The sequence below is a fragment of the Lampris incognitus genome, chromosome 16 (genome assembly GCF_029633865.1).
Source record: "Lampris incognitus isolate fLamInc1 chromosome 16, fLamInc1.hap2, whole genome shotgun sequence".
NCBI classification, from domain to species: domain Eukaryota; kingdom Metazoa; phylum Chordata; class Actinopteri; order Lampriformes; family Lampridae; genus Lampris; species Lampris incognitus.
The window spans coordinates 19737550-20272606 of NC_079226.1; the positions used below are offsets into that span (position 1 = coordinate 19737550).

General features: G+C 43.4%; 32 protein-coding genes and 1 pseudogene across 44 annotated transcripts; 16 read left to right on the plus strand and 17 right to left on the minus strand.

The window, feature by feature from the left end:
* Positions 1–30418: 30418 nt before the first annotated feature.
* Positions 30419–54506, minus strand: LOC130126537 (G patch domain-containing protein 2-like). The gene is made up of 10 exons (XM_056296104.1): positions 54464–54506; positions 52950–53633; positions 48034–48095; positions 46713–46871; positions 46291–46370; positions 46098–46162; positions 45911–45947; positions 44687–44778; positions 38387–38472; positions 30419–30769 (listed from the first exon to the last, which is right to left on the minus strand). Exons 2-10 carry the CDS (start codon positions 53627–53629, stop codon positions 30720–30722), a joined length of 1311 nt encoding a protein of 436 aa, XP_056152079.1. The 5' UTR covers positions 53630–53633; positions 54464–54506; the 3' UTR covers positions 30419–30719.
* A 26342-nt stretch (positions 54507–80848) lies between these two features.
* LOC130126650 (intraflagellar transport protein 43 homolog A) lies at positions 80849–96304 on the minus strand. Its single transcript, XM_056296257.1, has 10 exons — positions 96108–96304; positions 95799–95992; positions 93562–93660; positions 90682–90752; positions 88261–88296; positions 87312–87358; positions 82924–82996; positions 81923–81998; positions 81722–81784; positions 80849–81439 (listed from the first exon to the last, which is right to left on the minus strand). Exons 1-10 carry the CDS (start codon positions 96181–96183, stop codon positions 81329–81331), a joined length of 846 nt encoding a protein of 281 aa, XP_056152232.1. The 5' UTR covers positions 96184–96304; the 3' UTR covers positions 80849–81328.
* Positions 96305–96724: 420 nt separating this feature from the next.
* On the plus strand, positions 96725–107581 carry tgfb3 (transforming growth factor, beta 3). Its single transcript, XM_056296176.1, has 7 exons — positions 96725–97507; positions 102605–102768; positions 104198–104327; positions 104491–104595; positions 105407–105578; positions 106189–106342; positions 106444–107581. Exons 1-7 carry the CDS (start codon positions 97162–97164, stop codon positions 106600–106602), a joined length of 1230 nt encoding a protein of 409 aa, XP_056152151.1. The 5' UTR covers positions 96725–97161; the 3' UTR covers positions 106603–107581.
* Positions 107582–107708: 127 nt separating this feature from the next.
* Positions 107709–157416, minus strand: ttll5 (tubulin tyrosine ligase-like family, member 5). Its single transcript, XM_056296181.1, has 32 exons — positions 157210–157416; positions 155133–155239; positions 154916–154998; positions 153964–154070; positions 153526–153656; positions 152161–152243; positions 151260–151329; positions 151035–151119; positions 150147–150248; positions 149830–149921; positions 149493–149600; positions 143383–143464; positions 142800–142861; positions 140031–140122; positions 139359–139400; positions 138234–138341; positions 138008–138099; positions 137305–137367; positions 136417–136565; positions 135883–136138; positions 134606–134723; positions 133985–134131; positions 133665–133759; positions 133367–133515; positions 132576–133148; positions 131902–132089; positions 129077–129216; positions 122380–122578; positions 118390–118592; positions 114518–114600; positions 111009–111120; positions 107709–108069 (listed from the first exon to the last, which is right to left on the minus strand). The coding sequence occupies exons 1-31, from the start codon at positions 157266–157268 to the stop codon at positions 111068–111070; spliced, it is 3921 nt and encodes a 1306-aa protein (XP_056152156.1). The 5' UTR covers positions 157269–157416; the 3' UTR covers positions 107709–108069; positions 111009–111067.
* Positions 157417–158399: 983 nt separating this feature from the next.
* On the plus strand, positions 158400–160380 carry erg28 (ergosterol biosynthesis 28 homolog). 2 transcript variants are annotated; one of them, XM_056296180.1, is made up of 5 exons: positions 158400–158452; positions 158863–159019; positions 159180–159270; positions 159403–159521; positions 159675–160380. In XM_056296180.1, exons 2-5 carry the CDS (start codon positions 158887–158889, stop codon positions 159761–159763), a joined length of 432 nt encoding a protein of 143 aa, XP_056152155.1. In that variant the 5' UTR covers positions 158400–158452; positions 158863–158886; the 3' UTR covers positions 159764–160380. The 2 variants fall into 2 exon arrangements, with proteins under 2 accessions (XP_056152155.1, XP_056152154.1); XM_056296179.1 differs by having other exon boundaries at positions 158430–158522; positions 159675–160377.
* A 368-nt stretch (positions 160381–160748) lies between these two features.
* flvcr2a (FLVCR heme transporter 2a) lies at positions 160749–189846 on the minus strand. 3 transcript variants are annotated; one of them, XM_056296173.1, is made up of 12 exons: positions 187153–187186; positions 181700–182384; positions 177724–177865; positions 173289–173429; positions 171961–172028; positions 171461–171564; positions 166610–166720; positions 165735–165840; positions 165464–165575; positions 164978–165042; positions 163564–163683; positions 160749–162452 (listed from the first exon to the last, which is right to left on the minus strand). In XM_056296173.1, the coding sequence occupies exons 2-11, from the start codon at positions 182375–182377 to the stop codon at positions 163609–163611; spliced, it is 1602 nt and encodes a 533-aa protein (XP_056152148.1). In that variant the 5' UTR covers positions 182378–182384; positions 187153–187186; the 3' UTR covers positions 160749–162452; positions 163564–163608. The 3 variants fall into 3 exon arrangements, with proteins under 3 accessions (XP_056152148.1, XP_056152147.1, XP_056152149.1); XM_056296172.1 differs by lacking the exon at positions 163564–163683 and adding an exon at positions 181530–181559; XM_056296174.1 differs by lacking the exons at positions 181700–182384; positions 187153–187186 and adding an exon at positions 189210–189846.
* Positions 189847–190905: 1059 nt separating this feature from the next.
* jdp2a (Jun dimerization protein 2a) lies at positions 190906–196078 on the minus strand. Of its 2 annotated transcripts, none has more exons than XM_056296177.1 (4): positions 195695–196078; positions 193498–193715; positions 191905–192009; positions 190906–191739 (listed from the first exon to the last, which is right to left on the minus strand). In XM_056296177.1, the coding sequence occupies exons 1-4, from the start codon at positions 195780–195782 to the stop codon at positions 191554–191556; spliced, it is 597 nt and encodes a 198-aa protein (XP_056152152.1). In that variant the 5' UTR covers positions 195783–196078; the 3' UTR covers positions 190906–191553. The 2 variants fall into 2 exon arrangements, with proteins under 2 accessions (XP_056152152.1, XP_056152153.1); XM_056296178.1 differs by lacking the exon at positions 195695–196078 and adding an exon at positions 194367–194466.
* Positions 196079–196428: 350 nt separating this feature from the next.
* fosaa (v-fos FBJ murine osteosarcoma viral oncogene homolog Aa) lies at positions 196429–199206 on the minus strand. The gene is made up of 4 exons (XM_056295841.1): positions 198979–199206; positions 198155–198382; positions 197661–197768; positions 196429–197552 (listed from the first exon to the last, which is right to left on the minus strand). The coding sequence occupies exons 1-4, from the start codon at positions 199120–199122 to the stop codon at positions 196884–196886; spliced, it is 1149 nt and encodes a 382-aa protein (XP_056151816.1). The 5' UTR covers positions 199123–199206; the 3' UTR covers positions 196429–196883.
* An 805-nt stretch (positions 199207–200011) lies between these two features.
* On the plus strand, positions 200012–201806 carry LOC130126362 (transmembrane emp24 domain-containing protein 10-like). Its single transcript, XM_056295842.1, has 5 exons — positions 200012–200241; positions 200329–200449; positions 200614–200687; positions 200940–201066; positions 201186–201806. The coding sequence occupies exons 1-5, from the start codon at positions 200041–200043 to the stop codon at positions 201305–201307; spliced, it is 645 nt and encodes a 214-aa protein (XP_056151817.1). The 5' UTR covers positions 200012–200040; the 3' UTR covers positions 201308–201806.
* A 16-nt stretch (positions 201807–201822) lies between these two features.
* Positions 201823–209032, minus strand: mlh3 (mutL homolog 3 (E. coli)). 3 transcript variants are annotated; one of them, XM_056295840.1, is made up of 11 exons: positions 206440–209032; positions 205914–205993; positions 205640–205744; positions 205407–205491; positions 205205–205273; positions 204997–205105; positions 202661–202820; positions 202528–202551; positions 202343–202421; positions 202092–202197; positions 201823–201955 (listed from the first exon to the last, which is right to left on the minus strand). In XM_056295840.1, the coding sequence occupies exons 1-10, from the start codon at positions 209030–209032 to the stop codon at positions 202121–202123; spliced, it is 3381 nt and encodes a 1126-aa protein (XP_056151815.1). In that variant the 3' UTR covers positions 201823–201955; positions 202092–202120. The 3 variants fall into 3 exon arrangements, with proteins under 3 accessions (XP_056151815.1, XP_056151814.1, XP_056151813.1); XM_056295839.1 differs by having other exon boundaries at positions 202092–202243; XM_056295838.1 differs by having other exon boundaries at positions 201867–202243.
* Positions 209033–210974: 1942 nt separating this feature from the next.
* acyp1 (acylphosphatase 1, erythrocyte (common) type) lies at positions 210975–211949 on the minus strand. Its single transcript, XM_056296370.1, has 3 exons — positions 211865–211949; positions 211591–211678; positions 210975–211335 (listed from the first exon to the last, which is right to left on the minus strand). The coding sequence occupies exons 2-3, from the start codon at positions 211669–211671 to the stop codon at positions 211117–211119; spliced, it is 300 nt and encodes a 99-aa protein (XP_056152345.1). The 5' UTR covers positions 211672–211678; positions 211865–211949; the 3' UTR covers positions 210975–211116.
* A 9010-nt stretch (positions 211950–220959) lies between these two features.
* Positions 220960–230514, minus strand: LOC130126210 (serine/threonine-protein kinase Nek9). Its single transcript, XM_056295619.1, has 23 exons — positions 229858–230514; positions 228478–228655; positions 228328–228383; positions 228173–228243; positions 227875–227980; positions 227169–227300; positions 226973–227083; positions 226773–226837; positions 226600–226650; positions 226296–226488; positions 226070–226214; positions 225756–225956; positions 225473–225519; positions 225178–225339; positions 224945–225053; positions 224689–224850; positions 224302–224469; positions 224148–224201; positions 223823–224010; positions 223554–223715; positions 223102–223206; positions 222943–222996; positions 220960–222843 (listed from the first exon to the last, which is right to left on the minus strand). The coding sequence occupies exons 1-23, from the start codon at positions 230041–230043 to the stop codon at positions 222664–222666; spliced, it is 2886 nt and encodes a 961-aa protein (XP_056151594.1). The 5' UTR covers positions 230044–230514; the 3' UTR covers positions 220960–222663.
* Positions 230515–231007: 493 nt separating this feature from the next.
* On the plus strand, positions 231008–252098 carry LOC130125995 (uncharacterized). Its single transcript, XM_056295370.1, has 20 exons — positions 231008–231140; positions 231245–231355; positions 231643–231906; positions 232027–232190; positions 232652–232797; positions 234193–234347; positions 236691–236792; positions 238818–239084; positions 239830–239946; positions 243236–243427; positions 243568–243816; positions 245283–245446; positions 245989–246119; positions 246247–246344; positions 249183–249335; positions 249701–249811; positions 250269–250529; positions 250649–250812; positions 250960–251096; positions 251945–252098. The coding sequence occupies exons 1-20, from the start codon at positions 231008–231010 to the stop codon at positions 252096–252098; spliced, it is 3273 nt and encodes a 1090-aa protein (XP_056151345.1).
* On the plus strand, positions 236164–240195 carry LOC130126189 (CD209 antigen-like). The gene is made up of 6 exons (XM_056295586.1): positions 236164–236277; positions 236691–236792; positions 238818–239084; positions 239212–239375; positions 239502–239638; positions 239830–240195. The coding sequence occupies exons 1-6, from the start codon at positions 236169–236171 to the stop codon at positions 239978–239980; spliced, it is 930 nt and encodes a 309-aa protein (XP_056151561.1). The 5' UTR covers positions 236164–236168; the 3' UTR covers positions 239981–240195.
* Positions 242937–246892, plus strand: LOC130126190 (CD209 antigen-like). 2 transcript variants are annotated; one of them, XM_056295587.1, is made up of 6 exons: positions 242937–243083; positions 243311–243427; positions 243568–243816; positions 245283–245446; positions 245989–246119; positions 246247–246892. In XM_056295587.1, the coding sequence occupies exons 1-6, from the start codon at positions 242999–243001 to the stop codon at positions 246398–246400; spliced, it is 900 nt and encodes a 299-aa protein (XP_056151562.1). In that variant the 5' UTR covers positions 242937–242998; the 3' UTR covers positions 246401–246892. The 2 variants fall into 2 exon arrangements, with proteins under 2 accessions (XP_056151562.1, XP_056151563.1); XM_056295588.1 differs by having other exon boundaries at positions 246022–246119.
* A 614-nt stretch (positions 252099–252712) lies between the features above and the next one.
* Positions 252713–259897, minus strand: ttc8 (tetratricopeptide repeat domain 8). Of its 2 annotated transcripts, XM_056295584.1 has the most exons (14): positions 259784–259897; positions 259091–259211; positions 258713–258776; positions 256588–256747; positions 255522–255611; positions 255377–255421; positions 254618–254703; positions 254400–254487; positions 254132–254242; positions 253841–253980; positions 253565–253739; positions 253267–253389; positions 252986–253069; positions 252718–252841 (listed from the first exon to the last, which is right to left on the minus strand). In XM_056295584.1, exons 1-14 carry the CDS (start codon positions 259895–259897, stop codon positions 252725–252727), a joined length of 1518 nt encoding a protein of 505 aa, XP_056151559.1. In that variant the 3' UTR covers positions 252718–252724. The 2 variants fall into 2 exon arrangements, with proteins under 2 accessions (XP_056151558.1, XP_056151559.1); XM_056295583.1 differs by having other exon boundaries at positions 252713–253069.
* Positions 259898–261883: 1986 nt separating this feature from the next.
* eml5 (EMAP like 5) lies at positions 261884–307659 on the plus strand. Its single transcript, XM_056295474.1, has 42 exons — positions 261884–262080; positions 274318–274477; positions 276808–276906; positions 277427–277495; positions 282422–282607; positions 283931–284066; positions 284776–284977; positions 285336–285473; positions 285631–285887; positions 286990–287202; positions 287306–287473; positions 288082–288188; positions 288286–288404; positions 288787–288973; positions 289223–289328; positions 290016–290109; positions 292320–292420; positions 292566–292759; positions 293019–293130; positions 293329–293456; positions 294366–294507; positions 294710–294862; positions 295529–295660; positions 295847–295935; positions 296389–296565; positions 296755–296956; positions 297056–297182; positions 300909–300987; positions 301288–301417; positions 301632–301730; positions 302236–302256; positions 302780–302953; positions 303237–303445; positions 303819–303976; positions 304158–304272; positions 304398–304586; positions 304792–304964; positions 305080–305242; positions 305367–305470; positions 305616–305769; positions 306127–306227; positions 306321–307659. The coding sequence occupies exons 1-42, from the start codon at positions 261884–261886 to the stop codon at positions 306355–306357; spliced, it is 5901 nt and encodes a 1966-aa protein (XP_056151449.1). The 3' UTR covers positions 306358–307659.
* A 410-nt stretch (positions 307660–308069) lies between these two features.
* Positions 308070–311833, minus strand: isca2 (iron-sulfur cluster assembly 2). The gene is made up of 4 exons (XM_056296024.1): positions 311755–311833; positions 311164–311344; positions 310336–310451; positions 308070–310211 (listed from the first exon to the last, which is right to left on the minus strand). The coding sequence occupies exons 1-4, from the start codon at positions 311814–311816 to the stop codon at positions 310037–310039; spliced, it is 534 nt and encodes a 177-aa protein (XP_056151999.1). The 5' UTR covers positions 311817–311833; the 3' UTR covers positions 308070–310036.
* A 234-nt stretch (positions 311834–312067) lies between these two features.
* Positions 312068–316127, plus strand: LOC130126437 (NPC intracellular cholesterol transporter 2-like). Of its 2 annotated transcripts, none has more exons than XM_056295955.1 (5): positions 312068–312208; positions 312440–312564; positions 313414–313521; positions 313695–313867; positions 315573–316126. In XM_056295955.1, the coding sequence occupies exons 2-5, from the start codon at positions 312483–312485 to the stop codon at positions 315657–315659; spliced, it is 450 nt and encodes a 149-aa protein (XP_056151930.1). In that variant the 5' UTR covers positions 312068–312208; positions 312440–312482; the 3' UTR covers positions 315660–316126. The 2 variants fall into 2 exon arrangements, with proteins under 2 accessions (XP_056151930.1, XP_056151932.1); XM_056295957.1 differs by having other exon boundaries at positions 312204–312315; positions 315573–316127.
* Positions 316128–316300: 173 nt separating this feature from the next.
* Positions 316301–320240, minus strand: gskip (gsk3b interacting protein). Of its 3 annotated transcripts, none has more exons than XM_056295669.1 (3): positions 319983–320240; positions 318148–318393; positions 316301–318043 (listed from the first exon to the last, which is right to left on the minus strand). In XM_056295669.1, exons 1-3 carry the CDS (start codon positions 320223–320225, stop codon positions 317885–317887), a joined length of 648 nt encoding a protein of 215 aa, XP_056151644.1. In that variant the 5' UTR covers positions 320226–320240; the 3' UTR covers positions 316301–317884. The 3 variants fall into 3 exon arrangements, with proteins under 3 accessions (XP_056151644.1, XP_056151647.1, XP_056151646.1); XM_056295672.1 differs by having other exon boundaries at positions 319937–320123; XM_056295671.1 differs by having other exon boundaries at positions 319844–320123.
* Positions 320241–320282: 42 nt separating this feature from the next.
* atg2b (autophagy related 2B) lies at positions 320283–355354 on the plus strand. Its single transcript, XM_056295673.1, has 43 exons — positions 320283–320321; positions 320985–321389; positions 321492–321654; positions 321858–322010; positions 322106–322208; positions 322343–322505; positions 322926–323105; positions 323278–323374; positions 323490–323654; positions 323780–323931; positions 324248–324359; positions 324530–324758; positions 324883–325045; positions 325172–325264; positions 325365–325553; positions 325923–326196; positions 326298–326406; positions 326516–326717; positions 327274–327416; positions 327508–327665; positions 331233–331408; positions 331863–332013; positions 339051–339253; positions 339331–339411; positions 340032–340138; positions 340246–340338; positions 340442–340512; positions 340613–340689; positions 341646–341816; positions 341926–342058; positions 343971–344170; positions 344282–344511; positions 345098–345215; positions 345304–345495; positions 345818–345919; positions 350151–350229; positions 350682–350892; positions 350979–351048; positions 351150–351232; positions 351362–351483; positions 353681–353835; positions 353923–354072; positions 354186–355354. The coding sequence occupies exons 2-43, from the start codon at positions 321228–321230 to the stop codon at positions 354414–354416; spliced, it is 6216 nt and encodes a 2071-aa protein (XP_056151648.1). The 5' UTR covers positions 320283–320321; positions 320985–321227; the 3' UTR covers positions 354417–355354.
* Positions 355355–366721: 11367 nt separating this feature from the next.
* noxred1 (NADP-dependent oxidoreductase domain containing 1) lies at positions 366722–369167 on the plus strand. Its single transcript, XM_056295371.1, is given in 8 exon segments — positions 366722–366835; positions 366870–366968; positions 366970–367054; positions 367619–367799; positions 367910–368064; positions 368486–368643; positions 368645–368688; positions 369047–369167. Coding segments are annotated over 8 exon segments (957 nt in total).
* A 7786-nt stretch (positions 369168–376953) lies between these two features.
* Positions 376954–380029, plus strand: tmed8 (transmembrane p24 trafficking protein 8). Its single transcript, XM_056296168.1, has 6 exons — positions 376954–377095; positions 377450–377561; positions 377672–377771; positions 377876–377966; positions 378178–378471; positions 378689–380029. The coding sequence occupies exons 2-6, from the start codon at positions 377452–377454 to the stop codon at positions 378904–378906; spliced, it is 813 nt and encodes a 270-aa protein (XP_056152143.1). The 5' UTR covers positions 376954–377095; positions 377450–377451; the 3' UTR covers positions 378907–380029.
* Positions 380030–390863: 10834 nt separating this feature from the next.
* zgc:163014 (uncharacterized protein LOC100038766 homolog) lies at positions 390864–395552 on the plus strand. Its single transcript, XM_056295372.1, has 11 exons — positions 390864–390925; positions 391001–391171; positions 391919–392032; positions 392082–392290; positions 392382–392504; positions 393760–393947; positions 394187–394383; positions 394492–394583; positions 394680–394734; positions 395017–395114; positions 395329–395552. Exons 1-11 carry the CDS (start codon positions 390864–390866, stop codon positions 395550–395552), a joined length of 1533 nt encoding a protein of 510 aa, XP_056151347.1.
* Positions 395553–397672: 2120 nt separating this feature from the next.
* Positions 397673–401109, minus strand: gstz1 (glutathione S-transferase zeta 1). Of its 2 annotated transcripts, none has more exons than XM_056296086.1 (9): positions 400859–401109; positions 400472–400523; positions 400316–400383; positions 400008–400088; positions 398908–399033; positions 398448–398523; positions 398283–398335; positions 398156–398205; positions 397673–397862 (listed from the first exon to the last, which is right to left on the minus strand). In XM_056296086.1, the coding sequence occupies exons 1-9, from the start codon at positions 400886–400888 to the stop codon at positions 397736–397738; spliced, it is 663 nt and encodes a 220-aa protein (XP_056152061.1). In that variant the 5' UTR covers positions 400889–401109; the 3' UTR covers positions 397673–397735. The 2 variants fall into 2 exon arrangements, with proteins under 2 accessions (XP_056152061.1, XP_056152062.1); XM_056296087.1 differs by lacking the exon at positions 400859–401109 and adding an exon at positions 400611–400785.
* Positions 401110–401327: 218 nt separating this feature from the next.
* On the plus strand, positions 401328–409454 carry aldh6a1 (aldehyde dehydrogenase 6 family, member A1). The gene is made up of 12 exons (XM_056295476.1): positions 401328–401469; positions 401989–402030; positions 402152–402226; positions 402609–402770; positions 403121–403199; positions 405465–405767; positions 405923–406044; positions 406430–406619; positions 407116–407297; positions 407446–407625; positions 408454–408552; positions 408649–409454. Exons 1-12 carry the CDS (start codon positions 401431–401433, stop codon positions 408751–408753), a joined length of 1578 nt encoding a protein of 525 aa, XP_056151451.1. The 5' UTR covers positions 401328–401430; the 3' UTR covers positions 408754–409454.
* A 70-nt stretch (positions 409455–409524) lies between these two features.
* LOC130126116 (basal body-orientation factor 1-like) lies at positions 409525–419511 on the minus strand. The gene is given in 11 exon segments (XM_056295477.1): positions 409525–409624; positions 409816–409875; positions 410667–410783; positions 411192–411685; positions 414534–414678; positions 415531–415601; positions 415933–416013; positions 416109–416252; positions 417911–417976; positions 418072–418324; positions 419468–419511. Coding segments are annotated over 11 exon segments (1575 nt in total).
* Positions 419512–423560: 4049 nt separating this feature from the next.
* On the plus strand, positions 423561–429690 carry entpd5a (ectonucleoside triphosphate diphosphohydrolase 5a). The gene is made up of 13 exons (XM_056295478.1): positions 423561–424002; positions 424445–424524; positions 424879–425022; positions 425433–425508; positions 426106–426141; positions 426596–426684; positions 426781–426860; positions 427013–427074; positions 427196–427297; positions 428006–428149; positions 428270–428326; positions 429287–429402; positions 429607–429690. Exons 1-13 carry the CDS (start codon positions 423561–423563, stop codon positions 429688–429690), a joined length of 1512 nt encoding a protein of 503 aa, XP_056151453.1.
* A 1355-nt stretch (positions 429691–431045) lies between these two features.
* coq6 (coenzyme Q6 monooxygenase) lies at positions 431046–442775 on the minus strand. Its single transcript, XM_056296153.1, has 12 exons — positions 442424–442775; positions 441923–442057; positions 440699–440757; positions 438069–438195; positions 436762–436892; positions 436526–436633; positions 436074–436136; positions 435824–435931; positions 434109–434311; positions 433672–433787; positions 433142–433308; positions 431046–431634 (listed from the first exon to the last, which is right to left on the minus strand). The coding sequence occupies exons 1-12, from the start codon at positions 442623–442625 to the stop codon at positions 431605–431607; spliced, it is 1449 nt and encodes a 482-aa protein (XP_056152128.1). The 5' UTR covers positions 442626–442775; the 3' UTR covers positions 431046–431604.
* A 436-nt stretch (positions 442776–443211) lies between these two features.
* fam161b (FAM161 centrosomal protein B) lies at positions 443212–449505 on the plus strand. Its single transcript, XM_056295373.1, has 9 exons — positions 443212–443245; positions 443413–443674; positions 443778–444328; positions 444604–444941; positions 445573–445694; positions 445808–445975; positions 446094–446193; positions 446285–446460; positions 449433–449505. Exons 1-9 carry the CDS (start codon positions 443212–443214, stop codon positions 449503–449505), a joined length of 1824 nt encoding a protein of 607 aa, XP_056151348.1.
* Positions 449506–450033: 528 nt separating this feature from the next.
* Positions 450034–451342, plus strand: ngb (neuroglobin). Its single transcript, XM_056296416.1, has 4 exons — positions 450034–450131; positions 450614–450722; positions 450868–450987; positions 451190–451342. The coding sequence occupies exons 1-4, from the start codon at positions 450034–450036 to the stop codon at positions 451340–451342; spliced, it is 480 nt and encodes a 159-aa protein (XP_056152391.1).
* A 37615-nt stretch (positions 451343–488957) lies between these two features.
* Positions 488958–490130, minus strand: LOC130126785 (eukaryotic translation initiation factor 5-like; annotated as a pseudogene).
* A 14674-nt stretch (positions 490131–504804) lies between these two features.
* tmem63c (transmembrane protein 63C) lies at positions 504805–520160 on the minus strand. The gene is given in 22 exon segments (XM_056296182.1): positions 504805–505035; positions 505214–505288; positions 505608–505732; positions 505852–506019; positions 506536–506641; positions 506777–506939; positions 507063–507128; positions 507532–507618; positions 508460–508566; positions 508718–508871; positions 509901–510023; positions 510825–510958; positions 511176–511296; positions 511393–511473; positions 511676–511749; positions 511898–512006; positions 512098–512149; positions 513428–513570; positions 515222–515259; positions 515735–515822; positions 517206–517285; positions 519951–520160. Coding segments are annotated over 22 exon segments (2535 nt in total).
* Between the last annotated feature and the right edge of the window lie 14897 nt (positions 520161–535057).

Consider the following 535057-nt stretch of genomic DNA (forward strand, 5'->3'; position numbering starts at 1 on the left):
GTTAACCTGTAGGAGAAGAAGATAAAAAAAATTTAAAAAAATCAACCAGTGACATCCTCTTAATTTAATTTATAAAGATCATAATTAACGACCTGCAGGCTGCAGGAGACCCCATTTCAGACTGGCGACAGAGAGGGCCCTAGCCATAAGAATAAAAATGAAGTTTTCATTGAATTCTGAATTAAATCTCAAATATCAGTAATTTAAAACAAAAGGTCAACTCTAATGGAGTCCGTCCCTGCTTTTTAATATCTCGTAATTCTCTTTAAGGAGTCTATGTGGCGTGACATGGGGCACTAATTGTGGCCGATTAATTAATGAAACCGTCAGGTGTTTGCAAAAGCAAACAAAGAGCCAGGCTCTCCTAAATCATCAGTGCCCTTCGACACGGTTATTATCTGGCGGCAGGTGAACCCCGGGCTTGACGCGTGACAGATTAGATCTTCTCAGAGGATGGGCCATCCATTTATCTGCCTGATAAACTCAAGCCTCTCTCCATTTTCAATCATCAGAAAGGAAATGAGATTAACAATCTGAGGATTCGTGCACACACACACACACACACACACACACACTCGTACACGCACACAACCACGTGCACACACACATACACACACATACATAGAACAATACCCTTAAGCAGCTGTCCATTTATCGCAATTTTGATTATGAGCAGCAAAAAAAAAAAAATTTCATTGATGCATGGTCAAAATACTATATAGATGAGAAACTGGGAAGCTTTTTTTTTATGCAGGAATCCCATTCTCTTCATCTCTATTCTCCCTGCTCCACTGTGTCCCTGTTAAATCACACAGCGCAGCCCAGGTTCACGCTGTTCTGGAAAGGCCCAGGCCTGTCATCTGGCAGCTCCCGTACACCCGCCACCACCTAAATTTACAGTACAGGGCTTGTGTGCCCCGCTACACTCCTCCAATGGGTCAGCCCCTCCCCTGCTGTCCCTGACACGCATAGCAAGCATCCCAGCCCTCGTAAAGCTGACATCTTCACTAAACTATGCTAACAAGGCCATAGTGATTTGTATATGCATAGCCTTGCGGCACGTGGTGCTGGTAGGGAGGGTGTCGTAAGAGGAAATGCAAGGAGGGGTTGCAAGGGGGGGGGGGTTGAATCAACTTGTGTGCTGCTGGGTGGAGGTGGTGGTGGGGGCAACTAATCAAAGCAAGGCGACGAAGGGTTCAAGCGCACGCAAAGCACGCCTAGGCACATACATGCATGCATACACACATCAAATATACATCCCAGGGTGTGTCACATAGAGGGACGGGACAGGCAACCCTCGGGGTCTGCCTGGGCAGGCTGTGGAACATTCCAGCTCCCTGACCCCCCCTCCTCTCACAACAGTGGGATTTATAGACTTCAAGCTGAATGGTTGGTGCAGGTGCAGAGCACAGACAACTGCCCTGCTCTGCTCTGCTGATGCAATATATTACTGGGCAACAAACATCAGCCAGAGTGTCAGCACAAACAACGCTCTTATTATTTATAGCCGTCTCCTTTAAGGGTGATGAGATTGAATGGCTGGGATGGTGAAATCAAGTTGACTTGAGGCGCGAATGTTTTGTGTATTGTTTACGAGAACCGAAGGTTGGATGAATTGATTTCATTTGCTTTATGCACCTCATACGGATCAAGATTAACTGGAAAGTGAACGATTTATACACCATTCAGAAACACCGTTATTATTTACTATTACTGGCATCATCATTATGACACTGTCTAGAGTACATCTAAATTGCAAATCTGAATACAAGAGACCTGCATTGCTAAACCATATCAGCCAATCAGAATAAGGATAAATTACATATGTCTCAGCCTCGTCTCTATTAACAATGGTCGTGGGGTGGGGGACAGGGACCTGTCAACTGCTCGCTTTACTGGTGATTGAGGGCCCCGCATGCTCTTTTACTGCCCGACAGGTGAGGCTTATTTGAGGGCATCGATGAGAGCAGCACCCCTGTCATGACCCAGCCGCTGCTAATTTGAGAGACTCACAGTTAAAATTATATTACACTTCATTAAAACACACTCCTTTTTTATATTCCCAGGAATGGCATTCAAGAGGGGCTTGGTTAATAAGATCATTCTACAGGAAGATCCTCAACTTTGAAGTGAAGGGTATGTATGGTATTAGTGGCAAGCCTAAGCAAAAACCTCAAAATTGCTTCAAGAAATTTTGAACAGAACAAAGTCACTATGTAAGATTTTGAAATTTGAAATCTAATTCACACTATAGCTATGGGAACCACTCGGTAATCTGTTATTAATTTTCATTTCAAGAGCTTAACCAGGCAAATGCATTCATTTATATGTTGAGAATGCATCACATTCGCAATACAGGGCGGGGGAGAAGTTGTAGTACTGTAGAAAGTTGTAGTAGTGAAAGATGTAAATTTGCATGCATAATGTCACAAGGCAAAACTGCTGACTATTGCCAACTTAGGTTGAAAGGAAAAAAGACACTAGACATCATGCATCATGAAAGAGGATGCAAGATCTCTGCAAGCATCTACTTCTTCCATCCATCCATTATCTTAACTGCTATCCTGCTCTCAGGGTCACGGGGATACTGGAGCCTATCCCAGCAGTCATTGGGCAGCAGGCGGGGACACACCCTGGACAGGCCGCCAGACACACACACACATTCACACTTAGGGACAATTTAGTACAGCCAATTCACCTGACTTACATGTCTTTGGACTGTGGGAGGAAACCGGAGCCCCCGGAGGAAACCCACGCAGACACGGCGAGAACATGCAAACTCCACACAGAGGATGACCCGGGATGACCCACCAAGGTTTGACTACCCCGGGGCTCGAACCCAAGGTCTTCTTGCTGTGAGGCGACCATGCTAACCACTGCGCCACCATGCCGCCCTAGTATCTACTTCTTCTTCAGACAAATTAATGCGCCTCAGTCAAGGGCCTGAAGAAGTCACTTGAAGGTATAGAGGACAACTTTTTTACTTCCACGTCCCAGATATTCCGCGTTGCCTTAGACATTGCATTGGCGACTCTCTGGTCACTGGGTCACTGTTATGAATAATAACAGCGTTCCCCAATCAGCTTTTAGAAGAGGAGAAAGGGTTGGCAACAGTTTTGAGGAGCATCCTAATAACAAGAATTCCAATGGAAGATGAAGAGATCTAGAGAATGGAGATGAAGAGATATGCAGAATACCTCCCATCACCCTCCACAGCTCATTCCTAACCTTTATAATCACACTTGCCATCTCATTCGTAAACCAGGTCATGACTCCATCACTTATTAAATAAGTTGAATCATCTGACCACTAATAAGAAACATAATGTGCCACAGCTGATCCTCTGTGCTGTGAATACATTAAGGTAACGTAGGATATGGGTTCAATAGCTGGACCTGATTGTGTCATGGCCAGAAAAAACAGGCACCAGCCACGTTAAAAAAAAAGAAGCATATCAAGGAAGTTAAAGGGAAACAATCAGGAATATCAGCATTATCTTTCTGTATATGTTGTAGGGATAATGCTCCATTAGCAGCCATGATACAATGCAGTCTTCTGTTTGCCTCTGAATTCCCACTGAAATTGTGTCCAAAATGTGAAATTGTACTCAATGGTTTGTCAATGTTTTGTCATTGTTGTCATTGTATCAGAAAATGTGAATAATGGGGTACCTGGGTGGCATGGCGGTCTATTCTGGTGCCTATCAACACAGGGATTACCAGTTCGAATTCCCATGTTAGCTCCGGCTTGATCATGCATCCCTACAGACACAATTGGCTGTGTCTGTGGGTGGGAAGCCGGATGTGGGTATGTGTCCTGGTCGCTGCACTAGCGCCTCCTCTGGTCAGTTGGGGCACCTGTTCGGGGGGGGGGACTGGGGGGAATAGCGTGACCCTCCCATGTGCTACGTCCCCCTGGCGAAACTTGTCACTGTCAGGTGAAGAGAAGCAGCTGGCAACTCCACATGTGGGACATAGTAGTGAACCATGGGGTCTGGCAGTGGGCCTTCAATGGTGCAATGATACTGTAATCAGCCAAAATTTGGGGGTATTTTTTAATATATGAACAGCTCCAACACACAGCTGTAACACACACACACACACACACACACACACACACACACACACACACACACACACACCACACACACACACACGCACGCAAAGTGCACCCATCGCAGCACCACAGATGAAAACCTCCGACACACACACACACACTGCCACTAACTCAGTGTCTCAAGATCCACCAAAATCAAATCCACTGGATATCAAATAGCCTTTGTCTCTCTCCATACTTGGAAAACAATGAAAAGTCACATGATATGGCCTCCGCTTCTGGCCTACAACATCACCATGGACAGCGCTAGCATGCCGCATCATAAAACCTCTTCTTCACAAACTGACCAAACCAAGTCATGAGCAAAGAATAGAAATAATGATAAAATCAACCTTCAGATGCAGAATGTGCCATGAGCAAAGTCGCAATACAATCATATGCAAAATATGCCAAACCATACGGCATAATATTGAGTATAGTAGGCCTAGCGTTACATGAGCAAAGTGTGGTATTACCCAGCTATGGAGTGCCATCACAATATGTAAAATGAAAACGACAGCTTTGATTTGGAGTAAGATCAAATTAGACAGCTGACCTTATTAGGCTACTTGAATATAAAGTCCATCCATCAGTCCTTCTTTGTGAAGTGGGCAATGGCAGCATCATGCAGTTTGTCCTTGGATTTAAGTTTCATCAGAAGACCTTTTTCTATGGACATCAGTGCCAAAGCTCCCAGTCGTTCCTGTCCCATTGTGTTTCTGGTGTGTGTCTTGATGTGCTTCAGGGCCGAGAAAGACCGCTCAACTGAATAGGCGGATACGGGGATGGTCAACACCAGACAGGTGAGGTGATGAAGCATAGGTGAGACAAGAGCGGGAGTTGGCCTTCCATTTCCAATCACTCGTTGCTTTTCCCCGAAAGCACGTCTTGAGGATGGTAATGCTAACAAGCTAGCTACAACGTCGCTCTCGTCTCCTCCTGTAGCCATGTTTCATCTTTAACTTTTTTCTCTAACTAAACTAAACTTCATCGCACTTGTCTGAGACACAGACTAACATTAGTGATGCGTGGTTCGATTGGTTTAGGTGAACCAGTAGATTTGGATCGCCAATGTGAAAGAGTCGGTCAATCACAAGTATAGACTCCTCAGCAACTGCACATCATTCTTTTATATGAGTGAGCCCGCATCTGGACAGGTCTGGACTTCTAGAAGTCCTAGGGTGATATTTTTTTGTCCCAGCCACTACAAAAGCAAAATATGATTGGCTGATTCACCTGTCACTTTCTAAATAAACACACAAGCACATTACTTCTAGCAGTCCTAACCAATGGGGGAGCCAGCCAGCTAACCCTTTCTCAGCCAAGAGACAACAACAACAAAATCTGATTGGATAACTCGATTTTCATGGTTTCAGGACAGTAACCCTTCCAATACTGAAGCAAACTTGATAGAAACTAGGGCTAAAATTAGAATTAAAAGACAGAATTATTATTAAATGAAAGATTTTAAATATGGCATTTAAAATGCTGATATGTTGGGCCTTCTCTGAAGTCCTAGAAGTCCCTAAGGGTTCCCCCCTGTTGGGACGGCTACGAAGACTGGGGTAATTGGCCAAGTACAATTGGGGAGCAAAGTGGGGGAAACTCAAAAAAAAAGTGAATAACAACGCTACCTACAGGCAGCTGTATAATGTAGAGTTGTTATTTGCATCTTTTTATACACTGCAGCTGCTTGGCAAACCTAGAAGTTAAGTTTCCGCATTCATGGATTGTGCACCAGTGACATTGATAGCGGGCACTATTCCACATAATTTCAGCTGTGTTTCAGAGACACACAGAAGACCAGTCAGTATCATGGCTGTTAGTGGAGTGTTATCCGTACCACCAGGGACGTGCACAGACATTTTGAGGGGCTGTTGCTCTAACCTGAAAAAAGGGTAACCCCCCATCCCCCAAAGTGATTTTAGGTGTCACCCATCAGCATGTACCTGAAGGGTGTAAAATATGGTCATTTAACTAACCACAACTCAATTTTACATTTGTTAATTGTTTTAAATCTTAAAGATTAATGAAATGAAAAAAAAAACTGCACACTGTTAGTGTAAGTTGACATTATTATTTATATATGAGATATGATTTTACTCATATTTCATATCTCCATAAATGAATACCATGGGATGTCTGGATTGCAATAATAAACATTTGTGTCAATGAAATTTACAGAGAAAATAACATAAAGACAGGGTGCCACTTTTCAATAAGACTACCCTTATAAAGGGTTTATGATTGGTTTAAAGTTAGTGTATTAATTAGGTTGTGAACACTTTAAAAATAATGAATAAGCTGTTATAACACATTAGATAATAAGGACAATGGTTACCAGTGGCTTGCCCACATTCATCTGTACTGTTAAGCCTCAGCTCTCATTGGTTACTTAGCTGGCAACTAATAAGATCTGAGATTTACAGAACAGATGGATAAAAAGTGCAATACAATAGGCATGGGCGCAAGTCCATGACAACACTGTACCTGTGCCCCCATCCATAGGGTTAGTTGTTGTGAAAGGAAGGGCATCCAATGTAAAATTTTGCCAAATCAGTTTGCAGATTGACAAGACCATACTGGATCGGTCAAGGCCTGGGTTAACAACGGCCACTATGGGTGCTGTGCCCTCACATCGTACCGATGGAAACTATAAAATCTGCCATGGTGACCCCTGAAAAACAGGGGAAAAGCTGAAAGAAGAAGATAGATAAAAAGTGCAGTAGCAACTTGATCTTGCCAAACAGTGAGCCCACACTGATGTATGACAACTTGTGTTATTTAACTTGCTTATAAGTGTTTACTAAGATTTATAACGTGTTTACAACTTAATTAATAACATAATTATAAACCATTTACAAATCCTTTATAAGGTTGGTCTTACTGAAAAGTTGTACCAGTGTTTGTCACAAAGACATTTTACAGACATTCATACAATTTAGAGAACAAGAACTGAAGACATCTGTTGAAATTTGGGGGTATCAAGACATTAGCCCCAACAAGAGCAAGGCTATAACAACAAGGCCTATTCATGTGACTTGTGTATGATGAATTATGTGGAGTTTTTGTGTGTGCTTTCCTACCATCTCCAAGTATTCCAGCCTGCAAACCCTCTCCCAGACTCACACAACTATAAACCATTACATATTTCAAGTGACTACACATCCTCCACAAAGTTTCACAACTGAAATCAGCCTCATAAAAATCATCCGTTTCTTCTATGTGAACAAGAGCATAACTCAGAATTTTGCAAGAATAATTGCAACTTTAGGGGATAGCAGCCAAGAAGTTATCCTTCAGGAACATATTGCTATTTGAACAACACATACATCAAGTTCACTTTGTGGAAAATAATACAATGTAAATGCTTACAATAGGTTGGTCTGGTTGGATAGGTTGATTCGTACATGACATGTAACTTCATATTGACTGTAAACAATATCTAATCTAGCATGATTCAACAGTCAGAAACACCAGATCTCCATATCTCTACAGAATGCACACAATGTAATGGTCAGAACCGAGCAGTTATCTTGCATGTAGCCTGCTGCTGTTAGCCAGTTAGCTAGCTAGCTAAGATTGGTTCATGTGATAAGATAATATACGGCAATATTGCACAATGTGATGCAAACTTAACAAGTTGTGCACTGTTCAGAAGCATATGTGGAGATTTTTATTCACAGGGAATCCCATTGGTTATACCATTCCTCGTTAATCATTTCCACAACCTCAAAAGGGCCGCAGCCCTCACACAATGTCAACAATACTAAGTTTGGCTGCTACAGTTTGACATGAAAGGAAGAAAGCTTTTTTTTCTCTTTCTTTTATGGCTCTGGGCCACCCCATGTCCCACAGAGGCATACTTATGAAAAACTAATAAAAGTTTGGATGATTTGGTGATTTAATTTGGTCCAACTTTAGCAATTATGGGCTAGTCAATATTTATGCAGCCACAACAGCAAAAATAAAACTTTTTTTTTTTTTCCTCCACAGGGGCAGCTCAGCCAAAAAGGGCAAATGGGCTGTTGCTCGGGCAACTTTAGCGGGGCATTTTGCATGTCCTTGCTTACCACACATAACCTCTGTCTCATAACCTTATCATAAGCCCCACCCCTCATTTCAGAGTGTTCTCAATTGGGTAGTGGCCCTTCAGAATGAAACTACAAAATGGGATGTCACTCGTTTACATCATCAGTAGCCAACAATGGAATCTACAATAAAGACTTACAATGAGCAGAGGCAAAACTACCATATATGCAGGTAATGCAGCTGCATTGGGGCCGGCAACAGTTTATGGCCCCCAAGCACACTTCACTGGAGTTTTGTCCGTGATTATTCCAGAATCGTCAGGCCTCTCAATGACCCCTTGAAAGGAGAGTTTGCTCCCAGACACAAAAGCCAGAACCACTGGAAAAGAACAGTCTTTTTTTTTTCCAGCCGCTCTGCCTTTATTGTGGTGTTCTCTCACTCAGTTCAAAAGAACAGAGAGCTAAGACAATGAGCGATACATGCAGCTGCTCATCAGTTGCGAGACAGCAGCAAAAGAGCGCCTTCTGGCACAGCGTCGAGCACCACCCAGCGAAGATGCCCCGACCACCACGAAGCACCACAGATTGAAGGGGGCCTCGCGAGACGGGCCGTGGCTATTCAGCGGTGGAGAAAGGCGGGTGACTGCTCCCCCAGCCGTGGTACAAACCCTGCCTGATAGACCCAGGTGTCCAGGGCTGCTTCTACAGCCGTCCCTCTTTCTTTTTCTCTCTCTCTCCCCAGTTGTGTCTGGCTAATCACCCCACTCTTCCGAGCCATCCTGGTCGCTGCTCCACCCCCTCTGCCAATGCGGAGAGGGCTGCAGACTACCACATGCCTCCCGACACATGTGGAGTCACCAGCCACTTCTTTTCACTTGATAGTGAGGCATTTTGCCGGGGGGACATAGCACGTGGGAGGATCACGCTATTCCCCCCAGTTCCCCCTTCCCCCTGAACAGGCACCCTGACCGACCAGAGGAGGCGCTAGTGCAGCAACCAGGACACATACTCATATCCAGCTTTCTACCTGCAGACATGGCCAACTGTGTTTGTAGGGACGCCCAACCAAGCCGGAGGTAACATGGGGATTTGAACTGGTGATCCTCGTGTTGGTAGGCAAGGGAATAGATCGCTACGCTACCCCGACGCCCTCAGCTGTCGCTCTTTGAAAGCCCCCCTGTACTCCAGCTAAAATTTGGGCTGGTAGAGGGCCACATGCCCACTGCGACACCCTTAGGCTAGCTGGCAGTGATTCGGGGAGCACTTGGTGGTGAGCACCAGATCGCTGTGCGAGTAGATGGAGCACACCTCCCTAAGGCAGCTGCTCTGGACAGGCAGGCAGTCGTCTAGCTCTGTGCAGTGCTGGTCAAAAGCCAGGAAGCTTACTCCATTGCCATAGGGCGAGCAGATCAAATAGCCATCAGGGCTGAAGCACAACTCCATGTATTCCTCCCAAATGTTGGCCTCCTCAATGTAGTGGGTGAGGCGGAGGGAGCAATGCGGGGAGATGTGGGGCTATGTGGGGGTGCCTTCCTGGAACTCATACACGCATGTCCACTCCTGGTCATCCATGGTGTAGGAGCGTATGGCCCAGCCTTTGGGGTGGAGCTGCAGGAAGGTGATGTGGATGAACCCGTACCTCTCTCTGGGGACCTCTAGGGTCAGCACCTCGAGACTGTATCTTGGAGAAGGACCTTCTCTGTGAGGGTGGATTTTGAGGCTGTGGATACTCTGTGTATGTGTCATGGTGTTACAAGTCCTTACCATCTTAGGGTCATGCAGAAGATCAATCAATCAATCAATCAATCAATCAATTAATCAATCAATCAATCAATCAAGTTGCATTTTATGTAGCACTTTTCTAGCTGCAACAGCCACTCAAAGCGCGTTAATTTCTGGTCAAATCTCAGACACCTTTCAGACACCTTTCAGACACCTTAAAATCAGTTTTGTGATGAGTATGAGATACCTGCCATTGAAATTCTCTTATGTAGCAAGGGTGCTGCCCATGAGAACCTGGAGGAACCACTCCAATGGCTAGGCCAGCCAACACCCACAGGAATGTCTACAAGCAACTGGCAGCAGTTACAGAGAGAAGACGAAAATCTGGTCCGTGTTAAAGATATCTTAACCAGTGATCTAGACAGTGACACAATAGATAAGCAGCTCGAACAGCCAGAAGTGGTGCTACTCCTGCACGAGAAATCTAAACTAACCTTAGTTGATAGGGTGTTGTACCACGAAATTCTTAATCGGAGAGGTGAAGCCTTCCATCAACTTGTCATGCCTAGTGGTCTCAGAGAATGAGCTTATCAAGGTATCCATGATGAGACAGGGCACATGGGAATTGAGAGAACCTTGGAACCAGCTAGAGCTAGGTTTTACTGGCCAAAGATGGCTCAGTACAGTGAGGAAAAGTGTAAAGCCTGTGAGAGGTGTGTGAGGAGAAAGGCCAGAGCACAAAGGGCAGCCAAACTAGTCAATATCAAAGTTAGTGGCCCCCTTGAACTCATTTGTATGGATTTCCTGACCTTAGAACCTGACTCCAGGGATACTCGAAACATACTGGTCATAGCCGACCACTTTACAAAGTATGCCCAAGCCTACCCAACAAAAGATCAGACAGCTAATACTGTTGCCATAGAGCTGTGGGAAAATGTCATTAGTCATTATGGTTTTCCTCGCCGAATAAACAGTGATCAAGGCGCCTGTTTTGAGTCAGAGGTAGTGACGGAGCTGTGTAAAATTTCTGAGATGAAGTCTCGCACCACTCCGTACCACCCGAGAGGTAATCCTGAGAGATTTAACAGGACCCTGTTGACCTCTTAGGAACTCTGGAAGACAAGAGAGAGGAGTGGAGGAATTATGTCCGGTGCTTAGTGCATGTGTATAATTGTACTTGAAATGATTCAACAGGAGAAGCACTTTTCCTTTTAATGTTTGGAAGACAGCCCCGCCTTCTGATTGACCTTTGTTTTGGCATTAGTCCACAGGGCCGCAATCCCACAACACATTCACATTACATGTGGGAGCTCAAAAAGAGACTCAGACATGCATACCAACTAGCTTCTATAAATGCAGAGAGAAGACAGTTAATGAACAAAAGATGTTGGATGCCAAAGTGACCGCTCTGCCCCTGGAAGTGGGTGACAAGGTCCTTGTAAGAAACCTGAGCCTGAGAAAGAAGCACAAAATTTCTGACAGATGGGAAACTGTTGTTCAGATTGTGGTCAAACAGCCTAATGAGAATATTCCAGTCTATGTGGTAAGGCCTGAGGATGGAGAGGGCAGAGAAAGAGTTCTGCATTGTGACATGCTGCTTCCTTATGGATTCTTGCCTGCAAATTTGGAAATACAAAGTGAGGATGCTGTTCATAGTGTACCTAGTCAGGTTTCCAGGACAACTGATGAGGAGCAGGAAGTCCAAGAATCCCCATTTATCAGGGATGTGGAGGTAGGAGAAAACGAAGACCTTTCAACCCTGAGGGAAGAAGAGGACTGAGAAGCTGATTATATGCCATCTGAAGCCCCTGAGATTGAGATGTTAGAGACATAAAGTGAATCTCAGTCACAAAGTTCCTTGAATCCTGATGCCCCTGAGTTCAGTTCAAACATCTCAGAGTTGTCGGAATCTGAAAATAGTCCATCCCAAACACAGAGAAGGCCACAGAGGTGAGCTCCCCCAGCTTATCTCAGTGACTACCAGCTTGGTTCCAGGTTTACTTGTAGGCAGCACAGTGTCAGTCCACCCGGTTGTGAAACACTGCTGTATAGTTTATATATATAACACGTAAGTGTTGCCAGCCTCTAGCATTTCTTACTGTCAAATCACTGCTCTCTACCATGTGTTCCTGTTAAGTGAGCACATGTATTGTACCTGTATTTGTTTTGTGAAAAGAGGTTATTTTCTTGTGTATGAGTAAATGGTCCTTTTACAAAGTCACAAGACTAATCGCTAGCTAATTGCTAATTCATGGCTAATAGCTGATCAGCCAGCACTCAAAGCAAGTAGCCCATGTTTGAAGGGTAGTAGCTAGCGACCTCATAAAAATTTAAATGCATCCACTCAGTTGTAATTGAGTTACGGGAATTATTTAGAGTTGTTTGTGTGTTTCATATTCTAATATACTCTACCCATTTTATACGGAGTTCTAAATTACTACACTTGACTAAATGGTAGAGAAGAGAGAAGACTTAGCCAAGTGTTGCCAGCCTCTAGCCTTTCTTACTGTCAAATCACCGCTCTCTACCAGGTTTTCCTGCTAGCTGATGGATGGGATGGGAGCTGAATAGATACATCATTCTCCTTGGACACTGAAGACGAGTTGGCCACCATCACCTACTTCTGCTCTTGGATCACTTGAGTATTGGAGAACATATTTCTTTGATATTTAGCGCTATAATGTTTTTTGGGTTTTTTTGTTTCAACTGTTTATTGGGAGTGTTTATTGGGAGTGTTTTAGAATCTAGGTTAAGAGGAGAGATGACGATTAGCGAGCAGCAGTATGGTTTCATGCCGCTAAAGAGCACTACAGATGCGATGTTTGCTTTGAGAATGTTGATTGAGAAGTATAGAGAAGGCCAGAAGGAGTTACATTGTGTCTTTGTAGATTTAGAGAAAGCATACGACAGGGTGCCGAGAGAGGAGGTGTGGTATTGTATAAGGAAGTCAGGAGTTGCAGAGAAGTATGTAGGAGTTGTGCAGCATATGTATGAGGGAAGTGTGACAATGGTGAGGTGTGCGGCTCTGAGCCCTTTCTTGTTTGCAATGGTGATGGACAGGTTGACGGACGAGATCATGCTGTAGTCTCCGTGGACTATGATGTTTGTGGATGACATTGTGATCTGTAGCGAGAGTAGGGTGCAGGTTGAGGAGAGCCTGGAGAGGTGGAGGTATGCACTGGAGAGAAGAGAAATGAAAGTCAGTAGGAGCAAGACAGAATACCTATGCATGAATGAGAGGGAGGACAGTGGAATGGTGATGATGCAAGGAGTAGAGTTGACAAAGGCATATGAGTTTAAATACTTGAGGTCAACTGTCCAAAGTAACGGGGAGTGCAGAAGAGAGGTGAAGAAGAGAGTGCAGGCAGAGTGGAGTGATTTGAGGAGAGTGTCAGGAGGGATTTGCGAAAGAAGGGTACCAGCAAGAGTTAAAGGGAAGGTTTACAAGATGGTTGTGAGACCAGCTATGTTATATGGTTTGGAGACAGTGGCACTGATGAAAAAGACAGGAGGCTGAGGTGGAGGTGGCAGAGTTGAAGATGCTAAGATTTTTATTGGGAGTGACAAAGAAGGACGGGATTAGGGACAATACCAGAGGGACCGCTCAGGTTGGGCAGTTTGGAGACAAAGCAAGAGAGGCAAGATTGAGATGGTTTGGACATGTGTGGAGGAGAGATGCTGGGTATATTGGGAGAAGGATGCTGAATATGGAGCTGCCGAGGAAGAGGAAAAGAGGAAGGCCAAAGAGGAGGTTTATGGATGTGGTGAGGGAGGACATGCAGGTGGTAGAGGAAGATGTAGAGGACAGGAAGAAATGGAAATGGATGATCCGCTGTGACGACCCCTAATGGGTGCAGCCAAAAGTAGTAGTAGTAGGTTATTGGGAGTGTTTTCACACGGAATCGGAGAGTATCAAGTCGAGGATAAAAACATTCCTTTCTGGGAAGTTTAACTGTTCATTTTTCTACAAAAGTAATAATTTCACGTTTGATTAAGACTGAAAGAAAAAATAAGACATTGAACAAGAGTTTGAGTTTTTTTATTTTCGTAATATCTAAACTATATCTTGTCATTCATGTTAGTTATATTGACATTCATTCATGTTATTCATTCTCTTTCATTTATAAGTTATAAATTACATCAGAAGACAATTTATTTAATTTTTATATTTTTTTGTGCGTTTACTTAAAACAAAAGGGACAAATATCTGTCTGAAAAGGTTGACATTTATTTGAAGGAAGATACATTCCAGTCCATTAGTTGATTATTTTGACTTAGGTCGCATACTACTACCAGACCCAGAATAAATTTCCTGTTACAGGAAAATCTCGTCTCATCTTGATTTATTTCTGTTTAAAGAGGGGCAAATAGATATTTGGTTGCAAAAGCAAGGCATAAACTGTGCAGTGCATTTCAGTGTTGCTGGTCGTTTTCAAGCTGTGTGCTTTCACGTTTTCATTTGCTACTGACATGAGGTTATGTTACGTCTGATTGTGATGGGAAGGCCGGGGCCCACTTTGACCTTCTTCCATCGGGGCCCGGCGCTGACTCGTTACGCCTGCGATGACGAGGCTGTAGTTTTTCAGCTCCTGTTCCAAAATGCTGATGCCTGATATGGGTCAATCAATATCCTTGCCTATATTTCGATTAACCGGCAAAATCTGGCAAGAACATGACTTTGACACCTGATAGGCTTATAACCAAACTACTGCAGCTAGATACTACTGGTTGAAAAATCAATTATGTAATCCATCATATATGCTTGAAACTGAGACAAGTCAGACTGAGTTTACCTTTTTTGCATTATTATTTGTGAAGAAATATTTACATCTGTACACGTCTTTACCGGCACTTGTAGCAATTATCAAACTACTTCAGCTATAGTACACAATGCATTGTGGGAAATTTATTCAATCACTCGTTTTCACACCTGTATCTGGAAATGCTCTATTCGGAGAGTCATCTCTAGAGGGCAAAGTGAACGCTACCTCTCGATCTCCAAAAAATGGGGCACCCTACACTGCATGGGAGCGTGAAAAACAGAGGAGTAGGGCCGAGTGGTAGGGCTATGGGGGCATATTGGGATGTGACCGAACTGGGATTGTTTCCCATTATCATGCTACAGCACTCAGAGCAACCAATTCACTCCCCAAAATTTGATATCATAATGTATTTTGATCACTGCTATCTTATCTGATCTCTCTTTGCTTACTTACCTCTCTCTCTCTCCCTCCCTCTCTCTCTCTCTCTCTCCCTCTCCCTCTCCCTCTCTCTCTCTCTCTCTCTCTCTCTCTCTCTCTCTCTCTCTCTCTCTCTCTCTCTCTCTCTCTCTCTCTCTCTCTCTCTCTCTCTCTCTCTGTGGGTGCGGGCAGGTAGTGAAGAAGTAGAAGTGAGTGAGAGAAACCTTGATCCCTGCAGTGGGCCATGCGGAGTTGTTGTCTGAGGGTGTCAGGTTTCTATCACCCACACTGTGGCCCTCTGTCCTGCTCGTGGCCAGATCTCAATGGGCCCTTTGAGGGGCCATCCTGGGCTTTTCATCACGCACCTTGAGGGGGTGGGGGGGGGTGATTCGTGCAGTACAACACCTGGCAGGTACACAAAACCACGTGCCGGGCAAAAACAAAAGCTACTCTGTCATGACGTTTATTGTAATTTAATTTCCTCTCCCTCATCTTTTCGTATTTATAAAATGTGGGACGGTAAAGAGGAGATACAGGACACCGCTCAAACGTGAACCGTTACAGGAAGTTTACAACCAGCAGCTCATTTAGGAAATCCTCAAATTTGCTTTGTCAGGGCCAATATTCTCTGCTCAGTAAACCTGTTTTCATCAGACTCGGCCCTTTTCGAAGCTTCTCATATATGGACTTTTTTTTAATTATTATTATTTCATTATACTGTGCCAAATACAACGTACAATAGAACAGCAGAAAAGAAATTGCGGTAGACATATCAGAATTTAGAGCTGTTAAAGTTTAAGATGTTTCAATTGTTTTTTTCTGTGTTGATAATGTAATTTATTCTGCACACGTGGAACTTCATACCTTTACAAAAACGTAACAAACTTAATCATATTAAAATAAAAAAAATATCCAAATTGAATTAAACAGGCATTCAACACGACGGCATAGATAGCTTCATCCGTTGTATTGTTATAATAAACCACAAGACAAGTATAATGAACATGATTCATCCACTCCATCTGTCCTGGGTCTTATCTGACTCGACCCTTTGGGAGCTCCCATTGCTGTGCACCTGTCCACTGCTTCCCTGCCTGTGCTCCCCTTGCACTCCTCTGCTCCCTGCCCTAAACACAGGCCCCATCCCAGGGATCATCCTCTTCCTCTCTTATCTGCAGTTCAAAGCTTGTTGACTGAATTATCTCCGGACGGTAACAGAGAAAGGAAGCGACTGTCGGCAGCCCTCGTCTGCCGGGGAGAGACTCTCCTCGATAACTGGTTGGTTAACTGCACTTTGCCTCCTAATCCGGAGGTGAAGAGACGGGTCAAAGAGAGCCAAAGAAACAGAGAGACAGACAGAGAGACGCAGACAAAAAGATGAGAGACAGAAAAACAGAGAGACAAAAAGATGAGAGAGAAAATAGACAGAGAGAGACACAAACAAAAAGACAAACGAGGGACAGACAGACAGACAGACAGACAGAAAGAGAGAGCGAGACAGAAAGACAGACAGAGACAAAAAGACAAAAGACAGAAAAACAGACAGAGAGAGACAGACAAACAAAAAGACAAGAGACAGACAGACAGAAAGAGACAGAGAGAGGGACAGACAGAGTGGTAGAAAAAGCAGTCAGACCTTCTATTTGAGTAAAAATGCAAATACCCCAACACAAAGTTACTCTAGTAAAAGTGAAAGTACCACATTGGCATTTCTATTTTAATAAAAGTATATAAGCACTTGCTCTTAAAGGTACTTGAAAAATTAAAAGTAAAAATATGCCATATTCATTGCCTTGATGTAAAACAACCAATAATGCAGCTTAAAGTATGCCTGTACTGTATCTCCTTCTTCTGCAGATGGGTGCCAGTGCATACCCCGATTATCAGTCTGCAAGAAAATAGTGACAAGGGACGTCATAACTATTTAGTAATTTACAAGGATATGGACCTATACATGGTTAATGGGCAATCCTAAATCAGTTGTCCTTTTAGATGTTTGGTAAATCCAAGACATTTCAATGAACTATCTGATTTATGCAATGAATTGGATCCTTTTGCATTTTATATATACGTGTGTGTGTGTGTGTGTGTGTGTGTGTGTGTGTTGGGAAATGTAGAGTAAAAAGTAAAGATATGCGCTTAGAAATGTAACGGAGTAAAATTCGAAACTAAGCACAGGTACTTGAAACTGTACTTGGTGGACGGAAGCAAAGTACTTCGTTACCGTGCAACGCAGGGGAAAAGGAGAGTGTGGAAGAGAGAGAGAGAGAGAGAGAGAGAGAGAGAGAGAGAGAGAGAGAGAGAGAGAGAGAGAGAGAGAGAGAGAGAGAGAGAGAGAGAGAGAGAGAGAGAGAGAGAGAGAGAGAGAGAGAGAGAGGGAGAGGGAGACAGGCACAGAGGGAAGATGCACTGTGTGAGGACACATAAGCGCCTGTACAGGGAGCCCTCCACAGACAAATGGGCTCTCTATTTCCCCTCAGAGGGAGCGGTGTCACTGGATATAGTGGATGTGAGCAGCAGGAGCGGAAGCTCGGGTCTCGGGTTTGAGTGGCCACAGAGAGCGCTTGACGGAGGTGTTGAGAGGGGAGGTGTGGCGGCCGAGCCCAGGAGAGGACAGAGCTTAAATGTACCTCGGTGCTCCGAGGGGAGGAAGAAAGAGCAACCGGCGCAGCACAGAGCGAGTGGAGAACCACTGAACCCGCAGCACCTGCACCCTCTGATGACAGGTTCAACTCCGTTTGAGCGGTTGCAGCCATTTTGTCTTCATCGTCACAGATTGGACATGGAGGGGACCCTATAAACTCACCCTGACTCTGCAGTTATACCTAACAGCAGGCTTTAAAAGCATTCCCATATGCATTTTAAACCCTTAAAAGAAAGGTTTTCTTTTTCTTTTCTTTTTTTAACCCAGAACTCATTAAAACGTTGTCGTGCATCATTGAAAATTGTAGAGACCAAAACATCATCAGTCGCTTCAGTATTGAGACACTTCACAACAATCCAATGGGGGCAGTTATCTAAAGCTAAAATTGTGGATTTTTTTTTCATGCATAAGTAGTGATTTAATCCATCCAGACCAGGTTGCACAACACCAACTGGCACCTTTACCATGATTGGAGACAATCTCCATATACCACTTATACTGCACCATTTTTGACCTACCCTGTCGGAAATTGGTGCAGCAACAAATACATTACTAGTCAAATAGGAAAAAGGATTCAAGCATAAGGGTGATGCTTTAATTGGACAGGTCATCTACCAGTTCTACAATCAGTAGTACAGTACAACAGTGTGCCCATGTGTTTGTAATACATCAGATTGACAGTATTCATTTTGATCCAAAGAAACTATTTTACAAGGGTGGGAACTGTTTACTGCTGAGCTGACGGCACACAAGCCACAATGGCTGCTGCACCTAGTTTGTAGTTCTCACTGCCAGAACAAGGAACAGCATCAGAGTTCAGCTTCAGATCTTCAAAAACCATGATATAGTATCTCCTTTTTAAACATGAGAATCTCATGGTAAGTCATCAGTATGTATGCATAATATTTTAAATACAAGAAAATTCTGAATTTTTTTTGTGCAGTTGTTGCTGTGCATCCCAACCACCTGTATACATTGGCACTTGTGGGAGATGGACATCCTGCAGCCTGGCAGTCTCGCAGTGTTAGCTACAGCCGTGTACTACCAGATTAAACACGCCTGTAGTCTGACAATAAGGGTGGATGTAGCAAGAAAAATGTATTTGCAGAAGTGCAGAATAAAGTAATATTAACTTGACAGAAAGCCTGATTTGCAACCATTTCTTCCCCGGCACACATTAAGACCTAATATGTGGCAGCATTGTGAGCATCCCTCTTTCCAAAAAGGAGATATGTCACCGCTTTACTATTGCCCCATCGCACAGTAAGGACGTCAGCCCAGCTAGTCAACAGAAACTTATCGGTCCCAGTATCGCTCAGTCTTGGACTACTCTGTGGGAATGTAGATGCAGTTGATTCGAAAAATGCTGAAGTCCTCCACACCGACATAGACCCCCCCCTCCCTCGATGTCCCACACCGGCCCCCTCTCATCTGTCTTGGCTTTCTGGCACACAATGTCATCCTCTAGCCAGTCACGGCACTCCAATTAAGGCAACTGATGGACACAGCTAATTGGCAGGATTTATAACCCCCTTTTATTATGCTTTATGAGGAAGGCAAGTGGAGGGCATTACCATTTATAGGCTTCGGGCTCACTGTCTGGATCACTGTCATCTGCTCCTGTCCAGCCTGACTACTGAAAACCACGACGGGCTGGGAAGATACAGCGGGGTATCAGTTGGGAAGAGGCTCAATTTCCCATCATCCTTCCCTTTTTTCAGTTTTTGTTATAATGAGCGTATACAGGAAAGAAAAATGAGATGCTGCCTCACGGTGTGAAAGTGATACACGGCGGGAAGAAGACAGCGATAACTGAAGAGATAGGAGGAGAAAAACAGAGAGGGGAGGGTGAGACGGTCTGGATGGGGGGAAAAGAGAGGGGAAGGTAGAGGTGAGACGCCCAAGGAAGGCTTCACAGGGGCGGGTAGACAGAGCAAGCGGCAAACAGGGCCCCCATAATGAGTGTGTGGTTATTGATTGTATTGTCAGGGTGGCTGACCAGGGTCCCGTTCGCTATAGGCCCCAGTCCATCTGTGGACAATGCAGTCAGTTACAGCTCACTGCTTCGTCTAATAAAGAACAGGCAGATTGATGTCACCAGTATGGCTGAACTCTGCCTAACACTCACCAGCAACCTTCTACACACACACGCACATGCACGCACACACATACACATGCACGCACGCATGCACGTACACATACATGCACAAATTCATGCACGCACACACACGCACAGTGGGGTAGTCAGGGAGGGGTGAAGAAGGTAAAATCATTTTATTTTCTACTCTTAGCGAGCCCTTATTATGGATCGTTGGAGCTAAGGATCCCGTTGAGAATATGAATCACAAATATTCAACTAAAATTACCTGGGAAAAATACAGTTCACTGTGTACCTCTATTCTTTTTTTTGTTGTTGCCGAGCCCCGAAATGATTATTACTTCCAATTCTGCACATCTCCGTCCGCGTTCTTTCTCCATCACGCGTTATACTTTTTCGTAATAGCGTAATACGGACGGAGCATTTGCAATAAACTGTAGGACAGGAAACGGTATCCAGAGAATCCAGACACACGCAAATGCTCACACGCTCGCAAACATGAACACGCGCGCGCACCCGCACACACGCACGCGGACTCAAATGGCATGCAACCTGTTTGTATTAAACAGAGCAGGAGAAAGCAGTCTGTCTGAGATCTCTGCACGCGTCCCCCCGGGGGGAACTTTCCCACACTGTCAGTCAAGCACACACACACAATGAGCCCGCCTTTGCCGCCTCACAGCCAGACAACACGTGTCTACCAGGGAACATCTCCCGCCGCGACTCACTGCGCTGCATCGTCGCCCCGCTTGACAGCGCAGCGAGTCAGCGCCGTCGTTAAAAATGGCGGAACGAGCGCGGTCGTAATGACGCCTTCATGTTCTGCTGGTTAATGTCGTCTCCTTTAGGAGGAAGCTGGCCGGACCACCTGAACGTTTGGCTGCTACCCCGGCCCCAATGGCCTCCGTGGCAGCAAGCACGAGCGATTACTCCTGCGCAGCCAGCCAAAACACAAAAATCAATAAACAATCTCAACGTTTCTGAGGGCCTTTCGTCTGACCTAATAAATGTCTCAATTCACTGTTATGACTTCATTTCACTTTAACGTCTTCTTCATGTGCATCTTTTGCCGATCAATTAGAGAATGGAGTGACCCCGCCTGTCACGACACCTGCCCCGCTACCACACACACACACACACACACACACACACACACACACACAAACACATACACACACACACACACACACAAACACATACACACACACATACACACACACACACGCACACACACACGCACACACACGCACACACACACACACACACCATGCCCAAGCACAAAGCGAAGGGCTATTTTTATCCTTGAAATTAGATACTGTTTGAAAGCACTCTCCAAAATGGCACCAGAGAGGCCACTGTACTTGACAGGCAGAAATCCATATATTCAACTTACTCTACTACAAATTCTCCTGTTCTTTTTTTTTTCTTCCATTTTTTTTCTTCCCAACTCATCCCTGTTTAAGTGAAGGTGATTTTTCACATCAGTACGCACCAGATGCTAGAGCAAGGAACTGTCTTATATGCTGTTCTCATACAAATACCGAAAAGAAGTGTGTGAGCTTGAGGAGCCAATTGGGTAAACAAATATACATATGTGGAGTAGACTTGTAGTCAAGTCCAGACCGAGTCCCAAGGCGGCGAGTCGGAGTCGAATCCGAAACTGAAGTTTACTTAATTGAAGTCTTCTACTCGACCAGACAAGCTGGAGTCATTATGCTGGGAAGTCCGAGACGAGACCGAGACCTTCAAAATGCGGACTCGATGCCAAATCTGTACCTGTGTACCACAACCCTAGTGTGTACTGTGAGGTGCCGGTCACACCAGAAATAGGCAGGGTGAGATTCCTTCACAAGTCCTTGCGAAGTGGGAAATTGGATGGTGTGACACTGCTAAAATGACAGCTTCCTCTATTTTGGACCCTCTGGTGCAACTGACCCGTCACAGGTCAACATGGTCAAATCGGTTTCACTATTGGTCCATTAGTACTGTCGCGAATTCACGTGTCAAAGTTCACCGACTCTACGTGAAGGCATCGAGCAAATTTTACTTCACTACCAACATCGAATCCACTGATTGTGACGATTCCAGTAGGAATTAATTGATTATGGTATGAAATATCGCTGTCCTAAATGCTTGTGGTGAGAGGCTCCGTTTCCGGGCTGTTGGCAGGAATGATGACCGCAGTGTCTTTCTCTCCGGGCCTTCATCCCGGCGCTGCAGAGATGACAGGTGGGTGGTGGAGGAGCGCCCTGGTCTGTGACTGGAAGCTCGGGGAGCATCTAACACACACGCGCGCCCCCTCTCTTGTCTCCCATTGATTCTGCCAGTTCCCATTATTGTCAATCAGAGCGGCAGTCTCTCCACGGGAGGAGCTGTGTGGCAGGCAACAGCCAGGGCAGCGGGGTGAGGAGGAGGAGGAGGAGAGGGTAACGGCACGCTGCATGCCTTCCAGGCACCGCACACGCACCATGCATGGGGCCACCTGGGGTCTCCCTCAGAGCCCAACCTGGGCAGGCTGCCATCGCTGAAACAGGACTTTTTTTGGAGGGGGGGGGGCGTTTGTTTTGGGTGGGTTTTTTTTTCTTTCTTGCTCTCCCAACACACATGGCTGAGAGGTAGGAAGGGGTGAAACCTCTGTAGCAGGAGTTGTCCTTTGCATCAGCAACAGGAGCAGCTGAGGGCCTCGGCGCAAACATAGTTTCACGGGGCTGTCAACGGGAAAGCATTACTGCTCTCTCGGACGTGACTTGCCTCGTTAGAAAAATGACATAATAACAATGACAGGAGTAATGGAACAGAAGTGAGGCGCTGTTCCGCAGGATGAGGTGGGGTGGTGGGAAGGTGGCGGCTCTCTGGGGCCGGGATCCATCAGAGAGCCCGAGGAAGGGTCCCCACGCAGGCCCCGTTCCCCCTTGTGGACTCCTGACCCTGAATGGGGCTGCCGGCGTGGTGCTGTTGCGGGCGTTCTGGTTGGGTAATGCGACCATGCGGCGGCAATAAGCCCAGGAGATTGATGGGAGCTGTGCCCTCCCTCCCCACGCTGTAAAAGATTATCCGCTCACCCGCTGGAAACAAAGCTGTGATGGAAATTCGTCTCGCATCATCAGCAACAAAATATCCACACGGCAAAGCAGGAGTCTCTCATTTTTCATGGGCTATATATTAAATAAAAAAGGGCATTAAAGAAAAAGGAAGGGGGGGAGGGGCGCTGACCTGAGTGATAGCGCTAGTTAGTATTTTTTTTAAATGGGCCGCTTCAATCGGGGAGATTATAAGGTTTTTATTGGCTGTCAGGAAACACAACTTCCTGCGTACTTCACCCGCTGAAGCTCGTAACACTCTGATTAGAATGCCAGCCGAAATGAAAAGGGATGGTGCTGGTGTGAGACACCACAGGAGCATGCGGGACAAGCACAGATGCCCTGAAATCTGCTTTCTCGCTCCCTTCCTCTCAAATACACAACGCGCACGAGCACCCAACACGCACGGACACGAAGCACGGCATGAATGAAGAGGCCGGTCACCATCCTCAGACGTGGGATTTATACACGCCGAGGCTCACTCTCAGCTCTGGTGACAAGATTAGGCTACGCTAAGGGAGGACCAAGCCACACTTATTCTAAACCGGATACATGAGATACATCAGCTGGGGCGTTATCTCTCCCTAAGTGAATATTGTATTCAGCTGATGTGTTATTTGAATTTCCCATTAAGGAAGGGTGTCTGTGTGTGTGTGTGTGTGTGTGTGTGTGCGTGAAAAAGCTCATAGAGGCTTGTTCGTTTCGCACCATCCCAACCCTGTCAACAGGAAATATCTTCATAGTTGTGGTGGCATAGCAGTGATAAGGGTGGATCGATGTGGGCAAACTCCTCAGTGGGCGACTAGCGGGGAATCTGACGACAGAACCTATCTACCATTTACGAAGAACCCCCAGCAACCTTTAACCCCAATCACTCTGATCATTTCCGGAGGCCCGCTCCTTGCTCCTCGTGCTACCGCTTGCACTATATAGCAGAGGTGGGACCAAGCCATTGTTTTCCAAGTCACAAGTAAGTTTCAAGTCTTGGCACTCAAGTCCCAAGTCAAAACAGGCGAGTCCCAAGTCAAAACAGGCAAGTCCCAAGTTAAGACCGAGAAGTCCCAAATCAAGTCCAAGGTCCTAAACATTGCATTCTAAGTCCTGAACAAGTCATTATGGTCTCTTCATCAAATCTAATGCAATTTGAAAATGTTATCAACAGAGTAATAGTAAATGTTCTAAATCTATGCAAATCATGAATGCATTTTAAAATCTTTATTTATTACGGGTTGATTCAAGTTGGATATGGTAATGAAGAGTTGATTGGCTGTTGATTGGTGTTAAAAGTACAAGTCGAGTTGCACGTCTTTTTCAGTTTGCCGAGTCTAAAGTAATCAAATTTGTGACTTTGAGTTCAAGTCATGTGACTTGAGTCCACACCTCTGCTATATAAGTACCACCAATGCTGATCACAGACCATAAAAAGAGTAAATAGAATACCAAAATGGGTTATTGCATGGAATTGAGAAACTCCAGTCTGTTTGGATGTGTCAGTTTGTTCAAATTCTACCTATAATTTACTTTGATTGGAAAAAAAAAAGAGAGAGAGAGAAAAAGCTGGTAAGAGCAGGGAACATCAAACTCCTACACATGATAGAGTTGGCTCCTTCTGACAAGAGGAAGCCATTGATTTTCCCTCCATTTCACCATCAATCTGTCAGAGAAGAGGTGGAGAACAGGTGGCTGTGGGTGCTCAGACAGCTGATGATGTGATTTGTAACTGGACCACTGGTGAGCGGAGAGAATCCCTCCAATTCTCAACACGTGGCAAAGGGACTACAGACTTCTTCAGCATCCTGCCACAAGATTAACAGCGGGGGATCTATTGATAATCTCCACAGGCTGAGGGAGTGTTCCCGCTGTCACATACAGCCTCTCTGCAGCCACAACACCATTTACATTCACCAGAGCCACTGTCAAGTCTTGTGGGGATGCACACTCTCATTCTGCTGTGAATTTTGTTGGTCTTATAGGCGCACTACATGGATTTTCATTAAACAAATGTTAAATATAAACAGGAAGAGAAAAAACCCCTACTGACACGTTCATATCCATGCACAGATGCTTACAGATGCTGACCCATACGCAGTTTTAAGATGTGTTTACGAATTGAATGATCTGTAATCTCACCTCAGTTTTAAAGGACAATTAATGTTCAGTCATCATGAACACCAGAACTAGTTTATTAGACACAACAGAATAGATAGAATAAATAGATTATTGAAAGGCATGCTGTAGGCATTGCGGCAAATGCTTATCACACAAACGAATGAGGCCTATATAATAGGTGCTATATATGTATATATATGTGTGTGTATATATATGTGTGTATATATATGTATATATATATACACACACACACACACACATACACACACACAAACGCAGATACTATATACATATATTTATACACACACACACACACACACACACACACACACACACACACACACACACACACACACACACACACACACACACAGACCTGTTATGGGCAAAACATTACATCATCTATTTCCCATTCAAATAACAAGGAAAATTAACAAATGTCAAAAATGGTCAGATCAAGTTGCTATCCACAATATAGTCTTGCACACTTTCCCCTAAAGAGTTTACAAAAGAACAGTAAGAAACCAGGTTACCCAACTGATTGAAAATGGCTCATTCTGATGGTGCCTTGTCTATTAATCATGGAAAACAGAGCGACTGCATAAACAGGGCACTGCAGGTTCGACTGAATTCAAACATGGTTTTGTCTGTCTAAAATCTCATGACACCGTGTACTGCTGGCTTTCTGAAGAGGAAGTAATCCTCCTAACGTCATTTGCAAAGCAATTAGGCATGCTTCCGCTGCTATTTAATATAAAGATAACGGCGTATGAGATAAGATGCTATTTGTGCTACATATCAAACTGGATAGCTGCCTAAGTGCCAAGATATGGAGGGAATAGTTTTAAATCCTTGTAATGAAATTAAAAAATATGATAGCAAAGAGTTCGAGATATATCTACTGTACTATAAGCTATCACGAAGATGAATTTATCAATTTAATATTCTCAGACATAAAGCTTTCACTGCTTAACATTACGCATCACATCACAAGTTCATGAATTCTATACACTGGATTTCAATAAAGTGCAATGATTACACGTTTGTTTTCATGGGTACTATTACCATGCTGACATTTCATTGAACAAGGAAAATGTATAAATACTCAAAGCTGCCAAGTAAACTGGACAGATTATGTACAGTATATTGATCCCAACAAGTAACTACTGCAGTTGCCACATATTGACAGTCACAGGAAACCCAGAAACCACAAAAAGCTTGTTTGCACAGGTACAGAGAGGTTGCACGAGGGGGGATGACTATGGGAATTTGATGTGAGCAGGAATGTTATGACTTGTAACATGCATTTGTCAACAGGAACCAAAGAGAACCAGCCATCTGCCTGTGTTTCTATTATCACTCAATGCACAGCAGAACAAATGCAACTGACAAGTAAAGAACCCCAAAAAAACACAGGTTCCCCAATGACCTGTGACCCCCGGGGACAGAGGAGTCTGCCCTGCTTGCATACAGAAGAGGTTCAAACAGAGTTTATGACTACATTATTTCTTCCTCTCCTCATCTTCCCTCCACCCATCAGTGGACACTGGAAGCCCCCCGGGATGGAGGAGACAGACCAGGCATCACTCATTCACTTGCCTCCTAGGTGCCTTTGTCAGGTGATTGCTGGCGGAAAAAGGAAAACAGATCAATACATCTCCCATGGGCCTGACAGGTAATCTTTACCTGGGATGAAATATGAGTGGTACCAGACCGCTGGATTCCTTAACTGTAACAGGGCAATTGACTGGCTGCATGGAGAATGAAAATGAATTTCCAATGGTCCACTTCCTGGCCATTGGAAATTCATTTTGGGGCATAAGGTGTGGCTGAGACATCACAACGGAGGCTGCTAATTATCCCGCAGGAAGGCGAGACGTTTACGCTGCTGCGGACGATCCTCCAGCTGAGAAGGTCTGATCTGGATTCTTCCCTGTCAGATAGCCTGGCACCAAAACACAGACTGACGGCTAAAGCAAGTGAGAAGCTCTCCTTTTAAAACACTACACAGTCAATACTTTTCAGCTTTTCTACAGCAGGACCTTGCAGTAGCCCTCAAGGACTTTATCAAAAGCATCTTTTGTTCCTAATGATGGACATCAGTCTCTGCTATTCATATATAATCTAGTCTCACCGGGGTCTGGTTGAACCTATCACCAAACTCGGATAAAGAGGCGGGGTTGTTCTGAAGAAACCAGTCGCTACTCTGGTGGGCAGGATCTCAACCAACTGGGGTCCTCCAAAATAGTGCGGAATTGCAAATTCACCTGCTAACTCCATACAGACAAAGGACCACAGTTGAAAAACTAGTCTTTTACCACAGCCACTTGGCAACAAGCAAAGACATCATGGTCTAAAATTAAGTATTAAAGAATTTTTTTTTTTTTGCAAATCTGTGATATTGCTGATTCAGTGAGTGAAGAGAGCGTAGTCAAATTCTTTGTCATAGTTATCCATGTTGAAACGCAACCATTTCTAGAGTTTTGGAGGATCTGTAACACGGGCTCTTAAGGAAAAGGGCGAGATATGTCTGACCGAATTTGGTCAACACTGATCAGAGCAACTGCATATGTTTTTCACATCCATTTACACTGGACTACAAATAAGCTTATTAAGGTTATGTTCCCTAAATGTGGCTACACCGGAAGGGTCCCCAATACTGCAGGGTGCAGGGAAGACTGGCCAGGCAGCAGCGGCAATAGCTGAGGGGTGGGGTGGTCTCTGCCTGAACACTTTGACTGATTCCTATGGCAAGATGTCTAGTGCAAGGCATCCATTTAGATGAGTGTGCGCACACAGCATTTATAAATGTCATCCCGTGCCAACATGATCACATAAAGGCTTGTCAGAGGGATGATTGCAGAACTATAACTCACGATAATATACAAATCCGATACTTCTCTACATGAATCTTATCTGTTGAATATGGCTTAGACATATCTAAAAAATACATGCAATAAACAGCTGGTAATGATGCTATTCATTTCACTCTAAATGAATCACTGATATGGGTGCAGGTAAAGCCGAATGTCCATCACTTGCTTGCTCTGTAGAAAATGCAATATTTACAACATATAATATTCTCTGTAGCTGCAAAAGGTTAGTGTGGAGGGAAGCCACTGTAATTATTTTACTGCATCTTTTTCTGCGGATGCCTGGCCACTGTTTAGCACAGGCATAAGTGAGATTACTATGTGTGTGTGTGTGTGTGTGTGTGTGTGTGTGTGTGTGTGTGTGAGTGAGTATACTCTCTAACAGCATCTTCCAACTCCTCTCAGCAGGCTTTCATCCACTCTCTGCTCAGTCACAAAAACAACTAATCCACCACTGCTGAAAAACAGGCTGTTCAAACAGATTTGCAGCTGGCCTTGAACTTAAATACGTTGGGGGGAAATTTGAATATGGAAGGTAAGCTGGAGAGAACAGAGGCAGCCCTCGGAGGACCGCGACCACGCACTCTCTATGTTGTGCTAATGAGCACCTTTGTAGCGAGTGTCACTTTTCAAATCCATGCTAATAGGAATCCTGTACTTTGTGTGACTCTCTACCGGTGGTCGCCTCTGTGAACCCTGTAGCAGCATGTGGTAGCGACAAATTCTGATGCTCTCCTACCACCAAGCTAGTGACGTGCTGCTACACAGCCTGGTTGGTCGCAACTCTGGCAGACTCAAAGTAGAACAGACCTCCCAGCCACTCAACCTCTGACCATCGTTGCAGGGTCCCCACTGACATACGCCAGGCTACCAAAGGGGACATAATTGTTGGACCCGTGTGGAGGCAGGTCGCCTGGAGACGGTGTGTAAAGATGGAAGGAGGTGCCTGTCGCAGAGTCTTAAAGGGTGATTCCGGTATTTTTAAACCGGGGCCCTATTTTTCCATCACTTGGGGTCTAAATGACCAATAGGAACAAACAGTTTAGGAATTGGTACAGTATTGAGCGAGAACGCTTCAGCCAGCAGCCACGAAACCGACTGCAATGTAATCGTTGGGGGCAATTGCACCCTTCAAAGTCCATCCACTAAAAGCGTTTGTTTTTGCCACTGACAGGCTCAGATTGTTATTATAAGTGTCTGGCAACCTTATGGAAAGGATCCCAACAGTGATAGACCTTTTTCGTTACATTTCACTTCTTCCGGTCTCTTGTAACATCCCCTTTATTGCTTCTATTATTTGTGCAAGGGGCCGTGGTTTGTTTCCAAAAGAAGAAGTCACGGTGAATCTTATTAGAGCTGACCATTCATTTGAGGCAGCACAGCCTGAGACACAGAGGAACTGCAAGCAATAATTTCTTTCTAAAGTCATGGCTGAGTATTTAGCTGATTTCAACAATGTGGATGAGGAGTTTGAAGTTGATGGCCGCCCATATATTTTGGAGCCAGAGTATATGGATGAAGAGCCCTTAGACATTGAAGAGAGGATGAGAGAGCGAGAGAGAGAGAGAGAAGGGGCAACAAGCAGAGGAGGGTGAACCAGCTTCTTTGGCTGGCAGTAGTCATCCTGGTCAAAATGGTCACTACAGACCCGATATCCCCGGAAGTTGAACCAGTTCATCTGGAGACAAAGTTTAGTGGAAGAAATGTTTCATCACTCATCTAAGTGACTTCATCAGTCTCAGCTGACTGAAGGTATCCCCACCCTTATAAACAATACAGTGACATAACGACTGAAACTGGTGATCGGTTTCATGTGCATATAACACCAGCGAACGGCTTATGAAACTGACGATCGGTTTCATAGTCACATGAAACCAATTGTTGGTTTCAGTCGTTATGCAGCTGTGCTGAAACCAGCGATAGCTGATCGTATATGAAACCAGCAATCAGTTTCATATCACCGGTTTCGGTCGTTATGCAACTGTGGATCCAAATGCCTTATCCACATTGTCGAAATCAGCTAAATATTCAGCCATGAATTTGGAAATGAATTATTGCTTGCAGTTCCTCTATCTCTCAGTTGATGCTACCTCAAATGAATGGTCAGCTCTGATAAGATTAGATGTGACTTCTTCTGTAAACAAACCACGCCCCTGTGTGCAAACAGTAGCAGCAGTAAAAGGGATGTTACAACAGAGACCGAAAGAAGTGAAACGCAAAGACAAAGGTCTATCTCTGTAGGGATCCTTTCCATAATGTTGTCAGACACACAATAACAATTTGAGCCTGTCAGTGGCAAACACAAGCACTTTTAGTGGACGTACTTTGGCGGGCACAATTGCCCCCAACAATTACACTGCAGTCGGTTTTGTGGCTTCTGGCTGAAGCGTTCTCGCTCAATACTAGACCAATTCCAAAAATTGTTGTTTCTACAAGTAATTTAGAGCCCAAATGATGGAAAAAATAGGGCCCCAGGTTTAAAAATACCGGAATTAACCTTTAAGTCACAAACGAGGAGCCTCTTGATGCTGCCTTCCTCCTTGAGGACATGGCTGTCTGACGAGTGCTTAACCAGTCTTGATTGCATTTACATTTCCCATTCTTTAAAAAAATGACTGAAAAGACTTGATGTAACAGCAAAATAGTGATTTAGAGGCTAACAATTTCTTCCGTATTGTAATTTTATTTTATGCTATTATGTCTGTGAAGCAAAAAGAGTTTCATCTTTCTAACTTTCGAGCAACAGCTTTCCTGTTGCTGCATCTTCTTCCAAACTATGGCATGCTTGTTCTCAACACCTTCAGCTCTCCACTTGGTTCCCCTGTATGGTCAGAAGGAGACGGGCCCTCTCCACTTTGGGTCCCTGAAGCCTCCACAGTCTCTCATGTTATGGTGTCTCTGCCTCTTCTCTCTGGTCATCCCTTAAGGGTATGCTTTCTGCAGGGGGAAAGGGAAACCACACATCATACCTTTGACATACAGCACCCAGTTCATAACATGATGAATCATATTTCATAGAATTTCACATTTTCCTAGATTGTTTCCATGGACAGCTTCTCCAATAAAAACAGAATTTAGCTTACAACTCCCTGTTTCAGCGAAGTAAACCTTTGGAGTAATCCTGTAATTGCCAAAGTATTAATGAGGTTTTGGTTAAGTGAGCCCAATCCAATTTGGACCCATATGACTTGTGGTTATGGTTATTAAAAGGCCAATCTGTGCTGTTCCCATGACTTCACCTCCCCCCTCCAGATAAGCTGTGTGTTCTGTGACTCTATACATCACATGTTCACACCTCGATGAATAAGCTGCCTTTTAAAGGAATAGCTTCCTCATTCTCTTGATGGCGCCCACCTTTAAAACTTTCTGTCTCAGGGGGACCGGGGGGAAATATCTGAAACAGAACTTGGGCCAATTTGAGTGGAAGTTGGAGGAAGTCTTAAACAATTGCGCTCCCTAACATGTTTTGTGCTTTCCTGCTCCACGCTGATGAATTAATCTCTCCCGGTCTTCCGAAAAGTTGGCGGCGGTCACACAAGACATTTGCGAGGCGGTCCCCGACCAGAGGACAAGGCATCTAGAAGTGACATTGTGGCTCTGGGCTGTCTCAAAGGATTAGGCATTACAGCATTCACTGGCATGTGCTTTGGCTTGTTCCCATTATATCTGCTTGTGCCTCTTTCCAGATGACTTCTTCTCCAAACTGATCCGGCGGGCAAGATAATTGATTAATATTTCTTGAGGGAATGATGACTAACCGTTGCTGAGGTTCAACACAAACACTTGGGTCTTGGGTGAAACATGGTCAAAGCCTTGAATCTAAATTCAAAAGGTTTCCATATTTGACAGATACGCGGGGATGACTGCCAACTTTTACTCCTTGAGCGTGTAGACGCCTACGTACCTTACCGAACACCGACTCATATCATAGACCAAGGTTTCATTTAGGGCAAGCTGACTGCGAGCGTCTCCATATCCTGCCCAGGATTATCCTTCTGTACCATAAGCATTTTACAAAAATCGAGATTACATTACAAATACAATAACACGGCGTCTGAAATATGTCCACAGCATAAGTAACAGAACTGGAGGTGGCCCTCTTGGTGGAAAACCGACCATTTACTGGGAGGAGAACACTCATTGTCCTGTTACTGTTTGTACGTCCCAGCTATTAATTTCGGGTTTCTCATAAAAGAGATATGAGCTGAGAGTAAGCAGCATATGGCATCTTCATGCACTAACTCCCACCTTGAGAAAATAACGTGCAGTTAAATACTGTCGTTAAACACACAAGAATTTAGACATCTACAAATGTAAATAACCTTTTGCATTAACCTTTTTTTATCTGAACATGGGACTTCTCCAAGTGCCAAGGATTCCTACACCTGTTTAATTGGTTTAAAATCGAGGTTGATGAAGACGTTAAAACGCAGAGATTTTCCGGTAATGAAAACCCTACTGTAGATGCATTTATGGGGGGTGATAATGGGCGGCTGCATGGAACCATCTCACCATCTTAATAAGCTCTCATGTGATGCTCTCTAAAAACAATCATTGCAGGCCTTCCTGGAGCACTCCCCTTCCCCTTGTTTATTAATCAGCTAATTACACATTGACAGTAATGGGCCTGCTGATTCCCACACTTAAATGAACAGGGCTGAATAACTCTTTAATGATTAGCCTTTGTGTTTCTCTCTCTCTCTCTCTTGCTCTCTCACTCTCCCTCTCTTTACACCCCCCCCCCCCCGCATGGTATGTAAGCATGCACCCCCTTTATTTCAAAACTTGAAAAAGTAGGACATTCAAATCAAACCCCTTTTTGAGAAGATTTGAACAGTAGGTAGTCAGGAGTAAACCTTGACTATTGAGCTGGTCATACTAGTACAGAGCCTGCAAGATAAAGTGGGAAAAAAGTGTTTATATATATATATATAGCGGCATGGTGGCGCAGTGGTTAGCGCGGTCGCCTCACAGCAAGAAGGTCCTGGGTTTGATCTATGGGGTAGTCCAACCTTGGGGGTCATCCCAGGTCATCCTCTGTGTGGAGTTTGCATGTTCTCCCCCTGTCTGCGTGGGTTTCCTCCCACAGTCCAAAGACATGTAGGTCAGGTGAATCGGCCGTACTAAATTGCCTGTAGGTATGAATGTGTGTGTGTGTGTGTGTGTGTGTGTGTGTGTATGTATGTCGGCCCTGTGTGATGGCCTAGCGGCCTGTCCAGGGTGTCTCCCCGCCTGCCGCCCAATGACTGCTGGGATAGGTTCCAGCATCCCTGCGACCCTGAGAGCAAGATAAGCGGTTTGGATAATGGATATATATATATATATATATATATATATATATATGTGTGTGTGTGTGTGTGTGTGTGTGTGTGTGTGTGTGTATGTATGTATGTATGTGTGTTTGTATATATATATATATGTGTGTGTGTGTGTGTATATGTATATGTATGTATGTATGTATGTATATATATAAAACTTTTTTAAAAGAAACACTCAATGGTAGGGAAAGTGCTCAACAAATAAGGAGCAAAATAGTCCAGTGAGTAAAGTAAATTCTTTATGAGACAGTACAAGCCTGTTTATATATAGAGCGGTTTTTTTTCGGAAACCGTCAATGGTGTTGATGAACGCGCCCAACAAATGAGGAGCGGAATATTAACACAGATGTAGGGAAAAAAATAATTCATAGCAGTACAAGCCTGTTTCGTGCATCGCGCACTCATCAGCTGCCAAGTGTGCGACGCACGAAACAGGCTTGTACTGCTATGAATTAATTTTTTTCCGACATCTATCTTTATATATATATATATATATATATATATATCTACTCATATATTTTCGTAATGTGTGTGTGTGTGGTCTTAGTGTGTGTGTGTGTTAGTTAGTGTAGATAGCGGGACCGAAAACTAAAGCACTTATGATCCTAATTCTTTTTGGAGGTGGTAGGTATTGTCTCAGAGAGTAAGGGAAAAATCCCAGAAAATTAAAATTATGCATAATTATGCAAAATATGCATTTTTCTAAAAATGGCTTAAAACAACTTTTCTCGGCATTTCAAATGATTCTGAGCATCTTTGATTTTTTTCACCTATATAAAAAAAATGTTTTGGGACTAAGCAATGTTTTGGCATTATGCAAAATATATGCATTTTTGCTAAAATGCACTTATGATCCTAATTTTTTTTTTGGAGGTGGTAGGTATTGTTCCAGAGAGGACCAGAAAAATAGCAGAAAATTAAAACATAATTATAATAATTATGCATAATTATGCAAAATATGCATTTTCTAAAAATGGCTAAAAACCATTTTTTTGGCATTTCAGATGATTCTGAGCATTTGGGGGGGGTTGGAGTGGGGGGGGGGGGTAAACCACTTTTCTCGGCATTTCAGATGATTCTGAGTATTTGGGGGGAGGGAGTTGGAGTGGGGGGGGTTTAGGGGCAGGGGGAAGGCGGTTAGCTGGCAGGATGAAGAGGAGGGAGATTTAGACGGGTGGATAACCAAACCGCTACATTGTAGCGGGGTTCTTCTAGTATATATATATATGATTCAAGAAAATTCTTTATGAGACAGTACAAGCCTGTTTCATGCCGTAACTGATGATTGCTTATGGCATAAAACAGGCTTGTACTGTCTCATAAAGAATTTACTTGAATCACTGGATTATTTTGCTCCTTATTTGCTGAGCACTTTTCCTATCGTTGAGTGTTTCTTTGAACAAAGTTATATATATAGCATTTTTTTTCCGAAACCATGTTGTTATAAGTGCTCAACTAATGAGGAGTGGATATATATACGTATACACACACACACACACACACACACACACACACACACACACACACACATATATATATATATATATATATATATATATATATATATATATATATATATATATATATATATATGAAAGTGGAAGTCTTCTATGTTTTAAAATAAGACAGTGGATATGTGGATGTAAAATGGGAAGACGGGGCATCTCGGTGGATCAGCTGCTGCGGACTTATGCGTTAATGCCTCCAGCCTCCAGCAACAGCACTGCCACCCCTCGAAAGTTTGGTGGAGCCACTGAGGAAAGGGGCAGATGGAGAAGGAGGAGGTGGGTTTTTGAAGGACGCGAGAGGGGCGAGGAGTGGAGCCAGAGAGGGCGAAATAGTGCGGTGGGCTGCATTTCTGTCAGCAGAAGTGATGGCTGAGTGGTGGCGTTATTTGTCTTGTGCTGCCATACGGCCCTTGCACCAGCCTGGGCATTAATGAGAGGGGGCCGGACCGCCGGGCAGGAACACGCGGGCCTCCGACGCAGGTGATCTGTCACACAGCCGTCTCGCTCAGGCAAGAGGACACATCGGAGACAGGGAGAGAGAGTGAGAGAGAGAGAGAGAGAGAGAGAGAGAGAGAGAGAGAGAGAGAGAGAGAGAGAGAGAGAGAGAGAGAGAGAGAGAGAGAGAGAGAGAGAGAGAGAGAGAGAGAGAGAGAGAGAGAGAGAGAGAGAGAGAGAGAGAGAGAGAGAGAGAGAGAGAGAGAGAGAGAGAGAGAGAGAGAGAGAGAGAGAGCAGGACACTGACAGACTGAGGAGCTGGACCAAGGGTGGGCACCTGGTTGCGGTACATTGTAAGATATAAAGATAACATCCAGTAAGCACTTCGGCTATATACATTTTAATTGAACTGGCCTGGAGTTATTCTGTTTCACCCTGTTTACTCAACACCAAAGTATGAGTAACTTGCCCAAGGTAGCATATTGAAGGGGCATGAGTTGAAGCGTAATGCCATCATCTCTTTATAACAATACAGACGAAGGGCACCACAGGAGACAGCATGGGAGGAGTAAATTTTCAGCAATTAATTAGTCTGCATGTGAAACGAGCCAAGGCTATTAAAATCCATCAGGGTCTTCATACTTAGTGATTCTCCTCTGCCTTACAAATAGTTCCCTCCCAAATTTGTAGTGTGTGGAAAGCATTCCTTCTTATCCTCCATCCTTGTGTTACATTATGATGAAGTCTCGCATCACCAAGTCATCCACTTAATGTAAAATATTAATAAATCAGTTTTCTTAGAAATTGACCCAAAGTATGGACAAAGTTCTAATAAATCCTGCACAAGAAGCAAAACTCATAAATAACTTCAGTACTTATTTTAATAATGCTTGAAGACGTATCGCCTCCCATGCGTTGTTCTAAATCTAGCGAGGAGTTGTTGTCCATTTCAATGTTGGATTAGCTGGATTGATGGTGGTGAGAAAAACGAAAAATGGTCAATTTAAGGTTGAGAAGTGGAATGGTCATCTAATCCAAATGGATACCTGGCTTGATAAGTTGTTGTTTTTCTTTTCTTTTATTTTCTTTTTTTATCCACAGCCAGCTTCAACACTGCTCGGGAAGTGCTAAAAGGGTAAAGAAGGAAGACAAAGCAACAGCTGGGTACCGCCTCAACAATTCCCCATTGAGCCCTGGGAGACACCTCTGGCCAAAGACCATTTTCACTCCTGATTACAAGAGTTTCAAATCAACCCCTAACACATACAACAAACTCACTCCCTCCAGCCAACTAAAACAAAGTGTAGGCTGTCTTTTTTACCAAGAAGCAACACAAAGGAGCCACGCTACTCGTGTATATGCGGGAGAAAATACGCCTTTTCAAGACGTGTGTTGAAAAAAAAACAGAAAAAAAGAAAAGCAATGCAGTTACTTAAACTCAGAGGTGTTTGTGTCTCTACAAATTCACGGCTACGACGCTGAAGGCAATGGCAGCGAGCAGATTCAGAACGCATAACCTGAAAAAAGTGAATGAACGTGCATATCCTCGCAGAGGTGAGTTCACTGAGAGGAAGCAGGGCACTGCAGGGCACCGAAGCAAAGATTTATACAGAACAGTTGCAGACCCAGAAAGTGACATTGGATGACATGGGGTGCATGATAAATCATGGTGGACAGGGGGCACTAGACTCAAGAACTAGGAAAACGCTTGATGAGCGAGGCCGCAGGGAGATGCACAGAACTATGACAGTTCCTTTAATGAGATTTCAGAAAGAGACCATGTTTCAGGCATCCGGGTGGCATGGCGGTCTATTCCATTGCCTACCGACACGGGGATCGCCGGTTTGAATACCCGTGTTACCTCCGGCTTGGTCGGGCGTCCCTACAGACACAATTGGTTGTGTCTGCGGGTGGGAAGCCGGATGTGGATATGTGTCCTGGTTGCTAAACTAGTGCCTCCTCTGGTCGGTCGGGGCACCTGTTCGGGGGGGGGGGGGGGGACTGAGGGGAACAGCGTGATCCTCCCATGTGTTACGTCCCCCTGGTGAAACTCCTCACTGTCAGGTGAAAAGAAGCAGCTGGTGACTCCACATGTATCAGAGGGAGCATGTGGTAGTCTGCAGCCCTCCCCGGATCGGCAGTGGAGGTGGAGCAGTGACCAGGACGGCTTGGAAAAGTCAGGTAATTGGCCAAGTACAATTGGGGAGAAAAAGGGAGAAAAAAAATCCAAAAACAAAGAGACCATGTTTCAATCAGCTCAACAACCCCAAATATTTTCACTTTAACTGGTTTCTTTCCTTTAAATAATATAAACTTTTTTCATACTGTTTGCATTTCAAGCAACAGTATACAATTGCAACTGTATACAGATTTTTGTTTTACGTAGAATTTGCGACTAATTCATTTCTATCTATAGTATTTCTATCTAAGGAGAAATAAATCAGTATTCTCGTTTCAAACGAATTTCAAACTTTGGTATTTTTTTTTCCCTAGTCGCTGTTTGGCAAGAGGAGAAATTGAGGGATACCCCGTTTACAATACCATATGTTGAATATGAGGGGTCTTTAAAGGGCAGGGGTGAACCTTTTTTTAGTTTTATGGGAAGTGGTTCAGCGCTCAGGAGGTGAAGGACAGAGATGCTGGCCGTTCCATCACTCAGTGCAATAAATGGATGCAATCTGTATCCCAGTAAAGCACTGGCTGTTTTTAAATTCCACCTCTTTTATCCAAATGAATGATGGACCCCAGTTCAGTGCAGTGTGCGGCAATATTAATATACATCAGAAGCCTGCACCCCTCACTAAATCAGAGAGCCACAAGCATTTGTTATTTAAATGACAAACAGCGGCTGCAGGAGCCAGGCACGGTGAGGGAACTTAGGAGAGAAGGTGGACAAACCAATTCAAATTTCAATCGGGCAAAGACAGTAGGCCCCTAGCCATCAGTCTAATGAAAAAAGGCAGCTCAACCAGCCCAAACGGATGAAACAGCCGCTGCTCTGTGCCACCTCCAATAGGGTCCACTCCCCATCACATTTCTCTTTACGTTTCCAGACATGGGCGGGATCGCTCTCCATATACCGCACTCCCAGTGTAACAAGACAAACAAGTCTGACTGCACACTTCCATGTTGGCTGCCTATCGGAAACAACAGACTTAAAATACTTTGCATATGATGGTGCTGGTTAATTAAACAGTGAGAGAGAAGATGCATGGATGTCTGATGAGCCATCAGCTCCATGCAGGTTTGTAGCAAGTGAGAGGGGATGCAGAGGGATGTGTGGAGATTGGTACCTGAAGATTTGATGGGCACGATAGTGGTCTTCCTCCTCCTCTTTATGTCTCCCGTGCACAACAGTCCAAGATGAATATTAGTCTGCCTGGAAAAGACACAGACACACAAAGGAAATGTTGGCCACACAGATAATAATGCAAACAATCCTGCCACAACACACACACATGCTAGAATGTAAAATCTAAAAAAATCTACATGTGTAACTGGAAGCATCCCTGACACTGCAATTTATACACTTAGCCTCAGGAAGATAAAATGTGTTTGGACATTTTCATTATTTCAGTATTCTGAGCTACTCTAGGTTTATGTTTTTTGTTGCAGAACACTCCCCCTTAAAGAAACAATAATATTTTTACACACAATAATAGAAATATTAGCTGAAGCATATAAGATGTGCTGGGGTGTCGTGTGGAGGAGTCACTGCCGAGTCCACATAAACAAATTACACCTGCTCTATAGCTCCTGTGTCATATGTCAGGAGCCCTGAAATAGGAAGACCCCCCCTCCCCCACATACACAGTCCCACCCCCCACGGTCTCTCATAGCCCTGACTACTGAGATGTAAAGTTAAGGTCAAGGTCCCTTCCATCAATGGGTGGGTAGAAGCAGGCAACGTGATAGGTTGACTTTGTTTTGTCTGATAATGTGTGTGTGTGTGTGTGTGTGTGTGTGTGTGTGTGTGTGTGTGTGTGTGTGTGTGTGTGTGTGTGTGTTACCAAGTAAAATGTAAAAAAAAAAAAAACAGCAATAAACCGCAAGCATCGAGCCTAACTACCCCGTGTGTTGCCTTTTGTATACAGCTAGCCTGCATCGGAGTGACACTTTGAAGAACGACATGCAGCGCTGGTTGAAAATGCCAGTAAAGCGAACCAGTAAACAGGGAATTCCTGACACACTGCACAGCTACAGAGCACCATTACACGAGAGCGCCTCGTTAACACTCGGCGGCTCATCTAGGACTGCAGGCTACATAAACCTCACACCCCTAACTGGCACGTGCTAAGATAGCGCCCTGTCGGAGCAGCCTTTTAACAGGCTGCGTGTTCCATGACCTCAAAACCCATAAATCACATGACGGGTGTGCAGGCGCAGGGTGTTAGGTGCTGCTCAGGCCATGCTTTGAGCATAGTCTCTATGTTGTATAATCAATAGATATAAAAATAAATGGCCTGACCGTTATTCTCTCCCTGCTACCCCCCCACCCCCCTAATAAAAATCCCAGTAATGCATATTTCATTTACTTTTATACTTATTGATTACCTGTACTCCAGTTAGTAAATCACGCGCCTATCGATCCCTCGATCGTACCTCTGTCGGACAGCACATAACCAGCCATTTGCGCCCCTGATAAAGAGCTCAGACATTGAACTCCTCACAGTAAATCTTTGCAAACTAACTTTTTAATTCCAAAATCGATCCACGTTTAAACGTTGCATTATTTTACAAGGCACGCCCGCGGTATTAAAAGTAATACCCTGATGCATTTGGTCTTAATGCGTGGAGGTCCATCCCTACATCTCTTCTCTCATTACACTGGGAGCAAAGGCACTCCGGGGCCCCTTCAGCCTGGAGGGAGAGTTGCTGCGTAGGTGTGGGCCCTCCTCTGCGGCTGAGTGCTGAGAGCCGGGACCCAGACGGAGGCCCGGATCCCGCTTAGGGGCCACTGGGAGCCCGCTGAGACACTTGGTACCATGCTAATCAAACACTAGAATACCATCAGCTGGCTCATTAACCAGCACAAAACACCACCATTCATCTCGGTTAGGACCCAAAGGATTTTATTAGCATGTTAGTTGGACCAGCTTAACTCTAAAAGGACTAGTAAAAATGTATTACATTATCAGCATTATTTAACACATGGCACTTCATAATCTTGTACTGCACCACAGGCACTGGGCAGTCGAGTTTTTTCAATCAAGATCTTTAATCGGAAGAGAAAGAAAAATGTTTCACCAGAGACCAACAAGGCAGCATTTTGCAATGAAAGACCACAATGTGTCCCGCTAAAAGATGGCCAACAACAACCAAATTCTATAAAAGACACGGAGACGTTGAGGAAAATGTCTGCAAGATGGGATTTTTTTCAGGTCATATGAGACACTTTTAAATGCAGCCTGCTCCCTCCGGGTGCAGAGCAAAGCAACTCTGACACAGGGTCAATTGTAATTCAGGCAACCACATTCAAACGTAGATATATCAATTAAAAATAATAAATCAAAAAAGGAGCGAGGTGCTGCAGTTACAAAATGGCCATCTATTTTCATTAAGGTACATGGCGCTTCAGGTGTGAGCAGGATCTCAAGATTAATAGAGGTATTCAAATGAATCAGAAAGGATTAGGGTCTCCAGAGAACATGATCAATAGCTGCAAATCAATAATCAATAGGCCACTCACACCAATATACTAACTGCTGACACCAAGATCTCACAATTAAAATGAAAACTGGGGAGGGAGTGGCCTAAGACTATGATTTATCTCACAGTGCAAATGTCATTTAGAAATAAATAAGTCAATAGATAAAAGCTGTTGGTGGCTGGCTCAGGTGGGAGGCAGTTATGCATTTTAACATGGGCACCAGCCCCAAGCATTACAACCAAATCCCACAAAGCATTGGCGCCTATTCACATGCCAATACGAGGATAAATAGCCCGCACCCCCATAGAGCCTTTATCACTTAACATCAAATCTCTGATTGTTGTCGTCAACTCCAACCAAACAGGAGATGACAGCTTTTATTAATACAGTATCATTTCAACCTGGCCGCAATACAAGATTAATGCCTACACTTTGCCCACAGAGAAAACACTTTTCTCTCAAGGGTGTTTGAAAATAAAGAAAAGTCAAGCGTGAGGGAGCTCAGTGTTAAAAATCAATCATGCGGATAAGTTTTTCAAAAGAAATGAATATATAGTGAAGTCAATAGTGGCCAAGTTTGCTGCCAGCTCCTGCAAAAACAATTACACAACTGTATCTCTTAGTTTTATCCAGGTCACACTGGCATACATCATGTTGGCTGTGAACTGTATCATTTTTAGTGTTATACGTGTAGGGGCATTATGCATAAGCATTTTTACAATGGCGTGTGCACATGTTTGTGTGTTTGCATGCGTGTGTGCATACGTACATGTGTGCATGTCTCGGAGTTGATCCAGGGACAGGTTGGGAGTAAATGGGGGCAGTCTGTGCAGAGCTGGGTCGTGAGGACAGAGAAACCATCTCACAAGAGAGTGGATTTCAGCAGCTTGGGGAGACGGATTCAGCTCGTGCCATCCAACGGGACACATCAGAAGCCCCTCTCGTCAACCACCCACCCCCTCCTCTCCCTCATTCATTTGGGAGTATGATTTATACTTTTTGAAGTGAAGGGTCTTGAATCCTGCTATAAAGGAATTAAGAGGCCTCCCCTGAGTCCGCCATTCAAATGAGAGCATGGCAGGGATATGAGGGCTTTTTAATAGAGAGAAATTAGTATTCACAATGCCTCAAACTGGAATCTGAAGGAACCTTTCAGGTGGAGAAGAAAGGGCCAGTTTAGAAAAAGAAAGCTCTAAGAAGTTGGGGGCTTTTCATAGCAGTCGTGTTTTTGCCCCTCATCAAGGAATTGTGGAGCACTCTGTGAAATAACCCGGGAGATAAAGAGAGTGCTTGAAACAAAATTGGGGGTGCACCATAAATAGGAAAAGGGGAAACAATACAATGAGGAGTCCCACAGTCTTGAGGCCAAGGGGGTGCTCGGCTCTTCAACAGTCCCCCATGCAGATTCAATAATTCTGGGGTTGACTTGGAGCAATATGGTGCTTTGACAAACATCTTAAAGATAAACTTTTCTAAAAAATGTTTTCTGCAATTCCACAAATACTAGTACTATATAAATCTGCATTACAACTATGTCAACACTGAATATAATCCCTATTTGAGAAAGCTGACCTTGAAAACTACTAAATTCAAGTGTTATAGCCAACTGCACCTCTCTTTATTCAGAGTGCCAGCTAGGTTTAATATGGATGCATGTGTATGTTTACAGTATGAGTGTGCCATATACTTCGCAGGACAGGACCATATTGCAAGCACACAGAAGTTAGAAATTCCCCTCCAGTGATTTCCATCATCAATACTTGGATTATTTTCTCAGCATAGTTATTGAAATCCAATCTTAAAAAGCAAAGTGGGGAAAGAGGCGTCTGGGTAGCGTAGTGGTCTATTCCATTGCCAACCAACATGGGGATCGCCAGTTCGAATCCCTGTGTTACCTCCAGCTTGGTCAGGCATTCCTACAGACACAATTGGTTGTGTCTGCAGGTGGGAAACTGGATGTGGGTACGTGTCCTGGCCGCTGCACTAGCGCCTCCTCTGGTCGGTCGGGGCACCTGTTCAGGGGGGAGGGGGAACTGGAGGGAATAGCGTGATCCTACCACATGCCACATCCCCCTGGTGAAACTCCGCACTGTCAGGTGAAAAGAAGCGGCTGGCGACTACTCCACGTGTATCAGAGGAGGCATGTGGTAGTCTGTCGCCCCCCCGGATCGGCAGAGGGGATGCAGTAGCGACCGTGATGGCTCAGAAGAGTGGGGTAATTGGGCGGGTACAATTGGGTAGAAAAAAAGGGGGGGCAAAATGGGGGAAACACATGATTTCTATCAAGTGAAAGAGGCACTTGGCTGTATGAGGGTGTGCCTTCTCCCCAATTCCCTGTGGCATTTGGAGATAATCAGAGATGAGTTTTTCAAATGACTCACTTTCAAGAACAGCTTAAAAGTATGAAAGGATGGGATGAATGATGCGGTTGTTTTCATTGGGCTTCAAAGGACTTTCCACATTACATGTAAAAGGAATATGTGTGTCTGGGACATCTTTAACATTAACACCAGTCGTATGGAAAAAGAGCTAACAGAGGAATCACAATCCACCTTGTGTACTGGCACGCACACACACACACACACACACACACACACACACACACACACACACACACACACACACACACACACACACACACACACACACATACACACACACACACAGAATAGGTAAAACATACTCATCCACATTAGTTCTTAGGACCGGCGCACCTCAGGGCTGCTGTCTCAGTCCCCTATTGTAGTCTGTTTACACACGACTATGTTGCCAAATATACTGGACTAATAAGTGACAGTGATGAGAGGGCCTATAGGAGGGAAGTGGAAGATTTAACCATATGGTGCCATGATAACAACCTCTCTCTAAATGTCAATAAGACAAAAGAAATCATTGTTGAGTTCAGAAAGATCAGAGAAAATCACATTCCTATTTCCATCAATGGGTCATCTGTAGAAACTGTGGACAGTTTTAGATTTCTGGGTTTACACATCACAGACACTCTCACGTGGTCTCTTAACACCAATTGCATCCTCAAGAAGGCACAGCAGATCCTGTATTTTATGAGGCGTCTCAAGAGTTTTGGAATGAGTACCACAACTCTTATGAACTTTTATCTCAGTACCATGCAGTGACTTGACAGGCTGTCTCACAGTGTGGTTTGGCAACCTGACAGTTCAAGTCTGCAGACTGCTGCAAAGGACAGGAAAGACAGCAGCAAAAATCCTTCGCATGGATCTACCACAACTTCATAGTATTTACACTATTTGCTGAAAAAGGAAAGCCCAAAACATTATTATAGACACCAGCCACCCCGCTCATGTTCTGGTCTCACTCTTTCCATCTAAAAATGCTACCAGAGCATCAAACCACACACCACCCGTCTCAGTAATAGTTTCTTTCCACAGGCAGTAAGGTTGCTGAACAGCTGACACACCCATATGCACCTTACATTGTTGTGTTATCGTGCACTGTATATTATGTGTAATGTATGAATTCTCTGCGTACATCAGTATATGTTTTTTGTGTGTGTGTGTGTGGGGGGGGGGTCTTTGTGCTCATCCTTGTGTCCCTTGTGTTAAGGCAGAGAGGGCCAGAGCACAAGAATTTCATTGTATTCTAAATAAAGTTGAACTTGAACACACACTCTCTCTCTGTCTCTCTCTGTCTCTCTCTCTGTCTCTCTCTCTGTCTCTCTCTCTGTCTCTGTCTCTCTGTCTGTCTCTCTCTCTCTCTCTCTCTCTCTCTCTCTCTCTCTCTCTCTCTCTCTCTCTCTCTCTCTCTCTCTCTCTCTCTCTCTCTCTCTCTCTCTCTCTATCTGATTCGTATAAGTGAGTTGACCAAGGATTAATCCATCAATATATTGAGCTTCGATGGAATAGACCCAGTCATGTCTTCAATACGCCCTCAAGAAGTTCTGTTTTTTCACACGTCCCCGTCCTACCTGTTTTTGCAGACTGAGGAGGAACATCTGCGATAGGAGCTCTCTGGCACTGCGTCAATAGGATACACTGGCAATGGGCACAAAGGGTTGCACTGAAAAAAAAATGTGGCAAGAATGTTTTGATTTTGGGACACACTATTTTTGAAGAAGAAGCTGGCTTAGATGGTTTAAAAATATAATATCAATTATTAAAGGTATCCGGTGGAGCTTTTGACCTCTACTGGTGCTATACAACACAGTAAGAAAAGTCGATCCCCACATTGTTTGTATCATGTGTTTTTCCAGCATGGGCATGAGGACACACATGCATGCCACCAGCAAAGGGGGGGACATAGATCCATTACACATTCCTGCAAACATAAAATACGAAGAAGAGGGGAAAAACAAAACATGTTGACCAGTAGAAACATGAACCTTGCCTAAAACTAGAATGAGGAAAAACCAAAAGACAAAGAAATTGTGTAAATATTGGTAAGGCAATTCTACATTTGGTGGCGTTAATGAGCCATATCCACCAGTAAATAGAGAAGAAGAACAGGCCAATGTAAACAACACAGATTTTTTTTTTGTGGCTTTCCCCCCTTTTTCCTCCCCAATTGTGCCCGCCCAATTACCCCATTCTTCCGAGCCATCCCGGTCGCTGCTCCACCCCCTCTGCCGATCCGGGGAGGGCTGCAGACTACCACATGCCTCCTCCAATACATGTGGAGTCGCCAACCGCTTCTTTTCACCTGACAGTGAGGAGTTTCACCAGGGGGACATACCACGTGGGAGGATCATGCTACCCCCCCCCAAGTTACCCCTCCCCCCTGAACAGGCACCCCAACCAACCAGAGGTGCTAATGCAGTGACCAGGATACATACCCAAATCCGGCTTCCCACCCGCAGAGACTGCCAATTGTGTCTGTAGGGACGCTCAACCACACTGGAGGTAACACGGGGATTCGAACCGGTGATCCCCATGTTGGTAGGCAACGGAATACACCGCTATGCCACCCGCACGCACCCAACAACGCAGATTTTAAAAGATTCTGAAAAAAGGCTTTGTAAGTGTTTTATGAGGCCCAAAATGCATTCGGTGTGTTTGCTAGGCCTCAGTGACACATGCAATGTGTTTTAGGGAGACATTTTGAATGTAAACTAAACAGTGTTGTTTTACAAGGAAAACTCCATTGGATACCTTTAAGTGGGAACAATGAAACAAAGCAGAATATTGAATCGTACCTGGCTTTGGTCACGTTTCCCAGAAGGAAGCCAAAAACTACAGGGGACAATTAAACTTGAATTACTAACCAAAAAATAACAACGACAGATGGGCAAGTGTGAATATCCCCATTTAATGCCTCAAGAGTGGGTGTATTTTTCTTTTTAAACAATACATTAACCAACGAATTAAATAAAAATGTCTTACTTTCTGTGGTAAGGACCTTGAGGAAAGTGCTTAAGTCGCTCAACAAACATCGGTGAGCCGTTGTCCTGGTGGAAGACAAATCACTGTCATACAACATGAGACTTTTCCACGATACAAATCCAAATGCTATTTTGATGAAAAAGTCCATTGGCAGAACATGTAGGATATGTACAAATATTAGTTTGCAATAAACCTTGCAGGGAAGCCTCCTCCTACCCCTCCTGATGCAGCGGGCGGCCATACCAGGTAGACGGTTTAGTCTGGCATGGTAGCCTGCAACAGTGACAACCCATGAGATTTACCTTTTGGTTTCATACAGATAAGAAAAGAGGATCATCTTTAACCCTACGTTATGTTCCCTAATTAGCAATGGATGCACTGTTCGCCTGTCACATTGACCCAGGCTACCTATGCATTTTAGAGCAATACAAATGTAAAATCCATCTAAGAATACACAACTTATCTCATCTTCACCTCAGTTATTAATACTATTAACAACTGTTAGTTGTTACTGGTTGTTATTTAATTTTGACATGAACAGAGCTCAAGGGTTAAGTAAGAGCTTGAAACAAGAGTGAAAGTTTGCAGAAGAACTACTTAAGCCTCCCACGTTACCTCTTTGAGCAGGCCGTGCAGGCTGCAGGAAAGTGGTCGAGGGGCGTTTACTGTCCAGGCCAAGCTGGCTGTCTGCTTCCCAACTGGACGTAAGGCTGGAAACACCCTTCCCCGCTCCACAGTCTCCCTCGAAGAACCAGTCACTCTGCTCATCATCACCTTCACCCATGGGAGAGAGACAGAGATCGTACAGCTTTCATGTCACTTAGCACTTCATCAACACGGACTTCACTGCAAGTCCTGTTTCAATCCACCGCAGCAAAGCTGCACACTACCAGACAGAACAGTCCAGCCTCATCCCCAGACAGCGACCTCTCTTCAGACCTGTCAGTCAGAGGAGCGCATGCAGGAACCATGCCTCTCACACTCAAGGTGTAGTGACAACTGTTAAATCAGAGGCTGCCTGGCCCCACCACGGCTAATGAGATTAGCAAAGGCTTCAGTGCTCATTAACACGACATGACAACGTCTTATTAGAGTCGCCTGGGTGCCCAGCAACCAGCCTATTGTGTCCAAAACCCGTCTCCCTTATCCCAGCGATTCCTTCAAATTACAGGTGTACATTGTACAGTTTTAAGGGCCCGTTGTTTTCCATCCATCAAGACAACTCTGTCTTTAAACGGGAGATAATCACGATTTTCAACTTTCTCTCTCTCTCTCTCTCTCTCTCTCTCTCTCTCTCTCTCTCTCTCTCTCTCTCTCTCTCTCTCTCTCTCTCTCTCTCTCTCTCTATACATATACATATATACATATAGATATATAGATATATAGCTATATATAAATATATATATATATTGTAGCAACCTGTGTGTCTCTGAAACACTGCCGAAATTGTGTCCACCGCTCACTCCATGAATGTGAAAACTTCCTTCCTGGTTTTCCAATAAGCAGCAATTAGTTACATGCAGTTAGTTACATGCAGCTGTATAATGCAACAATTGTGTTTGCATTTCCTTATGCAGCCTAATGGCGAACCAGGAAGCAAGTTTTCACATTCATGGACTGTCATATCTGACATTCATGTCTGCCAGTGATGTTACTGGCGGACATTTTTAGTGACATTTCAAAGAAGAAGCACATAAGACCGCTCAGTAGTATAGCAGCTAATGGAGTCTCACCCCTATAGCATATATACAGAGGGAGATAATGTTGAATATCATAATTGTGTCCATTTGAGGCTAAATAACTCCTCGGTAAGATCATAGAAAAACAAAATCAATCAGCTGTGTTGAACTTTTTTTAAGCAGAATAAATCACAATTTTTCACAGACATGGGAGAAACTTAACAGTTCTGTATAAATCTAAAGAACGTTTTTTGTACCTTGTCTTCCCTCATCATTGGTGAAAAGGCCCGGATCACTGCTGCATATGCTGCTAGTTTCACTGCAAAGGAATAAGACAAAAAATACAATAAAATAATAATTTCATTTCTCTAATAACCGATCATCATGGTATATGTAGGTTGTTCATGCTGCTCGAGCATGAAGAACTTTGTTTTGATCGAGAAATTCCAAATCTGTGGATTCTTGGGTCAGACAATGTTATAGCATTTGAAAAGCGAACAATGTGAATCAAAAATTTACAGGCCCTGGTGATGTCTACATTTAACATGTAACATTCAATAAGAAAATAATGAATAAGACCGGAGGTAGAGGTCGACATAAATGGAAATGACACAAAAAGACAGAAGCACGCTCGGTCCTCCTTTGCCGCGATAGCAAACACAAAGGCATGGGGAAGGACTCTGATCGAAACCACTGAGTGACATGCACAATCTAATTGAATATCCTCCGCTGTCAGCTCCAATCTAATCTGGCCAGCGTTGTGGAGGATGACAGGACAGCGAAACACATTCCCCTGCCAGCCCCTCCCTCTGGGTGTGCCCCACACAGAGAGAAACCCACAGACGTGCTCCCACACAACAACTGGCCAACATCTGCTGCACGGGCTTCATCTGCCACTGCCTCCTCTGCCCCCATTCCTGCCCCTCTCCACACCCCGGGGCCAGCCCTCATAACCCTCCCGCCACGCTCTGTGTGCCCCCACTGCTCCCCCAGACAGCCCCGGGTTTCTCTCTGCCTCTGTCACACCTCAGCAACATCGGTCTGTGACCTCCAGACACTCCAAGGTCATTTAGGAGGAGGATTGAGATGATGGGATGCTTTTTTTAATCTCAAAAGGCTATTCCTCTCTTTTAGACAAAATATCAAATTGTGCAATTGTTTACATTGCCTTTGCTAACGTATGAGGGATTTAATATATGCCTGTATCCACAACACTGTTCCCGTTTACATCAAATTTCAAATACATCTTGAGACTTTAACTTTGTCATATTGAGAGAACTGCATATTTCCTAAATCCTCTCACAGAATGCTGGCTATCTAAATCATGCTAATTGGTATTCCACCAAGTCCTTTAGGAGTATTTTCTCCAATGGGATTTAAGGAGCCTGGTGCTGTTGATTGCTTTCCATTCTGCTTGGTGGTGATCAGCGCTGACCTTGGTTACAGTACAGTGAGGCTGGCAGGGTCAGATATGCGCTGATATGGTGCTTTGCCATATTGCAGAGGCGTGCCTGTGATGACGGCAGCAGACGAGCAGCCGTCCAGTGACACGTTTTTCTTGCCAGATGGTCCTGCATCACCTCCCTTTACATACACAAGAAGCAGATGTGAGAAGGGCCGGACCTCTCCGGGGAATCTGGAAGACGTCTAGTCTGGCTGAGCAGTCCAGGTCCATCCCTCCCCCTAATCCCCTCGCTGCAAACTCTGAATCCCCAGGCCTCTGCTCAGCTGTCCTGCACCTCTGGACACACGGCTCAGCATCTGGAGCACACAGCTCCCTGCGCAACATCAGCAGAGGGCACGGCCACAAGCTCTGGAATAAACACCACAAAAACCCCCTCCTGGATTTCAACCGAGTCCCACAACGTTTTCATTCTCATTCACAAAGATTCAAGAGTGAGTGTGGTACCATGGTTGTAAAAAGCAAACCATGCACTCAGTGCCATTTCTCAGTGACTTTTGAAAAATGAGACCAAAAAAAAAACCAACAGTGCCATGATGATTGACGCTTGGCAGAAAGAGGGCATCGTCCTCTATTCGCGCTATAGAAAAATGTTTTTGCTTCCGACAGCAGGGATTTTCTACAAAGTCTGAAAAGGAATCGCAGGTATAAGCAACTAATTAGAGACACCTATTAAGTATTTATCCGTATTAAAGGTGTAATGTGATGTCGCTGGGAGCAGCCCAGAGCTGATGTGAGACCGTTTCCATTAAGTACCGTCTAATTAATGCCATGAATAATTGAGGCACACATTTTTCAGGAGACCAAAAGAAACACCTCTCCTCTTTCTTCAACAGTGACCTTAGCCAAAAAGAGTTGACAGATATTTTGGTCAAATTTGGTTTCTGTTTCACGTTGAACCAAAAACAAAAGGGCATCATTACCGTGTTTGTTCGCACCTAATCAAGAGGTACGCCAGGAGCCCAGATGGGAACAACACTGTCCTCTGACAACAAAAGACTTATTTAGCATCAGGTACCATAACAACACATAAAGTCTTAATTAGCTAATATTCCATACGCCCACGGTAAAACACAGACAAGGACAGCAGCAAGAACTGCATTCCCCTGTTTTAGGGCTGAACTAATCGATTCCCCACATGGCCCCATTGTCTCTGTACACGCCAGAGAGGTGAAGCAAAACACAGTATCCAGATGAGCACTAATCATTAGGATATAATCCTCAGCTCCTGGGAGAGGCAGACCAGTTTGCACAGAGATTACGGGCCAGCCGCCATTTATTGAGCCTGGGCTCATTCTGCAGAGGAATAAAGAAGAGGCAGGGACGGAGGGGGGCAAAGCGCTGATAACAATGGATCTGTGGGCTCTTCAAACAAGCCGCCCCAACCCAAATCCATGCCCTCTTCCATGGGCGTCTGATTATAAGGTTATCCCACCCTCCCTGAGCTGCAGTAATTGGATTAGTCTCAGAGATTTATGAAAATGAACTTCGGCAAATGGCGCACAGCTTTGCCGAAAACTCTTCATAGAGTTTTCAAAACACAAACTACTGGGCGATGAAGCTCTGTATGAGAAAAGCAAGCACAATGAGGTGCTTGCTTTTTTTGGGGGGGGGGGGGCTTGCTGGTGGCAAGGTCGTCTTCTGGTGAATGCATCACCACCAGGACTATCATGCAGAAAGAGAGAAGTTGAGTTTGGGACAGCGTCCACCCACAGGTGAGGCCTGCATACTGGGCCAGCCTTGGTGCCAGGTGGCCTCCATGCCAGCAGGCCAGGGCAGCTCTAATCAAGGATGTGGAGCCCAGCTGGAGCTGCCAGCATCTGCTCCCCATGCACTTGGGTGGCTAAAGGCAGAGCTCTGCTCACTGTGCACATATGAGGAGTGACCTTGAGGGGAGGGACGTTTTAAAAGATCAGACACATCATACAAATAGGTTAACACAATAAATGGGTACCAAAGAAATCTGGGTGGTCAAAGGACATTTCAACAATTGCAGCTGTGTTTGACATCAAATGCACTGTAGGCTCCCAGGGACTAAATATGGCTGTTGTATATCTGTCAACCCCCTCATCATTGCTACCATTTTTCCATATCCTTTGGCTCCACCAAGGCTTAACCATAGATTGTTCAGCCCTCACTACACTGTGGCAGTCTACTGAGCGGCAATCAAGAGTGTTGGTGTTGTGTAAGTGAAAAATGATTGACAGCGTGCCATGGTGTTCCCATTTATTTCTTCTCTGGAGCTGTTTTCTGTCAGAGCGACTATTGATTTTTCCATAAAGTAAGAAAACAAGCACTGTTAAGGGGCCAAGGAGGTCAGCACAAATTAAAGAAGAAGATGTAAGGCCCTCTGTCCCCCATTACCGATTACCACACATCTTCTTCTCCCACTTATTTATACAGGCCAGCAGATAATGAGATCATCAAGGGAAATGCCCAGTGGACAAGTCCAGGAGAAGGAGGAACGTCGGGGAAAGGGTGCAGCCAATTTCACACAGCTAAGATCTGGAGGCCTTCCTGAATAGTCCTGGTTTATATAAACCCCAATACACAACTGTCCAGCCTCACATCACATCTCCTAACATGTGTTTCTGTATCAGAAAATGACTCGTGAGCCATTTGAGGAAATCTTTTCCAAAGCCATGTATAAATATATTTACCATTTATATATTGATTTTTAAAAATCTAACTGCTGCATGGAATTTGTTACTCAACATTTCAAACAATTTGCGCACAAGTGTCACTATTTTGCAACCAAAGCGCTTTAGTTGGCTGATGATTCAACAGTAGCCAGTTAAAAGGTATACTCTACAAGAGATGCTGACAGCTTCCTCATTTGGCTGATATCTTATTATGGAATGAAACTTTTCATTAAGGCCACTTAGTCTTGTTTGGATCCAAACTCGATTTTAATATTTGTTGACACCACAATAAAATAATAACACTATCAGCAGACAGGGCAATATTTACTGTTGCTAAATAAAATACACACAAGAGGGTGTACTCTGGGATGCTCGGACAGGCACAGCTTTAATCACCCAGCCCGAGACAGGAATTCACTTCAAGACTAATCAATACCACGCCAAGTCACTTATTTATTTGTGACAATATTTCTCGAAAGGAAATAATGAGCTGGGTGATGCCCTCAGGCATGAGTACCAAAGATTCCTCCCTGGTATTCATCTCAGCAATGGGAGATGAAGATGAAGGGACTATATCATTCATTTTTAATGCCAACTCAATACTTTAAAGTGGAGTGGCATGATTGTGATACCTTTTTAGGTTTAGATGAGGACACTGAATATTGACAACTACCTAGATGAATTCAGGCAGCATAGATCATCTTAAATGTCGCCTTGTTTAATTGCCTCTGTCTGATAGTAGATATGCCCATGACTTTTATATTATGGGTTCAACTGCCTTACTTACTTCCCTATTAAAGACTAAAAAGGGATTTTGGATTTCGAACGTAACTTCCAGTGTGACATTAATTCTGCCTGTTTAAACAATGTCAGAGTTAACATTTGTTTTGTTGCAAAATTGTAAATTGAAAATAATCGTTCAAAAATTGAAAATGAATATTTCTCAAAGAAAATGGGCATTGTTTAATTGCTCTGCATAAAGTAGATGGTAAGTGGCTCTTAATTTCAAAGATTAACTGTGTAATTACACTGTGTGAATAAAAGGTTGACTTTGCCTTTAACACATTACCCTTCAGACATGTTCTCATCCGAGGCATCTCTTTGTCCCTTGGGCTCCTGTGTGATCTTATCCTTCCAACACTCCTTTGCCAGAAGAGCTGCGCCGTCAGCCTGTCTGTCAACTCCCACCCAGCCACAAGACCCCTTCTTCATTTGTGACAGTCGTTGCTTCTTAGATGACCTGTGGCTGCCATCCTGCTTTCCATCCACAACGGAAACCTTCAGCTTCTGCTGCAAGCTGACTGTTATTTCTGAAGTCATGCGTTTGACCTTCCTCCGCCTCCGGAGTGGCCTTCCTGGGGTGTTGTTTTCAGTAAAGGAGTCAGACTCTGGCCAGGAATGCTGCCTGGTCTTGACGGAGCTGTCGCTGAAGGGGTGCCACTGGTTGGTCACAATCATATCGTCAGAGTCGCTGCAGTTGGCGGCAGACGCAGTAGTGGTTGAGGGGAGTAGTCTGCAGTATTTGGCCGCCTCTTCCAAGCTAGACTCTGAGGCTTCGCTCAGGCAGCGACTGCAATCCAGTGGATGCAGGGAGGAGTCGCAGCGGCGCTTACGGCCTCTTCGCCGGCGGATCTGCCTGGGCTGTTGCAGTGGACCGAGAACCATCTCCTCCCACAGCTCCCCCAGCTTGGCCTGCTCTGAGGTCTGATCAAGGGCAGACACCAGGTCCTGCACTAACTCATCCATCATGTGGCTGAGGATATGCAGGAGACAAGAGGCAAAAGATTCTGCAGTCATCATGATTATCTGAACAACTTTGTTACAATTGTATCAAATTTAAATTGCAGTAAATGGTAAAATGGTAAGTGGACTGCATTCTATATAGTGCTTTTCTAGTCTACCGACCACTCAATGTGCTTTTTTACAGTGTATGCCTCACATTCACCCACTGAGCACAGTAATTCAAGTAGTACGTTGCGCTCGGCATAGGACAACAATGACAAGATCAGAAGTCAATTTTAAATGCAACATAAAATGTGTGCCATTTGTGGAGATGCGACTGAACCATCGGATTTGACATTAAGCATAGGATAACATGATTTTTAGGGTATCCCAATTCCACATTAAACGTAACACCTAAAGCTGCTTTTGTTTGGACCTCCATTGAAGTCAATAAGGGGAGAATTGTCTGCGATGTATGCCCCTTAGTGGCGTTTACAGGGGTGTTTTGAAGGTCCATAGCAGAACGAAACACTTAAAACAACCGTGAATATAGGCATCAACTTGTCTAGCCATATGAAAGGCATCAAGTAAATAGAAATCAAATCGACAGCAGAGTGAGCTACCTCTGCTCTCCGCATCCTCTGTGCAGACCGTGTTACATAACACAACCGACCACGTGATCTTAACACGGGGACAGACCTTAACACAGCCTGCCGGACACACACTCCGCATACAATGAACATATCCAGCGGATATTTATCCTCAACAAAATCCTAGCATCGAAACCGTGTCGGCTACAGAGTCCTGTACGTTATTTTAGCGCGACGGTAACGACATTTGTTGATAAACGACAGCACTCACTGTGACACAGCACTCGCCAGCCGCCGCTCCTGCTTTGTTTTGTTTTCACAGCTGTGACTGCACGATGCACTTCCGCCCCGCTGTCAAAGCAATGACGACATATCCGCCCGGCGGTCTATCGGAGCACACGACGCTGCGGAGTGGGGGGTAATTTACCAGTCTATAGATAGACTTCTTTGATATTAGGCTGTCGTAGTAAAACGTTATATAAATGATTGGGTTTGCGTGGGCATGCTAATGCTGTTTGGAAAAACTGGCATTTAGCCAAGCGTTTGTTACTGCGCATACCGTTGCATTTTTCCCTGTTTCTTCGTACATTAATTGTGGCTCATTAATTCTTTCAAACCTTTTGAAACAATAGAGGACTAATAAACGTTTTATGATACGTGACAACACCCAATAACGAAGGGTAGCTATAGTCTCAAAGCCAGTGTGTGGCTGAATGAAGTAAAAAAAAAAAAAGAAGTCATTTACCGCTTCTTTCATCCCTCAGATGAAGGCAGCCCAAATAATAAAAAAGAAAAGTGTGTGAAAATGAGTACAAAAGCCATTTAATCTCTCTCATCTTCCTCTTAATAACTGCAAATTTCCCCTTGGGCCCATGGGAGAGGGCCTCTCTGTGCCGCTGCCACCTTATCTGTCGCCTCCATATTTCAGCATGCTGAGCGGCTCCCTCAGTAGCCAGCCCCCGGCCTCCTCTCGCCCGGGCCTGTGGGAGAGCTGGGCTCCTGGGCCTGCCATTGTTCTGGCCTGGGAGGCGGCCCAGGGAGAGCGCTGAAAGAGGGAGAGGGGAATAAAAAAAAAAACTTCAGCCACTGCTTCATTAAGTGGCAGCCTTTCACAAGCAAACATATCAGAAACAGCCCCCTTTCAGCGGCAGTAATTAGCAATTTGGAAACCTTGCCCCCTCAGGATATACAGTTTCAATTTAGTCAGCAGCTTTAGATTCTTAGGCACTTAATATTCATTGTTTCGCCATCTTCCCAATTTCTCGATGTACATTGTCTAGTCTTTCACTGGTGATAAAGTGTTTTATCTGTCGTGTAATTCTCCTTTTCAATGAGCCCTCTGCAAGAGAAGTTAATTTTTATAAATAATTTTCAAAGGGATTTGCAAAGAATGTGTTGGATATGATAGCAAAGGACTCTTCAAGAAGCACCAAGCTGAATATCCTATGAATATCCTAATATCCTTGATTGATTAAGTAAGGCAGTGAATAGTGTGCAAGGAAAGTTCCTGCAACTTACCAGGAAGTTGTATTGCAGAGCCTCCACAGCTCAGCACACAGATCTAAACAGTAAAAGATGATGGTCACACCTCAGCGTTCAGTGCACTGACAACCAAACATAGCAGGCCGGAGGCCTCATGATGCCTGATGACACTCCAGGGTTTCAGGGGGATCACAGCTCAACACATACTGCAATACTGTGTTTATTTACTACAATGAATACCAATTATTTACTCATAAGGTACAGAAGCTGTGTACTTGCTTCCTTTGTATGGATGGCAGGGAAATTGTTTGCGAACTGCTTGAAAAGCCAAACCACATATCCTACCTCACGGGGAAAGAATAACACTTATCTTTGCCGCCATGAAGCCTTTGTTTCAAAATGCGGCCATTTCCATTCATTTGCAATCACCTTTGTCTAATAGAAATAATTGATTTTTGCCTCTTCCCCATGAATGAAAAGGGACTGTGATTGAGCATTTTGTCGTGAAATCTAAATTCCAAGATTCCCATCAACACGCAGAAAAATAGGCAACTCATTAAAGCGAAATGAACTAGCGAAGATGTGAAAAGAGGGGCAGGGAATGAAATAATGAATGGAGTCCGGGAGAGCTATCTTTCCCAGGCAGAGCGCCACTAGGGATGCAAACTCTCAGCCACCAGAAATGAGCTACCTATCTGTGAAAAGAGTGACTGCTCCATCCTATTTGATTTGGCTCCCCTATCATCTCTTAAGAAGATGTCAGCCTCGCGTCGTCTATTGCTCTGAGCCTTTATCAACCCTGAGACGATTTCCCCAAGAAAAAAAACGGGAGGGGGGGTGGAGACGCATTTCTGTGCCTTTCTGGGAGCAACACTAAAGAATAAGTGTTATGCGATAAAAAGGGGGGTTGTTAAATAGATCTGTCTATTTGTATGGTAATAATGATCGCTTAAAGACCCGGGGCTCCGTGACTTGTAGAACAAGGAAACAAATCTGTATTCGGGCATTGTGTTAACGTGACTCTCCAAACGACCTTGCGAAACTTTCATACAGTAAAAAATGAGTTGGATTCTCAAGCATTTTCTTTTTCATTTTTTTTTTTTACATTGTATGCATCGTCCCTTTTCCATGTCTCCCTGGGGTATAAGCAGTACCGTGCAGCCGAAACTATAGTCTGTAATGTTTTCAAAGGGAAAAAAAATCTTTACTTTCATTATTTTCAAGTTTCATCAATGCAGCTGGGAAAAGAACGATGACGGTATTGTGTTGTGAATTGATGATTCATCGTTAACATGTCCTGGTTAGGCTTTCTTGGTTGCGTGTCATGTTTTGTCGCTTGCGTTGCTTTTTAACTCGATTGACCTTTGACACTTATCACATCAACTGTTTTTGCATCTATCCATCCATCCATCCATTATCCAAACCACTTATCCTGCTGTCAAGGCCACGAGGATGCTGGAGCCTATCACAGCAGTCATTGGACAGCAGGTGGGGCTACATCCTGGACAGGCCGCCAGGCCATCACAGGGCTCACACACACAGACACTCACACACACACACACACACACACACACACACACACACACACACACACACACACACACACACACACACACACACACACACACACACACACACACAACACACACACCTAGGGACAATTTAGTACGGCCAGTTCACCTGACCTTCATGTCTTCAGACTGTGGGAGGAAACCGAAGCACCCGGCGGAAACCCATGCAGACATGAGGAGAACATGCAAACTCCACACAGAGGATGACCCCCAAGGTTGGACTACCCCAGGGCTTGAACCCAGGACCTCTTTGCTGTGAGGCGACAGTGCTAACCACTGCGCCATCCGTTTTTGCATCTAAATCACTCAAAAACAAACTGTTCTGAGTCACTAAAAGTTGAACCAGTTCATCCGGATACAACGTTTATTGGCAGATATGCTTCATCACTCATCTAAGTGACCTCTTCAGTCTCAACTGACTGCAGGTATCCCCACTCTTATAAACAATACAATGGCACAACAACCGAAAACAAAATTCAGTTTCATATGCGAATTGCCGTGACCATTAAGTCAAGTCAAGTCAATTTTATTTGTATAGCCCAGTATCACAAATTACAAATTTGCCTCAGGGGGCTTTACAGCAACAAAACATCCTGTCCTTAGACCCTCACATCAGATAAGGAACAACTCCCTAAAAAAAAAAAATAGGAAGAAACCTCACGGAGAGCAACAGAGGAGGGATCTCTCTCCCAAGATGGATGGACATGCAATGGATGTTGTGTGTACACAATTTAGAGAATACAACAACGAAAGAGGATAACAGAATTATAATGGAATTGTAAAATATATGAAGAATATGATGAGGAGGATGCCAAGCAGTGTCCAAACGCCACCACAACGGCCCAGGACCCGAGCCACGCGACCAGCATCACCATGTAGACCAAAAAATAAATAAATAAATAAATAAATAAATAAATAAGCCAGTGAGAAGAGTTAACATTAAAACCAGATAGCAAAATTATATGGATTTATAAGATATATACAAAGAAAATGTGATGAGGGAGATGCCAAGCAGTGTCCAGGTGGCGACCACCAATGGAGACCTGGGAGGACAGACTGCACGTGCACACAAGGGAGACTCACATCACACCATTCACATACACAGAAGAAGAGAAAGGAGAAGACATCATTCAGGGAGAGATAAAAGACACATGAGAGAACAGAGTAGTTTGCAATAGTCAATAATCTATACACTATAATCTCGTCGGCAGAACAGTGCTTTGTAAATTGATTGAGACAGAAATTGACCTGCCAGATTGTGAAGCACTCAACTTAAAGGCAACTACATAAAGGTTAAGGCAAAAAGATGAGATTTAAGTTTGGATTTAAAGGACTCAACAGACTGATTGTCTGAGTGCAGCAGGCAGGTTATTCCACAAGTACGGGGCCCGAAAGGAAAAGGCCCTGCCACCAGCTGACTTCTTTTTAACTTTGGGCACATACAGGAGTCCTGTATTTTGAGAGTGAAGAGCTCAAGATGGAGTGTACGGTTTAAGGAGATCAGACAGGTAAGATGGGGCAAGCTCATATAGGATTTTATAAGTGAACAGAAGCACCATGAGGTCTGATCTAACATGGATAGGAAGCCAATGAAGGGAGGCAAGAATTGGTGTAATATGGTCAAATTTTCTAGTTTTAGTTAGGATTCTAGCAGCAGTATTCTGAACCATCTGAAGAGTTTTAATACTAGCATGTGACAGACCTGAAAACAGAACATTACAGTAATCAAGTCTGGATGAAACAAATGCATGTATTAGAGTCTCTGCATCAGCCATGGAGAGGAAAGACCGGATTTTAACTATGTTACATAAGCGAAAAAAGGCAGTCTTGGTGATTTCTTTAATCAAAGGAAATGCTGGGATCAAACTAAAAACCAAGATTTTTGGCTGCCACACTAGGGTTCCAACGGTCGTGTGTACAACTCACAGAGGATTGAGGAATATTTGCAATCACAGCATTGTAAGATGGTGACAGATGTACTCTTACCCCCACCCCCCACCCTTGGTTCAGGGATGGTCGTCCCCTCTTAACTTAGATGGCATCTTTGACTCCCCATGCAAACCAGTATTCCTGCCTATCAAGGATGTGCGCATCCTCATCCTTGAAAGAGTGGCCACTGGCCTGTAGATGGGTGTAGACTGCAGAGTCCTGGCCTGACGAGGTAGCTCTCCTGTTTGTTGTTGAGGGGGACTAAGAGTACATCTGTAGCAATGCTGTGATTGCAGCTATTCCCCAATCCTCTGTGAATCGTACACATGGCCATTGTAACTCTAGTTAATGGTCACGGCAATTTGCATATGAAACCAATCGTTGTTTTCGGTTGTTATGCCGCTGTATTGTTTATAAGGGTGGGGGTACCTGCAGCCAGTTTAGACTGAAGAGGTCACTCTTTTGACTCCGACACCTCTACTACTACTTTCGGCCGCTCCCGTTAGGGGTCGCCACAGTGGATCATCCGTTTCCATCTCTTCCTGTCCTCTGCATCTTCCTCTGTCATGCCAGCCACCTGCATGTCCTCCTTCACCACATCTCTAAACCTCGTCTTTGGCCTTCCGCCTTTCCTCTTCCCTGGCAGCTCCATGTTCAGCATCCTTCTCCCAATATACCCAGCATCTCTCCTCCACATCTGACATCAAAAAGAACAGGCAGAAGAATAAAGAAGAAGCTGCAGTTGGTGAGGATGGTCTACACTGCCTTTTCAGACCAGGGGGGGGGGTGTCTATGGATGGATGGATGAAGCTTGATTGATTTGGCTGATTATCGAGTTCACCAAACTTGATATGAGCACAGATTATGGATGATTATTTTCTCCGATGAAATAATCTCAAAATTGCATTGATGGGTGAAAATATTTCCTTTTACTTTCTGATTCTGATGACAAAACACAGCCTATAAGTCCACTGTCATTCACTTTCACACGCTGAGTCCATAGGATGATTGATAAATCTTCTTCATCATCCAAAGCTCTTCTACCCTGCACTTGAACCACAACCACAAAGCTGCTGCTTCTGCAGGCCAAAGCCATCCAATATATAATGAAAACCTGTGATTATAAAAGCAGCATTCAACATTTGGTGTCAACATCTTTACTTTGTATTAGCACATGCATGGGCGTTCCAACAACCATAATAAGTCAAACACACATAATAGAAAGATTGTTTCACATTTTTAATATATATTTTGTTTTAAAGATATCAACAAAAAAAATAGAGAAATAAGATGTCTGATGTGAAAGGCCATACCCACGTACAGCCCGGATCTGCTAAAGGGACAATGAGAGAATTTCTCAGCTCATGAAGGTTTGTGTAACATTTCACTGTCGAAAGAGCTTCATGTGTTTGCAGTGCAACCACTTCTGAACCACGAAATAAGCTCCTATAACACTAAAGATCTTCCCAGTCACCCTCTCCATGTTCCAAATGAGATCCACAGAGACAGAAATTGATGTGACATCATGGACCAGAAGATGAGACAATTCCCCCTCTTACCAGTGGCCAACGCCAACTAGTGGTCAACCAGTGGTCAATCAGTGGCCAACCAGTGGTCAATCAGTGGCCAAACAGTGGCCTGTGGAATGACTGTTGTGAAGGTTCATTAAAGCAGAGCAAATGTATATATATATATTTTTTCTTTTTAATATTCCCCCCTTTTTTCCCCAATTGCACCCGGCCAATTACCCCTCTCTTCCAAGCCGTCCCAATCACTGCTCCACCCCCTCTACCGAGATGGGGAGGGCTGCAGACTGCCATATGCCTCCTCTGATACATGTGGAGTCGCCAGCCGCTTCTTTTCACCTGACAGTGAGGAGTTTTGCCTGGGGGATATAGCACGTGGGAGGATCACACTATTCCCCCCAGTTCCCCCTCCCCCCGAACAGGCGCCCTGACCGACCAGAGGAGGCGCTAGTGCAGCCACCAGAACACATACCCACATCCGGTTTCCCACCCGCAGACACAGCCAATTGTGTCTGTAGGGATGCCCAACCAAGCTGGAGGTAACACAGAGATTTGACCCGGCGATCCCCATTTTGGTAGGCAACAGAATAGACCGCTGCGCCACCTGGATGCCAAACTATCAGATATTTTAACAATGTTTCTTATAGATGTCCCCTTTTAAGATGAGGTTGCATGTGTTATTCTCTGTTTTACTTTTGAGTTTGCTCGAAGGGTTTATTTTGTGAGAAGAATGGCATGGTGGAGGGTATTGTTGGTGATAGAGCTCGCATCTCTGTGGCCCGCCCTCAGTTAACCCTTCAGCGTTGACCACCTCCGGCGTTATTGTCCAGATCTGCACCCATACTTGGCTCCCAAATGGCCTTCCACAACCCGGTCACCCGTTTCCATTTATCTGCTGGGATAACTATAAAAATCTGTCAGGAGGCAGGGTGGCTTTCCTCGCTCTGCTCCAGCCCAGCTGGCAGATTGAGAGCCCCGTGTAATGCACAAGTCTGTTTTTATTATTCTTGCTGGGAGAACACTATTTCATCAAGCACATGATTCCCCAGAAGAGAGGAGATAGCCCCAGTCCGGCTATATTTCTTCCAATCAAACATTCCAAGGGGAAAAAATGAGTGGCTGCCATCAAATCCCAGAATAATGCTGCCAGATTTTATGTAAAAAGAAGGACTGATGGACAAATACAGGAAGGCAAGACAAGTTTAATGACGTGTGTTCAGGAGCTGAGATTGGAAAACTGACAGAGAAAAGCAGCCTCTTTGCCGGAATATAAATTGTTGTGCGCTGTAAAAAGGCTTTTATCTGGAGTGAATATGGGACGTAATACACAGGTCAGGGTTAAGTCATTTTCTCCGGCAAGTTAAGCGAATAATGAAGGCGAGGCCTGCGCAGAGAGGAGCACTGCTACCGCCAGTTTGTCTTCATTTATTATGCCAAATCTCATGATTTTGGCGTTTGCGCGGTGAGTGCTCTGGCGCGCACCGGTGGACGACATATCGCTTAATTTACACAAGGTAATGAAAGCAGGGAATGGGAGGACAAAACAATTTACCTGCTGACACGAGAAGAAGTGATTTGCGAACACGGGGGCGAGCGAAAGAGCCGGCAGGGGGCCAGGGCCGAGGGGTGAAAGAGGAAGAGAGATAGGGATAGGGTGAGGAGGACAGAGGGGACTATAGAGGGATGAAAAGGGAGGGAGGCGGTGGAAGAAAAAAAATTAAACGAAAGATACGTGCGAGAATTAAGAGACAGAGAGAGGGAGAGAGGGAAAAAGAGAGGGAGAAAGCCGCTTTCGACCTTTGACCTCTGCTATGACAATGGCTCCAAAGGGCCACCATTCTCTCTCTCTTTCTCTCTCTCTCTCTCTCTCTCTCTCTCTCTCTCTCTCTCTCTCTCTCTCTCTCTCTCTCTCTCTCTCTCTCTCTCTCTCTCTCTCTCTCTCTCTCTCTCTCTCTCTCTCTCTCTCTCTCTCTCCCACCACCACCAAGATACACACTACACACAAAAACATGCAATCACTGGGGCGAAATTGACCTCAAATCTGATGGAGAGCCTGTGCTGACAAGGCCCTTGTTTCGCTCCACCATTCTCCCCCAATTGTAATCACTTATCACAGAGCCACTTGTCGGCCGTGGCGGTGGTGGTGGTGTGGGGGGGTTCTGCAGTAATCACGCTGGTCTCGCAACAGGTATGTTTACCCAAAGACCAAAATGTCTCACTGCTTTCTAAAACTGATCTTGCCCCTCTGTCTGTCTGTCTGTCTGGGGGGGGGGGGACTCATTTGATTGTATTTGAGTACAGCAATTCAATCAGTACAGGATTAATTTTTCTTTCCTTAAAATATCTTTGGAAAACACTGAGTACAGTAGAAACTGTAAACTATTAAATTTAGCAAATTAAGGCTGGCACGTAATTTGCCTGTTAAAGATTTTGGCTTGCATCGCTGATAATGCTGACTCGTTTATTTTTTACTTTATTTTATTTTGTTTTGTTGTTTTTTGGGGGGGTGGGGAGCCATTGACTTTGTATTCACATGTAATCACACAGTCATAGAAATAACGCCAATTGGGGTTAACAGGTAAATGATGATCCAGCCCCAAATTGGATATGACGACCGCCAATCACTCCAGAGTATTGATGGATGTGACTCGAAAGTGTACGACCGGCCATTCAGCTGATGGCCTTTTCACCCAAGCAGCCCGGCTGAGTCTCTGTGACAATGCTGCGAGAACAGGACTGTAATTTTCCAATCACTAGCCCTTCAGGCCAGGCCACTCCTTGGGGCAGTGGGACCAGATGAGCTCTGGCATTTTCTTTTGTAAGAGGCCAAACTCTATTTGTCTGCTCTCAGGAACAAAAACAATTGAGGAAACAGAACGAGAGAGACCGAGAGAGAGAGAAGGAGAGAGAGAGAGACGGGCTTTTTTAGTCTCTCTGTAGAGTGGGGACAGGGGGAGAGGACGGAGCAGCAGGAGGAGGAGGAGGCTAGGAGGAGGGGATGGGAGGGAGAAGGAGAGCGGGGTAACAACAGAGACACCCCCCTCCAGCCCCACCCCCACCCGCGGTGGGTGGTTGGATCTGGTGATGATAAACGGAGTCACGGCTTGCCGCGGGACGAGACAGAGAAAGGAAGTGTCACTCTCGGCAGGCCTGCTGGGCCAACCTGGAGTCTGCTGAGCCCTGCTGCTTGGGTCTTCACAACAAATCAAACACCATAACACCTCCCCCCTCCCCCGGAACCAGTCACGAACACACACACACACACACACACACACACACACACACACACACACACACACACACACACACACACACACACACACACACACAGCTGGGAGGGTGTAGTGGAGGGCTCCACTGTCTAGAAGAATGTGTGAGCAAACACACACATCGGTCATCAGGAATGAACTGAGAAAAAAAAGGCCACAATCAGGCGAGCTGTGTCTAACTATTTGCTTGCGGAGATACAATCATGTGTCCGGCCCGTATGTCCAGGTTTACAGCATAGGTGGGCGCTTCGTTTATTTTATTTTTTCCGATGAAAGTAACTCGTCTTCGGGTTGTGGTTGCATGTACGGGGGCTCCCCTGCAGCCACTCGTCAGCCCTCCACCCTTGCCTGGCCGCGGCTCTCTCCACAGGCTTATTTCCCCTCACAATGAGAGGTGACAGTGAACAGTGTAACTCGTCAGTGTGAATAACACGCAGTCACGCTTGGCGAGACCCTCTCTGGTGGAGCGCGCTCACACACACACACACACACACACACACACACACACACACACACACACACACACACACACATGCAGGTGTCACAGAGGCTCGAGGGCCCAGCAGTAGGCACGCTGTCATCCACGGTGAAACCCCCCCTCCCCCTATTACAACTTAACCAGGGACAAATCGAGCAATTTGACGTGTTACACTTGATGTGTCTGTCAGACTGACTTGTGTTCATGTTTTCTGATAGTATAAGATAACCTGCAAGAGTCATTATCGACTGAGGACAACGAGTGAGCCGCGAGAGGTTCTGGCGGACGCCGTCCATAGAAAAGCATGCTCCCATATTTACACCAAGGTCGGCCGGACCTTTTTTTTTTCTTTTTCGCAATCACAATCCCGGGAAAGCTCGAATTCCTGTAAAATCGGGGTTTGTGGTTGTTGCGTGTTACTCACCGATGTATGTAATGTTCTGCTCCCTCTTGCAATGTCCTTCAGTGGCGGTTTATGAAAGTGCTCCATAACATGACTAGTGGTCAGGCTTAATTTACCCACTTTCTCTGTCCACTGCCCCATCAGCATATAGTATCACGTAACTGCTAATGGGCTAATGGAGGAAGAGGGGGGGGGGAGCGAGGACGACAGTGATAGTTAGGGAAATGGAGCTCGGGTTCATCCAAACATTTAATAACTTATCCAATCTGGAGCGTTCACCTCTTACTGGGCTAATTATATCATTTAACTGGCCTGGATGAGGGGCCAGTGTGGCCGCTCTGTCTTACACTGTCATCATATAATTATGACTTATGCCAGCGCGGCCTGGCAAGCTGGATGAAGTCAGCTCGCCATAAATTTTAATGATTACTTAGACGACGCGGACGTTCACACGGCTTCTACCGCAACACTGGGGGAATTCATTCATCTACCGCATTTCACCTTGTCTGTATTCCTATCTCTCTTTTTTTCTGCTCTGTTTTATTCTATTTTATCTCTTTCACAGTGCTTTTTTTCCTTCTTAAAACCTTTATTTGCCCAGGGGTGGTACGCATGTGTGCTCTTTTCCCAGCAACGCCCCGCTACACATTCACACCGTTCCCCACATTCACACCTGGGAGCTGCCCGGTACAACCAGTCTACACTGGTCTTCACCGAGCAGCTCCACCGGAGCAGTTGGTTGGGGGGGGGGGGGGGTTAAGTGCCTTGCTCAAGGGCACATCGGCTGTGGGTATTGAGGGAGGGGAGAGCACCGTTCACTCACCCACCCACCCAGCCACATTTTCCTGCCGGTATGGGGATCGAATCAGCGACCTTCCAGACACAAGCCCGTTCAGGCCACCGCTGCACCATTTCATCACAAGCGACCGCTGCGCTGCGGCGGTATTGCACATCTAACAAATTGGTTTTAATTTGATCTGGTTTGGAGAATACTGACACCATTGCGGTGAAAGTGACAGGTAAGAAGAGAGGGGGGACCGCACAGCAGGAAGGGGAATGGAAGAGGGAGGGGCGTGACGACGTTTTGAGACAGACGAGCGTATGTGGGGCAGATGCATCCTCTTGCGTCCGTGGGGTCGTTTTACTGTGGCCGGCGTCAGGGCTGTCAGAGGCCTTAACACTGGGCGGGCATCCGGGTAGTGTAGCGGGTTATTCCATTACCTACCAACATGGGGATCACCGGTTCGAATCCCCGTGTTACCTCCAGCTAGGTCGGGCATCCTTACAGACACAATTGGGTGGGAAGCCGGATGTGTCCTGGTCGCTGCACTAGCACCTCCCTTCTGGTCGGTCGGGGCGCCTGTACAGGGGGGAGGGAGGGGGGACTGGGGGGAATAGTGTGATCCTCCCACACGCTACATCCCCCTGGCGAATCTCCTCACTGTCAGGTGAAAAGAAGCAGCTGGTGACTCCACCTGTATCGGAGGAGGCATGTGGTAGTCTGCGGCCCTCCCCGGATCGGCAGAGGGGGTGAAGCAGAGATCGGGACGGCTCGGAAGAGTGGGGTAGTTTTCTCCCCACAATTTGGGAGAAAAAGGGGGGAACATTTTTTTAAAAACTGCACTGGTCTATTTCAGTGGTGAAAACTCCAGCTGCTGACCTCATCCTCAGGATGAAGAGTGGAGTCAAACGGGCGGGGATTTGGTTGTCGTACTCTCGCCTCTGAGCACCACAAGTTTCCAATAACTTTCAAAGGTTGCGAGGGAGAGCGGGCCCATAATGGTGTGGAAATAGATGGGGGGTATAATGGAAAAAGGTTGAGTGTCTTTCTTAATAGCTGTAAAATGGCTAATTAGTCCTCGATGATTGATCAGTGTGGGAGGGAGCGTTGGGAGGTCTGAGGCCGTTTTCTGGTAAAATAATTTTACATTTCTCATGTAATTAAGAAATGTTCTACGCCCTATTTGACCTTTCAGCCGCATTGTGTGGCTCTAGTATGACAAGTCGAAGAAACACCTTTTTCACTGCAACAGATGTGATGGAGCATGCACCAAGAGGGTTGTTTTATTTATTTTTATACTCGCTGATGAGTACTTAATTGCCATTCATAAAAAAATGTATTTGAAAGCGACAACAAAAACGGACATGGCTCAAAACAGGTCATTAGGGAAACAGTATTTCATAAATGCTGGGGGGGCTCCACAGGAGCAGATGTCCCGTCCGGATACATAGGCGTCATTTATGCAAAAGGAAAAGGAGGAGAGTTGAGGAGATGTGCACTTTTTGCATGAAAAAGTGGAGCTCCTTGGTGCTTAATATTAACGCCTGCTGTGTGGCTATCGTGTTGCAGGAGGAGCCAGCCAGCCTCTGCATGGACCGAGTACACGACACAGACTGTTTTGCCTGCTTGGAAAGCCCCGTGACACAGCTGATTGATAATGCATGGTTTTTTTTCTCTTACTTGAGGAACCCGATTCACTGAACTGAAGTGGACTGAGGGAGAATTTATTGGTCATCTAGACCTTGACTTCAAATCTACAAAGGTGTCTCGCGCCATAAGCCCAGAGTCGTCCCATTCAGTGGATGGAGTCCGAAAGAGAAAGGAAAGGGGGTGCAGGTACGGGTACGGGTGCAGGTGGTGTGTGTGTGTGTGTTTGGGGGGGGGGGTTGTAACATGAAAACATAATCTCACACCAGAATTCCCTTTCCTTTCCTCAGCATTAGATTAGATTGGAAGTTGCCTGCACACTTTCCTTGGGCTGTCAAATGAGCTGTCAGTCATGTGTCAGAGCTGGGGCCCATGCTCATCTGCTCTAATACATCACAGCCTTTTATATGGATCACAGCTATGAGGCTTGCTTTCTGCACCAACCCTAGCAGCCTCTCCACGGGGACTCGGGGTGATTGATAACATCTTCCCAGCTCTTCACACTCGTGCCCACTTGCGTAGCCGGCTGGAGGAGAGCCGCCGGTGTCCATTCGCATGACATCAGCCAACAGGCCGCTGTCGATACATGCGAGGAAGGAAGTGGAGGGTGTTTCCATTCATGAAGCGGGACGCGTCTGCTGCTGATAGATCACCTTTGGCAGACGCTGATCCAGTGTCCTTTCTTAGAAGATTATGATGAAGTCTGGCAACACGAGACGTTCTCTAGGAAATCAAATCAGCAAATAGAAAGTTTCACTGGAGAGCATGTTCTTTGTCATCGGGGATTTTCATCAACTATTCATGATTGCGTTTTATTTATGCACGCTGCTAAGAAAGGGATCACTTGTTAGTTTGGCAACACAGATTTAATGCTTTGGAAATGCACAGACGGCCCCCTCGCCTGTAGTTTCGGCGTTGAGATCACGGAGGGAAATCCTGCGCCTGTTTTGTGTATAGTCATATTGGCAGGTGGTCGCTTTGCCAAGCTAATGGCCACTTGGCACATAGACAGCTATCCATCCCGATCTCAGTTTCAGTAATCCAATTGAGGCGACCTGCTTGGCATGAGAGAGACTCATCTGTCTTTACTGTTCATTAACAGGGCTCCTCGTGGAGCTTAGTACCCATTCACATTCCTTCAGATCAGCCAGGAAGCAAAGCCATCACTGAAACGGTAATATTGTACCGAGGATTCAATGGCGGGGGAATAAATATTCCTCACGAGTGGACGGATTTAGAGAACATGAACCCTCTCTCCAGGGTGAGCCGTATACTTATACAAAGAGCATAAAGAGACATACCAATTTACCATACGCTCCTACATGATCCCGTCAACACGCGTGCTGGTCTCACTTCAATATCATGATGTCTCCGGCATGTCTCCCCTCAATCGACCCACCCCGGGATTTAACCTCCACACACCCCTGTTTGTCTGTTAATGTGTTTGTTTTTGTTTGGTTTCATTTATCTGCTTTCATCCGTGGCAGGTCTTAAAGTCGAGGAGTGGAGCAATAATAATAATGATAATATTTCTAATCTCGTTACATTGCATACAGAATATGCTGCCCATGTTAATGACGGGCCGGCCCCCTCCCCGCTTCACCACGATGCTTGCTTTCAATTTGTGTACTGTCATCTCTCCGCCACACCACTGAAATTGATGCACCCTCCTTTAATTAAATCAAAAACAGTCAGAGGGCCGAGCAGGTGGGGGACCTGCACCCAGTACAGCCGTCGAAAAGGCCTGGCTGAGCACCATCCATTCCTGCCCCCCCCCCACGTGTGCAACTGTGGACGGACGCTCAACACGGACGGTGATGCAGAAACACAGTTGTTTTTTTTACATCTGCAAGAGGTGTTTAGCCTTAATTTCTCCCCCAGTTTTAATGCATTGCTTGTGTTAAGGAAAAACGAAACAGCTGGTATGGTCGGATATAGTTGAGGGATGGTGTCTATGGCCTCTTGAGACACATTACCCCCCCACCCCCACCCCACCCGGTCTTTAGGTCAATCCTTTTGGATATTTATTGTGCATTTCCCTCGAAGCTTACAGAATGTGTCAATAAACTATAAAAACATCTATCTATCTATCTATCTATCTATCTATCTATCTATCTATCTATCTATCTATCTATCTATCTATCTATCTATCTATCTATCTATCTATCTATCTATCTATCTATCTATCTATCTATCTATCATCTATCTATCTATCTATCTATCTATCTATCTATCTATCTATCTATCTATCTATCTATCTATCTATCTATCTATCTATCTATCTATCTATCTATCTATCTATCTATCTATCTATCTATCTATCTATCTATCTATCTATCTATCTATCTATCTATCTATCCATCCATCCATCCATCTACACACAAGGGAATGATGATTGCTTGCCCATTTAAACCAGTCAATGACCAAAAATCCATACAGACAGATTGATAGATTGACAGACAGACAGACAGACAGACAGACAGACAGACAGACAGATAGATAGATAGATAGATAGATAGATAGATAGATAGATAGATAGATAGATAGATAGATAGATAGATAGATAGATAGATAGATAGATAGATAGATAGATAGATAGATAGATAGATAGATAGATAGATAGATAGATAGATAGATAGATAGATAGATAGATAGATAGATAGATAGATAGATAGATAGATAGATAGATAGATAGATAGATAGATAGATAGATAGATAGATAGATAGATAGATAGATAGATAGATAGATAGATAGATAGATAGAAACATTGTTAGCTCTCAGAATTGGACCCAAAGTCCGAGAAATGAGGGCATAAAATTCCCACACATTAGTAAGCAGATAATTGGATTTCGTGTGTCCTGTACAGTGGGCGGTGGGCGGTGGGCTCCTACAGCTGTGACATTATCAAGGTAACATAACCTGAAGGCTGTGGAGCCGCCGCGCAGGCCCGCGAGGCCTGTCCTCCTGTTCCACATCACTGCCTGCTTGGCTATTCATGCTGTGGACCCTGCAAATGAAATTATGGGAGGAAGAGCAAAGGACATTCTTTGGGAATTAATCCCATTTATGCCTAAACCCACTTCAGATTTTTATAGTGAGGCCCTTTTTAGACGTAAGGCGCATTTACAATTAGACAAGGCCTTAGGAATATTAGAAGGAATGCTACATTGCATATTGGGTTTTCCAACATGCAACTTCAGGATGAAGACAGGAAATAGGTGCATTTACAGGGGAGTGACAATCCATTGAATGTTATTTTTCTTAAAAAAGAAAACAATCAGCTGTTACTGGGTCATGTCCGGACCGGATCGAGGCATTCTTACGCTATATGTGTTATATTACAGAATGCAGGGCAACAGGCGACAGACGTCCAAATTCAGTGCCATAAACAATTGTAAAACTTTTTCTTATATGACTGAGAATCTGAAACAATTCCTTGTATTGTGGGGATTACATTACAGAAGCCAAGCATTAAGTTCACATCCTTTAACTATTAAAACTATCTCGAATGGCTCTGTGCATGGACACTGATTACAGTTATTACAGTTGATTACAGTTAGTTCTGTGTGCATTGTGGTCAGCATTATTATTCAAATCATTATAACATCTTTGTTATTATTATTATTATTTTGATCCAAACAACAGTAACACAGGATTCAGTGCTCTAAACGATGGTGTCAAAATACAAAATGTGTGGGGGAAGCAGTTAGAGGAAAAATAATTTAACAAATAAACAGTAGAAGATGTTCTTGTATGGGTTGCAACGTTTTTTGTTTTGTTTTGTACAGAGGCAGAGACCTGGGCCTTATTTGTGAGTGAGAGGTAATTAGCAGTGCTCTGCATGGCGTTCTACTGTCTTTCCAGACTGAAGCATGTTCCCCTTTATCCGGTTCGCGGTTAAAGACGTAGTTTAACAGGAAGTCCCCGCCAGGTGAGCGCCGTGACGCAGCCCGCACATTCGGCAGGACGTTGTACTAAAACAATTAAACCGGAAGAAGAAAAAGAAGAAGGAGAAAAAACACTCTCATATCAGAAGAAACATCCCCCCCCTTTCTCTTTTCTATTGTAGGTGGTCTAATTGTTTTGCATATCGTACTCCGAAAAGTCTGTACACACGGGGGTCCGTCGGCGTATCTCACTTCCGTGCGCCTCGCGCGTTTGTCGCCGCGGTGCAGGGCAGATAAACACTGCCCCCTAGCGACCGGAAATAGAACACCACGACTCCTCAGCCCAACACTCCCTGAGGCCGGCACAGCTCCTCAAACCCTACATTTTAAAGTCAGATTTTGCCACACTTGTTATACATTTTATTCCATTAATACGACACGACTTCCCTTAAAACTCCTCCTGGACCCTGGGACTCAATTTACAATTTTAAAATTCCTGTCGGATGAAACTGTCACTTGGAATTTCACATTCTGTTCCGCTAAAACTTTTTTTTGTTGCATCTATTTAATCGTAGGCACAACTGGTTATTCTTCATTTGTTCGCACATTATTTAAAATTGCCCAGGGATTCAATTGTGGTGCAAATATTTCAGCATAACACTCCGTGATGTGTATCATTTTGAATTTCTTGACACTCACATGCGTTGCTTGCTCCCTCGTCGGCTCTACTACTATCCTTTTTTTACCTTTTAAGCCTTGGAACAAGGATTAAATAAATTAGTGACTAAGATAGTTCGAGAGAAAACATCCCCCATCTTAACGGTTGCTGAGGGCAACACATGCAAGTGTGCACTCACACATGCATACACCATGCACACACACATACAAACCAGAGCTTTAGTCCTAAGACCGGCCTGATTACAGGTCCTTCACTGTCCTCATCAAGACCAGCAATGACTACATTCAGAGATGACAACTACACACACACACACACACACACACACACACACACACACACATACACACACACACTCTCTCTCTCTTTCTCTCTCTCAAAGCACACATTATCCAACTCTTTATAATACACACACAAATACACTAACACACATACACACAAAAACATACATACACACTCTTTTTCTCTCTGTCTCTCTCTCTCACACACACACACACACACACACACACACACACACACACACACACACACACACACACACACACACACACACAAATACAAACACAAACACCCCGATAGGCAGACTACTTTGTCATCGGGAGAGCTCAGACGGGTCCCTGCCATTATCCCCTCCTCAACCCTAAACACGCAGTTTTAATTTCAAAGCTCTGATTAGCTGATGATTGCATGACAGCCGCCGACCGGGTTCCCTTTTCGCCCGGCTCCCAGACTGCAACTCAATCACGCCCAATTAGTGGGTCCCCAAACACTCTCCCTTATTAGAGGACTCATAATCGACTCATTGTGTCCTGATTTGGCAAATAAATCACTCTGGAGGCTGCTCACCCACCCCACCCCCTCACCCCCTCACCCCTACCTCACCCACCCCGCCATGCTCCCTCACTCTGTCTTTCACTGCCCCCTTCTTTTCCTTGTCCAGGGGTTCAGTGACAACGTTTTCAGCTACGCTTTTCATTGGAGTTGACAGTTTGAGCAACGCCGGACTCCTTTTTTTTTTTTTCCTTCTGTTCCCCCAGAAGAATGAAGAATAATTTAGCGGCTAAGGCAAGGCAAGGCGGCATGCGGGTGTCCTTGTCCTACAAGGTTAAGAATCCATTCCGTCTGAGCAAGAAAGGAGTGAATTAAAATAAATGATGGCCAGATATTTATTGCGAGTTTGTAGATGAAGCTAAGTCACTCCAGTGGACCAGCGGGGCCCGGGCTGCCAATGGCTCAGTGTGGCTGAGTGACCTCCCTACTTCTGCCCGCCCAGCAGGGGAATAACACTCAATGTCACATTACTTCTCTGCTACGTTTGATATATTTATTTATATCCCCATATATATTTATATCTATAAATGCATGTGTTGGGGACGCTGGGGCGAAATGTCCAATGAGATAGCGGGACATATGAAATTATCTTGCCAGGGATGCTAAAAATATTAGTGACTTAATTGAATGAGGGGGGGAACCTGGAGAAAAGTGAGCTTTGAAGATGGTGCTGGTTGCTGACAGGGACAAGGAGATCCTGAATGAAAAGGGACAGGACAACGGAAGTTACCCTGATGTCCTTGAGTCTGGAGACACCAAACTCGGGGGCTGCCGTGATGGAATTGTCTGATTTAGACTGAATGGTTCGCGGAGGGCCAAGGAGACTCAGGTAGGGTAAAGATGAGGCCCAAGGAGAATGCTCATTTCATTTTGCATCCTGACTGCTGAATCCAATATGGAATAGCTTTCTCAACCATACATTAGGGGGGCGGTTAATAATAATGACAGAGACGCCACCTTCGCGGGGAATCCGACAGGAGAGCTTCATAGACTCAGTGGGTGGACTGGCTTGAGCCAGGGGGCTTGAGAAGCACGAGGGGGGTGGGGTCTGTGATGTTGTAGACACCCGGGGTCCCTGTGATGTGGCGGACTCAGAACCAGAGTCAACGAGTGGCTTTAGCAGTTTACCCACTGCGACTGTGAGCTCGCTCAGCAGGTCGGAAACCCCTCTCTCCCACAGGCGCCTCTGAAGCCACACCTGCACGGCCCTGCTCTGTGTAACACAGCAATGTTATTACTGTAATCACTGTCTACCTATGCATTCATACCCACATAGTTTGTTTAAAGCATAATTCCCTCTTGTTTTGCAACCTGGGTCTTAATTTTCACAGTTTTTGCCATCGTGCAATATTTGGTTATGAAAGCATTCTGCTCAACAGCTTCGTTGTGCAGGTTTTGGACACGGCACACAGCTTTGCAATGGGCATCTTATGGGGCAACTGAACACAACTGTTAGACAGCTTTCAACAAGTCCAATTTAACCAAGTCATCTAAACCAAGTATGTTGAAGTGGAAGCAAAAGTGCAAATTAAAAGAGATTACCTGAACTGTCCAATATCAGCAATGGTCAGTCACATCCTGAGCTGCTTCCTGATTCAACTTGCAGGAAATACTAACCATAGGCAGTAGTATGACGATGATGATGATGATGAAGAAGAAGAAGAAGAAGGAGGAGGAGGAGGAGAAGGAGAAGGAGAAGGAGGGGGAGTCCAGGTAGCATAGCAGTCTATTCCGTTGTCTACCAACACAGGATCTCCGGTCCAAATCCTGCAGACACAGTTGGCCGTGTCTGTAGGTGGGAAGCCGGATGTGGGTAAGAGTGGGATAATTGGCTATGTACAATTGGGGAGGGGGGGAAAAAAGAAGAAGAAGAAGATGAAGAAAGCAAATTTATTTTGTCATTGTACAGGTTACAATGAAATGTGTCCTCTGCATTTAACCCATCCTATTGTATAGGAGCAGTGGGCAGCTGCAGCGCCCGGGGACCAACTCCAGCTCTTTCCATTGCCTTGCTCAGGGGCACAGACAGGAGTATTAACCCTAACATGCATGTCTTTTTGATGGTGAGAGGAAACCAGAGCACCCAGAGGAAACCCACACAGACATGGGGAAAACATGCAAACTCCCCACAGAAAGGACCTGGGACGGCCTAGGGGTTCGAACCCAGGACCTTCTTGTTGTGAGAAACCACTGAGCCACTCTGCATCGACTAACTATCCAGCCAGCCCAACAGAGAAATCAGACAATGGGAAATCATGTACACAGCCTAACTGAGGCACTAGGTTTTTTTTTTGTTTTTCTTGGCTGTTGTTGTTGCTGTTGTTGTTGTTGATAGGACAGATTTGAGGCCTGTGTTCATTTACGCTGTAAGATGCCATTGTAAAAAGCATTGTCCAGCAGTGGTCCACTGTCCAAAATCTCCAAAAATGAAGCCGATGAGTAAAAGGATATTATAAAGGGTCTGCACAATGGCAAAAAACGACAAAAATAAAACCCAGGTTGTAAAAAAACAGAATGAACCTTTAAATGCAAACCAACCACTGGTACCTGACTGTATCTAATCTTCTACTTCCCCCTCCTCCATCGTAAATGAAGCTTTGTGTGCATGCACGTGTGTGTGTGTGTGTGTGTGTGTGTGTGTGTGTGTGTGTGTGTGTGTGTGTGTGTGTGTGTGTGTGTGTGTGTGTGAGAGAGAGAGAGAGAGCAAGAGCGAGAGCTAGAGAGAGCGAGAGAGAGAGAGAGAGAGAGAGAAGTGGTCATTAGTCTCTGTTTACACTGGCGCGAGCTCGGCCAGCTGGCATGTGAAGTGTGATGCGGTGCACCGTGGTCATACCACTGTGAGACCCCCACGGCGGAGTCACGGAGGCCCAGCACCCCCCCTCCTCCCCCAGGCGGGCCGTCGAGACCACCGTGAGCCCTCGGCAGATGGAGCCTCCAGCTCTTACTTCTCTTCCACAGGCAAAGAGGAGGTGGAGCAGGGAGCCGAATGAGGGACTGGCCTAGCCCCGATCACAGATGCCAGAAGAAGCCTGAGAGTCGGCGCGGAGCCCCGCTGGGCAGGGTGCTGGGCTGAAACAGGTGTGATCTCAGCCCCTCGGTCCCCTCTGTCAGCACCTCAGTGGTGGAGCGCACTCTCTCTTCCTGTCCACACTCCTTCTCATTCACACACTCTCGAGGTGGAACAGGAATACATCCAGCCAGCCACACACACACACACACACACACACACACACACACACACACACACACACACACACACACACACACACACACACACACACACACACACATCCATCCATTTTTATACAGCCACCCATTTCATGACCAACTCCAACAACATATGGCTGAGAGTATACTGATGGATGTGTTCTTGCCACCTTGTGTCGTCCCCTTGTAAGCAACACAAAATATAAAGTAGCCAAGTTTAAAGCAGAAATCTGTGACTACCCCGACCCGTCCCTCCCTCCCTCTGGCAGCGAGAACTACAAACAAGGCGTAGCAGCCGTTGTCAGCTCAGCAGCAAACAGTTCCCACCCTTGTAAAAATGGCGTCCTCACACAGGCGATCTGAAGTACCACAAACGACTTGGAACAGTGTGGGGACACTGTTGTACCGTTATACTGACTGTAGACCTGGTACATTACCTGTCCAACGGGAGCGCGGTCACATCGTCATCATGTTTACATCCGTTTCTGGTTTTTTTTTTTTTTTTTTTTTGCTTCTGCACCGGTGTTCGTCCTAACCAGTCAAACATTTCGACAACAATACATGGAGAGAGTCTCCAACCATGATAAAGATGCCACTTCGTGTTATGTAACCTGTGTCCGTACTCCGGATGGACAGAATAACCCTTTATTAAGCGGGGGAAGCCCGCGAGTTCAGCTTTAATGTACAGTGGTACAAATGTATATTTCTGTCTCTCAGAGGGCAAACGGTGAGGTTTCTGTTGACTCGGGAGTACTCCTCGGCTGGCCGTGATAAACTCTCCGGCTGACCTCGCCACCTCCAGGGAGGGCCCACACAACCACTCTCCCATCATCCTTTGCTTTATCGCCGGCGGCTGGAAGAGAGAGAGAGAGGTGCTGCCTTGCACACGGCTGCAGCCGACCCTCCTGTATGATGGAAAGAGTTTATGAGGGTGAAATAGGGTGGGGGGGGTGGCCCAAACAGCCCACCTTGACCTGTCCCTGCTCAGAGGGGCCTTGGTGAACCTTGGACCCCCCCCCCACCGCCACCAGCCTCTTCAGCACCCTGGCCACTCCAACCGCCACTGAGTTATTATCATAATTTCCCAGAGAGGCATTGCAGGGCGTCCACAACGAGAGAGTCGGCCATGTTTTACAGAATGTTTTGTGTTTTATTGCCTTTAAGTCACTAGTAGGCCAGCGGAGAGGGCCCGCAATGATAAGAAAACCAGTCATGTGAAAAATGAAGGGCCTTGCGCACAGGACTGAGAGGTGAAGAGAGGAAATAATAAAATACATGACAAATGTGGCGCCCGGCTGTATTTCATGTTCAAAGTCCCGTCTCTCCTTCCAACCTAGCCCCCCACCCCCCTGCTGCACTTAAAGCATGTGAGGGGGGAAGGAGGGGAAAGATAATAATGAATTCAGCCAATCTCACTGCTACAAAAAGAACAGAGGGTTTTTTTTCCCCCTCCACTCACCGTTTGTACTTGGGGGGGGAAAAACAACACACACACACACACACACACACACACACACACACACACACACACACACACACACACACACACACACACACACACACACACACCTATGAATCCAACATAGCCTGCTCACTCCACCTCCCGGGTCCTTTGACAAGATGACGGCCGGAAGAGGCCCAGGGGCATTCCAAGCTGCCACCGCCCCAGCCATTTAATGTCCAAGCCCACCTGGGGTGAACAAGAACGGTAACGAAAGAAGAGAGGGGGAAACGAGCACCGACAAACTGAAAACGCTTTTTTCAACTCATCAAACTTTAGATCTTAAATGTACCGTTTTCATTGTTGCTAATGTGAAGTCAGGTTGCCCACCTAACACACACACACACACACACACACACACACACACACACACACACACACACACACACACACACCACCTCCTGTGGCCCTTTAAAGTTTCAGTGTATCTATTGAAAAATAAAACATCTGTTTAATCTAGATGTTTCAAAGGCAAATCCCCTTTTGATCAAAAAAATAATATTGATCGGCCTGACTTAGTTCTGCGGTGAGGATTTCTCCTTTAAACTTTGAATATCATGGAGTCTTTGTGACGAATCAATACTCGGGCTAAAACCGCTCAGCTTTTTAACATCCTTTTTTTTTTTCAAAGGGCGTCAGAATCTATTTGAATATGATTGCATTTGTTTTTTTGTTACTTTTTATTGCTACAATCGGGATTCAAACGGGCGTGCATGCATTTCTGAAATAACATCACGTGTGACACGACTGCACGAGAGGGCTTTGTTATATCGATGTATTTCATCTGCACGTTTCCAGCCGATGATTTCTGCAAAAAAGTTTTTCATTGCTATTCTACTTATTTACTGTTTCCTTCCTTTGGTGTTACCTCAGTGATATCCCTGCACTTTCATTTAACAGGAAGTGCATTGCACTGCATTTTAATGCATTAACCATGCTTGTTTGAATAGCATTTGACTGACTATTGATGATCACCCTGCCGTGAGAGATGCAGGATCCAGCCTCTGCTGGGTGCATGGCACCTGACTGATGCCCCTGCCGGTGAGGTCAGTGACAGGGAGCCGGTGATCGGCGCGTGGCCCCTGGTGGAATGAGCCGGTCCTATTATCCTGTGTGCTGTGGCGTGTCTGTCCTCACCCCTCACTCTGTGTCTAAGGGGCCCCGGCATCAGGCCCCAGCTATCGCTACATCTCCCCATTTTCTTAACGCTTTAATTACACATCAGCATATTGCTTTTGAGCCATATGGAAGGGAGATATTGAGACCAGATAAAACGTATAAACCTCTGTCAACACCACAGCATATTAGGTGGAGCTGGGAGCATATTATCTCTGTTCTATCCTTCCAATTAGCGCCCTGTATCGAAATACATTAGGTGGGCCGGGAGGAGGAAAAAAAATTTTTTTTTTCTGAGTAGGCCAGAGTCTGTTTTTATTAAAACTGTATTACTTCCCCCGTTTGTTTTCTTTGCCACAAAATGAAAAGTCATTTCCACTCAGGGGATCCAATAAAAACACGGATAAAGGAGCCATTTAAACTCGATGGCCTGAAAACTCCTGGTGCTCAGCTGGTCCACGTCGGCTCGCAAGTTTTACAGTCCTACTTCAATATAGAAACGCTGCTTTCAAAACAGCCAGTGCAGGTTCCCACAAGAACTTATCTTTTCCCCAAATAAATAAAGCTCAGAGATGAAAACAGCCACTCAGGCATGCGGCGGTGCTGCAACACGTCCGATCAAATCAAAAGGTTTTGAACAGCTTGCCATGGTTATGGCACTTTGAACTGAAATATTGCATTCTGCAAGAATGCAGAGTAGCAATATAGGTTTTCCAGTGCTAATGGCCCCATTATATTAATAGAAAAATGTCACGGGAAAACAAACGACACGTAAAACCCCCGGTGAGGCCCGTGTCCTCTGATCTGATAAACACGTTAGAGTCAATGTGGCCTCAGACTCGGGCCTCGGTTGACCTCTCGGTGACACCGTGTTCATCGGAAACCTCACGCTCCAGCTACAAAAGATATCCAGGAACAAGACTGTCTCTCTCACTGGAAATCACAGATACGTTGCAGTCGCTTTGACGTGATTAAATTCACCGCGCCCGGCAACTGAGAGGTCATTCTGAGGCTTGCTGCGGCATCAGGATATATACTGACAGAGATGGGTGGGGGGTGGAGATGGAGGAGAGGGAGGGGAGGTAGGGGGAAAGAGAGAGAGAGAGAGAGAGAGAGAGAGAGAGAGAGAGAGAGAGAGAGAGAGAGAGGGGGGATGAAGGAGAAGAGAGAGGTCACTTTGAGAAGCTGGATGCAGGCACATACCAAACAGCGTCTCTGGATCTCTTTTCCTCTAATCCTCTCTGTGATCCATCGCTGCTCCGGCCAATCATCTGAGGCCGGCCACAACCCGTGATCATTCGGCCCTAATCTGAGTCCTCGGCCCGCGAGCTGTCCACCTCAGACGGCACCGGCCCAGTGCCAGCAGAGGAGTGGCAGGCTCGGCCTTCTCCAGAGAGACAGCTAGAGGTTGTCTCTACATGGATGGGCACTTCGCAGCTCGGCGGGGGAGGGAGGAAGGGGTAACGTGGCAGCTGCTCAGGGCATATGGGCAGAATTCATTAAGGCTGGCTAAATAAGCCAATTGTGGAGACTGTAAAAAGTGTGTGTTTGTATGTGTGATAGAGACAAACAGAGATCACTCACGTCGCTTTGGCTCTGAGCTCGAATATTCTGCAACACACAAATATTTGGAGCACAGGTATCCCGGCTGATAGCTCTGTCCTGAGACATTACACTTAATGAAGTTGATTCAAGCCTTGAATGAAAGAAAAAAAATGTGGCTCTATTTGTGATGGGCAGTAATTGAGCTGTTAGATTCATAGATTGCTTGTCCTCGAGGACTTCGGCATGCATTCCCAAATGTCATGAGACTACTCTTTTGCCTCAGAAATAAACTTAATCACAATCTGTAAATGTTACACCTGTTTCCCTGATAACCCCTGCCCGGCTTCAGAAGTCTGCATTTATATTCACACACATGAACCAAAGACAATACTGAATGCTGATACATGGTACCAGCACGTGTTGAAGGCACAGTAGACAAGACATTTTATACAGTGTGTGTGTGTGTGTGTGTGTGTGTGTGTGTGTGTGTCACAGAAACAGGCAGAATCAATCTCAATTCTTAATTAAATCCACATCCGAGTCCTGAGGCCTATGTCACCTATCATTGCTCTTCAACTCTGAAGAGCACACACCTGACACTGGTGGCCATCTTGGCCCAGACATGGAGCCATGCACCCTTATCCAGTAAAAAAAAAAAGAAGATATAATGTATGCTAATCCCTCAGGTGTCAATAGGAACTCTGTTCAATGCATTTGAGATAGTAGTGAAGAAGGGGTTGTTCCTATCGAAGAGCTGGAAGATAAAGTCAATGGCACAGTCAATAACAATAAGGTTGTAGGCTTTAATGAGGAATGTTAATTTGAACACAATCAACTGGATTTCAGCTTAGCTGATTATCAACCTTGGACTTGTATGAGGGGGCTGATAATGCCAGCGGTACAGGGAGGGCATTTTTATCTGAGCCAGCTAATTTCAGAGGGGCCTTTACAAGCAGAAGTCAGTTTGCCTTTTGGCAGTTTAGGTTAAACAAAAACCATGTAAAAATGAATGAAGGGAAACCACTGCAATGACTGAAATAGAGACAGAGAGGACTGTGGGAAGTGATGAAGGCAAGACAGGCTGATACATAGTGCAACTATTTGTAAAATTTATTTAGAAAACAATAACAACAAAAATGCAATAAATATATTTTACAAAATATAAAATTCTGGATACAGAATAATAATATGAAGCTACTGCAACCGAAATCAATGGTCCCTGTGTGGGCCGTGGACAAGCCCTCCCGATCCCAGAGAAGCTGTCTGAGGTCCTGGCCTACACCTCCTCATGTTACAGGCAGCGTGGCCTGCTCCTCATTCTCTCCTTGATCCCATTCCGTCAGTAGCTCGGAGGACACCTCTGTAAACAGATGATCCCAGTCCCAACCCACATCCTCCTAGAGAGAGAGCGAGAGAGGGAGAGAGCAAACAAGAATCAGAGTAGAGATCAGAGTATATGTGTGTGTGTGTGTGCGTGCGAGAGAGAGAGAGTGGGGGGGAGTCAAAGAGAGCAGAGAGAGAAGAGAGTGAGGGAAGGAGAGCAGAGGGTGTTAATGTACACATCATAAATCTTGATTACCTGGGAGGCCGGGTGGCAACCTCCCCTCATGCTCCAGAAACAGCTGGACAGGCCCTCTCTCAGGGTGCTCACAGGCTAATTTTACAGAGAACTCACTCACCTCTCTCACCTCCTGCTCTGCTGCTAAAACCTTGGTGAGGAGCTTCAAGTCAATCTCCCCGTCCTAAAGGCAGAGTGCAAAAGAAGCTGGTTAACTTTAATATAAAGAGGAAAGCCCAAACTGGGCTGTGTCTGATGATTCTGCACCCTAAAAGTGAACCACCTTGGTGAAGGGGAAAGGTGAGAGGTTTGTTTGACTCACTAAGGTCTGAAAGGCAGAGTAGTGCTTCAGGTCATTGTCCAGATCTCTGTAGGTCATTACCCGGTTGACCTGAATGCTAAAAGGGGCAAGAGGACATAAAGACAACACTCAAGATGACACAGACACAGGCCAACAAGACAACAGAAGTCTGAATCTAAGTAGCAAGTTTCCTCAATAATCACAACACGCTTCAGTAAAAAAAACAAAAACACTAAAGAACAGAATAGCTAAACGAACCCTGTGCTTTCACGGGGTTAGTCTGTCTGTGTTAGTTTACCAGTCTGTGTTAGTTTACCTGTCTGTTACGACTGTGAGAGATGGTTTTACAGAAGTCTGAAGTAGGCACACAGAGAGGCACCAAGACACCATCAAAGACAGCACAGAAGGGGAGATGGGTGCCAAGCAGTAACCGCCTAAAATTGAAACCCAGCTGCTTATCTGTGGGTAGGAATTAAAAGGGGGGGGCTCTCAAAGTGGCCGGGGCCTAGCAGTGCATGCCAGTCCTACTTACGGCACATTACACGCTACATTGCCCCTGCAATGAGTTCAATGTGGATATTATCTCGCACAGAGAGCAAGCCCCAGCCTAATAACCTCCACCGCTGTCATAGCCTTGCTACATAGCCGACACATGTCTGCGTGTCTCTCACTGCCCTGTAAATCAAAGGGCCTCGTTTGCAAGGGCCCCACTAACAGAGTCGCATAAATCATAGCCTACTGTTATTTCTACATAACGACCCAATATGCCGAGATACTCTCAATGATGACGGTCTGGGGCTAGGTAACAGTTTGTGTCGCCAGTGCGCTCTACTGTACTTGCGTCTGATGAACACCTTATCTTAGGTCATTGGTCAGGTTTTGCGCAATGGTTTAGGTATTAAGGAATTTGTGTGTGTGTGTGTATGTGTGTGTGTTTGTGTGTACGTGTGTGTGTGTGTGTGTGTGTGTGTGTGTGTGTGTGCCCGCACACAACCAGGGTGAGAGGTTGACATTGCCAGTACCTTGGTGGAGCAGCGACTTGCATGGCAAGGTCTTCCTCCTGGACCTCATCAAGGTCTGGAATCACTGGAATATCTGACAGTCAATACCAGAATAAAACCATGTTTAGCATTTCATAAAGGGCCACTGACTTTTATTCTGTTTAAAAAGTGTCAAAGTTTCATGATTTATAGGCAAACAGCAGGATGACACACATAAAATGTAAAGTGAATCTGCTGTGTATGCCTGTGAGAGGATGTGTGTTTGTACAAGTATGTGTGTCTAAGACTGTGTAAGCTGGCACCTGATTCCTCCCCTCCCTTTCTGTAGCTACATCCTCATAAGAGCTGCCCTGTCACAATAGCCATGCGGCCATGAATATTCAGGAGGCAAGGCGGCAGCTCTACCTGCTGTGAGAGGGGCGCTAGCCAGGGGCTCCCCAGAAAGCACCCCCCGCTACCCTAGCATTTGGGCCCTGTCAGCGCCGCCCACCCCCAGGACCCACGGTGGCCGGCAGGCCGACCTCCGTGTCCACTCTGCCACTCCGACTGGGGCGGCATCCAGCCATGTGCAAGAGTATTTGCTTGCGGGCCCATCTGTGTGGGGTCGGAAGTCACAGTGCGGCCTGGCAGGGGCTGCGGTGCCAGGAGCCGCCAGCCCGCTGCTCAAACAGTGGGAACCCGCTTTAATTGGCAAAACGCAACAGGATAGAGGATGGCTCCACTCCCAAGAAGGACAGGGCAAACTTTCAGAGCATATTTCAGATGGACTTTTGCTGGAGCAGGGAAATGAGAGGGAGATGTTAGGGGATATGGAAATACTGGTTTGAAATAAGCTTGATGGTGAATAATGAATGAGAGATCTTGACTTAAAGGAATTCAAAGACTTTGCAAAGATGTTAAGTGTATAACTACCTCACTGCATTTGTTGTAAGTTAGTTACTCTATCAATAATAATGGACAGTAATGCAGTAAGCAATTATCAAAGCGACGGATGAATAAATGATGACTTTATTCAACTAAAATAATTAGTCTATGCACCCAAAATATTAGCTGCTCTGGAATTCTCTTTAAGTCGCCAAAAACCAAACCAAGTGACATCACAGGTGCCCTGTTAAAATGTTAAACTGTATTAACTTCAGGTGTTTTATACTTTTCCTAAATACAGAAGAGTGGTGACAATAAGAGAATGTGGAGAGAAGGAAGTACATGCAAGAGAGAGAGAGAGGGAGAGAGAGAGAGAGAGAGAGAGAGAGAGAGAGAGAGAGAGAGAGAGAGAGAGAGAGAGAGAGAGAGAGAGAGAGAGAGAGAGAGAGAGAGAGAGAGAGAGAGAGAGAGAGAGAGAGAGAGAGAGAGAGAGCGAGCTGGGTTGCAGGAGGGTTGTCAGTAATCTCTAAACACAGTCCTGCACCCTGAGGGGAAAGTCAATAGAGGAGTTAAATGGGGGTGAGGAGATGGGAGTCTGCATCTGATGTGAGGAAATATCTTGGCATCTGTGTCACTACTCCTTCAAAAATACCACTGCTGAAAATAAACTGGAGTTGAAGAAACACCGCCTTGATGGCCTTCCAAATACCTGGGTACTTGTTAAAACCTAGGACTCTGTTGTGACAAGAGATAATGTTTAAATTCTGCACACGTGACGGACGGATGGATGGTTCTGAAGAAAACCTGGTCAAAAACTATCAACCAAAATCCATCGGATAACAAAACCTCTTCCTCTGTTGATAACTTACTCCTTTCTCTTTTTTAATTAAACAAAATTAGAAATGCCATGCTCGTTTAGCTGCCGACAAGATTCATCTGTGTTTCTGATATCCAAATAAATGCGGGAGCTGGTATTTCATATTCATGAGGCCCCAGTGACACTTTGTCCTCTCATTTACAAAGCACAGCGTTCAGCAGAATCTGTCCCCCCTGGACCCCCAATCAAATTTAATGGTCTTAGTGCAATGACATCAAAAAGCCTCACCATCCGGCTCTTTGCAAATAGCTTCCTGGGTTGTCCCCCCACCCCACCCCATTTCAGCCAATAATGCACTATCAACACAATTCCATGAGAGTTCAATGTGAGGCAGCGAGGCACACGTTCCGTGTATGCAAACTCTATTATTAAGTGGGAGGGGAAAAAAAAAGAAAAAGGAACAACACTTTTAAATGAGCTTCAAATTCAATCTATTACTGGAGGTCAAGGAGGGCTAAATAGCGGCTGCAAACAAGCCTGTGTTTCTTCTGACGCAAAGGGCAACTCCATCAGAAGGAGCTGTCTCTCGTCAGCACGGCTGGCGCACATTACCTACTACACCGACTTCCCTCCCTAGCCCGGACATCTATCAAGGTTGCTTTGTCTGGCAGCAAGCGGGCCAAGCATATCCTTATTACACGGTCCCGCCCAGTTTCCTCACTGAAGCATGTAAATATCAAAAGGGGATAATTTGCTGGGAATGTAGACATACTCCCGGCAGGCACACGGCGGTCAGCGACTTTGGAGACCAGAGACACTTCTCCACACTGCTGGGGTTCCTATAATCTAAGCGGGGGTGCAGTCAAATGATTACCTAGGCAAAGAATCCATTTGAAAGGCTTATGGGACCGAATTCAACAGATCACCAGCTAAGAGAAAGAGAGAGAGTGAGAGAGAGAGAGAGACATGAAAACAGACGAGTGTTTGTGATAGTCGTGCTATTTTAAGTGACAGGCAGGAGGCTGAGGGGGCAGCCGATGGAGAGATGGGAGCAGGGGATTGGGCTAGCCCTCTTTCTCTCTCTCTCTCTTTCTCTCTCTCTCTGCTTGTAGCCAGTGGACATAAGGGATAAGGGTAGGGGACATAATCAAGATCGCAGGGGCTATCTCACTAACCCTCAGCACTGTAATTTCCAATGCCCCTGCCTCTGGCTCTGTATTAAGAGGTTTCCCTCCACAGAGTAATAATCTTTCTGGCGGCATTTTCTAGGACAGGACCATACCACTGGGCTCCTTATTCAACTGGCCCTTTTAGAGACTGTATGATAGATGGTGTGTAGTTGAGAATGTTTAAATATAAACACTCTGTATAGGTTTACACTTTATGATATTACCACCGGGGGCCACAATAATATTCAAGCAGAGTAAGTATTATCGAAAACTGCTACTCCTACTGAGCAAAACGTCTAAGCATCTACTAACACCTTCTTAAGTACTGGAAAAGATTCAGCGAGTCCACTTTCACAAGAAGAAGCAAAGAGATTATCATTAGTATTGGCTTTTTTTTTTTTGCCTAAGTTTTGCGATTAAACTGCAATACTTTAATAGATTTCAATTCATCATATTTTTTTCAACTGATCACATTCTTAATCGACCACTTCATAGAGCTAAAATAGAACTGTTCTGGGCAATAAAATGTCGTTATTAATTCCATGAATGCCCTCAGTCCTTCAAACACTTCTTTTTTTTCACTTTTCGATAATCTCACTTTCAAGAAAATCACTGTGATCTTTCCATAAGGGCAATGCAATGAGAAAAAAATTATAACAAAAGGGGTATCAATCTATCAATACACTGTGCCGTAGAAACTATTTTGACAGTTTATATCTAACAAAGACTTCTACCCAGCTCTAAACAAGCCAGATGCTGTAGACAAAACGGTGACGGATATGTGCGCCGAACTAAATGCAAATACCCACTTTTGATATGTTCATAAGTGGTATTACACAATGCTAACAGAAGCACAGCTAATGGTATGCATGCAGGCCCTTCAATATCGTAAACTGAACAGCGTGTGCAATTGTCGTATCTTTGCTAAGGCAATTTCACCCTTATTTCCCCTGCTGGTTTGCTCAGAAAAATAGAACAATTATCCTTGGTAGTGCTTTGTTGAAATTTGTGAAGGAGAGAGCTGGGCCCTGAGGTGACACAGTCAAAAGCAGCAATGTTCCTGTTACAGCCATGCTCCATGACACCTGGCACAGTGTGTGTGTGTGTGTGTGTGTGTGTGTGTGTGTGGGGTGGGGGGTGGGGGGCTGTTATGCTGTTGGTCCGGGGGGACCACGTAAACCTTGCCATGTTTCAACCAATGGATGAGATAGGGGATTTAATGAATATATGAGGTTTGTCATGACTTCGCGTGACTCGAAAGTGTGATTACCAATGATCCCCGCAGCCATGGTTCTAACCTTATCAAATGAACATTCCCACGTGTCACTTTCATCTAGTGGGCCTGCGTGTCATGCTCAGAGTAGAGGTTCTCACACTAGGATGTCTAAGGGAGAGTTCTCACATGTGATTGTGCACTTGAACCAAACACACTAAAACGCTCTCATTGACTGCTTATCTGTTCTACTTCCAGAGGATGGATGTGCTGGGGGAGGCAATGGAGGGCTCCACTTTGCCCGTGGGAAGAGTCAAGGAACCGGGCACTGCGAGGGTGCTCTCACCTCCTTCATCATCCGAGCCCTGGGGAGTTTGGGGTTGCAGGCGACGGCTGTAGAAACAGGAAGTGTGAGAGTATGAATTATTAAACGCTGTCCAATGGAGAGGTCATCACAGGGGGCCAGGCTTCAACCAGGCCCCTTTGCTTTGATGATCTGCCTGTGTTTTTTGTCTCTCTTTCTATGTTGATCGCTCTCTCGCTCTCTCTCTCTCTCTCTCTCTCTCTCTCTCTCTCTCTCTCTCTCTCTCTAGGAGGCTTGCTGTGTGTGTGAGAGGCTGACTGGAACTTCGCCGTGGAAGTGTCTGCCAAAAGGCTCCGTGGCCTCTATGGGACACCGTTGCAGTGTCTGGGTGACTAGCCTGGCAGCCTGTAGACAAGATTACCTCTGGGAATGATTAAAAAAAACAGACCCAGCTGGAGCAAGAGTCTGAAGAAGTGTTGGTGAGATGAGACAGTTGTGACAGAGGCATTATTTAAAGGGACTTTTCTGAAGGGCACCAGCCTGAGTTTCACACACAGTCTACGTCCAAGCACTGCTATTTAGGCTTTGGGCTCCAATGGCGATTATGAGTATAATAACATAGACCACTATGCCCTCTACCTGTTTCTCCCCATGATGATGTCTATTCTAGTCCTAGAATTATGGCAGGGAGGATAAGGAAGAAAAGAAAAAAAACTAGGGAAAACTTGGCTCCCAACAACAATAGAAGTGATGACAACTCAGTCACGCTGGTTTTTAATCATGTTAAGTGATTGTTCTTGTAAGTCGAGGATTTGTTGCAACCAAGGACAATCCAAAAGTGCAGCCCTGATTCTGCGCCACAGCAAAGAAAACAAATGTATAAACTCAACCATTTTCATTCTAACATATAAAAGGCTGAAATTGTCTTGTAATTCAATCAAAACACGGTGGGAAGTTAATGAGACAAGGGTGGTTGGCTGAACAAACTTACTCTTCCAGGTCTTCAGCAGCACGTCTTCTTGAAGATCTGTTCACCGACAGAAAAGCATTAGATCGTTACATGAAGCAAACCAAAAAGAAAAACAAAGGAACTGTGACAACTTTTTCCCCTACCTTAGAGTAACAGAAAAACCTATTAAATATAGTATACCTGAATGTACAAATTCCTTTGTTCCTTCAAGATTTCACACAGACATTCTGATAGACAGTCTCGCATTCGCATCTATTTAATTTCAGTAATAGTGTCGATTAAGGCTCAGTGGGATCTGCAGTAAGTTATGTGTTCTCTCTCAGCCTCGTGTCCTGCTGGACCACAGCACCATTTTTCAATGCACAGTTCATATTGAACAGGACACGCACCAGGCCAAATCACTGTATTTTACAACTTCTGCATCTTAACACAGCATTATAGCAATACCGATGTAATAGTATTATATATAGCAAATATTTTGATTCAGAAAAGGCAGACATGACTAACTAAGAAAAAAAAAACTATAACTAAAATCAGGGTTGTCACCAAAAGTGGCACACATCTATTCAAACATTAAGAAATTAAAACCTTGGACATTTTGATGGTCTGGTTCTCTAAATCAAAATAAAGAGTTTATTTTGTTGCAGGTTTTACTTTTTTCCAACATTGAAAACTGATCTCGCTTGCTCTCTTGGTTGAGTAGTGCCCCCTACTGGTTATAAATCTGTATAAAAACAGTCTAACGCACCTACCAAAACAGCTCTACCATGTATCAAGACAGGAGCTCATTTGGCTCCATCTTATTGGGGTGTTGGGTCTATGTCAGGCTTAATGCTAAGTAGCAGTGGAATTAAAACATGCCACACACATTCCTGTGGAGTAGGACAAATTTGGGTGAACAGATAAACCTACCTACCTATCCCTATTGTGTCACGCGGGAATACAGAAAAAAAAAATCACACCTACCCCCCCCCCCCCATTCAGACATGTTAAACCCCAACCTTAAAATATCATAGAAACAATTAAACTGGTATTTGACCTATAGTTTATTCATAATATTTGTATGCTTAAACTATAGGTCCTCATTGAATTTTCAGGGCAAATCATCGAGAATCAGACTAAATATCAAACTAGCAAATTTGGAGTCAGCCACCTCTGCGGCCTATTTTCCTTCTCTTCTCCATGACTATCTGTGCCTCAGATAACAGCAGTGAATGTAGTGGAGTTCAATCAGACCCAGCAGAGAGGGGCTGTGGGAGTCTACCTGGCTGCCCTTGGACTGTGTCCTGTCTAAGGGCGGGGGGTGGCGACACTTAAGACACATTACAGGCCCCTTGATTAAGACTCATGTAAGGCAAAGCGATAGACATGGTAAAACTGTCTGGAAAAAGTTGTTAGGGATAAAATATATTGTGACAACCCGGCTTCAAAGGTTCATCAATAAACTGACAGATCATTTAGTGTCAATTAGGAGTGATAGATCGACAAATCCTGGGATTTCTGCGCTGGGATTAGTGGGAGGAGGGCGCCGGTGATTGAGCATGAGGGGTGACATTGAAGGGAGAAGTCCTTGCCAGCTCCAGGGGGGACCATTACTTACTTTGTTTCAGAGAGGATCAATGCACGTGCAAAACCCTTTTACACCTCCTGTATTTCAATCTCTCTGAGACTGGGACTCAAGTTGGGTTACGCAAACGCAAGGAAGCGACGCACTGACCTTCCGTGAGAGAAGAGAAAGAGCTACCGAGTACACTCTTCTCCCTGCTTGCAGTAAGAGTGCAGAAAACCACACAAGTAAGGCCAATTGACTCGGCTTGCTCGCTTCAATTCATGACTGTTTGAATGTACCAGACCTCCACTGAGATGAGCAAAAAGGGGCAAAGTAGTGAATAAAAGAACACAAACATTTTTAGTTTTTTTATCAGTCTAATGAAGGCTACACTCCCAATGACACCATGCGAGAGTGAGTAATGTCCACTGTTAAAATTCTGCAATGCAAGCTGAGGAGAAAAAAACTTACATCAAATATACTCATTCTGATTGAAACACTCAGTGAATTCTACGTGTTGTGCTTCTTCCCTTGTAACGAACAGACAGCAGTGGTAAGGGGTGATTAAGTAGCTTGAACCACTGTGATGAAGTGGCTAGCTGACTAACAGTGCCCTCCTGTGGCTGATACATTAACCATGTCAATTACCGCCTTGCACACAGATGAAGATGAATGGAGAGTTGCCTTCTCAGACAGGCACCCTCTAACCTTGTTGATTCACAACCCAAGTGGCAAATATGCACTGATAAATAAGCTCATTCAACAGCATGAGAATTCATTAATAACACATAACCCAGCACCACAGCTCCCAGTTGCAACCCTGTGTGTCTGAGACGTCCATATGAACCATAGTGTAGCCATGGTAGAACACAGGGAAACAGGCAGATACTTACTTGGCAGAGCCAGATCCAGAGCTTTCCTCTGCCCAGCCTCCCTGCCTTCGGGCCGGTTTAGGGGGGGGGCCCTGGAAGGAAAGAGAGCTTTAATAGCAAACTCTGTCATTATGATGGTGTGTTCAGCCAGATACAGGATAAATGCCTACATTTCCTAAGATCATAAAGCATGATTGGGTTTTTATCTCAGAGCGAAACGCATATAACAAAATGAAATTTTATGTGGAGTGTTCTTTTCATCATAACTGTAGCCATTATACACTACATTATTAACAACAGTCTACGTGTGCTTTATAAGTCAATGAACAAAAAGAAAATATTGAAGCTAGGCCACTGCTTAGCTTTTTAAAGCAGCAGGTTGGCAAGTCAATAGGGGGCACTCTCATCTATAATAACAAACTCAGCTCCAGCAGATGTCAGCTTCAAGACCCTGCTAAAGGTGAAGAGGCTAATTTAGCCATTGTTCTTTCATAAAAGACCTAATCTTAAACTTCAGTATTTAACTGGACCAAGACACATTGTTGCAAGCAAACAATGAGTAACATAGCTCACGTAAACATGAGTGACTGGTATGTGAAGCTCAGAGACGTCTATATGCAGACCATTGTTTTGTTTATTATGGTTTTCAATGCTGCCCAATCTCAGAGGCTGAACATATGGAGCAGAGTGTGGGAACTGCCACACAGAAAACTGCCGGGGGCTTCAAGTCTGACCTAAAATAGCTTCACAGGAAAAAAATGACCCTCTCCCTCTCATTCTTTAATTCTGAAAATAGCACTGAAAATAGTCAATTGAGTGTGGATGCTGAGCCTGAGATCGGGACCCTGAGACCCGCACTTGAATGAATGAATTCCTCAGAGCACACGAGGGTGGGCACGAGACAAATGAATTAGAAACGAGCACAACATCCCTCATTACCAAATTGGGTCTGCAGAGGACAAAGTGCTCAGGAAGAATTTCTTTCGTTCACCATGAAAGAGGAAATAATTTTTCACAGCTGGCTACCTCACCAAACCTATTTATAAATCTGAATGCCAGTATTAGGCAGGGTTGGAGGAGGCGGGGGCTACACAGCTCCATTGTAGCTTGCTATTAGCCAGGAGTTAAGGCTGAATAAATCTTCTGATTTTATGCTTTCAGAGTGTGTCTTTAACTGAATCAGTGACATTCAGTGCTTTTTAAGAAATATCACTAAAATTCTTTAAAAGCTGTTTAAAATCTATTATTGTAGATTTGATGCATAGTATTTTTATTGTTGAAAATAAACAGTATGAAAAACAAAAATAAGCAAAGTAGGTTAACAGAGTTTTCTTTATTGTAATGACTCATCTATTTAGTCAAAGTCTTTTCTTTGAACAAAAATGGAGAGGATCCAAAATCAGCAGCAAAACAATTATGCATTTAAAATACTCTATGACCATATATGAACCTTGCAGATGTACAGAAATGGTCATGGAAAACAAGCCAATTAGTTTTGTTTACTAATTCAAGACTTCTCTGGGGGTATGCTTGTGATAGTCAAACCGTAGGACGCAATTTAGTCTTTGTTTAAAAGGATGTCAAGAATGTGACCAATCACAGCGATATTTTAGGAGGATGAGGCCAGGGTTGATAAACGGAGATTACAAATAAACACACCCAGTTGCACGACAGCCTGGAAAAATGCATTGCATGCACACAGCAGGTCAGAAAGGGCGCGAGAATACCGATTTTACATTAAGGAAGTTGGCCTAATTTGGGAAGATCAGCCTAGAGCAAAAGCGTTGCCGGAATTCTTCCTTTGGGAATGTTGGCTGGTGTACAGTTTGCCAATCCAGGGGATGTGACTGATTCCATGAATGCCAATACTAGTGAAGTAGTTTGTTGTCTTTCAACTGTCATCTCTAATTAGACTTCAATTGCAAATATTAGTCTTATATTTACTCCACATTTGGGACCATTTAGTCTGACATGTCTTAACAGGGAGAACGCCCTTAGCAAACCTTAAGCAGAGCACATATGACATTTGAGGGAGTCAAAGGAACACTAGAGACACATTCTACTTGTTCTAAGGTACTTTGAAAACTACTCATTTTGCATTAAAATGCACTTGTGAAAGTGTACAGTGTAGTGGCTGAATGTACACAGTGCTTTTTTTAAGTTTGCCATGCAAACTAATTTGATACAATAGAAAGATTCCCAAATGCTGATCCAGAACAGTATCCATTTGAAATGTTTGAGCATGCTTAACAACAAGGTTAATTAGTCCACAAAAGCAAGACATTGATCACTCATACAACACTGCACTGAGTATATGAGCACCCCTTTATAACTTTATACCATCAGTCGTCTCTGTAACTGTTAATATAAAGACCATAGGTATGCGTTCACAACAGTAAGCTTCATCTATGACAGACCTACAAGTTGGGATTCTATCACACATTAGGCTATTAGCCTATTGCGTAGTCTTTGAACCGTAACATAGTATAATCAGACTATAATCAAGCAGTAATGAAGGCATTTCTTTTTAGAGATTAGGCATGAAAGCTACTGTGCTTATCTTTGAGAGCTGGTGAATTTTACAAGAGTGTCTGGCCGCAAAATCCAACCCTACCAGCTGAAATTGAGTCACATAGTTAAGGTAACCAAAGTTAAGCTTCCAGTATTAAAGTTAAGCTTCCAGTGTTTATAAACCTAAGACTACTGCAAATAGTATAAAGTTATTATCTGGAGCTTTTTCAAGACAAGCCCCACCAGGGCACTATTTTAGTCATATTACCTACCTCTTCTTCATCCTTGGATTCATGCATAAGACAAAATCAAAATGTATATTGAGGAAGCCCATTTCAAGGTTAAATTATGATCATGCAACCATTTGTTAACAGCAAGGTGACCTCATACCTCTCCCGTAGAAGTAGAGGAAGATTTCCTGACATGACGGGTCTCCTCAAAGGAAGACTGATCTGCAGCAAGGCGAGCCCTTCGCCCTGTCTTTGCAACCTGTTAAAATGTTCATAATCTTAAACTGGAAATGTGTGCTGTTTTGGAAAACAAACCCTTATCAAACTTCATTAACTGTGACACAACTCCGTGTGATTTAGCATAGTTTTAGCAGTGCAATCTTGATGAAGGACCATCCAAAATATACTGCACAGAAATAAAGCCTGCAAAAGGTCATGTAATTCTAATTGCATAAATTCTGTTATTTCTGCAGTATTTCCCTGACTATCTTTCTCTGAGCCAACTCACAGTTTTTCATAGAAAGTACACATTCTGCATAGTGCCACAGTGCATTTGTGGTCATATAGTACAGTTCTTTCTGAATGTGAAAGTAGTATTCTAAGTAGTGTAAAAATTTGTAGCTTAGATGTGAAGACAGTAAAAGTAAACTTTAGATAGTAAGTAATTTTTCACAGTAACATGAATGTTCCTTCCATTTATTAGCTACTTTTCAATATAGAGAAAAAATTATTTGTTGATAATTATTTTCTCAAGGACTACATCTATGTTTTTTTAGTGAACCTAAGATTGCAACTGTGATTTAGGGCCATACAAATACACTTGACCAGTTTGTGTCAATTTGAAAATAGATGGGTAGAGAGGAAGGAAGGTTTCATCTTCTCTGACATAGTATTAAGCTGAATTCACCTCTTGACCTGTGTTGTTGTGAGAGGGTATAGTAAAAAACACTGGTATTTTTCCATACTGATCTGGGACCATCTAACTGCACAACATTAAATTATCAATGGGTAGAACATGGGAGTAGGTTAGGTTGGAAAGTTGGTGGAAATAGTCTAACTGTTTACATCACATGGTCATATCCCATGGGTGCACACGTGTATAACGTCACATTTACTTTTTTTATTTTTTTCCCCAATAGGTTAATGTTTTGCACAATTGTATAAAAAATAGGTTATTTTCTATTGTTTGTCATATATAGAATTTTACAGTGTTCATTGTACATCTCACCTTTTTTCTCTCTTTCTAAGACATTTTAACAATATTCACAGTGCATGCTTCTTTCATTTTTGTAAGCAATGTATTTCCACAATATAAAAAATAACATATCCTTTTAGTTGATAAGAAATAGACTAGCTGATCAATCTCGTTCACCTGGCAAGATGAAAACTACTCAGATTGTCCACTCCATCCTATTCTGAAAGTTGTACACATTGAAAGAGGCCAAACTTTATAATGGATCTATTTTATTTGAGGGTTGCTATTCATTCATCAATCCAAAATATGGTTAAAACTGTAAAATCACAATATTGGCTGTAGGCTTAATGCAGACACACTAATAATAAGGAACTAATAACAAAGACTTTTTTGGAAATTAAAAATCTTTAGTAGGGATATCATAACAAACTATAAAACCTCTCCACCTAAGTATATGCCTACTGTATGGCTCATTAAAAGGGATGGGGAAACGGATCTACTCACTCACAAAGACGGCTGTGTACAATAACTTGGATAAATAGTAAACTAGGAAGGAGCACATCGGGTGCTCGAGCTTAAGGGGCCAGTGGTTTCATTGAGGTTAGTGGAATGGCTTCCTGTTTAATCTGAATATCTAAAAAACAGAGTACAGAATAGAGCTGATTTTATAATAATCTTCGCCTGTGGTTTGATTATGGGCATTAAAACAGGCGAATATATCTTCCGAAATGAGCGTTGTCAACGTGTAAATCTGACCACAAAAAAAGGCGATTGGGGGCAATGACTGAACTCAACATCCTAACAACCTGGGGTTAGCTTGAGTATTAACTGGACTCAACGTACAGTCAAACGCTCCCGCAAACTGCAATGGCTAAGCTAACACTAATAACAACCCCAACTAACTATGGAGATGGGAAAATTCGGTCAGTAAAATTAATCAACACACTGAGATCGCATAGCTAGCGTCTCTCTAGGTATACAGTAGCAGCAAATGTTGTTGTTTTGCACATCTACTGCGTTATCTTCCTTGATAGCTTAGCCTAAATAGCTAAATTGTAAGCTAGCAGCAAATTCGCAAGAGTAAACATCATGTCATTTCAGGAAGTTGCGTGAGGTATAAATATAGTTTTCCTGAACTCCTGTAGCAACTAACGTCAACTGTGCAAACACTATCCAAGGCAGAAAAGAAAGAAAATACTCACGTTTTTCACAACTCCGGTACCTTCGAGTTGGAAGCTGTCCTCCATTTCTGCCCTAGCTAACTCAAGCCCTTCCTGGGGATCAACAAGCGTCACATAGCAACCGTCTCCAAGGTTACACCGATCAAGAGGAGAGGCCCCGCGGCGGTCCGCTGATATGAAGACGTCATCAAACCGTGAGGAGTGCACCCTGTTCACTGAGCATGAGTTTATCAAATCAGTCATCTAAATGTGTCGCCAAACAAGCCACCGTATATGTAATAAAAACAATTCGTTTGAAATAAACGTTCATTTTAACGTTGATTGCGATACCTGTGTCAAACTGTTGCGGCAGATGGATGCGTTCAGTGACGCCAGATGAAAGAGGAACGCCGCACAGCAGCAGCATAGCTAATTGTCCCCAGTTCTCTTCCCTTACTGTACACGTTTCAAGCAAAACCTGGCTGGTGTTCCCTTATTCACTTCCTGAGATCCGCTAGATGCTGCTATTGTGCATGCTTTATGTTATGTGTAGCTACTAATGGACAGAGACGACATCATCGGTCACGGCTCTGGCTCGGTGCACCCACAGATACGATAGCGCACTCTGACGTACCGGATTCCTGTCGTGTTTCACGTCGCACAGTATTTTTTAAGTGTGTCGTGCTTTGCTTTGCTCACGGATGATATGGCGTCAAGACTTCAGTGGAAATAGCGCAGTCCTCTTCCCCACGCTTTTTCAAAAGGATCAATAATTGCCTCAACGTCGAGGGTACCGTGCTTTGATTCGAAATAATGCTCTAACAGAAGTTTTGTTCAGCCCAAGTCTTAAAAGAGGCGTTGAGGAACAAGGCAGACTTTATTGTCCCAGTAGGCTAATTTGCAGTCCCGCCCTCCAAAACGTCACAGCCACTTCTGACTATAAAGCATCAGTGAGCGTAGAAAGTGCATCCGTTAAGTGTGTTAGAGGCCAGGCTGCTGCTGCCGGACCTGGAAGACGTGTTTACACCCGCACAAGTGGATGGCAAGAGCTAATGCAATGGAGAAAAAACTGTGGTGCAGCGATTGATACTTTATAAATTAAAGAAGCAGGAAAAAACATGTTTGAGGGAGACAAAGGGAATGAAGGATAGGACAGACCGTTTTGATGAAGAATCGCGCTCGTTTCTCCGAAAATGTCATGGATTACTGCTCTCTCGCAAATGCCCGTTTTGCACAGATGACACAACACTTGACAACATGGGATTCCTCGAAGAGCTGAACTCACTCACGACTTGAATGAAACGAAATAAGGGATTCTGTTCAAATCGGAATTTAGTTTGTCTTTTTTTTTACCTTGACAAATCTCATATGTGAGTAAAAACGCAGAGAGAGAGAGAAAAAAAACATGAATTTGGGTAAGGCACTTCTGTTTTTCCTCCTCTCAAACTGTGTGACCATGACTCTGTCACTGTCCACTTGCACCACCGTGGACATTGATCACATCAAGAAAAAGAGAGTAGAGGCGATCCGAGGGCAGATTCTCAGCAAACTCCGGCTGACCAGTCCGCCACAGACAATCGGTCCAAATCAAGTCCCGTTTCAGGTGTTGGCGCTTTACAATAGCACGAAGGAGCTCATTGAGGAGTTGGGAAGAGACAGGCAGCAAAGTTGTGGTCAGGATAACACGGAGACTGAATATTACGCCAAGGAGATTTACAAATTCAACATGATCAATGGTCCGCCGGAAAACAGTAAGTTGCATTTTCTTACATGGGCTATTCATAATCACCACCACCACCACCACCACCTCACTTTCTGTTCAAATTCCAAGTGTCTGCTATTCGCACTGACGACATTCTGAGTGCAATCTGACCCACCCTGTATTAATTACCATGGTCCATCTCGCGCAAAGTTTGCGCGTGAGATTTGACGAGGACGATCTGAAACAACAAGTATGTAACCCGTGTATAACGTAATTTTATAAAGAGCGTGGACAATGTTCTTAATAAAGAAAAAAATATCTAGTTTATTGGAGGTATACTTACCCTGTATCCACCTGACGGGGGGGGGGGGGGAACGGATCGGCGCTACTTTTACGCACAGCGCAACGGAGAGAGGGCAAAGTAAACGCTGTAATTGGAATGAGCGCCATTCCTCATACATACCTCACACCAAAGCCATGGGAACTCCAGTCCACCACACCAAAGTCTGACACATTCCGATGGAGGAAAATTCTCAGGCAGTTAAGTCTAGCATTTATTGCCAACTCCAATACGTCATTTCCAATTTCGGCCTTGAGATTTGCAATATTTTTCATCCACGTGGCTGTTTTTTTTTTAAACTTATTATTCCTTACTCTTATTTTTTTTGTGTGGAGGGGAACATTATGGTCAAATTTCCTTGCTCATGCATGTTGGCATTTCCTGTATAAACTGTGCTCCATTGATTGTTCCAGTGCTAACCAAGAGCTTATTGGACAATTCTCCCTCTCTCCCGTTGCAACAGACCTCCAGAGAAAGGAAATTTTAAGTGGAGGGGCTGGATCCCTGCCTTCTCAAAGTCAGAAATTGATCTGTCCATGATGTTACCACTTTGAAATCAACAGGTGTTTATGTCGTGCTGTGACACCGAACAGAGCTTCCTCTGGCTTCGGCCTCAGCCCCTTATTCAAATCTGTTTCACAGGCTCCACAAAGTGCTTCTGACACTCAAAATACACAGCACTACAAGTGGGTTTATCCAATGGTCAGAGGCAGCCCGAGCTCCCAAAACAAACAGAGGCCTAAGGAGTGGGATCAGTGATGGCCAGGTGCCCAGGACACATCACCCTGCCATGGTCTCATACTGTAGGCTTCCATGGCGATAATACGTTACATGAACTTTACTTACTATTGGCAAGGCACGTTGTCCTAAAACAGCTTATCCAAGGAGGGTGTTACCCTCATTAACACGAGCTGCCAGCGTGGATGAATAATCAATTTTCTCTCTTCTTTGACTTTCCATTATGTAATTTCATAGGAAGCGGGACCTGTTTCGGTACCTTGGCACCTAGTGCCTGTCACCACGGTAACACCGTAGTGTGCATTTCATTCCTGTTTAATCTAATGGGTTTTACACTCACTGTTTTTGGAAGGCAGGAATGTCTTGGAGTCTGGTCCGATTTGACCTTTCATGCTCATATACTAGCCTAATCAGAAAGTGACACAGACACATTTTCATTTAACTGAGCCTCTTTACTTGGTCAAAATATTTTTCTTTTATATTTTTCACCTCTGCCAGGCAAGACATTTAGTGTTAGCAAAAAGCATAACTCCAGGGTTAACAGCATCGTATACGTTTCTCTTTGTGGCACATCATAAAGCCAATATAGTGTACTACACCACCAATGTGGCATCCTAAGTATCTCGGTGAACTAACCACATTTGAAGACCAAATGTCTTTGTTTATCCACATGCTCTCTGTGTGGATGTGGGTCAGTTTCAGGGCAAAGAAAGACACTGGACTGGATGTGAGGACAGCAGTGTTTCTGATATATGGGATAGTAGAAAGGTGACGTCATCCCAGTGAACAGAGAAGAGTTCTCCGGCCTATTCCGAAAGGCAGCCTCCTTCACTCCTACCCCCACCCCCCGCCCCCACCTCCTTGCCATTTTTCCCTCTTCATCCTTGATCAAGTGGAAAAAAGCTGTCTTACTTCAGCAGAGAGCTCCATCACATTATCTCATCTGTAGCAGCCTGCCACAGCCAGTGTCTATGTGGAGCCATCGTCTTACTAAGCATACACGTGCAGAGAAACGAGACCTGGTTTCCTGGCCATTTACATCTCAAGCTGCACATGACTTCTAGATTTAGGAACTATCTGTGTTCCTAGGGAAAGATTTTGGCTGGATACTATAATGGACTATTGCTGATGTAATGTCTCTGAGTTCATTTTCCGGGTCATAGGTTAGTGAAATTGAGGATGATTCATAGTGGCTTATGGGGCAGTAAACGAATTAGTAATTTGTAATTTCAGATTCTGGAATCCAGAGTATTAGTTCAGTGTCCAACATGGGCACATTTAAACAGTCATGTCTGCTGTCCCCTGTTGGCATGTTTCACTGGTCTTTGAGGTCTAGACACCTTAGCAGCTGGCTTGCACCTGCCTCCCCATGCTTCCCATTTCCTTTGTTTACCTCCACATAGCTTTGGAGAGACTGACATCACAGACGTCCCTCTGGGCAATGGGGTAAGGAGAGGAGACTGCTCAGAGTATTTAGCAAGGAGCTTCTTTGCAATGTCACCTGCAAAGGAGGAGGAGAAGGGAGGTGCAGGCTGTGTGTATGGGGGGGGGGTCATATAGACAGGAAGTAGAGGGCTGAGGATGTGCTGGAACTGAAGGTGTGAAGGATGAGTGTCTGGCCGAGACCTTTTATAGGAGGTTTTCGAGCTGAGATATTCAAAAACAGTCCCTAGGCCTTCCTGTGCAGCATTACCATTAAATTCCTCACTTGCTGCCCATCTACATTCCAATTAATTGAGTGATAATATGAAAATGAGATCGACTGGGCATCGTTTTGCGAACCAAGCTATTAAAATAGCCATAAATTCACTGCTGGAAAGGTGTTAATGAGAATGTCCAGCTATAAAACTTGGCTCTTCTAATTAAAATCTGATCAGGGAACAGTATTTTTCTGCTGGTAAGGTGGTGGCTGTAGCAGTATATCTTAATTGTAACAACTATCATATTGAAACTATAGCATAAAAACCTCCTATTCATAGTTCTAACACACACACACACACACACACTCAGATTTGTGTTGAAGATGTGCCACTTGTTTGATCTCTGGAGTCCAGAGGCAGAGGCCGAGTGGGTCACCCGTTTAATTTGGGGTTATTCGTTTAGTGGAAATGTGATCACTCACAGCTGTGAAAAAGTCAGCACCGCAGGGAATCTTAACAACATAATCTATATCGCTTCAAAGAATATATTACATCTGATGTTTGCAAATCCCACTGCTGGCCTTGGGACCGAATCTGAAAATGGAAGGAGTCAGCCGATTAACAAAAAACATTTAGCGCTAATTATACAAGCAACCCCCTCCATTCATCAACATGGAACAAATTACATTCAGACCCTTGGCAAAAATAAGCCGTAATGTGAAATCCACCTAAAACCCTTGCAATGGGAAAAATGAGGTCACCCAAAAGGAAACCAAAGAGTTGATTAGAATTTCAAATCCCCCCCAAAGTGGGGCTTTCCACCTACTGTGTGTATATATATGTATGTGTGTGTGTGTGGTGGTGGTGTGTGTGTGTGTGTGTGTGTGTGTGGTGGGGGGGGGGCACAGACAAAGACGAAGATATGAGGGGCAGTCTGGGGGAGGAAAGGGCTGCTGAGTTTGCTTCCTTATAGATTATGTGGAAAGCCTGTATGAATGTCTGGCTTGCAGTGAATGCTGAAAGGTCACCTATAAACGGGGAAAATTGAAAAAATAACTCGGTGGAAATATCAGCTAATGAGTGGGAGGACACGGTGAAAAGGGATCCTGGGTCAAATGAAGTACAGATACTTAAAGATGTGCAAGTACCTTTGTGCAGGACACACACACAACCCCCCACCTGAGTTTCCGTTGTCCCAAAACAGCTCAAGGTGCAGTGCCCATGCTAACCACCAGCAAATCCTGGGGTCGGTTATAAAGCTTTAGCTCTGGGTAATAAATTAGCGATGGCTTGGCTGTAAATGAGTGTTTCCACTTGGCTCATAAAAAGCTTGCTGTGTGCTTGTTTTGCTCAAAGCTGCATGTGCTCGGTCTGTTAAAATAATAAACGATTCAATGGTATTAGAGTAGAAAAAAGAAAGGAGTCCAACAGGAGGCGTTTTAGAGGGAGGCCGTGGCGCAGCTGTTACCATAGCTGTTGCTACTACTACTACACACACACACACATACACATACACACACATACACACACAAGCACACGTGCAGGTATGAACACAAAAGAACAGACCTGAATGAATTTACTTTTGGATTTGAGATAATATAATTTGGAGAAAGAACTAAGAACAAGCACCCGAGTGTGGCTCACTCGCTCGGTTCACACACACACACACACACACACACACACACACACACACACACACACACACACACACACGTGCACAGACACACCACCATGTACAGTGTTGCTTGTCACTCGTTAATCCGGTAATCCTCTGTCATGAAGGAGTCACTTTTCCGCTAACTTACATTAGAGCAACAGCTCATTGGCACAGGTATTTTTCTGTTCCGGCAGGCGATTCCACATGTTCCTAGCTAAGTTGCTTGGTTCCAGGGAATGCTTGGCTGCCATCCTAGCCCTCATAGCACCTGTTGGGCTGCAGCGCCGATGGGAGGAGCACGCTGCCATCTCACTCCAGCCTGTTCCACCACCACATGGGACATTTGGTTTTCATTTCATGACTTCAACTTGTTGCTAACTCGGACCGCACAAAGCATAAGCAGATGGTCCAATGGCAACAGCCTGATTCTTCTCCCTGAGATTGGGTTGAAATAGTTAAAATGGCTGTGTCATTTGCAAAGCATCTTAGCTTGTGGAGTTGAATCCTCAGCAGAAAGTACAAGCATATTAATATTCAGAATGTAAACATGTCCGCCCTTGTGCAAAGACAATGGCTGGAAAATAGGCTTTAATAACATGTTCACAATGAGGTAACAGTTTAGAGGGATCTGATAAAATAGAAAAAATAAAAAACAACTGCGGTTCCAGTCAGATTAAAACAGCCAGATATTAATTTCTTTTTATGAGGGGGAAAGTTTCAATTGAATTTTTCAAAGCCACTGTTGATTCAACATTTCCATGTGTGTTGCAGATGACCTCCCCTACTGCCCCAAGGGGATCACCTCCAAGGTGTTCCGCTTCAATGTTTCCACTATGGAGAAGAACGCCACCAACCTGTTTCGGGCCGAGTTCAGAGCCCTGCGGATCCCCAACTCCAGTGCCAAGAGGAATGAGCAGAGGATTGAGCTCTACCAGGTGTGTGTGAGCTTACCAATCATTTCCAGTTAGCTCATAGTGGGGGGTAATGTGCTGGAGTTTTTTTCCCCAGGAGTCTCATTGCTGTGGGGTTGTGTAGGTCAACGAAAAAGATGAAAACATTTATATCTCGGCTCCTAACTCCCTCTCTCCTCTTCTCAAGGTCTGATCATTATTCCGTGTGTTGAGTCAAATGGATTCTGCATTAGAACAAATTTAAGAGCTTGCTAGAGCTGTCTTTTAAGAAACTCTAGATTACCATTCTGTAATTTCTTCTTACTCAGCTGTCAGTCTTGAAGCAATTGTCCATCATTGTTATTTCAACTGAGGCATTATGCTTTCAACAGGGGATTTGCACATCTGCACCTGCATCTGTGTATTTATATGGACCGAGCAGTTTTTCTATGGTATATGTGTGCAGAAGTGTAAGTCTTTTGGACGTCTGTTTGTGGGGTGGCGGGGATGGATTTTTGCAAAGTTTCCTCATTAATCTCCCGTGAGAGACTGGGAGCAATGATCAGGTTCCAACATTTCCTGCCAGGGAGACAAGCGTCTCCGGACTGCATACCGCCTCTGAGGCGGGCTCTGGCCAGGGCTGAGCGCAGTCTGTCAGGCCCCAAGATTGTTTCCAGGGGCCCAGGAGGAGATAGAGGTAGGGTCAGCCACTGGGGGAGTTAACAGAGCTCCTCGCCCCCACACTTTAGTTGGGAGCTGATTGGCAGGGGCTTGCGTTGGCAGCCCCAGGCCCCCCCCCCTCCCTCTTCCCCTGTTCCCACAGGAAGCCAGATTAGATGCTGTCAATGTTCAGGAACCTGGTTATCCCGACACTGCTGTGGGGCTAAACACTTAGCACCCCACTTCACTTAAATCTCCCTACAGATAAACCTTTTGTTCTAACAAGTGCCTAGTACTGGAGGAAGTGGTGATCCCTGCGGACGCTGCTGTAATCCTACCATATCATCTCCACAGTCAATTAAGCACATTTGGTTTCAAATAGTCGAAATGTAGACATGATTACACATTTAGGACATAAACGGTTCTAGAAACATTTGCAGCCCTGTTCTCTGAATAGCATGTTACAGTATCAATCGAAAATGCTGGAAGATCAGCTAAAGTCAAAGTTTGAACTTCTGATGGGAGGGACGGCCAGGTTCTTGTTGGCAATATGGTAACACACAGGCATTAACTTGCAAAATGGGGATATCAACACAGGGAGTCACTTTTTCCATGAAGAGAAGACATTTGGCCCAGGGCATTCTGGAGAGTCTGGCTCAGACAGCTCTGGCTGGATTGCCGTCTGGTTTTGTGTGTGTGTGTGTGTGTGTGTGTGTGTGTGTGTGTGTGTGTGCACGTGCGTATGCATGCATGCATATGTGCGTGTGTGTGTGTGTGTCCAAGAGAAGTCTGTCATACTTTTATCTCTGCACAGACCCTCCAGAAAGATGACCACATAGCCAAACAGCGCTACATCGGGGGCAAGAATGTCTTGACCAAGGGCACGCCTGAGTGGGTATCCTTTGATGTCACGGAGACGGTTCGAGAGTGGCTTATGTACCGACGTGAGTGGGACTCCTGAAACTTTCCATACATCGGACCCAACTGCTAACATTTCAATGCCTGTGCCAATGGTCATTAATGAGTTTTAAATTCATCGGCATTAAGGAAAATGGCCTGAGGGATAATACCTCCCTTATTTTCCTCTACTCTTTTTTTTCTCCCTAGAGACCAACCTGGGCCTGGAGGTCAGTGTACATTGTCCCTGCCACACCTTCGGTCCCAACGGTGACATTCTTAATGTCAATGAGGTGCTCGAGGTCAAGTTCAAAGGTGAGGTAGCACGATATACCTCAGTGACATGAAAACGCTCACACGGCTCAGGTCCCTCTCAGAGATCAACTATCTCAAGTTCCCCTCACTCTTTTTCTGAAAGCTCATCATCAGCCTTACTTTGAATATTATGAGCCCAGTCTTGAGCAAAAGTCCCTGTGAAGTCTCGTCCAGTGAACATGTGCCTGAAGCGTTGATACTCATTTGAGGCATTTTTGGGGGGCAGATAATGGGTTTCCTCTCTAAGAAGGAGCAAGAGGCACAGAGCATGGGAATACAATTGGTCTGGTATCTCACTTAGTATTGGGGCCCCCGGGTCCTTGGTCCTGGGAACACTCCCCTGACTGACTGGCTTGGCCACAAGGAATGTGCTGCCACGGTGCTCAGACATTTGGCCCTGAATTAAAGAGGGGCGTCCATATCCACCGGCGGCGGCTCTCCTGAGATCTCCGCTGCTTTAGCTATCAGGGATAGATTGGATGAGCAGACATGAGCCCAGGGGGAGTACAGAAGAGAGAATGAAGTGAGGGTCCAGTTTTGACTGGTGCTAGTGAAGGAGCAAGAGTGGGCCAGAGATGAGCAAAGCCCAGCCTCTCACTGCCAGAGATGATCATTTTTACTTTGAATGTTATATAATCTACCACAACTAAAGCTTGGGAAGGGTTCATTTCTTCTAAGTCATGGTTTCACCGTGCTCCTCTACTTGGAGCCTTTTAGTTAGTCCAAATACAACGCATGTGTTTTTGTTTACCAACCCGTTGTGTTGATCAAGCTGCCTGTTGGCATGTTTACCGGACTCTCTCTCTCGCAGGTATGGAGGGGGACTATGAGGAGCAGAGTAGATTGGACATGAGTCGCCTCAAGAAACAGAAGGAGCAACTCTACCCCCACCTCATCCTCATGATGCTTCCTCCCCATAGGCTAGATGCTCAGTCCTCCTCCCGCAGGCGCAAGCGAGCACTCGACACCAACTATTGTTTCTCGTAAGAAACCTTTCTGTGCTCTGGAAAATGTAATAAATCACTCAAACTATTGTTTACTGTCCTTCCTAAAATAATACCCTGTACTATCCATTCCTGGAGATGCTGCACGTGTTGGAAAACTGGTATTACCGAGTTCAAAAATTACCCTGGAAAATAACGGCTGCTATCACTGCCTTTTAGGCAGATGGCTATATTTTGTCATGCAATAAAGCATCCACTTAAAAGAAAGCATACCCACTTATTTCTAACTGAAATTGCAGTGCTGAATTGGGCATACATAGAATAAGCATGTTAATCAGCTTGCCCAGTATGGCAGAGAAATTAGAAACCTGATACAAGTTGAGATCTGTCTCAGTACTAGGAGACGCTACCTCCTCTTCTACGCCGTCTCGTCAGCCTTGGATTCCCTGTCAAGCTGACAGGCAGGACCAAGACACCTGGTCTTATTCCAAGAGGGAAAATAAGGGCGCACCTAACAGTGGAATTTCTGAGATTTTCCCATACCTGGTTATGAGGCCATAAGAAGGAAGATTTATACTACTAAAGGTGTGTTTTCTCTACTGAATGAGGGATAATATTGTCTCTCCATCTCTCCCATGCTTGCCTATAGTAACTATGAGGAGAACTGCTGTGTGCGGCCGCTATATATCGACTTCCGCCAGCACTTGGGCTGGCGGTGGATCCATGAGCCTAAAGGGTACTATGCCAACTTCTGCTCTGGCCCCTGTCCTTACCTACGCAGTGCTGACACCACCCACAGCTCGGTGAGAAACAGCAAAATAAAGACACAAATTTGTGAATTTCATTAATGCTCAACTGTAAACTCGTTTGCTCACCCGTGTCTCCATATTATTTTTTCCTTCAGCTGCTAAGCCTCTACAACACCTTGAACCCCGAGGCATCGGCCTCGCCCTGCTGTGTTCCACAGGACCTGGAGCCCCTAACTATCCTGTACTATGTGGGTCGCACCCCAAAGGTAGAGCAGCTCTCCAACATGATTGTCAAGTCCTGCAAATGCAGTTAAATGTCTTGAGGGCCCAGTGAGAGACCTGCAAGCTGACAGAGCCCAGCACTACTCAGGAGGGGGAACGGTGTGGAAAGGGTGGTGTGCTGCCCCCTTTACGAGTACCTCTGTCCACCTTCACACCCTTCCCCCCGCCTCAGCCATAACCGAGCCCTCTCGCATACACAGAGACCCTGCAGACAAGACGCAGCCTATCAATCTACAAACAACAACTTTGTGGCAGCATGCACCCAGAGTATCTCAATCACTACTTCGTTATCGACACTCAAAAATCATCTGAACTCCTTTTTTTTTCTTAAACCTATGGCAGTGGACTTTTTGCTTCATTGTTTTTCCGTTTTTTTTTCCTCGATGATCCAGCATTCTGAACTGCCTGTGCCTTTGTGCCAGTTGACATGGGTATTCAAGGACAGTTTTAAATGAAAAGAGGACCAGAACTATGACATGTTCTTGCTTTGACCACTGCATACTCGAGGACATGAAAGTAACAGCAGTCAAAATGGAAAAAATAAAAAAAGGAAAAAAACTGAGAATGCAGACTGAACTCGGTGATATGAATTGGGGGTAAAGCCAACACAATTGTTTGCTAACAGCAAACACATCCCTCAGCCAACAATGCATGGCCTTGATGCACAGGACAGGATTGTCCACGCTGGAAACTAGTGCTGTGCATGCCACAGCTCCCTACACTGTTAATCTAGGATGAAATGCTGATGGATAAAATTTATCTTAGGAAAAAAAAGATTCGACATGCTGGAAAACAACCTTTAATCAAAAATAGTATTTTCATTGTAATGTTTACCTCTGTATTGCAACAGGAATGCATTTCCTGGGAGGGCTTTCTTCTGAAAAGAAGCCTCTCTGTTGTACGAGACCATATGCGTCACTAAGTGAACACTTCTCTTGACCACAAACTGTAAATGTTTGTCTTATTACTCTTGGAAACACTTTTTTTTATTAAAATATGGACAGTCTTGGAGAGAGTTGTTCCATTTCTCATTGTTTGATGGTTTATTTGAAAGCACACTTGAGTAAATTTAAATAACACAAATTATTATTCCCAGACAGGGCAGCACGGTGGCGCAGTGGTTAGCGCAGTCGCCTCACAGCAAGAAGGTCCTGAGTTCGAGCCCCGCGGTAGTCTAACCTTGGGGGTTGTCCTCTGTGTGGAGTTTGCATGTTCTCTCCATGTCTGCCTGGGTTTCCTCCGGGTGCTCCGGTTTCCTCCTAAAGACCTGTGGGTCAGGTGAATCGGCCGTACTAAATTGCCCCTAGGAGTGAATGTGTCGGCCCTGTGATGGACTGGTGACCTGTCCAGGGTGTCTCCCCACCCGATGACTGCTGGGTTAGGCTCCTGCATCCCGTGACCCTGTTCAGGATAAGTGGTTTGGATAATGGATGGATGGATGGATTATTCCCAGACAGGAAGCAGTCTGAATTGACCGTTTTTTTAACATTCCAGGTACTCTGATGACAGATACACATAACGACATGATCAGTATGTTTTCTTGGATGCTTAGCAAGGTGTGGAATCCTTTCAATATTTCTTGCTATGTTTTTTATTTACCTAAACATCGAAAAATGGCCCTAAATTACCCTGCTTGTGTACTGCTGACAAAGGGCAACAAGAGAGCTTAAAATGTGTGACTGAAAACAACTTTGTATCATCACACAAGAATTGACCCTACTAATAAATAACACATTTGGATTCTAGGAATCTCGCAGTTCAGCATGCTTTAACAATAACAGTCAGTTCACAACATAAATATTAATATTTCAACATTTACAAATATAGTAAAAACTCCAGCATCATCCAAGTCTAACAAACCCAACGTTTCAACAAAATTACAATCAAGTTCTAAAAACACTCTACATTACATATTGTTATTATTATTGTTATTATTATTATTATGATGGGGGGAAGAGAAAATGCATATTATGCATACAATTCAAGTATTTCTCACAATCAACAAAATCTTACTATATGACAGCATAGATATTTTATGTTATACCAAACCCTGAGTATGTTCACTAGATTGAATGTCGTCAAAGATACCAGTCTGGAAGAGTTGTTAAGTGCAGCATAGGCCTTCCTTGTGTGCAAGGGTGTGCCTGAGCATCAAGCCTCTCAATAGGTAGGACCACTTTTTTTTTAGTTTTTTTTTTTAAACAAGACCTCATTTAAACCTTGCAGGCAATCATTTAGAATTGGACGGAAAAAAATTCACTGATTGCTTCAGTATTGAAAAACATTACCGCTTTGCTAAGATCTTTTGAATCTTTAAAAATACATTTCCTGTTCGAAAACATTAAGCCCACAGTACAGTCTTAATAAACTACATTAAGAAGAAAGCTGTTTTATTTGTCATGGTATTCTTACAAATGATTTGTTCTGTGCATTTAACCCATCCTTACTGCATAGGAGCAGTACGCAGCTGCATGCCCGGGGACCAACTCCAGTTCTTCTTTCCATTGCCTTGCTCAGGGGCACAGACAGGAGTGTTAACCCTAACGTGCATGTCTTTTTGAACAAGAAAAAAAGTCACAAACCATGCAACGTCATTTTAAGATGACTATTTTTTTCACCTCTGCAAATATGCTCTCTTTGCAACATCCTAGCTGCAGCTGTAGCTAACGTTGCATGTTATAGCAGTACAGGACTTCCTGCTTGCTCAGTGCAGAAGATTATAAATAGTTGGTATATACTGCACCAATTGCAAAAAAGTATTTCCAAATCAAATCTGATTTTTCACCTATTCAAAACATATTCTGAATAAAAAAATAAATAAAATGGAGATATGTGTGACTACTGTGAGCTTCCCATTTTCAAAAAGAAGAAACATCATGGTTTTTTAAGGCTTAAACTGTCCCACTGGACCATTCAAGAAGCCCATCAAGAGTAGGGGTGTAAGAAAATATCGATACACTCGAGTATCGCGATAGTATCAGTTGTGATATTGTATCAATTCTCAAAACCACTATATCGATTTTTAATTGTTTACGTGTAAAGGTTCGTGACAAACATTTTTTGTTGTGTGTAACCCCACAACTGCTAGATAGCAGTGTTGTAATCTATCTTCGGCCATTTGACTCTTCCACTCCAACGCAACAATGTAAACTGAGACAGGAAGTAGCATGAGCACAAAGAACACAGGCCTATGAAATCGCAATATATCGCCTTTCTTACAGTATCGCAATATATCGCGATATATCGAATCACAGCCCCTGTATCATGATACGTATCGTATCACCAGATCCTCGCCAATACACAGCCCTAATCAAGAGGGCTCTGCAAAGGGATGAAGTTTCTCAACACTGAGGTGATCAGTGATGATGTTTCCTCTACAACTCTGAATGATGCCCAGTGACGTTGCAATGAGGTCTGGGTTCAAAAAAGGTGAACATATCCTTTAAATTATGTCTATAGGATGGACAAATTTGGGTGTCCCATGTGAGGGACATTCTCAGTGAAGCTTATGCAGCAACACAATTTACTTGTAAAGCTAATTTGTAAGTTTGGTCCATCTCAGCGGTCTTTAGCTGTGTCGACACTGTACAGGAATAGAAATAAGATGGCTGTTTTCGTCATAGAAAATGTTTGCCAGATAATAGGGAAACATTTCTCATTGTGAGCTAAAAAGACAACGAGCAATCTCATTTTTAATTCAAGGATTAGAGTTTCCTTTTAGAGTAACGCAACAAGCAAAGGATGCTGAACTTTCAACACATCCTCTGGAAATGACCAAGGTAAATTGGCAACTGTTTGGGCTTCGAGAGAAGGCAGCCGCACATGAAAGGAACTCCTCTGCTTGCTCACTGCTTGTAGCGGCAAGATGAGAAGTCACTGAGGCATTCTCTTGAACACTGGCCAATTCACAATAACACATCATAACTCTCATTAACAAAATCACCACCTGAAATGTGTTTGTATCCCTTTTTAAAGGGCTGACGACAGACAAGTCTTTATAATGCTACATCACCGGATAGGGAACACATTCCAGTGCTTGGACAGAGAATGAAAATGTTTTATCCTCATGTCATGGTGCCTGCGAGGCTTGGAGAACCATCTGCTGCAGGCTATCTGTCAGTAAAATCTTTTCATGGCATCAGTAGCATGGGGAGAATGAGGGAGGACAACTGTTGAGATATGGAGGTTGAGGGCTGCTTTGGGGGGGGGTGCGCAAAAACGCCGCCTGATCTTGAAGCTATGCCACAGATTCCCGACCTGCGTCAAAGACAGGCATTCCTGATCTGGCAGGCAATCCTCCTGCATGTCTGAGGCTGCATCATGAGGAAATTAATAGGCCCCTGTTTTTGATGCCTGGCACAGGTTCATTAGCTGCTGTTGTCCTATCCCAGAATACACCTGCGTTTGCGTGTGTGTGTTGATACGGATGTGTAGTTACATGCAAAGACATTTGTTGGGCCAGCAGAGCGGTGGCATGTGGTTCTTGTCCCTGTGATGTCATCTATGTTTGGGTGCCTGGCCCTGGAGCAGCTTGCTGTACACAGACAGACCTGGAAAGCAACAAACAGTCTCAGAATTAACCTGGGTCCTGAGCAGGGTAACACCTGAGCAGACTTTGGTCATGGTGCCTGTGTGTGCTTAGCACAACTCTTTAAAAGCAAACAAAGTCAATATTACACACATTAATGAGTCACATAGCTATTGGCAATCTACTAGATAGAAATCATGAAAACAAACTCCTACAATATTCTCGGAAACCTAATCTTAGGCACTCATGAGGGGAAGACATGAGAAGTATACTGGCAAGAGCACTGTGTTCTTGGTGAATCTATTCACACCTTAGTGGTCAAAGGGAGTACCATTAGATCTGCCCCATCAGCCAGTAGTCAGCCTTCATCCAGCCATCCCTTCACTCCCTATAGCCTATCACCTGGCTGTGTGCCAGGCATCCTGTAAAAAGGAATTCCTAGTACAGATGGAACTGCTGTGTTTGTGCTCCCAAACAGTATTCCCTTTCATTCCCACTTGGCAGACTCTGTTTATTTTGGTGCTCTTTTACACTGCGGGGCCTGAAGGAGCTGAAAAACGAAAAACATCTCCCTGATTTCCAACCCGATGACATGACCACCAGGAGCAGCTTCTTCAAGCTCAGCAAAAGGAAGCAAAAGGGCCAACCCCCCTGTTACCTTCCCCGCCACACACGACACACTAGAAACCCTGAACCCTAAACTAATAAAACAAACAATCAAAAGAATAAAAATATGAGAGGGGAAAATCTGGGTGGGAGAAATAGAGCACAAAATGCCAGTTTTTATACAGGGGTACATTTAACCCACTATGTAAATGAGAAATTATCAAAGTCTGACAAACCACATTGCCACATCTATTCTTATGTGTACATTAGTGAAGCTGAAATGCTTTGCAATCAAAATTCATGAGGCATCTTTGGAGTTCACTGTACATGCTGAAATATGCACAACCCCATAGGATACAGACCTATGCTATGCAGTTGCACGTAAGCCACTTCTGCACTGCTAACAAAACAAAAACACCAATACTAAATATAAGGTTGATATGGGCGGGTTGCAGAGTAACCTACCCACTCTCCCTCTAAGGAAACGATCAACCTTCTTATTAGCTAGTTAGAAGGAAACAGCCAATAGGATGCTACTCTGCAGCTGTACTGCATGTGACCTTTACTTTGGTAAGGAAAGGCCTAAAGCTATCAGTCTTGACATGACCAGGATCTCATTAAAATGGCACAAGTGTAGCATTTATTTCCTTCTCAAACAGAATGCAATAAATCTCTCTCAGTTGCTGTCTGTGGAGCCCTGAGAACTTCAAGAGGAGGATTTTAAAAAACACATGGCCACTCGATATAATCTAGTTTCATAAGCACTGATGGGTCCTCATCAAAATCCTCTTCCCCCATCCAACATGTATAAATGATTGTGTGTGTATGTGTGTGTGTGGTTGGGGTCGGGGGGGGGGGGTGGTAAAGAGGTAAAGATGTTGAAGATGTGCAATGAGAAATGGGGAGAGAAAGAAAAAGTAATGGTGGTGGTAGGCATATATGAGACAGACAGACAGGCAGAGAATGAACAGAAGGCAAGTAAACGAGAACATTCTCAAAGTATGGAGAGAGAGAGAGGGTGAGTTAGCTGAGCACAGAAGTGCAGAGAGATCACAAAAAAGAGAGAGAGAGGTAAACAGAGTGTGACTAATGATGGGTGACAGCTGATCATAGAGAATGCTGTCCATTTGGACCCACTCCAACTCCCTGTCAGAATCGATCACAGCAGCCCAGTCATCTCACTACAAAAGGTACACTGGGCAGGCTGGAAACCCTGACTTGCCCCCTCTGCACCACAAACCCCCACCCCTCACACACACACACACACACACACACACACACACACACACACACACACACACACACACACACACACACACACACACACACACACACACACACACAAAGTCCCAGCTCAACTCAGTCCCATTCTCAATGCATGGCAACACCTGGCTTGCTGAGGTTTTTTTTTTTTGGTGTTGAACTAATTCTTTCTCTCGCTCAGACTTTTTTCTTTTCTTTTGCTTTGAACGTTGAGGGTGAAGCGACTACCCCAACCCCTTGAGCCCCAAACGATGGAAAAAATGCATTCATGAAATTCAGAAGCTGCTCCCAATGGATCCAGTTACAGTTATTGATGAGTTTATAAGATGTTTGTTAACTTACGCCAACCTTCATACTTGAGGGGAAAGAAGGAAGAATGAACGGGGTGGGTGTGGGGAGCAGTGGGATGGGGGGGTGGTGGTTGGTTGGTTGGTTAGTTGGTGCATAGCTACTGTCTTTTTCCAGCAGCTCAAGTTTGGACAAACGCAGGCAGATCTCGCCTTCTCTGGGCTTGCTCAAGTGTAACACTCACATGATGAATTGTGTGACTTGCTAATGCTAATGTATAGGAGGACTATAGGAAAAAAAATCCCTGATCAGACAAACAGATGTGCATCAGCAAAAACTGCTTAATATCACTGTTACTGCAATAAACTCAACACTTTCCTCTGGTCCTCTGCTCAAGATCCAGGATGGAAAGAGTTGTGCAACTATTTCAAGATGAGAGGATTTGCATGTGAGTGCATACATGCACAATTGCATATAAGACCACAATATACCAAGAAAAGACTAAGCTATATATTTTTCATTTTTTTGATGTGATTTCTGGAGCACAACTGACCAGGGAATTAGGTGGCTGGGCAGCAATTAGGACTGGAAAAGAATGGCCTACAGATGGAAAATTACCCAAACCATTCCCATCACTGGATCTCATTACAAAAGAGAAATGCCATCAGAGTAATGCCTCTTTATCCTCTAGCAGTAATCTGACCTCTAGACTTGGACACATGGAGGCTATATGATCAAACAGCAGATTACTGCACTGGAAAGTTAATTATGTGTTTATGCCCACTCATTTATGGCTGCTTAAATTCTATTTGGCCTAAACTCTAAAGAGAGCAATGGCACACGTCATTATGTTATAATAACCGATAAAACCTTCACCTTGGGTATTTTCACTTGTACATTTCAACCAAGGTAGCAATAAAAGTCTCAACTGTATTTTCAATGCTCTGATAATGCAGTAATTTTTTACAACATGGGGCTTGAAAAGTTACTAGTATGAAAGAGCCCTTTAAGTGTTATAAACTTAGACATCCTGTATGTGACCGGGCAAGCAGATTCGAGATAAAAATATCCAGTGGTGTTTATCAGTTCTCAATGGAGGAATGGCCACTATGCCTGGCTGTAATCACTGACACCAGTGTAGGGAAGAAATGGCGCACCATCTGTGTGAGGACTACAGTAACAGTGCACATGGGTGGTGGTGGGGAAGTTAAGGCACACCATCAGTGTGAGGATTACAGCAATGATGCACGTGCACAACCCACCTGTTTTCCCCTGGACGGCCTCGAAGACCACATGCTGGCCACTGGATGGGGTTGAATGAGCAAGGCTCTCTGAGGATGTCTGCCTGTTGGTTAGACACAAGAGTGAGAGTGAGGACTGGACATGACCCATTCCTAAAGGATTATGAAGTGGGTGGAGACCACCCACTTATTTCTGCTATGGTGGTACCAGCTACAAGAACTGACATGAGGCTTTACAAATAACTCGGTATTTCTTCCTACATCACTCTCTAGTTGAACTAAATTTGAGTAACTAAAAAGGGATGGAAAACAACTGTGTTGGTGTATGTGCGTATGTTTCCATGTTTGCATTTATAAGACGTGAGGGATGTCCTAGTAGGAGAAAAATGGGGTTGATTTAAAATGCCCTCTCTGTGTGTCCAGTCCACGGTGGACTGATGGGGGTTTCTTGACATTCGGCAAAGGTATAGAGGTTAAGTATTTACTGAGTGCTTCTCTGGAGCTACTGTGATGGTGAGGGGACACATTCCTGCTCCTTGGTAGCTGCACTGGGTGACGTATTTTTCACACTGCTGAGACGATTGCAGTGATAACTGAGTATATGAAACTTGCAGCAGATCAGTTGCTGTGTGTAAGAAAATTATGGTATGAAATCAAGGATAATGTAAAAAAAAAAAAGACCTTCTATATTCATCTCGGAGAGCTTCATGGCTCTGGAGCTCACGGACAACAACACATCCTAAAGCCTCACAGGATCAAACTATAGGTGGAATGTCTGGGCAAATGCAACATTTTCACAAAGTAAGCCATTATAATTGGTGGTAAGGCAAAGAGCGAGAGCAAACAAGTCTGTAACCTTATACATTAAATCTGTTAAGCATTTTTTAGAGGGAACAATAAATAAAGCTTAGCTGGCATTAACCTCTCGCCCCGTAACAGCAGCTTGCCAAAGCAGCATTAATAAGGTAATGAGGGCACACACTACCTCCTTGTAAGGGGCTGCACAGTTGTTCTTTCATACCATTACACAACCACAAATAGAACTGGCCCACTTTAAGTGTGGCATAACTCGACAGGAAGCAACCCCTTTCATATATGTAGCTGGAGAAGAAAAAAAAAAGCTTGACCTTTGGTCTCTTCACATCACTTTCTTTGTCAACAGTCTCTTGCTCTGTCACTGGCAGGTCAGTACCAATGTAGGAAAGAAATAAAATTCTGAAACCCGCAGTTGAAAATATCTCCAAACAAGATGGGTGAGGTACATTTGTCAACAGCGTCGAGGTGCAGCCCTATCCTTTGTGCACGCTGGTAGCAAGCATGTCTTAATGTTACTCAGATTGACCAAGGGGATAAAGTTAAACCATAAACACACTTTTGGCAGCTCCTGTGTGTATACAGTATCCCGTGAAACTAACGGTTGCTGCAGCTGACTAATAGGGGCTGAAGGCAGCAGCGAGGCTGACATTAATGGTGCTGCTGTAATTGTCACCCTATTAGTAATGCCACACGACAGCCTGGGTTTCCGTAGTTACAGCAGCAAAACTAGCCAAGCCTCACAAACAAAATACTAAACACACTCATTTATTTGTATTACAAATTGCTCCTTTCAAACCCTTCACTGGAGTCATAGCAGTTAGAGACCTTGCAGCTCCTGGCAGGCAGCATGCGCTGATAGACTGGAGAACTCTGCCCTGCTAAATATGTTGCAACAGCAAATATATTTTGTCTAGGGTGAAGCTAATAAAAATGAGAAGGGACAAATGCCAAGGCAGGTATTACTGTGAAGGAATGTCAAAATTTAACTCAGCTTCCGCTAGTTATCACATCAATTAAAACTTTACATGTAGTGGAGAAGAAAAAAAACAAAAAAAAAACAAAAAAAACAAACAAAAAAACCCCAAAACAAAACAAAAACAAAAACCCAATTTGTCTAGTCAGTCAGTTCAATTCAATCCAATTCAATTCAATTCAATTCAATTCAATTCAATTCAAGTCAAGTCAAGTCAAGTCAAGTCAAGTCAAGTCAAGTCAAGTCAAGTCAATTTATTGTCATTAAAAACAATGTGCAGGCACATGTTAAAAATCAATGCAACAGACTGGGTCGGTATTACCCGACAATGCTGTACACTTACTGGTCGGCCTCCTGGTGCAAGGAGAGGATGAATGGAGGGTTTTCTTGGGATTTCTTAAGACACTGAGTTTCTTGTGCAGGCCTTCAGATAGAGGAGACAATTTGTCTCTATCAACAGAAAACTCTGCCCCATTCCTTTTCTTTTTCTTGATATTGATATTTTTTCATCTGTTTGTGAGCCCAAACAAGGGTAACACTAAGTGTCATTTTAAAAATAGTTTCAAATTAAACATGGTGCAACTGTCACAAGTCCAGTCTTTTGCCCAGTAGAGAAAGAGATGAGGGCAATTCTCATAGACTGGTGTCAAATAAAAATTGGGCTTGTTCACCAGCTGGCTACTAGGAGGGTGTTTGGAGAGTTGACTGACCTTGAACTGTTCTAATACGCCAAGCACAGAGATTCTATTATAAGGTGGAGGAGCTTAGCCTACACTGGGATAGGTTTCAGATGTGCCATAATAACCAAGGTATTGAATTGCCTTCTCAACGAGAGCTGGGAATAAAGGGAAGCAACTCATTATCCAGCCGTTTTCTGTGAACAATCATCTCCTCTTCTGGACAGTTTACTTTCTCCCTTGTCATTCTGTCTTTTCCCCTTTCTTTATTCTTTCTTTTGGTGTTTCCATCAGTGCATTTTTGGTCTTAAAGCTTCCGTTTTTCCCACACTCTCCCCTGTCACACTGGTCAACCACAAAAATGCAGGACAGTGGAGTGTGTGATGGGGGCTCTGGAATTCCACACGCAGAGGGTAAACACAGCAACTGGCAGGAAGATGAAGACACACATACGCACACACACACACACACACACACACACATATACACAGAAGCAAACACCACACCTATTCGGCTGCCCTAACCTACTCTACAATCTCTACCCACACCCCTTGCCTCCTTAACAATTGGCTTGCCTGCCCTCTTATGGTGCAGTAAGTTAAGCAGAATGAAGGCAAAAGTTAGCTTGACAGTCCCACGATAAGGTTTCTGAAGCACTGCCCTGTGTTCTCTACTGCTCTCTGGTCTCACCAACACAAACCACAGTCAAATCGGCCACATACATACTCAGGCAGGTGGGAGATTCCCACAATGCATAAACTCGCACGAAGAAGCCCTCCGCCTCACCACCCAAAAAGAAACACAGGTCCTGTCCTCTCCTCACAGTGAAGGAAAACTCAGAATCCTCTGACCAACACTGCAGCCATGTGCTGTAAACAAACAAGCTGCCTCCATCACCAGGGTTTGCTATTGTTGTGTAATTTGGCCAGATGTTGGCTAATAAAGTTATGCCGTGGGAAACAGCTGGCAGTTCAGCCTCCTTCACTTCTTTTTACTCCTCTCTTTTCTTTTTCTCCCCGAACTCTGCTCTTCAGCTTATCTCCAAACCAAACAGGGTTTAAATAGTGCTCAGGGCCTGGGCCCTGCCATTGAACCACATTCTGTTTACGGTTCAGGCAGAAATCAGGCCTGTGATGGGGTTGTTTACTGAACAGGCAGATACAGCCTGCAGCCAAGAGACTGTGAGCGCTCCATTCCACACGTATTCTCATTAGCCTTGGCCATTTCCTCTTGAACTCACTGTTGCTGTGGACCCCGTTTCACCCCACAAGCAGGGTCCAGTCAATGCCACCCAACAAGAACTGCTTAACATGGCACGACCTACATGATAAACTAGTTGAACACTTAGCTGCACCAAATTCAAGTAACATGGAAACAGAATTTGTCGGGTTCCAGTGGAGCCAAAACAACTACAGTCTTGGTCTTACTTATTGAGGCGCTGAGTTGCTGTCTTCCTGACCAGGCCCTCCCGGGAACTGCAGGGTGGCTTTGGAGTGAAAATGGGCCCAACTCCGGATTGGATGTGGCTGTGATTGTAACTGGGACAGACAGGGTGACTCGCTGGAGGGCAGCTGGATGAGGCAGTTGAAGCTTGGGACCGTGGATCATTTGTCTGGTTTGGCAACAGGGCCTAGAATCAAGAGGGACAAATGGTTTACAAAACAAAAGAAAAGTCAAGTGAATACACCTGTTTTAGGTCAAATGAGTTCTTTGAGCAACTAACTTTTGTTAGAGGGCTTGTGGCCGTTCACCTCTTGTGTATTTAGTATTTATCTAGTTAGCCACAGCACAAGTTAACATCTTCACACATTTGGCACTTTCTGTATATGTCGTGGACATTGTAAGCATCCGGGTAGCGTAGCAGTCTATTCGATTGCCTATCAACAAGGGAATCGCTGGTTCGAATCCCCATGTTACCTCTGACTTGGTCGGGTGTCCCTACAGACACAATTGGCCGTGTCTGTGGGTGGGAAGCCGGATGTGGGTATGTGTCCTGGTCGCTGCACTAGCGCCCCCTCTGGTCGGTCGGGGCGCCTGTTCGGGGGGGGGCTGGGGGGGAATAGCGGGATCCTCCCCTGTGCTATGACCTCCTGGCGAAACTCCTCACTGTCAGGTGAAAAGAAGCGGCTGGCGACTCCACATGTATCGGAGGAGGCATGTGGTAGCCCTCCCCAGATCGGTAGAGTGGGTGGCACAGTGACCGGCACGACTCGGGAGAGCGAGGTAATTGGCCGGATACAATTGGGGAATGGACATTATCACATAAGGCACCTCACCATATACACAGTGTAAAATGCAAAACAGAGGTTAAGCTGGCTACTGGGAGGTTTGTACAAATAATCAATTGTGAATGTAGTACATTATTTAACTGTGAAATTAAAAGTTAAACAGATTATTCACAAGTGATATGGTGCACTTCTTAACTGGAAAGGCATGCGCATATACACAAACCCACACTATCACTTAAATATTATAGGTATTCATTGCCTGCACAACTGTAACAACAAAAATCAATTAATGAGTTGTTAAGAATTTGTTATAATTCATACTCTACACCCATACCAAAAGAGGAAAACGGAAGTGTCATCAATTAGGAATGGGTTAGACTACTCATCGCAAAGAAATGCTCTCTCAGGACATTAAGGTGAAATATCAAAGGCCTTGACATGAATTAGAGAGGAAATTAATGAAATGCCATCCCTTATCAAAACAGGCTCAACATTTTTTAAAACTGGCAGCACAGAAGAAGCAAATACTTCACATTATTTACTTGTTTAGACAAGATTGTTCTTCAAAGGCTCAGGAAGGAAGAAAATAGCATTCCCTTCTTGACATAATATTTAAGAGCAACAATTCACTGGGTCCTTGCGATGCTGGGGAATGCTTAGCACACATTCCTTCCACATCTCATGTCAATGCCATTTTCTCTGCCACTTTATACATCTATGTACCTAACAAGCTAATGGTTTTCCAGCTTCCCAGTGCAGACATTCAAAAGGCCGGCAGCGTGACAAGGAATATCTGATGTAATTTCTGTGTTGATAAATGAGAGGCTAGGTTTCCAGGTTGCAGGGTCCATAGTCATGCTGCAGTTTGAGCGGGGCCAGGAAGGGCACCTTTCTTTGGCTGCCAGGTGGCCCAGGGCCAAGCCTGTGGAGGAGCCGAGCAGTCTGCACCCAGAAACTGGAACACGGACTAGAGCGCCGGAACAGTCCTCTCACTGGCCTTCTCACTCACATGCACGCACGCACACATGCATGCACGTGTGCGTACACATGCATACACACACACACACACACACACACAAGCATGCACACACACACACACTAGTACTCCAATATGCACACAACCCTTTTCTGTATTCAGTAGAGCTAAACACTTCAATAAAATTTCCCATAAGACCAAGAAAACAGGGGAGGTGATTGCAGGGATGTGGAGTGAGTTAGTATCAACAAGACCAAAGCCCATCTATGGTTTCTCTTGTGCTGTTACAGAATAGGGTCAAGCCATTGAATTATCTTCTCTAACCAATGGAGGAGGGTTTTCTGTGGAGGAGGATTTACTGGGACATTCTACTCAGAGCCAAAGAGAATGGGTCTTGATGGAGTGCATAAAAAAGCTGCAGGATTGGAGACCTCTGTCTCAGTGAAGATTCTCAATGTCATGGCGGTCAGACAGAGTGATCCATAAGGGTGGACCAGAAAAGTGGAAGGAGAGATTTCAGGGCGAATGCCCTGATTGGATGGTGACTCAAACAAGTGAAGATTCAGCCCTCCTATGACCTCAGTAAATGTTTGCAAGGGTTAAATGACAGGCTCAATCCTTCTCCACCCAGGGGCCTACATGGCACATAGCAGATGACACACAAATCAAATCACCAATTAATGCTGCAAATGATTTGCTCTTGGTAGAGATGTTCCTCCCTGCAACTCCCAAGACTACAATAACAGGTATTGATATAAAAGGGAGAGCCTGGCAATAGGTGATGCTTCGAGAGGAAGTGATCTATGCTTACTCCGAATGCTGACTGAGGGAGGGGATGGGATGAGGAAGCAAGTAAGGGGGTATCACTTTCACAAAGCGCCTTACGTAAGGCAGTTGGACCAAGCCAAGAAAAATATCACCTCAATTGCATTAATTAGGGTCTGAACCAAGCTGATGAAAAAACAATGACGCGAGAGCAACTACATTACTCAAGACGTATCTTAAAAATGAGTGCATCTAATCACTCAACCCTGTCAGCTCTCCCATGGCACTCTCCCGTCTCAATTTCTCTTCATCCATGGAACGACTCCACAACAAGTGTCAGGAGATGAATAAACACACTCTTCCTGATGAGATCCTCTTTCAAAAGCAAATCTTCAGAAAGACAGAGAGCCTCTCTTTTTTTCTGAAGGTAACAAATAATAGTGTCAAATGACAAGAGGCTCTCAGCCTTTCTAACCTTCCTCAACAATTGTCACAACCAGTCAAGCATGACTAAAACATTTTTTTCGTCGCTTCACTAGTGCAGTTGAGGAAAGTAATTTCTCAGAATTTTGTTTGTGTTGAAATGAGAACACAAGTGGAGCTCACATCCGACAGGAATGTTATAGTAAAACTTAAGATTCCATCAGTGAATTCATCCTGGGGCCCCACCAGTGCCCTTACTGGCAGCATGCCATGATTACTCACCTTCCAATAAAAGTCCAGCCAAGCCACTCAGCAGAACAAAGAGCCCTGCTGGTGTGAGGAGTCATGTTTGCTCTCCATGAATGGGCTGCTGGTGAGGATGTTCCCAACGAACACCATTTTATTGAGTGGTTTGGCCAGAGATTTGCAGAAAAGCTTTTCAAATGCTACCATGATGGCTTTCCTGTTTGATGTGGGAGTATTTCCGTGCCATTTTGAATAGTGCTGTGCTAAAGGAAGATTTTGTACAGACACCAATATGAGTTTTCCTGAGTTATGAATCAACAGCTCTAACAAGGCCTGGCTCGGGGTTTTCATCAGTGTTTAGAGCACTGGAATAGGAGTAAGACATCAAGAGAGACAGATGGAGAAATTAGAATGATTCAGTTTCTCTGAACCCTAAATAAACAGAACACAATGACCCATAAATTCCTCAAGAAATAAGCCATTAAAAAGGCAAATCGCAGCTGCTACACATCCCAAAAACAAATTACTCTAGCCCTACTTCAAAATACCCAGGCCAGTGCACCCTGGGCAGCAGGGTGGGGTAATGAGAAGGGGGTCTTTCCACCCGCTGAATGGAATGAGCTCAAACAATTGTATCGTCAGCTACTTGTGATGTCAACTCCCTGTGCAGCCAGTACATGAGGAGAAATGCGGTCTGTGTAAGTCATCATTAAATGATGTAATATAGACACAACGTTACACTTTCTCTACCAACAACAAGCTATTGTCCTCTTGGGTACCTGGAGTCGGCAGCGACTCTGGTCCAGGAGTTGTCTGGACTGGAGCCTTTGCTGCTGTAGCTGCTGGATGGCAAACTGGAGTTGGTAGCTGCCTTGGGTGGGCTGGTAGTGTGGCTGAGGGCTCACCCCTGTCACCTGGCCGTAGGTACTCTGCATTTCCTCATCCCACAGACCCTCCTCATCCTTCAATAGCTTGTGGCTTGGAAACAAAATTTAAGAAAGCATGCACAAGTCAATGTATGTGACATAATTCAATTGATGAACAAATAAAAAAAGATAACTATAACCCCTTCATCTGTATAATAACAGGACATGCTACAACGCTTATGCATTATGAAGGCATGAATATCAGTGGAACATTTGGTCATTTTAATTTTATTAAGAGAGAAGTCCAATCATAATTACTTTTTTCTTTTTTAATTCAGGTGATAGAGAAAATATTCAAGATTTGTCTTGTAGTCTCGATAGCATGTGAAACCGGAAAACTCATTTTGGGTCATAGAGCAATTACTCAACAAACATGTGAAAGATAGCCATTGAAATTGTACACAGGAACGATGGGGACATCTTCCAAGTTACAGGTAAAAAAAACAACAACAACAAAAAAAAACATCATTAGTGAGTATTAAACGGTTTAATTGTTGACCAAACCAACCAGTGTGAAACACATGGCAGTTATCCCGCTATACCTGTCATTAGCATTAGTTTTTAAAAACAAAATAATATTATAGGGATAACACTGTAAGGTTCTGTAAGGTTAAAATCATGCCATTCCCAAAGACTTAAAGACATGCTTTGTTACATTTGAGCTACAGTTTAATATGTCTGTTGAGAAGCCTAACTCACCCTTATCTCTTGTAACTTGGGTGTAGAGACCAAAGAGAGAGACTAGACTGCAGTCTGGGTTGCAGACATGATAGAATAGTACTACAGTAGTAGCAACATACAATAGTAGCTACAGTAGTATAGTAGGTCTATGTTTAAAAAAATATATCTAAACGTTTGTTTAATAGAATAGAATACTCTTTATTAGTCATTTTGTACATACATACAAATGAAATTTACTCTCTGCATTTAACCCATCCTAGCTGTGTAGCTAGGAGCAGTGGGCCGCCGCCGTGCAGCACCCGGGGATCAACTCCAGTTCTCCTTTCCACTGTCTCGGTCCAGGGCACAGACAGGAGTATTAACCCTAACATCCATGTCTTTTTTGATGGTGGGAGGAAACCAGAGTGCCCGGAGGAAACCCACACAGACACGGGAAGAACATGCAAACTCCACACAGAAATTGACCTGGGATGGCCTGGGATTCAAACCCATGAGCTTCTTGCAGTGAGACAACAGCGCTAACCACTTGGCCACCATGCCGCCCAATAATAAGGACTGTTCCTTTGTCGAAGGGAGTTTCATTTACTCTCAATGACAGTAAAAAAACAAAACAAAAACTGACCTATGTTTTCAGCTACTTACATTTCCCCTTTCACACCCAGATGAAGCATTTTTCAATGTAAGAGCACAAAAGGATGATCAAATAACAGTTGCTGTCATAGTGTATCATGTTTAGAATATTGCAGGTCCAAGCCTCAGTGGCTCAGAGTGTTTGCGACCATCTTGCCCTCATCAGTTGTCTTACATCCCAGGCAGGGATGTGGTTTTAGTTAATTAACTGCCCCATTTCCCACCACATGTTGGGTTGCACCATCACAGGGAAGAAGTAGAAGAGACAAGATAGCACTCTGCATCCTGGCCACTGAGTCTACAAGAGCCTCAAGCTCAGGTTTGTGAATCAGTGTCAAAGCAGAGGGCAGATCTGTGGCAAAAACAGGCTCAGCTGGAAACCTCTGCTCTCTCCCTGCTCGCTCTCAAGAGCATCACGTTCCATCCACATCACAAAGCCACAACCTGGAAAGCAAACCTTTTGACTGACTCCACACGTTTGTAACTGGATTATCTGTCATTAGGACTAAGCCTATTTCAGCCTTTTGCCTCTTTGGCCCCTGCTAAAGGAATGAGGCGTCCGGGCTCCCCGTCAGCCCAGGTTCATTAGAGACTGTGAGGAGTCTGGTGTGCTGCTGTGCGCCACCTCAGCCAACAATAATGGCAGTTAGTAGCTGTGTGGGGAGCTGTAGGGGAAAATATGAAAAAAAAGAAAAAAGGATCAGATAAAGGGAAAGATAAAGAAATGGGTCCCGAGGGGGTCCTAATGACATAAAAAAAAAGTTGTTAGAAATTCCTCCCTTTACATATATTAACATTTGTCCACCATAAGGGTTTAAGAAAATATTATCGGACTTGAAATATCACAATGGCTGCAACATTTTTACAACCCAAACTGAAATGACGCCTAAAATTAGAATTAAATTAATCTTAAATAATAATGCATGCTGCAAAAAATAACTCAGCGCTGTTTAGAGTCTGCATGAAACATATTCCTGTCCTGTGCAGCCAATCAAAGACACAAGGGACCAGAAACCCATGTGAACATGCTATCCACCCATGCATTTCTCAGTTCATGTAATGGCACGTATATTACAAAAACAACTGGTGTGACCCTGGACCCATTCAAAAAAAATTTCTGCCTTTGCAAACAAAGGCTTGCCTGTGAACCTTGTAAGGCCAGAGATTCTATGATGCCAGGAGACAAAACAAAACCTCATTCTCTTGTTTATATTATTTTGCAATTTCCTTTCACTTGGCTGCTGTTTGCATATAGCAAAGGTCCATTTAGAAAGTGGCTGTCTTTAATATTTGAAATCCCAATGCAAGAGCAGAGATCCGCAGGTTCCACATCAGAAGTAACCTATGCTCCTGACCATTCAGTTCCATGGCAAAAATGAATAAATAGGGAAAATAAAGGGGAGTCTAAAAAACAGTGCCACATCTGAGTTTCCCATCACTACCACAGCACATATGTGAGGCCTAAGCTATCTGGGATTTCCCTGTCTGCCAGTCGAACTGCTGCATATGGGTGTCAGTCCACTCCCTGCTGTGCTTGCCGTACTGTAATATGCTGATATGACTTAAAATAACACAGCAGTGCAAGCTGAGCACATGTGCAGCATCAATCTAACTCAGCGCTGAATGTGGGAAAATGGCCTGTCTGAGATGACATCATAGTACTGCTCACTATACCTCAAAGCCCTGGAGTAAAGGGTACTACCAAAAATTTTTTTTTTAATTTTGCTTGTCCAGTGTGAAAGTAAGAAAAGTCATTAAAATGTGCCTTGGGGGTTAGTTCTGGGAGTAGCCAATATGGGGATATTGTTGAATCGAGATAGTGCATCTGTGAGGCATGTGAGTGACATATGTAATAAGTTTCAATGCTCAGGGGTATGGTTCTGCTTCAAAAGGGTCTATGTCCATTCATTAACATGGCTGCCTAATCCCTTGCGTGGAATTTCACAATTTTACTCACTCTCACCTCAGGGGGACTCCTCAGCTCAGTAACCACATCTGGCTCCAATCGTGGTAAATAAAATACCTTTTATAACAAAAAACAAAAAAACAAACAAAAAAAGAAAGAAAAAAGGACGACACCAGAACAATTTTGTGGAACTTTTATACCACCACCAATTCATTATTGAATTTTCTTCTGATTTTTTTTGGCTGGATTTTTGGCTCAGCAAATGGACAGTCACAAAATGTGCTAAAATAAAATGTTCTGACAAAATCAGACCAAGAAAAAACAGCCTGGTTAAATACATACTAAAAAGATGCAGTCTAAGTACAGTGGTGGTCCATGATCAGATTGGTTCCCAGAATGAACAGGATATAGCAGAGATGGCAGCTTTGTGGTTACTTGTACAAGTAACCTTCTTTGCTTGTACTCTTCATACTTCTACAAGAAGGAAATTGAGTTAAATGTGTTGTGGCTGGTGTGCTAAGCTGGATATGATAGTGAGTGTTCAACTGGCTGAGAGGAGTAAAGTGGAGCAAGCATGATGTATTCCAAACCTTTAATACAAGACAATCATGGAGCTCAGAAATTCAGAAATTCAAACCGCAACTGCTATTAGCAGACCAAAGTGGTGCCCAAAACTTACTGGAAATTAACTTTTACCTGAGCCAAGAAATGAATTGATTCCTGGACCGAGGTAGAATTACCAAAATATTTCAAAGGCTGAAGACAATCAAGCTTTCTGAGAATTGCAGAAGGAAACCTAACCAGATAAAGCTATTCCCTCACCCTTCTTAAAGTCGTCACCCTGAGTGTAGCTTGAATATCTGAACATCAACATCACATTTCAAAATGCTTATATCAAACATCATTCTGATTCCACATGTGCCCAGAATGGGAGAACGAGTCATAAATGCATCATGAATTCTTAGATTGGTTATGACAGCAAAGCCAAGTGTGGGTGGATGTGGACATGGTGGATGACATGGGTTTGAGAGTAGCCAGCTTTCTGGTTGGGGGGACCGGAGTGGGGAAGCGGCTCTCAGACTGCTGAGCAAGCATACCTGGCAGATACTGGCAGAGGCACTTCAAAGGGCCCCGCTATGCTTTGAAACCCATCATACTTCACCCCTGTGGTTGCTTAAAGAGCCAGTGCACTTAACAGTTTCAGTATGTTTGGCACAAACCATCAACCCCAGCATGGGGGGCGAGGGGGCTCAGGAAATCCTATGTTAAAAGAAACAGTGTTGAGGCCAAATCAAGGTAATTTATCCTTAAATCTCATCAAAGATGTTACACCGCTTTAAAAATATGCCAAACCTAGGGCTGGGGGTAAAAGAGAGGGCTTTGTGTTCCTGCTTAGAAGCAAATGGAAAGTTACAGGGAGCCACGTATTATCAGGAGAACTCTAGACTACAGAGCTTTCTAACCAAAACTATCCTGCGATTAAGTGAAGGATTCAATATTATTCTTGCTTCTTCAAAAGCTCAACCTTGGCCAAAGATGAAATGTGAAGCTGTATTTAAAATGATTCCCTGATGAATTGAGTACCAAAACAAACTACGGAAGGGGAAAAATAAATTAATGTTACAAAATGCCTGCTGTAACGACTCAAAGAGGTGAGTACAACAGAACAAAAGTGTGAGCACATCAGAATAGTTTCAATCCATTAAGGCGGTGGAAGTCAAATTTGAAATGTGAGATCAAAAGGAGACTCCAGTTTCCTTTAGTGTCATGTGCAAAATCTAAGCTGGGCAATCATTAAAATCATAAAATCTATCAAACCTGTCTTCCTTGGTTTGTGGAAATAAAAACATTTTAAAAAGGGAAAAAACAGACATTCCAGGAATTCTCTGACAGTTCCATACATAAGGAGGGTCTGGACTGGAAAAACGGAGCGTAAAATCAGGGCTAAACTGTCTGAGACATTGCAACTCACAAATCACTGAAAAAATAAGAAGGGAACAACCATGGATGATTAACCCTTCATCAGTCATGCCATCAATTGCGGTCGATCTGCCTGGCATGGCAGGTTGGACTCACCTAACCAAAATCTGGACCATGACAATGGAGATCACATTATCTCCTCACCTCTTCCTCCTACTCTGTCCTTCATCACCCTCTCCGTACTGAAGCAATGTGAGGAGGAGCTCATGGTTGTGGAGGAGATGGCTTGGAGCAGACAGACTATGTGGGTGACTTATTGTTGACTTGGGCCCCCTCTTATTCCAGGCAATGTATTAAGCTGCCAGCATGCTTCACACACTCCAGCCAGCCAGCAGCAATTCCACTGCTTGCTAGCCTCAAAGAGCACAATTAAAAAGGGAACAAAATGCCAATTTCCATGCATACACTGAACTAGCCTGCCCAGACGGGTGCTAGAGCTTGAAAATACTTTTCCAAAGACTAACAGCCTTCAATCTAAAGATTCGTCAGAGACCATTAAAAAAGCCTTCAGGTTTTATTGACTGTGACCAAATAGGCAACCACAATTCAGGCGCCAACAGTATAGAGTTGTCTAAAGTTGATCACACAGAAAATCCTCAGGACATTAATTTGGTCACGGTGAATTATACTTGAGTCCTAAGCAGTTCTTGTGAATCTCTCACTTGAAACTTGCAGACTTTGTATGTCAACAAGAATAAAACAAAGACAAAACGAAATTATTGAAATAAAATTTACACACTCATCTATTTATAATCCCTGCTGTGAATATGTCAACTTAATTGGGCAACAAGTTCTAAACCTTTCTACACCTCTCCCATATGACAGAATATGAAAGGAGAAGGGAAGTTAAGGACGCCACTTGACTTGACTTAGTGTTCAATGTAACCTGCTCTATGTGTGTTTGCATGTATGTGTTTCCGTGTGTGTGTGTGTGTGTGTGTGTGTGTGTCCATATGTACAACAGGCCACCACCTTAAACTCCAGGTTCCTAGAGGAGAGAAATGGCTGTTTACCGTAGTGATAAACCCTCCTGCTGAGACTGTAGTGCACCATTCCCTTCCAACTGCCTTTAGTGGGGGTGAATAGTGCACCTGAGCAGAGTTGTCAAATTTTGCCTAAAGCAGCATCAGTGGCCTTCTGAGGGAGCGGCGGTAGGGTGTGAGCCAAATGAGGAGGTGTGGTAACAGGAAGGGGAAGGTGTAAGAGCTGATGTGTAAGGGCTTATTAGAATGCCACAAGAGAAACAGATTTTATGATAGAGAGTCTACTGCTATGTCCTCAGCACTTTTCATGACAGGATTTCTGAAAAAGTGAGCCAAGTGTACCAAATGTAGTCTGTTTGTTTGGACTCACCCAGTGTTGCTGGTAAGACCCCTGTCAGAGTGGACAGCCCTCATTGGCCCCTGAGATAAAGCAGTAGTGTGGCGCTCTTTAGGGTTGACGGGGAAGCCCCTTCTGTTCGGCATCCCATTTGCCAGGTTCAGGTCGGTCAGCTGTGGGCAAAGAACCAATGTGGAGTCAAGTCCATCAAGTTTGCAAAGTTAAATGCACTGTTGGTATCGTTAATGCGATCAATAAAAAATAAGTGCAGAGACATAAGGCATAAATCTATACTACAGAGCAGGACTATTAAGCCTGATGAAATGTGGTGCGCTCCCCTGCCTTGAACCCCTGTGTCAAATTCTCTCCCACCAGCCTTGTAGCCATCCTGCATACACCACTGCAGCCTCATTCACCTAGAACTATGTGAAATGTACACAGCACATATCAGAGCTAGCCTCCACTCAAGCACCAAACCCCCCCCCCCCGTTCCCTACCTGAGCCCCTGACAGCTTCATTACTTGCCAAGCTTTATCTGTTTACAGCCATATCAGCACAAGCATGGGACCATATATGTATGGTCTACACATATCACACATTATTCATACATTATATATCATATTACATGTATGGTAAGTTAATAAAATGGGCCACTAACTGCTGTGATGTTCGCTGTATTTCCTTCACTGTGTCCAAACTGAACTATGTGAACGGTTGGTTTGGAGAGCGCAGAGGATGTCACATGTGAAATAGTGTATATAAATCAGTCCCTCTGTTAGTCCAGATCAGATTGATAGCACTCTTTTTAGTTTCAGAGAAATAGTGTATGCCGTTGACAAAGTTTCCTTTTCCCAGCACTCCCCTTAGAAAGTGACATGGTTGTTTATTTTCCCAAAGTTTTAAACTGAGTTCTGGGCAGGTGAACAAACTGTTTTGGCTGGTGATTATGCCAGGAAAAAGGAAATGTCATACATTCCTTTGAGACAGGTGTTTGAATTAAGGCTGGAGCTGACAGAACAGCAGCCAGGACGAAAGGCTCCTCAAAACCCAGATACAGGGTTCACTTTTCACTCCCTCAAGCTGCAGAATTCCCAATACAATGTAAACAAATTGTAATCGCTGTAGACCTTCAGAATTGCCCAATAAATTTTACTGTTTTTAGTCAAGTATAATATCAACTCTCTAGCTCTGGCACTCTACTAATGGTAGCACAAAGATTTGGCAATGCTGCTGTCAACAAACTTGTTAGCTATTTAACTACAAGAGGAAGCTCATTACACAGGTATGATTTTCTTATCTGAATGGACCAACCCTAACTGAGCAAAATATTGGCTAGCTCTGTTCCAAACTGTGAGGACTTCTCTGCTTCTCTGCCAACTAGCCTTGCACTTGTTGCGAGCCTACTGCGACTCCTCTGGATGTGACTGTCCATTGCTTAGTGTGGAAGTCTGAGGAAATGAGAACACACACTGAAGTGTGAATAAGTACTAGCTTATGGGTGAAATGTCAGGACATATCAAAAGCTGCATGTTATCCTGTTTCACCTCTTATGGCACTGGCACCTGTCTCTAATGTATTTAACTAATATACTGCTTCGTCATGATAGATCATGTTTGGGTGCCCAGCTCACACACAGCCTTGTCTGATGCAGGTAATACACACAAACACAGGCATGCACAAACTCATATACACATGCATATGGTCTTACATCCAGATTCACACTAATGGCTATATCTCAATGCAAAACGCTAATCAATATTCTCCTTATGGGAAAGTGACTGAATATGTATAATGAGGCTTGGTTTGTTCAGTTATAGCTGCTTTTATTAAATGTTGCTTTTCATGCAAAAGAGTGAATGCCGAACCCCCAGTGGTTAACTAGATCAACAGAGTGTTACACACATTTACAGAGCTCTTCATTGAGTCAAATAAGTGATTTAATGACTGGTAATCTGAGCCTGAAGACAGACCAAATGTACTCCAATCCCTTAAGTGCAAACACTGAGCTATTTTACTTTACAAAATAAGCCACCACCATGCCCAGGATTAACTATTCATAGGAATTACAGCAAACACCTCTCAGAGAGACAGAGTGATGTAGAGCCAAAAGGAAGCCATAAACACGACAGTCTGTGTGGTCTGGTACCATCAGAAAAAAAAGAAAGAAAATCCAGCGAGGCAAGGAGGAGGCAGGCAGGAGAGCTGCAGGGGCTACTAAGGCCTAACAGCAAACTTTTGGGAAAGAAAGATGAAGAGGGTGGTGGAGCCAATGGAACTGCTGCTCCCCTGCTTGGTGCCAATTTGCCACATTCTTCTATTTATAAGCATCAATTACCACAAAAAAGTGTCTGCCTGTTAAGTATCAACAGAAAGCACTCCCCCGTGGTGCATCTGATAATGAGACCTCACACAGAGCCTGGGCTCAGTGTGGCTCACCACTGCTTAGACCAGCCAGCTCCAGTCCTGGTTCCAGCCCCCCCCCCCCGCTCCTCCAACCCCCACAGGCTAGAGGCAAGCTCCAGGCAAGAAGACGAAGGTGCACAGTGTGGAGCAGCAGACCCACAGGCTCCAACAGCTCTGCTGAATGAATGAGCAGCTAGGTGCCGTCAATCAGCATGGGGTCAAAGTCAGGTTTATGCATCAGCAAAGAGCAATATCAGAGACCTCACAGTGAGATTACTGAGGAGGGCCAGATCCATCTTCTCTCCTTGAGGCATTACAGAGATCGGCTTACAATTGCATGACAAGTTAAACACAGTTTCTTATTCGAACATAGTAAAACTTGCAGCTCCTGGAGACATTAGCCATTAGCTTTGTGAGTTGTGAGTTGGGCAGGTGAAAAAATGTAGCAGACTTACATGTTGTGTCAGCAAGTTGATATGACTGGAGCTTGTGTAGTGGCGGGCAGCCTGCTTGTCAGCCAGTTTCTGTAGGGCTGAGACGATGGCCTGCTGGTTGAACTGGGCCTGGGCAGACAGACAGTTCAATTCCTTGAAGACTCCCACCGAGTCTAACCTTGGCTTACCATAGCTGCTCCTCCTGATCACTAAGCAAGCAGAAAACAGAAAGAAAAAAGCATGAATGTATGGATGAATTAAATAAAGAATGGATCAGCATGGGGTGGCATGGTGGCACAGTGGTTGGCGCTGTCCCCTCACAAAAAGAAGGACAGCCAGGGTCCTTTATGTGTGGAGTTTACATGCTTTCCCCGTGTCTTCATAGAAGCTCCGGTTTCCTCGCACAGTCCAAAGATATGTAAGTCAGGTGAATCAGAGATATTAAATTACTCCTAGTTGTGAATGTGTGAATGAATGTGTCTATCTGTCTGTGTGTCTGCCCTGCGATGGACACCTGTTTAAGGTGTTTCCCTGCCTTCTGCTCAATGATCGCTGGGATAGGCTCCAGCCCCCCGGAACCCTAATTAGAATATGTGGCTTGGAAAATGAATGAATGAATGAATGAACAGATCAGCATGACCAAAATGGTTACTAAGTGCACACAATTCCAGGTGAAACCCCAACTACAAGTATACCTTGGTTTGCAGAGGTGGGCCTACAGAGCCTCTGGCTGTAGATGTGCGCAGCACTTGGCATGGACGAGGCTGCTGCAGCGTTGGAACGGGAGGAGGTAGAGGTGAATGACTGAATCCTCCTCAGCACCTTGGGTGGCTGTGGGGCAGTGCTCGGGCCTGGGGAAAAAGGCATCCAGCCCACACTCGGGGGCTGGGGCACCACGGAGGTGGAGGTGTTTGCTTGAGCTTGAGGTGGGTGTTGAAGCTTAGTCTTGGCTGTGGACTGTGCATAGGATGGGGGCTGTGGAGGAGGTGGTGGTGGCGGACAGTGGAGAGGCAGGGACTCTGGGGAAGGACAGCAGTGCTGCAGGTGGATACGGGTGAAGTCTAACGTGGAGGGGAAGCTGGACGAGTGCTGAGAAGCCTGAACCTTTGGCTGGGATTTGCTGCTTCTCAGTACTGCTTGCAGGTCTGCAGGTAATGTCGGAACAGAAGGCTGACCTCCAGTGGCTCTAGGGTCTGGGTCTGTGCCAACTTTGCCTGTGGAGAGTGAGGACTCTGAGGCACTGGAACTCTCTCTGGCCACCGGCAGAACTGTTAGGAGGGGGAGAAAAGCCAGAGCTCCTTTATTGCCAGTTAGTCATTCCATGACTCTGACACATATTTGTTTTCCCCAGATGATGGCTAATCTTTTGAAGATGACCTTTTGTTGACTCCTTATGACTCAGTGAGTTTCTCCCTTTACTTCATGCTGCTCAAAAGGCAAAAAAAATAACACTAACCAGAAGGCAAGAAATATGGATGTAACTCACTTTTAGTGTTTTCACATTTAACCAGCTCAGCTGAGGCATTTTTCTCCCAAATTTCTTTCTTGTTGCTACTAATGTTTGGCCCTAGGAAGACACTGGCTGATTTGTTTCTGTGTGTGTAAAATGTCAGAACTTCCTCCAAATCATTTTCACTGCAAAAAAAAAAAGAAAAAAAAAAGGACAAGAGATAAACATGTATAAAGCACATTGAGATCACTGCTCAGTCACAGTAGCATATGTAATCGAAACAGTGAGGAGCCAAGCCTTGAACAATAGGAGTAGTGGTTGCCAACTCACTAACCTTGCTTCAGTGATGTACTCCTGAAATACCCTGGGGTTGATATAACGCTTCTCCTCTTTGCAATTCTCCTGTTTCTTCACCATGTACTCAGTCTCCTGTGTTGATAAGAATAAGTAGGGCACCAAGTATGTTCTGATGTTTGCACGGGAGAAAGAAGCATTTCCCCAACATGTACCACTCGGTGCTCATCTTAACAAAAACATTTGCTATTTGATAGTCACATAACATCACTAGATCATATCAACAGGTGTACTGTATCTGATAGTGAATGAGAAGGGGTGGCAAAACAATTTCTTCTATTGGCGTATATGAATGGGTACCTTGTTGTAACAGTGGATGAACTCCCCTAGCTGGTGAGAAAGGAGGCGTCTGCGGTCTTGGAGTGGTAGCTGACAACTTGGCAGAACCATCTTCATGTCTTGTTGAAGGTTGCTGGCTGCCCTCTTCAGGAAGCGAATCACCAGCTCCTGGACATGACAAAAAATAAAAAATAAAAATAACATACAAGAGAGATGTTCTGCTGTTACTGCCCTGAAACATCAATATATCTACAGTCAAAGTGACTGTCTGTTTGCTGTATTCTCTATGTTTGATGTCACTTGAAACCTTAAAACCTTTGAATTCACTTACCCAGAGAATGACATGTGCTCACTTTCATTTTTCCCAAATGTTTGAGGCCAACAATGATGTTGACGATGACAGTGTTTGCTGTTCCAATGCATGGACAAGACTTTCTAATCCGCGTAACTTTGATTCTGACTGAATTTTATTTTCCATGCAGCCGCAAATTATGTGCACATGTTAACACTTAATACTATGCTATTTGTCAGTTACATTTAACTGAATCAAATGAAAAGTCATGCATAGATAAACACAGAACAACACACAAGGGTATCCTACACCGTTAGAGAAATTCCTACAACAGATGGTTATCATGATACCATTTGGTCGTTGTCTTTCTCTGGCAAAGCTGGAGTGATGTTTGCACTGCTCTCTGCCAAGAGCCTGTGCTGGACCCGCCGCAGGTAGGAGGAAAAGGCCATCCGGGCCTGTACTTTACTGGACAACAGAAATGGGTGGCGAGATGGGTGAAATGAATGACTGAGGTTATCAGGAGATCACCAGAGAGAATATTTTAAGAGGAAAGAAATTGCAAAGGTATACCAATGGATAACATCGATTGAGAACACATACCGCCCCCCCCCCACATACACACACTCCATCTTTTTTCTTTTTTTAATTCTCCGACAGTTGTTAATAAATAATCTCAGCTGGGGCACCAGCCAGTTCCCTTGGAACCGACATTGAATGTTGTTTTTAGCCTTTTGGAATCTCTAATACGTGTGTTACAATAGGGAGCACAAGCAATGACACACATTCCATTTGCTGACTTGGAAAACAAAAACAGGTATGCATCACTACCAGCCAAAAGTTGTTGGAGCACAGTGTGACTTGTCCTGTGCCAGCATCACAATGATGAACTGTTTTCATGGCCTGAGTGAACCTGATAAGGGTACTGTCAGTACACTGAGGTGGAAAAAAAGTGTTTTGGAAAAAGCTGTCAAACATAAACAATGATATACTGTACTATAATTGCCCAGCTCCTTGCACAGTCCTGGCAAGCACTAAGGAATTTCTACAAACTCAGACTTGCTATTGTAATTCCTTCTCAAATTATAATTTTCAGGACCACTATTAAAATTAATGAGAGGCTAGAGTGTTTGATGCAAGTTAGAAGTATGTAGCATTTCATAAACAGCATTTTGAAAGTACAAAACAATGATAGCTGAAGTAACATATTGCATAATAGAACATAGTGGGTAGCTTTTAAACTCCTCCAAGTACAAAAAAAAAAGACAATCTGACTTCAGCAATTTGCAAGCCGATCACAGGCAGTTTGTCAAACAGCAGTCTACATGGAATTCAAACCTTGGACAAGGTATGGTGGTCGTGGGAACCCTGATCTTCCACAATGAGAGCTAGATAGACTCAGAAGAGTCATGCTCAAAACAGACCAATCAAAAATGCCTTAGCCTATGAGAAGCTGTAAGGAGTCTAAATTTTCTTCCCAGCTCTTCTGGCTGGTGCCTAAGTACACCTCATATTTCTCCTGTTGAAAGAGGATGGGAGGAGGGAAACTGGGAAAAGGGGATGGTGTAAGGGAGCTAGGGGAGGAGAAGGCTGCCAATGGAAGCAGCAGTCCTGGGTGCAGACTGACCTGAGGTCCCAGCCCTGCTGGAGGATGTCGAGCAGGCTGAATTTGGGATTGGTGCTGCACACGGCTGTCTCTGGGGCATCACTACGAATGCACTCCTGTGGGGTGACCGCTGGTTCATTCTGCACCACTATCTGAGCCTTATGTAAGACAGGGTCCTGAGCTTGCCTTTGATCCTTTCTTTCCTCCTGGACACACTTCTCTTCCTCTTTGACATCTTCACCACTGCTCTCAGTAGGGGAGGCCTTGCATTCCCTCTCTGATGTATATTGCACCATGGGGAAAGACAAATGTCACTTACAGCTGTGTGTCTTGTTGGACATAATACACATACAGGAAAAATGGCTCTTATTGGTCCTGCAATGAAATGCACTCAGTCAGAATCATGTTTAGCCAATCTCATCCCACCAAAGGGGAGCTCTTTACTGGAACTAAGGGAGTGCGAGGGCCTGAATTCATCCAGCTGAGCTACAATGGGCTTGGTCTTGAGAATTTATGCAAAGTATGTTGAGATGAGCCAGAATGCGTTGGGCTTACCAGATTTCCTCTTGCCCACGGCAGAGTGCCGAGCTGAGTGGTACTGTCTCCTCTTACGTGCCTCCAAAGACAGCAACTTCCTCTCGTACTGGAACACGTGACAGGAATGAAACATGTCCGCCTGCAGCTGCATGTCACCATTGATGTTCCTGAGACAGAGACAGATCGGGTCAAAAGAATGGTGCCGGTGTGCTGGCACAAGCACCGGCTTCCCACACCAACAGACATTTGAAGAGCCGAGATTAAGGCTAACAGCTCTCAACTGGTTGAGAGATGACGTACTGAAGCCCATTCTGAGAGTAAGTAATGTGTTTAAAAGTATTTTCTCTCTCTAGAGTTGCTGAGGGAAGAGAGGTTGGTCAACCAAAGTGTGTGTATGTATGTGAGTATAGGGTTTGTGTGGGTTGAGTGTGAGTGTGTGTGGGTTGTGAGTGTGTGTCTGGTGGGGTGTCCGTGATACCAATTGTGGTCTTGCGGAAAGAGACAGTCTCTCTCTGGTTATCAAAGTACTAATACAAAAAAAATAAAAATAATAATGATTGCGTCCCCAGATAAAATTGGTCAGTGGTGAAACTGGTGGCTGAAGTTTGAAAGTCCACACTGATTGTAAATTACATAAGTGTATGGTTTATTTGATTACACATAGTTTGGTATGATAAAATGTACAGGTCAACCCTCTTTTCCTTTCTGCCCCCCAAAAAGCATTCACATGGCCACAAACTGGAAAACCTGACTGTGTGATATTGGTGTCCAAATTTTTTTTTTTTTTTACTGTTCCTCTCACCTATCCAGTCAAAAGACCAAACAAACACCACGTCAGAATCCAACCATTCCCACAAAGTGATGGAGAGGCTGTTCCCCAATCCCGACCACAATGGAAATGCTTACCTTCCATGGAAAAGTCTGCTCGCCAGCATAGAATTCATCGATGTTTTGAACTCTATATATCCACTGAGAGAAAGAGATAATAACCAAATTACAATGATCATAACTACAGGAGCCTGATTGAGCGTTGACAGCCCTATTTGAAGGAGATGTGTTAAATGGGAATTCTGTAATACAGCCACTCTGAAAGCAGTCACTGTTAAATGTCCTAAAATGTTCCCAGACCACTCAATAACATGCTTTTAAAAAACCACTAAATCCCCACTACTAACAGTCCCATAAAGCTAATCAAGCAGCAAATCCCCCATATAGGAATATGGACTGTAAGCAAAAAAAAAAAAAAAAAAAAAAAGGATTTCCTCTCAAACAGGGCCTTAAATGCCATTTAAACCTGGGATGTGAACCATACTTGGGGGGGGGGGCATATCATATAGAGCTACAAAGTCCATAAATACCTCCTGACAAGTAACGTATAGTAAACCTGAGCATATGCTTTGGTCTGGTGGTTGCTGCAGAAACATTCTGGAAGAGGGACTATTGTTTGGCATCGACTGTTGATTGTGCTCAGTTAGCCTAAATATCCCAAATCAAATTTGTTCATAAGCGGAAAATGGATAGAGGGATAAGAGTAATGAGCCAAATTATGGAAAATAGTCTGAAAGGAATCACTGGGGGTCACAGTTTGTCCTCTCTTGGCTGTGCTTACCCGTAAAGCCCCCAGGTCTCTGGTGTAGGAAAGATTCTGATGAAACCTCCTCGTCTCTCATTCTCCTCCTTTATCCTCCTCAGTACTTTGATCTGACAATTAGGACAGAGAAGATGGGAGAAGCTCTCAAGAAGACACTATTGTTTCAAAGAGTCAAAACACACTCCTTAGTCTGACAGCATGCACTGAGGGTGTCGGAGATCCATCACTGATAGTATGTGGTTACCTCCTCAGCAGTCAGGCCAAGAGTGCTGTCTCCCTGACCTGGTTTGCATCCCAGCTTTTCCTCAACTCCCTCGGCCTCTTGGTTAGTGGCTGACACTGGTCTCTGCCGCTGAAGGAAAGGGGGGATTAAAGTATATTGATAAAGCTTGTGTGCTGCTTATCCACTTTCCAACATAAAATCTAATCAAATATGCAAAGATTTGAGTGCTTTATTATCAGAATCAGGATAATGTTTATTGGCCATGTAGGTTTGCACAAACATTGAAACTGACTCTGGTTTCGTGGCTCTCTCTTATCTGTATGTATTCAACAACAGGTTTCATTCCTAAGATCATGCATAAGTAATCCCCTTCTACTGATAAAACTGAAGCAAAAATCATGAAATTTAAATATAAACAGTTTTAAAAATGGAAAATGCAACTACTATCCCACCCAGTTACAAAAAAGACACTTTTTTTTTGTTATTCGCTGGTATTCCTGGCAGCCTCTCCTGCTGCATGCACTACCGGGGCGTGATTGACGACTTTGGCATGCAGGTTTGTGCTGGGGCCAGACAGCAGGGCATAACCCCACAGGATCACATAGAGAATTTGTCATCTAAATAGTGGGGGGATTACATTTAATTTGTCTGATACGGCTGGGGGGATACAATTGCAGCCAAAGAGTGACAGGGCTTAATCCCCTCGGAAAAAAACTCAACTGTTGCCTCTGAAAAGAGTGGAGGGAGAAGACAGGTTCTCCAGAAATCCCCATGGTTCTTAAAATGTGATGGTTTAGAAGTGGGCTTGTTTTATCCATGTCTGGAGACAGTGGCTAAGAACAAAGACACTGCACAGAGGAAATCCTGGGATTCTGAGTCAAGTGCTGCACTGCAGCATTTAAACCACAGGCTTGCCAAGGCCACTTCGCTAATGTAATGAGCATTCTATTAGAAACAGCATTAGAAATCAATAAAAGCCATCTGTCTGCCACTATGACAAATAGCAGTGCCATAGATAATCAAATTAGTGGAAGAAAGACAGAGAGACATAGTGGTATCCTTACCAATAATGTAACAGGCATCAGAGAGTGACAAAAGGGAGAAGGCAAAACAGAATTAATATGGATGAATTTGAAGTGAATTTACCACTCTGGTGTACACAGCGGCTGTGTGTACTGAGAAAGGCCGCTAAGAGGCAATGGGCAAGAGCAGTGAGTTGGGGGTGAACATCAGCCTCTATTCCAACATATCTCAGCATACACGAATGCACCAGCAGTCTCACAACCCCCAAACATGCACATTGAAACACTGAAGTGTTGTTTGTGTATGTCTAAACAGGCCTTTTAAACAATATAAAAGGTGGGGTAGAAAACTGTCTGATTTGGTAATCTCCCTCCAGTAGAGCTTGAGCCAAAGCTGGGTGCAGTATTTGACTAAAGGGAGCCAAGTGCATTAGTGTTTTGTGGCATCATTAGGCAATAGGGCCTAGTGAGAGCATTACTCACTTGATTAGAAATGATAAAACAATCAGCCAAAGAGTGTAGCACTCAGAAAGTGATGTCACTCAAAAGACTAACTGCATTAACAGTTGTTTTTCATTACAGTGAATTTTCCATGAGGGTAAGAGAGCAGCTCAGTGGCATTGACTAGAATGTATGCTATCATACGGGGAGACAAAGCAGGATAGGGAAAGTTTTTATGACAAATCATTTGAGTAAATTAGCCATTTGAATTTATCACCTGTGTGTATAATGAGTACATACGTGCATTGCTAAGTGTGCATGTAAGTGCCTATGCAAGTGGCTGTGTGTCTATTACCTGAGTTCTTTGGGCTGGATGTTTGAGGCTGGATTCAAGGCTGAACCGGTCAGAGCGTGGCTGTCTCAGAAGGGGGTTCTGACACACAATGCCTGTGGAGATGACAAGCAGAAAAAAAGTAAAAGCTATAAGGTTATACCGGTGAAATTGGACTCAACGAAAATTTATTCATTCCAATTCTCTGAGACCACTTCGGGCAGCATCAGTGAATATCAGTCACAATGATAAGAAAGACGAGTTTACATCTAATTTGTGCTGTCATGGTGTAAAAAAACAAAAAACAAAAACAAATTGTTTTTTGAGATTTTCAGGTTCATTTTCTTTTTCTGAGCTCATAAAGCAACTGTAATAGGAAATCCATTAGGACAGAAAATTTGAGATGATTATGAGCTAACAAGGCCAGTCTCCAACCCATTGTTTATGGATCAGCTCCAGGCTGTCCAGCATTATGCACTGGAAAGCATCACAGATAAAAATCTCAATATTCTGGTTTTCTGAATTGTTTAAGTCTTGTTTATGTTCACAAATGAATTAAAAGACCAAAAAATATGTTTGAAAACAAAAACACACAGAAAAACAAATACCATGATTTCTAGTGTAAAGTGAGTGTCATGAAACAAAGCATTTAAATGAAACCTAATTTCTTTGTTCAAGACAGTGCAAGCAACCGAAGTAGGATGTGAAGAGCATTGAAGCAACGAATTATGTTGATCCCACAATAAATATGTCTGTGAAACTTTGTCTCAGGACATGAATTTCAAGAGGCAGCATCATTAATATCTCCCACACGCCCATTACATAGCTGCTCCCTCTGTACAATGGTAACTGACAGCAAAAATATAAGTTAGTGAACCATGTTAACATCTTATCTTTCTTTCACATTCGAAGTGAATTAATTGACAGCTTTGACCCCGAGGCTATTTGTACTAACTCATCAAAGCCATCAGGTAAGAATCAAGCCCCTGCCACGTTCTTGCCTAAACGCTGCAATTATTACAAACATGGCTGACACATAACTGACAGCTACACACCGGGGGAAAATGAATGCTAATGGCATGCTGTCATTATTTACAGGGCTGGGATGCAGCCAAAGTGTTATCAGCACCGGGGGTTTGTTTGGTGAATAATAGATGGGCTATGTTTTACATGCCACTGCTCATTTTCCCCAGGCCCACACTAATGCCTCAGTCCAAAGATAACTGGCAATTTATGATTCTCCTCTCTCATTTAATGAGCGGGAGGGGAGGGGTTTCAAGCCACAGCCTGGCCCAAACTCACACACATGCACACATGCGCGCACGCGCACACGCACGCGCACACACACACACATATACACACACACACACACACACACACACACACACAAATGCATGCAAACATACACTTAAGCCACTCCCTCTGTGTCGTTAAATATTAGTCCACAAACAGATTCAAAATGGCTTAGCGTCAGCCCTAGACAGAGGCCTGCTGGCCAATGGGCTCTCTGGATACCATGGATGGCAAGGAGCAGAAAACAGAAGATCAAGTCTCGGTGAAGACTCATGATATGTATAAATCTAAAGCTGAGATCATATCTGTCAGTCTTGTACTACATATGTACTTGTCAAGTCCAATCTATCACTAAAAGATCCGATTGTCAGATCACGGTCTATGAGACTGTCCTTGTGCATGCAAATGTTGGTGGGGAAGACATGAGATTCTTCTCAGGTGAAAACTTGTATTTAATCAAAATATTTCTAAGAGCTCGCCACTACATTAGAATGCAATAATTTTGCAGGGAGGAAGGTGCAACAAAGACATATCTCACTTTCTGCTGCACATACTGTTGTATAAACAGTGTTGATCTCCGCCTTCGGCTAAGCATTTTTATGTCTGCATGACGAGGATTGCTTTAGCTTGACAAAGCAAGATCTAGTTTCTCAACAGAGCTTAACGACTCCAAAACAACCAAGTCCTCTGTTGACAATTTCCCCCGCAAGTCATTTAATGTCAATTAATAATGGCTGTGGTTTTTGCACAATTCTGAAGCCCCATTATGGAGCCATCCAGCTATTTTCTAATGCAGTTTGTGCAGTTAACTGGTGGAATGTGGGACGGATATTTAAGTGTAAAACAATAGCTGACTGTCTCCACAGGCTGGAAACCTCTCCTTGGTTAATAGAAAAGCCAATTATCTTCTGTGCCTTTAGAACGAGGCTGCACTGAGGAGCGCTAATAACTTGGAGACACTGGGCTAAGAAACGAGCACAGTGGAACCTGCTGCAGGCTAAATCCTGGAGAGTGAAGGAACCTCTGCCAAGAGGCTTTCCTTCCACATTGGTGTTCCAAGAGTGAACTAGGCCCTAACTCAAGAGCAGGTAAAGGCCAAGTTCACGGGAAACACAATGGAGAGCAGCACGTGAATAGCAGTACCACAGATAACATGATGCACCTGATGGTTTATACGTGGTTAGAAGGGTAGGATGACTCTCTGGTTACAGACCTTCATGTATCCAGAATATGAGAAGTTTGGTCCCCACTATAAACTCAGTTCCATATTTTCTTTAATTAGATTACTGATACACCTACCTGGTCTCTCAGAATAACTTGTTTAGGGAAAAGCGTGTGAGCCAAATAGCAACAAAATATTTTAAAGACCAAAATGAAAAAAACAAAAAACAAAAACAAAAGGAACTTAGAAGATTTTAGTATGATGAAGTGGAGACACCAGAAGAAACCTGTTGGATTCTCCCCAAGTACTATTTAGACACTGAATCAGCATGAACTCACCAACGAGAGAAAACATGTCCGATATCATGCTGGCCTTTATCTTCAGATCCAGAGGTGCATCACTGAAAATAAAATAATAATCATTTCAATCAGGATATCCAACACAAGTATAAACACACATGCGAGCACAGAGATACACTACCCCACACGCAAAAACACACTTAAGTTAAATGGAAAACTTTGTTTTACAGCGAACAGTTGTTGTAAGAAGAAATGGATGTACTGGACTGGTCGACCCTGAAGACAATGACTAGTGACATTTCTAGAGAAGGAATTAGACAAGACAGACAGGCTCTTACTTACAAACTGTAGATAAGTGCAGGCCTAAGAACTATTTCTTTATGTACACTAGCAACTACATTACTAAGGCTTATTTTTTCCACAACGCTAACTAGAGTATGGTAATGCATGTCTGGGAAGAGCACAAGAAAGTTACATATTCCAAGAAAAACACTTGTTTGAATTGGTGGGTGAAAGATGTTTTCAGCAAGCGGTTCTCCTGTAACAACAGTTGAGAGGATCAAATGATTTAACCGTCCTGGCATTCCTTTCTACGGTGAGCTGATAGGATGGCATCACTCACCAGGCCAGGGAGGGAGAGAGGTTCACCTCCAGCAGCCAGGGCTTGAGGTTGGAGTCAATGAGCACGTCAAAGCCATACAGCTCTGCAGAGGTGTGTGTGTGTGGGGGGGGGGGGGGGGAGAGATGAATCATTAGATTATCACCACACTCTGGGAGATCGAGAGGCAAAGTAAGAGGCCTCCCTCTGGGGCCTTCACACTGTAGTATATGAATGATAAAACATTGAGATACAAACATCACAAGGGTACACAGTATTTCCAGTCTTATCATAGCCCCCACTATGCAGCATTTGGCAACATGGCCTGTGTCTTTCTGCTACTGATTACATGCATATTACATATCCAATCACTCAAGAGAGAGGGGGGAAAAAAACACACATCAAAGCCGGCTACTGAGGGATGGGCTGAATTACATTAGCTAAGTACATACATACACATTTCATCTCTACTGGAGCTGCTTCCATAAGGCCGTAGATCAAAAACAAATTGTGGCTGTGAAAATGTTCACGCATGTCGTCGATAATTCTTTCATTATTTGGAGGTTGTAGTCGACAATACTGTCATTACACATCAACAAGAAGGATTGGGGGGGGGGGGGGAGAGCGCTCTATTGTTCTGACAAAAAAAAACAACATTCGACATCATAAAGTGAGTCTTATTCAACTGAGGCAATGTAGATGAGTGATTATTATGGAGAAAATTTCTGACAGACTAAGAACTCCAAGCAAGTCAGAACTGGGAAGTTGGGGCCATCGCCATGTGAAAGGTACCTAGAAATGATATTTCATATAGTGGTCAGAAAAGTCTTGGTGGACAAACTGATTCGGTGCCCGGCCCGCCCATTTTTGTCTTGCTCCTTTTCCTTAGGTGTCAGAACCTTCACCACAACAGGGCTGGCCTATGAGCTGCTGTGAGAGCCGTCCTCACCACTCCCTCACACTGCTCTGGGGAGTGTCACCCAAGCTACGACCCGCGGGCCTCAGCTGCAGCCCGTGAGGGAAACCGCGGGATTTTACAGGGATAGGGCAAAGCATAGCCATAAAGCCGGAGGAAAAATCCTCCTAATGGCACTTCAAACGAACAGACTCTGTTTTGAGAACAGGCCAGAGGGCTAGAGTTTTCAAAGCTGCGCTAACCGACATTGTTTACTCAAGCATCTCAGGTCAATGCTAGTGTTAAGCACACAAAAGCCAGCATGACGGCGAGTGACGTCTTCACACCGCGCTTGGTTGAACGATAGGCTAATGACAGGCTGATAATGCTAGTTCAATGGAACAAGTTGCATTTATTAGGCTGTATATTACTTGCGGTTCATGTTTAAACTCTTATTTTGTAAGCCATTTCACAATGAAGCTGCTTATTAAAAGTTTCACCATCAACAAATTCCATCAGAAGATTGTCAGATAGTGCCGGCCTAGTTAGACGCCTCAGCTAATGCTTTTTGAGTCACAGGCGCAAACTGTGCTCTCAAATATCCCAAAATCCCATGCCGCCTCCATTTGATCTTTGAATCCAGACTGTCTCCACCTCTTCAAAACACACATTACTTTTACTCTTATTACAATGTCAATCTTAATTTCTGACAAGAATTTGGAGAAATACCAACCAAGAGCCCCATTTTGATTTTATTTAGCCTAATGCATGGGCCTGCTTTAAATGGGTATGGAGTTCGGAGTAATGTGATAGGGTCATGAGGTTCAAAATGATTAGTCTAACTACTAACTGTATACTCAAGATGGAACTGAACAAAGTTTGTCATACATCCCCAAGCCAAGACCAGCAACATAAGCTGCAAGAGCCATCTTTGAATTCTGAGGATAAGTTGGACCCCAAGCGCTGAACAGTAGTTGCAAAGAAAAACCCAAGATTTTCTTTTCCATTTGAATGGCTTATCCCAATCTTTACACTTTTTACATGGAAAAAAAAAGACATGCATGCTGTGAGAGAGGGAGGGAGAGAGAGAGAGAGAGAGAGAGAGAGAGAGAGAGAGAGAGAGAGAGAGAGAGAGAGAGAGAGAGAGAGAGAGAGAGAGGGAGAGAAACAGAATGAGAGAGTCATAAAGTATATTGTGTTAAGTTTTGGGGAAGGCAGCACTGGAATAAAATGGTTTGAGCCTGGAGAGCCTCATCAGTGGCACCACAACAACAGGGAAAAAGGAGGGGGGGACGGCACCACCTCACCAGCTCCCGACAAGCAGACTCCATGTGCTGCGCATTTTCCTCCAATTAGGAGCAGACTCCGTTCCTGCCCCATGAGCCCGCGGAGCCGCTCGCTGCTAGACACGTTTGTTCTGCGGCTCGACCGCTGCCGGGGGAGCGCTGTTTAATGTGCCCACAGAGAACCCACAACAAGCATCACAGACAGGGAGAGCAGAAGCAGCGAACCTCCACATCACACCCATTAAAGAGGGAGGGAAAGTTGAAAAAAAAAGAGAAAAAAATAAAGAAAAAGTGACAGAAGAAAGAATGGATGATGGAGAGGAGTGTTTTTTTACTGTTGGAAATTCCACCACTGCAAGAGAAAAACGAAAAACGCCCAAAAAAACAATGATCTTGCTGCCCCTGGCCACGCAGCTCGTTGGCCCACAATAACAACAACAGCAACATAAAGCATCTCCTTCATGTGTGTGTCTGTCGGTTGTTGACAAGGACAATTGGATTGTTGTTGCGTCATTCTGAGATGAACGATTGTTGTTGAGCTGCCGAAGAAAGCACGGCAGCTAGCTCGGAGCCAGAATCACGAAGCCGCCCCTAGGACAACAAGTAAAAACAGTCAACCATGTACAGCCTTATCTTGACAGAGGGGCCCTGATCCATATACCATCCTTAAAAAGGGACTTTTATAATTTCATAGCACCCATTCTATCATTGTAATCATCATCACAACCATCATCATCATGCCCATATTTTTGGTGCAGTGAAGCGTGGCTATCTGACAAATGTAGGACAGGGATAGTAGTTCACAAGGGGGGGGGGGGGGATCCAACCACACCGAGCACTTAATGAGGGACATTCAGTGAACACAGGACTAGTAAGTGGAATGTTTTGTGTGTAATAAAATAGGCCTTTGGCTTGGCTAATCAGATCTCAGTCAAAACATCTCGTAATCAGTATCCCTTGCTAAAAAGCCTGTCCATTAATCATAAGGCAGTGGTAAAGAGCTGCATGGGTGGCATTCTTTCTACACGCACATGTGCGTGCACACGCACGCGCGCGCACACACACACACACACTTCGCAATGAGAGGTACAAAAACCTGTTGTTGTTTTTTTATTCTTTCCCACATCAGAGATTAAAGAGCTATAAAAAAATGTGTTCCAATATACCCATTTAGATAGGCATTGCAATTTGAGCAAAAGGCAAAAATCCCATTTGAAAACAATAAACATTGTATTAAAGGCATTAAAAGTCATTAAAATAGCAAGGAATAATTTGCTACAAATTAAGATTATAACATACTTTACGGTCTTGTGTGGCTCCCATCCAAACAAGGCAAGGGTTGTGTAGAAAGGGAACAATGAGGGCTGTTCTGAGGACAAACTCACTGTTCTTACCCAAAGTTTTCACCACACGTCACAGCAGTGCAGTGTGTTGCTTTACCAGTTTACCAATACATGGCGAACTGCTGAGGCTTTTCTAAAAGGATGCCTTAGCCCTGTCTTTGTGTTTTGCAGACTGCAAAGGGGGAAAGCAAAGATGAGGATGGGAGGAAGGGAGAGGAGGAAAAGGCTGACAGGAGCTGGGAGAACACGGCTCCTCCGTGGTTTGGGTGGATTTATTTAAGAGAGAGAATAAAAAGAACGCACAGATACTAAACTGGACTGCTTGAAGCAAAAACAGACCTGCCCGCACTCTTGTTTTACGCTGGCTCCCACATGTCTCCATGTGTCTCTACACACACGCGTGAATGAACACACGCACACGCGTGTGCACACACACGCACACAAAACACTACATGCAACAGACCCACCTTGAGAGAGGCAGAAAAACAGAGGGTGGTCCTCTGGAACTGTCAGTGACTGTCTTTGGAAACTTAAGCCTGTAGACAGACTATGAATGCTGTAATTAACTTGCTTGGGGCCATCCGAAGACAACAAAATTACACTACATTGAAAAGTAAACTGATATTCTCCAACAGGCTTGTTCATAGCAGACCACAGTATTTTTTTGTCTCATTCTACAAAGACACGGCCCTAATTGCTTGTATTCAACACACTTATCGTGTTGCAGTGGTATGATCAAAGTACTGAATTTGACAATCTGTGCATTTATTTAGACTAATTTTCCAATATCACTCAAGAAATATAGTATACAGGCATGGCATGGCATGGCATGACGATACAATAGTACAATGCCTTCGTTTGTTGCAGAGTTAAAGAAAGGGTCAGCCACTTTAGAGTAACCCCATAAGCTTGTTGATTATGACAAACAAACCGGGATGTGCTAATATTAGCCAAAAACCCTATGGTTGTAAATAAACTCCCGTTTACTGTTGGTTTTTGCCATCTATGTAAATTCTGTTTCCAAGGTAATAGTTGGAATATTTTGTTCACTGATGTTTAAGGGACTTATCATGATCGGGACAAAAAGATGTATCTAAACAGCTTATCTAGAATCTAAACTGGGCTTTTGTCCAAAATACCTGGAAAATACAGTGAGTGAGAAAGTTCAATGAGTGAGAGGAAACCTGTTTTGTGCATTATTCTCATTCCAGAGTAATGTGTCATCTGGTTGTTGATTCATGTCCATCAGGCATGTATGAGGGCCAGATTAAGGCTCGCCAAGCCACCTCAGCTCATAAACACCAGCTCTGTCAACATTCACACTCTGGGCCCCTGTGGCTCCTCAACCAAGGAGTGATGCACAGGGCAGAGATAGTATCTTTATGGAGGCAATCAGTCAGATAGTGTGAATCCCCCCTGCCATACAACTGATTCAGCCCAAACAACCAGCAGTCAAGGGCCCTATTATGTCTAGAAAAGTTGTCAAAAATGCACAGCCCTCTATTTTTCTAATAACTGAGCATTGGAAGTGTAAGCAGGACAGAAAAAACACAGAAAAAGAATAGAAAACAGAGAGAAAAAGAGAACAAGAGTAGAAAGGAGAAAGAAAAGGGAGACAAGCACAAAGGGAGGCTCAGCCAGTGTGCTTGCATTCAAACCCCAATTCCAAGAGAATGCCAGAGACAGAGAGAGAGAGAGAGACAGAGAAAGAGCACAGATAATTAGTGCCAACACTAACATGGGTAATGGTTCTGAAATGGAGTTCACACAAGCCCGCTGCTAGGCTGGAGCAGCCAAGAAAATAGTCAGCCCAAATCAGACAGACCTGAATGGCAACAGAAAAGAGGAAGCAAATTCCTCAGTCAACAGGCCTTCCATAGCCAGGCAGCCAGTCAGAGAGCAGCAAAAGGCAGGAAGGCTCCACGCTCAGGAATGACTGTCTACAACCACAGCCCGTCTCAGTTTAGAAATAGCAGAGAGGAACTAGTAGACAATGAATCTGAAACTGAAAGGAAATCTGAAGGGCGTGGGAATGCGTGACTTCGTATAAAAGAAGGCAGAGAATTATCCTATATTTCAATAAAGGGGGTCTTGATGGGCTACAAGTCAAGCTGTAACTTCTGTTTCACCTGTTTCTATCTAAGGGGACGTAAAAACACTCATTCTCCTTCACACAGCAGAGCCACAACCAGCACGAAGGACAGGGCAGATGAAATGTAGTCACATGTAAACGAGATGCACTGCAGTCTCCAACTGTAGCAAGTACACTAATTCGTTCATCTTACACTTGTTGCTGTTGTACCAGGTGTCTGGGTTTGCACAGTGAAGAGGTGAATACAAAATTGGTCTGTCAATGACACACTCCATTTTCAGTTTGGTCCAAGAGGTTTGAGTGAGTGTAAGTCTATCAGAGAAATAAATTTTCACCATTCACTCTGGTCGATATGACCTTCCAATAGCCTTTAAATCTCCAACAGGCAAAAATATGTCTTATACTGTTCTGTAAACACACTGTATGTGGGGGAAGAGGACACTGCTAGTATTGGACAATAATACACTTAAGTATACTGATGGACCAGAACATTTTATGAGGAACAAGGGTGACAGTACCAAAGCAGTTGGTCCGGTAGGGAGCAAACATCTTACAGGCGGTGGCTATCTGTAGTTCAGCACTCAGCACAGCTTTGATGATGAGGTCTTCTACCTGGCTCATGAGTACTGAAAGAAGCATAACAGAAAAAAGTGGTTAGGATGGGTTGTGAGACTCAAGTCATAAATTTGCTTTTGAACTGGTATGCTCTACTTGATGGCTAAAACTGTCCAGCAGCTAATAAGGAAAGCCCTACTATGCTGCAAATTGGATACATTTCATGTTTTATCACATTTGCATAGATACTGAAACCAAGGAGAGTCAAAGGGATTAGGACAAAATGTAGCCTCAACTCACACGCGGTGTCTTTCCCTTCTTGCTTCAAATATCTCAACATCGCACTCATACTCCATTTGTTCCCATAATCCTCAACTTCAGGGTCATCACAACTGAAAAGGAACAAAAGAGAGTAAGAGACCGGGCTTTTCTAAAAGCTTGGGGAAAAAAAACACACTTCAAAGATTCATGCAACAATAAATGGATTTGTCAGTCCAATTAATTTCCTAACCTTTCATAAAATAAATAAATGAATAAATAAATACAATTTCATAGGAAAGTGAGTACGCTCATTGTTGGTACACATTTGAAATATCTTCACCGCTAGTCCAAGTTACCTCACATAGTCGCTACTCTTTTTGTTCACACTGTAATTTGTGAGATGCATAAACTGGTTCTTGATGTTCCTTGGAGCCCGGTCATACTTGACTGTGGCAAACCTGTGGGCAGGTGGTACACATTTGTTCAAACTAGAAAAAGAAAGTCATCACAGTAAATGTGTTTCATATCTACCATAATGAACACATTCACAAGGCTGACACTTGACAGAGTGGGGCACTTTGAAGAGGGATTAGTTCCTGACTGTATTTGAGAGGAGTGGACGCCACATGTGCAATAATGAGAATTCCTTGGCATGCAGCTAGTACCTGAATACCATCAAACCCAACAGAATGTCAAGAGATAAAAGCAGGATTCGGTGGCCAAGATTTATAGCTCTTAGTTCATAATCAAGCCCAGCAAACTAGACGGAGGGTGGCATTACATACAAGCACGTATTTCTGTCAGCCTTTCATTTTTTATCCATCACTCGCCCTATCCTGCTTTGCCTCTTTGTGGGACAGCGTATATTTTTTAACCAAACTCTAAAGAATGCAAGTCAAAAATCAATGTGTGCACTGTCACACACAGTTATTCAAAATTACCTGTGAACAATGTCATACCAGTGTCATACCAGTGTTCGATTAGTCAATTATAGTTCTGAGACAGTGGAGGTCTTCATGCGAGAACCACCACTACACAATCATAAGTCAAGAAAGTTGAGAGTGCCCTCTTCTGGTGGTTGTATTGTGAGTAGTAGAGACTTCTCTTGCTGCATTTTGATGCCAGATCTCAGAGATAACAATGAGTGGCAACTGTACCTGGCGTAAGTCTTACAGAGACTAAGCTGAATTCACTGCAATAAACAGACGTTAGAACCCGATGTAAATATCTGGCAAAAATCTCACCGAGCCAAGCCCTCCTCATACACGTAAATAAGGAGGGGATCGTATGATGTCACCAGCACGTACAGCCGCACATCAAACTTGAAGTCTAGAATGAAAAAAAGGAAAGGAAAGCATAAGTACTACACTCATCTTATGGTTTAAACCTTCTAAAATGGTTCTAAACAGAAGACCTTTGTAATATAAACCAACATTATATCCTTAAAGGGCAACATTAAAAGGACTTACCATCTATCAGTAATGGGTTGTTAATGTAGCGTGACACCAAGATGTTTTCATCCATTGAAATCTGGCTTGGCTGTAGATGAAAATTAGAAAAGCATAAAAGATGCCACATGATGACTAACTCACAGAAAGGAGAGAGTTCAGAAAGAATCACATCAATTCAGCCTAACGAATTTAAAGCCATGCTGTAACAGAGTCATTTTCTGTTAGCTGAAATATAACAATATAACAGTGTTTACTGTTGTATATTAGATTATAAAGGGCTCACACAGCACTGTTGCCAGCTTGTAAATATATCAAGTGGTAATCGGAACAAGAAACGTTAGAATTCACAATGGCATTGGCCAAAATATGCCAATCCTCAATAGCAGTCTATGAAAATATAATACGGCGGTAGGAGTTAGGTCATTTATGAGGTTAAAATGTGTTGCAGGTGGCGAAGCTGAGAGGAGATGTGAGGGGGACTTCTAACCTCGAAGTTGGCCACAGTTCAGAGAAAACCAAAAAAGAAAAAAAAATGAACGTCCGCCTTTCTTCTCTCCAAATATCACCCTGACATTCTTTCCACTATTTCATAAAAATGCCTTAGAAGAAAAATCGTGTATGCCTTTTCCAAGAGAGAGAACCTTGTGGAGCTCCCTCCCGAAAAAGCCAAGTCCTTAGAAGTGTTTGCTTTACTCCACAAATTCTTATTAATGTCTATGACACTGGGTCAAACTTATTTCCCAGACAGCTTCATCGCTGCACACCTGCACACAAGTAACATGTGACTGACAAACTTCTTTAGTCCACAGTGTTTTAGTGCGTTTACAATTCGCTACCAGTAAGGCAACAATTGTCATAAATCTGTGTTTGACGTTTATAAGAAAGAGACAGAGAAAACTCCTGTCATAGTTTCCCTTACATTGCTAACGAGGTAGATTCCTCGTCCTCTTGAAGATGCTACTGGTTTGATAATCCAAGGGCCCTTGTCTCTGGCAAAACAACCTGTAATTAAAGCAGGAAAGGGTGGACGAGAAAGTAAAGGGCCGTCCACACCAAGAACGATAACTATAATGATAACTATAAATATATCGAGGGCGTCCGGGTAGCGTAGTGGTCTATTCTGTTGCCTACCAACGCGGGGATCACTAGTTCGAATCTCCATGTTACCTCTGGCTTGGTCAGGCGTCCCTGCAGACACAATCGGCCGTGTCTGCGGGTGGGAAGCCAGATGTGGGTATGTGTCCTGGTCGTTGCATTAGTGCCTCCTCTGGTTAGTCAGGGTGCCTGTTCGGGGCAGGGGGAACTGAGGGGGGGGGGGGGTAGCATGATCCTCCCATGCACTACATCCCCCTGGCGAAACTCCTCACTGTAAGGTGAAAAGAAGCGGCTGGTGACTCCACGTGTATCGGAGGAGGCATGTGGTAATCTGCAGCCCTCCCCGGCTCAGCAGAGGAGGTGGAATAGCGACCGGGACGGCTTGAAAGAGTGGGGTAATTGGACGGGTACAACTGGGGAGAAAAAAGGGGGGGAAAAAACCCCCCCAAAAAAAATCATTTTAAAAATCGTTCTAACTCAAGTGGATGGAGGAGTCCACACCACAACTATAATGATGACAGTGGTGAATGATATCATTGGGATTACTTTCAGAGCGATTTGATGAATGATAGCAACACCAACAGCCAATCAAAATCCATTCAAATTTACAGGACGTGACGTTCAAATTAATCAACTTAATGTTGACTCATACGAAAGTATGAATACTGCAGAAGATTGAATCAGAAAGTATGAATAAAATTTGTCTTCAAAAGACGACAACTCTCGTGACAGAATGTTGGCTTCTCCTAACTCCTCTGGTCTTTAAAGAATTTCATGAACCCATACCCCTCTAGTTTTCTTTTTCTTTCTCTGCACAACGTACAGCGATACCAGGGCATCAATATCCGTTTTGTCCATCAATAACCATTTTTCTAAGCTACCAACACAGCTGGAGCATGCAGCACGTGCTTGGTGCCACTGTTGTACAGAACATTATCGTTCATCAGTGTGGTTGCTCACTTCGTTATTATAGTTATCGTTACAGTTATCGTTCTTGGCGTGGACGGCCCTTAAGGCATTGTGAGAGGAACTGAGGAATTGCCGCAGTTAATTATGTAAACACTTTGAATGAGCAATGACAGTAAGATTATAATAAATAGTTCTATGCTTATTTAATGAGGTCAAGTGAGTATGGGTGGGGTGTGTCTGTGTCTGTCTGTGTGTGTGTGTCTGTCTGTGTTTTGCTTACTGCAGAATTCCTGGTACTCGGAGGGAAGCACAAACGTCTGAGGGATGATGTGGAAGTTTTTGAAGCCATGAGCCTGCTGCATTCGCTGGATGTTTTTATACAGACGGTCTTTGCGTGTCAATTCATATGACCTGGAAATGGACAGAGCCACTGACCTTTAAGTTTTTAAATGCTTGAGCTCTCCACAAGCTTTGGTGCTGTGAGAGAGACAAAACTTGTACAAACACAACGGCAATAAGACTCCTTCTGCCTGACAATATGATTCATTTCATGTTTTAGAGAGGCACAGTTCCAAACTAAATGTACTTTGCAGTGGAAGCCAACAAACACATTGCCTGAACTACAGGGCTCAGAATGGCTCAGCAGTGTGAGTTTTAACACTCAAAATAGTGGTAGCATACTCTGCCTCAAATTACATAGTTAAGGAAAACATCACACCTGGGAAAGTGGTTGACCTTCTGGAAGTCTTGAAGGCTGCGTAGGAGGTAAGGCTTGAGGTGAGACCCCGTCCACATAAGGTTAAAGTCATCACTGTTTGGGTGAACCTAAAAAACAAAAACTCTGGTCAGCTTCAAGGCGTGGTTAGATTATTTAGATTCACTGAACACAGAACCGATTACCTATGCCAAGGGGCAAAAAAAAAAGCAACAAAGATTATGTAAGCCTAAAACTAAGAATAGCCCTTGATGTTGTTACTGTACAAATGTTGTACAATTTCCAGGCACCAACAGCAATATTAAGTTCTGATGTCCATCACATATGAAAGCTCTGTTAGAGTAGATCTGAGAAGCAGATCAGGTACAGCCTGCTCTCTTAAAATCACCTCAAAGAGAAGGCCAGTTCACCAGCTATTTTCATCACCATCACATTAGTATATCTGCTATGTTTTGTTTTATTCCAGCAATTGGTGGGGAGGCAGGTTTGGCGTGGTCCTTCACTCACTGTCTAGAAGAAAGCCAGATGTTTGCAATAGAGTGTTATTAAACTTTGGCTCTGCTGATGCTGTGGCAGATACTACTCTCCCTTTGAAGATGGGTTAGTGGGAGTCAAGAAGCATTGAAGTGAAATAAAAAGGGAATTAATAGTAACTGCTTGGAAGGAGCAATAATGGGGAGTGCGCACCCTTGTGAAACAGGATTAATGTTCTGGAAGGCCAATTTTTTTTTTCCATTGGTGCATTCCCAGGCTTTGACATAGGCAGTATCAGTCAAGGCAAAAACAACAGGCCTACTATCTCTTATCCTACATGGCAGAGAGGAGCATAAATAGCATGAGCTGCCAAAAAAGAATGCAACATCTTAGGTCACATAGATTTATGTACCAATTTCACATAGCATGTTTACATTAACAGCTGTTATTTTAAATTGTATGCTTTAGTAAAGAAATTCACCTCATGGAATCCATGACTGGTTAGTAAACCTCGTACCAGGCGGCTCTCTGTGCGTACAATCTTGAAGGCCATGTTGTATCGCTCTGCAGCAAGTGAAAACACTGAAATTCTGTTTCATATATTTTCAACAAAAAGCCAACTTAAATAATACACAAAAATTACTTCAATTATTATTTTTCCCAGAGCTAATCATCACTTTCAGTAATGTGTACTGTACCTCCAACAGAGCCGGTATTCACATCTTTAGCAATGATTGCTTCAGGGCAGAACACCAAAATGGGAATCTTCCTGCTAAGGCCACTCCAGGCAATGCAAGGATGGTCTCTGGGTAACACAGAATCACAAAGTAACAGTTCTGTGAATATCAGAGTTACCTGATATTTCTCCAAAAAAAAAATCACATAAAATGAGTCAAATTAAAACGATCTGGACAAACTGATGACATGCATAGCATAGAGAATAATTTTAGAACATCAATAAATATATATACACTCTTGGGTAAATTTTGCTGCCTGTAATCTTGGGGTTTTGCTCCTGGGTGATGGCAGCTGATCTTTATTTGTAGCTTACCTAAAACTAGCGGAATGCATCCTAGCATGCTGTTTACTCCAGTTGAGCAGATAGCGAGAACCAGAGCGAACCACACACGGTTTCAGGAGGTGTCGGCTATAACAAACCCAGCTGTTGTAATAACAATCCTGCTAGAAACTTTGCACTATCCAACAGTACGAGACACAGCCTGCTTATCAGCAAGTAAAAAAAAAAAGAAATGCAAAGATAATACGTTGATGGAGAAGAACTCTATCAGATATGACCACTCTTGATAAGGCAGGGAGGGGAGGCAAGTAAACAACTGGAGCTCCTGGCTCAGGTATCTGTGTATGTTAGACAATATGGCATCTATCAATTCTGCTGTTATACCTTGGCCAGACACCATTGAACAAGGTATTTCAATAGCACTGATCTGAGGTCAAGGACTAAGGTTGGTTGACATTCAGTCTGAGGGTAATGCTGTTTTGGTAATGTTGATATGGAACAGAGTCTAGAATAATGCACTGGGGTGGTGCTTTTGTTTTCCGCCATATACAATCCAAGTACTGCACTGTAACAGTGAGGGTAAAGTATTTCAAGAGACAAAATTCTTATGTGAGATCACATTTTTACAATACTCTGGCAGTCTTTCAGTCTGCAAGACGCAGAGTTTGAGGTTAAACCCTTGCAAATATTAAGCAACCCTAACTAATTAATGAGACAAACATTAAAAGTCCTATTCCTGAGTACAGTCTATGTGGGAATTAGTTAGCAAAGACTACACAATGTCAAATAGTAACTAATACAACAAAGATCTACAACAAAATTTAGCTCTCTCTTCTAGGGTTTTAATTTTCTTCAGAGCAGATGTATCAATTATGCAAAATGAGAGCTACTCAAAGTCCTCATTCTGTCTGACTTCTTGGCATCAATAATTAAGTTGGCATCTGAAACCAACCTTACAAAGATTCATTTGAACCAACAAAAAACGTTTGGTACAAGAGTTGCTTAAGCATTGTGTCATGGTGATGAATGGTCTATTTAGAGACAGACAAACCTTGCTAGGTTTACCAGAAGGATCAGCGGGAACCTGACAGGCACTAAAGACCTCCTAAATTCAGAACAGCTTACTCTAGAGGCTATAGTGGTTGTGAGCAATGTACTGCAATTCAATATTTTGTAACTGCCAAAGCAGACCAATGTCACAGTTCTGTATCATTTTTACCTTTAAAATCAATGCAAAACCTATCAACCCCACATACTGTTGAAAATGTAAATGAATAAAATTAGAATAAAGACATGCATTAAGTGATCAAAGACATTTAGGTGACATGTATGAGGCCATTGTAGCGTACAGTGTTACCTGTTCATAGTGGTGTTTTTTGTTTTTTTGTTTTTTTGACAGGGGGCATATAGTATTTTTGTTTCGTTTTGTTTTGATTTGGTTTTTTTTAGAATATATATAAATGAATGCATAAAACAAGCCGACGTAGGTTTAGTGTAGCTCTAACAATCTTGCCAATCACTTAGACAAAGAAGATAACATGACATTGTAAATCTTTACTAATTTTGTACGACATACTGCGCTAATTATACTGCACTAGTTATAACACCTATATACACCTTGAATTGTACTGATGGATTAAACAAGGAACTTTTCCTCTGTTCCGTTTTCTCCTTTCTGAGTATTTATCGAAGATAACTGCATAATCTCACTGATCAGGGAGGGGGAAAGCAAGCTGACCTAATCAGCAGTCACTTACTCTTGCTCGTCCTCCGAGGAAGACTCTGAATCCTCTTTATCCCGGATCACAGCTGGCATTTCCACAGTGAAAGGGGAAGAGCTGTCTGGTGGAAATCTTCCTTGGGATCAGGCACCTTGGTTTACCGTAGCATAACTATCCTCTAGTCAGTTGTCAGTCAATTGCAACACTCCTAATTAGCTGACATCCAAGATCGCTACAAGCAACTAATGCTGCCACGTTAATTCTAAACGCATAACGTTAGATTTGCTGGACTGACAGAACCAGGCGGCACACCACGTTAGCATTAATCACGCTACCGGGGCCAAGGTGTACATCTGATTTACGTTACAAATAACAAATCCATTTACTGGCTACTTGTGGCGGAAGTGAGGTCAACTTTTTAGCAGGATACTTTCGGTAGGCAGAAGAACAGCAGAGCTCAGGCAGCAGGGTCCGCTAGCTAGGTGCAGTCGACTAACCGTACCTAGCTAATTAACTAAGTCAGTTAACCGAGGTAATTTAGCTTTATGTCGTTAGCTAGCTAACGGCTGCCACGTTTTGCAGACGGCTAATGATAACGTTTTGTAAGCACATACCCCATTACACGCCGAAGTAAACATGTCTCTGTTTTTGGGAGCTCCCCGTTAGCACCGGGGCTAGCTAGTTGACCATAGTGGTTATTAATCCGTTTGGTTACTACAACAACTGAGTAGCAACGGAAGAGCGCATGCGCGCACACGCGGACAGCGAGCCACGGTGTCAAACGTGTCTGCCGTTATTACAAACTCACATACCGGTTGTATTATGCATATACTGCATTATCATGTATAATTGAATCGCAAATGTGTTTATTTTACTGGGTAAAGTCCTAATTCATAAAATGAGAGTTCCAAAAATTAAACCCTTTTATATTTTAATGTCTGATGTAAACGTATCATCGGTGCATGGTTTGAGGTCTAGAAAAACAAGATAATTTACTAATCTTCATTTTATTTAGCTGATCGTCGACATTGTTTTATTCCTTTTTATTTTTGCTGTATTCTACCGGCTGAAACGTTAGACTGTGCAAAAAACAAAAAACAAACGAATGTGTCCTTTAGCGACAGCCTATCAGCGATCAGAAACAGGTCGCAGCGATTGGTTGATGGTGAAATGAGGCGTAACCTAAAGCCAACGAACGATCCATTCGGAGGAATGGGGCGACTCGATGGAGCTGCCTTATTGGTCAAACCCGATGTCCGAGATTGACAGATCCACCGCCGTGAGTCCTCTCTTAATTTACTCATTTTCACGGGAACATGTTCATTCTGTAATTCAGTATAATCTATCAGGTAAGTGGATGAACAAGCCATTATGATTTACTAGTTATCATTATGCTGATCAAGTTAGGCCTGAGCCCACGATTACCAACAGTTGCCAGTTAGCAATGTCAACATTACACTGTCGTTAGCTTGCTATGCGTCCCTTGTTTTGGTATATGCTGTGGACGCTTTGTAGCTAATTGGCACCTGTAATGCAAACTGCTAAATCCATTTATCATTATGCAATTTAGCATAAGCAATGTTGCACGATTAACTAGACAGCAACATAGCCAACAAAGCCTTATTGTGACCGTGGGCTGTAGTTCTTTGGACAGTTTCCCTATGTAGCTCTGTTCTCCTTCGTTGACAGGTGCATCCAACTGACTGAAAAGAGATGGGTCGATTTCTGAATGTCTTACGGAGCTGGTTGGTGATGGTATCTGTCATTGCGATGGGAAACACTGTTCAGAGTTTCAGAGATCACAGCTTCCTATCAGAGAAACTATATACAGGATCACCAGAGTTTGGTGAGCGGCTGTCCCAAACTTAAATTAAAAACAATCCTAACTATCTTCTCGGAAATTTCAACTTAATCACAATGGATTGCAGGCATACACACATTTTTCTCAATGTGAAGTTTGTATACACAAGAAGATTGATTAATGCAATTTACTTCTCTTTCCATAGTGAATGGTCTCCAAGCACGAACGTTTGGAATCTGGACGTTGTTATCGTCGATTATACGCTGTGCCTGTGCCATCGACATCCAGAATAAAACGTAAGCAAGCCAGTCTCCTAACCTGCTCATAGGTAAAAAAAAGAAAAGGAAAAAGAAAGAAAAATAGGAAATTGTAAACTGTCTGCTGACACTGTTACATTCAAACATATCATACTTTCATGCTTCTTACAGGCTGTATCACATCACCTTATGGACTTTTGTGCTTGCCTTGGGACACTTCCTGTCTGAAGCCTTCATCTACAAAACTGCACCTCTGACTATAGGTGTCATGGCGCCTCTCATTGTGGCAAGTGAGTACTGCAATATAAGGGGAGGCAATCTGTAAGACGTGTATATATTTTGAAGTCAACAAGACGTTTCATTTTCATAAAAATCCGTAATGAGAAAAAGCACGGGCCCAAAACTTGAATCATGGCTATTTATCATCCTGTGTTGTCTCAAAGGTTTCTCTATTATGGGAATGCTGATTGGGTTCCAGTGTATTCCCGAACCACAGGAGGAAGTGGGGGCTCGACAGAAGAAGTGGAATTGAATAAAAACAGTTTGCAGTTCTTCTTTTATAGCCACCTCACCATCACACACTTGTGTAATAAGTCGTAGTTTGCTGCTCCTGTCTTGATGGAGATCCGGGTGTAAAAATCATGTTGTACTGTGGATGATGAAACCATCTATCCGAATGGACTCAGAGTATTTGACTTTTTTTTTTTTACAATAAATGATATTTTACTGTTAACAATTTAATTGAAAGATTGAGTTTTGACAGTGTAATTGTGACACAATATTGCACGGTCACATTATCTATATTAGATTTCTGGTTTTTGATTCACTCCCAAATACTGAATACAGTATGTCAATTTTTACAAAAAGATCCAGAAAATTTAGAATTGTGTTGGAAGTTGTAACCCTCGAGAGTCCTTCACATTGGGAAATAAAATGCAACTGTTTTTCCCTCGTGCAAATTCAAGATGTGTCATTTACCTCCTCAGTTTGTAAATGAGAATAAAAGGGCTCTGTGTAACTTCTACCTGAGTGCTGACCTCTTCAGCAATATGAACAACAAATTTAGAAAAGAAAAAAAAATTCAAATTGAAAAGCAGTGGATGTCCAGCACATTGACATTGCTATATTGAAACACCGTCAGTAGACATCGGTTTGCTGCGGTCATTATGTAGCACTGAGGACTGCAAGTGTTGAGTCTTCTTGGGGATGAGGGTGTTAAACAACAACCAGAACACTCAACTAGCACAGCTCCTGGTTTTTAAAAGCCAAAATCTGGGGAGTTGAACGGGTTTGAGTCGTTCATCTTGTGTCATTGTTTACAACTCTGCAACCCAAGAAAGTAGAGCTGTGGATTCTGAATGAAACCCTAATCAGCGTGTCTTGCCCAGTAAAGCACATTTCTTTCTGTTACCTACTGAATTCAAAACAAGACAAGTGTTTTCAACACAGTGACACTGATGTGAGAATGTTGTGTTGGACACGATTACAGAAAATAAGCAGAGAAGAGCTACCTTTTTTTTCTTACTTTATTTATTCTTGTATGTCACCAGAATAGCAATTATAGTTGTTTATCCTAGTTCAGATTATTTGCCAAAGAGATTTAATGGCTATATAAAACTGTTTTTCATTACCAAGTATGACAAGCAGTTAAAATGAAATCACCAATTATTCATGATGTGTATAAAATGTTCTACAAAAAGTACCACTTAAGTGATTAACAACACTTCTCATTATCACAAAATAATCGTTTAAACAGAAAAATCACAAAGACCACATCACATCAAGTAAAAGATGACACAATCCACTATGGACTTTTCATATCCAACAACTACTAGTTTAGCACATCATGAACTACATTTCTCAGTAACAAATGTACAAGTTAAGAGTCATAGAAAAAAAAATTACTATTTTCTTGTGCAAAATGACAAGAGCAAAAGATTGACTTGCCTTGTCGTTCCATTATCTTTTGTGCTAACATTCTTCTAGCATAGTGTGTCAAAGGTTCTTTCTCGCGTGTCAATCGATGGATAGAATCACCAGCTGCACATGTCCTACTGTATCTGACTTTTGTTCTGAGAATGTGGTTAAATCAGGACGAGTTTCTTGTAAAGATCGCTTAGACAAGGACGAGATTGACCTTCCGAGATATACTCAGATGCACAGCATCAACAGTATTCATCACTATCAGCAGTACTCAGAAGAAGTACCTCCTTGTAATCCTGAATGGCAGATGGTGGCTGACAAGACTGTCGAGCCACCTGGTGACACTGAAAAGAGAGACTGCCATTACAGGAAAACAGAAATCACAGAATCCTTAGTCTGCATTTAACATGCACATTCTAAAAATAGAACACATATGAATACCTTTAGCAATGTAAAGATTGAGTTCAGTTATGCACAATATTGGTCAAATATGAAGAAACACTCACAGTTTAAATATTGCTCATTAGAATGCATAGAATACTAATTCAACAACATTAATTCAAGGGGGACGGTTAAAGCTTAGGAAAGAAAAAGATTCATTCAGTAAGAGAAAATTGTAATAGTTGGTGTCACAAAAGTGGCAGTTTCATTGCACAGAAAATGCTCAAAATCAGCAGATCAATCTTTTCAAAAATGCCTTTTTTAGACAAAATCCAAGCAGCTGTCTTCAACTAAAATAAATTCTGGAAAGTCTCCATTTTTAAGGAGATAAAGACCTATACGGTTCCAAGTGCATTACTTTTTTTGCATGATTGACTTGTGCATGGTTTGGCTACAGCTGAGCTGCACTTGGGATAATTTGTGTAAATCTCTAGAATTCATGCCAGGGAATGGAGTCCATTCAGTACATAGTGTTGGACAGTACGCCACATGTAGCTCTGCTGGCCCTGGCTGTATTCATAGAGGGTCGAGCCTACTTTGTTGTTTGAATGTATACCTGTTTCGTTTGTCCAATTTTGCTTGCATTTGCTAACTTCTCACATTCGCAAAGGGTAAGCAGCTTACTTTTCACTCTGTGTATGCCTGCATGTGTGCGGATTGTATGTGGCTCTGCGTATGTAGATCTTGGTTGTTTTGCTGTTGTTGTTGTTTTGTATTATGTCAGTGTTTGATGTGCTGATAAAAGGAAACGGATGTCTGTATCCTCAGACCAGTCCAGTTGGACCCCCTCCTCATAACTTGGCCTCTTTCTGGGTCACGGGTGGAGAGATGCCTCCTTCGAGATTAGCTGCCGTTTTCTGTAAAGAAGGAATAGAAAGAAAAAAATCACTGTCTATTCAAATTCACTTCTCCTATAAAAAGAATAAAAAAGGTGCTAAGTATCAAATGACACAAATACAGTACCTATTGTAGTACTGAAACAAACCACAGGACATTAATAATGATCAAAATTCCTTCTGCACATCTGTTAGGGTATCACTCATCTGGACTGAACAGTAAGAACATTACAGTCCTCATGCAAAGCACACATCACCTTGTCGCTTTACAGACTGATGTTCCCACTCAATATGAACCCATACATTTAGTGGTATAGTCATCAAAATGCTTTCTGAGCAGTTGTTAGTTAACATATACTTTAATTTGAGGTTATCGTCTATCTCGGACAAATGAATCAAAAATGGTGAAAGCTGATCATTTTACTATTGTTAAGCCTTAAAGAAAGGTTGCTACTGTTAAGTCTTTAATAGAGGTGCTCAATAAAACGAATGGATGCACAGTAATATCATAACTGCTGTAGATAAAAAGTCCTTTTTCTTTTTGATATGGACTTGAGGAAGAATATGATAAAGGAAATCATCAACAGTATCACCTTAAGTATCGCCTATTGTACATTGTACCCTCAGTACATTTCCAAAACATCTAACAATAAGTATTATGAAAACCTTAAACCAGGTAAATCATTTTAGGCTTATCTTATTTAATGTCTAAATCCTCATTATTGCTTTTCCGCTCAGCAGTGAAGCAAGCGTAGTTGTTTTGCTTAAGCCCTGATTGCTAACTGGGGTGGAATGCACTACCAACTTTGGACCTTAATTACCAAAGGCATTATTCACAGTGTGCAATATTTCCAAAATACAATTAGTACATTTTTGTGAAAGAATGAAAAAAAATGACCCCGTGAAGCCCTTGTTTTTGTAAACTGAGAAAAAAACTGGTTTGTAAGAATCAAAAACCTTACCTCTGTTCATCTTTTTTCCCCCACTGAACAGAGGGTTTGTTAAATATCACATAGTAAAATTGTCCTTCATAGTGGTTTCATGCTTGTGTCGTTTCAACATTTTGTTTTTATTTTAATCTGAATTTGAGAGAGAAAAAAATGGTATCTTTCAGAGAGTATGTGCCCCCTACCTTGGCAGGTGTGTGTTTTGGTTTTAGTGAGGTTGTGGATTATTGTCAAGACCGCCGCTGCCAGGGGCCGCTGGGTGCTGTGGCCCCGTAGTCCTGCACCGAAGTCAGGGAGCCTGCATGCTGGAACGATAGCTTGGGTGTCACGCATCTGAGAGGCCCTGAGGCCAACTTTTCTTTCACCTCTAGATATCATCATCTCCAATCATATTAATGCCAATCCCGTGCACATCCCACAATATTTCCTGACTGCCCGCTAAACTGCCCAATTCCAATCAAAGTCCTCACTTATAGACAAACCCTTGGTGTGCAGAATATGGTCAAAGTGCTCTTACAATGGATTACGCTCTTGAGTTTTGTAACTTAACAAATTTCTCAAGAGCATATCTGAGGAATAATCAATTGGACAATATGGTCATTCCTGTTTTATGTTACCTCAATAACTCCTCAGAATTGGACAATACTGGTTTATTATAAAGGAAATTATGAGCGGTGAATTGAACATATATGTGTTCAGGTGTCGTAGTTTTGCTGAAGGTTACACTTGCTGTTAAATTTTGGTGACTAGTATGGAATATTATGAACTGAGGAAGTGGAAAGATAGCAAAGGATGGTATCAAAAAGTCCCAACACCAACCTCAGCTTAAAGAGAAAGGCAAAGACTTGACTTCAGAGTGCAAGCAATGTGAAATATGAATTTGTTAAAAATGCCAGTCATTGTTATTGATTCAAAGTTGATGTTCAACAGCTCTAAGTCACTTAACTGTCTTTGTATCACTCTGAATTTTGAATATGACAAAAATGTTTTATTCAAATAGTTCCTGCAGTAAGATAAATTTGAGGAATGAAGTGTGGCGGTGTTTTTGATATTGGCTGCCAATGAGTTAATTTTTTTTTTCTTCTTTCACTGATATCAACTGTAAATAGCAGTGTAGTACTATCAAATTATCATGAATTAATAGTTTTTCTTCTTAACAAATTACAAGATTACCACGAAATCATCAAGAAATCTGTTCGAAAGCTACCGACTGCACTCAGTCTGAGCTGTGACGGAGCACACAGCTTATTACAAGTTTGAAATGAGAGAGAAATTCATTTCGCGTACCAAACACCTGCGAAGCATGCAGAGCTGTCAGACGGCGTAAAGTCATGCTTTCAGCAAACAGGGACTGAGGGAAAGGGGTGTCTTTAGTGGGTTATGAGAGAAAGTTTACACCAGCCCCAAGACCTTGTACTCAGCCCCCCCCCCCCCCTCCATGCCTGGAGCAGTGCATGACAGTGTGAGGACTGCAGAGGAGCCGCCAGAAAAGCCCGTGGAGTGAACATAGCCCCATGCGAGGGATGGCAACCAAAACATTCCCTCTTCACGGAATGTGGATCCCACCTCTCACTTCAAGTTAACACGCAACACACTTACACTCGCTGCCTGTGTCTCAGCTAGTTGGTTGGCCTTTTGGCGTCGGAGATCTGACTTTATGAATCCTGCAATGAGCGAAGAGAAAGACAAGATGATGGTTAGCTGAAATTTGTGGCATTTTCCAACATGCGTAGCAATTGTCTTAGAAGAGCTGGAGACACTACACGTGCTATTTTAACAGACTGCCATAACATGATATTGAAAATATGGAAGAGTTATTATCCATTTGAAAATGATGAAAATGACAACAAATTGATGGCTGGCTAGTTAACTTAGCCACTAGAGGGCATCCCTTTACCATGACGGCATTATGTGATCACGTGTCTTGAAGAAGTCGTAAGAGTCAAGCTTTACCAATAAAATACAGCAGGCAATAAATGTGAATGTACAGATGCTGATATGGTTCCAAGGTTCACTATAATGTTCTGTCAGTGGGGTTGTTACGGGAGGTGTACACTGAAGGAGAGCAAAGGTGAGTAGTGCTACCTGTCATTATGGTCCCTATGAGGAGGAAGATACAGAGGAAGATGTTCCCAGCAAATGTGTTCCATTCGTCTATGATCTTCCCTTGGCAGATGGTGAAAATGATACCAAATACCTGGAATGACGTTTACGAAACATTTACAGCGCTCATATTCTGTTTCACTCACATAACGTTTCTGCAGCCGCATATCAGTGAATCGTGGATAAGTTAACTATGCCATCGGCGCTCCTGTCAGCCATTTTGCAGCGACAGTAATATACAGACGCCACTGACCTGAGCCGAACAATTGAGCAGCCCAGATGAGGTGCCCTCAGATTCTGGGTAGGTGAGTTCTACAGCAAACTCAAACCCAAGAGGCAGGTATCCTGTCATGAAGAACCTGCAGATAGAGACAGCTGGTCAAACTGCAGCCTGAGAGAGAAACAGTGTGATCTACAATAGTTTATCTCCTCACATACATTTACTTATTGAAAAGGAAAGATAATCAGAAAGGGGGATACACAGTGAAAGGAGATGGCCAGTGTACACTGCAATATGAAAACTCTCTCTCTTCTCATACAAGAGAATCTCTATGGAAACCACTCAATGGTTGGACCGGCTTTCTATAAATACAAGTAATTACAGGGATAAAGTGTGTGGACTGAGGAGTCAGAGGAGTGGTATTTTTGCTGGGGTAAAGCAGCTTTCAAATGCCAACTGAAAGAAAAGTAGAAAAAATTGAACTTTGGCTCCACAGCCATTAGTAAAAGCCTTTTTCTTTTGTGCTCACGAAAACCACACATGACTAGTAGGGATCATCTTGACATCAGGGTTAAAATAAGGTATCATCATTTGGCTAAGTTTGTGCCTCTAGACATCTGACCTTAAACATTATCTTTAGACGTTTCATATCAAGGTTATCTGTCTCTTCCCTAAAAAACACCAATGTCTGGCTTAAGTGCAGGTGAGATAAGGTGGAAAAATTAGCTTGGATGAGTTAAAAAGCCTAAAATATCTGATGACATTTCTCAAAATTTCTTTTGGGTTTGCTATGGCTGCCAAGTCATTCAGGGCAGGTAACTAGACAGGGGATGTAATGTGATCCAGGGGGTACCATTTGGTTGACTGTTTATACCCATGATGTGCATCTCTTTTAAATCTTTACATACCCTAAAGCTCCAGATGTCACAAACACCACCCACAGGTGGCCGAGGTTGAGGGTGAAGGCATAGACCAGCATCCCAACCAGAGAGAGGAGATATACTACCAGGGTTGTCTGCCTGAAAACAGAAGGAAATCAGTTTATCAATCCAATCAATCCATGATGATCCAATTAGGGTTGCCGACTCCTTGAAATGGAAATAAGGAACAGGGGACATGGATGGGGGTTGGATGGACGGGGCGGCGTGGACACAACAAATATAATGTGCCTTACACTACACACACACACACACACACACACACACACACACACACACACACACACACACACACACATATAATATATATATAATTTATGTATATATTTTATCTATAATAAGGAACGATTCCTTATTTTAAGGAACAGTTGACAACCCTAGATCCAATCCACCATCATAATTACAAGATGTATTTACACATCGCACACAATTTGCCACTTTGACCCCTTCCTACAGCATATACAGTGAGAAGCAATAACTCACGAACACCTTAGCAAGCTAATTTAACCCTGATCTGGCTTATACATTTATATCCCATTACAAGTCTCAAGATTCCTCCATGCATTCCCAAGTTAAATGTCAACTTTGGCATGAAATGATTCCAAACCGTGCTCATTTCACTTTTGGCTTCGTTTGATATGAACGCAGCCAAATCGTGCCAGAGAGAGGACTTCATGATGTCGGTTCAATGACTGGTTTTACATTCATGTCACATCCAGTGACACCATATCTGGTATGGCTTTGATATCCTATGGCGCCATTATTATATCCTGCACTGATCCCACAGCATGGACTGAAATCACAAAAAGCAGGTCTTTTTCAGTCAGAAAACAAAACAAAAATGTCTCACTCTGTGTTGGGATTTGTCAGGAGACGACCAACATCTGGTGCGACAGTAAAATCCAGGAGCAGCCTGATGGACTGAAGCGAAATGAAGAAGTGTACCGAGCGATTGCTGATTTGTTGGCCAAACTTGGGATAGCTACATCACACATCCAAACAATGCAGAGAAAAGATTTTTTTTTAAAAAGTCTTGCGCATTATGTAGACAGAAGCCGTTGCATGACATCATTTGTTGTCGTCATCTCATCTCATGTCATGTCATGTCATGTCATGTCCTCTCATCTCATCTCATCTCATCTCATCTCATCTCATCTCATCTCATCTCATCTCCAGCTGTTTCTCCGGGGTCGGGTTGCAGTGGCAGCAAGCTAAGTAGGGCACTCCAGACATCCCTCTCCCCAGCAACACCCTCCAGCTCCTCCTGGGGGATCCCAAGACATTCCAAGCAGGGTCGTCTTAACGCATGGGAATGCTCGGCAGTTGCCCAGGGGGCCCCACGAGCATAGGGTCCCCATGCTAATCTATGTATGTTGTGACTTGCTGTCAATAAATAAATAAATACTATATTAGACTAAACTATAAATATTTGTTATTGGGAAATGTATATTTAGCATGTGTTTTACTAAAGATAATGAACAATATTCATGTTAATTTTTATGATAACAAGTGGACATCGGCATTCACCTCTGATTTAGTATCACGGTCACCTCTGCAACCACACATGCATGTATGTGTACGTATCTCACGCGCTACATAAAGAGTGGTTGTGTAGGTAGGGGCCCCAGTGCACTGCTTTGCCGGGGGCCCATAATGCTGTTAAGACGGCCCTAGTTCCCAGGCCAGATTGGACATATAGTCCCTCCAGTGAATTCTGGGTCTACCGCGGGGTCTTCTCCCAGTTGGACGTGCCCAGAAAACCTCCAAAGGAAGGCGCCCAGGAGGCATCCCAATCAGATGCCCGAACCACCTCAACTGGCTCCTTTCGACATGAAGGAACAACGGCTCTACTCCGAGCTTCCTCCGAATGTCCAATCTCATCACCTTATCTCTAAGGCTGAGCCCAGGCATCCTACAGATGAAAGTCATTTCAGCCGCCTGTATCCACTTGTATCTCACCCTTTCGGTCACTACCCAAAGCTCATGGCCATAGAAGAGGGTTGGAACGAATATTGACGGGTAAACTCAGAGCTTTGCCTTCCGGCTCAGCTCCCTCTTCACCACAATGGTCCGGTACAATGTCTGCATTACTGCTGATGCTGCACCAATCCGCCTGTCAATCTTGGGGAGATTGACAGGCGGGACCCCGAGATACTTCAACTCCTTCACTTGAGGCAACAACTCATCCCCAACCCAGAGGGAGCAAGCCACCATTTTCTGGTAGAGAACAATGGCCTCAGACTTGAAGGTGCTGACTCTCATCCCAGCCATTTCACACTCAGCTGCAAACTGCCCCAGCATGTGCTGACGGTCGTGTTCTGATGAAGCCAACAAAACCACATCATCTGAGAAGAGCAGTGATGCAATTCGGAGGTTCCCAAAACGGAAACACTCCTCACCTTGGCTGAGCCTTGAAATCCTGTCCATGAATATCAAACAGAATCGGAGACAAGGGAAAACTTTGGCGGAGTCTGACACCCACTGAAACATGTATGACTTTATGCAGAGAATGCGGACACAGCTCTCACTTTGGTTATACAAGGACCAGATGGCTTGTAGCAACTGCTCCAGTACCCCATACTCCCGCAGTACCCCCCACAGAGTTAGGGTGACCAGATTTTAAAAATCCCAAACCGGGACCCTAAAAAGTGTACTACACTTTCGTGCATACGCATATGCACGCACTCACAATCTTGTCTGTCTCGCCGGACATGATACATTGAAGTATTTTTATCCCCTCTCACCAAAACAAGACAGGCTAGAGTAGCCGGTACTCGGGACACCCAGCTTGAAACCGGGACAATCCTGGACAAACCGGGACGTCTGGTCACCCTACACAGAGTGCCCCGGGGAACACAGTCGTAAGCCTTCTCCAAGTCCACAAAACACATGTAGACTGGCTGGTCAAACTTCCATGCCTCCCTCAGCACTTCCGCAAGGGTAAAGAGTTGGTGCATTGTTCCACAGCCAGGATGGAATCCGCATTGTTCCTCCTGGATCCCAGGTTCAACAATCGGTCGGAGCCTCCTTTCTAGCACCCTAGAGGAGACTTTCCCAGGGAGGCTGAGCAGTGTGATGCCCCGATAATTGGAGCACACCCTCCGGTTGTTGTCATCATTGTAGTTTATATGTAGAACTTCTCTGTCCTGATTTCAGGTCCAACACTAATGGAAACATAAAGGATAACCGTGCACACAACTCCTTGCTGGCACGGTGTGCAGTGGCCTCAGCACAATATCAGAAAAAAGACTGAAGTTTGAGTAATACATTTTGTGATAACCAATAATTAGCTTTTTCTTACGTGGCAACAATGTTAGTACTTTGCAGAAGGTATCAATTTGCTAAAATGGTTGACATTTCAATTTGATGGGAAATTCTTTAGACAAGGAAATTTGAGTTCAATCCAGCTAATGATCAGAACCTACTGGAAATGGCTGGACCTTGACTATCAACAGCTCTATCAATCTTCACAGAGAAGAATAATAATAATAACCCTGGCCATTGAAGACCTCTTGTCACAACTCTGGCACTTTCCACATAAACAGGCTTACTCTGGTGAAGCTCTCTCTTGTACAACCACGCATGAATTATTGCTCCCAAATGTTTTTGTTAATATAAGATAGTCCTCTGACTCTCCCACACAGGAAAATGGGTGAGTGAGGATCTGAAACCTGGCATGACTGCTTTGACAGCTATGTGGCCTAATAGTATGTAGAGAATGAGGATACATTTTTTTCTACTAATCGTTAACAATTTACCTTTCAGATAGCTGAGGGTGTGCTTTTCCAAACATCTCTTACTGAAGAACCTTTCGAACATTTGTTCATCCTCAAGTTTAGAATATGTGACTTTGTAATCAGAATCAGAATATTTTATTCATCCCCGAGGGGAAATTGGGTAATAAAAAGGAGTTTGAATGACAGAATAGTATATTAATGAAAGATAGATACATTGGTAGATATAGATATTAATATGGGACGTTGGCTTTATGTTGTGCATTATCACTATTTCACTTATTACTATTACTATTTTTCCATGTTTAATACAATAATAGGGCTGAGGCTCAGCTGGGACATTGGAGGACGAATAGAAAAAGCCTGTCAGCTCAGATAAGTGGAAAGGCACATCACGCGCAGACCTCAGTTCCACTGGAATCTCAACAGTGCCCACTTCCAACAAAAGCTTTAATTCGCTAAGACGCCTCTCTTTAAATGGGCAATTTAACAGACATGCATGCAAGGAGCCCTTCCTTTAGCGCACAGCAATGACTGTGGCATATGAGAGGGATTGTTGAGCTTTGGAGGATTTAAAATGTGTTGTAGCACGTTCTTCCTGAAATCACATTGAGCTTTGTGTTGTCATAAATTCAGTCGAAGCTTATGAGTCTAAAGCAGTGAAAAGAACATGGAAACTGTAATGAGGCACGTGGCTCCATAAGCCAAAATATGTTGCGATAATGCACAAGTTGTTGATGTGCTTTTATGTGTACGCCATCTTATATAAAAGGCTCTGGTGGGAGGGAAAGTTGTTGCAAGAGAAAAGGTATTATTTCCAAAGAACCTTCAGATTCCAATAAAAGTAGAGGCTGCCATGCTGGTAAGTGGCCATCTGTGTCAACATGACTACCATGGTAGACAAACTTGTCAACACATGCACTCACTCAGTCATTCAAAGCAAATAAATCAAATCATATTTTGCTCTTCAAAATGTATAAGGGAATAAAGAGTGGGTTTGTTTCAACATTATGGGGGCTCTGCAGCTACCAGAAAACTGCAGCTTATCAGGGAACCAGTAATACAATGTGTTAAAGGAGTATCTTACTTGTAGGTTTTTGTCTTGTCCAGCCACATGCCACATATGAGGGAACCCACCATGCCAGCAATTACAATGGTAAGACCAATTCTCCCAGCATTCACCTCTTCACCCTGTGACAGAAAATAATGATGCAATCTGTCTTTGCACTTTGGGCATGATGTGTCATGTAAACTTTACGCAAACATTATATTGCATACCCTTAGGATATCTTATCTGGGGCGAGCTAAATTGTTAAGATGTGACACTTGGAAACCCCAGGCCCCAGCTATCTGTGTCAGAGCAACATCCTTCGTAGTTATTTTTGCTTGTAAGTCTCAAAGGAAAAATCCCCAACACAACACTGCCAACATGTTGGTCATCATGCTGATATTGATCATTATTACAGAGTATGTCAAGAAAGAAAGAAAGATTGACGAGAAACAAAGAAACAAAACTAACTATAGAAAGAAAGGTAGGCAGAAACAAGGAAGCAGCATGTTTACGACCTGAAAATAAACAGGACTTACAGGGTAGTGTTCAATGATCATCCTGTTCAACAGCGTGGAAACAGCATAGAAACAGCCCACGTTCAGCCCTGTAGGGGGACAAAGAGAAAAAGAGTCTCCCTCTATTCTGAGAAGACCTGTAGAGAACAGACGCTCCAGATGGGACCTTTTAACATGGCCGTGACAGTTCTTATCCTAAAAACTTTGCTGGGAATTTCAAACATGAAATTTGAATGTTACCTTCAGCCTTTGCTTTTGTTAATACAGTACAAATGTTTAACTTTGATTTGGAACAAATGGTCCATAAATAACTCTTTGTATTAAGACAGCTTTTCCCTGAAGACATTTTTACAAGCTTTAAAACATGTCAAAAAGTTTTAATTGTGCAAAGAAGAGAATTAACAAAAATAAACTAGAGCAGAACGTTTAAAGCGCTTTAGCATCCACTGAATGGATATTAATGTCATACTTTCTTGACAATATAAGGCTACACATTTAAAAAAAATGAATTTTGCCTAAAAATTAATTTTAATATGACTAATTTTGGAAAATAATCAATCATTAGGCACCATTTGTATTCAAACAAACTTTTGATCAATGAGACACAAGTACTGTGTATTGGATGAACCCAATGCCATGATGATACATCCTCATGTCTGTAAACAAAATGACAGTGACATCTACATGTTTTTGTATTTGCTTTACCTTTCACTTTTAATAATGCAACATCTAACCTATATGACCAAGGCCCTTCCAAGAAACAGATCTGCCTGTGAAATCCTCAACTGCTATTATCATATGGTCTTTTATTCACCTGACCTTCAACCCCTGTGAGGCAACAGCGTCTGCAGTGCAGTTCTTAAACGAGTAGCCAAATATTTGAGATTGTTTGTTTTAATACAGAGGACAATGGCCTCTGAGGGCATTAGTGAGTGTTCTTGGTCATGCCATGGGATAAGAGATTTGCACTCAACAGTTTTCCAATCCTACGTATATGAGGGACCAAAGTTTGACATGCTTGGTTATACTCAAGGCTAAAAGATAATGAAAATCCATTGACCAAACAACCAGAGGTCTAAATGGCGTCCTCTGTCAAAGGACACCTGTCCCAGCTCATTTTACTGGACACATGATGCCTGGATCAGTACAGGAGACCTGGACTGTTTCTGGCCTTCTGAGCTTTTCCTTCTCTCTAGCCAAAATACCAAAAGTTCCATCCCTTAGGACAGAGTATACCTTGACAAAGGCTTGGCACGCTCTCTATTTCATCTCTGTCTATTCTTGTTGAACTGACGTGGCGGTCGTGTAATGGCAGATTGACAGATGAAGGTACGCAGGCAGAGACCCACCATAGCTGATCACCAGCAGCATGAAGGGTTTGTTGCAAAGCAGCCTAATAATGGAGGCCATGTACGAGTACTCATCCGGTTGGATGTTCCTAGCTTGGGCCTGGGCCTGGGTGGGGGGGATTTCTGGCCTCTCCTGGAATACTATTGGACAGAAAGACACACAGACAGACAGACAGGAAAGGACACAGTCCCACATAGAGACAGAGAGACAACACACACGCACACAAACATTTACACAGTTTAAACATCATACAGTCAACAAGTCAGTATTCAGCATATGAAGAACATGCTTATTTTGAGTAGAGAGTTTTCAACAACCCCAACGATTGAGTGGTTAAAATCACCCTCCGAGTATTTCAGGTACTTGTGGTACGCCTTAATGGTACGGCGAGTTCAGAATCTGATACACTGGATAAAACCCCCTCCCAAAGTAAAACAAATGGCAACTACCTCAGTAAGCTAGCGATAGTGACATGATAGTGAACTCTGCTTTCCACCATCTGTTCTTCTATCAATCAACACACACACACACACAGGGTCTAAGCCCGGATGCCAGAGAGAGATGACTGGGTCATCAACCCGCAGCAAGGATGGAGGCCATGCTGACAGGAAGACATTAAGATGGGCATTAAAAAAGAATAACAAATGAAGAGAGACAGGAGCATGTGCTTGTGTGTGTGTGTGTGTGTGTGTGTGTGTGTGTGTGTGTGTGTGTGTGTGTGTGTGTGTGTGTGTGTGTGTGTGTATAAAAGGGCAAGGACTTCTGAGGTAATCCCCGGCAGAATGGAGAGATAAGATAAAATACCCTAACAGGAAGCAGCTTCTCAGCCGTTTGCCTTACCGCCACTGCAAAAATGTCCATCCTACGGAAACATTCAGTCAAGAGCTGAGTCCTGAGATTTGGTTTCCCTTCAAGCAAGACGAAAAAGTTACCCAACTGGATCAGAAGTTCAGCTTTTATCCAATATAGTTTTTTTTTTCCTGTTTCAAAAAGTTTCTTGAAACAGGCGACATCTTAAAAAAGGTGGCTTCCACTACTGCATAGATAAGAGACAGCTGGTTCAAGGACATAATTCACAGGATGTGTATTGGAAAAAAAGTGAAACTATTTTGTCTTATTGCCGAGTTGTTTTACTTGTTTCAAGAAACTCAAGTTTCAGTGCTAAACCAGAGGACTTGTTAAGAAATCTCCCACGTGGCGTTCATCAGTGTTAAGACAACAGACAAAAGAGATAAACTCGTACTGTAGATCATGACTTCCGCTACTGCAGCCTTGTTGGTGGGTTTGATGACTCACTACCGACAAGGTCGATCAGGTGCTGCTTGACGCATCTAGTAGTGCAGCTAACAATCACTGTAGCTAAAGGTGGAATCCAACTGACTCAAAATAAATATTAGTGGAGCTCAAGAATGTTTCAAGTTTAGTAATCATATATGAAAGCAAGTATAAAATATTCTCATAATGAAACGCTTGTTTTGCTGAATAAGAAACTCTATCGAAGCACCTTTCATAAACAAAGCATGTTTTTGTAGTTTCTCCTTTCGATTTTACTTTTGCGCAGCCTGTTGAAAAGAGGCTGCTTACTTTGCAATTGACCATTTTTATTTGGAATCCTTGCTCCAATTTTTAGAATCCAAAATTGAGGGGGGAAAAAAAGAAGAAAAGCGAAACGCTTAGTTTTTAGTCATTGTCAAGATTGAACACCATCTCCACCACTCATTACATTCATTCGTCCACTCTGTATAGCAGCTCTTCAGGGTTGTGGGGGTGCTGGAAACTATCCCAGAAGGCACTGGGCAGAAGACTAGAGAACTCCCCGTACAGGTAACCCATCTATCAAAGGGCCCACACATACAGTCACAAACACACCATTCATACGTAAGGTCAATTTAGAGTTTCCAATTCATCAAAGATGGTTTTCTTCTGACTGTGGGGAGGAAATGCAAACTCCGCACAGAAAGACGGGGATAAAACATGCGACTCGTGTTTCGAGGCAACAGTGCAAACCCTTAAATCACCGTAACATATTCCAGTTATTACATTGTTAACAAAATAATCAGTTTGAGCCAAGCAACCATCAGTGAGTACAGCTTTGCAACTTAGACTTCAGCCTTTCCGTATTTGCCAATCTTGACTCATCGCCACAAATGGACACAGGAAATCCTGAAAACTGCCTTAAAATTAAATGATGATGAATGAGGAAACAGCCAAATTTCACGCTTTTTATTTTGCAGCTTCGGCAGCTCACTGAAGACTGTAGGAATATCTTTTCTATTTATTTAAATTATGTAACATTCGATCATCTGTTAACTGGACACATTTTTCAAAATGTACTTTCAGGAGCGACGCTCCTTTTGAAGCCAATTTCAGCTACATTCATTCCTTTATGTCGACTACACATGAAGTCAAATACTCTCCTGAAACATAGTAAATAAGTTTAGGTTGAGATCAAAACTTGCTCAGTGGGAGTAACAACGATTTCTTTGGATCAGAAAAAAGTGAACAGAGCTATAACCTAGTTTACATTAGCCTTCATATTAACTCCTAAACACTTCAATCTACAGTGCAACTGGCACAAAGTCTCTAACCAAGAGTAAGGGCCTGTTTATGTTACAAAACATAGAATACGTCGTCATCTATAGGGTGGGATAACATGACACTGTCGTTATTCTATACATGAGACTGTGTTTAAAAGTGTACTGCCTTGTATATATTTACAGTACATCTGATATGTTATGAGTTTAATGCTTACTGACGCATACCACACCCTTAATATTCTGAATCACCGCCGCAGCCAACACCCAAAGGCTGAAAACAGCACAATATAACCAGTCTAACCATTCTGATTAAGAGGAAGTGCCGTCACATGATTTGTCAGAATGAAAACATAATGTGAAGCGGAGTTGACATAATGTGAAAGCAGAGACAGATTCTGCTTGCTGTGCAATTAATGAACTGCAACTTAGTGAATATGTTAAATGATAAGAGCACCAATAGTAACGACGACAGAAAGACACTGTGAGACAGCAAATCTTTTCATCAAACTTTGATGTGCTGTCTGCTAAAGAAATCAAATAGCTATGGTCAAAAGTCAGCGCCCAAAGTGAGAAAATTGGCCTGAGAGAAAACACGTAAAACCCGATCCCTCTTAGTTGCCAAACACGCCAGTATTTGCCAACTGCCTAGCTTCAGGCTCCGGTTTCTTTGGGTGACGTGTGAAAATACAGCAAGCTATCTTTCATTACTTCCTGGCTGTATACGGGACGAAGAGGGCTGTTAGGATCCCACAGGGATGGAATGAGGGGTTACAGTATGATGTGACCAGGTTGGCTTTCCTAGGGAACAATATACCTTAACTCTTCAGTGTGTGTGTGTGTGTGTGTGTGTGTGTGTGTGTGTGTGTGTGTGTGTGTGTGAGGAAAGTACCAAATATATATAAAATAGCTCTCAAAAAACTTCCAGAATGTTCTGACAAAAAAAACTAACAAACACCCTTTTCCCCCGTTTCAAACTGAGAGAGCTTGGGCAGAAAACACATAATGTGTTTATTCAGCGGTAACCAGGGTTTATGTTGTTGTTGTCGACCAAAGGTCTGTTTCTGCTTCCCCGGGATTAAAAAAAAAAGAAGAAAAAAAAAGGTTTTCATGCTAGCAGCCATCTCTGGTTTCATGCCTGATGACCCATTGGCTAAATATCACCCAAAAAGAGGAATCTGCGGGGAAGCAACTCAATGCTTCCCTCACTGTCAGTGAGTTTTACTTATCTGCAGAAGTGAAAGGAGGATTTAACGGAGCCCAGGAGGTTGATGATGTCATAAAACACTCTCATGCCTTTGAAGTTCCTGCTTGTGTCTTTTTTTTAACATTGTGTCCAACAAGAGCAAGCCAGAAAGCGGACAATTACAGCAATTACTGCAGCTGCTCATCTAGTTGGGATGGAGTGCTGTTGAGTTTTCACTAGACAGCACATCTCAGCATTAACTAAACCTTCAGAGGACTGAACCCCCCACCAGCACTGCCTTAGCAGAATAACAATCAAAGTCGGAGCCCAAACTGGAAGAACAAGGTGTCCAAAGGATTGTATGTCAAACAATGAACCACAATGTTGCAAACAGCCTTCCAGAAACTCCATTCTGTTCTCATTTAAATATGTGGATGCCAACCCACTAAAATGCCCATTCCTATTTGGCTTTACTATTAAGGGGAGCAGAAGTCCTTTAATCTAACTGTTTATTTAACAATTCATGCTACTAGAAGACAGAAACTGTCACAATGATGAAGATACCTGTTACTTTTCAGAGCTTTGCCTGTGGGATTGAAGTAATAACGAGGGAGAGTAATAATGGGCAACCAACCGTGCATGAGCATGGAGCAATGGCTGTTCTTGAGCATTAAATGTGCCTTCTCATAGTCAACATTCATCATGAAGACTTACCAATGACCACAAGGACAAAGATCACCGTGGCCACTCCAGCAGTGATGTAGAACATGATACTGATGTGGTATGACAGCTCATCCATATCATCCACATTAGGCACCAGTATTGGTGGGATCAAGAACCCAATGGCGATGCCCAGCTGCGGGTGAGAAGGACAAAAACCTAGTATTACTCTGTGTCATCACCTAATGTCTACGCAAACACACACACAAACACAACAAAACATAATCTTTAGAGAAAAAGCATCATTATTTTAACAGGAAAAGCATAGAGAAAGGGATCGCAAGACAAAAAAAGGGGTTTGAGACTTATACAAACCATATCAGAATATAGCCTACAGTTAGGTTCGTTGCTTGTTCTACTTTAAAACGCGTAGGCAAATTTAAAGGTGAGATTTTAAATATCTTACAAACATTTTCGAACTGTTTAAAGCATTGGCATTTGACTGCTTGCCATTTGTTAGAGTGATAAATGCCAGCTATTTCAAACACTCCAATAATGCATGCTTGATTAGGTGTCGACGTGGCAGCAGTAGAAAATACAACAAAGAGTGTGTTAAGTTATAAAAGTAATGCCAGTATTCAAATTTCTTGGAGACGGTAGTCCAGAAATGTGCCTGAAGATAAAACATCTATGCCTCTATTAAGATACTAAACAACCCCTTACAAACACCCCCCCCACCTACCCTTCCCTGCTACCCCACCACTCCTCCCTTACTGTCCAGCAACAACTATAGTGGGTCTAGGGGCAATAAAGGGTGGTAAACTTTCCAAATTTGAATACCACATGAGAAGTCCCCACTTCCTCAGCTTCCTAGAGCCTCAACATTCCAGAGGGGACATCTGCCGAGGTCCCACGGCTCTAGGGGAAAGGTGAGAGGGAGAGAAGTGCGAGAGGTGACGAGACATGCTCCTCTAGGAGGACCCCACCAGTGTAAGTGTGCGTGGCGTGCACTTTGATAATTGTGTCATTCCCCTTAAATCCTCACTGCATGCTAGTTCCTACATTGTCACTTGCACAGAGACTTGCCGCTCTTCTACTGTGTCTAGGGGGTGCACTGCCTAGAGCTTCTTTCATTGATGGAAACGAATCTAGCATCAGCTACGAGAACATTGGTCAACTTACCTCATGGTCATTTTGCTAGGGATAGCTTTATAAGAGACTCACAGGAGCCCTTTTAAAGATCAGCATCCCTACAACAGAGTAACTGAAAAGTGATCTTTGTTCAATCAGTCACAAATTCAAGGAAAACAAAATAAAAAATGGGAAAACCATCTGAAAATTGCTTGCATTTTAACCCTAGCAAAATCTATACATAGAGTAAGATTTTATAGCTTTTCTATAATATGAAAAACAGTTTTTAGTCATAGTTGGTCAAAATGGCAGCTCTTCCTCATCAGTGCCAATAGAAATTACATTTGACAAACAAATGGGAAGTGTATTTACACTTTGAAACATCACATGCCTTTATGCAAATCCATTACTTAGTCCTGTTCACTTGGACTATTTCTGAGCATCCGAGGGGGGATCTAACCTCCTTCAGCCTAAAAGTTTGGAAAGTATAGGTTTTAGGACCAGAGCCAAAGGAATAAAGTAGCTGTGAGCAAATAAACACCAACAGCAGTGCAGCCTTTAATCCTCACATACTATAAAGCCAGGACCAGGATGTGGGGCTGAGTCACAGAACAGAAACATGCATGACAGTGACCGATATGCAGTGTTTCTCCTGAAGCATGTGAGCGGGCACACAGGTCAAGTGAACAGAAAAGCTTTTTGGTTTCAGAGGATGAAGTGTCGAGCCCCTGTGAGATACTCTAAACATGTTCATCTAAATTCCATTTTAACTTGATAAGGCATCTATGCCTCATATTTCATGAGAGGAACTTTTTTGAATTTGAATGAGAAACCAAAGGCAATACACCTGAATACCATATAGCCACGTAGTCCATTTTAACAGCTTGTTTGGGAGTCTACAGCGGTTGTCTACAGTTAAAATTTGAAAGAGGTTTTAAGTGGTAGGAAGTGACTCCAGAATGAAAAAAAACCCCCATAAAAACAGTCAGTTTCACTCAAATCCCATGGATCTCTCTACTGTGTCCTTGTCCTTTTATATTATTCTTGTACAGAGGCTATTCCTTTGACTCTGATGTCTACATCTACGTGTTTGGTGCACATCTTAAGTAAAGGAGAGCCCACGGTATGATGCATGCAGATGGCTCCTGCTGGCCAGAGTTGCAGGTGACAAGGTAAGTAAAGTACTGTACGAGCTACGTAGTATTTGCAGTGTGACCCATTTGCAGTCCATCACTGACAGAAGCTAAATACAACCACACACACCCTCCCTAGCAACCCTGACTATCTTGCCATGGAGACAGCATTCTCAGTGTAATCTAATTGGTACAGTTAATTTACCCAAGCCGTGGGAGCTTGTTCAGAAGCAGACGGTTCGAGTGGTGGAAGTCACTCGCCATCCCCCGCAATTTCCCCAGGCTAGGAAGAACAAACCACACACACAAACATAAAAAAAAAAAATCACTTTGCATAATTCTCTGAAAGCCTCTACGGAGATTTGTAGTTGGTTAGACCTGTGTACCTGATTTCATCTGAGCCTCAACATTCTCCCCTTTCCTCGCTGTGAGGCAAAGTTTTTATTGACACACCTGTTGCCTGTGTACATTTCCACGAAGACCCTAGTGTGAGTGTGTTGTGAAGATGATCCAAAAATAAAAACTCTGATTTACAAGTAGGAGTCAAGTGTCTTGAATATTTATAGGCTTGACCCAGCTGATATGGACAATGTCCAAGAGGATTAATTTCCATATTTAGCTCGCTGTCATCACATCGTTTCAGAGATTAAATTTTCTATTCAACAAATATGATTTGCTTACGTAATAGTTCCCACTTGAAAAGTTGGTAGTACAGAACTGTAAGGTATACAGCGAAATAAGTACACCCCAGGATGTATGACTATTGCCATCTGACAACAGCAGACTATCCTATCTGAATTGCTGATATGAATAAGGCCCAAGGCTCGTGCATGATGTAAGGCTCAAGGCTTGTGCATGATGTGGACCACTCCATGCCACCCATCTAATCCGGAAGTTTGGTGTCTGCAAATTAAACTTTATCTTAAATGTCAGGGAGATATGAATCAGAGTCTCTCATTAGCTTGAATGCATCTAAATGTAAGCTGTAAGCAAAGAAAAACACATACACACGTACCACACACACACACACACACACACACACACACACACACACACACACACACACACACACCCACCCACACCCACACACACACACACACACACACACACACACACAGTTGTTAGTATGGATACAACAGAGTCCAGTTTGTAAGCTGATTTCCTGGGCAACAAATAGGCGGGCACATAAGAAAAACTGCCTTTGGGTCGTCAGATTGGCTAGCACTCACATGGTCCGAGGTGATATTAACAAGAGAGGAAACTCATTATGTAAACAGCTAGAAGATATTTGGCCCTGACAGTACATAGCAATGCCTTTCTGATATCCCTCTCGCTGTTGGAGACTGAAGAGGCCAGTAATCCTCCACCAGCTGTGTCCCCCAAGCAGAGAGAGGGATTCACTTCCTGAAACCTGCTGACTCAAAAGGAAAAGCTTACTATGACAAGGTAGGAATCAGCATTCGCAGAAACAGACTCGCAAAACAGAACAGTTATATATTCAAGATAACAAACAGAAACAGAAAACATCGCTATTTCATTACTGACAGACTGACATTAAGAAATGGATCTGAAAACCAGGTCCTATGGTAGCTCTACCTTGCTTGCGCTCTCTCTATCTCGCGCTCTCTGAAACACACACACACACACACACACACACACACACACACAATTATCTTATTATCTTAACACCAACATTAAATGTGCATCAACACCCAAGTAAACACACACAAGGAACATTTGAGCAGAATGGGTAAATATGGACACACCTGGTTTCCCAGAACACCAATGGAACAGGCAGTGGAGACCTCCTGCTGTCCAAACCACAAGGAAGCAAGTCTGGATGGGATACCCAGGACATACACTGTGGCCACTGAACACACAAATTGGCCGAAGAAGGTCATGGGAAACATGTTAGGGGCAGCCGTTCCCGTCTTGATCCATGCCCCAATGCAGTTGAAGGCAGAGCCCACCACTACTACATCCCTGATGCCCCGATTGTCGAGTAGCCACATGACGGGCAGGATGAGGGGTATGTAGGTGAGGAAGTAGATCATGGAGAGCCAGTCGATGGCGAAGGTGTCGATTTTGTAGAAGCGTATGAAGATGTTGCTGATGATGCCATACTGTAGCCACATGAAGGCGTTGCTCATGGAGTAGGCACTGAAGAGGAACAGCATGACCCAGCGGCGCTTGTACAACTTGGTCTCCATAAGTGGGAAAAGTTGGGTGGTGTCCAGGATGGAAGGCTCCAAGGCCAGGCTGCTGTCTCCAAGAGGCAGATGGCGATCATGCTCTCCCAGGCTGCCTCTCCCCCTTCTTGTAGGAAAAGACTCATTCCCCCCAGCCTTGGGATGACCGTCCATCCAGTCATGCTGATATTCGGCCTGCAAACTCATGCTCCTCCCACCAACACTCTTGCCTTTTCCTTCTGCCTTTTGTAGCATTTAGGAGCTGGAGGGAAGAACAAATATTTCTCCTTGTGTTCGATCTGTATCAACTGGAGCTATCTAGCTTGACTGCACCCTCCCCGACCCACACACTTCCAGGTGTATGTTTCCTGAACACAAACTTCCCTGGTAGGTAAATCAGTTAGCTCAAGTGCTGCGCCTAAAGCAAATATTGCCTCTTGTCAGTCCTACTGACTCGTTAGACATGCATTTGAGTTGCAGTTTAAATATAACGAGTGGTGTTGGAGAGCTCTAGTTCACGCCAACCCTTTCATGCCTGATAGTCTCTGCCAGTGTCGAGGCTGACTGAATGTACTGGTATTTATCACCCTCTGCTCTTTAGTCATGTGATGGTATTCTTTTGGGAGTTTTCCTCCTCCATTCAAACTCCTCCTTCCAGCTTAGGTTACAGCACCAACTAGCACCTGATATCAGGCTCTCTGGCTGAACTCTGATTGGGATTGGGTCTGATGGGCTATATGGTAATTTTGTTGCTGAATTTGGGCACATGACACACACACATGCACACACATGAACATATGTATGTGTATGTATATACACACACACACACACACACACACACACACACACACACACACACACATATATATATATATATACACTCACACACACACACCCACACACACACACACACATCACATCTAAACCACAATGAACAAATAGCCATTGAGGACAACACTTTAAAAAGACTGCAAGTTCACCAGAAATGGAAATTGCCACAGCTATACATGTCATCATCCAAAGCAAACAACTGTTTAGCAAACATTTGAATACTGAAAAGCCAGTTTGCGTTATGATACGAGTATTCTCACAACTAAAGCTAAAATGTGACTAACGACATTTTGAAACATTCAAAAGCAAATATAGGTGTATGGTAAGTTATTATCACAACTGAAGCCTTTAAATTATACTGGAACATAGATGAGCCATAGTTAATGCAAGAAATTGAAAAAAATTGCCAATGTTCTACATTCATGCAGAAAGCAGCTTAATTTTTCAGCCCATCGGAATATGAATACATAACTGCAAACACGCGGTGCAATTTATGGGTAATATTGGGACCTCGCCACATCACTTTGATCGATGCTGTCGGTGGATGGTAACGATAGGTCATAGAAAACTACCAAACAAAGCAAGAAGCTTTCAATCGACAATCTTACCACTACTATAGTATTATTTTCTATGGCTTAAGTCTCTCCTTTGGAGCAACACCCCGTCCGTCCACTGTGACCAATGAATGATGATTTGGATTTGTTTTTTTGTACATTATCCATTAACACTTCTGTACATTGTCATCTTTCTGTGTCTCATGACCCATGGGTGGAAAACTGCTGACAAAACTGCATGCAAGTTAGTTCTGAGAAGTTAACGCCTAACCTCGTCTTTAATAGTTCTGTTGCCTCCAATGAACCGAGACCTAAGTCTAACTGGTGTTTTTGGGAATTTAATTTTAACTCAAGCAACTGCTGAATACATCCAGTCTTCACTGTCTACGTCCTAACCATGCACAACCTGTGCAACTCAGAGCACAGCAATGCAATTTTTATATTTAGTGCATAAGACCAAATGCAGTGTGGTATGTACACATACGGTTCCAAGAATACATCCTATATTTATATGAGCAAAACTAGGTCAACACTTATTGACAATAGCTGCACACATGTTGTCCAAAACAGAATTTTATGGTATTCTGCTGTTTAGAAGCAGGTTCTATTATCATGGTAAAACTTAAGCGTTTGTGATTTATAAATAGGATCTACTAATGCCTGATCACATTACATCATCTGCATTGGGCATTACCAGGCTGCCAGACCCTAAGACAGTTTATTTTAAAAGTGAGTTATCACCAGCCAGCGACTCCATGCCCTCGTCTGATCTTAGCTGGTGAAACAGGCATAAAAAGACTGAATCTGACAAAAAAGCAATTTGAATGCCAATCGTCAAATAACTGGAGAATAATGGAATGGGAAGCGGCTCTTCTTTCACTTTTACTAAACACTGAAAATGTGATGTCATGTCCCCTGGTGAACTTGGGACGCGGTGAGTAATGAGAGTTATAAGAATGTAATCTTAGGTGCCCCTCTTTTCAACTCTCTCCAACTGCACTGTCTCGGGGGGGGGGGGGTGATTTATTGATTTCTTTTTCTTTAGAAAATTCAGTTTATACGGATGACACCATGATGCCTGAAAACAAATGGCTCTCTATAATTTCTATAATTTCTGAGAAAAGCTATCTGAGAAGCAGTGGTAATTAATACGTTGTTGAAGGGTAGTTATATGTATCTCTTAATGTCTTTACCGGGCTACAAAAACTATCCCTTTGGCTAAAGAAGTGGCGTTAATGTGTCAAAGACTGAAAAGCTGTCAGAGTCACAACTTTACCAAAGAGATACTATGTGCAATTCTAGACATCCCTAAATATAAAAATTACATTGCTCATGTTTGCAGCAGGGCATCTATTTTACATATGAACAAGCACTGCAATAGTTAATGTGATTGCTTATCACTTTTAGGGCATGGACATGTCTGGCATCATGAAGCCAAATCATAGCCTGTGGTAAGAACCAATAAGAAGTGGCTTTAGGAGCTTAAGCTGGATGAATCTGTGCCCTCTTTTAAATCACTTCTTAAAACTCACTAATATGGCCTTGATTTAGGTAATTATCTTCCATGAAACATCTCTGACCTCCCTATCGCGTTGTGCGTTCAAATTTCTTACCTCGCTCTCGTTGATACTACAGTGGATTCAGCAGTTGTGAATATTTAATCTAATTTTTCTAGAGTACTTTAATGTTATGATTGTGTTCTGATCACTATAAGAATAGTATCGAACTCAGCACAGCCCGGCAGTGTGAGCTAGCATCAAACACCTACACACTGAGGATGCAAAACAGAGGGTTTGTCGTGATCGTCTAAGACGCTGGACTTTATCAGACTTTGTCAATAGTTCCTTATCCCTTCGACTGTAAAGAGATAAGAGTGGACCTCCAGTACCACGTCCCCATCATTTCTCCAGTGGCATGTCTAGCTGTTGAAACTGTGCTTACCTTACGCTGCTTACTTTTCTTGGCAATTCTGAATCGAATGCTGTTGCGAATCTCATATCGCGTCTCTACATTATATCTGTCAATCTCATATTCTTCCCTTAGGGGCTGCAAATAAGAAGCCCCTTAAGGTAAGTCTACACAGGTGTCTCACATCTAGGATTTGAGATATGAAATTTCAGCTTAGATAATTGCAGTATTTTAAATTGCTAGACTACTTAGTATTGATTTTTTTTCTTTTTTTTATTGTAACAGCAAAATAATTCAGTGTTTTAATGACAATTGTATTTAAGAATCTGTAATAATGCTGACAGGTCAATATACAAAACAAACAAACAAACAAACAAACCAGAAAAAGCTTTTTTGGGGGGGGGGTCACTGAAATTTTTTTTAAGTCGGATTTTAGCAAAATTCTACTCACATTCTGTTATAAAACAGTAGTTTAAACGTATATCTCGACAAGTCGGATGTATAAATGGGGTTGAATCATCTTGGGGCTAAATTACACGACTGACTCTCCAGGTTTATGTTGTACGTACAGTGAAGCGCATCTAGAGTCGAAACTCCACACGGGGCTTATTTGATCGGTTTCAGTCTCTACAGCCGCGCTCTTTCTGCTTCTCGGCGGGGCTGAAATGTGCCTTGTTGTCGTTGTCGAGACCCCAAAAACTGAGCCGCATGAGACGAACACGCTTCGACTTCACCCGCGCTTCCAGTCCCCATCTCTTTGCCCGCGTCGGCAGAAAGCGGTCGTTGCGACACCACGTTTACTTTTGATAACATATCAGGGATTTGAAAACTAATCGCTTAATTGATAGTTTATCACTTGACAAACTGTCGTTAAACGTGACGTAACCGATCGGAAGGACCGCTTTTCTCTTGACGCCTCGGCCCGCTGTCGTGCCGTCCAGTATGGGGGACAGACGATCCGTCTGGATGTCATTGGAGGAGGAAGGGGGAAACGGGGGAGGGGAGGGGGGTTAGTAAACGCTCCCAGCAACGTCTCCTTCCAGTTTGAGCAAGAGTGGAAAATTCCAGTGGTATTCCTATACTGTGCTGCCCCTACCGCCCCTTACCTTCAGCTGCACCGCTTTCGTGTCGTGTGAAGCGAACCATCAGGCATGAATGGTGGAAGTGAAAGAGACCAGGCGAGCCAACACCACAACAACCAAAAAAAATAAATAAAGAAAAAGAAAATCCCAATAAATGCACACTGATAATTTCGCAGAGCTTTCGTTTTGTACGAGGGCATTTACGCAATACCCCGCCAACCGTGAACAATCGCGAGGTGTTTCACATCAGTTGGTGAGATTTCACTCGGGTCCCTAGTAGTGGAATCGCCGAGGTATCCGCGCTGCCAGCGACGCACTAAGCGTTCGCCTTTATTTCCGTTAAGTAAAACGCGAAAGCATCGGGAGGACCAGATCTACTGTTAAGATTCACATACGTTACCGTCACCAGCAACACCATCTCACGACGAGATAGTCTCACTGTATCTCAGTATCTTTAAGCTTTTCTTCGATCGCCTCCAAGGATGACACCCGAGTGCGGGGCACGCTTGCCGTTTTAATATGAAATATAAATGACTTGGTACACCTTGTCATGGAAATAGGTATACGACGTCCTAGCCTACTACTTACGACATGTTTTCTTTAAAAAAATGCATAGTTTTTAAGAAATAAAAAAAGGAGACTCGGCTTGACATACCTGGAGCACCCCCGCATTAATAGACAACAGTGTATGCACTGTACCAGCGGAAGATGGCGGAATTGTACAGTCACCACGTCATTTCCCTTTAAATGTCCCCAATTTTCTGCCTCTGAAAATAGTGTGAATCCCAACTTGTGACATTTATTTCCAGGGTATTATTTACATGGTAAAAACACCTTCCACAACACTGAGATGGTGTAAACCCGGTGTATAACCCAGTATACTCGGCCCCGATATAGGTTGGTTTGTCAAGGCTGTGACTATCGAGATAGGAATGTTTTTATGCATGCTCAATAACCCAGGTAAGGAAATCACAGAAAGTTGAACCAGTTCATCCGGGCACAGCGTTTATTGAGAGAGAAACGTTTCATCCCTCATCTAAGTGACCTCTTCAGTTTCAAGTATCCCCACCCTTATAAACAATACAGCGGCATAACGTTGAAACGTCTCTCTCTCTCAATAAACGGCGTGTCCAGATGAACTGATTCAACTTTTTTGTGATCGAGATAGGAATAATTTTCGGCGACGTTACTGAAATATACAAAAAGTCGCCAGCTGAATAAAATAAAGTTAAAAAATAATAATTGCATTGCATTAATGATCACAGAAAGTTGAATCAGTTCATCCGGACACAAGGTTTATTGAGAGAGAAACATTTTATCCCTCATCTTAAGTGACCTCTTCTGTCTCAACTGACAGCAGGTGTGCCCCACCCTAGTGGCACAGCGACCGAAAACAACGATCGGCTTCATATGCAAATTGCCATGACCATTAAGTAGAGTTACAACGGCCATGTGTACTATTCACAGAAAGCATTGCATTAATGGATAATCCAGACAAATTAGGTTTCCCTGGGGGTGATATTTAAATTCAAAAACGCATGCCGCGTCAAGTCTACAGTCCCCCCATCAGATTTACACACACGCACGCGCAAACGGATGCGCGTGTATGAGGAGCGTCGCTTGGTGCGCGCGTCATGGAGCATGACACGGATCTAACAAACACCTTATTTCCCTACGTTACAGCCGATCAATGGACCGAAGAGAAGGACGCGTGGAAAGATAATCCTCCCCAGAGAATCAACAATGAAGGGACCACGTTTCTGGACCACGCTGTGATGACAGGCGTCCCTTGAAGCGTGAAACTCAGCAGTATTTGTTGAGAAGCCATGGTTACCGTGATGATGAATGCTAATCACAAATCGATACCGGGCATGAAACCGAGGAGAGCTGAACTATTTTAGGCGCATATAAACATCCATCCATTCATTAGCTGCGCCGTTTGCACTCGACCAAAAAGCGTCACCGTTGAACGGGTTTGCATGTGTTATGAGGTTTTCGAGGAATTGAGAGTTCTAGTTCATGAATTCAGATTTACATTATGCACCCGATTTAATATTTTTACCTGGGCAATAATAGGGTAAATGTATACCAGAATACTGCGCTTAATGTTGCACGGCGTTTGACTTTGCTTTCTGGGTTTGTTTCTGATTATCGTCCACTTGACAGAGTGGAAGAGGTTTGTAACAGCTTATGACACGTTCTTTTTCCTCCCAAAAAGATCTAAGGTAGATGCATAAATGCGTACAGAGACGGATATGATCTTAGATGGGTAGATATAAGATTGAGTTTACACCAGTCTCCATTTCCAAATTAATGTACAGCACGTGAGAATTCATGACGATTTACGACATCCCATCTTTGCCAGGTGAATAAACCACATTTAAGTGGGTTTATACTACAACCTGTACTCGGGGGGGGGGGCATGCAATGGATTGATATTCGCCCCTTGATTTTGAGAGTAATCTCAAATTACTTCAAAAGCACCCAAAACTTACCTTGCATATATCTCTTCCCATTTTTTTTCCTTTCCTTTTTTTTGTGTGTGGCAATTTCGGAATGCGGTGAGTAAGTGAAACCTACCCAGGCACCGGTGAAGCTGACATTAACCCAGGCGCAGACATCAATTACTGGTCACGAATATGAAAACTCAATTGAAAAAAAAACATCCTCTGTATTGCATATCATGTATATGTGTCTAACAGGTAAACCCACCTGATTGCCAAACACTCCAATAGAGCAGGCAGAGGACACCTCCTCCGATCCAAACCAGACTGACGCTAAACGTGAGGGCATCCCGAGGATGAAGACCTGGGCAAGGGAGCACGCGAACTGTCCAAGCATCGTCACCCAGAATAAGTTCGGCCTGACGCTCGCCACCTTGATCCACGCCCCAATACAATTAATACCGGTTGCCATAAGTCCAATCACCCGCAGCCCCTTTTTGTCCAGGAGCCAGGTCACCGGGAAAATAAAGGGGATATATGTCAGCATGTAGATCATTGACATCCAGTCTATGGCGAAAGTGTTGACGCCGTAGAACTTGGTGAATATGTTGTTGATTATTCCGTACTGGATCCATTGAAAGGAGTTGCACAGAGAGTAGGAGCCGAACAGGAACACTATTGCCCAGCGCCTCTTGTACAACCGCGTGGTGGCCCCGCTGTTAACGCACTCGGTCTGCTCCTTCGCACCTTCCGGTGGGTTTCTCCCCACATCCGAGACAACCTTTGTCTCCAGAGTGTCACCGTCGACCAAGTCCGATCCGTCACCCATTTTGTCCCGAGTCTCAGTTGAGACGAACGCGATATTGAAGTTATATGGGGGATGGGGGCAGGGAAAGTGAAGAGGAAATCACGCTTACTTACATGGAATCACAGGAATGAATGACTGTACACGTCTGAAACTACCGGTTTCGTTTAGTCCACCCCCCTTTGTCGATCACTTGACTCGTCTATTAGTCACGGGGTAATTGGGGAAATCGCGCTGAATAACATGGACTGTGGGTTTTTTGGTTTTTTTGGGGGGGGTTGTTTTGTTTTTAAGGCTCGCTCTAAATAATATTGCTATAACTTCAACATCTGACTGGGGTCATCTCTCCGACAAACGACATTCCCCCCAAAAGGCTCATTTAGGCATAATACTCGCGCTCTGTCCCAAATTCCCAGTTATCAACCCCCAGTATACTTAGAGGCTCGTGCGGTCGAAACTCCACCCAACTTGGGTGGCGAACCAATGATGAGAAGAAGGGGCCCTAGACAGCGACACCGAGCCTTGACTGGGAGGGCAATCGGGCCAATATAGAGCAGATATAACCGCCTTGTAGTCTGCTTGACGTAGGCAGTGAGCCAGCAAGACCCACCCGGCTACGTTTGGCCCAGTAAACACACTAGAGGTGCAAAGGTTTTTCTTGATTTTGCTTTCATAGCTTAACTATGTTAATCTATCAGCTATTTCCACCGCACCCCCTCCCAGATAAGAATGATCGCGTTGAGCAATGCTAATCTTGTTTTTAATTTGATTTGACCTCATTGGTGAAATGGGCATTCGTTTCGCATAGCTCATGGAGCAAACAATGGTTAATTAGGGGCCTCTAATGCTCATTCATAATTTCCACTCCATGTTCAAGAAGGTTTAGTCGCGTCAAAATCCGCCTTCTTATATAACCGAACACTTTGAAGTATTACAGCAGTACCTCACCACACAATGCAAACTGAATGTCAAATCCACCCACAATAAAAAAAAAAAGAAAAGTTAACTCAATATCATCCAAGTGTACACATCCTGTTTGGACGGGTGAGAAAATCAACGGCGTGAAAGCCATCAGATCAGGAATTGGCCACCAGGTGGCAGTATTTACCGTACAGTTCAATCCGTTAAAAACGTTCTGACTCGTTTTCGTGTTTGAAAGCGTTGATGAATCCAAGATGAAAAGAATTCATATTTATTTCTTGTAGAAATACAAATTGGATCACGTATCGTGACAGCTTATGAACCTATGACATCATATACAAAAGTTAAAAAAAAACAAAGACAAACAAACATAACCGAGGGTAACAATGTAGCAACACAGTAAGTACACAACTACAATGTAAACAGTCCATAGATATGTGCATATGTGACGCCTGCGTCAAAACAGAGACAAAACAGATAAATGGATCAACCACTGGGAAATAAAATTCGTTATACAAGAGAAAAATAACCAGGTGATCATAACAAAAGTTCTGACTGTGCTTATGGGCCTGAGATCATACAAAAGATTAAGTAAATTTCTGTTTTTTTTTTTCCTGTTAACTGAATAGACAAATGAGCTAGCTGGAGACCTGCGGCCCAAAATGACAACTACACAGAAGGGCTAAAGAAATCGAAAGTTGAAAAAAAAATCTAACTGATGTAAGTGTCCCAGTCTCACTGGATCAACCTGTGGGTTAAGGCTCTGTGACTTAAGGCAGGAGTGCTTAGCTGGGCTCCACCATGGACAAGACCCAGAGGTAAGTGCTGCTAGTTGGCTGCTGCATTCTGACTGTAAACGGTACCTGTAGCAACTCACACCACACCCTCAGTTGACTTCCAGCTGCTCCAGCAGAGGGTTCACCTCGCTCTCTGGGGTCTTGACACTATCTGTCCTGACAATGCATGTGGGGCGATGCCGGTTAAGCATGAGGATCAGCTGCTGTCTCTCGTGTTTCAGCTCCTCAATCTGGGCTTTGAGGTCAGAGTTCATCATCTCTAGTCGCTCCGATTCCTAAGAGACAGTGATGGAAAAACACAAGCCAAGCTAAAAAAATTTTTTTTAAAAAGAAGAGGGAGAAAAGACGGGGCTAAAGTGCAGATGTCATCTTGCCTATTATGTCAGACAAGATCTTATACAGTAACACGATAATGAAAGAATTACAATGAAGCATCTCACTTTTTGTAGATAATCTGTCCTCTCCTTTTTTTTGTTTCGACAGCGCGCTGCAGCCACTTTGTTTTTTTCTCGCCTTCTCCTTCTCCTCTCTTCCTCCTCATCTCTCTACATAAGGGTGCAGGAAAAGTGGTTTAAGCACGTGAGAAAGTGTGAAGGATGCATTGTTGATATCAGTTACAATCAGTTCTCGCCACGACCAGTAGGTGAAACTGCAGTTTAAAGGGACAGTTCACCTAAAATCCAAAAATACATGTTATTGCTATTCATCCATCTAGATCGTTTCTGTGCCAGCTGCCGAGTTTTGGAGATATTGTCCACAGAGATGTCTGCCTTCTCTAAAATACAATGGAACTAGATGGCACTAGTGGAAGTGCTGAAAAACACATTTGCAAAACTCAACAGCAATGTCTCCTTTTAGAAATCATGACCCACTTACTTAGGTTAATCCACAGACCTTGTTGTGAGCAGTTTTGTGTAGGAACTATTTTCTTAGACCGAACTACACCTACATGAAACTGCTCACAATAAGGTCTGTGGATTATCTCGAGTAAGCGGGTCATGCTTTCTGCAAAGAGACATTGCCGCTGGGGTTTTTCAAATGTATTTTTCAGTGCTTTGAGCAACATGAGCCGAGTGCCATCCAATTCCATTGCATTCAAGAGAAGGCAGACATCTCTATGGCTGATATCTCCAAAACTCCACAACTCACACCAAAACGATCTAGATGGGTGAATAGCACTACAGGTAAGAGGAAAAAAACATGTATTTTGGATTTTGGGGGGAACTGTACCTTTAAGATCAGACAATGAGCTCTCCAAAGCAAACGCACTTTCACTTGACAACAAGTCCCAGTGTTCTGATGTTGTATTGGGCCCATCCACTGGACATGTAGTCTCCCCTGTAGGTCTGTGACAAATCTGGAAAACTGCATTTGCAGCAACTGATCCTTGTTAAAAGCTAAATTGGTGACGTCCGCGGTGGCGTAGCGGTCTAAGCATCGGCTTGGAGTCGATGCAGTTGCCCACTGGGGACTGGGGTTCGCGCCCCGGTCTCGTCAGATCCGACTATGGCCGGACTCGATGAAGCAGCAATCATTGGCAACGCTGTCTTCGGGAGGGGGGCGGAGTCGGCTTGTGTTCGTCATGTGAATGCGTCTCTGTGTGTGCCGGAAAAACAGTGGTTCGGCTTGGATTCGCCTTGTCACGAAAGTGGGGAGGCGCTTTCCTTCGAGACTGCCGGCCGGAGAGATGCAGTTGGCGAACGCATGCAATACGAGGGTGGGTGTTTGAATTAAAATAGGGATCAATTGGCCACTAAATTGGGAGAAAAAAGGGAAAAATCAGAAATAAATTTATATAAAAAAAAAAAAGCTAAATTGGTGTTGGGTGGTTGTTGCGCTACTACACTGATGACGCCGAGACGAATGTTACAGCATCAGTTGTGAAATAGAGATCAGGGGCAGATGCACGCTCGAATGATGAATTGAAAAGTAACTGTCGGCGCCATGTGAGTGTGACCCTTGACTACCACAACCCCACCTGCTAAATACAAGCCTACCCCCCCCCACACACACACATACACACATACACACACCTCTGTTTTGATGGTTATGGACCTCTTCCCCAGCTTGCCCAGGAAGTGTAGCGGTGAGAGCATAGCCCCCAACTCGTGGAGATCACCAAACTTGAGTTGGTCGGTCCTGGTGGTGGCTGAGATCCCTGCCAGTGGGCCCAGGCTGGGCAGGGAGCCTGCTGTCACGGAGGGGTCTGGGATTTGTCCTGGCATCGTGTCAGACTCGGTCGTAACCACAGCTAAGAGGCAGAGTGGAAAATTGGGAGACATATTTCAGAGTCATGCTAAAACCAGACAGATGTGGAATAAAAGCGGAGCTCTGCATGTGCTCAGTGTTGGGGCACTCAACCGGCATGAGCCATTTTTTATGATGCACATTTACCTTTGTAAAACATAGGTGGTTTGGATACCGCAATAGAGAAGACAGACAGTCAAGTGCCCTCCTAAATGTCAGTTTGGTAAAGACCTTAAAAAAAAAAGTATTTTCTAAAAAGGTGCACAAAGGCCTCCTGGCAGGCGATGCTCCAATGAATCGCTGGCCTGTTATAGCAACAGGAGACTGATGCCGTTTCCAATTAGGCCGTTTTAATATTTTGCCTCTTTTTTTGTTTTTTGTTTTCGCAATGAATGTATACTTCCATTTAGAGAGGTCTTGGCTTGAATTTATCTTTTTAAAGCACCGCATGAAAGCAGACAAATTCCCCCTTTATACTACAGAGAGCTACAGCCAGTCCTTGCCAAAAAATATTCATTCCCCGTGTTTTTGTCCACATGCGCCTGCTCTTCATGTCAGAAGAGAGGAATGTGGCTGCTGGAAAGGAGCATAATGTGGCCAAGCCTGATTCCCCTATCCTCTTTCTCTTTGTCTAGCGACAGATTACGTGCGTTACCCTCAAAGTGTGTCGTTGTTGACCAGATTTTGGTGGTGTGCCAATTCTGTACGCTCCTATGGGCGAATAAGTCGACCATATCTGCCCGAAAGTCAGGCTGCCCCTGTTCTAGCAGGGTCCTGAGGTGAAGAGGCACAACAGAGGGATCCACAGGGAAGAGGAAATGACCTCAGCACTGGGTGGACGTCCAAGCCGTGTGCTACAGACGAGACCACTGTCTGAACTTACTTGGGTCAACAAAAACGTTCGGCCGTCTCCGTCTCGTACAAATTAACACCGAAATCTATCAACGGTGCTGCCTGATTTCTTTCTCAAAACAGGATGAGGAGCAATGTTATTTTTTTCCCCCACTTTCCCTGCATAAAGGTCAGCAAACTTGCATGCGGACCCCTCCAAGCCGTGTTACCAACGCTTTAAATTCAACATTTCAAACATTTGAGGCATAAAATTCTGAGATATAACGCAACTCTAAGTTAAAACGTAGACAATATTTAGGGATACTTATACGTGGATGTAAACTGAACCAACACTTTAACAAGACGCCAACTTGTTTCCTCGCATCCCCACAGCGTACCCACACCCTTTATCAGTATGCATCAGTGGGGTGTTTGTTGGCCTTGTGGAGCTTTTTGTTGGTGTGTTTATCTCGTGGAGGCAGACGGCACGTTGTGGTAACGGAGCACCGTTACGGGGCCCGGAGGAGTCCAATCCAACCCCGTGCACTCAAGTCAGGGGTCAAATGCGAAGTGGAAGCTTTTCCTCAGCAGTGCATGTCTCTTACGTAACGTGAGCTTTGAATGGGGATGCTGCAGTCATATATATATATATATATATATATATAAGTGTAGATACATAGACATGTTGCTCGTTTCGTTTTTTGGGAGTCGCTATTTCAAGGTTGCAAAGGAGCACTGCCGTGAAGCAAAAAGGGGGGGGGCACATCCAATGAGAACAGCTTGTACAGAGCCCCGCACGTCACGAACTGCACATGTAACAACATGCAACAAAAGAAAAAAGGTATATGGGAGTAAAGCGTGGTCGACAACACGCCAGGTCTGCCCAACGCATCCAAAACCACACGGAACGGACCCCCCCACCCCCTCCTTTATGAAACGCCACGACAGGCATGGTCCAACACGGTAATCTGACGGGCTTTTTAAAGTTGATCGGAGCCAATGCGTGGCCCGCTGACACACACTACTACTACACACACACACACACACACACACACACACACACACACACACACACACACACACTACTACTACTACTACACACACACACCGCGTTCCGCTGAGCGTCTCGACCGGGAAGTTTGGTTTACAAACCTGACTTTGATCCCAGGTGCTGCAGATGTCCTCTCTTCTGGTCAGCCCGAGGTCGAGAGTAGATTTTAAAAAGTGGAAATCGTTGCATCAGCTCGTTTAAACGTGAATCCAGTCCGGGGAGGATTTGGGAATGCGGAAATTAGTTGTGCCAGCCAAACGTAAGCAGGGATGTTTGAGAGAGAGAAAAAAAAGAAAAGGAAGAAAGAGAAAGAAAGAAAGAAACACTTGAAAGGGGGGAAGTCCTACCGCTCCTCCCATTAGACGCGAAAGAGAAACTGGACGGAGCCTGCTACTCGTCTCGGATGCCGAGCCCCGCAGCAGCCTGGCCCTGCTAGGTACATGTGCACCAGCATACTTCGGTTCTTCACAAAATTCCTTGGGGGGGGGGAATACACGCGCGCGCGCGCGCACACCGAGTCTTCCTGGAGAGGAGCTCGCTATTGTTGCAGTCGCGGATTCTCCCCCCCCCCTTAATAATGACCGTCACCACCGCTGGTTTTGAACGTGTGTAACCCGCTTCAGAGTGTAAACCCCCCTCACACGGTCGCAGCAGACGTCACTCAGAATGACTGTTTATTGTGATTCTTCATCATCGTTCGTAAGCAATCAATGCTCGTTCACTCGTTAAAATCTGACAAGTAAGTCCAAAGTTTGAGAGGTAAAAAAATAAATCGTCAATAAATTACATCTTGATAGATATACACACACACACATATATATATATATATTCAAATATAGCACTGGATGTTTTCATGGAAAACTCTTTAAACATCTTTAACAATGAGGCCAAACCACGGTTGATGACTTTGAGGTATGCAAGTGATTAACATGGAAGTATACGTGAACACAACATCCACAGTAACCAATATACACTATCGACACCAAAAACCACAAAAAACAAACACTGACTTCCACAACACGTCATAGATCTAGGAACAGATCGATATAGATGAGCTCCAAAAAACATGCGTTTTAAAACGAGAAGTTAACTCCGATCCCTCTGTCAAGTCAAAAAGCCATGCTCTTAGTTCAGCTTTCTATATCTGGAGAAGGTGTATACATTCTGTGGCATAGGTTGTTGTACATACATGTTATTTCGAAAGTCAAGGATCTGCAAAAAAATAAATAAATAAATATAAAATAAAAATGCAATGGCAGAGATCAGATCAATATCACGTCACTCTATACATTATAAGGCGAGGAGAGTTGGGGAATTGAGGATATCGACATTTTCTGCCTTCCCCCCTCCGCCTTTATGGTCATCTAATCCCTCGGCGAGGGAGTCCAGCTCGGGGCAGGAGAATGTGAAAACAGACAGATAGCTGCTACAGGTAGGGGTGGAGGTCACCGCAGCGGGGCTCAGAGCCTCCAGGTCACCGGAAACCGATTTGTACAGGGTCTCCCAGTCCGAGACCCCAAGAGAGCTGCTCAGATCTATGTCTGGGACGGAGCGCGCCGTCTCCGTGCTGGTCTTCTCCTCCATATTGGGCATCAGATTGTCCAGCAGCCCCTCCTTAATACCCAGAGAGGGCTCAAGGTCGCTGATGTTGATTCCGGCGCTGGCGCACAGCAGGATGTTGGAGTTCCCGGAGATGGCCGTGGCGGGGTCACTGGGCACGTCCGCATCTTGCAGTGAGGGGGCTTCCTGGGCACCGTCTTCTGGGAGCTTGTCCTCGACCGGGCAAAGCGGAAGCTCCGGGGACAGAGCGGACACGTGGAACATGGACTCCAGCTCTTCTGACATCTGACACACGGGTTTGTGTGTCGCGAGGACAAATTCGAGCCGTTCTCTCTCTTTAAGGAGGCCGGCTATTTCTTTTTGCAGGGCGGTTTTCTCCTCCTCCAACTTGTCCGTCTCCTTGGAAAAGAGAGAGCAACATCTAATATCGGCGCCATCGGACGCATGCAGCAGCCGGTGTGTAAGTGACAGCTGAATAAATAGATGTTTTTGTTGTTGTTTACTTACAGCTTGCAGCGTGTCCGTCAGCTCCCTCCGCCTGTTGCGACACTTGGCTGCAGCCATTTTATTCCTCTCTCGCCTTACCCTCTTTTTCTCCTCCTCATCCGGAGAGAGCTGCTGGGGTTTAGGAAAAGGACTCAGTTATTACCTTGAGGAATCCATCCTTTATTTATTTTTTTTGGGGGGGGGGTCTTAATCCGCCACGACCACCGCCAATTCAAATGGCAAAAGCATGTTTCTCTGCAATGCGTCTAAAAATAGACCATTGTTGCAGACTCGCTGTGACCTGAATATAAATCGACTGCCTTTGGAAGGCACACAGCCAGCATAAAGCTTTCTGAGGAGCATGCACAGTACTGCTGCCACACACACACACGCGCGCGCGCGCGCACACACACGCGCGCACACACGCACACACGATCAGACTGGCACATGTAAAATATGCATTGTCTCCCTCTTTATCCAAATGCAGGTGAAGACTTGATCTGTGCTTAACCTACCTGCTCCGCTTTCCCCTTCCTGGCCGCATTTTTCCCCCTGCTCCCGCCCGCTTTGGGTGTTGCCTGGTGAGAGCTCTGCACCTCATTGGCTTGCTTGCTACCCAGGGACGGGGAGACAGATGTAATAATCGTAGGCTGGACCATCCACTGGAAATCTGGGGTGGAGGAAATTGCAGTGACTGTCGGAACAAATGGGCTGGCTTCTATGTCCATGTCTTGGCAGAGCTCCTGCAATAAATAAATAAATAAAAATAAAAAAACAACGACTCTCAGAGCTATATGGCAATTCTTCCCAATTCTATTTGTAGTGCAATTAATGAGTCCCCATAAAAGATCTTATTGTGTTGACAAGTACTAAAGCTCTAACCTTGGGGTAGACTAGCCTATACACGTTTTCTTGTCTGAAATATGCCCCGTCCAAAAATAGCTTCCTTCAGATCAATATTTGACTTTATCATTGTCCCTGACGTCAGCAGTGACGCAGAGATGCTGTGGAGTCTCCTGAATGGATTTATTTTTCTCAATGAACCGCTGCATTGACAGGTTTAGTCTCAGGACGTTGGGATCATAACAAGCCTACAAGGATAGCCTGATTTTTATTTCTTTTTTTTTTACCGCCTACGTTTGTTTACGAGTCAATCATCTATGCATCCTCTATGAAAATAAAACACTTTGTCCACCGATTGATTATTTATCTATCTGCACGCCTGAGAATAATACTGAAGATGTGGGAGATTTAGACAAGCCATTTTAAGCTCCTTGTTTGTTTGAGCGCCTCGTGGATACCCGGCACAGCATTATGATGAGTATTAAGCCATTCATACCTTCGCATTGCTGTCGGTGGAGGAGGAGGCTGGGGAGCTGGCGTCTTCTTGCGTGTTTTGACAATAAGTCAGAGTGTCCCTGACTGGAAAATCTGCACATGTAGACACTGAATCCATGTCGGGCGTCAAGTTGTTAAGATACATCACGGGGGGAGGGGAGAAATAAAAAATAAAGGGGTCGATAAACGACAAATGCCACAGCTCCTGTGTGAAGAAGAATTGCCCGGGTCTCCCTCCAGGTATATAGTCTACCTGGTAACTGGATGACTAGAATGCAAGCCCCTCCTTTTATACTCAGCAGGAATTTTATGAATGAACGAAGACTGTACCATCCACGGAGGGGGGTGGGGGGGTCATACTGCCAATCAAAGACGCCTACATGTTGCGGTGCGAGCGAGACTGGAAATCACTGCCCGCTGTCTCCCAGCACATTGTGTTGGGCGGAAATATCGACTATCCTTTTTTTTCCAGTTAATTTTTGGATGAAGGGGATTATTTTTTGTTGTTGTTGTTGAGTAGAACTGTTTTTATACCCATCCACAAGTAATCTGCTTCATTTGAAATGCACTGCGCTGCAACGAACGTGATCTTATTTGCCCAAAACAACAGCACCTCCACAGCGTGCGTCTCTTTTAGACATGTACAAAGAAACAGATTTTGCACTTTTTGTTGTTAATGTAGGCTCATTTTGGTTTTCAATAAGCAAAAAATGACGCAACGTAAGAGCACACCGGTAATTCAAGCAATGATTTCTGACTGCTTTTCTATTATCACATGGTAATAATGTCACGTCACATTTTGCACGAATCTCTCAAATGTGTCCGTCGCTATCGACAGCATGCTGCAGGGACGGCTTGACACGTAAATCCCGGTCAGTTGGACACAGGTCGCTTTAAGACACTTAAAATAATGTCCAACATTTTCGGATGTTTCCTTGCAGGGTTGCGTCTGTGATCCTAAGAGCCCCTCCGGCTCTCTTCTGGTTAACGATACGGGGCGGAGCGTCATGTGACTTAACCGGAAGTACGGCCGGGGCACTTTTAGCAGGCTCGCCCTTAAAATATGAAAGATAGAAGAATATATATCATGTCTAGATTTTGTGCTTCGATAGTATTCTCTCTTCTTTTCGACTTCGGGTCATGCATTACATTTCACCTGCCGGTAAACGTCAACAGATGCCTACGGGAGGAAATCCACAAAGACGTGCTCGTTACGGGCGAATACCAAGTTAGCGACCAGCCGGACGCAAACACCATCCTGAAGGTAACACGTCGCACAGACACGCCACCATCACACCAACCGAACCGGTCTGACGCGCTGTTATGTGACATGTCTGTGCCGGTTTTCCAGATCACGGACTCATCCGGTCACACGCTGTACACCAAGGAGGACGCAACCAAGGGGAAGTTTGCCTTTACAACAGAGGATTATGATATGTTTGAAGTTTGCTTCGAGAGTAAATATCCCATGGGTAGGTGAGGTTTAATATCGCACAGATTCTGCTCCCAGTATCGCCGGGAATAGCATGACTTGAACGGTAAACGTGGTTTCATCCTCAAAACTTGTTTCTTAGTCGAGCGCATTAATGTGGAGACGTCATGCACTGTGACGTCTCATACTAACGCTTGTCATTAGGCACTGGGAGGGTCCCGGACCAACTGGTCACACTGGACATGAAGCATGGTGTGGAGGCAAAGAATTATGAGGAGGTGGGTGCAGCTATGAGAACTGCATGTTAGGACAGGCAATACTTACTTTATAACTGATGTTAAACTCAATATCATGAGTTAAATGAAGGCAAACAATACTGTTCAAATAAATGTTCCATAAAACACTTCAAAACAAGCAACAATATTAAATGTAAAGGGACTACGGCCCATGAGCAGCTTAATAACATATTTGAAGTCTCAGTTATAAGGTGAGTTGGAAAATTGACTGGCACAATCTAATTGCTTTGTCAGATTGCAAAAGTGGAGAAGCTGAAGCCTCTGGAGGTGGAGCTACGACGTCTTGAGGACTTGTCAGAGTCCATCATAAACGACTTCGCCTACATGAAGAAGCGAGAGGAGGAGATGCGAGACACAAATGGTAAGTGAATAAGAGGGATGGGTGTGTTTGATTGTATTTGGTGTATGCATGTCCCCTTGACATGTAAACAAAAATGTCTTCAACGCAGTTAAGGTGCCGTTTTCTGTCTTTCCACACAGAGTCCACCAATACACGAGTCTTGTACTTCAGTGTCTTTTCCATGTGCTGCTTGACTGGATTGGCAACATGGCAGATCTTTTACTTGCGACGATTCTTCAAGGCAAAGAAACTGATTGAGTAAAAGTTCATCAAATGCAGCCTGGCCCATCACAACTGATAACTGAATCGTTGGACTCAGTCTAGGAATATCTACATGGGCACTCTGGCAACTCTGTCTCCTTTCAGACCATCCACCTGTTTTGTATCGAAATTAAGTTATTTCTTTTGTTATTGTTTTTTTTTAGATACTTAACGTAACTCATTATGCTTAGTTCTGACAGACTTGCTGTTTTATATTCATAGGCAATAGTCTGTTATACTATACAGTATTTGTCCGTGGTATATATCCGGATATACCAAGTCCAGTTGCACTTGATTCAACTCCTTTGGATATACAGTATTTGATTTTAACAGTTGTAAAATGAGATGTTATTTTCGTATATATTCTAGGTCTCCCAATGATTTTTCCAATTGCTTCAGTTATAAAAGATTTTCCTGTCAGGTCCATCAGTGTTTTTATAATAAAAGGACATCTCAAATTGTTATTAAGGCATGTTAATCATGGAAAAGAAATGTTCAATTTGTCTTATTTAATGAGTGAAACTGTATAAATTAGAATTTATTTTGCTTGATGAGACATGAAAATACACAACCCCCTTTAGACCTTTCCATAAAGTTCCCATGCTTTATACATTTTTCTCAGCTTCCGGAGGTTGGGCTTCTGAAAATCCTGCAGGAATAAGGAACGTTTGGTCAAATGAGAAAGATGAAATGATGTGGTGGGTGGTTATCAAGCAATTGTAACGTGTGCTGTTCCATGTTGTAATTGCTGAATTAAGAGCAGATGCCCTCATTAGCAGTAATACCTCTGGGTCGTTGTCCAAGTGAAGGATGTCTACCAGGGGAGCAATGGAAGGACGGCCATGGGCACACTGGAATGGTAGCTGGCAGGAAGATAAGGATCCCACCAAGCTGCAACATTCATTGTAACTAAGACTATCATTGAATTTGATGGCACCTGTTTTGTGTATAAACAAATACAAGAAAGCAGTTTAAAGGGTAAATTTTTCACCAAATTAAAATGTCTATCACGACACAAGAAGTGAAAGGATCCTACCATGGCATGCCAGGGAAGCAAGCACCTTTAAGACAGTGAGAGGCAGTGTTCCTTTCACACTACCAGTTGAGCGGAGTAACTAGCAAAAAGACAAGAAATACATACAGTTACCACCTTGTAATGACTAATAACACTTTCCCCAACTTTAAAGCAGAAAGTCGATAGACAGAAGTTGTCAAGCTTACCTCAATGTGCTCACGAAGATACTCCTGTGCAGTAACAGGGAGAGACAACAGGTGATATGAAATAACAATGTTGTAAAACTCTTGACTTTGACTGAGTGACAGATGGCCTTCATACTTAGGTGTCCTATCTCACCTCAACTGTAGACTTGATCACAGACCGTCTCCCCCGCCTGAGTTCATTGCTCTCTTTCTCTGTGAAACACAGTGGTACCTTCTTGACCAACAGTTGTGGCTCTCTGGTCTTTGTAAACACCACCTCCAGGCCAAGGCCTCTCAAATGTGGCTGACAAGACCTGCAAGCAACACAGAAAATGGGAAGCTCTTCTTATTCCATGAACTGGCCACTGTAATAAAGGTCATGTTGTGGGATTAGCAGGATAGACATTACATTACAGTCATTTAGCAGATGCTTTTATCCAAAGCGACTTACAATAAGTGCATTTAACGTAGGAAATCAGGAGAACTACTAGTCATCAGATGTCATAAGTACATCTCTCTAAACAAGCATTTAAGAGCAAAACCAGTGCTAAAGTAAAAGCGCAAGAAAGATTTTTTTTTTTAATGAGTGAATACAGTAAGTGCTAAGAGCAAGTAACAGGGTAGTAGCTCTTGAAGAGGTGAGTTTGTAACCTGCGCCGAAAGATGGGCAGCGACTCCACTGTCCTGACATCAGTAGGGAGTTCATTCCACACTGTGGGGCCAGGACAGGAAAGAGCTGTGACCAGGTCGATTGGCAGCAGGGGCCACTGAGCGACGGGGCAACCAGGTGTCCTGAGGCAGCAGAGCGAAGTGGTCAGGTGGGGGTAGGGGTGTAGGGCTTGACCATGGCCTGGAGATAGGAAGGAGCTGTTCTTTTCACTACCCTGTAGGCTAGCACCAGAGTCTTAAACTGGATGCGAGCAGCTACTGGGAGTCAGTGTAGGGACATGAGAAGGGGAGTTGTGTGGTAGAACTTAGGGCAGTTGAACACCAGACGAGCTGCAACTTTCTGAACAATGATGGCCAACGCCGGGGCGCCAGCAAGGAGGGAGTTGCCGTAGTCCAGCTGGGAGATGACCACAGCCTGGATGAGCACCTTTGCTGTCTCGTCGGTGAGGAATGGGCGAATCTTCCTGATGTTATAGAGGAGAAATCTGCAGGAGCGAGCAACCGATACAACGTTTGCAGCAAACGACAGTTGGTCCTCCAGGATCACCCCCAGGTTCCTCGCAGTCCGAGTTGGCCTCACCACAATGTTGTCAATGGTGATGGCCAGGTCTCAGTGCAGGCAACCTTTCCCCGGGAGGAACATCATGTTCCCGGGAGGAACATGGACAAACTTAGTCCTCCCATCCTGTTCAGTATCAGTTAAAAGCATGTGTGAGTAAAACTTTGGCTCTAAAACGCCTGTCTGTATCAATTCAGTATCATACAGAAGCTGAACAGCACCAAAGAATCTTGATTTTGGTCTATTTTTGGGATGTTCCAGCTATAGGAGCAACAAGTAATAAACACGTCTGTAAAATGTTGCGAAATAAGCAATATTCTATTTCCTATCTTAGAGACTGACTTCAAAAAGTGAAATACCTTATGTACAGAAAAACTTATCAAATTTACTAAGACAAACTGAATGGCATATTGATCCCAGTTTGCGATTTTGACAAATTCAATGGGAGTGATTGCCTATTCCTTTAATAAGATATGAAGTGTATACTGCAAACTATCACCAGGGAATAAGTGACAGCTCATCTAGGCTCTGAAAGATATTCATGATAACAAATGGCAGGCATTCTGTGATTTCCAAGGACAAATAAAGAAAGTGGAGCAACAGAGAGGCTGGGGAGCAAGTTATACAACACAAAAACTACCTAGCCAAAAAAAAAAAAAAAAACCCAAAAACAAAACTTCTAACAGATACGTTGGAGTGTATCCTCACCAATGCATATGACCATGTCAGTCAGTCATGTCTAGTCTTAACGATAAACTGCGGAATCATTCTGGATTTTCAGCAGATATGTGAAAAAATGATGACGTAAATGCCGAATCATTTTGGATATGGACTCCTAAGACTATGTCCTCTGTCAGTTCAGCTTGTGGTAACATTTATGATTGTCTGCTTTCTGGCCTTGTACATAGTCCATGATGTCACACTGCTGTAAAGACATCAAAAACCGAAAATTAAATGGAGAAAGGAGGGAGATGGCTGCTGTGACAGCACCCATACAAATAAAGCAGCATTAGACTGAGCTCCATTGAGTGGTTTGTTTATGTAAGCGAGTTTCAGAAAACCCAAGTTTATGTTCCCAATGTTTTAATGGTCCCTAGCCATGCTATGTTCTTATATGAATTCTCAAAGTCAACAGTACTCCCCTTTAGGTTAACTTACTCTACATCCTCCTTTGTGAGGGATATTACATGAACCTTATAAATGATCATATCGTATCATATCGGTATTGCCCAAATTTTGTCACATGCATGCAAAGCACTGACCTGAGCAGCCTCAGCTCCTCTTCTGTTACACTAATCTCAAGTGGTGGTGAGATGGTTGATGAACACAGACGTCTCTCTCCAGGTGCATCTGGGTTATCTTCATAGGAGTCTGCGGTAAAAATCAAAAATATATAAAAATTAGTCATTATCACAGTCCTCAACATAGCATAGATGAATTCAAAATACTGTTGACAATGCCCCGCTTTACCTGCGATGAGATTCTCAAGGCGAACTCTCTCATGCGCAGCATGCTGATCCACGAGCACAAGAAGATTTCCTGGAGTTTCAAAAATGAGGCGACTAGCTGAGTACTGATACCATTATGGACGAACCAAGTTGTAGATTCGAATGTCAAATACAACGTGTCTAGGGAGCCATTGGTGATGATATGGTAAGTTTTGTCCTTATACCTTCAGTTTCAGGCTCTCCTACAGGCTGTTGGTCTCTAGTATTGATAAGACACGCCAGGAACTTCTTATCCACTTGATGAATAACCTTTAAGACAAAAGTAGAAGATAATAATGTAATAAAGACACATATCAATATACTCAGTGATATACTTAAAGGTCTAGTATTTTAAAGGGAAAAAGGCTAAAATCCTATTGAATATTCAATACAAGCCATATCCAAGGAGAAAATTTGCCTTCATTGAGTGAATCATGGCTTTAGAGAATCGGTATGGGAAAAGGATGTTGTGGATCTTCACAGCCAGGCCATCAGCTTGCCCACTTGATATATTCACACCAACCTGGAAGAATAATTGATCCATTCAACTTTTTCATACATTAATAAACCATAAAAAACCGTGAAAATGGGGTCTACATTTAAAATAAAATATAATGTGAGAAAAAAAATTATAGCAGCAACATTAAATCCTTATGCAATTACAATGTCAAGTGAATTAAATATTTGCTTGCCATGGGAGGTCTGACAAACACAGGGTTACTCCATTCAGAGTACAAGGAGGAAAGAGAGTTGGAGTTCTCAACATCATCCCCTAAGCAAACAGAAATGGAGACTATCACAAAAGAGCAAGATGACATACGAACCATGTCAACTGTATACATCTGGTACATTTTGTGGGTATGTGTTAAGACCTATTATACAGCAGAGACAATCTGTTCTTATGTGGCTGGAAAAACAGTACCTCTGTCCTCTGGCCCTGAACTAATCACTCTCTCTCCCTTTGTTTTTGGAAGGAAAGGCAACACTAAATTCATCTGAAAAGGGTAACACCTGTATTCGATCCCTATGGTTTGAGGAATGAGAACAAGGTTGGTAAACATGAACACAAATACTGCCAACACCTACAAATCCACACAAAATCAAACAGCTAAGATCTTCAAATTCCAACTCAAGTGCTGCTGTTGACTGTTAGTTCTTGTTACTGTTGTGTCAAAATATCCACTGTTGAGCACAAACAGACTACAAGAGCTTGCTTACCTGTTCTGGAGATGACACTAACTGCCATGTTGGTGACATCTGATGTGCAGAGCGCTTGTGTTTCTTCCACAGGTGGTTCATCATAACAGCTGAGTCCCGTGACTTTGTTGATGTACATCATCCTTCCAACAGAGTCATCATAGTGGTGAAACCAGTCACCAGATGCTGCCGACTCGTCCCACTTGGCCATCTGAGGACTTGTATGGCAACTTGGGTCATGTTCCGGATTCGGTGCAGTAGGACAGGGTTGGTCATCGGTGATGCTATCCTGGATATCATCCTGAGAGTTCAAGTGACAGCTATTCTCCAGTGATGTAGCCTGTGAAGGGTTTGCTTGTGTGCTCTGTGACACCTCTGTCCTGTGCTGTTTCAAATGACAGAGTTTTGTTGCTAAAGATATTCCGCTGCTTTTTTTGTGGCGTGAGATTGGCTTTAACTTGGTGAACACAGTAACGGTCGGGGAGCTTTGGCAATCACTCTGAATTTCATGTATTTCTGTGACGTCCCTCTCTTGTTCCTCTCTCTGACCAAATGGAAAATTCTGAGTCTCTCTGTCATGAGTCAGCGAGAGACTGTCATCAGTGTCCAGACAAGATGATTTTATTTCACTAGACTTCTTATACATTCTTCTAAATGTGTCAAGAGATCCAGCCTCCTTAATTAAAGACAACTTTTGATATGATGTAATCTTGCGAATCTTTGATGAGACAGCAGGGGGAAGGTCACTGTATACTTTTTGACAAGCTTTTAAATGACCTGAGCCCTGTATAAATGAAAATTTACGTTTCAAAATGCAGGAGTTATCTTGACATTTTTGCCCTGGAACTTGCCGGCTTAATGATGGCCTATTCTTCTGGTCCAGATCCAGAGCCAATAGACTTTCATGAACATATGGATTCGATATACTGATCTTTCTGTGCCCTGATGGTCTTTGTCCACAACTGTTTGTGCTCTGGTGATGAAATTGCATTTGAGGAATACAGTTTGAATTAAGTTCAGCTTCTTGTGCACTGCTATGCATTACCGTAATACTACTTTTTGAGGCAGTACTACTGCTTTCTAGCTTACTGACTGAACTAGACAGACATTTAAAACTCTGAGATTCTTCCACAGAGTCATTGGAGTTTGGCACATCTTCTTTTGTCATGTTATTCTCAGAACATGCTTCCAGTCTATACTTTAATGTGACTACATTACACTGTGGCTCTACCCTGTATACTGTGTTTGTGCATCTATGGTCTTGTTTCTTTTCCTTTGCTTTGCTTCTTTCCTCCACATGATCTTTGCCCTTATATTCTTTGTTATCTATGGGAGCATGCATCTGTTCAACACTGTTTTCAGGTAAACAATCTTCCTTGAACCTGCGATGAACAAACTCGGATGCAAGTGTCTTTCCAATAATGCAATCCATTGTGGATTCTATTCTGGACGTCTGGATGTCTGAACTACTGTCCTTCCCTTCTTGCACTGTGACTGCTCTAACACACAATTTGGGAGATGCATATTCCCAGTCATCTTGAGAGAGTTCAGCCACCAAGTTCTCTCTGACCAGGAATATTTTAACCGCTTCCTCTATGCAGAGCAAAATACCATCCCAGTCTTTGAACTCAATGAGAGTTTTGGCAGGCTCTAGACAAATGTCATACTCTGAATAGCAGCATTTAATATTAATGATGTACATTCCATGAAGCTCTTGTCGTTTTTTTTGCTTCGGACTCCTGATGGCAGACTGTCCATCTGGACTGTCATTCTTTTGACCTGAACTTCTCAGACTGCGTAGCAGAAGATTCAGCAGCTTGTGGATCTGTGTTTTAAGAACGAGTCTGCCATTTACAAACAAGAATTGTAAGCTGTTGTTGTAATAGCCCTCCCTGCCAATGTGACCACTTACTTCAAACTGTCTGTGAGCATAGCTGATCTCTCCCAGTTTCTGTGCTCGTCCCAAACCATGTATCTGAACAAACCTGTGGTAGGTGTCTCTAGCTTTGGGGAGCTGCACTATCATGTCCCCCGTACAATCATTCTTCAGTGTGAATGAGACAGCAGGGTGCATCAAAGAGATGGCCTCTATCCTCTGTCTGATCCGCTCACTTTCAAGGACGGCATCCATTCTCTTCCTCCTCACAGGCATGTTGTGAAAGAAGTCACAAACAACAACTGTTGTCCCGGCAGAGGGACGGGCGGTCTCAGCTTCAAACACGTCCAAACCTTTGCCACCCTTGAACACTTTCACTTGTGTTTTCACAGACGATTTGGTCCTCGATGTTATTTCGACAAGTGAGGCGAGAGACACTATACTTGCCAAAGCCTCCCCTCGGAATCCGTAGAATCTCAGATTCTCCAAGTCCTCAACGGAGCTGCATTTGCTGGTGAAGTACCTTTTCCCGACGGCCTCCATGTCCTCGGTATCAATCCCCGAGCCGTTGTCAATCACCCTAACTTTGAACGCCCCCATGTCCGTTCTCAACCCCATACATGTGGCTCCAGCATCGACGCTGTTAAGAATGAGCTCCTCCACACATTGCTGGAGTGAGGAGACGGCGACTCCAGAGCGAAGCTTGGCCTGTACCTCTTCAGACAAACACTTAATCATTGTTTTCGTTGAGTTTCATTCACCGGTCTCGTCTCGTGTATTTTCAACCGGTGGAATCGGTAAACTATTAATAGTCTGTTATTTCTGTTAACCGGACTCATGGCTCAGGTTCGACTGGAGTTCGGGGGGATCGTCTCCGGAGACATTTTCTCGAAAACCACGTGACGGAGATAGCCGAACCGACCGTTGCCTGACGCAAACCACGACCTAAACCTTAACTCTAAACTCAGCCGCCGAAACTGTATTTGCCGTCGCTTCTTAACCGCGGGACATGGTTTTCCCATGGAAAAATAAGAAAAAAAACGCGTATCAACTGTACGGGAAAATCGACTTTTGCGTTATGTGTTGCGCGGCACTTTTTACGCATTTGCAGCAGCCAGGTGGTTTTTGAGAGAATGTCCGCCTCGGGTCAATTCTGTTTACAGTCAACGAGACGAGTTACGCTCCCACGCTGGTAACCGCGGCTGCCCCCTTCGGCGTGGAGAGAAACTACAAGCTTCTCGCCCAATAACAAAACTCCAAGCCCCTCCATTCATATTTTGAAGTTGTACTCCAATTCTTGTGTAATCGTATGCGAGTGTTGTAAGCTGCTTCAATTGCATAATGATACTTGATCCATAAACGTTTTGCTAATAAATATTTGTTTTCCTTTTTTATGAATTAGTGAGCCCAGGGACCCAGAAGTGGTAAGTCATTACATTTGGGCTAGTATGGTATTCAGCTTAACATCCATCCATCTATCCATTAATTATCCAAGCCGCTTATACTGAGTAGGGTCGCGGGATGCTGGAGCCTATCCCAGCAGTCATTGGCAGCAGGCGGGGAGACATGTTCACGATAATTCATCTTGATAAAAAGTAGCTTTGAGTAACATGTAGCCAAATGCAGTTTCATTCTTAAGTGCAATACAATTAGGAGAAAATAGCCCAAAATGCAGTTGGTATTTCAGACATCTGGATAATTATGATCAAAACATGATATATCAAGGCCTCCATTTAACTCAAAACTGCAGATGGGCTCATGATGTGATCACTACTGTGTAACCTAACTGCTCAGCCTATTGAACACATGAAGTTACAGCTACTCAAATTTTACAGAGTTGCAAAGAACTATAAACTGAATTGTCCTTCTCTATTAGTACAAGTCAGATTTTTTTTGTAGGAATATACTATATCCGTTGTCAGATTTAGAGTTGGAGAAACTTGATTTTTATCCATTAGATTAACTCAAATTGTGGCACACAGGCCAGTTGGCCCTGTTCTTCTATGATGGGACATGGAACAGCTGTGTTGCGGGTTTTATATCAAGGAATGTTGGGTAGCTGGGCAGAACTTTTTTTTTAGACACGTTAACGTTTGATGATCTTGTATTCTGTTAAGAGTTAATTGTGCCAATATATAGCACAGTTCCACTTCCGGTGTTTATGATGAAATAATTTTGTGATTAGTTACAATTATTTTTAGATTACATTCAATCATTTTATTCATAGTGCAGGAAAGCTCCCTTTTAGGTAGCCTGCAGTGAATCAGTGTGAGTAACCTTTGCAGATAAATAAAAGGGGGAAAAACATTTGCTGCTATACTGCATAACTTAATTTCCATAACCAACGAAACAATGAGGGTTTTGCTATGGCTGGCAATACACCTTTCCCTGCACACGTGTATTAAATTCCTACAAAACACACTCCAACTAATTTAGTTACAACATAGCTGCTGAGTACTTGATATTCAAATATTTCCTTTTTATAACTCAAATTGTTCAAGGTAATCAGTTTCCTTCAACGAGTTCACTGTGTTGAGTGTATTATGTCATCATAAAAAGTAGTTGTGCATTTTTTTGTTGACACAACGTGTATGTCATTCTGTCATACTCTTTAGAAACAAACCTATGTTATCAACATGTTCACACAAAAAAAAGTCTTTTCACACAAGGCAATGTCGGTTAGAGTAGCCTAACTTTAATATTTAACTCAATTTTTAATGGCTTTTAAGTAAACATGAAAATACTCCACAGGACGAATCCCGTCAAAATATAAGAAATTTAAAACAACTAAAAATAAATAGTTCAAAATGAATGTCACATATCTATTGGCGAACCACTTTAAACGCCGGGTGATCTAGGCCCTCAACCTTCCTCTCATTCTTGAACTCGGCTTTGATTATTCGTGACTGGGGGCTCCCGGTGGTCCTCAGCCATTCCTGCATCTCTTTCACTTTGTCGCTCGGACCTTGTAGCTGCCCTTCAACGGTCCCTGCATCCGTGTTTCGGACCCAGCCAACCAAGCCTAGCTTCTTCCCTTCTGTCTGAAGAGTGAAAACACAGTGAGTCAGCTGAAACAGAGTACTGACAGAAGCATTTTGTGACAAGGATGGAGAATGAGACATTTCATTAGAGGAGCTGTATATGACGTTAATTCATAAAACTGTGTACTGGAAGCGATCTATCAGCACTAATGACCAGTTCTAGTTTATAAACACGTGTTTTGAGTCCGAAAGCTACATTTGACAAAGCTTTACTCTGGGACAGTACAGTTACACGCCAACGTCATATAAACTCACCTGAGTATATTTTCGAAAAAATACACCTTGCACTCTACCGAAAACTTCATAATCCACAGATAATAGGTCTTCCTGGGACATAGTGGACCTAGAGAAGGCAAAAACAGGGGTTGTGTTTGTGGTGTGATACGATGACAACCTTAAGGCCGCATTGTATCGCAATGGTACCAGATCAGACATCTATTCAGAAACTCTGCAGTGTTATGAAGCTAATGAGGCATTTCTCTCTCATGTTGTTTCTGGTGACAGCAGCTGGCTCTGTAAAAACGCTTACCTGGACGTGTTTAAAAGCCGCCGAGCCGTTCATTTAGCTCCGACGGTTCTGACTTGGTTGGTGCTACAGTGAACTGGCCGGAGGGACGCTCTCACTGTGATTGGTTGTTTCGCTGTCAGGCAAAATGATGACGCTCTGATATTCGGTAATGTGAGTGGTTAGGATTAGGGTTAGGTGTGAGTTAGCCAATCAGAGGCATGCAAACGCTTCCGCCACACGGCACAGAGCGTCCCTCCGGTTGAAATGAAACCGAAAAGTACGTTAAAACCATTTTTAACTTTAAAAATAGGAAAGGTGCAACAACTGCTTATTTGCTTTTTTCATCTGATGTTTTCACTTCAAGTTTTCCCCTGGCTCTAATGTTACTTTGTCTGTATTAATACAATTATTTGTTTGCATGTCATTTCTATTGTCAACAAAGATGTAAAAAAAAAGTCCCTCCGGTTATTCCACTCTAGTACCAACCTTCTGACTCCGTCGCTTTGGGTCGGTCGGGTCTAGATAGTAGATAGTAACCCTAGATTTGCGAAACTCTCGCGCTAATTTAACCTCAACCTAACCCTAACGTTAACCTCACGCTTTCTTTATTCCACTGCTACTACTACTACTTTTGGCTGCTCCCGTTAGGGGTTGCCACAGCGGATCACCCGTTTCCATCGCTTCTTGTCCTCTGCATCTTCCTCTGTCACGCCAGCCACCTGCATCCATCAACCTCCTCTTAGGCCTTCCTGTTTTCCACTTCTCTGACAGCTCCATATTCAGCATCCTTCTCCCAATATACCCAGTATCTCTCCTCCACGCCTGTCCAAATCATCTCAATCTTGCCTCTCTTACTTTGTCTCCAAACCGTCAATCAATCAATCAATCAATCAATCAATCAATCAATCAATCAATCAATCAATCAATCAATCAATCAACCAATCAATCAATCAATCAATCAATCAAGTTGCATTTCGTCCAACCTGAGCAGTCCCTCTAATATAATCGTTCCTAATCCTGCCCTTCTTCATCACTCCCAATGAAAATCTTAGCATCTTCAACTCTGCCACCTCCAGCTCCGCCTCCTGTCATTTTGTCAGTGCCACTATCTCCAAACCATATAACATAGCTGGTCTCACAACCATCTTATAAACCTTCCCTATCATGCTTGCTGGTACCCTTCTGTCTGAAATCACCCCTGACACTCTTCTCCACCCATATGTATTCCGCCTTGCTCATACGGACTGTCATTGCTCTTCTCTCCAGTGCATACCTCCACCTCTCCAGGCTCTCCTCAACCTGCACCCTACTCTCGCTACAGCTCACAATGTCATCCGCGGACATCATAGTCCACGGAGACTCCTGCCTGATCTCGTCCGTCAACCTGTCCATCACCATTGCAGACAAGAAGGGGCTCAGAGCCGATCCTTGATGTAATCCCACCTCCACCTTGAACCCATCCGTCACTCCTACCACACACCTCACCATTGTCACGCTGCCCTCATACATACCCTGCACCACTCTTGCATGCTTCTCTGCCAAGTGCTCCCGACTTCCTCATACAATACCACACCTCCTCTCTCGGCACCCTGTCATATGCTTTCTCCAAATCCATAAAGACACAATGTAACTCCTTCTGACCTTCTCTAAACTTCTCCATCAACACTCTCAAAGCAAACATCGCATCTGTGGTGCTCTTTCCAGGCATGAGACCATACTAATCATCACCTCTCCTCTTAACCTAACTTCCACCACTCTTTCCTATAACTTCATGCTGTGGCTGATCAACTTTATACCACTGTAGTTGCTACAGTCTGCAAATTACCATTACTCTTGAAAATCGTTACGAGTACACTTTTTTTCCACTCCTCAGTCATCCCCCCACTTTCCAAGATTGTGTTAAAACAATCCAGTTAAAAACTCCACTGCCATCCCTCCTAAACATCTCCGTGCCTTCACAGTATGTCATCTGAACCAACTGCCTTTCCATTCTTCTGGGCATAGTGGCCCAGTCGTCAGCACTGTTGCCTCGCAGCAAGAAGGTCCTGGGTTCGAACGCCAGGCTGTCCCAGGTCCTTTCTGTGTGGAGTTTGCATGTTCTCCCCATGTCTGCGTTGTTTTCCTCCGGGTGCTCTGGTTTCCTCCCACCATCAAAAAGACATGCCTATTAGGGTTGATACTCCTGTCTGTGCCCCTGACCAAGGCAATGGAAAGAACTGGAGTTGGTCCCTAGGTGCTGCAGCTGCCCACTGCTCGTGTACAATAGGATGGGTTATAAATGCAGAGGACCAATTTCATTGTAACTACACAATGATGAAATAAAGTGGCTTTCTTTCCTTTTTCTTCTTTCTTCTTCATAGCTGCCCTCACTTCATCCTTGCTAATCCACTGCACTTCCTGAGTTACTATCCCCACATCATTAAACCTTCTCTCTCTTTCATTTTCTTCATTCATCAGCTCCTCAATGTATCCCTTCCACCTTCTCATCACACTCTTCTCATTTGTCAGCACATTTCAATCTCTATCCTTCATCACCCTAACTTGCTGCACATCTTTCCCATCTCAGTCCCTCTGTCTAGCCAATTGGTACAAGTCCTTTTCTCCTTCCTTAGTGTCCAACCTCTCATACAGCTTGCCATAAGCCTTTTCCTTTGCCTCCGCCACATCTGTCTTTGCCTTATGCCACATCTCCTTGTACTCTTGTCTAATTTTTTCATCTCTTTGACTATCTCACTTCTTCTTCACCAACCTCTTCCTCCATATACTTTCCTGTACTTCCTCATTCCACCTCCAAGTCTCCTTTTCTTCCTTCCTCTGTCCAGAAGACACACCAAGTACCTTCCTAGCTGTCTCCCTCACTATTTCTGCAGTAGTTGGCTAGCCATCCACCAACTCTTCACTACCACCAAGTGCCTGTCTTAGCTCCTCCCTAAACTCCACGCATCATTCTTCATTCTTCAACTTCCAGCATTTGATCCTTGGCTCTGCCTTCATTGTCTTCCTCTTCTTGATCTCCAAAATCATCCTCCAGACCATCATCCAATGCTGCTTAGCTACATTCTCCCCTGTTACCATCTTGCAGTCTCCAATCTCTTTCAGATTGCACCTCCTGCATAAGATATAGTCCACCTGTATGTATCTTCCTCCACTCTTGCATGTCAACCTATGTTCCTCCCTCTTCTTGAAATACATATTCACCACAGCCATTTCCATCCTTTTCGCAAAATCCACCACCGTCTGTCCTTCCACATTTCTCTCCTTGACACCATACCTACCCATCACCTCATTATCATCTCTGTTCCCTTCACCAACATGCCCATCGAAGTCCGTTACAATCACCACTCTCTCCTCCTTGGGTACAATCTCCACCGCTTCATCCAACTCACTCCAGAATTATTCTTTCTCTTCCATCTCATACCTAACTTGCGGGGTATATGCGCTGACAGCATTCATCATCACACCTTCAATTTCCAGCTTCATACTCATCACTCTGTCTGACACTCTCTTCACCTCCAACACACTCCTGACATACTCTTCCTTCAGAATTACCCCTATCACATTTCTCTTCCCATCCACACCACGGTAGAAGAGTTTGAACCCAACTCCGATGCTCCAGGCCTTACTCTCCTTCCACCTGGTCTCTTGCACACACAGTACATCTACCTTCCTTCTCTCCGTCATATCAGCCAGCTCTCTCCCTTTACCAGTCATATTGGCTACATTTGAAGTTCCAACTCACCTCCATACTCCTACCCTTCCTCCTCTCCCACTGCCTCTGGACATGCCTTCCCCCTCTCCTTCTCCTTCACTCAACAGTGGTATAGTTTCCACCAGCACCCCGCTGGCCAACAGTACCGGTGGCAGTCGTTGGTAACCCGGGCCAAAAAAAAAAAAGTGTGGGAAAAGTTCAAAGTTAAAATTAAGTTAAAGTGTGGGAGAGGATTATGAATAAGATGGATGTATGAAGGATATGGATGAATCTGAGAGTGAAGTGGAACAGTGTTGAATGTGAGAATTTAAAAAAAAAATTTCTATTAAGGCAGAATGGGGTGTTCATTGTAATAATTAGTAAGTTTGACGTGAATGTGAAGAAAGAATGTGATGTGTGTGTTGTGGGAGTTGAAACATTTATGCATGAGTTTGTTGAACGTTGTGAGCTGGAGGGATACATGTTGAAAATGAAGGAATTAATAAGTAGATGTTGGAGAGGTGGGTTTGTTGACAATGGAATGGAGAGAATTGTGGTTGTTTGGGGTGACTGGTAAAGTGAAAGGATGTAATGTTAATTTATTAAATTATATTTTAAGCCATCCAAGGTTTTCTGTCAAGTTAAGGAAGAATATAGCACATTATGAAAAGAGGAGAGTTGAGGCGTGGAATGTTTTCAAGAGTATAATGGAAAGAGATGTTAAGGTGTTGTATAGTTATGTCAGGGAAGAAAAGTTTATTGGGGGGTTTGCAGAGGGGAGCACTTTCATTGTGATTGGGGAAGAAGGGAGGGTGATGTTAGATTTTGGTTAAATGGTGCAGAGTGTGGGGTAAGATGTATTGGGGATGGTATATGTGTATTTTTAATATTTGATTTCTTTGATATGGAGGGGGTCTGTAGGCTGGAAGCCATGCCAAAGCCTACAGGTTCCCTCACTATTTTCTGTCTTGTCTATCTGAGTATTAATATTTTATTGCTTTGATTTGGTGGTGGTGGTGGTGGTGGTGGTGGGGGGGCTGTGGGATGGAAGCCATGCAAAAGCCTGTAGGTTAATGTTCTGTGTTGTCAATCTGTGGGTTGTTTTTAGTTGGGTTTCTTTGATTTGGTGGGGAGCCTGCTAGAGCCTACAGGTTACCTCACTATTTTTCTGTCTTGTCTATCTGTGCTTTGAACTTTAGTTGAATGTCTTGTATCTTGCGTTTTCTTCTTGTACTAATGATTATGCACATATCTGTGTAAATATGTAAAAAAAAAGAAAAAAGAAAAGAGGTGTATTATGCATGTTTTTTCATAATAAAAGAAAAGAGGGGGAAAAAGTAACCCGGGCCTCGCAATCTGATTTATGGTCCGCATATTTGATTTGACAAAGGTTTTACGTTGGATGCCTTTGCTGATACAACCCTCCCCATTTGTCCGGGCTTGAGCGGCGCTAAGAATGCACCGGCTTGTGCATCCCCAGTGGCTGGGTTATTTGTTAAACCTTGTGAAATATGGTCAAATATGATATGTGACAGAGGAAGATGTAGAGGACAGGAAGAGATGGAAACGGATAATCCGCTGTGGCGATGCCTAACGGGAACAGCCAAAAGTAGTGGTAGTAGTAGTAGTAGATGACATATGGTGAAAAACGTCAAGTCAGTTTTTTTTTTCTGTGCAAATTTAAATTTGGTTATCATTCAAGGGTGACTCTTCAATTAAGGGAGTTTTTCTGTCCCCAGGGTAGATTTTCATGAAAAAACATAAAAAAACAAAAACAAAACACACACAATTATATTGTATTTGTTAGGTTGCGTTGTGTTAACTATGAAAAAAAGATTTATGTCTCAGTGATGACATTGTAATACTTTTTCAGTATGTTGAAAATTCAAATGTGCCAGAATTTCACGGTTTTGGGCTTGTCCCCAACCCAGACCTTTTAACTTCCCCTCTATAATAAAGTAATAAAAATGGTTAAATTCATTAAAGCTTTACTTTGCATTTTCTCATAATAATTTAAAAAGACATATTTTAGATTCATATAGTTTATATATGTGCAATTTGCCCATTTTTATAGTTAAATATCGCTTAGGCATCATTACCAAACAAGTTACTAATTGAGTATTTTAGTTCAGAAATAAGAACATTCACTTTATTCACTTACATTCATTGCACATTGTATGCTAGCTAACAAGTTAGGTTAGCAAGTCTAAGACTTAGATAACTTTTTCTCCAAAAATTGAAAATTGTCATTATCATCACGTGTCATTACCATCACATTTTGCTGTTACAACTTTGAAAAAAAGCATCATAATATCAAACTTATTTTGTAGGACGATCAAAGTTATGCTAAGCTATTTGTTCCAGACCACTTAATAGAGCTTTTTGGGGGGGGGGGGGATTTTATAGAAATGTATTTTTTTAAAATATTTTTTCAAATTTTCAAAAGCCAAAAGTGCCCCAAATTGAAGAGTCGCCCTCAAATCATTTAAGTGTGTGAAAAAGAAAACCAGTATTTGAAATGTATGTGAAATGTGTCTTAGCAATGGCAGCTGTTACATGTAGTATATACGGTAGCTAGCTGCAGTGTTTGCTTTTTTTTAATTGTTTGTATAGTGATAATATGAACACAAAATAGTGTTGTTTCTAATATTGTGATATCAGCAGGTGAATATGTGAAATCTGTATTACTTTACATTCTAGTACAATTTGTAATGTCGCAGGTTGGAATAAAGTTTTTGAAAGGAAAAAAAACGACGTCTCGTTTCCAGGCAACGGCAATCAACAGGAAGAGTGGAGCAGTTCGCATCATCGCTGATAGAAATACACGGTAAATAAACGCTTTGTGTGTAGGCCATAGTTCTCTGCTACAGTCTCTCACACCACTATTTCGCCCTGTGACGGTCTGACGGCTGCCGGGATAGGCTCCAGCATCTCCGCGACCCTGAGTAAGGATAAGCGGTTTGGATAACGAATGAATGAATGAATTAATTAATTAATGCTTTGTGTCCATTATTTCTCCCTCACATCATAGTCAACGATTGCGAGTTTGAAACGCTAAACGAACGTTTTTAAAGAACGACTGTTAGTCCCAGGGGTGATGCTGGTAAGCAGAGTGAGTAAACCAACATTAGCTAGTCGTGATTTGTTTTACATAAACCCTTGCCATGGTTAGCTAACGTTCATGTTAGCTGCTAATGAGCAAGCCATGTATGACGACTTTTTGGCTTCATTTTCTCGTTGTTCACGTTTTCTTTTCTTTCTTTCTTTTTTCTTTTTGATAACAGAGGTAATACCAGGGAAAACCCCATCCACTTGTAGTGGTGGTGGTGCTAGTTTCTCCAACAAAGTCCATGGGACATTAGAACAGCTTCACAGACAAGATGTGGAGTAACAAATGGGAAGAGAGGACTGGTACAAATGAATATCACCAAACACTTACACAGGAGCCATTCGATCAACCAAGATACAATCTTGAAAGGCAAGGTAACTCTAAAAGACAAGGACACTTCGATTTTTATACTGAAACGCGAGGCAATGTTTTACCAACCAGGGAAAAAACTGGGATTGACAGGGCATTTCCACTCAAGCCTGTTCACCACAAAAAAACTGTCAGCCTCAGGACACAAGACTTACTTGACCCGTTTGAAAAAATTTACTCAGGAAACAAAGGAAGAAATATGAAAAACTGCAACAAGAGCCCCACCGAAGTTTCTTTATTGTCAAAAGAGTGTCTTTCAAATTGCAACAGAGACATTGCTGTGTACCAAAGGCCTAAAAAAGACTTGCATAGGTTGCCAGATGAACAGTGGCAGCTGGCCAAAGCAATTCATGAGAAGCAGCTCTTTGTACAGGAGAAGCTTTGTAGAATGGAGGAAATGTTAAGACAGAACCTCAAGAAAGAGAGAGCCGCTTCAGGTGATGACAAAAAGAAGGAGGAGGAGTGGCAGGGCAGAAAACGAGCAGAAGAGGAAAAATACCGCATGGAAACCAGGGTGGCCCCATCCGAGCAGTGGAGGAGAGAAACAGCAAGGGTCAGGTGTAATGAGACACAGGAGGTCAATAAACAGCAGAGAAGGAGGCAAGATGAGTGGTACCAGGGCAGAATGAAGAATTCACATGAAGAGGAGTGGGCAAGACTCAGCCAAGCAGGAATCCTTGGGAAGCCCCAGCCAAGCAGAGACAGAAGAGCTGAAATGGTCACAGATTATGAGAAGAGAGAGAATAGAGAGCTGAGCAGATGGAAGAAAGATATGGTAAAAGAGAATGAGCAGAATCAAGTAAAAAGGAGGGAGGAAAAAGATAATAGGATTGGGAGGGGCATGGGAAAGAGGTCGCAGCAGGAAAATGAGAAAGAAAAAGATGGAGAACGAAGTAGCAGGATGCCTGAGAAGGACTTCAGCAGGAACATGGACAAGAAAGTGGAAAAACTACATGAGGAAAGAGAGTCTAAGGCAGGCAGTACTTCGAGCTGTGATGAAAGGAAACAAAGCATGCCACAGCTTGGACAGTGCAAGTCGGCTCAAAGACTGGTGACACAACATAATGACAATGAAAGAAGAACATCTAAGGTACCATCACAGCCATCAGTTGCTGGTCTCCCTCACTCCAGTGAGCCACAATGGGTGGAACTGAGTCCCAGAGAGAGCCTTGACACCTGTCGCCAGCAACTTCCTTGCAAGATCTGTCACAGAACGTTTGCTGCTGAAAGGTTAGAGAAACACCACGAAATCTGTAAAAAGTTCCGAGGGTCCCACCGCAAAGTCTTTGACTCCTTCAGTTACAGGGCCAAGGGAACAGATTTGGAAACATTCTTCAAGACCCACACCAGAAGCAGGACTCCAGAGGTAGTAAACCATTTTCTGGTCCGTTACAATCAATTCTTTGTGGGATAGAAGACGAGTGTATAGAATTTTCTCTCCACATCCTTTGAACTGTCATGGCTGAGCTGTTGACTCTTTTATAGGTAAAGAAGAGCAACTGGAGACAGAAACATGAGGCATTCATTAGGATTCTGCAGCAGAGTCGTCTTCCAGGTGGCACTGGTGAGCATAACCCACCCATCCAAGACAACCCTGACTATGTGACATGCCCTCACTGCTCCAGACGGTTTGCCCCTGGACCAGCGGAGCGGCATATCCCCAACTGCCAGCACATCAAGAGTCGTCCTCCTCCCCCACCTTGTTTTCGCCGATGAAAATTATAGCGGCTTTTTTTTTTTGCATTAAATTTTCAAATATGTTTCACTTTTAATAAATATGATCAGTTTGTTAATGTTTATATTTCAGTCTTTGTCCAGTTTACAAAAAGTGTAATTGCAGGAGCAAGCTGAATTATTAATAATTGTCAAGCCCAATTATGCGTAGTTAGGAGTATAGTGAGGCTTATATAGTGTCATGTCTCGATTAAGCAGACAAAATAAGATAGCAGTTTGTTTTTATTCATATTTTTACACAAAGCAATGAATGTGCATATAGACCAATGTAACACCTAATCAATATTTGATACGCTGAAAGGTATAAACAAATGCAAAAAATGCTTAGGCATTTTTTCTTTGAAATGCTGATGAGTATAAAACAAACGAAAGCAACACATCGTTATATCGGCGCCGTCTTCTGTTTCAGTAAGGTGCTAAGGCACTGTCATTTATGTTGCATTGTAAAGGTTTGCCAGTGTTGTATTTTTTTTTTATTTAAAAGCTCACAAACCAAGACACTAAGCAAGACAATAGCTTATGAGCTAACATGAACAAATAATGAAGTTTTTAAATGTTTGTTTCTCATGATTACACTCAAAATAAACACTGTAACCAACCAATCGTAAACAAATACACAAAACGTGATTAGTACTTTGCTTTCACAAATCATCCAAAATAAGCCAAGAACAAATATTTCAGAAACATACATAAGAAGTACCAGAGGCTGATATATTGGTTAAAAATGCATCATAAAATTAACAGTACTGAAAGACACTGCTGTCCACATTCTACGAGAACTGTTCAAGTGTTGATACGTGTCACAGAGGGTATCACTAATTTGTTACTCTAATAAAGTTTCAACCATTCTAAGGCAATAACATAAAGTAACGTACTTGTCGAAATCCATTCAGTAGTTTCATGTTTCACACAAATGCCTTTTGCAAATATGGTAATACGACAAACAAAAATTAAAAAGTAAATATTTGCATAGAAAAAGATTTCATAATAGGCACGTTCTGTGATAAATGCGAACGGTTAAAGAAACTATATTGTATTTGCCGTTTTTCCTTTACAGGTTTGTTAGATGTGCTGGAAACAACTCATGAAATCATGTGATCGAATAAGATCACATGTTTATTGTCAATAAACGTATCCAGATGAACTGATTCAACCTTCTTTGATTTTCTTACCTGGATTATTGAGCATGCATCAGGACATGTGATCGAATAAGATTTTCACATTAGAAGATGGCATTGACACGAGTTACAGTATCACTCCAAACGTTACGTGAGCTGCTTTTGGAATAAGTAAAAATAAACCCGTCATATCTGAATAGCCGACCATACAAAACACACACCGTTTATGTAAAATGCTTCCACACTAGTTGCATGAGGTGGGTTTACTTGTTCTGTGATAAATCCTAGCAAATTCTTGTGAGCGGTGGGACTAAAAACTCAGTGTAGACATCACCAAGGCAGCAACAACGAAAAAACATAAACCTTAAAAAGAAAAACACTGACTAAAAATTCACATTGCAGAGTAACACTATAATCAGATTGTCTCTCATTGGTGTAAAGCTTTATGTTGAGTCCAGCCAACATTGTACTCAGTATAAACTACAGCTAGATCACGGCAACTAGATGAGTTAGGTTGATGTGTGCATACAAGAGTATACAAGATATAATCGTACATATTGAAACACAATGAAAATCATGCAGTTAGTGCTATATCAAGCATGTACAATGTAATACATTGTGAGTGGGCATGAGGCTACCTTGGATTAAGTAGAAGCAGCAAACTGCTTCTGAGCATCTCAACTTGACTGCGCCTTCGTATCCATTTCGCATCCTCTGACAGTCACATCCTTTTTACTTTCACGTTTGGCGAGAGCTCAGTCACGCTTTTTTTAACCACATAAGAACATCCTCGGGTATTAGCTCATGAACTTGCTCCTGCAGACCTGCCCCCATGGTTTGTCAATCCGCCTCCTCTTCCACCTCCATCCCCAGGCACACAATCAGACTGGTGATTTCCATTACTTTCTGATCCCGCTCCTCTTAGCGACACCTGGTTAACTGCTGCCCAAAGCCTCTCGTTCTCTTTCAGCAGGTCATTCACCTTCGCACAAAAAAAAACAACAATTAGGTTCCTATTATCAATCAGTTACATTGGTCAAGGAGGGTACCGAGTCAGCCTTTGAGAGAAAAAATGCCTCACCTGCTTCTCTAACGTCTGGATCTTGAATTCCTGATGAGCGACCGTGTCTCGCAACTGCAACAACAATGAAGGCACAAGTTATGTTGAATGCAGTGAGGATGTGGTGTACTCATGTATTCGTTATGCATCATAGAGTGAGTGGGTTTCTGCAGAACAGACCTGGGCTATTTCACAACTTGCTTCGCAGCAAGAAACCGACTCTCCTCTCTTGCAGACTCCAGACTGCTCCATCCCGTTTACCTTATCACAGCCCATCCTTTTAGTCTGAGGAGACAACCACAAAATGTATAAAACACTCATGAACCCAGTTATTCTCCTCTTATTTTATCAATTAGAGTTCCAGCTTACTCAACTAAAACAGACCTTTATAATCAGAATCCATACAACTCAGAGGTAAGGCATACCTGCATTTTGTAAGTTGGATACCAATCAAAAAAAGTCTGGTAGTTTTGAGACATAAAATAATACTCTCCAAAAATTTTTTGGTTTTATCTGTATGATTGTTTGCTTTTAATTTATCACTTGCTGAAATTGGAATTTTAAATTCTTGTTTGACCACTAATTCAACAAACTTAATTAGAACAGTGGAAACAATGGATTAATGAACATACTTCTGAGAGGTCTCTCTCGGTATTAGCCGCCGCTGCCGCAGCCTTCAGTTCCTGTAGCTCATCATAAGGCAAAGTGATGCTCTCAGAGAAAAGAGAAAGCCGGTCAGGTGTGGAGCCCCGGGAGTCAACTGGCATGGGGATGAACTCAGCATCCTGGAGCTCCTGGTGGCAAAAAAAAAAAACAGTCTGATGTTACATCTACATGATATGAACCAAGGTTTTGAAAACACGTATTGTTTCATGCAGACCCATCACACTTTCATACATACCTTTCTAAGCCAGAGAGGGCAGGAGCTGTCTCCTGTTTGGTTTTCCACTGACATCATAGGGGTTTCCATGCGGCACTCCTCGGTATCAGCCTCCACTGTGCCACCCAGACCCCTGTCACGACACTCCGTCTCTGCACCCGGCTCCATCTCTAAATCCACAGAGGAGGAAGATACCTCCTGGCCCAGTCCTAAATATTCAGAGAGACAGAAAAACACACACGCACGCACGCACAAACCAAATTTAGGCTAAGCTCAGAACATTATGCTCACAAAGTGAACAGTGCAGTGCAACACAAAAATTGCCAAGGAAAATATTCACCACTACCGATTGATAGTCCACTGCTGTTAGAGCGAATGGTCTTAGAGTTGAGCACTTTCTCTGTGAAAGAAAAAATTAAAAATAAACACATTCATGAAACAACAAACTCCTGGCTATTTTGAGCACTATGAAGTAGAGGTGACTGATGATGCTGACTGACCCATTATGATGATGGTGTGCCATGCACGGCAGGAGAGGTCTGGCACATGGTGGAGAGAGCCAAAGATGGGTCTTGGCAAGGCAGGGCAAACCTCTGAGCCAAAGCCCTTGTCAGCAGGCATCCCAAGGCGCCCATTTCCTGCATTACCCCATGCAAATATCTGATTGTCTGCAATGGGACATAAATAGCCTCTATTAATCAAAAGATAGGATCTTTCCAGGATCACAAGAGCCTGTGGAATCTTCTCCCTGGGGAGAATGTCTGTACTTGCCATGATCTCAGGCGCTGGGTACAGCAAAACAGTTTAGCAAGTGAAACAATAATGGCAAATAAAGATCAGAAATATAATGACCAACTCCCTCTAGTCATAAAAAAATGCTTTCAGACCCTCGGTTGCTGCAATGGTGAAGCCATCCCCGCAGGATACTTTGGACACCACCTTCCCCCCAAAGGGTCCCACCAGCACTTGGACACCTTGGTGTCTCTTGAAGTCCTTCACCCCTAGCTGTCCATACTTGTTGCAGCCAAAAGTGATGAGACGGCCCCTTTCTGAAAAGTCAAGAGATCATATGGAGTGATACTTCATCACAAATAGTGGCAATTGCAACTGCCATTCATAAATCATATTTCTTTACGGTATTACCATCAATAGCAGCTGTATGTGTCTTTCCTGGGGCTATGACTTGAATCTTGAACCGGGCCAGCTGCTTAACCAACGTGAGTGTAGTGGTATATGGTATTCCTTGGCAGCCCTTGTGTGGTGTAAAATGAAGAAAACTTTAAAAAAAAACCTATACACAATGAGGTCCCAGAGCCATTTTCACATCACTAACAATCTGCATACAGGATTATAGTACTTGCATTATAGCACAGTACCTCTCCGGGATGGTTTTTGAGACCAGAGATACCCTGGCTCAGACCCAGCTTGTTGAATTCATTGTTCCCACAGGCCAGTACTTTTCCTGCCTCAGTTAGAAAGAAGGTTCCATCACTGCCACATGACACAGAGGAGATGGTGGCTCCTTTCGGGATCTCCACCTAAACATATGGCGGATGATACTACTTAAATACATTCTTTTTGTCTTATACGCTGTAAAAAGTCCTGCTTCCTTCAACAGTGGGGTAAATGAATGCAGTCATGGTCATATCACTAAAGTGAATATGGACTAACTTGCATAGGAGAGGAAAAGTCATCCTCACAGTCCAGGCCAAGACGTCCTGCAACAGGAAATCAGAGAGAGAGAGAGCGATAAACAAACAAACAAACAAATAAATAAGTAAAATAAAAAGTTAAAGAACAACTTTGATGTTGAGTCTGAGTTTTGAATGTGGGTCAAAAAGTTTGCTGCCTCCACCTTGTGGCTACTATTAGAACAACAAAAACAGACTGGATGGAAACCAGGTCAAACCGGCTGAGATGATCATATTTTTAACAACCATGTCCTGCTATGTACCGTGCTCTCCACAGCCCCAGGAGTAGATATCCCCATTCTGGGTCAGTACCACCACATGGTTGTCTCCACAGGACACCTGGCAGACAGGCCGCTCCTCAAAGAACTCCAGAAGCACCGGCTCCAGGACCTCCATGCCTAGCTCGCTCTCTACGCCAATGCAGCCATAGTAGTCTGACCCAAACATGTACATCTGGTCCTCATCTGGAAAAGATGCAGCAGCAGGGTCAACAGTAAGGTTTTACTGTATAAATATCAATTCTTTTTTAAGACAAGATTTATCTGGACTTTGTTTTGGTTGAAGTTGCTTCACTCACCAGTGACACAGGCAGAGAAATCAGCCCCACAGGCCACCTGTCGGATGGCCTTCCCCTGGAGCTTCTCCACCCTCCTTGGCTGCCGGTACGAGGCCTGGTCTCCATGGCCAAGCTGGCCTACCATCTTGGCCCCACCTTGGACATTCTGACAAGAGAGATGAGAAGACTCAGATGAGCAGAGCACCCTCCCACCCCATCTGTCTTCTTGAGGTAGTTTGATACTCACAGCCCAGGTGTACAGCTCTTTTTCCACAGTCACCACCGCAAAGTGACTCTCGCTGGCACACACTTGCTGAGCACTGTTGCCCCCTTTAAAAGTGTCCAGTTTCTGGGGGGTGAACTTGCCCCCACCCCAAAAGTACACCTCCCTGGAGCGTGTGGTCACCACTGCAACAGGGCTCTCTGTCACCGTGCTCAGCCTAAAACACAGGTTATGATGAATCATCACAAAGTTCTGATAGGAAATCAAATTTGGTAGAAATCAACAAGTTTAAGTACAGCCTATGCGGCAATAGTAGAAAACATCTTACTTTGGTTTCTTCATTGCTGAATTTAGCAAGACAACTCGCTCCTCAAACTCCCTGCAAGAGTATTGTTATTAGGTTATTGGGTTTAAGAACAATCTCTATGGGATGTTATCCCCAGCATCTCTCTCTCTCTCTCTCTCTCTCTCTCTCTCTCTCTCTCTCTCCAAACAACTTACTGTCTGCAGCAGGAGACAACTGGCTGGTCTAGAATCTGGTCAGCTGTGGGCCTCTTAGCCGGATCCTGGAAAACAAATACATCACAATCACTTAATGCTCATATCCATGACATAGCTGAGCTTTTTGCAAAGTTGCATATTGGACAGCAATGTTGCCACCTGTATCAGAACCCTTTCCAACAGACTTTTCCCCCACTCACTTGATCGAGGCACTCGTATACCAGCTTGATCAATGCAGAGGAATAAACATCCGAGTTTACTTCCATGGTCCAATTGCCTTGGACTATTTTCACACACAGGTTCAAGGGGTTCTGAGCGGACACAAAGCAGCACAGTGAAATTGAAAATTTCCAACATTTTGTCAAATGCAAATAACTGGAAAACCTGTCAACCTACCGTTGCATCAAACGTTCTGGTAAGAGTTAAGACTTCAAAAATAACACAACCCATGGCCCAGATATCTGATTTGAAGTTGTACTTCACTCCTTGACACAGTTCAGGTGACATGTAATATGGGGTTCCCACACACTAGGATTGACAAAACAAAAATGAAAGCAAAATTAAGATAAGCGAGGCAATATTAAAATCCGCTTTCAAGTTGATGAAAATGCAATATGCATGCTTCAGCACTTTGGTTACTACATACAACAAAGTGCTGTTTTGTCAAATACTTCAAACCGAGTGTCTGCAAAGCAACTTCACAGTCAACAAACACCACCTCACATACTCTGTGGCCCACTCGGACATCTCAGTCTTCATTAGACAGGAATAGCATCAGACAAGGTCACAGCAGACAATTACCAACACACAGTCACTGCTGACATCTCTGTCATGTGCTTTCATCACAACTAGTTCCAGTGGCTGCAATAGGCTAGACCACAGTTAAGTCCGATTCACTGATATGTATGAAAAGTTGCAAAAAACCTACATTCCCCCTTGAATTTATCTTTTTTTATGTAAATGAATGGCATTCTAAATAAAAACTAGAACAATCACTCAATCTGTCACAACATTAAACATGAACACGTCAAACACAGAAATGTAACACACTGATTTTGTAGCTAATGTAAATATAAATGGAGGGCCACACCGCACAACTTACAGTCTCAGCCATCGAAAATTCAGAGTCGAGCTTCTTTGCGAGGCCATAATCCCCCAACTTGATAAGGTTGGTCTTAGTCAAGAAAATATTCAGCGTTTTGATATCTCTGTGGAAAAAGAGTGGACAGAAAAAGAAATTGTTTCCAGAAACGGAGAACATGATTGTTGCTCCGCATTCGCTGATCACTCAAAACTTCATTAAAGCTCCAAATAAGTCACTGATCATTCTACAAGCTTGTTAACAACAAATGAGACAAAAAGCAAAAGATTTTCAACAGATCTTGAGTAGAGCAATTTACCTGTGCAGAATGCCAGCCTTGTGAATATGGGCTACTGCTGAGGCAATTTGGTACAGGTACCATATGGCCACCTAAGAGAAATATATCACTAGTGAGAATATTTTTGGAGCACAAGTATAGTATGTAAAAAAAAAAATCTTGAAATTGCGCCATACCTCCTCAGTGAAAAGTGTCCCCTTTTGCTGGTTGATTTTATCATAGAGATTTCCTCCTGAAATGATGCCACATTGTGAAATTTAATCAACAATCAATACCATCTAGACCAATCTCATTCAAGTACAAATTCAGCTGCCGTATTTCTGTACCATTGCAATATTCCAATTCGATGAGTAAAGTGTTTTTATCCATGAAATGATTGAAGTAGGCTATGATGTTATTGTGCTGCAGGATGGAGAGGATGCTTATCTCGTTCATGACATCTCTGCGCTCTTTGTCTGAGAGGCAGTTCAAATCCACCTCCTTCCACACCACCAGAGAATTATCCTGGGAAAAAACAACAGGGATTCAGTCCTAAGCAGTGGTTTAGTGGGGGGTTAAATGCACCAGTTTCCACAGTTTTAACTTAAGTAGGGCTTGGCAATAATTCAGTGTTGCGACATCGCCTCTCAACAGTATCGTAGCAGGATGAAATTAGGATATCGTCACACTGTGATACACAATTCTGTTGTCTAAACTAATGACGATGAGAATCTATTACCTAAAATTTCTCACAAAAGCAGGTCTGAAATATTTGAGGGAGTGTTATTTGAAAACTAGGTTTGGTGTGACATTGAACTTATGTTACAAAACAGGTCAATGTGATGAACTTCAGTTAAGTTTTATTCCTAGATATGGTATTCTTTGCATATGGAATATATATATATATATATATATATATATATATATATATATATATATATATATATATAGTGTAAAATTCCCTGATTATTGTGATATTTTCCATATCATCCAGCAGAACTCTTCATTGCATAAGCTCATAGTACACACCAAAATGAATCGTGTCAAACAGATGGAAATGATGGGGAATGTTGTATTTCAATGGGTAATGCCTTTTAAAGAAGCAATGCTCAAATTGTTAGTCGGTTGCCTAATGATGATCACTGACTTGAGATCATAGCTTTCTTCCCCTTTTTATTTACCCCATCACCAATCCTGACCTTACAGCTTTCACAGGGGCTAGAGAATACAAACCTCTTCTTTCACAGAAAAGGATGCAGGGCATGACTAGGTCATTTATCTTGGTCTCACTCAAGAATTTCTCACAAGGTTACAGGGGGGGGGGGGGAGGCTATGCCACTTGAGTTGGCCACACGCATTTTGAAAGTGTTTTCCCAACTTAGCTCTCAAGTAGGCAAGCCCTCCCCCCCACCACCACTACGTCCTGCAGATTTTCCCTGCCTGCTTGCTGTTTAACCAGTCGTGTCGTATGAAGGCACCTAAGCACGTAAAGTGTGCCGAACCTGACAAAATGAAGAGAAGATTGGTTGAACAAGTAGGGCCTCGCCTATGCAGGGTGGCAGAGGAAATGTACAGGACATGTGGCGCTTGTGGACCGGGTCGGTATAACACTGCTTTAGATCAGGAGGTGTTCCCCCTGTGGCGCAGCTAACGAGGTATTTCGGTGGGCTGTCGTCGTTCAGACTGCAGAAAAACTTCCAGACTGCAGGAAAAACTCCCCAACTCACCTCCGTTCTCCTGTAAAGGGTCGCTTCCCCAAACGCCCCCCTCCCGAGAATCCGGATGGGAATGTAATGCAGTTTCTCCTCTTCGCCACCAAACGTGCCCGACGTGGACTGTCTGCTGGCGACGGACTCGCTGCCCAGATCTGAGTTTAACGAGGCGAAATGCCTTTCATGGTCCTCCAGTGACATGTCTGGGCTTCAGTTTAGGCAGTGCCACACAAAAAACAATCCAAAAAAAAAGAAGAGACTAGGCCCTAATGGCAAGTTTGTCTTTTTTCTTCTGCTTTACTGCTAAACAAGACCTAAACACATCTACTGCGTCACATATCTTAAACAGCAAGGCGTTTATTGGCCGCTTTCAGCGCAGCACAAGTCACCAAAGTGGACGGAAGGAACAACACGATATCTATGTGTTAAGGATGCCGTTTACTTGTCGGCCGCCGCGGTTAGGAAGTCGCCCGACCTCATCTCGTTCAAAACGCCTGTTTCCCACCGTCAGTCAGTCGGCCTGTGTATCTACATGGAGCCGCGATCCCCCCACGGTTGCAGATGAGATCGCTTTTCAAAAAACAACAACAACAACAATGGGCTAGTTAGTACGTCTGACGGGTTTGGCAGACTTTTCCGACCGCTTCCACTGAGCGAACAGAGCGACGGCGCAGAGAGAGTCCACCGCCGCGCACGGAGTCCATCTTTTCTATTTCCATGCATGCTCACAGACCCGGAAACACTCTCAGATTACATGTCCCAAGTACCACTACAACTACTACAGCCACTACAGGGGCACTACTTTTTTTTTTCAATGCTCCGCTGAGTAAAGCTTAGCAGAAAGCTTAGCTTTATTATCAATCAATTATCAATCTAGGAACCCCCCCCCTACACACACACACACACTCAAACCCCATTAGAAATCACTGTTATATCTCTCTATATATATAAAAAAATCGAACTTCCTTATTTCTTAAAGAGCACGTTCTCCCTCATTAAATAGGGTGGTAGGTAATTAATTGCTCTATCGCTCTCCGTGTCTTAAGCGCACGCCGAAGCGCACGCCGAAGCGCACGCGCGCGCGCTGTCTCGCTGAAACACCTTGTTTGGTAATATTGACTCTGCAGCCCCGGGACAGATAAAAAAGATCTGGTCCACATCGGCCATGCACCTAAAACAGCAGATATGCACAGGAGATAAAGGAGTCACAAATCCGCAAGAGAGCCCAAACATGTTTTCAGGTGATGAACGCAGCGGGGGTGGACGTACATTCCTCCAACGTAAAGCACGAAAAGATGGTAAGCCTGCTTAACGATTCATCAATACCCTCATGCTTCTTTTTTTGGAAACACGGAGGGGGGGAGAAAAAAGCCACTTAACGTGAAAATATCTCTCTGTCCAGGTTCCAAGTTCACGGAGAGCGAAGGTTTTCCACACTACTCAATAGTTATCATTTGTCTCGGACTGCTGAGCACTGTTCTGCTGATTATTGCAATTGTTATTGGGGTCTACTGTAAGTACAGGTGTTCAGAAAAAAAAACAAACAGCAACAATTTATCTCCAATCAGCCTTTGAAATCATTCACTTATGCCTGATGATACTCATCTAAACCTGATTAATTAGACTGTGAAGAACATACCAAGCCTATGTGATGATGTAATGACCTAAGGATACACATTGACCAACTGTATCTGCGTTCAGACTATTTCCACAACTGATACCTTAATTTCTTTCCCAGTGTCACCTTCAAATCCAGGTGATTCATTGGTTTACCTCTTTCTTTTTTTTTGCTGTTTTCAGGTGGCAAATTTAACGCAGAGTATGTTCCCCCGCATCAAAACACAATCAAGCTCATTAACAAGTTGAAGGAATTTCAAGAGAATCATAACGAGATGGTAAAAGCTGAGGATGAAGCCCAGAGAGCATTAGCACGAGAGCTTGCCAAGCGTCAGGAAATGAGGCTGCAGATAGAGGAGCAGAAGTCCCTCAATGATGTCCTCCAGAGCCAGATCGAGAGCCTGCGAGAGGAAAGGAGAAATCTGCGGATCAAAAAATCAGATGCTCGTGAGGCAGCGTTGCATCTTTACTTTCCACTTCATTTTGGCTCATATGCACCCTGACTGCAAAAGATGTGCATCTTTGTTTGACTTTTGTGCTACTGCTGTTGTTTATTTTGTGGAACAGAGGGAAACTGTGGCCTTTGCCAGTCTGGGTGGGTCTTTCTAAACTCATCCTGCTACTTCTACGCCAACTCTGAGTCCTTTCCTAAGAAGAATTGGTACCACAGCAGGGCGGATTGTATCAGCCGTGGAGGAGACCTGGTTGTGATAGATAACTGGGAGGAGCAGGTAGGAAAGGGTTGGTAGATGAATAGATGTAATTCTCATGTGCATGTCTGTACTGGGGCCCTGTGATGGCCTGGTGGCCTGTCCAGGGTGTCTCCCCGCCTGCCACCTAATGACTGCTGAGATAGGCTCCAGCATCCCCGCGACCCTGAGAGCAGGATAAGCGGTTCCGATAATGGATGGATGGATGGATGTCTGTACTGGTGGCTCTGCAGTGAAAAACAACACGTGGAAAAGGCTTCATGGAGACAAACTGAAAACTGTTTTTCAAAAGAACTTAGACTACAAAACAACTTGGATCATGCGATCAATCAATATTAAATATATTAAAGCCTAATTCTGAACCTAGTTTACAAAATAACTTAGTGGAATGGATTTGATGGATTTTTTTTCTTTCATCATGAAATGTTGTCACATCTTTGACAGACCGAAGTAAAAGATTTGTGTCCTTCTTCCACCCATAGGAACTTCTGTTTGATTTCTTACCAAAGGTTGGTTCTTCCAGTAAGGCATGGTGGGCCATGGAAAGGGGCATCTGGATTGGTTTAACAGATATCCAGACAGAGGGAACATGGGTATGGGTAAATAATGTGACCCAACAGAGTGAAGGGTAAGATTCAATGATTTACTGCCATATCAACTTTACAGTTGATTTGGAATTTGTTTCGGTGTGCTCAAAGATAACAACAGTAAACATATAACCACACAATATATAGAGGGAGTGTCCACAAAAAACATACCGTTACAATTACATTGCAGTAATTCAAGTTAATATAATCATATGCCCCATGCCCTTGTGATAAGTGACAAATTAAAGTGCATGTGCTTAAGGAGTCTATACTTGTACAATCAGTGAAGCCTTTAGGATGCAGATTGCTGCAGGGTAAGTGCTATTGTGGAAGCGAGATGTTCTAGTCTTGATACTGTGGAGTCTTTTACCCGATGGAAGATGATTGAATAGGGGGTCAGCCGGGTGTGAGGAGTCCTTCCTTTAACATTTTAAAAATCTCCGCTGAATACAAATATGGTATGATTCAGAAATCTGGCGGCACGGTGGCCCAGTGGTTAGTGCTGTCGCGTCACAGCAAGAAGGTCCGGGGTTCGAACCCCGGGGTTGTCCAACCTTGGGGATCATCCCACGTCGTCCTCTGTGTGGAGTTTGCATGTTCTCCCCGTGTCTGCAGTGGGTTTTCTCCAGGTGCTCCGGTTTCCTCCCACTATCCAAAAGACATGCATGTTAGGGTTAATACTCCCGTCTGTGCCCTTGACCAAGGCATGGCAAGACGACCTGGAGTTGGTCCCCGGGTGCTGCACGGCAGCTGCCCACTGCCCCTAGCTACACAGCTACGAGGTTAAACGCAGGGAGGAATTTCCCCTTGGGGATCAATAAGGTATCTCAACCCCCCCCCCCCGGGAGTTTGCAGCCAATTCTTCTTCAAGCTGTGTGCACGACTCTGTCCAGTAGTTTTTCCTTGTGGTCGATACAGTTGCCATGGCATACAGTTATTGAGAAAGTGTGCATACTTTCTATTACAGCTCTGCAGAACTGTAACACTGAGAGAACCTTAACTTGGAAGAATTATAGATTCAGTTGCTGGTCTCACTCATTTTTGCCCACAGGATTTAATTCACCACAAAGAATTTTGATTAACATCGACTGTTCTGTATTTAATGGCTGTACCTAGCCTATGATCACAAACCCCATAAAAAGTTGTCTGAATAGGAATCTACTATTAGATATTCTTTAATATCTGGAAACAAATATTAGCATTTGCACGGAAGTAACTTTCTTTCCATTTTGATCATTTATGACTACAATTTCCGTCCTTTTTTTTCCAGCATCTGTGGTCATTGCAAGATTTTCTTTGGTGCTTTGTCACTGATTTGTGCTAACTGATTGATACTCAGGGCAGATTGAAATAGATTCAGGTGCTATGATGTCATAGTGAGTGACAATTTACAGGATGGGGATAAATCTAAGGGATAATCCATGCCTTTCTTTTAGGTACTGGATACCAGGGGAGCCTAATAATCATGGAACTGAGGGTGAGGACTGTGTGGAAATTTTCAACAGGGGCAACCCCCGAAAAACATGGTTTGATGGCAAGTGCCAAACCCATTATAGCGAGTGGTTATGTGAAATGAAACCCAGATTGTCTTGAAATTCATGAGTGTTCGTTCGCCTGATTGCGTTTCAGTCATCATGAGGGAACCCGTAAATGGTGAAAAAACGTTTATACACTCTTCACAGTAGATGTTGTTTATTCTGTTAATTGTATGGGACGCTTCATTCTCCAATAAAATTGATTCACTGTGTTGAGCCTCGCTTGCTCTTTAATTCCTATCATTCGTGCCACTGTGAGGGTGGGGGGGGTGGGGGGAGGGGGGTACGTGAACCTTTCAGCTTTACATGTCCATGCAGCAACATGCAGGGTGACTCTGATGTTGTGCCAGCCTGCATTAGGACACAAGGCCGTCCAACCATTGCAACATAAGATTTAATCGACTGACTCAGAGTGCGGTGACCCTCGGGTCCAGGAGCAAAATGTCCCAGAAATGGCAGAGAAATATGAGGTAATGCTGACTTGTAAAACCCCCTTGAAAAGTTGTGTGGAAAGTCAACATTATCTTAATCCATTAACTCGAGTGTAACCCGGGAAGATTTCATCAAATACAATTACAAAATGAATCATAACAACGGCTGTCAACACTACATTGCATTGGCCCTATAAACTGCTTCCTGTCTCCATTTTCTTATTTCCTCTCTTGGAAGTGTAAAATGCCAGTTTGCTGGAGAGGATTTACTCTGTGATGTCACAGGGACTTTAGCCTGAGAACCTCCGGTTACCAGAGACTTTTTTTGTTGTTGTTCAAATGCACCTTCCAAAGTACGTGAGAAAGATTTATCCATGTATAAAATCAAACACATGGCAAATCATTAGAAAAACTCACGGTTGCTGCAGGATGCAACCAAAGCTTACAGTCCACAACTACAAAACACATCCCATCGTGAAGCTTTAGATGTGAGTGACAGTTCTCCTAAATGTAGTTTTGTGCTTTTAAGGTTTCGATTTGCATTGTGGGTAAAAATGTGCAGCGACACTGTCCTGTGGAATAAAGTGAACTGAAAACTGAACTGAGTAAATAAATGTGTCTTTTGTTATAAGGATGTAAATTGCAAAAAGCCTTTTTTCTTTCTTGCATGTGCAACTGGAGCACTTGAAGAATCCATGAGTATTTGCTGAAAGGTAACTTACTGGAAGGTTTACCATGTGAGAAGGCCTCATCCACCCTTCTCCACCAGAGGCACAAAAAAAAGTCCATAAAATACCAACACGCAGTAAAAATATAGCTCACTTGCAGTTTTCAAGCTCAAAATGAACAAAGAAGGATGATACAGAGATGATCAGAGGAATCTGGAAAGGGGTGTTAACGACAATCCCACAAATTGAAACCCTGGAAAACACCAGGATTTTGGTGGGAAAGAACCTATTCACATACTCTGCAAGGCATTCATGTCTTTGCACACGCACACGCACACGCACACGCAAGCACACACACACACACACACACACACACACACACACACACACGCAAATCTATACTTGGGGGGGCCCCCTCATTGACCACATTAATTTCCTAGCCCTTAACCCTAACCTTAACCACACAAACTACATGCCTAACCCTAACCCTTAACCTAACCTTAATTCTAACCTTAACCCTAAAACCAAGTCCTAACCTCAAAATCGACCCTTTTACTTATGGGGCCCCATAAAATGGCCCCACAAGGTAGGTGGTTTCTGGTTTTTCTGTCCTAATAGGGACCAAATGTCCCCATTAGGATAGTTAAACATGGTATACACACACGCACACACGCACACACACACACACACACACACACTAAGCCTTATCTAAAGTAAGCGAGTGCAGGCAAACAGGTCAATGAGCAAAACCTGCAGCCATTAGCCAGTGGAGAGTCAAATGGAGACCCCAGAGGATTATCAAAAAGTAAAACTTAAAAGGAACTTGCCTCATGGCAGTGGCAACAAAGATGGGCATTCTTTTCCTCAAAATCGATCATTTGGACAAGGTATGACCAACTCTTCATTTCCATATTTCCCTGAGTTCTCCATTATCTTCCTCGTGTTTCCTGTGGTTTCCCCTGAAAAGGAATAATTGACTTTAAAGTAGCATCGTTCTATTTCAAATATGACAATACTGCAGCAAAACACCACTATACATCGATTTAACCTTTACTTTGCGCTCGAGGAAATTTGCTCGCTAAAAACCAAAGTTGCATGTTGGTAAAGAATTAAGTGATCAGGAATACTAAGATATCTTGTGCACGTCAGAATGAAAATAAATCACCATGTCTCGTGCTAATTCATTGTATTTTGAATGGTAATTGAATAAAGACAGTTCTTAACGAAATAGTATGTCTGTTCTTTCAGTTAATTTATTTGATATGGGATATGAGCACTCTATTCTCTGGCTCCATTTCAGGGAGAGGTTTGTCGACTTTCCAACACTACCGTGTGGTCATCCTGTGTTTGGCACTGTTGGACATTATCCTGCTGGTAGCTGCTGTTGCTATTGGGATTTGCTGTGAGTACCTGTGAAGGCAATTTGTCTGCCATATAATGTATATGATGTTTGCTTACTTTTGTTCTTTGACCATATATGATGACCTGCACCATGTTTAACTTTAGTTTACATTGCTTGGGTAGATACTTAAAGCTCATGTGTAGCAAATCAGAGGTAGTGCTATGAAGTGTCTTCTCCTGTGTGAACTAAGAAGGCCTGTTGTTAGCTGTTAGCTGATACCAGGTATGGGACGCTCACTTTAGTGTAACAAAGTCTGAAGGAACAGTCCTGGAGACTCACAAGCTGTAAGGTAATACATGAGGAGAGAGGAGACCTGACCTATGAACTCTTTGAGCTAGCTCTGTTCTCTATGGGCATGGTGGCCCAGTGGTTAGCGCTGTCGCCTTACAGCAAGTAAGTCCTGGGTTCGAACCCCAGGGTTGTCCGACACTGGGGGTCATCCCAGGTCGTCCTCTGTGTGGAGTTTGCATGTTCTCCCCGTGCCTGCGGTGGGTTTTCACCAGGTGTACCAGTTTCCCCCACCATCCAAAGAAACATGTGTGTTAGGGTTTATACTCCTGTCTGTGCCCCTAACCAAGGCAATGGGAAAAGAACTGGAGTTGGTCCCTGGGTGCAGCATGAGGATGGCAGCCCACTGCTCCTAGCTACACAGATCACAGCTAGGATGGGTTGATTTGCAGTAAGTGAATTTCCCCAAGGGGATTAATAAAGGAAACAAATCTAAATATTGGGATGACAGCCCAGCTATAAAGATGAACTACTTCCTCCAACCAGGATTAGGGAGAAACTCTGGATACATACCAATTGCGATTGTGACAATAAGCATGTTTGGGCTGAACGGTATATAGGGAGTGCGCTCTGAGATCAGTGCACGCACTTAAGTATCTATGCGTTGTGCGTCTGTTCACGAACATATTGAAAAGTGTGACAATACTGTAACAGGTTTTTGCCTCGCTCCTCATTTAATGTCAGAGTGGTATTAAATAATTGCCACGACAGTCTTCACCAAAGGGGAAAACACTTTGGGACACTTGGAATGTGTCCCACTGGCCAAGTCACCACTTTACAGCTAAAAGCTTACGACCCTTTTTGCACCATTTCTTCAACAGCGTAACTTCGACATGCTTTCATATTGGATCTCCGGCTCAGCTCAGTGTAAAGCAGTTGTAGAGATTTAGAGGAAAACATGTTATCCAACGAAATAACAGCTTTCTTCAAAAAAACAAAACAAAACAAAAACAAAAAATTCCGTTGCCTACCAACACGGGTATCTCTGGTTCGAATCCCCGTCTTACCTCCGGCTTGGTCGGGCGTCCCTACAGACAGGCTGCGTCTGTGGGTGGGAAGCCGGGTATGGGTATGTGTCCTGGTCGCTGGACTAACGCCTCCTCTGGTCGGTCAGGGCACCTGTCCGGGGGGGGGGGGGGGATAGAACTGGGAGGAATAGCATGATCCTCCCACGCGCTATGCCCCCCTGGCAAAACTCCTCACTGTCAGGTGAAAAGAAGCGGCTGGCGACTCCACATGTATCGGGGGAGGCATGTGGTAGTCTGTATCCCTCCCTGGATCGGCAGAGGGGGTGGAGCAGCGACCGGGACGGCTGGGAGGAGTAGGGTGTTTGGCCAGATACAATTTAAGGGAGAAAAACGGGGGTAAAAAAAAAAGAAGTTTCAATTTGGTGTTTTTGATTTTTGTGTGCAACTATTTCCTATATAGTTAACCCTATATATCTTAATGGGATTTTTTATACATTCCAAACTTATTTGTTTATATATGTAGGTTAATTTGTGCATTAACCTCTAATTGCTACATGGAAAAATGTTCTTTATCTTGTCAGTAAGCTTTTCCAAATATTATACTTGTTCTTTTGAGTTTTTATCCTTTCATTTAACTTTCACAAGATCCCGCACCTTGCATTTAACTCAAGTGTAAAACTAAATGCATTTTGTACGCCGTCAGTTTGAGACCCACATTAAATAAACACCAACTTCTTGCACTCGTGACTGTGAGTTTCTGTCCCCTCAGGTGTCAAAGCCACTGAGGGATACGTCACCCTCTCACAAGATTCAGTAGCTGCCTATACTGTGGAGATCAGCTTTCTTCAAGGCAACCACAGTAATGTGATCAAGAGTAAAGAGGAGGCCCAGCGAGAGGCCAAGAAAGAGCTCGCCAGCCATCAGGAACTGAAGCTGCAGCTCAAGGAGCGGAAGGCCCTCAACGATGGCCTACAGAGCCAGATTGAGGGACTTCGGCTCGAGCAGCAGTATATCAAATCCAATAATACTGCCTTGGGTGAGACGGCGTTGTATGATTATTCATAAGAATACACTTCTGCTGATTTGAGTTGTTCACAATACATATATATGTCTATATAAAAACTTTTTTTTTCTTGTTTTGCTTCATTGTCTGATTGCAACAGAGGAAAACTGTGGCTATTGCCTACCAAAATGGGTTTTTCTCAACTCGACCTGTTATTTTTTTTCCGACCCTGATTTAAATGACAAAAGGACCTGGCTAGAAAGTAGAGCAGACTGTATCAACCACGGGGCGGACCTTCTTGTGATTGACAACTGGGAAGAGCAGGTGGGTCATACACCAGAGCAAGAAAGGGAATGCTATAATTTTGTACATCAGTTGTTAATCGCCGCCTCAGTATGAACCCGATCGACACTCTGTTTAATGTGTCACCTTCTTTGCACGTGTACACAGAAACTTGTAAGTGATAACGTCCCATCAAGGGGGACTGATGGAGTTTGGTGGTCAAATGGATTCTGGATCGGCCTCACTGACATTGAGGTGGAGGGGACGTGGGTCTGGGTGAACAACGTGACGCAGCAGGAAACTTTGTAAGAGCTGCTGTGTCTGACAGGATGCTCAGCTTTATGAATCCTGTTATTGAATATAACATCAAGCCTATTAGATGTGCCAAACTATTCTGATGTGTTATCAGCAAAAAAAAAAAATTTTTTGAAAATGAATGAAAATTCAAAATTGTGTTGCCACATTGTTTTCTAACTGTATTTTTTTTGTATCCAAGTTACTGGATTGAAGGGGAACCGAACAACCATGGACAACAGGGTGAGAACTGTGCAGCTTTATACAGCAGGGGCGATCCCAGGCACACCTGGTATGATGGAAAGTGCAACCATCATAGGTATAACTGGATATGTGAGATGCAACCAAAATAGTCCTGTGGATTCTCATGTATGGATAGTAGCAAAACATTTTGGAAATTATGTTGCGTTTCTATATGGTCTTTGAAATCATTGTGGTCCGATGGCGGGGGGGGATTAAGCGATCTCATATTGGTATTTTTCATTCACCTGTCCAATGACTTTGTTTTACTCAAGGCTTACTGGTAACTCAACCTGAAATGCAGGCCTATCAAGGTTATATCAAATAAATCTCTTTCATGAAACATTTGATGTCACTCTCTTATGTGAAACTAAATTTTAATGCATGTAAAATTATACCAAAGCTGACCATTTGGTCAGTATGACAGAAGTTGTACTTGGTAAAACAATTCTGGTTATATCCCCTTATGCATTTGAGACCTATATTGTGAACCATGCAGTGGGTAGCTAGATAGATAGACAAACAGACAGACAGACAGACAGACAGACAGATAGACAGATAGACAGATAGATAGATAGATAGATAGATAGATAGATAGATAGATAGATAGATAGATAGATAGATAGATAGATAGATAGATACTGAAAAAGCAATCTCCCTATTACATAGAAAACTGCTAATTTTCTTCCTTCTCCATCCTAACTAAGCTAGGGGAGATAAAGATGACTTAAACAGATGTTGTCCAAGCTCTAAAATTTCCTCCCTAGCCAAAACGGAATCACAGGTAAACAACCAAGTGAAGTTATTTCTATGATATCTGTGTTAACTTCTCACTTGTGATTCAGGGCCATGCATTGCACCATCTCAGCTACTTTTTTAGCCATGAAAGACATTGCTTCTGCATTGCACAATAGATAATAATAATAATAGAATACAATGGACCGCTCCTTTTGTCGGCCTGTTAAAGGCCTTTGATATTGTACATCCCTTACTGCCTCTGTCCAGACTGCTTTGTACCAGTCTTCCTTCCTCCAGCTGTCTATGGTTTCAGCACTGTTTCCCCAAAAGACACCAGTGCATCTAAGTGGTTGTTATCCAATCTGAGCTACGACTACAAAGTGTCTCCAAATGTTCCGTCTTGAGGCCAGTTTTCCTCACAATTCATTTCCGTTTTGATTTCTAACTCTGAAGACACAGCTGTGTCGCTGTGCCAATTCAGTTAGTAAGTCTGCAGCTTTCTTCTAATGCTCTTTGAAAGCAACTAATGATTAGCCTGAAGCTTGTGTTCAGTTCTGTCAGGATTAAATGGGAGCTATTCTCCCCAGCAAGGGGCATTGATTATACTTGTGTTGAGATCTTCTCTTTGTGTGATGCTCTTGAGAGAGTCCTTCTGTATAAATATGAGTAGGTGTATCCTCGAGTATAAGTATGTGTATTGACATTACATTAGCTATAACATTAGAATTCATGTTGACAATCCTTGACAATTCATGCCGGCAGTCTTTCACACTGACAATTGACAGATGAAGCCTGGCTTCGTGTTGGGACGAGTCTGGGAACCGATTCAAAATCTTATTGATGCTCGTCATAAATGTTTTAAACATTGTTTTTTATTGCTGCTGTTGTCGCTCAGCGGTTATGAAAATTGAGGTCTTTCCCTAAGTGTGATCCAAGATCAACTAAAAGCGATCAATCAACCAACCAATCAACCAAGGTATATTTTTTGGCCAAAGCATAATGACGGCACAATCTTAATGATGATAAAAACAGGGAAGTAGCTTGTCTAATATGTCTTCAATATCATTTCAGTGCCACAAGATCAAATTTACATATGCGCACTTGTATTTGTTTGTTTGTTTTTAGTGGAAAATAAAGCACCTTGTGCCAAGCTGCACCCCTGTATCCATAATCATGGCATAGACCCTCTCATCTGCACAAGGATCTGTTCCACTGCTCAGGCTCTGTCCATGTTGACTGAAACCTAAAGAAAACCTGGTGTTGCCTCCTCAACTGCAGCACACAACACAGTCACACACCCCAACAAACAACTTGTCTTGTAGCGAACGGCCACATGGATATTGAGGGGCAAACAACCCTAAGATGAGTCTTTCTTTTGTGACACAGATGTCAAAGACCAATACTTCTTGTCCTGCTCTTACCTTGCACCTTTTTCCTTAGGCAATGGAGACAGACAGACAGACAGACAGACACAGATAGATAGATAGATAGATAGATAGATAGATAGATAGATAGATAGATAGATAGATAGATAGATAGATAGATAGATAGATAGATAGATAGATAGATGGATGGATAGATAATCAGAAATCAGAGATAGATAGATAGATAGATAGATAGATAGATAGATAGATAGATAGATAGACACAGATAGATAGATAGATAGATAGATAGATAGATAGATAGATAGATAGATAGATAGATAGATAGATAGATAGATAGATCGATAGATTTCTGATCTATCTATCTCAGATAGATAGATAGAGATAGAGAGATAGATAATCAGAAATCAGAGATAGATAGATAGATAGAAAGATAGAGATAGATAGATAGATAGATCAGAAATTAGAGATAGATAGATAGATAGATAGATAGATAGATAGATAGATAGATAGATAGATAGATAGATAGCTACTTTATTGTCCTCACAAGAGGATATTTATTTTCACCTTTTGTACAGAGCCTCACATACAGTAAATAACATACCATACATACCACACAACATACACAGACAGCAGGCTGACAACACGTTAACACAAGATTAGCACATTGTTTCTGCAATAAGCATAATCCTGATACTCCACATACTTTATTTACTGAATTTCAAACGGTGAACAAACTTGAGCCGGACCCCCGAGCCAATCAGAAAAACCAGTATTCTCCACGACCATGGTGCAATCTAGACTACCGAATCCACGTTTAACGTGACACACATCCACAATGAGTTGATCAATCTCCATCTCTGCCGCAGGACCCTGAGCCAAACGAGTCGTGGCCAAAGGGCCGGTCGAGGGGAGGTGGCCTTCAGCAAGCACTGAGACACGGCGACCACTCGGGAAACGGTCGCCGTTACTGCTCCCTTGAACCACTTCATCCATCTGCACAAACACACGATGGAGGGTACCGAGAAAAAGTCCGGCACGCGATACACCGAGCTGATGGGCCCGGATGACGTCGGCGTCGAAAGACAACCTCAAGGTACGGTACTTTCAATGTCGGTAATAGTAACATATTCATTAATCCATACAGTTTATTCTCTCACGGAGCAACACTGCGACTCACCGCAGCTGTCCAGATCAGACATGGTGATTATCAGACATGGTGATTTAAGTGTTCACAGCTAACATTAGTTATCAGTGACCGCTGCTGCTTTACAACGCCGTGTCTGGCTGAGAACATGAACGGTCGAGGCCTTTCTGTCACAGTCTCGATCTCCGCGGTGAGAGCCGGCCCGCGCTGGAGACACGGCAGACTGGCGGTAAGGTGTCTGGGGCTGCTGAGTGCTCTGCTGCTTGTGGTCGATATCGGCCTGGGGGCCCATTGTAAGTCAAATATTAGGCTCTACTTTAGTGATTGATTATTAACTACAAATGATGATCGGAGAACTTCTGAAACACAGAAGTGTGAATTGTAATGACGTGTGTGTGTGTGCTCGCACGCGCGTCCCCGCCTCGATTTACAGACAACGGACTCGGCGAGAATCATAACGCAACGCACATCGGCGACGAGATAACCCGAATCCAAGCTAAATACGCGGCTGCACGTCGAAGCAGAGACGAAGCCAAGAGACAGCTGGCCAGGGAGGTCAGCCAGCAGGAGACCCACACGCAAGAGCTTCAGCACCAGAGGAGACGGAACGCGGACTATGAAGTGCAGCTGAAACTCATTGAGGATGAGAAGGCAGTATTGCATTCACAAATCACTCTTGCCGGTATGACCATTCACTCCTTTCAAGTATATTTGCCGGGGGCTTCCGGGTGGCGTGGCGGTCTATTCCGTTGCCTACCAACACGGGGATCGGCGGTTTGAATCCCCGTCTTACCTGCGGCTTGGTCGGGCGTCCCCACAGGCACAATTGGCCGTGTCTGCGGGTGTGAAGCCGGATGTGGCTGTGTCCTGGTCGCTGCACTAGCGCCTCCTCTGGTCGGTTAGGGTGCCTGTTTAGGGGGGAGGGAGAACTGGGGGGAATAGCGTGATCCTCCCACGCGCTACGTCCCCTGGCGAAACGCCTCACTGTCAGGTGAAAAGAAGCGGCTGGCGACTCTACATGTATCAGAGGAGGCATGTGGTAGTCTGCAGCCCTCCCCGGACCGGCAGAGGAGGCGGAACAGCGGTCAGAATGGTTCGGACGAGTGGAATAATTGGCCGGATACAATCTGGGAGAAGAGGGGAGGAGGGATAAAAAAAATATCAAGAAGGCGTTGCTTTCCTGTGTCTTAGTACAGTCAAATCAATGCTAACAATGAACATGAACAACTTTCTCTGACAGATACCAGAAATCACATGAAGTAAGAATATAACCCATTACATCTTTAAAGTCTAAAGATTGGAATTAGCTAATTTTGTCTGTTTGACATCTTCTTCCACCTCTATCGGAGGATCAGCTCTGATCCTCATCTGCACTTATAACTGGAAAATCCACCAGGATTATCTCACTGTCACTATAACCACTTTCCAAGTCAATTTATCTGAAGAAGCTGCTGCTCATTTTTTGTAAATATTGATTGGACAGAACCAGAACATAGAAATAACACATACAGTATCTTATATACAACAATTTTGCTTGATACTTATTTAATGCGGCCCTGTGATGGCCTGGCGGCCTGTCCAGGGTGTCTCCCCGCCTGTCGCCAGATGACTGCTGGGATAGGCTCCAGCATCCCCGCAACCCCAGTTGGGATAAGCGGTTTGGATAGTTGATGGATGGAGTATCTTATATATCAAATGGCACGCTCAAGAGTTTTACCATTACCATGAGCTATTTGGAGGGGTTTATGTATGTACAGGCGTTTTATGTATGCTAAAGTAACATTAGTGTAAATCAGGAATGGGACCAGTTTGTTCGGTAACGTGCAAATATTTTTTACCTTCACACTTGTTCCCAACTATTGTAAATGGATGGCGAGGGCCAGCCATTGAGGTGAAAACATTGGTGGTGGTGGCTCAAGTAGCCGAAAAGGGGGATGATTAGTAATCTGGACAACATCTAAAAATTATGAATCTTCCTTTAAAAACCAAGTGAGTGGTATTCCTCTCTGCATCACACCTCTTTTATTCTTTGTTTGACATTGTTTATAGAATGGCATTAAAAAAAAAAGACACCCGCTTTTAGTATTTCATGAATCAAAACAGTCTCCTACTACACCATGCAACTGTTTCCACGTTGTTTTGCAACAGAGGAGAGCTGTAAATACTGCTTATCCAGATGGATTCTTCTCAACTCAAAGTGCTACTACTTCCCATTCTTGGAAACCTCTCGGAAGGACTCGTGGTACAACGCGAGAGATAACTGCATAAAGAAAGGAGCGGACTTGGCAATCATAGACAGTAGACAGAAACAGGTGAGAATACTCAACATGCTTTTGATGCAATTTACCTCTGTCCACAGAACGGGGATCTCAGCGACCCCGGGCATCATTTAACCATGACTGAGTGGTTAGCAGTGCTGCTTCAAACCAAGAGGGTTTGCTTCTGCAGACCAGACACATGCATGCTTAATGAATTGTTGACTCAAATTGCCCGTACGTATAAACAGTATTCAGAGAGTGTGTGCGATTGTCTGTCTGGGCCCAGGGGTGGATTGGCGATCCATCCAGGGTGTCATCCTGCCTGCTGCCCAAAGCCTAATGGGCTAGGCTCCAGCCCATCCGCAACCCTGAATTATACTGAACGAGTACCTGTATTTTGCAGATGAATGAATGCATGATGAAAGAATGAGGTTGAATGCATGATGAAAGAATGAACGAATGAATGCATGAATGAATGCATGTATGAATGAATGAATGAGCATTTGTTCAATTTCTTCTGAGTCCAGGGAAAAGGTGGTGATAGATTAAAGTCTTGGATTAGAAACATTATTTATTTATTTCTTTGTGTAAATCAGATGTCAATAACCAAGCTGATAAACGACGACCAGGTCTATTCCAGAGCTGGAGCTTGGGACGGCTTCTGGATCGGCCTGAGAGATGAACAGAGAACATGGACATGGCTGACTGGGAAGGCCGTGAGTGAGACGTAAGAACCATTGTAAATTCAGTTTGGTTGAGTTTGAGGCGAGCCACGTTTGAAACTGAGAAGGAGTGACATCAGGAGAAATGTATGGGTCTTGAATTGAGCTAAAATCTTTGTCTAATTATTGTAGGTACTGGATTCCTGGAGAGCCTAATAATAAAGGCCATGAGAACTGCGCAGCGACCTACGCCAGGGACAACCCCCTGGAAACCTGGAACAATGCACCTTGTTCACATTCAAACAAATGGATATGTGAAATGGAGCCAAGACAGCCTGTGCAATAATGGAACTTGGTTTTTTGATAGTCTCGACCAAATTATTTTATGCAAACATACCTAAAAATCAATGAGGATAAATAATGATTAATTTTTTTTTTAAGATTGGATCCTTTCATATATTTCAGTTGATAAGGCTGGCTTTTGATGGGAGAAAGCACACAATTGCTATACCTTGTGATGATTGCTGTATTATGATCATTACATTATTTTCTGCCCAGGTACTCCACATTGCAAAACTTTCACAAATTACAGAACTTCTTTAGATTTTTGGTCCCTTCCTTGATTTTCTTTTTCTTTATGCTAGCCATTCTTAGATAACTGAAGTTTTACATTTAAAATGTGATTGCATGACTTGAGTATGCGCTTTTGCAGTAGCGATGGATTTGTATTTTCTATGCAAGTTTGTAAATTTTCCCTTTAAATACTACTCCATTTGCTAAGTACTCAGACTGCCGATTGCACTGAGTTCATAGCTCAAGCTAATAAACTACTTCAGAGGGCCCAGTCCTAGTGAGATATCTTTTCTTTGAAAACATAATCATGCTTTAGAGAAAGGCAGCGAGGCTTGTTTAGATTTTTTGTGTGTATATATACACTCACCGGCCACTTTATTAGGCACACCTGTCCAACTGCTCGTTAACGCAAATTTCTAATCAGCCAATCACATGGCAGCAACTCAATGCATTTAGGCATGTAGACATGGTCAAGACGATCTGCTGCAGTTCAAACCGAGCATCAGAATGGGGAAGAAAGGTGATTTAAGTGACTTTGAACGTGGCATGGTTGTTGGTGCCAGACGGGCTGGTCTGAGTATTTCAGAAACTGCTGATCTACTGGGATTTTCACGCACAACCATCTCTAGGGTTTACAGAGAATGGTCCGAAAAAGAGAAAATATCCAGTGAGCGGCAGCTCTGTGGGCGAAAATGCCTTGTTGATGCCAGAGGTCAGAGGAGAATGGCCAGACTGGTTCGAGCTGATAGAAAGGCAACAGTAACTCAAATAACCACTCATTACAACCGAGGTATGCAGAAGAGCATCTCTGAACGCACAACACGTCGAACCTTGAGGCAGATGGGCTACAGCAGCAGAAGACCACACCGGGTGCCACTCCTGTCAGCTAAGAACAGGAAACTGAGGCTACAATTCGCACAGGCTCACCACAATTGGACAATAGAAGATTGGAAAAACGTTGCCTGGTCTGATGAGTCTCGATTTCTGCTGCGACATTCGGATGGTAGGGTCAGAATTTGGCGTCAACAACATGAAAGCATGGATCCATCCTGCCTTGTATCAACGGTTCAGGCTGCTGGTGGTGGTGTAATGGTGTGGGGGATATTTTCTTGGCACACTTTGGGCCCCTTAGTACCAATTGAGCATCGTGTCAACGCCACAGCCTACCTGAGTATTGTTGCTGACCATGTCCATCCCTTTATGACCACAGTGTTCCCATCTTCTGATGGCTACTTCCAGCAGGATGACGCGCCATATCATAAAGCTCGAATCATCTCAGACTGGTTTCTTGAACATGACAATGAGTTCACTGTACTCAAATGGCCTCCACAGTCACCAGATCTCAATCCAATAGAGCACCTTTGGGATGTGGTGGACCGGGAGATTCGCATCATGGATGTGCAGCCGACAAATCTGCAGCAACTGCGTGATGCCAGCATGTCAATATGGACCAAACTATCTGAGGAATGTTTCCAGTACCTTGTTGAATCTATGCCACGAAGGATTAAGGCAGTTCTGAAGGCAAAAGGGGGTCCAACCCGGTACTAGCAAGATGTACCTAATAAAGTGGCCAGTGAGTGTATGTGTGTGTGTGTGTATGTATATATATATATATATATATATATAAATAACTTTGTTTTACGAAACACTCAATGATAGGGAAATTGCTCAACAAATAAGGAGCAAAATAATCCAGTAAGTTAAGTAAATTGTTTATGAGACAGTACAAGCCTATTTCATGACATATATATATATATATATGTGTGTGTTTGTGTATATATATATAATAAATTAAACTTATATAGCATTTTTCTAACACTCAAAATCGCTTTACAATAAACGGGGTGAAACAAGACAACAGATAAACATAAGACAAACATACTGGGGTGGATGGGAAGGGGGGCTATGAGAGGGAGAAGTGGCAGCCACACACGACGCCAGCAGTAATCTCCCACCTAAACACTGAAAACTTATCCCACTGGATTTTATCCAGTGAGTCAAGTAAATTTTATGAGACAGTACAAGCCTGTTTCATGCCATAAGCAATCATCAGCTGTCAATCACGCTTCTCTTTTATTTATTTATATATATATATATATATATATATATATATATATATATATAAAAAACAATGTATGTTCAGTAAAGATTAAGATACCATTTCTTGCAGGTAATTAAAAATGATTCTTTAAGCATATGCTACAAACTGCATAACCCCATTTGTGTAAATATATAACAAACAATTTGGACATGCTGTCTGCAATGCAATAAACACACATGCAAATACGTGAATTTGTCCCAGCTAGCACACACACACACACGTGCACATGCACACACAGGTACATGCACACGCTGGTATTACAAATCATACCAGGAAAAAGAGGATGAAACACACACACACACACACACACACACACACACACACACACACACACACACACACACACACACACACACACACACACACACACACACAGGCCCACAAAACCTGTCTTCAGTGATTCAGTTTTGCACATGTTGACACAGGGCAATGTCCTGACAAATCTCTCCAACAGACTCTCAGCTGTACACCCTCACAGAAACAGACAAAATGGAGAACACAGATAATACCGATGGCAGTTCCAGTGGTGCATATGACAAATTGATTTACCAGGATGAATGCAGGATTGAAGAACACTCTTTCCGTAACAACCAAGACCAGCTACAAGGTACAGTGCAAAGACAAGATCCTGCTGTTTATGTTTGGATGAATCATTTTAAAATGCACCGCTAAAATTTAGGAATAGTGTTTGCAGAATACGCTCAAATATACCGACAGTGATCATTTCTATGTTTGAAGTGCTTTACGCGTGTAAGTCCTCAGCTTTTTCCAAAATAAAATCTCAGAAAAACAGTTCATAACAGCTGAATATTTTGAAATGCCTGAAATAGTTTAGCAGTGAAAACAGTTTTCATAAGCCTTAACTATTATGTAATATAAAAACATGAAAAATTAAGTGTTCAGTAGTATTAAAATGCTAGCACAGTTTGGCAGCTTTTCTGGTCTTGACATTGATCAACTACTTCTGTCTAGTGTCTGTGATGGGGCCGGGGCCCAGCCTGAGGTATTACCGATTGGCTGTGGTGTGTCTGGGGCTGCTTGGCGCTCTTCTCCTAGTGATTGATATTGGCCTGGGGATCTACTGTAAGTCAGTGCAAAGACATTTCCTTCCCCCTAGTAGTATCATATCTGATGGAAAAAGTGGAAAGAAAGGATACATACATGCATATTTATGCACACATTCGTATCAGTGAAAGTGTACTCAAATGCATCATATAAAACCTGCATTATATAGCATGATCCTCCTATGCGCTACGTCCCCTGGCGAAACTCCTCACTGTCAGGTGAAAAGAAACGGCTGGCGACTCCACATGTATCGGAGGAGGCATGTGGTAGTCTGTAGCCCTCCCCGGGTCGGCAGAGGGGATAGAGCAACGACCGGGATGGTTTGGAAGAGTGGGGTAATTAGCTGGATACAACTGGGGAGAAAAAAAGGGGGGGGACTTGCATTACATAACGTGAATTTTCGAATCTAAATATTCAATTGATTACTGCTTTACTGCATCGGCGCTGTAATGTCACACGTCTTTACCTCTTTCAGATAAGAAGCTCAGTGATGGGAACCTTGAAGGTAATGGTGCATCACATATAGGCAATGAGTTGACTATTCTCCTAGATACATACAAGAACGCAATTCAGGCCAGAGATGAAGCCAAGAAGCAGTTGGCAACTGAGATCTCTGAAAAGCAACTGACCAGTTGGGAACTTGACCACCAGCGTACAAGGAGCAAGGACTACAGCTTGCAAATTGAAAAGATTCAGCAAGAAAACGCTTTAGCTCTAGCCAGCCTTCTTCTGATCAGTAAGACTTTGACTTCATGACCGTTTTGCCCATCATAACAAAAGCAACACAACACATTTCTGGTAATCTTACCAATAACGTGCTTGATTTTACATGTTTTCATTGCATCCAAACAACAGAGGATGGCTGCAAACATTGTTCCTCGGGATGGTTACTCTTGAACTCAAAGTGCTACTACTTACCGCTCACTGAAAATTTTAGACGGACATCATGGCAAAGGGCCAGAGAAATGTGCCAGAGGAGAGGAGCTGACTTGGTAGTCATAGACAGCTTGAAAAAGCAGGTGCGGGGGGGAGAGATCAACGATTCCTATCATTACTTTGCAATAAACGAAATCCAATTTGTGCCCATTCAAATATAATTGGTTGGTGTCAACTGTGAACAAAATGAATGAGAGACTTAAGCATTTGTTTTGTTTTGTCTTTATCAGCTGTCATTAAGCAAGGTGATATATGATAATCGGGACCCCTCGATGCCCATACATCAGACTGGCTTTTGGATTGGACTGAGAGATGTCCAAGAAGAAGGGACCTGGAGATGGTTGGATGGAACCACAATGATTGAGGGGTAAGAACTAAACATGGCACACGCATTTCTTTGTGGCTGTAGGGATTATGACTCAAACATGGTGGATGTTTCTGATTGGTCTGTACTGCCTGAGACCCCTCTCCTAGCAGGAGAATGGATGAGAACCACAGACGGACACAATGTTGGTACAGACATTCATGAGACATGCACATTGAGAAATCTCACCAATATATGGTTTTCATGATGGCAGAATAATTCAAATTGTACGCGGAATTCAAATCGACTGTTATGATGGTGTGTTTCTTCACTTTGTTTTTAGTGAGAATCAGTTGATTCCAACCATGATGAAGAGGGCTGGATAGACAGTTTTGTATTTGTATTAAAATAAGGATAGTGAGTGATCACCTCATCATATTCTATTTTTAATGAGAGTAAAATGGTTTACTGGTTTGGATGATGTGACTAGAGGAACAAGCACAGACCACATCACACTAAGAAGAAGAGCGGATTACAAAAATAATTATAATCATACAAGGCAGCGGATTCATTTTATGATCACAGGACAACTGTCACTGGGGGACGCCTTTAAACCAGTCCTTCTTTTATTTTGATTCTGTTCCATGATAGTTTAAGGCATTGCTTCCATGCCACGGCATTTCATCCGCAGGCAGATCTAAGAAGCAACATTTTACATTCGATAGCTCTCTTTAGGTGACAGTGTATATTTGCCCATCATTTAGACTAAATGTGGCTTGATTCAGGATTAAAAGCAAATAGTGACCATGGTTTTCTATAATAAAACACATGGCCAATTATATGAACGAAAAAGATGAATCATGTTTAGAACGGAGGAGCAGGTATTCATACAGGTATTGGAACTCATACAGGTATTGGAACGAAGGAGAACCAAATGATTATGATGGTGGGGAAGACTGTGCAGCCATCTATCCACGGGAAAACCCCTTTCATGCGTGGAATGACGCCCCATGCACACATCCACTCAGGTGGATTTGTGAAATGTCACCAAGACCAACGACTTAACACTGGAATTTTACGTACTTCATTTTAAGATGTACTTAAAATTACAAGTTGTACCTATTAGAATGAAAAATTAGCTGACTGTTTGATTATTGGGGATTGTTTTTCCTTTTTATTGTGGAGCCGGTACAAGATGTGAATAGAAAATGGCAAATGAGATTACAACCAACATGATGGCATCACTATAAAAAGATGATTCAATCAGTCCACTTTGATAAATATACCCTTTCCATAACAGCACTTTTATATATACAACTCTATAAAGATGCCATGTAATAAATAAACAATAGCAAAAGTCATTTTAATAGCTAAAAATCATAACAAACAGCAACTGAAAGGTCCAACACCAGGCAATTTGCCCCAGTGTTACTAATTCAGTGGAACTCTGTAAACTTTTTGACACGAGGAATTGTTTTACCAGTTTGTTTGATTAAATTCCTTTTTTTTCTAAGTGATGTATTATGCTTTTTCCCCAAAGAGTCTAAGTGCTGTACCAATGCTTAGAGGTCTTGATGACCTTTACCCGTTCGAAGCCTAATACCAACCCCTGCTGCGCAACCGCAATGAAATCGATGATGAGCAGTTCAGCAGGGCTAGTGCTTTGCTTCTCAGGCGTATCAGCCGGACGCTCACAGTACTGCAAAATGTTGCCGAAGTTGCTTGAGCAGCTGCTGGGTGTCCACATGCTCGGGGAATGCGTCCTCCGACTTCTGAGCAGCTGTGTAACTGCTCTGAAGATCTCCAACCTGGACACAAGACAAAAGCTACACTGCAGTACACTCTATTGTACAGATGCTAATATTTAATCTAGGTTTTTCACTAGATACCACTGAACAATTGGGATTTGCATTGTTCGCTTTCCCCTGTGAAGAATGATGGCGAGAAATTACCTTCTCAGAAAGAATGGAAAGGTTGAAGTGTGGCTCATACATGTGAGGGGCGAGCGATGCAGCAGTCTGCAGGAAGGCTTTAGACTGGACAACGAGATGGAACAAGAGATGAAAAAAATCATCAATAAAATTAAACTGGTGTATTGTTTTAGTCATATTTATAGCTGAGTTTAATCATGTGTTCGACTACAATATACTTCTGTAAGTGAAATAAAAGCAGGATTATTATCTTATGCTTAATAAACACTGGCTTTAAAGCTTAACACAAAGTTGTTTTTCACCTGTTCAATATGACCTTTGCGCAGCTCAAGCACAGAAAGGTTGTTGTAGGCCTCTGCATGGTCATTATGAAAAGCCAAAGCCAGTTTAAAACACTGATAGGCCAGCGTCAAGTCCCCTATGCCCTGGAAACAGAGAAAAAAAATGCACTTTGTACCAAGAGATAAGAATCTGTTGGTGGCACAGTCAATATTTAATTTTTTTTTCTTCTAATTTTAACTCTGGAAACCACGTAAAGAAGCGGTGCATATAGCAAATGGTTTGAGCCATTAGCAGTGTTTTCTGGGACAGCTAACTTACCACAGCCACGTGTCCTATGTTGTACCAGACATCAGCCTGCTCCTCATCACTGGCTGCCAGGGCCACGGCCCGCTCAAATGAGGACAGAGTCATGTCATACTGCTGAGCGTAGAAGCAGCACAGACCCAGATTGTTGTACAGCTGACAGTTATACACCCCCATCTGGAGTAGTCGTCTAACAAAAGGGAAAACCCATTTTGCACACCTTCTCCATGGTATTAACATTTAAAACGAACATGTAATCATCGCAGATAATATTTCTGTAACACGTCTGACCTGTAGAATCGAAGCGCAATCTCAGGTTGGTCAGTGTAGAAGTGATTGCTGCCTATACAGGCAATAGCCTCCACATGAGTGTTATCCTGCTTTAGGACATCTTTGTAGTACTCTGTAGCTGATGCGATATTGTTCATCTCCTGTGAAAAACAGCATGACAGGGAGAGAATAATGCAGGAGTAATGTCATCCCATTTATTTCAGGCATATTTCTTTGGGAGATGTTGGGTTTGAGACTTGAATAAAACAAAAATGAGACTACAGTATAATGATAGGGATTAAGATGACTGGCCTCATGAATGCGGGCAATTCCCGTTAACAGTGTGACCTCGCCTGGAAAATGGTCGAGGCCTTGCTTGAAGAGGTTCAGTGCTGTTATTGGCTGGTCCAGGCGCTGATAGACCTTTTCAACAGGGGACACAAGACACAAGATTATAGATATCAGAGCGAGCCTCGCAAAATCAATCAACAAAAGTTTTAAATTTTAGGTGAGGGTTTTGTCTCCTGCAACAGGTTTGTAATGTGGTCTGTCTGCCAAGATATCTTTGTTGCTACAGTACCTTAGCAAGATAGAGGTATGTGTCCACCACCTCTTGATGATTAAGAGCTGACCTGAACTGCTTTTCTGCCTCTCGATACAAACCGAGTCTGTAGAAAGACACATTTATGATGGTTATTAAGTGGGTTTATTTATAACATAGATTTTGCAGCACAAGCATCCAATTTAACATACATTTCTTTGCAATCAAAAGACATAGATGTTTTATGCATCACTCACCTGTAGTAGCATTTCCCCAGCTGGACTTTCCACCACCAGTCTTTGAACTGAGCATGCTCAGTGGCTTGAGCGGCCAAATCTAAAGCCTATACACAGAACACAGAGTAACCACACCATGGAAACCTGTCAGTAACGTTAAAGACCCCATCCAACAGTTGATTTCCCCCTATCCCACCCTCTTTACCGCCACAAATGGCCTTTTTTTTTTTAACCGTGCTTGGAAACCATGTGACGTCTAAGTGAGGATGGCTAATTCACATTCTCAATGAGCAGCATACAAATAACAGAAGCTGAAAATGTCATGCATTGGAATGCAAATGTAGATTTTTGTGCAGTAGTGACAGCAACTAAAGTTACAATAAAGTTTAGGGTTAAGATTAGGTAGTGAGGTAGCTATACAATGGTTCGGCTAGCTTCGACTAATTACATTGTTTCTAAGAAAATGTCTGTGGAGACGCCCCTCAACCTCGAAGTTGGTACAACTATGAATATTTGCAACTCAAATGCCTGGTAACAGCACAGATATGCCACTTACCACTTCATTCAGAATCAGAAAATGAATCTTTTCTACCAAATAACACATTTTGTACATTTGTAAATTTTTAGTAATTGTTTGTATTTTATCATACTTAAAGTAGCAACATTGCCTTAAAAAAACATTTTTCCCCGCTGGTCAGGGTTCTTAAAGCTACAGCTGATACTCGACTAAAAATACAGTAAACATAAAACTAATGATACGAGCTTGAGCATGGCACTTACATTTTTAACGTCATTTTCATGGTGGAAGATGTACTCAAACAATGTCTGAGAAAGAAAACAATTGTTCATAAACTCATATTAGGAAAAAAAATATTAAAGTATTTCCATGAATCTGTCCTTTTTTCCATGCAAGCCACAGTCTCACCTTGGATAAATTGGGCTTTTGGGAATACTTGGTCAAATTTAGTCTTGACAAGTTGATAAATGGCCCATCTGGATTTGTTAGCATGGATGCCTAGGGAAACAAGGGAACAAAATGTTGTGTGTTTAGAATTTAAGCACAAATAATGGCCTCAATGGATATTCATGAGGCGCTATGATTAAAAACAAACAGAAAACAAAATAACCAGATATGAATGTAATTGTATAGCACTAACAATGACAGAGAAAAATCTTAATAAAACCCATATGGAAACAGAAGTAATAAAATAAAAACAATTGCAGAAAAAGCAGGTCAGTATAAATGTGATTTAAACAAGATACGGGTTTCAAAATCCTGATGGTTAATTCAAACTTTTGGGGTTTTAGTGAAAGCACAAATGTCTTTTGTAAACAGGGGTATAGAAAGAGGGGAGGGGTTTATGCTCAGGGGGCATGAAGCTGGAAATTACAATAGCTTGTTTGCAGTCACGTGATTCTGATGACGCGTGAGATTCAGATGGAGGACAGGAAGTGAAAAGCAGAATGGACGAGATGGAGCTAGTTTAGCCCAAACTGTGCTAGTTTAGACGATTTAGGGGGAGAAAGGTATAAACAGAAAGTAAGATATGTTGGACATGATCCTTATGTTATGAAGAGTGATTTTTTTTTGACGAAGTGGTCACTGCACACACACGCATTATCCGACTCTGCTCCTCCCGACCGCAAACGACGGTTCGCAAGCCATTTTTTCCGGCGTTTTCAGTCAATTTCTTGCATTTTTCCCCCTCGTGAACAACTTTTGGTACTCAATAAAAACTCTTTGTGGTTTCTTAGTTAATGACGCCAAACATAGGCAATTCGAAAGTTTGTGATAGTGCTTCCTATGTAGAAAATCACTTCCTGCCCTCCATCTGTAGTTCGTGACGTCATATGCAAACAACCTATTCAGAAGTGAGGTGACGCTGTACTAAATTTTATGTGTCAGACTTGGGCCCCCGTGTGTCCCCTGCTTGTAAGTGGACACATAAAAACTGCAAACCGAAGAAGTGTTGTATATTATATGTACTCACCGTTCCAAGGCGGACAAATCTCCCTGAAGCACTAGTGACAGGACGAGCAGTGCTGGCTGTGCGGGGGGTTTTGATGGCCTGTTCCATTGTCCCAGGTCTCCCTGACTGTGTGCTGGGTCTCACAAATCCTGTGATGGGACGCCCTGATTGTGTCATCGGCCTAAAATTCAGGAGAAAATACTTAGCTTGGATCAGCAGTCGACATTCATTACTTTACGTTTGTTAAGTCTAAAAATGTTCTAAAAGCTACAACCCTTAAGGCTGTAATTTTTGCTGAATGTCCTGACACCTATGTCAATACTGGTAAATGCATTTGTTCTTGACTTCCCTAAATCCCAGAGAACCTTTCAAAACGAAACTGTCATCAGTGCTGTTGTGTCACCACCTTTCCCAGCACCAAAACAAAAAACAGGGATGAACCAACTGTTCAGCCAGTGATGCTGAATTATCTGTTGGTAAAGGTCTTCTACATGCTTGATCTGCCATATCTGCTTGTTTGCTACAACATTTCTTTTGCTTCAAACTCACAGCTACCTGCCCTATTTTTCTACATTTGGCTGCTATGGTGAGGACATTAAACACTCTGTGCCATATCATACTTCCCTGGAAAGTCTTATCCAACAGTAAACATTAACATTAGCAACTACTAAAGCGTACATGATATTGTGGATTGGCTATTGATTATCTAAAATACACCAGCAATAAAAAATTATTAAGATACAAATTATTAATCAGGACATTTTCCCATGTAAATCTTCAGGATTTTATATTTTAGGAGCCATGTGTAATACTTCCACTTTTCTGAGGCATCACATGACTAGTAAATATCAATAGGGGTTGCTGAGTGGTAGTGACTGAAACAAAGTAAACACAACAAAAACACACACAACCCCAACTCTCGAGATTTCTGTGCTCAAAAAGACAGGAATGGGGCTGGCTAAATATTTTTGTTGATAATTTGATGGCCCATGATGCCCCATATTCCAAATACATGATTCATACTCACAGTTTTCATCAAACTTTGTAGTGATGATAAATGGATATCTGCTGAAGGCATTTGAAAATGGGTGACAATAGCATATTTTGATTTGTTGTAGTTATTTAGATTACTACACAGAGGTCAGCACTCAGGTAGAAATTATATGTAGCCTCTTTATTTCTCTCCTATTATAATTATGTTACCCTCTTTCAATGTTGTATTCTATAAATTGTGTAAACACAACATCCATTGCGCGTTGCCCGTCTTGGGAGAGAGATCCCTTCTCTGTTGCTCTCCCAGAGGTTTCCTCCTATTTTTTCTCCCTGTTAAACTTTTTTTTTAGGGAGTTGTTCCTTACCAAATGAGAGGGTCTAAGGACAGGATGTTGTGTTGCTGTAAAGCCCACTGAGGCAAATTTGTAATTTGTGATATTGGGCTATACAAATAAAATTGACTTGCCTTGACTTTTGATTTTTTTTTCTCTTTTTTCTCCTATTGTTCACAGTACAGTGGGAATTGAGTTTGAAATGTATAGTAGCTGAATTAACTTAAGAGTAGGTGAGAAGGGGTAGGAAAAAATAAGTGTATATTTCCTCCTACTCCTTTTCAAACATGTAACAAATAATCTGATGCATATGGAGATTTGTTCGCTGAGTATGATGTGTGGATTTGTTGATCACTTCAGATTATTGGCAATGGCTTATCTGTATATTTTACCCTACTTATTTACATGTTTGAAATAAATCCTCATTCATTCATTATTGAATAATCCCATTAATATATTAAGTGTTATCTGGCATTAAGTACCTGATTTTTTTTCTCTTTTTTCTCCTATTGTTCACAGTACAGTGGGAATTGAGTTTGAAATGTATAGTAGCTGAATTAACTTAAGAGTAGGTGAGAAGGGGTAGGAAAAAATAAGTGTATATTTCCTCCTACTCCTTTTCAAACATGTAACAAATAATCTGATGCATATGGAGATTTGTTCGCTGAGTATGATGTGTGGATTTGTTGATCACTTCAGATTATTGGCAATGGCTTATCTGTATATTTTACCCTACTTATTTACATGTTCGAAATAAATCATCATTCATTCATTATTGAATAATCCCATTAATATATTAAGTGTTATCTGGCATTAAGTACCTGACAGCTGGTGTGGGGCCTCCGCCATGACTTGTTCCAGGGAGCCTCAGTGATGTTCCAGGGCCTAAAAGATTTCAATTTTATCAATCAAAATATTTTTGTTCAAACCAGTTTCTCTACAGTTTAGTGAGAGGAAAGAATTAATTACAAGCGTGGGACACTTAAAACAGTCAGAATTTACGTCTTGATGCATGCTCAGTAATCCAGGTAAGGAAATACCAGAAAGTTGAATCAGTTCATCTGGACACAACGTTTATTGGGAGAAACGTTTCTTCACTCATCTAGAAACTGATGAAGTCACTTAGATGAGTGATACACCTTTCTCCCAATAAACGGGTCCAGATGTACAGATTCAACTTTCTGGTAGTCAGAACTTACGTGCAACCTGAGCAATTGAGCTCTCATCTAGCATCATCTCAGCAATCCCCTCCTGGTCTACTTCAACTTCATCTATGTATACCATCTCTGTCAGAGCGCGGGTCTTCAGACTCCATGCAGCCTGCCAAACACAAACACACATACACACAATGTTAAATGATACATTTTCTTGCAAGAGCAAACTTTCCATACACTGACACTAAGCAGACATTATCAAAATGGGAAATATGAAACGGGACAACGGAAAAGAGCAGCAGCGAAAATCATTACCTCTGAAATAAGCAATGGGGGGTCAGCGTCCTTATGAGGGCGAGAGTGGGTTGTTGAGAGAAGAGAGTTGAGGAAAGATTTGAATTCATGGCGGAAATCAAATAAGATGGAAAGACTCAAGAGTGGTCGAAAAATAAAGTGAAAATATAGAGAAAAGAAACATTGCACCCACACACAATCCTGTGCTACGAAGGGAATGGTTAATGGTTAGCGATTTAGAGGGTGGTAAACGAAAAGTAACTAACGTCAGTCTTGGACTATCAAACCGCTGTAATTCGATCATGTAGGCTCTTGACTAATCGGGATTATCCGTTACCTGCCAACAAATTGTCTGTTGTTAGCTAACCAACACACAGTTACGATACAGCAGATTATCGTTAGCCCGCTATGCTGCATTTTAGCTAATGCTACACACAGTAATACCTGATCGTAGGGGCTGTCCTCTAATATTTTTGAGCAAATATCGGAGCATTGCTGAAATTTCCGTCTTCTGAAATAGCTCCACGCTAGAAATAAAGGGTCCATCGTTACCTCCATGGCCACGTCCGAAGAAAGACAAGACAAAATGACGTGGTAGGTAAAACGCCGCTAACGTTAAACTGGTACAAACCAGGGACGGGCGAGGAGCCGAAGCTTCTCTGTTACTCGGCAACGAAGAGGAGGGGCGGTCCTTGTGAGACATACCAACTAGAGTCATCGCTTCCTTCCGTCGGTAACCCGCCCTTTCTCCTAGGTAGGCGGCAAGGATCGAGAAAAGGAAGCTGAAATCCTCTCGGGTCTAAATCCGCGGCCCCCATCCCACTGTGGTCTATTAAAATAAATGCTTGTATATTTGTATGTTTTCGGCAGAAGAAAGGAATTTGACCAATTTGGAAAACGTTGGTTTTCAATTATACGATAGTACGAGGTGGTATTATTTATTTGTCTATGTAAAGGAAAGACATCGTTTCGTTTACCCCCCCAACCTTTACAGACTTAATGGGTAACACATCTAGAGTTAAATGTTCGTAGTTTTTCAGCTTTTTGGCACAAGTGACATTTTAGAGAGAAAATTGATCTGAAATGAGCAAGTGGACATTCATTTTGACATTATTTACATACGTTTCCCCACATCAGATATATTTTTCATATTTTCAATTCTGTGTGGCCTGAAATGATGGAAGTGCTACTCCCGAATTAGCAATATTTCCTGTTAGAAATCGAGAATAGTTTCCCTTGCCAAAACCGCGTTTTTTTTCTTCAGTCAGTGGTCTTTCAGTAATAAGTGAAATCAGAGCTGCAGAAAAAAATGGCGTTGAACTATTTTTACTCAGCATTGTCTTCATCCGAGAGGTTTGATATATTCAAGCTGAAAATGTATCGTTGTTACGCGACTATTGTTTTAAGCGATAGCAACATTTTATCAACCATAGACTTCAGCAGAGCAGGAACCACAAAGTGGGGCCTGGCGCTCTTGGCGACATCAGCTCATCTGCAAAGCATGGATTCAGAAAAGTAGACAAGGCTTTGTGTGGGGAAAACTCTGAATAAAACGGTCCATATACACACAAATGCCCGCACATCATTTATTTGCCTCAGTAAATCATATTTTCCTTTGACTTTGACTCCACCGTGGATGCTGAGTACATTTCCCTGGCAGTCATTCATATTTTGCTGCACAAATGTGTCTTTGAGTTCACACATTTCTCCCAGGATGGCTGCTGGCCCGTATAATGCAAAAGGGGTTTCCTTTTTCCATCAGATATAACATTTCAAATCAAACGGAAAATGAAAAACGTCAAATAGCATAAAGATAGCGATTTTTTAATTTTCTTGATTGACAACTGTCAAAACCACATCCATAAAATTCATTGGCTAAACCGATCCATAAAGGCGGGGCATAAAGACATGACGAAGGAAATGCAGTGGAGGACATTGTTTTACTCTAATCAGACTGTTGGGGGACACAGTTGCATGTTGTTGTTTTTTTTTACCACTCGCTATACCGTCGAGAAAACTGACTTGAGCAAATTTCACCGTGGGAGCGTCTCCACCCAGTTTCTGAATGACGGTGACTATGGTGTCCCCGCCTGCGCTGTACATGTAGGATGTCTGTGGATCTGATTGGAGGACGGCTGATCTCTCGTTGTCCTGGGCGGAATAACGCTTAGAGCTCCATCTTTGTAGGCTTTGACGAGAGCTTTGACCTATTCCCGAGGAGGACCGCAAGTCCAGGCTGAAGTAGAAGTAGATTTTTCACCATGGGACAATAGTAGTGCAGGCAGCTTCTTTTTACAGAGCGATAGAGGCCTTTTCATGTCTTAACAACGGGGACTGTTGTGTGAACGAGTCTTAAATGCCTAGCGTCAATGTGAATGGACCGAAAACAAACAAACAAACAAACAAACAAAAATACAACAGAACTAACGGAACACGCACAGGCTTAGAATAAATCATTTTTTCTTCTTCTTTTTTTATTTATATTTTTTGGTGAATGACACTTTATCAGATACGAGCTACCGACGGAGACACGGAAGTGCGGACATGGCTGACAGAACTGCCCCCAATTGCCACCTTAGACTCGAGTGGGTTTACGGATACCGTGGACATCAGTGCCGCAACAACCTGTACTACACAGCGGCCAAGGAAATTGTCTATTTCGTCGCCGGTGTGGGAGTTGTGTATAACACGCGAGAACACAAGCAGAAATTTTACTTGGGACACAACGACGACATAATCAGGTAGTGTTATAAACACACACACACACGCACACACGCGCACACACACACACACGCATAACACGTTGCGTTAACGCGTTTATATCAGCACCACGGGCAGCTCCAGAGCGAAGGCTCATAGCAAATGAACTGACGGGATTGTCTGTCGTTGTTATATCGTCATCGTGTGCGTCCTCTCTCAGACAGGTGCAGCCGTGTAAATCGTGCATCGTATAACTTTTTTTTTTTTTTACATTTAGTGGAGGTCATCGGTGTGTTGTCTCAGATATCGCCATCACGCCAGCGCTTGTACTCCGCACGTTTTTTTTAAACCACCTACTTGACTGGATGCAAATTCCGGACACGTTCTGCTTCCAGTTTGCAAGCGTGTGTATTTTTGTTGTTTAAGTGGCCATCACTGCCTCTCTAACGCCGCTGTGAAATTAGCACAGGCGTGTCTACTCCAGGAAGTTGGGTTATCTATCATCTGTGGGCTTTCAAATGAGCACACCGAACTCATCTAAAACAGGTAGAGAAACCTCTAAGCAGCCAGGCTTGATGAAACACTGCCTATCACTGCCTAACTGCATAAAACAAGAGCCCTAGCGACTCATGGTAGATCACACGCATAAAGGCTGAGTTTAACACTTGTTAAAAGGTCTTGGAGTCCCATCTTTCCCCCAGGAAAGGGCTGCCTTGTGGGTTTAAGGTGCTCCTGACACTGCCACACAGCAATGGCCTGTGTCCAACGCCTCAGTGCTTTGTGTTGACATTTTGTGGGTTGGCCTGGAGATGACTAGAATTATATACTGTGTTGTTAGTCAGCTGGCCTCCCGCTCCATTATTAATTGATCAGCAGACACCAGTCCTGCACTGCCTTGTGGGTGAAGTACCTCGGTACCCTGTTGGAAGAGTAGTATGGTATGGTAGGTAGTAGTGTATGTATGAAATTATGCTTTACATTACATTAGCTTATTACATTATAATATCTGTCTCTCCAGATTGAGTCCTGATGAATTGGGAAGGAAATGTTAAACTTGGGACAACATTTACAGTCTAAACATTTTAATAGGGTACAGTAAGTTACAGCAAATTTCATGCATACACTTTAGCCAAGCTGGCTGAAGGACTTTACATTCTTATGACAAATATTCACTTGGTACAAGCACTGACATTACTGCTCAATATTTTTTATGCCATTCTGAAGGCTGCTACATTTTTTTGGTTGTCTTGTTATGCACCATCTGCTTTACAAATCTCTAGCACGGTCTATTGTGGATGTGCACCAGTGAACATTCTTTATGAATACTGCTCAGCCCTCAGAAGAGTTTTTGTAAAAGCCTCATCTCATATACAGTAGAGTGATGTGGCATGAGTGATGACAGTGTGAGCTTTTATCCTGCCATAAAACTGCCGAATTTCTCTCATGTTAAACCGGCTCATGTGGAAAAGATGCAGCCACCTTAGATAGTGCTGATATTCACATGTCCCCCTACCACAGCCTGTTGCTTAGTCTATATCAATAAGATGCTCTAGTTTAGGATATTTCAGTTTGTTTGCCACGATTCAACTTGGCGGTTTATGCACCCTGCTAGATCAATTAATTGCTGTCTTTGTATATTCTCGCTGATGTTATCTTGCCCTGCAGTATCTTCGGTGGGCTGGACTCCCAGTCTGATGTAGAGGAGCTAAGGGGCTATTCTCACATGAATAAAAGGCTGTTCCCTTCCGTGACAAGTGATGATGACTCCAAATATGCCGGTCCTCCAAAGTTGGAGGCTCATAGGCACTGTTTCTTAGTTGTAATTTTGCCCCAATGGAATAGGCCTCTGGGATAGGCTCCAGCCCCCCACCCCCATCCTGTGACCCTGAATTGGATAAGCGGGTATAGATAATGGATGGATGTATTTTCTGAATAGGATAACAGGAACATCCACACAGAATAGATTATAAATGAGCAGGCTTACACCATGCTATTCTAATTCTGCAGACAATTCACAAGTATTTGCAATAGCATTCTTGGCTGTTCATATCACAGTCTGCCCCCCCCCACACACACACAAGCATCACAAGGATCTGTGTACACATGTACATGAGTATGCTTGTGTCTATGTACAAAAAAGAAGTGCAATCATCAATTACAGTGTGCACACACGACTGCCCATGCACACACACGCACGCATACATTAACACAAAACACATGTACTTGCACTCAAATATATTTACACTGAGCTGAATTACAAACGTGTGTGAAAATGTGTGTGTGCATGGGTTTCTTTGAGTAATTCATGAGCACTGGGAGCAGCACACACAAAGACCAAGGACACGGACTGTGCTAAGGGGCGGGGGACCGCCTCAGTTCGATCAGGGAAGAAAAATGGAGAGGAAATTAGAAGTAAAATGCATGCATTTGTCTTGTGTGTTAGTCACAAGTTGCATAGGAGGAGGGGCAGGTGGGGCGCCATTCCCTGGTGAGTCAATTGTTCTGGAGGTGAACCCCCAAACTCAAGGCTGCTCTCTATCTACTAACACACTACTTCTGATTCCTGCAATCAATCGTCGCAAACGTTTGCCAGCCTCTGATCTTGGTCACCGCATGTTCAACAGAAAGGCTCATGCGAATCTTCATACCATGCGCACTTGACTTGAATTCATTTCTGCTGTCGTTCTATTTCTGAATTGGTGTGTGATCACCTTTACTTTGATAATGTCAGTGTGAGGAATATTAAGAAATGCTTGGTTAATCCTCTGATATTGCAAGGTGAGAGTTGTAGATTTTGCTACACGCTTCGCTTGTGCTTTATCATTTAACGATCTCAGAGAGATACAATTAATTTGGCGGAAAGCAAATTCATCTCTGCACTGTCTTATTAGTAATTTCACCCAGTTCTAGATGAATTTTTTTTGCTTGTCAAAATCATCCGGTAGGTACAGAAAGAGACAAAACTAATGTGTCATGTTGGCAGACCGGAACCTCCAACAGCGATCTGAGAATTATGCAAACTAATGAAGTGTTATTTGTGAGGTCTAAAGAAGAAAGAAATGCTTTTACAAGCTTTATTTTGTGGCTTGTTGTTTCTTGAAGGCTCATACTACAATTGTCAAAATAGCCCAGTAGTCCTCCAGTACTTTACAGTACATAGAAAAGTCTAACACATTCATAAAACATTTGATTTTTATAGGGGTATTCATATGGCAAAGTTAAAACAGACAGGTTGACGGACGAGATCAGGCAAGGAGTCTCCGTGGACTATGATGTTTGCGGATAACATTGTGATCTGTAGCGAGAGTAGGGTGCAGGTTGAGGAGAGCCTGGAGAGGTGGAGGTACACTACCGTTCAAAAGTTTGGGATCACCCAAACAATTTTGTGTTTTCCATGAAAAGTCACACTTATTCACCACCATATGTTGTGAAATGAATAGAAAATAGAGTCAAGACATTGACAAGGTTAGAAATAATGATTTGTATTTGAAATAAGATTTTTTTTACATCAAACTTTGCTTTCGTCAAAGAATCCTCCATTTGCAGCAATTACAGCATTGCAGACCTTTGGCATTCTAGCTGTTAATTTGTTGAGGTAATCTGGAGAAATTGCACCCCACGCTTCCAGAAGCAGCTCCCACAAGTTGGATTGGTTGGATGGGCACTTCTTTGAGCAGATTGAGTTTCTGGAGCATCACATTTGTGGGTGTACTACTCCGGTGTGTACTACTCCCTTCAGAGGACAGCACAAACAGGCTCTAACCAGAGTAGAAAAAGAAGTGGGAGGCCGCGTTGCACAACTGAGCAAGAATATAAGTACATTAGAGTCTCTAGTTTGAGAAACAGACGCCTCACAGGTCCCCAACTGGCATCTTCATTAAATAGTACCTGTTAGAGCCTGTTTGTGCTGTCCTCTGAAGGGAGTAGTACACACCGGTGTAGGAAATCTTCAATTTCTTAGCAATTTCTCGCATGGAATAGCCTTCATTTCTAAGAACAAGAATAGACTGTCGAGTTTCAGATGAAAGTTCTCTTTTTCTGGCCATTTTGAGCGTTTAATTGACCCCACAAATGTGATGCTCCAGAAACTCAATCTGCTCAAAGAAGTGCCCATCCAACCAATCCAACTTGTGGGAGCTGCTTCTGGAAGCGTGGGGTGCAATTTCTCCAGATTACCTCAACAAATTAACAGCTAGAATGCCAAAGGTCTGCAATGCTGTAATTGCTGCAAATGGAGGATTCTTTGACGAAAGCAAAGTTTGATGTAAAAAAAATCTTATTTCAAATACAAATCATTATTTCTAACCTTGTCAATGTCTTGACTCTATTTTCTATTCATTTCACAACATATGGTGGTGAATAAGTGTGACTTTTCATGGAAAACACGAAATTGTTTGGGTGATCCCAAACTTTTGAACGGTAGTGTATGCACTGGAGAGAAGAGGAATGAAAGTCCGTAGGAGCAAGACAGAATACATATGCATGAATGAGAGGGAGGACAGTGGAATGGTGAGGATGCAAGGAGTAGAGGTGGTGAAGGCGTATGAGTTCAAATACTTGAGGTCAACTGTCCAAAGTAACAAGGGAGTGTGGAAGAGAGGTGAAGAAGAGAGTGCATATATTTTTTTATGATTTTGTTCGTTTTTTTGTTTTTTTTTGACGCAAATACATTCGAAGGCCGATGATTGGTGTTAACGTCACTGGCTAATAGCGCACGGTGCGTACACGCACTGTGTACAGGATTACGGCTGCTGGCGCCACTGTGTGCAGGCAGGGTGGAGTGGGTGGAGAAGAGTGTCAGGAGTGATTTGCGACAGAAGGGTACCAGCAAGAGTTAAAGGGAAGGTTTACAAGAAGGCTGTGAGACCAGCTATGTTGCATATTTTGGAGACAATGGCACTGATGAAAAGACAGGAGACAGAGCTGGAGGTGGCAGAGTCGAAGATGCTGAGATTTTCATTGGGAGTGATGAAGAAGGACAGGATTAGGGACAAGTATATTAGAGGGACAGCTCAGGTTGGACAGTTTGGGGACAAAGCAAAAGAGGAAAGATTGAGATGGTTTGGACATATGCAGAGGAGAGATGCTGTGTATGTTGGGAGAAGGATGCTGAATATGGAGCTGCCAGGCAAGACGAAAAAAGGAAGGCCAAAGAGGAGGTTTGTGGATGTGGTGAGAGAGCACATGCAGGTGGCTGGCATGACAGAGGAAGATGCAGAGGACAGGAAGAGATGGAAATGGATGATCCGTTGTGGTGACCCCTAACGGGAGCAACCGAAAATAAAAGAAGAAGATTCATATGGCAAAGTTGAAAGCCTTGCAGCTTTCTCAAGAAAGAACTTCAACCTGACGTATTTCCATTATTTTCAATTCATATTTATTTTTGACTGCTGTCAGCCAAATACAGTGTGAGCAATGACCCCGGTAGCCCGTTCTCAGATGAATTTTCATTTCCCCTTCCAGTGTGGGAAGATGGCGGCGCGAATTCATGTTTGCAGCAGCCTCCCCCAGTACTGGTGTGGGAAGATGGCAGCGCGAACATAGGTTTGTGGCGGCCTCACCCAGTGCTGTTCAAGCAGTGTCTTTGTCCACATCTTCATTTTATGACTGGGAGAGCTGGCGTTGGATCAGCTGGGAGAGTTTGGTCTGCTGTGTCCTGTGAGCCCAGGAACCATGGCCTTGCCCTGAGCTGCGCCTGAAGAGAAAACACCGAGGGTGGTCTGACAGGATGCGGAAGCGGGGCAGGCTAAGCTAACTGTTAGCCCATGCAGACCGGCAGTTCCGATAACACCAAGGGCGGTCTGGCAGTGGCCTAGCCTAGCATTGACTATGTTTTTGGAGTCGTCGTGTGGAGTGCAGGGAGGTGTGCCGAAGGTGTCTGGCTGGGAGAGCTGGCGTTGGATCAGCTGGGGCAGCCTGGTCTGCTGCGTCCGGTGGGCCAAGGGACCACGGCCCTGCCCGGAGCTGTGCCCGAGGAGGAAACACTGAGGGCGGTCTGACAGGATGCGGAAGTGCAGCAGGCTAAGCTAACTGCTAGCCCATGCAGACCGGCAATTCCGACAGTCATCCTGGCGTTCGTTCTCTTGGACAGTGATTTTTTTTTTTGTAGTTTGATGTATGTGTTGTTATAGTTTTTAGACATGTTTTTGTCTTTGTGTTGCACTGCTGTGGGCTGGGGGAAACGATATTTCGTTTGTACATGAAATGAAATGACAAAGTGTTCCTGATTCCTGATTTGCAGTGATACTATATGCGAAAGTTTAAAGGTTTCTGGTCATCCATCCTCCGCGGTGGCGCAGCAGTCTAAGCACCGGCTTTGTGTCGATGCAGTTGCCCACTGGGGACTGGGGTTCGCCCCTCGGTCTCACCAGATCCGACTATGGCCGGAGTCAATGAAGCAGCAACATTGGCGGTGCTGCTGGGGTCGGCTTGTGTTCGTCACGTGGCCGTATCTCTGTGTGAGCGGGAGGAACAGTGGTTCGGTTCGGATTCGCGGTGTCACGGAGGTACCGAAGGCATCTCCTTCAAGACTGCCGGCTGGAGAGATGCAGTTGGCGAACGCATACAGTATGAGGGGTGGGTGTTTGAACTACAATAGGGAGCAATTGGCCACTAAATTGGGAGAAAAGGGCAAAAATCAGAAATAAATTTTTTAAAAAAGTTTATGGTCATCCACATTTAGGGGCATTACTTTCAGTTTTTTTAATTTGCTTCCCGGTTGTATCTATCCTCTGTAGGATGTTAATGTCCACTATCATTATTAATTTTCAATACATCCCCCTGTATAACTGACTAACTATCTTTGACTAAATGTTGACTCATTCTGACCACATGGAAAACGAAGCAATGTGTCCAGTTAAAAGAAATCGATAGGCTCTCTGGAAATTCTTACTGCACATGCTTGTATCACCAACGCTTAATGAATGTGACAATGCTGTCCTCTCCTTTTTGTTTGGCAGACCTTCACATGCGTTTTCACGTTCTCCGTATGAAATGGCAATGAGATGCAATGGTCTTTCAATGATCCTCCCATCACTGTTTAGTGAGCTGCCATGCCAGGTTCATGGAAGGCCACGTGGTCTCCAAAGAGCAGATGTGCCTCAAACAATTAGGATCCACCAGAGCGCAGTGGAGTTACTTAGCAAAATGGCATGATTCAGCATCACTGTTGCAGAAGTTTAGAAGAGGGGGAAAAAAAGGAAGACAGATGTTGGTTTAAACAGCTGTTACAAAATGATGTTTTACAGAGAAAAGGTTATGTTGGCAACAGTAAACATGTGCTCGGGGACCACTGTGTAAACCTAACTTGACCCCCTCATAATGAAACAAACCTTAACGTGATGGTAGTGGCATTCTGACATTAAAATAAGGGAACTACCCAGTGCAAGTAACTGTGTGAACGTTAACTAATCATAGCTATATTCGAATGCTAAACTTTTTTATTTCCTTTTTTTTTTCTTCGATTTTTCCACCTTTTTCTCACCAATTGTACTTGGCCAATTACCCTACTCTTCCGAGCCGTCCCGGTCTCTGCTCCACCCCCTCTGGGGAGGGCTGCAGACTACCACATGCCTCCCCCGATACATGTGGAGTCGCCAGCTGCTTCTTTTCACCTGACAGTGAGGAGTTTCGCCATGGGGACGTAGCGCGTGGGAGGATCACGCTATTCCCCCCCAGCTCCCGCTCCACCTCGAACAGGCACCCCGACCGACCAGACGAGGCGCTAGTGCAGTGACCAGGACACATACCCACATCCGGCTTCCCACCCGTAGTCCTGGCCAATTATGTCTGTAGTGATGCCCGACCAGGCGGCATAGTGGCGCAGTGGTTAGCGCGGTCTTCTCACAGCAAGAAGGTCCTGGGTTCGAGCCCCGGGGTAGTCCAACCTTGGTGGGTCATCCTGGGTCGTCCTCTGTGTGGAGTTTGCATGTTCTCCCCATGTCTGCGTGGGTTTCCTCCGGGGGCTCCGGTTTCCTCCCACAGTCCAGACATGTAAGTCAGGTGAATCGGCCATACTAAATTGTTCCGAGACATGAATGTGTGTGTGTGTGTGTGTGTGTGTGTGTGTGTGTGTGTGTGTGTGTGTGTGTGTGTGTGTGTGTGTGTGGACCCTGTGATGGCCTGGCGGCCTGTCCAGGGTGTCTCCCCGCCTGCCCCCCAATGACTGCTGGAATAAGCTCCAGCATCCCCCCCGACCCTGAGAGCAGGATAAGTGGTTAAGATAATGGATGGATGGATGCCCGACCAAGCCGGAGGTAACACGGGGATTCGAACCCCCGGATCCCCGTGTTAGTAGGCAACAGAATAGACTGCCACGCTACTTGGACACCTTGAAGGCTAAACTTGACATACATATGCACACAAGATATTTTGCTTGGCCATCAGCTTTGTGACGAAAGTGGCCGGGAGTGTCTACTGCTGCACTGTATGGACAGGTGCTTTAGATGTTGTATGATTTGCATCTGGATTAATACCTTAGAGATAGCCCATACTGTACATAGCTTTACAACATTACATTACAGTCATTTGGCCGACACTTTTATCCAAAGCGACTTACAATAAGTGCATTTAACGTAGGACATCAGGAGAACTACTAGTCATCAGAGGTCATAAGTGCATCTTCTCTCTAAACAAACATCTACGAGCAAAACCAGTGCTAAAGTAAAAGCGCAAGAAAGAGTTTTGTTTTTTCTAAATGAGTGAATACAATAAGTGCTAAGAGCAAGTAACAGGGTAGTAGTTCTTGAAGAAGTGAGTTTTCAACCTGCGCCGAAAGATGGGCAGCGACTCCGCTGTCCTGACATCAGTGGGGAGTTCATTCCACCACTGTGGGGCCAGGACAGGAAAGAGCCGTGACCGAGTCGATCGGCAGCAGGGGCCTTTGAGCGACGGGGCAACCAGGCGTTCCGAGGCAGCAGAGCGAAGTGGTCGGGCGGAGGTGTAGGGCTTGACCATGGCCTGGAGATAGGAAGGAGCTGTTCCTTTCACTGCCCTGTAGGCTAGCACCAGAGTCTTAAACTGGATGCGAGCAGCTACTGGGAGCCAGTGTAGGGACATGAGAAGGGGAGTTGTGTGGGAGGACTTAGGGCAGTTGAACACCAGACGAGCTGCAGCTTTCTGAACAAGCTCCAGAGGTCGGATGGCCAACGCTGGGGCGCCAGCAAGGAGGGAGTTGCTGTAGTCCAGCCGGGAGATGACCAGAGCCTGGATGAGCACCTGTGCCGTCTCATCGGTGAGGAATGGGCGAATCCTCCTGATGTTATAGAGGAGAAATCTGCAGGAGCGAGCAACCGATGCAACGTTTGCAGCAAACGACAGTTGGTCGTCCAGGATCACACCCAGATTCCTCGCAGTCCGAGTTGGCGTCACCATGGTGTTGTCAATGGCGATGGCCAGGTCTCGGTGCAGGCAACCTGTACTAATCCTCTGCTTCAGTTTAATCCATCATAGGCAAAGACAGGAAAGGGTAACCACAACCGGATAATGTGAATCAGACCCGGTTAAGGAAGCAGCCATTCTCCAAAGAGCTAGAAAAACGTATCCGCTGCCCACGTCCGCCCTTCACATGAAACTCAAAATCATCCCCTTTTAAGTAAAGGAGCTTTTCAACCGTGTTGGAGAAATGGCAAAGGGTCTACCTTGCATCCTCATTGTCAGGCTCATGACTGATTGCATGCTATCCTCTTGCTTTATCACAGTTTCTGCTAGTAATAAAAGAAATACAGTCCCACAAAAAACACAATGGCAAATTGGCTACTGACTATTCATAATGAATCCCCTGTGTTTAGTAACGACTTAACCCTCACTGAATAGAGATGACTTCAACTTGGACTTACCTCAGACTCAGCTGAATGGACCTCCTTTGAGTCTTCCCTAGCTAGGACTTTGCTGTTCTCTGTCTGGAAACCAACCTTGGGCTGCCTGAGTGAGCCGCTTACCGTGCAGCTGAAATTGCATGTACTGCACCTATTCCGGTGTGCCTGAACATGGAGTATCCTGAATTTGGCAGGTAGAGGACAGCCTAATCAAACTGCTATTAAGTGGGAAATCTGTGGGGCTGCACCACAGGATAGGTCGATAATGAAGGCTTTTAGAGAACTGTCGCTGTGAGAAATGTGAGTGAGGATGATTTTTCTTTTTTTTAAAAATTTAAGCAGGCTGAAACTGACTTTAGATTGCCTTGTCTCTTTTCAGATAGAGGCTGGAGCACAGGATAGACGGAGCTTATTGGGCGGAACAGGAAGCACTCAATCAGCACCGATGTGTCATACTGATAGCTTGTCAGTGGGTATTTAACAGTGAGCAAATTGAACAGGACAAATTCAACGCTACCGAAGGGCACATTAGTGGGATTTCCAGATAGACATTATATACAGATGGCTCCACTCAGAATAGCATGGGGTATTTACGGTTTACAGTTAGCCTATACCTCTGTTTGTGGGGATTGCAGTTCGGTTGTGCTTAACATAGCTCACCGCTTAAAGACTTCAAGGGATGTGAACGCAGTCATCCGCCTCATTATGAGCCTCATTATGAGTGTGTAGAGTTGTCATTGTCATAGATTTACTCTGTCGCCGCTGATGATTTTATCCCTCTGCCTTAATTCATCTTTCAGTTTTGTCCCTCTGAACGGAGGGTACAACAAACAGCTTGTCTCTGCGATACCTTATGCTGCCAAAGTGGTTTTCCCTGTCGTGGCTGTCCGCATCTCAAGACTTCCCATCATATTCTCTTCCTCTGAATGCTATTTTTAGCTGTTTTGCTCTGATTATATAATTTATATAAAGGAAGATGAGAAATTGTGCCAGGTTGGAGCGGGATTCAGCATGGAGGTGGGGGATGGGGAGGGGAGGGGCAGAAAGGGTGGAGGGGGAGATAAGGAGTAAAGCTCTTCTCCCGCGAGAAGCGAGAGGATTCCTGATACTTCCCCTCCACTTGAGCCTGTTATCCAAACCCGGACACATCTCCAATCCACCTCGGCCTCCCAGCCGAGAGGTTGCAATTTGAACAGCTTTGGCAAGTTTCGCATGCAAAGCAAGTATCACTGTGCAAGATGGAGGAATGCACCCCTGACAGTAGAATGAGACTTTTCATAGAGCAAAGCTAGAGGATAGAAAGTCGGATAGATTGCGAGAGGGGAAAAGCGTGAGAAAGGAGAGAGGATGTGTGGCGTGTGCGTGTATATGTGTGTGTGTATGAGAGAGACAGAGAATGACGGAGAGAGAAAAAAGAGAGAGGGCGACTATTGTAAGTTGACTTGAGTCAGCATGCTGATGCTGCCAGGCCTTCTCTCTCTCTCTCTCTCTCTCTCTCTCTCTCTGGGCTGCACTCTGAATACATGCCAGGATTAGAAATTCTGGAGAGCAGTTGGCAAAACAGGCGGCCTGATTATAATGGAGGGAGCTCCGTCGCAGCATGAAATATATAGGCCAGCACAAGGCAAGAGGAAGAATTGCCCAGTGAATCACTCAGCCCTGCCTGGAACATGACTGGCGGCTGCTGGGAAAGGGGATGGGGTAGGTAGGGGGTGGGGGTTGGTGGGGGTAGAGGGGGCGCAGAGCTTAACACAGCAGGCTGTTGCTCAGCTGTAGAGTGGGAATGCTTGTACATGAGGGACGTACAAAACCCGGGGATGGGGGATTATGTAACAGTATAACAAACATATGTCTGGTGATGCCACGACGCACCGAATGAATTAAAAGAGGTAATAAGAGCAAAGAGACAGATTCAGGGAATTCTGGGGAAAAATAAAATAAAGGAGAAAAAAAAATGGAATTCGCTGTTAGGTATTCGCTGTTAGGTATTCGCTGAGGATAGCTAATAGACTCTGGATGGGCATGGCTGTGTGGATGTATCTAAGCGTGAAGTGGTTAACTGAACCATGTCACCTTCAGGAGGTTCAAGCTGGCCTGCTGCTTCCTGATTCAGTCCTGTCACAGAGTTAACGTGCCATCATCTGAACAACCCTGCTCTCTTAAACTACACACACACACACACACACACACACACACACACACACACACAAGCTCATGCATGTTTGCACTCACACACATAGGTGCATGCACACACACACACACACACACACACACACACACACACACACACACACACATGGACATGCACACACAAAACGCACACACGTTGCAAATCAGAGGGTTTGGCAAACTAGACCCTTAATCAAGTTGATAAAACAGTGTTGAGTGGTTTCTACTAAGATATTTAAATAATCTCTTTTCCTTTTTGTTTTTTTCTTTGTCTGTCTGTCTCTCTCTGTACAGTTTAGCTCTCCATCCAGAGCGTGTGCTGGTGGCCACAGGACAGGTGGGCAAGGAGCCTTACATCTGTGTGTGGGATTCTTACACCGTCCAAACCGTGTCCATCCTCAAGGACACGCACACACACGGCATCGCCTGCCTGGCTTTCGACCTGGAAGGACAGGTGCAGTTATGACTCAAACGCAAAGCAACAATAACGCTAACGTCCGTGAGCATCCCGCACAAGTCATGCACAGCGCCGACGACAATTCTCTTGTAGCTGAAAGTTGTTTTTTTTTAAATTACGGCTTACTTCTTTCGGTGAAGTAATAGGCTCTGATTTGGAGAGAGAGAGAGAGAGAGAGAGAGAGAGAGAGAGAGAGAGAGAGAGAGAGAGAGAGAGAGAGAGAGAGAGAGAGAGAGAGAGAGAGAGAGAGAGAGAGAGAGAGAGAGAGAGAGAGAGAGAGAGAGAGAGAGAGAGAGAGAGAGAGAGAGAGAGAGAGAGAGAGAGAGAGAGAGAGAGAGAGAGAGAGAGAGAGAGAGAGAGAGAGAGAGAGAGAGAGAGAGAGAGAGAGAGAGAGAGATGAGTGCAAACAAATTGGACAGTTCAGTTGGGGTTTGCCGGCAACAACAAAACTCTGCAGCTCCACTTAGTTGCCACAGACTGGCTGTTGGTGCATGTCTGCTGGACTGAGCTTCTAAATCATCAGCAATTTCTCCGGCTGTATTTGCCGGATAGCTGTGCAGATACACACCCTGCTCAGAAGATCTAACTCGAAACGGTCAGCGGAAATGTCTCTCACAGTATTTCTCACCGTGTCTCGTTCAGGTGAGAATGACACTCCAGATCTCTTCAGGCGTTGAGATTTTTGAAAGACCCGTTCGACTTTACAGAGATGGTCACAGGGTGGTTTTGACTATCACATATCAGCACACTTCAGGGACTATACAGAAATACATGTTGGCATGTGTAGATATATATTTATCACTCGAGCACCACAAAAAAAACTCCTCTTGTCAAGTCTTTTTTTTTGTGGAAACATTTGATCTTTATTGCTCCCAGCTCTGTGCAGACGTCCCACTCGTTACGATTTATGTACAGGAATCATCCTCCTGTTGTTGTTTGGAGCATTCATATCTGGAAAATCAATATTTCACGGATCAAACTTTGGGTTTTTATCTTCGTGAGTCTCTCTCGTCCTCCCATAGGAGCTCTGAGAGCAGAGTTATACCTCCTCCATTTGCAGTGGAAATGACCCCATGCTATTTTCTCGGTTGGGCAAATCTCTGGGGGATTTAGATGGGATGTGACAGTGTTTAAAGCCAGAGGAGGCTCCCTCGCTTCTCAGTGTAGCGTCTCTATTTACTCCCTCATCTTTCCCTGTCACCGGAGCTGGGAAAGTCAGGAGTTGAGCTCAGGACTGTCTGGAGGAATCCCTTGTTTGGTTACCCCGTCCATCTATTAAAGCGATGTCAAAAAATTCACTGACATTCGAGATGTCTCTTCTAGATATCTCAGCACAAGCTGCGGTCATGCCGAGTGGCAAAAAGAGACCCACTTGAATTGAATTGTCTTTGAATTGTTTTTTCCCCTCCTGTTAATACATACAGTATTGCCTTATATGGTTTCATGGTTTGGGCTAAGGTTAGGGATAAGGTATTACAGACACTGCATTATATTCCTTTTAAGGCCATATTTTGGGAAGGGTATTAATGTGCATCTCCATATCACGTTTGCGAATAATGCCACTATTACATTAATTATCAGAATATTCCAGCTTTTACCATGCAAACAGAACTGATACAGTGGTAACATGTTTTAATGGCTCAGTACCCTGATTAATATTGACATGCACCAGCTATCACGTTTAGGTTTTTATGAAATCTGACATGAGCTTATTCCAGCTACTGTAAATGGGCAATGCACTGATATGATATTTCCAATACAAACATTATACATTTGTCATGCCTATACAGAATATGCAAGTTTCCTTAATGGTAGTAAATCATAAAGACTATAACAGGCTCGTTATCATGCACAACAGCTTCGCTGGGTTTCATCGCGCCGGGGCTCGTTTCTCCTCATTAAAAAACAGACTTCTCTGTAAGTTTAAACAGTCCAGATCTGCCTCCGGAGGCTTCTCTACATGACCAAATCTTGATTCCATGGCGTATCAAAGAGGACACCCACCATCATGCAAAGCAAGTTTGCAGAGTGGAGATGGATTTCCATAAGTGCTGCTCTCCTCTCTTCTGCTCCACTGCTGCTGCTGCCTACTCACTCAGTCAGCTATAGGAGGCTCCTCCAGCAACAGCACTCCAATGCTCACTTAGAAGTGCCAGGGGCTGGACAACTGTTCTGTGCTGTAGCCATTATTAGCCTACCAATCTTTTCATTGTGGCCGGCCACGGTACGGTGGAAGTAGTTTGCCGGCCCTGATCAACCCAGTATGAAATAATTGCAGTTATTCAGTGTGTAATACAAGTTTTGTTTTCTTTTGCCTTCCTGTGCAGTGTTTAGTGTCGGTGGGCCTGGACTCCAAGAACACGATCTGCGTGTGGGACTGGAGAAAAGGGAAGGTTCTGGCTGCCGCTCCCGGTCACACGGACAGGGTAATGACGTCCTCTTCTTCCTCTGACGCAGTCACAGGCTCAATATTGACCGTCTCAATCAGCTAGAGACGCGGGATGGAGCTCCTGCTCCTAAAAGGCATAAACAAGTTAGGCCTGATTGATTGTGAGCTTTCCGGGGCCTGTCTGAGGGGACACAGATGAAAAGATGGGTAATGAAATGGAATTTTAAAAAGATGGAACACAGGCAGCTTTTGTTTTCTCATTCGGCCCCCGCACTGAAAAACAGCCAGCGCGCATGCGCGCGCGCACACACACACACACACTCACACTCTCTCTCTCTCTCACACACACATGCACGCACAAGAACGTGCTCTCTATTTCCTCTCTTTGGTTGTTTTTTGCAAGGAAGAATAACAAGTTGAAATGGCTTTTAAATAAATTGGATTTGAATTTAACTTGATAGAATGCACTGCGGAAACCACCATGAACGATCATGATGCTGATGAATCAAACTGAATCAATTATTCCCACTGACATGTCTATGTTGTTTCCTCAACAGATATTCGACATATCTTGGGATTTGTACCAGCCGAGCAAACTTGTAAGCTGCGGTGTCAAACATATCAAGGTACGGCTGCTTTCTGGTTATGTTTCGTAGATTCTTGCTCCATTTGCATAATATCTCGTAACAGATTAGGATTTTCAGGAAGTTTGAAGAATCCAGTTGTTCCGTACCCCCCCCCCCCGCCCTGTCTCCTTAAGCGGCATGACCGTATCAAAGCCTTAAAATAGATGTATGCAAATTCATTTTATTCCGAAGTCCATGGATATTAGACACTGTGAACATAAGTAGGACAGGCAGTGGCTCATAGAAATCTCTCCTTTCAAGTTTCATCTGTGGTAATCTGAACCGCAGAGTGGGGAAGTTTCTTCTTCTATGGGGGAACTTGACTTTGTGGCACCCAGCTCCCCCTTTTCAGCTTGTTAAGAGTTTCTACTGTATAAACTGCAGCTGTTCTTGGCCCTTTTCAAAAACGATCTCCGCCACTGCTTTTTCCCCCCCACAGAAGAGTGCCATTCATGAATCTCCAACAAGTTCTTGGAGGTATCTCTGCCAAACCTTCCTCTGGGGTGTCCAGTAGTGACTCCAGAGTGGTTTGGCTTTAGGAAACAAGAACAAAGAGCCCCAGAAGAGGCCTATTTCCAAAATGAATAGTTATCAGACATACACACCTCTTTAACACCAAACAGAAGTTGTGGGTTTTCACGCAGATCAGCTTCGGTGTGAAAGGGTGTGGAACTCAAAATCATAGGAAATCGATCCTGGATGTAGCACAGCAATCTTCGGGGCATCGGCACAGCAAATTTTCCAAGATTTTGCCGGTGTGAAGGGGGTCTCACAGAATCCCAGTGTTCGCATATTGATGTGTTGTGTTTGGTATATAAGTTAAACACACAACGAATGACAATGAGGGAGGGGGGGGATCGATACTGAAGGTATCAATACCATCCTGAAGTTTCCTTTGGAGACTCGATCCTCAAGTGAGAAGAGTCTTCCTCTGCTCCTCATGCATGTGTTTTTCAGCCAGCGGTCCCTGCCAGTCACATGAGCAAGAACTGAGCTATTGTGGTAGCCTACATATTCAAAGCATGTTGATGATCAGACAACTTAAAATTATAATAATAAGGATATTATGAAATTACACATTATCAAATTATATGAATTAGGAAAAGTATCAGTGTTGGTGATACTGGCTGTGTTATTACTTGGTACTGGATTGAAACAAAATTTTGGGGTATGGCCCATCACTAATGACTGTGCATAGCCGCGTTCCAGATACTATATATATGCAAAGATGACCGTTTCACATTATAGTGGCCAAATATTCAAGATAAAGTGCCTAGCACAGATAAGTGCAGACATGAAGTGCATTCAAATACGTGCAACACAGTTCCTCATTTCACACCTTCCTTATGTCCTGAGTTTAGAAGATTCACTGATAGAGGGATGAAAGAGGTTTTGTACTTGTTTGGGTATATTTTCCTGTATTTAACTGGAACCCCATAGGGTCTATCTGAGGGGAGCAGTTTGCATTCTGAATACAGGACATGGGAGGGGTCAGCGATAATTTTCCTAGCCTGTTTATTGTCTTCTCGAAGAGCATTTGTAATATAATATACTCTCTTTCAAAGCATAAGATAACATCATTACTCTCTATCCAACCCAGAACAGCCCAAGTCTGTGCAAAAAGTAGTCACTGTTGGATCTTAGTACATACAGAATTCACATGGACATCCCGAGACTGATGATAGTCAATAGTGTACCCAAGTATTGTAAAAATGAACCTGGGTAATACAAGCGTTACAGTGTCTGTATCCTGAAGTCGCAAGATGGCAGTGCCATCAGAAAACTTGACAACCAAAGTGCTGGGATGACTGCTTGTACAATCGTTTGTTTATAATGTAAACAGAATGGGAGGATGGGATGGGACATCCCTTCATATTCTTGACTACATAATGTAGCACCCCTGCTGTTACTACAGGCTCGATGTAAATGGGGCTGATGATATGGACAGGACTGGGTCGGACGTAATTAAAATGCAGTGTTTTGCTCAGTGTGTGTGAAAGGAGGCTTTCCAGGAAAAAGGTGGAATCTGAAAGATGGGTCTCAGCAGCGATTCCAGGATCTGAAGTCCAGGCAAATCACCAGGATTGTGGGGTGAACTTGTTAGTGTAGAAATGTGCCCACTTGCCCTGCAAGGCTTAATGCTGGGGCGTACTTAAATGGGTTTGATGCAGTCGAGTGGGTTACTGTATTTCCAAGTGGAGTAGGGTCTCACTGATGACTCCCTCCCTCAATACGGCTTGACCGGCCCTCCTCCTCCTCCTCTTCCTCCCGCCCTCCCCTATGGTGATTCCCCTTGTGAAAACCTCTCTTCCACGGGACCCTGCCCAGAACCCCTTCCACCGCTCCAAACGCCCCCCCCCCCAGTCCCTGTCGTGTCCCGGCCTCCCCTGCCTCCAATTTTTCCACTTTTGCTCTGTTCTCCATGTTTTATGACACCGAGGCGATCCAGCAGCTGTCCCACATAATTCCCCAGCCTTTACCCCGCGGACCATGTGACATCTGCTCCCCGGCCCTGCACTCGCTCAGTGATTATAGCACTCAGTGCATCTAGGAGATTTAGCCTCAGTAATCCGTTCACTAGCGGGCTGCTGAAAACACGACCTCTGTGACGAGGACCGAGGAGGCAGGCAGCGTTCACCTCCCCGCTCGGCTCTTGCTTGCTAATCATATCACAATTAATGTTTCCTTTGTTGAGGGCTACTCAGACCTTGGTGTGCCCTTCCACAGCCCATAACCCCCCTCTCTCTCTCTCTCTCTCTCTCTCTCTCTCTCTCTCTCTCTCTCTCTCTCTCTCTCTCTCTCTCTCTCTCTCTCTCTCTCTCTCTCTCTCTCTCTCTCTCTCTCTCACACACACACACATGCAGAGTCCGATTTCTTAATCAGCTTCAGAGGTGATCTTGTCACCTAGTCAGGCAGTGGGATGTATGTGCATGTGTGTGTTCTTGTACTTCTATCTTTGCGAGTACCAATTTGACTTTTTAACCATCAGAGTGAGGACATTTTTGCAAAGGGAAGACATTTTGGCCGGTCCTCATTTGTGCAAGGGTCCATTTTCGGGTTAGGATTTGGGTTTAGGGTTAGAATTAGGATTAGGTTAAGGTTAGAGTAAGGGTTCATTCTAGATTAATTCGTTTTAAAGGTTTTCCATTAAGTGTTGGTGGAGTTAACCAAGTGACTGACATGCAACTAATCTTGAGCTCAGAAGACAGCCTCCACTTTGCCCATTTGTCACAGGAAGTTTGTTTGAGTAAAAAATTATTCCGACTGTGATTTTAATGCCATAACACAGTGCATCCATACTGTTTACGAGCTCTACTTTTCATTGTACCGCAGACCCACTTCTCATTTCGTTCCCAATTTTCCCCTTTTTGCCAATCTACACGCCTCCTTCTCTGTCTGTCTGTGATACCTCTTTCTCTCAGTCTCTCTCCTCTCTTGCTCCCGGCCTCATCATAAACCCCCTCCAGCATCCCATCTCCTCTCAGTAATTCAGCAGTGCGGGGATTAGCTGGCGCCTGTGTCTCCCTGCCTTATCAGTTGCAGGCAGGGAGGGTCGTGCAGTCACGCCGCGTCGTAACCCCCCCCCCCCCGGCACTCAGAGCCACATTTTGTGACATGACCCACCCTTATACCTGCCCAGATTACTCACACACCTGTGTTCTTCTTTACTTAACCTCAATTCTGCCTGCTACAACCATCACCCTACCCCCTATCTAACAGTTACAAACCCACATGCACATGCACACACGCATGCATGCACATATGCATGCACACAACCCTTCACTATTTGAATCAGGGGAAGGATAGTTTGCTGTTGTTGAGGTAAAAGCCTCAGATGTTTGATGGCAGGTCGCGATCTTGTCCCTGTGATGCTTGCCCGTGATAATCGATCCCCCTCCCCGTTAACACGCGGCAGCCCTATCAGTCACTGAGGTGAGATGGTAGTGAGACGGGAGCTGACGGGCTATTAAGATAGAGGGGCTCATTTGCGCATTCTATCCGCCTGCTCTGTGCAGACAGGATTGTCTGTTGCTGTCTCATATTGAAAAAAAACTAAACAAAATACGGTGCGCCAACACCTGCCGACAGCTTTTAACATTTTCCCAGTAGCGGCATCCAAGGTTATGTATTTTTTCCACTTGAATCCGGGTTTCAATGCATGAGATAAACAAACAAAAAAAAGGGTTGTTTTGGGGGTGGGGGGTTCCTGCTTTTGATAGGACTTAAAAAGGTCATGTCATTCAGTCCTTTTTCAGCTGCTGCCGTCTATGGTTTTTTTTCTCCTCCCAATCACGTGCCAGCAGTCGGGTCTCAGTATTGGAGACAGGCACCGTGAGCCCTGTGATCTCATCTCAATGCAGACGGAGCATCTCTTTCTGTTTGATGGATTTAGCCCTCAGATGAGGCTGTGCCCGTGCATGCCAATGACCTTGTTCATAAATCATGAGCCTGTGTTTTTGTATGTGTGTACGTGTGCTAGTGTGTGTCTTTGTCTCTGCATACTGATCAGGTGGTTACAGCGCTGACTCCCAGCATAAATTCACAATTTCAGATATCTGTGTGTTTGTGTTTTTTGTGCGTGTGGATGTGGGCTGGTGTATAGGTGTGTGTGTTGGTGGGTGGGGTGGGGGAGCTAGTTTACACTTTGCTTGTTTCTTGTCAATAGAGTACAGCATGTACTTGTCTATATTAGTGGGCTGTGCTGTAGACGCTTGTGTTTGAGTGTAGATAGGTTCTCTGCTGTGTACGTGTATGGATGGGTTTGTACAATTGCAGGTGTATTTGCATAAATGTGTGCCATCCAAATATCTTTCATGTTTTGTTTACAAATACCTCATAATTGTCTATTTGCCCATTCGGTGTAGGATTACATTGGGGATTATTAGCCATTGTAGTCTCTTCCTGTCCGTTTGTTTGTGTTTGCAGTTTTGGAGCTTATGCGGCAATGCTCTGACCCCTAAACGAGGTGTTTTTGGCAAAACCGGCGATCTCCAAACCATCCTCTGCCTTGCCTGTGCGAAAGATGAGGTCACATATTCGGGTGCCTTGAATGGCGACATCTACGTCTGGAAAGGGATCAATCTGATGCGGACAGTGCAAGGAGCTCACGGGGTAAGCTTGTGCACAGCGATCCCAATTTGTCTTGGTGCCCCGCTGTAACGTCTGGCTAATGTGTCAGTGCCCAGTGGCGTGCGCTGTGGCAAGGAGAATGCTAAACAGGTCCCTGCCCAGATCAAGGTGATGTTGAGCTACAGCTCAAGTTGGTTTCGCGTTTCCAGCAGCCCCGACACCCACACTTTTGCTAAAGGCAGGAGCATTATCACAGTCAGACACAAAGTCGCTTCATCCTCTTGCCTACATACGTGCGCCCCACTATTAAGGGCGACTCTCTTTCGCTGATGTGCTGCAGTTAGATTCATATCATTGTTCCACGGTGACCACACCAACCCATTTGTGATTGCTTTTTATGTGATCCACATGAATGAGTTAAAGCCTGTTTATAGGGTGTCCAGGTGGCGTGGAGGTCTATTCCATTGCCTACCAACATGGGGATTGCCGGTTCGAATCCCCGTGTTACCTCCGGCTTGGTCGAGCATCCCAACAGACACAATTGGCCGTGTCTGCGGGTGGGAAGCCGGATGTGGGTATCTGTCCTGGTCGCTGCACTAGCGCCTCCTCTGGTCGGTCGGGGTGCCTGTTCGGGGAGAAGGGGGAACTGGGGGGAATAGCGGGATCCCCTCCACACGCTACGTCCCCCTGGCGAAACTCCTCACTGTCGGGTGAAAAGAAGCGGCTGGCGACTCCAGATGTATCAGAGGAGGCATGTGGTAGTCTGCCGCCCTCCCCGGATCGGCAGAGTGGGTGGAGCAGCAACCAGGACGGCTCGAAAGAGTGGCATAATTGGCCAAGTACAATTGGGTAGAAAAAAAAAGGGGGGGGGTTTATAGAAAAACAGCATCTCATGGGCCCATTGCAAGGTTGATGCCTTGAAGCATCATTGCTCCATTTAATTTTGCTCGGTGGCAAGGATCAGTGTTTTCCTACACAGAATTAAATGATCTATGGGATCAAAAGCTGGGTGAGGGGATAAGGGGATGGGGGAGAGAACAGTAGCTGTGGTCCACATCCATTCCTGCTGTTTTGTGCACAATCCACCATCAGCTTTCCATAGTCGCTCTGCGTGTATAATCAGAGCTTTCGAGTATAACCCCCCCCCCCCCAAAAAAAAACCAACAAAAAAAACCCCAAAACTTTCTGAGCGATATGTCATCACCCATCTAACCATGTGTTATCTTGGGACCACAGTAACAAGTTTTGTAATTGTGAAAGTCTGTCTGGCTGAGCAATGTCGTTATGTTTGCCATAGCCAGGACTGGTTCTGTAGTTGTCCATTTATTGTACAGATCTCCAATGACAGTCTGCCATTTCCTCCAGTCAGGGATTTTCAGCATGAATGCCTGCGAGGAAGGCTTTGCCACTGGGGGCCGAGACGGCTGCGTCCGGCTGTGGGATCTGAACTTCAAACCAATTACTGTCATCGATCTCAGGGAAACAGACCAAGGATATAAAGGTGACGTCAAACAGCCGGACGCTCTTACTTGAGCAGAGAAAGCATAGCTACTGAATGTGTTGGTGTCTTGAGTTACCACTACTACTGTAAAGAGAGCTAGAGAAAAGCAAAGAGAACATCCAGAATGCCAAAAAGCTGCTCTTTATTTAATGTCTTTTCTCCCAAACTAACATCCATTTCCTTTTCTTCATTTTCTTTTTCTGTTTGGTTTGTAATCTTGGACCTAACAGTAGCTAGAGGTGAAAATAGCCGAGGTGGGTGATGTTGTGTAGGACACAGTTAACAGCCATATTAGTATGTTTTTGGTAATCCCCTCAGTGTTCTCCTGTTCCCCTTGTGGGTTGCTAAGTCCCAGCTGTTGTGGTTATGCACTGGATACAGATGTCAGATGCACATCTAAATGTATACAGCACATACCTACCACCTCCATCCTTTTCTCTCTGTTAAATACCCCCTTGTCATTTGCAGACCAGCTTGATAACACGTGCTGTCATTGTATTTCCTGTTGAGAACCCCATCCTAGGCAGTCAATAGTTGGCTATTTGCACTGCCAATGCAGTTTTCCCTGTCCTTCCTCTCACACCCACTCCATGTATGTGTGGGCATATGTCTTTTTTGGTTTAGTCTTTGTGTGTAGCTTTTATTGTTCTTGATTGCCTGTGTGTGCGTGTGTACATTTGTGCGTGCGTGCGTGTGTGTGTGTTTACAGGGCTGTCAGTGCGTAGTGTGTGCTGGCGGGGAGATCACATCCTAGTGGGCACCCAGGACAGTGAGATCTTCGAGGTGGTGGTACACGACCGCAATAAGCCCTTCCTCATTATGCAGGGTCACTGTGAGGGAGAGCTGTGGGCGTTAGCCGTGCACCCCACCAAGCCGCTGGCGATGACTGGCAGTGATGACCGCTCAGTCAGGTGGATCACCAAGCTCGAACCGACATTATTTCTGCTGAGAATAAAATTTCAGTTGTTTGGTGTTTTTTTTTTTTCTGGATGTGGTTAGTGCATGAAGAGCAAAGATATAGTTTTTGACTACTGTGTCGAAGAAGATGTTTAAAAAAAAAATTAACGTTTCATGAACAGACGGTATTGTTTTACTGCATTTGGGTAGTAGTTTTGTTTGTTATGCAATGATTGATTCTGAAAGAGCTTTTCAGAATCAGAGATTAAAGTAATTTTGTATGTAATTTGTAGTCACAGCTAAAATTTACCCACAGTACTAGCTGCTATTAGAATCCTTTCCACTTACTCAGCAACTCTTCTGTGTCTAAAGGATCTGGAGCCTGATAGATCATGCACTGATAGCTCGTTGTAACATGGAGGAGCCCATACGCTGCGCTGCAGTGAGCACTGATGGCATTCACTTGGCGCTGGGTATGAAGGATGGCTCTTTCACTGTTCTCAGAGTCAGGTGAGTACACCTGTCCCGAGGTCACCTCCACTCTAGATCGCTAAACACAAGATCTATTCAATACTCTGAAGGTACCACGTTCACTAAGTATTCATTTTTACTTGACCCATTCGAGTTCTTTACTGAGCCCATTGCATGATTCTCTCCTTCTATCCAGAGACATGACTGAGGTGGTCCACATCAAGGACAGGAAGGAGGCCATCCATGAGCTGAAGTACTCCCCAGATGGGGCCCACCTGGCTGTGGGCTCCAATGATAACTCGGTGGATATTTACGGTGTGGTGCAGAGGTACAAGAAGGTGGGAGAGTGCATCGGCTCCACCAGCTTCATCACGCACATGGATTGGTCGACAGACAGCAAGTACCTGCAGACAAATGACGGCAGTGGTAGAAGGCTTTTCTACAGGATGCCTAGTAAGCACAAGGCTGCCATTTTTAACTTCCCTGTGTTCACTTTCCTGTTGAATCAGCGTTATTGCTGGGTTTCAGTCACATGACTTTTGGCCTGTGGTTTTACTTCCAGTAAAACACTTGGTGGTCAACAAACAAAATGGCCACAGGCGATGCAAAACGCAATGCTGCCCTTTTCCGAGTATTACAGGAGTTTAGAAGCCAGTGTTCGTCAAAGATACCTCAATAAAATTATGTGATGGAGTAGACCCTTACACATTGAAACCGAAAGATTTTTCGTTCAAAGTGAAGGATTATCCGTCTGTTGAGTTTCCAGACATTTCCAACTACTTGGTTCAGCAAACGTCGTTCTACTCAGCAAAACAAACGAAAGCCTTCAAGAGCATGGAAATAATTTACTCAGGCAGCCTCGCAAGAGCAGTCATTCCACACTCAACATGACAGAGAAAAAGCACAGCCGTAGCACAACCATGGTAACCAGGGATTAAATTGGGCCGGGGGCTGTCCGGGGCTCAGCACCGCCACATAACATCTCCAACGTCAGGCATGAATGAACACATATTCGATTGTCAGCGTAAACGCTGGAAAATATAATAACAGCAGTGAGAGTTGAGTAAAGGCTCTAAGGCTGAGGTTAAGGGGGAATCATAAATTATTTTATATATATATTTTACATACCTTTCACAAAGTGACACAGCACACTCGAGCGTGTTCCCATTGGATCCATTTGCCTCCAAAGACAGGTTTCTAAGCCACTGGTTATGGCGTTTTGAAGAAAAATCCTTAACTCGTTCACCATCATGAACAACTGCCTTCGCATGTGGCAGCACGCATGTGGCATTTCTGTCTTCTTCTACTGACGTTTCCATCGCTAGCTCTTACTGATATCGCAACTGGTTGACCTCCAAATGTTTTTCGAAAGCCCGGGTGAAACGTCATGAAACCCAGCGATATCGTTGCTTTTAAACTGTAGCTCTACCATTGTCTCAGAGCATACGTTCTGCAGAATACCATGGCAAAATTGCAACATCAGATTAAGATCATGGTTGCTTAGTTGTCATCCTGTGACACCGTTGTGTGAGATAACGTGTCTTTATTCTCTTAGGTGGTAAGGAAATTTCTAACAGGGAGGAGTTGAAGCTCGTACAGTGGTCATCATGGACGTGTGTGTTGGGTCCTGAGGTGAACGGAATATGGCCCAAGTACTCTGAGATTAATGACATAAACTCTGTGGATGCCAACTTTAATAATCAAGTATTAGTAACTGCAGACGACTATGGATTAGTAAAACTTTTACGATACCCATGTGTAAAAAAAGGTAAGGAGGACCATATAGTTGAATAATGAAAAGCTATTGCCCACACCTGTTCAATTTATCTGTCTAGAATGGTTCAAGCATTTACATTTCGTCTTGATTGCAGGTGCAAAATTTAAAAAGTATTTGGGCCATTCAGCCCACATAACCAATGCCAGATGGTCCCATGACTACCAGTGGGTAATAACCATCGGTGGTGCTGACCATTCTGTGTTCCAGTGGAAATTCATCCCAGAGAGAAAGTCTAAGGAGGCCCTGCACATAGCGCCGCAAGGTAAGGTGCCATCATATCGCACTCATTAATATCAACATTTAATGATATCATTCTGATTTCGCCCTTCCCACGTACTGGAAACCCATGTATATCACTCCCCTACCACATTGCTATAATTTCAACAATGATTTGTAAAGTAGAGGCCGTCACATAAATCTACTCAAATAACTTGGAGCGCAGACTTGCATCCGTATTTCTCGGTTGCATTTTTTCAGAGACAGACGGCGAGTGTGCTCTCTGAAATTGAAGTACCTTTTAACTGCCTTTCCATTTAATTTTCCTAATGGATCTAATAGACCCTCATCTGCCAGGGCTGCTTATTGCCTTGTCTCGGCAGGACGCTGTTTTTGCTGTGTCAGCATTTTCTTGAATTGGTCTCGAGTAACGTCACCGTAAAGCATGACCACCTGAAAAATAGGAGATGTTACAGTGGCTGGGAATTTTCTTCTCTGATCCAACTTGGCTTTTAGTGAAAACAAGATGCTACATTTCTTGTCCTGTAGTCACACAGTCAGATATTTCTGTCTGGTTTAGAAGCAAAAAAAAAAGGAAAAAAAAAGGATTTTGCTGGTGAAGTTTGATGCAGTAGCCACTCTTTAATCTTGCAGAGACCTTAGCAGACTCTAACAGCGAGGAGTCCGACTCTGACCAGTCAGATGTACCTGAGATGGACTCAGAAATCGAACAGGAGACACAGCTCACATATCGCCGACAGGTGGGCGATGAATTGACAGATTTACCACTCTCGAATTAACAAGTGAATTGATAATTGGGATTTTGTAAATATCATCGTGCCGCTTACACATGCCCAGGTTTACAAAGAAGATCTACCTCACCTTAAAGAGCAATGCAAAGAGAAGCACCGAGCGGTGGCCATGAAAAAGAGAGAGCGAGCACCGGGGAGCAGGATTAAACTCCACTTTGTTCATGGGTAGGACAACTCAGACTCCTTCTGTAACACAATTAAAGAAAAACCCTCAAAGCCAGCCAAAACCCCAACACAAATATTGAACAACTAACATATGGAAAGCATGATCGTCCATTTTTCTGCCGCTTCTGGGTGCGAGTGCAGCGGGGCAAACAAAGCAGCCCAAAAGTTCTGTTCAGTCAAGGGCAGTGATTTCAGTTTAAAGACATATTGGACTACTGAAATTTGAAGTTGCCTTGAGCAATTTCAAGTAATCTTGCATCTAAAATAGTTAATTTATTTACTACATTTAAAGATAATGTGTTTCAAAATATCCAATGAATTGCAGATAGCTGGTATGTTTAGAAGTTTTAGTGTGATACCTGTCATTTTTCTGTGCTTACAGTTATAGAGGCTACGACTGTAGGAGCAACCTGTTCTACACCCAGACAGGGGAGATAGTCTACCACGTGGCTGCTGTGGGGGTGGTGTACAACAGACAACAAAACACTCAGCGCTTCTACATGGGCCACGATGATGACATCCTCTGTCTGGCAATCCACCCTCTTAAGGACTTCGTAGCAACAGGCCAGGTAGCTTCCTTCCACAGCTGCCATCAAATATTAAAAGACCTGGTTTGAGTGACATATAGCTACCCCCCCCCCCACACACACACACAAACACCCTTAATCCTTCAAAAATCAGAGCATCCTCACAACTGCAAGTCTACAGGGCTCAAGAATGTGTAATTCTTTTGTAGGTACCGTTATCAGCGCTGCACTGAGTTATTTGTGAGGGGACATATTGAATTTGATTTTACAAGGACACTGTTGTTCATCCAGGTGGGCCGAGATTCCCCTGTCCACATATGGGACACAGAGATGCTGAAACCCATGTCAGTGCTGAAAGGATTCCACCAGCTTGGCGTGTGCGCTCTGGACTTCTCAGGTGTCTTGAGGCTTTTCCCCCCCCACATCTGCTATTCAGGGTGATCCTTGGAGATTGTATTGATTAAAAAAGATGCACAAAAGCACGAAGGCTTTCTTTAGGTCTTCCAGTCTGGAATCAATGAGAGAAGGAAAAAGACTTCACTGCTCATGGAGGATATGGACCAGTTCACAGGCTCATATCCTTTGCCAATTTACAAGCAACAATGAAAGCTGCTTTCCCTGCTGTCTTTGTTGCTGTGGCAGTTTGACAGCAGCAAGGTGGAACCACTCATCTCTCTTCCTCTAATTGGCTCCAGACAGAGGCAGAGTGGTGATTTCTATGTCAATATCTGTGAATATCTGCCATGGATCAGACCCAGCAGGCTGCCTTCATGTTTCTAACAAGCATTGAACTCAAGCAAGAGCTGACTTTGTCAGTACTGACTTTTAATTATATTAATCTTTTTAATTACCAATTCAAAGTACATTTTATGTACTTTGTGCTCTTTTAATTATGTTTTATACATGATTGTTCCTATTTGTTTTTATTTACTCTCTTTTAATTATATTTCATATGGTTGTTCCTTTTCCGTCTCTATTTGTGTAAAGCACACTGAACTGCCCTGTGTACGAAATGTGCTATATACATAAACTTGCTTGCTTGCTACTGTATTGAATGGAGCCATTTTGTTTTTCCTCCCCGCAGCGGATGGCAAACGGCTAGCCTCGGTGGGTCTTGATGACAATCACACCATTGTCCTGTGGGACTGGAGGAAGGGTGAGAAGCTCTCAGCCATACGGTCAGTACCGTGGTCTTAGCATGACTCCACATCAGTTTATGATGCGAGCCAGCTGCTCTCACATTAGGAAGAGCAGTTACAATGCCACAGGTTTTGTTAATAAGACCCTCCTTTTAAATCTGAAGACACTTAGAGCCTCACCACTTTAGATATAGACATTTATAGACGAGCGCCAAATAAAAATTATGATTGATAGAGAAGAGATGTTGGGAGAATTGCCTTGCAGATTATGACGCTGCGCCGCTCTGAATATAGAGCACCGAACGCTGCTAAATCAGGTTGGAAAAAAGGGTGTCAAAAAGAAGTAATATCACACACTGGACTGTCACTAGATTTGAAAATGAGAGTAGATTTGTAATGGGGAGTGGCTTCTCCATAGAATAAAAGCCAAATTTCCCTACATGCCATAAGAACTGAAGAAGCCAATTGGACAAATAGATCCAAAATTTTCAGATCTGCAGTGAGAGTTGAATGTATGTTCTTACTTATTTTTGACATTGTTTGTTCCTGGATGACTGATATGAATCTTCAAGGTTAGAGTAGGGGTTTGTCTCAGGGTGGCAATTGTTGCTCCGTAATCATTTGCACTTACTTTTAGGGCGTTTTCACACCTATTGTCCATTTGCTTTGGTCTGAATCAGTGGATGAGTTGCTACGTTGTTGTGTTTTGCCTTTGGTTTTCAAGCAAACCAAAACGCATCAGCAAAAGCCATGTGGGAGCTGTCACAACTTTCATTGGTCAGAAATCTAGCGGGGTTGTCGGGCGGAGAAAGGAGAGTTTGCTTTTCTTCTGGGATAGCTATCCAAAATGGACCATCGGCAGAACTGGCATTTGTTCATTGCAGTGATCGTTTGGGCCATATACCAAGCCAAAATATGTGAGCTGAATGGTTAATTTAAGTGCATTTAAAAGCAACATCTAGAAAGCAGTTTGTTGCTTCACATTATACGAAGAAAACATGTGATGGGAGCTGGTTTAATCCAAAAAAAATGCACAATGCTTCCTGCAGTTGGGTCGGATCGAGGTTAGATCATGTTCATACCACAAAACGAACCATAACAGAATTTGTTTGTAACCAAACTGAGACCACCTCTTCAACAGGGTCTTGGTCCGGTTGTTTTGGTCCACACTCGAGTGTGATTACTGTGTTCACACCTGCCCAAATGAAGTGCAGCGATGGGTAAACGCTCCAGGGTTCGATTGAAACGGACCAAACATCTCAGGTGTGAAAGCACCCTTAATCCATAAGTGCTATGCTCTCATCCTGGTGACGTGGGGCTATTTGATGCATGATGCAAAGGATACGTGTGAATTATTAAGCACGCCAGATTTGCATATTTGATACAAGTAGGTTACTTCATCAGACTTTCAGTATGAATTGTTGTCATACATGAGCAGTATTCGATTGTAAGGAAAATTATGCCCAAATGTTCCACCTTTAAGGTAAGGTGTAAGACATTTAACTGGGAAAGCAAAAGGATAGAGGGGATCCATCTGAAAACTCGGCAAAAAAAATCTGGCTTTGTTCCTCAGCCCACTTGGTATTCATATTTAGTATCTACTCCACTGAAATCCTCTCTGGCTGGTTGGAGCAGAGCATGCAGGCAGCTCTCCTGCGTGTTACTGTGTGTCGGGCTTCCAATACGGCTCAGGGACAGCTTGGAGCTGCACTAATCTTCTTTGCAGACCCTGGTGGGCAGTGCAGTGAGGCGGGCAGAGGGAAATGGGGCCTGACAGAGCCTGCCTTGTACACTGCACCGCCTAGTCCTCAGCTGGGAGAGGAGAATGGTGTGAGGGAGGGAAGGAAGGAGGGAGGGGCCAAGGGCAAGCGGAGGGTATGCAAGGGCGAGTGCGAAAGACAGAAGGAGGGGTGGGGCTGTTGTGGGGTGTATGTTTGGGGGGTGGGGTATCATATTGCTCTGGCCTCAGTGAGGCTCAGTGATGCAGCAGCACAAAGGGCAGCGATTAGAGAACTTGGAGCATCAGGTACGCTCCAACGCATCAGGCAGGGACACGGCTACTGATCCTTATTGTTCATATTGTGTAAAGCAATCAGTAGGCCAGAGAGGGAGGCCACTGCAATGGGCTGCATTCTTTCGCTCTAAAACCTAATGCTTGGCCAGCTTCTCATTCCTTTTTTATGATTTCAAATGCTTGATTAATTTCAATATGGAATTTCTTTTTCATGACATGCAAATTGTTTCTTCAGGGGAAGTAAGGACAAGATATTCGTTGTCAAGATAAATCCCTACTTGCCTGACAAGCTCATCACAGCCGGCGTGAAACATATGAAGTTCTGGCATAAAGCTGGTAAGACACCCCACCCCCCCACCCCCCTTGGTGTGCTTCACTGTAAAAGAGAGATTTAGCACCTTAATAGAAATGCAGTGGCGACTGGCCCGGCTTAGACGTGACACATCTCAGTGTGAGCTGATTGGTCGTTCTGTCTTTCCAGGTGGTGGTTTAATTGGGCGTAAGGGGAACATGGGGAAGACAGAAACTATGATGTGTGCTGTGTATGGCTGGACAGAGGAGATGGTGTTCTCAGGCACATGCACGGGAGACATTTGTATCTGGAGGGACATGTTCCTGATGAAGACGGTCAAGGCCCACGACGGCCCGGTCTTCAGCATGCACGCACTAGAAAAGGTAGCGGAGGGGGAGGGGTTAACACACTAGCTAGCGGGGGGCTTGCTTTGGAGTGTCAGAAATATTTGAATTACACTTTCAGTCCCTTTTTATCTACGTCCACCTCTTTGTCTTTTTCTGTCTTTGTCCATCTTTTATTTTTTTAATCACAGTTGAGTAGTGTACAGTAGTTGATGAAATTCGCTTTGTCAGATGAAAAATGCAGTCAGCAGAGATTGTTGCAGTTTTAAATGTGCAGTTTTATTGTCCAACCCTTTAGGGATTTGTTACTGGAGGCAAGGATGGTATAGTTGCTCTGTGGGATGACACCTTCGAGAGATGTCTTAAGACCTACGCCATCAAGAGAGCAGTTCTTGCTCCAGGCTCCAAAGGTAAAAGGTTAAACTTGCTATTTACTCTGCCTTTGTCTTGGATACAGTCGTCTGTTCCCCTCGTTCCAAGGTGACACTAAAATCATCCAACACAAACCCATTCATTCATTGCTTTAGTTGGAATTGGGCTTTCTTCCGATGTCCTTGTTCAAAGAAAGGTGTCTGACGTCATGCTATAATTCACTTACTCTTCCATAGGGTTGCTCTTGGAGGACAACCCCTCCATACGTGCCATATCACTCGGCCACGGCCATATCCTAGTGGGAACCAAGAACGGTGAGATCCTGGAGGTAGACAAAAGTGGCCCCATCACTCTGTTGGTTCAGGTGTGTATACTGCAGACTCTGAGCACATCTGGTATAAAAACAAGACAAATATTTGTCATAAATCTGATGATACAGTACATCGAGCCCCAGCTGTGTTCCACCAATTCGTAACAAGGCAGTGACGTGGAAGCCAGCTTTCAGCACTCTGGTTAGGTGGAAGCCAGTGAGGTGTCTGTAATGGTAGGCATGAGGGTTTTCCAAGCTAATTTGGATTTGAAGGACTGCATATGCACTGGGTTACCAGTGGAAAGTGAGTAAAACTGTTCTGTGTCTTTAATGTGATTATAAAGCCACTACTCTCTGTCTTACACCACAATGGAAAATCACAGAGGAAATGGCTATAAAGAGTGATGAATTACTGCTGCTAAAAGGCAGAATGTTCATCTAGTTAAGTGATCCTATGATGTCCCCCAGGCTCCTCTGAATGTAGACAGCTAGAGTTAATGTTATTGGCTGCCCTTTCGAAATGGTTGAGAACTTAAAAGCGAAAATTTTCATGATTGATGTCAGCTGATGAACGCTCCAAGGGTTCCCCTTGCTGGGCTAATTTAACTGATTTTTACCAGGCTGTGTGTAAGTATTTTAACCCATTTGCAATGGTGAAACTCAATTTTTGAGGTTGCTGTAGCCTTTCTTTACATATAAGTATATAAACCCATCTAGTCATATGGTTTTATTAATTCATAAAACTCATGCAATATCTAACATACTGCCATATCGTAAAATCTGATTGTTGCATTATGTTCAAGTTTATCTTTGTTTATCTTTTACCTTTTTTGGCTTGTTTTTTAGAACAGAATACCTCTCTTGTATTTATATGAAAATGTCAGTAGTGCAATGTTAGTGTGTGTGTGTGTGTGTATGTGTGTGTGTGTGTGTGTGTGTGTGCGTGCGCGCGCACACCTACAGGGTCATATGGAGGGCGAGGTGTGGGGCTTGGCCACTCATCCCCATCTTCCTCTTTGTGCCACTGTCAGCGATGACAAAACCCTACGCATTTGGGACCTCTCCCCCAGCCACTGTATGCTGGCTGTGCGCAAGCTGAGGAAAGGTGAGTCACAACTCAAACAGGGAGAGATACCTATCTCTGTGGCAAAGTGGTGCTGATAAGTGCTTTGTTCACTAGGAATGCAAGCACAGACAAATGTGATTCACCATTCAATGGGGAGCGAGATATCAGCAATTTCTTCTGTTTGATGAAATGGCTGATAGATGACACGTTGGTCCCTGGGATATTTTTTTTTTCTCCATAGGGGGCCGGTGTTGCTGCTTCTCCCCTGATGGCAAGGCTCTAGCCGTGGGCCTGAATGACGGCAGCTTCCTCATTGTAAACGCAGACACCCTGGAGGACCTGGTGTCCTTCCACCACCGCAAGGACATCATCTCCGATATCAGGTTCTCTCCAGGTCTGTGCTTTGCTTCACCTCCCCATTTTCTCTCTCCCAGCAGAAAGCCCTCCTCAAATCGTGCATGTGGAGAAACTAGGCCTCAAATAATCAAAGTGCCCTTGACATCAGCCCAGTTTATCATGGATGCTGGGCAGAAATGAAGCAATTTCTACCTTTAATGTAGCTGTGAAGTGTTAGGTACACATATTTCCTGCCCACTGTTGGGGAGACGTTGCTGCAGGCCTGACCCAAATTATTGGCTCCCTGTAATAAGGCCAGACAGAGAGACAGCCAGAGAGGGATGTGAAACAGAGGGGACAGACAAAAGTAAGAGCAGGATACTAAACTCTTTCTTCTGGACATTTAATCTTAGTCTGCAATGCAGGGGATCCTGTTTCTCGAACCCTGTTCTCTAACACACTCAGTGTCACCTGCGCCTCTGCAGAAGTGTCTATATTAGACTGTGTTAGCAATTAGGATTTCAAAACTGTATACTAAATTCAGGGTTTACAGATTTGCTTTTTTTTGGTTGAAATGATTGCAACCAGTTGATTCTTTGCAAAAACTGGTTTGTTAGAAAAACTGCATGGATCACTTCTGTTATGGAATTGGTTCTTTATCTAAATGCTATCCGTTAGATTGATTAATTTAATTTTCTCCTCTCCCTCTGCTTTTTTTGCCCAGTTTCTGGGAAGTATCTTGGAGTAGCGTCAGGGGACAGCTTTGTGGACATTTACAACGTGATGAGCAGTAAAAGAGTCGGCGTGTGTAAGGGATCCCTCAACTACATCACCCATCTGGACTGGGACAAGAGAGGTAAACGTGCTTGCTCAACTGCTATGCTGCTCTGTAGTACAATCTTAGTGAATGATCAGGAGTGATATAATAGTTTGCATGAGGCGTCTGTGAAAAACCAATTTAAAGTGGGTGATTATGGATTTAAAATGGTCCTCTTGGAATACAGTTACACACCAGGGTCCACTGGGATGTTTCATTTTACAGGGAAACTACTTCAAGTCAACACTGGTGCTAAAGAGCAATTATTTTTTGAAGCTCCTCGTGGCAAGAGGCAGACCATCCCGGCTACAGAGGTAAGCAGCAGCAACAGCCCAGGAGCAGCCATAGATGTGCTGTGGTTATGGCATTAATGGCCCACATTTTTCCCCCGGGAAGCGGGAACGGCTCGGGGAAGGGCATTGAAGCATTAACACGGCCCACTTTTCACCAGTATCGTTCTAATTACAACAGTGGAAATGGGATGGTGTTTAGGGTCTCTTTTATTCAGAGTGACATTTAGATACCTTGCACGGCCCACTGTGTGTGTGTGTGTGGGGGGGGCATTAAGAAAATGGGGGTTGGAGTCAGAGATGATAGATACCGTTAGGATTGGTGCCAGGTCACGTCTCACAGGAGCCCCTGGTGTCCTTTACTACCACCCCCCTTTTTCTTCACTCCACTTTTCTGTCTCATCCTGTCTTGACACATTCAACCTCATTATCCCTCCTCCCCTGTCCTCATTCTCACCTCCTTATTATCCTGGTCAGGTGGAGAAGATAGACTGGCATACATGGACGTGTGTCCTGGGAACATCTGTTGAGGGCATCTGGCCTGTTATCAGTGAGGTCACTGAGGTGACCTCTGCCTGCCTTAGCAATGACAGAAAGGTGCTAGCAACAGGAGATGACCTAGGATATGTGAAGCTATTCAGATACCCTGTCAAGGTAAGACACACAGACTGATCGCAGGCCTATATCTCTGTTTCACTATTTCGCCTGTCTTATTCGGAGATCTTACAGCACCAGGTTTGAGTGTTTGACTCGGTGTACCTTTTGTGCTAATGTCGCGCTATGTTAATTCTGTGTTAGTGTCACCAGTGTTACTGTAAATAAATGCTGTCCTCCCTTCCCCAGGGAAAGTATGCAAAGTTCAAACGCTATGTGGCCCACAGCACAAATGTTACTAATGTGCGATGGACTCATGATGACAGCCTCTTGGTAACGGTTGGCGGTGGTGACACATGCCTCATGATCTGGGCCCATGAGGCTGAGGGCCACCGGGAATTTCGACAGTGTGATAGTGAGGAGTCGGACATCGAGAGTGAGGACGATGGAGGTGAGAGGCAAGCTTTGCTTTGAGGCTGTCGTTCATATGTGGTACGAGAAAGATTCCTGTTTTCAGAACTGTATCCTTGTTGCTGCTGTTATTGATCAGGTTATGACAGTGATGTGATGAGGGAGAATGAGATCAACTACACCATCAAGGCCTTATCCACCAATGTGCGACCCATGACTGGGATCAAACCCCATTTGCAGCTAAAAGAGCCTTCAGCTGATGAAAGGTAAACCGTGATGCAGCCCTGGAGATTTTCTCCAAGACTTGGTGAGCGTATATTGAGCAGTCAGAGGACTACGAGGAGACTCAGTCGTCACAAAGTATGGCTTCATGGCACCAACTGAAGCCAGACCACTAGATGCTGACTTATTCAGTGTATCTTTTCTTTCCTGCATGTAATTCCAGTCTTATCTCTGTCTCTTTGAAATAACTTGACCTTTTTCTGCTCTTCTGCTCTTCTGCTCTTCTTCTCTCCTTTAATGGCTGATCATGTCTCTGTCCTGCTCCCTTGTTTAACACAACTTGAAGGCAGGGGGTGGTCAGGTAAGATCCGATGTTTCAGTTTTTACAAACAAATGAAACTAGGCGTCGGAGAAATGACTTGGTGTTAGATGAGAGATGTAAAACAGTTAAAATAAAGTACTCTTTTTCTTTTCAGATAAAGCATCAGGTGAGATGTTTTATCATAAAGCTACAATCCTGAAGATTTGCGTAAATAATATTTGCATGAATAAGATTCGCATAAATAAGTGCAGTTTAATACTTTATCAAGGGTGTATTTATGACAATAGCTAATTTGTGGATATCCGAATTGCCAATACTTAAATGCTTCCCATTGGGGAGGACTATTCCAGGAAAACATTATACAGTACATAACATTTTATGTCGTCACCATAACATCCAAATGCAGAAGAGTAAGGCAGGTAATGGCCAGTTTGAAGAAGAAGCAAAGCTGTGGTTAACAGGAGAAGACCTTTACCAACAGAGACTTAAACATCAAGAGCTAAAACTCATGTTTAACCTGTTCTTTTAACATGGGGGAAGGTGCTGACACAACAGCACTTTTGACAGTATTGTTTCAAATGGATTTATTGGCTTTAGTGGTCCAAATGCCATTGCAATTATCAGTGCTGTATAGGTGTCTGTAATTTTAACCAAGATGACAATCTTCAGGATTATAGCTTTATTGAGAATTAAAGCAAGGATTTCTAGACTCCATTTAATAATGTATTTATTTATGCAAGGCGGCATGGTGGCACAGGGGTTAGCGCGGTCTCCTCACAGCAACAAGGCCCTGGCTTCGAGCCCCGGGGTAGTCCAACCTTGGTGGGTCATCCCAGGTTGTTCTCAGTGTGGAGTTTGCATGTTCTCCCCATGCCTGCATGGGTTTCCTCTGGGGGCTCCGGTTTCCTCCCACAGTCCGAAGACATGTAGGTCAGGTGAATTGGCCATACTAAATTGTCCCTAGGAATGAATGTGTGTGTGTGTGTGTGTGTGTGTGTGTGGGGGGGGGGGGGGCCCTGTGATGGCCTGCCCAGAGTGTCTCCCTGCCTGCCGCCCAATGACTGCTGGAATAGGCTCCAGCATCCCTGAGAGCAGGATAAGCAGTTAAGATAATGAATGGATGGATGGATTATTTATGCAATAAAAATATGGAATGATGGAGCAAGAATATGTCGTTCATGAATAAGCATAGATCACAGACTTTACCAGAATTGGTCTTACTTGCCATTTTTTTCGAGGGGGGGGGTCTTTTTTCTGATGATTTATGTAAAAGGCATTTGTTGCTTTGGGCTTATCGATTGCCTCAACTGCTTATGGCGGTGGCACAAACATCTACATGGCATCCACGAGGCAGTGGTTGTCATAGAGATGGGCATGGTTGTTATGGTTACACCTTGGCACTGACTGATGTGTTTTATGTCCTCAGTGGCTAAAGTGTTGTGTTGCGTGAGTGACAGTGGGGCAGCAGTGAACGCTGTGAGAAGCCTTTTCCTAATACCTACTTTCTCTTTGTTACTGCTGCCGTGAAGAGGGTCAAGGTAAGCCACATGTTGGGTGTTAATTTTTTTAATCTATTCATACTTGTGAGATTTTACTCCATCCCGGTTTAGAGAGGATAGCTCACCCCCCCTTTTTTTTGTATCCCATATCCAATCCTCCCCGTCCACTAGCCGAGAGTCTCCAAAGAGGTCACAGCAACAGTTTGTCCATACATTTATTTGTTGATCATCAAATCTGTTCCTGTTCGCAACTGCATCTTGTATTAAACTTAAAATTGTCCAACCTCTCTTTTTTTATTTTTTATAAAACAGAATCAATATCTTTCTATATGCATTTAGTCATCTTCAAACTCTCATTCCTTTCAGAAATAAAAAAACACGGTGTTGATAAAATGGGGGTAATTTACTCAGGAATTTACTATCTGCTTTTCCTTGCGTGGCAAATAGGTTGCTGTCCTCTTAAATATCAGTCTTCCTTATTGATCACAGTATCTGATAGCTGCCCATTCAATCAATCTTACATTTTGTTTTAGTCCGTTCTCATCTGCCGTCTAATATCTACATTCCATTCAGGAACATGGTCATACTCAGTCACACTATTCAAAAGAAATGTGACTTTATGCATGCTCAATAATCCAGGTAAGCAAATGACGGAAAGTTGGATCAGTTCATCTGGCACAATGTTTATTGGGAGAAACCTTTCATCACTCTCCAAAGGAATTGAATCAAGTGCAACTGGACTTGGTTATATATCCGTGAAGACGTTTCGCCTCTCATCCAAGAGGCGAAACGTCTTCACGGATATATAACCAAGTCCAGTTGCACTTGATTCAATTCCTTTGGATAACCATGACCTGGATGAATGAGAACATTCACAGACACGTTTCATCACTCATCTAAGTGACCTTTTCTCTCTCAACTGACTGCAGATATCCCCACCCTTATAAACAATACAGGTGCTTAACAACTGCAACCAACAATCAGTTTCATATGCAAATTGCCATGACTGTTAACTAGAGTTACAATGGCCATTGGGGGATAGTTGCAATCACAGCGTTGTAAGATGGCGACAGACGTACTCTTAGGCCGCCCCTCGTTTCCTCCCCTCGATAGCGAGGAATGCTGGTTTGAACAGGGAGTCAAAGAGGCCATCTATGTGAAGAGGGAATGACCGTCCCTAAACCTGAGGGGGGGGGGCTAAGAGTACATCTGTCATGATTTTAAAATGCTGTGATTGCAAACATTCCCAAATCCTCTGTGAATAGTGCACAGGGCCATTGTAACTAGTTAATCTTCATGGCAATTTGCATATGAAACCGATCGTTGGTTTCTGTCGTTATGCCACTGTATTGTTTATAAGGGTGGGGATATCTAAAGTCAGTTTAGACTGAAGAGATCACTTAGATGAGTGATGAAACGTTTCTCCCACTAAACGTTGTGTCCAGATGAACTGATTCAACTTTCTGTGACAAAGGAAACATATTTCCATTGCTTTGTTGATAGTACAGACTCTTTATCTGCCTATAAAATCTGGTCGTGGTCTCAACATGTTTTCAAGTCATTTCTCATATTATCATTTTCCCCTATCTATGGCCTCATTTCATCTCTCCTCAGAAGTTGTAAGCTGTGTTCATTCATCCTTGTAATGAAATACTCTCTTGACGCCTGATAGTTCCGAATGGAGCGACTAGCTGTTAATATCATATTTAACTGCTTTTCAGCATTTCATGAATTGTCACCTATTCATATTTCTGACCTCTTAACTCCCTATACACAGACATAGACAAAGAGGAAAAATAAGTACTAGTACCAATAATTAGTACCAATAAGTGCTAGTGGTAGTGGTGGTTGAGGTAATATTAGTAATGAGTTTAATGATAATATTATCAATATTAATAATATGATTGTCATATCCATTACCATAGCTTTGTGCACCGTATTTGTTTCAGACCTCCTGTCAGCAGGGCGTTGCCACAGCCAGAGAAGCTGCAGACCAACAATGTTGGCAAGAAAAAGAGGCCCATTGAGGTAAGAGGGAGCATACCTTTTACCAAAACATACAGGGACAAATGAGAAGATGCATCAAGATGGTCTATTTTATATTAGCAAGCAGGCATTTCCCCATAAGAGGAACAAATGAAGTTAGAACGTGGGTTGCTAATGGCATTATATCAGCTAAAGACCCTGTGTGATCATATGCTGTCCAGACCACATCTCTGGGGAACCTGATGGTGCTGTAATTGAGTAATGAGGTACTTCAAATGGCATTCGACTCAAAGCATCTCTGTTGTCATGGCGCTGACCTCGCCTTACCTGACTCTGCCACAGGACCTGGTGCTGGATCTGGTGTTTGGTTACCGTGGCAATGACTGCCGCAATAACGTGCACTATCTGAATGAGGGGGCGGATATCATCTACCACGCGGCCTCGGTTGGCATTGTCCTCAACTTGACAACCTGTGAGTAGGAAACAGGACATGGTAGAAAGTGGACAGCATCCCCAAGTAATGACATGACTGTGTCGCATTAACAATGATAAACATGAAATAAATTCCCCTTGGGGTGTGTGTGTGTGTGTGTGTGTGTGTGTGTGTGTGTGTGTGTGTGTGTGTGTGCGTGCGTGCGTGCGTGCGTGCACACATACGTATGTGGCTTGATGTGTTTTCTTAACAGCCTGCCAAAGTTTCTATGTAGAACATAGCGATGACATTCTGTGCCTAACGATCAATCAACATCCCAAATTCCCGAACGTGGTGGCAACTGGCCAAGTAGGTATGTTTATGCAAAGCTGGCCTCATGTCGTCAGCCAGCATTTCTTTTCCCTGTATTTTGTGAAGTGCATAGTGCAGGGGGATTACTATTACACATGACCGGGGACCGTCCCCCTCCCCCATGCTCTTATATATGTGTTCTAAAGCAGCTAACCTGCATAATCACAATCGCTGCACGGTTCAGCTGAAGAGAAATTGTCACGCACACTGCATGCCTTGTGATTCAACACAGTTTTCCAAAATGAAGAACAAGTAAGAAAGACAAGTAAAAAAAAAAACATTTTTGAAAAGCCAAAATTGACTGCAAGGCTGAGTAGCTAGGGATTTTGAATTTCACGAAAAAGGAATAGATGGAAACTATTGAATGAAATTGTATTGTAGTAAAATCTCCAGTAAAACAGTTTAATATATGGACCTATGAAAAACGCTACAGTGAGGTAGGCAGAAAAGCAGCACATGATTTGTTGGCGTTCCTAAATTCACCATCCCTTTTTCCTACTTTTCAGGTGATACTGGTGACATGTCAGGTAAGGAACTTTGAGAGAAGTATCAGGAGAGGGAAAAAAAATCTTTCAAAGCACAATATATTATAAAAATGGGAAAAATGTTTGAGATTATTATCTTTGGCCTTTTAATTATCCTTTACAAATGAGATAGTATTGTAATTGTATTTTTTGACATAACAATGGACAGAGGCGCTGTAAGGGTTAGACACATGGATTCTTTTAACACACTGCCACCTAGTGGTCTTTTATGTTGGGACAGGTCTCCGCCCCCACCTACATTCAGTTGCCTTAACGTTAGATATCATCTCTTTCTATCGCCATAATCTATCATGAGATTTTGTTTTCGTTACTGTATTCGACTTTTTTATTTTCCTGTTCTTTTTCTATCCATTATTAACCCTAGTCTAATTTATATCTATCAAACTTACATCTGTAACCTCACAGCCTGTGTCGTAAATAGAAATGTGTATTCGTTTGTGAATTTCGTGCTTTATGATTTCCCCATATTTTGTCTCTTCGTCTCTTTTTTGTCGGTCCTGCTCAGCCACGTCTCCTTCCATCCATGTGTGGGATGCCATGACTAAGCAGACCCTGTCTGTGCTGCGTTGTTTCCACTCCAGCGGGGTTTGCTCTGTCAGCTTCAGTGCCACAGGGAAACTCCTGCTGTCTGTGGGCCTGGACCCAGAACACACAGTCACCATCTGGAAGTGGCAGGAAGGTACTGTGGGGAGCACTTTTGTGTGAAACAACAACGGCAAAAAATGGCCCTGACCTTCAACCTGGAGGCTTAGAAAACCAATTGTTCTCTAGAACCCCACACTCTCACCCCTACAACAGTGATATCCATATATGTGTCTCATTCACTGTTTGTAATATGGCAGCCAGGATTTCAGAATTTCTACACAACTTATTCAAATATGATGAAACCCTCTTTTGCAGACCACTAAATTGCAGCAACAAGGCTTGGAACTCTTATCTAACAACTCTTTTTTTTTTTAAAGGTGCCAAAGTGGCCAGCAGGATGGGTCACACGCAGCGGATATTTGTGGCAGAATTTCGGCCAGATTCAGATACCCACTTTGTGTCCGTCGGGATCAAACATGTGCGTTTCTGGACGTTGGCTGGTCGGGCTCTGCTCAGCAAGAAGGGTGTAATGAGCTCCATAGAGGACGCCCGTATGCAGACCATGCTCTCTGTGGCATTTGGAGCTGTAAGTTATTTTCCCTCATCAAAAATACTGACAGAAAATATATTACGATGTACAATATAGTGGCTATAGTCACTACAAATGACAAAATGTGCTTTTTGCACCTTCCCGCCCACTGTCTCATTATTTCAGAATGCATCAATGTCTTTTCAATGATCTGATCTCTATCTTTTAATAAATGTTAAAATGTTTTATATATTTGAAATATTACATTTTCTCTTGTGATTTGATTTCAGATCGTATTTAAAGCTATGTTCTCAACAGATATCACATCATCACAAATACACTATTCATAAATGTATTGTGAATTGTTTTTGCAATGCTTTTCCATGCTCTTTTAGGTCACTAGATTAGTGCAGATTTGTTTTCTTTTCAGAATAACTTGACATTTACAGGTACCATTAGTGGGGATGTGTGTGTGTGGAGGGAACACATTCTAGTAAGAATCGTGGCAAAGGCCCATACGGGCCCCGTGTTCACCATGTACACCACACTGAGAGATGGTCTCATTGTCACCGGAGGCAAGGAAAGACCGTGAGTACTCCTCTCCCACATCGCCACACATGGTCTGTCAGCTCTCATTGTTTACAGATCAGCATCATGGATGTCAAATTAAAGTGAATAGTTTTGATGGAATCACAGATATCAGCAGGATACGACAGACAATGTTTTGTATCTGACAAGTTGTGATTTCAGTGTTTGCTGTCCTCTGCAGGTCAAAGGAGGGAGGAGCTCTGAAGCTGTGGGACCAGGAGCTGAAGCGGTGCAGGGCCTTTCGATTAGAGACGGGACAGATCATAGACTGTGTTCGTTCTGTATGCAGAGGAAAGGTAGAGTATATAGCTGCACTACTATCGTGGGTTCATCTGACAAAATGATCCATCTAGCTGTCTTCTCTCTCACTGCTCAGTTCATCATCACAGGCCTCACATATTTTTCTTGCTCTTGTTCAAAGGGTAAAATCCTTGTGGGCACCCGAAACGCTGAGATCATTGAAGTAGGGGAAAAGAATGCAGCATGCAACATCCTGGTAAATGGACACATGGATGGACCCATCTGGGGCGTAGGCACCCATCCCTCAAGAGATGTGTTCCTGTCTGCTGCAGAGGATGGCACCATACGCCTCTGGGACATCCCAGAGAAGGTCATTACAATCACCTTCCCCCCACTATTATGTTCTAAATGTGACAAGAATTAGTTGTGGTTCATCCAAACACTGGTTTCGTAATCAATTCCTTAAATCAGTAATGCAGAACTGTTAAAATGGGAAACTCGGTTTTTCCTCTTTCGTGAATTCTCGTCTCTTTGTGACTGTAACTCTGTGATTACCTTGCCTTGTGGGGAAACAGAAGATGCTGAATAAGGTGAACCTGGGCCATCCTGCACACACTGTCAGCTACAGTCCTGAGGGAGACATGGTGGCCATTGGTATGAAGAATGGAGAGTTCATCATTCTTCTGGTGGCCTCGCTTAAAATCTGGGGCAAAAAGAGAGACAGGCGTTCACCTATCCAGGATATTAGGTAGGACACTGTGTCTCATCGAAAAACAAAAGTACCACACTTTTCCCTCATCACACTACCAGTGTTAAATTTAACAGTATGCAGTGCTTTTTAAAATCTCTTTTCTCCTGTTTAGGTTCAGTCCGGATTCTCGTTACTTGGCTGTAGGTTCAACAGAAAGTGCCGTTGATTTCTACGATCTGACTCTTGGACCACAGCTCAACCGCATTAACTGCTGCAGGGACATCCCAAGCTTCGTCATGCAGATGGACTTCTCTGCTGACAGCAGCTATGTCCAGGTACAGACACAAAGGCTTTTTTCACTATGAAAAGGCAACATGACTCTGTTAACAAGAGTTCATGTCCGAGATAACTGTCAGAACATGTACCTGTACAATCATAATCTGTCATATCCTGAAACAGATATCCACGGGTGCATATAAACGGCTAGTTTATGAGGTGCCATCTGGAAAGCAGGTCACGGAGCAGTCCCACATTGACAGGATTACGTGGGCAACATGGACAAGGTGAGGAGTTTACATTTAGGATGTCCGCCCATACTCTTACAGGCACACTCCAATGAAGGAGACATTGTGCGAAAAATATTACCATAATACAATCAACCTCACTGTATAACTGCAGCGGGTATAATTTTTGCCTCTCTCCCTCCAGTGTCCTCGGGGACGAGGTCCTTGGGATCTGGTCCCGTAACACTGACAAAGCGGACGTCACCTGTGCCTGTGTGTCCCACTCAGGCCTCAACGTTGTCACAGGCGATGACTTTGGAATGGTAAAGCTGTTCGACTTTCCCTGCCCAGAAAAGTTTGTAAGTATAATTGAAGAAAAACTTTTTGTTTTTTTTATATTTTGTCGGGAATGGATTTCTGTCTGTCAGGGGAAAAAATTATACTATAGTACCACTGAAAATGTGTAACCAACTCAAAAGGTGAAAATATTTGAACCATTAGAAGAACTGGCGAGGACCTGCAGCAGATACCTAATTTAGGTCTTGTGTTTCAACTGGATTTAATGTCATTTGCAAAGCTACATGCATGAGCCTCGTTCTTTTTGCGATTAGCTCATGTAAACGTGATTGGGAGACTCAAACTATACTTAAGACAAACATCTGTCAATTATAGCTTGGAAAAGGCCACTTTAATAATGCACATTTTGTCTCATCTAGGCCAAACACAAGCGCTTTCTGGGTCATTCGGCTCACTTGACAAATATACGTTTCACAAATGGGGATCACTTTGTCATCAGTGCCGGCGGAGATGACAGAAGGTAAGACTGAGGTCCAAACAGTGCAGCGATTATTTAAAAATGACATGACCATCAAATCTTAAACGGATATGTCCTCTTGTGTTTCTGCTCTAGCCTGTTTGTATGGCGGTGCATCCATGCACCTCACTGAGGAACGGTATCTGGGCAACTTGATGAGTCCACGTGGCTGTATCGGCTTTTCCCAGCATGGCTATCCAGGAAGAGGAACCCGCTGAAGGATGCATGTCAACAGGACAGTTCTGGCAGCTAGAGGATGGTGGAAGAAGTAACTGGATTTACTGCCTCAAATCTAGGTGCATGCATAGAGTATGTGCAAGCCTCATTTTCATCACATCAGTATCAGTCTTGATTGACAACACAAGACATGGAGGGCTTAATATCCTTCAGTAAAAATCACATCAAGATTGGAAGAAGCTCTATAATATTCACATTTAACATGAACATTTTAATGATGGATTATTTCTTTAGTATGGGCGTGTCTATATAAATGTCCCAAATGGCAGATTTGCCAGTTGGTATGAGTTTATGTTACTGACGATGCCATTTTTAAAAACATGTAGCAAGCTAAATTAGCCTTAATCCACTTTGAGTGTTGAACTAATGACGGTTTGGATTTGTTTGACTTTTTGTATTGTCATGTTACTTTCACTTTTTTGGCCATGTACACATTTGGTTAATTTCTTTTGTTTACCATATTATTATTTTTTTTTACACAGTATTTCTAATCCTGTGGCCTTCCTCCTGAATGTAACATCCACAGTTATGTTCTGGATGTCAGCATGCCAAAGCATACTATGCACTGTACACCTGACCTGGTCACTGTGTTACCCTGATGGTTTATCAATGGTGTGTTTTTTGTGACTGTGTTGTTGACTGGTTGAACCTCAGACCACCCCCAACAGTGTGTGACCATGTGTGTAGCAATGTGTAAGCTTGTGCAGTATCTCCCTCATGACGTTACATGTGCACATTTGTTCGATGACCTGTTTGTGATAAATGAGCGTGCATGTCTTACTGAATGACAATCTGTTGAACCAAACACCCCCCCAAAAAAAACAACAAAAAAACAAAACAAAAACAAAGGAAAAGCTGTAAATTGATGTTCCAATACACTTGTATTTCTCCTTTGGTCACTTTTCAGTGTGCTGCTATAGTGTATTGTCATTGTGTTATCATTTATATGAAGGGTGTGGCTATGGCTATTTTTTCAAGAGTTTATTGTTAATGTAATCAGATATGTTGCTTAAATGGAATGTTTTATCAGAGTGAAAATATGAAAGAGCAAAAAAGTTTGCTCCTTGTCTCAAGACTAGTTACTAAAAAAAAGTTGCTGCATATTTTGATTTACACCAATGTAAATACCATTTGTAGATATTCTTTTTGTATATTTTTGTGAAATGTTTCTTAAATTCAACTTTATTAAAAAAAAAAAGGCAACTTTAGTTTGGCTTTGTGCAGACTACCTTCCTTGCCGTATGTAAGCACAGGGGACCCAAATACCGGTCCTGACCAATTAAATGATGAACTAGTTGATCAGGTTAATTAAATTAGCAGAGCTCAAACCAACCTTAGGTTATAGCTAAATCTTATCAACAATCCTCACTAAGCTATCAGACAATGGAAAGCCTTCCTTTCCACCCTTTTCATGTTCTGATGTAATCAGCAAGCAGCCTACATCATGTCAGTATATGACCCAAAATAATCACTACTGTGATAACATAGGAAATAAAGCAGCCTAAAGAAAATCCTATGCAGGTAGTTGACAAATGTTTGTGAATGTCGTAAGTCCACCAAAATGAGTTGATTTCAGATAAAAAAAAAAAAAAAAACAGGAGGGCTACATTACTTTGCACTTTATATTTATAGATATGGTCTATTTACATTTTTTACACACAAAGACAATTACAGGAATGAAATACTCAAAAAAAATCACTGCAAAGCAGATTTTGTTTACATATAGTGGTGCTTGAAAGTTTGTGAACCCTTTAGAATTTTCTATATTTCTGCATAAATATAACCTAAAACATCATCAGATTTTCACACAAGTCCTAAAAGTAGATAAAGAGATCCCAATTAAACAAATGGGACAAAAACATTACACTTGATCATTTATTTATTGAGGAAAATGATCTAATACTATATATCTATGAGTGGCAAAAGTATGTGAACCTCTAGGATTAGCAGTTAATTTGAAGGTGAAATTAGAGTCAGGCGTTTTCAGTCAATGGGATGACAATCAGGAGTGAGTGGGTGCCCCGTTTTATTTAAAGAACAGGGATCTATCAAAGTCTGATCTTCACCATACATGTTTGGAGATTTCTGAGGACCTCAGAAAAAGCATTGTTGATGCTCATCAGGCTGGAAAAGGTTACAAAACCATCTCTAAAAAAGAGTTTGGACTCCACCAATCCACAGTCAGACAGATTGTGTACAAATGGAGGAAATTCAAGACCATTGTTACCCTCCCCAGGAGTGGTCGACCATCAAAGATCACTCCAAGAGCAAGGCGTGTAATAGTTGGCCAGGTCACAAAAGAACCCAGGGTAACTCCTAAGCAACTAAAGGCCTCTCTCACATTGGCTAATGTTAAATGTTCACGAGTTCATCATCAGGAGAACATTGAACAACAATGGTGTGCATGGGGAAAGCCACTGCTCTCCAAAAAGAACATTGTTGCCCATCTGCAGTTTGCTAAAGATCACATGGACAAGCCAGAAGGCTATTGGAAAAACATTTTGTGGACGGATGAGACCAAAATAGATTTTTGCGTTATGTTTGGAGAAAGGAAAACACTGCATAAGAACCTTATCCCATCTGTGAAACATGGTGGTGGTAGTATCATGGTTTGGGCCTATTTTGCTGCATCTGGGCCAGGATAGCTTGCCATCGTTGATGGAATAATGAATTCTGAATTATACCAGCGAATTCTTAAGGAAAATGTCAGGACATCTGTCCGTGAACTGAATCTCAAGAGAATGTGGGTCATGCAGCAAGACAACGACCCTAAGCACACAAGTCGTTCTACCAAAGAATGGTTAAAGAGTAAAGTCAATGTTGTGGAATGGCCAAGTCAAAGTCCTGACCTTAATCCAATCGAAATGTTGTGGGAGGACCTGAAGCAAGCAGTTCATGTGAGGAAACCCACCAACATCCCAGAGTTGAAGCTGTTCTGTACAGAGGAATGGGCTAAAATTCCTCCAAGCCGATGTGCAGGACTGATCGACAGTTACCAGACACGTTTAGTTGCAGTTGTTGCTGCACAATGGGGGGGGGGGGTCACATACTTTTGCCACTCACAGATATGTAATATTGGATCATTTTCCTCAATAAATAAATGACCAAGTATAATATTTTTGTCTCATTTGTTTAATTGGGTTCTCTTTCTCTTCTTACTTTTAGGACTTGTGTGAAAATCTGATGATGTTTTAGGTCATTTATGCAGAAATATAGAAAATTGTAAAGGGTTAACAAACTTTCAAGCACCACTGTACATCACTGACCAATGCTGCATGTTTGGAACTCAATCATCAATGAGCATTGTTGACAATTATTGTCTGCAGAATAATGAAAATCCAAGCACAAGCTTCAATCAATATCCTTGGCTTCCATTACGGTTAAATAACGTGTAACCAAACTAAATCACACTTTGAAACAGAAAATTCCATCAGTTATAGATTGCCTTGCCACTAGATGAGGTTTACTAGTTAATTGTTAAATATCTCAAGTGCACATGACACGAAGAATTTTTAATATTTAAGATAACCACTATACTATTAACACCGTGAGTGATGAAAAGGGTGAGGAAACCCTCATAATTTGACAGAGAATGAGCTACCGCAGGAGCAGCCATGATCAGCTTGGGGATTCTTCAGTACAAGAAAAGACGAGCGGATTAGCTCTTGGCTGAAGTCCAGGGTGGCTCCTTTCACAAACTCCAAGCTGTCTTGGTCCACGATAACCCCCACTCCTCCTTGCTCAAACACCCTAAGAAGACAAAAGTATGTAGCACAAGGAGGGGGTTGATTGCATTAAGAGATGAGATAGTATTTGCTTAATTTTCAAGAGAGACTACTCAGAAAATCTAAAAGTAGTTGGTAGCACAATTTACCTGTCATCTTCATTTCTATTACCATCAACAGAAAATTTGTATTGGAATCCAGAGCAGCCTCCTCCCTCCACATGAATCCTGAGGTATTCTCCCTTCCCCATTATCTCCTTGAGTCTCTGGATGAAAGGAAGAACAAAGGTGTGATGAAATGCAGAACACAAATATGTATGTACAATATTATTTATGATTGAGCAAATACTTTGGCTGAACTGTAAAGAGGCATATGATCGCTGGTGTACAAATGAAATTGCTTCTTTGCTACTGCAAACAGATGTGGAATGCTACTGTGACTTTCTCAAAAGTCAAAAATAGAAGTACCTGATTTGAGTGCTTGGAAAGAGTTCTTCAGAAAAACTCTTATAAAACAGACTTTAGGTATTATTAATATGATCCTGTACAGCCCAATCAATGTGATAGAATCACACCACTTTATTCCATAGACTCGGGAGAGCAATGGCTCCTACCAATGCTATTATGGAGTGGAGTGCTTTCTGACACTGCTACACTGACATTTAAGTCTGACTAGATGGATTCATAGTATATATATATATATATATATATATATATATATATATATATATATATATATATATATATATATATATTACAGTACTTAAATTATAAATAAGTAATAGGATACCATTGATAAGTCTTGGGTTTCTCAATCCCAGCTTTGGAAGAGATGTGGATCAGTAGGAATCCCGATTAAACTTACTACAACAGATGTGTAAAACCAATCATACAAGTACATTAACCTCCTTTTAAGGATTGCCTCTCTACAGTAAACAAAGTTAACATTTTGACCGACAATCATGGGTATGTCCTGACCTTAACACATGATTCAGTGAGATTTACTTTATCTTCAGATGGACCTGAAAACACAGGGGTTTCCTGGGCCAAGGTGCTGTTAAAGCGCTGAATCCCAGCAGTATAGATGGGCTGGGATATTTGTTGACAGCTCTTTAATTGTTGGCTTGCACGGATGTTGTTGAAGAGGAGGTAGGATGCCCTAAAAGTAATTTAATCAATCAATCAAACATATTAAAACAGTACATTTTGCTTATTAAAATGCAACGTTCTTTACATAAAATAAAAGCGCAGATAAAACGAAGAAAACGTAATAAGTAAAAAAGCAAACATGCTGACAGATACACTTCAGTAAAATCAAGTGAAGACCAGACCAAGGGGCATAGTCAGAAGAGGAAAGCGAGTTAATGTAAACACATAAGGTACAGGTGTACGTTTGCATGTTGGCCATAAACACTGATCGTTGGTTCGTTGGCTAGCTAGCAAGTTAGCAAGCTAGCACACGTAATTGATTGCTCAACGACGTATTCATCAGCCAAACATATTTGGGCCAGTATTTCAATCACGATCATTCCTTTCGAAATGCTAGTCTGGAAAACACACCCACATTACCTAGCCACGTTCAACGATCTTGACTTTGACGCACTTATCATTGCACTTCTCGCAAATGACATCTTCCATAACAAACGTTGCAGGCTCAGCCCACAAAAGTCGTAACGAAAAAAAGGAGGACATGTAATTGGTTGAGAGGGCCTGTCTATCACATCCGACGGCCTATTAGATAAAAATGTGGTCACATTATTTTCCTAATCTAACCCCTGTTTCAGGTTCGCTCGATTCTCTTTAACATACGGAGGAGGGTGGTGTCTCGACACTTGCTTGTGTCCCGTCTATGCGTGTTTAACTTTGAGCTGGTGAAACGCGTGTCAAGTCTTCGTTGTGTTGTGAATCTAACATACCCACTGATCGGTAAGCGTCACGCCGGTCTCGTGATACGGGCAAATAAGAAGGGCTGCTGCGCTCGCGAGTCAGCTGCTGCAGCGGTTGATGCGGAAGTGGATCGGAGGTGTGTTTAAAGTTTATCCACGGCTTTCTGATCAATTTAGCGCGGTTTAGGGGCTTTGTTGTGTATAAATAAAGCGCTTTAGTTTTAAATGTTTAACGTTGCCATATGTAAGCTACCGTTTCGTTTTTGCAATCTTGCAACTTTGAAGTCCCGGCTTTTGGGCTTTCAGTGAAACAAGCAAGTCATGTTAAGGCCATGTTCTAAATCAATGTTGTTGTTTTGTTTTTTAAGTTTCCAGGTCCATTTGTGATTATAGGTACTTACCAACAGAACCATGGACTTCCGAGCTGCTGCCATCGTTTTCTTCGCCCTAATTGCTTTCACTTGTGCGGAGCCAGTGAAATATATTGACTGTGGTAAGTTTGAATCTGGTGAATTGCACCTTCGTCATGTTAATTCTTCTGTTAAGGGACGTTTCAGTTATTAAGTGCGGGATGAACGTTTGATTTCTCTCTCGTGGCCTACTTCAGTAAGACAATTGCCGAATAACGCAAGCAGATCGAAGTCATTACTGGTCTGGATTTGTATCTTACTGATGGTTTGCGTCTCATTAAAACTGCATGATATTGTAGATCATATTTCTAATGGTGTTAACACCTTTTTAAAAGTTGCCGTCCGGATTTTGCCGTTCATTGTAGAGGGCCACCTTGATTTAGAAAATGTACATCTCGTGCATATTTGAGGAATTTTGTCAGAAAAGAGACCATAAGATTTGCTTTCTTTTGAAATCTCTTGTTGGCGGTCCACATTTAGTTGAACTTGTATGTGGAGTTATCAGGTAGTAAAAGGTATTGTAAAATTACTTTTTTTTCCCACAAACCAATTCCTAATGGATAACGCAGTCCAAATGAATATTGAGGGAGTGCAGATGGGGGGCATATATGAAAGCCGTTGGGATAGGAGCCAAGGAAATATAACACTTTTTTTGTTGGTAATCTAGTGTGGCTGGGGGCTGTGGTTACAGAACTACTGTAGCAAAACATGTCACAAATATGAAGTGAGAGAGAATTGTGAAGTTGGTGTGTGTAATACATTTTATTAAATTGCCAGAATTTCAATACATTATAGCCAAATATTTGGCTTTGGGATATCTGGAATATTTGACTTAAGGATATCCTATTCTCTATACATATGATGTATTTTGAAAAACTTATGATTTAAAAAAAAAAAGAAAAGCATCACTAAAAGTTCATTTTGCTCTGCAGGATCTTCGGTTGGCAAGGTTTCAATGGTTGACATTAAACCTTGTCCTCAGCAACCGTGCCAGCTACGCAAAGGACAGTCGTATAGTGTCAATGTAACATTCAACAGTGGTATGTAAACTCTGCCATTTGAGAGATATAGCTTGTCTGCCTATTTAATCTAAACTGCTGAACTAATGTTGAAATGTCAGTCCATGTGATAATGAAGTATTTGGTTGAATTTTAAGGGCAAATGGCATGCTTTTCACCTTTGGTTCCACTGATCAAGTTTGTCTTGTTTATAGATGTGGTGAGCCAAACCAGCAAAGCGGTGGTCCATGGAATTATTGCTGGAGTTCCTATCCCTTTTCCCATTCCTATTGAAGATGGCTGCAAATCAGGAATTGTGTGCCCCATACAGAAGCAGAAGAGCTACAACTATGTGAATGCACTGCCTGTAAAGTCAGAGTATCCTTCAGTATGTAATCAAACTTCTTTAAAACTACTCTCAACCAGTCACTGGTTTTTAAGTCATAATAATAAATCAAACTTGTATAGCGCTTTTCTAACACTCAGTCACTTTACAATAAATGGGATGAAACAAGACAACAGATAAACATAACACAGACATACAGGGGTGGTTTGGAAGGGGGGGGCTATTAGAGGGAGAAGCGGCAACCACACAATGCCAGCAGTACTCTCCCACTTAAACAGATAGAAAAAAGGCAAGAAAAACAACAGCACTGTAGACATTGATTTTCTGTAGGGGTTTACTCCTGTGGTCTATTCCTCGCCCAAGGTATGCACTAGGCAGTGGCACTATTTAACCCATAGATGGGGGGGGCTGGTTCGTGGGTGTCAGGGAATATCTACACACTGGTGGGCCTGCATACCGCACGTCTAGGGGCCAGACCTCCTCCGAGTCCCTTGTAGTTCAGCCAGGGTCAAGGTGTACTCAGTTACTGTGTCTCGCCATGAGGAGGAACTACATAGGGCTTGCTGTTGGAGAGGCTATGTACTGGCAGGGAGAGACTTGCGTGCTCAGCTCTCATATTAGCATTTCTGCTAGCCAGCAGTGAAGGTTAAGAGTGAGATGTGACAGGTACAGAACACTACACCAACACACTAGATGCTTCACAACAACTCCACTTCTTACACAAGAATGTAAGACACAAGTCATAACATGTACAGTTGGTGGTACCCTTTTATAGGCTGCAGAAGTCAGCCAGTGTTTTGCATTTGCACTCTAAGCAGTCTGTGGTGAGAGCTTAGTCTGAAAGTCATACTTTAACACTGAAGTCCCATTAACATGCATTTAATTTGAGTTTGCTGCATTAGTGTTTGAGTTGATATATAACCCTGGATTTTTTTTTTGTTGTTGCTGCAATTGAAAAGATTTACTTAATTTGTTATATCAGTAACTTTTTTTTTTTTTAAATATCAAGTTTTGCCTCTCTCCGCACACTGTCATTCAGGCTGGAATGGACTGTCAAAAGAATTTTTGCATAGAGTTGAAGCAAAGCTTAATCTGCTATGGTCTGTAAAGACGGGTCTAAATTCGAAGCTGCATAAATACACAGTTGATAGGGATGTTATGGGAGGGAGAACGGGGTGGAAAATGTTTGCTGTGTTTTATATAACTGTTATTCATTGTATAATCTGATTTGCCAACTGAAAACGCATATATTAAATTACATAAATGTAGTTTAGAAAAAGGACCTTCACTAAATATTGAGAATTTGTAGTACTTTGTCAAAATATAGCTAGCTCTTGCTAACTTGTGCCCAGGATCACTTACCCTTGCTTTAAAATTGGCTCATCTGAGTCGTGTTTAGCTAAAAGCAAGCTGGCACATTTGAGCATGTCAAAGGTGACGAGCACATCTTCCATCTGTCGATTGTGTTTCTATGAAATTGTACTGGCAATGCCAAGTGATCGAATGAGGGAGAAGCTAAGAATTGCTGTGGGGCCGCAGAGAAAAATATATTTTGCCAAATTTCTTTGCAATTAGGATTATAGTGTTTAAAAACAGAACATATTTAATATTTTACAATAGCAAAGCCTGGGACGGTGGATAGGGCAAGAATATATGTCACTTCCTTTTCTATTTTCAACTCATGACTTTTTTTTTTCTTTTTTTTGCAACTCATGTGCACATGATTCACTGACCTGTTCTTTTTCAGATAAAGTTGGTGGTCGAATGGGAACTGAAAGATGATACCAGCAAGGACTTGTTCTGCATCAAGTTCCCTGTTCATATTGTGAGCTGAGTTAACAATACTGCTAAAAAAATTTTTTAAGGGATTCAAATTTGACAAGATGGTGATTGGGAATGTTCTATGAAGATTTAAATGGTTTTAAAATGTTTCACTGCTTTGCAAAACATTTCGTTATCTGTACACCATCTAGAATTCTGCAGCCGAGTGTTGAACTAAACAAATACTGGACTGCCTGTTTATTTTAGGAGCTGTAGATGTGAAGTAACGTCCCTAGTTTTTCTGTACTTGAATGACTCTGGCTTGATAATTACATTCCCCTGCAGGGCAATTTTCTAATGTCCTTTTCTCTTACTGGCTGCTGTGTAGTCAGAAAAACTATTTGGTGCATTTCTTTTTACTAAAAGTTTTTATAACAAGTACTTCACACAAACTATGCTGCCGAGAAGAAATTTAGTTTGTAAATTTGATTTTTGTGGTTAATTCAAATAAAGACATTTAACTAAATTTGTGCTTTTCAAATGTGACTGACCTGAATCAATGATGCAAGACAAATCAAATGTCTTGAAAGAGTCCGGGACCAGGTCAAATTTTTACTTTGAGTCGGTCACTGTTTCAGTCACTCTCGGCAACATGCTGATTTAATGGTTATGCTTCAAGAAAACTAAAGTTAAATATAGCCCCCCCCCCTTTTTTCCTCCCTTAAATGCAACATAATGGTAACATGTAGTTTTGATAATTTATTGGTCTGAGCAAAGGTCAACAGCAAAGAAATGGTACAAATGATAGCTGGATAAATGCAATATCTTTTTTTTTTCTTCTGCAAAATTCATTTCATAACACGACGAAACTTGTGAGCAGGTCACAAGTGCCAACAAAGTTGACCATTAGAAAAGTGGCTCTTGGGACTCCATGGATTTCAAATATATCCTGTGCTTTCTGACAATGAACTGTTTAAGACCAACTCAAATGGAATGCCTTAAACCTCTACAATGAGTTTCATTATTTCTTTGACAGGCAAAGTTTGAAAGGTGGTGCCCAGGCCACTTTAAAGGGGGCTGGGCTGCCTCCCTTTAACTCGGCCTATATTGGAAACTGCCAACCCCTCAAGAACTGTGCACAAGCATAACCCTCAAGTTCTGCTCACTAATTGGCAATGGATGTACTGTTGGCCTGTTATGTTGACCTAGGCCACCTTGGATTTTCTAGCAATACAGTTTAAAATGTATTTAAAAATACCAACTTCATCTCAATAATGTATGGTTATTAGTGATAATTTTAAAACATGTTGACCTGAACCCTAACAAGGCTTAAACCAGTGGTTTTTGAAGCACAGTAATGTTGGTTTTCTATTCTGCTAGGTAGTTAATCACATACACCTGTTGTTCCAGATCTAAAAACCCATTTGGTTGGCTGGAATATCTGAAAAAAGTAAAAAATAGACTACCTGGCAGAGTAGAAAACGAGCAGTACTGAGTCCCCAAGGACTGGTCCAAAAACCACTGGCCTAAACCATGGGTATGAGCAGAAGGTCAAGAGTTCGTGGGACACAACTTGAATTTTGTTTGGGTAATTGTTCGTAATGAGACTAAATGAAATAAAACGTTAAGGTCCCTCTAAGTACATGTTGAATAAAAATTAGCTTTTGTACTACTTACAACCAAACGGCATAACATGTTCATATTTAAGGCAATGTGAATTATGTCTAAAAATAGTGGGTTTGACTAGGAACCTACAAAATCAACTCGTCTCCATCTTTGGCTCTTGGTAAGACACCTGCTGATTTTTTTTTTTTTTACTAGTACACTAATGGGTACATGACAACAGAGCGCATATTACTCATGTGACAAATTTAGTGCAATCAGTAAAGCAGAGGTAAAGCAGGATTCTCCGGGGAAAAAATTAACTGACCTTTCTCATTAAAATCAGTACAGCGTACAAAAGGTAAACCATTACAGAACATTTCTAGCCACAGTCTGTGACATATGTATTAGCAGGAAGATCTCTCTAAAGTTTAAAACCGGTCATTACAGCAATGATGCAGCAGATCCAAATAGCCAATCCCTGGTGATCAATCTAAAATAATTGTCATGAAATCATACAGAGAACAGAAAAATCACAACCAAACAAGGGTGACAGAGCAAGGTACCACTGAACTGTCGTGGTAGTTGGGCAGGTGGACAAGACTTGATAAGATTAAGATGCAATTGGCTCATCTAAATACAATCCCATCATCAATCCCGGCTTTGTTTCTACACCTTTTGCAGCATCACATCTCTTCATTGTCCATTTTGTTTTAACCTCTCCAACCGCTGGAGCAAAGCATTCCCAAAGGCCTCTCTATACCCCGGACTCAGGGTGTCCAGGAGTGAGTAAACAGTCTCATGATACTGGGAGCTCAACTCTTCATTCACCTGATCAAAGGCATATCCCACCACCTGACAGGGTAGAAAATAATAAGTGGTTTGTGTTGTGTAAATGGGCAAAAAAGTACAGTAGTTATGAGAAAGAAAACACGTCAAACTCAAAACTCACGTCTTACCCTAAGCCCTGCCTCTGTGAGCTCAAGGCAGTAGCGATTGCTCTCTCTTGTTTCCACATTTATGTAGGCGACATCCAATGCACTGTCGAGACTTTGTGACACATGCATCTCAGCAACAGCGAAAAGTACATCATTAACCACTGCTTCTGCCTCCAATCTCATGTCTTTGACATCTCCAAGTTCAACGCAATCTTCATCAAATGAGGTGACCATAGAGTCTTCTGGCTGGCAGTGTATCTCCATCCCCTACAACATAGAACATCACATCTGTAACAATGAGTTATTTTGCCATGCAATATTAGACCTTCTTAATGACTGCTACAACATTAGCAAGTATTGTCTATCCCTGCAGTACCTCAGTGGATGCATGTTGAGAGCATGTCGTAGAAACATGTTTTCTGCTGTAGCTTAAGGCTACACACTTTTGATGAATACTATGCATTAAAATCAAATAAAGATAAGCAATGCAGACAACAGGTGATTGGGAGATCTTATCCTCAGCTCAACCATTCCTGGCACAAAATAACAGAATTCTCTTTTGGGGAAAAACTACTGGGTCATTACTTATTTTTATTAGTAAGATAAGATGATAAAAAAACCCACTGATAAGTCGTTTAGTATTCATTCAACCACAATTTTAAAGGTTTATGAATGTGTATCCATCAAATTCCGCATAATGTTGGCGTTGTAGTGCTATAATCTACATATATAGTTTGTATGGTCTGCCTTTTTCAGGCTATAAGCCAAAGTGCAAATGTGCAGCCATGTCATGCTCACAGGTATGCCTGATGCATGTGCCTCTTATACAGCAACAAGACACTTAAAAAAACGTAAACGAAATGATTTTTTTCTCTGTTGTAGCAGTGTCTGAATGCACAAAATGATTTAAGTCTCAAATTTTGTGGACAAAATGTTTCCATACATTGTGTTAATTTCTGCTTTGCTAATAATACACCCACCTGTAAATGGGCTGCATTTCATATAGCGCTTTTATTGCTGCAACAGCCGCTCAAAGCGCTTTCAACTAATGCCTCATATTTACCCACCCAAATAAATGGATGGCGGTGTCAAAAACCACAAACTCCCCATTAACTAGATACTTGTGAGCCCATCTTAATACACACGGCTAATCTACACCTGTTTGCGTGGCCACTGAATTGCGAACATTCAAATTCCATGTCCACATTGCCCCACGCCTTGCAGAAACAGCCCAACTCTCCACCACGCACTGATTGAAGTGTTTTAACACTTGAATAATAGATCATAGCTATACATTATGTTGTCTTGGTCGGCCAGTTTTTACAAAACAGCAGACCGGCCACACCGGACGACGTCCGAACACCATCGTTGCTCAACTCTATGAAAATATAACCTCTAAATGCGACATCCCAGGGATGTTTGGGCTAGCGTTAGCTTCGTTTTGTAAAAAAAAAAAACAAAACAAAAAAACAAACAAACAAACTCGCGGGATGACGTTTCCTGGCATTTTAGAAACCATGTAGTAAATCATTCACAAATCTAACTCACGAACCACAATTACTGCAGAGACTACTTTCCAATTTCGGTTTCAGATATTTTTATTACCGAGCTTAGCTAACGTTTGTTCCGACCGGCGGTAAACTCAAAGGATGTCGTCTTTGTATGGGTAGGACAAGCAAACATCAGCTTCTTTAAATCATTAAAGCGTTTCATTCACCTGATTGTAGTACTGCTCGGTAAAACACGTAGCACTGGGAACGACGGTGTATGGCTTATTCACATAATGTGTAACAAAATAAATTTTTTACACCTGATTTTCTAACTTGCTGCGTTTGTTTTTCCTCTCGCGTCCTTACTGGCGGTGTACTTCCGGTTTGTGTCAGATTCCTGCCTGTCCCAAGGTTTCTCAATGAAGAAGGTAGAGTTAAGTTTTGAGAGCGGCTCCGTAAAACACAACAGCACGGGGCAATTATGTTGGCGTGCAGGAAACCTCTGTATCTATTCTGATTTCTTGGCGTATGAGGACATCTTCTGAGAGAACATCCCTGGCGGGGTGATCGTCTCACGAAAAAGCAATTTCCGCCCAACGGTGACGTCATTGTCCAATCATTGTTTCGTTGGGCTGTCTGCCCCAGAGTGTGCAGGCTCAGATGGTGCGGAGTCATGAAAGTGTTTGTAAACAACTCAGGTCGAAGGTGAGAGATGAGTAATATCTTTAACCGGGCTCACTAATAAGTGCATCTGACCATGCGAGCCTATCTGTTCCTGTTGAAAGTCAAAACACTTGTAGTGTAGATGCTTAGTTACCAAACGCACATTTGGATGTTAGCTAGGATGCTAGCTAGCTACCTTTACCGCTGGTTTACAAGGTAACGTTAGCCAAGGCAACTAATATAACATTCCGCCAATGGTAGAAGACAAGCTGCGGGTGATCGCTGGGATTCGGTAAACGGGCAAGCTAGAGGCACTAGCAAGCCTTTGTCTTGACGACAGTCATAAGGGGGGGGGGGGTCTGGTTTGTCTCTTCAGTATCATTAAGCTAGCTGTCTCTAATGCTGGGTAAGTCAGCCAGCATAGCGTGCAAACCGAGGTAACTAGCTAACGATAAGCCACTTCGGCTACTTGACACCAGCTTCTGAATTGTGAAAACTTTTTTTGTTTTTTGTTTCGTCGATAACCGTCTTACGAACCAATTGATTTCGGCAGCAAATCACATCCAAGTGTCATTTGAAGTAGTTATTGCCTTCTACTGAAATAAGCCCACCAATTGAGGTTGTTTTGCTACGTCTGTGAGTAAGTCACAATTCGTAATGTCTCACGTTACAAAGAAGTACACCATATGTATTCCTTCTTCGTAGGCGCATCAAACTGGAGCTGGACAAATTGCCACACATATCCCCAAGTGTCAACTCGTCTTCCAAGGTGTACTTCATATTGGGGTATGAGGGTTGTTTGAGCTTACCACTTCCGGACTTCTTAAAATCGACAGGATGACGGGGAATTACAGTCACTGATAAATCCATAGTACTTTAGGTAGTTCTGATATTTGTGGTCCATATTTTAAATACATTCAATTTCCTGAGTACCTCCACTGAGTCAGGATGCCTTGGCCATTTTCGGAGTCCATTAAAAAGCGGGCTTGCAGATACCTCCTCCATCGGTACTTGGGTAACTTTCTGCAAGAGAAGCTGAGTTTGGATCAGCTCAGTTTAGACCTCTATCAAGGCACTGGATCACTTGCACAGGTCCCACTGGATAAATGGGTAAGTGCAATGTTGCTTGTTGTCAGTGTTGAAATTCAGTAAAAATAAGAAATTAAAGTGTATGAACTTAGTAAGGCCTGATCATTATTCTAATTTCCTCAGTCTCTGAATGAGCTCCTAGAAACAGCTGATGCCCCTTTTGAGGTAATAGAGGGGTTTATCCAAGCAATTTCTCTATCTGTACCATGGGCAGCCCTGCTGCAAGAAAACTGTGCCCTAGAAGTAAAGGGGCTGGAGATGGTGTTCAGACCCAGACCAAGAATGGGTAAGGAGATGCTACATATATGTAGTTTGTTTCTTCAAGACAGTAATTGTGCAGTAGGGGAAATGTATATTCATAAGCTGGGTAAAAAAAAATAAAATAAATGTTTTTTTTAAATAAATTGTTACTATTGAATTGGTAAGATAACATAAAAGATAGGTTTACTTCAATTGCCTATGTGACCCAACTGGGTTTTATTCTTGTAGCATCTGGCATGGAACCCATGTATTGGTCCAGCTTCATGACAAGCAGCATGCAACTCGCCAAAGAATGTTTGAGCCAGAGACTGACTGATGACATGGGGGAGAGCTTTCAGCCATTTGAGGGCTTGGAGAAATTTGCAGAAACCATAGAGACTGGTACATTATGTTTGTATTACAAGTCATCACATGAACAGGTGTTGCTTACCTTGGTCAGTTATAATCTTTTTGTCAATTTTTTATTTTCCTTTTAGTCTTGAGAAGAGTCAAAGTGACATTTCTGGATACAGTTCTTAGAATTGAACATGTTCCGGAAAATTCCAAAACTGGAATTGCTCTTGAAATTCGCATCAACAAGTAAGTTTGAACAATCAGTAGGTCAAACCGTAGGTTGTTGGTTTAACAGTTTGACCAGTTATTGTTCACTGTAGTTGATCCTTGATCCTTTGCAAGCTTCTTCTTCTTTTCTTTTTTTTTGTAATCGTGCTCAGGATTGTTTATTGTGATGAAACGGGTGAAGAGAGTTCCAGTGTAAATGTTCATCAGCCCACTACATTTGCACATAAAAACCTGCGTATGGAAGGAGTCACCATTTTTTGGGATGAGTTCTCAGAAGCGTCCAGAGCATGTTTGAAAACTTCACCTACACCAGCGGTAGGCATTGAAAGTTCGTAGTTTTTTGGCCGAGACAAGGTGTAGTTTATATGCAGTTTACAGTTTATGTACAGTTATTTTATAATGGTGAAAGAGCATTGTTTAGAATGAGAAGTGAACCTGGATTGTTTGCAGCAAAATGGTAGGGTTCAAAATCAGTGGTAACACGTCATTGTAATAAATGCAAATTTCAGGATATTCTTTTTTCATTTTTGATGTGAAGTACTTTTAAGTGTTCTTTTACTGTGGAATATAGTCCATAAACACCCCCGAACAAAGTAGTTACTAATTAAGATTAACAAATGTACAAAGTTGTGCATTGATAAGTTAATGGCAGCAAATGTAATTCAGCTAAGCTGTACTGAAGACCAGAAATATTTCTTATAACCTTATATTTTCTCATGTTTCCTTTTTGTGCAGGAGACTGAGGCCAAGCTCTCCCCAAGCTGGAATCCCAAAATAATATGTGAGCCTCATCCCCAATTCACAGAGCCAATATCCTCTGCAACACCATTTGAACCGATGCAGATTGGAACACTTAATGGTAACATTGAGCTATCCCTCACCCTGAAACACAACCTTGCCATGCCTGGAGCAAAGGTAAGTTGACAGCACCCAATTACTACTCCTCTACCAAATTATTGAGTAGGTTCAAGATGCATGGATGACAAAAAACATTGGTTGATTACTTGTGCAACATTGTCTCTTTGCAACAATTACTCTTAGTGGCCAGCAAAACCTCCTTTTGTACATATAGTATTTTACTTTTCAGCTGGATGTTGAGGGACAGATTGATGGAATGATCATTCTTGTGTCCCCTCGGCAAGTTCATCTTCTAGTGGACATGTTTGGATCTTTCTCAGGAGGAGGTGAGCCCCCATCTGTTGGTGAATACTTGAGTGTTTGAATAAATCCAGATAAGTCTATAACCAACTTGGTCATTTAGAAACACGGTGAACAAATCATCTTATTTTCTGTGTGAAGGTGCACAACAATGGGCTAAAGACAGAAAGAATCGACCCATGCAACAAGAGGATGAGTATCGACTCCATATGGAACTGAACCGCTGCCTCAAGAAGGACACTGCTGTGCCAGGCGCAGACCCTGACCTTTTTGAGAGCCAGACTACCAGAACTGTGTCTAGTCGAGGTTGACATTTCCCTCTGTTCCCATGCTTTCTTTTTTACTTATCAACTGTCATGAATGCACCTATTAAATGATCATTACACTTTGTCTCCTTGTTCTTTCCTTTACCAAATACATGGTTGGTACAGAGGACGTGTTCTTCTCAATGGCTGACATGGACATGTCTCACAGCTTGTCATCACTCCCACCCCTTGGTGAACCACCCACCGTCGACCTCGACCTGTCACTCAATAGCAACTACTCATCTTCCCCAGTGGAGTCTCCTTCTGGCAATGCAGCTGTAAGTGCTGTGTCTCTCTTGCTTGCAGCTGAATATCAAAATAGACTCTGGCAAACCTCAGGTTCTCTTGATGTGACATCTGAAGATTGTCAGATGTTCTTGATAAGGTTACCTGAATTAAAAACAGCACAGTTTTGCCTTTATGATATTTTCAAGCTAAACCAATTACAAGTTTTTTTTTTCGTGTCTGTCTTTTATAACTACTTAAGATGTGGCTCCTGTGCTTAACGTGTACTAAATGATGTGCCTCTGTTGTGAAAAGTTTTTTTTTCCTTGTTCAAACAGTTGGGCACCATGTCTGTGTCTGTCCTTGTAGGCTCTATGGGATGATTACCTTGAAGTACCACGACAAAGAGAGAAGCAGACCTGTGAAACTCTTTACCAATCACAGGATTCACAGCTTCCGCAAAAATTAATGAGACATGCCTGTAAGCACTAGATTGAATCATCATACCTGCCTAATATACATTCACCCCTTAGATACAAAGGTGTTGAGTTTTGTTGCTGCCTAGAGATTTCACTCATAGTCGGGGAAAAAGGCTCTTCATAAAACACATTCATTGACCTTTGGCTGTTTTTCCAACTCATTAATTCAAAGGTCATGGTGATGAGTCAAGGCCAGAGCTGGTGTTTAGGCTGACACTGGGCAGCCTGGCTGTCTCGGTCCTTCACATTGACCCCCTGACGCCACCTGATGCTGCTCCTAGTCCCCTTACCCCCATGGCCAGAGATTTCTTCAGCATGGTGGGTCCAGGTCAGCTCTCCCCAGCTGCTTTTGTCCAGTCTCGGTCAGTGTTTGACCAGGCCTGCCCCCATGACCACCTCAGGTGAACTTTTATTTTTGTTCACTGAATTTCTTTTCCATAGTGTTGCTACTGTTTTGAGAAAACCCAAGGTATGATAAGTCCATAATATGAATATGCCAAAACTATCGTGTGCCTATCTCTGCAGGTTGGTGGCTCAAGGTCTAAAGATAAACTATGAGCACTGTCAGGGCTCCAATCTGCGGACTTTTAGGACTGATGTTTCCCTGGGCCAGATGGAGTTGCTCGAGTGCCTGTTCCCCTCTGAAGCCCCAAATTGTGGCTCCCAAAGGAGGGTTCAGTACACTGAGGTTAGAACTTCAATCTTGCATGTGCATACATAACGCATTGCCCAGCTTTAGCCAGCAACACACTGCAAATAGACTGGAGGTGCACTTAGTACGATGTGTCTTACTTGTTTCTTTGTCATGCCTTAGCTTCTGACATTTGACACTGCAGCCGGTGCTGATGCGCTATCTACCACGAGCCTTCACCTGCTTTATAAACTGGCTGAGCGTAGAGGCCCACAGGTAAAGCCCCCCCCCCCTTGCAAATAAATAACACTCCAAAATTTTCTTTACATTGATGTCTAGCTTCCAGTCCATAACCACATCCCATTTTAACATGCAGGGCGGCCAGGTACGTCTGAGCACCATTCCTAGGAAGGCTGAGATCAAGGTGGAGCTGGGTGCTATCCGCTCAGAGCTGGACATCAGCATCGTTGACCGCCTTAACTCACTGTTACAGCCTCAGAAGCTAGCCACCACAGAGATGATGGCCTCCCACATGTACACATCCTACAACAAACATGTCAGCTTGGTAGGAACACCCCAAATTGTGTGTGTGGGGCGGGGGGGGGGTAGTTTATTAAAAGCATTTCAAAGGGCCTGGCCCTGGAACCTGTACAGTGTTGTATTGGGAGAAGAAAAATACGAGGCCGCCTATATGAGGTAAACCAAGTAGGCTACTTAGATTATTTATACGGGCAGATTAGATACTATATGAATAACAAACAATGAGTGAATATCAGATTTTCTTTTCCTTGTTTGTTGCATGTATGAGGCCAAAGAACCTAGATCCAAATAAAAATGAAATTTAATTAAATGAAAACAGTAAAACTGTTGCATAATTGTAACTTCTATCACACTATACATAAATTAAGGACTTGAATGTCAAAACTCTTCACAGCACAAGGCCTTTGCAGAGGTTTTCCTTGATGACAGCCGTACCCCAACCAATTACCACGTATCACTAACCATTAACGCCCCAGTGCTGTCCCTGGCAGTCCGCTTTCCCATCCCAGATCTGCGCTCAGATCAGGAGAGGGGTCCTTGGTTCAAGAAGTCTCTACAGAAAGAAATACTCTACCTAGAGCTGGAGGACCTTGAGATGAAGACAGAGTTCATGGGAGGCAGTTCTCCTGAGCAAACCAAGATGGAGCTAACTTTTAGAGAGCTTGTTGGTATGTGACCCCAGAAAAAAAAAAAAAAAACCAGTTCCAAACTGTCTTCTTCTGAAGCTTTTGAACACAGTTGTATTCCATTTCTTTTACCACTTTCACAGGGAAGTTCCAGGAGGAGCAGGACCAACCAGCTGCTCGGTTCTTCAGAGTTTCTCACACCATAGATGCAGACATGACAACATCAGAGAATGGGAAATTTGACTGGCCGAGGTAAGAACCAGTGTTGCTAACCACACTAGTTAACCAACCAACCAACCAACCAACCAACCAACCAAGAAAACCTTTCAATAGTGCTGACTTGTGTGTAACATCCGTACAGAGTCGTGCTGAAGATGAACCCAACTGCTGTCCGCTCCATCCTTGAACGTGTGACGGCTGAAGATGATGAGGGCGCTGAGGACCATTCTCCTGAGGAGGAAGAAGAAGAAGGGGCTGCCCACTCTCTCAAGGATGTCTGTGACTTTGGCAAACCTGAACCATCACCTTTTTCGTCACGAAGGGTCATGTATGAGAATGAAGAGGTAGGCTGGGGTTAAAGGATCATGTTGATTTATGAGTTTCCTGGAGCTTAACTGAACAATTTTGGTATTAAAAGACATCTAATGAGGATTCCTCCTGTCAGTATTTTTACTATCTCAAAAAAGTCCACTGCTAGCCTGGCTAAAGGTCTTTAACTAAGGTGCAGAGTGGATAAATATCCACATAGGAACAGAGAGGTGCACTGAAGGTCTGACTCACCCAAAGCTGGTTAAATGAAATATGCACAGATTTAAGTGTAAAGAATCCCTTGCTATTTTTATGTATAAAAATTGATTTATAAAATGGGTTTTAGAGGATTTAGTACGCAGTATCTCTCCTCTACGCTCCAACATTTGGTATATACTAAGTCGCACTCAAAAGTTCACCCAGATAGAGTTAACATTTGTATCAAATGAATAATACTGATGCTTAAATATGGCCAATGTCCAGAAAAGACTAATTTTATTATGCATTTGGTTTCAAAATTGTTCAGTCGTGGTCACTTATTCTCTTAATGGAATCAAGAGTGATGACAAACCTTTCCTCATTCATTTTCAGATGGTTATTCCCGGGGATGTTGCTGAGATGACAGAGTTCCAGGAGAAAACTACAAACAGTTCTCGCATTATTCTCGAACTTTATTTCCCTAATGTACAATTAACACTGCCAAGCAAGGCATTCTATGAAAAACTACACAATCGGTACTTTGTTCATAATTTATCTTTCATCTTAGTAGATAGACTTTGTTGTTATGTTATGTAGTTTTTACATTGCTAACCATTATTGTTACAGAATAAATAATGACCTCCTACTATGGGAGCCCACTGCTCCATCACCAGTGGAGACGGTGGAGAACATGCCATATGGAGTTGGACTCTCTGTTGCCAGCCAGCTAATCAACACCTATGCCAAGGACAGCTTCAGCCAGTTCCGCTCTACTGGCCCTGAGGGTGAGTGAGCAGAGAACATTTTATAAAAATTGAAATTGCATTTGGTCAAAGTTTATTAGTGTTTTGTGATTTAGGAAGTTGTTCCTTATCTGATGCGAGGGTCTAAGGATAGGATGTTGTGTTGCTATAAAGCCCACTGAGGCAAATTTGTAATTTGTGATAATGGGCTATACAAATAAAATTGACTTCACCTCACTACTCCAGCTCTCCGGCTTCATACAAATGGAACTGGTTGAATTTTTACACAAGAGAAAAGACAAGATCATATCACCCCAATTTTAACATCCTTATACTTGCACTGATTAAAGCTAGCTAACTCTGTATCATAATTTAAAATCACCTCTTGAAGTCAAATTTATTGACTCCATCCATCCATTATCCAAACCGCTTTTCCTGCTCAGGGTCGCGGGAATGCTGGAGCCTATCCCAGCAGTCATTGGGCAGCAGGTGGGGATACACCCTGGATAGGCTGCCAGTCCATCACAGGGCCGACACACAATGGGTCAATGGGTCATAGGACCCATTGTTGTGATTTAATTTACACTGCAACATAACCTATTTTGTAGGGCTGTAAAAATGTTTAAAACATAAAAATAGATGGGCAATATATTTTTCTCCATGAAAAGCAATACTTTGATTAGCTTATTTATACAATTCCCATGGATGTGTTATTATGTTTGTCTAGTACAGGGATCAGCATCCTATGACACGTGTGCCCACAGTTGCACGCGAGGCCATTTATGCAGGCACAATTCAATAAAAAGTTTTAACATACTTTTTGGTAAAAAAAATATTGTTAATATAAAATTTTAAAATTAATATTCATTCATTCATTCATTCATTCATTCATTCATCTTCAGCCGCTTCTCTGGGGTTGGGTCGCGGTGGCAGCAAATTAAGTAGGGCACTCCAGATGTCCCTCTCCCCAGCAACGCCCTCCAACTCCTCCTGGGGGATCTCAAGGCGTTTCCAGGCCAGACTGGACATGTAGTCCCTCCAGCGAGTTCTGGGTCTACCCCAGGGTCTCCTCCCAGTTGGCCATGCCTGGTAAACCTCCAAAGGAAGGTGCCCAGGAGGCATCCTAATCAGATGCCCGAACCACCTCAACTGGCTCTTTTCGATGCGAAGGAGCAGCGGATCTACTCAGAGCTCCCTCCGGATGTCTGAGCTCCTCACCCTATCTCTAAGGCTGAGCCCAGATGCCCTACAGAGGAAACTCATTTTAGCTGCTTGTATCCGCGTTCTCACCCTTTTGGTCACTACCCAAAGCTCATGACCATAGGTGAGGATTGGAACGAAGACTGACTGGTAAATTGAGAGCTTTGCCTCCCGGCTCAGCTCCTTCTTTGCCACACCTGTCCGGTACAACGTCTGCATTACTGCTGATGCTGCACCAATCCACCTGTCAATCTCCTGCTCCATCTTACCCTCACTCGTGAACAAGACCCCAAGATACTTGAACTCCTTCACTTGAGGTAATAACTCATCGCCAACCAGAAGGGAGAAATCCACCATTTTACGGTAGAGAACCATGGTCTCAGACTTGGAGGTGCTGACTGTCATCCTGGCCATTTCACACTCAGCTGAAAACTGCCCCAGTGAGCGCTGGAGGTCGCGTTCTAATGAAGCCATGAAACCACATCATCGGCAAAGAGCAGAGATGCAATTCTGAGGTTCCCAAAATGGACACACTCCTCACCTTGGCTGCACCTTGAGATCCTGTCCATGAATATCACAAACAGAATCAGTAACAAGGGACAACAACATTGGTGGAATCTGACACTCACCGAAAACGTGTTTGACTTTGTGCCAAGAATGCGTACACAGCTCTCACTTTGGTTATACAAGGACTGGATGGCTTGTAGTAACTGCCCCGGTACCCCATACTGCCACAGTACCCCCCACAGAATGCCCCAGGGTACACAGTCGTAAGCCTTCTCCAAGTCCACAAAACACATGTAGACTGCCTGGTCAAACTTCCATGCCTTCCTCAGCACTTCCACAAGGGTAAAGAGTTGGTCTGTTGTTCCACGGCCAGGACGGAATCTGCATTGTTCCTCCTGGATCTGAGGTTCGACAATTGGTCGGACCCTCCTTCCCAGCACCCTAGAGTGGGCTTTCCCAGGGAGGCTGAGCAGTGTGATGCCCCATATGGGAACCACCACCCCAGTCTGCCACTCCACAGGTACTGTCCCCAACCTCCACGTGACCCTGAAGAGGCGTGTCAGCCAAGACAGCCCAACAATGGTCCAGAGCATTCTGCATCTCAGGGCGAATCTCATCTACACCCGGTGCCTTGCCACTGAGGAGCTTCTTAACTACCTCAGAGACCTCTGCCAGGGATATGGGTGGGGCTTCCCCTGAGTCTTCAGACTCTATCTCCTCCACTGAGGATGTGTTAGCCAGGTTCAGGGGCTCCTCAAAGTGTTCTTTCCACCGCTCGACAACATCCCCAGTCCAGGTCAACAGTTCCCCTCCCCAGCTGAACACAGCCTGAGTCAAGCCCTGCTTCCCTTTCCTGAGTCAAGCCCTGCTTCCCTTTCCTGAGTCACTGGATGGTTTGCCAGAACTTCCTTGAGGCCAACCGAAAGTCCTCCACCATAGCCTCGCTGAATTCCTCCCACACCCAAGTTTTTGCTTCCGTGACCACCGAAGCCGCAGCTCTTCTGGCCTCCCGGTACCTGTCTGCTGCTTTGGGAGACCCTTGGGCCAACCAAGCCTGAAAGGCCTCCTTCTTAAAATTAATATGAAATAATATAAAATGATATAAAATTAATTTTTAAACATAACATTTATTGACTCATTCTTCTATATTATTCTTTTATTAATTGTTTTTTTTACACCAGCTTCTTTTAAACAACTTTTTTTTTTAATTCAACCCAAGTTCTATCTCCTCTGGTGTTAGAAAGTTACTTTTTAAAATTAGATTATCGTTATTATTAAGGATTATTGATAATTATTAAGGATCGGGTCCCCCGGCACAAACAGAGCAATATAGTATACGCTGAGGCTGGCACAACACAGAACGAGCATCAGGCCAGGAGTCCGTGGTCTACACCCATCTACAGGCCAGTGGCCACTCTTTCAAGGATGAGGATGTACACATCCTTGATATGGAGGAACACTGGTTTGAACAGGGAGTCAAAGAGGCCATCTATGCTAAGAGGGAACGACCACCCCTGAACCGAGGGGGGGGGTGCTAAGAGTACATCTGTTGCCATCTTACAATGCTGTGATTGCAACCATTCCCAAATCCTCTGTGAATTTTTCAATCAATCCATTGGCATTGAAACCTCAATATGAAACCGATCATTTTTGATCATTATGCTACTGTATTGTTTATAAGGGTGGGAATACCTGCAGTCAGCTGAGACTGAAGAGGTCACTTAGATAAGTGATGAAACGTTTCTCTCAATAAACATGTCCAGATGAATTGATTCAACTTCTGTGATTTCCTTACCTGGATTATTGAGCATGCATAAAGACATTATTTTTGTCATTGTTATTATCATTATTATTATGCCAAGCAACGTGTCTTTATGAAAATGCCCTGTGATCTATTTGTAGAGGAGACGAGTGGCTCAGAAGAGGAGAACTTGCAGTACTACTCACCTGCCTCTGACCAGGGCCTCAGGTCTTGCAAGAAGAAAAAGCCCAAGGCCCAGAGCAAGACCTCCCAGAGCCTGTTCTCTGTCATTCTCAGTGTCAACCAGGGGCTAATGGCTATACATACCAATGCCAAGGTAGGTCCTCTGGAATTCTGTAGTACTGATCTTATTTCTTATTTTGTTGATGAAAAGCAGTTTGCTGTACTGGGCAACATGGTGGCCCAGTGGATAGCACTGTTGCCTCACAGCAAGAAGGTCCTGGGTTTGAAACCCAGGTCCGTTCTGTGTGGAATTTGCATGTTCTCCCGATGTCTGCGTGGGTTTCCTCTGGGTGCTCCGGTTTCCTCCCACCATCAGAGACATGCATGTTAGGGTTAATACTCCTGCCTGCGCCCCTGACCAAGGCAATAGGAAAGAAGAACTGGAGTTGGTCCCCGGGTGCTGCTGCACTGTGGCTGCCCGCTGCTCCTAGCATAGGATGGGTTAAATGCAGAAAACTAATTTCGTTGTATGTTTGTACAATGACAAATAAAGTGTCTAGGTTTCTAAGTAAGTGGACTTGAATTAACAATATTTTTTTCTTCCCCAGAGGGAGGATAAGACTCTATTGAAAAACAGACATGGGGAGTTTTGGGTGGAGGTGAAGAATGCAGTGCTTTTCAGTGTGATGCAGTATGAAGGCTACAAAGATCAACATTACATCTGCTTCCACACCAGTAGTATCTGCATGTATCACCAAGGTAAACCAAGAGAATTCAAACCAGATTATTAAAAAGTAGCCTTGTTTTCAGTTTATATTCATATTTGGTTTGTTTGTTTGTTTTAGCCGACTGAGGTGTCTGCTTCCTTCTTGCTTTCTTCAGCTGAGAACAATTTCAAAAATCAAGCAGAATTGATCTTTTACTACCCTGGAGGGAATAAATCGTTTTTATCTACTCATACGCAGAGTAATTTAAATACTGTAACTGTCAATACTGTAACTTTAAGTAATCAGTTAAAAGTCTGTCACATCTCCATCTACAGCAGCAAGGTCTAAGCTGTCACTGACAGTCCAAATAGATCGCTCAATTCTGTCATCTTGTCACTGGTTATTTGTTGGATGTAGCACTGGCTTCAAGATTTTACTTATCACCTCTTTACAGCATAATTGGATTTGGCTCCAAGCTAAATTGCAGGCCTTTTCACCCCAGTGACCCAGTGCACAGCCCCAGGTCCTTAAGCAGAACCCTATTAGCCGTTTTTAAGTCTAGGCTCAAAACTGAAGGTTACTTGGCATTTACTAGTAGGACCTCTAGGCTCTGGAACAACCTCCCTCAGGCTTTAGACTTCCAGAATCAGTCGTCTTTTTAAATCACCTCTAAAATATATTTGTACAAACTTTCTTTCTTAAGATGTGTTATTTTAACCATTCTATTGACTTTATTTTTTTAATCTTTGTTTTTCTAGTGCTATTAGTTTTGGTGACCCCTAACGGGAGCAGCCGAAAGTAGTAGTAGTAGTATTAGTTTTGGTACCTTGCTTGTATTTGATTTTAAAACCCTTTGTAAACATTATTTTACAAAAGTGCTATTCAGGTAAACTTAGGAACTTTGAATGTTGGCACTATGACTGGTAAAGTGAGAGAGCTGGCTGATATGATGGAAAGAAGAAAGGTAGGTATACTGTGTGTGCAAGAGACCAGGTGGAAAGGGAGTAAGGCCAAGAGCATCGGAGGAGGGTTCAAACTCTTCTACCATGGTGCGAATGGGAGCAGAAATGGGGTAATTCTGAAGGAAGAGTATGCCAAGAGTGTGCTGGAGGTGAAGAGAGTGTCAGACAGAGTGATGAATATGAAGCTGGAAATCAAAGGTGTGTTGACGAATGTTATCAGCGCATATGCCCTGCAAGTTGGGTGTGAGATGGAAGAGAGAAGAATTCTGGAGTGAGTTGGGTAACATGGTGGAGATTGTACCCAAGGAGGAGAGAATGGTGATTGGAGCATTCTTCAGTGGGCATGTTGGTGAAGGGAACAGAGGTGATGAGGAGGTGATGGGTAGGTATGGTGTCAAGGAGAGAAATGTGGAAGGACAGATGGTGGTGGATTTTACGAAAAGGATGGAAATGGCTGTGGTGAATACATATTTCAAGAAGAGGGGGAGTTCCGGTGTCATGGCAGAGTAAAGACACGAACTCAAGCGCTCCTCACGTATTGCTAATTACATCGTCAACTTATTTTAACCGAACTCACGCTTTTTTTTTTAGATAAGAGTTTGGTGTAAAATTTGACTTACACTTAAGACCACACGATGAGTGGTAAGCCCAGTACGAGAGCAACAAACTTGAGCAAACACGCAGCCTCGGCTAACGATAACCATACTATACGGCCAGCCACAGGCAAAGCTACAGAAGCTAATGTTAGCCTGAAAGCTATTGATGCTAATGTCGCAGCGGCTAACCCTCAGCAACTTACCCGTGGCAATTTGAGGGGAATGCTCAACACTATTAGGGACGAAATCCTTTTTGAGCTTTGAAGCACAGTCGCCACATTGCAATCCACAGTCTCCTCTCATGTAGTGAAAATCCAAGAAGAGGAACACAGGATGATAGACAAGAGTGGAGGAAAGTGCACACAGGTGGACTGTATCTTATGTAGAAGGCGCGATCTGAAAGGGATTGGAGACTGCAAGATGGTAACAGGGGAGAATGTAGCTAAGCAGCATTGGATGATGGTCTGAAGGGTGATTTTGGAGATCAAGAAGAGGAAGACAATGAAGGCAGAGCCAAGGATCAAATGCTGGAAGTTGAAGAATGATGCGTGGAGTTCAGGGAGGAGCTAAACAGGCACTGGGTGGTAGTGAGGAGTTGCCGGATGGCTGGGCAAGCACTGCAGATATAGTGAGGGAGACAGCTAGGAAGGTACTTGGTGTGTCATCAGGACAGAGGAAGGAAAACAAGGAGACTTGGTGGTGGAATGAGGAAGTACAACAAAGTATACAGAGGAAGAGGTTGGCAAAGAAGTGGGATCGTCAGAGAGATGAAGACAGTAGACAGGAATACAAGGAGATGCAGCGTAAAGTGAAGAGAGAGGTGGCAAAGGAAAAGGCGTATGGTGAGTTGTATGAGAGGTTAGACACTAAGGAAGAAGAAAAGGACTTGTACCAATTGGCTAAACAGCGGGACCGAGCTGGGAAGGATGTGCAGCAGGGTAGGACGATCAAGGATAGAGATGGAAATGTGCTGACAAGCGAGGAGAGTATGCTGAGAAGGTGGAAGGAGTACTTTGAGGGGCAGATGAATGAAGAAAATGAGAGAAAAGGATGGATGATGTGGGGATAGTGAATCAGGAAGTGCAGTGGATTAGCAAGGAGGAAGTGAGGGCAGCTATGAACAGGATGAAGAGTGGAAAGGCAGTTGGTCCTGATGACATACCTGTGGAGGCATGGAGATGTTTAGGAGAGATGGCGGTGGAGTTTCTAACTAGATTGTTTAACACAATCTTGGAAAGTGAGGGGATGCCTGAGGAGTGGAGAAGAAGTATACTGGTACCGATTTTCAAGAACAAGGGCAATGTGCAGAACTGTAGCAACAACAGAGGTATAAAGTTGATCAGCCACAGCATGAAGATATGGGAAATAATAATAGAAGCTAGGTTAAGAGGAGAGGTGATGATTAGCGAGCTGCAGTATGGTTTCATGCCACGAAAGAGCACCACAGATGCGATGTTTGCTTTGAGAATGTTGATTGAGAAGTATAGAGAAGGCCAGAAGGAGTTACATTGTGTTGGGAGTTGCAGAGAGGTATGTAGGAGTGGTGCAGGAAGTGTGACAATGGTGAGGTGTGTGGTTAGAATGACAGATGGGTTCAAGGTGGAGGTGGGATTACATCAAGGATCGGCTGTGAGCCCTTTCTTGTTTGCAATGGTGATTGACAGGTTGACGGATGAGATCAGGCAGGAGTCTCTGTGGACTATGATGTTTGCAGATGACATTGTGATCTGTAGCGAGAGTAGGGTGCAGGTTGAGGAGAGCCTGGAGAGGTGGAGGTATGCACTGGAGAGAAGAGGAATGAAACTCAGTAGGAGCAAGACGGAATAGCTATGCGTGAATGAGAAGGAGGACAGTGGAATGGTGAGGATACAAGGAGTAGAGGTGACAAAGGCGTATGAGTTTAAATACTTGGGGTCAACTGGCCAAAGTAACGGGGAGTGAAGAAGAGAGTGCAGGCAGGGTGGAGTGGGTGGAGAAGAATGTAAGGAGCATTGTTGCCAGATGTATGATAATTATCGTATTTGTACGATAATTTTGCCCTCTGTATGATGTCCGATGAATAATAATAATGACCAAATTATCATACATTATGGGACTTTTTGTCATTATTGATCGTACAGAGGTCAAAATTATGGTAAATCTGGCAGCACTGGTCAGGAGTGATTTGCAACATGGGTACCAGCAAGAGTTAAAGGGAAGGTTTGAAAGATGGTTGTGAGACCAGCTATGTTATATGGTTTGGAAACAGTGGCACTGACGAAAAGACAGGAGGCGGAGCTGGAGGTGGCAGAGTTGAAGATCAGGGCTTGAGAGTGCGACCAAAATTTTTAAGAGTGCGACTGAAAAAAATTATAGGTCGCACTGGTGCACCCGATGCTGCTCGGGTGAACACTGAAATCTCTTTCGCAAGCGCAGCATCTCTCTGTGTTCTCCTGATGGTATCGTGGTCTAAACCAATAAGAGAAAGAGCTCGGGCGGGTCCTTGCCTCTGATTGGCTGTGGTCCTTTTCACTGCTCTAAGTAGTGTCAGTTCAAAAAATGCGAGCGACCTGAGCAGGCTGAGCGCCAGAGAACTCGAACGGGAAAATAATAGCCTATAGGTCTACGCGACAAAACGAGTGAAAATGAAGAGAGGTAGAGCCATTGAAAGTTTTTTCATTAAAAAAACGAAACCTACTCTTTCAACCAGCCCTACTGTCACTCCATCCATCTCATCTACCGAGAGTAGGCCTACATCCAGCCAAGACATGGAGCCCTCGGCCTCGGTGACGGTCCCTGGGAGAATGCCAAGCCCCGGTCCTTCCATGATAACATCAGACTCGGAACCAGAGGAGACAACCGAGTCTGAGATAGAGCCCGGCCCCGAGAGTCAAATCAAAAAGCTCAAAATATATTCTTTCAGGCGTGACTGGTTAAAACAATATCCCTGGCTGAGGTACGACAAAGAACAGAACGCAATGCACTGCGTTTACTGTCGGGAGTGTGGTCAGAGTATGGCCGGTAATAGTGCATTCGTCGGAGAGTCGACCACGTTTCGGATCGAGACATTAAAAAAGCATAACTTTTCCAAAAAGCATACTACATGTCGTGACAAGTGTGTAAATGCAGTGGCCCCTCTCCCAGCTGCATTTCAGCGTCAGCCTGTATTGATCAGGTCCTCGGAGGAATCAGAAATTATCATAAAATTCAATGTCGCATACAACATTGCCAAGGAGGAAATGCCGTTCACAAAATTTAAGTCAAAGATCATTCTAATGAAGAAAAACGGCTTAAATGTCAACCCAACCTACAGCAATGACAAGGCATGCGCGCAATTTATTGGTGAAATAGCCGACACACTGAAAAATAAGACAGCTGCGGACGTTGGAAACGCCACGTATATGTAATTTATGATTGACGGCAACACAGACGTCTCTACAAAGGAGTGCGTGATTATCTACAGCCGAGGGACGTGGCAGCAAGCGGAGACCTGCTATAAGACTTTGGAGGACTTGGGCACTTTTTATTTTCAAATGTTTTATTTTACTTGAAATGTTTAAATCTAACATGTTCAATTTCAGTTCATTGAAGCACTTTAAGCACAAACACTTTTATTTGGAAATGTTTAAATGTTTTAAATGTTCAATTTAAGCTCAGTGTAGCACTTTAAACACTTTATTTTTCTTTATATATTCTTCATATATATATATATACACTCACTGGCCACTTTATTAGGTACACCTTGCTAGTACCGGGTTGGACCCCCTTTTGCCTTCAGAACTGCCTTAATCCTTCGTGGCATAGATTCAACAAGGTACTGGAAACATTCCTCAGAGAGTTTGGTCCATATTGACATGATAGCATCACGCAGTTGCTGCAGATTTGTCGGCTGCACATCCATGATGCGAATCTCCCGGTCCACCACATCCCAAAGGTGCTCTATTGGATTGAGATCTGGTGACTGTGGAGGCCATTTGAGTACAGTGAACTCATTGTCATGTTCAAGAAACCAGTCTGAGATGATTCGAGCTTTATGACATGGCGCGTCATCCTGCTGGAAGTAGCCATCAGAAGATGGGAACACTGTGGTCATAAAGGGATGGACATGGTCAGCAACAATACTCAGGTAGGCTGTGGCGTTGACACGATGCTCAATTGATACTAAGGGGCCCAAAGTGTGCCAGGAAAATATCCCCCACACCATTACACCACCACCACCAGCCTGAACCGTTGATACAAGGCAGGATGGATCCATGCTTTCATGTTGTTGACGCCAAATTCTGACCCTACCATCCGAATGTCGCAGCAGAAATCGAGACTCATCAGACCAGGCAACGTTTTTCCAATCTTCTATTGTCCAATTTTGGTGAGCCTGTGCGAATTGTAGCCTCAGTTTCCTGTTCTTAGCTGACAGGAGTGGCACCCGGTGTGGTCTTCTGCTGCTGTAGCCCATCTGCCTCAAGGTTCGACGTGTTGTGCGTTCAGAGATGCTCTTCTGCATACCTCGGTTGTAATGAGTGGTTATTTGAGTTACTGTTGCCTTTCTATCAGCTCGAACCAGTCTGGCCATTCTCCTCTGACCTCTGGCATCAACAAGGCATTTTCGCCCACAGAACTGCCGTTCACTGGATATTTTCTCTTTTTCGGACCATTCTCTGTAAACCCTAGAGATGGTTGTGCGTGAAGATCCCAGTAGATCAGCAGTTTCTGAAATACTCAGACCAGCCCATCTGGCACCAACAACCATGCCACGTTCAAAGTCACTTAAATCACCTTTCTTCCCCATTCTGATGCTCGGTTTGAACTGCAGCAGATCGTCTTGACCATGTCTACATGCCTAAATGCATTGAGTTGCTGCCATGTGATTGGCTGATTAGAAATTTTCGTTAACGAGCAGTTGGACGGGTGTGCCTAATAAAGTGGCCGGTGAGTGTATATATTCTTTATATATTGTGATTAAAATAAAGACAAGCTTTTTCTACACCTTATTGTTTTAAAAAATCATTCACATTATATGACAGAAGAGCGATAAAAAGGAGACCTTTTGGTGTTAAAGGCGACGCAATGAAAAATGTGGGTGCACCTAAATTTTGTGCTAGTGCACCTAAAAAAAAAGTTAGGCGCACCAGTGCAACCAATGCAAAAAGTTAGTGTAGAGCCCTGAAAATGCTAAGATTTTCATTGGGAGTGACGAAGAAGGACAGGATTAGGAATGATTATATTAGAGGGAACGCTCAGGTTGGATGGTTTGGAGACAAAGCAAGAGAGGCAAGATTGAGATGGCTTGGGCGTGTGTGGAGCAGAGATGCTGGGTATATTGGGAGAAGGATGCTGAACATGGAGCTGCCAGGGAAGAGGAAAAGAGGAAGGCCAAAGAGGAGGTTTATGGATGTGGTGAGGGAGGACATGCAGGTGGCTGGTGCGACAGAGGAAGATGCAGAAGACAGGGAGAAATGGAAATGGATGAGCCGCTGTGGCGAGCCCTAACAGGAGTAGTAGTTGTAGATAGTATGTTGAAATTTCATATAATCTTACTCTGCTGATCTGCTCAGGGCTCATGGATGGAGAAACCTCAGTCTTGGACCTCAAATTGCCCTGCAGGACACATCCACATTGGCTGGAGCTAGGCATCTACCAATCTGAGTCATCCTCTGACAGATCGTCAACACCCTCAGAGGGCATTGGCCTGGAGGCCCATAGCATGTTATCAGTCGCCGTCAAAATCTCATCCCAGAATGCAGAGCGCAATGTCAAGGTAGGGTCTTAAGGTTATTACTTAACTTGTCTATTGTGGTCTGGTGCTCACTAAATTGCTGTGTGCTTTCCATCCAGGAATTTCTGGTTGCTGTGGGAGTTAGAGGAGCAACACTCCAGCACAGAGTGGTCCCTTCCAGTCTGGGATGGTATGACCAGGTAGGGTGAGATGGCTCTCTTACCAAGTTAGCCCTGCCTTTTTTCCTCTCTTTACGTAATTTTGATTCAGAGTGTTAGCAAACACTCTGTTTTTGGCTTGTCTTTGACCACTCACATTTTGAGAAATCAGGAGGGAAGTGAGGTTGTCGCCCACCACAGTAAGGCACCAATGCTGTGGTAGGCACTGCGACACGCCCCAGCTTCTCAGCCTACTCGGGGGATTTAGTTGGCCAACAACAGCTTTTTACCTGGATCATGTTGTATTGGTTTAATATCCTGGACCCCGTGTGTATTGACAATGTGATGTGAAGTGTCTGTGATGCCCTCATTGTGGGAAATTAGGAGGGTTAATTGTAATGTGTGCTTTATACCAGAAGATGCAGTATAGATACTCTTCCTCATAATAGCTGTGTGATAGTCTTGTTTGTTGTTAAAATGTATTTCCAGGGTAATTAGTTTTGCCACCCTAGGAAAATACCAACATTTTTTCAGCTCAAAAAATGTATTGGTTTACTACCTCTTTTAAAAAAAAAAGATATTTTTCAAAGCTAACAATAAAATCTAACATTAACTGTTAAATCTGGTGTTGAATGTCATGTTACTTTTTGTATTTGAAACAGATTGTTGACTTCCTGAACGTTTCTGATGAGCCTGTGCTTGGTTACACCCCTCCAACATCTGTCACCACTTTGCATCTCCACCTGTGGAGCTGCTCTCTTGACTACAGGTAATGTAGAATCAACTCGTGTTTAAGACTCCGCATTCTTTAATTGGTTCATTCTAGATTCTGTGTATGACCTGTAGGTTTATCTCTGTGCATTTCCCCCTCGACAGACCCCTTTACCTGCCTCTCAGGTCACTGCTGATTGTAGAGACCTTCAGTGTCTCGAGCAGTGTTTCACTAGACCACTCTTCTTCTACACTCAGGTATGAAAGCTTCATTGGTCTTGTCACAGATACACACAAGGTTGATTTACGCTGAAGGTACTGGACAATGTGTTAATGCCAAAGTATCTTGTATTGTCTCCAGGATCATTTTGGACGAAGCTGCCCTGTTCCTCTCTGACAAGTGCAACACTGTTGCTGTCAATCTATCTCGTGGTAGGCTGAGTTTTTTTTTTAATAAAATAAATTCAGAGATTACTTGACTTGTTTTGAAATGCTAGAGCTTAAATAGATGCTTGCCTCTGCCCTAACTCAGACTATGTGCAAGTGGTAGACATGGGAACATTGGAGCTGAGGATTACAGCTGTCAAACCAGGAGTCAATGGAGAGTTGGTAAGATTTTGCAAGTCAATTTGCTGATTACATTTTCATATTTTTTATGATGAGGCTTTTAATGATGAGCGGGGTTGGGTATCGTTTAAAAATTTTCGGTACCGATAACAAAACCATACCTCCAATTCGATACGATGCTTAAACAATACTTTTTCGATGCTATATATTATGAAAACCTTATAGGATTATCAGCAAACTACTTTTCTATACAGCGAGCACCATAATTCTTGACACATTGTGTTATTTAAGTTCTGTGCTCTAGCATTTTGAGATTGAAAGTGAGGTCAACAATGACAATGAAGTCAACGTGCAGATTGACATCTTTAATGTATGTGAGCCTATTTATATACATAATCATAACCGTCCTTACCTGTTTCATCATTGCTAGCAGTGGCACCAGAAGACCCAGCAGCAGACATCCCAGAGCTAACGTTAATGTTGGCAGCAGCACGGACATTAACGTTATCAAACACAGAGCAGTTGTCCACTTGTAAATTTAACCCATGCGTGATCAGATGTTTCATCATATTCGACATATTCCCAGACTTGCATTTGATGATCGCTTTGCAGCGGTTGCATTTTACTGTGTCAGGTTTGCTGTCTATTTTTACAAAGTGTAGCCACGCTTTGGAACACATAGTAGCTCACTGAATCTTGCCCGCCAGTTTTCAACTCCAATGCAGTCACGAGACACACACGCATACCAAATAGCTTCATGCTGATTTGTCAGTCAGTTGCCTGTGTACACCAACGCTGGTAATGATTGGCTGGCTGTGATAGCGTTCACGTCGTCTATCGTAAAGTATTGAAATTTGGCACCGTTTTTTTCCAAAGAGTTTGATACTCGGTAGGACCGAGATATTTCGGTTGGTGCCATATGGGCACTGTTTTCGATACCCAACCCTAATGATGAGTCAAACATTTTGTCCTATTTGTTTTTCTTGGTGGGCCGACAGTCTGAGCCTCGATTTGAGCTGCGTTGTTCCAGTGACGTCATTCATATCAGAACTTGTTCAGACTCCTGTGCTGCCCTCATGAACCTCATCCAGTACATTGCCAGCTATGGAGACTTGCTGCCTCCTGCAGAATCAGAGGCAAAGAGCAGCAGCACCATGCAAAAACCCAAGGTTAGTATTGGTGCCATCCATGAGTCAATATTGCTAACTCTAAAAAGAAACCTCTAGTTTAAAGGGAAAACTGTTTATAAATACTTGGATTGCTTTTGTATTTAAACAGGTGGAATTTCTCAGCCGGCCCCCATCTAAGACTCCTCTGCTCCCAGAGACAGAGCAACAGATGTTGCAGGACCTGATGAGTGAGGCTATGGAGGAGACTGATGGGCAGCATGCACTGAGCCTTCAACAGAATGGTTGGACCCCCATTTGATAATATACATTAAAGCTACAATCTAGACAATAGCTAATACATGAATATCCAAATCATGAGTGTTGTTCATTTAATGGTTACTATCTGGTAGGACTTTCCTAGAAAAAAAATGTTGGATGTGTTGCATTGTACTTCTTTAGTGAAGTAAGCAACCAAATGCAGAAGGAGGCAAGTAGCAGTGGGTTTCAAGAAGAAACAAAGTTATTGTGGCTACTAGCAAACAGATGTGGCAGAACTTGTGAAGGTCTTTTACAAAGAGATACAATGCCTTGCAAAATATTCAACCCCCTTGACAGTCATCACTAATTTCTGGATTATAAAAAGATACTCACACATCTGTTCCTGAACAATATTATTTTTGTGAACCTATAAGTTCCAGCAGCATGTTCCCAAAGCCCAAATAAGTTGTTTTGCTGACGTTTTTTTTTTTGTAAATACTACTACTACTACTACTACTACTACTACTACTACTACTACTACTACTTTAGGCTGCTCCCATTAGGGGTCTCAACAACGGGTCATCCGTTTCCATTTCTTCTTGTCTTCTGCATCTTCCTCTGTCACACCAGCCACCTTCATGTCCTTCCTCACCACATCCATAAACCTCCTCTTTGGCCTTCCTCTTTTCTGGCAGCTCCATATTCAGCATCCCTCTCCCAATATGCCCAACATCTCTCTTCCACACATGTCCAAGCCATTTCAGTCTTGCCTCTCTTGCTTTGTCTCCAAACCGTCCAACCTGAGCTTTTTTTTTTAATTTTTTAAAATAAAAACTAAAGTATAGTTTTTGCATAAGTATTCAACCCCCACATATCAGTACTTTGTAGAGTACCCTTTTGCTGTAATAACAGTCATGATTCTCTTGGGGTAGGTATGTACAAGCTTTGCACATTCTTCTGGAGTAATTTTGCCCATTCTTCTTGGCAGAATTTGTACAAGTCTTGCAGGTTGGTGGGATGGTGCCTCTGGACTACGATTTTCAGTCTGTGCCACAGATTTTCAATGGGGTTGAGGTCTGGACTTGGCCACTCCAGAATGGTCACCTTTTTGTTGCTGAGCCATGCCATTGTTGCTTTAGCCTTGTGCTTAGGATCATTGTCCTGCTGGAAAGTGAACTTTCTCCCAAGCTTCAGTGTTATGGCAGACTGCAACAGGTTTTCTTCCAATATTTCCCTGTATTTAGCTCCAGCCATTCTTCCCTCAATTTGAACAAGGTTCCCAGTGCATGCAGATGAAAAGCAACCGCATAGCATTATGCTGCCGCTGCCATGCTTCACTGTAGGGAGGGTGTTTTTAGGGCATGAACAGTGTTAGGTTTGGGCAATCTTATCCAGAAAGGGCCAGTGGGGGTGAAGGTTTTTGTTCCAACCAAGCAGTTACACACCTGATCCCACTAATCAACCAGTAGAGTATTTGCTGAGGAACTTGATTAGGAGACACAGGTGTGTAACTGCTTGGTTGGAACAAAAACCTGCACCCACACTGGCCCTTTCTGGATAAGATTGCCCACCCCTGTATGGGCTCACAAAAATAATATTGTTCAGGGACAGATGTGTGGTATCTTGTATAATCCAGAAATTAGTGACGACTGTCAAGGGGGTTGAATACTTTTGCAAGGCACTGTACTTTACTAAGAGGTGCTGTAATATCAGTAGCTAATAGTTGGGTTCATCCATGATTTATTTTTTTTTGGCAGTGGGTAGGTGCTGATATAATGGCACTGGCAACTCATTCATTTGGAAGGGGTTACTGGGTTTTGGGTGTTCAAACACCACAGCAATCATGTCAAATCACCGTTGATGTCATTAAATTAAACAAAAGCAATAAACTTTAGGATTGTATCTTTAAAGCTTAATGATTTTTATGCCTTTTTCCTCACACATACACTTATGCAGGTATCCATCAGGAAGGAAATCATGACCATGACCCTCCTCGTTCAGATCTGTTCCTGTTTCCGGATGAAAGTGGGAATTTGGCCCAGGAGTCAAGTCCCACCTACCCCATGCTCCACTCTCCCCTCATCACCCCTGCCCCAAACTTGACCCAAGACGTCGATGACTTTTGCATCCTAGAGACACCAGGCTCAAGAGGAGATGTATGGATGTATTCATTCACGCTTTTATGGTCACTGTAACTCAAGTCACTTGTCTTAAAAAAAAGTTGTATTCAATGGAAGTGTTGGTTTTTTATTTGGTTTTTTTTTAAGGATCGCGATCAGGAGCCAGTAGTGAAGAAACTTACCTCCAACTCCATAGAAATCAAAGACAACCACTTCAGTCAGCCTCTAGACAGCAGTGACTCCAACCGTGGAGCCATGAACTTTCCTGTTCCAGAGGTGCGCTATCTCATTAGGGAGATCTCTGTCATCTGGCATCTCTATGGTGGGAAAGACTTTGGGAATGCCACTTTTGCAGCCTCTCCTGCTAGAAGCTGGGGGTGAGATATTGACTGTTAAGCAGTTGCACACACAGAATTTTCACATTGAATTGCAAAGCTGAACACATGAAGGTACAATCGCAGAGTATCGAGGCAAACGACATGTCGGGAGACTTTCCTGTTTGTGTACAGACGGCAGTGACTCACTCAACATGAAAAGTGCTATTTTTAGCATACCTCTAATTCATTTTTTATAAAGAAAATAAGAGTATGGTAGAGTCAACGCTGGAGGATAGAACAGTGTTCTAAGTCATGGTGCATCAAGAAGAGACAAAGCTAGACGCCACCAGTGTTTTTATATTGAAATTAATAGAACCATCAGTCTTGACGTGCATTGACTGGCACAGGTGTGTTCTGCCCTTAAGAGGCTTATAGAATAATAGTAATAATAATAATGATAATAATAATAATGATTTTATTTATATAGCACTTTTCTAAAACAATGCCACAAAGTGCTTCACAAAAAAATAATGAAAAACAAACAGACAAGGCAAAAACAAGAGTAAGACCAAACAAGTAAGAGCAAAAACAGCATAAATAAAAACAAATATTAAGACTTATTTGATTTTTATCTACATTCTTGCAGGTCTACTCCTCACAGCTCCCCTTCCCAGACCCCTGTCAGACAGGGCAGGGTTGGAGGACGGGCAGGAGGTGGAAAGGGAAGGAACCCAGATGTTCTGATGGAGATCCAGCTCAGCAAGGTAAAGGTCCTCCTCTCTTCCATGAAACTAAGGCATCCAACCCTCATGACCACCTACTTTTATCTGATTGATTTCGCCATTTCTTCAGGTGAGGTTTCAGCACGAAGTGTACCCAGATGCACTGGTGGCTTCTGGGTTGGCAGTGGACCAGCCTGTGTCCCGGCAAGTGTTTATTGTACAGGACTTAGAAATCCGGGACAGGCTGGCCACCTCACAGATGAACAAATTCCTCTACCTGTACTCCAGCAAGGAAATGCCCCGCAAAGCCCATTCTAACATGGTAAGGAAAGCAACATTTTCGAAAATTTACATTTACAATTTCCAATTTTATTTAGCAGATGCTTTTATCTAAAGCGACGTACATCTGAGAGGTAGTTGGCTTGTATAGCATTACTAATCTAAGCCACGGACTCTTCCTGGAGACTCGTCCCAACCAGGGTTTGGACGAGTTACCGGTGGGAAAGCTGGCATTCTTAGCTACTGAGCTATCCAGCCAAAAAGACAGGAAAACATAGTACTGACCTATTTGGTAATGCTGCACTGAGTTTTAGGCCTGGTGTAACTTAGTGTCTGTGTGTGTGTGTGTTTGTGTTTTTCCTCAGCTGACAGTCAGGGCTCTACACATGTGTCCAGAGGCAGGCCAGGCTCCCCAGGAGTGCTGTTTGCGTGTTTCCTTAATGCCCCTTCGCCTCAACATTGATCAGGTGACTTGCTGTTGAAAAATCTAATGGAGATGATTAGTCTTGTCAATTATAGACCTCAGCAGCCTTCTACCGTGCAGAAAGAAACATTTTTTAATAACTTAATATAGTGTCTATGAATGTTCTCATTCATTCAGGTCATGGTTATCCAAAGGAGTTGAATCAAGTGCAACTGGACTTGGTATATATCCGGATATATACCAAGTCCAGTTGCACTTGATTCAACTCCTTTGGATAACTTTATATAGTACTTTTCTAAAACAATGTTACAAAGTGCTTTACTAAGAGATAAAACCAGATAAGGCAAAAATAAAAATAAGACCAAATAAGAGTAAGAATAAGAACAGTATGAATAAATTAAAAACAAGTATCAAACATTTGTAAAAGCTTTCACAAAAAGAAAAGTTTTAAGATGAGGTTGAAAAGAAGCTAGAGACTTGGTTTGTTAGTTCGATAGGAAGAGAGTTCCATAGTGTGGGGGCTCTAACAGCAAAAGCCCGATCACCCTTTGTGACAAACCGAGACCTGGGTATAACCAGCAGGGCTCCATCTGCAGATCTTAATGGTCAAGAGGGTGTATACCAGGTCAATAAATCAGAAATGTATGTAGCAGCAAGACCGTTTAAGGCCTTAAAAGTAACGGGGGTCTAGGTGGTGTTGCAGTCTATTCCATTGCCTACCAACACGGGGATTGCCAGTTCGAATCCCTGTGTTACCTTCAGCTTGGCTGGGCATGTTTACAGACATGATTGGCCGTGTCTGCGGGTGGGAAGCCGGATATGGGTATGTGTCCTGGTCGCCGCACTAGCGCCTCCTCTGGTCAGTTGGTGCGCCTGTTTGGGGGGAATAGCGTGATTCTCCCACGTGCTACACCCCCTTGGCGAAACTCCTCACTGTCAGGTGAAAAGAAGCAGTTGGCGACTCCACATCAGAGGAGGAGGCATGTGGTAGTCTGCAGCCCTCCCCGGATTGGCAGAGGGGGTGGAGCAGCGACCGGGATGGCTTGGAAGAGTGGAGTAATTGGCCGGGTACAATTGGGGAGGAAAAAAAAGGGGGGGGTGAGCAATAAAATTTTGAAATCCATTCGAAATATAACAGGGAGCCAGTGTAGGGAGGCAAGGACAGGAATGATATGGTCATACTTCTTTGTCCCAGTAATGAGCTGAGCAGCGGCGTTTTGTACCAGCAGCTGACCGTTTAGGGAGCCCTTGCTGATACCCGAGTAAAGTGCGTTGCAATAGTTAAGCATGTACAACTTTTTGCAGATCGGCAAATGATAAAAATAACCCAATTTTGGAGATTACCTTGAGCTGGACAAAGCATGACTGAACAATTTGATTATCAAAACCGAGGTTAGCATTGAATATTACCCTAAGATTCCTAGCAGCCTGCTTAAGACTGCCTGACAGACCACCAAGATTAGTACCAAAAGGGCTGATGGAATTTGAGGGGACCAAACACAATGACCTTAGACTTATCATCATCAAATTTAAGAACATTTCCAGACATCCGGGATTTAATGTCAGAGAGGCAAGTTATGAGATTTTCTAGGACGCTAGGATCTGTGGGTTTTAGTGGCATGTATAACTGAGTGTCGTCAGCATAAAAATGGTAAAACACATGGTGACTTTGAATGACCTGGCCAAGGGGCAGCATGTATATAGAAAACGGAAGGAGGCAAAGAACTGAGCCATTGAAGAGGCAGAGTTACCCAGAACAACAGAAAAAGTTCTGTTGGTCAGGTAAGAGTATAATAAACTAAGAGCCAAGCCCTTGATGCCAACCCAAGTCTCTAAGCAATGTAAGAGGATGCTGTGATCGACTGTGTCAAAGGCAGCACTTAAGTCGAGCAGTCACCTCTGTCTGCAGTCAGCAGTAGGTCATTAGTGACCTTAACTAGAGCTGTCTCGGTACTATGAAGTGCTCTAAAACCAGACTGGAAACTGTTAAAAACACTATTAGTGTTCATAAAAGAAATCAATTGAGATGAAATTACTCTCTCTAGAACCTTAGATAAAAAAGACAATTTGGAAATTGGTCTGTAGTTACTTAAGGACAGGGAATCTAAATTAGGTTTCTTCAGCATTGGGTTTTAAGCAATGGCATGCTTAAAACTATCTGGAAAAGAACCAGAGGCCAGAGAATTATTAAGAATTTACAGAATAATGGGGCTGAAAGTTGAAAATACCTCCTTGAGCAGCTTAGTGGGAATGATCTCTAAGATGCAGGAGGAGGAGTTCAATCTGGAGACTGTACTCTCTAACATTGAAATTGTAATTGGTTGGAACTGGGTGAATGAGGCAGAATTAACATGGGAAATGGAGCAAATTCTAGGGACATGCTGGATTTGGGACCTGATATTCTCCACCTTATTTACAAAATGAGTTAGAAATTTTTCGGACAACTCAACAAAATGAGGGAGAAATTTTTTGGACAACTAAACATCAGGTTAAAAAAAAAGTGGAGGGATTATTAATAACAATCACTTACCTTAAAGAGAACTTTAGGATTCTGGTTATTTCTTGATATCAGTTCAGAGAAGTACGCTGATCTCGCATTCTTAACTACCTTCTGGTAAATTAACATTTGGTTCTTAAGGGTGTTATGTTCTAATTCAAACTTGTTGACCTTCCATTGTCATTCTGATTTTCTACACATTCTTCTAAGTTCACGAGTGTGATCACTCAGCCAGGGGAGGTTATTTGAGTTTTTTTTCCTAGTTTTAAACAGTGCATTTTGGTCAGATGGATAGGCACTGATCATTGAATGAATTTAACAGTGCATCTGGCTTGAGGGGGGATATAGAGGGATTAAAGGATGATGAATTAAAAGCATAACAGAATTTAACTGCAGAGCCAGCGTTGGGAATGTGAGAGCATGTTTTAGGATAGTGACTAGGAATAGTGAGCTGTAGTGGAACTATGGTCAGTTACAGCATATTCACCAGTACAGGTTGAGACAATCAAGAGAGAAATCAGATGAGAGTACAAGGTCTAAAATGTGACCTTTGGAATGTGTGGCCCCTTTAACAGATTGAATTAGATTAAAAGAGTCTATAAGAGCCAAAAAATGTGAAGTCAGGGAATGGGATGGACAACACATGAATATTAAAATCACCAAGAATAAGTACGCTCATATTTTGGCATGAGAATAGATAGGTCAGAAAACACAGAAATAAAACTGAATTAGGGAACCTATAAATTAAGATGCAGAGTAAAGGGGGAGAGCCAGTGATTAAAAAAAACATGAAACCTCAAAGGAGATAAAATTACTAAAAATAGCAGGATGGCACTTGAGACCTAACTTATGAAAAACAGTTAGGCCACCCCTTCTTCCAGAGGGCCTGGGAATATGAAAATATGCAAAGTCAGAGGGCTTAGCCTTAATCAGGGGAACAGTGTCCCCTAGGGACAGCTATGTCTCAATAATCATAAAAAAGTCAAAATTATTAGAAACAATAAAATCATTAATGATAACGAACTTATTACCGAGAGATCTCACATTCAAGAGGCCAAAATTGTTTGGTGTCAAAGCAGCATTAAAGCCAACAGGAGTGCAGCAAATAGGACGCAAATTGCAGATATTTGCCCCAGATATTCAGTTGTTTGGTCTACTATTAGATACATCATGTGGATGAGAGGCACGGTTCCTAATAATAGTCTGTATGGGGAAAACTCCCGGTGAGAGGGTCAATGACAGATGAGGCCAGTGGAGGGAGCCAGCGAGTGGAATAGTACCGTGGGTCGCTACCACAGGCGGAAGCAGAGGCTCCAGGAGAGAAGTGTGGGGTGTAAACAGTCAGTCTTGTAGAGAGGACTGTATGGCTTGCTGCAGGTTGGCCACTAGCATCTGGCTACCCAACCTGTTGGGGGGGAAGTTTGTCAGTTCTGAAGGAGAGACGAGCCCAAAACAGATTAAAATTGTCAATAAAACCAATATTGTTAGTCCTGCAGGTGGAGGTGAGCTACGTGTGCAGGCTGAGGATCCTGCTGAAATGCCCGCTCCACGGGCCAGTGTCAGATAGGACCCGAGATAAAAACAGACTTTCCACAAGTAGTTAAAGAGCTGAAAAGTTCAATAAAATCCTTTTTGGTTAGTACAGACTGCTGACAAGCTGCATCGTTTGTCCCCACGTGAACGATCACTCGATTGGTGGAGGACGGGAGTGAGCGGATCAGCCCGGGGAGCTTATCGATCATTTTTTAAATGATTACACCCTCCTTTTTATTTGTAGGATGCGCTGTTCTTCTTGAAGGACTTCTTTACTTGTCTCGCTGCTGAAATTGAGTTGTTCTGTCCACCTGATCAGGAAGGTAAAAGTACCAGTTTTCAATTGCCATTATATTCTATTAGTATTGATTGAAAAGTCAACTTCAAAAAATCTGTACAATGTCATTGATTGCATTGAGTTATATTGAAAAGCATACATTTACAGTGTAAGAGCAAGCTAAGTGATAACTAGAAAAAAAAACTTTTGTTTGCAATGATTATGTTGAAGTATTGCATTATTACTTAGTTTTGATTTTGTTGTATGTTGTTACATTACAAATTAGTTATGGTTATTAACACCACACTGATAACATACAAGGACTGTATTCAGAGACAGTTTGTCTTTAAAAGAAGGTGTATGTAACATTCACATAGAATATCTTGATATTACTTGTTAACAGCAATGGGATAACTATGAGGTAACAAAGATCTCTTTTGGATACTGGAGAATGCTTGTTTGCAATTGGCTCCCAGTTACACATTCTTGTTTCTGCAGCTCTCTGCATTTCCATGAAGAAACCAGCTGCTCCAGAGATCTCCTGTAGCTTCTCAAAGCATGCTGGCAGCAACCAGGACCTGGCCCCAATTATCTCTGTGCCTGCTCAGAGACAAATGAGCTACAATGGTCTAACCACATTGGGCAGGCAGGAATCCAATGAAAGTGATGCTGCTGCTCCTTACTTCACAGACCAACCCATTTTCTTTAGGTCAGTTTCAAATAACAAAATATCTGGGAGCTCTCAGAGAGTCATTGAGTTAATCATCATTTGACATTTATATTATTTCCTTACAGGGAGTTTCGATTTACCTCAGAGGTCCCCATTCGGCTGGATTATCATGGCAAACATGTTTCAATGGAACAGGTGTGCATATGAGTATCATGAGAAAAAGTATATGTATCTTTTGCTGCTTATGCTTCATGGATGATTTTACAAATGACGTTTTGGTCATTTTGTTTTTTTAGGGAACATTTGCAGGGATCATCATTGGACTTACGCAGCTGAACTGTTCAGAGCTTAAACTAAGACGATTATGCTACAGACAAGGGTATGTTTCACATCATCAGTCAGTAAGTGCAAATATGTGGCATTTTTACGCACATAATTCAGCATGTGGAAAACAAATTTGAAGTAGTACCTTTTTTTCCCAGGAAAGTAATGGTCACTTGTCTTTCAGGCTTTTGGGTGTGGATAAACTTTTTTCCTATGCAATCAATGAATGGCTAAATGACATAAAGAAAAACCAGCTACCAGGCCTACTTGGAGGAGTGGGGCCTATTCACTCTTTGGTCCAGTTGGGTGAGTAGACCACAAGAGTCAAGATTATTTTATTTGTCCCTGAGTGAATTTGTCTTAGACATAAAGGCTTCCACATAAAAATACATAGAATATAGTGCAGTAACAGACATAAAATGCATAGCACAGACAAGTGCAGACATAAAGTGCATTTAAATACATGTAACACAGCCCCTCATTCACACACTCCTTATGTCCTGAGTTTATAAAATTCACTGATAGAGGGATGGGTTTTTATACCTGTTCAGGTATCTTTTCTTGTATCTAATTGGAACCCTGTAGCGTCTGCCTGATGGGAGCAGTTCATATTCTGAATCCAGGACATGATACCACAGCATGATAAAATAACATCATTACCCTCTGAACAACCCCCACAAGCTCTTGAGCCTGAACAATTCTTTGGGACTCTAACCCTGCATTCACACACCTAGCAACTTGGTTGATGAGTGGCCATAAGCTTAGTGATTTTCTATGGCGCTGAGCCACTGGATGATGAGCAACTGGTTTATCACTGGAAAAAAAAGTTGACAGTTTTTTTTTCAACTTTCATGGGCATCACCTATCAGCAGTCAATTAGATTTCTTCTTCTTCTTCTTGTTTCCTTTCCATTGTGACAAAAGTTCCATGGATAATGTTCTGCTTGTAGTGACAGAAGTGGAGGTGACGCTGATTACAGCGATCCAAAGTCTCCCCTAGCCCCAATGAAGGACTCCGCTGGATGTTTTACAATAGGACGTTTTGCAGTGAAGTCCCCTGTACAAATAAACTAATTTGACTTTTGTAATTTCAATCACATTTTTTTTGCAGGTTCTGTGTCTGTCTGGGATGGTAGACTGACTGAACATTGGCTGAGTTGATACTTGGGTGCAGCTGCAATCACATGCAATGAACTTTTCAATAGCGGAACATGTTCAAGTTAGCCTGTCCAAGTAAATGTGCGACAGGTGAAATTCAGTGTGTGATGGCCAAAAGATAATTGTAATTGTTGACTGTAACAATGCTTGGTTTCGAGGAGCACTGGGTTAGACACTCCATCAATGTTTTATTAACACAAACTGATGTGGACATACAACATGAGAAAATTAATATTTATCTAAATTAAACAAATTAAACTGAGCCACCCACCACGTTACACTCTCTAATACTCCGATTTTCCAGTCTCTGTATGCGGTATTCACGTCCAAAGGATGTTCTGTTATAGGCACACTTGCAACAGATAAAAATAACAGAAGGGCCCTGACACACCAGGCTGTCAGCCAATGTCGGGCCGTCGGTGAGCGTCTGTGACCCTAGTTTTTGCGATGTGTCCGGCACCGTCAGCACTAGTCGGACCCGTCAGCAGCTTTTCGGCCGATTCAGCATGTTGAATCATCGGTGATTGTTCAGCTTAGCGAATCAGTGCAGAACGTACATGCTAGTTGGCAGTCGGCTGTAGTCTTTGCGGTCTGTTTCAAGTGCTACTTTTTGGCCCAGACGGCAGGTGACGTGAGGCAACGCAGCAGTCGGCCTTCGTCGCCGCTACTTGGTTTAGTGTGTCTGGACCCTAAGGAAGGAAATTTAAGGAAGTTTGTGCTTTGATCAGCTCAGGTGTGAATGGTAGATTTCAGTTTTTGTCTTACAGATATAGATCACCACAGTGCTTTTTCATGATTCTTCAAGTTCAATAAAAATCACTCTATACAAAATATTTAAAATTTACGGTCATTCATCAGTTAGTTTAAGCTACATACCAAGTTGATTGCTGTGTGAACGCAGAATTACATCTCCCTATAAATTACAAAATTCACATGGATAATAATCATAAAATATAAAATCCCGACTGGTTCCAGACAAGTATAACCCAATGTGAAAGAGCTATTTTTATGAAATTCTAACTTAACTTCTCAGTACCTCACAAAGGTCAGCAATAACTGTTTTGACTAAATGGTTGAGTTTTAGAATTGTCTTTTATAATTGTCTTCAACCAAGGTATTTCCCCATCAAAATTGCTACTACAAAGCAAATTTTCATGTCAGAATTAACTTGCAAAGCTTGGGCTATATTAAGTTAACAATGGTATTTTATAGTCAAGGCAGCTGTTCAATGTTGGCATCAAAGCATGATTAAACCTCAACTAAAAATTCGTTGCTATCCTCGTACTTGAACCTTAATCCTTAGATAAGGTTTCTTGTTGTTTTTCTTTGTTCTATGTTGTGTTCAGTTCAGGGATTCAGGGACTTGGTCTGGCTCCCAATAGAACAGTACCGGAAGGATGGTCGGATAGTCCGTGGGTTTCAGAGAGGCACTGCATCCTTTGGAACCTCTACGGCAATGGCTGCGCTGGAGCTCACCAACCGTATGGTGAGAACCATCCAGGTAAATTGGCATTTGAGTTATTCAAAGGTCAAGCTTATTGGTAATGGACTGTACCAGGCACCTTACAAATATGTTGTCTGTCCCTAGGCGGCAGCTGAGACAGCCTATGATATGGTGTCTCCAGTGCCTGATGAGAGAGAGACAAGGAGGATAAAGCGCTTCTCCCACTACGGATTAGCTCATCAGCCTGTTGACCTGAGAGAGGGCGTAGCCAAGGCCTACACCGTTGTCAAAGAGGTAATAAAACTGTCAAAAATGGCTAAACTGCAATATTCACACTGCATTGCTGTTCATCAAAGGAACTGTACTTGCTGTCCGTAAAGATTTTATGATGTGTGATACACCTACAGGGAATCACAGACACGGCACTGACCATCTACGACACAGCTACCCGGGAACATGAGCAACGCGGAATGACTGGGGCAGTGGGTGGAGTGCTAAGACAGCTGCCCCCAGCAGTGGTCAAGCCTCTCATCATGGCCACTGAAGCCACCTCCAATGTTTTGGGGGGAATGAGGAACCAGATTCACCCCGACGCACGCCAAGAGGAGTCTCAGAAATGGAGGCAAGGGGAAGAATAATTTTCTCTTGCCATCGAGTAACTGAAACTGATTGCTCCCAATGAGCTGCCAGTGAAAAAGGACTTGATGGCCATAAGCTGCTCAGCCCCGCACAGAATGTTGGAACGTGAAAGAATCATTGTGCCTCATTCATCAATCATTCGTACTTACAAATTTGTTTGTACACACCCATGGAATTTTTTAGCCCTGAAGTTTGTCTCAGTCAAGTCAAGTCATTTTTCTTATTTGTATAGCCCAATGTCACACATTACAAATTTGCCTCAAGGGGCTTTACAGCAACACAACATCCTGTCCGTAGAACCTCGCATTGGATAAGGAACAACTCCCTAAAAAAACCCTTAAGCAGGGAGAAAAAATAGGAAGAAACCTCAGGGAGAGCAACAGAGGAGGGCTGTCTCTCCCGAGATGGACAATGTGCAATGGATGTTGTGTTTACACAATTTGCAGAATACAACATTGAAAGAGGATAAAAGAATTATAATGGGATTATAACATTTATGAAGAATATGAAGAGCAGGATTCCAAGCAGTGTCCAGACGCCACCGGAACAGCCCAGGACCCAAGCAACGCAACCAGCATCACCATGTAAAGAATTTAAAAAAAAAAAAGTTGAACCCTGGTAACCCCTGAATTTAGACACCAATTGGCTAACACTGATGTCTTTGCAAGCCTGAGTGATGGCTCGTTGCAAGAGGTAGACAATAGATGTAAGGGGGAAGGAATTATGCTGCTGACTGTCAGAGAATATTGAGAGCTAAAAAAAAATTCCATAGGTGTGGAAGAACAAATTTGTACGTACGTACAAATGATTGATGAATGAGGCCTGTTGTCAGATTTTTTTTAAAATTTTTTATGTTAAACAGATACAGTTAGGTCCATAAGTATTTGGACAGTGACACAATATTTGTAATTTTGCCCTGGTACACCACCACAGTGGATTTGAAATGAAGTAACCAATATGTGATTTAAGTGTGGACTTTCAGCTTTAATTTAAGGGGTTGGACAAAAATGTTGTGTTAACCGTTCAGGAATTACAGCCAGTTTTATATATGGTCACCCCATTTTCAGAGGATCAAAAGTAATTGGACACTTGACTAACAAGTGGTTTTATGGGCAAGTAAGACCTTTTCCATCATTATGCCATGACAAATTAAGCAGATAAAAGGTCTGGAGTTCATTCCCAGTATTTACATTTGCATTTGGTAGCTGTTCATCGGAACTCTCAACACGAGGTCCATAGAGGTGTCAATACAAGTGATGGAGGCCATCATTAGGCTGAAAAAGCAAAGGAAATCTAGCAGATGGATAGTAAACACTTCAGGAGTGGCCAAATCAACATTTTGGTACATTCTTAAAAAGAAAGAATGCACTGGCAAGCTCAGCAACACCAAAAGGCTTGGAAGACCACGGAACACATCTACAGTGGATGATCGCAGAATTCTTTCCCTAGTGAAGACAAACACATTCACAACATCTAGTGAAGTCAAAAACACTCTTGAAAGGTAGGGGTATCATTGTCCAAGTCTACAATCAAGAGACGCCTGCATGAAAATAAATACAGAGGGTTTATGACAAGGTGAAAACCACTGGTGTCACTAAAGAACAGGAAGGCCAGATTAGACTGTTTAAAAACATCTAAAAACCTACCCAGTTCTGGAACAAGGTACTTTGGACAGATAAAGCAATGATTAACTTGTGCCAGAAGGAGGGGAAGAGGAAAAGTGTGGATAACAAAAGGAACAGCTCATGATTCTCAGCACACCATATTATCTGTCAAACATGGTGGAGGTAGTGTTATGAACTGGGCATGTATGGTTGCCAATGAAACTTGGTCATTGGTGTTTATTGATGATGTGACTACTGACAGAAGTAGCCGGATGGATTGTGATGTTTATAAGGATATACTATTTGCTCAGATGTAGCCAAATGTCACAAAACTGAGAGGACGGCGCTTCACACTGCAAAACAGGCTGAGAAAGCAGCCCAAGAGTCTCTCAAGGCAGAAAAGTGGAATATTCATCAGTGATCAAGTCAGTCACCTGACCTCAACCCAATTGAGCATGCTTTTCACTTGCTGGAGATCAAACTAATGGCCAAAAGACCCACAAACCAGCAACTGAAGGCAGCTGCCGTTAAGTCTTGGCAGAGCATTTCAAAGGAGGAAACTCAGAATTTGAAGATGTCCTTTGCAGTCTGTTCTTTGCAGGATTTTCCTCCAAACATTAAATATAATTGTTATAATCATAGTTGTGTTTGTTTGCCCAATTACTTTTGAGCCTTTGAAAATGGGGTGACCCTGTATATCCATGGCTGTAATTCCTGAATGGTTAATGCCATATTTTTATTCAACCCCTTAAATTAAAGGTGAAAGTCTACTCTTCAATCACATCTCAAATACTTCATGTCAAATCCACTGTGGTGGTGTATGGGGGCAAAATTACAAATATTGTGTAACTGTCCAAATACTTATGGACCTAACTGTATGTGCGTCATAGTCAGCACTGTTGTATATAAAACTTTCATCTCATAGGACAAATTGCAAATTGAGCTATTGATAAATGGCTTGTGTTAGTTTACCAGTGCCCATATTTCCCTCACAGTGCCTTCATGGTTATTAGCATTATCTACAACCCGGTTAAATCAGAGGTACTTTGGCAGGTAAGGGGAGTCTTTTGCTGATCAAGGGTCACATATTTTGTGTGGATTTCGTTTTTTGGGGAGATAGGACTGGTATTTTCAACATTAAAGTATAATGAGGAAAAAACAGGTTGTTCCCTTACTGGGCACCCACATAGCTTCATTTTGAAATGGCTCTGTACATTTACTGTTAAGACATTGTGTCCTATTATCCTACTTGATGTCAGCAGAGACTAATATCTAAGCTGTAATGTCCCTTAATTTATTTTAACCATGTATATGGGCCTTTTTATTTACTGTGTTCCTAATGTGTAACATTTCATGCAAATTAAGAGACGGTCAGGAAAATCACATCTGTGTGAATGTGATATATTTTATAGGTCTGTAAACGACACTTTCAGATGATCTAAAAGGGTGCTTGCCCACGTGATTTATAGATGGCAGTGAAGAAGACTGAATTTGTTCTGAAGTGTCACAACTTTACTGTGGGCTAAGCAAAAGCATAATTTTCATTAAGGCTGCTTTTTATAATGTAAAAGACAGGATCCAGGTGGTTTTTGTCCCTTGTCAATTTGCCACTTACATTTTTGAATTGTTGGCCCAACTTCCACAGGAAACCGCACCTGCTGTAGAATTTCAGCCAAAGTCTTAATATCATGCTCACTGGATTTTTGAAGTGTTTGTTTGGATACTGATGTTTGGCTTCATACATGGTGACTGTAGTCTTTTTAATTTGCTCATTTCCTTGTTCATGTGAATATTGCGAATATCGTGTTGTACATAAGTGTATAGTGGATTTTTGAATTTGTATTTAAAAGCATGAAATGTTCTTAAAAGGGAAATAAAAAATGTTAAGCCTGAACCTAAGTTGTTTTTACCTTTGCTGATCTAGATCGCAAAACTCGAGGCGGTTGCAGTTTAGTGTTCAGTGTGCAGCAATGAAGAGGCAAAAATTCTTCAACCTAAACAAAAAACAAAAAGACTAAAATCATTTGCACTTTAGAGCAGAGGCATACATTTAAATTCACTTCAGATGATTTTTTTTTAAATCTCTATGTTGTCTAAAATACATTTGCGGTGTTTTCAAATGCCCATATGAAAAATGGAAACAATTGGCTGGATTCTATTTTTTTTTATTTTAAAAGTTGAGTGGAAATGAAAGATGCCTTTTTAACCCTTTTATATCACATCCCCGCTCAGATTATGCACCTATTTAACAATATGTAAAACAAAAAAAAGTAACAAAAAATCAATTTCTTTGTCTATTTATCAACAATCACGTTTTCTTCCTGTAAAACAAAACATGACATATACTTACGTAGGCTTGAACCAACCAATTTCAACCAATAATATTATGACATGGCAGCACAGTGGCGCAGTGGTTAGTGTAGTCGCCTCACAGCAAGAAGGTCCTGGGTTCGAGCCTTGGGGTAGTCCAACCTTGTTGGGTCATCCTCTGTGTGGAGTTTGCATGTTCTCCCCGTGTCTACGTGGGTTTCCTCCGGGGGCTCCGGTTTCCTCCCACAGTCCAAAGACATGTAAGTGAGGTGAACTGGCCATACTAAATTTTCCCTAGGAATGAATGGGTGTGTGTGTGTGTGTGTGCATACACACAAGAGTGTTGTGATGCGTCTAGTGCAGCAGTGTGTAGTTGGAGGGAAGGTGCACGTGTTCTTCCAACCCGCTTGTGTCCTTCCTGCCTTTAGCTTGCTGCCGCTGGCTAGCCTTTGTGGGGAAGCATCCTAGCGTGTAACCCTTCCCTTGCCGGTACATAGCCTCTCCTTCACCAAGACTCCTGCCAGGCCTCCCCGTGGCCACACGTGGTAACTGGGGTCTGGCGGCCCCAGGCTAACTTGGCAGGGGATCTCGGAGCAGCAGTGGGCCCCAGAGATATGGTGTGCAGGCCCACCCTGGTGGACACACCCTGGCACCTATCAACCACTGCCCCGCTGCCTTGTGGGTGAGTCTGGAAGACATAAGGCTAAGGGAGCTTACCCCAACAGAAAAGCAAGCTGTGGCGGCACACTTCGAGGCGGTTTCCGAAAAACTGGATTTCCAGCAGCCCCCGGCGTTGGGAGAAGCGCACCCCCCCTGCCACTTTAAAAACCACCTCTGCGCAGGTATCTTCTGCTATCTGAGTCCTCAAAGGACCCACAAATAGAAGAAGATGGTTATCATCGGGCACGATGGACAACCAGCAAGCAAGCAAGCAAGTGTGTGTGTGTGTGTGTGTGTGTGTGTGTGTGTGTGTGTGTGTGTGTGTGTGTGTGTGTGTGTGTGTGTGTGTGTGTGTGTGTGTGTGCGCGCCCTGTGATGGCCTGGCAACCTGTCCAGGGTGTCTCCCTGCCTGCCGCCCTATAACTGATGGAATAGGCTCCAGCATCCTCGCGACCCTGAGAGCAGGATAAGCGGTTAAGATAATGGATGGATGGATGGATCCCCCCCAATAGAGTGCCTTGGGGTACACGGTCATAAGCCTTCTCCAAGTCCACAAGAAATATGTAAACTGGCTGGTCAAACTCCCATGCCTCCCTCAGTACATCCGCAAGGGTAAAGAGTTGGTCCGTTGCTCCATGGCCAGGACGGAATCCGCATTGTTCCTCCTGGATCTGAGGTTCGACAATTGGTCAGAGCCTCCTTTTCAGCACCCTAGAGTGGGCTTTCCCCTCGGGTCCCCAGGGCACCAGGGCAGTTGCTACAAGCCATCTGGCCCTTGTATAACAAAAATGAGAGTTGTGTCCGCATTCTCGGCACAAAGTCAAACACGTTTTCGGTGGGTGTCAGACTCCGCCAAGGTTGTTCCTTGTCTCCGTGTAGCTAACACTGGTCCAATGAAATAATGGCCACGCATCATACAGATGTCTTTTGAAGATTTATTTTATACATCTCTCTCTATTGTCAGCAGGCATCGTGAAAACTACAAGAAAACAAAAGACAGAGTTTAAAATATACATCTCTAATTCGGTTTAAAGTCTCTTAAGCTCGTTTCCATTGATTAACAGGCCCAAACGTTAGCACAACAGAAATGCGATGAAATCAGATAAAATTGCTGAAAACATATCATATTGTCCATGTAAAGCCACATCAACAAACATTATGCACAAATATAAAACAAATGAAGAACAATTACTGATTCGCACCTCTTGAACCACATGTAGAATGAAGTTATTTTGGGGGCTGTATACGGAGATGTCTCTCCTCTGCATGTCTTTCCTCTTTGCTTTAGCAGTCATGTCTCGTTCTCCGATTTTGTGGTCAATGTCACTTTCAATGGGGTCCTCCCTATAGTCCCCGGGTCCTATAGTCCCCCTATAGACCGGGGAATATCGGACCTTTTTGTATACAGAGGGCCCTATATTCCCCACTTTTCCCCAAAAGGGTCCTATGTTCCCCGTTTTGTGTGTGCAGGGGAACATAGGACCTTTCTAAAAAGGGTCCTATGTTCCCCTAGGGCACCCGGGGAACATAGGACCCTTTTTATAAAGAAAGGTCCTATGTTCCCCGGTCAGCAGGTTTGACGCTGTTTGGCGCAAAAAGTGCATTTTCAATAATGCATTATTTAGGGCAGATTATTAAGAAGACAATGAATCATACGATTTCTATTTTTATATCACAAAAACGAATTCACAAAGTCCAGGTTGGCTAAAGTATGTGGAAACTTTCGACACTACACCAATTTCAACTTATTAGGCTATAGCCTACATTTGGGCGCATAACCCACCCTGGTAGTTCTCTGATATTTATGCGCGAAATGTGTCACTTACCGAGGACAATGCGCCTCGCCGAGTAGGTGAGCTGGCTCGTCTGTGTCTGAATGTAATATAGTAAGCCTATACTCCTTGGGCAATTGTACCCGGGCGTAGCTCAGTCGGTAGAGCTCTCGCCTATGGATAGTAAGGTCGTGAGTTCGATCCCGGGTGCCGCCAACTCAGCGTATGAGTAGCACATTGTGCAAGAAGTGCTGGGAGCTGAGGATAAGTGTTGTGTTCCGTCCTCAGCAGTCCATCTCCCAGAGGTCTAGCGCATTGTACCAGGAATAGACTCCTGCAAAAGCTGGCTGATACCGACAATAGGCCAATTCCGACCCGCTTCTTCTATGTTCCCTAGACAGCCGTCGTTCCCATTATAACCACACCAGCTCATTGGGAAGAGCATCTGACAGATATCAGATAGAAACCATCTGCTCAGTAAGGCCCTTTAAGCATCATAATTGTAATGATAATAATAATAACATAATAATAATGACAATAATAATGATGATAATAATAATAGCCTTATAATAATAATAATAATGATGGTGATGATGATGATGATGATGATAATAATAATAATAATAACAACAATATAGCCTTATATTAGAAATGCTAAAAATTGGATAATTGAAATATTTATAATTATAAAGTAGGCTAATATACCATGGTAATAACAATAAAATAATAACAATATCTGCCTGGTCTCTTAAGATTCTAAGATGCTGTATGCTACAGAAATAACGGGACATAGGCCTAGGCTAATGAATACGCCTTTTTGACAAAATATGAATGAAAGGCTAATCAACAACGCTAAAGCTGAATCACAAAACACATATTGCTCGAAAAATAATTTATAAATAGCCAAATGCACACATGATTTCGAGTTTGGAAATATTTAAGACTTGTCGTGGATGTGTGGTCATCTGCATCCAAGTTTCCTGGCGTTCTGAACCACATGATCAAAATTCACCTATGTCTAAACCGCCCGCCAACTTGCAACAATTTGCAACAATCGGTTGTTATCGGTGATAACTCGTGGACTCACTGTCATGTGCTTACTAGCCTACAAGAAGACAAACAATGGCGATAGTTATGGATGGTGATCGAGGGGGCAAAGTGTTGGTACATGAGAACTTCAGATATCAGAAGCACCGCACCAATCAAGACACCATTAGATGGAGGTGCTGGAGGTGGAACTGTAGAGTGCCACTGATCACAAATAGATTTGAAGTGGAGGACGTGGATGCTAACATTATTGTGCACGATGTTGGGGAACACGTGCATCCCCCTGACGGAGAAATGGTGCACCGTGCAGAATTCCGACAGGGGGTGATTGCAGAAGTTGCGAGGGAGCCAACAGTCCCAATCAGAAGGATCTATAATGCGCAAAGGGTCCTGCAGCGTCGGCAACGTCAAATCCAGGGTTTTAGCCCCTCTTTGTTGAGTAGCCTAATGGACTAGGACTACTCATTTTGATTTTTTGAAGAAGAAAAAAGCCTTAACGTTAGCCTAGTTAGGCCTTGGAGATTTTTTTTTAGACCATGCCTTTTCTGGGGGGCTTCTGCCATAGACCAACCCTTTTTCAGCCAAGCTTTTACTAGAAGCATTTTGTTATTAATAGCCTATTATCAGCATTACTATTGATAGTATTATACCTGTAATTGTTATTTGTTATTAGGCCTCTTTTATAATTAGGCTATTATTATTATTATCATTATTATTATTAGGCTGTAATTATTATTATTATTATTATGTATTATTTCTTATTATTATTATTGATATTATTACTATTACTATTATTATTATTATTATTAAAGAAGAACATCAAAGGATGTAAGGTAGCACTCATCAAATGAAAAAAAAGACACAATTCTCTATTTTACCATTTCATTGTTTGGCATCAGTCATTAACTTGGCCGGGTGGTCTTCTTCAGAAACCTTAATGACTGATGCCAAACAATAAAATGGTGAAATAGAGGACTGCCTCTGTTATTTTTTTACCATTTGGTGAGTGTTACCTTACATCCTTTGATGTTCGTCTTTGATTCATGTTTTTGGTTTAGCACCTCCACAAGCCTTTAGTTTTTTGAGAAGCACATATTATTATTACTAGGCAATTAGCCTATTGTGTAAGGTAGGCGGCCCCCGTTGATGGATACGTTGTGCTGGTCCTAAATTTCAAGTCCTGGTCTAAGTTCTCTGCCTGAAAAGTTCATCATTAAAGTCTTTTTGAAAGAAAGTCTGCCAAGTGATTTAATATGGAAAACGATCTGCAAAGTAACAAGAAAGTGGCTGAAGTGTCCAGTGCTGTGCAAATTGAACTTTGAGCGAAGGTGGAAATGGCTAGGTTATACTGGTAGGCGGGCCTACTGCAAGACAAACTTGCGTTGATTGCCGACTGTCCATGCTGAGCCGGAGAGCCAACTAACTAGGCCTACTGCAGTAAATATTGGTAAGAAATAACAATAAAGCAAATTACAGCCTCCTCTAGGCCCAATTTGGATACGCACTCAAGGTGGCCTGCGATATACAACAGCCAACAATGGTAATACGGCCTAATTTAATCAGTGGAGGAATAGATTGTCGTAGCCTACATCTCAGCCATGACCCCAGTTTTGATTATTTTGGACCCGTTAAGGAAATAATTTGCAAAAAGGGTTCTAAGTTCCCCGGTTTGTTCCTCGACTGGCAATAGCGGGGAATATAGGACCCTTTATTTGGAAAAAGGTCCTATGTTCCCCTGGAAACAGCGGGGAATATAGGACCCTTTTTCCAAAAGAGGGTCCTATGTTCCCCGATCGGGGAACATAGGACCCGGGGAATATAGGACCCGGGGACTATAGGCACGGCCCCCTTTCAATGGTCATGGTGACCATCGGGATCTTGGTGTGGATTTTGCGTTGGAACATTAGTTCTGCAGGTGACGCTTCAGTGGTGCTGTGTGGTGTGGAGCGGTACTCACGGAGACACGTGTTAAGCCTCTGTTTCCATGGGATACTCTGAGTTTCTGCCACGCGGATGGCTTTTCCAAGCGTGCGCATGAAGCGTTCTGCTGTTGCATTTCCTTGAGGCCTGAGGGGCGTTATTTTCTGGTGGTGGAAACCTAGATGGCCAGCAAACTTGGAGAACTGTTCACTATTGAAAGGAGGGCCATTGCCTGTTTTTAGGTTTCTCTGAATTCCAAACATGAAGAACATTTTATCTATGGCTGGGATTGCTGTGTTGACTGAAGTGGATCTCACAATTTCCACTACTGGGTAGCCTGTGTATTCGTCTATGATAGCTAACAGGTATTCTCCGGTAGGGGGTGAGCCATAGAAATCTGCACTGACATTATGCCAGGGGGCTACTGGTAGTTCGGACATCTTCGAAGGTTCCGACTGTGCTATGGGTGTATTGGCCTGGCATGCTAGACAGTTCTTAGCAGTGAGTTCTGCTTTCAGGTCAATGTTAGGAAAGCATACCTTTGATCTGAGGAATGTGTTTGTCTTTACAATGCCCTGGTGTCCTTCATGGGCTAGCTGTAGCACTCTGTGTTCAAGAGATGCAGGGATGACAATCTTTGTGCCTCGCAGGATGATGTCATCAGCGTGTGACAGTGAGCTCACTACTGATTTGTTTGTACTTCTTGAGTGGTTCACTGTGCTGTGTGTCACTTGCAACTTTGTGCCATGTATTGTCTCTGATGTGGGGGTACTGACCTTCTGCAGGACTGGGTCTTTAAGTGTTTCGTCTTTTATCTCTGTGAGAGTCATTGCTTTGGGTGTGGCGTGTTGTACCACGAAGTTCACACACTCCTCCGCCACCTTCTCTGCTCTTGTGTTTCCACTTGTCTGCACTGGAACAGGGTGACGGGATGTGTAGTCCGCAGGGCTCTCCGCTCCTTTTCTGTATTCTACCCTGAAGTTGTAGGGCTGTAGTCTCAGCCCCCATCTTTCGATCCTGGCGGGTGGTCTTGATGGGGTGTTGTTCCAGATCACCTCGAGTGCCTTGTGGTCTATGACAAGGGTGAAAGCGTTGCCATATAGGTACAGATGGAAGTGTTCACAACTCCAAACAATGGCCAGTGCTTCTCTCTCTGTTTGCGAGTAGCGACTTTCCACATCACTGAGGGCACGGCTGGCGTAGGCTATGGTGCGTCTCTCCCCTTCTTCCTTTTGGTAGAATGGCACCCAGGCTGACAGGGCTGGCATCCACGACAAGTTCTGTGTCTTTGTTAGGGTCAAAATATGACATTACCGTGTTGCTGGTCAGGCTTTCTTTGATGGTCTGTAGAGCTTTGTCTTGCTCTGGGCCCCAGTGCCACTGTGTGTCTTTTCTGGTCAGCTTGCATAGTGGTGCTGAAATTGAAGTAAAGTCTTTGATAAAGCGTGAGCAATAGTTGGCCATATCTAGTAGGCTCCTGACTTCAGTCGGGTCTCGTGGGTTGCTGGCTTGCTGAATGGCAGTGACCTTTTCGGGGTCAGCTGAGATTCCGCCAGCTGAGAAGATGAACCCGCAAAATTCGAGCTTGGACTTGTTAAACTCATACTTTTTCCTGTTGAGTGTGAGCCCTCTCTCTTTCAGTATCTGGAGCACCACTCTGAGGCTGTCGGTCATGGTCAGTCTGCGTTATGATGTGGCAGGCATGTGGTCTGCCTGTGGCCATCAAATTGCTGCCTGTGGCCATCAAACTTTACAACTCCTCCCTCAGACTCAGACTGTCAGACACTCCTGAGTTTATGGTCACTGGACTGGCCCTGTCGAGTTTTGTTTGTGCTGCTTGTTGTGTGCTGCGGTAGTGAAGTATGGGTAGGGTGTTATGTGCACCATGCTTGTTGATATATTTTGTTCTTATTTCTGTTTTTTATTTATCTTTTATTTCTATTTGTTTCTGTTTCTATTTTCTTATCTTGTATCTTGTTAGTTTTTAGTTATTAGAGCATGAGTGTCTGTAATAGAACCCAATTTCCCCTCGGGGATGAATAAAGTATTCTGATTCTGATTCTGATTCATTTTCACGTGCTAGCATTAAAAAAAATTCAAAACGTGCCAAAGATCCCTATGTATCACTAGAAAATGGTCTGACCAATGGAATGTCTTAAAAATCAACAACTAATTAGTCATCCATCCATCCATCCATTATCTTAACTACTTATCTTGCTCTCAGGGTCGTGGGGATGCTGGAGCCTATTCCAGCAGTCACTGGGCGGCAGGCGGGGAGACACCCTGGGCAGGCCGCCAGGCCATCACAGGGCTCTTTTTATTTTCAGTCTATGGTTTAAGGGATTATTTGTTTAGTCGAGGTTGGCGGATTTTTTGGTAATGGTGGGCCATTCATTATTATCCTTTGGATTTGTTGAAGAAGAAGCCCTGTGATTGCCTGGCGGCCTGTCCAGGGTGTCTCCCCGCCTGCCGCCCAATGACTGCTGGGATAGGCTCCAGCATCCCCGCGACACTGAGTACAATAAGCGGTTTGGATAATGAAAAATAAGGAATAATTGTTTTATGATTGTTTATGTTTTATTCTGCTTAATTTATTTTCTTTTATAAACCATTTTTGCATTATTTGTGTAAATGATTTACATCTCGTGTAGTGTTGTCTGTTCACTCTATTTGATGTAAGTTCTATAATTGTAATGACTGCCTTACTGTTTGTAGATTCATTTTTTGAATTAAAAGATGTTCTTTTCATTCATTACTTTATTTCGAAAACAATGTCGCGTTAGGCATAATTGCTTTTATTTTGAAAACAAACTTCTTTCAAACCGGAAGTGTTTTCCTTTGTTCGATTGCTTGACGTTTGTCTCATCGTTGCCATAGCAGCACAGGAGCAAATTGAGTTGTTTGTTGTTGTTTTTTTTAACATTTGTTGCTTGAAAAAAAAATTTACAGCCCACATTTTACAGAAGCATTTACTAGTATAACTTTTATGTGATGATGGACCCGACAGCTAACCTAAAAACCTTTGCATTTGAGTATGGACTGAGTGGAAAGGAGAAAGAGCTTCTGTATCTCCGAGAACGCTCAGCTGGACTCCGTCTCTGTGGCATATTTTACATTAACCATTTTTCAGTAGTTATACACCTTAATCGACACGTTTATATGTCGAGAGAGCATTAAAGAACATAATGCAGACGGAGATTCACTGCGTGTGGGCATACTTGGATTGGGCCACATTGGCAAAGCAGTTGCTACTGTCGCTTCTCAACAAGACTGAAATTAAACCCTCACACATTCAGACCTCCACTAGAAGACCAGAACCTGCAGGTAGAACCATTTTAAGATTCAGTTAACATCAGAACAGAACACAAAAACGAATGTCAACCTATGGCCATGGCCAGGTCGTTGACACTGACGCTGATTTTATTTCAAATATGTTAAAATAAAATAAAATAAATAGGCAGGGATACAAGAACAAAAGGAAATAATAGTGAACATATTTTGCAAAGTCTCTGTAGCAACAGATTAACAGGTTAATTAGGTCACGTTTAGTATGTTTCATACCTGCAAAAAACAAAACAAAAACAAAACAGCCCATCACAGCCTACAAGTTTCTTCAAGTTTATTTATCAAATGCACAACAAGAGCGGTTGCAGACATTGCTGGCAATGAAATGCTCACTAGTATAGCTTCAGAGACTTCAACAGGTTGTGTAAGGTTTTAGTCTGGGGCCTTTTTTACATTTAATTTTTTTTCCCTGTATGAACACGGTACCACCAATCCATTGGAGCCCCTGGTGACCCTAGGGATTTTACCCGATTTACCTGCCTGATAATCCAGCCATTTCTCTAATTAACCTATATTTTTTGCGTCGTTTTGTTTTTATTTGAGTGGAATTTGTGCAGAAAGGGGTCGAATGTTTCTCTGACAATCGCAGACTGGCAGCGTGGACAGATGTTCTCTTCCTTTGTTGTTTGCCATCTCACCTCATCAGAGTGTGTGCAGATCTTCATTTGCAGCTGTCAAAGCACTGTCTTGTGTATGGCTTTATCTCTGCGGCGTCTGTTAACAGGTAATTTTTGTGCACAAACCCCTTACCCCACCAACGCTATACTCCACACCACCGTATCTGACTGCATGTCTTTACTCTATCAACCACTTTCTTCTTATCCTCTATTTCAGGTTAGCATGGCTTCTTGCGCATAACTTCATTTTCAAACCACAATATGACTTTGTTACATGTGACACTACAGACATGTGGCTGCCTAAATGTCAGTTGACAGTGGCTTTGAAAGATCCTGTATTGATGCAGGCAACATGTCCTCTTGCAACAAACGGTACGGTACTTTTCAAGTCAAGTCAGATTGATTTGAAAACTCCACAGAAAGTTTTTCTGTGGAGTCTACTTTTCATGACTTGCCTCTCTTCCGTTTTGTCTCGAAGCTTACATTTGAAACATCAAGGTTATAAGTGATAATGAGAAGAAGAGGAATACTGCTCAAACAGTCAATTCACATGTCTTATTACCACGAGCAAGGACACTCGAAACCTTGTTTTTGAACACCAAAAACTCACAAATCTAGAAAGAGACTATGTGCTAATGCTGTTCTGCAGCTGACACAACGGTTTAACCTACCTGTGGAGGGGGCAAGTTAAAACACGACTTTCCACCAGGTGATAAATTAAGTATCGCATTACTATAAAATACAATAGAATTCCTTCTTAACTATATAAGGCTGACTTTTGAACCGTGTTTAGGCGGTATTTCTCTGGGTCCGAAATGGTTGTATGGAGTACTGTACAGCCTTCTGAATATCTGCACCGCTGCCAATGTGGAATCTGGCAAAGCTCTTGCTCTGATCAACAAACTCTTTAAGTTGGATGGGACGTCCACTGTGAAAGTCATTGCAGAGAGTTATGTATGTCAGTTCATCTTGTGCATCTGCCCTAGCTGCAAATGAGTGAGCTGAATACCTTGGTTAATCTATCTTTCTCTTGGCGATGCTTTGCTAAACTCCACCAGTGCCGTGTCTCATCATAAATCTGACACACGATTGATGATAATGAGGTCGGTTAATCAAGTGATACTCCTAAGGCATCATTAACCAGTAATTCATCTTCTAAAAATGTTCATATTGGTACGTATAGCTTTTTTAAGTAATGCAGTGTCCCTACAGCAAAGAGCAGAGACTAAAGTGTACTCATGCAAAGAAATATTAAAGTAAAAAACTTAAACTGTGTGCTATTTACAGTAAATTCTCATCACATGTCTAAATGAAAATGTTCTTTTGTTTCTCTTCTTCTTCTCATTTCCTGAAGGTCCTTCCCATGGATCAGTTTGATCGATGTTCAGACAAAGCAGACACCCCTGTCACGCTTTTTATCCAGTAGTAAACCTATGCAGGAAGCAGCATACAGATCACTAATGGAGAAGCCTTAACTGAAAAGTGTCTGAAATTGAATTCATGCCAAAACTTTGTGCAAAAAAACAAACAAACAAAAACTTTGTACATTATTCTCCACAATGTCTACTATGTTCAGCATAGCTTGCTCATCTTTGAATAAAACTTAAAGTATATTTGCATTACATGAAATGCATTCAAAAACCGTTGCATGAGTGTGTGCCTAGTACTGAATTGCACGTATCCCAAACTGCATGCAGGCTGTCATATGTATTTTTTTTCCAGAGAGATTCATTGTGCCTGTGTTCTGTGGTTCCCAAGACAAATGTTAAATGTACCAGTGATTTGCTCGGAGGACTCCATGGATCATGCTTATCATCCTACCAACCAGAGGAGGAAAACCAGGCTTCAGAAAGTAAAAGTACTAACCATGTATTTGCTCCCCCCCATGCACTAAACCAGCTGTTCTCCTACCTGGCTGAAATGCATGGGTGGAGCAAATACATGGTTAGTACTTTTGCTTTCTGGCGCCGGGTTGTCCACCTCTGCTACCAACCCATTTGAGGGCCGTGCATAATTTCCAGGGCCGAATCTAGCCTATTTGCTGCCCTGGGCAAAGTTGTGTGACCACCCCCCCCCACCCCCCCATCCAGCCAACACAAAAATTACATGAGAAATCATGCAGGTTGTAAAAACAAGCAAGTCTTTATTTGATAAAGACACTTAACAATTACTTTTTAACATAGTCATGGTAGTTTGCAAGACAGTGAAAATGGCAAAATAATGTAAAATTATAATAATAAGAATAATAATGATAATGAATCAATCTTTCATAGCACTTTTCTAACACTCAGAGTCACTTTACAATGAACGGGGTTAAACGACAACATAAGCGTAGCACAAACATACAGGGGTGAATGGGAAGTGGGGGGGGGTACGAGAGGGAGAAGCGGTAGCCACACACGATGCCAGCAGTACTCTCCGACTTAAACAGATGCAAAAGGGCAAGAAAAACAAAAGAACAACAGCACTGTAGACGTTGATTTTCTGTAGGGGTTTACGCCCGTAGCCTGTTTCTCTCCCGAGGTATCCACCAGGCAGTGGCACTATTTAACCCATAGTTGGGGGCTGGGTCGTGGGCATCAGGGACCATCCACACACCGGTGGGCCTGCGCACCGCATGTCTAAGGGCCAGACCTCTTCCAAGTCCCTTATGAGCATGAAATAAATTATGATGATAAAAATAAAATAAATTTAAACATGTGTAAACATGTAAAAATGTAAACTTTTTTTGGGTTCAGAAGAGTAAGCCAAAATAATTAACAACACTGGACTGCACTGTATTCAAACTATATACATAGCTTGCCTGTTAACAATATAGTACAAATACATAAAAAATATAAAGTTATCAAACTTAAAGTGCAAATAATGTAAAACTTAACATGAAGACATTGCTCACAAATGCAGTAAAAAACAACTATAATTCTCAATTTTTTTCCCTCTTCAGTATGTACGCCAGTCTGTAGCAAAATATTTATCAGAAGAGGATGACAGTACAACACCTCTCACCACAATGTTCTTTAAAACTTGGCTCTTCGGTACTTTCGGTACCTTCGGTACATAGAGAACATCATTGTATGAAATCTGGCACGAGACCTCTCTATTGATGCTCAAGATGGCAAGCGCAGAGAGACTTGCCTGAGACATAGCAGTTCTAAGGTAGGTCTTAATCAACTTGAGCTTTGAGAAGCTCCTCTTTGCAGCTGCCACTGCCACTGGCATGGTGGCAGATTCTGAGAGCCAACCACATGTTTGCATAAACCTCCATCAGGTTCCTCTCCTGAAGTAAGAACAATAGCTTCAAGACGGTCATGTTGGTGTTGGACTAATCTGAAAAATTCTGCATCTCCAGAGCCAGTTTGTTGTGGTCCAAGTCAAACTTCCCACCACAACTCAGAGTTTTACTGAGTGCTTTGCATTGCTTCTGAATATCCTCATTGCGCAAGTTGGGGAAATAAATCAAGCACCTCAAACTTAATAACGATAATGATAATAATATTAATACATTTTATTTGTGGGCGCCTCTCAGAGCACTCAAGGGCACCTTACTGAACATAGTAATAATAATAAAAAAGCAGCACTGTATCAGACAGCATAAAATTTTAAAAAAAAGCAGGGCAGACAGATAAGTATAAAATCATCATCTGCACAAAACTCAATGAAGCGTGACTCAGACTGAATATGCCAGTTTGAAAAGGTGCATTTTGAGATGGGATTTGAAGGTTGAAAGAGAGTCAGTGTTGTGAATGTCTTGTGGGAGAGAGTTCCATAGGCGGGGGGCAGAATGACTGAAGGCTCTAGACCCCATGGTAGTCAAGCAGGCCAGTGGTGTAGTGAGCTGGAGAGCAGAAGAGAATCTGAGAGTGCGGGAGGGCATGTGGATATGAAGGAGTTCAGAAAGACACGAAAGAGCTAGGTTATTAAGGGCCTTAAAGGTGAGAAGCAGGATTTTGACGTATTTAACAGGGAGCCAATGGAGTTGCCGAAGAACGGGAGTGATATGATCTATGGAAGGAGTTCTGGTAATGATACGGACAGCTGAATTCTGGACCAAGTGAAGTTTATGAAGACACTTTAGGGGAAGACCAAAGAGGATAGAACTGCAGTAGTCAATATGGGATGTAACCAGGGTGTGAGTGAGTATGGCAGTGCTGTTAGGTGTAAGTGATGGGCGAAGATGTTTAATATTGCGTAGGTGGAAGTATGCAGACCGAGTAACATTGTTGATGTGAGCTTCAAAAGATAACTTTTTTTTAACTTGTTCTCAACTTCACCTAAGGTGCTAAACTGCTCCTGCAGTGTTGCAATAGAGGTATCCATCACTGCATTGAAAAATGAAACTTCCAAGACTTTTCAGTGCATTGCTGAAAGGCTCATCTGGCAACTCATAGAACTGCCTTAGTTGACCTGAGCCTCTTCTGTTTTAGGACAGCTTCCACGTTCATCTCCTGCACGTCTCTTTGGCAGAAACTTGGGCAGAGACAAACCCAGAGTCTCTGTAATTGACCAGGTAGGCTTCTGTTTTTTGGGGGGGGGGAGGTTTGGGAGATAAACAGCCACATCCAATTGCATGGACTCAGATTGCATTAATTTACTAGCATGTTGGATTTTGCAGAGGATGTCATACAATATTACGAGTGCAAATGGAAAAATGGAATGATCCAGTGAGAGATTGTGCCTCAATTTTTATGGCTTGGTCTGAGTCTTTCTCCCTCACCCCCAGAAGTACATCTCTTAAATGAAGAGCCTGATGTCTTACTACTTCTACACTGTTGATCCAGCTCTCCCACCTTGTTTCTGTCCAGGATTTTAGTGTAATAGTGACATGTTTTTTCAGGATGGACAATCTCTGAGTGGAGGCCGGAAATCAGAATCGTGTTTCTTGGCCTTGTAGGTTTGCACATACTACATGGAATTTGACTCTGGTTTCGTGGCTCTCTCAGTGTATTTAACATAGAATAACAACACTACAGCATAACAATCTTCAGATATATACACAAGGATTGACTTATACAGGCAAAATAAGAGGTGATAAAGTGCAATGGTGCAGAGAATATATCAGAGATGCTGGAGTAAATGTTAGCAGGTTACTTACATACATGCCTGAGGTAGATGGACATGACAGAGCTTAACAGTATATGTAAAATGTATAGTACACAATAGTATATACAAAATGGTTGGATTTATTGACAGTGTTAAGTGTTCATTTGAATGACAGCTCGCGGAAAGAAACTGTTTTTATATCTGGCTGTTTTGGGGTACAGTGCTCTGTAGCGCCTACCAGAGGGGAGGAGTTGGAACAGGTTGTGACCAGGGTGTGATGGGTCTGCAGTGATTTTGCCTGCCTGTTTCCTGACTCTGGAGGTGTATAAGTCCTGAGTGGAGGGCAGATTGGCACCAATGATTTTCTCTGCAGACTTAACTGTCCGTTGTAGTCTGTCCCTGTCCTGTTTGGTGGCCGATCCAAACCAGACAGTGATGGATGTGCAGAGGATAGGCTGGATTATTGCAGTGTAAAGAAAAAAAAGTAAAATGTGAAAAGAGAGTAAACAGCTTTTGTAAATACCCAAAGTAAACCTGTGGCTTCTGGGAGCTTTTTGCAGCATCAGCCACCAGATTTAGAGTGTGTGCACCACATGGCAAAAATAAGGCCCTTGGGTTAACGTCCAAAAGCCAGGCTTGGACACCTTTTCTTTCTGCCTTCACGTTCGCTCCATTATCATAGGCCTGCCCTCTGTGGTCTTCAAAGGGGATGTTAAGCTCCTTTAGCCTCTTCAGTATGAGCGATGACAGGGCTATGGCTGTGGACTCCTGTGCTTCAAGGGACCGCAAAAATTGTTCTTTGATTTGGGGTTTGTCTTCCATGGAAACAATTCTTACAACGACTGACAGCTGCTCTGTGTGGCTGACATCAGGGGTACAGTCAAGAATAAATTAAACATATTTGGATTGATTTCTGAAATAATTCTCCCCAGAATCTTCTTGCTGATGCATTCTATGAGATCATTTTGAATATTTTACCAAATACAAAATATGGGTGGCTCCTCTTTGCACCCTCTCCACATGGTCTTTTAGGACAGAGTCAAACAGGACCATGAGCTCAACTTCTTTAAGAAAATTCCCATTGTTTGGTTGGTTAAGTGTATCTGATGTTCCCCTCAGAGCGATCTTTTTCTCTGCCAGAGATTGAATTATGGCCACCAAGCTTTTCAGGACCTCACACCATCTTTTCCTCTCGGCTTCCATCTGTGCCATTTCTACTTTGTCTATTGTTCGTCCCTTTTCCAGTCTAATTTCCAAATCCTTCCATGATGCCATGTACGTTGAATGTTCAGGACTGTTCTCACGGTTCTTCGGTTATCTGACTACAATGTTTCCAGTCACTGAGACCTTCACCCACAAGTTAGTAGTCTTTCTTTGGAACGTTTGTAGCAGAAACAGTAAAGACTGTTGTTTTTTTGTAGTGTAAATGAGCCAGCTTCTCCTGACTTTTTTCCCCATTTGCTAATTTTTGTTGAAAGAAGTGGTGGTGACAACTCCCGACATTCTATCTTTTTGGAAATAAAATCAGGATTTACCTGATTTGGCTCTTGAACGACTAAGTCATTCCTTACTCTTATCTGACAAGGCTGGCCAGTCTGCGGGATCTATTGGAGGTGGATTGATGTTAGCCTATGTTAGTCTAGTATACACTGTATACTAACACCAAGCAGTAAGTATAGGATAAGATAGTAACATAAAATGCTAACTATACTTGCCATATACTTACCCTTTTATGTCACTTGTAAAGCGTACTGTTTTTATTTTTCTATCTTGTTGCTGCTCCTTACACTTTGGCGGGTGCTCCTACATTTTTGCTGGTGCTCCCAAGTAAAAAAGTTAATCTTGAGCCCTGTTACTGCACTGGCATGTGGCATGTGTGTTTGTTGTTCTGGAACAAATACATGAGTAGTCTGCATCTGAATGAGCTCACCTGATGCAAGCTATGACTGATAGGTGGAGGTGGATGGGGTGATGGTCAACGATTGATCATGATCTTTTGCAGTACTATGTTTGCCCAGATATTTTAAAAGTGACCCAGTGAGGGAGTTATAGTAATGTCTGATTTAGTAATTACACTTAATGTTACTTCATATCTAATAGGTAGGCTACTATGCCTACTTGATAAAAAGCAAACAATTTTCATAGACCAAGATTTATTGGTCGAAACACAACCCTATCATTTTCCACTGACAATGCACAATAAAACATTTCAACAAATAAAGCAATTACTGATGCTGGAGAAAGAGTGTGCAACAGTTCAGTTCAGTTTTATTGTCCCACCAGGGACACTAAAGATTTAAATGCTTATAAGCAATTAAATGTTTTACGTTGTCTTTTTGAAGGGCGGCACAGTGGTGCAGTGGTCAGCCCAGTCGCCTCAGAAAGAAGGTCCTGGGTTCAAGCCCGGGGTAGTCCAACCTTGGGGGTCGTCCTGGGTTGTCCTCTGTGTGGAGTTTGCATGTTCGCCCCGTGTCTGCGTGGGTTTCCTCCGGGACATGTAGGTCAGGTGAATCGACCATACTAAATTGTGAGTGTGTGTGTGTGTGTGTGTGTGTGTGTGTGTGTGTGTGTGTGTGTGTGTGTGTGTGTGTGTGTGTGTGTGTGTGTGTGTGTGTGTGTGTGTGTGTGTGTGTTTGGGCCCTGTGATGGCCTGGCGGCCTGTCCAGGGTGTCTCCCCGCCTGCCGCCCAATGACTGCTGGGATAGGCTCCAGCATCCCCGTGACCCTGAGAGCAGGATAAGTGGTTTGGATAATAGATGGATGGATGTTGTCTTTTGCTTTAATTCCACAAACCGAAATACTTGATCAGAGAAGTCAAACATGACCTATTTAATAGTGCACGGAAAATACCAGGGACAATTTAGCATAAAAACCTCTAGCTTGCTAGCTGATATGTTAGCTTCCTTTTGATGACAAACAAAAAGTCTGTATTCATCAAAATTTAGCAACTGTACAAGCTCACCCTTTATATTGGGCTTTTTTCTCCCCTTGACTCTTCCTTTCTCCGTTTTCTCTCCCTCTGCCCTTGACAACTTTGTTCTTTTTACTGACGCGTACTTGGCACCCTCTCAAAAGGGGATGATTGACGCTGTGCGCTGTGTACCGTCGTGTGTGATTAGGCAAGAGGAGGGGGTGACGGTGGACTAGAGAGGACTTCCCAGCATGCCCCGGGGTGCGCACTCACTTATTGTTCGATTTGTGTCATTTTGGTTTCGTTATTTCAGTTATTATTTGTAGAAAATGTGTTACGTGTTACTGTGGTTAACACAGAATGTGATTTATGCCAGAGTCTGTGATTTGACTAAACCATGGGCATTAGGGGTGGTTGCATTGCCCCCCCCCCCCCACACACACACATAATTCTGTTATCCTATTTCAGTGTTGTATTCTGTAAATTGTGTAAACACAACATCCATTGCACGTTGTCCGTCTTAGGAGAGCGCTCTCTCCTCTGTTGCTCGGTTTGGAGACAAAGCAAGAGAGGCAAGATTGAGATGGCTTGGACGTGTGTGGGGGAGAGCTGCTGGGTATATTGGGAGAGGGATGCTGAATATGGAGCTGCCAGGGAAGAGGAAAAGAGGAAGGCCAAAGGAGGAGGTTTATGGAGGTGGTGAGGGAGGCCATGCAGGTGGCTGGTGTGACAGAGGAAGATGCAGAGGACAGGAAGTGATGGAAACGGATGATGTGGCGACCCCTAACGGGAGCAGTCGAAAGTAGTAGTAGTAGTAGTAGTAGTAGTAGTAGTAGCAGTAGCAGTAGCAGCAGAAGTAGTAGTTTCTCCCTGTTAAGAGTTTTTTTTTAGGGAGTTGTTCCTTATCCGATGTGAGGGTCTAAGGAAAGGATGCTGTGTTGCTGTAAAGCTCCTTGAGGCAAATTTGCGATATTGGGCTATACAAATACAATCGACTTCACGCACACACTCCTTTTTCACATGTGTTGAGCCTTCGTTGGAGTCACTTTCTTTTGAGAAAGCCATAAAGAGCTTCCTATATGAAGAAGTTGCCATTTCTCTTCCTGGTGATTCTCAACCCACAGTTCATCACAACAGGAAAGACCCCCCCCGTGCGCCCCTACCAACAGATAACACCCATGATAAATAGATAACGCTCATGTCGCCCATGCCTAAAGTAGGCCACGATCATTTCCGATGAAGACTCGTCACATTCCGTCAATATTCGAGAAAATACGGAAGTGTGTGAATATCTCGCCTGTTGCCCCCCCCCCCTCACAGCAAAACAGCAGCGGTGGAGAAGAGACGTCGCATGACTGCAGTCATTTGAAGACGCATTTCCTGATGGATTAAGTTGGATTCGGAGCTCATTCGATCATCGAGTCGTCTCACTTTCAAACCTCCCGAGTTTTGGTGAGTCTGCCCTCCAGCCGGTTGATGGTTTTGGCCGCATTCACAGCACGCAGGCCAGGCCAGCTAGTTGTCCGTTTACGACAAACGACAAGATGAAGTTAAGCAGGCTTCCCCCCCCCTCCTCCTTTTCCCGGCACACACGTACGCACTGTTAGCTTCCGAGGTACGTGTCGTTTAAATGTGTAGGGTATTTCATTCAATATTATTTGCCGTCAACAAGGAATCTAGTTAATTTGGTGTGCTTGGCTGTCACAACTAGCGAGGGTTACTCTCTCTCTCTCTGTCTCTCCCCGATGGGCGGGCACTGGTCTTTTTCCTGATATGCAGTCTGAGGTGTTTGTCTTGCCTTTGTAGCGATGGAGAGATTAGAAGCGACGTCCGAGCTTCAGTCCAGGTTGTCATCCCTTTCAGTTTCCTCTTTCCCCGGGCTGACGTCCAAACACTGCGAGAGCAGACCGCTCGACAGGTAACCTGTTGATGCATTACGTAATCGATACAAATATATGTTCCGCGATGAATTCAGATTTGTTGTAAATGGTGCCGATCGCATTATTTTTCCTATGGTCTTTATTTCAGCCTGCAGAATACAGATCTCTCACAGAGAGTTGGCCCTTCCGTCGACCAACCCAGTATGCAGGAAACTTTGGGCGCTGATGGCTCCAAGCAAGACGTTCAGGTGATCGACGTGACCGCTCGATCTGTTTTGTCAGTGGACTATTTGCAACAAACGGACACTGCAAACACATTGTTTCCCTAACTATAAAATCTCTTTGTTTTCAGGGTGATCAAGACGCTGCTGCCGAGCAAGCCCAGGGGGTAGACTGTGAGAACAACACTGCTGGGAACTGTCAATTCTCTGCTGAGATAAAAGGTGAGGGAGGGCCTGCTGAGAATGCCACTTGGCTGTGGCTCCATCCCTAATTTGGATTGTTATTTAAAAAAACCTGAATTATACATACAACATGCTCTGAAACTTAAAAATACATATTTAGTAAACCTTCCACAAAGCATAAAAGTATTGCATTGAAGTTACCATTGTGCTCTCCTCTAACACATGGCCATTTTTTTGCCCCTGACTGTAGCCCAAATGCCGCCATTGAATCCTCCAGCTACATGGACGTCTGCTGCACTGAAGGAGCTGAAGGCAAAGCTTCGAGTGGAGAAGGACAGTGTGGTGACTGTGTATAGAGGGGATATTGTGACAGTTCACGTGCCCACCGTCCCTGAGTTCAAACGGGTGTGCTGGGAGTTTGCCACAGACGGCTATGACATTGGCTTTGGCATATATTTTGATTGGACTCCTGTAACCAGCCGGTCTATCACAGTTCACATCAGCGAATCTAGTGATGACGAGGAGGAAGAGGAGGACATAGAAGGTCAGTGGGTGTTAAGTTGTTTAGATACCCTTAAGTTTAGTTCATGCCAGAGTTGTCTTGTCGTTAAACACCTTCAAGGGACACACTTAAAGTCAATGAGCAACTCTTAAAAATAAATAAATTCAAGTCCTTAACATTTTTCTCTGAATTCTGTGATGATGTGAAGTCCCCAGCGGGCAGTTTGATGACATCTTGTCACATTTGCCTTGTACTGCAGGACCTGTCAGTAGCGGAGATGTCGAGAAGGGTTCCAAAGCTTTGACCAATTCAAACCTGGGAGAAATCTTACCTGTGTACCGCCAAGACAGCCACTTGTCAGTCCACGGGGGGAGCCACGAGTTCCCAGGTGAAGGAACGTACCTGCTGAAGTTTGATAACTCCTATTCCCTGTGGAGAAATAAAACTCTGTACTATAGAGTATATTACAGTGCCTGAGAAACCAATGTCTTGTCTTTGAATGTATGATTTACAAGAGCTATTACTCCCAAGAACTATGAACTATTTTTGATTCCATACTTGTTAATTATGAAAAAAGAAATATATATATATATATGTAGAATATGGCTACGTATAGGCGTATCTATTTTTATCACTGTCAGGTTTTAGTGCCACAAGGCGACATGTTAAATTTTTAAGGTCGGTGAATATAAATGCAACATTTGCTCCAACATTCTATATTTTGTGAAACCTCGCATATGTGCCATGTTCCCATATACGGGGGTGTGCAATTTAGGCAAAGTGCCCGTCATAAAATATATATTGTCTTGGTCCCAGATAAGTTGTCTATGGTAGCAGAGATCAGGGAACACCTGTAAGAGTAAAAGATATGCTTTGGCAGACCAGGTGCTTAATGAGAATCGCTTTAAAACGTGCAACGTTTTTTTATTTTGTTTGAGCACCATTTATGATTGTGATAGATCAATTGTGTTGATATTGTCATTTGTATGTACTCTTCTGTTTTTCAATTAACTTTTCTTTTTTTTTTACCATTTTATCTGCGAACTCTGATCACATCCTGAGTTAATTGTTCACCCGATGATGCAAGTCCAGTGTTTTATCTCTCTACTGTCATTGCGGTCGCATAGAGAAAATAGACATTTAAGGTCTGTAAGGATATTGAATGTACTGAGGCAAGTGGTAAGTCATCTAGAGCGGTTAACAGTCTGTTTATTACACAAATAAAAGCCAGCCCTTATCACGTGAAGTTCTCATCATCTTTAATAGGTCCAATATTGACATTTTCCCTTTCTGACTTTTTTGGTTAATGAAGGGGAGGCGTTTATCTTAGAGGTCAAACTCAGGAGGCTGTTATGTCTGTCACGGCTGTATTAATTATTTCACTTAATTGTATTTTATGCAGAGATGTATGTAAATCAAGGTCACCGTGTGTGTGTTTTTGTATATCATCCTGCTGGGAGTTACTTGTGCAACAACCAAACTCCGATTGTGTTTATTAGACTATCCCTTTTTGCTTTTTGACTGTTGCTGCTAATGCTGACCCACGTGTGTTGTACTGTACCATTAAGAGTTTGTTCCTGAGATTTATATGCCACAATAAAGAGGAAATATTGTCAATTTGTTTCTGTCCTTAGTGGTAAATTGTGTGTTCGTGTGTGAAGGCATTAAATGATTAATGTTAGGGATATCAGAGGTTTTTGTGTAGGTACCGTGTCAGTGACGCAACCCTGTCTTCCTCCTGAGACTCGCTGATTTGTTTGTTTATTTATTTTGTTTTACATTTTGGAGGATCGTCTAGTCACTGCTCCAGGATTAGAAGGCTCTTGGAGATGATCCCATGTGTTTCAATTATGTCCTGACGCTAGGGGATTGATGTAATTATTACAGAGGTGGTGATGAAATGGTTTTATTTTCAGCCTCCCCCGAAGACTCGTCGCTGGGCCCAGGATTTCATCTCGAGCCAACGTTTTACTGTCACACACAGCGCTTCTCTATTTGCCCAAGTGAGGTCCACCAGCAGACTATCGCTGTTTCTGAAATGGCTCCCTGCTCCCCATCTAGGGAGTGTCCACACAGCAGAGTAGAACAGTGAATAGTTCACCTGATAGCCTCGGTAAACACAATCTTCCAACATCAGGCATACCTGCCTGTCGTCTAGATAACTCAGCTGGTTAACGCCTGTTGAAGCAACATGTTCCGACTAAAGCCAACATCACCGTGTTGGTCACCATGTTGCCCTGCATCCAGGAGTCTCTACAGAGAGACAATGGACAATGGTTCCCACTTCACTGGGGCAGGGTGTTGCACAGTATACTGAAATGTAGGTTTTTTTTTTTTTTAGATACTTTTTTTGTTAAAAACGGTTCGGAATTAGAATTTTCCATAACTTTGCATGGACCACATGCGGAGTGTAGTGGTCAGAGTATGATTTTATTCTATTATTTTCTTCATCTGTTTCACAGGGGGTGGCACAGTGGCGCAGTGGTTAGCACGGCCGCCTCACAGCAAGAAGGTTCTGGGTTCGAGCCCTAGGGTAGTCCAACCTTGGGGGTCATCCCGGATCGTCCTCTGTGTGGAGTTTGCATGTTCTCCCCGTGTCTGCGTGGGTTTCTTCCGGGTGCGCCGGTTTCCCACCACAGTCCAAAGACATGTAGGTCAGGTGAATCGGCTGTACTAAATTGTCCCCAGGTGTGTGTGTGTGTGTGTGTGTGTGTTGGCTGGCCCTATGATGGCCTGGCGGCCTGTCCAGGGTGTCTCCCTGCCTCCTCCACAGTGACTACTGGGATAGGCTGCAGCACCCCCGCGACCCTGGGTAAGGATAAGCGGTTTGGATAATGGATGGATGGATAATATGAACTGAAACAGCCAGTCAGTCAAGTTGCATTTTTATGGCACTTTTCTAGCTGCAACAGCCACTCAAAGCGCTTTACAATTAATTAATTCTCACACACACACACACACACACACACACACACACACACACACACACACACACACACACACACACACACACACACACAGAATAAATGTAGATGTTAGATTGACAACATTTTTGAGAAATTCAGTTGCTATGGACTGAGTAAAGCTAAACACTCCACCTAACTCCTAACTCCTAACACCTGACTCTCCTCACAGACTTCTGTCTGTGCTTGGAATGACCCCACCATTATTTCCGTGTCCAGCCAATGAGCTGCCGGCAAGTTCTTGTTTATGATTGGTCTGGAGTGGACCGCACTACTTGAATTTGTCTTTTCTGTGGTTTAATCCTGGCTGAAACCCATCATTAGCATCATCCATAAACGTGTTTAAATAACATAAGTACCCTGTGCAAGAATACCACAGTATACTTCAGTATTTGGTGCAGTGGCGCCCCCAGAAATTTTTCATAGGGGTGGCCAAATGGGGCCACTGAAAATCTTGGGGTGGCACACCAAAACCAAAAGCCATGACTGAATTTCAAGAATTCTATGATGCGGTTGTAGTGTACTGTATAGGCTAGTTGAAAACTGTCAATATGATAGTTAAGGAATCGCATACTGAAATACTTTGGTTTCTTTTCTTCTTTTTTTTTTACATTTAATGTTACTAAATATCTGATGTGCATAGACTAATACCCATACAGTTAACATTTTGAGTTCCACAACAATTCTGTTTTAATGTGTTATGTATCTGCATATAGTAGACCCAAAAGAGTTGATGCCATCGATTCTCATATTTTAATCCAGAATCGGAGTCGATTCCAAAAACTTGAGAGTCGTGCAGCCCTCTAGCTAGCTAGAAACAGAAGCTGCTCAGCTGCTGTCAGAGGAAGACTGTGCACGAGGGAGGGAGTGTGACGCAGTGACGGACGATCAAAAGCAGCTGGCTGCCTGGCTATGCATTTGTTATTTCCTTTGACATGAATTATTATGAAAAATATACATTATTGATTTAAATGAACAGCACCTAATGTAAAATATCAGATAGAAGCATATTATGCATAATCAGAAGCATTTTCTGCATATAAGACTCGTAGCTGGGGGGGGGGGGCAGGGATAGTATCAGGTGGCTGTGGCCACCCCTTGGGGGCGCCACTGATTTGGTGTCCTTTCACACATAACATGGGTGGCACGGTGGCCCAGTGGTTAGTGCTGTCGCGTCACAGCAAGAAGGTCCTGGGTTTGAACCCTGGGGTTGTCCAAACTTGGGGTCATCGACCTTGAGGTCGTGCTCTGTGTGGAGTTTGCATGTTCTCCCCGTGTCTGTGGTGGGTTTCCTCCGGGTGCTTTGGTTTCCCCCACCATTGGAAAGACATGTATGTTAGGGTTAATACACAGTGTATGCCCACATTTTCCTCATCCCTCAAATATATTCATAAGAACATAATGGTGAGACGTTTTAACTGTGATGTTGATCAGGTAATTTAGAGTGGTGACCAAGTTGTGCACAACTTGTGTAATGCTAAAGATGCAGTCCCAATCAAGTTATACCCCTTCCTTAGGAGAAGAAGAAAGTCGCTTTATTTTGTCATTGTACAGGTTACAATGAATTTGGTCTCTGTAGTTAACCCATCCTATTGTATAGGAGCAGTGGGCAGCTGCAACACCTGGAGACGAACTCCAGTTCTTCTTTCCATTGCCTTGCTCAGGGGCACAGACAGGAGTATTAACCCTAATATGCATGTCTTTTTGACGGTGGAAGGAAACCGGAGCACCCGGATGAAAGCCACGCAGACACGGGGAGAACATGCAAACTCTACACAGAAAAGATCTGGTTTCAGTTGAGCGATTAATTGGTCGGTCGGGAGGTGTTTTGGCACTCTTCACTCGCCGTAGTGCAGCATTCCCTGTTGACAGTGTGAGTCTCCGCTTCTGTTGAATGAACGCGACACACAGTCCGCTCTAGTCCTGCCTACTTGTGGCTCCACTCAGTAATCACAACGAAGCAAGTCTTGGATAGGAACGGGGTTTATTCTTCGGGCCAACCCGTGAGACTGGGTTGAGAGCAAATAATAAAAAAAAAACATAAATACAATGCATACATGTACGTCAATTCTCAATAACTGCACAGATAGTTGGCACATTAGCAAATTAGCTAGCACAACAGACAATTAGCAACACATAACGTTACCTCGTCAGCTGCTTAGTACGGAGATGGGCTAAATTCTTCACTTCGTCTGGTCTCCGTCTGGATTATCTTCTTTCCTCAGGTCTTACAGGTAAGTATACAATTAAATCTTCTTGTTATCTGAACTTGTCTTTCTCTTAATTAGCTTTTTCTTGTGCGCTGCTATTTTCTTGTTGTCGCTGTTAGTGCTATTATTTTTTGGCGCTCGATATCGAGGTGCTACATTCTTAAATTGCCGGTAACAATAGAGCTGCGGAGATTAGTTCCGCCCTCCGTACTACAATATACAGGTGAGAAGTAGGAACCAAAATTATAATGCAGAAAGCAAAACTAAAAACTTAACTGACAGTTTGCAGTTACACTACTTTATTTTCTTCCCCGTTACAAATCGTTTTCTCGTTTTTGCACTGACAAATCTCAGGACCCAGCACAGTACACGAATTGCCCTTGTATTTTTTTTTTTTTTGCTATCTAGCCACAGCTTCCTTCCCCTTTTTCGTCTGACCTACAGTTTCACAACCTTTTAAAGAAACACCATCCTTTCCCTTTACAAATACAACGCAGTCTCCGTACCGGTATTTTAAAAGCGGATTAACACAAACGAATGTCAATATATACATATAAAAACATATATATATATACATATATGACAATTTACATAAATGTAAATATTCTCCTCCTTCGGTACTTTGGAATAGTTTCTGATTCCAGGTCGCCCCCCCCCCCCAACAATAACGTAAAATAAAATGTTGCCATTGTGGCAGGAATGAGGAAAAACACAGGAGACCAAGGCGAGTTTGATGTTTATTCCTCAACTCCAAAAACCAACTGCAGCAGGAACAACCCTGCACCGGCGAGTCCGGGAACGTAAACCACGCCCCCAGCTCACAGTCCTGCTGGGTGAGAGGCATGGCCCCTAGTGTCCGCCACACCATCACATTTCATTTTTCCTCAACAGCATAAAGCAATAACCTTTGGACAAACAACAAATAACATTGCATCACCGGAAAAGGTGAACGCGTGTATATACAGTTCCTTTGTTGTGGTTACACCGCCCCGAGCTGCCTCCCCGCCACGTTCAAGCCACGCCCCCAGCTCGGTTGTGCCGGAAAGATCCGAGCGCTCGGCTCGGCTCGCGCTCTGAGGAGACGAGCGCTGCGCTGCACCAGGTGTTTGCCATCTCTTGTAGAGGCAGCCCTCTACAAGAAGCCTCCTAGAACTGCTTCGACGTCCTGAACCCCGCAGTAAAGCTCTGACAAGCCCTCCAGCGTTCCTTGCCCTCTTGCTATTCCGTTTATTCCCCAGTGTCTAATATTCGTGTCTCTGTTTTTCCTCCCAAGACCCCCCCCCCTCCTCCGCGACTTCCACGGCGTCTCCCTCGCTCCTCGTCCCCAGCGACCTTCACGTTTCCCCCCCGGACCTTTCTAGCGATCTCCCTCCATGTCTCTCTACCTGGACCCCTCCTTTCGGACTTAACTTCCTCGGACAACCCCTCGCTCTACGGATTCGGACTTTGGTAGCTAGGCGTACATCGTCTCAACAACCCCCGACCAGAGATTCCCCTGTTATTATCCCCTGTGGCAGTGTTGTTTATTTTTCCTGCATTAAAATCGCCCTTCGGGTTATCCCGGTGCTCTGTTGTCTGTCTGTCCTTTGGGTTTCGCTACACTGGCCTCTGGTCTTCATTCGAGACTCGCAACATCCTTTGCACTGATTACATTAGCATTTTCTCTTCAAGCTACAATTGCATCATACACTTGGATCTCTCTAATCTTCTTGTCGTGAGAGGTGTATTGTATGTAGGCATGCTGGCCCGCCCCCCCCCCATATCCTGTAATGACATCTGGAAACTACCATATTCACCTCACGTTGTCTATTCACATCTTTTTTATGCCATATACACAGTACCAATTAAGTCATATGTTAACACACATCCTCTTTCAGTTTGATATTAGTATCTTTTAGCACTTTATATCAATAAATCATTCCTTTAAAACTGATGTCTTGTGTTTACCATCTCAGTAGATGGTTATACATTTTACTGTATTAAGTCACCTCAAAAAAAAGCATAAAATTGAATTGTAACCAATCTAAACTCTAACATACTACTGTGCTGTAACTTCTAAATAGCTGAACTATTTTACTTCCCTTTACAATGACTCATACCAGCACATAAACTCATTCAGTCATTCATTATCCAAACCGCTTATCCTTGCTCAGGGTAGTGGGGATGATGGAGTCTATCCCAGCAGTAATTGGGCGGCAGGCGGGGAAACGTCCTGGACAGGCCGCCAGGCCATCACACAGGGCCATATATATATATATATATATATATACACTCATCGGCCACTTTATTAGGCACACCTGTCCAACTGCTCGTTAACGCAAATTTCTAATCAGCCAATCACATGGCAGCAACTCAATGCATTTAGGCATGTAGACATGGTCAAGACGATCTGCTGCAGTTCAAACCGAGCATCAGAATGGGGAAGAAAGGTGATTTAAGTGACTTTGAACGTGGCATGGTTGTTGGTGCCAGACGGGCTGGTCTGAGTATTTCAGAAACTGCTGATCTACTGGGATTTTCACGCACAACCATCTCTAGGGTTTACAGAGAATGGTCCGAAAAAGAGAAAATATCCAGTGAGCGGCAGTTCTGTGGACGAAAATGCCTTGTTGATGCCAGAGGTCAGAGGAGAATGGCCAGACTGGTTCGAGCTGACAGAAAGGCAACAGTAACTCAAATAACTACTCATTACAACCGAGGTATGCAGAAGAGCATCTCTGAACGCACAACATGTCGAACCTTGAGGCAGATGGGCTACAGCAGCAGAAGACCACACCGGGTGCCACTCCTGTCAGCTAAGAACAGGAAACTGAGGCTACAATTCGCACAGGCTCACCAAAATTGGACAATAGAAGATTTGAAAAACGTTGCCTGGTCTGATGAGTCTCGATTTCTGCTGCGACATTCGGATGGTAGGGTCAGAATTTGGCGTCAACAACATGAAAGCATGGATCCATCCTGCCTTGTATCAACGGTTCAGGCTGGTGGTGGTGGTGTAATGGTGTGGGGGATATTTTCTTGGCACACTTTGGGCCCCTTAGTACCAATTGAGCATCGTGTCAACGCCACAGCCTACCTGAGTATTGTTGCTGACCATGTCCATCCCTTTATGACCACAGTGTTCCCATCTTCTGATGGCTACTTCCAGCAGGATGACGCGCCATGTCATAAAGCTCGAATCATCTCAGACTGGTTTCTTGAACATGACAATGAGTTCACTGTACTCAAATGGCCTCCACAGTCACCAGATCTCAATCCAATAGAGCACCTTTGGGATGTGGTGGACCGGGAGATTCACATCATGGATGTGCAGCCGACAAATCTGCAGCAACTGCGTGATGCTATCATGTCAATATGGACCAAACTCTCTGAGGAATGTTTCCAGTACCTTGTTGAATCTATGCCACGAAGGATTAAGGCAGTTCTGAAGGCAAAAGGGGGTCCAACCCGGTACTAGCAAGGTGCACCTAATAAAGTGGCCAGTGAGTGTATATCAGTGCACGAAACAAACTTGTTCTGCCATTTAACAACTCTGAGCTATTAATATATATATATAAGTATCCTAACATATTTATTCCAGCATCTTTGCACTCTGCACCATTGCCTTCCTGTTCCACCTGTTTATAGTCATTCCTTGTATATATTCCTGAAGGTGGTTGTGCTGTTATTCTATGTAAGTACACGGAGAGTCACTAAACTGGAGTCAAATTCCATGTATGTGCAAACACACATGGCCAGATAAAGATGATTCTGATGTGTGTGTGTGTGTGTGTGTGTGTGTGTGTGTGTGTGTGTGTGTGTGTGTGTGTGTGTGTGTGTGTGTGTGTGTGTGTGTTCCTCCTACTTATCAAAGCAGTGCAGGGAGACAGAGATGGTGAATCCAGGGTTGTTGACTGCCTGGACCAGGTGTGCGATGCCCTCAGCAGCCATGCAGCGGAGCAGAGGACTGTTGCTCTCCACCACCCCTGACAGCAGCACCAGCACTGGAGCATGCACTTCCTCAGGCTCCAGACTGCCCCGGCTACTGCCTAGCAGCTTGAGCGGGCTCCATTATAATTCTGTTAACCTCTTTCAATGTTGTTGAAATGAATGAATGAAATGAATGTTGAAATCAAAGGATACTGGTTCCAGAAGACAGGGTCATTTCTTGTCAAGGGAGGTCTTCTCAACGTTACCTCTCCATCATTCACACTGCATACTCTCAAGGTCACTGGCTGGAACATGGGCTGGCCTAACTGGTCATATGTGTTGATGCGGCGGGGTCATCTATCTCTTCCAGGCCTCCCCTCAGCCTTCCAGTTTCTATCTGAACCTCTTCCAACCCTGATTCCTCCTATACACAGCATTCTTCATGTGCCGGTTCTTCCTCAGTATGTTCTTCCAGCTCCAGTCCCTCCTCAGGATGCTTTTCTGCCCTGGGTAAAAATTCCCTTGCTTCCAGGTGGCTTCCTGCTTATCTTGTGGTCCACTAGCTGTACCCATCCTTGCTTGAACTTTCAGAGTCTGCATGGTAAGTATTTTGTTTGTTTTTAGATTTCTTGTTCCAGTCTCTCCCTGATTTTGACTTTTTGTTTTCTTTCAGGTGAGATTTGCAAGTATTTGGCTGATCACTGACGTAAGGTCATGGTAACAACAGATTGAGATGTAACACTCGTTTCTTTCTGTCCCCGTCTAGCGGTTCAACCACATACACTGGGCTATCTGCCCACTTTCTCTCTAACCATGTGGATCTGATTCTCCCAATAGGCGCGTAACTTGCCACGTATCTTCACATTTATGTCCAGAGGAAGCAATAAACAGAATTATTATTTAACCAAAGAACAGCCTGCAGATTCTGTACTGAACACAACCTAACAAATGGTAGCGTATGGTACTATCAAACCAAAGCGAAGCGGGTCAACCAGTTCACTCCTGGGCTGGACATCTCAGTAGCTCACACCGAGCTCCTACAGATGTGGCACTGGCCGCTGAACTGTACTTCAACATCGCCACCATATTGGACCGGGCAAGATCAACCAGTAAACTATTACAAATAAAAGGGGAGCTGCGGTTTTTCTGAATAAAAAGTACTATAACGTTGACATTTCCCAACCGATTTCAACGAGTCGTTTTTATATTTAAGGGTTTATGATCTATGTATGTTTCTGGCGGACATCCATTTTAGGAAGAAAAAAATCTCTTTCTCATGCATGGTATTACACCATTTCCCGTGTCACTAATCACGTGTGTTTTCATGACAAGATGTAGTTGAGACCAGACAGACTCATCTGGGATTCCTCCTGGTGAAAGATCGTGTAATATGTGACCCCCTGTCACCGCTCAGTCATCCATCCATCCATCCATCCATTATCCGGACCGCTTATCCTGCTCTCAGGGTCGTGGGGATGCTGGAGTCTATCACAGCAGTCATTGGGCGGCAGGCAGGGAGACATCCTGCAGGCCGCCAGGCCATCACAGGGCTCTCTCTCTCTCTCTCTCTCTCTCTCTCTCTCTCTCTCTCTCTCTCTCTCTCTCTCTCTCTCTCTCTCTCTCTCTCACACACACACACACACACACTCTCAAACTTATTACAAATTACAAGAAAATAGTCACATTTGCAAGGATGTTGGAGCTAAACCATTAGTTTAAGTTTTCTAGTTTTAGACACATTTAAGTGGAGAAAGGACTCATCACACAAAGACACAAAGTCATCGACCACAGGTCCATGTTGTTCCTCTTCCCCTTCAAGAAGACTTGGAATCACTGAATCATCCACAAATTTGAATATGTGTGTATTGGTATGGTTGCTACAACAGTCATTAGTGTACAAGATGTAGAGTAACAGGAAGAAGCAAGAGCCCTGAGGGGAACCGGTTGAAGAGTACAGCTGATTGGAAAAGGAGCCATTAACCTTCACACACTGGGACTTATCCGTCAAGAAGTCCAGTATCCAGCCAACTAGATTAAGATCCAGTTTGAAGAGATGAATTAGCCTTTCTGCTAACAGATGTGGCTGAATCGTGTTAAAGGCTGAGGAGAAATCTATAAACAGCCTGGCATAAGCATTCGTCCCCTCAGGATGGTGGTACAGAAAATTCAATAGTGTTATCATGGCATCTCGTACACCTCTATCGGGCCTGTATGCAAATTGTAGTGGATCAAGAGATTTTTCCACCTGCGATAAAACCCCGTTTTTAACGAGCTTCTCAAATATCTCCATGGTTAGAGATGTCAGCGCTACTGGCCTATAGTCATTTAATGTCACAGGGGTTTTAGTCTTGGCAACTGGTGCAATTATGGAATTGCAACAGCGGAGCTGCAGCACCTTGCCCGTAAAAGGGAAACTGGGGCCTCCTCCATAAAATACATCCAAACGTGTTCAGGAAGCAAAATCTTCTTTATCCAGTGTATCAAAAATCATAAAAAGGGTTTTTATTTGTGACGATTATCTTGTTGAACAAAACTTGTACGTATCATAAACTTTTGTTTGCAACAGAGTTTATCTTCTTCCGTAATCCAAAATCCAATGGGGAAAAAAAATCCCATTGGCTTTTTGTGGAGGGAACCAGGGCGATGCTTTTTTTCTCTCTCATTCTTTATTGAACACATTTTTATATACAGCGGTACAAAGACATTGACAATAGAAAACAAAAATAAAAAGGAAACAAAATTAAACAAAAAAAGATTATACTTTACAATGCCAGAGTTTCTGCTATATGCAGCATATTAAATTCACCTAGCAATTTAAAGGTCTTACTAGCCTTTTTGTTTTTAAGATTAAATAAAATGGTGCTATATTGTTTAAATTTATTCATAAAGTGCAGGAAATTTGGCTTGGTTCCTGACCATTTCTTTCTTCTGGATATGGATTTTTCCAAAAATAATAACTAGTTGTATGTTATACAGCATTCTACTTCCGATCTTATCTTTATTAAAATATTGGGTAGTGAATTCGGGGGGCAGTCCGGGAACCGCCACACCCGGGACGCGAACCCGAATCTCCCACTCCGCAAGCGACAACGTTAACCAGTCGACTAAAGGATCCGACCCAGAGGGTCCGACCCGATAGTCAAGCACCAACATGTCTACTTATCCATGCACATTACAATAGCATTACGTCAACCATCTCTATTTCAATATTCATGTTAAAGGCAGGGCGTTGCTAACTTCCAGGTTGGCCTACAAAAACACGTCATCACTGCGGGCACCTAGTTGACCGCCCATTAATTTGAGGCGGGGTATTTGTCCGCGGCGCTCATCAGTCTCCGAAGTGAAGTCCGAAATGGAGAAGCTGAACTTCTACGTCCTGTGGTCTCTTCGAGATACTCCGCGTCAGTTCATCAGGTATGATTACATCCATTTAAACACGTACCGATACGCCCTAGATATTCGCCAACTAACCAGTTGACCCGGTCGCAGCAAATCCAACCGGGAGCACTTCCAAGTCCACATCCCGCTGCCTCTGCCCAAGCAGCTGGTCATCTTCGGCCTGGGAAAATGGAAGCACAGCGAGGCGACCATCTCGGCGGAGGTTGTAGTCAGCGATGAGGCGAAAGCCCAGAAGATCGGGACTCTGTCGCGTCTTTCGAGGTGTGTAATTTGATGTCGGCTTCCGCCACCGCTGTCAAAAATGATATGCACAAGATTAAACTCGAGTGTGACTTGGGGTGGGGGGGGGGTGGATGCAGGTGTCTCACCTGGGAGGGCGACTGGAGCTCTGAGATGGTCGCGGTGGCGGCAGAGAAAGGAAGGAGAGGAGTCTATGGCAAGATTCTACTCACAGTTTGTAGACCGGTATGGGTGGTTTCTTCCGTCGCATGGCAGGTGCAATCTGACATTTATTTTTTACCACCTAATCTGCAATTGATCAGTTATGACCTCTCTGTTCTAATTTAATCAACTTTATTTGATTCATGTCACTCTATTTTATAATCTTACAGCTCCTTCACTCTTTTTTTAAGGTTTAGATTGTTTTATTAGTTTCATTTCAGTCTGTGTTTTTGATTTTCATCATGACCTTTTTATCTGGGCACATTTGAGTTTTAATGTATGAACTGTGATGCACAAATGGTTTGATCAAATCATGCAATGGCCTCTTAGTACAGTTTTGTGTCATGCAGCCACCGGATCAAGCCAGTTTCTTCAGTAGCACTCCACGAGTAAAAAGAAGTCTGTTTCCTGAGCTGCACAACACCACTTATGAGTCTCACACATTACACCAAAGTGCTGTGTGTCAAAAGGTGAGATGACCCCACCATGACTATAGGGTTAATCTGGAAGATTTTAGCTGGGGATGTCATAATACTTAATGTAAATCTTTATTTTATTTTTTTGAAGACGTCTCCCAGCTCGTCACATTTGGGAAGGAATGCTTGCTATGCTGAGCTCCATACTGACAAGAATGAACCCCTTGAGTCCACTCTGGGAAATGAACCCCAAATTTGGCCCACGGTGAGAGTAATAATGAATTGAAATCGTGTTCTCGTCATCTTATTGTCAGCATGTCGGCTGAATATCCATTCTATGGCATCATCCCTTTTGCTAAATTAAATCGTAAGGCTTCAGGGCATGAAGCATTTGCCAAGAGTTTTGAAGATGTGGACAGCACTGCTGTTGACATGAGCCACGCTTCAAGTCACGAGAAACTGAGGCTTTCAAGAGTAAACAGCCAAGAAGAAAAGACTACATGGATAAAGGACTGCAGAGATGGTCAGTTTGCAAACTGTTATTTCCAAAAATGCCACACCATTCAAATTCAGAGTCGTGTAGGTGAATTCGTGAACGATGATCCATTTTTCAGTGCGTCCAGCAAAACGTTGGAGACATACCATGTGTTTGAGTGACCCTGTTACAGCCATCCTGATGGGAGGGGAAACAACAGATCAAAACCACTGTGAGGACTCAATGTGGAAGCTTGAGATAGGTCAGTTAACCCCCCCCACACACACACACACACACACACACATACTTTTAAAGTCTGTGGAAGATTTTTCTTTTTCCATATTTAAAGATATAACCAGTCATCCAAGTTGATACCCGTATAAACATTCAATCACTTTGCTGGACCGCTGTCAGAGGTGCCATAGTGAATGGAAAAAGGTGGACAAGCTATTCCCTCCAAATCAGCCTACCAACACGGGGATCGCTGGTTCGTAATCCCTGCATTATCTTCGGCTTGGTTGGGAATCCCTACAGACACAATTGGCCGTGTCTGCGGGTGGGAAGCTGGATGTGGGTATGTGTCTTGGTCGCTGCAATAGCGCCTCCTTGGGTTGGTTGGGGCGCCTGTTCAGGGGGGAGGGGGAACTGGGGGGAATAGCGTGATCCTGCCACGTGCTACGTCCCCCTGGCGAAACTCCTCACTGTCAGGTGAAAAGAAGCGGCTGGCGACTCCACATGTATCAGAGGAGGCATGTGGTAGTCTGCAGCCCTCCCTGGATCAGCAGAGGGGGTGGAGCAGCAACTGGGAAAGCTTGGAAGAGTGGGGTAATTGGCCGGATACATCCATTATCCAATCCATCCATTATCCAAACCGCTTATCCTGTTCTCAAGGTCGCGGGATGCTGGAGCCCATCCCAGCAGTCGTTGGGCGGCAGGCGGGGAGGCACCCTGGACAGGCCACCAGGCCATCACAGAGCCAACACACATTCACAACTAGGGACAATTTAGTACGGCCAATTCACCTGACCTACATGTCTTTGGACGTGGGAGGAAACCGGTACACCCGGAGGAAACCCACACAGACATGGGGAGAACATACAAACTCCACACAAAGGACGACCCCCATGGTTGGACTACCCTGGGCTTGAACCCAGAACCCTTGCTGTGAGGCAACTGCGCTAACCACTGTACCGCCGTGGCTGAATACAATTGGGGAGAAATTCAAAAAAAGAAAAAAGGCAGGTATACCGAATCTTGCTTGAATTTAACCTCAACTATATATCTCAGCAACACCTTGTTTCCTGGCTGTCATGCTTGCTAGGTGCCTCATGGAGGACAAGGCACTCGTGCCATTTCATAACCATTCTGGATATTAAAGCTCTTTGCATGAAAGGCAGGGTAAAGGAAAAAAGGCCTTCACATTGTCCACTGAATGCATTTCTGCATATGGCTTCTGTATTTGGTTGCAGATTGTGCAGATTAAGTCATGCATAACTTTTTTTTTGTAATCTCATCAGACAATGATTTATGGTTCCCCATGAACTCCTCTACCTCTGGACCCAGCCCACCTTGTGCCCGCGGCCACTCTGCGACCTATGACCCTGATTCAAAGGCGGTCTTTGTCTACGGTGGCCTCCGGGAGGATCAGGGATACAGTGACATGTACATTCTTGATACACTAACCTGGAAGTGGAAGCTTGTCACTGTGGGTTTGTCACAAGTCATACACATGTTTTTGATTTTGTTCCCTTTCAATTTTTTGGAATTTTAAACTTGAATTTTCACTGAATAGGAGACAATCAGGAGGAGAGAGAGAGAGAGAGAGAGAGAGAGAGAGAGAGAGAGAGAGAGAGAATTTTCAATTTGCTTGTGCACAATGATAAGGGGATGCTTAGGTAAAAAAAAAAAAATCCCAACAACAGTCTTTTGCTTATTTCCCTTCAGGCAAAAGGAAAAATACCATCTTTGGCTTGTCATTCGGCAACCTTTTACAAGAAGGAGCTTTTCATCTTCGGTGGAGTTCAACCAGGCCATTATCCAGAGGATATAATGTGCTGTAATTCTCTGTACATATTTAACCCAGAGTTTGAAATATGGTATCAGCCTATTATAGAGGGGAACAGACCCCTGCGTAGGTTTGGGTCAGTGTCACAAATAACTTCCATTGAAAACATGAATTACAAGATGTCTTTTGACCAAACACTGCTGAAGGAGTGTTAATGACTAACCTGTGTGATTGTATTGAGCAGACACTCGGCGACACTACTCTCAGACAATTTAATAATTTTCGGTGGCCAGAGGGCAACAGTCTATCTCAATGACCTCCATATTCTTGATCTTGGTAAGATGGAGCATCATCAGGTGCATCATTTAGTAATTCGGACTGCAGTCTCCTTCACCTGTTGACCTAAAACGTCATTTCCCTTTCTGGGCGAAGGATTCATGGAGTACAGAGCAGTGGAATGTGAGAACCCACCACCGCTGCCTCGGGGGTGAGCACATTGTTAATTAACCTTGAATAATGTCGTTGTTGGAACCATCTGTTAGTAGTCTTTTTTGGATATGTAGGGCAGACTTTGTTGTGTTTAAATGTCTCTTGTCACATAAAAAACAATATGCAGCAACAGAAATATTTATGAATTGCTTGTTGGTTTCAGATTTATTGCTCAGCTGTGAATAAGGAAAATGATAATTTCCATTCTGATTTATTAGACAAATTTCAGAGAAATTAATAACTTGGAAAAAAAACCCAAACTTCTTGTCCCTCTGGACAGTTTTCACGCAGCGCTCCCAGTATCTGCCAACAGGATGCTGGTCAGTGGAGGCTGCAGTGCCACTGGAGCCCTGCAGGATGTGCACATCTTTGATATGGGTGAGATTTATTGTGTTACGCACTTTGTGCCTTCTGAGTAAATGAAAAATTTAAGTGACGCCCTGTCAGCGCAGTCCAGTTCAGTCCCAACTATTATGGTTTGTGTGCCGTATTATCACAAAGATATTGGTCTTATTTTTTGAGTTACCACGATTCGATTCTCGTACGGTAATGTAATTTTACAGAGGAAACTCCTGTCTTGGTTTCTCCTCAGACACAAGGATGTGGAGTTCGGTGGCATCTCCTCTGCTTTGCTCCAGGCCTCGTGCTGGGCACAGCATCATAAATTTGGGAAATTCCATCCTATCAGATGCTGAGAAGCAGGGCGAGCATGGCAAAACCCAATGCACAGTACTGGTGTTTGGTGGTTCGGATTGTTCAGGAACCTTCTACAATGACACTATCAAGTGCAGAGTGGACATCCCTGCTAATGAGTGACATTAAAGACCAGAAGGAGAAATAGCTTTTGGATCATACAGAAATAAAACCTAATTTTTAGCTGTTAGAATTAAGGTAGCAAAACTCAAAATAGGCAACAGACAAATTCGACAGACAAAAGGCTGGCAACTTAAACTATCAGTTTTTCTGGAAATGGTGGTTCTGACTCACTAGAGTTAGGGTTGGCTTTTGTTACCATTTGGATTGTGGTTCACAAAAGCCAAGCCTTGATCAGCTCCCTCTACAGCAGTAAGTTAACCATGTGTGGAGTCCATATCACTGAACAATGAAGGGCTAGCTGAATGAGATTTATTTAAGGTTGCTTGCTATATATATATATATATTTTTTTTTTTTTTTTTTGAGATGGTATATAGTTATCGATTTCTGATTTAAACTAGTTTTCTTGTGCGATGAATACCTGATGTGTGGTTCATATACTTCGTCCTCAGCGGTTTACCTTGTGTCCAGATATTGCAATTTTTTGTATGTATGTTTTTGAAACAATAAATTTCAAATGAAAATATTCCCTGTTATTTATCCATCCATCCATTATCCGAAACGCTTATCCTGCTCTCAGGGTCGTGGGGATGCCGGAGCCTATCCCAGCAGTCATTGGGTGACAGGTGGGGAGACACCCTGGACATGCCACAGGGCCGACACACATTCATACCTAGGGACAATTTAGTACGGCCGATTCACCTGACCTACATGTCTTTGGACTGTGGGAGGAAACCGGAGCACCCGGAGGAAACCCACACAGACACGGGGAGAACATGCAAACTTCACACAGAGGACGACCTGGGACAACCCCCAAGGTTGAACTACCCTAGGGCTTGAACCCAGGACCTTCTTGCTGTGAGGCAACAGCGCTAACTACTGCACCACCATGCCACCCCTTGTGGAGGTATACGCGGTGTAAAAGTGAAACCGTTCAACCTAAGTGACGTGTAGCTGCTGTAATTTAACAGGGAGCCGTGTGTTATTCCAGTTGGCCATGACTGGTAACTCTTACCCGTAGATCCAGGAAATGTCAATGATCACATCGATCATGTCACAACACAGCTCATATGTCTGCATGTCCACCAGGCTGCTGTCAGTGGCGATGCAGATCTTACTGACCACATCAAACAGGAAGACCTTCTGAATACCAGAGGTAGAGATGAAGATGTTCATGGGCTGCTAGCCAACCTGTGATGTGCTAAGCTGTTCTCCACCCTTGATCTGGCAAATGCATATTGCCAGGTGCCCCTACATGATGACAGTAGAGATATTACAGCCTTCATTACACACAAGGGGCTCTTCAGAGATTGTAGGGTCCCCTATGGCTTGGTGTCTGCACCCTCTGCCTTCCAAAAAATGATGGCAACCATTCTGCAGGGTGTACCTGGCGTTCAGAATTACCTAGACGACCTTGTTTATGGTGCCACTGCCAATGAGCATGACTGTAATCTCAGTACTGCACTGCTGAAACTGAAAGAGGCTGGCTTGGTGTTGAATGACAAGTGTCAATTCAGAAAGACTTCACTGTGCTTCCTTGGTAATGTCATCACTGCTGAGGGTATCCTGCCTGACCAAGAACACTTTGATGCCATCCTGAAAGCCTCGCCCCCATGTGATGCACCTGCCTTAAGATCTTTTTTGGGCCTTGTGTCCTGTTACTCCAAATTTCTCCCCAACTTTGCTCCAGTTGTGGCCCCTACGCGTGAATGTGCCAAAGACAAAAACACATTTACATGGACTGATGCTGCTCAAAGCAGTTTTGATGAACTTAAGCAGCTCCTGTTGGTCAGTCTGGCCCTCGCTCTTTATGACACTACTCTCTGTTCAGTGGTCTCTACAGATGTGAGTGACTATGGACTGGGTGCTGTGTTTGCCCAGATACAGCCGGACGGCACAGAGAAACCAGTGGCCTTCGCTTCCCGCACACTCACTGCAACAGAGCGCAAGTACTCTATAGTTGAAAAGGAGGTGCTGGCATGTGTGTGAGCTACAGAAAAGTGGCAGACATATTCAGGAGCCGTTGTTTTACCCTCTGCTTTACCCTGCATTTTACCCTCATCCTGAAAATATTCCCTGTTATTTAAAGTAACAATTGTCAAACAGGTATACTTCAAACAAAGCATTTTATTGAGCAATGGACAAATTGGCATAACTGTCTCCCATATGTCACCAAGTCATTGTCCTATGTGCGCAGATCAACAGGTGTGTCTGGCTGGCAAGATGGATGGCTGACTTTGAAAGCCTCGAGCTCAATTAAGGCCTGATTCAGCCTTTTGATAGTTGGATATTGCCCGACATCCACTTTGAACCTGTTAGGGATGTAAAATTGAAGTAAGCCTAAGGACCTTTCTGTATGGGAAGACAATATACTGAAAATACTACTGTATCTGATATGTGTTCCATTTATATTATGAAACATAATGGCCATCAAATATGCAAAGATGGAGAAAATTGCTGGATGATGGCTGGAGTTAATGTCTATGGCAATGTTTCTTTGATAGGACTCACATATTTAAAACAATTGTCCTCAACTTTGTTTTAGTAAAATCTGAAAGAAATCGGTATGTGGTGTTTATGTTGCAATGCATGTTTGATGACATACCTTTCTGCATTGTAGACTTGTGGAACCAGACAGATGTCTGCCATGGATACCTAAGAAATAAGACCTTAGTTAAACCTTTATTGAACTTCTGCAGAATGCTGCATTAATATGATGAACACCCCCTTACCTCATCCCCTACGCAGTATGTCCCAGCTGTTTCTTTCAGAATGGGCTCTAAAGCTGGGGAAGCACACCAGGTAAAATGTGATGCCTTTTCAAATTTATATTCATAAACCGCTCTGATGAAAATGTAGTTTTATCATGGGTGTACATTTGTAAGAACTGTACTAACCTTGAAAACCACGTTCAATAAAATGTTGTGCCCACTGCACCTTCTCTGCACCAATCTTCTGGAGCACATACAAATTCTGGAACAAAATCAGGAACGTCATGATCATGAGAAGTGACACTGACATTGGGGCTGTTGTGATGTTAACACAATCCTTTAATTTCACCGGGTCTGATCTCACTTTTCTGTAAATACACAACACTGTAATCTGTTCATGGTATAGGTGTGTTAACTCTGCTTTAGCCTAGCAGTTTCATTCTCTGTTGCTCTCCCTGAGCTTTCTTCCTGTTTTTTCTCCCTGTTAAAGGTTTTTTTTAAGGAGTTGTTCCTTATCCGATGCGAGGGTCTAAGGACAGGATGTTGTGTTGCTGTAAAGCCCCTTGAGGCAAATTTGTAATTTGTGATATTGGGCTATACAAATAAATTTGACTTGACTTGACTTATTGTGCTGTAATCTGCTCACCTGTAAGGGCTGTATCCCAGAGGCGATAAGGTCACATATCATCCGCACCTGGGCACGTTTCTTTGGGTCTGTTGGAAGAAGCCGGGGTCCTGGCCTAGTCTCCTCAATATACTGGATCACTGCGAGCTGTGTGATCACACAACATAATTCAGAGGAATCTCCCTTTTTTTCCCCCTCCCCAATTGTACTTGGCCAATTACGCCACTATTCCGAGCCATTCCGGCTGCTGCTCCACCCCCTCTGCCGAGCTGGGGAGGGCTGCAGACTACCACATGACTTTTCTGATACATGTGCAGTCACCAGCCGCTTCTTTTCACCTGACAGTGAGGAGTTTCTCCAGGGGACGTAGCGCGTGGGAGGATCACGCTATTCCCCCCAGTCCCCCCCCCCGCCCCGAACAGGCGCTCCGACCGACCAGAGGAGGCGCTAGTGCAGCGACCAGGACACATACCCACATCCGGCTTCCCACCCGCAGACACGGCCAATTGACCTTTCGCAAAGTACCGCCCCAGAACAGTGCTTGTCCAATCCTACCTTAGCAACGGTCCGTCAAGCTTTCAAACACACAGCAAAATGCTGAAACGGTGTGCCTATGGGATCTGCAAATCGGATACTAGATATGTGAAACGTTTGGAGGGGGTGTAATTTTCTTTCCCTTCTCGAGACCCCGAACGCAAGAAGCGCAATGTCGGCAATAGATTTCGCAGTATAGCAGACCCCATAGCCAGCTTAATCCATCCAAAATCAACAAAAATACCTGTCTGCTCCAAGCTAAGCTTGCTACTAGCTATTATTGATAGCTAATACAGCTAACGTATTATTACTGTTACTTTCACCCACACAATGCGCTGATTCCTTCCTTCATGTTTTGGTGTTTTCCGGCTACTTCCTGGATAGTTCTGAAATGCTTGACGGGCATAGCAACAGTAAGTAAGAGGGGCGGGACTTTGCGAAAGGTCAATTGTGTCTGTAGAGACGCCCGACCAAGCCGGCGGTAACACGGGGATTCGAACCGGCGACCCCATTTCAGAAGAATCTTAGCTGTTTGCTATTTGACAATCACTTCATTGATTTTGCAGATGTAGATTTGGAGAACTCACTGACTGAGAAAGAGTGATGCCATCAAGTTCCACAGCAGGCACTTGTTGCATAGGGTTTAATGCCTTGTATTGGTCTGTAAGCTGGAACACACAGGGAACACTAATGAGAACCCTGCACTTTATTCAATATTTCATTCAGAGGTCTAAAACAAAAATTATTTACATTGTATTTGAAAGTTTGACAAGATTGAGTGATTACATCATCGACATAATATACTCGCCTCATTAAAGGAAAACGCACATCATGTTTTGAAACATGTACAGAAAAATTGCATATTTTTAAAGATATGATTTTTTTAAAATTGTACCTGCTGACCTCCATCTTTGATTAGGTTGACTGGTACCTGGTCATATTCAATACCTTTGAGAGCAAAAGCTGACACAGACGATGTTAATAGTGGGCAAAACAACAACAGCAACAAAAATGATAATAATAAAGAAACGTGGACAATCCCAACACTTACCAATACGCACCCTCCAGGAGCAGGAGCTTCTGAAGTATCCATGAAGAATGGGCTAAAGAAAAGGCAAAAACATTAGAAGACTTGAAAACAGTGAAATTCCTCCTCATCAAAAGTTACTTTCTTTCCTTTGCTGTTTCACCTTTGTATTTGCCATGATTTGCAGATAGTCAAACGTTACGCTAAGCAACTGAAAACGGACGTTTCCAACGTGGGTTTACAAAAGTTGGCCAGGAAAATCGCATCATTACATGGGCCAATAAGATGTGCTCCTAAAAGCCCTCCTCCCTGCTCTTTGGACAATGACTAAGCATTGCTGGCAGATGGTATGTTTCTTATTAGTGAGCCAGGGGACCCAGTGGAACAGATACAACGGTGCCATTACAATACCTTGGCGAGGCGAGCAAATGAAAGGTGCATCGTTGTGGATGAGAACACTTAAGTTTTGTTTTAACGCTAATTTCGATAGCGAAGTAAGAGATTATCATTGCTGGGAGTCGTTGATTATATCCTGCCCATTTCAAAGTAACGCATGTTTCCCATTCGTATCGCTTTTCCTGTGATTTTTCTAAACGTCAACTAAATCTCCAGGATGATAATAAATCCATGTTCAGCCACGGTCTTTGGGTTGGCGGTTACGTAACTTCCATCCAGTCGCTATAAAATGCTTAGCGATTTTGTCCAATGGTTAGATACGTTTTTCATAGAGAAGGCGGGACTTCCGAATTCACGTATCGCGAATGGACAGTGCGCGTCCGCATGTAAACCAATACGATTGCTCTGTTCATGGGCGTGTTCGCATGGAGCGAATGGAAAACCACGTTTTTCCGCTTTAAACCCGCCTGTTAGTAATCCCGTGTAGGTGAAGAGGCAGGTTGGTCGTCGTGCCCTGGCCGCAGTCCCACCTGGGGGTACTGGGGTAGTTCTCGGTAATTTAAGTAAATAACACCGACGTTTCCATCATGGCAACGACCGCAGTGAGATCACTGTTGAACAAAAGGGTAAGAGTTGCACATTAAAAAAACACCCAGCCTCGGGTACATATTTGACACTTCACAACGTATGCAGAATTAGGTGTTAGAAATTAATGGAGGATTTCTTTCTGGGTTGTTATATAAGATGATCTATTCCTTAAAAATTAAGTTAATGAACTCCATTTGTTTCAGTTGAAGACTTCTTATGCATATTGTATGAAATGGCTGCTTTCTGAAGTAGGTTGATTTGCATTATGGGAAATTAATGGACTTTATCATTTGAACCTTGCATACATTTTTTTTCAATAATATCCCCCTTTGGGGATCTCTTCATATGGACCCGGTGAGTCTCTCCAAACCCTGTCATATGCTTTTGAGATTATCTGTGTCATAGTTGTTCATTAAACCTGTACACACTGTCTGGAACTATTTGAGTTCTACATTTAACGTTTTACAAATGCATGCACGGCGAATAGGTATGCATGATTTTGTTTTCCAAATAGGGTGAATTATAACCACCTGACCTGTAGCCTTCTTCCTCTAAAGGTCCCACTTAAAGTTGGTCACATGTGCTACTCCTCTTCTGTGGTGAGTTGGAGGTTTTTGTCAAAATGTGTTGCCAGCTCTTGCCTTGCACACTAAAACAACAGTAGTTGGATAAATCAGTTGAAGAACAGACACAGATGTGATGCCATATCTCTCCTCACAGCCCACCACTAAGCTGTTCATCGATGGGAAGTTTGTTGAATCCAAAAGTTCAGAATGGCTTGATATTCACAATCCTGTAAGTATTTCCCTTGGTCTGGATTACTTCACAGCACACTAATTTTGAGTACACCCCTGAGTAGCTGATGGCTTTAATAAGGCTTTAAGTAGCAACATTTGTTTCACTCATAACTAAGTAGTTTTGCATGACTCTTATGTAATTGTGTTCATTACTCCATAATTAAATGCCTTGCAGCGTATATCTTACTACAAAGATACAACACATTGTATTGTTTCATCAACAGAAAAAGAGGTAGCAAAGTATCCATGTAATAATCTGTTTTATGGGTTTAGCCAGCAACAGTGGGCTGTGTAGACTGTTTAGACAGTTTAGGTTGTAAATTTACTTCAAGTTGTAAACTTACTCCCACTAAGGCATCCTTTCCTCTGCTTGATTGCAGGCTACCAATGAGGTGATTTCCCGTGTACCCAAGGCCACCCAGGAGGAGATGTTGGCTGCTGTGGACTCCTGCTCCAGGGCCTTTCACTCCTGGTCTGAGACCTCCATCTTGACTCGTCAGCAAATCTTTCTGCGCTATCAGCAGCTTATCAAGGACAACATTGTAAGTCAGAAGGCTTACAATATAAAAGGGGGAACAACTTTTAGTAGAATATTCAAGTCTATGTTCAGCTCTTTTATGTTTGGCTCTGTTCATAATAGCTACAAGCAGTCACAAGTATGCATCTTTTGTTGAATTTTCACAGACTCAGTCAATCATACTGGGCAATGTTTAACCAAGTCACACTGGCTTTGCCTTGTCTTTGTTTTCACTCATTTATTAACTGACCTTCCATATTGGTTCATCGAGTGTTGTTTCAATTTGATGCTGACACACCCAACTCAGGTTAACGTAAATGTAAAAATCAGATTCACAATAAAGGATGGATAAGATGACTGTCTTATGTTTTTCAGAAAGAACTTGCTAAGTCAATCACCTTGGAGCAGGGCAAGACCCTTGCAGATGCAGAGGGGGATGTGTTCAGAGGATTGCGTAAGTTTTCCACACAGAGACAGAAACTCACATACACACTCCTTTTCATAGGGCATCGTGTAGTTAAACTTTTGACCATTAGCCTACATCAGTACTTACTTTGCAGCCACATGAATGTTTAATCAGTACACTGCATCCATGCCTAGGTCACTTCCTGACAGAGCACCATACTCCATGAGGTTTGCAAATGTCTGACACTCACTTTGCTCAGTGGTCTGTTTGGATATCTTTTATATAGTATATAGGCTATGCTATCTGCACACATTTGCCTGACCTGAGACATATATCATTTTTTTTGCCTAGAGCCAGTCTTCTTTTAAAACCACAACCTCGGATACATTACTACGATATCAATTTACTCACATTTGTATGGAATCAGATTTGTCTCAGAATAAATAAAGTCAGAGGAACATTCAACGAGTCCAGAGAACACGATTCACTCGCGTCCATCATGTCGTACAAAAAAGTACAGCAAGCGACACGTCACATCTTTTTTTTTTCTTGACCCAAAGAAATAACTTTCAGTTTCTATATGAAGCAATTAATTCCCAAAATATATTTAGAAATATAATAAATATTATTACTACCATCCTTCATCTGGGAAAGAAAGGAATGGGGGTTAACCCCTCACTTCCTGAATCATGTCCACTGAACGGAGCCAGGGACTGGGAAATGTGTGTTGACCTAGGCCAGAGACTCACCTTCCTATCCGAAATTGCAACTACCAGCTTGCGACCGGATCTGGTCCTCTGGTCCAACTCCTGCTGCCTTGTCTTCATCGTTGAGCTGACGATGCCCCGGCAAGATGCTGTGGATGAGGCATACGAACGAAAAAGGCTGCGATACGCCAACCTTGCAGCTGAAGCAGAGGAGTGAGGCTGGAATGTCAAAGTGCGTCTAGTTGAGGTCGGTTGCAGGGGCTTCATAGCCAGTTCCACCGCAAGAGGGCAGGCCCATAGGAGGGCAATCAAAGCGCTTGCCAACACCGCCGAAAGGCATAGTCATTGGCTTTGGCTGAAAAGAAGAGATAGCGTCTGGGCTCCCAAGTGACCATCTGGAGAGTAACTATGAGACACACATCCAGGCCGGATCAGCCTAGGGTGGGCCTTTCTTGGCTGAGGGTGTCTTGTGATAAAAGGCCAAAACACCCAGTGATGTTGAGGTACCCAACTGAAGATGTGTCGCAATGGTTGCAGCATCACCTAGTGGTCATCACTGAGAACAACGCCACTCTAGTCAATTGCGGCGCAGAAATTTCAGGGATTGTAGCATCCAGTCCTACTAACCAATCTACAATTATATCGTAACATTACGTTTAAAGTATTGAATTCACGAATAACAAATCACATATAAATGTGAACATATTTGTTTATGAATTCAAGACAAATACGAGACAAATTTAGTCGGGAGCTCAAGTCCTCCAATCCGCAAATGCACTTTTTTCTTCAAGGGATATTCATTTAAGTCCGTTATATTACAATATGCTGTGTGTCATTAACTGCCACCGTGGTCATTAAGTGGCTAACATGTACAGAGAAAGAGTTTTAACAAGAGAATATAATTTTGCACACTTGTAACTGTCATAATTCCTCCCTGTCCGCCTCAAGCTGATGTGTGGTGAGCGTTCTGGTGCAAAATGGCTGCTGTGCATCACCCAGGTGGTGCTGCACATTGGTGGTGGTTGACGTGAGTTACCCCCTTCAATGTGAAGGACTTTGGGTGTCTAGAAAAGCGCTATATAAATGTAATCATTATTATCATTATTATTTTATGTTTGGGAAAAAAACTCAATCATAAAACTGCAGTAAACAACAATTTACTTATTTTGTAGACGTTAGCTCCTTACACAATGCAGATTCACAACTTTAAAGACATAGTAAAGATATTTGCAGAAAGATATAATTTTCATACTAAAATATATTTGTGGAATTATTTTCCTCATATACAAATTTATACAAATTGGTAGGTGTTTTTTTTTTGTATCTACGAAAAGGATTGTGCGGTTTGCAGTACTTGTTTGTGAGACATGATGGACACAGTTAAACTATGTTCTTGGTATTACTCTAAACCTGAGACAAATCGTATTCCGTACTTTTAAAAGTATTTCAAACAAGTGGTTAGCTGTTCCATTCTGATATTTCTCAGATAGTCTATCAATAAATCCGAGAATGAGATATATACGCAATATCTTCACTGTGTGCAGTGTTTCGCTTAACATCTGCTTGTATTTGAATAATGGGCCGGGTTTTGAATCTGTCTGTTCAGAGGTGGTGGAGCACACCTGCAGTATCACCTCTCTGATGCTTGGTGAGACCCTGCCCTCCATTACCAAGGACATGGACACCTACACATATCGCCTGCCCATCGGGGTTTGTGCCGGCATTGCCCCCTTCAACTTCCCCGCCATGATCCCTCTGTGGATGTTCCCCATGGGCCTGGTGTGTGGCAACACCTACCTTTTGAAACCCTCAGAGCGCGTGCCAGGCTGTGCCATGCTGCTGGCTAAGATGCTGCAGGATGCTGGCGCGCCAGATGGGACGCTCAACGTCATCCATGGCCAACACGATGGTGAGAGACGGTCACTGTCCCGGGATACTGCTCGCTCACCTAGCTTTTACACTTCCGTACAGTTGCCCACTGTGTAAAGCTATTAGTAGTCGGGAACTGGTTCATTAAATGGTGACATTTAATTGAGATCTTGTAAACGTCTCTTTCTCCGCCAGCTGTAAATTTCATCTGTGATCATCCGGCCATTAAAGCAATCAGCTTTGTGGGCTCGAACCAAGCTGGAGAATATATCTATGAGAGGGGCTCTAAAAATGGCAAGAGGGTCCAGTCTAACATGGTAAGTATTAAATGCCTAAACATGAAAAAGATCCACAGTAGGTGTGTCTAAAACTGTTTGCATAAATGACCAAAAGGTGGCAGCATTGACTAAAATATCTCAGATGGACTTTTGTCCCTATTGCCTCTCGTCATTGCCAGTTGTTCAGATGAGGCGAGTTGCAGCTGAGTTGCCTGATTTGGAAAAGTCATTTGTTTCTATGCGAGTTGACGCTATCAGAATTGATCTATTCATAACAAAAGTGGTGCATTTAAAACTGATAGTATGAGCTGAAGTAAAAAAAAAAAAAAGAAAAAGAAAAAAGAAAAAAGAAAAGAATAAAATCACCTTCCATGGTATTATAGACTCAAATGTGGAAAGCTAAGCACTTTCCTATGTACTATAGGGAGCAAAGAACCACGGTGTAGTGATGCCTGATGCCAATAAAGAGAACACCCTGAATCAGCTTGTTGGGGCAGCATTCGGGGCAGCAGGGCAGCGCTGCATGGCGCTCTCCACAGCCATTCTGGTCGGGGAGGCACGCGGCTGGCTGCCGGAGCTGGTGGAGCGTGCCAAGGCTCTGCGTGTGAATGCAGGTACCCCAACCCCACCCTCCCCGCCCTGCCCTCCATGTTTATCTCTCCTGATCCCCCATTCAGCCCTTGCGGGCCCTCGGTTTAGCCCTTTTAGGGCCACCCATGCCGCCCTAACCACACCTCTTTCCTTTTGCCCATTGTAATTTCTCATTGGACTCAGCTAGGAGAGAGGGTTTGTTGGGTCAGTCATGCTGCAAATTTGTGGCCAGATCTGCGGTCCTGAGCTAAATGGTGGCTCAGAGCATCAAATCCTTTGAGAAGGGAAATTGATGTGGGAACAAAAAGACTCTTCCTATTTGCAGTGATACTCTAATTTCTGTGGCTATACCAGAAACCTCTTATTTCATCCATTTTGGAGGGAGTGCCCTCTCGTGCCCCTCGTCATGGCTTCGTGTAATTGTGGCCATTGGAGTATTTGAGAGTCCGCACTCAAAATGAGTGCATATCACGCTTGTGTATGTAACCGTGTAGCCGGTTGTTTTTGGGGCTTTGCTAGGGGACCAGCCTGGTGCAGATGTGGGGCCTCTGATTTCGCCTCAGGCAAAAGAGAGAGTCAACAGTTTGATCCAGAGCGGAGTGGACGAGGGAGCTGCACTCCTCCTGGATGGCAGAAACATTAAAGTCAAGGGTTATCAGAACGGAAACTTTGTTGGACCCACCATCATTGCCAATGTCACAGTACGTTGGTCTTTGCTTCATCAGTCTGGATCTTATGTGGACCCAAATAATCAGATCCTAAACTTATTCGCCACAAATACCACAAAGTACCTACAACTGAATCACTTGGTAAAGTCTGACATGTGATGCCTCCTTTGTATTCTCCCAGCCCCAGATGAAGTGCTACACTGAGGAGATCTTCGGGCCTGTGTTGGTTGTTCTGGAAGCAGACTCGTTGGATGATGCCATCCGCTTGGTCAATAACAACCCCTACGGCAACGGCACAGCTATCTTTACCACAAATGGCGCCGCCGCACGCAAATATACTCATGAGGTGGATGTTGGCCAGGTGAGTAGCTACAACCTCCAAATGTACTCTCCTGTTATGGGAGAAGGAAGACATTCACAGTCCGCTGTCATGTCTATGCAGCATCTCAAACAAGGGTCACATCACACATTGGTTTGAAAAAGTTCACTTACACATACAAAAACAATTATTTTCCATGGCAAGTATAGCCTTGTTTGCACCTGGCCTAAAATATACTCTTTGGCATCCCCCTGCCCTCCACTTCCCCACCCCATCAAGACTATGAATAGCCACTGCAAATATATGCATTTCTGAATCAGAACAGGGGGGACATAGACACATTTCTCCTGGTAGGATTAGAGCAAGGGGAATCTTAAATTTGACTCAGAAGGGATTCCTAGGATCCAGTTAAATGTTCAAGCATAAATATGGCCAGCCATTGCTGTGTTTGTTTGCTTGTGGGGCCATAGTTATGCCCTGTGTTTGCTGTTCACATGTCGGGGAATGCGGTGCAGGCCATGTGCTGCACTCATCTCCAAACCTCGATGCAACAAACACCCCCTGCACCTTGGCCAAAAGGCCTGACTTCAGTGTGTCCACACTTACTCCCGCAGTTTCAAACATTCTGAACCAAACGTGCCAATTTCTAGCACCTTCAAAAACAAAATGTTTTGTATAGTCATTCCTCTCTTTCCAAAGCTGCACTTTTTTTGTTTGGTGCTGTCATGTATTGTTTTGTCCTTTAAATGCACAGGGTGCATCACATCTCTCATACCTACATTTTACTCAGCCACTGATCTTGATCAAAGGCACTGTTTCACAAAGTGTACACTGATGGAAACAAATGGGGTAACATGCTGTGCTGTGCAGGTGGGAGTCAATGTCCCCATCCCTGTTCCGCTGCCTATGTTCTCCTTCACTGGATCAAGAGGATCCTTCAGAGGTGATACCAACTTCTATGGGAAACAAGTAAGCATCTAATAAAAATCTATCACTGTCTCAGAAGGAACTCGCCTGTCGTGAAGTCCGTTATTCTTGACCCAAAATTTGTCCACTATTCTCCAGGGCATCCAGTTTTACACACAGATCAAAACTGTTACTTCACAATGGAAAGCAGAAGATGCCACCTTGAAAAGTCCTGCAGTTACCATGCCCACCATGGGACGCTAACTGGCTTGTGTAAAGCCCACCTTACACATACGGTGAATCAAAATGTAGTAAACTACTGTGCGGTCTGAAAGAATCTAGATAGGCCTCCTCCACACAGAAACATGCCTTAAGGTTTAAATACTGCATTAATTTGATTGTTTATACTAAAGGGTAGAATTATTTCAACCACTACGGGGTGTATGTTGATGGAATAGAAAAAAAACTCCGCAAATTTTATACTAATTTTGTGTATTATAAGCTACTCCTTCTCTCCAAGGAGAAACCAAACATGGCCATGAATGAACAATATGACATTGCAAAGGATGTGCAATGGTGATGCAATAGAGTGCAACAGAGTACCAATTCTCCTGTCTGCTTTCACACCAACGATATCAAATCGCCATTTAAGACCAGTGTGAAGTTATCCATACTGCCTTTTGATGAACATATGTTGTCACAAACACAAAGATGGCAGTACAGTTGTACACTCTGTTACTTCCACTGATTCTTTCTTAGTGAGTTGCTTTTTCAAGTGCAATATCATGGTTTGAGTGGTAGCGTTTGAATAAAGAGCCATTTGTCAAAATAAAACCTTTAAACTTGTCTGTCTGAGGGTGATTGAAAGAGAATTCACAATTCTTGGTAGGTTGAATTTTTTTTCTAATTCTTATTATGAGCACAAATAATCATCTGACAACCGGTTACACATAATTTCAATTCTGTGGGATGGTTTCACTTGCAGCAGTGGCCCAGACTGATAGTGCAATGTTAGCATTCAGGGCCAGACGGAGGTCATGTGATGTGTATATCCGGCAGTGTGTTTGGGTTGGAAGGCAGGTCAGACCCAGGCGCCTGGGTGATGAAGGTCATCAGGGTAGGCGCCTCTGTAATTCTGTAAGACAGTCATCATTATGTAACGCTAAAATGCAACTGTCTGATAAATCACATGCAGAGATTGCTGTCTCAGTCAAATGCTTTTGTCGGCTAAACATGCAATGCGGGACCAATAAATCTGCAAAAGCTTTTTAATTACAAGGATAAAATATAACTGTTGGATTCTCATGCATTCCTTTGGTGCCTTACCCAGCAGCATCACTGTCAATATGGTTCTTCTCGGAGGACGGAGACAACGCCAGAGATTGGCTGTGTTTGCTGTGAGGAAAATGCAGAGTTGCAATAATAAAGTGCATCATTTTGAGAGGCCATGTTTTAACACACTGGTATATCTGTGCTGTCTAGGCTGTAGTTTACTCTGGGACAAGGTAACTTTGGGGCATTGTACAGTTCCTGGACTCAGGCGTTGTAAACTGACCCTCAGAAGTCTACGAATGTGCTGCATATTGGGCTGCTGGACCACTGTTAACATGAATATACATCTCTGTCCCACCATATCCCCATACATCCCGATCCCCTGGACACTCATATTTGAAAATCATATTACCAGCTGCTCCCCCAACCGCAAGCGTTCAAAGAACAAAATAAACTTGGTGCACGTGATGTGGGGCCAATAGGGTGAAGGCAAATCGACGTGACCAGATGTTTGTTTCCAAGCACACGACTCTGCGGCCAGGCCTATTTTTACTATTGTGCCCAGACTCTTTCTTCATTCTTTTTAAGCAGCTGGACGGAAAAGAAAATTGGTTGAAGCCTAACTGATGTTTTATGGTATCCTCTTCTGCTGAGAAAATGGCTGTTTAAAACATTAAAAAGAGGGAGGAGTCACAAACAGGTTCAGACTCAACTACTACTTGGTGTCGCTGAGTTTTGTTCTTAAGAGTTAATTGCACCCGAGGTTTCGTTTTCATGTTCAGTGACTCCAAATTGGTTGTATTATCTAAGCTGAAGCCATTAGGCAATGGAATTGAAAGGGGAAGTGACTTAAACAACCTCTATGTCTGGTGGTGACTACACTACACAAGCGGGGAAAAAATAGCGAGAGCATTTACCTTACTTTCTGTCCATTCATTTTTGCAAAAAGCAGCCTAAGCACTTTCTCCTTCTGCTCCCAAGTGAGATCTGATATGTCAACCTTGTTGCTTTGTACAGGAGTCCTGAAAAAAAGCACGGAATGAGTGAGAAATGCAGTTAGTTGACACATCTACTGAACATAAGCTGCATCAGGTTGTGTACTGTGTAGAATATTGGGATTTGCAGAACCATTAAAATAATTGCATGTGATTTGATCCTTCTACTTATGAGCAATGTAAAACAGAACAAAGTCTTGTAGACCACAATTACTATATTTAACACAATTCAGGCTAATACAAAGATAAGAATAATCCTATAGAAGACACGCATATGACTAAATGGGAACAGTAAACAACAGCAGCAGGAGAGCAGACTAACTTGTTAGTGATAGTGAACTTTGTCTGGTGGTCTGCAAAGCCTGCAAAATGTTCCTTACTTTAATAAGGAGTTTTCAAAAGTTAATGGTGGAAATAAGTGGAATAGCACCTCACCACTTTTCAGCCTCCTCCATGTCTGAAAAGACACAATTGGTGCTATGGGGGGTATTGTGGAAGGTGCAGATAAGGGGGTACTTCAGCCTTCCTGCCCTGGCTTCACTCATCTTCCAGCGGTATGCCTGTAAGGCCTCTTTTCTGTTTTGCAGCCTGCTGGCCTGGATCTCCTGCCTCACCTGGAACAGGGTTTCATGAAAGAATCGCTCCAGCTCTGTGCGCTGTGCCACTAAGCTGCCTGCCAGCCGCTTGATTCGACCCAACTCCTTCTCCCGCATGACCAGCACCTTCTGCAGTTTCTCCAGTTCCACCTGGGCTGCCTGGGTGCAGATTAGGCCCCTTTGCTGAGTTTCCGCCTTCTCTTGCTCAAACTCCTCAGTCATCAGCTCCAGGGCTTGCTCTAAGGTGGCCACCTTGGCCTTCAATTCAGATATCTCCTCCTTCTGGCTCTTAATTTGAGCTGCATTCTTCTTGATCATCAACTGACCAATCTCCTAGGAGAGGGCAGGGAAGAATACAGAACTGGACGTTCAGATTAAACCTAATTTGTGAAGCTTTTGCATTACTGTGCCAAGGTGAGTTAAAAGGAAATTATACCAATAGTTTTGTGTATGTGTATGTGAGATGGTTTGGACATGTGCGGAGGAGAGATGCTGGGTATATTGGGAGAAGGATGTTGAATATGGAGATGCCAGGGAAAAGGAAAAGAGGAAGGCCAAAGAGGAGGTTTATGGATGTGGTGAGGGAGGACAAGCAGGTGGCTGGCATGACAGAGAAAGATGCAGAGGACAGGAAGAGATGGAAACGGATGATCCGCTGTGGCGACACCTAACAGGAGCAGCTGAAAGTAGTAGTAGTAGTAGTAGTAGTAGTAGGTTTAGTGTATGTGCAATCAGTATTGATGAGAAATGTAGTCAACTGAAGCAATAAACTCCTCACTGTGTACTATAATGACGGAGAAATCAGCATTCTTCTGCTCTCATAGACCTTCTCAAAGTGCCTACATGTACCAGAAGGCATGGCGTGTAAGCATCTGTATCGTCATCCATAAAATCCTCTGCACTAGTGTTGTGGGACTTGAATTACAGCATTCATCGCCATTCTCTCAGTTTAGCTGGGTTTAGCTGAATGAATGAGAATGTGTTTTATGAACAGCATGAATGTAGATTAGGGTATTATAAACCCTGCTAGGCTGTAGTTTTCCAGCTAGGCTGTACTTTTCCAGCTACCAAATGACATCACGATAAGTCGCTTGGTGGTCTGAAAAAATAACTCTGTTTCTATCTTTGAATGTTAAGATATGTAAACTGTGTGCACTTAAGGATAAACCAAAAGATTTGGTTGATATCATGGATATTCTTATGAAGGCTGTCACCACTCATCTAGGGATTAAAATTTGTATTACAGACGAAATTAAGAAAAGGTCTGATACCCGATTATCAAGAGACGTATCTTTGAATGGCTGAATACTGTGATCAAAAACTGAAGGCTTATCTAGATTAGTGTATAAAACAATGGCACGGGATGGTTCCTTGGACAAATTAAAATTAGTTAATAGAAGTTGATATTAAACTTTTGTTTAATTTTGTTTGGTGACACAAACCACATTATCTAAGAAAGAGGATCTTGTGTAACACTTTTGATCAACGAGGCCTAAATGTGCTTGATTTCAGTTCCTGCAACATTATTTTTAGGATTAGATGGATTAAAAACTGCATCATATTCAGGAACAGAATTTTTATCCCAAATCTAGTTTTTGAAAAGGTTGGCGGCATTGAATTTCTCCTCAAACATAATTTTGATGTGTCTTAAATTTCCCTATAAATTATCTAAATTCCATAGGCAGGCATTACTATCCTGGTTACTTATATATAAACACAACCCCCCCCCACACACACATACACACACAAACACACACATATGAGTTTAATTTGGAACAACAAGTTTATAACTTGTAAATTTTCTTTCAGCGGTGGTTTAATTATGTCATTTTGTTTGTGATCAAACATAATGGTCAATTATATAATTATACCGAATTTTTTGATACATTTAAATGTCCCCGCAACCCTGAGTAAGGATAATTATATAATTATACCGAATTTTTAAATAAATTTAAATGTCCCCACGACCCTGAGTAAGGATAAGTGGTTTGGATAATGAATGAATGAATGAATTTAAATGTCCAGTAATAGCAAAAGAATACGTCATAGTATTTGACGCTACACCTACAGGACTTATACAGCCATCATGGGGCTCTGATTTTGTCATGAAACAGTAGGTCCTTTATTCTATGATGGTGTTTGCACCAAGAGACTGGTTAGATACAGAACATTTTTTTGTTTACAACAAAAAAATTACAGAAAATATGTCTTATTGATGTTTGAGAAGAAAGACTTGAAAAATAATATTTTTTTTTCCACAAATCTTTTAATTCCATATGTCAAATGTCATATACATGAATCTAAATGGGTGAAAGACAGGCCGAATTTGTACTATTTAAGGTAGAATTTATTTACTATTTAAAAGTGTTACAAAATATTAAGAACTGGAGGGCAATGAAAACTCTTGCTGTTTGTGAAGCCTTGTGTATTTTTTAATTTATATTCCTATATACTCCTAAATCCACATGTTCTGTAACTTTGATGTGATATTTGTTCTGTATGATGTACATTTTGTATGTTCTATACAATGTTCAATCAAATTATCAAAAAAAAATCTGTTTCACTGCTCCAGAGACGCATAATCGAACAGGAACAACTGCAGATGTTTTTCATGTGCTATCCCCGTCACAGATAGACAGAGATACCGTCAAAAATCGGTGATTATCCCTTTAAACAGATAAGTTAGTCACTTGTGATACATCCTTTTACATAATCCCAAATGCACTGGTTTCTGGGAAGTTCCTAGTTGTGCTGCCGAGTAGCTAAAGGTCCTGGTGGGTGTCTTTACTCCTTCCCTATCTATACTACCATTATCAGTAGCAAGATTAAGGTGCCTAATATTTGTTTGTCTTAGAAAATAAGTGCTGGAAAACAGTGCGGAGGGAGCCACTGAATTGGACCCCATTTGCCAGTGGAAAGTCACCGCAACCACCAACCACTGAGAGGCTGGCAAGCAGCCGGGAGGTGAGGGGAAAGAAGAACCACAAGCAAAATACACAGGGTCGGCACAAGTAAACAACGCAGGGGAAATACCACCTGAAATATGCCCTCCACAGATCTGACAACTGTTTCAGAACCAAGACGATTGAAAATGGCTTTTTGGAGATGAATGGTCTCTGTCCAAGGACTGCCAGTGCATAATAGCACCATTCCTATTTACTGTACCCTGGTTCAAATGTACCTCTTTCAGAGCCATGGAGGCGTTTTCTTCAGCCAATGACGAGGTCAGTTTCTTCAGGTCCTCAACTTCCTTCAAGTGGTAGTTAAGCGCTTCATTCAGGCGGACATTCTCCTTGAACACTGTCTGTGAGGTGTTATCCAGTTGCCTACAGATTTTGGGTACAGATGGATGAGCAACAGAGGCACTGAGACATTTGTCAGTGATTATTTCATCTTTTAAAATGTACTTCACAACAAAGAGAAGAAGAATGTGGCCCTGTCCAATCATCTTTACGTGGTAGCTTGGATTTCCCAGCAGACTGTGTCAGATGTTATTTATAATTCTTACTACTTTTTAAGTACATGGTGTATTGGATGAAAGGGCTTTGCCAAATGGAACACAGCATGAATATGTAAAACTAAATTTGGTATGCTTTTCTGTGATTCACAATCTATCTGACACTATGTGAATTACCCCAAAGCCGTTTCAAACAGATTGAGCTCTGACCATGCAGAGCAGAATACAACTAACATTTCTATTTTATTTTCTTGGTTTTTAGCAAATAAAATAAAAATGGGTCATAGTCTGCTTAGTTTACAAAGACAGGTTGAGTGTGTTCAAGCATAAATCAATTGCTGGCACTGAAGTCTAAAATCAGCAAAAGGCCACACCAGTGTCAACACTGATGTTTTAAGCGCTGTAAAAAATAGCTAAACACAACACAGGCAAAGTATACTTTTTTATGGTTTCAAAACTAATAAACAGAGGTCATCCACGCACGCTGGACACTGTGCTCTCTGCAAGGCATTTGGGCAAGATGGCGGGGGATGTGATCATTGGCTTGGATGATATACTCTTGTATCTTGAATATGACAAATCGATGTGGTTAAGATAATAACCCTTGCTTTTTTTATTCTAAAAGAGATTTGATTCTTTTCTTTTTTTGCTTTTGCTCTTCTCTGAGGTGCAATTTGAAGATTAAAATTAGCCTGTAATGGGACAGAGGAGACACACTCACACAATGGCTTCATTGTGGGCGCTTTCAGCTAGCTGAGCTATCCTCTTCTCGGCCTCCTTCTCCAGACGGACCTACAGGGCAACACACACAACTCACTGTTCTACCTGAGCCTTTCAGCTTGGTTAAACTAAATGCACAGTATCTCTACTATGGTAAAAGTCATCATTTTGCATGTGTCAAATGTGTTCTATTCTTTTTTGAGAAAAAAAAAATATTCAAGCATCTCAGTTATTGCGCTCAATCTTTCCATGAACAGGTTTGATGCCATTTTAAATTAATTGACCAATTTATTTGCTGAGTCACATCAATTTCATAATACTTTCTTCCCAGTGTACTTCCTTCATGTCTGTAGGAGGAGAATGTGCAAATTTTCCATTTGAGGCTTCAAGACTTCGACTGTACCTTTTCACTGAAGAATTTATGTTCCATTCTAGCCAGGTTTTCTTTGTGGTGCTTGTCAGCAGCATACATGCGTTCTTTAATCTAAAGAAAAAAGTTAAAGATTAGATTACTGTTAATAGTCCTCGATAAAGGCCAACTTGTCCTGTTAAGTAACTTGCACATCTATTTGTCCTCACACTGCTGAGCTCCTGCTCCATCTGCGCTTTCTTCTTGCGAAACTCCTTGATGGCCTTCAGTTCCCCTTGGATCATGTTGAATTCACCGGACCTCTTTCTGAATTTGTCCTGCAACTCATTGATCTGAAGCGTGTACTTGGCCACCTGTCATAACCAGTTACATAATCACAGAAAACTGACTTTTAAAACACTGAATTCATTTATAAAACATTTGCAAACACATGAAGTGCATATCCAAACTATAAAAGTCCATCAACTTGCTTATGTAAAAAGGCAGCTGCAAGTTCAGGAATGGTACAGAGGCTGTCTCCCCACTCCACCCAAGCAAATGGCCACAGCTTCCAGGAACAGAGGATGACCTCTCCAGCCAGCCGGGAACAACATCTTGTCTAGAAGTTCACAAAGGCCATGCCCTTTGCAACCCAACCCAACCCAACTTAAGCACAGATCAGTCAGGGTAAATACCTCAAGTCAGAGTGAACTGCTACTGTGGATACACCAGTCACAGAAAAAATGCGACAGAGTGACCAAAGTCATGAGAGACTAGAAAAACATACGCCCACAATGATGTACATGATGACTAAATGAGTGGTTATCATCCATCTGATTACAACTTTGGACCTAATTGTTATTCTTCAGATAGATCCGCATATGTGCCAGTACAACATAAACGTATCGGCTTACAGTATGTGTAAAAGCTGGTGTGTAGTAGAAGCAGAATTTTTAGGAATGCCTGTGACCAATCACATGGTTATGGTCTTTCCCCAAAAAACTTCCACCAGTCTAAGTAATGTGCTGAAGCTACATTTGACTCTCTTTTTTTCTGAAGTTGTGTGGTAATTGTAGTTGGAAAACACTTTATGATATAATCATTTGGCTGGCTGATTTTCTCAACACTCAAGTTTTATCATGTCTGACACCCTAGACAAAAGCCAGCACATTCACATTCTCTAAGTGCTTTTGACAGTTATTTCCATTAGCTAAGTCAATTTTCAAGTTGAGCCATTTTATCACCTTGCAATGAGAAAAGGGCTTTAAGAAGAATGTCTTCTTTAGTCAACACCAACAATATTTTTTCCCAACACAGGCATAAGTGACAGTTCCATGGATGTCTAAAATAAGGATGTTTCAAGTTGCTCCAGACCATTCCTCAGAAGCTTATTGGATCCCATTTTACCAGCATGAAGTAAGAGCTGCAAGATGGAAGACAGCTGCAAGCAAAGAGGCACATTTTTGCACCATTTGTCCCTGTTGCACATTGTGTTTTGATATGTTAATTTGATTTAAATTACAATCAATGGCGGTCAATAAAGATCAGGTGTCAAAATGAGCACAGTTTTATATATTATCCAAATTTCACAGAAGAAAAGACTTGCACAGGTGAAAGATGGATGGCATATCTTCAGTAGCAGCATGACTGTCTTTTTCAGACCAAGCACATCTGAATGTTGTGTTTTTTCGTAACTACGAACAAGGATTAAAATAATCTTACACCACATGACTGCAAATGTAAGGGCTTGTTTCTTAGTTTTATGTGGTTGTGTTTTTTTTACATAATAAACATCAACTTAATTACATAGAACACATCGGTTTTACCCAGGACAGCATATTTTTTTCAGATGCTATCGATTTGATGTACAACTTCATGTATCATGCACACCAAAAAAGCCTTGCTATATTATTTCAGTTGGCAAGCAACCTTTCAATCTATCAAACATTCCTTGTTCATTTTTACATGTTTTCTGTGAACTGCCTTTTTATTACTCTTTGAGAGCCTATACTGTACTTGTGTTTCAACTTACAAGTTTCTCTTGCTCTTGATGTGCAAGCGCTTCTTGACTTCTTAGTTGCTCTTCCAGCATCATAATCTGTGAAATGGATAACACATTGTGTTACTGGACTGTTTTAACCTACAAGTTGCGTTCATCTTTGTGGTGTATAAGACATGTCCTTGCATTCAGACCTTCTCTTCTTTCTCTGTATCCTTTCTCTTCAACAGGCTTATTATATCAATAGTGTCCTTTTCGGTATGATACTGTTGGTTAGTGAGCACTTCATTGGCTTGCGCCAACCTGCGGGCAGCCTCGCGGTACTGCTCAAGAGATCTTTCAGTGACATCTAACCTTGCCTCCCAGAGAGTAGCGTTGACCTTTGCTTTCTCCACGTCTGACTCTTTGTCCGCTTTGGATTCTTGTTTGCCGTCCTTCTTTCCTTTGCTAAAAAAAGAAGTGAAGGGCTTTTGACATGTATATAAAGTGCATTGAGGTTATGTAATGTTAAAGGACCATACTGGTGTTTTTGCATGTTTTTAACCCCTTTACCACAAATTACAGATACTTTGCTTAGGTTAAGGTAGTAGGGAGCAGGGTAATGTGCTTCCAACCATTTTCCAAAGCACACTTACTCACAATATTTCACATTTTTAAAAAAGCTCTTTTTCAACCTGGCATGAGAAACTAGGAAAGAAAAAGCAACTTTATTTTGTCATTGTACAGATTACAACAACATTTGTTCTCTGCATTTAACTAATCCTATGGTATAGAAGTAGTGGGCAGCTGCAGCGCCCAGGGACCAACTCCAGTTCTTCTTACCATTGCCTTGGTCTTATTAACCCTAACATGCATGTCTTTTTAACGGTGGGAGGAAACCCACACAGACGTGGGTAGAACATACAAACGCCACACAGAAAGGACCTGGGATGGTCTGGGGTTTGAACCCAGGACCCTCTTGCTGTGAGCCAACAGTGCTAACCACTGGGCCACCGTGCCGCCCATTAGCAGCAGTCCCTTAGGGTCTCACATGATGAAGTCATGTGAGTAACAAATTGAGGGATAATCTACTTACAGCCCCAAACTGACTAAGGACGGCCCTGCAGCCAGCCACTGGTTTCCACTCATTTATAAATGGTATGAAAATTAACTTGCAGAGACTTGAGAACTGCGTGAGATAAGTAATCAATCACAACGAACATTTAATCGCCTTCATTTGTGCTTTTTATTATCTGTTACATTACGTTAAGCCCCTGAAAACGTTTCAAAATCAACCGCGTTCAACCGCAACGATTAGATGACTGAGAAAAAAATAATGGAGGCTAAATGTTTGCAGAGATGGATTACCTATCTCAATTAAGTTTCAAGTCTCATAATTAAGGTAATTTTCATACCGTACTGAAATGATTGGAAACCAAACACTGTCTGGAAGGTGGGAAATCGAATAAAACAAAATTAAAACATTACGTTATACTTTGGAAAATGGTCGGGAGTAGCTAAGGTAAAGGATACGCTTTGGTGTAGAAGAGTCAAATGGACTATGTCGTAAAATACGTCGGTGCGGAGTTATCGTTCGTCAGCGCCACTCACCCGCCTTTCCCCCTTTTCCCTTTAGAAACTTTCTTCTTTGGCATTGCGGCGGATAAATGTATAACTAGAAAAAGATGTGATCCTTAGTTAGTTAACCCGTTAACCTAAACTCTAGTGGGCTAATGCTAACGCCAGAGTCTCTCCTGTAGGGAACTTTGTGTACAATTTGTTGCCATGGAGACGCAGTCCCCAGTAGCACAGCACATTTCCTGATATGGTACTCTGTGCTACAACTTTTGAAACACCAGGTAAGCTACATTATTAAGTAAATATAACGCATGCCACGCAACAAAAAAAAAAGAACCCCCCCCAAGATTGCTGTCATGTATGGAATATGCAGAATAGAACTTGAGCAGTTTACTGACTGCAATGCATTTGTGCTAAGAAGATTTCCTTTGCGTGCAAATGCATGGCCTCTGTGAAATAGAAATGTAGACTATTTTAACCCATCTCACTTATAATGAGGTAAATTGCATGCATCTTAATTCGAAAAAAGTGTGGAATGCATGTTTGAAAATGGGGGCGATCATTACAACATTTGAATGTCTATGCCACTGAATTTCTGGAGTCTCGACTGACACAGAATGATTGTATATTTGTCACTTGACTTGTAATTATGGTTTTGACATGCAGAGCTCTATCAAACAGGATCTGTTTGCACATGATCTCCTCCCACATGATGACATGAGATTGGGTATATGCCTCTTGACAGTGGTATTGTTCATGTTGTCCTGAGGAGAACTATGATCTGCTCACTCCAAATAGGCACATCGCTTTTCTTTTTCTTCTTTGTTTCCATTTTATTACATAAGTTCGGGGGGGATATCAAATTCAACTGGATTGCAGCTGATTCTACATCCCTACGGTTGCTTGTCCAAAAGAAACAATGTAAAGTTAGAGCAGGTCACAATTTAAGTTTAGCCATCCGTCATCATGTTCAGCTTTCAGCAAAAGCCGGCGAGTGGCCATAGAACATTATTAAAAAAAAGAGAAGAAGTATATATCGCAAAATGTTAGGGTGTAGCTACAGTAAACTGAATCATATAGGCTTAGCTTCTCTGCATTGGCATCATGTACAGACTTTCAAGACTAAATTTAAAGGTAATTGCTATGACAGAGAGCAGAGAATGCTGAAATAACCCTGAGCATTTCAAAGCTGTCATTATCATTGGAATTGTAATGACAAGGTTTAGGTCTCTTCAATAGACTTTTTGGGGTAGGACACCCACAAACATAACATTCCTGAGGGTAACACTGCAACATATTAATAATAGATTACACGTCTTAGATTACAAAGCTGGGGTCCCCTCTCATACGTTTCGGTTTTTGGTTACCTTGAAATAAAACACCAACCCTTGTATTCAGACTACCTCTTCTTTGGATAATTCTGTTTTCAATATGCTGTGTCATACTATATAGAGTTGGCTAACATGCAGAGGCTTGTCTTTAGATTATAGTGCACAATTACATGACATTTGAAATGGTTGGCTTACTCGCACTTTTTCCTTTGAAGTCTGTTAAATGCATATCATTCTGACGTGTGATCCATAGAATATAAAAAAAACAAAAAAATTACTTCAGTATTTAAAAATATTTGCCAAGCCTCTGTTCATCTTGCATCACTTGACCTAATTACTGCAACATAAAAGTAGGTCTATCATTTGAAAGCTAGAGCATGCTGTGATTTATGGGGCAGACACTGGCTTGTAAGTCTGCAGTAAGGTGGTTAACAGCTGTCACAAGTCAAAACACTGCATATGATCTACATATTTTTTTCCCATAATAGTGGTCACATTAACCACAAGGTGCTTGTGAACGTTACTCTCATTTCATCTAGCAAAAGTGGACCCACCAAATATTTTACTGTGGCTGGTATGCCTTGCAGAAAGTGATAACTAAAGTAGTGACTAAATAATTTTAATAGAACATGGTTCTTTTTAAGTTTGTTTGACCAAACTAACACACTGTTAACATGACCAACATGGTATCTATTGGAACAAGTCAATGAGAGGTCTTGCACATGCCTGCTTTGATAGGGGTGAAAGACCATTCTGGTGAGCCACAGGATTGAAAAAAGTAGCCGCAGTATTTAGAAAAAAGGAAGAAGGAAAGAAAGTCCAATATTTTTAGTCCAAATTACAGTGTTGGAACAGTGCTTTGCACAGCAGAGTGTCCTGGGATTGGAATGGCACGATGGGTGAATACTGGTGCCAAGCTCCACCCTCCCCACATTGTCCTTTCTGTGGACCTCCTCTCCGCTCTCCCTTGTGCCCATCTGCTGGACCTCCGCCCACAGCCCTTCTCACCCTACTGGTTGGGCAGGCTGACAGCTCAGTTTCTGTCTCACTCACCCGCTGCAACAACCACATTGATAGTATAATACATGTCGGAATGGGGTAGGGATGGCTGTATGGTTAACTGACTGATGCCCAGTGCATTTATCTTTAAGCCTTCTGCCCTCCGTCCATCGATGTCAAGTGTGTGAAGATTATCACAGCTCAATTACAAAGCTCAGAGTCCTGCAGGGTCTCTCAGTTCTCTCTATTCCACTGCAGCGGGTTATCCTCAATGCCAATGCCCTCGTCTCTAAATTCAGAAACTCTAACATTACATGGGAGAACTTAAGATGGTACACTACACCGTGGTTTAACATTTATTGCCAACCAACCATCTGAATCACAGAAACAGCCACTTCGTGCTTTTCATGCAATCTCTCGTGAAACGTGCCTTACAGCTCAAATATTTTTTTTCCCTTGAAAAACGTGTGGTTAGTGCAGCGATGAGTGGGAGTGCAATAATGGCTGACATTCTTTTAACTTTTCTGCCAGTTAGAGTGCAAGTCACACTTGCACATCTTATTTGACAGTGAGGCTGTTCAAAGGGCTGCAGTGCATTTTCTAATGCGGTGTTTCATGCACACACCATTGTAGCAAGAAACACCGAGAGTGGCTTCATGATGGATTGCGGGGGCATTTTCCACACTTGCATTTCATCACACCGGTTGCTGAAAAGGATTTGTCCGAGAGTAATACAGAAACAATTCAACAAATCCTCTAAGCCCACAATGACTCACACTTCGAGCTTGAATTTGATCTTTCCTGTTTTGTCATGTTTCCTTTGGATATTGCTGTGTTTTCTGCCTCACCCACAAAGTCCCAACGTCTATTACATACTGTATGCCTAACTCTCTCCTTGGCAAAACTAAAGTCTGAAATAACTAAACATGTGAAAATTGTAAGGCTTCAGTGGCAATGACACTAATAACTAAGATTTACAGAGAAAGTTTCAAAATGCTAATTAGGTGTTTCGTCATATACAAAGACCCAACACCTTCCAATTATCAGCTAATCAACTGTAAAACAGAAAGTTTGTCGCATCATTGCTAATCTTGGGGAAAAGCCAACTTTGGATTATAAGCACTTGTGAAAGTAATAAAAAACTTGTAGAGCAAAGGAATTTTTGAGGCAAGTTAGTCTGCAAGTCTTAATTAAATAGACCCATAAAATGTATTTTGAGACCATTGCTCTACATTTCTGTGTGAGCTATTCATTATGAAGTCTTGATAAATCCTTTTCTTCTTCTTCTTCTTCTTCTTTTAGGAGGACTTTCGGCTCCAGATCTCCCAGTAAAGATGAAGAGGGGGGAGAAAGAAGAAGAAGAAGGAAAAAAAATGTTGTCAAAAATATTCTGAGAGAAAAAAAATGGAAATGTTGCTGGTAAGCAGGTACTCAGTCTCCATCTCTCCCCGGAGGGGGGACTGGTGAAGGAGCTGGGATGGAACGCCACAGGATTGGTTGATAGCTGCTGTTGGCGTGGCCCCCTGCCAAGCTCTTATGTCTTTATATAGTCTAAACAGATGACCAGACACTCCTGAGTGTGCATCGTGATCCACGCTGTCCTTTTCCTCTCTGACCGCCTCTCATCATCTCAGCAGGCTGCTTCAACTGTGGTCGCTGAACAGCACTTCAGAACAAGGCTCTCCTGAAAAGCCAACGGCTTTACACCAGCATCCACAGAGTCTTTTTCCTTAGCTTTTTTTTATTTATTTCTTTTAAAGTTACCAGCTGTCTCTTCTGCTCCGGGTGTGAAAACAATGGCTGCACAGAAGCTGCTCCTGACTGTATCCATGTGGCTTCTGGCAGGGAACCTCTTGGTGGAGGCAACTTACTACCGGCACCACCGCTTTATCCCTCACTACCGCTACCGCGAGCACTCCGCCAACACAGAAAATCTACTGCCTGAGGTTTCCAACCCAGTCCCTGAAGCCTCCCAGCCTGCCGTTCAGACGCACCCTGAGATTTCTGAAGTTTTGCATCGTGCACCTGAATCTTTCAATCCTATACCTGAAGCTTTCCATCCTGTGCCTGAGGTCTTCCATCCTGCACCCGAGCCTTACCATCCACCAAGAGCCTTTCAGCCAGCACATGAAGCCCCCTCACCTCTCAACATGAGCCGCATCTTCTTCGGGATCATGTTCGACGCTGGGAGCACAGGCACCAGAATCCACATCTACAAGTTTATTCAGAAAGACCCAGGTTAGTGTTTCTTTCTCCCTCAGCCTCATCCAGTCTGTCTCAGCTTCTGTCCGGGAGCCAATATGGCTTCACATGCGACTGTCTTCCATGTGAGTGAGTGTCTGTGTTTGCTGTTGGGTCATTCACTCTGCGGTGTAAAGACAAACATGTGCTGGCAGGGTGGGGAGAAGCTAACGGCAAGGCAGAGTCTTTAGTGGCTGAGCTGAATTTTTAATTTGCCTGTCTGACTCAACTCTGAAATTGCTGCTCTAAAAATGCCGACTTCTGCAAATGAAACTAGATTTGCTGCTGCCTAAATATCCCCAGTTGTAAATGAATGCAATGCAGTTATGAGCTTCTGAAGCTGGGAGTTCAAAAATAAAGCCAAACTTTACCATCATCATCCAGAATGTCTTTTGCTCGGTTGATAACATCCTCTCTCTGACAATCACTTTTCTTTTAGTTGAGCTGCCGGTTCTGGACAACGAGATTTACCATGCAGTTAAACCCGGCTTGTCAGCTTATAAAGACAATCCTGAAGAGGTATGTATCCTTCTTATACCATTGCTCATTATTAAGAATAAGTATGTGGTAGTTATGCGTTTTCTGCAAACCAGAACCTTAGTTGGATTAGGCCGATAACTATATAATTACAGAAGTTTCTTTTGCACAGTCTGTCACTTCCAACATGCAGAAGGGTTTCTTTCCTTTCAACTTTATCAGTTAGAAAAGTATTTTTTTTAAAGAATCTAATCATTGAAATATTATCGTCATTCATTCGTTCATTCATTTGTTCATTTGTTCGGTCGTTCATTCATTCATTCATTCATTCTTGCTTTGGTTGATTGTCCTTTGGCCATGACTGTTGCTGGTAACTAATCGTCATCTCTGCTTCAGGGTGGCAACACCGTCAGACAGCTTCTGAAGATTGCCAAAAAGGCAGTCCCAGAGGACAACTGGAAGCAGACCCCAGTGGTCTTAAAAGCCACAGCAGGTCTACGGCTGCTGCCTGAAGACAAGGCCAATGCTCTGCTGGATGAGGTGAGGCACATGTTCTTCCTGCCCTCAGATAGTTTGGCATGAACTCTACCAGTCCCGCCAGGGAGCGGGACGAGAAACCACTAAGTGCTTACAAGTGTCATTGAAGAAAAAAAAAAGAGGGCAAGTCTGCCCATTTGGTGGCTATCATGTTGCAAGAACCAGCTGTTCTGGGGTTGTGTGGACTAACCATTTATGTCATTTGAATTATCATCTCGAGGCTACTGTTCCAACCATGCTCGCGGTTGAGAAATCTGTCACTCAAAGACAGATAAGCCACAGTTTGTCTGCTACAGTCTGGGTTGAGGACAGCCTAACATCAATGGGGCGTTTCGATGTTTAGGTTAGGACCGCGAAACACTTCTGATGCACGGATAGTGGATGATAATAGTGTCAATGGATTTGTTCCATAGGTACGAGAGGTATTTCATGAGTCCCCTTTCTACATACCAAACAACAGTGTCACCATCATGAATGGAACGAATGAAGGTAGGTCATAATTGATGCCTAATCACCAGTATGTATACTGTCTACTGACTGTATACTGTCTATGTATGTATACGGTTTCATAGTTATATTCAGTTTGGTGTGCTTACTGGGTTATTGTCTGGCCAGGTGCTTGGACTGCCTCATTCACTTAGGACATGTCAACCAATACTGTTTTAATAAATGTCCTTTTTACAAGTGCTCATTGCCACCTCATTCAAACAGCTGTCCCACGCCCAACAATTTAAAGTGATCCTCCACATCACCCATTACAACACCCTTGCTAAAGTTGTGTTTCATCATACTGTATTTGTCATTCATTATACCCACTTTATGAGTGCAATAACTTGACATCTGAGACAATTGTAATTACCTGGGCTGGTCTGCAAGCCTCCATGTGAGACCCATATTGCTAATTAAATAGCAACCCAAGCCAGAGAGCTTGACTAAAACATTAGTCATCGCCAGTCAGGGGCCTCGTCTCTGTGTTTTAACATGTTTCAGTGGCAGGATATCTTTCTCAAGTCAGTCATAAAAGATGGCAATTTGTTGTCTTAGTTTTAATGATACAGACATTTTCTTCCATATTTTTTTTTTCAGGAGTCCTGGCCTGGGTCACGGTGAATTTCCTTACAGGTAAGATCTTGCTTGTGTTTTTGCTCTTGCGGTCTTAATAGACAGCAGGCTTTAATTTGAGGCTCCAATGCATGCAGCGATCCAGCAGAGAAAAGCTCTCGTTTCCTGTCTGAGGTGCATTTTTTCCCCAATCTGGTTATTATCCTATGCAGTGTTTCCTTACATTTTGCACCATGCCGGTGGAACACTGCGTTTAGTCGAAAACCATCTGAAGAAAATATTTCCCTTCCCACTTAGTAACCTCAGACATGTTCACACCTGCAGGGATATCTGTAAACCTGCCAGTAATGCTGACACGAGCAGTCCAAAAATAGATATATTCTAAATAATGCGGGTGTTGAAGGCGTTTGGTCAAACGCTGTTTCACTCCAGATGGAAAATACACTCTAAGGTTATTGTTAGATTCTGTGTCATTTGTTAATTTTCTGTTTTTTTTTCTTTCTTTCTTCTTTAGGTCACTTGTATTCCAACACAAAGAAGACAGTCGGGATCCTGGATTTGGGCGGAGGATCTACACAGATCACTTTCCTTCCCAAGTCGAGGGTGATTAAAACATGTCATTTTGTTCTTAGCGGATATTTATGAGACGTTACTGATCAACTCAGCCGCTGAACATTTGATTTGTCTTTTGTCCAACAGAAAACAGTTTACTCTGCTCCACCCAGTTACATTGCCAGATTCAATATGTTCAACAACACATATAAGCTCTACACACACAGGTAAGCAATGGAAAAAAGAGGATCCTGTGTCATCTTGTTGAAGAATTCAATAATTTGGGATGTGAAAAGTCACACTTTTTTAGCGTTTTGTGTTTTGAAACGTTCTGCTTTAAGTATAAAGATGGTGACTGAATGCACCCTATGCCTAACAGTTATCTGGGAAATGGACTATATGCGGCTCGACTTGCAACTCTCGGGGCGCTAGGAGCTGATGGTAAGAGTTTCAAGTCCTTTTTATAAAACACCTGTAGTATTACCATGTAAAGTCTGCATCAAGTCATTCATCGGCAAATTTCCACAGCGGCAGAACTACATTTTTGCTCTCCTTTTCTCAGGTCTGGATTGGAAGATCTTCACAAGTTCCTGTCTTCCCAAGAAGTTCAGAGAGGATGTGACTTTTGGAGGAATCAGCTACAAAGTCAGCGGCATTCCAGATGGTGAGATTGGAGCTCTCTGAGGTTTTCGATTGTCTTCTGAGTGCCTTGGACACAGCATTCCCTGCATTCCTCTGCAAATTCCAGAACACAATAGAGTATAGTAGAGCACAATTCAGCCTGAGATGAGAGAATTTTCCCACCGGATTCCCTGGGACCTTGGCGCCGAATGCACATTTTGTCATCCTCCGATTCCCAGCCCTTCCTCTCTTGAACAATTATACTGCAGTCAACCTTGTATTTAAACGAAAAGAAAACTGTCAGTTAACTTCACAAATAAGCCAGAAACTCCCATACCACAGTCAAGTAGCCAAAAGATACTGGGTTACTCCTCGAGCTGTTATTTTTCTGTGTAACGAGCAGCTTGATCTTGACCGTTCACAATTATGTGGTAAAAATAGACACCCTGACAGGGCCATGTTAAGTGCTGCTCATGTCGGCACATGGGTTTTGGCTCACCCGAGCCAAATCGTCCCATGGCACCATGTGAAAGTGGTCCTTCTGGGGGTTTCCCTTGTGTAACTAGTGGGTGAGCCCCCCACTTTAAACATCGCCTGGCCTCAAACCGAAGCTGTGCACTCTCCTCTGAACACCTGAGCACAGGTGTTCACTTTTTATTAATAGATTCACAGTGCACTTCATATGCATCAAAATACTCAGTGTTAACGTAAGTATTTAACAATAACACATTTACATTTATTCTTTTCTCAGGCTATGCCGGCTATAAGCTGTGTTACTATGAGGTGATGAAGGTGATCAAGGGGGTCGTGCACCAGCCATATGAAGTGAAGGGCAGCAGCATCTTCTACGCTTTCTCATACTACTTTGACAGAGCGGTGGAGTCAGGTCTTATCGGTGAGTGGGCATGGAGCAAAGAACCACCTTCTGGTATAATTTTCCCTTAAGTAAATACTCATTTAATGCGGTAAACAGGAATTGAGCTGTTGTTTTTTGTTTGTTTTTTTCTCCTCACAGATGGAAGTCGTGGGGGTGTGGTTGAAGTCAGAGATTTCAAGAAAAGAGCCAAGGAAGGTGAGAATCAATATCCTCTAGTCAAACATTTTCTCTAATTTCTTGAACTTGACCTCCTGTGATTTTGTTGAGCCAGTGAACATACTATCAACAACGGACTTTGCTGTTCATTTGCGTATTTTAGAACCGTACAATCTCCCGGGCTTCACATACCGTTCTTGTAACCACCGAATCGTCCTACAGAAACATGCAATTCTTAAGCCGCACAAGTGCTTAGCTTTGTTTCTGCCCAAAAGCTTTGGCGTTGTCCTTGTCCTGAAGATGCCACAGTCAATATTTACTCCATAGAACAAAACAACTCCCTGGATAGAAACGGATCAGAAACACACATTTCCTGGAAGTGTTCAGGGAGAGATCTGTCTGGTCAAAACACATAATGACATCATTCCAAAAAATACAGGCTGTGATTTACAGTATCAAGTGCACCACATTTCTGACTCGTACAGTCTTAAGAGTGTGTGGCACTGTGCATAACTAGGCTTATAGCTGAGAAGAATGAATCGGTGTATTATATGGGTCTGTTTGTGTTGTGAGAACACTGTCACACGGTCTTGAGAAACAAGTCTGGCACAGCCTGGGTTGGCACCCGAGCTGAAGATGTCTGGCCAAGGCAGGAGGGCACCTGACAGCCACACACCACCCGGGGGCTGACACATACCGAGACACACTGTGTACCGCCACCCACCCTCAGCCTTGTGCTGACCCTCGGCCATGCCCCTCACACCTCCCCGCTCACTAAGCAAAACAGAACAGAAAGGTCATATTTTAATCATCTAGCATAGAGGTTAGAAAACATGTTTTTTTTTTTTTATCATTACGTGGAACAGGATTCCTCTATGTGATACAAGAAGATGTCTCACTAACACCTTGCACAAACACTTTCCTTTCTCTCAGTGGTACGTGAAACCTGTGCTAATGTTGTCCAAGCCCATGTCTTAAGCTTCTGACTTGTTCTTGCAGTGTGCAACAAGATGACCAAGTATCGTGCTATCAGCCCCTTCCTCTGCATGGATATGACATATATCACTTGCCTGCTAAAGGAGGGTTTTGGCTTCAAGGACAACACTGTGCTGCAGGTGAGCCAGTCTGGGTCAGCTCACATGGGACAATGTTTGTGCAGAGATACAGAAAGTATAGCAAAAGAACATTAACCATGAACTTGAACCATAACTTGAACTTGCTATCACCCGCGTTGCCTTCTTTTGTGAAAATAGATGTCGGAAATTGTGTTTGTCTGGCTGAGGTTAAGTGGAGATATGCTTTTTCGCCCTTTTCTACAGCTAACCAAGAAAGTGAACAATGTGGAGACAAGCTGGGCCTTGGGGGCCACCTTTGACCACTTCCGTAACCTCAACATCCACTAAGGACAGCGAGATGTCACTGCAGCAGGCACTGAGTGGGACAGCCTGTCACTTCGGGGCTGCCCTTCCTCCTTCCACCCTTCACCGCCTCTCCCTCACAACACACACCCGGTCCTGTCCTCCTGCAGCTGTGCCCTTTCCCCTCCTTTGACCTCAGCACCCTTCAAATATTCCATGAACTCTTGAACAAGAAATCACTATATTTTTATAAGGCAGGCTGTTTCTACTGTATGTTTAGCCCATAATTAGTGAGCTGACTTTATTTTTGTAAAGCAAAGTGTTTACATTTTTGCTTTCTTATGGGTATCCGATTTGAAATGCTGTGTTACTCACCTACCTTTAAGTGTAGAGAGGAAAGTTTAGAAGGACAAGTCATGGTGTTCAAAGACTTTTGGTGCTTTCTGTGGTCCTGGTGTGCACTGTACTGCCGGCACAGTGGAATCTTTGAGGAGATCCGTTGCAGGAAATGCAACATCTAGTTTGTCAAATAACTTTTTTTTCCCCATCTCCATCCTCTTTTCATCCTCTTTTTTTCCCCAACTGTGCTACGGGGACAGAGTGAGACCATTTGCCCTCATAAGATACTAGACGAGTGTGAGACATAACTGGAAATATCGCCGATGGAGAACATGATCAAAAAGCTTCTTTTCTTTCAACTTTGCACGTTACACTTTAATTGTAGAAAATTGTAGCTAGGGCATTGATTGGTCACTTTGATGCCAATCCCAGAATTGTACATATGGATATATCTGTCAGACTCGCCATGACTCAGGAGGGCTAAATAAGTGCAAAGAAGGAGAAATGTGTCTCAGTGTGTGTGACACGAGCGTGCTGTTCGATAGCTGAATACTGTTGTACGTATGAAGTTAATGCCTGTATTTGAAAGTTCAGCCAGGTATATTTGTTTTGTCTACAGGGGAACAGGTCCAGTTCATGTCAAGCGTGGCTAAATTGTAGTGGCCTCAAGTCTAAACTATATTTCAGACAAGCTTTCGAGGAACCTGTTATCAAAGTTAGTTGGTGCATCCCACGACAACATCATTTGCAGAACACAAAAATTGCAAACATAGTGATTATGAAGAAAAAAAGAAGAAGTCCTGAATCCACAACTGCTTGATTTGTTGGGACATAGCTCTTTGGTCCGAGACACGAAGAACACTAAATACCGTCAATTTTCTCTTGTGAACTGTACAAATATTTAAATAAGTGAAAGATTGTCTAATTACACAGTATTTTAATAATCTTTGTGTCTAGTATAACTTTTGAACATGTCTGTGTTAACTGCTCACCAAGCCATGCCTTCGCTGTCTTCTCAGTATTCACCATGTTCAATAACTACTGCTGTATATAATACCACAGTGTAAACTTTTATTAGTGAAGTATTTAAACCAAAAAAAAAACAAAAATGCTTATACATTGCAGCAACGCAACAATCCTGCACAAATGCCTCGATGTTCATCAGCTGAATCACCTGATGACAGACATGTACATTTTGTTGTTTTATGAAACCTTGTCAGTGGAAATATTTGTACTAAATATGTATGTTTTAATAAAACGTGAAAATTGCACAGATTTGTACTTATTTATCAAGATGAAATCCACCTGTGATCAGCCATTTCAGGATATAAGAAAGAATCAAAACTGTACTTAGGTTTCACCTCAAGTTGATCATACAGCGAGCTAGTTTTTCGATCCGTGCTCACGTCGTATATTAAAATGTCTGCACGTGTAGCCCATGACAGTGCTGTCGCTTCTTTCGCAATATGAGGCACTGGTCCTTCTTGCTCGACTTATAACAAGAAACACAAAAAAGAATAAAATAAAACTTTATTAATTTACACTTTTACATTCCCTTCAAAAAGCCACAGCAGCATACAGTCTTGGGGTCCATTAAATAGTCACTGCGTAACCAAAGCATCACTTGCTAGCGTATGCCATGATCTGCTCCTGCAGTGGAAAAAAGAGAACAAGATTAACTAAAACCTGTGGTTTAGGCTTAGTAACAGCAGAGTCAGTGGCATGCCGGCTATACGCAAAGACCTGTGAATCGGTGAATTCACAGCATTTAATGTGGAAATAATGTCAAGCTAAACTTTGTGCCTACATAGTGAAATGCCTTTACAACCGGTTACAGTTGCTTTGGTCTGAATCACTTAGTAGGGAATAAAGCCGTTTCACATGAGTGGTCTGTAATAAAAGGGGTGTGAAAACACAAGCCAACACCGCCGTCCACTGCCCCGTGGCCGGCCCTGCACCCCACCCACACACTTTCGGTAACACTAAATTTGGGGCTAAACTTAGATGTCATAGTAGTAGGTTCTGAACAGTTGAAATTATAGACACCACTGGAGTAAAGCCCCATGTAATCAGAAGAGAGGGTGGGGTCACGGTGAAGGTGGGGCTTGTGTATGACAGGTGGCTGATTTCTGAGTGATGCATAATGACAGCAGACCAGGGAGGCAGGGCTCTTGGCAACATTGGTTATAATGGAGGTTGACATTACAAGATGAGTAAAAGCAGGCCTTCACTTTTTTTTTCATTCAAAGAGCCATCGCCTTTTTTACTTTAATGTAAATGGGGAGCAGCTGTGAGCTGGACTAAAAGTGGCCACTTTGGGGAGATCAGTACACCTCACTTTTTTTTTTGTTTTGGACAGAGTGGAGCATGTACTAAAGCTGAGAAAAGTTAAGACTTTCAGAGGAACACAATGTTGACCATGTTTATGTGCAAAGAGGCAAGATTTCATGCTATAAACCGTATGACCGTATGACCGTATGACAACTGTAGTCCCACGGCCTCCTTCTCCAAACCTAATTTGCCAAACCAATGGTGAATTTAGCATTAGAGTATGTATCCGCTTTTGTTCATGTAATTGGTTCTTTGTTTTTTGTGGATTTTCCCCCCCATTTGTATCTGGCAAATTATCTCACTCTTCCGAGCCATCCTAGTTGCCGCTTCACCCCCCTTGCCAATCCAGGGAGGTCTGCAGACTACCACATGCCTCCTCCGATACATGTGGAGTCACCAGCCGCTTCTTTTCACCTGACAGTGAGGAGTTTTGCCAGGGGGACATAGTGCGTGGGAGGATCACGCTATTCTCCTCCAGTTGCCCCTCCCCCCTGAACAGGTGCCCCGACCGACTGACCAGAGGAGGCGCTAGTGCAGTGACCGGGACACATACCAACATCTGACTTCCCATCCACAGACACCCGCCAATTGTGTCTGTAGGGATGACCAACCAAGCTGGAGGTAACATAGGGACTCGAACCGGTGAGCCCCGTGTTGGTAGGCAACAGAATAGACTGCTACGCTACCCGGACATCCCATGTGTGCATTGTTTTACACTGCAGATAAAATGTCACTCAACATCACCAGGAAGAGACCATCTGAAAAGAAAGTGAAATTCACAAGATGACACAAACCAGGATACTGTTAGCACACGAAAAGAGCTCACTTTCAGCGGTGGTAACATGTTGGTGGCTTGGAGACCAAATGTGCGAAGGAGAACCACAGGGGCAGCATTAGTGGAATAGAGACGCTTCATGAGGTCTATGGCAGCCATCATGGGCAGGTTGTGTCGTTGCCGTTCAGTCTCGTATTCCAACAGGTGCTGCATCGCTCCTGCAAGCACAAAACAAAACAGAGGGCGGAAGCGTAAAGCTTTGATCCAGTGGGCAATTTAGATATGTTTTCTGCATTACATCAACACACTGGAACCATTTTAATCTCAGAGTAAACAAAGTGATCGACAGAAATAATTAGAATATGACAAAGCAACATTTTCTTCTTTTTAATGAAAAGCAATGCATATGCAGTGAATGGCAGAATGGACAGAAAAACACAAAATAAATTCTGGAGGAAAGTCATATTTTTTTCTAATCTGGATCAACATGCATGCGTTACAGCAAGTGTTATGGAAAAGAGCTTAAGAGAAACCACTGGCTACGGCTGCAGCACTTGTGTCTGTTTAGGGCTCTCACTGACCAAGGTCCTTCCCGTTAAAGGCTGCTTGGCTCAGGACCTGCGTGAGGAAAGCCACATCCCCAAAGCCCAGGTTGGCTCCCTGACCAGCCAGAGGGTGAACGCGGTGGGCTGCATCCCTGCAAAGGCAAACAAGTTAGCTCAGCATGCAAAAACAGTCAACACACTGTATTCTACAGTGTAGATTCACAGTATCATTCACAAACATCTGAAGTATTTACACCACATTCAACTTCCTATTTAGGAAAAGAAGCAGGTCAGTATGACTGAGCAAATCATTAAGGATATAATGACAAACTGACAGCATTAAGCACCCTCCACACATTCAGTCACACCTAAGAAAAGGATTTAAGGAGCTTGATGTGAACAAAAAGGTACAAGAACTCTTAAGTGTTTTTAGACTCAGCAATAGTCCACACCGTTCAGTGTAAGTGCCTTACCCAATGAGAGCCACCCGGTGCCTGATGTACTCAGATGCATGACCCATGCCCAGTGGGAACATGACCCTGCTCTTTGGACCGATCCTTGCTACACTGGGAGGCAGCTGGCGGGCAGAGCCGGCGGATGGTATGAGGACTGACAGGGCGCTACGGAACATAGAGCCGGCCGTCTCGATCAACTCAGACTGGTTCTCGTTACTCCACTGTCACAGCAGGCACAGATACAGACACAGACACAGAGATAGACAGACAGACAGACAGACAGACAGACAGACAGACAGACAGACAGACAGACAGACAGACAGACAGACAGACAGACAGACAGACAGACAGACAGACAGACAGACACACACACACACACACACACACACATACATATACACGAGACAGGTAGGGGGACAGAGCCACACACAATAAGGAGAGGCCAGCAGAAAAGAAAGAAAATTAAGACATGATTCCTTCAAGTGGACAAAAGAATTATCTGACAAAGGAGAGAAGCAAAAGGACAGGCCGGCTAGAGCCCTTTTCTCCTCCATAACTAACTGGTTTGGCAGGGCTTTGGGAGCTGAGCTAATTAAAAGAAGACGCTGGCCAGGCCGTGCAGTTGAATTAGCTCTGTTTGAAAAACATTCCATGCAGTAATGGTCGACACTGGCAGACCACAGGTTTAATTAGCAAACCAGGCCTGAAACCAAGCGTGACTCAACCGTGGTGACCCCATCCACTGGCAGGCCTGGTAAAAATAGCCAGCTTGGGAAAAAGGAGTTTCTCCAAACATAAAAAAGGGATAGGTATATTGTACTCACAGTGAAACAGTAGCATTGCATAGTTTGGGCAAAACAATTGTAAATCTATTTGCATGAGTTACCAAAACAGAAAAAAAAAAAAAACAAGGACAGTAACTCAGGATAGACACTGTGCAGAATACATGCAAGGAATACGTGCTTCCATGCTTATTTACAAGGTGCTACAGGTTAAAGTTTCGGTCTTTGTTTTGCTTTGTTATGTCCATCCATTATCCAAACCGCTTATCCTGCTCTCAAGGTCGTGGGAATGCTGGAGCCTATCCCACCAGTCATTGGGCGGCAGGCGGGGAGACACCCTGGACAGGCCGCCAGGCCATCACACACACACACACACACACACACACACACACACACACACACACACACACACACACACACACACACACACACACACACACACACCTAGGGACAATTTAGTACGGCCGATTCACCTGACCTGCATGTCTTTGGACTGTGGGAGGAAACCGGAGCACCCAGAGGAAACCCACGCAGACACAGGGAGAATATGCAAACTCCACACAGAGTACGACCCAGGATGACCCCCAAGGTTGGACTATCCCGGGGCTCAAACCCACAACCTTCTTTCTGTGAGGTGACTGTGCTAACCACTGCACCACCGCGCCGCTTTGTTATGTATCTAAAATATTGAGGATTCACTCTGTCAAGTATTGGCATTTCGTCAAGTGATAACTTTGGTCACTCAGCTTTAATTATTATTCATGAAAAACCCTACCGTTTTTGTGCTTGTGTTTGTGTGACAAATCATTTCATAACAGTGAGTATGACTTTTTAAAAACAAGGAATATCTCATTTTAGAACAAAATTCTTCGGCAACACAACAGGTCATTACAGTGTCAGTTATCCAGTCAGGTTGTAGGCAGTGCAGGTGAAGTCAGAAACAAGACTCACAAAAGCAGAGTTGATGGCATCCACAAAGCTCTCCTCATCCAGTTCCAGCAGTTCTTCAGCATGGCGGTGGCTGGTAGACCACACCAGAGAGCTCTCTGTGTCGGACAACTGCAATGGACACGATATGAATGTTTATTTCTTTTATCAATGGACACGATATGAATGTTTATTTCTTTTATCATTTCGTCAGGTCCTAGGTGGATATTATCTGAGAACAATTATTACTGAAAATATTGTAGATCTAAGTTACCGGCAACATCGCTATGGGTCCTGTTGGGAGGAATCTCTGCCATGCGACATTGTTTTCGGTGGGCTGCAGACATGTAAAAATAAGTGCCATTCCAAAATTCTGTTGCAAGTTATTGTAAAACGTAGATCTTAATGGACTATATTGTTCATAAAATCACAATATAGTGATGGGTACTGCTGGCAAGAATCCATGCTATGTGACATTGTTCTCTGTGGCATGTAAAAGGAAAATAACTATCATACTAAAATACTATGTCAACTTGTTGCATAACATCGAGCTTATGTAAACATGTTGTGTGTACAATCAAGTCACAAATCATAAATACATCTATATAAGGACTTATACAATGAACATAGCCACCCAGTGATGCCCAGTGTGTGCATGTGCTTATGTGTGTGTGGGTCTGTATATGCATGTGTGTGTACAGGAATGTGGGTCTCACCACATCATACCTCAGAAAGGTGCAGCACAGCAACCACAGCAGATTGGTCATAATTCCACTTGACGGTGGGTATCCCCAATTCCCGCCTCACCATTGAATTTGGTCCATCAGCGCCAATCTGAAACACAGTGTCTGCATAGGTTAGGCAGAGGAAAACATCTCGATCCAAAATGTACAAATTAAGTGCAAACTCTCACTGAGTATGTCGGCGTGAACATGTGGATGTAATGGCGCTGCTAAACTTACCAGTAGCTTGGTTTGAAAGGTCTCACCACTGGCCAACTTGACCTGGACCCAAGGAATCGAGTCAGCCACCTGGTAAGACATGGGCCATGCGTACTTCACCACCTTGGACCTGTACTTGACATTCACATTATCTGAAAGGTAACCAGGACATGGGAGCAGTTACTATAACGGTCAGAGAAACAAAATAAAGCATTGTTTATAAATTGAATGGCCCTGATTCAAACGATGTACACACCGTTGTGTATCATTACAATTGGACACACTAAATCAGTGCTTTTCTACATTTTTCCTCCCAAAAAGAAAAAAAAAGAGTAAGGTTTGGCTGTGACTAAGGCAGTGGAAGATCTATAAACCACCTCATAAAACAGCACTGGTTTTCCTCCTTGGCAGAGGCTAGCTGTCGAAGCTCCCATTTGACAATCTTCTTAATGGTCTTGGCTTGCCACATTGCATTGACTAATAGTGTTTATCTACAAGCACCCCAGGCCACACTCTGCATATGCTGCCAGCTTGTTGGGTTTTGCACTCCTACTTTGCTTAAAATATCAGTAGCCGGTAATCCCAAACATGAAAGGATCTTGAATTACGCTCGCTCTTGCCGACTTGGAGCATGGCCTCTCCGCAGATCGACTACTGGTTCCCGAACACGAGTGTCAAATATTGGCTTGCAATGATTGGAGGGCAAAGTTACAACCAGACCAGCTGGCGCATTGCATGCTTTTCATGTACTGCATCTAGAGCAGAACAACATGGTGTCTAAAATGAGACAAAAAAAGAAAGGACAAATATGATGTACATGACGCAAAAAGTGCAGTGACCACACATCTGTTGTTTAGCACAAAATCTTGAAAATTCTATTTATATTTATTTATTGCTGGTTTAGCCTTCAACCACGTGGCTTCAGTGAAGATTAATGTCAACAATACAGCACTTTGCACCGTTAGCATCTGACTGCCTTAAGTGGTAGCTAGGGCAAGAAGCACATGGTTTTAAATAGGTCAATGGACCACTGCACGTGTCCTCACAAGGTGCTGGTTCTCTGGAGCATTCAAACTGGCTGGGAAGAAATGTGGTGCGTGATGGGAATAGCAGGGAAAACATGGATGGCTCCAAGAGTTGAATTAAAGTTGAAAAACAGACACTGGGGGAAAAACACGAATAATCAAATCTCAGGGTTAGGACGGAACAAACGCAGTGGCATTAAGTACCAGACCAGTGACCGTTAACAGTCAACAACAATCACAAGGTCCTAGAGACCTAGAATGTGGGCCTTAACGTTTTAAGTCATAAATGACATGTTTTCTTACCAGAGAGGCTGTCCAACTGTTTTGTGAGTGCAGCCACAATGATGTCGTTCTCCACGATGTATGCCATCTCATCCTGCAGGTTCTCCTTATCGAATGTAATCAGGGCATCGGAGCAGGCATCCCAAACCTAAATGAGAGGCCAATTATCCCTGCGGTCTACAACTCCATCCTTAACTGCACCCCTTTTCCCTAAATATAGCCAGCCAAAGAAGCACGATTTCATTGAACTGAACACATCAAAGCTGTTCGCTGCTTTTGGAGGTTGGCAGCATCATACTAAGATCTATGAGGGTCACCATTCCTTTATGGTTCAATGACTGACTTCAGGACCTTACTGAATCTGAGCGTAAAATGACATTTGGACGCATGATTTGGATTGACTTTTTTTTTGAAAGCACAACTAAATAAATGCCATATTTGACAGCGAGAAACAATATTTACCCACAACCAAAAGTGCCAGGATGTGATGTACATTTAGGGTCCTGTAATTTCAGTCCCAAGGGCACCAAGTTGGCTTAAACATGAGGGGGTGAAAGTGTTTGTACAAGACTAATCCTCACTTGGGCTGTAACTATAGTGACAGACCCAATCATTCTGCAGTAATATGCTGCTGCACTACTTTTTTCCAACTTGTCATAAAGTAGGGGGATATGCCCTACAGAAAACCACTAATGGTAGCGGGTTTGCAACTTGTGATAAGTGGTCGGGAGGAAAGATTTAGTGAGACCAACCCCAAAATTGTTTGGGCTTTTTTATGCAGCGTGAAAAGATATGACTTTTCAAAAGACTGGGTGACCACAGTCTTTGCGAGACTTAACACCACACTCTTCTTTGCAACTTGAGATGTGAGGAGAAAATCCGTTGAAAATGAAAGCCTGATAATAACATCTCAATCCTCCTTACAAAGCACTTCAAAAACCTTCTGGCTTCACGAAACATTAAGTAAGATAAGTATTTTGTTGAGAGGAAGGCATATTTTTTAGAGCTGCCCTCAATACAGTCTGATAGTAGGGCTGAGATGCACGAGCAGATAAATGAGCCAAATTGGCGGCAACAGAGTGAAGGCATTATGGGAGAGGTATATCACCATAATCACCGTACAGCATTTCATGATGACATCCTAGGCCCAATGAGAAACCCTGCGGTCAAATGTTTGGTATACACCGACCACATCTTACGGAGGGGACCAAGCCTGCGACCACAGCTGTAAAATGGGTTCAGTTTGCTGGAGACAACCACTCTCCTAATCTTTCATCTTCTTCCTGTTTTTCATATGACTTTCTTAATTTGAAGATAGAAGCAATGAGCAGCAATCTGAAAATATCAGCGAGACTTTTCTTCATAACGGATGCATCTTTAATAAATAAACACCATGATGCCATGGCCAGAAAGAAAGCAAGTACTCGCAACACACCAAGCAGGGTATGGACGCTTTCGAATGTATTTGGTGCCTTTTGGGGTTAGTGGTGCCCTGGCATCTGCATGGTTGCTTAAGTATAAATTGCACAAGGGAATAAAATGCATTCTAGTTCAAACCACCAGTGTGTTTGCTATTTCACTGTCAACAATTAAATACCCCAGTGAGTTGGCATTGTGCTGTCTGTAAATTAAACAAGACGACTGATAGGAATCAGAGTGTCGGGCAGATTGTTCTCTCCTCAAATTGTACAGTGCTGGTTCATCATTTTTGATGGAGAACATAAATAAGTATATGAAAGTGAATGAGGAAGAAAGGTTAAAAAAATAGAAAAACAAAAAAAAGAGAGGAAATGCGGGAAATACTTCTGGTTTTAGCCGACTAGGGCGTATAACATGTTCTCAAAATGTGAGTTCAAGAATTGCACTCAACCTTCCTCGATGTCCCTCTTATCTTTCCTGTTGATGATCTTAGTACTTGTGGGTATTAAATGCAACCCAGATGGCAAAAAGTACTTTGATAAAATAATAAGGATGAATATACATGACTAAAAAGAGGGGGCTGAGCAGATCCTAGGCTATTTTCTTTATTTAATTGCTTAGCTGCTGACCCAGTTTTTCGTTTGCTTGTTTTGAAATGCTTTCTGCCTCATGAAACCTGCTATACTTGATTATATAAGCAAAGAAATGGAACTTCAGGCAACAATCCTCAATGTTTTTGTTGAACTTACCAATTGGGATACTGGTAATTGCATTGTGTGTCACCACTCCAAATACCAGAAAAACATGAACTAAAACAGTGTGACCATTGTACCAGCACCTTCCCTGCTACTAAACAAAAAACATGGCTGAACCTGAGTTTTAGCTGGTGATGATGTAGTATCTGCTGGTAAATGTCTTCTGTGAATATAGTCTATCATATCTGTTTTTAGCTACAACAGCATCCCTGATTCTTCAAACTTGCCACTACTTGACCTTTTCTTCTGCATGAAGACAGAAAACCCTTTGTGCTTTGTTATGTTTTTCTGGGAAAGTTCTATTCAACAGTAACCATTAAAATAAGCAACGACAAGTGTTTCATTATTTTGATTTTTGTGAATCAGCCATTTTCTTAAACATTCCAGGAACAAAAAGTATCAAAAAGGATATTTGTTTGCACATAAATCTTCAGGAGTGTATCTTTAATATAAATTGTGAACTCAAGTTCAATATACCTGCATCTTCTGATAGGGCTTGCACCTCATGCTTGTGATGTGATCCCATGCTCCAATCCCTGTGGACACAGATAATTTTAGATATGAAGCATATCACTCAACAAAGAAAGAACCAAGGAAACAGGGTGGTTCAGATCATGATTAGAAAGACGAAAGAAAGGTTGCAGTCCAGTAGGTTTGAGGAAGTCAAAGTTTACAGGTACATCAATGGACGGTCATAGACTGGAAGACCATTTAGCTGTAGACTAGTTGGAACCAACCCATTTTTCGCAGAGCATGTCTAATTTTTAAGACTTGAATTTAGAGTCTGGGTGGATTCTTCTGGTGTAAAATGGGTAAATAGTACAATGAGAATGGAGGCTAAATACTGGCCAATGAGAGCAAGCTCAACTTGTAAAATATAATTTGAACAAAAAAGTGCATGGCATATTGATTAAATGCACCAAAAACATTTGCAGCATTTGGCAGCCTGCACTGTTGTCACTTTAGTGGTTAGAGACATAAACATAGGGATATATAGTGATTTGAGAGAATAAAAACAAATAACTTTATTACTCAAAATTTGTGTTCGCAGAATTGTCCCATGATCAGATTTAAATTCTATAGTAATCTCTACTAGAATATATTAACCTGAAGGGTGGCTGGCTATATAAGCCTAAATTTGGTATTTTTTGATAGTCTATTGCTGACAAACATAAGGCTATGCCCTTACATTGGAGGTTTTTGGTGTTTGACCCCTCTCATTATTTGATGTAAGATTCTTTATCCCTTGATAACAGCAAACTAGAAAAAGACAGGTTTTCTGGTGTGAACTGATGGGTCTGATGCCAGTCTTTTGTGTGTGTGTGATGCTGATATAAGTCAAACCAAGAAAAATCCAAGGTGACATGGATCAGATAAAGCACAAAGAAGGGCAGGTATGATCCCCAGTAAGCCCTGGTGAACAGACAGTGACGGATCACCGACTTACTTTGTCAGAGCCATTTATATCCGTGTGCATCTAAAATAGGCTTAATAGCAGCCAAGAGCCTGATCACCACAGCAAGAGCGTTCCATGTAGTGATGTAAATGCCCCTTTAATTGGATAAAGACCAACACATGTTCCTAGACTTCATACAGTATTTTGTATGCTACTATTGTACTCTACAGTACATCGATTACACCCTTCTGGAAAGTATTTGCAGGTGCTGTTTCTCCAAGATTGTAAGTTTGGGTATACTGTACCACTGAGGAGTGTGGCAGACCCAGGACTGATGGAGCTGACTCTGGTGCTGTAGGTGTCTGGGACCTTGTCCATCACTTTTTTGTTGCCAGCTTCAAGCAGAAGAATCTTTTTCCCCACTAAATTGGGGTCCATGCCTGTCGAGAATGAGGTTAATCAAAATAATATGACTTGTTTTGCATTCCAACATGCAACATTGTTTTTCTAAAATCATGTATTGACCGCAGTTGTGCAAGATTAATTCAAAGGATTCAAAGCAGTGTTATTTGAGTGATCTACATGATCTTAGTCTTGCGGTTATCGGTACCTTTGTGTGTGTGTGTGTGTGCAAAAAGAGAGACAGACTCGACAGTGTTAGTGTGTCCCCACATCATAATTAGGTAGTCCTGGTGTCACAACACAGTTCACAATGTGACTATATTTTACAGGGATGAAAAGTTCGCTGGCTGTTAATATGACAAGTTTATAAATCAAACGGCAAAAGGAGATATACAGTCACTCACCTAAGGAACAGGCCATGGCGGATCCCACCATCCCTCCTCCGGATATAATAACATCATATACCTCATTGTTTTCACAATCCTCCCCGTGGACTGTGCACACTAATCCGCGGCTGATGACTGTTAAAGCATGCTTGTGTTTTACTGTAATATAACGCCGACCAATTCCACCGAAGGCCAAAGTCGCCTTGGTAAGACTGTGCATTCTACTTCCCTACGCAATACGTATTGTGCCAAACATGAATACGATTCCAACTTTGAATACAGGGTGTTTTCGAGCAGCTGTGCGACGTTTCCCCTTGACTATGACCTAAAAATATCAGCCGAGCACCTTCTATAATCCAGCCATGTTGTGTTGACATACGTGACGGCTCGACGCTGGAAGAAGTGCTTCCTGTATTTTCATCCAATCAGAGAACAAGGACGGGGGCATCCTGCTGTACCACATTTGTCCAGGTGTAGCGCTAAAGTTAACAACACTGGGATATAAAAAAAGAAATGAAAAACAACTTTTTTTCAGTCATTTTCATCGTTTCGAGTCATGAAGTAACAGTTTTGCATAAGACAACAATAGCAGACATATTTACAAAATGAGATATTTTCCGGAGAAGAAAGACGCATTTGTTAACGGGGTAGAATATTTTCCGGTCACGTGCAGGGCCAAGGTTTTCGTTCGCTGCAGTTACTTTATTGTATACAACTTTGTGTTGAATTTCAATACCATGTAAATTCTCAAAAAGATCTATAACTTAGTTATTGAAACTATAATTTAGATGTTTCCTCGACCCGAAATGGACTTCAGCGGTGCCCGCAGCAACAGCGACCGTAAACCGGAAGCCAGGTTACCATGGTAACACCTTACATAGGTCGAACGAACAAGCGAGATACTTTGTTTCTACCTTGCGCTTGAATGACTTTGCCTTTTAACATTACATTTGATGCTTCCGGGTGAGTATTTCTGCTATCCCCAAATACTTTTTTCCTTTGTTTAGGTGTTTTCCCAGTATGCAAAGGAAAGAGAAACATGTCCGAATTGGATGCGTTGCTGTTGGATGGCCTCAGAGCAGAGATGAACTTGCAGTACACACGCAAAGCCATGAGAGAGATCCACAGACAGCAGCTGCTGGAGGCAGAGAGGAGGCAGAGAGAGGATCTGGAGAAGAGGATTCATCTCAACTCCCTAATTTCCACAGATAGGGACAGAAAAGTCCACAACGAAAGACAAACGGATAGGGCTCCCAGCCATCGGACCAGGTAGGACAGCATTTTACTCGATGACCAGTTGATTTTTTTTTTTGCCATGTTCGTGTCAAATCTGTTTCACTCAATGAGAGTTTCATTTCTCTTTCCCCAAAAGTCAAATAGGAAATCTAGATCCGAGGAGATCTAGGTCTACATCTTCCCTGGCCACAGGCAAGGGGACTTCACAGCAGCTTAGGCAATTAGAAAAGCCAATTTCTCCTTCTGCAGCCTGGATATCTTCAACAAATGTCTCACAGCAAACTGCCAGGGCATCCACGGCTGCTCAGAGAGGGACACAACCGCTTCAGCAGCAAGCTCTATCAAATACACAGCTGGCATATGTAAGTAAAGAGGCAGAGGCAGAAGCTGAGTGTCGGAAGAAGTTTCACGCTTCTCCTGTGCCTCGCCATGCAAGTTTGCCCCTCTATCATAAACTGATGCAGCTGAGAGAGGAGGAGAGGAAGCAAGGCCATGACCAAAGGAAGAACTTCCTGCTTTCCATACAGAAGCCTTTCAGCTTCCTGGAGAGAGATAAAGAGAAGAGGGAGAAGATGATAGAAATGTTAAGCCAAACTGTACAAACTCAAAAAGCTACCAAGGCTGTCGTTGTTAGCAAAACTGCTCCCAAGATAAGGGAGGACACCGAAGTTTCTCCGCTTTCGAAAGGTGAGTCAAGTGAGTGTTTTGTCTGTTATGTCATGGAACGATGGTGTGATCTAGTGGAATGCCTGGTATAATGATGAATTGAGAAGATGAAATTCTTTGAAAGTTGAAAGTAACTGACAGACTGAATGTGCATATGGCTTAGTACAATCCATATATACAGATTTCATATGACCAATATTAATACCAGCAATCATAGGATTAATACCACCAATAATTTTGTTTTATACAATAACATGACTGTTACTGCTGCTTTTTCCAACCATTTTTTTTTGTAGACAAGGAGCTTTGCACAGAGGTCCAAATGCAGACTAGAGCACAGGAGAACGTGAGAAAATCCATTGTCCTCGGTGACAATTATTTGCACACTAGCAACCCTAAACTTCGATGTGCTGAGCGTACCAAGAGGGAACTACTGGCTTTCCTGGATGAGAAGCCAAGCTTCCAGCCAAAGATAAACCCAGGGGTCCCTGACTTCAACAGGCTGCACAAGGCCCTTCCAATAAAGGCCCCGAGAGAGGCAGAGAGGAATGATGTGACCCAGTGTCAGCCCTTCCACCTGCGGACATCAACTCTCTCTACAAGACAAAGTAGAATGACCCCCAAAACCTCACTGGTACCATAGACCACACACTATACCTTGACCTCAGACAGCCTGCCAGGCAGTTTTTAAAATACTTTGCTATTTATTTTTACTTATTTTTTTTCCAGATTTTTTTCCTTTTCTTTTTTTTTTTAATCAGTGTCAGTTCAGTTTCAGTTTCCTTTGAGGCATACGGTGCTAATTCTATATTAGTTCCGATGCGTTCCAATTTTTTTTCTTTTACTTTTGTTCATTTCCATTCATACACTGATTAACATTCTAATTTGCTTGTATTTTCATGGTCAGCAGCAGCCATCTTATGAATCCACTGGTAAAAAAAGAAAAGCAGAGGCACGAGAATCAGGCATACACTTTTTGTGAATACTCTCAGAATGTTCTCTGCGTGTGTAAATTTATTGACTGCAGATGTCGGTATTTTTCATTTTTCCTGTATTACATGTAGCTTTTATCAAATGACTGCAGCTGAAAATAATTCGTAGATATTCTGTTTGACTTGAGTCAGTTATGGTGATTTTTGTGCCTGTATCAGTTTACAAAAGTTTTTTTTAATGTCCAGTTTATGTCTGAATTTTAGTTTAATAAAGCTGTTCGAAGCTGGACTGTTTGCAATAAGAATAAATAAGAGAGATCTCTTTTACTGTAGGAACCGAGGATAAGCCACCACTTGAATAGCAGCAGTTCATTTGGAGGTATAACATCCCTGTCTAGAGACACACTTCCCACGTACATCACAGATGCTGTAAGGATGCGCGGCATTGCCATCAGGTGAGATGGATGCATGCCTCTGACCTCTTTGGGGTTTATACTGTGGATTTTGTTTTAATTTTTCATGCGACCTCTGCAGTCATGTAAATGGAGAATCTCTCTTTCTCACACAGAAAGTCAATGCAACTGTGGGACAGTGAGAAGCAAGAGAGCGCCGATTGGGTGAGGAAGTACAGGATGAGGTCCCAAGCCATGAAGAAAACAATTGCCATTCGTGCAAAGGTTATGGACCCACACAGCAGCTTGAAAGAAGTGTACCATGAAAAACTGCAGCGGCATCGGTGAGTTTTGGCAAGTGAGGCCCTCCAATTTCAAGCTTTTCAACTGTTGCTCGAGTGAGCTCACATTACAACAGCCACACACTTCTGCCCAATCTGTAATCTTCTCTTTGACATGTAGGGAGGCCGACCAACAGCGGATGAGAGAGTACATGAGGGAGCTTCGGGACATGAAAGCACGAGTCACCGTGCGTCCTCTTCTGTTTGAACAGGTGAAACAGGTACATGATGGGAGTTGTGTAACTGCAAGTAAATCATATGCATTCCCAGTTATAAAACATAAAACTTTGAGGCCTTTTTTTTTTTCCCCAGGAAAGTGCGAAAGCTCATGCATTGCATACATATAGAAACAAGTTGAAGGAAGCTGGGTTAAATGAGCTTTTTGTTGAAGCACACGGAGAGGGGGTCGAAGTGACTGCAATACAATCAGGATCTGAGGATGATACAGATACTAGTTACCCCGACATTGAAAATGAAATTCAAATTAGGTATGCAGAGATTTCTTTTCTATACTGAACAATTAAAAAAAAAATTTCTTTTCATGCACTGTCATACCACCGTGCCCGGTGTATTTATGGATGGAGCTAGTGTTACAAAGGCAATGACTCCATGTGGTGTACTCATAATGTTACACTGCATAACGGCAGATGCCGTAGCCAAGTAAAAGTTTGATGTAATTACAATATAGGCATTTTCTAACCCGACATGTCTGATTTAGGGACAAAAATGTAGACGATGCGGAGAAAACTGAAGAGGAAGGAGAAAAGAGCATAAAAGCCAAAGGGGAAGAAATGCCACAATGAAAAAGGTGCAGTCGACATGGAGATTTTGTGGTCTCTCTGGTAGAAAACAACATTGTCCTCAAAAATAATTCATGTCAAGGCTAACTATCTGTGCCACACACATATGATGGTTTTAGATGAGCAGTCGTCAATTATGAAATTACAAAACGTCTGCTGTTGAAGAACCCAAATGCTATGCTCTGTGAATGCAAAGAAATAAAAATAAATTTCTAGAACTGCAAATGTTTATAAGATTATTATATGTTTGGGGTTTAACAGTGGCGGGGAATTATGCCTGAAGTTGTGCAAATGTAGTTTGCTATGTGATATTTCAACCTTATTAAAATTTAAAGTCAAATGCTAGTTTCTATTTTATGAAAATAACTTCACCATGATAAATAAGCATTGTAATTCAGAGGATGGTAAACACTTGGTTACCAGAAAATGCGTTCAAAAACAAAATGAGAAAACCTATTCTGTTCATTATATTAATTCAATTTAATTTACAGTATACTCATTCTTAAAGAAGAAAACCCTGATAGATACAGTCAAATACTATCAAATACTGCTGATTTATGCTGAGGTATTAAAACCTCACAGTGGTTTTATGTTTTTCGGTTGAGCCTCAGTCCAGTAAATAATTTGTAAATGGACAGGTCCTATAAGGACAGCAAACATCTGAAATGGACATTTCTCAGATGGTTTGGTTTAAGTCCCTGGCTATTTCCAGAGTTGTACTGCCACTTAAATAAATATCCCTCACCATTCACCCTGCCATCACAAAGAGCATTTCAGTGCTCTGCTCCAAGCCCATAGACCCACATCAAATGGGCTTTTACACTGGCCTCCACTATGAGCTTGTGCTGAGGCAGCTAACTGCCAGGAATTCAAGGGATCCTTTTTTTACTGACCAGATGGAAATGTCTGAATGTTTGCATGATGAAAATCATATTGAACTGTCTGCCCCAATGTCTTTGCTGCTGACAGCGCTCCATATAGTGATGCCCACACTATAGCAGGATGACCATAATATTCTACAGCCGTCTCCATGGAGACAAATGCAATCTTTAGGGTCCTTTATTGACGATTACATATGTGTCAGTCATATGTGTCAGTCAAAGTCAGTGTTGGCGCGAGTTCGCACCAAAATACTAATCAAAATCAAGTAATATCTTTACACTGCCTTACAGTACTGTTGCCCTATGCATATCTATTTACTCTTGCTCTACCTTGTGCCATGCACATAACATATTATATTAACCATTATAAATATTAGTTACCCTGTCCATATCTCCCCTCCTGCTCTATTTGCACCATCTATAACATATTAACTATTTCGATAGTATTATTAGTATTAGCAGCATTGGTAGTAGACTTAGTAGCACATAATGCCTCCTTGCACCTGTTTTTCACGTACATGACCAAATTTTGCTCTATTCTGAGCGCATGCAATTCCACCTTTCATTGTACTTTGAAAAATGACAAAGTAGAAGGATAATAATGATGATGCTAATAATAATGATAATAATTTTACATCCTCTACAGGATGTAAAACAGAAAACGTGAAAGAAATAATAATAATAATAATATTTTAAAGGCAAACACCACTCAATTCCAACTTTGAAATGCAGTATTAATAATCATATAACACTTCACAGTTCTGTATGTATAAACTAACAAAGGCAAATTCAAGGAAGACCCGGACCGACAAAGAAACATTCCTCCACCACATCTGTGGTGCCAGACTGATGTACAACTCCATAGAAAGTGAACTGGAATCGGTGACTGTGTGTGACAATGTATTCAGTATGACAAGATAGTCCAGATGAACATATGTTCGATTATTTTGTCCATTAAGATTATATGGGACATTAAAAAGCCAAAGGTTTCTCATACAGTACCATTAAATGTGATAGATAGTCGCCGAGTCCCCCTGCTTGAGATCTCAAACATCACATGACATGACAAAGCTTCAAGGGCTCCAGTAGGGTTGTCATGGGAACCGTCTATCTGTCCCCTCACTGCCTAGTGGTCCCTGAGGAGTGTGCTGTACACCTCTTGTTCCCTGTTGCATGGATGAAAACATAACCAGTCGTACTGAATCTCTGTCAGAAAACTGGCTGTCTCAGATAGCATTCAATTAAGCACCCACGATAAGGAAATATGTGAGCCAGCACTTTGCTGACGTCTATTCAAACAGGCTGCAGTGTTCCAGTGCTGAGCGCGGTAGCAACACATCTTATTTAGATTAATGAGAGGCTGTATGTTCAGCCACCAAATATTATGATCAGAGTGTTTGAGGTGTGGCTGCTTTTTGTGCATGAACAATATAATTTCCACCGAGGTGGCATGTTCAAGTCTCTTATTATTTCAGCGACTGAGCCATATTAAAATCCCCACACATTTAATTCGGAAAGTGTAAAGGTTGCAAATGTACTTTTTGGCAGCCACAGATAAACCCCACAATAGATGGTGCAGACGAGTTTGCAGCACTTTTTCCCCCCCTAAAAAACGCACATGACGTTCAACGTTGTTAATGTTTAATTTGCTGGTTATTGTTATTGTGCAAAACCAAATGTCTTCGTAGTGTGTAATCAATGTAATATAAGGTCAAAGTGGCAGGGTAAAGAGTTGGTACATGTGCTCTGTGTGTTATTTGTGTTTGATTGTGGATGCAGCCCTCTTGTGTTTTCGCCCATGGTTCACCTGCAGGAGGAGCTGTGGCTCGTTACAGCCTCAGCAAAGCGATAGAGAGAGATCCCTCTTTTCTCCTTCAGTGGCATGAATAATATCTCTACTGCTGGAGAGAGAGCGTATCAAGGGAGAAACAGCGAAGGAGAGAGCGAGAGAGATAGCATGCACTGTGACAGATAAGAGCGTGGTAGAACTTGTCTCTCTCTGACTGCACTGTGGGTTGGGGATAGGGAGAGCAAGTGCACCTGGGTGTCAGGTACGGCTGCACCCTGCACACAGAACCACATATAACAACATACAAGCACAAGACCACACTGCTTGGCCGTACCCGAGGAAGTCGAGAGAAGAGTGACCTAACCAAGGTACAGTACAGTATGCTCTGTGCATCTGGTTGCTTGTAGATCAATTGGTTCTTATGCTCACTTGATGCTTCACTTTGCTTTCCAGGTTTGTTGGTAGATGTTTTGCCTGTGGATTCACTCAAGTGCTATGGCTCTCGTCAAACTGAGCTTTCCTCTGGTCCAGTAGAGGAGCAGCCACTTTCCTTCTACAAGAACTTGTCCTGTGCACACAGACAGGGAGAGGATGGAGAAACTCACAGGGAAGGACAAGGAGCTGATACGAGGCAGCTGGGAAAGCCTGGGCAAAAACAAAGTTCCTCACGGTGTGATCATGTTCTCCAGGTAATCTTGTGTTGGCTTATTGTGAGCAGGAGTTCAGTAGGAACAAGATGTGACTCGCAAGAAAAGTTATCCTTTTATTAACATCACTTCTAATCACATTTTATCCTTGTGTGTGTATGTGTGGGGTTTTTTTTGTTGTTTTTTTTTTTGAGCGCTTAAGTTGTGGTTACAATACCGAAGCAGCAGTCAGTTGCTGTATTTTGTGGTGTAAGTTAGGAGCTGCATAGTTTCACTAGGTAGTACAGGTGTGCAGAGGGAATCAAGGCAGGTCCCTTCACTGCACACTTCCACCATACAGGGGACCAGAGGCTTGACTTGTTGCCTGGCGACAGACTGCAATAATGCACAATTTACTTTGAGAGAGCAGCTGCTGAAACAGAAACGAGGAGGAGAGATTTGTTGACTTAAGATTTCTAGATCTGTTTGGCAACCTATATTGTCTGTATACACCTATAGAATAGTGTGGTGTGTGTCTGTGGCAGACTGTTTGAGCTGGACCCTGCACTCCTCAGTCTCTTTCACTACAAGACAAACTGTGGCTCCACACAAGACTGCCTCTCCAACCCCGAGTTCCTGGACCATGTCACTAAGGTGAGCTCAGTTCACCACAATAACCACTACAAGTATATGGACTATGAAGGCTTAAGTCTTTTCCTCATACATGACACTGAGCTTTTGTATGAGTGTTTGGTGCAGGATGTGTGTGTCTGTTCAACTTATGTGCATGTGTTGTCAGGTAATGCTTGTGATCGATGCAGCAGTCAGTCACCTTGATGACCTCCAATCCTTGGAGGACTTCCTGCTCAACCTGGGAAGGAAGCACCAGGCGGTCGGGGTAAACACCCAGTCATTTGCTGTAAGACGCCTCATCCAGTTGTACAACTCTGTGCTACACTCAGAATTCAAATTCACAAATGAGTAATGTGCACCAGTAGTTAAGTTGTGTGTGTGTGTGTGTGTGTGTGTGTGTGTGTGTGTGTGTGTGTGTGTGTGTGTGTGACCCTATGTATGTGTGCTCTGTACTGCCTTGTTTGCTTGTTTGTTTTGGTCCACTGCAGGTGGTGGGTGAGTCCCTCCTCTACATGTTGCAGTGCAGTTTGGGCCAGGGCTACACAGCTCCCCTACGCCAAGCCTGGCTCAACATGTACAGCATCGTGGTAGCGGCCATGAGCCGGGGGTGGGCAAAGAATGGCGAGCACAAGGCCAACTGAAACACGCAGCCTGATTTGCTGAGCAGCTGCTGTCAAATCAAGATGATTGCCATGGAGTTAAGGTTGTGTAACTTGCAGCGTGGAGGCTTTTAGCTGTCATACATTTACTCTGTGAGTAGGGTCACATAGTGTTGTGAATGTATGGTGTGATCACACGTCACAATATCTGATAGTAGTTCGGTTAACTAATGATCACAGAGTTTACTTTCTTTGCTGTGGATGTCGTAGCTACCAGGCAATGCTGCTGTAATGCTGTGAGGATCAGTGCCAGCCTGCTTTGGACCTACAACCCAGTAACCTGAGGTCCTCACTGGAAGAAAGCATAGGGAATAGGTGTTCAGGTGGAAAAGTGCTTTGTATATAATGGCTTTGATATAGCTACTCGAGTGATAAGAATGACTGTAGTGGTCTTTGTGATGTTTCTTGAAAGAGTTGCACACTTATAAAACACTGAATGTTATAATTAGGCTTCACATAATGCTCAAACTGTGATGATTGCTGTGGCCAGCACGGGCAGCTCTTGATCAAACCTGGACACAGTGATATTGAATATTGAGCACATCAGAAACTTTCGACAAAAAAAAAAAAATTCACATATTTTCACCTCAATTGTATCATACTGTTGGTAATGGACCTTATAGAATCACACACCAGAACCCTTTATATCCCCTTGTTTTGTGTATGAATTCATTATATGAGATGATAGTAATTCTCACGCTATAGGTAAGAGTTTTCAATCAAACAGTATTCAATAGATATTGACAAGAACTGTTATTTCCACCAATAGCTTTCTTTCTGTGATTTCTATGACTGTTAAGGTGTCCATGTGCACCACATGGTGTGCGATGGAGGCCCTCCTCAGTAAAGGTTGTTGAGATTTACTTGTATTCATGTTACAATAGGCTTGAGCTGACTGTTAAAACTCTAACTTGACAGACTGTTATTGTTACCTTTAGAATTTGGATGTAAAGGACACCTTTGCTTGAAGGAACCAGAACATCCCGTCTCAGCTACCCTCTTTTTGTCTTTGCAGGTTTTTGCTCATTGTCTTTTGCTACACTGCAGTACTGCATCTCAATGAATAGCCCGTGTCAATGTTAAATTGTTAATCTAGAAGCAGCAACAATGGCATTTGAGGTCTTATGAGATGATCATGGAACTGCTGATATTTTTCCAACACCACGCTCCTACGCGGTACAGGTAGGAGTTGCACATACATGGAATTTGACTGCGGTTTTATGGCTCTTTCAGTGTACTTAACATAGAATAACAACACTACAATACAACAATCTTCAGATATGTACACAAGGATTGACTATATACAGGCGAAATAAGAGGTGATAAAGTGCAATAGTGCAGAGAATCTATCAGAGTTGTTGAAATAGGTGGTAGCAGGTTACTTACACACATGCCTGAGGTAGACGGATTACGTCGTCAATATAACCCTCGCTGACCCCGTACCTCAATTCCCACCCCCTGCCAGCTTATCGATAAAGTGGAGCATGATATGTGAGTCCTGTCTGCCGAGTTTGTAAAACATGTTAAAACATGAGCGCTGCTATAAGTGTTTGTTTCATTCCCAGTTATTTCCATTCACTGTCATACGGCCATGTAATTTAGCAATGATATGCCAAGTATTTGATAATAACACAACACAAATGTATATCCAAGCTGCTGATATGTGATTATTATCGCTTTAGTCTGAGTTTACATTTATAAAGTTTATTTTTGTATTCTCAAGTGTCTATGTAGTGGTGCACTTATTGCCAAATCTGATATACAACCTAAACCTTTTTTCACTTTATGTGTATTTCGGGTAATTTTGACTTATTATAAATACAGAACAACCACATGCTGTGAGCTGTATAGTCTGATAGTTTTTTTTTTTGGTTTTGTTTTGTTTCTTTGTTTTTTTTGTGGCCTTCAAAGAAACAGATCAGCACAAGTTGAATTATATTCTTTCAGGCGACCCCTGAGAAACAGGGGACAAGCCGAAAGAAGATCCATTGCGATAGAAAAGTTTTTTTGCAATTATTATTAAAACATATCCTTGCACAATCTATTCAACCTGTACCTTCCAACCCACATGTAAAATGTTTGTTGGCTGACTGTGTAGGTATTGACCTTTTCTTGGTATCAGCATGTAGCCCTATGCAGACTGTTGTTTGTCATGTCTCCATTTTCAGTTCGCTGAGAGTAGCTCTTATAGGCAGACGTGATTGACGACTGCTCCATTAACTCTTTAACATCCAGGTTTGTACATATTGGGTGTGTCAATGTCTACCTCATCATATTAGCTGCTGCTGAACAGCAATGACATCACCTTGTAATCCTGTAACCAAAAAGACCCATTTGGTATTTAATGCAAATATGCACTCTCTCAACCAAACAGCTTATATATCGACTCCTATTCTACACTTTATGTAACATGTTGTGTGCTTCACTGAGACTAAATAAAGTGATATTCTGTGGACGTATTACTGCCGAAAGAGGTCAGCGGGATTTTTCTCCCACACATAATTTATCACATTCTAATGACAGATAGTTACACTGGACCGCTATGTTCAGTGTTTGAAATCAATCACGCTATGCCTGATTTCTCTCACTCTGTCAGCCCATCTCCTGGCATTATGTAAGAGCCATGCACTGATTGGCCCATACCCCCTGGCTAAAGAGACGAGGACAACTTCAAAGCAAGATCACAGAACTTGGCACATCAACCCACTTAATCACGCAACTGTACAATTATACATAGGGGGCGTGCCTCTGAATTCCAGGAATGTGCCATTCTTTCCGTACAATTTGCCATAAATAAATAAATAAATAAATTTAATGTGTTTGTGGCAAAGGGTCTGACTGGTCTAGCTGACTGGTTAGCGCAGTCGCCAGTGGTCCAGGCTATCCGGGTTCGATTCCCGGCTGCGACGGATTCCTGGCTGCCCCTGAATTCGCTACATTGGTGTCAGAAGTGGGATGGTGAGACCGTGAGGCCATCGGAAGCACATGCGCCCAGAGGCGTGAGGGAGCTGATTATGCCGAAGCGCGGGGACGCATTTCCCGAAGGAGGGGGTATTGTAACGACCACGGATGACTAGACTCGCTAGCCCTTGGCTAACAGGTCGCACCCTATAGTTGACTGGTTAGCACAGTCGCCCGTGGTCTGAGCTATCTAGGTTTGATTCCCGACTGTGACGGATTCCTGGCTGCCCCCAAATTCACTACATACATACATATATACAAAAAATAATACATACATATAATATATATATTAAAATATATACATATATGAAAAATATACATACATACAAAAAATTAATAAAAAAGTTGCATGTATTAGTGCATGAACGCTGGTTTGCACATGCATCCTGGGTGAAAACGTGATAATTGAAAAGAAGTGGGAGGCAGTTATGATGTTAGTTTTAATAACCCATTCAACACATTGGGTCAGTGCTTCCACAGAGAATTCACATATTCAATCTGGTTGCATCTTTGTAAATGTCACATCCATGGGCTGGCTGTCTGTTCTGCCATTGGAGCAGTGGCTGACGTGGCCCTAATCTGTCTCCCTGCACCACCCTCACTTTCTCAGTCCCAAAGAAAGTCTGCTTTATTTATGCCAACGCAATGCTACATGTTCCACTTTAGCACAGAGAGCAACACTGTGGCCAAATTAGCCTAGTCAGGGGTCTATCTGAAGATTCTGACCCTAGCTCATATCAGATTGGTAACCAGAGGTTTGGTTATGACAAGGTTTACAGCAATACTCTGAAGGTAAGCCTGCCCCCAGACTTGTATTCTGTTAAGCTTAGCAATACCAGACCTTTATTTTCATCTTTGCCAGGGTCAGATAGAGGCTGCACGTTGAGCTGAGACACAATGGCACTTTCTATGTGAGTGTTGTTCATATTAACCAAGTAGTGTAGTAGTTGTGTAGTAGTAGTAGTAGTAGTACTGGCTCTAAAAGCACATTATAACTGGCTCTTATATACAAAAGGTCTCCAGCCAACAAAACATCCAGGTTTAGAAATCGCCCAACAAGCTTGACTCTGTTCTGCTTTTGTTTTTATTTGATTTTATTCTGTCCTGAGACACATAGAAAGCTTTTCTGCACTCAGACTTTAAATTATAGTTTTGGGCAACTTCTGTATTTATGCTATAGTGCCCCATTAACTCTGATGTAAAGCAATTCATCCAAATACTTCACATTTGATCTCTGACAACAGGTTTCTGTCTCTTTCCATAGGGATGACCATACTTTGGACCAGATTATATTTCAATTGTTTCTATAATCCTTTTCTTTATCACATTTAGATATCTGGCTATATTTTCAGCACAGAGAAAATGCTGAAAATATAAGCAAACACATTGACATTGCACACAGCTTTATCATACCATGATCTTGTAGATGGTGTGAGTTTATTTAAACTTGGTGCACTTTTTATATCAGTAAATGTGAAAAAGACAATTGAGAGAGCTCACGTGGTGCAGTGGACTTACCCGCTAGCACCCAAAAGCTGAGGCTCATAATTCCCAGAGTTCACGTTGCCTCCACCTTAGCTAGGTGTTGCTGGGAGCACAATTGGCAATGTTCCTGGGTGGGGGGCCGATAGGGGCAGTGTGTCTTGCCATTGCAATTAGAAGCTCTTACAGGTGGTGGAGCATCTGTACAGCTGCAGATGGATCTGGGAGAAATAGTACGAGCCTCATGCAACACATTACCTTCCCCGGGATAAAACTGCGGCTGGCAGATAAAAAAAAAGCTTTCAGTTTTTTTCCGCTTGTATTAGATGACATACATGGTAGTCTACACTCTCTAGCCACCATAGGGGTTTTTCAATGGTGTGACCTTATTGGAACAAGGAATTGAATATTCCACATTGGGAGAAGAAGGGGGAGTACATGCACTCGAAGACACATCCTAGGATGCACTGGGACACATCATCAGCGATGTTTTCTGAGGTCCTCGGGTCTTTTGAGTTTTTCAACATCATACACCCTCACTCAGGCAAACCAGCCAATGTTGATCAGGCCCTGGCTTGTGTCCCAGCAGCATTGGCCCACAGATCACTCCTTCTGTTCCAAAGCCATCTGGAGGCCCTCTCTGCAGCCTCCATGTAAGATGTGATGGCTTTCCTTTTAGCAGCCCCAGTGATACCAAGTAGAGTCTACCTTGCACAGTGAGCAGCCAGAAAATCCTCTACACCCCACTTCAATAGGCTCACAACGCGGCTTCCAGCCTCTCCTCCGGCACTGATCCACCAGCTCCTGGTACTTGGACCACTTCCGCTCATTTGCCTCCTCCATCCGGTCCTCCCGGGGAACTGCCAGCTCTATAAGAGCACCTGTTTTTAAGAGGCTGATGATAGCACTATGTCTGGCCTCAATGAAGTTGTCATAACATGGTCTGGGAACCTGAGCTGCCCCCCAAGTTGACTCACAGCTCCCAGTCTGACACAGAGATGAGGAGACTGGCCGTTGATCTGGACTGTGACTGAGGCTGCTTGCCAGCCCTGACAAAGGCAATGTTTCTCTGTCTGCGGGCTTGCAAAAAAATGCCAATTGATATTATTTCTCCATTAGAAACAAATTCATAGGCTGGGAAACAAGAAACTGCTTGAAGGGATGATAAATCCATTAAAAGGTTAATAGAGAGCAGCTTAAGGACTGCGCCATGGCAGACTAAGCTTCAAATGTACTATGACATCCATATATAAAGACCGCATCACTGCAAAAATATATTTACAGATATTTACCGTGAATAAATACAGAATTTTTCTGTCTTTTTCACAGTATAGGAACATACCTATAAAATACAAGGAATTCAGATTTTTTGATAAATCTGTAAAAGTATCAGTTGTCACACCGTTTATACTGAAATAATGAATTCTTGCACGCGCGCGTGTGTGTGTGTGTGTGTGTGTGTGTGTGAATTAATTGTATAGTGCTTTGAGTGGCTGTTGCAGTTAGAAAAACAATATATAAAATGCAAATTGATTGATTAAAAAGTACAGTAAAAGTCTGAAACATGTTTCTTTTCTTTTTTTACGAATATCTGCTGTAAATTTTAATGATAAACATAACCCAATTTATAATTTAACAGACCTCTCCTATAAAATTATGTCCAATACAGTGTAATAAAAAAAACAAACCATGATAACTGATCTAGATTTCCAGACGCTTCACTTTGATAAGCCCCGCCTCCGCACGCAGAGCGCGCGCCGGGCGGCTTCCTCTCTTCTCTTGCTCTGTCGTCGGGTCGGAGTGGTTCAGTCCGTCGGAGTTTTTGGAGTGGAAACAGATCCACAGTTAAAGTTCGTGAGCTGAGGCGTAACCCTGAACCACAAGCGTTGGCCGAGAAGCTGCTGCTTCGTATTTAGGACTTTGAACATTTGATATTCCGGTGAGTTAACGGTTGTAGCTGTTAGCTTAGCATGTTAACCACATTAGCAGTGAATGCGCACAGATAAATAAAAAATGATATAGACTCTGTACGTCTATAAAAAACAGTCGGGATAATCTCGAAGAGGATAAAATTAGTTCATGAATGTATGATAATTGTGGGTTTTTTGTGTGCCTATGAGCCGTATGCAGCCGCTAATTAAGTAAAATGCTGTGCGTGGTATTCAGCTTGCAGGCCGTTAGGTGCCCCACGTGGTGTTGACGCTCTCATAATTCCTCATAGTCCATGGGCCAGACGATATTTCGGTACACTCAAGGTGGCAAAACTTACTTATAATTTTTGAAAGGATCCATGTCTGTAGATGATATTTTGGTATGATAACCATTCCTGAGTGGCAGCTGTATCACAGTTATCAGCTCATGAAGTTAAGCACCCGCTAAACTAAATTGCATTTTAGACGCTGGTGCATATCCTGGTTTAGCCTCATGGTCAGGACATTTTTCAATGTTCTATAATATTGTCTTTGGTATCATTTTAAAGGGGGCCTTCTTAGCTTTCATTCAAGCCCTGTTGTGGATATTTCTCACAAATATAGAGGTCACTTGAGCTCTTCAACCCGTCAATAACACACATCTTTCTGCAATTTTCGCCTAAACTATATACTTTCTTTTAGCCCTGTGGTATCTAGGAATATCAGGGACACAAAACACAAAAACTGGAATACTCACAGGACTGTAAAGATTCAGAAAATGTATAATATACCCATACTATTTCATTGTGTGAGGTGATTGTGAGCCTTAAATGAGAACTAGACCAAAGCCAGTTGGGTCACAAACTGGTCTCTATACATTTGTTTAAATACACAATCAAAATACATGATAAAAAGGAATACCATAGTGAGGTAATGAACTATTTTAATATTTTAAACAACATTGACATTTACATATATTTAGTCAATGATACATGTAATCCCATATCATTAGTGGGTATATATAATGGTAATGGGTAGGGTAATGGGTATATGTGAATATGGTTACATTATTGTTATCAAGCTCTGGGTAACCAAGTCCAGAATCAACATCCTGTGCATCAATAGACTACTACCACAGTAATACCATCAGAATCATCACACTGTCATTCATCAAACTGCTCGTTTCTCTCATCATCTGACTCCCCAAGTTCAAAGTCCAGTTCTGGACCATCCTGCTGTTTTTGGTTACTGCAGGTCTGTAACCTGCACATGTCTGTGCATGGAAGTCCATTTGACAGGCACATGCAGCTTGGTATTTTGCATGAATGCACACACTTGCATGTTAGCATTTCCAAGACCACATCTGGTGCAGGTGGGGAGCGCATCCAGTAAATGGCCAGCTTGCCTTCATCGTCTGTCCATCCATACTCAGTAGGGCTTGGCACCACAGGGTTAGCCTGCAGACAGCACTTCCATATTGCTGCCTGATAGTTGGCTCGTTGAACATGCATAAAGAGACAGTCTCTACATGGTGGCAGCTGGCTGGACTCAACCTCTCCCCTTTTGGTGCAGAAGAGCTGGTAACGCAGTTTGTTCACCTCAGCAGTGCTGCTATTAGCAACATACATCCGACAGGTGAACTGCTCAATTTTCTGGAACAGCTCATCACTCACATTCCATGTCTGTCCCAGTTGACTAAAAGTCTCTTGGCAGGAAGTGTGCTTTCTCACTATCTTCAGGGCATTCAGCTTCCTTCGACCAGCGAATGCACTGACAGTGTCGCAGCCTGTGAAGGCATGTAAGCCAATTAGGCTGTCACAGATGCTGTCTCCAAGTGAACTTGCCAGTTTGGTGATGTCGACAAACCGTGTGCGGTTCTGAGTCCCACACTTCTGGTAGATGGGACAGGTGATGTCCTTCTGGAAGCCAAGACAAAGCACCATGACATCAGTGTCCTCAGCTGTGACGATAACTGACTTTGAGCCCGCATTTGCTGCATGCAATGCATGCAGGAGCAGACGGGTGTCAGCTTCTTCATGTGTGGAGTGCAGTTCTGCTGCTTCCTCACACCCATCTTCTGTCAACTTGTAGCAGGTTTCCTCACAGGTCATGTACAACACCTTGCCACGCAGCATAGCTCTGTATCGTGGGAGTTTCCACTCTTCCACCAGAAACTTGATGAGACTGGTCTTGTTGGAGGAACTGCACAGAAATTTTCTCCACTGCTGGACGTGGTGTCCCCCTGCAAGATTCTTGTACTGGAGAGTGATGTCTCCACCTCGGTTCAGTCGTTCAGCATCTTTGATCGAAGTCTGGTGATAGACATCAAAAACAACATCAATCCTCCCACTCTGTGCTCCCTCATGGAGGACCTGGGTCAAGGCTGACTCTGCCACCTGTGCAAAGGTTTTGTTGTTGCCATTCATTTTTTGGACCAGGCTCATCCCATCAATGATGGAAGTAGATGGGATTGGGATGTCTTCTGCAGGAGATACATTCTTTTCAAGCTCTCTGGCAAGTGCAGCCTTGTTTGTTTTTCGTAAGGACCCATCAGCATTTGCCAGTGCCCATGGTAGTGGGCCCAATGGGTAGGCAAGGACATCCTTCAGATTCACCTTCCTGCTTTCAGCCACCAGGATCATGTGACTGAAAAGGTTTCTATCTGCCTTCAGAACCACATCCTGTGCTTTCTTTCCATGAGCTTGTTTTGTGCTGACATTGGAGAATGTTTTCAGACTTTGCTTGGTCATCTTGTCGTGGAATTTCACAGGTGGTGGGTCTGCATCTAACCTTGTTTGCTGGAATGCTTGGTAGGCCTCTTCTCCTTTCTCAAGAGCTCTCAAGAGATCTATGGTCACATCAGGTGGAGCCATGTTGCCAGTGGAGAGGCTAACCAAATCAATCTCATCAGGGGACATAGGATTGAGCCAGTTATTCTCCATAAGGTCCATGAGAGACTGGACATCTGCTTCATCTCTCTTGATCCTTGGACTCTGTAGATCTGGATGAGACCATTTGCACCTGCCTTGACCTGTCAGGTCTCTCAGCTGTCTGAGGTACACTACCGTTCAAAAGTTTGGGATCACATTGAAATGTCCATATTTTTGAAGGAAAAGCACTGTACTGTTCAATGAAGATAACTTTAAACTAGTCTTAACTTTAAAGAAATACACTCTATACATTGCTAATGTGGTAAATGACTATTCTAGCTGCAAATGTCTGGTTTTTGGTGCAATATCTACATAGGTGTATAGAGGCCCATTTCAAGCAACTATCACTCCAGTGTTCTAATGGTACAATGTGTTTGCTCATTGGCTCAGAAGGCTAATTGATGATTAGAAAACCCTTGTGCAATCATGTTCACACATCTGAAAACAGTTTAGCTCATTACAGAAGCTACAAAACTGACCTTCCTTTGAGCAGATTGAGTTTCTGGACCATCACATTTGTGGGGTCAATTAAACGCTCAAAATGGCCAGAAAAAGAGAACTTTCATCTGAAACTTGACAGTCTATTCTTGTTCTTAGAAATGAAGGCTATTCCATGCGAGAAATTGCTAAGAAATTGAAGATTTCCTACACCGGTGTGTACTACTCCCTTCAGAGGACAGCACAAACAGGCTCTAACCAGAGTAGAAAAAGAAGTGGGAGGCCGTGTTGCACAACTGAGCAAGAAGATAAGTACATTAGAGTCTCTAGTTTGAGAAACAGATGCCTCACAGGTCCCCAACTGGCATCTTCATTAAATAGTACCCGCAAAACACCAGTGTCAACATCTACAGTGAAGAGGCGGCTGCGGGATTCTGGGCTTCAGGGCAGAGTGGCAAAGAAAAAGCCATATCTGAGACTGACCAATAAAAGAAAAAGATTAAGATGGGCAAAAGAACACAGACATTGGACAGAGGAAGACTGGAAAAAAGTGTTGTGGACGGATGAATCCAAGTTTGAGGTGTTTGGTTCACAAAGAAGAACGTTTGTGAGACACAGAACAAATGAAAAGATGCTGGAAGAATGCCTGACGCCATCTGTTAAGCATGGTGGAGGTAATGTGATGGTCTGGGGTTGCTTTGGTGCTGGTAAGGTGGGAGATTTGTACAGGGTAAAAGGGATTCTGAATAAGGAAGGCTATCACTCCATTTTGCAACGCCATGCCATACCCAGTGGACAGCGCTTGATTGGAGCCAATTTCATCCTACAACAGGACAATGACCCTAAACACACCTCCAAATTGTGCAAGAACTATTTAGAGCAGAAGCAGGCAGCTGGTATTCTATCGGTAATGGAGTGGCCAGCGCAGTCACCAGATCTGAACCCCATTGAGCTGTTGTGGGAGCAGCTTGACCGTATGGTACGCAAGAAGTGCCCATCCAACCAATCCAACTTGTGGGAGCTGCTTCTGGAAGCGTGGGGTGCAATTTCTCCAGATTACCTCAACAAATTAACAGCTAGAATGCCAAAGGTCTGCAATGCTGTAATTGCTGCAAATGGAGGATTCTTTGACGAAAGCAAAGTTTGATGTAAAAAAAATCTTATTTCAAATACAAATCATTATTTCTAACCTTGTCAATGTCTTGACTCTATTTTCTATTCATTTCACAACATATGGTGGTGAATAAGTGTGACTTTTCATGGAAAACACAAAATTGTTTGGGTGATCCCAAACTTTTGAACGGTAGTGTACATGCTTCTATACTCAGCTGTGAGATAATATTTGGTCACAGCTCCTGGCTTCAAGCTGAATCCCTTTGTCCCTCCAGCTGTTTGGGTGTCTTTGTTCACCGTTTCTTCTATAGTTTGGTCAACAGGGATTCGGCCAAAGGGATTGGTGGAGCCCAGTTGGACTGAGAAGCCTCCTTCCATGAATTCTGTGTACACATCTGGGTGTGTGATGGGTAGCTCAGACATCTGGGCGTAGTAGTAGGGGAGGTAGCGTGCATAATTCATCCTGTCATAAGCAAAGCACCATGGGATCATTGCTCGAATGCTAGCCAAGTGTAGCATCCAGTCTCCCTCTCTGGATGCTCGGATGAGCCCCAACAAGATTTCAACCATGTCCAAATAGGACATCCAGAAGTTCGAGAGGCTGCCGTTTCCACCTCTAAGGAACTCACGGTAGACTTCAAATAGATCCATGATGCGTGTACAAGAGCTGTTCTCGAGGACCTCCTTCAAAGCATGTTGTGAGACTTCTTTCCCAAGGCTGTCAATGGTCTTCAGTGTCTCATTCAGGTGAACCATGTCATTCCTGTGAGTTTCTTCCAACCAGGACAGGAAACCATTCAATGTCAGTCGCATGAGAGCCTCATACAGGAGCTTGTGTAGTCGCACTGCCCTGTTGTACTTGCGGCCATCCATAACACCAGCAATTGAGCCTTCTGCAATCATGCCAGACTCAATGCAGAGGTCTTTGAGTCCAGCATCTTGGAAACGCTTTCCTATTATTGCCAGCAGTGTGCAGATGGTGTGGAATACCCCAAACCTAACGATGATATCATGGAAATTGTCATGGTGTTTCCATGTGATCTCGACAGCCTTCGCATACAGGGCTTGGTCAAAGACACAGACAATCTTCCTCAGGCCTAAGCACTGCATGATGCTCAGTGACTGGTTAAGCACCTCGTTGACAGTAGACATTTGTGTCGCTGGAGCATTGATGGTAGGCAGATAGCCTATATTGTCGGGGAAGACCGTCATCTCTCCTCGAGTCAGGATGTTGAAGCCTGTCCAGCTGCTGACTCACTGTTCTTCTTGTTGTGACATGCGTGCTAGGACCCAAAGAAGGTTTTTCTCTCTGGCAAGCTTAGTATTGGCTGCAGTATCGGCATCTGACTTTTTGCTTTGTGGTGGCCCTACCCATTGTCCAGCATTGTAAGTTGGTAACATTGGTGGGGGTCCATCAATGCTTCTCTTCTTTGTTTTGGGAACAGTGGGCATGGGTTGGACAGGAAGTGGGTTGACTGGCTTTGCTTGAACAGCAATCCCATTGACTCTGTGAGATGTTCCCTCACCACTGACAGTTTCTTCAAGACGGTCGATATTGTCCCAGGCTAAAGTTGTGAATATGCCAGGATGGATGTTAGCTGGAAGGGCAATGCCACTCCCTGATGATGAGAGTTTCTGGAGACACAGGGCAGTGTTGATCTCTTCCATCTGTGAATAGGACACACTGTGACCAAGTCGGTTGAGGATGTTTATCAACTCTATATTTCCTGTCAACGATTTGACACTGAATGGCAGAACAATGTGCTTGGAAGGCTTGGTATTTCCACATGTCACTGCATATACTATGTCCTGGCCAAATGACTGCAGAAGGCACTGCACTCTCTGGGATGCATGATCAGGATCATTTGAGCCTGTGAGTAGAGAGTACAGGAAGATAATGAGCGACTCTGGAATGGTAGGACATTCTGCTTCTGGTTTGACTTCAGGCGGCCAGGTTTGAGGAACATCTTGACTTTTAATGTCTGCTCTCAATTTGATGGCTGCTTTGGCTATAACATCTTGTGCACTGACACTTTTCAGGGTCTGCAGCTCCCTTTTGAGAGACTGATTTTCTTTGGCAAGTTCCCTCATGGACAAGTTATCGGGATAGAGGAGGAATTTTCCTTTCTCATCAGGGAATATCTGCAAGGCTCCAGCAAACTCACTCTCCAGGTTTCGCCTTATGTGCTTCTTGGTTGATTCCTTGACTTGGGCAATGCCTTGGGAGTTCATTGAAGCTACCAGTCTAGAAGAGAGATCAGTCATTGTCATCACTTGAGGATTGCCAAAAAGCTCCATCCTGATGAAGAGGAACAGCTCATTGTATGCCTTATTCACAGCAGCTTCATACTGGGCTGCAGCATCATCATCTTCATTGCTGGCAACCTCTCCTTTGGAAACCTCTTCTTTGGTGTAAAGTCTATAGCACGACCTGTGGTAGTGCCCTTCAGCTGCTACAAGGTCTCTACTCACAATGGCAAGGATTCTGCTGTCCCTTTTCTTTGTGGCTGCACTCCTGATCTTTGCATCAGCTCGCAGTTCTCGACACTGCACCAGTACTTCTCTCGTATTCTGTCTCTTGGAATATTTGCTGTTTTTCTGACAAAATATGCACTCTGCATCATAAGTCCTAGATGTACTTGGAGCATGTCGAGCTACTCTCTTAGATTGTTTCTCTTCAGCAGAGACACAACTTTTCTTTTCTTTTGCAAGGAGGCCATCAAGAATTTGCTTCATAGTGAAGATACTGCGACACTTTCTGTGGTATTAGATTGCTGGAATCTGTCCCTCAGGATTGTCTTTTGCCAGTTTCAAAACTGGTGCATGATTTCGTATCTGAGCTGCCCTGAGCAGAGTTCTCCACGAGTCGACACTTTGTAGTGAAACCAGCTTATCTGTATCATCAGAACAGTGGATAATGCACTCCACCCGTGGGTGCTTTGGTATTGGGTAAAAACTTGCTTGTTCACCAGTGGCCATATTCAGTCAGTTTTCACCTGCCACATATAAACAAATACATGTAACTTAGGTGTATGAACACTACTAAAACAAAGTTTACTTTGCTTCACCAGCGTCATATTACCATTATTTATCTTACATAGCCACAAATAGATACATTACCTAGTTGCTATGCAACAGCTGTATTTTGTCCACATGAGGCCGCTAAAATCAACACAAGATGAAAGTTCCTCGTAGCCACTTTAACTAATCATATTAACATATACATTAAAAGAACATGCTAACATTATGGGAAATTAGCTTACAATCTTCTCCAGAGTGAGACAAGAAGATAGATACCAGTTTCCTCTATATGTGTTTAGTAGAAAGCTATCTGGCTGCACGTTAGCCTAGCTTAGCACAATGAATGGAAGTACACAGTACTGGTTATCCTTGGTTGTTGGCCAACTAAGAACTGTCCCAGAGTTTAAGCTTGGCTAATCAGTACCAGGGGTGTTGAAATGCTATATTTGTAAAAATCTGGGCAAATACACAATCGTGAGAGGCACAGAAACAGGTTTCCTGAAAGAAAAATGAAATAGCTGCTCATTTGGAAAGGTTATCATGTATTATTTTACTTCTGTTAGTGTACCAAATAAAATGGCACCAGTGAAGTTGTGTCACCTTGGGTGATATCGATATCTGGTCTGACCCATGGACTAACTGGCTTTGGTCTAGTTAGTTTCTTAGTAATAATGCCCTTCTAATTTAAGGTTCACAATCACTTCACACAATGAAATAGTATGGGTATATTATACATTTCCTGAATCTTTACAGTCCTGTGAGTATTCCAGTTTTTGTGTTTTGTGTCCCTGATATTCCTAGATGCCAAAGGGCTAAAAGAAAGTATATAGTTTAGGCGAACATTGCAGAAAGATGTGTGTTATTGACGGGTTGAAGAGCTCAAGTGACCTCTATATTTGTGAGAAATATCCACAACAGGGCTTGAATGAAAGCTAAGAAGGTCCCCTTTAAAATGATACCAAAGACAATATTATAGAACATTGAAAAATGTCCTGACCATGAGGCTAAACCAGGATATGCACCGGCGTCTAAAATGCAATTTACTTTAGGGGGTGGTTAACTTCATGAGCTGATAACTGTGATACAGCTGCCACTCAGGAATGGTTATCATACCAAAATATCATCTACAGACATGGATCCTTTCAAAAATTATAAGTAAGTTTTGCCACCTTGAGTGTACCGAAATAGGAAATTTTGGGCTCTGGCCCATGGACTATCATGCAGCTAAGCTTCATGTAAGGCGGGGGTTCTCAACCTTTTGTAACCCAAGGCCCACTTGGGTATGTGTCAAGACAGTCAGGGCCCACATACCGAGATAAATGTAAAACTTTATAATAAACAAACAAACAAATAAATAAAGGGGTATTCTGACCTGTAAACGATTGCTGTCACTGTCAGCAGCAATTATTGAATTAAATATTCTACTTGCCCTCAGTGAGATACTTAGGGTTGCTTCTGGGAAACGATCAGATCAAGCCAGGATGGGATGGATGAGAGGCTGATTCGCAGAGTAGCATTCAAAGTTACTTGCAGTCTGTTCCTAGCCTTTGATTTTGTGACAGTCACAATGGAAAACCCTGACTCACACAGGTATGTGGTGGTGAAAGGCATCAGAAATTTGATTGCCCGTTGTGACAGAGGGATAGTCATTGGCAGCCAATATCCAGAATGAAGCAAGGTCAACTTGTGTAAGTTGAAGCGTCAGGCTGCTGCCAGCTGATAGTTCCATCAGCTGGTTGTCCAACTCAGTGGGCAGGGCCATGTCTTCAGATGCAGGAGCCACTGAGAATGGGTCAAAAACCCAAAGATTTCCATTCCGGGGTTCTTCTGGGAAGTAATCTGAAAATTTATTTGACAACTGAGTTAAATGCTGGGTGACAACATTGGAAATGTTAACAGGAGGAGAATCTTCCAACGTTTCACTCAGGAGTGGGAACATATTTGTCCCTCTTTGACTCTCCTGTTCCGAAGGATGAGTTTTTTCTTGAACCCCTCAAAAACAAACCCCAAAACACGGTGCTGTTTCTTCCTTGCGTTGACATGTTCAGCTGATTCAACTGATCAAATATGTCTGATAAATAGGCTAGTTTTGCACAAAAGTCATCATCGATGTAATGCTCTGTCAGAGGGGACTGCTTCTCATCAAGAAATGCATGCACTTCTTTTCTCAGTTCAAACAGGCGATTAAGCACGTCCTCTTGAAAGCCACCTTACTTCACTATGATACAAGGGTTGCACATGATCTGCATCCATTCGCTCACACAGAGCAGCAAAACATCTCGAGTTGACTGCGTTTTTTTTTAAACATAGTTGACAGTTTTCACAGCCACATTCATGACGTCATGCAGCTCTAGGGACATCTTCCTTCCCGATGTAAGAAACAATGCGTCCACTTCGCCTCCGGTGCCCTCTCCTGGATTTGCTTGACAACACCACGATGTATTCCTGTCACCGATGCAGCGCCGTCCGTGCAGACACCGATACAATATTTCCAATTTAGTCCCTTTTCAGTGATGTAATTATCAAGGCAGCGGAAGCATTCGTCTGCCATGGTTCTGGTGGAACGCTCTTTGCAAAAAAAAGTAGATCTTCGTGAAAATGACCGTCCAAGCCGTATCTCACAAAAACCAGCAATAAAGCTGCGTTGTTAACGTCAGCGGACTCGTCCAAATGTGGGCTTCGATGTCATCGCTTATATCAACAATTCTCCTACTCGCTGCGTCGGTCGATAGCTCGGCGCGGTCTGGGTTTTCGTTGCCGCTGCCTCCCCCAGTAACTCTCGGCACATTTCCACGGCGCTAGGCCAGATGAGATCCTCTGCGATTGTAAATGCTTTCTTGCTACGAGCTACACGAGCAGCCACCAGGTAACCCGCTTTCAGAACAGCTTTTGATTGCGTTGTTAGCGTACTTATGGCTTTCTGTGGTGCTTGAAGCCCGTCTCGCTTCCTTTGGAAATATTCTTTTGGTTTTCCAACACATCCAGGGTGTTGTGTGTTTAAGTGTCTCTGCAGCTTTAATGGTTTTAATGATTAATTTGAGAGGCCTTCTCCATAATCGACACATTGCTTTCGGCTCTGCATCACTACCTGCCATTGTGAATCCAAACTTAATGTATTGAGGGTCGTATTTTCTGACCGCACGCTTCGGTATCTTAGCTGTTGCAGAAGTATCGCCTCCATCACCGTTTCTCTTTAAAAACCGATGCATCATTTCACTGTAGTCGAAACAGAATATAAATGCTTGCTTGCGCTCTCCTTCAGACACCGGAACTAACAGCGACAAAACGTTTGTCTCTAACTGATGACGTTCGAGTCATGCGCAGTTATTTTCATTATTCGTTAATTTAAAAAAAGGTTGTGTATTTCAGTTAAAAATATATATTAACAAAAATCCCTGGGCCATTAAGATATTGTGTAATTAGACGTGAAATCACTACTTGACAGACAAATATTTTAATTCTGGCTAACTGTTTGGGCAGTACCTCCGCGTCCCACTGGGTGGAGCTGTGCGGCCCACCAGTGGGCCGCGGTCCACCGGTTGAGAATGGCTGATGTAAGCTATGTATGGGAGCCCTGCTAGAAGCTGGGTGTTTGAACTGTAAAATAATTAGATGTATTTAATTTTTGATGTGTTTATGTTGAATTCATGTACTTTGAGGTATACTGTGAATTGTGTTATTATGTACAGTTGTTCTAAGTTAATGAAAATTAATGAAAAAACAAAATATATGGACAATAGCGAAATCTATGGACAATAGCAAAAACAAAGCTGATTATTTTATGCTGTAGCTTCAAACCGATGAAGTCAAGTAAATTGCCACAGTCACTCCTTCACATTAAAGGCAAGGCAAGGCAAGTTTTTTTTTTTTTTTTTGTATGGCACCTTATCATCGCAGAGGTCATTCAAAGTGCTTCACAGGCAAAAGATAAGAAAATAAAACTTTATAAAAGCATAAAATAAGATAAATAAAAGTAAAGACAAATTTCATAAAAGCACAGACATGTTTAAAACTGATTTAGTAAAAGAAATAAAAGTGCCATAAAAACCGATTAATTAAAAGAAACAACAATCGGAGCAGAATATATACTATATATAGCAAAATATACCAAACACACACACACACACACACGCACACCAAGAAGTTAGCCATAGGCTGTTTTAAAAAGTAAGGTTTTTAACCTGCTTTTAAAAGTGTCCAACTGGGGTAGGCAGTTTTTTTTAAGGCGTCATTGGGCAAAAAGTCTATAATAACCTTTCAGCATACTGTAACTCAAGTATGAGAGAAAAGTAGACTTCTGTACCTCCTCTTGGCTCTGTATTAAGGCTTTAGAAAATCTAGCCCGGAACGGAAGAGTGTAGCCAATCACAGGTCATTTCAGAGAGAGGGTGTTCCTATTGGCTGTTCTACAAATGCAGATGCTCGGGTATGTACGTGATCAATTCGTGTCCGCCCTGCCTCGCTGGTCACTTGTGGTTGTAACCCTAACCCTAAAAATCAACAAGACCAACTCGAAATGGCTGTTCACATCTGTCTTATCAGAGGTAATGTTACATGCACCAAGACGAACATCAACAGCATCGCATAGCCTGGAATGGCGGCCACATATTCATACACACACAGACACAACAGCATTATTAATCAGGTGTATGGGCCGCTGACACCGGGGCAACTTCCGCCCCGTCAGCCCTCGGAGTGCACGACAACTGATGCCGATAGCGCCACTGGAGCAGGCGGACCCTGCTCCAGCGGCGAGGTCCAGACTAGAAAAGAGGCTTACATACACACCGCCTATGTTTGGGGTGTTTAAGGTCCCAGCATGTATTTTTTTCCCATGTAAATCTGATGTATAGCACGTTCAGATAATTAAATAATGAGTTTGTTATCAATTTTCCATGGACAACTTGAAAGCATTAAAGTTGGGATTTGGAAGTGATAGCATGTCTCTAATATGATTGAATTTTGGTGGTGGGGCTACACTTTTATTCAGCCTGTATTTGGATTAAATACTGTGGGGGAGGAGAGCTCTTTTGCCGCAAATGGAACAAGCGTTGTGTGTGCGTAATGGCCAGTCAGCGACCTGTGTGTGGTCAGGATAGGGGGGGCTTTGGAGATCATCTTGTTCTGGGCACGAGTAAGACACACTTGAACATAGCCACATAAACCACACACACACAAACACAGTTTTGTGCTTGTTTTTGGCATTCATTGAACGTGCTTATTTTTGGTGAACGTTGAACTGAACCTATGCGTTTGCAACGAATGGACGTGAATGTGAGCATCATTCACTCCCGCTAGAGCGAACGACGCTCACGCGCTGTGTTTTACAGCATCGGGCATGCTGGCATGGCTAGTGCAACTGGCAATTCAGATGCAGCTACTAGTACTGCTGAAGCCAGTTCATATGTTCTCTGCTTCCAGTGTGGGAAGATGGTGGCGCGAATTCAAGTTTGCAGCGGCCTCACCCAGTAGTGGTGTGGGAAGATGGTGGCACGAATTCAAATTTGCGGCGGCCTCACCCAGTACCATTCATGCAGTGTCTTTGTCCACGTCTGCATCTTAAGTTTTGTCTTCGTTTGATGGCTGGGAGAGCTGGCGCTGGATCGGCTGGGAGAGCTTGGTCTGCTGCATCCTTTGGGCCCAGGGACCATGACTTTGCCTAGAGTGCGTCGGAGGAGGTAACACCGAGGGCGGTCTGAGAGGATGCGGATGCGGGGCAGGCTAAGCTAACTGGTAGCCGATGCAGACAGACTGGCAGTTCTGATAACACCGAGGGCAGTCTGGCGGCAGCCTCGCCTGGTGTTGACTGTGGTGTTTTTGATGTCATCGTGTGGAGTGTGGGGAGGTGTGTCGAGGGTGTCTGGCTGGGAGAGCTGGCGCTGGATCAGGTGGGAGAGCTTGGTCTGCTTCGTCCGGTGGGCCCACGGACCACGGCCCCTGCTTGGAGCTGCGCCCAAGGAGAAAACGCCGAGGGCGGTCTGACAGGACGCGTAAGCAGGGCGGGCTAAGCTAACTGCTAGCCCATGCAGACCGGCAATTCCGACAGTTCTCCTAACTGGCGTTCGTTCCCTTGGACAGTGTTTCATGTATGCAAGTGCATGAAGTGAAATGACAGTGTTCCTGATCCCGGATACAGTACTCAAGTAAATGTACTTGATTACTGTCCACCCCTGTGTATGGGCAATATAGTATATAAGCTATAATGTATGGTCATGATAATTATAATAATGACAATCATGTAATGTATGGTCATGATAATTATAATAATGACAATCATGTAATGTATGGGCATAGGTTGCTGATTAGTCAACCTTAACCAAACTCTGCATAATAGCAACGTACCTGTTGTGCATACATGCTTATCTCCAGTGTCCTGTTGTTCCATTTATTTCTGTCTTTTTTTTTTCTTTTTTTGTTGTATTTTTTTTGTGTGAGTCAGCAAGTACTAGAAGCTGCTGTGAACTGGAGTAAAATTCCTTGTGTGCATGGGCACACTTTGCCAGTAAAGCTGATTCTGATTAATCCAAATGACAGCGTTTCCATGTTGGTTGTAAATGCTCAAATCAAAGGAGTATTAACAGTGGTAAAACAAGTACCACATCCTCTGCACAGATAAAAGCTGAGGCAGATAGAGCTGCACGCATTACAGCTTTAAAAGAAAGACATGCTTTGGAAGCGCTGGAGCAACAACTGAGGAGGAAAAGAGAGCAGCTTGATTTGGAAGCTGAACTAGCTGCATCCACTGCTAAGTCGCAATATTACTGGCCTCTGATCTGAAAAGTTCTTCTCAAGCACCCTAAGATGGCATGAATTCAAGTCAATTTTATTTGTATAGCCCATTATCACAAATTACAAATTTGCTTCAGTGGGTTTTATAGCAATACAACATCCTGTCCTTAGACCCTCACATTGGATAAGGAATAACTCTCTAAAAATTCCTATTTTGAAAAGGAAAATGGAATCCGTCAATGTCTTAAACCCTATGGCAAAGGAATACAAGACTGAATCATTGAAATCAACACAATAAAAGACTTGACAAAATGGTAATTATCACCTAATAACTCGCTAGCAACGGTTGTGAGACCAAAGGAAACTGGGCAGTGGTTTAAATCTGCTTCAAAACATCAAATGGTCATGTTGTAATGTTTAAATGGCAGTTCCTGTAATAAAGCCAACTCAACTAATGAGTAAGTCTGCATCTGATAATTGATATTGAAAGATATCAAATTTGGTGACGAGGATAAGAGCCTAATACAGCAAGACAACGAGTGCCGTGTGTGCTAGCTTAGCAAGTGAGGTGAAGTTAGGCTATTGCTAGTAAGCAATAAGGGAGCTGCTGATGGTGTTCTGTTGCAGGTTGGAATTCGTTGTAGTTTTAATCCATCAGCAGATTATCACCATGATGGTGTGGGAATGGATGATCTGCCTAGTGAGAAGGGTTCTCAGCTCTGTCCTACATCAGCAGAGGTTGAATGATGATGGATTTCATACAGTTTTCAGTGTAGTGGAGGCCATTTTGAATGATCTCTGATGAGTCCAATTAACTGGAACCCCTCACGCCTAACCATCTTCTTCTCTTGACGGGTAAACCAGCTTTGCCACCTGAAGTGTTTGAGCCTCATGACCAGTATGTGAAGACGATAGAGTCAGGTACAATACCTCTCAGATCTTTTCTGGAAGAGATGGATATGGGAGTAGCTGCCTTTGCTCCAAGAGAGGCAAAATTGGAACCAGAAAAGGAGTTTGGTTGTGGGAAATATTGATTATGAAGGTGGTGAGGGAGAACATGCAGGTGGCTGGCATGACAGAGGAAGACGTAGAGGACATGAAGAGATGGAAATGGATGATCTGCTGTGGCAGCCCCTAACAGGAGCAGCTGAAAGTAGTAGTAGGTTGCTGGAGATATTATGGCAATCTTGTATTCTTGACCACTTGGCAAAGTTCTGACTAGAGCCACCATCATTGAAAGGCCAGTGACAAAACTCTGTTACATGGAGTGTAGATTTGTTTCTGTACTGGACTTGGCTGCAAGTTGGTGTATTGCAACATTTTGGCTTCTTTTGTTGTATTTTGTTTGAATTGTTATGTCTGCCTGCCATTAACAATTAGGGGCTAGTGTGTAGAAGCCAAATATGTTGTTGGAATAACCAGGTAATTGTTATTTACTGTGTGAACATTGCATGTCGCCTTGCTGGTATCTTGGGATCAGGTATACAGGTAGGAAATTCCCTGTTGTCATCAGGTGTTTGACCCTGGAGGGGCAAAGGGTTTTTGACTGCTGTAGCGCTAAACGTTTGTCATGCTGTAAGTTGTGTTTTTTGGTTTATTGATGGAAACTGAAAAATTTACTTTATTCACATTTATGTATGGAGGAAGCAATAGAAATAATTTAACCAAAAAAATAGCCTGCGGTTTCTGTACTGAGCGCAGCAAATGGTAGCGTATGGTATCATCAAACCAAAGTGAAGTTTGTCAGCCAGGTCACTCCTGGGTTGGACATCTCAGTAGCTCTAAGTAATAGACTGAGCTCCTACAGACACCGCATTGGCCGCTGGGTGTTGGAAATTTAAATCTGTTACATTGATATACCTTTTTATGCCAGTTTGTGTTTGCAAGAGAAAAAAATGGGGGCGGGTTCTTGCTATGTTGTTTTTTGTCACTGTAAATCACAAAGTAGTTTGGATTCAAGAGGGAAGAGATGTCGTGAAGTGGCTGTTGTATGTTATTGCAGTCCAAGACCAATAGAGGGCTATACTGCTATCGGCATTGTGGGATTATGTAGGGTCATGTGCAGAGTGTATATGGATGAGCCAGAAGAGGGTGTGACCCCCATGATGGTCATGTTGTAATGTTGAAACGGTGGTTCCTATAATAAAGCCGGCTCAACTAAAGAGGAAGTCTCTGCATCTGATAATTGGTATCCAAAGATATCACATTTGGTGAAGGATAAGAGCCTAATAGTGTCATGGAAATTTACCTGTAAATGCTCTGGACTCAGAAACAATTACACGAAACGATGGTTAATGTTAAAAGACACATAGTATTGTAGAATACAGGACAAAACAAGACAAGGAAAATCGTATAATACAATAGGAAAACACCGCCCTGCATTCCCCCACTGTACCATATAGAAGAACACAGGTCAGATCCCAATGGGCCCCATCCCTGTATTCTCACTGACCAAAGGAGTCGCCTCCCCTATATTGCTATTGCCCTAGGCAAAGAAACAACTACCCATTGGCCAACTTAAATCATACCATCCATCCTTTGGCTGAGACATTAAACCGAGGTCCTGACTCACTGTGGTCATTAAAGATCCCATGGCACTTATTCCAAAGAGGGGGTTCCCCAGTGTCCTGGCAAAATTCCCAACCTGGCCCTCTCCATCTGGCCACCTAATCATCCCCCTATATCAGCGGTCGGGAACCTATGGCTCGCGAGCCATATATGGCTCTTCCGGTGACGGCATATGGCTCCCAGACAATTTTGAGTTGAAAATTATTTTTTTTTCAAAAAAATCAGTTTGGAACTGATTTTAAAATACTTGTGATATTTCTTAATAATACTGTGTCATTTTAAAGTAAACAGAAATTAGTTTTGAAGATAAATTTCACGGGTCACCCGTGGGTCGGGTCGGGAACCAATGGCTCGCGAGCATGTCCGGGTCATTGTAAAGGTGAAGAAATCAATTTTATCAGATAGCCAACTAGTTTATCCGCTTCAACCCTTGTAACGGAAAAGATGGCGAAAAGAAAAAAAGACGATGATTACCGTGCATTCCAGGCTGCGTGGACAGAGGAATTTGCATTTGTGGAGAGAGCAGGATCTGCGGTATGTCTAATATGCAATGATAAAATTGCATCGATGAAACGGTCAAATATAAAGCGGCACTTCGATACGCACCATGCTTCATTTGCATCGAAATATCCAGCGGGGGACAGCAGGAAAAGGGCATGCGAGGAGCTACAGCGGAGAGTGCAGACGAGTCAGCAGCAACTACGTGTGTGGACCAAGCAAGGTGACGGGAATTCCGCTAGCTTTGCGGGGGCTTTGGCAATAGTAAGGAATGGAAAGTCATTCACAGATGGCGAGTATGCCAAAACATTCATGCTTGATGTGGCCAATGAACTGTTTGATGACTTCCCAAATAAAGACAAGATAATCAAACGAATAAAAGACATGCCCCTGTCAGCAAGAACTGTGCACGATCGTAGCATCATGATGGCAAATCAAGTCGAGGAAACACAAATTAAGGACATAAACGCCGGGACATACTTTTCTCTCGCGTTAGATGAGTCAACAGACGTTAGCCATCTATCTCAGTGCAGTATCATTGCCAGGTATGCTGCAGGTGACACACTGCGTGAGGAAAGCTTGGCTGTTTTGCCAATGAAAGGGACAACAAGAGGAGAGGATTTATTCATGTCTTTCATGGAGTTTGCTAAAGAAAAAAAACTACCGATGGATAAACTTATTTCTGTCTGTACTGATGGTGCACCCTGTATGTTGGGGAAGAACAAAGGATTTGTAGCGCTTCTCCGTGAACATGAAAAGAGAGCCATCCTAAGTTTTCATTGCATCCTGCACCAGGAGGCGCTTTGCGCTCAGACGTGTGGCCAGGAGCTTGGTGAGGTGATGTCGCTGGTCATTCGAGTGGTCAACTTTATTGTTGCCCGAGCTTTAAATGATCGCCAGTTTAAAGCTCTGTTAGAAGAAGTTGGGAATCATTATCCCGGTCTGCTTTTACACAGCAACGTGCGTTGGTTGTCAAGGGGGAAGGTGCTCAGCCGTTTTGCAACTTGCCTGAGTGAAATCCGGACTTTTCTTGAAATGAAAGGCGTCAAGCATCCTGAGCTAGACAACACTGACTGGCTCCTGCAGTTTCACTATCTCGTGGACATAACTGGCCATCTGAACCAGCTCAATGTGAAAATGCAAGGTATTGGAAATACAATCTCATCCCTTCAACAAGCAGTGTTTGCATTTGAAAGCAAGCTGGAAGTCTTTCTCAGGGACATTGAAACAGGTCGTCTTCTGCACTTTGAAAGACTGCAACAATTTAGAGATGCATGCTTAGCAAGTGACTCCACTCAACATCTGGATCTCCAGCAGCTAGCTGGCTTTACGTTCAATCTCCTGCAGTCATTCAAAGCACGTTTTGGAGAATTTCGTGCGCGCACTGGTCTTTTCAAGTTCATCACTCATCCACATGAGTGTGCAGTGGACAAAATCGACCTGACATGCATCCCCGGGGTCTCTATCGGAGACTTTGAGCTGGAAGTTGCTGACCTGAAGGCATCAGACATGTGGATGAGTAAGTTCAAGTCACTTAATGGAGAGTTGGAAAGTCTTGCGCGACAGCGAGCAGAGCTGGCGAGGGAACACAAGTGGACAGAAATTAAAAATCTTCAACCTGAAGACCAGCTGATTCTTAAAACTTGGAACGAGCTTCCTGTGACATACCACACAATGCAGCGTGTGAGTATTGCCGTATTGACCATGTTTGGCTCTACATATGCATGTGAACAGTCTTTCTCGCATATGAGGAACATTAAGACCAACCTACGCTCACGTTTAACTGATGGAAGCCTCAACGCCTGCATGAAGCTCAACCTCACCACGTATGAACCAGACTACAAGGCCATCAGCAAAACCATGCAGCACCAGAAGTCGCATTAAAAGTAAGACATATTTAATTTATTATACGTTAAAAATACTATATGGCTCTCAATGAAATATATTTAGAAATATTTGGCTTTTATGGCTCTCCCAGTCAAAAAGGTTCCCGACCCCTGCCCTATATAATTGGCTCAACGTTTCCTCCCTGTTCACCTCAAGCTGATGTGTGGTGAGCGTTCTGATGCAAAATGGCTGCCATGCATCACCCAGGTGGGTGATGCACATTGGTGGTGGTTGAAGTGAGTTAACCCCTTCAATGTGAAGCGCTTTGAGTGTCTAGAAAAGTGTTATATAAATGTAATTATTATTATTATTATTATTATACATTTTCCCTATACGTTGCACAATAGGCTGGTTTAAAGATCTGGTCATCACTAGTTAAGGGGCCATATAGAATTACAAGGAACTGTGAGTTGAGTAAAACATAAACACAAGACTTAGCTGTCTCAGGGAGCCCCCATATGATTTATTTCATGACTGCTCCTTGCAGTACCATAGTAACAGAACAGTGTAAGAGTTCAAGATAAACACAGGCAGGGAGGAAACAGCCCCCCCAACCCCTATCTCAAACATTCCTTACCCATTTCCTCTCTGGGGAGAGATCAGGGCCTAGCACAAGATGACACAGACCCATCATTCAGGAGATTTGGCCAACATGGTATACTAGAGAGACAGTTGCACAATAATACACAATGAAGAATAAATGATAACTCAATGCTTCATGTTAATTTTCTTTCACATTCCTCCTTTATGACTTAGTCATGCTGGGGAACATCTTACCTCACCCAGAATAACAATGAGCCCTGTCTGTCAGTTGCAAGCCAACCAAAATCTGATTACATCAACACACTTAACCCATCAGACAGAAGTCATAGTTACCCCATGTCCACATAGGCCAAATATCTCATCCCAGCTTGACAAAGAACGAGTAAAAAATCTATGGAGAATCTACGTTATCTAAGGGGGAAAAAACCCCGGACCCGATAGTTGAGGAGAAAAAGATTCTATGTGGATGCCCAAAACTCAACACAACAAAATTCCCAGTTACCTTAATCGATAATTATATGATGAAGCAATAAATTAAGTAAACAGTCATATCTCTGAACATAACCCATAACTATAAAGAGTATGACACAAGTACACGTTAATACAAATAACAAAACATAATAGGAGTACATATTCACCATGTGGACCAGAGACGGTCCCTTTAAGACAGTGGGTTCAGGGGTCAGCAGGGGGGATTGTGGGTAGACACGTGGCTGAGGTTTTGCTATTGTGAACTGTTCACTTGAAGTTGGTTGGAGGAAATAAACGACCCCACGGCTGTGTGGTCAAAAGGAGAAGTGGTCTCATCTCCTTCCTTTCATCCTCCACATTGGTGACCCCGACGTAAACCATGGAAAACGAAGCTACCAGTGCAGCGGCAGTGGCTAATGCCGTCTCGCTCAAACTGCCAGACTTCTGGGAGACGGCTACGGCATCATGGTTCGCTCACATCGAAGTCCAGTTGGGTATTAGGAATGTCATTCCCCGGTCCGTTACGGAAACCTGATTTGCTCAGCGCATGCGCGAAAATGCGTCTACTTCCTGTCGGCAGTATGTCGAAGCAACTTACGGCTCGGCAGTATGTCGAAGCAATTTACGGAACTGTCTGAGACCTGTCACTCTTACGGAAACAATTTGTTTTACGCATGCGCGAAAATGTGTCTACTTCCTGTCACCGCTATAATTTTAGGGCATTGTCGAAAAAGTGTCATCCTTCGCCTGATATGGATGCGTTTTTTTGGGTTTGCCTGATATGGATTATTTTGCCTTTACTACGATTTGCAGGAATACCGCCTAAAAGGCGAAATTGCCTCCAATGTTGATCGCGCAGACCAAGTAAAATTGAAACGGGCATCTTCAGTTAGTTAGGGTAATTTTTTTTTAACAATACTTTATTCAAACAGTGTAAGCGTTTTACCAGGCTTTTTTGTTAATGGATGACGAAATTGGCTCCATATACAATTAAGGTCAAAATTATTAGCCCCCTTTATGCAATTAAACAAAACCCTTAACTTTTCCATGGAAATGACCATAACCAAAAGTGTTTAAAATTTAATTGCTTCCAAAAGAACAAAGACAAAATCTCCACTAAGCTTAAGATATTTTACTGATGCGGAGAATTGAAACAAGAAAAAACAAAAATGACAAGGCCAAAATTATTAGCCCTCTGACAATTAATAGTTACCTAGCAAACATGCCTCTTTGGGGCCCATGTGGGGCCACTGCGGGCAGGAAGAGGGCCAGTGGGCCCCGTTACCAGCATGAAATGCGGGGCACGTGTGGGCCCCACACTAAAGGCCCCTGATGGGGCCCCAGTGGGCAGCCCACACTAAGCAGAGTGGGCCCCCAGTGGGACCCATTGTGGGCCCGCAGCATGCCCATAGTATGCCCATACTTTGGGCTGGGAGCAGTGGTCCCACACGGGCCCATAGTGCCCCATGTGTACCTGGTATGCTAGTGACATTTATTGACAGCCAGCTCAAACAAAAAAATGAAGGCAATATAAATTATACGAAGAAAGAATTTATTGAAAATTGGAAACAATTGGAATTGAAAAACAAAACTATATACCAAATTAAATGCTTTTATAAAACAGAACAACTAACATAGAGCCACATTTGAACACAATAAGAACATTAAATCTAAAAAAAACCCAAACATTAAATCTATTTATCTTTTGCTCCTTTTGCTCCTTACTCCGTCTCTATCCCTGGCATTTCGGAGCCACATTTTGATGGCAGCTTCCACCTCGGATGCTGTGGCCCGGCTGCTTTTTGTCACAGCATCTGAAGAAAACAACAATTGAAATGTAAGTGCACAGTATGAGTTAGCCACAGGTAGAGCATTTAATCTAGCCTGGGATCAGACTATATGCAGCATTAGGCATGGGCGGTAAATAAAAAGTTTGAGTACCGCTTACCCTAAAGCAGTTGTAATCTTAAAACGTTTTAACTGTACTGTCAACAGGGGGTTGACCTCAAAGGTCAAAACTGCTGTGGGCCCCGCATGGGCTAACCCATGGAGGGCCCATGTGGCCTTACTGTGGGCAAGACCACAGTTGGGCTTGCCCACAATAAGCCCACATAGGTGCCTCAAAGGGCAAAACTGCTGTGGGCCCCACATAGGCTGACCCACAGGGGGCCCATGTGGGCTTACTGTGGGCAAGACCACAGTGGGTTGCCCACAGAAAACCCTCATGGGGGCCTCAAAGGGCAAAACTGCTGTGGGCCCTGCATGGGCTGACCCACATGGGGCCCATATGGGCTTACTGTGGGCAAGAGCACAGTTGGGCTTGCCCACAATAAGCCCACATAGGGGCCTCAAAGGGCAAAACTACTGTGGGCCCCGCATGGGCCAACCACATGGGGCCCATGTGGGATTAGTGCGGGTTTGCCCCTGCCCACATTGACCCACAGTAAACCCACATCTACCCATAGTGGGCCCATACAGGCATGTTTGCTGGGCAATAGTGTAAACCTTTCTGACTCACAACTGACAACAACCTCTTATGGTAGTTCATAACTAGGTTGGCACATGTCTCTTGAGGGGTCTTAGCCCATTCTTCCATGGCAAATTCATCCAGCTCACCCAAATTGCATGGTTTTCCAGGACATTAACCTTGAGCTCCCGCCCCAGATTCTCAATAGGATTGAGATCTGGGCTCTAAGAGGGTCACTCCAGGACCTTGATTTTGGTGTCCTTCAAAAAGTTTTGGACAAACTTGGATGTATGCTTCGGGTCATTGTCTTGCTGGAAGACCCAGGGGCAACCTAAAGCTAGACTGGCAGCAGATTTCTTTACATTATCCTTCAAAATGTCAACATAATCATCTTTCTTCATGATCCCATGCACCTGAACAAGGTTCCCTGTGTCTGATGCAGCAAAACAGCCCCACAGCATTATGCTCCCACCACCATGTTTAACTGTGGCAACTGTATTTTTAGGGTTGAAGGCCCCTCCCTTCCTTCGCCAAACAAAAGCACCACCCATGTGCCCAAACAGCTCAAGTTTAGTCTCATCAGACCAAAGGACAGACTTCCAAAACTCATGCCCATGTTTCAAATGTTCATGGGCAAACTTCAGTCTGGCTTTGATGTGCCGCTGTGTGAGCAATGGAGTTTTTCTTGGACGATGACCTCGAAGCCCACCACAATGAAGGGCCTTCCCAACAGTTTCCCTTGAAACTTCTAGTCCAGAAGAGGCCAGTTCAGCAACAATCATCTTGACAGAGATCCAGGGATTGTTGTTGACATCTCTGACTATTTTCCTCTCCAAAGTTTTGGGAATCTTGCACTTTCGACCACGCCCAGGTTTGTTTCTAATAGAAGTTGTCTCCTTGTGCTTTGCAATGATGCAACGCGCAGCTGTTCTAGACACTGTAAAATGCTTGGAAATGGCAGTATAGCCTTCCCCTTTAAGAAGAATGTCCACTATATTCTGAGTTCCAGACTGATTTCTTTACTATTTGGCATGATGCAATTACTTCTTACCAAGAATTTAAGCGTAGTCCCTCTCAATCAAGTGTTCAAGTGCCACTAGCCCTGTTCATTGGAGTCCCTTAAGTAAAGTTCAATGCTGATTGATTGCTCAGGTGTGGTTTGAAAGCTGATTGATTGCTCAGGTGCGTTTTGAAAACAAAAAGTCACATGGGGGGCTAATAATTTTGACCACCCCTGTTACGTTCCCCGTTAAAGGTCCAGGGGAAGAGGGGATGTAACAAAGAAAATAAAAGTGTCCTGGGGGAATAAGGAAGGTGGGAGGCAGAACCAGGTGTAAAAACAAATAATTTCTTTACAAAAATTAACCTTCAGTCAAAATATAGAATAAAAAGGCCACTAAAGATGCTGGCTCTTAACTAACCAGGCTTAGCTAACAAAATAAACTCCAAAAAAATAAACAAACAAGAACAATTATGAGTTTTACGCTCCGTCTCAAGGAGTAATGGATATCAACACAAGAGCTCGCTCTCTGGTTGACAACAATGGCCCATTGGCCGTCTCTCTCTCACGCTGGCTGCCAACAATGGCCCACTGGCACTTTTGGGTCTCTCTCTCCAAGGTGTATACCCAGCAGATGAGCAATTGGGGTCACTGGGCTCAATCAGCAGCTCCACAGGAGGTGGGGCATTACCTGGAGAGAGAAAATTAGACACGCGGCACTAGGGCCGTAACAACCTCAATTTTCCCTGCATTTGGTATAAAGCAAACCTGAAGAATTATTTTACGTTCCAAAATGTACCAAATAGGGGCCTTAACATTGAAAATTTTTTACTATGTAAAGTTTTATGAATGATGCAAACATTGTGCATAATTTTAGGGAAATGTTCCATAGTTCCTTGGGGGCTAATAATTTTGACCTTAACTGTATCATTCTTTATCAAAACAGGAAAAAAGGGTATATTCAATAAATAAAAGTGTAATCTTATATTTCATTAGTGCTATGTGTTAGACGTTCTTTACAAAAACAAGAAAAATGCGTTTTTATTTTATATGAAAAAATGTATAATCTATTTCAAAATGAATAAAAACAAAGATAACACTATTTTATTCAAATCCCAGGCACTACCGTAAATTGCTTCGACAGACTGCCGACAGGGAAGTAGATGCATTTTCGCGCATGCTTAAAACAAATCTTGTTTCCGTAATGGATCGGGCAATGACAAGGAACATCACCGTGGATGAGACCAAGTACTGCTATGTCGTGGCGACACTCGGAACATTACGGCATCATGGATATGGGGCCTGCTGCAAGCTCCTCCGCGCATGGATAAGTACGGCACAATTAAAAGACACTTGCTGCAGGCTTTTGAGCTAGCAGAGGTGGAGCGGGTGGACTGGTTGTTTTCGCTGCAAGGCTTGGGAGACAGCAAACCATCGGAACTAATGAACAAGATGCTGACTATGCTGGGTTTGTGCGACCCCGCCTTCCTTTTTAGCCAGCTGTTCCTCCGTCAGCTCCCCTCACACATCCGTGCTGCCTTGGCTAGCTCCAAGTTGTCCACCACCAACAGCTTTCGGGAGTTGGCCGCGGAGACTGACAGGATTTTTCTGGCCAGCCGACAGCAATGTGCAGCAGCTCTGCTACCTGCCCACGCTCTTCCACCACCGCCAGTTGAGGCTGCGGGCTTCGCCGTGGCAGCAGTTTCTCATTGGCAGCAGGACTCAGGGGGACTGCTTCTACCATACTAGGTTTGGAGCCAAAGCCAAGCGATGCTGTGCACCATGCTCTTTGAGCGGGGCGGGAAAAGCCAGGGCCGGCGCTCAGTAGTAGCCTTGAGCATTGGCCAGGAAGGCAGGCTACTGTTTATTCAGGGCACCATTTCCGGCCAGCGATTGCTAGTTGATTCGGGCACGCAGCGGAGCATCCTGCCTGCGACTCCAGGCTGGCGGATATGGCCCCTACATGGATGCTGCCAACGGCACCCCCGTCCGCACCAATCGGTCTTTTGGACTTGGGCCGTTTCCAAGGGCAACACGATGTCGGGCGCCATCTTCCAAGGATCAGAGGCATTGTGACATCACGACCAAAGATCGATGACACGAGGTATGTGGAGGTGGTTTTTGGAGGTAGGCAGTTCGGCTGGGACTTTGTTATGGCGAAGTTGTCCATTCCCCTCCTGGGTGCGGATTTCCTGTGTGCTTATGGACCGTTGGTGATTGGTAAGAACCGCTGCTTGATTGATGCTGTCTCCTTCTACTGCTACCCATGTACACTGGGATAGACGCGTCCCATCGGCTTGTCCAATATGCTTGCTACCGGAGAGGAATTTCAGCATCTGCTCGCTGAGTTTCCGGACCTGAGTTTCCTGACGTTCACCATGGCCAAAGCCACTGAGCCATGGTCTGGGCACCTGCAGCACCAGCTCTCTTACATCTCGGCGTTCACCACTAACATCCGGTCCGTTGCCGGCAAGGACAACTTCATCGCTGACTGCTCCCAGGTGATGGTTGGGGCCATCCACTTGGAACTCGACTACACAGCCATGGCTGCAGACCAGGCTGCTGACACAGAAATGCAGGGCTACTGGACCGCTGACACTGGGCTACAGTTGAAGGATGTTGTGTTCAATGACACCGGGGCGCCATGCTTCTCTGTGACATCTCCACGGGTCAGCCCTGGCCCATAGTGCCCACTGGCTGGTGGCGGCGGGTTTTTGACACCATCCATGGCCTTTCACACCCAGGCGTGAAGGCATCAACAAAGTCGATGGGGGCCAAGTTCATGTGGCATGGCCTCAGGAAGGATGTCAAGGACTGGGCAGGCACCTGCGTGCCGTGTCAGCGCTCCAAGGTTCACCGCCACACCAAGGCACCCCTGGTGCTGTTCCTTGTGCCCGAGAGGCGTTTCAACCATGTCAATGTGGACCTAGTGGGACCCCTTCCCTCCTCCCGTGGTTTCACTCACCTCTTCACCATTTCAATTCAATTCAATTCAATTTATTGTCATTAAAAACAATGTGCAGGCACATGTTAAAAATGTAATGAGGGCTGTGGCTTCACCAAACAATGCAAGACAGACACAGACATCACAGCAAACACAGTATAATATATACACACATGAAGACCAAAAGCTAAAAATAAGTTAAAAAAGAGCAAGAGCACAAAATATGTAAAAATATCTACAGACATTCAGTGGGTAGCCAGGTTCAGGTGGGCAACAGCTTGTGGAAAGAAGCAGTTTTTGAGCCTGGTAGTGCGGGCTCTGAGGCTCTTGTAGTGCCTCCCAGAGCACATGGGGGAGAACAGTCCATGGTTGGGGTGGGTGGGATCTCTGCTGATGCTGAGACCCCTTCGAAGGCAGCGTTTGTGATAAATGTCTTTTATGGCTGGGAGCGGGGAACCGTTGATATGATGGGCTGCCTTGACGACCCGTTGCAGAACTTTCTGGTCTACTGAGGTGCAGTTGCCATACCACACTGAGATGCAGCTGGTCAGGATGCTCTCTATCTAGGCCATCATTTCACACCAGGTATACTTTTTATTCCTAATGGCTATGGTTGTGGGTGATTATCTAATTCTTCTGCACTTATAACCAGTTTTCTTTGATTCTATCAAAACTCCTATCAGTGAAGTCGTTCATGTCTTTACATCTGCTGTAGGTACCCCTAACCCTTCGCCTAAGGCTCTCCAACCGCTATGCGACACTGTCTGACTACACCAGCCGAAGCTCCTGTTCCGAACCCCTCACTTACAGTGATGTGTGCTGACACCGCAGCTTCCACACCTCCTGTAGCTAGCAATGTTCAGGTGGCCTGCCACTCCACTGCAAAGCCAAATCACCGGCCCTCATCTCGGCTAATGACTTCCCATCGTAAGACTCTGAGAGAGGCCCGACTCAGAAATGAAAGTCTTCCTTGCCCCAAGTCGGCAGGGAATCCCTTTCACAGGTCTGTTGTCGCTGCCTCGTCACAACACTTGTCAGCCCAGACACCCCTTCATCAGCCAGCGACATTAACACAACCTGTGGAAACATTATGCTCTCTCCAACCCTGAGAACCCACAGCCGTCAGCTCCTCGTCCCCTCTTCTTCTCAACTACATTAATAGTGGGGGATTCCATAATCAGGAGCATCTGTTTCTTTAACACAGCTACACACTGTTTCTCTGGAGCTATGGTCCCTGTCATCCTGGCTAAGCTCCTGGGGCTGTTTAGCTCGCTCCCATCTTCTACCAACCGCATGATAATGCATGTGGGGACTAACGATGCAGTCTGTTTTTATCTCAGGCCCTATTCTGACACTGGCCCATGGAGCAGGGCATTTCAGCAGAATCCTAAGACAGTGCACATGGCTCATCTCCGCCTGCAGAGCTCACAGTATTGGTTTTATTGATAATTTTAATCTGTTTTGGGATTGTCTCTCCTTCTTCAAAGCTGACGGAGTCCACCCAAACAGGCTGGGTAGCCGGATGCTAGTGGCCAACCTGCAGCATGCAGTACAGTCCTCTCCACGTGACTGACTGTTTACATCTTATTCTTCCCTCCTGGAGCCTCCTCTTCCGCTTGTGGTGGCACTCAAAGGTACTGTTCCGCCCGCTGTCTCCCTCCACTGGCCTCATCTGTCCTTGACCCTCTCGCCAGGAATTTTCCCCATACAATTATTAGGCACCATACCTCTCATCCACACAACACATCTAATAGCAGAAACAACAAAAACTGAATATCTGGAGCAAATATCTGCAATTTGCATCCTATTTGTTGTACACCTGTTGGTTTTAATTCTGATTTGACACGAAGCAATTTTGGCCTCTTGAATGTGAGATCGCTGGGTAATAACTCCTTTATCATTAATGATGTTATTGTTTCTAATAATATGGACTGTTTTGTGATTACTGAGACATGGCTGTCCCCAGGGGACACTGTTCCCCTGATTGAGGCTAACCCCCCTGATTTTGCATATTTTCACACTCCCAGGCCCTCTGGTAGAAGGGCTGGCCTACCTGTTTTTTATAAGTTATGTCTTAAGTACCATCCTGTTACTTTTGGTAATTTTATCTCATTTGAGGTTTTATGTTTTTTAATCACTGGCCCTCCCCCTTTACGCTGCATCTTTATTTATAGGCCCCCTAATTCAGTTAGTTTTATCTCTTGAGTTTTCTGATCTTTTATCTATTGTCATGCCAAAATATGACAGGGTGCTTATTTTTGGTGATTTATTATTCATGTGTGTTGTCCTTCCCATTCCCTCACCACAATTTTTTTCTGGATCTTATAGATTCTTTAAACCTCATTCAGTCTGTTAAAGGGGCCACGCATTCCAAAGGCCACATTTTAGACCTTGTACTCTCATCTGGTTTCTCTCTCGAATATCTCAATCTGGTGGATATACCTGTATCTGACCATAAAGCTGCCATTTTCAAAGTCCCATTACAGCACGCTGCTCCTAGTCACTATCCTTAAACACGCTCTCGCATTCTCAACACTGGCTCTGGAGTTAAATTCTGTGATGTTTTTAATTCTTCATCCTTTAATCCCTCTTTATCCCCCCTCAATCAATATGCATTATTAAATTCATTCAATGATCAGTGCCTATCCATCCTCAACCAAATTGCACTGTTTAAAACTAGGAAACAAAACTCAAATAACCTCCCCTGGCTGAATGATTACACTCGTGCCCTTAGAGGACTCTGTAGAAGAACAGAACGACAATTGAAGGTCAACAAGTCTGAATTAGCACATAACACCCTTAAAAACCAAATGTTAATATACCAGAAAGCAGTTAAGGATGCGAGATCAGCGTTCTTCTCTCAACCAATATCAAAAAATAACCACAATCCTAAAATTCTCTCCAGCGTTATTGATTCTGTTATTAATGGTCCCTTCACTTCTCTTTTTAAACCTGATGTTGAGTTGTCTGAAAAATATCTCACTCATTCTGTAAATAAGGTAGAGAATATTAGGTTCCAAATCCAGCCAGGCTCTTGCATTTGTTCCATTCCCCATGTTAATTCTGCCTCTTTCACTCAGTTTCAACCAATTACAATTTCAGTGTTGGAGCGTACAGTCTCCAGTATGAACCCCCTCCTCATGTATCCTAGACATCATTTCCACTAAGCTGCTCAAGGAGGTATTTTCTCCTTTCAGCCCCATTATTCTGCAAATTCTTAATAATTCTCTGGCCTCTGGTTCTTTTCCAGACAGTTTTAAGCATGCCATCATTCACCCATTGCTGAAGAAACCCAATTCAGATCCCCTGTCCCTCAGTAACTACAGACCAATCTCCAAATTGTCTTTTCTATCTAAGATTCTGGAGAGAGTAATTTCTTCTCAGTTGATGTCTTTTATGAACACTAATACTGTTTTTAATAGTTTCCAGTCTGGTTTTAGAGTACGTCATAGTATTGAGACAGCTCTAGTTAAGGTCACTAATGACCGACTTCTGACTGCAGACAGTGGTGACTACTCGATTTTAGTTCCTTTAGACTTAAGTGCTGCCTTTGACATAGTCGATCCCAACATCCTCTTACATCGCTTAAAGACTTGGGTTGGCATCAAGGGCTCGGCACTTAGCTTATTACGCTCTTACCTTGCCAAAGGAACTTTTTTGTTGTTCTGGGTTACTCTACCTCCTCGGTGGCTCAGTTGAGTGAGTTGTGGTATCCGTCAAGGCTCAGTTCTTGGTCCCCTTCTGTTTTCTATATACATGCTGCCCCTTGGCCAGGTCATTCAAAATCACGATGCACTCTACCATTTTTATGCTGATGACACTCGGTTATGCATGCCACTAAAACCCACAGATCCTAGTGCCCTAGCAATTCTCCCAACTTGCCTCCCTGACATTAAAGCCTGGATGTCCGAAAATTTTCTCAAATTTAATGATAAGTCTGAGGTCATTCTGTTCAGTCCCGAAAATTCCATCAGCCCTTTTGCTACTAATCTTGGTGGTCTGTCAGGTAGTCTTGGAGTAATATTCAATGCTAACCTCAGTTTTGATAATCAAATCAAACATGTTGTTCAGTCATGCCTTTTCTAGCTCAAGCTAAACTCCAAAATTAGGTCATTTTTATCAATTGCCGATCTGCAAAAAGTTGGTCATGCTTTTATCTATTCTTGGCTTGACTATTGTAATGCACATTATTCTGGTATCAGCAAGGGCTCCCTCTACCATCTGCAGTTGGTACAAAATGCCACTGCTCGGCTCATTACCGGGGCAAGGAGGCATGATCATATCACTCCTGTGCTTGCCTCCCTACACTGGCTCTCTGTTATATTTTGAATTGGTTTTAAAATTTTACTGCTCACTTTTAAGGCTTTAAATGTTTTCGCTCCTTCATACATTTGTGATTTATTGACTTGGTATATTTTGAATCTCGTCTTAAAGCTTTTCTGTTTGTGAAAGGTTTTACAGATGTTTGATATTTGTTTTTATTTGTACTGTATTTATTTTTACTCTTACTTATTTGATCTTACTCTTATTTTTGCCTTGTCTGGTTTTTTTTGTGAAGCACTTTGTAACATTGTTTTAGAAAAGTGCTATATCAGTGAAATTATTATTATTATTATTATGATGATAATTATTATTATCATCATCATCCTCCTCCTCACTGCCTCCACTCTCCTCCTTTGCCTCCTTCAGCCATTTTACAAAAGGGGCAGCCTTGGCATGGATCTCTTTGGCAAGTTCCTTAGAGACATACTCCTTTGAAACCTTCTCTGCCCAGGCAAATATGACATCTTCCTCTAGCAGGCCTGCGTCATACAGATCTTTAAGTATGATAGGCACACGAGGCAGCAGCTGGGCTTGGTGCAGCTTCACTAGGCACGCAAAGCTTCCTAAAAGATACTTCTGAGCTTTCTTGTTGTGACAGAATCACAGAAAGTGGTGTTTGTATTTCAAGATCTGGTCACGAATGTTCTCATTGAACAGCAGCTCGCTCAGAATGAGTGGGCCCATTGCCTTCACATCCAGACGCTCTGCATCTGCCAAGGTCTTTGTCAGCCCTATCTATTTTTCCATTCTCCCTATTTTGTTTCACAAAATTGTAGAACAGGTTGACCCTCTCCTCCAGGGGCTTTTCCAGGTCCTCACTGAGGGTCAGGTTCTTGGCATAGTCACTGATTTCCTACATATGTCGTCACTGCGCCTCCTCTGTAGTCTCCTCTGCCCAATCCTCGTCATTATAGTCTCTATCCACTGCATCAGGAGCATCTATGTCATTGTGGTTCCCAGCTTCTCCACTGCCAGAGCCATGCTCCTTGTCCTTCATGTCCTTCTTGTTCTTCTTCTCTTTTTCCTTCTTGGCAGATGCTGAGTCACTATTATTCTCTGGAGGGTTTTTGAGGATGAACGTGCAACGTTTGTGTCTGGTGTCTAGCATGCCGCGGTATCCACAGGAGTTGCCAATGATTTGTTTCTTGGATTGACATGTAGATCAGTTTCAGGGTTGTCACACTTGGGACACAGCATACATTTTCTGATGAACCCATCAAGCATGTCCCACAACTTGTTCGCCTCGTGGGATCCATTGACAATGTAGTGGTCATTCTTGACATCAAACTGGGTCTGAGCACCGAATTCACAACCAAAAAAATTGGTTGGATATGTTGGAGGCCTGTTTAGTGCCTTGGCAACATCAATCATGTTGACAGTGACCGTCTTGATTCCATTCCCTTTGCCTTCAACCTTGGCAATCAGACAGAGCATCTTGTTGCGATAAAACTGGTCTGACACACTGCAGTTGACATTGACATACATTTTGGCTGGATGTTTGCACTGTTAGTAAGATAAGAGGTTCTTGAATGGGGATTATTCGGGATCTTCTGTCTGGAAAAGAGGTGATGACCTAAACAACTGCAAGGTGTTTTGCAGGCAAGGTGTTTTATTAATTTCTTGCTTTCAAAGATGCAGAGTTGCGCCGCGGTAGTCCGTATAATGAAGGTGACAGGCTCAACAAAGGAGGATTATCTAGAACAGTGGTACTCACTAACTTTCTTAGGCGAGCCACTTATGAGTTAGACCATTCCTCTAAGAGCCACAGAGATTGCAGATATAACTCGGGTGTTTTTTTTATCATCACTCTCAATATATTTACCATCTTTGTGTATGTTTAAAAAAAATATAGTACCATGCTTTCCATCCCTACATCTCTTTTTATTCTCAATTAATAATTACATTGCATTATTAAAATATATAATACTTGTTTGTGAGTTTGTAAGGCTGGGAGTGGAACCCATCTTATGTATGCATGTACATGTGCAATAAGCATTATCAACATGAAAAAAAATGTTTCGAAAATACAACGCTACACACGTAGGCTATACGTCTACCCATGATCCCACGCTGGTATGTAGCCTATGTTCACTGACGTATCTTCAGCATGCTGCCATCTGGATAATTCATTTCAATGTGCTATAACAGGACACAAACGGAACCTATAGAAGTAAATTATAGCTATGTTCTTATTGTTATCAGTGGATCTATATGAGGCGCAAAACAAAGTCTTACGAGCCGCATGTGGCTCATGAGCCATGTAAAGAGTAACACTGATCTAGAACGTCCTCGGGGGCTGGAGACCTTCAAATACAAGCACATTGTATCTTTATTGACTGTGGGCTAAAATGCTAGCATCATTAAGTGTGTCACTGCTAAATGTCAGAGTCCAGTGTCTATTGTATAATAAGTAGATGACCTAGTCGACCAGTATAGTGGCAGTGAAACAATATACAAACAATATTTTGCAAACATCATAGTCAACAGAGACCCCTGCCTGATCTTGTCTGTCAACCTGCCCATCAACATTGCAAACAAGAAAGGGCTCAGAGCCGATCCTTGATGTAATCCCATCTCCACCTTGAACCCATCCGTCATTCCTACCGCACACTTCACCACTGTCACACTGCCCTCATACATGTCCTGCACCACTCCTACGTACTTCTCTGCCACTCCCGACTTCCTCATACAATACCACCCTCCTCTCTCAGCACCGTCATATGCTTTCTCTAAATCCACAAAGACACAATGTAACTCTTTCTGACCTTCTCTAGACTTCTCCAGCAACATTCCCAAAGCAAACATCGCATCTCTGGTGCTCTTTCGTGGCATGAAACCATACTGCTGCTCACGAATTGCCACCTGTCCTCTTAACCTAGCTTCCACTACTCTGTCCCATATCTTCATCAACACCTTGTTCTTAAAAATCGGTACTAGTATGCTTCCTCTCAGGCATCCTCTCATTTTCCAAGATTGTGTTAAACAATCTGGTTAAAAACTCCTCTGCCATTTATCCTAAACACCTCCATGCCCCCACAGGTATGTCATCTGGACAAACCACCTTTCCATGCTATATCCTCTTCATAGCTGCCCTCATGTCCTCCTTGCTAATCCACTGCACTTCCTGATTCACTATCCCCACATCATCCAACTTTCACTCTCTCTCTCTCATTTTCTTCATTCATTAGCCCCTCAAAGTACTCCTTCCACCTTCTAAACACACTTTCCTCGCTTGTCAGCACATTGCCATCTCTATCCTTCATCGCATTAACCTGCTGCACATCCTTCCCAGCTCGATCCCTCTGTCTAGCCAATTGGTACAAGTCCTTTTCTCTTTCCTTAGTGTCTAACCTCTCATACAACTCACCATATGCTTTTTCCTTTGCCCTCACCACCTCTCTCTTCACTTTATGCTACATTTCCTTGTACTACTGTCTACTTTCTTGATCTCTCTGACCATCCCACTTCTTTGCCAACCTCTTCCTCTGTATACGTTCCTGTATGTCCTCATTCCACCACCAAGTCTTCTTGTCTTTCCTCCTCTGTCCTGATGACACACCAAGTACCTTCCTAGCTGTCTCCCTCACTATTTCTGCAGTGCTTGCCCAGCCATCCAGCAACGCTTCACTACCACCCAGTGCCTGCCTTAACTCTCCCCTGAACACCACATGACAGTCTTCCTTCTTCAGCATCCACCATTTGATCCTTGACTCTGCCTTCACTCTCTTCCTCTTCTTGAGCTCCAAAGTCATTCTACAGAGCACCATCTGATGCTGTCTAGCTATGTTCTCCCCTGTCACCACCTTGCAGTCTCCAATCCCTTTCAGGTTGCACCTCCTGCATAAGACATAGTCCACCTGTGTGCACTTTCCTCCACTCTTAACGTCACCCTGTCTTCCTCCCTCTTCTTGAAATATGTATTCACCACAGCCATTTCTATCCTTTTCGCAAAATCCACCACCATCTGTCCTTCCACATTGCTCCCCTTGACACCATACCTACCCATCACCTCCTCATCACCCCTGTTCCCTTCACCAATGTAACAAATTCAGGGGGCAGCCGGGAATCCGCCACAGCCCGGAATTGAACCCGGATAGCCCGCACCACGGGCTAACCAGTCAACCAGTCAACTAAAGGGTCTGACCCATTAGCCAAGGGCTAGCAAGTCTAGGCATCCATGGTCGTTATACTACCCCCCTCTTTTGGGAAGCGTGTGAGGTGAGCTTGTGGGTTATACGGCTTTTCGCTCTTAGAAGTTTAAGGACTTAAAAAGGACAAGGACATAAAAATATTATTAAAAATACGCAATAACAGCATACTTGTAACTAGAATGAAATTTTGATATGTTGTTATGAATTTGTTGTATGGTTATTTTGATTAAATTACCACAGGGTAGGCACTGTCCACCCTGCCTACTCTGACTGCACGTCATTGTGCTGTACTAAGGTCAACAAATTTCTCTGTTGTCCCCGATCATTTGAATTCTGAGAAAATCAATATGGTGTATGTGATTCTGTAAATAGCACTTCTTTGGACATTGTAATTCACTCATTACAACCTCAATTTTAGTTATATAATATGGACAAAATATTTGCAACTTTTGTAATTGTAATTATGCAGATTATTGATAGCTTTTCATTCCTCTCTAAATGTGTACATCTCTGTGTTATGTAGACCTATTTTTAGTTTATCTCACTGTATTGGCATCCTGCACATCATATTCCTCATAAATGTTGTAATTCCATTATAATTCTGCTCTCCTCTTTCAGTGTTGTATTTTGTAAATTGTGTAAACACAACATCCATTGCACATTGTCCACGGGAGAGAGATCCCTCCTCTGTTGCTGTCTCTGAGGATTCTCCCTGTTTTTCTTCCTTGTAAAGGTTTTTTTTTTAGGAAGTTGTTCCTTATCCGATGCGAGGGTCTAAGGACGGGATGCTGTAAAGCCCCTTGAGGCAAATGTGTAATTTGTGATATTGGGCTAAACAAATATAATTGAGTTGACTTGACTATTTTCTCCTTTTTTTTTGGCACTCCCTTTTTTGTGTGTTCTGCTTTTACTGTAAGGTACAATAATCTTTTGTGTATAAAATGTGCTAAACATATTAAGTTTGACTTGACTTGGCAATGCACGTCCATACAGTTCCTTATGCACTGATAATCTGTTTTCTATTTTTTAGTTTTTGTTTTTTTTGTTTGTTTGTTTTTTTTTGTGCAACCCAAGCATAGAACACCTCAGCTCCGGTATCTCCCGTTTGACAACTTGAGGACTGGATCTCAAGGCTCTCCTTTGGAGATGAGTCTGTGAGGAAAGACAACGTGAATTATTTTTAGAAAAGTCTGCAATGTGCTTTGGAAGGAAGGGGAGTCGAACGTTGTCATGGCAACTGTTGAGCGGCAGTCCAGTCCAGAGTGGTGTGTACTATGTGAGTTTTTGGGGTTTTTTTGGTGAAGAGAGGATGCAAAGACAGTTCTCAGATGATAAGATACACTGATAAGAGGGAAGAGTTAATGTGAGCTATTGCAAAGCTAATCAGGTTAGCTCCTATAGCTAGATCCTGGACCCCAGAGGCAGCTACACACTGATCTAAGTCAGCCTGTTCTGCTATCAGAGTTGCCCAGCAACTGTGGCCAAAAAAAAAGAAAAAAGAAAAAGGGGAAAAAACTCAGCTGGGACTCAGCAGCTTCAGGAACAAAGTGTAACCCAACAGTAGCACCGGTTCTGATGGTCAGTCCAGTGGGGTACATCTGCTGTTGGGTCACGTTGCCGGAAAAGTCTGCTAGGACAGATTTCAGTGTCACGGACAAATATCAAACATCATCAGTATGCAAGCCATTACAAAGCTCTCATTTTTAACAGTGCTGAGGGCATCTCTTTAGTTGAGTATGCAGTTGAAACATATCAAAGGTTGTAAAGCGATTGAGTTATGCAGACTTGCCCATGTGTGCTGTAATGGCAGTGCCCTGACACATTAGATGACTGGTGTATCTGATATCGGCTGTATTGGTGTTGTTCATATGACATCATAATTGTATTTGCTCCAGGGCCACCATTGTAACGGAACAATTTGTTGTGCAGTCGAGCCTCTGCGATTCGGGGGAAAGAGACATTCTTGAGATTAGGTTGTGGGTTAGCATGGGTTAACTATCAGTTAGCTTAAGGTTAGCTATCAGTTAAGGTAAGGGTAAGGTCAGTGTTAGGTTAAGGTTGGAGTTATGCTATATTAGGTTTGCTTTGGTATTTTTCCGGTTCCCTGTGTCGCAAAGGCATGACATCACAACAACGTGATTGGTCCATTGCAATTATGGTCCTGGAGCAACATTACAGCAGCATACCGTGGGCTTTCAGTCAGGGCCTTCAGTAATGAACTGCACCTAATTTCCAGCTGTGACTGATTAATCCTACTTTTGAAAATTATATTTTAATAGCGGAGTTTTGACATTGGAGTCTATGGCACCTTTGCGTCTAATCCCCCTCATGATGTCTGTTAAGCAAACATGGTGATGAGGTGAATAAAGCGAATTATTTGTTGTTCATCTATTGTTCCTCCAGTTATCCCATCCAGTGAATGATTTTCTGATTTGTGAAATACGATTGACGTCTTGTTTACTTTCAGCACTCATACCTGAATACATAATGGGCACCGTTGCTGCTGATCTTAATCCTGCCGAATAGCTGTGGGTGGGCCGAGGTGGGCCTGGGCCGACCCACTTGGCACTCACGGCCACCCAATCAGAAGGCTTCCTTTTTTTGCTGGATCAACCAGTGAATAGTAGTCAATGAATACTGTTTTAATTATCTGACTATGCGACCAATGAAAATAAAACAATTCTTGTTCCTTGCTTCTTGTTTACAATATGATGATGGTAGGTCAGATTTTTTGAGTGGCAGTGCATTTCGCAAATGCCAGATTGCGATCAGCCCCTCCTCTTTCACTCAGTGTCCAGCCCGCACATTGCACAGAGGAACAGAAGCCTACTTTCCGCTAGCTAGCTGCTTGTAATGTAGATTAAGATAAAAATCATGGCTAACCAAAGCAGTTTGCTTAAGTTTGTCACAAAAAGACGTGAGGAGCAGGAGGAAGCGAATTCAGCTGAAGTTCAGGCATCATTCTCAACTCACCACCCACACCAAGCCCAGTCATCTGCTGCTGTAATCATCAAAAGTAAGCTAATTTACAATTTCGGACTGCACTAGCCTATTGCCTAGTTCAGTGTTATTGTTTACTGGGTATAATTTTTGTTGTTTGTACAACTGGATTTTATGTTGATGTTGCTGCATCTGCCATGCGTGTGTGTGTGTGTGTGTGTGTGTTGTGCCAGTTTTACACTTCACAAGAGCTAGCTCAGTTAATTTCACAGATTAAAATGAACTAGTTCACATTCATAGTTCACAATTTTTAATTTTGTACTAAGTTCACAGTCCCCAAAACTAAACTAGTTAATTTCTTCCGTTTTTTTTTATTTTATTTTTTTTATGAGCTACACTTCAACTCACTTGTTTCAAATTCGTTGCTGATGTGGCTGACATCCTGACTTTTTTCCAGACCCGGCGGGCTCAATTTGCACAAAACGTGACATCCCCCCCCCCCCGTTGGAACCTGTACTGATTTGTTCATGACACTTCCAAATATTCATATGAACTGGCATCAGCAGTACTGGTAGCTGCCTCTGAATTGCCAGTTCCACTTGCTGTGCGCGTGCCGTAAAAGACAGTGCGTGAGCATCATTTACTCTTGTGGGAGTGAACGATGCTCATGTACACGTTCATTAGTTGCAAATGACTTGGTTCAGTTCACCGTTCAGCAACCAGAGCATGTTCAATGCATTCATGCACAACACTGTGTGTGTGTGTGTGTGTGTGTGTGTGTGTGTGTGTGTGTGTGTGGTTTATGTGGCCATGTTCAAGTGTGTCTTGCTCGTGTCCAGGAAAAGATGATCTCCAAAGCCCCCCTATCCCAACCGCGCACAGGTGCTGACTTGGCATAACGCAAACACAATGCTTGTTCCATTTGCATACAACAAAGAGCTGTCCTCTCCCACACACTATTTAATCAAATATAGGCTAATTAAAAGGGTAGCCCCACCACCAAAATTCAGTCAGAGATGTTCTTCTTCTTCTTCTTCTTGTTTAGACTTGTTCCCTGTTGCTATCATTCCCAAATCCCAACTTTAATGTTTTGAGGGTGTCCATGGAAAATTGATAACAAACTCGTTATTTAATTATCTGAACATACTACACATCAGATTTACATGGAAAAAAATACATACTGGGACCTTAAACAGCCCAAACATAGGCGGTGTGTATGTAATCCTCTTTTCTATTCTGGACGTCGATCCCAACCGGGCTCGCGCGGGCCCCCCTGCTCCAGCAGTGCTATACGGTGTCAGTTGTCATGCGCTTTGAGGGCTGACGGAGCGGTGGCAGCTGTGGGAGTTGGACCCTCCCTTGACCAAGAGCCCAGGACAACTGACCCGGTGTTCCTCTGGTGTCAGCGGCCCTGGGTGTACTTCTGTTTATACGTTTGATTAATAATGCTGTTGCGTCTGTCAGCTGGGTGTGTGTGACTATGTGGCCACTGTGCCAGGCTATGCGATGCTGTTAATGTTCATTTTGGTGCGTGTAACATTACTTCTAATGATGTATAAGCCTTGTATGATTTAACTGTGGTTCATTCAGGCAAGTATACTTGTAATGGCCAGTTTTGGTTAACATATTCGTTTCAGAATCTATTAAGTATAATTTGTCTTGGATGGACTAGGCCCACCTGATTTTCTCTGTGCCCACCCAAACTGTGATTTCTGCCTACGTCACCGGCTAAACAAACACTGCACATGTGCGCGGCAACAGAGAGCAGCAGGGTCAAGCGAACTAGAGAGTGAATGAAGAGAGGGAGCACAGCGATTGATAGTCAAGTCAATTTTATTTGTATAGCCCATTATCACAAATTACAAACTTGCCTCAGGGGGCTTTACAGCAACACAACATCTTGTCCTTAGACCCTTGTATCAAACAAGGAAAAATTCCTTAAAAAAAAAAGTTTAACGAAGCACAAATAAGAACAAAGCTCAGGGAGAGCAACAGGAGGGATCTCACTCCCAAGATGGACAAACGTGCAATGGATGTTGCGTGTAAACAATTTACAGAATACAACATTGAAAGAGGACAGCCGAATTATAATGGCATTATGAAAAATATGATGGAGGATGCCAAGCAGTGTCCAGATGCCACCGGAACAGCCCAAGACCCGAGCCACGCGACCACCACCAACCACCATGTAGACAAAAAAACAAAAACACATTAGTCACACGTCTGAGTGAGAAGGATATAACATTGAAACAAGATAATGAAATTATATGGATTTATAAGATATATAAAAAGAAAATATGATTAGGGGGATGCCAAGCAGTGTCCAGTTGGTGATGACCATCACCATGGAGATCTGGGAGGAGGACAGACTGCACATGCACCCAAGGCAGACTCACATCACACCATTCACACAGAAGAGAAAGGAGAAGACATTCAAAGAGAGAGAAAAGACGTGAGAGAAGAGAACAGTTTGCAATAGTCAATAATCTATGTGCTATAATCTCAATATTGAGAATAAACGTTTTCCAAAGGTTTTTAATCACCGCAACCACGAGAGGTTCTTGACCATACAGTCATAACTGCATAAACTTTTTTTTAGGCTGATAGGTCCAGTAGTAAAAGTAGTACTAAAAGGGGACCGGAGGGTTTGCTGCAATTATCGGGACATCACACTGGTCAGCCTCCCTGGGAAAGTCTACTCTAGGGTGAGGGAAAGGAGGCTCCAACCGATTGTTGAACCTCAGATCCAGGAGGAACAATGTGGATTCTGTCCTGGCCATGGAACAATGGACCAACTCTTTACCCATGCGGAAGTGTTGAGGGAGGCATGGCAGTTTGACCAGCCAGTCTACATGTGTTTTGTGGACTTGGAGAAGGCTTATGACTGTGTACCCTGGGACACTCTGTGGGGGGTACTGCGGGAGTATGGGGTACCGGGGCAGTCGCTACAAGCCATCCAGTCCTTGTATAAGCAAAGTAAGAGCTGTGTCCGTATTCTTGGCACAAAGTCAAACATGTTTTCAGCTGGTGTCGGACTCCGCCAAGGTTGTCCCTTGTCTCCGACTCTGTTTGTGATATTCATGGACAGGATCTCAAGTGAAAGGATCTACCAGCCATCCCAGTCACTGCTCCACCCCCTTTCCAATCCAGGGAGGGTTACAGACTACCACATGCCACCTCCGATACATGTGGAGTTGCCAGCTGCTTCTTTTCACCTGCCAGTGAGGAGTTTTGCCAGGTGGACATCGTGCGTGGGAAGATCATGTTATTCCCCCTAGTTCCCCCTCCCCTCTGAACAGGCGCCCCAACCAACCAGAGGAGGCACTAGTGCAGCAACCAGGACACATACCTACATCCGGCTTCCCACCTGCAGACACGGCCAATTGTGTCTGTAGGGACACCTGACCAAGCCGGAGTAAACACGGGGATTCGAATCGGCGATCCCTGTGTTGGTCGGCAACGGAATAGACTGCTATGCTACCCGGACGCCCCTGTGGCATACTATCTTGCCAAGACTTCCTAAGCTTCTCTCTGAACTTCACATCAGCTTCCAACCAGCTTTATTTACCAAGACAAATTTCAAAGTGTAGCCTTCAAAGCATCTGGCAAATTGATCATGCTGTGCATGGTCACCGCTCAGCGACAGCTCAGAGTGTGGCTATACCATGCTATGAAAGAAGAACGGTCTTCCACTTTGAGTGGCAATAGAATGTAAATACTAAACAGCAATTAATTGGGCTCAATTTGCATATTAAAACAAACCTATGAGGGATTGGAAATATGGTTCCTGCAGGAGGTGGAGACATTTTCTATTCTAAGCATCTGGGCAGAAGAGAGGGGAGCCAGGAGTTCACCTCTCACTGAGAACCATGCTCCAGGCAGTTACTAGGGCTGACATGGGGAAATGTCAGACATACGTTTTCGCTTTTTCTTCTTTGGAACTCTGGGCGATGAAATAAAATTTGTATATGATGATAGGTTTGCCGTAGCAATACTATATCCTTGTCAGCCCCTCTGCACGTGCTAAAATGTCATTCACTCAGTCCGAGATACTTTTCAGTGAAATCTTTAGCAGCTTTCACACCTTAACTAATGCAGCATCATCCAACAGCACACTGTCTGCTGCTGCTTTGCCCTGTGATATGACTGAGTAAGAGCGGCGGCTCATGCAATGAGTTATCCCCTTTCATCCTTCGTTGTTGCTTTCAGGACCAGAGTGGTATGCACACAGCCATTACTCACGTCTCGTTTGTATGCAGACACACTTTCACACACAAGGCTATCCGTTGAGGTGAGAAGCTGCATTCATTAGCCCCCTCTCACCAGCTCTGGTTAGACTCTGGTGATTTAGGGTTTCTGGCGAAGGGAAATGCATGGCTTTTTAGAGATCTAATCTGCTTTTATAATATAGTTTACATTGTATAATTCTTATCTCAGCAATGGCATCTTAAATTAGATGGAACATGATGACTTCGGCAACAATTGATAGTCAGAAAACACAGTTATTTGTAAATCTAGCTTCTTTTTGGGGGGATTCTTTCCCCCCTTTTTCTCCCCAATTTACTTGGCCAATTACCCCACTCTTCCGAGCCATCCCTGTCGCTGCTTCACCCCCTCTGACGAGCCGGGGAGGGCTGCAGACTACCACATGCCTCCTCTGATACATGTGGAGTTGCCAGCTGCTTCTTTTCACCTGACAGTGAGGAGTTTCACAAGGATGACGTAGTGTGTGGGAGGATCACGCTATTCCCCCCAGTTCCCACTCCCCCCTGAACAGGCGCCCTGATCAACCAGAGGAGGTGCTAGTGCAGCGACCAGGACACATACCCACATCCGGCTTCCCACCCGCGGACACGATCAATTGTGTCTGTAGGGATGCCCGACCAAGCCAGAGGTAACACGGGGTTTCGAACTGGCGATCCCCGTGTTGGTAGGCAACAGAATAGACCACCACGCCACCTGGATGCCCCCGTAAATCTAACTTTGATGGGTAAAAAAAAAAAGAAATAAAAAAGAATTGCTCAGACAAATTGGTGTAACTCTACAACAATAACACTACTACTACTACTACTTTCAGCTGCTCCCGTTAGGGGTCACTACAGCGGATCATCCATTTCCATTTCTTCCTGTCCTCTGCATCTTCCTCTGTCACACCAGCCACCTGCATGTCTTCCCTCACCACATCCATAAACCTCTTCTTTGGCCTTCCTCTTTTCCTCTTCCCTGGCAGCTCCATATTCAGCATCCTTCTCCTAATATACCCAGCATCTCTCTTCCACACATCTCGAAGCCATCTCAATCTTGCCTCTCTTGCTTTGTCTCCAAACCGTCCAACTTGAGCGGTCCCTCTAATGTAATCGTTCCTAATCCTGTCCTTCTTCGTCACTCCCAGTGAAAATCTTAGTTTCTTCAACTCTACCACCTCCAGCTCCACCTCCTGTCTTTTCATCAGTGCCACTGTCTCCAAACCATATAACAACTGCTCTCACAACCATCTTGTAAACCTTCCCTTTAACTCTTGCTGGTACCCTTCTGTCACAAATCACTCCTGACACTCTTCTCCACCCACTGCACCCTGCCTGCACTCTCTTCTTCACCTCTGTCCTGCACTCCCCATTACTTTGTACAATTGACCAACAATTACAACAATAACACTGATGCTACCAAAAAATAAAAATGAAAAAATCCTGAGGGCATCAAATGATGTGGAAGAGCAGGTCAACCCATGTTCCACTACTTACCCATGGTGTCGGCTGTACCTCTTACCAGCTGCCTCTCAACACACTCTCATATGGACCGCAGCTAAGGGGAGCAAATAAGGAGTTCACGGCATGGGATGAGTGGAATGAGCTGATTTCATTTTAATTTCAGATCACAGCACTTCACTTTTGACAGATGAAAATCCGTCGGGTTAACAGAGGTCAATCGCATACTTCGTCCCTTAACCGCAAGCTTGGAGAAATAACAACTTACATTTACGGCAAGCTGACCAAATGTTTGCTCTTATTTTCCGGAAAAGTCAGTGGCCCAGAGAAATCTATACAAGTACTTGAGATACACAAGTTCATAACCATAAGATAAAAAAAAAGCAAATGGGCAAGCTTGAAAAACCACCTAACAGCAAAGAAACCAGTGATGGCTGGGCAAACAGTATTGATTTTATTACCACGGGAACATAAATGAAAAATCCCGTGAAGCTAATTAGACATAAAATAATTCAATGGTTGCATGGTTACAGGAACCAAGAATACCCAAATATATATATATATATATATATATATATATTTATTTATTTATTTATTTATTTGTTTGTTTGTTATGTGATCAAAAACATTTCCAAGAAATATATTTAGGTTGATTTATGTTCCAATCAACTGGTATGAGTGCAATATTTTTGTAGGGGGGCAAATTAGTTGGTCTGAGAAACAACTTAAGTTAAAACCCACACCAAGCTTGGAAGGCTCAAATCCATCCAATTTTTGGGTGCTTTGATCTGCTCTATGAAAAGATTTTACTGCATCATTCTCCACAATGGATGTATCATACTCATAGGCACATGAAAAGCCTTCTTTCTGTGGCCAGCTTTCATCTCTTTTGTACAACGTACACTTAGGAGGAACTATAATTTAATTCTCTTTTTAAATGACAAATTCTATTGATTTATCCCACAGTTCACCCCCCCCCCATTCCAATGAGATCGCAAATGCCTCCGGGGGGGGGGGGGTACAAAGCACAAACATGTAATTATAAAATACTGTATGTATATACACATCACATACACCCACTTTTACACATTGCGCAAAGTGGACTAAATTTGTAAATTTGGGCCACACTGCCAAGCATCTCTTACAAAATTCTCTTGAAGGTCTCAATTAACTGAACAAGTACACCATCCACTTACTGAGAGAGGCTTTGGGTGAAACAATCAAAAATCATGGGGTTGACATTGGCATGGTAATTAAGTGTCTCAATTACAATCAGTAATGGAAAAAATCAGCAGAAAGAAATGACTATGGATAGAAAACTCTCGAACTGATTTTATCAGAGAGAGAGAGAGAGAGAGCTCTGCTGAAGCTGATGGTGGCAGAAGCCAAGGACTGCAAAGACATTGACATCCACAGCAAGGCACCTCAACCCACAATGCAGCAAAAACATCTGCTGTGACACATTTGGGATGAACAAATAGACAGCGGCAAAGTAAAGGCGACTACATAAATGCAGTTCATTTATCGTTAGGTCAGTGTCCACCAGAGGACCACAAGCGGTTGGCTGATTGAATGGTAGGGAAAGTACCCAGTGTGTGTCAAGAGAAATGATGGAAACATTGCTCCAGGTTGTTTTCTGCTTTTGTTTTTCCTTTCGGTTTTTTGCTTTTGTGCATTTATTCCTTGTTTCCCCACTCTTTTAAGTTTTTCAGTCCATGCAGCATATTTCAGGCCATGCTGGATTGTCACACAAAAGGGAGTTTATCTTCAAGGCACAGCAGGAGAGCGTTATAGCAAACCACAAAGAGTTTACGTTAAATTTGGCAAGGAAAACCTTCGCCACCCTAGAGAAGCAAACACAACCCCGAATAATGAACTAGAAACCATACAGAATAAATATAAAACACACACATGTTGAGCTACAGTGGAAAGTTTCCCCTCGAGTATAAGGAGATAAATACTACACATTCTCAATCTCTCTTTCAGCGGCGTTTTACAAGAAAGGGTTCGAAAAACTGAAAATAATACGAACGGGTAGCATTTCAAATTGTGGTGCTCCTTTTGCTGCTAGGCTTTTGCAAGAATAGTTTAAGGAAATCGCTTGTAACAGAATAATATCATGGTAGTATTTGACCAACGCTACACAAATCAACGTCAACGAATGGCTAACTGTACTAAAATTCACAAACCACAATTCACTAGACTTATTTATCAAAAGAGTTGACTGTAATAACCATATGACTCGGTTACATTATGGAGTTTTATCTAAAAGTTTATTCCGTTGGCAGATATGTAAATTTACCTCCTTTATGTTATTGTCTATCTGTGATGATACAATCTTCAATGCATATCAATGGCCAATGCATATTTTGGAATATTGCTGTAATGCCAGGGTTGGCAATAATTTTGGATATCAATCAGTGAGCCATACTAATGGGGGAAAAAAACGAATAAATAAATGAGGAGATAAATGTGACTGATTTAAAAGAGACGCAGGCAGCCAAGACCATAGTGGCAGCATACTCTGGTTGACTTGGACGGCACAGTCCTACAAACAATATGAACAAACGTCAGTAGCCCCGATCCGAACCCCCCTCACAATATCAATGACAGCACACAAAGTCACCAGTTTGATAGCAAAAATAGCAACCTTCAATTAGTAGTAATTTACAGTGAGCTTCAGGTACAAGCCGAGTTTTCTCAGGGGTTCTGGTCGAGAGTGCAAGTATATAGCATCTTGGCGTCCCATTCTGCCCTCCGTCTGTGTGCTTTCTCGCTGCAGATGGCTTCACAACTTGTCACCCTCACCCTCTGCCTCCTCGAACTCTACCACTGAGGAGGGAGCTCCGCCCATGCCAAGACCACTCTGTCATTCTGCTGGGGAAAGCCTGCTCACACCACCCGCGCTAATGGGAACATTCACCTTGACTCATGTCCATGTGGCACATGTGGACAGTGTGTCTCCTCCGGCTAGTCAAAGTCAACTCCAGCCAGGTCACATTTGTTGCTTTTAATCGATCCACGCATGAGCATCAAAAGCGCATGAAACAACTGTAGAAGAGCAAATAACAGTCGAAAATAGTGTTATATTTAAGCTGATATTTCGTCCGTAGCAACTGATGAGTGATTGGCATTTCTAATGCGGCCTTGGGGTGATTTGGTCATTTTCCATGGGGACCCTGCTCCCATACTCCCGGTATCAGTCTGGAGAGAAGGTTGTTTCATTCGTTGTGTTTTGAGTGGCTGAGGCAGCTGAGTTTGAGTCTTGAGGTCAATGGCGAAAACATAGCATCATGGCATTTAGCGCTATTTGTGTTTTCCAGGTATGTGACACCTGGAAATCAGCATGGCAAGGATTTAGTGTTACTGGTAGCCCTATGGGCTGTCCATGAGGGGGCTAGAATAGTGAGGGTCTGGGGGGTCTTGGAGCTCGGTCTCATGGGTCTGGGCCTGGTTCTCTTCCCCTTCTGCTTCCTCCACTAGACCACGGCTTGAACTGCGGGAGCTGGCCATGGTGCCGTAGGTCTGGTGGGCTGGAGAGGGCATGGGTGATAAACCCAGCTCTGGCTCCAGTAGCACAGATGCTACAAACAGCTGGGGGAGAGATTGATGCATAAGTCATGTTGTATACTACTGGCTAAAATCACTCAATTCATGGTAAGGTTATGACATAATTGTTTATCTCTATATGTTTTGATTAAATCAATCAACTATATGGCCACTAGGCATAGTATGTCGAGACACTTTAACAACAAGTGATATGATACTCTACACTAGAGGCAGTGGTGGAGGTCACAGTGCTTCTCTCGGTATCATTGTACATCCCCTCTGCTGGCTGGTCCGCCATCTGAAACAAGAACATAACATGACATTACATGACATAGCATGACATAACATGACATGACATGACATGACATGACATGACGTAACAGCATAATGCGATATAACACAATGCAAAACACCACAACACAAAAAAAAAACAAAAAACAAGCAGTTAAAAAAAATACAGCCAAGAATTGGGAAAAGAGCAGCTGGGTCAACATGCAACCACTCCAGCACATTACATCCTAAAATTAACGTAATCAAAATCCTCTCTGCGAGAAGAGGGCATTGATATTCAGTTAGAGTGCATCATCAACAAAACTACAGCTCTACATTTATTTTGCTTAGTCACTGACCTGATAGCTTGTTGACTTGTCTGGTTGCTTCCTAAGGCACAAGCGAAGGAGGGAAAAGGTGATGCAGGAGAGCAGGGACACAAAGGTGAAGAGGGTGATGGGATGTACTAGACCTGGGGAGGGGGGGGGCAAAAAAATAAAAAAGCACAATGTTAGCATGTGCCTGTTATGGAACGATGGAAAACTGCTGTATAATGGACCAGTAAGGATGAGGAGTGCAATCACTAATTACCTAATCGGAGCACGGAGAAGAAGAGGAGCCAGAATATGCAGAGGATGGGAGCTACAATGACCTGGCTGATGGCTGCTCTGTGGATACGCTGGTTGAGCTTGGTCGGAACATATGCATAGTAGATATTGTATCTGTCCACCATGTGCTTCAGAATCACATATAATAGACCTGAGGACACAATCAAGCACACGCGCGCACAAACACACACACACACACACACACAGGCCCATCAGCTCAATACATTTAATGACAACTCGTGTGCTCATTTCACTCCCAAAACCACATGTGAAAGACAAGGGGCTTCATGTCCCTGTGTATTATGCTGCAAATGAGGATCTGCATGTAGTATAGTAAACAGAGGCTTGTTGAGCTCTGGGCACAGACGGGAGTAGTGTGGGCGTCTGGCTCGCAACTCGCTGTGTCTGAACGTCTGGGACAGCAGCAGCAAATTCACACAGTCTGCACCAGGCTGGCAGGCAGCAGAGGTGAGGAAGGTTGCAGTATTAACACTGCACACATACAACCTCTCACACACACACACGCGCACATAGGGGTAGGAAAATGTGAAGGGGGACGATGGGATAGGAAAGGGCAGGGAGGAAATGAGGGTAAAAGAAGACAAACTGCTGTATGTTAGTAACCAATGTACTATATCCAATCGTACAATAGTTTGGTACTACTTACCAAAGGGCATGATGATCGGACATGTGATGCTGTAGGTCACACTAACAGCAAAGATACACATGGTCCAGGCATACTCCAGACCGAACTGGAACTCATATGCCTGGCTCTGCAGAGGGAAACAGGCACAATAAGATAAACAGGGGTTGTCAGTTACTGTTTGTGTCTCATGCATAAAAGTCAGTGCATGACCCACTGAGCCACACGGGAAAGCACCGAGATAAGCATGAGCGGCTGGGCTAACCCGTTTGACGTGGATGCGTTCAGCCTGGGACTTGGCGAAGCAAAGGCGGAAGGCGTACACCATCAGCGCTGGGATCCGCAGCAGCTCCATGGCCGTGCCGATCAGACTGGATGTAATCACATAGTTAACGAAAAACGCCCCGTTGTCAGGAAGAAACACACACCTGTATCGAGAGAAGATGCCGTGGGACAGTCTGTTAACGATGGAAGTGGCTTTGTAGCTGCCAGACTGGGTTAAGCGCTTGTTAATTTCAGTACTTTTCATCTGACAGAGAGGGCAATCTTACTGGAATTTGACATCCTTCTCATCCAGGAAGTTGACGTCAAAGAGCCATCTGAAGAAGAGGTCCAGGCTACAGACAGAATAAAACATGAAAGAAGAACTAGGAAAGAATAAAAACGGTAGATGCATTTTACACAATATCAAGAAGAATAGCAACACAACCCCACTACTACTTCTACTAGTAATAATAACAATATAGCCGTGAAATCAAATAATATTTGCAGGCAGCATGAAATTGAGTATAGTAACAACAAAAAGACAAAATTTTGGGTGACTCTTGGCAAATGGAAATTGAAATAAAAATGTTAAAAACATAAGAGATCCAACATTAATGGTGGGCAAAATGAACAGTGTCACAGAAAGCAGGTCCATAAAAGCATGTTTTAAGAAGGGATTCAAAGTATTAGCAAGCGGAGGTAGGACGTGCAAGATTCTATCGTATATATACTGACGTTCTGCAGAACTGGGTGTACCTGGATAGACCAAGTGAGGGCAAGACGATCACCATGAAGACCAGCAGTAAGAAGCACTTGTGCATTGTTATCTGATTCTCACCAGACCTGAGCGACAGAACCACATCAAATCATCGAAAGAGAGAACATTAGCCAAACACGGTGCACACTTTTAGCTACACTACACTGTAAATGCTGCGTGTGTGAACTTTATGTGAAACTTTTTCTTATATAAATCTATATCAAGTTAAAGGAATGTGTAGAGGCCTGCTGGGTTCATGAGCAGAAATTGCATTTTTTTCACACCAGTAAACAGTTGATTTGCATTTGGTTCTTCACACTTCACGCCTGCATAACACGTTTATGGCGGTGCTTATGTAAAGGGAACTCATAGGTGCTGTGTGAGGCTGTCTGCTCATGCACAGTTGTTCTGCTCCTCAGAGCACGCTGTCTACCGCGCATATGATTATCCCCACATGGAGATCTCTATGACAACCTGCCCAGAATAATAGTGCAGGGAGACTGAGGGAGGGGGAGAAAGAGACCGAGGGAGAGAGAGAGAGAGAAGGAGGGAGAGAGAGAGAGACCGAGGGAGGGTGGGAGAGAGACTGAGGGAGGGAGAGAGAGAGAGAGAAAAAGGAGAGAGACTGAGGGAGGGTGGGAGAGAGAGACAGGGAGAGAGAGAGAGAGAGAGAGAGAGAGAGAGAGAGAGAGAAGGAGGGTGAGAGAGAGACTGAGGGAGGGAGGGAAAGAGAAGGAGGGAGAGAGAGAGAGAAGGAGAGGAGGGAGAGAGAGAGACTGAGGGAGAGAAGGGCGAGAGATATATAATGGGGGGCTGAGCGGGAAGAGGAAGACGGGCAGAAAAACAAGTAGGGCCTATTTGAAGAGACGAAGCACAGACATTTCCATTTGAGAGATGGGTGAGCAGTGGTCGATGGCTGGTGGGTACCTGGTCCAGTGAGACTCAAAGAAGGCTGAGTAGTAGACGATGAAAGGCAAGAGCACAGAGAACGCCCACAGCAGGAGGGTCGGGAAAAACTGGGTAACGATCGGGTTCTGCGAAGGGAGATTAAAGACATCGCCTTAATAGGGTTGCAATGGGGGCATCAGGCGTTGAAAAACAAAGGAAATGCTGTAGAAATCATCGGCACCACGCGAAACATTTTGCAACCCTTATCAGTCGAGCCAGTAAGTCGCTAACTCTGACCCGCAGGCTCTCCACGGGCTTAGTGACGTTGAACTTGTCAATGGTGTTGACGATGATGGCCGGAGTGGTGAGGAAGAAAAGCAGGAGGAAGAGGAGGATGTTGAGAAGGACACAGCGGAGCCACCAGCGAGAGCCACACACTGACAGGTTTTCCCTAGAGACAAGGGGGGGAAACAATGAGCCTCAGTTCAGAGCCATCCAATCATGTAAGCAAGATAAAGAGTTGACACAGTGAGGCGCTCACTCAAATGGATGGAGTGTTGCCAGGGCGCACCGCCCGGCCCGCTTGTAATAACAAAAGCCTAAATTAGCCCCAGGTGAAAACCCCACGAGCGTCAGCACCACACTGGCCATCTCTCGTGTGCGAGGGAATGCGCAGTGAACCAGAGAGCAGGTTGGGCACAGCACACTCCAGCTCTCCATTTTAATGAAGGAACAACCGTCCCTGCTTGACCCAGCAGCCTGGGACCGCTCCAGTCATCCAACTCAGTGCAAACACAGTCATAGTCCAACGTATACATGCCCGTATGTACCCACACGTCAACATCACCAAGCGCACACATGCAGGTGCACACACACACACATGCTTTGTACACAACCATACAAATGCAGCCAGTGAGACATAAATGTCAAACAGTGAGCACTCTCATGTCTCTGGGTAATTTTCCATATGTATGCACTCACTCACTTCTTACATAATTTCAGTGGGGGTGCTGCGTTGGCTTCCTGAGATATAGATCAAGCATAACGGCTAATCCAATTAACAGAGTGCTGGCTGATTGGAATTGAGCTATAAATGACCAAATGGTTGTGTGATTACTCCACAAAACCAGTGACCATTACATACCAGTTGATAACAACATAACTGCGAGACACCACAAATGTAATTTATTCAATGAATCATATTCATATTAGAAGAATATTGTGTCTTTGGATTATTATTTTTTTTTGCAATCTATTGTAAGTTTTTTGTCGGTGGCCATAGGAATCAGTGGGCATACTAATAAGAAGAATAAAATATGCAGGCATTAAGAAAGAACAATGCAAGAAGAGATGCGTAATTCATACTATACTGTGCATTTATAGATTCAGCTGAGGTACAGGTGCAGCTCAGTGTGGTATCAGTGCACATATCAGTCATGAAAACAGGGGAATGAAAGCGTACTTTAGTGCCTATACTGACCAGATGATGTCACTCGGGGCAGGAGCATAGCTCACATGCCAGTTGTGAGACTGCACCACAGTGGTGATGCTGGACTGTTGAGGTCTGCGATGGCAACGCACACGTCGGTAGTCCTTTACAATGCTGGAAGATAGAGCAACGCAGAACCTCTAAACATGTAGCATGCAGCATTTATTACTTTTAGACTTCAGCTGATACTCTTTTTTCCCCCTTTTTTTCCCCCAATCGTACTTGGCCAATTACCCCACTCTTCTGAGCTGTCCCGGGCGCCGCTCCACTCCCTCTACCGAGCCGGGGAGGGCTGCAGACTACCACATACCTCCTCCGTTACATGTGGAGTCGCCAGCTGCTTCCTTTCACCTGACAGTGAGGAGTTTCACCAGGGGGACATAGCGTGTGGGAGGATCACGCTATCCTTCCCCTCCCCCCCAGTTCCCCCTCCCCCTGAAGTTGCCCCAACCAATCAGAGGAGGCGCATATCCACATCCGGCCACAGACACGGCCAATTGTGTCTGTAGGGATGGCTGACCAAGCCGGAGGTAACATAGGGATTCGAACTGGCGATCTCTGTGTTCATAGGCAACAGAATAGACCGCGACGCTACCCGGACGCCCTTTACTGATACTCTTAATTAGAGCAACAAACAGTGGGAGCAACAGTGGAATAAGCGTCAACTCCAAGATTACTAAAAACTTTTTGCAAGGAATAAAAGTGCTGAGGCCTTAAACTGTTCTTTTGACCAAAGAGCCATCATGCAAGTGTACTGTTCAAGCAGTCAGTCAAATAGCACTTCCTTGGTCAAGTGATTGCTCTTAAGTCTACTGTTTCTAAGTTTCCAGTCATTTACAGGGCTGAAATTAGCTATGATACGATGAGTGGAACTAAGAAACATTCAACCTGGATGCCATGTTGTAGGGTACTCACGCAGCAGTCATCCTCTCATCCTGAAAAGTCACAAAGGCTATGCCCAGCCTCTTCAGGGAGATGCGATTCTTCTCAGCGTTAAATTCATCCGTCAGCTTCTCCTCTAACTCGCTGTAGTACTGTTCTGCATCCACCTACAGAAGCGGATGTAAGATTAATTATTCATCCAAGCTGACCATGATAGATAGAGAATTAAAGATTTGCCAAGGCAGTGTGTTCGGTATTGCTCCTCATACCTTTATCTGGGTTGCAGTGCCATCCAGTGGTCATGCAACAGACTCGTGTTGCATGATAATACAGCAGCGTTAGGGTGCTGATCCCTAAAATACATGTGATTACATACAAACATACCTGTTCAAAGCCACAGATGTCGCAACAAAATATCTGTGCGCAGGGATGGGTCTTGATCGTGATCTTTCCTTCCTTCTGGGCTTTTGTGGTGAAGTACAGCCTGCCTTTCATGGCCTTTCGCCTGCAGCATACAGAACGTGTGCAGACACTGAAACAGTGACACCATGCTTCTGTTTATCAGAAACCGGACTGTCTGTATCAGTGGAAGAGACCGTACCTGTCCGAGTCCAGCGTCATGAGCGTGTGGACATCGAAGCAGAAGCGGATATCGGTGACGGTACAGCTTGGGTAGGCCTCACTAGAGAAGGAAGCGAGAGTGGGCAGGGATGCTGACAATACTCAGTGCAGTGTCTTTATGTACCATGTGTTTCACAGGGTAGAGCAGTACCTTAGTCTCCAAATACGAATCAGATGATGTCAAATAAACTAAAACAAAAAACAAACCAAATGAAAAAAGGCATAAGGGCACGACTATGCTATTGCTCAGAGCTGCTGCATACTGGAAATGTTTGGTGATGAGTCCCAGGTCGGAAATCTCTCTCGGGATGGAGGTAATCATCAGAGTCCGGGCTATCTGCAATAGATAAAACACAAATAACACATCGAGTGTGCCAATATAAGTGCTGATAGCCTGTTAGTGGCAACAGTGCAGTTGTCCTCTCAGAGCTTTGACAGGGAACGGGAGCACACCTCAACTTTTACACAATGTGACGGTGACAGACCTGCTCGTCTTCTCTGTACTCCAGCCGTGAGGAGTGGTTGGCCATACACAGCACTGTGATGATGAAGTAGATCAGAGCAAAAATACTGTGGAGCCACAGAAAGTTATCCCTGCGTGTAGACAAAGAAACAGACATACACTCGTGTCATCATTTACGCGAGTTTGATTTCATGGGTCTGTGAGTTACAGAGTTACACTTACTTTGCGTTAACATTAGCCAATGTTGTTCTTCCAAAATTTTCAGGACTGTCTCCTGTAGAAGTTATGACATATGACAAGAGAGAGGCACTGTTAGATTCAAATAACCTGAAGACATGCATTTTCTGGAAGATGAGGCAATAGCGAGGCAATGCATTTTTTTTTTCAGAAAATATATTTCCTGCCCAATTTAATGACATCTTCTGTCAAAGAAACCAAACAAAACATTCACCCGAACATGGGCATGTCAAACTCTGCTTTTTAGTTTGGGCACACTTTGTTTGCCGTTTCCATGGAAGCCTCTTAAAGACCGCTGGTTTATTTAATGGCTCTGACACACTGGTCCATAAGATGACAACCAACAGCAATAAAATGAATGTGGAGAACACAGCTCTCTAAGATCCCATAATGGCTCTGGTCTACATTCCGTATGGGAGGGCTTACTCATTGCCTGCTTAAAAAAAAAAAATCATGCAGCTGCCAAATGGTATTTCTGTTGCTATTTGGCAGTTGGTTTTGTGTGCCATCTTAACCTCTGACACCTACACTATAGTGTTAAGAGGAAATGAAGGATTTTCTATTTTCTACTGTCCAACCCAGGGTACAGCTTGATTATAACACACAACCGTACTTGTAGCAGCTGTTAGGTACTGAAGGAAAGCTCGTGTGTGTGTGTGTGTGTGTGTGTGTGTGTGTGTGTGTGTGTGTGTGTGTGTGTGTGTGTGTGTGTGTAACAACAAGGATATTTTTGCAAAGTGGAGACATTTTGACCAGTTCTCTCTTCTTTAAGGGTCTATTTTAGGGTGAGGACTTGGGTTTCGGGGTTAAGGTTAGACTTAGGATTAGGTTAAGGTCGGGGTAAGGGTTAAGGTTAGTCATGTAGTTCTGATGGTTAAGGTTAGGGTTGAGGGCTAGGGGATGATTGTACTCAATGTGTGCGAGTGTGTGTGTCCGTGTATGTGCTTGAGCATGAACATGGAACATGCCCGCAAGGGATATTGTCTTTTCTGCTAGTTTTCAAGTTAAATTTGGTTTTCGCTTTCCATTTTGAAAACGAAAATGTTGATTACTTCTGAAGGAAAAGATAATATTTAATTTTGTGTTTTACCCCACTTGCTTCGCTTTTTTTTTTTACATAGCTTTTGTCCACACTAAATTTAGTCTTTGTTTTGGCTCCCTCAAACCAAAATATCCTGTGTGGATGTTTCAGTGTGTCTTTCTGTGTGGCATGGTGTCCCTCCCTGAAAGGCGTCCCGAGTCCCTTTCCTGATGTAAGGGATATCCCCGGGCCTTTAAACAGTCAGTCAAGCCCTCGTGTGAGCACCAAAATTACCAAGGAGGTTCCCGGAAAAGTTTACAGGCAGGATAATGGCCAAAGACAGCAAGCAGACCACTGTCATGAGCAGTATGATGTGGCGCTGGAAGGACAGGTACGTGACGGCATCGATGCCACATTTACTGCGGATCTCCTCGTCTCTGTGGGAAGAGAGCACATAGGGAATTGTGGGAGAGTGCCAAGAGTATACGAATCTATAATGCCTTACAGCACACAACACAGAGAAACAGAGAGAGGTAGCATGTTGCTCTTGAGGGTAGGCATATGCCATTGCCACATAGATGGACAAATGCAGAAGTTAAAGGAATAGTTCAGAGTCTTGGAAGGCCACCACTATTTCATTCTCACGAAACTCCAGCTAGCCATTTACAGTTCAATGCAATTGATGGGGGACAAATACACAATCCTCGATCAGTGCAAAATAAAAAAAAAAGCAAGCACTCCACTGTTCAGCAATAGCTAATGTGACGCTACAGCAGTCCATCATTGCAAATTTGCGTTTCAATGGAAAAACATCTAAAGTCGTTTTTCATCGTAATATTCCCCCGTAGTGTTCGCTTTGCTGTGGCGAGGTGGAGTGACTCCTGCCGGGAATTGCCTGTTTACTGTGTTGCAGGAAGCAGCACAGTAGGAAACAACAGTAAAACGTAAAAAATAGTAAATTCTTAAAATGCCCACATAAATTCACTATGATGGACTGCTTTGACTGCCTCTTTTTATTGCTCTGAAGCAGGGTTGTGGATTTGTCCCCCGTTTATTGCGTTGAGCTTTAGATTGCTGTTGGAGCCACATGTCCAGCATGAAGAAAAGGATGGATGACTGTGATCGTGAAATCTATCTATGCACTAAATGGGTGGTGGGTATAAGATGGGGATAGATTTCATTATATATTATATAACAATTCCTTTGATGGTAGTAAAAAGGAGCGCAGTAATATCATCATGGAAGGGCAGGATGCAAAGCCATTATCTAACTCATGGCCTCTGATTTAATCCTCTGTGCTTCAAGGTTGTGTAGACAATGCAGAGGACCGACAAACACGTTGCAGGGAAGAAGATATTTATTCCCTAGGTGCTTCAGGGACATCACGCTAGCTGGCTTTCATCTAGCCAGAGGTTAAAAAAAATTAGCTTCAGCATTAGTATATGAATAAATGAGCAAGTAAATGAATAACCCTAAGGTGCTGGCACAGGTCCAGTCATTTGCCATTACAAATGTGCATACAGCTGAAACCCCATCATGAGTGAAACTGCGCCACAATTACTCTGGTGCCAAAAGCTGTGGTTGACCAGGACAGCTCTGGCGGGAGGTTCAGGAAACCCAGTGTCATAAAAAAAGAACGAGAAGAAAAAAAAAGAAGAAAAAACAAAACAAAAACAGGAGGTGCATGCTGGTCTCATGGCAGCCCACACATTGAGAACTCACAGGGTGGGTTAGCACTTTCTCAAGGATCCCAGGGTGAGTGGCTAGCACACGAACTAAAAACAGAAGTGCCCAAACTCCACAATAATACTATGGAAACCATGGACACAGTGGAAATCCTTTTTTTTTTCCACAGTCCCAAATCAGTTTAGTGCAGTCAGGGTTGAGGTAGTGCAAATATTCAGTTGGAAACCACGGCAGCCCAGTCGTATGAGCCCAGACTCGTTTGTTTTTGCTTCTTAATGACATATAATACGAGAGTTTACGTTTGATGCTGACATCAACTTTGAAGACAGAATCGTAAAAGGATGGCAGTTAGGATGGGGGAGGGATGCAACAATTAAACGGGCAACTTCTTTGTGGACTTACTTCATATGGTAAAGTGTCACAAGCCAAGAGCAGAAGCCCTAAGAGAATGAGGAGAGACATAAAACCTTCAACGGCTTGCCCATTAAAACATATTAAAATGTCATGTGTGTGGAACAGAGAGCGCTGCACATCTGGCTACTAGCTTGCATCGACCATCTGCATAACAATAAGGCCTCTAATGTGACAAAGACAGAGAGATTTAATAGGTCTAGCCTGAAGCATTAACCACTTTACTGCAGCCTCAGCTTGGTGCGCACGTTAGGCGATGATTCCTGTCTGACTCTGTCCTAGGCCATTATAAACACAGAAGGAGTGACCTCACTCTGTCGTATAGGTGTCGAGGAGTGACAGACAGGCCATGGTAGTAGTCACACTCTGGCCTGTTCTCTTGAGGTGGATGACAATGTGCCATTCACTTCATCAATGTGCCATTCATTTCAACTGCTTAAGAGCTTTTGGGACGCGATGCGGAGATGAATGACTTTCTCCTCAGTCGAACCCAGCAATACTCACCATGTCCTTCATGTCCAAGTCAGAGGGGCTGGACTCTGAGGGGGACTTCTCTTTCTCGCTTGGTTCCCCATAAAAGAGGGATGTCAGACTGAAAAGGACAGGTGTTTAAGCAAAGAAATGGCAGGATCATCCTCTTACTATTAAGCGAGTGCTAGTCTTCTCAGTTTGGGTCATTTACCATCATTTCACATTATCATCTTGTTTTTGGGGTTTTTTTTGGATCCCCCCCTCCAAATTGTACTTGGCCAATTACCCCACTCTTCCGAGATGTCCCAGCCGCTGCTCCACCCCCTCTGCCAATCCGGGGAGGGTTGCAAACTACCATATGCCTCCTCCGATACATGTGGAGTCGCCAGCTGCTTCTTTTCAACTGACAGTGAGGAGTTTCACCAGGGGGATGTAGTGCATGGGAGGATCACGCTATTCCCCCCAGTTCCCCCCCAACATGCGCCCCGACCGACCAGAGGTGCTGCTAGTGCAGCGACCAGGACACATACCCACATCCGGCTTCCCACCCGCAGACACGGCCAAGCTGGAGGTAACACGATTTGAACTGGCGATCCCCGTGTTGGTAGGCAACAGAATAGACCGCCACACCACCCAGACGCCCTTATCATCTTCTTTTGTCCAATACTTTGCCTGATTGTGGAAGCAACATTGGGCTGCAATCAAGAAAACAGGCAATCACCTTGCCTACTGACAAAGGACACTGTGGGGATGGGGCGGGGATGTAGAATAACTATAATCAAGGGTAATAACAATGTACATGCTGAATGTTTTCATTTCAGTAAAACAGTTCTATGAGTCATACCCCCTGATAATTCAACAGCATGTCACTTGAAGCAACATAATTGAATTAGCATGAGGCAGCTCGGCAGAACACACAGATGCTGCTTGCCCCTTGGTGCTATGACGCCACCACTGGTCAGGCAGAACTAATCAAGCCTGCGCTCACACTGGAGCATAGCTTCAGGTCATGCAGAAGTAAAATCACAGCAGACCCCATAGAGACGCCCACTGAGTGGACCTTGACTGATTTGAAACCTGGTAGCAGATAAAAGCAGATAGGAGCAGATAACGGCGTTGATCAGATTCTACATCAACCACTGTACACATGTGCGAGTTTGTCTATCTGTGTGTATGTGTGTGTCTGTGTGCACATGAATATCTTAACACATGAATGGAACAAAGAAGAATAGACATAATGATGAACCTACAACAGTATGCCTTATACCAAGGTTATCTGCTCTAACAACAAGCAAACAGGAGGAGAGGCAATGGCAGGTCTTTCCTGCTGTATTTCAATTTTGCTGCAGCACCATTTAATCCAGGAGAGGGAGCTGGAGGCTGCAGCATCAGGAGTCATGTTTTCACTGAGGATTAATACTCCATCTTGAACGTTGACTTGGCTATGACACCTCAAAGTGCATAAGGGGGTTCAGTGTGAGTTGGTGAGTGGAAACTGAGGTACCTGTCATTCTCCATCAGTAGAGCCAGGCGGCCATAGTCCCATGCAGCCTTCCTCAGACAGGAGAAGATCAGCAAGAGGAACTGGAAGACACAACAATAGGTGAAAACAGGGATTGGCCACACATCATTGTCTTCCTTTAGAGAAGCCTAGTGTGTGGTTGTCGTGGAAACTACCGGCATGAGGTCAGCATGCACATATGCAGACACACCGTGCACCATTTATGAACCAAGTGAAGTCAATATCAAGATTAAATATGAGACTACCGTAGCCTCCATTGTTCCTTAGTTATAGACAGAAATACCCCAGACAAAGGGGGGAAAATACCTTGAAAAATCAATTATTTTACACAGTAGAACGAATTTTGGGTGGCGTGGTTGAAGGGACAAATAAATTAAAGCATGATGAATGACTGTTGACAAATGCAAATGAGGGACGGGAGCAGGTGAGTGTTAAACTACAGCATAAATCATTAACTCATTTGACTTGGAAAATATTGGCTCTGCGGATATGACGGCAACTTTAATTGGAGGAAAGCTCCCATAAATGTTGAATGATTCACTTTTTAGTGATTCAAAGCCATGCATTGGTAATTAGGGGAGCCATGACTGAGCCTCTGAGATGAGTAATGTGTAGGCTTCAACATTAGCAGTCATGGCTGACTACGCATCCTAAACACTTTGCAGGGGTATAAATCTCTCCGCACTGTCTATTTTTCTATGCCCATCTCCTCCACACTGTTTTCTTTTTATTTAGAGTTAAGTTCACCGAACGTCCCACAGATGATTTATTCGGTGATGACCATAGAAGTGATGATGAACTGGCATCACCTCGGTCTAGGCATGCTTTGACTCGAGCTCACCATTAAGGGTGATCTGTGTTGTCTTGACAACCTGGCAGCAATCAAACGGACCAATTAAAACATGGAGCGGCATATGGAGAGTGAAATCAGCACATAGATCGAGCTTGACAAGGCCTGACAGCAGAGAGGAGTTTGATGACTGAAACCTGAAGCCTATTATTATCTGGAGATTGGAAATTATATACAAATCTGTTCTTAATAGACTTGACATGGTGTCTTGTGTATGTGGGAAGGTTGCAGATTTTTCTTTTAATAGGAAAAGAGGAAGGCAAAAGAGGAGGTTTATAGATGTGGTGGGGGAAGACATGCAGGAGGCTGGTGTGACAGAGGAAGATGTATGTTAAACAACCCAATTAATGTCCAACTTCCCCAACACCTTTGATGCAACTTTTGAAAAGATCTTGGAAAAAAATTATTCATTCATTCATTCATTCATCTTCAGCCGCTAATCCAGGTTCGGGTCGCGGTGGCAGCAAGCTAAGTAGGGCACTCCAGATGTTCCTCTCCCCAGCAATGCCCTCCAGCTCCTCCTGGAGGATCCCAAGGCGTTCCCTGGCCAGATTAGACATGTAGTCCCTCCAGCGAGTTCTAGGTCTATCCCGGGGTCTGCTCCCAGTTGGCCGTGCCCGGAAAACCTCCAAAGGAAGGCGCCCAGGAGGCACTGAACCACCCGAATCACCTCAACTGGCTCCTTTCGACATGAAGGAGTAGCGGCTCTACTCCGAGCTCCCTCTGGATGTCTGAGCTCCTCACCCTATCTTTAAGGCTGAGCCCAGACACCCTACGGAGGAAACTCATTTCAGCCACTGGTATCCATGATCTCACCTTTTCGGTCGCTACCCAAAGCTCATGACCATAGGTGAGGATGGAACGAAGATTGACTGGTAAATAAGGAGCTTTGCCTTCTGGCTCAGCTCCCTCTTCATCACAACGGTCCGGTACAACGTCCACATTACTGCTGATGCTGCACCAATCCACCTGTCAACCTCCCACTTCATCCTACCCTCACTCGTGAACCAGACCCCGAGATACTTGAACTCCTTCACTTGAGGCAACAACTCACCCCCAATCCGGAGGGAGCAATCCACCATTTTCTGGTAGAGAACTATGGCCTCAGACTTGGAGGTGCTGACTCTCATCCCGCCCATTTCACACTCAGCTGCAAACCACCCCAGTGCGCGCCAGAGGTCACGTTCTGATGAAGCCAACAAAACCACATCATCTGCGAAGAGCAGAGATGCAATTCTGAGGTTCCCAAAATGGACACACTCCTCACCTTGGCTGCGCTTTGAGATCCTGTCCATGAATATCACAAACAGAATCGGAGACAAGGGACAACCTTGGTGGAGTCCGACACCCACTGAAAACTTGTTTGGCTTTGTGTCGAGAATGCGGACACAGCTCTCACTTTGGTTATACAAGGACCGGATGGCTTGTAGCAACTGTACCTACAGTACCCCCCACAGAGTGCCCTGGGGTACACAGTTGTAAGCCTTCTCCAAGTCCAAAAAACACGTGTAGACTGGCTGGTCAAACTCCCATGTCCCCCTCAGCACTTCCGCAAGGGTAAAGAGTTGGTCCGTTGTTCCACGGCCAGGACGGAATCCGCATTGCATTGTTCCTCTTGGATCCTAGGTTTGACAATCGGTCAGAGCCCCGGAAAAAAATATTTTTCTCTGAAATAGACTGACCATGTGACATTTGTATGGAACAAGGCTTCTAAGAGACCTCTGCAATAGCTGAATATTCTATAAATTAAGATTTAACTTAGTAATTTTTAAATAAAGTGTCTGAAATGTATTGTGTGTGTGTGTGTTGTGCGTGCGTGCGTGCGTGCGTGCATGCATGTATGCATGTGTGTTTGTGTGTATATGAGCAGTACATACCATCCAGAGTACCACATTGATGGCCAGGACAGTGGGCACCCCTCCAAAGGGCAGACCCTGGAGGACACTACTGCGGGAATGAGAGCGGTAGCATCTCTCTACTGTGCTGTTCTCGTCCCCAAAGGAACCCAGGAAGCCCAGGACATCCAGCTCCAGATCGCTTCCCTCCATGGAAGGCACCCTGGTCACAAACAGCTCAGAGTCTGACATCACTTCTGCTCATTGGGGTTGAAGTCATACGACGATACCTAAGAGGACAGAGAGATAGTTCATTGCCACTTGCCTTTCGCAGTAAGCCACCGCCTGGGGAGATTTTATGACAAAGCATTCATCCGACTGAGATTTTGTACTAAAGATACCCAGTAGAAAGTTGACATTTCTCTGGTCTTCAGTAACCTGAAGCTCCTGAGGGCCTTTATTTCACAAAGACATAAAACAACTTTATCAATGCCTTTGAGTGGGTAGCCTTAGATTTTATGTGCACAGAGAAGAATTCATGTTGTAGTCACAGGAGCCTCCTTGAAAAACAATAATAGCTTGCAATAATCATCTTCCTGGTTTGTTTTAATTAAGATGGAGAATTAGACTTGAAGTGTTGCCATGGCACCAGTCTTGTCAGCACACTCCCATCTTATACAGGCCTATGTTCACACAGAGTGATCATAATGTTTGCATATCATAATGGCTGATATTGTCTTTGAGTTGTATGGAAATGAATGCCATGCCATGGCTAATATAGTCACCGCTATTGTTTTGTTAACATGCAGCTGGCCTTTGCTCTTAATCGGCTTTATCAGCACAAGCGTCTCCCATGCAGCCATGATGGAGTCCATGGAGGCCAGTCTAATGCCCATAGCGTCCATTAGCAGCCATTGATCTTTATTGGCTGACAGAGAAAAGTGGACATGACTGTGAAGAACTGAATGGATGCCAACTCATTCAAAACCTGAAAAAAACGTTAACCAGGCCGTTTAACTTGAGGAGCAGAACATATTGATCAACATGCATGTCTTTTGTAGGACCTCTATGCTTCATGTTTCCACTGCAAGAATGGATTGACTCAACTTTGCAAAACAAGTACAAGGGTTTTTGACTGTGTGCTCAACTGGCAGGTTGAATAACTTTCTGAGGAACAGGCTGTATATCCACTGTGCCTTGATTTCCCTGCCCGGAGGTACGCACACATAATATGACAAGTATAATATGTATGATACATATAAATTACACTGCCATGGGCAAAAAATAAAAAATGAAGGCCTAAGCCATCAAACTCCTCCTACCACACACACTGTTCTGATCAGTCAATACAGGATCAGCTTCTAGCTGCTTCGCTTGGGTACAAGCCTCACAGAACAAATAGTCAAGGAAATGGAGTAGCAACAGCTTCCGGACAACGCTTTGCATCTGTACTGTCGTCCCAGCTGCCTGAGAGATTATGTCTGACTCGGCAAGAAAAAATAAAAACGATTCAGTCCCCAATCCTATGTTTTCAAGACTAGTTGCTATTGTAATGGAAGAGCTCAACCATCAACACACGGCATGCTATGCATCTGTAAAAGGCAGCCAAAACTTCTTTACAGCCCCAGCCAACCTGCACTGTAGCCCAACTTCCACAAGAGCCGTGAGACATAGAAGAAGAGATGGCTGAATTATGGGAGCAAGGAGGCAAAAGGTGTGTGTGTGTTTGTGTGTGTGTATTGTGTGGCTGGGGTTTAAAGACTGCCAAACTGTGATAAACTGCATCTTGGTATTATTTAGTGAAGTCACTTCCTGAGAAGAGCCATCAGATTTTGCTAAGGATTTACCAGAGGGTCTGTATGAATGAAGATACATTTGTTGACTGGTTTTTATTTGGATGTTTGGAGCTGAACTTGTATTTTAATGAACAGGCTGTGGCAACAAATTTCCTCAAGTGGGGTAAAGTATCTATCTGTCTATCTATCTATCTATCTATCTATCTATCTATCTATCTATCTATCTATCTATCTATCTATCTATCTATCTATCATCTACCTACCTACCTATTCTGTCCACTCGACACCTACTTCATGTATATCCATCCTGGAGGAGGGATCCTCCTCTGATGCTCTTCTGCAGGTTGCTCACATTTTTCTTTCTGAGGATTTTTGTCATCTGAAATGACGGTCTTAGGATAGGACAAGTCATACATTGCACGGTATGCAATTGTGACTGAAAAGCCCTCTGCAACTAAATTGTAATTTGCTATACAAATAAACTTTAAATTGACCTAGACTTGACAACTCCTCATTAGACTGTCAGGGCAGGGGAGGTTGGGGTGGGGGGTAAAAAAAAGAAAGAAGGCCAAAACAAAAACAAACACAAACAACCCCTCCCAGTTCAAAATAATTATTTCTTCATCATATCGGTTGCTTTTTCTTAGTTCCTGTGCTGTGCTGGGAAAACTGTATTTTCAGTAGGTCTCGCTTACAGCACCTGGATGTCCCGGTGGGGAGGACCGGGGGATATCCCGTGGATGGAAATAGGAGCAGACCCATAACATACACGGCACATTGTCTCTGAAGAGCTGTGTTTTGACAGCAACTGCTGTAGTACCCATGCACAGGTCCTCTTTGCCTGTGAGTTGTTTAATGATACAAAAGGGCTCAATTAACACTGTTTTTCAAGAGCAGAGGAAGGCAAAAGGCATGTCTCATTACAAAAAATAAAAAATAGCGAAACCTATGTTTCATCACTACTCCAGAATGTCTGCTTTTAAAATGATTAGGACGGCACCCAGGTGGCGTGGCGGTCGATTCCGTTGCCTACCAACACAGGGATCGCCGGTTTGAATCCCCGTGTTGTCTCCGGCTTAGTCGGGTGTCCCTACAGACACAGTTGGCAATGTCTGTGGGTGGGAAGCCAGATGTGGGTATGTGTCCTGGTCGCTGCACTAGCGTCTCCTCTGGTTGGGTGGGGCACCTGCTCGGGGGGAGGGGGAACTGGGGGGAATAGCGTGATCCTCCCACGCGCTACGTCCCCCTGGTGAAACTCCTCGCTGTCAGGTGAAAAGAAGCGGCTAGCGACTCCACATGTAGTATTGGTGGAGGCATGTGGTAGTCTGCAGCCCTCCCTGGATTGGCAGAGGGGGTGGAGCAGCGACCGGGAAGAAAAAGGAGGGGAAAAAAATAAATAAAAACCTTTCTCCAAAACACACAGTACGCATTTTGGTATGGAAACCCTCAACCAATGATATTAGATTAGAGGGCACTCATGCTGCCAAGCAGACACAATTATGAACAATGGTAAAAGAAAAACAATGTCTGGACATTTCAAACAGAAGCTCGGTAGCCTCTTCAAATAACAAGGCTTTCTTTTTCTCCTTCTTTGCTTTTTACAAAGAGAGGCCAGATTACGTGATACAGCTGATACCATTTATTACTGACCTTTACACTGATAGTAACTAAACAATTATATTATTGTATTATTTTATCGGATTGTCCAGAGTAGCTGAGAAACGGTGAAGTATTCAGCTAACAAACCATCAGAGAGCCCCAATTAAAAAGAAAAAAAGAAAGAAAAAAGGCAACGCAAGCAATTGAAAACAGCAGCCATGTGAATTGAGTCAGCTGTAGGGATTTGACAGGAGGGGGGGGAATCCAAGACAGATGATGCCTTATCACACAGAAACCAGCAAACACACACACGCGCACACACACAAGCTTATCAAATAGAAACACCAGCAAACTTGAGGCGAGAATTTACAAAGCTGGAAGCTTAAAGAGACCTTTATCGTTTCATTCAGGTGTCTTCCTCTCCTCCACTGGACACATCTGTCTACTACTACTACTACTCTTGGCTGCTCCCGTTAGGGGTGGCCACAGCGGATCATCCGTTTCCATCTCTTCCTGTCCTCTGCAGCTTCCTCTGTCACGCCAGACACCTGCATGTCCTCCCTCACCACATCCATAAACCTCTTTGGCCTTCCTCTTCTCTTCTTCCCTGGCAGCTCCATATTCAGTATCCTTCTCCCAATATACCCAGCATCTCTCCTCCACACTTGTCCAAGCCATCTCAATCTTGCCTCTCTTGCTTTATCTCCAATCTTCCAACCTGAGCGGTCCTTCTAGTATTGTTCCTGACCCTGTCCTTCTTCGTCACTCCCAGTGAAAATCTTAGCATCTTCAACTCTGCCACCTCCAGCTCCGCCTCCTGTCTTTTCGTCAGTGCCACTGTCTCCAAACCATATAACATAACTTGTAAACCTTCCCTTTAACTCTTGCTGGTACCCTTCTGTCACAAATCACTCCCGACACTCCAGGGCATCATGACTGAGGAGGTAGAGTGTGTCATCTAGTAATCGTAAGGTCACTGGTTTGATCCCTGGCTCCTTCAGAGAGCGTGTCGAAGGGTCCTTGAACAAGACACTGAACCCCTAACTGCTCCTGATGAGCAAGTTGGCACCTATGAATGTGTGTGTGTGAAAGAGTGAATGTAAGGTATACACTGTAAAGCGCTTTGAGTGGTCGGTAGACTAGAAAAGTGCTATAATTACCATTTACTCTTCTCCATCCACACCACCCTGCCTGCACTCTCTTCTTTACCTTGCTTCTGCACTCCCCATTACTAAGAACGGTTGACCTAAAGTATTTAAACTCATATGCCTTTGTCACCTCTACTCCTTGTATCCTCACCATTCTGCTGTGCTCCCTCTCATTTGTACATAGGTATCCCATCTTGCGCCTACTGAATTTCATTCCTCTTCTCTCCAGTGCATACCCCCACCTCTCCAGGCTCTCCTCAGCCTGCACCCTACTCTCGCTACAGATCACAATGTCATCTGCGAACATCATCGTCGTCCATGGAGACTCCTGCCTGATCTTGTCCGTCAACCTGTCCATCACCATTGCAGATAAGAAAGGGCTCAGAGCCGATCCTTGATGTAATCCCACCTCCACCTTGAACCCATCTGTCGTTCCAACTGCACACCTCACCATTGTCACACTGCCCTCATACATATCCTGCACCACTCCTACATAATTCTCTGCAACTCCTGACTTCCTCATACAATACCACACCTTCTCTCTCGGCACCCTGTCATATGCTTTCTCCATATCTACAAAGAAACAATGTACCTCCTCCTGGCCTTCTCTATACTTCTCCATCAACACTCTCAAAGCAAATATCGCATCTGTGGTGCTCTTTCATGGTATGAAACCATACTGCTGCTCGCTAATTGTCACCTCTCCTCTTAACCTAGCTTCTATTACGCTTTCCCATATCTTCATGCTGTGGCTGATCAACTTTATACCTCTGTAGTTACTACAGCTCTACACATCACCCTTGTTCTTGAAAATCAGTACCAGTATGCTTCTTCTCCACTCCTCAGGCATCCTCTCACTTTCCAAGATTGTGTTAAACAATCTAGTTAAAAACTCCACCACCATCTCTCCTAAACATCTCCATGCCTCGACATGTCATCTCATCTTATTTCCCAGTAACTCCATAGCTTCATTTAAAACATCTAGAAAGACTAATCTCTCCACTCCCACAACTGGAGCATAACTATTAATAAACACCATTTTTAAATTTTCATACACTGCTCTTATGTTTAACAAATGACTTTAATGATTTCTTAAGATTCTACAGACTGAGGAATAAAATTCCTAGAAAAATAATCCCAACTCCGCAACTGTTGCTGGTTTGTGACTTAAAAAGGTTTCACCAGTCCATTCTTTTCTCCAGTCAGCCTCGTTATCAGCAGTGCTGTGTGTCTTGTACAAAAAACATCGATATGTAAGAGCACACAGCTTGAAAAGAGAGGCCCTTTCTCATCATCCTTTGCTCCATTTAAATGTATGCTGTCTATTCTTGTGTCCCCCAAAATACAGAAACGTTGCAAAACAAAAACAAATGACCAAAGAAAAAAATAAAATGAAAAACTTGTTCATCCTCCTCTTACTGTTTTTTCACCCTTTTGACCTAGTTTTTTTTAGACAATGAGTCTCCTGTTCAGTGAAAGCTTTCTCCCCCAAACCATCAGGACTTCTCAGAAAAGTCTTTAATGAATCAAAGAAGGGTTGTAAATGAGGGAGCACTTTCTCAACTTTAATAGTTCTGGCTCCCTTAGTCTCTTGTAGGAACCTCTTGATACTCACTAAAGAGTATCCACTCTTTATGTGAGTCCCCTATCTGTGAGGGAGCTAGAGACTCCACATCACTCCCCTCGTCACCTTCACTTTCATCTGCCTGTAGACACCTACTGGGATGAGAAACTTGTATTGCTTTACTAGAAGGCTGAAACACATCAGCAGGTTTCCTCTTCTTGTCCTTGATCAGCGGCACCTGAACCAGCAGCCTGAAACTCCTCTTCATTCTGTTGTGAACTCTGTGCATCTTCCTGCTGTGTATTTTCCTGTTGTGAACTCAGTGCTGCCATCCCAGTTTGCTTTGGGCTCTGTGCTACGGTCTCGCCATCATTTGCTTCAGCAGCTGGTTTCTCTTGACAGGAATGGATGAGGTGACCTTCCAATCCTACAGTCAAAACACTGAATTTTCTCTGAAGATACATAAACAATGTAGTCGAAACCATCTACTCTGAACTTCAACATCAAATTAAGACCTGCCTTTTGAAGGAAACATGTTTTAGATGCCTCACGACCCTGAGAGCAGGATAAGCGGTCCGAATAATGGGTGGATGTATGTTTTTGATGTGGAGACTTACAGCCCGGAGCAATCCGTTTTATTGGAGACACTGTCCGTGTCTCACCAGCTCTCTCTGCAACATTTCATTGCTAATGAACGGAGGGACTTTGGACAAAATTATCTTTTGGCTGGATTAACCAGCGGCACCACCTGAACAAAGGTGTCCTGGATCACCACACCTTACTCAACAACCACGCTGACTTTATCAATACTATCCAGAAAAATAACGACTCCATTATTCATTCTACATGCAGACTTTACACCATCATAACCCACAATTTCACCGATCGTTAAACTGCAATCTTCCACAGAGTGATTGACAGTCGGACAGAGTTTACCTCCATGTCGGCATGTGAGCTTCTCTAGCCCCAGGCCTCCGACTTCACGAGTCTGCATGACTCCCAGCCGGGCCGGTCCAAACCACTCCAGGATCAAAAACACAACAAAACACCACTACGATAATAAATCTGCAAAATACAAAACCAAAGATAAACAACAAAACACAGAAAAGATAGAAAACACATTCACGCTGAAACATGCACTCACTCTCACCATCCCAGCATGCACTCAGAGAGAGAGAGAGAGACAAACAGACAGACAGACAGAGAAAAAGAGAGAGACAGAGATAGAGATGCAGGCCCAGAAGGAGAGAGAGAGCGAGAGAGAGAGAGAGAGAGAGAGAGAAACAGACAGACACAGAGAGGGGGAAAGATAGAGACAGAGACAGAGGGAGAGACAGACAGAGACACGGGGGGAGAGAGAGACAGGGAGAGAAAGAGAGACAGAGAGAGAGAGACAGAGGGGGAGAGAGACACACAGAGACGGCGAAAGACACAGAGGGGGAGAGAGAGACACAGACACAGGGGGGAGAGAGAGACACAGACATGGGGGAGAGAGAGACACAGACACAGAGGGGGAGAGAGAGACAGACACAGAGGGGGAGAGAGAGAAACGGAGACACAGAGGGGGAGAGAGAGAAACGGAAACACAGACAGGGGGAGAGAGAGAAACGGAAACAGACACAGAGGGGGAGAGAGAGACAGACACAGAGGGGGAGAGAGAGAGACACAGACACAGAGGGGGGCGAGAGAGAGACACAGACACAGAGGGGGAGAGAGAGAGACACAGACACAGAGGGGGAGAGAGAGAGACACAGACACAGAGGGGGGAGAGAGAGAGAGAGAGAAACGGCCCTGTCACAGCAGGGAAATGATTCATAAATAAAAGTGTGAATCCACGTTGACTCAAGGACCCCAGCATCTAATCAGCTGTCAGTCACTCAGTGAGCCTTTGCTTACCATAAATAAAACAGCAAAGGCTTCAGGGCCGTGGTTCTACGCCTGATTGCGCCGTTGTGATCCTTGTTAAACATGCTGTTTTGCCCCTCCAGTCTCGTTTGTGTTGGCAAATATACTTCTTATACCTGAAATGCAAGCTTGAGAACAAAGGGTCTGACATTTCCCCTGTCATCCCAAAGACCCCGTGCTGGTAGAATATGCATTATCATTTCCTAACTGCTCTCGGTTGCTGAGACAAAGTAATGGCATAGTCACCATGGTGAAGGTGAAGCAGGAGGCAGAGATGCCTTCATTGCACAGAGTTCATCAATAGATTTTACAGATAATGTGAAATTCTCTTTCAAAAGATACCTTCGGATTGGCATGTAAAACTAAACTGAGCTTGTAACTGTAAAGTTCCTGGACTTTATACTGGCCCTTAAAAAGAAAAAAAGGTTGTTCCTTCATCACCTGAGGTCTATACCAGACTCACATACTGACTTAACCAGGCGAGGCACCCCCGCCGACAGAAAGCCAGGACAGTTGGTCAAACCAGCCTCCGCCACTCCTGCAGAAGGCATGCCGCAAGATTTGGAAGGGTTCCTAATTGAAACAGAAGAGAGCGGTTATCTGTCATATGCCGAGGTGCCGAGGGGAAAATATCTGACTCTACAGCTTTTGCAAGTCATTAAATAACCCTGGATAATACCCAGGGATTAAAACAATGATATGAGGCTGAATAATGCCTTACAATGCTTTCATTTCCCTAGACCTGTCCAGATCTGTCTCTTCATCTGGCAGCAAGAACCACAAACAAGGTGTGTTATCCATTGCCACTTGTGTGCCATCTGCTCAGCAGTAAACAGGTCCCACCCTTGGACCAAAGCTGATCTATTGCCTCATTGTCATCATGTTTCAATCCTGTTCCCTGCCGTTTGCCTCTGCACCGGTGTTCGTCCTACCTGGTTAAATATTTGAACAGCGGTGTATGGAGAGAGTCTCCAATCATGGCAAAGATGCCAGGTAGTATTATGTAACCTGACTCTGTGGTCCAGATGGATAATATAACTATTTACTAAGAGGGAAAAATCCCAGATTTCGGCTTTAAAAGATGAGAAGCTTAGGTATAAGCAACCTAAAGCTGAACAGAAACAAGCAGAATCACCACATAGATGAGACTGCCTTCAGCTCCTCTCTCAGTAACACTCACTTTTAGCAAAATATTGGGATTTTCCTTGAATATTTCATTTAGTGCATGATGGCAATACCATGAGGAAGTGTGTTTTATAAAGGGACATCTCACTGTGATGTTCAGCTAGAGTTACAGGCTCCTCTGGCCTGAGAGATAGGGGTGGGGGTGGGGGTGAGGGCTGAGTGGAGGGTGGTGAGATACAAATTAGCAAGACAGCGGGAGATTGTTAACAATGTGTGCTAGCGAGCACGCTGCTAGGCAATAGCCATAGTCGTGTGGGCATTCACATGGACGTGCATGGGTAAAATTGGGCGTAGTTAAGACTAGGCTCAAGTTTAGTTGGTGAAACCGACTTATAGTCCATTCTAAAGAACGGTCTTAACAAATATCGATTTAACAGCTATGAGCAGGCTTAGTTGGTGCAACCCACAGGCCTCCGTGATTTTTGCTGCTTGGTCCCAGGTGTTAAGGTCGATGCCAAACATTTTGATGTGGGCCTTGATTTTACCTTAATATCACTTTTTTTTTTTTGGTTGTCTTGGGGCACAGCGTCCTGTCATGAGCTGACAGTAAAGGATTTGTTTCGGGAGGCGAGAGTCAGATCTATACCAGACTCTGTGGGAGGACATGGCCAGCCCCCCCCACCCCCCCACCCAGGGTTGCCAACCGTTCCTTAAAATAAGGAATCATTCCTTATTATATATAACATATATGTGTGTGTGTGTGTGTGTGTGTGTGTGTGTGTGTAAGGCACATTATATTTGTTATGCCCGCGCCGCCCCGTCCATCCAACCCCCCGTCCCTGTCCCCTGTTCCTTATTTCCATTTCAAGGAGTTGGCAACCCTACCCCCCCCCCCCCCCCACACACACACACACCATAAAGCCATCAAGTGAGTCTGCTGAGAGGAGCGTTTTCCAGCCAAGGCAGCATTCCCCACTCAGCCTGGTACTGAAGGCTGATTGTGCCATAGCATGACTGAAGTGATGACTGCACAAACTGGCCTAGCTCAACAAACTAGACACCTGCTTCCTGTCGGACTGCACATGCTCAGTGGACCCCCCGGGGGAGTGCTGTATGTCTCTCCTTCTGCTGCTGTGCTGCCTGGGCCATTGCTCATTAGGACCCATCTGGCAGCCGCGATAGCTTGAGAACTTGCATTGCACTGTGGTTGAGAATATCCATCTCTGTGATTATCCCAACTCTATTAAATGTGATGTGTGGGACGGCATCACCGGAACAGACCCCGCGGAATGGCAGGAAACTTCCCTGCAGGAGTCCGAGGGTGTTGCTAAAATAGCGGGAAGCATTTCCCCTGCAAAGCACCACAAAAAGAATGCCGAGCCCACAGTGCACTTGGCGGAGTGGTAGGAGGCTGCTGGATTATAAATGGAGATTTGACAACCCACTAAAGTGTCAGGAGTTGGAAGTTGTGCTCCAAGATATTGTGTTAATTCTAGGTTTCCTGTCAAACGGTTGACATAAAATAGTTTTTGGGCATGTTAATTGATGCTCGGCAGCCTTTGAAAATCTGACTGAGGAAATGAGTCAGAAATACACATCATGTGTGATGCAATAGAGGACAGACGGACGCACACACATGGTGTAGATGTATTCAGATTCCACTCTCTTCACCACCGCTGCCACCACCATTATCACTCCTACATTGTCAGAAAACACTATAACACATACACAGGGGGGTGGATGTCTGACAAGACTGTCAAATAGAAAATAAAAAGCGGATGCTATGTCCTGTAAAATCTGCTACAGGCTCACACAGCTCTTTGCGGATCACTGTTTCGTTAAAACAAAGCATAGGACGCAGGTGTAGGTCTGACTATTCCTCAGCGCTGTCAGTCTGGCAAAGGGGGGACAGCTCACATACAGCAGATGTGCCCATGCTCAGCTTAGCCATGGACGGTAGAGGGGCTGTTCAGTGATTAATGAAGGCAGTTCAGATCTTAGTTTTTCATTGATTAGATAACGCTTATTGGCTCTACCCACGGAGCTAAGCTCTGGTATGCACAAGACTGCAAATACAGACATCGCTGTTCCCCGGACTGTTTAGTATTCCTTGGACCCATCCCACAGACCAGTGCAATGTATTTGACGACGCAGTTTTCACTCTGCCTCTTCTGTTCTTTGCAAATGGGCGACAGGAAATGGCGCCATTCAGAAGCTTTCTATTCGGCTACATTTCTGAAAACACTGATTACATCAAACCCAGGAAGCATCTTCATGGACCAGGTCCAATTTATTTCCTGACCAGGTGTTCTGTGGAGTCGCTACACCCCATATGGACATAGGCGGATTATGGGACAATGGGCCCCTGGGCACGGGCACGTAAAAGCCCCAAACGCCCCCCCCCCACCTCCCCGGGTAGGGCAGGTACACTGACTTGCAACCAACAGCGGGATAACTAAATTCACCCGTACCTCAACAAGATTTACAGCACACATACACACAATTGATGCCAAGTGCATACTCACTGAGATGTGCAGTCACCTGCAGTTTCCTTGTTTTTCAGTAGGACTGTTGGGGCTGTGTTACGGACATGAATGACTAAGCTCTTTGACTATGCAACAAGAAATGCAAAGTTAATATCAGCGACTTCAAGCCGAAGCGCTGGTTTAGGGACCCCCTGAGCCCTTGGGCCCCGTAGGCCTGTTAGGTAATCCAGCTATGCATATGGAGCTGTCCAGATGCTTAAGGGTGCTGAAACAAATGCAGAAAGAAAGAAGCTAATCAATTACAGTATATCCTTAGCTAGTTACTTATTTGGATTTTTACCTTGGCGTCGTGGGGTTCAGCCCTCCCACAGATCCCTGTTTACTGCATTTCAACCCATCCAGATTCAGCCTGCTGTGGATGGGAGACTTCGTTTTGCAGCTGAGACCCCTCTGAAATATTCATGTCCTCGTGCCTGCATTACTTTGACACAATAACAACCAGCACGAATATGCTCCATAACCAGTGGCGATCTGTTTCACGCTCTTCTATCAACAGTCTCTTATAATCAGGCTTAATCAGACCACTGTAAAATGTTGACACTGGAAATGCTATCTCATGCCAAGCAGCCATTATTCAAAAGTGAAGGGGGGGGGGGTCTCATTTGTGCATCTTCACATTTCAGAATGTGAAATTATATCAAGTGGAAGGATGATAAAAGCTTCAAAATAAGGAAAGGTTGATTTCTAATCAACAATAAAAACTAATTGCCATCAGGAAGGTCATTGTTCCCATTAGGCTTGCGTATGGTCCTCCGCTTCCATAATAACCCATTAAACGCACTCTGCATCTTCCTCAAAATCCATTTACGTTTAATATGACTTTCCAGTACAGCTAATAAGAGCCTTCTCCATCTGCAATAATTCAGAAGAACTCAAATCACTGTTCAAAATTGTGGGTTCCAGTACCCTCTTCAAAACCTAATCTAACTTGATGCTAATGAATATTATGCAAGTACACGTGCATTGCGGTGGCTGTCCATTCAAGTGTCGAAAACCCATTAAAGGCATGGCATATAAAGACAGCCTCATTTACTGAGGAATCTGCCTTCACTTCCACAATACAAGACTCAAAATCACACATGCACATATTCGTGTGAGAAGAATTCATATCCATTTGTCGACGGAACTTAGTCAAAGACATTTAACAATCTAAGTTCGTCAAGGCCAAATGTTTACTGCAAATACAAGCATGTAAACAGTTAAAATGGTGTTTCGGAGCGATTTATCGATTTCAGTGACTTGCAGAAAGCAACAGATGATCAGAAGCATACAAAACAGCTTTTCTGATGTGGCAGCAAACAGTGTGCTGCTGGATCAGTGTTGATGCAACAGGTCAGACTACCAGCCCTGCTGTCCAACGAGGCTTTGTGTCTGGGTGAACCCTACACAGTCAGAGCCCACTCCCACTTTCATAACAGTGACATGTACTATGTGCACACACACACATATTATATATCTATCTATCTATCTATCTATCTATATCTAGATATAGATAGATAGATAGATAGATAGATAGATAGATAGATAGATAAACAGATACAGATACAAAAAGTGTAACATGACCCAGGGTCATTGCTGTAAAGAAGTCGGTTAGCAAGCACCCACACTGGTCCAAGGTATAGCAAATCTGCAGAGCTGGTTGCCAAGCACTCACCCAGATGAAGACCCCGAAACCGGAAAGTTCATCATTTATTTTCTTTCTGGATACAAACGTTACCACACATGTGTTTCAGCACCAACACACTCATTCCTTGGTGGTGGTGGGGAAGCTGCAGCGCTTCTCGGAAGATGACAACACACACACACACACACACACACACACACACACACACACACACACACACACACACACACACACACACACACACACACACACACACACACGAGAGGAGTGGCCCGCGCAGCTGATCAATCACAATACGACGCAACGACCCAGAAGCCCGCTCCTGAACGAGTCCCACCAAACAAACCGAAGCTCTCTCCTCTCTTATTTTACGGCTTGAAATAGCCTCGGATGTGACCTTGCGGCGGATGTAATAGCACACGAGGAAGGGGTTTGTTTTCGTGATCGAGTGTGTGTGTGTTTCCTATATATATGCGCCGTCGTACACTGCAGCACTCAAAACGCTCCATACGCCCACCTGCAACTTGATTAAAACGACTGCGCCGAAATAAGCGAAGCAGACCCCCCCCCCAGCAGACCCCCCCCTCGTCTATCGCCACGATTACAAGAAGACTCGATTAAAAGAAAAATCCCCATCGCATCGCTCACCTTGCAGAGGTTCCTTACAGTTGCTGTGTGATGGTGCTGGTGCTCCTCTTTCTTTTTTTCCCCTTCAACACTACAGAAACAAGAGGAACTCCCACCTGTTCAGGGACCGTCTGCAAATTCAACACCTACCTTGGGGTTGGCTGCAGGGTGGGGGTGGGAATCAAACGATCCGATAATCCACCCATGTCATATCGAGAGAGAGAGAGAAAAAAAAACAACCTTCACTTCCTGTTTTTTCTTAACGAATCTTTTTGTTTGTTTTTGTGTGCAAGTGAATCAGATGGCCGCAGCACGGCTGTTAGATCTGCCAGCCTTGTGGAAGGAAGGAGGGAGGGAGAGGTGTGTGTTTGTCCGCTGGAGATAATGCGTAAAAGACAGCAAACGTAAGAGTGGGTCAGCGTAGGAGACGGCACACATCTAGCGCAGGATTTATTTATTTATTTATTTATCGTTAGTCCTCACTGAGGAAATTATTAAAGGGACGTATCTCCAACAACCGTTAGTACTCAAATTAGGAGGTACAATTATTGAGGAGGCATTGCCACCTGCTGGAAAATTGCCTCTCTTGCACTGATTTCGAGTATCGGGCTGACCCCCCTCTCACACACACACACACACACACACACGCACACCTCCACCCTACTACCAACCCCCCCACTGGCCATTGACTTTTTCATTAGCCCAGATTTTCCCTCACCTTATCACTGATACTTTTGTGTGTGACGTCATGTATACAATCGGCAGCTAAGCAGACAACTGAAGCGTATACATATAGTATACGTACTACATATGTGTACGGCATACTGAATAGCGTCTGATGAGAGAATAAAAGGCCGGCGGAGGAAGAGCCGCATCCATCCAAACCAACAGGCGGTGCTAGACAAATTCCGTCGGAGCGCAGCTGCAAAGAAGCAGAAAGGGTGATGATTAAAAAAAAAAAAGAAGCCCCCATCGACAGAGCAGCAAGACCCTCTCTGCCTGTGTGGGTGTCCGTCTCAGGGCCGGTGCTGAAAGGACGGCCGCCTCTGCGACAACACGTCTGCAGGTACGTATGTATGTATGTCAGCGCGTTGGCGGTCCACGAGACATGATGTGATCAGTGAAGCCATTAGCGCCGCGGTGACGCAACTAGAGCTCGCGGCTCGCTCGCGAGGATTAACGGCAGAGGCGACTTGGTGCCGGCGGAGGAGAAGA

Bases quoted from the DNA above. Each gene is read 5' to 3' on its own strand.
- eml5 (XM_056295474.1), top strand. From the start codon at position 261,884: ATGGCTGACAGAACTGCCCCCAATTGCCACCTTAGACTCGAGTGGGTT. The intron at 302,257-302,779 runs GTAAGGAACTTT...GGTCCTGCTCAG, and splicing joins TGATACTGGTGACATGTCAG to CCACGTCTCCTTCCATCCAT. The intron at 302,954-303,236 runs GTACTGTGGGGA...TTTTTTTTAAAG, and splicing joins CATCTGGAAGTGGCAGGAAG to GTGCCAAAGTGGCCAGCAGG.
- gstz1 (XM_056296086.1), bottom strand. From the start codon at position 400,888: ATGCACCTTTCATTTGCTCGCCTCGCCAAG. The intron at 400,384-400,471 runs GTAAGTGTTGGG...CGTCTGTGTCAG, and splicing joins CTCCTGGAGGGTGCGTATTG to CTTTTGCTCTCAAAGGTATT. The intron at 398,206-398,282 runs GTAAGGGGGTGT...CTTATTTCTTAG, and splicing joins CATACTGCGTAGGGGATGAG to GTATCCATGGCAGACATCTG.
- ttll5 (XM_056296181.1), bottom strand. From the start codon at position 157,268: ATGCCAGCTGTGATCCGGGATAAAGAGGATTCAGAGTCTTCCTCGGAG. The intron at 138,100-138,233 runs GTAACCACATAC...CCTAATTGTCAG, and splicing joins TTGGCCTGACTGCTGAGGAG to ATCAAAGTACTGAGGAGGAT. The intron at 129,217-131,901 runs GTAAGTCTGCTA...CTTTGCCCACAG, and splicing joins TCAACTTGCTGACACAACAT to CTGACCGACCTGAACCTGGC.
- LOC130126210 (XM_056295619.1), bottom strand. From the start codon at position 230,043: ATGTCACTGGAGGACCATGAAAGGCATTTCGCCTCGTTAAACTCAGAT. The intron at 225,520-225,755 runs GTACATAGCAGG...TTCCTGTTGCAG, and splicing joins CTGGGGCTGTGGAGAGCACG to GACGTCTTGGCCTGGACTGT. The intron at 224,202-224,301 runs GTCAGTCAGCAT...TTTCTTTCACAG, and splicing joins GCACACCATCATCATAATGG to AGAAAGTGCTCAACTCTAAG.
- LOC130126437 (XM_056295955.1), top strand. From the start codon at position 312,483: ATGGACTTCCGAGCTGCTGCCATCGTTTTCTTCGCCCTAATTGCTTTC. The intron at 312,565-313,413 runs GTAAGTTTGAAT...TTTGCTCTGCAG, and splicing joins AGTGAAATATATTGACTGTG to GATCTTCGGTTGGCAAGGTT. The intron at 313,522-313,694 runs GTATGTAAACTC...TCTTGTTTATAG, and splicing joins CAATGTAACATTCAACAGTG to ATGTGGTGAGCCAAACCAGC.
- ttc8 (XM_056295583.1), bottom strand. From the start codon at position 259,897: ATGGAGGTAACGATGGACCCTTTATTTCTAGCGTGGAGCTATTTCAGA. The intron at 256,748-258,712 runs GTACTTAATGCC...CCTGAATTTTAG, and splicing joins GGCCCCACACCAGCTGTCAG to GCCGATGACACAATCAGGGC. The intron at 253,740-253,840 runs GTCAGACGTGTT...CCCTTTTGTTAG, and splicing joins ATTGCGCTTCGATTCTACAG to ACGACTACTCCAGATGGGGG.
- tmed8 (XM_056296168.1), top strand. From the start codon at position 377,452: ATGGAGAGATTAGAAGCGACGTCCGAGCTTCAGTCCAGGTTGTCATCC. The intron at 377,562-377,671 runs GTAACCTGTTGA...TCTTTATTTCAG, and splicing joins GAGAGCAGACCGCTCGACAG to CCTGCAGAATACAGATCTCT. The intron at 378,472-378,688 runs GTCAGTGGGTGT...CTTGTACTGCAG, and splicing joins GGAAGAGGAGGACATAGAAG to GACCTGTCAGTAGCGGAGAT.
- LOC130126650 (XM_056296257.1), bottom strand. From the start codon at position 96,183: ATGCTGCTGCTGTGCGGCGTTCCTCTTTCATCTGGCGTCACTGAACGC. The intron at 87,359-88,260 runs GTAAGTTTGTTC...CTGTTTCTACAG, and splicing joins GCTGCTGAAGACCTGGAAGA to CCGTCGCCTGCAACCCCAAA. The intron at 81,999-82,923 runs GTACTGGCAATG...TGCCCCTTTTAG, and splicing joins CAAGTCGCTGCTCCACCAAG to CATTCAGGTCAACCGGGTAA.
- LOC130125995 (XM_056295370.1), top strand. From the start codon at position 231,008: ATGCACCTAAAACAGCAGATATGCACAGGAGATAAAGGAGTCACAAAT. The intron at 231,356-231,642 runs GTAAGTACAGGT...TGCTGTTTTCAG, and splicing joins AATTGTTATTGGGGTCTACT to GTGGCAAATTTAACGCAGAG. The intron at 251,097-251,944 runs GTAAGAACTAAA...GAACTCATACAG, and splicing joins GGAACCACAATGATTGAGGG to GTATTGGAACGAAGGAGAAC.
- isca2 (XM_056296024.1), bottom strand. From the start codon at position 311,816: ATGTCATTTGCGAGAAGTGCAATGATAAGTGCGTCAAAGTCAAGATCG. The intron at 311,345-311,754 runs GTAATGTGGGTG...AATTACTTTTAG, and splicing joins AGATCGTTGAACGTGGCTAG to GGCATCCTACCTCCTCTTCA. The intron at 310,452-311,163 runs GTCAGGACATAC...CCTTTCATCCAG, and splicing joins TCACTGAATCATGTGTTAAG to AGACTCAAGGAGATAATGGG.
- LOC130126537 (XM_056296104.1), bottom strand. From the start codon at position 53,629: ATGATGGATGAGTTAGTGCAGGACCTGGTGTCTGCCCTTGATCAGACC. The intron at 46,872-48,033 runs GTACAAAAAACG...CCATGGGTGAAG, and splicing joins CAATGATGAGGGAAGACAAG to GTGATGATGAGCAGAGTGAC. The intron at 46,371-46,712 runs GTAACGTGGGAG...TCACTGTTGCAG, and splicing joins TGCACGGCCTGCTCAAAGAG to GCTACCATGCCAGACTAAAC.
- entpd5a (XM_056295478.1), top strand. From the start codon at position 423,561: ATGGCTGCACAGAAGCTGCTCCTGACTGTATCCATGTGGCTTCTGGCA. The intron at 427,075-427,195 runs GTAAGAGTTTCA...TCCTTTTCTCAG, and splicing joins CGGGGCGCTAGGAGCTGATG to GTCTGGATTGGAAGATCTTC. The intron at 427,298-428,005 runs GTGAGATTGGAG...TTCTTTTCTCAG, and splicing joins AGTCAGCGGCATTCCAGATG to GCTATGCCGGCTATAAGCTG.
- mlh3 (XM_056295838.1), bottom strand. From the start codon at position 209,032: ATGATTAAGTGTTTGTCTGAAGAGGTACAGGCCAAGCTTCGCTCTGGA. The intron at 205,745-205,913 runs GCAAGCAAATAT...TTATTCTTCCAG, and splicing joins TGTTTGTCAGACCTCCCATG to GTTGGTGTGAATATATCAAG. The intron at 202,244-202,342 runs GTAGGATCCTTT...TACACAAAACAG, and splicing joins TGCTTCCCTGGCATGCCATG to GTGCCATCAAATTCAATGAT.
- flvcr2a (XM_056296172.1), bottom strand. From the start codon at position 182,377: ATGCTACAAAAGGCAGAAGGAAAAGGCAAGAGTGTTGGTGGGAGGAGC. The intron at 173,430-177,723 runs GTAAGTCTTCAT...TCTGTCCAATAG, and splicing joins CTTTGTCCTTGTGGTCATTG to TATTCCAGGAGAGGCCAGAA. The intron at 172,029-173,288 runs GTGGGTCTCTGC...GTCCCCCTACAG, and splicing joins GCTGCTGGTGATCAGCTATG to GGCTGAACGTGGGCTGTTTC.
- LOC130126189 (XM_056295586.1), top strand. From the start codon at position 236,169: ATGGAGACCCCAGAGGATTATCAAAAAGTAAAACTTAAAAGGAACTTG. The intron at 239,085-239,211 runs GTGAGACGGCGT...TGATTGCAACAG, and splicing joins ATCCAATAATACTGCCTTGG to AGGAAAACTGTGGCTATTGC. The intron at 239,639-239,829 runs GTAAGAGCTGCT...TTTGTATCCAAG, and splicing joins GTGACGCAGCAGGAAACTTT to TTACTGGATTGAAGGGGAAC.
- jdp2a (XM_056296177.1), bottom strand. From the start codon at position 195,782: ATGCAACGATTTCCACTTTTTAAAATCTACTCTCGACCTCGGGCTGAC. The intron at 192,010-193,497 runs GTGTGTGTATGT...ACCCTTATGTAG, and splicing joins CCATAACCATCAAAACAGAG to AGAGATGAGGAGGAAGAGAG. The intron at 191,740-191,904 runs GTGAGATGCTTC...ACTGTCTCTTAG, and splicing joins GGACAGATTATCTACAAAAA to GAATCGGAGCGACTAGAGAT.
- acyp1 (XM_056296370.1), bottom strand. From the start codon at position 211,671: ATGTCCCAGGAAGACCTATTATCTGTGGATTATGAAGTTTTCGGTAGA. The intron at 211,336-211,590 runs GTGAGTTTATAT...TTCACTCTTCAG, and splicing joins TTTTTCGAAAATATACTCAG to ACAGAAGGGAAGAAGCTAGG.
- aldh6a1 (XM_056295476.1), top strand. From the start codon at position 401,431: ATGGCAACGACCGCAGTGAGATCACTGTTGAACAAAAGG. The intron at 406,620-407,115 runs GTACCCCAACCC...GGGCTTTGCTAG, and splicing joins GGCTCTGCGTGTGAATGCAG to GGGACCAGCCTGGTGCAGAT. The intron at 407,298-407,445 runs GTACGTTGGTCT...GTATTCTCCCAG, and splicing joins CCATCATTGCCAATGTCACA to CCCCAGATGAAGTGCTACAC.
- coq6 (XM_056296153.1), bottom strand. From the start codon at position 442,625: ATGCACAGTCTTACCAAGGCGACTTTGGCCTTCGGTGGAATTGGTCGG. The intron at 440,758-441,922 runs GTACAGTATACC...CTGTGTCCACAG, and splicing joins GTCTGCCACACTCCTCAGTG to GGATTGGAGCATGGGATCAC. The intron at 435,932-436,073 runs GTAACTTAGATC...TGTCCATTGCAG, and splicing joins GACCCATAGCGATGTTGCCG to TTGTCCGACACAGAGAGCTC.
- tgfb3 (XM_056296176.1), top strand. From the start codon at position 97,162: ATGAATTTGGGTAAGGCACTTCTGTTTTTCCTCCTCTCAAACTGTGTG. The intron at 102,769-104,197 runs GTGTGTGTGAGC...ATCTCTGCACAG, and splicing joins AGAGGATTGAGCTCTACCAG to ACCCTCCAGAAAGATGACCA. The intron at 106,343-106,443 runs GTGAGAAACAGC...TTTTTCCTTCAG, and splicing joins CTGACACCACCCACAGCTCG to CTGCTAAGCCTCTACAACAC.
- zgc:163014 (XM_056295372.1), top strand. From the start codon at position 390,864: ATGGAGAAGCTGAACTTCTACGTCCTGTGGTCTCTTCGAGATACTCCG. The intron at 392,505-393,759 runs GTCAGTTAACCC...TAATCTCATCAG, and splicing joins AATGTGGAAGCTTGAGATAG to ACAATGATTTATGGTTCCCC. The intron at 394,735-395,016 runs GTGAGCACATTG...CCCTCTGGACAG, and splicing joins CCACCACCGCTGCCTCGGGG to TTTTCACGCAGCGCTCCCAG.
- LOC130126190 (XM_056295587.1), top strand. From the start codon at position 242,999: ATGGAGGGTACCGAGAAAAAGTCCGGCACGCGATACACCGAGCTGATG. The intron at 243,084-243,310 runs GTACGGTACTTT...TTTCTGTCACAG, and splicing joins CGTCGAAAGACAACCTCAAG to TCTCGATCTCCGCGGTGAGA. The intron at 245,447-245,988 runs GTGAGAATACTC...TGTGTAAATCAG, and splicing joins TAGACAGTAGACAGAAACAG to ATGTCAATAACCAAGCTGAT.
- atg2b (XM_056295673.1), top strand. From the start codon at position 321,228: ATGCCTTGGCCATTTTCGGAGTCCATTAAAAAGCGGGCTTGCAGATAC. The intron at 342,059-343,970 runs GTTGGACCCCCA...ACACTTATGCAG, and splicing joins ACTGAGCCTTCAACAGAATG to GTATCCATCAGGAAGGAAAT. The intron at 350,230-350,681 runs GTAAAAGTACCA...TTGTTTCTGCAG, and splicing joins CTGTCCACCTGATCAGGAAG to CTCTCTGCATTTCCATGAAG.
- gskip (XM_056295669.1), bottom strand. From the start codon at position 320,225: ATGACGTCACCGTTGGGCGGAAATTGCTTTTTCGTGAGACGATCACCC. The intron at 318,394-319,982 runs GTAAGGACGCGA...TCTATGTTGTAG, and splicing joins AAACCGGAAGTACACCGCCA to GGGATGGAGATACACTGCCA. The intron at 318,044-318,147 runs GTAAGACGTGAG...CTACCCTGTCAG, and splicing joins TCACAGAGGCAGGGCTTAGG to GTGGTGGGATATGCCTTTGA.
- erg28 (XM_056296180.1), top strand. From the start codon at position 158,887: ATGGGTCGATTTCTGAATGTCTTACGGAGCTGGTTGGTGATGGTATCT. The intron at 159,020-159,179 runs GTGAGCGGCTGT...CTCTTTCCATAG, and splicing joins TACAGGATCACCAGAGTTTG to TGAATGGTCTCCAAGCACGA. The intron at 159,522-159,674 runs GTGAGTACTGCA...GTTGTCTCAAAG, and splicing joins GGCGCCTCTCATTGTGGCAA to GTTTCTCTATTATGGGAATG.
- fam161b (XM_056295373.1), top strand. From the start codon at position 443,212: ATGGACTTCAGCGGTGCCCGCAGCAACAGCGACC. The intron at 443,246-443,412 runs GTAAACCGGAAG...TCCTTTGTTTAG, and splicing joins TGCCCGCAGCAACAGCGACC to GTGTTTTCCCAGTATGCAAA. The intron at 445,695-445,807 runs GTGAGATGGATG...TTTCTCACACAG, and splicing joins ATGCGCGGCATTGCCATCAG to AAAGTCAATGCAACTGTGGG.
- ngb (XM_056296416.1), top strand. From the start codon at position 450,034: ATGGAGAAACTCACAGGGAAGGACAAGGAGCTGATACGAGGCAGCTGG. The intron at 450,132-450,613 runs GTAATCTTGTGT...TGTCTGTGGCAG, and splicing joins GGTGTGATCATGTTCTCCAG to ACTGTTTGAGCTGGACCCTG. The intron at 450,988-451,189 runs GTAAGACGCCTC...GGTCCACTGCAG, and splicing joins TAAACACCCAGTCATTTGCT to GTGGTGGGTGAGTCCCTCCT.
- LOC130126362 (XM_056295842.1), top strand. From the start codon at position 200,041: ATGAAAGATAGAAGAATATATATCATGTCTAGATTTTGTGCTTCGATA. The intron at 200,242-200,328 runs GTAACACGTCGC...CCGGTTTTCCAG, and splicing joins ACGCAAACACCATCCTGAAG to ATCACGGACTCATCCGGTCA. The intron at 200,688-200,939 runs GTGGGTGCAGCT...TTGCTTTGTCAG, and splicing joins AGGCAAAGAATTATGAGGAG to ATTGCAAAAGTGGAGAAGCT.
- fosaa (XM_056295841.1), bottom strand. From the start codon at position 199,122: ATGTATCTTAACAACTTGACGCCCGACATGGATTCAGTGTCTACATGT. The intron at 198,383-198,978 runs GTATGAATGGCT...TATTTATTGCAG, and splicing joins CCACCGACAGCAATGCGAAG to GAGCTCTGCCAAGACATGGA. The intron at 197,553-197,660 runs GTAAGTAAACAA...CTCTTTTCCAAG, and splicing joins TGACGGACACGCTGCAAGCT to GAGACGGACAAGTTGGAGGA.